The following is a 576,716-nucleotide window of genomic DNA, read 5'->3' as shown; positions in this document are numbered from 1 at the left end:
CTAGGTATAATACAAATAGTAATAATCTTGGCAATATCCGAATTTCTAAGAGAATTTTTGGAAACAGTATCACGGAGATTAAATACTACTTCTAATTTTTTAATCAGTTTCTCGCAGACAGCAATGCACAGGTGCCTTGACCTTAAACTTAGGTAATTATTATAATTAAAGAGCTAATACTCCATTCACAAATGTCTGCCGCACTGTCTCTATTGTCTAAACCCCATTAATGTGCATGTAGTTCCTTTTCCGCTCCCGATTTCTTTGGAATTCTTCCAAGATTTACTCAGTTATTGTTTAAAGCCTTTCTCAGTATGTTAGTATGTTGATGTTTTGTGCTCTGCATCCTATGACTTAAGGATCATTCCAGTTTTGGAGAGATATTTTCTATATCCATTCAAAAACATTACCCATACCACATCCAGTAAATATACTACTCCTCTAATCAATAATTTCTGCTAACTCCCCAAATAAACCCATCCTTTCTTTATTATATTGAGCAAATTAGACAAATGAATTTTTTGTAAAACTTGTAGCCTTTTTTTGTTCCTTTGGGTCCCAGGCTGCCTCATTCCTTATCTTTTTTATTCCCTTTATCAGTGATCACAGCCCATATACCTCAGCTGTATTTACATGACTGTTTGGTTTGTCACCAGAATGAAATCTGCACAAATGAAAGACTTTCTCAGTGTGCCTGTGAAACCATATCCTTTCCCAATCACAAATTTCTGCCCAAATTATTTTAAACAGTTTTAGCTGGGGGATGGGTACACACACTGAAGAGAAGTATTTCATTTCAATTTCAGATATTTTAAAGAAAATTAATGCATTGATTAAAAGAAAGCAGTACCTCTCTCTTGCTTTACCCTACAGCTCATCTTGAATACAAGAAAGGTTGCTTCAATTCCTTCTTTTGCCTGAGGGGTTTTGAACCATATCTCCTGGAAGAATGTTTAACTACCACGTTTCAGAGTTTTCACATTCCAGGATAAAGACTCTCTCAATCTCTCCTGCTGGTGCTATTCCACTTGGCTTAATATACTTAAATATTCTGAGGCACAGCGAAAATGACTCAGTAACATGAGATTTGTGGTACTCATGTGCCAAATGGGGCCACAGGGTTCAAGTTTTTGCTTCAATAAATATCTAAATATTTTTGAACACAGCAGAACTTTAACAGGAAAAAATGAAGGAACTTAAACCAAAGTATCACACACTACTGTCTCCATGATATTCTCATGGGCAGTGACAACTCCTGAGGATGAGAGGATGGAGCCCAGGCCTTCAACAGATGAAGCACACAACAAAGAATGGGGATTCACTGATTTTGTGCAACTAGTGTGGACAACACTATTTCTCAGTAAAGACCTGTTCAGCCACTGTATAGTGATTTTGCTGATAGTTTTGGCACAATAGAAGATGTGTCTTAGTTCCAAAAATCTTGCAGAAATGCTAATCAAACCCTATACTTAATTTTTGGTAATCACAACAATAGTAAAATATATGTCCTTCTAAAAGAAGCTTGGGGAAAGAAAGAAAGGTATTTCTGCCAAACTGTATCCTCAAAGCTTAGAATTCAGTATTTTGCATTATCATAGAAAATAGTTACCCATGTGGTGATGGTAGGTAGGACAAGAAGTAAACAGAAAAGGGGTTGAGTTATAAATATACAACCACCAAATGATATTTTTAGTGAAAAATAAGTATTATTGATCAACAAATGTGTTGCTGTTCCGTAAAGCAGTTGAAGGATTACGTACCCACTTTGGAGATATAACCTGAAGTTACATTTCCTGTGAAGTATAGATCTTAAGGTGAAAACACATAATATTTTTGTATAACCCATACATAAACAATTTGAAAAATGGCATTTTGTATAATTTCTATGGGAAATGAAAACATGCAGAGGTCTGCTTTTGCTTCATAGAGGCTTAAGGACTTGCTTCAGTCAGACCCTTCACAATGTACCGAATTTAAAACAAAAACCCATTTCAAGAAGACACACATTTATAAAGCACGCCAAAGAACACCAAAATAACATGTACTACACCATGAGGGAAATAGTGTAAGCAACATCAAGTTTATCTGTTAAAAATCTTACTGCCATGTTCCTGAACACTCCTCCTGCAAAACATGGGTACCCTTTTTTCAAAAGAAATCCCGCATATTTTCTGAAATTATGTTTTCTTTTATTCATAAAGTATTCATTAATTAAAGCAAGCCAATATTGTCAGCTGAGATGCATCTGTTACTCTTAGGAGTCTCCAGGACAAATTCTGTTTCAGTGACGTCTGTTTTGCTATTGTCCTAATGGAGCAAATGGCTAAAGACTGAGTTCTTTCTGATGTACACATGTTATATATGCAATTAAGTCTTGCTATAGTAAAGAATCACTGTCAGCAGAGATTATTTTAATGGATGTACAGTATTACTTTAAACTAAGTCTTCACCATCTGTTCATCTTAATTACAAATGCAAAACCAACATATCTTACATTAGCATCAGAAAATGGGGAAATATCAGTGACTGAAATGTCCATATATACTCTTTGTGCAATACTGCATGCATCTGTGCCATTTTTCGTCTCCTCTTCCAAGAAACACAAATTGGGAAGAGGGGGAGGAAAGAAGGGGGTAGAATTATTCCTCACAGATCATTTTCTGGCATGGTTGAATATTTTTCTGGCAAACAAGGATTCATTATAAAACATTTCAATATATTATGCTTTAGAATGATTTCCAAAAGTATGTACTTGCACTTGTACCTCATTCTAGCTCTTTCTGGCTGCCAGATTATCAGGGAAAATGAAAGAAAGTGCCAACACATGCTAATGCCATCTAATAAATCACCAAAATGGAGGTAAAAGAATACACAAGGAATATACTGAATTGTACCAAACTACGACATAATAAGGAAGTAAAATTTTAAAAATACAGCTCGATATTTCTGACATGTTATTAATTGGTATGGATAAGGTAGACTTATAAAAAACAGTAAAATAAGTGACAGTACAGCCTGTGTATAATCAGCTGCAATTTGGTAGCTTGCTAGTAGATATTTGGTCCCACAACTGTGGATCACTATGACAGCAGCATTATAAGAGTTAGGACTGAGCTAAGTTTACCGATTTTAAAGTACTTTTCCATCCCTTTGTTGACTCAGTTTATCTGGAAATGCATTGCACTTTGTGGTACAAAAACATGCGTCCTTAAGATTATGACCTAGAATGAAGGGGAACTCAGGGAAAATCATAAACTAGGATATTGAAAGATACTAGTATGTGCCAAAAACTTATGAAAAATAAAATAATTTTTAAATCCCCAACCAAACACCCTGGCAAAGATTCCATCATCCTCAATTTTTCTAGCTAGTTCTCATGAAATGTGACAGTCAACTTTTAACACCTTGCAACCAAGATGTGTCCAAATCCAAAACTCTGATTTGGCATATCCATCCTGAGATAATCCATGGTTATAAATGTACAAGAAACATAAGTGATGATATTATTCTCCACTTTACATATAAGAAAATATGCATAGAGAAATTTAATTCCAAACTGGAGAGACCACATTAGAAGACAACTGTTTTTTATAGACTCTTACCACTAAATGATAAGCACTTCAAAGAGATGGTTTGCATTGTGTCAATAAGAAGGATAATCAAACTCAAATGGTGGTATAGGATGCAGGCCTAGTTAATATAGAAAGTCTGTATCAGTTCCAATTGTCTACAACTAGAGTATAAAGAAAAAATTTTTTGCAAGTCTCTAATAAATATATTAATGAAAATAGGTTTGGAGAGATAATTCCCAATAATTTTTTACTTTGAAAGTTGTCAGGAAAACACCGTAAATCATTAATGCTGGTAATTTGTACTGGGGAAATGTGTATGGCCTTACATTACACCATCTTACATAACAATACCAAATATGAAAATCAAAACTGCTCTGTAATAAACAGCATTTTTACTGATTGCACATGATTATGTTAAGCAGCTTCTTCTAACAGTGTCACAGAGGTGATTTAATAGCTCCTATAACTAATCTTCCCAGATGACCTCTCCCCTCTGCTGATGAAGCCTATTCAAAACCAACTGCCCTTTGCTCATTTTACCATCTTTTATTTCCGAACTGTTTTGATCATAAATACTTTTGGCAAAATTCTTCCTTCCTCTGAACAAATTTTCTGCGGACATCTCAGCTCACCTATGTGAATAATGTAAAAGGAAACATGTCCTTATCATTGTTCTCGTTATTAGTATTATTCCCTGAAACCACCACATCAATATGTGCAAGAAATCACTCATCAGGTATCTGACATCTGTGCAAAATACTGCAGCTTCCAGCCTCTTTCTTCCAGCACTGATCAAATGGTGGCTCTGAGAAGGTAATTCACACAGCTCCTTTTTAACAAACAATCGAAAAGAAAACCCATCTCCAAGAAATACCAAACCAGAAAACAATGTTTTAAAATGTTACCATCACATTCAAATAACGGAGGAAACTTCACATGCAAAACCAAATACGCATGCACTGAAAATATACAGAATGCTGTAAACCACAGATGTTAACAGCCAACTTGAAAAACCAAACCAAAACGTGGAAGGAGTTAAAGAGCAAGTCCTATCATTATAGCTGGAATAGGATGAAATTCAAAGTTCTTCTCAAGGTCAAGAAAGGCGAAGAGGAGAATCCCGGCGGAGGCAGGAGTCCCTAGGGGGCACTGCGCAATTAATATTGGCGGCCACTGCCACAAAGACGGGGCTGCTACCCAAAAACCTGAGCAGGCGTTTTGTTCTCACAGCAGCTTCCTCATTACACTACCAACCCATACTATTTGCCCTTAGAGGATAACGAACTACTTGCTAGCGTAAATATTTTCCTCTAGGATCATTAAATATTCTAGTAAAACGCAGGAATTGCAGAATGTGGGAACAACATCCAGACAGAATGAAAGAAAAGCAGTAAAATACTCCTGTTTGGGGAAGGGGGCAGATAGAAAGAAGATTAAATAAGCATTAAAGTCGTCTTGATTATAAAGGTAAAGTAAAACTCGAGTATATATATATATATATAAATTATTTTGTGCTGAACTAAAAAAAAAAAGAAAAAAGAGAGAGCTACTATTGAGTTTACAAACCAAATTAAATCCTTGATACAATGAGATTTTTCTGCTTCAGCTTCAGTAGCAAATGATTTTTCATACAATAGGGTTAAAAAGTAAAATTTGTGGTTTTGTTTCTACATGAAAATAATGCAATACTTACAATGTCTGCCTGCTGGAACTATCAAATAAAGAAGTACCCTTATTCTTCAGCTTTAAACTCAGAGCTAGTGATCAGAGCAGGCTTGAGGAATACTGAGAGAGTACCTGCACTACACAGGACTGCCAGTCATAAAGCTGTGAATTCACAAGTTGAATTATGTAGGTGCCAGGACGTGGCCACTTTGTAAGTGAGAAATTTAAATGGGTGCCTCTATATTGTGAGTATATCTGCAAGGGGGGATGATATTTCATTTTTTAACTTGAGAATGGATGTATCATAGGAATTCTGTCTATACATATCAAATAGCAGTATACACAGGAAAGGCATAAATACAGACCTTCCATACAAAATTCCTAGCTGCTCTTCCTGATTCCAAGTTAGAACTGACAAATAGCATTAATTTTTTTTCTTTTTTACACTAAACCCCTATTTTGGAAGCAGAAAGCAAGTTAAGAAATGAGTGCTGTTGGATAAGATTTTATCTTTCCTCTGCCACTTGTTTGTTGCCATTGAGGACTCATGGCCTGCTCTAATAGTTTTAGCCACAAACTTCCAATTCAGTCCTCTAAGCATGAGGTTCCACATGAAATGCTATCCTGCCATGAAGGTTGCCATATTAAAGCCACTTCTGGAAAGTGCACATAAACCATCAGCTTTGCGTTATCTTGTATTCAGAGCAAGTTTAAAGCAGGCTGGAAAAATCAGAGTTGCAACATTCTGAGAAATTCTATTCTTTAAAAAGAAGAATTTTACTTAGTAGCAAAAGTTTCAAGCTTTCCCAAAGAAGGGGCAGAGGAATTAGTTTTGAGATAATCAGAACAGTTTGAAAATTTCAATATGTCATGCCAAGAAGTTGAGTGATTACCAGCTTTAGAGCAGAGTCCAGAATCCTTGGAAGCTTAGCTTATGTCTTTTAAAAATTCTTCAAAACCAACACAAGACATTTTGGTTGCCATTAGCCTGGGGTTTTGAGCCAAAACCTGCTTCATTATTACATATCAAAGTAGCTGTAAGAGATTCAATAGAGACACCATGAGCATACCTGTTTCTGAAATGGAAGTAAAAAGTAAACAAATATACCAAGAGGATGGGAGGCTCAGTCTTCAGTAAGCTTTGCCTTCAGCCTGGTGCTGTGAAAGAGACTATAACCCACTAGACACACAGGAGCAAACTTTGTAATTACAAAATTTTGCTGATGAGAAAAGCAGAAAATCCTTTCTCTGCAGCCTTTATTTCTCATATTCTGGACTCCATTACAGAGTGTTCTTTCATCACTCACTACATTTTATTGTGCACTGTAAATATAAAATACTTATTTCTATAACTCTAGGCATATTCCCAGTAAAATATCTTTGAAGCCTTTCTATTAATGTAAAAATAATAATTTAGAAATTAATACCACTATAGTTTTACTGAACATATATTTTGAGAAATATTGTCATATTGTAATATTTTTACTTGGTTAGTACAAAATGGGGTAAATTTAACATTATTTTCTACCAACAGATTGAATAATGTTGTTTCTTTTTATTACATCATACTTGGACGTAATTTCTTCCTAATGCAGGTCCCAAGGATTTGAAGAATTTGATTTTGATTCAGATGATGAGTTAATTAGAAGCAATATTCTCTGTCACCTCAGAACAAAAGCTAGTCACAAGTAACCTTGAAATACTATCTATTTCATAGAACCGTGTAAACAAGAAGCTGACAACTTTTACAGGGCAATTGATAAGATTATATGTTTCTTTCCTAAATGACAGATAAACTGTGATAGTAGGAACTCAGTAGGAGCCAGGAACAGGCATTTAGGTTTCACCTAGCCACTTGTCTGGTACCCTATCCCCTGTCTGGGGGGTGGTGGCTTCCCAGCTTGTGCTGAGTTTTACAGAGCCAAGAACTGGGATCTGCTGCCTCTCACAGTGCTTCTCTCAACACCATAGCCTTCACCCCCTGCCTGGGCTGCACATCATTTGTCAGTGACCCCTGCTCTGTAGTGGGAACTTGTGTAATAGGTTGCTAAAGGATGGTCTGGATTTGGGATAGGTGCCCAAACAACAGAAACATGGAAGTTAAATCAGCATGCCTTACAAAGGCTGAGAAAAATAAAAAAGAAAAGAGCAGATGAGAAATTATGCACACATGTGGTGACAAGCCTTCATTTGCCTTCTGACATTGCTTATAGCTGGAATAAGACATTGCTTACCAATGGAATGTACTCACAAGAACAGCCTATGTATGAAAGCAGATAATTCACAGAGCAGTATTCCTGGGTCCAAATTGGAAGGCTCTGCAATGACTGGGAGAACCACCATAGAATCACTAAGGCTGAAAAAGACCTCCAAGACCATCAAGTCCAACCACTAACATAGAAAAAAAAATCCTACAATCTGCTGTTGAACTTTAATCCCACTGCTGACACACAATCTGGCTCAGGCCATTCCTTGTGAAGAGCAAACACTCTCTCCTTGCTGGCATTTGGGAGTCAGCAACACTATATGAACTGTTGCTACATATGTCACAGCAATCCAAAATCCGAACCCTGACAATCTCCCTAAAGTCTGGAGAGTTGATAAACTTCCACTGAGCTGTGAAAGACTGCTAAACAGTTTAGACTTTTGCTTGATACTATTTCCAACTCCAATTAAGAAAGCAGTGCCACAAAAAAGTCTCAAAAATTCAGCTGATAATTACAAAAATAGGACTAAGAGTATTCATTTTTGCTTGATAGCAGGCATTAAGATATTTGAACTATCAAAAGCAATGGGCTAGAAAATAGTAGTAAAATCTTCATAAACTAATCCAGGCTGCAAACACCTGATCTGAACTTCTGTGTTTCCAAGAGCAGCCAGGGCGAACAAAATGAAAGTTCTGACTGAGTCCTGCTCTGCATTTTGTGTTAATCCAACTTTTATAAATACAGTTTCTTTAAGAAAACTGATTTGCTGTATTTCCATTCTCATCCATAATACTCCATGTTTGTCTGTTGATTCAAAGTTGGCAATTTTCACCAGGCCATTGCAAAAAAAATTGAAAGGCTGAAAGGTCAGAGATATTAAGATCATCCAGGTTTCAGAACAGCCCCAAATCCCAAAAGACCATGTTAAAAAAAACCAAAACCAAAACAAACAAAACAGCAAACAAACATTTATAGCCATGAAAAGATAGGTTTGTCTTATGTGAGTTACTGAAATTCATATTTGAATAAAATAACAAGTTCTAGCTGTGATTGAGGAGGTTCTCTTCTGTTGACAGAGAGTCAGCACAACAAACTTAAGCTATCTCAGACTGCATGACATCTGGCTCCAGGCTCAGTGCGGTTTCTACATGCACTGCTTCCTGTCACAGTAATTAAGTGCATTTTTCTTGATTAACAAAAATCCAAACAAGATAAAGAGCTAATTTGCTTTCTGCTTTGGGTCCCAGTGGATGAAGCCTGTATGTATTTCTTGGGGTTTCTTCATCATTTAGCACACAGATAAATCCAATGACTTTCCTGTGAATACTACAAACAGGTAATTTTTGGATGCACCAAGGTTTTTGTAATAAGACACTTAATTTAAATTTATACTAAAGTTATTTTGGGCTTGAGGAGCTGAGAGGACAGAACCAATGGGAACAGAAATATTTTCTTATTTTACCTTCCTGGCTAAAATGGGAGAGGTGCAGATTTTGAGTTAACACTTGACAACAATTCAAAGCTGATACCAATTTAAATTTGTATGAGAAACAGAGGGTGAAGCAACACATACAAAGCAAATCTAACCAAAGCCATTCTACTGTTCAAACTATGTGGAATGCAAGAAGTGAACACCCAGCAAAAGCAATGAGTATTTTGTTCAGAGAAATGAACATGGAAATGCTTGCTTGTATGAACAATCCTTAATTAAATGACATAATGACTGTCGAAGAAATTTTGTGGAAAAAATAATTTAATAAATAATTAAAGTAATTACAACTAAACTGGTGCTGAATTTAGCAACTCAGCACAAAAATAAAATCTGTATAGGAATGGGAAGTCAAACCACTTTATCAAGTACTTGTCGGATTTAGAAACATGGAAGTTATGCCACAGAAACTCTTCCAAAAGAAGTTTTAGTAAATTTGCATGTAAACTCCATTCTCTCCACTCATCTACTCTTTTAATTTTCTTTTCAAAACCCTCTGAAATCTAACTGCATAATAGTAACTGCTCCTGTATGAGGTGAGCCCTTGGAATACGTTAAGCAGATGATAGCTAATGCACCACGTGATCCTTTTGCAAAATATGGGTCTAGTTTAACAGCATTAAATAAATCTCTTTTCTAAAGCTCTACGTATGTTTCTAACATGCAGAGCTTTTTTGTTGTAGTGTTTTGGGGTTTTTAGTAGCCTTCATTTCCTATCCACATAAAATGCAGAACGTTTGAAGCCACTGTAACATTGTAATAAGGAGCTTTAAAATACCTGGATGGCTCAAACCACAGTCTCCCTCAGGGCTCTACAGTACATTTGGCATGACCAGTAGCAGGCCAGTGGGTCATGCTGAGAAGGAGCCAACATTTCACAGTGAATGAAGACTTCTTGGAAGCATTAGAAGTAAAAATGCTTACAGTTCATATTAAAACTGCAATAAATGCCTGGGCTACTCAGCATATATCCCTAAAGCTGGGAGGTTGTTTTTAATATTCCTGCAGATCACCTTTAAATGAATTTGCACATCAGTGATTAACTCTGCGAGAGCACATGTTATATGCACCAAAAGTAAAGAAACTTACATGTGCTCTATGGCATCCTCAGACAACACAGTTCATTGCAGCATGAAGCTCATTGTAGTGCTCTAATAATTATGTTAAAATTCTGGTCAGCTTCTCCCAATCAGATACTGGGAAGTAACAAGGTTCTCCAACACCATGGGCAAAGTGGCAGTAAATTAGTGGCTTATGGATAAATATGTGCTCATCAACACCCTGGTGCTAACAATATAGAGATATAAACAAGTATTCACGCAGCATATTAACCCTTTATCACAACATTCCCTTTTGTGTGTGTGCACTTATGAAGTCTGGGAACAACCCTGTTAGCTATAGAACCAGTAGATAGCATTTTTTTTTTCCGGTGGACTCTGGCAGCATGCTATTTCCAGAAGTTCTGGCTGCAAGATCTCCTGGACTGGGTTTTCTCTTTGTAGACACCTAAACAGGATATCAAATGCGATGCAGATTTTGGTGGTAGATTTTCCTTTCAGCTCCTTTTCTAGGGGAAAACAAGTTCACCCCAAAATGATGGGACTATTTTTCCTAGGCACTTTATGCTATTAATACATAATTTCATGTTGTTCTACTCTGCTCTCTTTGGTACACTCTACTTCTGCATATCCTCCATTGATTCTAAATATTCCCTTAATCTTTTTACCATGGCATGCAACCATAAGGTGGTAGCATCTGAACAGAAAAAAGATAAATAATCTCATTAGAAGAAGAAACTTCAATAAGTATGCTTCTTCAAGTAAAATACAAGACAGAATACTTCTTATGACTCTAGCGATTTTGGTTTTGTCATCTTTTCTATTATATTGAAATTATGTTCATTCAGACCAAAAAAAGAGTAAAAAGAAATACTCTATAATAAACAATTGATCTGTAAAATATATAGTCTCAGTATAATAACATCCCTTTCATCTTCCTAGCACTTAGAGTATAATATACCATGAAACAGGGCAGGTACCTCTCTTACCTCATGCTGAGAATCATCCCTCCAAGTACCTTCTGTAGCATGGATGAAAATTTTGTTAAAATGTTCAGTAACTTTTTCCTCCATACATTTAACTGAGGAAATACAGGATGATTTCATGGAGCCATAAAAGGACCAAGGAAATAGAAAACTATATATCACTTGGGTGGTGAAATTGTTCACTGCAAAAACATTTTCATTCAAACACCTTTTTTCCACATACATGATACTCATGTCCCTCATTAGAAACTGAAATGTTTCAGTGATATGCATTCTTGGGTCACCAAAAGATGCGTATTTACTTCCCACAGTATGTCTGTTTAATGGACAATAATGTCCTGTTGTAAAAGGAGTTATATAACGAGGTTGTTTATTTGCCTTGGAAACAGTGAACCCTTCCCATTACCCCTTCCTTCTATGACTTTTCATCTTTGTTATTATCCCATTTTATTTACCTCTGGCACACCTCTTTCTCTTTAGGACAGCCTGACTGTATCCTCCTGGCATCCCAGCTTCTGTTTAAAAATTCTTTTTTCTAGATTGCCTCTTTTGCTCTGTATTATTCCTAACTTCACTCCCAGTATAGATTATCCTGACACACAATACCAGAGGACTACACCAGCATCATGAACCCACATCAGACTTGAGGCTAAGACAATTCACATTGTTTCTGATGTGTTGTTCACCTTGACCCTTTAGCATACCCTTCATTAACTATCACTTTGATCCTCCCACTCTCCATTCTGTCATTGGTTGTAATCAGCCAACAAAATTTGGCCTTGTTAAAGGCAGTGAAATGTTCCTTTTGACTTCAGGATTTCTCTCGGAGTGCCAGTTCCAGCATGGTTTCCTCAAGAACATTGCATTTTGAATTTTTTTTTTTTAATTGGCAGATTACAGTCTCTCCGCTACAAGGTGCTAATACAGATGCATTCACTGGGGCTTTTGCAGCATGGAATCCACACTGATACTTAAGACTAAATTCAGCAAGCATGTTAATAAATTTGGTGTGCAGGTGGCTCATGTAACCATACTTTCCTTACTGTCTTCATATTTATGTACAAGTTAATTCAATATAATTTATCTGGTTTTATGGCTAGCAGATATCATTACTGGGAAATTTCATTTGGAAATTTTCCATGATTGGGGTATTTCTTGTTAAAATGCTCCTTTTTGCTGTGACTTTTTGATCCAGATGTATTACGAGATTCAAAAAACTGGCATCCTGCTCTCCTCCTTGCTTCTAAACAGATGTTAAATAAGCAGCCCTCAGGAACTACAGGTAAAATTCCTACCTCAAGCCAAAGATTAATATTTCCAAATGCATTGGAAAAAGTAAACTGTCTTTAAATCCTAGAGATAACACAGAAAGATCAGAAACTGGTGAAGAATAGAAAAACAAAATATGCTTTCAGCAGCACAGTTGTTCCTGCAATACCTCTTACAACCAGAAAGATTTTTACTATGCTTTTTTAACATTGATTTCCCTTTGCGAACCTCACAGGCACTCTTTCAGGCTTCCCAAATTGCTGCTGTCTCCCACGCACCTGCTGATGGTCTCACACTACTGCTCACTTGTTGCCAGCTCAATCCACAGTACTAAAAATGTTCTCACTCACATAGAAAATGACAGCTGAATTCATTAAAAGCTAACCCAGATAGGAAGGCTAAACAAAATGAAAGCTAGCTTGGAAAAAAAAAATTAATGCTAGATTCATTGAGTTGCCAAATTTTATGGTATTTTTTCAATAATTTTTTTGAGGAAAAGTATGTTCAGAATTGTTAGATTCTTTGCTTCCCCTTATTTCTTTCCTCCATCCTCACTTTCTGCCTACATGCAGAAGGCAGTACAGGAATTGTGATGAGAGTCTTTTTCAAAAAAGATCCTGCCAAACTTTGAGGGCACTAGGCAGCAGAAGGAAATGGAAGGACCATTCATATTTGAAAAGACAATCAACATGATAACATTTGAATGTGGACTTGAAAAGGATGAGAAAGGAAGCCATCACTTCCAATGGGAGTCACTTGGACTCCTCAGCACGCGGCACGCTCTTCCCTCCCTGCAGTCTGCTCTGTGTGTAAGCATCTGCTAATTACAAAGCAGGGAGGGAGGAGAGGACATCTCTGGGGTTGTAAGGTTGTGCTTGTTTGTTGGCTAAACAAATACACACATAAACTAAAACAAACACAGAAAAAAAGGAAAGGGGAAATTGGAAAGGTAAAGGCAAAGGCAAAGGTGTAGCTGGCAGTTTTAACCCAGAGCCCAGATTTTGTCCTTTGCTATGTTAGACCCCATATAGAGACATTAGATGTCTCCTTCCTAGACTACAGCAGAGTGGAGCAATATCATGTACACTTAATGTGTGAGCTGCCTTCAGTAAGGAAACAACCTAGTTATGTGGGAACCAGATATCTGCAGACATTTTTACCTGGCTTTTTCAAGTGTGCAGGGACCACAGATCTGTCACATTTAGGTTGTTTCTGGTAATTGAATCAGCTTGTTCAAGGTTTGCACCACATGGCACAGTAATTTGCTGTACAGACAGGCTTAGAATAAATACATTTGGGAGAACTACTATTTGCAGGAATTGTTCACATTCAGTTTCAGAGAAGTCTGGAACACAAACCTATTTTCTTAATCACACGGCAGCCTGTCATAGGTGCCAAATTTTCAAGCTGTCAAAAAATTTTTATTGTAGCATGTCAGTATTTTGCCCTCCACATCACTGCAAAGTCATCAATCACATTCATACTCTTGACTGAACTAGAGGCATTACTCCAACATTCTGAAGATTTAGTCTTACCCTCTTGTTCCTACTACTCTTCCCTCCAAGGAGAAGTGCCTTGGAATGGCACAAGAAGCAAGACGTTAGATCTGCTAGTAGATCTAGCAAGTGCTTTCAGTAAATACTAAACTTCTAGCCATAAGCTTTATACAAGAGAAACCTAGGAATAAGATCATAGCTGTCATGCAATGCATTACAGTTTTACAGTTTTTAAAACAATAATTACAACAGCAACTTTTCCGGGTGTTTCAGAACAATTCAGAATTGACTGAATCCAGTGCAATTGTATATGAAGCATGGTCAAATTTATTCTCTGGGTATCTTTACCCTTCAGAATTTGTCAAGTAATTTTCAGGCTTGTAGGAGAGCTGTACCTTGTGATTTTGTAAGCACTTCTATCCTGATAATTACAGCAGTTTAGATATTTTATGGCTAAGATCCTCATTGCCTGGGAATGCTGCATTCTCTTTCTGGTGGCCGGTGGGCTACCATGAGAAAATAGTATTACAGAATTTAGATGTTCAGGCATAGTAATTACTCTGAGTGTTGAGACGGCCTATACACATATATTTGCAGAACTCTCCACTGAGTTAGAGATGTTAAAAAAACAAGTGTTACATAAATCATACAAGAATCTATAATGTTTAGTAAAGAGAAAGAGCAATTTATAAATAAAAGAACTACATAGAAAGACCTGTATTACCTGGAATATACACATCAAATCTCTAAAATTAAAAACATAGTTGAATCTAGTCACTGTGGGTAGAAAGTCCTGGGTAATTTTCTGATGCAGACAGATTGCATCTTATATGAGTGAGATGATGGATTTCACTATGCTGTAACTGCAGCTCCTGCATTGGAAAAGGATATTTATGGCCCTGCTCTCTCTGTGGTGGTTAGAGCATCCATCTCTGGGGAGCAGACAGTAAACAGAGAAAATTCCCTGAGATTAAAAAAATTGTGTGTGTGTGTGTAGGAAAGAGTAATTATTTCTTTTAAAATATACCCACATAGATATTTTAATAACACTGAAACCCAGAAATTGAAAGTACAAGTCGAAAAGGTTTTCACAGCCAAAGCACACAGTGTTAAATATCTTATTCACTCCCTGTCTCACTCGATGGAGATCATAATTACTATCAAGTTAGTATGAAGCCTGCCAAATGTGCCTGACTTCAGGGCAGTGTGCTTCTTTGTAGCCATTTTCTTTTCAGAATGTATGATTAATCAAATTGGGATAGTTCAGAGAATGAATGTTGTTTTTAAAAAAATAAAAATATCTCAGCACATTAATGGAGAATAAGCAAAAAAGAACTACAGAGTTGTTAAATTTCTTAGGGAGAGTAACATATTGATCCTCTATCTTGGATCAATTCAACTATAATTCTATTATTAACATCTTTATGGTGCTTTTAACAGTCACCTAAAAACAAGAGAACTCACAAGAAGTACCTGAGGATGGGTTTTTTTTCCCTTGGTGTGGCTCAGACAGGACTGGGAAAAACACAGAATCCCTCATTTTCAGAGTGTTTCTCAATGAAAAAAGATTCTGCTTAGCTTACACATCTGCTTAGCTTACAGGTGGTTACCTGTAAATCAAAAAGTTAAAATAAACTAGCTAAGCAGAAATTTTCAAGACTCATACACTTTTGTAGAAATTACACTTTTGATCAGCCAGCATTTTCAAATGAAATCATATCATAGAACATTCGTAATTAACCTAATTACAAAATATACTAATATACGCTGTATCAGAACAGTGACTTTTAACAGTGAGACCAAGCAGTATGAGAAGCTATTTGAGATGTGTTTCCCAATTCTATCTATTACCAAAAAAAATTGTTGACAAGTTCAAATACAATAAAAAGAACACCTCAGGAGCTGGAAATATAGTTTCAATAAAACACAATTTTAAAAAATTCTCTATATTTCCAAGTATTCAAAGATACTAAAACTACACAAATAAAAGTTGTTGCTTAGGAAAGAACTCAATGTAAGGCAAAGAAGTATGCTAAACATAATTCTGAGTGACCATTTGAAATATAAACATAATAGGAGACTAAAAGTGCAAAATGGTAGCCAGGCACAAGGTCTGCTATTGAAGACAAAAGGACTCCTTCCTTTTTAGTTCACAGCCCATCATCCTCTATATGCAAAAGGATTTTCCCCCAGTGTGCATGTACTTTACGTTTATCTAAATTGAATTTAATCTGAGTAATTTTATTACCCAATCACTTTGGCAATTCTTCACAACTGATCCTCATCACTACCACCTGGGAGAACTTTACATTGTCACCAAACTCCATTGTTCACCCTACTTCCAGGTACCTTTAATGTATTTTTAAATAGCACAGATCTCCCTTTTGGTACTGTTAATCCTTCCTCAGACCTTCGCTGATGTCCCCACCCTCTTAAAAAAAAAAATTCTATGTGGGATTAGCCCCAGTTTTACTCACAGTACAACAAATGAGTAGCCATTTTGACATTTTATATGTTGGTCATAATCTGTTTCTGCTAAAGTGTTCAAAAAAAAGATTTAGGGGAAATTCTGATCCCTGAAACTGCTTAGCCTTTAAACTCCTTTGGCTAGTTGATTCTATTTTTAATCTTTAGAATGCAGTCCTTCTTACTTAGTTTAGACACAATTTCCGTCTTCCGAATGATCTTTCTTATTTCTAATAGCTTTTTTTTCCTTTGCTGATTACCAATGCCAGTCTCTTTTCACCCTTTCTAAAGTCTTTCCCAAAGGATGGGGCATGCTCTGCTGCTGGGTCCCTACTTCAGAGATCTTCTTACTGCCTGGAAGAATTTAATTCTTTTATTGGCCCATTTTAGCTTTTTTTTAGTGGGCTTCCCTGTTTTCACAGAGTTGTTCTTTTTGAAGTTAAGCACACTTGTGGTGGATTTTTTGGCCTTTGTTGCTCCTGTGGGGGGACTGAATTGAAGTACATTATGGTCACTGTCACAGAGCAGCGATTCCATTGTGACATTCCGAACCAGATCCTGCACATCACTCAAGACACAAACAAGCTGTCACTCAGTGCAGCCTGGCTGTTAAGGGAGCTGATCTCAGCCCCCTCTCTGCTTTGCTGCTCAGTCACAGGTGCGTGGCTCTCTCAGAGGATTTGCACGTGGGTATATCAGAAATGGGATTAAGGGAACTAAATTGTTGTTCCTTTAGTAGTATATGCATTTAATAAATATAGCACAGACACAAGGTTTCAGAAAAGTGACTGTTGAGGTCATTATTACATGCTCATCCTAACAGACACATTTTGCTGATCTTTGGAATTCAAACCCTAACCATCTTAAAAATGGAAACCCCTGAGCATGAGCACAGGTACAGGCAGTGGCAACCAAGATTTGGCACAAGGCAGGAAAAAAATGCCATGCAGCTGCCACAAACAGCTCATTTGAGCTGGCAGACAAAACACAGCCACCACATCCTTCCCAAAACTCTGAAACAAAGTAACCACAAATAAATATTAATACAAAATTAAACTGTATCTTAAAAAAAAAAAAGAAAAAACCCGGACACCTCCCCACCCCCCCCCAGCAGAGTTTTGCTCCCTTCTCTTCATCTTTCATGGAAGACAGAACTCTGAAGTTCACCAGAAGCTTCCACCTCTCTCTGTTTTGTGTGTGGCAGGTTTCCAGGCCCTGCCAAGAACAGTAGCACCATAAATCCTTAAGACACAAGGCAAACAAACAATCTTGCTGGTGTGTGAAGGTCTGGAGATCTCTGTACACTCTTTCACTGTACTCCTTTCAAGAGTCAAAGGACTTTTGAGGAAACCTGGGGTGTCTTACACATGATTATTGTTTTACAATACAGCACTTATTTGCTTATGTGGGCTCCCAGGGATGCCTTGGCAATGGGTCTAACTGAAGGTTTCCCTATGCACTCTGTCCCCTCAGCACCTTTTATCTGGTGCTTATAACTGTTCAGTTCCTTGTTTGCTCTGTGCAAGACAGAGCACCATCTGTCTGCTGTGCACTACAGTAACAAAACATTACCATTTTCATTCTCTTTAAATTAAGAGCTTGAGTGTTACTGTGAGCAAAAACATTTTGTTAAAAAACGGTGTTTGGTGTACCTACCCAAAGATGCTGATTTACTGAAAAACTTCCAGCAGTGGGATTCATGCATGTGACACACTGACAATTGTGGATTTCTTTTAACATCAGTTTCTGTCTGTCATACCTATGTAGTTACAAAATAACAAAGGGATAATAAAGCGCAATTGTATATTCACAGTTTGAGATTTCTATTGACAGATCTTCACACTGAATGCTTCTACAAGAAAGTGTGATTATATAGCTCTCTGTTAAAAGAGCTGAAAGTCTCTCCTTTGTTACAACTCTCTTACACACCATTGCTATCATTTGGAATCTTTTAAGGGATGTGTCAAAGTTGACAGGTCCAAATCTGGCCTCCTCTCACCAAATTATATTTGTAGACTTGGAATACCTTCCATGCAGGAAAAAATTCCAGCAGTCACCTCCAAGACAAGGGCTAACTCCTCTGTCTAACTGTGGGTCAGCCAATAAGCCAGCAACAATCTCTCTTGCCTCACAAAACGCAGGTTTATGTTCTACACCATCCCTCCTCTTCTGGCCTATGCATTAAGCTGGTACTGGGCTGAAAAATCACTCTGCTTACTCCTTTACTGATGGGATAGATAGTTTTATTAGTTCAGCTTGTCTCCTCTAACTTTCCACTGCACCCTTGAAAGCTCTATTTTATTACCACCACATGAGTGCTGTACCAGAGCTTTACTTACAACTTACAGAGGAATCTTCTGGCTTCTCTTCTGTTGCACAGGATTAACAATGACAGCTAGTTTAACTTCTTGGATCATTGTTTTCTAGCCTGCAAATTAGCTCAATAAAATTTTCCCAATATATGAGAAAGCCAGATGGCTCTCTTTGTCTGAAGGAAATCTGAATGTGTAGAAGCTAATAATGATTAAAAAAAAAACCACAAAAAGAAAAGAAAAAGATAAAATATAGGATAGATATTTAATACATATACAATTAAATTATGTCTGTTGAATTTTGCTTCACTGAGAATCCAAAGGATTCCAGGAATAAATATGTGTGCTAGTAAAAAATTACTTAGATATTAAAATTTTTACTGCAATAGCATAGAACTGCAAATTCTGGCTGTTGGGTTGTTCTCGACAATAGAAAAACTATAATTTTAGGTCTTCCCCTCTTCACATTAACAATCCAGTAGAAACACAAAAAGGATTCATTTCAATACATATGCCTAAAATAGGCCATTAGATTACAGTATCTCCTGGTCTAGATTTATCAGACAGCCGTGTACAGAAGACTAACATTTGGATACTAGCATCCTGAAGGATTTACTCTAAACTCCTAGCTAGTCTTAGCCACTTTTTCTGCAGACACAGATGTGTATTTTAAAGTGAATTAACGGCAAAGGACAAAGGGCATCTTCCTTGATCCATCTCCTATCTCCTCCAACCTTTTGGAAATTTAACAGCATACACAATGGTGGAGTTTCCAGACATATAATGCTTCAAAGCCTTTCAAGCAAAAAGGCAACAAATCCAGAAACACACCTTAGTAGACTACTCGGCTTCTGTGGGAAAAAGAAAGACAACATCTCTTTTTGCATTTTCTTTCAGCTAGCTCCAAAATATTTGCCATAACCAAAACTACAGCACAACAATAACAACAAAATACAGGTAAGCAAACAGAGCATGTATTCCCTCTAAACAGACTGGAAATATATTGCTCTTGATTTGACGACAGACAGGTTATTGAAAATCAGGAACAATATCTGAAAATACATTTGCCACCCTGAGGTTCTGCATCCATTGCTCGCTTCCTTTGCTCACCCTGCAGAAATTTTGTGTCTTGGCAACACTTTTTATTACCTAGCACTTCTTTGAACCTTTCAGCACACCAGGGAGGCTTACCAAAGCAAAGCTTTAAGTAGAATTTAGATGTTAAAAAATATTTTGCCCAAACTTCAGGAAGAATTCTACATTAATCAAATTTTTGTGTATTTTTAATGTCCCAATGTCTGTCTAAGTTAAATTTTTTTACGGTGTTTTTTTTTTCTTCAACAGATCTATCTTGTAGTGCCAAGTGAAACTGCAAAATAAGATGGAATGTTTAGGAACATTTTAGCTCATTTCCCTCTGAGCTCATGTGTCTAGGTCTGTGCATTTAAACTCCAGTAACAGCTTTTTTCTCAGATATGCTGGTTGCTATTTCAACATACAAGAATGCATAAGCACCTCTGTGTGTGACCAGAGAACATTTCTCTAGAAGATTTCACTTGTTTACTACGGCAAGTATGGAAACATCTCCTTTGTACCCTTGTGGAGATTCTGCTTTTGCACATAGGTCTTCCTCTTTTCCAGGAGAAGTATGACTCACTTTCACAGCTTTGTGACTCTGTCACATCAGGTGGGAACTCTTCAAGGACCATGAAGAAAGACTGTAATGGAAATATCCACAGGTAGCAACAGGGAAGCCACAGAAAGCCACAAGACTCTAAGGCTGTATTGGTTTTTCCACACACTCCTTTTATGCAGGAACTTCCCAGTGAAGTTTCCTTGTAAAAAAACTTTCACGGGCAGATAGCAGGTGAGGAACTGGCTGCCTCAGAGCTGGTGCACAAACTAAAGCTTCCACAATCTACCTCCAACTTTAAAGGAATCAGGGGCTTTTATGGTGACCTTTTTTTTTTTCTTTTAATTTCTTCTCCCACTCTGCAGTCCAGGGCAAGGACATGTATCCCATGACTTCCTTTCTCTGAAACATCAGGTATTCAATGTTTCAGTCAATGCTGCAGGCTGATTCAAAGTTGGGTCCTTGCAGCACTAAACATCCAAAGCAAATAACAAAACTGGAGCCAAACACTACAATATGATCATCTTAAATAGCATCAACAGAAGACTCTTAAAACTTTTACTGATGCCTATAGTCAAGGCATTGATGGATTAGAGCCTGAAAGTAAATGGAACCATGAGCATTAGCATCAGGAATAATAAGACCATAAATGAAATTTATTACTTTTAACAGCCCAAAGGAACATAATTTCTCTGAGTTTTCTCTCCCAAGTGTTTTTGAGAACACAGAAGAGTAGATGCTGTTACAGTAAATATTAAGACCATGCCTCAGGCCTATAAGTATCCAAGCAGGTATTTCACTTTAAGCTCCAGTGCTCACATGGAATCTACCTGACCAAAACTGCTCCGATATCAACTGCTTCAGAGCCTAAATATATTTTTTGAGTATTAATTTGAATTAATTTCTTCTCCCAGATCAAGATGAACATGGTCAGATACAATTAACTGAAACCGTATGTGATGTTACTCATTAGTCATGTGTAATATTAATATCATGATCAATAATCAGAAGAGGTTGTCACAAACCAAACTTAAAATACCTCTACAGCCTTTAGTATATTTATAGTTTCCATTGTTTCAAACCTTGGGGAAAAAATATTCCCTTTGTATGTTTGGCACAAACTCCTTTACTGCTTTGCCTTTAAGTGCATTTAAAGAAGAGATGCCAGACTACAGTGCTGAAAAAGGAAATATTTTCTGTTTTTCACAGTGCTGAACTGTGCAGTACAAGAAGTGGGAGAGTAAATTTCACCACTGTGATGTGGAAGCATCACATGTGGAAGTGGTTGAAAGTCTAGAAAAAATCCTGTAACTTTTTGTCTTTTTTGCCATGTTTGCTCTGCAGGTGCTGAAGGTTCTCCAAACCTCATAAAGTGAGGTCTTCAACTCATTTTTCACTGGTAACAGTGAGGATGCCAAGTCATGACCAGAAGATTTTGGGAGCTACCTATGTCTTTGCCATTAACATTTATTCTCTTTGTCCACTACTTTTTCACTTATTTTTGGTTAATTCTTTGCTCCAGCAAATCCTGTGCAGGAATACCTGGAATTAATTTTACCTGGTTCAAGCAGGCAGAACTGAAGGATGTACAGAAATAATAGCTATTATTTTAAAATTTGTCTTTAGCATGAAGGCAGCAAAAATAAACATGTACATCACAGTATTCCCTGTTCATGTCCAACAATTCAAAACTGAATAACCAGTTTGCCAAAATCTCTGTTTGCAATTATCTCTCCCTTCCCCTTGAAATGTAGGTTATAAAACTAATAGTTTATACCAGAAAAATAGTCATTTAACTTTTCACATTTATGACAATGAGTGATAGCTATACTGCATTAAATAAGTGTTTTGTTCTTAAAAAAAACCTGTCTAGATTTGATCAAGAACACATTAAATGGGTGTCAAAAATTCTATCAGAATTGACAGGATTTCTATTGAAGAGTTACCATTCATCATTGATTGAGCTAATTGAGTTACTCAGAGGCTGTGCATGTGTTGTAGGGATTCTAATCCTTTCTTTGTTCCACCAGTACTACTCAAAAGAGACTTCACTGATTCTACTGCAGCTGAAGTGGTGCAAAAAACAGTTATGTGAAAGACTGGGGCCCATTGGAGCGTAAGGATTGTCACAGTGACAGACAGGGAAGCACAGGAGATATTGCGTAGCAACTACAAGGGACTTGAACCATTGAGTATTTGAACCATCCTGATAGTTTGATAACCTTGGCAGACAGAAGAGCCTATTTCCCAACTTCAACCATTCTAACCCACGTAATTGGTTTGCCTTCCTCCAGAAAGACAGCTACAAAATATTGCAAGCAGTAGAATGAAGACAACCTATTTGCAAGGACAAGCTGTAGAAATACCTCTATGTTAGCAGCAAAAGAAATACTATGTTAAACTGTTAGGAGAGTTCACACACTAATATAAATCACTATACTTGTGTGTTTTTAATAAACTAAGTTAATGTGATGAAGAGTCACTTAACAGACAAAGTAAAAAAGTGGAAATAAACAGCATTCAAAAATACACAGACTTGAAACTGACCTTAATTTTTTGGTAATACAAAAGGATTATTAACACTGCAAAACTAAAATGCAAACAGGTATTTCAGCAGGATTACATTGTATAGAATTTGTAACTCAGTGTAGTAGAATACTGCATTCTCCTGTCACTGAAAATGTAGTGAAATGCAATATTAGAATTATTGTGGTATCTATATGCACATTTTCTAATATGAATGGTATATCATAAACATAACTCACTCTACAACTGCATGATTATGTTGAAATAATATAACATGGTCATAAATGAAGAGAAATTATGTTGAATTGCTTGCTGTATTGAAATACTATTCAAGAAGATCAGAATTAAAATAGGGACACTTAGTAAATACTGCAGCAATGGTTTTATTCTTTGAGAAGTGTCAATTGTATGTGAAAATGAAACTGCAGATACACTTCCATATTTATCGCGCCAGGTATTTCATTCACATTGTAGAAAATAGCCATATCAATGGCAGAAATGAGGTATGAAGTTAGCTTGTGTAGTGGATAAGGTGGTGGGGAAAGAAAAAAATTGCACTCTATAAATCTCCAAATGAAAAATACAATATAGGGCTTCATTATGCCTTATCATTGAGATGAAACTATGAACTAGAGGAGCCAGACAGAAAAACGCATATGCTTAATGTGTCAGATGTGCTCTTTGTATTGGAAAACACTCTACATAATTCAGACACATTGCAGGTTTCTGGCTGTTTATATAAAACATGTTAAGATAAGATGTGAGTGAAATAGTTGTGGATGGGTAAGCAAAATTGTCTCAAGATTAAAACAGACTCTGAAAGATGGGGTCAATTAGTTCAATTCTTGTTCTTGCCAGTAACAGATAGTGATTTCTTGGGAAAGTCATTTAACTCAGTTTTATCTCCTTGATCTCTATAACAGATATGCTATTATTAGGTCCCTCACTGGAATGTTATGTGGTTTAATGGTCTTAACATTGAGGTCCTTAGGTGTAGGGTTCATATAAATGCAACTATTTCATTTTGACAGATGGCAGCACCTTTGAGCTTAGCCTGCAACTTGCTTCCACTTACAAATTATTTTTCTTTATAGTTGTGGATTGGTAAATGGCCTGGCTTAAAACTGGCTACAGTGTTGGCTTTTTTTTTCCTAAGTGCATGCAACATTGCATCTTTTTTCAATGTATATAATTGACCAAGGTAGGAAAATGAGGACAAAAGTAAGGTGCTAGAGAGATAATATACAATTGAGCAGGATGCAGAGATTACAGAATTAACACAAGCTAAGCTCATTACAGAACTAGGACAACCCAGCTAACCTGTATAGTTATCCAGCCTTCACCAGTGTTGCTCTGAAGACTCCTTGGGCTCTCAAAGGATTCAGTGTTTCATACAAACTCAAATGGTACTGTCTTGAGGAATCAAACTATTGATCATGGAGCTGGCTTGCCCAGTTAAAATTAGTCTGGAAAACACTAGGAGAAAACCTTCAAATAACCAGTCCACTTCTGAAAGTGAAAGAAATCTGTTGGAAATTTTCTCTACTAAAAGCTACAAAACATAGATACTAATTTTTCAGATGAGACAATATAGAAATACAAAAAGACAATTTGCCAGAGATCCTCTACCATGCTCTCCTTTGCAGACCTTAGAGGGGAAAATTGGCCTCTCAGATAATGAAATCAGCCTTTGATATCACCAAAAAGGAAGCATCTGAGAGATGCTTAAAACTATCAAATTATTAAATTGAAGCAAGTGAAAGGTGCTAAAAAATGACAGCATATCATGTGCAAAACTGAAGTTGTATAGCAGCACCAGAATAAGTAAGATTATCATCAATCTTATACAGCTAATATAATAAATATTTTTATTAAAAATTAAAAATGTCTACTTATTTACCACATGAGTGTCATAAATGCAGGCCAGGAGCCAGCTGGATCTTTCAGAACAAAGCATTCATCCAGTAACAAGTACATCCTGTTCATCAAGTAAAGAGACAAATGTAATGTCACAGCCTGATTTTCCGTGCCAAAGAACTTTGCACTCATCACACCCTGCAATACTGTCACCCTCCTTCAGTGAAGCTGTCAGGTCCAGCAACAAGGCTGTGCAGGAGAGCCACTGCAAGTGCAAGTGAAGGGGAAAAGAAGGTGGGGAACTGAGCAAGTTTGTGTTATGTTTAAAAGGAAAGCAAATGAATTCTTACCTCCCCGCTTCCCTACAGAATGTAAGAATGTGCTGATGAGAGGCCTGCAAGGCCATTACCAAGTTCAGCATTGGGAAACATGGGCTTAGACTGTAAACTGAAAAGTTTTCCAGAAACAAGTATTTTGGGCTCCACCTGTTCAGGGAAAATTATTTTTTGGGAAAGAATAAAATGAAAGAATGAAAGAAACAGCAAGAGGGAAACCCTGAAAAATAATTGGAGTAAAATCAAAGTAAGAGACAAGATAGATAAAGGGAGACACACAGTCATGGACAAGTATTTTGTTTTAAAAAAACCAAGTATCCAATGTCAATTAATCCTTATTGCCACTACAGGTTAGCCACTTTCTCATGTGAGCCCTTTGGTAGTAAAGCTGACATGCAACACTGGTCCTAAGGGGTACTTAAGTTTATCACCTGGCCTTACCTGTAAGACATGAATCTGGGTAGCAGTCTAACTCCATCACATGTCCCAGGTGAGAGCAGCAGTGCCTGGATGTGCACTGCAAGGGGAGAGAAGGAGGTAAAGTGAAGGGGAGAGGGTGGGGCCCTCTCTCTGCTCTGCCTCAAGGCTACACCAGCAGTTTTCTCATTGCAAGCAGAAATTTAGCAGCACAGCACAGATGCTCAGCAAGGCCTCTAAAGCTTACAGCCATTCAAGGGAATTAGACTTCATGGAAAGCACTACATGCATGTGCAGTGGCACATATCTCTGCACCTCACACCCTGGGATCTCTAACACCTGTCATATAGGTCATTTGGTCCTGGACTCTGTACACAGAATTTTAGTCCATGGCCCCACGTAAGGAGAATTTCATCTTTTTCTTCTGCTAGCCTCTCAGCATAAGGAAAGCAGCTTTGGGAATGACACAAGGACACATGGTAAATCAATGGCAAAAGCAATAACCAGGCCACATTGGCCACCATCCCATTGACAGCCTTTGTGGTTTGCTGTGCAAATAATTTGGCTGGTTGGTTCCTGCTCACCTCTAGGCCAAGTATGGTGGTCAACATGCATCTGGGGACAAGACTGGTCAAGAAAAGCAGAGTGGAGCAGGATGTAGGAACATGTACACTGCATGTGTGTGTGGGCACCTTGCCCACACTCCTCCCCCTTCTGCTTGTCACATGCACCCCTCCAAGGAATGGGTGTTTCCTGTTTGCTTTTCTTTTTTCCCCAGGCATGCAGGAGGATCTCTGTGTGTGTTGTGGTTGTCAGAGTACTTGTCAAAGTAGATCCTGCGAGAAAACCCCTCATACTTAGCAGGTTAGAGGAGTCCTTAGAGATTCTGCAGCAATGCCGGGGTAGGGTAGTTTAATTTGCATTAGGCAGGCTCGAAACACCAAAGGATGGCACAATGAAAGTGGCACTGAAATCCAAATGCTAAATAAAGTTAATTTCCACTAACAAACACAAATTCAAAAAAATCAACATTCATTTAGAAAAATGCAAGCTTTTACTGTCTAAGAAAAAGTAGATGTAGTGAGAAGGAGCAACATGGAAAGTAATAACAACAGAAGGGCCCCACAGTGGAGACAAGAAATACATGGTTAGACATGAGCATACTCTGCAATTTGGAGATGTTGCTTTAGAGCCAGAATTTCACTGCTCTGAAGCTTCATCTCATTATGATTCTTCCCCCAAAAAAAGGCTCTGCTTGGATTTCATCTTCCATTGGAGTGAATTTAGCATGGCAGCACATAGTAGAAATTAGCAAGGAACCAGTAAAGAGGAAAAGGCACCCCAGCTAAAACTACCCTGGTAACAATTTCAAATGTAAAGTTCTTAGTTTTCTACCGGAGTATTTGGGGTGGTGTTGCCTTGTTGCCTTTTTTTTTTTTTTTTTTAATCAAAATCAAAACTCTTATAGAACCTTTGAAATGGTTTCTTCAATCAGAAAAGAATTTTTCAACAAAAGCTGTTTTAGTAAATCTTGGCCTAAGCAGCTGACATATTTGGATGAAAAATTAAATAGGGCTCTGAGGCTTCAGATTCTCAACACATGTTTGAGATTTTACTTAGATGTTTGTTGAACTGTTTTCATTTTACTGATTCACAGGTCACTTTGCTTTCTCTTTTTAAAAGCAACAGCTGTAATTTTATTAACAGTGTAAAAACTGCCAATAGCATTGAGCAGAATTATAGAAAGGAAAATACAGACAAAATACCAGAGAAAAGAAATGCATCAGACTATGCAGTATCATCTGAAGTATAACAGTGAAACTTACTGTTCTCTTATTTGAAAGTGTAAACACTAGAAAATGTACTTATCCTACCATAACAATGTTACATGGTCATCAGGAATAGCTCTTCTGTAATTAGGATTTTCTCTGACCAAAGAGATCAGATGCATTAAAGCAGGGCAGCTTAATATTCGAAAGCACCTTCCAGTCTCAGTCAGCCTGCAAAAACCACGTGAACGTGTGGCTCATTGACAGCACTGCAGGGGCTCACACAGTGCATGACACTGACTTATCTGTAGAAGGAAGATGAAGTACAGCCAGGTGATGCATTATGCCTTTCTCTTGAAAAAATATCATAAATTAAATTATTTTCCTTTGCTGCGCAAATATTTTCATATCAGCTGAGTAAGATAATATTTACTAATGTACAGCATTCATATCTCAGTTTCCATGTGCCCACTGCAATTTGGGCTTGGCCTTCTGACAATTTCAGCAAGATGTTAAGCTTGTTTTAACTGCAAAAAAAAAAAAAAAAGAAAACAGCAAATTTTCCATTTGCCTCCTCCAGTTTGGATTTTAGAGACATATAAATAACTTCGAGAGTTTGGGCACAGTGCCCATTTTTCACTGCTTACTTTATGTTACGAACATGAGTGGCACAGCCAAAATAATGAAAACCAATTATATTACCTTGTAAATTATAGTACATACAAAAATAAAATTATAAAGGAAATGTAATAAAATAAGGAGTTGTAAGAGATAAACAACCTATTGTAAATATTTTGGCCACTGTGCTCTAAACTGTGTTTAAGTCTAAACATTATTTTAGAGTGCAAATTTTCTTTTTGTATTGCTAATGTCTTAAGTAGTAGAATCCTGTTTTCCAGATGTCCTGAGGTGAAAGATGTGGAGACCAAAGCAGAAGGATTCACTCATGCCCTGAGAAGCATGGCTTAGAGACTTTGGTACAGGGCTTGGATTGTTCCACAATTTGTGCCCTTTTCTTTCATCATTTTCCCTGGCCTGAAAAAAAGCTGGCAAAGCTTAGGCCAAATTTTGTCTTTAATGTGCAATTGCCCACGTGACTTTAGAGGAGATATGATTAGTCTAGAATTTTATACAGAAATGAAACTACAGCTTTGAAAATGGGAACAATGACTTAAAAGCACAGCTGAACTTCATGCTGAGACACTTAACTGATGCATGGAAAGTCATAATAACAGCAATGAAAGATCTCCAGTATAGATATATTTCTGGGAGTGGTACTTATGTTAAATTAACTGTTGTGAAAAGTTTTACTTCAGAATGTGGAAAAATCTGGCCCACTTAGAAGGGATTGCTATACCTCCTTAAGAGGAAAGACAGGTGAGAACCACTTGCATCCTGGCGTGATGTTTCCTAAAGGTATATGTAAGTGTATTGACATTAGGCAATGAACACCAATTGACGTGTCCTCAGGAGAAAATGTCTCTACTCACATTATGAAGCAGCAAGAGAACAAAGAACTTCATTGCCCTGGGAACTCTGCTTCTCTCGAGAAGGAAGGCATGGCAAGAGCAGTGAGGTCTGCTCCACCTTCACCAAGCAGCCTGTGCATGCTGGGTCCAGCAGACAAACAACACTGGGACCTTGGGACCATATTATGGTCACTGATGTCTGCTACTTGTCACTGCTATCACTACCCATGTTCACCAATTTCCTTGCACATGTTTCACCATCATTTAGCTGTGCATTTAGTCCCAAGAGACTGGACATCCTTTCACAAAGCTTAAGACTAATCCTTCTCGCTCTGTAGGAACATAATCAGACCAATTTACTCATGGGAAAGTGTCTTTTTTTTTGCGGAAGTCCTGGAACAGAATTCTTCACACAGCACAAATAGCTTTTGGGTTCTCCTATAGAATTTTAACTCCATCAAACAATTTCTTACCCTTTCTGAGGAAAGGAAAAATGCAAAATGTCCAAATCCCAAAATGTGCCCCATTAAGCATGAAGAAGAGAAAAATTTTATGCATTTACTATCTCCCATCTTCCTACCTCCAAAGTATTCATTTACTTTCTTTTAGCTCCACGCACCAGCTTCAGATGGTATGTTAACAACACTGAAGTTGCTAATAAATACCTACTGCCTTCTCTGAGAGGAAGTAGGTAGTATCAAGCTCAGCCTCATATATCAGTCACTACTGTAAGTGCAAAGATGTATGTATGTACAGGTATATGTGCCATTTATGTATTACTATTCCAATTTAGAGGAAGAAATTTACACAATAAAATCCTCCCCAGTTAATTTCACTAGGAAATTTATCACAAAACTGCAATGAAATATCCAGAGTTCTGCCAGAAATGTAATAATAATCAAATATTTGCAAGGCTGGCACAAAACAACACATTCATAGTTGTCCAGAATGTTCAATATTGGGATGAAAAGCACAAATTGTAGTTCAAATATGTCTTCACTATGAATGCATTGGATCATTTACCTTAACAATGTGAACGTGCTCTCATTATTATGTTCGACTTGATTAGTGTGTAGCCTAACATTTAAAAGTGCACTTCAGATGAAAGAAGGTATGAATGCATGATTGGTCCTAATAAATTGAGCAACCCCATAATGAACTGCGAGAGATCTATAAGAAACTGATAGACACTGGACAGAGACACTCATAACTAGAAAAAAAATGGCAATAGCAAAGGGAAGACTGAGTGCTCTCTCCTATGAAACAAAGAAATAGACTGTCAGCCCACCTCAAATTTTCAAAGGCTAAACAGGAATAGATGGTATCCCTTTCAGCATTAACAGTGATAATAAAAGAAGTGAGTGTAGGTTTAGTACTGATGCTCTGCAGCAGCATCTGCTGGTTACTACAAGGAGAGCCAGCATCTCCTTCAAAAATTGAGAAGATGCCACTGGGCATGGTTTCCCCCATGCTGGAATGGTCCATGGGACAGGATGCAGGATTAAGCTCAAGGAAATAAGAGTATAGCTTTGGGTAAATTGTGCCATGCCTCAAGTGTTTCTGCCTGTAACTTGAAATTATTCAAGAACCTCAACTGAAAACACTTAGCATTTTATGGTGCTGTTAAATCTTCAACACTGACACAGTTACAAAGAAAGGGAACACAGGGAAGAGAATATTTGATTCAAGGGAGAATAGAACATTTGCAGCTATTACCCAAAAAAGGATAAAATATATTTGTTGGGACAAGAAACAACAACTTTCCCTCTGGAGGAGAAATGAATAGAAACCACAAAATGTCTGTATGTTCTCATGGTATCTCACGGGCATATAAAGCTGGAGAATGGACTACATGGCTACCTTTGTGTGGTGATGAACCAGCACAAGTAAATCCACCCTTTTCATATTCCAAGCAGTTCATATAGTTGCCTATATGAACAATCTCCTTCTGTCTGAATGGTAACCTTTTTGTTTAGTCCACTTTGAAGTGGACTAAGTTAGACTGCAGCGAGGCATTTACTGGGGGGCAGTAGTGGGGTGGGGAAGAAAAGTCCATTGTGAAGGGCCGTGTGGAAGAGCCCTTTCAATTTAAACCCTCTCCTCTTTCACAAAAACTCCCTCTGCCAGGTGAAACCCCCAGTGTTGGTGGAGCCAGCTGAGAATGTCTATCTACAGCACAGTATAGAATGCAGCTCTTTCTGAAGAGGTTAGATGTGATACAACAAGCAGTTACGGTGCAATGCCTCAGCCCTCCAAAACCCCTTACATTGTAATATTCTGTTTCTTCAGTATTGTCATATTGCTTTCAGTACCTTGCCTAATCTGAGCCAATTCCTTACTGCATGTCACATTTGAAGAAATAGGGTGAAACAATCATTCATCAGCCTGATAACAAAATCTTCTGTTTATATACTGCCCGTGTGTTTCTGGCTGAATATATCTGCAAACTGCCTACATAGCTGAAAATATACTTACTTAAGAGAAGTTAATTTTTTAAGTAGTTGAAAGTAATCAAGATGTCCCAGACAAAATCCTATTACAGCATCCTTTCTGGCACTGTTTATCAATGGGTGTGTCTTTCTCTATTGACAAGAGGAACACAAAAGCCCTCTCAGGCACATGATGATTCTTAGGATATCCTGTGCAAGGGCAGGGGTTGGACTGGATAAACCTGATGGGTCCCTTCCAACTCAGCATATTCTGTGATTCTATGGATATGGTACAGGTCTAAAGACAGGGTAGAAAGTACACGGCAGCAAATTTGGCATATGATATTGGAAAAATTGTTCAATGCTTCAGTCTTTTTTTCTACAATACAAGACTGATGATGCATTTTGGTAATGATAAAGTAAAACAACAAGTTCTAAGGGTTCCACGCTATTTCTACTTCCCAAATTAGCATAATAGGTTGGATATGCCATCAATTTCTCAGGGAGAAAAAAACCTCACACTCAAACCAAACCAGTGGGGACACAGGTATTCTTCCTTCCACACAATTGGTGGAGTTTTGGGTTGAGTGAACCTCCGTTTTGTTACGCTCAACTAAAGCTTCATATTTCCGTGTGGCCCTACATTTTTGCATAGTTTTTGCATAGAGGCAAACTCAGCTGATCAAGTAACCATGACTGCAGCATAAAACTACGTCTGTGCCCACTACAGCACCAAGGCTCTTGGGATCTTTCAGCTACAATGCTCTGGAGTGTATGACTGCAGCTACATTGTGTCTGCACTTACCAAGCCCAGTTTTTATGACGCACAGAAACTCACATGTGTACGTGAATTATTGGCTTTTCAATTGACAGTGAGGGAGCAAAAAATCATCTGCAAAAGGAAAGCTGAGCTACTTACATTATAGTCTCACACATTTTACCATGTGTTTACTGTCAGAATGTGTTGTAGTTAATAACTGAATTTCTGCCAGACTGCTGACAGACAGAATATGATCTATTTTAAGATTTTTTTGTGAAGTTACAACTGGTAGACTGTAAATACTGTGTGCAATAATAGAAGCATTAATTTGACATAGATATGTGTTTCAAAAATGTTTGTAGTTTCCTTACATTTTTCATTCTCTTTGCAATTCCAGTCCAGAAAATGCATGATCACTGATGCCTGGAGTTGCTGCAGCATATTTTAAGATACAAAAATTATAGGAAATACTTAGTTAATTGCTGTGGTTAAAATGGTGCTTTGTTGTCGAGTAACTTTAGTTTTACCTATAGTTCCTCTTAAAATCAAACACAAACCTGAAATCTCTACACATATTATGACAAAGGACACCAAAGAAAATCAGAGCAAGGGAGCATAGTGGAAACCTGATAAACTTTTCCAGCTAGTTACAGGCTTATCTCTCTGTAAGGCAAACAAAAATAAATGAAAGAGCTCTAGATTCAAGCCACAGTAGAATTTTCCTTCCCTGTGTTTCACTGTACAATTTCTTCCCTCCCCAGGTTTTACACAGCATGTTTATACTTTTAAAACTTCAAAATTATCCACATACTGCACAAGACTTAAATGGTGTGCACAAGGCATCCTTGGGCATTCTCTACCCTATTTTTGTCTGCATCTCCTGGAGCCAAATTCTTTAAATGAAAACATCAAAATCATTACATTCTACTGCCTTTCATGGCTGTTGCAGTTTTCTCATATTCCCCTGTCTGTTTAAGAGCATACTGTGAGATAGCTTTGGATGATGTAATGAACATCCTTAAACCAAAAAAACACGGCTCAAAAAGGACTCTTTATCTTCATTGTCTCTGCTAAGGCACCAATCATACATCCATCCCATTTAAAAACAATGAACATTATTAATTTTTATTGGTTTTAGTAGAGCTGTATGTGGAAGATTCATTTTCTGCCTTGATTCCTTTAAACTTGCATATGCTAAAGGAGAATACATGCACTTTTCCCAGGATGGCAAAACACAGCCATGAGAATTCTTAGTCTCTAGTCAGCCCTATTCAAGTCTTTTTTTTTCCCCTTCACTGAGCTTTGCATAAAGCTAACCCAAACCCACATGGATTTCTATAATATCCAAAAAGAATGACAATGACTGATGTGATGTAGGTGGAAACTGCCTGAAGAAACCTAAATTGTAACAGGAAAAAAAAATTGACATTTTAGATTTTAAATGTTACACAGTTTTTATAAAGCCTCAGTCAATTTATTTTATTTATTCTAATGAAGAGCATTACAACTGCTTTACTGCACTGAAGCAAGCATCGATCACACCATTAATCACACCTTGTGAATAGTCACAAATCAAGTTCTAACAGCAAGCACTGAATCAGGAGCAATGAAGCATAAACTCCTTCACAATTTATGATCTCTCCAATTGCATCTTTTCAACCATTAAATTGCAAGATACCATAAATTTTTATCTTCTTCACTTCAGTCACATTATTGATTCTGCCTTGTGAAATATAGAATAGCTGTAAATCTAGGCTATTGAATTAAATTTAAAGTCTTGACTTCAGAAAAGAAACCCAACACACTGCCATGGCTGTTAATTTACACTGAGGAACAAATGATAGAAACATTAAAATTTAAATGGACAACAGGGATTTCAAAGAGCCACAGTTCTGTCAATCCTAGTCCTTGTCAACCTTGAGGGTTTTTCTTTTAGCCAAATTTTAGATCACAAAGTATAATAAAATAAAAGCTCCAGGTGGATGCAGAACAGATAATTCTTGCAAACAAGTAAATGATTAAGAGGGTAAATCAAAGCTACTGAATAAACGTTTAGGTTTAAATAACTTCACTGAATTCAGCACAATTTACCTAATTACAAGGCTGAGGTGCTATAATACAAACAAAATTGGCATACTAGTGATAGCACATTTTTACTTTATTTCACTTTACTAGTGAAAAGGTTAGATCCCTGAATATGCCTACAAGATTCTCTCTAGATCATCAAAAGCAGGTTCTTCAGGGAACTGTGCATCCATCAGAAATTAAAAGGAAGATCCACGAAAGTGGAAGCCTTTATTAATTAGTAGGAAAAATACATGCAGATAGAAATAGAAGCTCCCAAGGGACTGGAAGGAAATAAAAGTAGACCTAGAAAATATGTTTTGGAAGAAAACACAGGATGTCACCTAAATTTCCAGGGTACTGATGGAGAAGGGGAGTTTCATGAAGCTGTTTTGTTGTCCCTGTGAAAGTGATGTCTAGCCAAGGCCAAATGCCAAGTACTGGCTGCTGTTGCTCTAGATGCACCAGTTATCTGGGTGCCTGGACAGAGCTCACAGTCCTCTCCCAGACTGAGGTATTTCTCCCTTCTGCTCCAGAGAAACTGGGTTGGTCCCCTACAGGTCCATTGCCTTCAAGGTGAAGGCTTTATGACAGCATGACAAAACACTCTTCCATCATTTCCATCCCCAGCAAAGGAGCCCCTGCCTGACAGTGAGTGTGCTCCTGGGTCCACAGCTCCCTGCCCCACTCAGGGTCCACTTAGTCCCTCCTGCATGGACCACAAAGGTGTCCTCACCACAAGCTCAGAAATACATCATCTGTTACACAGTTTACAGGATTCAGAGGCTGAAATTGGTTTCCTGGCACATGGCTTATGTAAATCACCACTTTTTAGGAAAAGGCCACATAGCTATTTGCCACTGGGAGGAACAGAAGCAGAGCAGACAGAGGCAGGGTCTCATCTCTGTCCAGACCTTCACATCACCCTGACCAGCCGTGGTCCCTGGACATCAGTTTCCATATGGCAGAAATGGAACAAAGGAATTTTTCCCTTCCAGGGAGCCAGCAGTAGGAAGGCACCATGGCCACCCACCATGGCTGTACTGGAGAAAGGACAAGGGACTGGGTGGTGAAGGAAACAGAACAGAGTACACTGGCAAGGCAAGAGCTGGCAAGGCACACAGGCCTCTCCCCTCTCCAGGTGTGCAGGGTGTGGAATGGGGAATTTCACCTCCAAGAGCTGTTGCACATCAGGACCACTGCCAGCAGCAAGCTCCTTGAGCTGCCAGTGATGGCTGTATACTCTGCTTGCAGGTGTGCATGTAGGAGGCTGGGTGGAAACAGGGGTGGAGCAGGTAGACAAGCCACAGGCAAATAATTCAATCTCCAGGGAAGGAGGAAACTAGGCTTCCTAGCCCAGGCTCGGTTGACATACTCAGAAGTTGCTTAGAGGTTGTCTTTCAAGCCCAATCCTAGCTCTATTCCATCATGTAAATCAAATCAACTAAAAGGATGGTCTGAAGAGTTTTCAGTAGCAGGTATTATAACTGAGGGGTGGGATCATTCTTATCTGATCAGCACATACCTACTCAGCAGTAACTTTCCTTTCTTTCCCCCATCAGCTTTTCCAGCCCATGAAGATATTTATCTCCCTTTTTTTTCTACATAGAAAACATTTGCCAGATGTAAATTTTGTAACTGGTTTCATGCTTTCACTTCAACCCACCAACTCAAGAGTCAAGAAGAATATAATCCTTTTAAGGAGATGAAAAGTAATAATTGCAAAACTCCAATTCAAAACTCAACACTTTTTTTTCTTGCACAGCTTACTGGTAGCACTACATTACTTTCTCAGTACGAGAGCATGCTGTAACAGCTCATTCTATTTCAGGCAGAAAGGTCATTTGGCACTACACTTCACAAACGTATAACACTCCCCCCCTCTTCCCCCACCCTGAATTTACAATAAAAAATGTTGTAAATTGCAATAAAATACAGAAAGCAATGCTTTTGACTCAATAAACCAATAATGCTGGTGACTCAATGTTATATCCCAAATATGCTAAAAGCACTGTGCTCCTGGGCTGCCATTTTTCACTAGGGAAATCGCTACTCAGTGCTTGGGATTTATGTGGCCCATCCTGAGAAAGAAGTAACTGGCACCATTTCCCAGTGCCATCAGCAAACATCTTTGTAGTCCTTTTAATCAGAACAGCTCTTGCTTTCTAGCCCAAGGAGAAATGCATTTCAGTATTGACTGAGGCAATGCCCAGCAGAATCCCTCTACGTAAAGACACATACAAAGTATTTTGTAAGTTCATTTTAGGTTATTTACAATCAGAATCACAACCCATTTATGCCAAAGAAACACACTGTTTGTTCTGTGGATTGTACCAACCACAGGCTTTGCATTCCTACTGCTTTGTTGATTACTGTAACTTGGACTTCAATGCTATGATTTGCAAACCTCCCTGAATCATGCAGTATCTATCCAAAACTGCTGCTCTTCTTACTCTGTTTAACTACTTCATGTCTGGAAAGGAGTACCCTCTTCCCTTCTAACATCTGGAACTTTTTCAGAACAAAGAGCAAACTTGGGGCATTAGGTCAAGGAAGTAAACATGAAGGAAACGCTATTCTCTTTTATCTTTGATCAGTCAGTTACTAAATTCCATGAAATAATCAATTAGCTAGAAAAAGGAACAAAAGCTGAACACCAAAGACATGCTACTATCAACAAATATTTTTGGCACATAGCCATAGAAATTACCAAATCTAAAATGGCCATAGGCTAAGACTAATATCCAGAAGTTTAAGTACTCTTTTCAGCTTACCTCAAAATTCTTTGACTTGCTTTGGTCTGAATTTTTTTCTTTTATATTTGAGAGAAGATGTGCGTGTCTGAAGCTCCTGGGCACACTGTTTCTGCTGCTGGCAAAAATTTCCTATTTCAAGTGAAAAGCATTAATCAATCAAAATGCCAAATTCCAGCTATGAAAAAGCACAAACCTGCAGGAACAAATAGTACTTGCTTGGAAAATCATTTAGTTTTTTACTGTGAATTAAAACTGAATCCAGATCAGTAATGCTTCTCCCTCCACTATGGACAAAACTAAATTAAAAAAGAGAGAATTGAAGAAAATAGAGGATTGAGATGTCTCTTACAAAACTCTCAGAAATACCTTGTACTTTAAAATTTGGCTTCCCTTGAGGAAAAAAAAAAGGAAAAAAAGGGGGAAAAAGGGCACAGGGATAGTGAGAACTGTCTAGAAACTGTCACTGTTGAACTGCTAGCAGAGAGAAGAAGTCCAGGTTCTCAGTGTGGCATAAAGAAGATCATTTTATTAATTAATTCCAACTTATATAGACTTTCAAACGTCACCCAGACTGGTCAGCTCGAAACCTTCCCCTATGCCTGATTGGCCAGGCCTGAACTGTCCACATCTCGAGAAACTGTTTTAATAACATCCAAACTTTATCTTTGTTTATAAAAACACAGGAAGAAGAGAGAAAGAATTCTCACGGGAAAGGTCTGTGCTAGCCACAAGAAACAACACTCCTGTTGGTTGACCAAAACTTCTGCTCAGAAATCTTGAGTATTGCAGAAATAGTATGGCTTATGGAAACCAAGAACTTATAATAATGGAGATAGGTGGCCAGAGTGTTGTGCATGGTATGGGGAAATACAGTGCAAATATGTTGTCAAAGCTGGTGTCCCTGCATGAGGAATAAACTGCAGGACCTAGGACATTCTGCTAGTAGGAAAAGGCATGGCAAATGGGAAAATATTAACCATTTCCAGGTTTCTTAATTTACAATATAGATGTAATATTTACTATATAGATAACCCTATTGAACTTAAACATAGTAAGCCAACACTATTTCTTCTTGTGGAAAAACACAGTTGAGTAACTTTTCTTCATATAATTCTGTTATATGAAATGTTTCCTGTCAACACGTTTAAAACCCAGACACTTGCATGTGCAAAAGAAATACACTTCACAGAACTGAGACAGGCATCAGCAGGCAATCCAGCAATGAGCAGAAAACCTTGAAAAAGAAAACAGTAACAGAAAAGCTTTAATGAAGGCCTCACAAACATTTCATTTAAAAATATACAATAAACAGCCAGCACTGTAGTCCTATTTTTGAACTTTCACAAGTAATAAATTTTACAACACTTTCTTAGGTCAGGCAAGACGTTTTACTGAGTGATCAATGAAAAAAAAGTTATGTTCCCAAACTCAGAGTTGACATGTGCGTGCCCAAGTTCTAGGAGATACAGTCTTTGAATTGGTAATTTTTTCTAACAGGACTGCAGGCAAGCTCACTGTAGACAAAAAGAAAGGCCTTTCATTAATTATGTAAGTAAATTAATCTGATCTGCAGATATCCACCCTTCCTAGGTCTGGACACCGAAACAGAATAATGTCTGTATGCATGCTCTCTCTCTATATGCCATGAAAAGTGTTTAATCTGAATAATCGTGATTACACCTGTCCATTGATGTAGACAGAGCATCTAAACTTGGCTTTGGTTTCCCCCATAGGACATACAATTTTCTTATAAAATAGAGAAAAAATTTACTTCATATTCCCCTTTCATAAAGAAATTATGCTCCTTATTAGGCCTGCAAAAACCTGCTAGAACTACTTTGTGCCCCTAAACCAAAAGCATGGATTCAAAGAGACTTTCAGGAATTCAAAAGTTGGACCCAGATCTGAATTTGAAGCTAAAGACCATTGTACACTGTTCACAAAGCTTTGGTTTAACTTCTGCCTTCTCTTTTTCACAGCTGAACCATTTGATCAAAAAAGTTTTCAGAAAATACAGTGAGTTGCTCTGAAACTCACTACAAAGTATAGTACTAGCACCTTCACACAAAAATTTCTGATTTAAAAATGATGGCAGATTTGGTCTAATTATCGATATGTTCCAGAACCTTTCTAGATTGTATTTACTACCACTTTCCATTAACTTTTCTGATCAGGCTGGATCTGATCAACTGCAACATTCCCCACTTCTGAAAAGTTCCAGCAAGTTGCTTTAAACTCCTGCAGATTATTTCTTTTAGTTCAATGAAAATTTAATAATCAGTAATTCTCTTTGAGAATTCACCTTTGCCTTTCCGTTTAAAATAGGAGGGGATGGTACAGGAAGATGGTATAGTGTTCAACATCAGGAACAAATGGCTGCTGTCCTTGAAGTGATCAGAGCTTCTAAGGAGCCAAGAACCACCTGACAACCTAAAACATTAAATTCTGTGTAGCTGCCCTTTCCTGATTATGTTAGGAGGAAGTACTTGTATACCGGAATGAGCCCTTGAGCAGGACAGAGTTCTGTAGAGACAGCTCTGTCATTTGGAAGGGCGAATGCTACAGCACCCTTTTAATGTACTTTCTCCAGGAAACAATGGTATTTGTTTGAAGGTGTGAGAAGGAAGACTGTCAAGCAATGAAAAGGACAGATCAATTGTGCAACAAGAGAAGTACTCACTGTGCAGCAGCAGCAGGTGCCAAGGATACTACAGGGTTTCCAGTAAAGGCTGTAATTAGGCCTTTTATGGCTATGACCAGAATCAGCAGTCTGGGAAGAGCAGCGAACTGCTCTCTTCCAAGGATTTCCCAAAGTTTTCCTTGGTCTTCATAAGGATTCAGCCTTGCACAAAAGTGTTCTTAAAAAGACATCTGCAGTATGGCTGTATGCAGTCCCATCACATGGCAGTAAGCAACAGAAGTAAATACTTTTTTAATTTATAGTTATTTTCTAAATAGTTAAAAGATGCATAAAAATGGTGCTTCTACTGTGACCTGTAAGTCAACATTTGGTAAGCAATAAATTAATTAGCAAAATTATTTGGAGAATCTGAAAATCTTGGCACAGCAACATTTTAGTCAGACTTGGGGAGGATCTGTAGCAGTCTGCAATAAAATCCTAACAAATTAAAACATCATTTTTAAGAACTGATGTCAGTACAGAAATAGTAATAATTCATGGAGGGAAAACAACACTGAGTAGAAAATAGCAAAATGCATGAGAATAATGACATAAATATAAATTCCTGGCTCAGAAGTTATACCAGGTCACATAATAACCATCTGTTGTATTTCTTGCTCATAAGAGAGTCAGTTTTCACCATGCATTTCCATCTCTGGACACCCAGTCCATTTCCATCTCTGTAGATCTTCCAGGACAGACTCTTCAGATTATGACTAACATGAAAAAAAAACAGAGAATTTTTTTTCTTTCCCAAAGGAAGTATCTTGGCTCAAATTAATTTGTGGCTTAAGTACTGGCTACAGATGGCAGTAGAATTTTAGAGAGTAAATGCATAAAGGGATATGGGCAACAGAAATGAGATGGGATTGATGCTTGCCTTAAATAAAAGCCTGTATAAGCTAAGTTTGAGGTTTGTGAATGGTTTCTGCATATATGACATTTTAGTGACTGCTGAATGTAGCAATTCTTGGCAGGGTGGTGACGGTGAAGTGATGCTGGGAGCCAGAGACAGTGCTGGAAAGCCAGAAATGATGGGATCTGCTCAGCTCTGTAATTTTGGCTGAATGTACCAGTGATCACATGAGTCACACCCTTCACTTTGCAATTTTTGTCTGGTTGATTGATATGACAACACCAAAGGATCTCACTGAAGATAGATCTCAAACTCAGATATTAAAAGATTCACCATGAATCTTCTTTGTTACACAATGTTCACTGTCTTTGTTCTGGATTGCTTTGAATCTCTATTTTGTCATTCAGTAAAATGTTTCCTTTTGTGCTCAAAACAAATAGCCTTTCTCCATCATGACTAAGAGAAGATGGCATTTAAAGTTAGAATCATTAATTAGGAAGACTGAATGTGTACATTACAGGAACATTTTACTTCTCAGCAGGGGTATTTCAGAGAGTGCTAAGAAAATTTAGTGCATTTTGTAATGGCTGTTTGGGGAATACATATTATCTCAAAACATTTATTGGTTATTGGGTTCAATTATTGCAATTCTGAATGATGTTAACATTGCAGAGTCAATTCTACTGGCTAAATCCAGATCTAGTCAGTGCAAAGGAGAAAGCATGGTAAAAGCAGGTGGAAAAACCCCAGACAGCTGAATATACAATAAAAATTTGTAAATGTGAAGAAGATTGAACTGGATACTCAGCAAAAGATGGTAAGAACAGACCTATTGCAATCTTTCTATGTATCATTTGGCATGTAAGGCAGGGTTGTGAATAGCTGTACTTCACCGTGCAAGTAAATTAATAAAAACCACGTTCTATTTAAATTGCAATAACTGTTATTTACTACTTAGATATTCTCCATAGATAACAACAATTGTTCTCTGATTATAAGTTGAGATAATATTTTATTGTGTTTCCCATTTCTCTACATTTGCTTGTCTGCCTAGACTTCAACAACTGAGTAAAGTATCATTAGTCTAGGGCAGAATTGCCAGTTGAAAAAAAGAATTTTGATACAGGGCATGTGGGAAGGGCAAGAAAATGCTTCTATCACTGAAACATGCCCTCAAGTCAGGACCATGTTTGTAAACTATATGCCTCACACCCCCTGCATATGAAAAGGCTCCAGGCTCTGTTTAGATTTAGCCAACAGCAAACTTTCCCATGTGCCAGAATTAGACTAGCAGTAGCTGCAGAAAAACATTGCTCTGTCATTCTCTGCTGTTACTTACAATTTAAAACTGATTCAGGAATTCTATTGCACAATTTTCAAATAAAAACTAACTAAATAAGCTTGAAATCAAACCTTAACATACCTACTCAAGTTTCAGAAATTGAGTTTCTCTGGAACAACCCGCATACATGTTGCAAACTGCCAGGTCTGCAAAAGGGAAATAAACATACATACTTCTTGTGTTTTAACCCCAGCCAGCAGACAAACCCCACACAGTCACTCACACACCAGCAGGACTGGGGAGACAATCGGGAGGGTAAAAGGTAGAGAACTCATAGGTTGAGATACAGACAGTTCAACAGGGAAAGCAAAAGCCATGCACACAAGCAAAGCAAAACATGAGATTGTTTCACTGCTTCCCATGAGCAGGCAGGTGTTCAGCCATCTTCAGGAGAGCAGGGCCCCATCACATGTAACACTGACTTGGGAAGACAAACATCATCACTCCGAATGATGTTCCCTTCTTCTTCCCCCCATTTTATATAATGAGCATGATGCCATATGGTCTGGAATATCACTTTGGTCAGTTGGCGTCACCTATTCCAGCTGTGTCTCCTCCCAGCCTCTCATGCAGCCCCAACATGCTCACCATTTTGGCAGTACAAAAAGCAGGAAATGCCTTGGCCCTATGTAAACCCTGCTCAGCAATAACAGAAACACTTCTATATTATCAGTCCTATGTTCAGCACAAACCCAAAACATAACCACATTCCACTGTGAAGAATATTAACTGAAACCAGCACAATACTTGATTAAGAATGGGTATGATCAGATGTTTACCACACCATGATTTTTATGATTTCATACATGAAACATGCCTGACTGCTGAAGACTACTTTTCTTTTTAACAGCATGACACGCAGATACCATGTTTTCCATGGCACTGCACATTTAGTTTCTTGGGAGCAAACTTGCATCACTGTATAATTAGACAGTTTTACTTAAATGCACCTGCTGTGTCAATGACTCTTCTCCGTGTCTTGACACATCAAATCTGAAATTAACCTGTGCCTGCTAGAAATGCCTTTAGTAAAGGGTGAGGAGAAACATTTCTGTAGGGTCAAAGCCTGTAGGTGCTGCACCTGAAACAGTGAACTTCTTCTCAGATGCGCTGACCCACCTACATAGGCTTTATAGCCTTCAGTGGGGCATGTATTTCATTCTTTTCTATGCCAGATCAACTTTAATGACCCCACAGGGACAAACCAGTGTTGAGTTCATATTGTCAAAGCAAACAACTGCAAATCCTCCACATGCAAGCATACTCTCTTGAAAACCAGGCTGGACAGTAAGGAGCAGAATGGAAATTCTGTTCTTACTGTCACCCATACTGTGCCATTTTGAGGAATGAGTGCAATGGTTTTAAAGTTGCACTATCAAAATAGAGGGATCATACATGTCAGAAAGTATGATCAGATGTGCTCTTTACAAGTGTCAGTCCAGATTAGCTTCAATGCAGAAAAGCAAAACATTAAAAAAATACTACCAACATCATCTTTGTCATAACAACAAAAACAGTAATGACAAATAGTGGCAATTTATATTGATGCTATAGCTCTGCTGGCAGAACTTCACCTAGCATATTTACTTACTCCATCTTTTGGTTTAACATATTTAGCTACATATGGCATTCCTAAATTACACAAAGCTGAAAGTGCTGAGTGCTCCTAATTCCCATTGACTTTCCAGTGAAATGGAAAGGATGCCTAGCACCTTGCAGGGTGAGAATGCAGCATTTTCCTATGTCTACTTCTGTTCCTAGCTCTCCTGTAGCAGAATCACCTAATGTGTATTCCAGATGGCTTTTGTTTCAAGCACCATTCCCCTCAAGCCCAACTGATTATAAACTCCCTATAGATAACAATCTGGAGGCTGGGAATTTCTGGTTCAATCTACAGTGAGGAAATATGTAGGCACTTTAATCTGTGTATTGGTAGTTGCAATATTACAACATAGACCCACTTAGGGCTGCACTATACTGAATAGAATTCACAGATATTAGAAAGGCCACTGATTCAACTCAGTATGTTTATTACCAATTATATTTCTTAAATTTTCCAGCAGCAACTATTTCACTAGTGATGAAACAAATACTCCAAAAAGATACAATACTATTTTCATGTCCTATCTGCTGCAAGAACAAGTCTCAAAATCAAGTACAAATGAAACCACCTGACTGTGTTGGCTCACTTTCAACACGCCAGTCTCCCTGACTTTGCCAAAGAAATGTTCCGAGTCTCACACTGAGAATGACAGAATATATGACTCCAGTGGCCCATAAAAAGAAGCAGAGAAAATGTAAAGCTGGCAGACAATGTCATCTACTGGCAACAACTGTATGACTTTATAAATCTCTTCTGTTTTTTCTGCTCCAAAGGTGCAGCTTTGAGACCAGAAATATTGGTAACTGCACACATGCATTGTAGTTAAAAATATACTCACATATATTTTATTTTACTAATGCAAAAAATGGACACTAATTTCATACCTGACATACACGCATGACTCAACAGAAGTCAATGGAACTGCATCACTTGAGGCAAGAATAAATTTGACCCAGAGTTCTTGTTTCATTTTAACTTATCAAGAGAAACCCAGAGCTAAAATTAGCTTACAGTAGAAGTCACATGGTAACATGAATAAATCTCTTCCCACTAGTTCTGTGAAGATGCCTCTGGCTGTGAACCACAGCCATCTGTGGGCAATAATCCTGTCTATCTAATAAATATCAGGCAAAGTCAAATTACGTGAGAGTGCACTGTGCATTAGAATAAAAGAACAATGACAGATGGCAGAAAGCCCATGAGGTCACTGCAGGGGTGAACAGAAGTGTGCAAAATGTCATGAATGAACTGCTGGGAAATGTAGGTACATACAGTCTTCAAAATATTTGAGAAAGAATAAACAAACTATAAGTAAACTCCAAAATATACAGGTAAAGAATCATCCTGTCTGTGCTGCCATTTCACAGAAATGGAAATGCATCTGTATTTTTACACCCAGACCATGACAACTATTAAGTCTTTGCCACTTAATGGGAAGTAGAAAGGCACAGAATCTGAAAGAGATTTTGGAGAGAAATTGTGTTCAGGAATTATATAATGCTCCATAAATTTTTTTCTACCTGGAAAGTGAAAGTGGCACAAAATTAAGCAGGACAACAATGTGGATGGAAAATGCTCTAAAATCCATCTGATTTAAAATTCGTCTTATTTTTGGAAGAGGTACTCTTCTGTGGTTCCTCCCAGGCACCACAGCCATCAAACTGTAATATGTGAAATCAGATTCTGAAACTATTAGAAAGGCAGACAACAGCTAATTAAACTGACAAAGAACTTTAGATATTGAAATCTGGCCTTCCTACCTTAAGCCTGCCTGTAGCTTTAAAATGGAAAATACTCTAGCATCTAAAATTAAACATTTCTTTTGAGCAAGCTAGCCTGATGCATTGATTAATCTGGTAATTTTACTTAGGAACTCCAGCCTGAGTCAAATGTATTCATATAGTGTCACCACCGGATACTTTAGATAAATAAATATGCTGGTCAAAAATGGCTCATTTCAATCCCTGGCAGTCTTATTGAAATACTTGCATGACTTGGTGCTGACAGAACTTCACCAAAAAATGCAAGAACTCATGGTCATGGCCACCTGCATGTTACTAAGTAGTTGCAATGTTCGTTTGAACAGGATTCACAGAGCATCCAACTAAAACCAATTTTTTCCCCACAAAACACTACAGAGGTTTATCAACCGAACAATTATGTTTTGTATATCTTGCATTAGTGAAAACATTTTAATGATTTCTCAGGTCTACTACACGTCATGAGATCAAGGAAATGGGCCACTTTCCATTTTAAGTGGCTTTTCATCTGCTTCTATCCCTTCTACTTCTTCCACTTCTGTAGTTCTCTTTGCCTCTAAAGATTTTCTTTGCTAGTTCTATGTTAGAGAAATTTTTTTTCTCCACTTAAGAAGGTGCAGACAAGGAGGACTTAAAAATAATCTTTTGAAAGTAGAAAAAACCCCTTTAAGTTGCATTTGCTCAACATTAACCTCCAGTCACTTGGGTTAAAAACTTCATATTGTCTCAAAGAACAATGGCACATACACCAATGGAAATTTAATCTCCATGGTGCCTTCAGGTTTTTCTATGACTATTATAGTCACTACTGGCAGATTTTGTACAATACTGACTTCCCACACTGTTCCCTACAGAACACAGTCCTATTTCCACTAGTTATAACATTAATCCAAAGACTCTGGAGAATTCATAGGCACTGCCTGAAGTGTAAATGCCAACATACTTCAGCATTAATGTGTTTATCCCATGGATTCATCAAGCTCTGAGTTGATATTTATAAATCTGATAGTGTTGCTCGTGTACAACAGTGTTAAACACAAAATATTTTTTGCAGAATTGGGGGCTCATTTATGCTACATAATTCAATAACTTCTGAATAACTTCTGAAAATCCAGTGTCTGCTTTCCAACAGCTCTTTCAATAGTGTCATAAAATATCTAATAATTGAAATCTCTCAAAATCCTTCTGGAAGATGGATATATCAACACTGAAGACTGAAGAATGCACTATTATTATTCTCCAAAAAAGAAATAATACAGGAGAGTTTTATCAGCCTTTAAACAGTAAACAAATGCACTGGAACATTCAAGCCAATTTCACTGGTTGGGAGAGTAATCACCACCCAGAAAATTAGGACAAAATTTTCTGAGTGAAACACAAATTAACTGCACTGCATTACAGAACTGAGCAATTACACTTTAGATCACACGTTACAAAATCTGAGACATTCATTAAAGGACAGGTGATGGTTTAAGGCAGTTCCAAATCTCCTCCTAGGGCACAGGGATCACGTGGTACGTTTAAGTCATCTGGAGACAGTAAAGGGAAATGTCGTATCCATCTGCCCCCTATTCACACCAGCCAGCAGGCAGAAGCCAGTCCAAAGTACACACAGATATATATTAAAAGACATGGTCATGGCTGCTGCTGCGTCCTCCCACTTCTGAGGGAAAAAAGGAGGCAAAAATTTTCCAAGCAAAGCTTTGGAAACTCCCAGAGTTGAGACTTTTACACTGAACAATGCATTAAGAATATCTGGGAGGGAAAATCCTGTGCTGGCAGATAGGAGGACTGGATGATCTACAATGGTCTGTTCCATTTTTAAATTCTATCATCAGATTTGTCCTCAAGTACAAACCCTCTAGGAGTTTCTTGGGGGCGGTGCATCCCTCCACAACCCCTACTGCGGGCTCTGGCTTAAAAGCCACAATAGAGTCCTTAGAATCTAACAACAAGAGCTATTCTAGGCGCTGGTTAGGAAAATGGGATTTAAAGGAAGTTTCTACTATTGTGCAAAATTAGGGCAAAAAATCTCCTTTCAGATAAGCAACAAAGTATATCAATTCCAACAGTTTGCTCTCCTGCTGTTGTATCCATCATAAAGAAAGAAGTCTTTCTATGGTGAATAAAGGTGATAGTCTAATCAATTAAGATTTCATAGAAAATACGGAACAATTCATCTGTCTGCCCCACCCTCTTCCCAGGTTGAAACAGGACCTTTCCACTTTACTCTGCATGTCACTTTTGTTAAAATGACAGGCACCTCACAGAAAACACCAAACATACATGTAGAGAGAGAAGAATTCCCATTTTGAGATCCACCATACAAGTGGAGGTTTTTGAGCTATAAATTTGATTGCTCTGTATTGGACAATTGCTTATATAGCATGATACGTATCATTTTTGTATATGTGGTTATTCATGTATTACAGTCTGATCATGATTACACTTATTTTGATTATACCAATATTATTAAAGGCATTTCTGAAACTGATGTAAAGCATACAGTGCACAGAAGTAATAGTAATACCATTCACTGACCTCATTATTGTCCATGACAGTTCACTGATTCACTTGAATACGATCAATATCTCCCCTAAGCACAATCTATATTGGGCTATGATGGACTGTGGCCGACTTAGGGTTTTTACACTAGTTGAAAACCTTCAGCTGATGTTTAAAAGTTGATTTCCTTTAGCCATAGTTGTGCAATATGTTAGTCACTCATTTATCCTGTTTTACTTGAAGATATCTTAGAGACTTCCAACTCCTCCGCTGAAGGATGAAGAAACCCCAAATGTTCACAGTATTCACAGTCTTAAGGCTAATGTCACTTCAAGATGACATTAACTTCAAGTTGGTGTTGTTTTTATGCTGCAGCTTTATCCTCTAATGACAAGTACAATGCCAGAGCACAGCTACATTTTATCTGGCTATAAGTTGGAAATAAGTTCATGACATCTGATCATTTCATACACAGAAAATGTAAGTAGAAAAAGAAGCATTCAAAAATTACATTTGGAAGGTTAGCACTGAACTTGCAGTACCTGAAATATATTCTAACAGAATTTCTCCGTTGCTGGTATTTGTTTTAAAAGGGTTTGGCTTAATAAACAAAAGAGAAAAAATAAAGAGAACAATAAATTAAAGCATGGACTGCTTCCTATATGAAATGCAAAGAAAACGCACAGAAAAAAAGAAGGAAAATATATCCACTGAAAATAAACTACAAGATAAGACATTAAAATATAAATAACATTACACCTTACCCAATCTACAAAAAAAAACAACCCCAAAATAAACAACAATAACAAAAAAACCAACCAAAAGGTTTTGCAAAATTTACCAATTTTACTCAGCTTACCTGGAATTGACACTGCAATTCATAGAATCTGTTATTATAGTGGTTATGCTGCATATGCTTTTGAAGCCTAGAACTTAAACACTTATATTATTTTACAAAATATTCCCCCTAAAAAGCCCAAGCAAGTAAAGTAGGTGTTTATGGAGTGTATTTGAAAATATAATTTCTTTTAGCTGACTTTTCCCCATTCCAGCATTTTGGGCACATGGTGTGATTCTTGGGGATGGTCCTGTGCAGGGCCAGGAGCTGGACTCAGTGATCCTTGTCGGTCTCTTCCAACTCAGTATAATCTGTGATTCTGTGAAAGATAGTGTTACAGTTGTCAGTGCTTCTAGTTGTGAGAAATTAGAGTTACGAGATTTTAAAATTAAAGCTAACTGATAACCTGACAGATATATTTTACAAACATTCCTGTAGCACTAAAAAACCTGTGAGAAATCTGCACATCTATATATAAAGAATAACTATTCTTGAATATTTGTTTAGGAGAAGGAGAAGGCATAAGAAGACAAATAAGAATTGTCTACCTGGGAAATGTTTCAACTACACTGCTTCAGAAGGAGCTGACATATAGAAGTAGAAATTCTCAAATGATTACTTTATTTCTCTAGACCACGTTGGGCTAGTGCAATATGACATTTTCAGGTGTTTCTAAATTATATTATTGGGAAGTGTACACAGTCCCCTCAAGGCAGTTTTTGCCCAACCCTGCTCTTTGCAGCAGTGCTCATTTTATATACAAGAGATGAGCTAAAAGGGAATCTAGATGTTTCAAGCATACAGAAGGAAAGACAGAACTTAGCTACACTAATGCTTGTATCATTGTGACATAAGACAGACATCCCTACTGCAATTTCAATAAAATGCTATGATCTTAAAATATAGCATAGCCACGCATGTTAATGGAACTCAGTATAGCAAACCTATGCACGAGAGAGGCTCTGCAATCATACTGCAAGATCTGGCTTAGCAGAACTGATGAATACCCTATGGACTTAAGAGTGATTCAGACCTCAGTGGATCCTTAGAGCTCTCTCATCCGAGGCCAAATGAAAATCCACAGAAGCCGTCATTAAATTTTTCCAGGAAGTACCCGCAAAATAAAAAATACCTTGGCATTTCTATAACTGGAAGCATGAATAAGCAAGACAGGATTGCAGAGAGGAGGGTGAGCTGCATGCCGGGTGGAGAGCAGGCCTCATATGCCCTTCAGATGTTAGAGTAATGAAGCAGTGGTAAAAGAGTAAAGAAAGAAGTAGGGGGAGCAGTCAACAGGTCAAAGAGCATGAAACACCTACTAAGCCCTACTATGCTGCAAATTGCTATCTTCTCTTTCTCCATCTGCTCTGTTATTGGATCATCAGGCACCAGGAGGTGTCTAGTGTGGCCTTGTTCTGGATTTCAACACACTTTTGGGAATGGTGTAGCAAATGGATGATTAGCTGATCTAGTAACTCAAAACAGCACTGGCTGCTGTTTTATTCATATTTGTAGCACTGGCCATCTCTCAGTACTTTTGGCACTCTTCTTTGATTACTTTTCATCCCATTGAGAAGCTTGGGTAGCCAAGTCCAATTTGCCAATTACTTAGGATCCTCTAAAACTGATATAAAGTAATCGGAAACATTAGCAACTCTGCTAATTATCTCAGTCATTGCAGACAAAATAGTGATGCTTGAGGAAGGCACAAAGGCATAACTAACCAGCACTGTAGAAGAGTGTTGAACAGGAAGACCCCTCACCAAATCACTGATGCTTTACTATGTATTGATTTGTATTTTATGAGTCTTGGTGATCATTACAGCAATACATATATATCACATTAAAATCTGTTTAGAGAGCTTATGTTGAAAGAGGTAGAGTGGTTTTATTTTACTGAAGAATGGGCATTTGATGCCACTATTACTTGTTCCCTGCAAAGGAAATTAATACATCAAACCTCAACCTGTGGGTGTTGCTATGAATTTCATTACATTCATGAGGAAAATAAAAGATGGAAAAGTATCGGTCCAATATAAAACTTGATTATATAGAAATAAGTCAATTAATTGATGTGTTCAGGAAGATATCTTGCAATTCACACTATAAGAAAAAAGAGGAAAAAATATTAGCAGCTAATAGAAATCACAATCCTGTGATAATTGATTTTTTAATTTTGTCAACAGCATTGTCCTTTGATCACCAAGCTCCTGTCAGCCTACTCCTTTTCCATCTGACCATATAATTTACTTGCATATGTCCTTATACCCTCTTGTGGCTGACACTAGGCAGCATTAGTTACAAATACATCGCTAATTTGAAAAGAATGAAGAAATACAGAAAAATAATTTCAACTTCCCACATCGTTATTTCAAAAGCTTAATGCTTTGACCACTCTTTTTATCAACAGGTGCTTTTTAAGCCTGGCCTGAATAATTCATTGGCTAGACCAATGTGGCAACAACAGAGCATCACATCTTCAGGGGCAAAACCCCATAACAATGTTAAATAACACCAGACTGCTGGATTTTATTTGAGTGTTTTGTTAGATGTTTCAGTCCAAATTCACAATAACATCTTAAGCCTTTTTTTTTTTTTTATATAGCCAGACTGTAAAAAAAACAAAACCAAAATCCCAACAAAACAACAAAAGTACAGTACCGTTAGAGATTTTGGCAATTTGCTTCAAGAATACCAGGCTAAGTTGCTGAATAAGTAAAGACAATACCACCTACATTTCTATAATGATATGTAGTAAACTGTTATCATTATCTAGATTGAAGTACAACCAAGCAAAGAAACAACATAAGTAGAGAAATAACTTTTTAAATTCTCCATGAAAACTTTGTTTTTCAGTCATGATTTCTGGTAACAATATTCTATCAAGTCAATTATAGTGTCATGACAGAACAGACCAATGACTTTTGTGATTTAGTGAATTACTTGCTGAAAAGTCAAGTATGACAATAGTTGGGGCAATCAGATTCATCACTTTGAACAAAGTCATCTCCAGCCTCCTTTACAAAGACCATCTCTGTCAGTCCCACTAATGCTTTCTTCTTGGACCCTACATAAGAAGCAAAGATATATTTACTAATTTACTTTGGGTTAATTTCTTGGATCTGTAGGCAAGAGTAGATAAAGAGGAGATTTAAAATAATTCCAATTGTTAAAGTAGAAATCAAATTCAGATAATAAAAATAGAAAGCCCAGTGTTGGTGTAGAAATGTTATTATGTAATATTCCATTTCAGTATTGTGATATTAATATAGACAGTGATTTACATATATATATATACACGCATTTTCATATGCAAGCTTACATATTTGTGTGTACATACAAACATATATGTATATACAGATGCTATAATCAACTTAAGAGAAAGGAGCAGAAAAGTCTACAGTGCGTTTTCTTACTGTTATGGCTAGTAAAGGCATTAGCCAGATGTTGAAACTCATAGGCATCAAACAACAGTGATCATTATAGTCTTCAATCACCCCATTTAGAATTTACAATAAGCTAAGCAGAAAACCATTATTTCCACCTTCAGTATAAAGTTTTCCTCTAGCTGAAAACAGAGTTCTGCAATGGACTGACACACCATCTGTTCTAACTTCAGAACCCTTTTCCGTGAAACTTCCAGCAAGGGGAACAAGCTATTGATGAGACCCTGGAATGTAAGGACATCATTAGTGAGTATCATAATAAGATTAAAATCCCTTGAGGGCTCTCATCAAAACCTAGATGAAAAAAAAAAAAAAAAAAAAAAAAAAAAAAAAAAAAAAAAAAAGAGAGAGAAAAGACTGACATTATAGTAACAAACCATAATATAAGGCATAAAATTAACAAACATTATGAATTAATCATACTTAGACAATTACAATCCATATGGCTAGTTAAACTCAATCTGCTACCTGTAGTGGCATAGTCTGGATACTGTATATTCAATGCCAGTGCATTTCTCCCAGGATGTAATTACTTAATTTTGGGAATGAGAAAATGATGTGTAAAAGCCAATGTTTCCACGGATTCAATGCCCCAAGTCAGATAAAATGCATGAATGCTTATCAAGTCTCACGACACTTTTTAACCCTATTTCATCACACTCATATTACCCTTAGGTATGTAGGAGCAGTGAATCACCTTTCCACTCACTACTGAGGTTAATACAAGAAACAAACTGGGTTCAAAGTCTAATTTTCTGCACAAAGGACTCCTAGGATTTAGAAGACAACAAATGGCATAAGACCAATTCAAGTTTGAGGTTTTTTGTCACTTGAAGCACACACATTTGGATTCTGAGAGCAACCACTTTCTTCTTACCATTCCACCTACATTCACACAGGAAATTTCAATCTCTCAGAGGACTTGGCATTGAGATTCTGGCTCAGGCCCCTCTTTTGTCATATATAGCATGTCATGTATGGTAATGTCATATAATTCAAAGATGTGGGAAGTTGCAACTCCACAATAAACAAAAAAACAAACAAAAAACCTCCCAAAACCCCTACGAACAAACAACAACAGCAAAACACCAGACCAAGCCAACTCTAATATTTTAGTTGTCTGTAGACTCTGTAAAAAATTTCAAGTTAATGCTTGGTCCTTCCTCATACCAAGATCTGAAGTCCAATTTGTTCTTCTACAACATATGGAAGATTCTCCAGAAACAGTTTATATCCATAAGCAAATCAGTTGGACAATATAACAATATACTTAATCACTTTTCTTGTTCTCTGAACATACCTGAATTTAAAAAACACAAACATTTTAATTAATAACAGACATATAAAGAAGGAGGAGTTGTTACATGGAAGAAGATCAGCAGATACCTCAGAACTGTCTCAATATTTATTCCATTCAGTTATTCATATCAGGCTGATCTTGTATTGTTGTATCAAGACAGTATTCTTGTATCACAGAATCATATGCCTACCAGAGGACTGGTTTTGGAGAGAGGAGAGGACATCACCTTTCACTTACATCATAAAATGGTTATTAAAAATAGGTGGGACTAGCGAACAACAAAAAAAATGAAACATTTTATTAAATTGTGAGGATTTAGCAGAGCTACAATAGGTCCAGAAATTGTCATTTGCTCTTTCCTATTTAGGTATCCACAAAGTAATACCAAAACCCAACACAGGTCTATAAGCTCCGGGTTTACTTCAATCCTTTTGTTTCAAGAACACAATCACAACAAAGACATTTAATTACTTTGAGACCCTGGCCATAGAAATCTAAGTTACTTTGCATCTTTAAGTGAAAGTGCAAAAGAATATGTAATGACTGAAATAAACAGACATTTTTTAGCTCCAGAATTTTATCCCTTTATATCTCAAGTCTGATGCAATTAGATACAAAGTAAGTTATATACTAAACATTTCTGGATCAAGATTCTTCTCTGTTTTCCAGTGATCAGGTACAAAGAAATCTAATCCCAGAGACAGCACAGACAGCTTTAGAACACAAATGGAGCTTTCTCACTGTCTGAGAGCAGAGTCTTGGTCCTGATGGCTATGACCAGTAAATGCTTTTCTCGTTCAATAATATATACATAATTAAAGAGACCAAAGGGCATTCTAGTCAGTCTCGTGGAATTATTAATACACATTTTGAATGGTTACAATCATTCAGCTTTCAGCCACATGCTTTATAATACCTTGTTAGAAGCACTATACTCACCATGAAATTCTGTGCTTGTCATGACTTATTGCTTAATTAAAATAATGTAATCAAAAACCTCACAGAACAAATGTTGACTGAAAAAATTATGCTAATCTTGTACATATCTACTATTCACATATTACTTTCAGCAGAATAAGTTGACTAATGTGTTAATAAAATGAAACATACCCAACTATCTTGTCAAATGCTATTTTTATCTCAGCATTTACATACATTTGTCATGAAGGGTGTACATTCTGAGTAAAAGGAATAAACACTGTTATGATTAAACATGTCTGACATGATGTTCTCATCTGAGCATCAGGCAATGCCACATGCATAGGAAACTTGCACTCACGCAGCCATAAAGCCAATGGCTTCATATCAAAACCAAACTCATGGGGAGCAGGACAGCTTTATTAATTAAGGAGATGTGTCTGATCAGATTTGTTCTGAATTTGGCCCTGAGCACACATTAGAAATGTGGCACAAGGCTTGAACCAAATAATGCCTAGTAGGGTTGAACACTGCATTTCACTGAGACCAGAAGAATTTTTGTACAGATGGAAGAAACTGAGAACAATATTTTCACTGTCCATAGCTACTTCAGAATGTTATCAGTGTCAGGAACCAAGGGGGACCCAGTCCCCTCACACATGAGAGATATGCTTGACTCTCTGCACCAGGAAGGACTTAAAGTATTAGACTTAGAAAAACTGAGAGTTAAGAAAAAGGGGAAGAACAGAAAGACTAGTAAGGAGAGGGACTGGAGAAGTGGTGCCATTCGTCCCTTTGGAACAGGCCAGGTAAATCTATATAATTATGCACCCAAGCTTTCTCAGAAAGCACAGGTCTTTTAGCAGCCTTCTTTCCTCTACTCACTGAAGGTACTGGAAAGAGATAATCAAGACCTGAGCTTATACAGGAGTGTACACTAATGACTTGCCTGCTTTCTCTCTCAGTGCTGCTGGCATTCAAGTACAATGCCAAGAGTATTTCTCACATTCTTGCTACTGAATATGCTGGGAATCCTCTATAGTCCATTTCTAATGAATACTGTCCTGCCCCCCAAATTCTTTAGTATGCTTGCCTAGCAGCAGCATTACCAAAAAGTTTAATTTTTTGCCTTAAGCACCCATGTAGATACAATACAATGGGCAGAGATAGATTAACTTTCTCATAAACCTCCTTGAATTTGCAGCTCTTCTGATGTCAACACTATTTCACACAAAAGTCTGAAATCACCATTGTATAAGGTCTGCAGGGGGAAAAGAAAACATGAACATGTGAGAAAGAGCTGTACTGCCACCATCCTCTTACTGTGCTGATACTATTTTGATTATGAGAATTTGTGCCTCATCCATAGATCAGTCAAAAGCATCAGTGGCTCCATGCCAGTGGCAAATTAATAAGATATCTAGGAGCAATAGGAATGTTTTATAGCAGCCTTTGAACTTAGACATTCTCAGACTTAAAAATGCACAGGAAAAATATTGTTAATACTAGCAATAAACAAGATAAGATTAAGAAAACCCCATTAGTAGTTCACAGATCAATAAACATTTTCTTGTCTGAGATTAAAAGACCATAAATGTTTTAGAATTTGATAAGCACAAAAGACTGATTTTATACTGAGCAATTTTCAAAAAAGGAGGCCTTTATGCTTTCCTAGAATAATGTTTCAATAAAATGAGAAAGGCATTAAACCTGAATTTAGCATATACACACAGGAAAATCTGTGTTAAATCTCTGTTGGAATAGTCAGAAAAAAACCTCTAATAAACCAGAAATGCTTTACTATTTTACACCACCTTTTATGTATATATTTTGGATACTTTCAGGGGAAGAAAATATCCAGAATCTTTTTAAGTTAAAAAATTTGTCTCTGCCACACAGTCTTATACAGCTCAAATTCTTAATATTTTTAGCTCCCTCACAGTCTTCTACAACCTTTTTTGCAATGGAATATGCCATTGTATCTAAAAGTTTTAATTATCTCAAATCTAGCTATCAATCTGTCTTCATGCCAGTTTCTTGACCTTCAGCTCTAGCCTTTGCCCGTTTCTTATTAGGAGTAGCTACCTCAAGACCTAATGCTACAACCCAAAAAAAAAAAAAGGGTGAGAAGAAGAGGGTTTTTTATATCAACCAAAAAAGACCTTTGATATTTTCTGGAAGATTTTCTTTTTCCCCTGGATTTACTACTGTGAAAATCTGCCATTTCCAATACAGCAGTCTCCCTTAAAAATAATTTTTAAAAAAAGGTTACTGTGCCATAGGATAACACAAAAATAAGCCTGAAAAATCCCTTTATTTCTAATTTAACTTTATTCTTTGGCCAAACCCCATCCTGCAGTGTCTTAACTCAAAGTACCACAACAGAAAGCAAATCTACAGAGATGCAACTGAGTTCATAAAAGCATTCCTATACTCCAGTTTGCCATAAACCTTTATAGATACTTCAAACTAGCAGTAGTAAAAGAGAAAAAGAGCCAGCTGCAGTGGTGAGGGCCCAGAACAACAAGATAGACTTTTCTGTGGAGTGTTCTAAACATAGTTCATTTGATTCACAAAGATTTCAGGAAGTACTATAGGCACTTTTGTTGGTACATATTTTAGAAGGATAACCCTGTCAGCAGAAAAACTCCAATGGCACATCTCGTCTTTTCTGATCAATGATAGACAAAGGGATACTTTTTCATTCACTGAGGTGAAAAGTGAGAAGTCTACCTCTCTAAAGAGTGCTCCACTGTGTCTTTTAAGGGACTTATTTACTTTGGAAACACACTATTCTAGAGAGATTGGAAAGTAGCCTGCCTTTCTGAGGCTAACTCCCAGAGATCCACACAAGCATAGAATCCTAGAAACATTTGGGTTGGAAAAGACACGTAATGGCTGAAACATCTAATGTGTTGAAATATGCTAGACAACCAGACCTGATCACAGGAGAGCACACAATAGGAGAAACCAAAGGGCACAAGAGCATTGACTTGTACAAACAAAAATAACTCAGGTACAAAAAATACTGGTAAAATTAATCACTAATCTGGCCTAGAGAGAACACTTTCTTAGTTTTAAAAAATCATCAGAATTAAATTCAGACTGAATTGTATCAAGTGCATCACTAGCAAAGACAGAAGTATAGTATTATGTACAATTCTGCCCTTGCCTGCAAATTTTTCTTTACATAATTAATTAGGGAATGTATACTCTTAATTTATATATCCACTGTTGCCGATGAGATTATGTATGTTGTTTACTGTAAAAAGGGAGTTGCATTACTTCTGAATTTAAGACAAGGCAATAATTGAGTTCCCTATTTTACTAGGCTTGATGTAAGTCATCACAACGTTAGAGGTGCTTTGATAGGTGATGATTCACCTTGTTTTACTAACTGTTTTTATTTCAAAAATTCTTGAACAAAAATAACCCTCTTGATGGACTATTATATGTTTTTCTTAGCAGAAGGGATTAACCATTGTAAATTGTAAATTATGGAGTCTCACATCCATTAAACAAAAATGTAGAGCTACTTTAAGCAAAGACCGCATAGTAAGATATAGAAATTAGAGTGAATATTTGTTTGGTAAAACTCATAGCACTAGAAGTATACAGAGGGAGAAGACACTACTAAATGAAGTGAGATGAAGGCAGCAGGACCATGTTCTTTTTCTGGGCTCCCCAGTATAAGAGATGGAGTTATGGGATGGAGCAAATCCAGTAAAGTCACAATTTGTTATTCATCTGCTTTTGTTTCTGATGCTAATGACACCTGGCCAGCTCATACCAGGAGTACTTTAGGGTTTTTTCTTGCTGTAGAATAAAGTTCTTTTTTCTTCAGTTGATTTATAACAGTCAAAAAAACTAGTTAATGCCCATCTCTTGAAGAATGCATACCTGTGAGTTATTCTGCCGACTTTCTTCCTTTCCTCCTTCTGCCCTCATCTAATCAACAAGATAATCAAATATTTGCAGGGCCAGTCTACTGACTCTAGAAAGTAGAAAAACTATAATTGACTTAGTAAACTCAAGTGGAGTCTGTAACATAAAAAATGCACGTAAAGAAAGAAAATATCTATTATGGTCGTCTTACCTTTCACAAAATTTTAAAGCACAGTGTAACTTGGAAGTGGAGAAAACCTCTTTCATGACTGTGGAATAGCAATCTTTCATCTCAAAAGAGAGGTTTATGAAGGAAAGTGCACTGTTACAGTCCGATTTTATTATTTCTCTATCAAAGGATGCCAATCATGTGTTTCCTGAACACTGCTGTCATTGGTTTCATGTTTCTTGTTCCATTGAATAAATAAAACCAAGAGAAAGCAGAAACATTTTAACACTCATACATATATAGCACTCGGATTCTGTGTGCTTCTGTCTTACTTTTCTGGTTTCTTAGCTTCAGAAACACAGCAAAACAGGATAAAGTCTATTGAGATATATCAACCTCCATGACTCTAAACAAGTATTTCTTTTCTGTCACAGCTTGCTCTTTCCTATGGTTTGTTATTTTAGATAATAAATTTGGACCAACAATTATGATTGACACTGTACCAGTAGTAAGCAGTAAAATAACAGGCAGTTCATTTTCTTTGGAATTACCCTATTAAGACTGACTTCACACAAGTACAGTCAACATTTCTGAGATTTCTGCAGAAAAACACTTTGATCAACTGAAAAATATGACATCACCCAAAATAGCATAATACATAGTCTTTGTGAAGTCTAGAACTTGTTGTGCCTAACATGTCTGCAAGTTCTACCCATGGGGGAAAAAGTAAATCAAACCAGAAATTACTACTGAAAGATGAAGCAATGCTAGGGAAGGGTGAGTGGCTAACACCTTTGATGTTCTAGCTCATATCCTCCCCAGCAGAAAACATGAAGACTACCTCAGGAAAGCCTGACACACTCTGGTGTGTCTGTCACTCCATAATTCCATTGATAGTGCTGTTTCCCAAACTCTCCAACCACAAAGGCATCTTACCCTGAAAACAGTATATGCCAGCATTCCCTCAAAAAATAAAGTAGCAATTGCTTCTGTTTTCTTACTATATGTAAATGCTCTTGAAGAACTCTCACCTATTCCTCTATTTTCATTTTCCCTCACCAAATTTTTTTAGCCTCGGTCAAGGCAGATTTCTTCACTTCCTACTCAGTGATATTTTTCACCCGCTTGAAGAAATCCCTTCTCCTATTTATCAATTTCTCTTCTTTCATCTCCAGGGCAGCAGGCACCAGTGCTTCTCCTTGCTTGTGCTAAATCTCCCAGGCTCATTAGTCCTCTTCTCCGCCCTTGATCTTCATCTTCTTCACCTTTGTGATTGTCTTCCATGTGCTTTCTGATATCTATGACTTTCTGAAAACCTTTTCCCTTAGCACTGCAGTACTTCTGCTTTCTTCTGTGACCATCTCTGCATGATCCTCTAACCCTGCAGTATTTCTTGTTATTGCTGTAAACTGCTCACCCTGTACTTTGCTTGCAGGTCTGCCTCCATTGGCTTCTGAGGAATCAGACTATTTCTTTTGTCCTTTCCTGATCAAGATGCTCTGTCTTTCCACCTTCCACTCCATGAGTCATCCTCCTTTTTGTGTTCTTGTACACCTCTCCGACACATTGATCCCACAGCTTTACTATGAGATAATTGATATCTCCCTCTTCCCATTTGGTGAAATATAAGTAATCCAACTTCCCTGTTTTTCTCATCAGCTGTTTTTATCACATGCAAGGAAGTTATTGCTCTTATATCTATTTCCAAACTTACAAATTTATATTTGGAGAGTGATAGCATTGCATGAAGCTGAAGAAACAAACCTGTTTCACAATTGCAATTCTAATTTCATGTTATATTTGCTCATGCTTTTAGGGCTGCAGCTATTCAGAAAGTACTGCAGAATATGATTTTATTAGGTCATTTCTACATCAAGAACAAACTTTGCTGTAAGCTTTGAAGTTGGACATTTTTGCTATACACACAGTAGTGGTCAACATAAGCACTACTGAGGTGACATTACCCACTCTGTATCTCAAGTAGTTTCAGCTCTTGATTCAGGACTAAAGTGATGAATCAATGTCCATGTCTGCTCAATACCTTGACCTCTTTCTTTAGAAAATAAAGACTAGCAATGGAGTTCCTGAAAAACAGACTCATGCACATCAGCCTGATGGGCCCTTTTTTTTTTTTTTTTTGTAACAAGGCTGTGATACTTTATGGAACATAAACTCCACTAACAAGATATGGAAAAGATAGAATAATTCCGTATTTCTGACTAAAATATTTTCAGCTGAGCTATTTGAAGACAAAAACAATAACAAGGAACCCCTCTCAGACAATCTCTTCTGCCACCAATTGATGTCAACAAGAGGCTTTTCATTGATTTGGATCAGGTCCCAGCTAGTTGGAAACAGTATGTGCATGCTCCAGCACTCAGGTGATGAAATGGTTTGTTAGCAGAGCACATGGTTTTGATTAGTGGCCTAATGAACTAATGCCTTAAATCAACAGGAAATGCAGCATCTGGTCAGCACTTCATTGCTTCCTTAAGCCCCAGACGTGTCTTGCTATCCCCTCCAGCTCTCCTATGATATCCCAGTACACAACAATGCTAAGGAAGTAGTTCTTTAGAAGAAAGTAAGTAGATTTATTGATTACAAGTGAGACACAGGAAAAGAAGTGTTGCTGGTTCCAATATTCTATGGATCAAGTTTCTGCCAACTGAGACAAAAATCTTAGATCTTCCCTAGTTTTCACTGTCCAATATTTTCAACAGCATGTTCATTGAATAACTGGCCAGAGTTAACGATGCTAATATATTTGTTTATTCATAAACATATTTGTCTCTAGTAGATATTGAGGTACTATATACCGATATTTACATGCTATATCATAGTGAGATGTTTGTATCTGTGGTAAATAATTTTACTTGGTTTTTACAGAGCCCCCTGATCCCTACCCAAAATTCTCATTAATAGGGATTCCATATTTCCACACAGCTTGTCAGTTTAATTATTTAAGTACTTATTCAGTGTACTAAAGACCCTAATCACCCCTTCAAAGCATGCTGCTCTATATAAGGCCTCCAATGTCTGAAATACATAAGGATCATCATCATCATAATAGCATGGCAGCTGTGCTTCCTATAAGCCAGAAAAGTTGGTCCTGTACACAACAGACACACCTCAGCTACTGTGTGCCATCTGCCTAGTTAGCGGTTAGACAGCCACAGCAGATAGAAACAGCTGCTCCTGACAATATGAAAAACATCAGTACTTCCTTAAAGGCTTTGGCAATGTGGATAAACAATTTCAGTGAAAAGAATATTTTAAATTGATGCAAATTTTCAATGCAACTGCTATTATGCATCACACCACAACAAAGTGATTATGCTCAGTAGAATGGATTTTGTTCAGCAACTGTAAGAGTGTTGAGGGATTTTTTTTTGTTGTTTGTGTAGCTTTTGGTTTTGCTTTTTTCCCTCTGCTTTACAGAACTGCCAGTAAAAAAGGCTAAGAGACCATTTTGTCCTGGACAAGGTTTCATGGCACACTACAATAATTTACTTTTTCTAATTTTTCTATTTCATTCTTTCAAGTAAAACAGCTTTTACTTTCACAAGTTCATTGTGGTCATCTTGAACTATTTATTTAGGTAATTTATGTAAAAGACTGGATTTCTGAGAAACATCAATACTATGTCTGGTCTGCAGCAAAATTATAAAGCAAAATAATGAACTCCTTACCCTTGTGGGGATGGGAGGGTGTTTGGAAATGCAGAGAAACAGCACAATCCTTGATCTTGGCAGCTATGGGTTGCCAAAAGGTGGATCTACAGTGAGAAAACATTAAAATGCAGCAGATGCATATAAAGATGACAGGCTAGAGGATGGGTGAATAGATATGCACTACACACACACACACACATACACTTCATACCTACACAGTTTTCTCTTCTCCTTTGTTATTCCTCATGAATAAAAAGAAAAGCTCTAGGTGTCTGACTCTGGAATGAAGCTGCTCATTCAAACTGGGGGCTCTGTGTCCCTTTTGGAGGTCAGCTGGTGGCGGGCAGGAGGAGTGGAAGACAGAACAGCTATCTCTCACCTGCCTAACCATGCATAAGGGAGCAGACATTGCATGGTGTCTCTCACCACCTCCTTCCTCTCTGAGTGCTCACAGTCTGGAGATGGAGTAGCAGATTACTATAAATAGGCCCTGGCAGCGCAGAAGTCAGGCATGGCAAGAGTTAGCAGTACAGACTCCACCTCAGAAATTGATAGGGAAATGAAACCTATTTATAGAAAAAAACAAAAGTTATCTGGAAACATAACACAATTGCTGATTTGTATTTTGTATATATTAAACTTTCTAGCTATCTCCAATAAGTGTGAGATTTATATTAGTTGTGAACAGATCAGTAATTGGTAGCAAATTAATGAGAAACCTGCTGTCACATTACAGTATATGTTTTTAACAGAAGTCTTTAAATATTTGGACAAAATATCTATATATTTTTAAATGTTAATTCTTTAACTGGTAAATGTAATTACCTAACTCTAAAGCAAAATTATAAAAGGACAAAAATGGATTTAATCAAAATATTCTGTCATTGCTATACATAAGCCACTAGAATATCTTTTCAACAAATGAAATTATTCTTTATTTTATGCTTTTAAAAATGCATTAGTGTAATTGCTCTGCAACAAATTACCTTCTGTGCTATAAGCGTGGCTACAACATCCCTCGCATGTACATCAATTGTGCATATTGTCATGATGTTCTGATGATCACCAGGGGTGACTTCCCCTAACAGCATGTTTATAAGGGCATTCAGTTGAGCAATCTGCAAAATAATTATATTTCAATGGAGATATTACACTGTGGGGAAAAAACCTATTATATGTCAAGTGCTAAATGGAGCAGTTATAGAACCAAGACACATTTATTGGTGCTTTTAATCAAAGCAAATAACTTTTGCAAACTAATAATGGTGTTGTTTTCCTACAATTTTAATTTTACTCCTTAATAACAAAAATACACTTTTCTGCTGGTTCCCAGAACTTAATTTCAGAACAGATAAATACCAGTCTGATACTGCACTAGGAGTGCTAGTCTGTAACCACACACGTGATGAGCTACTGGATGTTTAAAGGATCACACATACACTTTGAAACTCTGCTTCCCAAACAGTCACAATACACTTCATCTTTACAACAGGAAATGCAGCAGCTGGGGAGGGGAGGGAAACAACAACTCTTTGGGGCCTGATTGCCTTGATCACGACGACTTCTTTGTGTCAGAGGAACATGAAAAGCTGAACAGCCTCCTTCATCAGACTGCTATGTAATTCCCCATCCTGACAGGAATGATGACACTGAAGAGGTGGCCCAGAGAGCCTGTCCTCATGGCCCTAGAAGCCACTGCCAGTCACTATGAATTAGATTTATTCCCAGGCATCTGGACATCTTAATTTAAAAAGTGATGCTTCTGAACAAAAACAATGAAGTATTTTTTTGAAATTTCTTAATTTTTTTTTGGGGGGGTGGGGTGGGGCATGGGTTGAGGGAAGGGGATGGAGACCCTGGAACAGTCCTTCTAAATTACACTTGCTATGAAATAACAATAAGTACAAATCTGCTTTTTTTATGGTTGCAAGAAAAATCTTCTTGACAGAGCCTGCCAAAATTTTTAACGCCCAGATATGAAAAAGCTGATTCCTGCAGAATCCCACCTTTGCCAATAGGGGAAAGTTTGCACTGATGAAAGAAACAAGATTTTAAACACACACATCCTTAGTAGATTGAAACAGTGGCAAGCAGTGTAATGCATTCTAGAAATCACTAGTTTCTGGCAGTTAAATTTTATAGACAACTAAGGTTTCACAGCTTTCACTAACACCATAAGTCTTATGTCTTTGTTTAAAATTACCATTTTTATATATTTTGAGCATAACAGGTTTACTTGGGATTGCAGTCTTTCAGATGATTTCCAACCATTCTTCTATACCCTTGAACATCCTCTGCAGAGTCTCAATACCTATCAAATCCACTGTTTTGACTGATTTTGTAGTTTATTCTCACATGCTGTTGCAGCTTTGATGATTTTTTCTTGCAAAAAAAAAAGTTGCAGAGTTCCTTTTAAATTCACCATTACTCTACCTAATGTAAACACTATTTCCTGTAACATCTTATGGAAGCAATTTATACAAAAATCATTACTAGGTATTAATAGCATCACAGACTTCAGTTGTGTTGCTTCTGAAGATCTGTCTTACTAAACCTACTTCCTGGCAAAATGCAAAACATACATACCTGGAACCTGGGCAGGCCAGATGACTGCAGCTCAGCACCCAGGAGGACAGAACAACCTGTATCCCAGCCCCAGGCTCTGAGCTACACGAGTTACACTGTGAAAGACCTCAGTCCTGTAAAAAACACTGACCTGCCTGCTCAGAACCCAGGTTTGTTATGAATAAAACCTTTGGTGTTATGCTCTTTTCACCCAGTCTCCTTTGACTAAAAAGTCCTACTTCACACCTTATGTGAATTTGCAGAGACAGATGAAAATAACTCATTTTTTGTACGCTTGTCTTGAATTGTGCCTCTCTCCCCAAGCTCTAACAATAGGCATATAAAAGCTTGTGAATCTAAGAGAGAGAATTTAGTGGAGATCTCCCTTAGATGGAACCCATAGAGTTCCCTCAAAGGAGAAAAGAGTTATAGAACAAAAAATGGGGTAAAAATCACCAAACTTCATTTTTCCTCAGTATACTGTTTATGTAATAACACGGCTCACACACTCCACAATGTGCAGCACTGAATGAATTTTTAGCCTGTTTCCTATCAGTATAAAAAGAGTTATTTTGGTGGCCTATATCCAAAGGCTCAGCGGTGGACCACTGTTCATATTACTCAGTGATTGCATATAATTTGGCATCACCGAAACAATCGCAGCTCTGGAAAGGTTGAGCTCTGGACTATTACAAAGGCTAAATTAACTCTCATCACTCGAGTGAATGATCCATTCACACCAAGGTCAAAATCACTAGTTGAGCAGCACGGGCAAGGTGACACTATAGCTAATTGACCTGTAGTTGTATATGGATAAGACTTTATTATTCCCTCAGAAAAGCTGAATATTACTGAAAACATTAAATTAGTTGCTTACAGTAGAAAAAATTGAAACCTCTATGGAAAAAGTAAAATCCAAACTATCTGTCTTTCCCCAGCTCACTTTGCTCCTTGGGTTCAGACAAAAGTACAGTGCTGTGAGTGACTGAAGTTGCTGAGGCAGGAATGAAAGTTCAGGAGGAAAATGAGGTGAGACTTTTCTTGGTTTCCTCTTGAAAACTCTTGAACTAGCCTGTAGATCAGGCACTTGAGTGCACTAGCAAGACAAGAGAACAGAGAAGAAAGGAGGTTAGCAGGTGCTAAAGAGAAACCAGGGTCTCCCAGAAAATACAATTTTCCTTTTCCTGGAGAAAAAAGGATTTTCTATTAATTTTTCTTTCCTTCTCTATCCCAAATTTGAGCAGATCAAATATGAAATCTCCATGTTGTAGAATAGTCTGACACTGATTTTTTTTCTGAATGGCAATTAACAGTTATAACAACAAATGTCTTTCAGAACAAATTTTTTTAATAGTCATCCAAAAAGACAACATCTTTCAACTTTTCAGTCAATATTAATCTCTGCATCCATCTGCACAGTCCAAAGTTAAGGTCTGATCCTCCATGGCTCACATTCTCCAGGCAGCTCACATTTCAGATTGCACATTGCTGTGTGACTTCATTACACCCCATTATTGGCAGCAGTGGCTGAACTACAGGAAGACAGCATGGTGTGTCATGGGATACACAGTCCAGCAGAGACTCATGTTCCACTGGGGAGGAGTGGGAAATAAAAATAACTAACTGCAGTTTCCAGTATAAGCCCAAGGGAACCAACAGCATGAACTGTGGAGCTACTTGGTCACTGAGACCTCTGCCTTATACCACACACAGTAATGACTCAGAAGCTGCTATTTTTGATTGAAAATATATGGTTTCATTTACTTTTCTTGACAGGAAGTTTACCCAAAGCATCATTTTCCCACAGAAAATGTTAATGTCTTTTGGGCTTTTTTCATTTGTTTGTGGGGTTTTTTGGTGGGGAAAAAAATTGACTAATTATTTTTGATTATCCAAATTTCCCGCTCCTCTCAGGAGCTTAGGCTGCACATTAGCAATTCTGTCTAAATCTCAGTACACACTTATTCTGGCTCCTAAGCCTAGGTGGCTTTGGTTATGCTGGCTCCTCAAACTTACTAAGCTTTTTCATTTCCAGTGTGTGAGGATACTTTTAATTACAAACTTGTCTTTACATTCTGAGATTTCTAATTCAGCTTCAACAAACAATCTTTCCATCATCTTTGCATACAATTACACTTCAGTGAGCCTCAAGGGGAGAGAGAAAAGAATACAGACAATAACCATGTTTTGTACAATTAGCAAATGGTTGTGGGAAAACAGAATGGGCAACAAAGATACCCATTTTCTCCTGTGTTCTCCACAATGCTGTCTAATTGGCTGTCACCTCAGGATTGACTGAGCCTCTCCTTGTGGTCTGGACTTGGAGCCTAAGGTTTGTAGAATTATTTGCTTCATATCTTTGAATTCAGTAGAACATCAGGCAAGGAAATACACCACTCAATCTGACATGGTCTTCTAAAACACAGGGCATTGAAAAATACATGTAACAACTGTTTATACTGCCAGATTCTTATTGTCACCAAATATTAGGTAACTGTCACATAACTTCAGTACTTTGCAATCTGTTGATAGATATTGAAGAAACCTACAGTTAAATGGTTTTCATTTGGCTAAGAACAGTGATTAAAGAACACAATCCAGGATGAAAAGTTTCCTTGCTTTAAATGGTTACCCTCAGAGATTATTTTCATAAAACAACTGCACAGAGGACGTGGCAGCATGAAGAAGTGATCTTTACGTCTCCCACAGGGATCATAGAATCCTGCTAGTAATAGCACTTTTTAGAACTGTTTTCAGAACTTCTATAGTAGGTATGTTACAAATATTAATTGTTATTGAAGGCAATTAAACCAAAGCAGAACAAAATTAATGAAGGCAAACAGAGCCAAGTCATTCTTCTGTTATTTATACTGCAATCTTTCTTTACAATCTTACTCTCTAAACAGGTATTTGACATCATCAGAGGAAAGATACTATAAAAACGGAAGTACTTCCACTGTTTTAAGGTCATCATCATAAGCGTGAAGTACTAATCTGCAAAAGAGCTGTGTGTGCCAGAACAATTCCTGTTTTGCTGAAATACAAGTTAAACTATTGGAGCACATAGGCACAGCTGGTCACCCTTCGAAATAAGGAACAGTTGCTTCTGTCTGTTATGTGCACACCTGAAGCATGCACATAACAAAGTCAGTTTGTTGATAAATGATTCACCAGTAAGGACATCTTTTCTCCAGATGGATTCATACTACTCTAATCAGAGTATTTTCCAACCCATTTATGCAAAGCATTCTTGGTCTACCAATTTCTAAATAAGAAGTTCCTTGAACATTACCTTGTCTTGACAAGATATTAAGGTTACCTACAGGATTTGAAATTAACTCATTGCACTGGTGACAATGACAAGACTTGTAATTAGAAATTGAGTGGTTGTTTCCAAGAAGGGCTAGTCCAACATTAAGAGCTCTGGCCAGGACTTAGGACATTTGCTTTCACAAAAGTTCTGAACGTGTCATTTAAAGAATCACAAAACTTTCAAATTCTCATTTTTAAAATAGGGATAATAGTACTTTCATAATCCATAGAAGCCCATATGGGGGCAAGTAAATATACTTCTTATATTTAGAAAGACCAGGAGATATCAAGATATACAGTAGGAAAGCCTTTCCTGTGGAAACCAAAACCTGTAAAAAGTCTGTGTTAAATTCAATAGACAATTTCTATTCAAACAGTTAGGACTCAAAGAGTTACATTCAAACAAAAGCATATGATAGGCTCCCATTCAGTTTTCTCCCCCAAGAGATCTTGGCCATTGTCTCACCAGCCTTTAGAAAGTGACCCAGCTACTGAGACATTCTTCAATTCCACTTTGATGTTACCCACATTGTATAAAATATTTAAATACTCAGTGACCTCATCCTTCTGCCCTAAATCAAAGTGAAATTTTCATCTATATAAACTGCTTTGCAACATTTGGAGAAGCTGACCAATGGTATGTTTAAGTTTATATACGTCCCCAATACATGCAGAAATATTTAAGATAGGAAAGAATGAGAATTATTACCTTCTACACTTGTTTCTTCTATATTAGCACTTCCTGATCATTCATATCCTCAAAACATTGGGGGTTTATTTCATAGTTCCCTACTTTTAAAGTAGGGTATGAATAGAGAGACATCTAGCAGATTATGGATTATTATGCCCCCAGATGATATTTAACTCCTATAAGCCATACTTAGGATGTTAGTTTACATTCACCATTGTGTGCATCTCTCTCTTTCTACTGCCATTTCTCCTACTGCTTTAGCTACACATTTCTGTTTATCTCACACCTCCTCTGTGCAGTTGAACAATGAAAAAGTCCTCCATGTGTTATTCACCTGAAAAACTTTGCCTTACAAATAAGGCACAAACATTTCAGGAATAAAGTTATCAAAAATTCTGCAAATCCAAAACATAAAAACTGTTGTGCCCATAATTTCTGGGTTCTGAATTACAAGAAGGTTTAATTTTCTAAACTTCAGCTCTTTTCAGATGCTTAATCATTGATTCAAAAGCACGTATCCCATGTCCTAGTGCTTTGACAGATCTTCATTTCTTACACAGCAGACAGTTGTGAACAAAAAGACAGAAGCAATAAAGAAGCAAGCAGGGTAGTGACTGCATCTTGGAACTGGACTTCTGAATCTTTCATGAAAGCCAGCTGGGTAATTTGCTGGTCACAGAAGAAAAAATAAACTCAGAAGGATATTTTCAGAAGTACTTTGAGATGTTGGAGTTCAATCCTGTAATTCATTTTTCCCCAATTTTTTTAATCCTTTGAGTTCAGAAACCCTCTAATGAAGGGAATTTAAGAAGCTGCAGGCTCCTACATAATGCAGAGTACTCAGAACAGGAGAGATTATTTCAAGTAGCAAAACACTGTTCATTAGGGAAATGATCACATTTGCAAATCTTCTGAGCTCCATCTCCATGTGCTCATCATTTATTTGTTTCCATGGAGTTTTCATCCAATCTTTAATACTTGTCTATAAAACTTAAAAAAAATAAACAAACAGCTCCTGCTACATTCTAAGCAATACCCATGGTTTTCAACTCATCAGCAGGTGAATATTTATGAATATGTATGGTATACAAATGCAACAATATAAGTTTCAACATCTAAAACCTACTGACGCTGAAAAGTAATCTGAGAGGATTTTTATCCTTTGTGCTAGAATTCTGTTTGTTAAAGAGAAAGAATCCTTAACCTTACTTTTTTGATTTTTTTGCTTGATTTCAAAGTTTAAAACACATTTCTAAAATTTTAAAATTCCTCAGCTAGGAATCAGTTAATATCTTATTCAATGTCTCATCAATAGCATTATTTGTTCAGAGGTGTGCAAGTAACAAAAAAGCAAAAAGTAAATTTCAAACCTGAGATAAGTAAGTACATCTCTCTTCCAATCATAAAATATATGGGCTGAATTTGTCTCAAGATTCTCAAAGCAAATTCAGTTAAGGTGAATATTTGATACCCAGGGAAACTGAAAGCAAAAGCATACATTATTTACCTGCTTTAGTATAAGCAATGATTCCAAATAAAACTGGACCTTTTAATGGAATTAATATTAATGAAAAAAAATCCCTACAGTTCTGTCTTGAACTTCTTCTCCAGAAAAAAAATCATGTGGAATATGTATTCAGTAAATAATGTTCCATTACTGCTACTCTAAGTAGCTCACTGTGTGGGTGCTCTACACCAGTATGATGTGACTTTATTCCTGAGAAATTACTCCACTATGCAAACAGCTCTAGTAGACATCTGAAGATGATGTATAACCACAATTATAAGTATCTCCCACATGTAACTCAGTGGACTAGAATGTAAAAAACAAACAAACAAAAAACCAAAACCAAAACAACAATAACAATAACAAAAAAACCCCCACCTAACATGCAGAAACATATAGTTTTGCTTTGGGACTAACGTTTCATTGAATTCAAAACTTCAAGTAGATCACAAGTATCAAAAATTCTCAGTCACAAAAACCAATTAGCTGCTACACTCCCATTTACAGTGACTGCAATTCAGTTGAAGTGGCAAAATCACTATGGTACAAGATACTAAAACCAACAGAATGTATTTAGAAATAAGCTTTACAAAATATTTGGGTTCTGTGAAAATTAGTTCAATCTTAAATAAACTTATTTTATAAAACTGAACAATGTCTTGTTAATATTTAAAAAAAAATAAAAAAAAAATCAGGAAGATCTTTTGCTTCCTAATCTTGTCAGGCACTCTGTTTCATCAGAGCAGAAGGAGCTTTTCCTATTCTTCCACAACAATAACTTCATCTCTGAGGTAGCTGTGCACTCATGGACATTAAAATAAATTTTGTCCTCTTTCGGAGACTGAATGGCTTGTGTACAGCTGAAATTACCTCTGAGGAAAAGCTGATGAAAAGAGAAATCTGCAATGACCACTGAAAGGGACTCCTGTCATTCTGAACAAATGCAAGTAAAGCTGGATGCCAGATTAGTGACTTAATCATAAAATATAAGTCAATAGACAGGATTCTGTTATAATCCATCCAAGGCCAGGTTTTCATAGTTCTTATGTTATAAAATAGGACTGCTGCAAAGGTTATTCTTCTCGGGGGTTATTAAATGGCCATTTTGAAACCTCCTTTCTTTAGGCTAAAGAAATATAGAGGAAAACGAAAGACAGTTGTATAATTTCCTGAAAGACACTATGACAAACTTATCCCCACCAGGAACCATCTTTTCCATCTGAATCCATAATAATGTGCATTTAGGTTTGGAACTCCTCCAACTTCAAATTGATTTGCCGAATTTCATAAAAAGTAGTGAAAAAAACCACTTTGTTTCCTCCTTGACGACCTCTGAAACACATTTCAGCCTCGGGCACTTTTTAAAGCCATGCACAACAATTCAGAATAGAAAAAAATTACAGACCCCATACTCCAGAAGTGCCTGTAAATACCATTGCAATAATGTTATCATTCACTGTCAGATACTGAAAAGGTACAAATTGAGGCAGACACTGTGGGTTCACATGGTACTGTGTGAGGCTTTTTCTTCTCACTACTCTTCATTGCTTATTCGTGCAGACACCATTAATGCATTTCCATCCAAAGGACGATTAGGATAATGAACTTCTAGTGCATTTTTCTGCAAGGTGAGTTAAACTGAGTCTGAAGTCTAAGTTTGTAATATTGTACAGTTCACAGACAGGATAATTTCAGATTGTTTCTTAGGCCACTTGAGAATGGTGTTCATAGGTTCAGAAAACTTGAGCCAAAACTCAAACATTATCTCAAAGTTCCTTCATCAAATACTCATTCTGCATGTGTGCTAAGCATGAGGCATACCCAGAGCCTGTTTTATTTATGACATATCCCCATAACTCTGTGGCATTTCCTGATCCTGAGCATTCAAGAACTGAGCTGCAGGTCTGGGAATCAAGCCAGACACTTGTAGCAACACATGACAGTAACATGCCCCTAGAAAACTGAATAGTCTGCCGTCACTTAAAGCCTGCTACACAATACTCAGTCTACTTTTTTTTCTTTTTTTTTTTTAATCACATCTTAGATCTGTATTACTTTGTTGCTGATAAGCCATGTTTCTGTGGCTTTAGTGCCATAAACACCTAAGAACTCATTCAAAGCTTGCTTAACTAGGTTCATGTAATTGTACAGGCATGGATTATGTTTATTTCTTTGAAATACAAGATGAAGAGCACGGAGTCAGACCATTAACTTCATTTCCTCATTTTGTTCAATAAAAAACAACAATTCTGCCCTGAAAATTGAATTTTAAAGATTTGTCAGTGTGTTCCCCTACCAAGATTTTTATGCTCTAAATCGGTATTAGTGTAAATGAGTTACAGTTCAAATAATACATTACAAACTTTTGGGAATCCTTCAACAGTCAGGCCATGTCTTCAGGGTTCCACTGTATAACAAGGTGTTTCTGGTCAATGCTACTACCTGTGACCCAACAGAATTGCTGCCCAGTGCCCATCATCATGGTAAGCTGGATTCTACACCTGGAGGCCCCCAGTCACCATGAAATCACCCTTAACATATGAAAAATTTTAAAATTTGGAAAGCAGTCGATTTGCTGTAAGATGGTTATTGGCAAATTCACTATGAGTGTAGGCCTGTTCTATTTTTTTCTATTACCTAGCCAACAGAATTATATTTTTAAATAATCAGAGAATTTTACACATTAAAACATTCCTTGCATTCCCCTCACATTAAAACATGTATATTGAAACTCAAACATTCCCCTCTGCTTCGAGGACTTCCTGTAGTCTAAATCTAGATGCTGAAGGAAATATTGACTCCCCTCACTTTACTATTAGAGGTGTTAATAGAGAAGGCAGAGCCTTTTTGTATTCTAAATGTAAACACTAATGTGTCAACAAGTAACGGATCACTTCATTGCATTATTACTAAATTCTATACAAACAGGAAACAAACATATTAAATCCAGCTGTTGGAATGGGACAGGAAAAGATTCAACTCACATTTCATCACATCTCCAAATCTGGGTTTCATATACACAGACAAACTTTGTGTGAACCAATGAGGAAGAATAATGCACAAAACTGTGTCCTGATCTGGATGAAGTGGCACCCAGAGAACTTTGGCATGATCACAGCTTCACTTGGGCTTTGAAGTACAGTGTGACACAGACCCAGTGGAACTTGACATTGCCCCTTATCACTAACCCTTAGATTGAAATAAGAAAAAAATTCTTACAGACGGATAATTTTACCAGAAAGAGCAACCAAGCCTCATATGTAAAAGTGGTGTAAAACAATGATTAATTACATATTACTTGCCTGCAAAAGCAGTAACACTTTCTGTACTGACCTTCGTCTCTTCCTGCTGTGTCTTCCCCTATAATGCCTGTGGAGGTCAGTAATGCATAAAGCTAATAGGGGCCTGTGAGTGCCAGGCCCTTGCAATGTACTGATGATGGAATTCTTTTCTCTGCAAACAAAGGTCTGTTCACTGTCAACACATCACAGAAAATTGCTGGAGTCGTCAACTACACCACTTTAGACAAATGTATAAGGATATATGTATTTAGACATATACATGTACTCTTTCACACACACTTCTAAAATCATGAAGTCTGCAAATTAATATAAAAGCAAAGCAAAGCAGATAATCTCATCTGGACAGCTTGATATCCAGTCTAACAACAGGAGTGGCACACAAGTGGGAATGTTTCAAATACAGTAAGAGATAAGGGAAGGACAGGTTTACAGAATTATAAACATTATGAAACTTGTTTGAAAGAAATCTGTGTTTGGGGTTCCCAAGTGTGCTTTTCATTTGTTCATTTGTTTAATTAGAGGTTAATAGCTGCATTTAGCCCTATGGAAATGAACTTCTAGGACCTATTTGAATTACACAAGATATTAGGGTGACATTTGAGAAAGTTATTCCTCTTCTGAATAATTTTTTTCCACTTCTATTCACATAGTCAATTGCTGTCCTCAGTGTGTCACACGCTTAGGTATCCACTTTGCTGCTCAACAGTGCAATGAATGAGACCATTGCTGAACAAACCAGTCAAATGAGCTTTTCCCAGGTAGATAACAGAGCAAACCAACTTGCATATTTGGCAATGGAGGACAGATGTAAGGCAGCAACAGAAAAAGAGAACTATAGCCATAATACAAACTAATATTATTTTATGTTGCTTTATTATAAATAAAATACATAAAAGATGACAATCCAGGTCAGTTTAGCATGGGGCTCTCTGCTACCCAGAGGACTAGCCCAAATCACTCTGGGCTAGTGTGAGCCCATTTCATCAACTCTCTCTGCTAGTGTGTTCAAAAGGGGACTAAGGCTCTCCCACAGAGAAAGAAGATATTTGTTCTCTGCAAAAGGCTTTCCAGGCTCTCATATCAAACAATATATTAAAACAACAGTCCTACTCTAGCTAAAGTTTATGAAATTTGGGGACTCTATCTTTGAAAAAAGTTGCAGCAACATAGCCACCTAGACTTAAAATACTCCAGCTCTTGGGAACTCTGAACCCAATGCAGCCTCTTACAGTTCTTTTCTATCTAGACCAATCACAATGTAATACTGTGACCTGGATTCTGTTTTACAGTGACACACCATGACCAATTCCCTCTGAATTCAGAGGAAACATCTGACAGCTAAGGAGTCAGGCTCCTGGATTACCAGCTACTTGTATCCTTACGGCATTTATTTTTCTTACTCAGTGTTGTTGTTTTCCATATGAAAGTGTTTTCCGTATGAAAGTGTAAAGAACATTTTGACATTCTCTCATAACATTGCTTTTCAAGGCCAAGCGGCAGCAAAGTCTTCTTCCAGTAGGACTTACAATTACTTTTGGGAAATCACAAGAATGATGCTGCAAACTGAGATTCTTTACAAAAAGAGTTTCTTTCCACATGTTTCCCTTAAGCTCTTGCAAGCCTAAGCAAGGTGCAACTTACAATAAAACAGCACATACAAGACAAGCTGGTGATCTGAGACAGCCAGCACGGCTTCACTAATGACAAACTGTGCCTGACCAATACAGGGGCTCTCTATGAGGGAAGACAACATGATGCCGTCTGCCCACACCACAGCCTCACAGAACATCCTTATCTCCAAACTGGAAAGACGTGGAAGCAAAGGGTGAGCTATTCAGTGGAGGAGGAATAGGCTGGATGGGCACAACCAGAGGGTTCTGGTCAATGGCTCTACATTGAGATGAAGGCTGGTGATGATTGGTGTCCCTCAGGGCTCTGTCCTGGGACTGGTGCTCTTTAAAATCTTTATCAATGGCACAGACAGTGAGGTTGAGCACAGCCTCAACAAGTTTGCAGATTACGCAAAGCTGAATGATGGCTCTGTACCAATCCCAACCCCCCTAAAAACCCAAAATAAGTAAAAAAAGTGACCACACCACACACATCACCATCTCTCCCCTTATTTTTATCAATTCAGCAGTCACTGAGCCCCACATGCCCAAAGAACACTCCATTGACAAATCAAAGGACAAGGAGAAAGCACAAATAGAAAATTGACTTCTAACTTGAGACCAAAGTTTATAATCAGCCTGCAATCAGAATATATTTAAGAATAATTTCAATGTTTCATCAACTGAATTTTCAAAGAATACAGGTGGATTCTTCATTTAGTTCTTGATCATGGAAGAGAAACAAATCCTCTTTTAAATAATTTATCAGCTGCTTTTATTTGAGACTTGTGAATATTCTTCAATGCAGAGATCATGAGAACAGACATTCAAAATACAATGTAAGCTACACTTTCTCCAAAATTTATGTCTAGTTGGGAAAGCTCTTTTTGTTACATTTCTTGTCACAATATGGAATACTTGAGAATATACCTTGATAAATAATGTTGATGCAGTTTTTGTTTTGACTGTAAACTCTGATTCGTACTCCAAGATATTGACAGCAATAGATATGTCATAGCAGTTCATAAAATCATGGTTATTAACTTTTCCATGTCCTGGAAAATACTTGAGTGTCAAGCCTAAAGGTGGCTTTTGTTTTTTTAAAAAATCAGTTTCTAAACCCATGCTGTTTAACCTGAAACTTATTTATTTAATTAGGGCTCCTTAGACATTAAGCAGGTAATCCATGGAGACAGTTCCCTAACTTTTCCTAAGCTGCTGTTCATTAAATATGTTCATCTCATGCACTATGAGGCATTTCACTTTTAAGCACTCTTATTTCCTTTAAATTTACCTAAAATTTCATTAGACTCAGTCAGTACTGCCCTGAAGGACAGCCCACATATATTTAAAACATTCCCATTGGAGAAGAATAAAACATTTAAAATCTGTATTTGATCTGAAAACAGCATTATCATGTTTAAATTAGAAACAGATTAGACATAATTGAAGATAAAGAGGACACAAGCATCACTCCCATTTTGGTGGAGTGGGCTTTAAATTATCAGATTCATTCAGAATACATTACGCAGAAACATTGAATTGTTATCTTTAGACAGCCTTTTCTAAGAGTTTACAATTTCTCAGTTCAGTGAAGCTTGCCACCAGCTTGTTATCAGAACAAAAAATGAAAAATCATTTGGTTCAGAGCACAGAACTGATCTCACCTCCAGAAGTACACATTTTCTTCTGATAACCAACACTTCTTTGGACTGTAGAGGTACCGCTTCATGCTTTACAGTGAAGCCAATCTTTTTAAGATTCTTCCACATTTCAGGTAATTCCTAAACACATTACAAGTAGACATTGTTTGTCAGTTTGCAGAGCCAACAACCCCCACACACAAACAAACATACTTTCATTCTCCCCAACTTTCCCTTTTTCCTGCTTTTTCCCTTTTCTTGAAAAATATTGGTTGACTTTGTGTAATTCTTCCCCTATTGTTATTATGCAGTGACAAAGATGGACTCTTTACTCTGAGTAATTTGCAAAACGCAATTTTATGAAAAAGATTAAAGTTTCTTTACAGCAGCCTGCATTTGCTAATTAGAACATGTTTACATATATTAAATTTGAAAATAATCCTCAGCAACCCAAAAACACCCCAGTGATGCAACTCATGATGAAATAGTTCAATAAATACATTATTTTGACCCACCCATAAGAAGGGCACCAAAATGCACATAGTGACAACTGAAGTAGTAAGTCCCAAACATATTAAATCCTTTTGCTTAACCTGCTTAACTCTTAACAAGGGTGTGCTCAAACCCAGTCTGGTCCAAAAAGTAAAGCCATATTTCTTGCATTGCTGTTAGACATGCCAAAGGCTCACCTGCTCTATAAGCTATACCTGTTGCTGACAAGCTATACCTGACAAGAAGGTCAGCCACAAGGGTAGTTGGATATGGACACAGACTTGTTCACAACAGTAAAATTACATACTGCAGTTTAAAAGCAAAGATAAGTAAAGATAAATGTTCTTTTCTTTTTTATTTGAAAAATTTACATGGGCCTTTTGCAAACATTTTTGCTTACTCTGAATCTCATTCTACTTAATTCCACAATTCTGTGACACAGCTGAACTTCATTACTTCCTTGCAAGTTATATTGCGCAGAAAGTTTTCCTATTACTATTTGAAGAAAGTGGCTAGAAGTTTAATAAACACTAGCAATCTTCTGACAATGCATAAATAAGAACACAATGAAATACCTGTCTATAAATTGGATATTTCCATGCAGGTGAAGTTTATTTTTCAGCTGCATTAAGAGGCACGACAGCTTAGAATTTAATAGTAAAGAAATTATTTTGAAAGATTCCCCATTTTCGTATGCAGTGTAAGTCTTTATACTTCCTGCAAGTGATACTAGAGAAAAAATAACTGCAGAGACACATTTAGTCATTTGGAAAAATCAGGCTGATAGCAAAGCTCTGATTCATAAAGAACCAGTGTTTCACATGCTAAAAGGGTCAAACAGTTTAATGGTGCTATTTTTACTGCTTCAATTTTTGGTCTGCCAACACTTCCCTAATTAAAGTTACATTAAAGAGCATGGCTCAAATTTTCAAGAGGATTACCTTCAATTTGCATGTACCATCTCAGCACCATTTCTGCACTTCAGTGTGCAAACAGCACATACTCATCAGGGAGCAGCAAGAGCTGGCTGCTTCCCAAGGGAAGGTAAGCCAGGAGCAGAAAGTTACCCCAGCAGGCAAACACCCTCACCAACCAAGGGCCCAGTCCCAGAGGGCCTTAGGCAGGGCAGCAGTGCCAGGTGTTTGTAATTGGATGCATCACTAGCCCCAGACACAGCAGTGAAACAGGTCCTGGGTCCCACTCGAAAGTACAGCCAGGTGTGGTGAGAGAGACAGAGAGAAGAGCAAGCAAGAGCTTACAGCCCCCAGTGTCCATGCCAGAGAGCATACCTGCAGCACAGCTCCAGAGCTAGGTCCAAGCCACCCAGGGCTGGAGAGAGGCTGCAAGACAGGAACACCCTCTGCCTCAGAGAAAGGGAAGCCACAGGGCTGAGCCTTCTTGAAATCCCCTGGCTGTGGGGTGGAGCCCCCAGAGGGGCTGGTCAGAGCTGTTACTAGTGCACTCAGGACCCTGATAGTTTGCAGACCTGCAAAGTGATTAAGCTGCTAATTACCTGATCTACCTGCACAAAAAAGGATGCCCTAATCCTGCAAGGTTAAGATTACTCTGTAGCTTTTTACAAGAACAGGATTTAACCTGCCTCAGGTTATGCACAGAAAAACCTTTTAATTTTGGGGCAGAGGTGAATTGAGACATTTTCAGTAGTTGTTTGCCAAATCAAAATCATATGCTACATGTGAGTTTCTTAGCTCAGATCATCAGGAAAAAGAATTTTCATTCAACCAGAAATGTTCATGTTTCAAAAATTATTGTTGTCCCAGCAGGGCAGTAGACAAACCAACCTTTCAACAGGTTTTATATAAAACTTGTATACGTTAAAATGCAACAGTGGATTTCTCCATGTTTCATGCATTCATCTGGAATGTGAGAGAGCACCAAGACCAAGGTTCTGCTGCAAATCAGATACTGCATTAAGTCCACTATATCTCACATGCTGTGCTGAACCCCCTGACCAATAATATTTAGCTATTTGAGCCTTGTGATCCCTCTGTATCCCCCAGCTCTGCTCTAAGCCCCAAAGATTGGAGAGGAGCAAATGTTACATTTATGACTGCATTTCAGGATTAACTGAAAATAAAAGTAAAACAAATAAAAGCACAAACATGAAAATAAAAGTAAAAACTTTCAGGTGGGCCTTCTAGGACATATTTGTGCAATGTGGAAATCCTATTCTGTGAAAGGCAGACCACATAAACTAATGGTCCTGTCTGGCCTTGAAATCTATGTTCCATTAATAAAGGAGATCCATAGCTAAAACCTGATGTCAAAAATGCCTTTAGCATATGACTATTTAGGTGAAAACACTACCTTCCACTGACACATAAGCTTTTCTTCTAAACATTTTAATTGATTCCTGTGAGGACAATGCTGGTACAACATTGATAACCACTTCTTACTAAGTCTCTTAAATGAAACTTGAGAACACTAAGAAAAATGTACAACGTTCCTATTTTGGACACAATTAACTCAACAGAATATTTACCTTAGAACTGGGAACAGATAGGAAACATCATTACATATTTAAAAATTATATTCAGTGAAAGAAGTGTCCAAGGTAAAGGGCTCTAAAAAAACCCCCAAACCCAAGCACATTTAGTGCTATTTTTGTATTTGTTCCTATGTAAGTATGCACCAAAGTTTTAGAGCTGTTATATTAAATCCTTACTTCCAGGTCTTCATGGGATCCTCACCCCCAGTTTATTTGTGCCTATGTATCTATAGAGAAAAATACATATTAAACAGAAACTAGAGAAGCTTGACTAAACCTGAGCTGTTTTCTCTAAAATGTCAGGTCCATTTTTAAGTTAAATTAACCAATTAACTTTAAAAAGTCTATGGTCTACTTGATTTGAAACAACTATTAAAAATTCTTGTGATTTGAAGATTCAGTAACTGTTGTAGAATATTGGTCCTAAAAAAAAAAAAGAAACATGATAAACAAGAGATTTTAAACAAGACAACAACATAATTATTTATATTTCATTAAAAGACACAAGAAATGAAACAAAGGAACCTCTGCAAAAATTGAAATACCTGTTCTTTAGAATATAGTAAGTTTTATGAACATTTTGGAACCTCAGAATTTTAACAAAATTCCAGATTCCCTGAACTAAGAAATTGCCCACAGAGCAGAAACTGCTTCACACATCCAATTTTATCATCAATCCATAAAGTACTGCTCTTTGTTAAAGTGTTGTTCTGGAACATAAACAGCAACCAAATTCCTGTTCCTCATAGCTACTGGACTTATTTCTTCCAGGGTATCCATCTGATCTACATAATGCTAAACGAACATCCAATAGTGAAAAAGCAGTGGAGGCAAAGATTAAATTCAAGAAAGAAAAGACATCATTAAAGCTAAGTCACATGCCAAGACCCCAGATCTTGCACTGGCAATGACAATTGTAACTTGTCAGTTAGCAGCAGGTTTCCTGTCTGCTCCCTGAAACAAGTTAATAGGAAATGACTGTTTGGATACATGTTTCTCAAGTATTATAATTTCTGTTTCATGCATCACACTAACATCAAAAATTCAAAATACCTACTGTCATCTGCTTGACACAAAACATTGCACTTGTTATTACTCATATCCTCCAATATGTTGATTTAACTTATAGGACTTGTGAGTGAGATGGACTATAATTCAGATCCTTATGGCCATCAGTGTCATTTAGAGCTCAAAAACAATGCAATATTGAGTCTAACTTTGTCCTTTGTTTCCTTTTCACTATTATACAGTGCAACCAACTTACAGTTTATCTATTTTCACCTGTGTAAACAGTGATATTTTGATACATTTATTTATTTATATTTGTTTCCGTCTCATATAAAAAACCTGAAAAAGGAAGAAATTGCATAAAGATTTTGCATGTCCTGATAGTCTGGCAAAAATACTCTTGCATAAAAAATTGCATTAACATTAAATTTCTAGCAAAAGCTTTTCGCTGTAATTCACTAAACACTTTTGTCTGCTATCTGGGGACATAACATCACAACTCACAGAGAAGGAAATTATTGTGGATACATAGCTCAGCTGTGCCTGCAGATCTGGGACCAGAAACAGTATCAGGTGTCCTGATGAGAAGTAGTCACGAAGAATGCAAATATTCAATCAACAATCACAAAGAAACCAACAGATCTTGAGAAATACCCAGCCTGGAATATTTGACAGGAAATTCTTAGTAAAACAGGCACTGTAAAGCCAAAGACTGCCTGTACACAATGCACAAGTGAAAGTAGAAGGCAAATTCATGAATCAGATTTCCAGAGTGTCCGTCCAGCTGCAGATTTTAGTTTGTATTAGAAAGGCACCCTCAACTGGGCAAGTGAACCAGAATGAGTTAAAAAGAAGTTAGCCAATATAATTCAAAGAATATCTGCTGGTGGCTGATAGAAATGACTGGATACATTTATAAAACAAGAGAGGCAGAGTTTAAGGAGAGCAGAATATGACAGCTCACAGGGAACAGATGGGAAAAGGTCTCACAGCCTCTCTTGAGATATTAGACTTCTTGGCATAAGTCGTTGGTTTGGGGTGACTCAGCTGGGAAAACAACTACATTCAAATGCCTAGAGAAAAAGTAAATTGTGACACTTTAAAAAAAAGAAAAAAAAAAGAAAAGTAGCAAAAGTAACAATAGCTGAAAAGGGTCTTTGCCAGAGTATTTGACAATATGTCTGCAGATGATGCAGTGTCATAGCTGGTTTTGATTAGTCCCCCCATAATATCACAGAAATTGCCACTGACATTAAGTCCAAAGAAGGTTTAAAAGTTACTTCACTGCTATTAAGAAAAAGCTGCACTTCAAATAAAGGAGTGGATTTAAATGTTGCCTCAGTGTTTTCATTCAGATACTGAAGAAAACACTTGATAGCTTTGAACAGCCCATCTACAATCATGTGCTCTATGTATTCAGTGTAGAGTTTCCATTCATCAGAAAGAGGATCTGTCTGAAGCAAATACTGATTGTCCTGGAAAGAGTAATTTAGGGAATCAGTAACAGAGGTTTAGAATTGCTCTTCCCAATGTGTATTAGTTATTCCAGCTAACTGAGTCCAGGAATAAAGAAACTCTCACTTTGATGAAGAAAAGAATTCCCACTATTTACAACATAATTACCTTTTCATTGTAACTTTTACAAGTACATCTGGAACTAGTTACTGAAAACTATTTCCCTTTGGAGTTAGATTTGCATCAGCAAGTGCAAATGTTTGAAAACAGTTTTAGCTTCTATTTAATCCTGGCTTTCCTAAAAGTATTTACACCTATTTAGTGACAATAGCTACTCCCAGAACAAAATATTTACTGGATCTACATCATGTAGACTGTCTGGTAAATCTTTTCCACTGTCTCTTGAATCATACTTAATAGGGTTTTTTTTTAATCAATGGGTGGAAGAAAGGATTTCTGCCATTTTTTTCTTGACAAAAAAAGGTGTTTGACTCACTCTATACAACATCCAATTTCACATTATGCTTGAAAATTCTGATTCTCTCATTCACATTTTAAGCAAGTTCTCCCTGCCTGTTCATTATAGTCACAGAGATCTGCACTCTGCCAAGTCAGAGGCAGGCATCAGTTGTTTATCAAAACTATCCAATTCATGTATTCTGCTTGGCTTTGCAGCATGGTCTTCCACAGCCTCTGGCAAAACTATTTAACTACAGTTAAATTTGCAGTATAAGAAGATTAAGAAAAACTCCTATTCTTTCTAAGGTTATCAGAAATATCTTTAAACAGATTATTTCCTTTTTTGTTCAGTCTGTTCTGCACCAAACCCAAATTTACCTGTTACTCTGCAATAAACTATTAATCTTACCACTTGGTGAGGAAAGACTTGACCATCTATGGTGCTCAGTCTTGTAGTTTTAAAAAGACCTAATGTCAGGTTCTCAGTGGATTCAACCTTCTTCTTATTATATATCAGCTGAGTTTGCTCCTATTTATACGTTATACATGTATATATCCAGTTTATACATTTATACGTTAGTAGACAACCTGGTTTTCAATGTAAACAAAAAGTGCCAGGATAGCCTATAAAACTTAATGTTTCTCACTCTCTCTAAGATGTATGAATCAACAAAAAAGGACAAATTTCTCTTACTGCAGCTCCTCCTTTGTCTTTCTATCACAGTGTCTGTGTGTCAGACCTCAGTGTAGTTTGTCACCATGCAGATCTGGACACTTACTTTAGTAAGAGCATTGTGAAATCTAATTGCTGCTGTAAATGCCAAAATAGCCAAATGCTCTTCCTTTATACTTTTCTAAAAGTGAAACAGTTTCTTCAAACTTTGTGCAGAAATTTTCCTCTGCTTCCACATGATCCGTGCAGAAATTAGAGTAATCAGGAGGAAAAAAATTCAAAGAGGAGGATACTTAGAAGTATGATTCAATGCTCACTGAATGGTTTATAAAAATCTAAAAGCATCCTATGAGAACTTTATGAGCACATTTCCATACTTTTCACGCACATCAAAGTATACCTTTAATTGCTTATATAAAGATGTGCAGATCTGAGCTTTTAGAGACAGGAAATAGAACCAAAATGTCACAGGCTACGTCAGCTTTCTTGTACATCTATGCAATCTCTGCTGTAATTATTTTCTACTGGGATTCTAAAGAACTGGATAAAGCCTGTCAACTTTTTGTTTAAAGTTTAAGTGTTTTGCTTTCATTGAATTTCATCAGAAGATAATTTGGTTGTGAAGGGGAAAAAAAAAAAGAATTCCAAGCATCTGCATGCTCATTTTAAAAGTGGAAGTTTAATATAATTTGAATTTCAATGAAATAAGATGAGAAAGTACTCAGATTTCAAGTATTTTCAAATTTTTCAGAGCCTCCAGAATTTGTTTTGGTTCACAAGAGCATCTGCTTTTTAAAAATCTCCGTTTCCTGCTACTGTTACTGCACTGTCAAGTTCCTTTTTATAGTATCTCCTTTTCAAAATCCTAATTCAGGGAGAAGTGATCTTCCATACTCCTGAGTGTCTCATTTCCACACAAGCAATAGATATCATTACAAACTTGATCAGTAAAGAGAGAACTAAAAAATTTCCATGGCCTACATTTTGGCCAGAAGGATTGGCAAAATACAACAAATAATCGGAATGGTACAGTAGATCTCAGAATGAACTAAATCATTAAATTTCCATGAAATCTGCTTGTAATCAGGCTAAAAATGCTGTGAAAAACTGCTTGTCTCGTGGTTTCTTCAATAATTCTAATTTTGGTTTTGTTTGAAAGCCAGAAGCGCCTAACCTGAAAATGTATGGAAATGTTCCAAAAGCCAAGGCAGCATTTTGAGAAGATCAGCAAAAACCAACTGCAGATTTATTTTTATTTCAGTTCAGCTTTCTCCTAAGTCATTTGACTAATTTCAGTATGTGTGGAAATGTGTTTCCTAACTTTCTGATTACTTTAGAAACAGAGTTATTACTTTACAAACAGAGAACTTACAAAATTTCATCTCTTATATCCTAGTAATTGCAGGCTTAAAAATGAAGACACTGCTCCAAGAATCTTAACGTTTCTTTCACGGAGAAAAGATTTTTAATTTCTATCACCAAGGTGTGAAAATGAACAAAAAAAAATTTTGCTCTTCTTATTAACATACAAGAGATACACAAATATATACTTGTAGAACAGTAATACTACTAAAAACACTGCACAGCAGAGGAAAAAAGAGGCCCTTGGAACTAAGCTCCTATGAAAATACAGCATGTGTCTAATGGGAAGAGAGAAATCAGTAGGTATAATCCAGAAAACAGGCAAAGAAAATTACTATGTTCCTGAGACTGCATTTAAAACTGTAAAGAATATAGAAAGCGATTGAAAATACCTAGCTAATTACTTAAGAGTTATGTCAAACCCCAACTGAAATAAAATATATCTCTTCAGAGAAAAAAATATATTGAACTATACTAATTATTAAGCTATATTAGATTAATTAGCTTAATAAATAATTAAATGTAAGCAAATTAATATTTTTAAAATAATAATTAAAATAAGAAGAGGTGGGAGATTTTTGCTACTTACTGTCTTTGATTCTCAAACATCTCTTCGTAGCAGGTAATTTCCTTATCAAACATTGACAGAACAACAGAAAAAATGGGATAAAAGATAGAACTGGTGGCAAGCCTTTCCAGCAGATTGCTAAATACCAGCAAATTTGCAGAAAATTCACTGAACAGTAAATAAAGAACTGCAGTTTTACTTAAAACATTTTTCTCTAAGACCAACATTTTCCCCAGAAGTTATTATGTTAAAATAACAGAATAATCTGCTGATTAATTGTGTAAGTTTTTGTTTTGTTTTGGGTGGGTTTTTTTTTTGTTTGGTTGGGGGTTTTTGTTTGTTTGCTTCTTAGTTGGTTTTTGTGGCGGTTTTGTTTGTTTTTTGGGTTTGGTTTTGTTTAGTTTGGTTCTGTTGGTTTGTTTTGGGGTTTTTTTTGGCTTGGAAAGTAAATTAGGAATTGCATTAGGAAATGTACATAGAATCCTGGTTTACAGTTACCTTTATTGCCTCTTCAAATGCAAGATTAACATTTTGTGTGAATAGTAGTAGTGTTGAGGAAAAGATTATTAAGAACTGAATGATGGGGATTAATTTAATAAAGCTATGAAAAATTAAACATAGAAAAACAAAAATAATGGGAACATCTAGATACCTTTGGAATGAATAGAAAAAATTATCACAAAAGAAAATATAATTTTATATAAAAATATACATAGATAAGAAAATAGATATATGTCTTATTTCTATAACTAATTATTAGAATACATTTTACCTTTGCTCAGTTTGTAGGAGTGGTTCTGAAAGACAGTTAAGAATGGTGACTGGAACAGTTGGTGAAAGACTCATATCTTGTGCTACCGGAAATCAGACCAGCCAACATGCCCAAAAAACACCTCTTAAGAAGGCATGAAGTACTTGCATTAACATTTCCAAAACAGCCCAGGACACTGGAATAGCTATCATTAGATGTGAAGAAACACTCTGAAGTAGCATTGTGAGATAGTTCTGCAGCCTTGCAAGTGGAATTGGCCAGGAATTTATGCTTTTTAGTCATTATCCTCTGTAGCTCTAAAGCTACGACAATGGGCCAAAAAGCCATTGGTACAAAGCCATTAATACAAAGCTCTACGGAAACCATTCTGGCAGAATACATGAAAACAGCTGTCCTGAAGCACTGGACAGACATCTGTCATAGTTTCTACACACACCCAAATGATAGACTCAGATGAGAAAAAATATTTTTCCTCTGATCTGGTTGTACTTTCAGTTAACATCACTTGGAGGGGGAAAACGTGCTATAGGAGGTATTTCTAGAATATTGCAAACTACCTGTTGAATCTGTGACAATCCAGTTTGTCCATGTCCAAAATCATTCTTCTTACTGTCACAGAATCATAGAATGGCCTAGGTTGAAAGGGACCATACAGATCATCTAGTTCCAACCCCCTGCTATGGTCAGGGATACCCTGTGTAAGTGTAGTTTAATTATTTCCATGATAGCATGGGAAACAGCACTGAAGCTACCACTTCTGCAGATGTCAAGTCTGCAAAAGGCAAATTGCAGATGCCTTGTGGACAAATTCAAGAAGTATAACCAAAAAGTTTGTAGTGTGATTTAATAAAATTTTTCCCAATAACATGTTTGTTGTATTTGAATATGTATTACCAGCAGCAGCCTCAGTTTATGGCAGTTTGTGGTTAAATATCCCATAAAAGCTAACTCACTTGTTCTATTTTGAACTCACTACGGTCATGCTGACAGCCCAAATTACAGTATTTTATTATATTGCATCTTTACTGAGTATTTTATTTATCTCTGTTGTGCCTTCTAGTATTTGGCATCTATTCAAAACTTTTACCTGTATTCTCCTGCTGTTCTGGGGGGTTTTGTTGCTTCTTTTGCTTTATACTCAGAGCATTATCTTTTACTTTCACACACTACAAAGTTTATTAGTTTGGAGAGCTTATGCAATCTCTTAATGACACCAAATCCCATTTGTATATCTGATTTTCTACACAGCTGCAAAGACAGCCTGTGTATTAAATCACCATTTGTGACCACTTGTAAAACACTGCTTGTAAATATGCTCTTTAAGGCATAAAGGCAGCTTAATTTAGTAGTTAAATTCTTTAATGAAATGTCACAGGAGACATGTATGTTACCTGCAAGCAATTCACAATTCAACTGGTTTGCATACTGCCTATTTACTGTTTGTCAAAATTCATGTTTTGATTTTTTATATCCTTCACAGGTTCTGCTAACAGAGCATCCATTAAAATTGGAACTTTTCATGGGGCATCTAGGTTTAATCCCTGCTGTAACAGCTATATTGACTTAATTTTTCATGAATTTCTTTAAAAATTTTTCTTAGATCTAAATTGATTAATATCTAATATTTTCTTAGACCTAAGTTTTTTTAATTTTCTTAGATCTAAAAAGTTGTAACAATGCCTTCATTTGGCAACACAATCTATTGTGTAGCTCTACACAGTGAGTACTTCATCTTTGATTAATTCTGGTTTTTCTCTAGAGTCTGAAATTATGGCCTGTTCTCACCATAGGCATAAAATAACATTCTTCTATTCAACAGTCGCATGGATATGAACAGTTAGTGAGCTTTGGTGACATTTAACTTTATCATTCTTCCATATCCCTTGCAAAACCTTGCCTTATGTTTCAAAGCTGTTTTTATCAACAAATTTTTCTTATTTATTTCCTTGCCTCTCTGGAAGGCCATTTATAAATGGTAGCTTTTGAGGAGAGAGCTTTTGTCCATTTCTATTTGGGTGAGATTTTATAAGGGTCTTAAGCACCTGCATCTTGTGAAACCAAAAGGAACATAGGTGGTAATGGCCCTCTCTTTCTTTTGCAACTTTCTAACAGGTTTGAAATCTTAATGAATTAGAGAATATACAACATTCTTGTTGGAGAAAGTCCTATGTTTTACTATAACACTTTTTATGAGACTAGTGAGTTATTTTGCTGAACATAACTGCTAGATAAAAAAAATCCATGCTGCGAAGGGTTTGTTTCTCCCTGCACAAATTACTTTGATCAGCATCATCCTCCTTCAACAGAGAGTGAGCATGCTTCCCATGTATCTCAGGCAGCCATATCCTATCAACTGTCTGCTTTCTTCCTCAACAACAGCACAAGGTACGTTTTCTCCCATATTTTCCTTTTCCTCCCCACAGTTCTCCCTTTGTTCTGTCTCTTCTCCATTACACATCAGATGTTTGTATGCTTACATAAACTCCTTCTCCTAACTCTTGATTTTATGATGCATCTATTTTTTTTATTGTACTTGTTGGGATGCATTTGTACACTGCTGAAAGTAAACCTCTTCTATCTCAGCAGGAAGCTGTTCCTCACAGCAATTATGCCTGATGGCTTTCTTTCCATTTTCCCTCAGCTTCTCAAGAAATTGTATTTCCTGAAACCCTACAAATTCTCCTTTAGAGTCTTACATAACTCAGTGTATTCAACCATCTCTTTTCCATCCATCTTCTCTTTTCCATCATGTTTTTCATTTTGTTAGATATTTGGCTCATTTACTCATATATTATCCGCTCTAATACTTTATATTTTCCACCACTATTTCGATTGCTATTTTCTTGGAAATTTACAGAGTTTACATGGGATCATGGCACACAACTCCTACTGATTTTAGTAACTCTCATTGACTTTAATGTGAGTTTTGTGGCTAACTCCCTGGCAACTCAGAAAATACAGTCTAGTGGGTATAATCTGAGTTTAAAATCATTTATTTAGAAGAATAAGCTTTTAAAAGTTTTTTGGGTTTTGTGGTCTTGCATTATTACAACATTTAATAGCTGGGGGACCAAAGAAGACATTTTCACATAAATTAGAGTATTTGAGGTCTGCATGTCAAGATTCAGAACAAATTAGGAAAGATTAGTAATTTTCCCCTGAGTCACAGTCAAATCTTGCCCTTGCTTTTATCACTGCAGTCTATGGTGGTCTTCTCTCATCTATTGCAGATGAGCACGCAACTTGAATAATGAATGAGTCTATGATCAAAAATATGCAAATCTTGTTCTTCATTTCACTACTTGGACATATCAACTTCAATTTCCTAAATCCTCTCCTCTAACTCAAGCTATTAATGATGCTAAGACAATTATCTGACTCTACCAGACTGCCTATTGTTCATTCAGCAGAAACTCCTATTTTTACAAGAATATCAAACTATTTCTGTAATATTTCATGTATCGTTTTCCTTTTCTTTCACAGTCTTTCTGTGAGTAGTAGCCAGGGTGTCTACAGCTACAAGACAAGGAAGCTTTGTCTGAAAAAGTAACATATTCTTATAGATTATCTGATATATCGAAGAAAAACAGGTGAGCTTTTAGATTCACAACCCCTTCATCTATATCTTAATCTTGTGTTCTTTTCAGCAGGACTAAAATCTGCTGTTACTCTTTGGTCGTCTAAAAAGTATGTCCCTTTTTTCCTCCTTCTTAATGTATCTCTAAAGGCAGTTTCTCCAAACCTGGGTATTTGTGTACCCATTTTTTATTCCAAACATCAAGCCAATTCTCACATAGCGACAATCTCTAGTACAATTGAAGACAGCAGGTTTTCTCTGTTTGTTATATTTGCTTTTAAAGTAAATCCAGCAGTTTACAAAACATAAACCTGAACATTAGAAATACCTACTGTAAATCAGAATATGAAGTATTCATTCAAGGCCAAACTGTGATTATCCTCTTTGTAATTTCAAGGGAAAAAAATAATGGAAGGATTTTATATCGTATATTATACTGGCAGCCAACTGCTGCTGTGGTCCTGAACACTTCCAGTGAAGATCAAGGTGTTGGCAGAGTCCTGAGTCACCTTCTCAGATTAGTAAGGAAGCTGGCCATGGAGAAGATATTTCAGATTCCAAAATGGCCAGAGTACTTTAAAGAAAAAACTTTCTGCATCCTGTGTTTCAGAGAGGTAGTACATGCAGTATCACATATTGTGAGCAAACAACAGGATTACATTCACTTTCTACTATTGCTTCTTTGTTAAATAAGCTATGATTGGAGTCAGGGTCACTGTATGTCCCTGCATACAGAGTGACTTGCAGCCACAGTGACTGGCATGATCTACATCTATCTGCTCTTCAGACTATTGCAAGCTTGTGTTGTAAACACATTAGCATTGATTTTAGTTGAGGCTAAGGAGATATACTTCATTTGTCTGTATTTTCCAGTTTTTCTTTCCCCCCTTTTTTTTTTAATTTAGGAGACATTTATTCCATGTGAAAGAAAGTTTTATATAAAAGTTGATAGCTTTTATCCAGCAGTAATAGTCTTGGACATTGAAAAAAGAACATTTGCCAAAATGATTCATTTCCCAACATATGCTGTTTAATTACATGAAGGCTAAAAGCTGCACATGAATCAAACTTAAATAAATCTTTAAAAATCAAGATGTGCAAGTACAAAAATTTTTTTAAAAAAAAGAAAGAAAGACAAGAAAGAGAGAGCGAAACCTCCAGACCTGTAGCTGTGAAAAACAGGCTAGCTGCAACATGATTTATTTTCCTTCTGCCTCCCCTATTCACACTATATCAAATTTTACCTCTGAGTCCTGAAAATTGCTCAAGGCAGCTATATTTTCATTGGAGGTTTGCCTGGAGCCTTTTTCAGGATCAAGGCCTGCCTCATCAGGTGTCCTACCAACATGAATTACACTAGTTCAAAGTACAATTCTAATACAAATTAATCACAGCACGTACTCAAATATTTATCAAAATGTTTCTCAGCCTAGTAATTTCACACTATAGAATTTTGAGATATGAAATAGATTAAATATTTTACCTTAGAAGCGGATTCCAGTCCTTTTGACTCTTGAAATGCAGGATTTAATATTGTTACTAAGTGGTGACCATTCATCTGCCAAGTGAATCTCATATAATGAGAGTTCTTTCTGCATTACAAATGTATGGAAAGTTCTATCTCAGAATTCAATTACAAATATCAATACTTGCTATTCAGAGCAACAGCTCCAAAATAAAGCTCTTTAATTTCAGATTATAATTGAAAATGGAACCAAATTATTGTATATTCTGTTGCTTTTGACACCACTGACAAATACAGGAACTAATCCTGTACCTGCTACTCACATTATCACTAATGCAACTAATCCCATTCAAATTAAGTACGTGTAAACAAAAATTATTCATGTAAGTAAAAATTACAAGATAGGGTGGATAAATCCCCTGAAATTGAATGATACAATCCATTTATTTAGTTTCTTTCTCTAAGGTATGTGTTTTCATATGCCCAGTTGAAGCTAAAAGTACAACAGAGACTACAAAAGCTTAAATAACAGACACTGCACAAGGTGCAGTGAGCAGAGCTGATACCAGCTGTTGAGTTTAAGATAAAAGCAGCTCCCAGGATCTCCCTGCATTCTTCAGTTCATGTTCTCCCACATGCTCATAGTCCAGGGGTTCCTCACTCAAGCAGAGGGCTCAGCCTTCTGAGCTACCACAAAAACAGGCATAGCCTACTGCCATGACAGTCCCATTAGAGGGGTGAGACAGAAACAAACACTGACAGGATTATACTTAGAATACTTTTTCCCTGTTTTCCTGTCTCAGTTTTAGATCCTCAGCCCACCACTACTCAGTTACAGCACTGATGACTTATCAAGACATGGCATTATAACTAAGATAATAACATTAAAGAAGCATTTGAGTAAGAAAAGGTTTTAAAAGTCAACACCATTCTGATTAGAAAGGGCTGAATAAAAATTCTATGGACAAAATCAGTTAGATTTAGACTACAATTGTTCAAGCTGTCTGATACTTTCAAATATTAAAATATTCTCATTCACAGCTCCACAACCAGTACTGGACTAGTCTAACCATACTTCTACCACATAGCTGAGCTGGTGGAGACAGGAGTAGAGTTCTCAGTGAACTTTCCTTCATTTCCAGACGCCCTGAGCGATCAGTCATGCTTCAATCTGCCTCTGTTGCAGCTGGACTTCTTGCCAGCTGTTACTAACAGTCCAGTACTATATGGAATTGTCAGTCCTTCAGAGGGCAAAGTAAAGGAAATGAGTTTATAAGGTTAAAAGCAGAGTTCTGTGGAGGGACATCCTATTTTTATACAATTTCTTTTAAAAACATAAGCAAGCCATATCTAGATCGAGCATGTGTCTTCTGTGCAAGAGTAATAATCGCCTTTCACCAAAAATTGAATAAGTCTATTGTGTAAATGAAGGACTCCCTAAGCACACATTAACAAGAGAGACCACAGCAATCTATCATCTCAACGATCCCTGAACAACAGGATCTGTAAGTAATTTTGATAGAACAGATTGTGACAGCTTCATAGGAATTACTGCAAGTTGCATAGGCAAAAACCTACAGAATAAAAGGAATAGAAATAGGATGTAGGTTGTTCTGTCAATTCACATATAATCAAGCATTGACAGTAGCCTTGCTAAAACAAGTATTTTTCTCACTAGAATAAAAAGACACAAGGATAGTACAGGAATGCCTGAAGTGTCACATATAAGTTAACCATACTGAGAAAATCAAAGATTTTGTTGCTAAAAGAAAATATAAATAAATCAACAAAATTTCTTGTAATGTTTCAGTAAAAGCAAAAATAAGCACTGTATTTCTCATCATATATAAAACCAGCATATATATATATATATATATATATATTTATATAGTTATATATACACACACATAAGCATGACTGGCCTCCCAGTCAACATCTCAATCCTATGAGTTAACTGTAAGAACAGAAAAGTCTGGATCTATTTCTTACAAGAAGGTAAGGCTAAGTTATTAATGCACGACAGAGCCTGGTATGGGTGGAAGTAGGTGTGCTGGCATTATTTCAGTTATAAATATTTTACCCTCACCTCCTTCATTTGTCCTTGTCTATCATCTTGCACTGAGATAGTCACAAGAAATTTGACAAGTAGGGCAATGCTAGAAAACTGCACTATCCTTTTCTTTGAGGAACAATTCTGGTTTTCTTCACCTTATGAAACTCTCAAAAAAGAGACTTACAATAAAACACTTCAAAGACAGTGAGAGCATATGGCAAAATACAACCCTCTCATCTCAACTTCTCTGCAGAAGAACCAAGAAGTTGCTGTCTGTGGATGATTAGTTTATCTGCTAGCCCATAGCTGTGAATAGTCAGAAAAGAAATAATTTAGAATAGTTCAGAAATGCTTGTCCACATTAGTTTAGCCTTTCGTGCCAACATTTCTTTTACTACTGACATAAGTGTATCTCGTCAATAAGGATGTGTTTACAATCTGACAATTTTGCATGTATAAAAAGAAACAACAGAAAGTTTAAAAAGACAAGCTGAAAGGAACAAAAGGCATCATGTCAATGCCCTAGCAAAAGGCCAGTTTTTTACTTACCATATGCTGCCTAAAATTTAGCACCTTGATGTTAAATAAATACTTCATTTATATTCTCTCTCCTCTGCTCAGGGATTGCTCCACATGTAATAAACAAAAGCAATTCAGATTGACACAGATCATTTAATCAGTACCTCATTGCACTTCACAAAATTAGTAATGACCCTTTGTCTCCCTTCCACGAAGTTCAGTGGGAGCTTTGCCACAACTTCCATGGGAGTTAGAGGTGTCTCAATTCTCAGCACTGTTGTGAGAGGTACAAAAAGGGTTCACAACTGTAACACATTACAGAAAACTTAGGCCACAAGATGGTGTTCTGAATGCACATTAGAATCCAAACCAGCAGATCTCAAAACACCTTAATAATGACTGATTCATCTGAGTTGTAACACCTCTTTTCCACATTTTTCTGAAACTTTGATGTCTCTCAGTGTTATTACTCACTAACTTCAAACAACTTTCCTAAGTAAAGCAAACTAAAAATGAATAGAGTTATATAACTTAGAAAAATGTGATGATAATAATAAAATAACACGTTACATTGCATATAACAGTTGCCTCTGCAGAAAGAGTTCTATGGAAATGTTACAGCATTTGTATTTACGAACTTCTTGTTATCCAGTGGTGATACTCTTCTGAGTTTCAGAGTGAGTTTACTCTTCTGTGTTTGCCTTCCAACACCAATGAAACTCCTTCCTCATTAATAAACTTCTTCACTGAATACTCTTCCTCTCTGACTCCCAAAAGCTGTTTTCTCCAGCTGAGTAGCTGGTGTGAAAAGCTTTAGGGAACAGCAAAAGAGTTTGAGACATCAAAGCTGCTTCTATCCTCCTTCTCTAATAAAATGTTTAATTTTGGCTACTTCAGCAAAAGTGCCTTCAGTCACTATCAGTGACTTTATTCATGTGTCACTAACAAACACTGAAAGATGTTTCTGGCTTTTTTTACCCAAGAAACAAGTGTGCTAAAAATTGCAGATTGAGACAACCAAAAAGTAACTGCCCCCTTAGAAAAAGTTTAGGCTAGCCAAAACATTTTTACTTCCTTAAATTCTGTTTGTAAAATAGCATTAGTGTTGGCAACATACTCCTTGTATCTTCTATCATATAAAAACTAGAGCACTGTCAGGAATTTAAGGGTATCTGAAGTCACACATTTGTCCCCTTCAGAGTGACATCTCTGAGATCCCACCCCCACCCCCATCCCTGGGATTTCAGGTGGGAAATTTCAAGAAATCAGTTTCCTCACTTCCTTTTCTTTCATCATGCTATCAAACCTCATTTTCCTAATTCAGACAACCCCCAACACATTTACAAAATGTAAATAAATACAAAATTGTAATAAATACAATAAGCAAAAAGGGTGAATGCTATAGAATGCAAACCTGGCAGTGAAGTGACTTTATCCTGAAGAGAGGACTATCTGGGACAAGGTCACAGACTCAGTGCAGACACGAAAAAGAGACTACAGCAGTTAGGGTCAGACTCAAGAACTTAAGACTTCACTGAAAATCCAACCATGTTTAATTTCAAGATACAAGTTCTCTGCTCTCTGCTTCAGGGCAGTCAAATGCAATTCAGCTTTGATCCAAAAACCTTATATTGTCACAGCTGAGGAAAAAGAAGGACTAAAACAGCTTTTGGTGTGAAACATTCTCTCCAGAGCTCAGAACCTGAGGCAGTTAAAATTGGTCTACACGGGGAGAGATATCTTGATTCACATGTTTATAGTTAAATATTCTTTCCAGGTAACTTTGAAACCAATTCCACTGTTCTAAAGCCACTTTTTTTGAAACAACCACAATATGATAATGGGCAATTTTGATTAATCAAATTTCAGCTACTGCAAACAAACCACTTTCAAAAGCAGAATCCTTCTCCCCAGCAACTACTACTTACAGAACCAGATTCTGGCTTTCCTTGTCTCAACTGAATATGTACATTGTTTTTCTGACAAGTAATGCATCATAGGCTACACTGTGTTCCTAAGTCCACTACTTTTAAAAAGATAGAGGACATACAGTTCTATACAATTGTGTATATAGCTTAAATATTAAGGTGATTACCCCAGTACATAGCAACATTTCAGAAATTTTATTAATCAGAAAATACTAGCTCAGAAGAAAAGTCCCACTGGGTAACAGCTTCCGCCTTTTCTAGTATTCCAAGTAATTGTTGTCTTCTATATATAAAAAAAGTTCTTAAAACTTCTAAATGCATACACTTTGCTGGACATTTTCTGTTCCTTCTTCTAGGTCTATTTTGAAAATCTCTGCATAAGATCATTTCAATTTCTAAAAATACTTATAACTATACTCACAACTTTGAAACCTTGGCACTTCTCTATTTCTAAAAGTAAGATTCCAGTTAAGCACATATCTGCACAGTATCAGCCTGTGATAGTGATGATGCCCCTGTAAAAAAAAAAAAGTAAAAATTGTTTTGCGTTTCAGTGCTTGATGCATAATTAATATCCATTTTGTTCTAGAAATGCATAAAGTCCAGAAAAATATATTTGACAGCCAAAATGAGCAGAGATGCATGTGCATTAGTATAACAGGGCACATACCTAGTGGGATCAAGATGATCTGTGATAGAAAAAGTTGACAAAAGGAAATTTTGAGAGCAGAAAGGGAGGCAGAAGTGGCAGCTTTTGGGGGTTTGAAGATAATCTCTTGAATGAATAAAAATTCCATGGATTGGCATCAATCTGCAAGTATTTTCTGTCATTCTGAAGATTTTTATCCTTCTTATTTTTCCAAATAAATTAAAAATGCCAGAAACCACCCCCCCCAAAAAAAAATCAAACCAAACAAAAACCAACCAAACAAAAACTCCAACTTTTTAAAGAAAATAAAACTAAAAAAAAAAAAACAAACAAAACCAAAACTAGAAAAAATATTCAATATCAGATGTTCTGACTTTTTTCTTTTAATTTTTTAAAATTTGTTTTCCAGACAAAATTCTTTGCCAATGTTGAGCAAAAGTTAGGAAAGATTTGAATTTTTAAGGGTTCTTTTTATGATGAGTACACCATGAACAGTAAAAAACATCATCCTACCCTTAGAGCTATCTTTTCCTCAACATCGTGCAAGATGTAGTAAATATTTACATCCTCATGCTTCATTCTACTCCCCTGTATAATGATATGCTGCCATACCTACACTGTCTTTATCTAACGTCTGATTCATTAATGATTGCAAGGAACACTGAGAAGCTCACTTAAAAGCATAATATCAGAAACAGCTTTTGCAAGGAGCATCATAAATGAAGTGTCATTATACTAAAATTCAACTTTTCTATAAGAAAGGGTACAATTACATTCATATGTATTTCCTACACACTAGAAAGAATGATATTGAAAGTTTGTAATCAACAAAAATGCACTGATATCCATGGTTAAGTACAAAAGGAATAATTGTGTAATGATTCTATTTTTAACATCTCATATTTGTGAACTGGAAGCCAAATACAAGAATAGGCTTAAGCTGTTCCTTACCAGACCCCAGGCCACTAAGGGTTACAATCTGCATCTCTGCTTTGCTCCTGCTCTCCTATGCCAAGGTGCAACAGAGAGATCTAGCTCCAGGTGATTCCATGTGCCATATGTGCTGCATTTCCTGCACACACCAGGAGCTGGGAACACTATTTCCAGGTTTACAGCTAGTCTGATTTTCTTGCTTTTTGTCAGTTTAAGCCTGCCCTCTCCTGTTATTTATGCATTTTATTTAATTTGTGCTTTTCTTTTTTTTCCCCCAAATACCGAGGACAATTGGAAACACACAACAGACAGGCACAGCAGGGAAAATGGAAGTATGCACTCAAAGAGATGCAGCCAAATTCAGCCCTTTGGAGAATCTGCTCACGGAAGCATGAAATTTTCACAGATGTCTGAGTAGTGCAAGGATAGCATGACTGACGTGTACTGCTGTCTTTGCTATCCAGAATATTTTTGTGGATGGCTCTAGATGTGGGAGGAGCTTCCCTTTCACAGCATTTGAAAATACAAATCCACATAGCCATCTCCAAAAGAGGAAGACATATACTAAAAATGCCGACCCACATGCCGAGCTTTAGCCTCACTGAGTGGTCCTACTGGCTTTGAAGAGGCCATTCATATGGAAAGTTACATTATTTAGCATGGGCTCAGTTGCATGGCCAGATTTTAGGACGTGTGCCAGCTTTGCTGAGGCAACTCAAAGTGATTAACAGCTCTGCCGTGGAGGGGCAACAGCGAACACAGGAGGCAGAGACTCTGTGGGTCATGCTGCAGCTGTGCTCTAGGGAGCTCCAACAGTGGTGATGCTGGCATGGGAAGAAAAAGAACAGGGAGACAAGACCATTCAGACAACAGATTTGAGGTTGTTATTAGAGCTGCCATGCAGCACATCTCTACTGGAAGAACACTCTAATGCCAAGGATAGCTCCTCACGCATAGACCCTTCATGGAACACACATACTCACACCCCAGGTTTGCAGAGGCAGTAAGATGGCAATCACTGGCAGTAATTGTCCTCCTTCCAACTGGCATTTGGAGTGATGATGGTCTAAACACCGCCAGGAATGACAAAACAGTAAGATAAGTCCAATGCAACAGACTAATCAATTCTCAGATTAATTTGGAAATTAAGTCTACAAAAACAACTAGCATTAGTGAACATTTTTCATTTGTTACAAGTAGTATGATCCAGATTTTGCCCTCTCAAAATATCTCTATCTCTTAAAAAAAAAAAAAAAACAACAAACCAGAACATATTAAATTAAATTCCATGCATAAGCCTATTTTTAACAACCGAGTCTACAAAAACAGGGCTCAGGGTCAACAGTGTTAATCCAAAAACCACTTCCTGCAACAAAACAATATCCTTAATATCACAACCCTATTTCCATGTTCTGGTCAGAAAGACTGTTTTTCTGACCACATTCATGTAATTAAATAACAGTGAATCTTTTATTAAATACAAGGCCTGATTCTCATCTCACAAGAATTGATGGCAAAGATGCTAGATGAAGTATGAAAACCATCACACTCTATTTATACCTAACATATATAACATGCTAAGTTTGGGGCGGGGAGAGAGTCAATGTGTTTGCTGTTGGTTTGTGTGCTTTTTTATTTCCTATAGGAAAAAGATCTAGCAGCATACATCTGTTTCACAGTAAAAAGGAGATATTAATATTACCCAGTAATTCAGCTGCTTCCCAGCCTTTGGGCAAACTTTGGTGAAGAGAACAGACTCCCTATTTTCATACTTGTTAATCTGCCAGTTTCTTCTTGAGGAATTGACATGAGAATATGTTCATTTCCATGCAAGTTAGAGTCTGGGTTGTTTGTTTTTTTTCAAATAGCTTACCAGAGTAATAACTATCATCTGGCTGTAAAGCTACACCCTGCACTATGAGTTAGCTGCTGAGTGTCTGCTTAGTAAAGAAAATATGGTAAACCAATATCATAATTGCAAAAAATGGAATCCAGAAACAATTCCAGACAGTTACACTGAATGCTGATCACTGGGGAAAAAATTAAATCTTTCAAATAGTGTAATAAAAACTCACAGCAACACTAGAAAAATTATAAACTTATAAATAAACTAAAAAACAATTGCTTTATGTACTAAACTCATTTACCCCCAGAAGAGGAGAAAGAGCTTTTCTGTTATAGAAACCTGCACTGGGGCACGAAATACACTTTCTAAAATGCCAGATAAACCCCGGGAAATTAATATGTTCTGTTTCCTGGGAGACTTTTTAAATTATCAAGGTAGAGACTCAGTAGGAAGCTTTTTAACATGTGAGTTTTATCAGTTTTATCTGCCTTTGGAGTGAAATAGCTGCCCTTGATTTCATCTACTCCTGACTCTCCTTTTGCCAGTTACCAACCACTCTTCCAGTGTGTGAGCACAGGTCAGAAGATGAACACATGCTTACATTCACTACTTCCACAAGTGCAGTTCAGAACAGGCTAAGGGAATGCAACACTTGTGCTGCCAGGGCGCTGGAAAAGGGCCTTTGTATCAATGAAATGCAAGTCTTCAAGTTTTGGCCTAGCAGGGACTTAAACAGTGCTGACACTTTTCTGTTACCCTCCATGTATTCTCAACCCATTGACTGAACTCCCAACGTCTCGTCCCAGCATGCACAGGACTCAGTGCTAACCCTGGAGCTCCCTGCCTGAGAAGACAGTTGTTTCAAGATCCCAGTCAAGAGTTTGGAAGTGACTCTGACACTCTGATAGATCCTGAAAGCCAAAGGTTCACTCTTTCAGTTGAATGAAAGAAAATCACTTCTTGAAACCAGAACTACAGGCAACCTAAGATATTTCTCTCTCTTAAAGAAAAGTCAAGCTTCTGGGATGTATTCTGGCATTCTGAGAGTTAATTGTTTGACAAGAAATTCTAACACTGTTCAGAGGTGATCTACATAGTTCCAAATATAATGTAATATGCTCCTCCTAAAAGAAGTTGTCAGTATCTGGTAAGGTTTTATTACAATTGCTCACTATAAAACGCACTATTTAATTACTGGCATGAAAGTGATTCTAGCTTAAAGGAAGAAGGTGAAATGAGACCTCTCCACCTTTTCAACAGTTAATGCACATGTGCACATAAAAATACAATGCTTTCTCATATGCATTTTTAATGATGCATTGCATTTTCTTAGATCTGTGGTATGGGATTTCTCTGTTGATGTCCTTGGATATGATGTAATACCTAAAGCAATATATGACCACAATCTATAATTTAAATAAGTCTAGACTTCTTAGGATATTGCTCAAGAAGAGATTTGTGATTTTTTACCCAACTTCACAGTCAATTAAATGGCACATGGCTGAGTGCTCAACTTCTAAAACACACTATCTTTCCTAACTTCTAAGATAAGACAACTATTTCCAAAATGCTGAACTAACATTTCTACAATGCTGTGTATAATCTGGAACTTTACATTTTTTAACCAGACAACCAGAGTTCAAAACATCCATTCTGCAGGTACTGTAATAAAGTAATTGTCAAAGTAAGCAAACTTATACAGAAGATAATGACAAAAAACCAAGTATTTTTAACAGTGTCAGGTTTTCAATAAAACAGAGCACAAGTCAGAGTTTGTGACAAACAGGTATTTTTATTTTTCATCTTAGAATCTACAAACTGTAAGTGTATATGACCATTCAATATTTATATGCACAATCAAAAAAAGCAACTGAATTTAATGTGAATTTTCCTTACCCTGACTGAAAACTCTTGTACTAGGACAACCATATCCACTGGGAAAGCAGTATTATTTGGAAAAAGGCCAGATCAGACAGATGGCAGAGAAAAGGGAATCAGTGAAATGTTCAGTGTTGAAAAGTTTCAGTAGAAATGTAACATGCTAAAGGACAAAGAAATTGGTCAGTCTCTTTGTCTTCTGATATTACTAAAACCAAATAAAAGTATAGCATAAGCAAAGCATATTTTTATAGATATAGATATATGCATATAGATATACATAAAAATAAATATAATCATCTGTGGTTTTGAGAAAAGGATCCAAAATAGTCAGTGAAATAAGGTATCAAACAGTACATTTTTCTCTATACATATAATCCAAAATATATTCCTGTGTTTTCCAAATACTATACAATTTAAAAAAAAAATGCCACTTGGCTACCTTAATTTTTACAATTAGTTTTTGAAACTAGGGTAATTTGATTCTTATAATTTTTATGAGAGTTCCAAATTTATAACTTTGATAAAAACATGACAGATTTTGTTCAGTTGCACGATCAATAGGCTGTGCACTTCAAGTCACTGCTCCTTACTTGATGTAGTGCTGCTCACAGAAACCCAAGACAGGCACCATCTACTTTCATGTTTCATGCACTGAGTTTAGCAATGCCCAGTGCAACCCCTAAAGTAAAGATTTAACCAGATCTAATTAAGCTATTAAACAAAGATTTGAGCAGATCTGCTTCTGTTGCAAACACACAAAATGTTGAGGTGGTTCCATCATCCAGCCACTTTCACTCCCCACTTGAGTAACTCTGGAAGGTTGATAAATTTGGGAGTGAAACTCTTAACTGCTGCAACTGCATCCATAGGGGTCAGGGAGATAGGTGGCAGTGAATAAAGCAACAAGCACCTGCTGAGACACTGGGGGCAATCCTGGTGAACCACAGTGAAACCAGTCATCATTTGCAGACCCTCTAAACAGTTCAAGGAAAATATTTTAGACAGCCACACTATCAGTGGCCCTACAAACATTTTTGTATTAAACACAAGTCAAGTACCTCTACATATTCTGTGTATCTGCTCCTAGCCAGCTCAAACACATGGACAATATGGATCCCACTGTGCCAATCATTGTGCTATATCACTATTTTCATTTGTGCTGCCACAAATAAATAATTAAATATAAAAGTGGTACCTCTGGTATGAAATCTAGCTTTTGTTGTCAAAATTATTTCCTTGCCCAGTGACATAAAAGTGATCAGTATGCCATTGTGTGGATAAAACAATTAAAAAGTTTCTCAGAACTAACTCTGTCATCTTGGACAGCAAAATTACTGCTGCAAGGAGCCACCAGCACATTTGTTTTCATTATAATCAAATGCACTATCCTCATCAAAATGATAATTTGACAGGGGTTTTTTTGTTCAACTCATGACAATTTATCCATGTCAGTATTTATTATCCTACTGTCATGAAAGCTCCTATGCAGACTGCCACTTCATTATCCATACATGAGTTTAAAGCAGTAGTTTGCCTGATCAGAAGTGCCAAGCAGCTTATTATTTTGTATTTGCCAAAATTATTTTGTAATAGGTCACTGTGTTTTTCTCTTAGAAAGCAATCAGTACTGAGTATTTTCTTAAAATGTTAGATAGCCAATGCCTCTACTGGATTAATTTCAATTTCAATTGAATGTATTCAATTTCAATTGAATGTATCTTGGAATAAAATTTTTGGCTAGTTGTAATGAAAACAACTATCAATTCTCAACCATAGTTTCTATTAAACACCTCTGTAAATTCTCAGAAATAATCTGTTTTGTCCACTTATAAGAATATATAGCTGGAAAAAAGTGGATTTATCATTAGCAAAACACCAAGATTAATACATGCTGAGTTTTGATAAAAATCTGAACATTTTACATACTATTCTGGGAAAGTAACAAAGGCACAACAAAATTTGCCAACAAGGATATAGCCATGTAACGATATACAGAATACTGTATTAGTGATGAGTATTTCATTTATGAGGGAATTGGATTTCTGGCTGCAATTTTTTTCCTTCAAATGTTAAGATATTCTGTCTGTAAAAAGCCTTCTAATATTCTCTGTAGAACATTTTCCTAACCATGACCAGCCCTCAGTATGTTCACCTTTGTATGATGTCAGCATGTATTTTCTAAAGATGTTTCCATCTCTTCTGTCTAAATTTTTTCTGAGGTACAACATCCTCTGGCTTACTGAGTTGACCTCAACAGTCAGCAACACTCCTCTTGATGCCCTGGGCTTTCTTGACTGGGATTTAACATTTTCTTTTACTTCTAATATCTGCCTGCCTTCACAGGGACTCTATGGATAAATTCCTGTGAACATACCCTCCAGTTTGCAGCTTTCTGTCAGGTGTTTTGTTTCCTTATGCTCCTCTATCTGCATCTGAAGTCTCTAATCTTATGCCTACACTGCAACTTCTTTGGGACTCTGCCTTTGCTTAGTGCTCCCCCACCTCCAGAAATTACCTCCTCTGACTTCAAATATAAATCCCTTATGTGCACCCATGCCAACACAAACTACTTCACTTCCCTAGCACCTGCATCTTTTAGTACATACATTCTTAGGCTTTCTCTGACAGCTCTCTCTGGATCACTAGCCAAAATCTCTGATCATTGTGGCCGAAATAGAGTTGTTACTATCCTCACCTTTCTCTCTCTCCAAATTAACCTTCCACAAGGTCTTCTGTCATAATACTGCCATCCTGCTGATCCCTCAAACACACAGTTCAGATGTCTTCAACTTAGACTTCTCTATAGATCCTCTCCTAATAGATATATAGAATAATTACAAAGCCTTGCTGCTTAGTGCATGAGGTAAAATTTTTCCCAACCACCCATGTGTTGTAACGTGTGTCCTTCCTGTCCCTGACCCCGCCCCCCTGACCCCTTCTGACTGGATGTGAGTCAGGACCGCCCCCCATCCCTAGAGATAAAAACCCCAGCCACATCCGGAACGGCCTCTTTGGTTCTGGACTCATATGGAACCTGTACCCTCCCTCGCCTTCCCTTCCCCCTCCCCAGTCTCCCCACTCCTCCCCTGTTTTCCTCAATAAAAACACCATGGAGACCAGGAACCAAACAGCTACCTTTCTAAACCTGCAACGCTTCTACAAGAACCGTGTCTGACCAGCCCCACAGCTCGTGGCCATGGAATGACCATCCTGCGTGTTCCGGTTCTGGGGCAGCCCTCCCCCGCAGCAGGGGAGGGCTGCCCTCAGGTTTTGCACTGCTGCACCCATGTAGACAAAAGTCTTCTCCAAGCCCTTATCATCTTGGTTTCTTCAAATCCTGCCAAATGCCATCCTGTTGGATGGTCAAATAGTAACACCTCTATCTTAGCTACACTGTTCTTCATGCTTGAGAGGAGATTATCAGAAATAACTATGCAGGATCATTGTCCTAGGCTACAATATAGATGTATTTAAGTGTTCTATTACCACCAGCTGTGGTAAACTGTTAGCTATTATCAGCTGCTAACGACCCACCCCGCATGACAGGCAATGGGTCATCAGGGACCCACCGTGTGACTCATGGACTTATCCCATTGTGAGATGCTCTGCCGAGGAGGGAGGAGCCAGGTGTTCCCACCTGTATATAACCTGGCCCTGGAACTGCCTGAGCTAGCCCTGTCTACTGGGTTCCCAGAGGACAAGAGCTACCACTGGATCTTCAGCTGGAGACTAGACCTTCACAGGATCACTGCTTCAACTGGACTACTTCAGTTGGACTGCTACCACCACCCTAACAGGGTGTCAGGCTGTATCTGACTTTGTCAGTGCTTTTTCCTTGTATTATTTCCCTTATTTTTAATTTTTCCTATTAATTTTAATGCTGACTTGTAATCTCCCACTGGTTTGTTTTCAAACCAATACAGTCATGTTATCTTCAAATCCTTCCTTCAGACTTTGGGGTTTTTTACCACTGTGTCATTTAAATGCTGAGAAAACTGCTGTGCTATGCTCCCAGACCTGCACTTCCATTGGGTCTTCTGCTTCCTGGTTACAGCTACACTGCAAGGTCTTTGGAGCAGGGCCAGCTTCTTGTGTTTGTACAGTGCCACCCACAGCAAAGCCCATTTTATGACTAGGACTTCTGGAGGACATCAACTAGCACTGCAAACCACAGCAAAGCATCACTGTGGTAAGAGTAGCCACCTCTGTCAGCATGACTTTCTTCCCTGCAGAAGGGAGAGAAACCCCAGCAGACCTTTCCTCCCACACTTGCCTGCTCCAGCTTCTCTTAATGAAACAGTGTCTGCTTGACCTGGAGGCAGTTTCTCCAAGGGACACATCAGTGTCTCACCCTTTGAAACCTGTCTTGCAATCAACCAGCTCTTCTCATCTGAGACAGAATAAGGCAAAGCTTTAAGAGACAGAGCAAACAAAAACTGTCCAAACAAGCAGGGCTAGATCCAGAACCTATTATATTTAAAGGAAATGCTAAATTTACTTTAATGGGCTTTGACAGAAGTCCCCTGTTACAAAGAAAAGGGCTGAAAGGCTGAAATGGGCTGAGTCATCACAGTAAGAGGCAGAGCACTCTTCCAGTCCCACCACGGAGTTACCCAGCCATTCCCAGCCACCTGCTGGCAGTTCACACTCGCTCTCCAGGCTGCCTTCCTGTAAAACTAACATATTCCAGCTGTTCTGCAGCCCCAGGCCTTAACCCTTGCCTCCCCTTACTAAATACAGACTGTCTTCATCTGCATCTCTGTTTTTCCATAGGAATTTCATGTCATGGTCTTTATGTAACTCTGTGATGAGACCTAAGAGGAAAGGTGAACTGTTTAGATTGCATAGTAAAATAAACAAATAAATAACCCCCAAATTGGGGTTTTCTTCCTTTGAATTCGAGCATGGGAGTTCTAGAGGGGTGAATAAGAGAAAAATAATGATCTCTTCTGGATCTGAATAATTTGCAATCACTTGGTATTTTAATTCTAATGAGAACATAAAAATAAATTATAAACAGGCCTTAAGCATTTCCCTTTCAAATTTATATCACAGGAACAAAATTATTCCCTGCCACCCAAGTTTTATATATATACTCTCTCCATAAATTTCATATATGGATATATATCTATGGATATAAACTTCTTTTTTCTAGTTCTATGGGAAAATTGCTGCTTTGGTAAATGTATAAAAAGCAGATATACAGCCTTAGTACTGTTGCCATGTGTTACTGGTCATCGTGAGAACAAAGTCAAGTAAAAAACCCTACAGCTCCTTTACAAAAACAAAAGAAAACCTTATTTTGATTTCACTAAACTAAACAAAACAGTATGATGAGAATTTAGTGTGAGTCTTCTTGTCATACTCTGACAAGTATGACATCTGGATACAGTATGGAGAATGAGTACTTGTTCTCCAACTCCATCTGTGGTTCCCTCCTGTTGGGGAAAGGCTAAGTAAGTCCTTGCTGCCGTTAATTCTTCAAGGAGGTTGCTTTACATTGCTGCTTTTCTAAATATATTTTCACTTCCTCAGGTACTGTGTGTGACCAGCCATTGTAACTGTTTCAGTTCAAATGGAATCTGTCAGTAAGTCAAATGCAGGGACATAATGTAGGTTCTAAAACATGAATCTGGGAGATGATGGGGGGAAAATACTTACACTTCTGAAAGAAACTTCTCAGCAGGAAGAGGTCTACAATCACTGTGCCAACACCAGGATAACATTGTAGCATGCATTTAAACCCCACCTTGCATTCCAGCTGTTAACATATGAAGACTTAATTTACAGTGTGTATGTTGAGTCTGTTTTGTGACAGGACATATTACAAAGTCATTAGCTGATATACATTATTGCAGGAGCAAGGTACTCTGCCAAATGCTTACTCATGGAAAGAAGCCCTTGGGGCTGCAGTGAAAATATCCATGAGGGATAGCATTGACTTGAACCTCATTGGAGGTACCTACACAAGGCAAGCCAGCTGTTCAAAGGAGAAAGCTAATTCAGTGCTCTCTATAAGGACCTGAGACATTTTGAAAAGAAGCCTCAATTATTAGGAACAGCAAGGTTTTGGTGATCATCCAATATCCTAACAGGAGGCTCAAGTGCACCTGGGCTTACATCTGAACTTCCATGGAGTTGAGAGTTCTTATCAATCAATAAAGTAAAAAGGATTGGAATAACAGTTTTCACTACGGAGAAATAAAGCAACAAATGTCATTCCAATTTTAACTTTTTTTACTTGTATACAGTGATAGCAACATTCTCAATCTTTAAAAATTGTTCTAAAATTATATATTGCTTCTAAGGGTATCAGCAACTGTACAGCATGAAAAGCAGTTAGAGCATTGTATTTCAACAGGTAGAGGTAGAGAAAGAGGGATAAAACTAATTACCCTAAAGCATGCAGGAATTGGTTCAGAAATGTTTCAAAATTTTGTAATACATATCTGAAGGCAAATATAGGAAATCCTGTTCAAACAACAAAAAATAATCCTGTGGATGAGCACTAATCTTCTCTACTGAACCTGTGTCTAGAGGTTTTTCCCTGCCCTTAAGAAAGCTAAACAAAGAGATATAGAATATAATTTGGATAATTATTTCTAGATCAAATATAAATTACTTCTTGGTTCCTTTTGCCTTTTGTAATTCGGGGGGTTTAGATCCTGCCTCTTAAGTTTTCTAAATGCAGAGTCCATCTGAAACTTTTCACTATGATATGAGCACCCTGTGAAAGAGAGCCAGAAGTGTCTGTCAACCTAGACTACAACTGACTCTCAAGATAGCAAAGATGGTACTCACAAGGGATTTGGTGTATGCTTCATTTGAAGAGTCTAAAATTTTGCGTGTGAAGCGTGGAAATTTGAGAAGTGTTGATTTTAACACTGAATTACAAATCTCTCCAATTTATTTTTGCATTTGACTCTTTAGGGAGACTTATAGGGAAAATGAAAACATGAATTTTCTACCTTAACTGCTTTTTATGCAACGTGGTATGCCAATAAAGTAGCCTTAAATTGCCACAGGGCTGCAGGAGGTCCAAGATATGAGGACACAGGGCAAGAGACAAAACTTTGTTTTTTTGAGTAACTGGTGACCTAACTCTAACCTGTGTCTATGCTGATGATTACATCCTTCTAATATATTGTACAACAATGGCATTTAACAGACATGCTTTAGCCAGCTCTTGCTAAGCAATGTATCAACTACCAAAAGCAAAAGCTGACCAGTCTTCACAAGTTGCAATGTAAGTGTTTAGAAGTATTTAAAAGACACAATCTCTATGCAAGCTGACATTTTTCTGAAGATATTTTCTAATTTTTTCTTACTCAGATGGCTTCAAATGGTGATTTGGGCAGCTGGAACCTGCAGGCATATTTGCTTCATTACATACATTATTTTGTCAGCTGGAGCTGATTTTTTGTTAACATACAGATGGACACAGAAAACCTTCAAAGACCCTACAAATATATTTTGTTTTAAATGTAAATACCACCCTGGTATCATTAATAGCCAAGCTAGCTTGTTTCTCTTAGCATTCTACACCTTATATGCCAATAATCTCAGGGCTTTATTTTGCCTGATATAAATTTTCATTAAGCATGCAGAGGGCTCTTTCTGTCTTTCCTGACTGATTCAGGTTTAATTGGCCTCTAAGGATAGTAAGCTGCTTGAGGGTTCTTTCAGAATCTGTGTTCCTCTGCTTCTTTGCCAAATATTTTTTTATTTCATCTAGCAATTTGTTTCTATCAGCCTCTTTTCTCCGTTTTTGCTGCCAAATCTGCTACATTTTTTTCTCTCATAATCTAAGAATTCCCCTCCACCAGTGTTCTTGGAAGAAATACCACTTTTCAGGTAGCTCCACCTTTTATTTCAAAGTCCATTCTGATGTGTCCTAAAAAATGGGGTTAGTCAGAAGATTTTTTTTCCTATTTGCCTCTACTCCAGTCCAAGTGAATCCCTGTAATAGATGTGAGGGCTGACCATGCCATTTAACTTCTTTCCAGCAAGGCCAAACTGAGTATAAGGAAGTCGGAACATAATTGAATCTAAGATAGAGACAGGATGAAAAAAACAGAAAATCAAAAAAACCCTATTATATAAGAAATCCAAAATTATACAGAAAAGTACTTTTTCTCTTTCTTAATAACCACATAACATTCTTGAAACTTTTTTTTCCTTCTTTCTACCAGGGAACACTAGGATTCTTAAATCATTTCCTTCAAACTGAATCAAGAGTTTTGCTATCCTTCTGTATTTTCCTGATTTTTCTTTCTCTTCTGTGTGGATATAGAAGCCTCCATTTCAGCAATATTCTATTTCCATAAAGAGTACTAAATTTATTATTTCCCAGCCGTACCTCTAATTGTGCTTTTGTAGTGTCAGAAATAGTTCCATTCTGAAACAATAATTAGCAGATTTCTAAGCTGGTAGCTCACAGGTTTTTTTTTGCTGTCTTTGTAGCCAGTACACCTCTGTTCCTCTGTGCAGCTTTATTTATTTAACAGATTTCCAACCATAAAGTTTGTAGCAGTCAAAGCCATCTCTGTTTTCATAGATGGGCACAACTTTCACATTAATGGCAACTTTATAAGGATGAATACTCAGCCAAGCTTAGCCTGACATGGACTCTGATTTTGCACAGATGATACTTGGTTTCTCACTAGTGCAAACCATAAATTTTGAACTCTGACATCCTGAATATGATCACATGTTCATGTCATGTTCTGATGTTCAAAAGTTTTTTAAAATGGAAGAGACAAGTGCTCCAGAATTTGGTGACGTTCTGTACAGCAACAGCAGAAATTTTATCAAAAGGAGTCTAGCAAAAGTCAATAATGTACCATACAACATTTTTTATGTGCAAGAACTAAAAATTGTACAGAAGGCAAACAAAATATACTCTTTATACTTTCTATAACAGGGAGAGAGGAAAGAGAAAAAACTCCAGAAAGATAAAAGTTAGGGGAAGAGATAGAGAGATGACTGACAGAAGCAGTGTACTTCTGATCCAAACGTGGTGGATGCTTCCATTAAAACAGCTGTCTCAATTAATGAACACCTTGAATAAAATTGTGCATTTACTAAACATCAGAGGTGACAAAATTCCACCACAATCCTTGAGATCAAAAAAAAAAAACTGCATAGATGTTTAAGACTGCCATTAGCATGCTTTCTGTAGTCCTTGAAATTAAAAGAATGAGAGAGAAGAGCATAGAAGTAAATAGTTTAACTGTTTCATTGAAGTATTTATGCTTACTTGGCTGAAGAGAATCAGGAAAGTATGTACTCCTAGCTCAGGAGCTTGTTTGTAGCAAGTCTTGGATCTTTTCAGTTTTCTTCCTTAACATGTACAAAACTTTCATGCTACAAGAAATAGGAATCTAAGTTAACAGGCAATAATATATTTGCTTTAATAAGTTTACAGATACAAAAGATATATGTCAACAGGTACAAGATGTCTTTTATACACAGCAAAGCCCCACTTTACCTGACAATGCTCAAATACACTACCTGTTTCTCAGCCTGGTTTTGAAGTCTTGGGATTGGAAATTCATATTTCGCTTGTTGGCTATGCCCAAGTCATCTGCACATACTAAACAGACAGATCAAAAGTGTGCTTTCAAACATAGAAATAAAGAGGAAAAGAGTAGAAAGTTTTTGGCCTTTGTGGTACTTTCCAGTTATGCTACTTCAAGTGTTCCTCAGATTAAGCACAGGCTAAAATATACTCAAAGAGAAAAGTCAGTTTAAATTGCAGGGATCACTAATATGTACTGAACAGTGCACTTGAAAAACAAATCACATTTTGCATGCACACACCAGTCTTTAAACATTCAGGTTGTAAACTCTTTATATTTGACATGACAAGTGGGGGGGGAGGTGTTTAATTTTTTAATAACTTAGTTAACTATTATTTTTTTAAGAAATTTGCTGTAATCCTTTACAGCTGTTTACATGCTCTGGTTCTGAAATCTACAATCTACAATACTTACAGTATTTGGTGCTCAATTTCAAAATTAATCTGTTTCTAAAGTATGAGAAAAGTCATGAACATTGGCAGAAAATTTAGAGCCGTTACTCAAAATAGTAAAAATGTTTCACTTGACTTTTTTTTGTGGCATAACACTAGAACAGAGCGTTAATGGGGCACTCCTTTTATGAATTTTTTCATAAAACTTAACAAAAGCATACAATTTGTGTGTAAGCAATAAATTATGCATGAATTTGTAAACTTCATTATATACTGTAATAGAAGTGAGAATTTTTTCTAATTGTATAGGCTTTATTGCATGAAATTATATAGATGGGATAACACAGTTTTGAACAAATCTTGAAACTTATGCAATGACTGGACAAGAAAGATTCACAAACAGCTTTTTTTACCTTAACATTCCCAGATGTAAAGATCGCTTGAAGTGACATCAGGCCAGGTAACTCTGCCCCCTTTTCATGTGTTCAGCATTCAAGAACAAGGTCCTCAGTTTGTTTTTAACACACTGTCTCACTCATAAGCAGGACAGAACGAAGTTTGGACCATTTCTACCCCAAAGCTCTCTTACTTCCATAAAGAAAGAGAAAGGAAACACATGTTGCTCTTGCTTGACGAGACAAGGAGGAGCAAAGAGGCTTCTAAGAAATTTGGAGAGCTGCAGAGAGTATTAAGTGAGGCTGAAAACGAAGGCAGTGAGAGGATTAACACTGGGAAGTGACAATTCAACTCCCTTACTCTGCCCCTGAAGTTGGAGTTTGTCCATGAATATTCCCACTCGCTAGTGTTTAGTATTATACATGTACTGAGCAGGAAAATTGTAAAATTTGCCACATCCTTCAATCCTCCTGCATTTGAAATGTTTTTTATAGCTACTTCATCTGCTGAGGAATGTTAAGACTTGTAGGGAAGCTAGAAAACACCCCTCTCCCTCCAAATCTCAGATGAGCAAATACATAAAAAGCTAATCAGCACAACTGAAAATGGCAATATTTTAATTCTTCGGTAAGTACTGACTGGGGAGATAATTTTTTTTAAAGAAAATGTAAGAAAAGTCTCAAAATTACATTAAGAATTAGTATAGTTTTAAAAGGTGTGTTATTTACAGAAAAGACTCAAATAGCTCCTTTGGAAGCATTTCAAGCTGCTAAATAATTATGTATTTAGGACACATTACACGTCGTAAAAACAGCTACAAAAGTACATGGAAAAATTATGATTAAATGCTGTTATCTCAGACACAGCTTTGGCACAAGTAACTCCAGACAGAACTCTGCATTTAAGTCAGGAACACAAGGCCACGACACGTATGGCTGCCTATGACACTCCTCACCTCTCACTGGCACAGCAGCACACTGGCCAAACATCACTCAAAAGCAAAGGCCACCAATGCCACACGGTCACACCCTTGCCCAACCCCACCACCCTCAGCACCTGCTCGTCCTTTCTGCTCTCAGCAGGACCTGGGAGCCCTTGGGATTGTCCCCAAAAGGGGTAATATTACTCCAAGTGTGCTCCGTATGTATGTCCAAAATGTGGCTCAAGCAGCACAGTTCAAGCTTCAATACATATCTGTTTTTCTCCATCATAAATCGCCTATAGTACTGCATATTTTCAGACAGAAGTTTCATGAAAAGTCCTCAAGCAACAGTGCATACTCTGGCAAAGCTCAGTCTAGCACGTGGGCTCCTGCTGGGATCATGGTATCTATGACCTAGCAGGAGAATTACAAGAAGATAGAGAGGTGCACAGGTCAGTAAAGAACCAAAAGGCAGTAAGGACCACTATGAAAGTGTCAGGAATGTCAGAAAGCTTTATGCAGCTCTCAAGGCTTTTTTTGTGCCCCTTTTCCTTGCTTTATCACATCTTGTCTGACTCAGGAACAGCCACCCCGAAATGGCTGCAACGGAGCACCAGGGATTGGGAGGCATAAATTATATTAACTCTTACTATTATTGTGTGTCTCCACAGCCTTCTGCAACCCTGCTCCAAGTCACTTACCCAAGCATCTGTTCCTCTTTCCCAGCATCCTCACTTTGTGCTCATGCTCACAAGTCTTCCTACCAGCTCGTAAGAGCACTCTTTTCTTACCTGCTTGCTCAGTGGCTGGTACTAACAAGCTGCTTCATACCAGGTCACACACCTCAAGTCTCCTTACCCACTCCCCCATGCTGCTCTCGAGAACTAGGGCAAAGTGCTGCCATCCAGCCCATGTCTGTCTGTTCCAACCATACCTGAATATTACATGTTTCTTTATGCAAGGTTATAGCTGAGGTCCCAACAGGGATCCAATGTTTACATAGTAAGGGATACAGCTGTGCCAGATTAGCTTGTGCTCAACACCTCTGAAAGAGGTTAAGAGTATGACCAGAAATAGCAGTTCAGAGAAGTAGAAGGTCCCAGTGCAGGTCGCAGCCAAGCTAACAAGACAAGACATGTCTACTTCCCTTTCAGGAGCCATAATTTGCACCACTAAACCTTCCAGCAGTACCATTTGTAGTACCAGAAAAAGAATCCAGTACCTTCTCCTAGGGAGAAGAATGGCTGACAGAATAAAAAGTCTCCAAAATCACAGTAGCAGAAGCAACAGGATCTTTCTGTATTCTACTACTTTCCTGATGTACTGATAATGATTCATGCACTGGCCTAGACAGGACACAAATCAGGAATCAATTTAACCAGTGAATGTAGAACAGTCCCATCAAACATCATCATGGTGTCTCCACCACAGAGTAATCACATACACAGAATTCCATTGATTTTCCCTGCAAACCTTATGTAATTTCCTCAGATAGCAACATAATGGAATAGACTGTTCTCCTGTGTTTGTCTGTCAAATCAAAACATGTTCTGATGGAAGAAAAACATCCAGTTAGGAAGCACCTGTGATGAAGTAGCCATTTGTTGTGTATGAGCATAGATTATAAACAAAATTCTGTGAACACTTTATATAGAGGAGTAAGTTCCATAGAAACAGAAGGGAGAACTTAAGAAAGCAGGTAGGTGGGTGGCCCAGCACACATGAAAGTCATGGACTCCTTTAGATAATGTAAGACTTTGATGCTATTTTGTCCATGCCTGGAACCCAACTCAAACATCTCTCTGATTGTTCTTTTCTTGTCAGGAGCCACAAGATTCTTACCTGAAAGACCTTTCCAGAGCAATGTGTGAAAATTATTTGCTGTGGTGATCTGCCAGCCTATAATCCTTGCAAAGGTACTGTTCAACTAGTTTTGTGAAAAATGCAGCTATGTTGTAAGATGTATATGTCTGTAAACATGCCAGGAGCATGGTCAAGATTTGAATTTTTTGAGGTCATAAGAAAAGCTGTGCTCAAGCAACAAACAGCTTCAAATCTTGTTTTGGAACCTCTTCCTGGTGGTGTCCATCTCATGTTGAGCTCAAAATCTGTATAATTAAGTCTTCTGACTAAAGAGAATGCATAGCTGGGGAAGGAAGGTTATTTCCTTGCAGGTAATTTTCATAGCATTCTTCTGCCAACTCAGCAATAATATGGCTTGAGAAGGGTACCAACTTGTGCAGACAGAGGCTTGGTCACTGTCAAGATGCCAGTGAGCTCTGGAATTACGGAGACTCTATTTTGACTCAGAAATGGCTTTTTTTTCTTAATTCCAAGATGAAAGAAGGAATGGTATGTAAAATGGCTTGTAAAAAATGTTTCCTTTTGATACAATCTTATAGAAACTAGATCACACTAGATGCCAACCCCTACTGCCCCCACTGTTGTGGAAAAGGGCTACTATTTCTGTTGAGTCAGCCATGTCATCACCTGCCCTTTTCTGCAGTACATGCTCCACACTCCTGGTGTTAATGGTAGTAGTAAAAGCCTGGAGCAAAGACAGCCATCTGCTCATTAGTTCTTACCTTAAAGAAGCCAAGAACCACTCTTGACAGGTGACTATTAGCTCCACTCCTTCATTCCCCAACAGCCAGAACAACTTGTGAGAGAACTTATCAGAGCTTTCCTGAAGCCATTGGGAAGACTTATCTTACTGATTCCAGCAGCTCAAAATGGCTAAAACCAAGGCCTGATATTTCTTGTTCAGACAAGCCCCAAAAAAGAGGTCTGTAGAATCCCTTGCCAGAGGAAAATCTGCATCATCAAACCAGAAATCATACTCCTCTCAAGCCTTTCAGTGATGATGGTACTGTCCTCAGTCATACTGGTGCTCCTCAATCTGGTAAGTAACAATGATGAAAAGCTCGTTTTCTGCAAGAATCACTGTTAGTTTGTAACTTGCAAGGACTATACCACTAGTTCATTCAGGAATGAACCCAAGAAAACTTAGATTATAGCAAGTCTATGTCCAGGCCTTGTACTTAGTGAAAGTTGAACCACTGAAATTGGTAACCCAGGATGCTCTCACACTCTCTTGCAGACACAGTTTTAAGGTCTTCTTAATTATTGATTACACAAGATTGCAAGAGATACAAACCACCAAGGATCTAAAGGCTATCATGCCAAGAAACTATAAAAGCAAGAAGGGTGACATGAAAATAAATATGTAAAATTATACAGACTGTACCAGTAAGAAGCAGGAAGCACACCAAGCAACCATTGTTAGGAACCCATGACCTGGAAAGCATTCTACAAAATGCACACTTTTGTCTTGGTATCACAAGTGACTAGAGGACCAGGAAAGCAGGCCGAGTTAGCAACAACCCTAGATACATCTAAGATCTTACACTTGGGCTTGTGAATCTTTGCCCTGGAGACGAGCAGGGAGCTTTCAAAAATTACTATCCCACAACACAAACACTATGGCTGTGAGCCATTACACAGCCCTTAAACTGCAGGTTTTCCATGAGACTTCCAGTTACTTTCTTCCAAAACACCTACCTTCTGAAGCTTAACAACAACGTATCTTTTTTAAAAATGTGCCACCTAAACACTGATTAACATAACCACTTGACGTAGTGAGCATAAAAGCTCTGAGAAATAAAGCAATCTCATCGTCAGAAATGCGGCGTCAAAACCCTCGACACTAAAACACCTGCACCCACAGATGAACACCACTGAAAGTGTCATTCCATAAAACTTGTGAAAAGCAGCTGAAGAAAGTAGCCTTCCTTCCCTCCCACTTAAAATAATACACTAATACAGCTACTGATGGCTAAGAGATGAGAAACAGAATCCAAGTATGAGAAATATACTAACATGCTCTGTGAACTGTAACAGCTTTTGAAAACCAAGCCCATTCCCCTGCCTAAAGGAAGCGGATTCAGAGTATTTTGATACATTGACAACATCCATGGAACACTGCAAGTCTAAGCAGAACTGTCTTCCCTCAAGCTGCTGCTCTCACCCCAACCAATTTCATCATTTCATTTTATTAAACAGAAGATTAAATTGATGGTGAATTAATTCCCTTTTCCCTGCACTTGTCAATTCCTGTTGCTCTGAATCTCAAAAGATTTGCATTAATTTTTTTTCCTACTATACTGCAAATTCAGAAAATCTTTCCTACATGACTTCCAGCTCTCATTTTTCTAGGCTGAACTCTGCCTGGTTTATCCTAAATTATCCTGGTCTGTCCTCTGTCATTTGATACTCCAAGACTATAGACATCACAAGGAAAAGCTTTTCACTTTCATTAGAGCATCACACACAACCATTACTCTCTTTAATCTCATAGTTCTCACTTAGTCACAGTTCCTTTTTAATACTCTGTCTTGTGCATGTGTCAGAGGACTCAAATGCAGCCTATAGGATGGGGCCCACATATTCTTCATGCTCTGCTCAGCACAAGATCAAAACATCCCCACTACACCAACACAGCACAGTCGTGTCCATGCACACACAGATGGGGGTTTCTGAGCGAGGAGGTGGAAAATTACCATCTCCATGCCCATTGGTAAAGGAAACACTGTTTGTGCTTCCCACCACCTGGTACAAAATAAAACATTTCAGGCTAGCAAGACATATTACCAAATTACACCTTGTTAGTTAACAAGAAACACAGTAAACGCAAGTCAAAAGAAAAAAAAATAGTGTTTTATTAACTACCACACTGTTATAATACACTTTAAACGTACAATAAGGTAGCCTTTAAATTTGAGGTGGTTTTAAGAATAACAAATGAACAGATTTCCAAATGTTTGTAAATAGGTGAACTGCAGTAATTATTGTTGTACATTTTTTGAAAATGGTATAGCACTTACAGACTGGCTATATAACTTCATTTTGTACATTTTCTATAATTGAAAATATAAACAGTAATTAAAAAATAAAAAGAAAATTCAGCATAATAAAAAACATATATGTTTATCAGTTAAATGTACTGGATACATACAATTTTTAAGGGAAGAAGCAAAAAAGGAAAGATGGCTGATATTTAAATGCAGATTGACTAACCAAAAACTAAACAACAAACAAATAAAAACCTCATAAACCCCCTAGTTCACTATGACTATATCCATATGTTTGGGAGTACTGTCAATATGGAAGTGATTTTTCTTTTGTATTTGCATATGTTATATTTTACTGGTAATTTACATGATGGCTTTTAAGGCCCTGGCAGACAGATGTTTTTTTGGAAAAAGATTTGAAAAAAAAATCACTGCTGAGACGCAATACACCTTATTTTTGGTCCTCCAATGCTCAAAAGAAGGGATATACTTCACTATAACATTTGCCTTACCACCCAAATGCTTCAACCTATACATATTTATTTTTCTTAACATTTTAAGCTTTTTAAACATTGGTTATATTGCCCACCTTGGTTATTGAAAGAATATTAACAAGACATCATTTTGGCAAATTAAATCTTAAACATGGCTTTTCAATAGGATTTAAAAGGTGACTATCCCTAGAGTTCCATGTTAAAATGTAGTTTGCAAAATCTTACAAGAGTAATGCTTAAAATATTGTACATAGTTAACCTAATTAAAATAATTAGCTTCAAAATGACAAGTTGATGAGCTAAGTAAAGCCTACACTATGTAACATTTGCTTGGAAACTTGATTTGTCAGTTATGCATAATAAAAATTCCAGTCATCAAGAAAATTACAAAATTTCTTTTATCATAATGTGATTTCTTTTCACCCATCAACTTCTTTTATCTTACAATAGATAAATACCAACATGTTCTCATTTTTTTTACACTAAACCACACAGGATTGATGCATTTGGTTAGACTACCATTTCCATCGTTAAATTCTTTTTTTTTTTTTTTTAATATAACTTGGTAAAATTTCATCTCTTCTAGATTCCAAAAGTACCTACAAAACCCATGCAATTTTACCATTTTAATATACTATGGAATATCATACAAAGTAAGGCATTTCAGTGTCATGTATAACCAAGTTACTGTCAATCCAAAAATTTTTGCACATCAATAAAAAGATATCTAAGAACTTAGGAACAATATTCTTCTCACTACTGTATAAAAATAACCACAATTAATAGGTATCTTGTGTAATATTTACTCCATTGTCTCGTTTCCCGAAACTGTGACAAGCTGTAAAGGTATTTCAGTGTTGGTAAGAATATCCTGATTGCTGGTGCCAGATGTATTAACAGTTCCTATTCCTGAAACAGAACCTTGTTGAATATTTGCAAGGATAAGTGTTGTTCCTCCTGCAGTAATCAAAGTATCATCAGATGTTGCTTCTACTGATGCCAGCACTGTACTGCTAGAGTGAATACCTTTTTTATTCTGATGCGTTTTAATGTGTTTGGCAAGATGGTCACTCCTCATAAAGCGTTTTGAACATTCTGGACAGACAAATTTCTTCTCACCTGTCAAAGAAGAAAAAATGTTCAAGAACATTAACAAATTAAACTTACTGCTTTTTAGAGTCAGAATTCTAACAAGAATTACACTGAGGAAGAAAGTAATCCAACAAAATAAACTTGTGTGTTACATTTCTTGACACCTATACAAATCCTTTATATAAGAACCTATTTAATTTTCTGTGTGTCACTGAGTTTGGGGAGATCTCTCAGGCATGCTAGAGAATACAGCTGTCTCAGACCCTCAGACTGCTAAGTTTCACTGCAATTATTACCAATAAATAACTTCTAGGAGGAGAACAAAACCTACAAAATTATGGACAGGGAGGACTACATGACCTAGAGCAGAATCACACTTGAGACTGACATACAAGATCATAGGGTAATTCAGTTTTGAAAGGACCTCTAAATGTCTGTATCCCAATCTCTTTCTAAGCAGTCACCTATGAAGTCAGATCTGGTTGCTGAGAAATTTATCCAGTTTTCCTAAAAACCTTTAAGGATGAAGACTGCAGGAACTCTACGGGCATCCTCTTCTAGTGCCTGGCTATTCCCACAACCAAAAAGTTTTTATTTATAGCCGTTCTGAACCTGTCTTATTTCAACATACATCTGGTGTCTCATCCTTCCATCTATTCACCATCAGGGAAAGTAACTTTGTCTTCTTAATGGTGGCCTTTGCAAGTAACTAGAAAATTACTACTAAGCTCCTCTCTACCACTACTGTTCTCTTAGTGCATCTGAATCCTACAGCCCTTGCTCATAAGGCAAATGTTCCAGCTTCCTGATCATCTTAGTCACTTATTAGTGAACTCAATCTTGTCATCAGTGTCTTCCTCACATTGGGTGCTGAAAACTAGATGCCATATTCTAGATGCAGTCTAACCAGAAGAGGGGGATAATCACTTCCCTGTGACCAGGCTCTTTGCTTCTGTTGACACAGCTCTGGGCATTGTTGCTGCTGGCTCTTGATCATGTTCCACTTGTCTATCAAGACTCCCAGATACTTTTCAGTAGAGCTGTTTCCAACCTCTCCCTGCTTAGCCTGTGTTGTTCTAACAACACAGGAATTATCTGTGATAATTCCATCCCAGGTGCAGTACTTTGTGACTATTCTTGCTGAATTTCCTAAGGTTCCTGTTAACCCATTCCTTCAGCCTCAGTCCCTCTGAACAGCAGCCTTGCCATCAAGCACCTTGACTGGTCACCCCAGTTTGGGGTTATCCACAAACCTAAGAAGAATAAACTCTGTTGACTCCTCCAGGTCAGTCACAAAGATTTTAAAAGAGGTCAAAGGATAGATCTCTGCAGTTCTCTGCCTTTTACTGATAGGCACACTAGAAGCCATTAACCACACACTCTGAACGTGCCTTTTTTAAAAAACCATCAGTCTGTCTATCCAGACAAACTGTAACACTCCAGCTTGGCTTCAAGCATCCAAAACGTGTACACAAAAGCACACCATTAATAACAACATGGAATATTTTCCACAGACATCCAAAGACATTTTTCTAAGCAATGTAAATGCGGCTAAGCACAAAAATTATTTACCTATGGGTTTTTCAAAACTATGAGTTTAAAAAGTAAACATCCTGTAGAATGCAAATATGGGTTTAGTTTGTAGGAAAACAGGTAAAACACAATAGATTTTAAACTAGCTGCTCCTTGAAAAGGTGGAATATCTACATTAGTTTCTTTTCTGTGTATATATATATACACAGAATATATCTATTTTTTCCTGTATATATATACACATATATATATAGGAGAAATGTGAACCTGAAGTTCCTAATGGCTGGTCTAACCAGGAAACTGAAAGATGTAGAATGATGCATCATCACATGCTCTTCTTTGATTTTAGCCATGATACCTAATCTCCAGGCCATCTAGTCCCCTATTTTTCTTTTTCAAAACAAGAGAAAATTACTGCAGTTTTAGGATAGAAAAGGAGTTATAGTCTGGTTCAAACAAATGAAGTGTATTGCTGTGCCTGAATCAAAGTATTCTGATTAAGCTACATTAAACATCAACTTAAATGTCAGTTGTGAATCAAGAGGTGGCTGTTTTATCTCCTCAGACCTACCAAAGATTCCAAAGCATATAAATGCCAATAAGTATTAGCTGATTTTAGGAAAATCACACTGCATTAAAACCAATCCAATTCAAAGATCTGTTCTCCTCTTAGAAGTTAGTTATCCAAGCCCTGTCCACAGCACTGGTTTAGTCAAATACACCAGAATCAAAGACTGGAAACCTGTGTGCGTTCTTCGGTGCCGCTGGAGCTCATCGCTGCGAGTGAACCTTTTGCCACAGAACATCCAATTACAGACAAATGGACGCTCTCCAGAATGCCAGCGGAGATGAGCTCTCAAATGCGAAGTTTTCCCATACACTTTGCCACATCCTGGTATGTGACAAATGTGTTGCTTCTTTTTTCCCAAGTTGGAGCCTCTGTTAAAAAAAAAAAAAGAAGAAGAGAGATAAGTTATTCATTCTAATACATTCCTCCTAAATACAGGTCATACATATCCATGGGGCTACAAATACCATGATGGATCTGCAAACCAACCTGAGTAGCTTCATGTTTTTGTTTCCAGTGCAGCTGGATTCCAGTACACTCCATAAGAAGCTGAAAATAATTTCTATAATGCTATCCCAACTCTGCAATAAACTATAAATTCAGCTGTATGTGAAATGTATGTGATAGAAGCATAATCTTTAGGAAGCATACATGTATATGAAGTTGGAAATACAGTTATTACAGCAGTCTGTACCACTTTGATGCTGAAGTGCCTATATTTTACATTTCTCCAAGTTTCAATTTTTACCATATCAAAGATAGTTTTGGCAAAGAAAAACAGAAATTACTGCAACTGCCAAAACGGACACTGGAGATTTGGCAACTCGGTAGAGAACAGATGGGACTTTTGGCATCTTGGGGAAACCTGAGAATCAGTTTGAGGTTTGAAGACAAGCACACTAACCTGAATGCTTTCACTAAAAGATGTGGAAGCTGATCTTGCTGACTTTTAAATTAATTAATTGGTTTTTCAGTTCAGTTAAAAAAAAAAAAAATCCATCGCAATGAACACAGAATTCACAGATCATATAATCCAGACTAGTGAATTTGATGCTTATTTTAAGATGCTCTCTCACTAAAAGGGTAGGTGATTGATTCAGGGGAAGCACCTGGCACAACAGCCTAATTTTTTTTTTTAATCAAATCATAGAGAGATAAGAGAAGACCCAGCGAAACAGATCAGTCTGGCCACTGCAGGTCATCATGATTGATTTTAGCCAAGTGTTTGCTGCTGCTGAAAGGGGCACTTGAGGGAATAGGTCTGGCTGACAACACAGCTACATGAATGGTAAATGCCAGTACAAGGGAGGAGACTGGAAAACGCAGCCAAGCATCAGGCCACCTTATTCATCACCAACATTAACTTAAAACACCTTAAGCAGATTCTGAAATCACAGTCTTGGGTGCTCCATCCTCCATGACTGATTATACAATTTTCAGTTGCCTCACCAGGGCAATTTTTTTCTTTAAACTGGGTGCTCAGCTTCTGGTTTACATCTAATGAAGGTTCAGGGCAAAGTCCATACACACTTCAAAGAGCCAGCAATTGCAGCAAGCATTTCGGAACCTGCACAGAAATGAACTCATTCTAAAAACTCACAGTATCTAAAGGGGATTCCAGCCTAACCACATATGTGCCTAAAACATTACAGACAGTCCAGAAAATTAAGGAGATAAAATTCCATTAACTCCTAGAAAATGTTTTTAAGAAATCTCAATACAGAGCAATCTTCATAGTGCTTCATTAGTCATTGTCTCAGAAGAAAAAACATCACTTTTACTTACTAAATATTTGTCATGACAAATATAAGTTTTGATTTCAGAACAAATTCAATGGCAGCAGAAACAGAGTCCTGAAGGCTTTTGATCCTGCTGTTGTAGCAGGAGAGTCATACGAGTAATTCATTCTCCCACCTTTGCCAAATGTACTAGTGTCTTCCCTTCCACAGTAATCAGCACAAATACTTTGTAACTTGGCATGCTGTAATACACATATTGGGTGAAATCACATCAAAATTCCCTTAGAATAATTTTAAGATGCCGAAGTTAGTAATTTGAAATTGCTTCATTGCACCTTTACTCTAGACTGAAGGAAGCCAAGGTTCAACTCATGGTCATTACTTGCATAGGTGGTATAGAATACCTAATTCTAAGCACCTCACCTAATTGGAGACAAAATTCCTTAGCACACTCCAAAGTTCCAAGTGAGGGGAAAGTTAGGGAGCCATAGAATGAAACCCACAAGACTACTGTGAATTAGAAATTAAGTGTATTTATTCTACACAACTTCATATGGGCATCTGCATGTTTGTTTCATGTGCGCTCTAAACTGACAGGATACAAGCCAAATTCTATCTAGACACTTTGCAGCTGTGACAATCTGGCACTATGCCCTAACACATCATGCTAAGAGGCCTTTCTTGCTGCACTGGCCAATAGCCATCATCACTGAATAAAAGAATATGGATATATCCAGCCTACTCCTTGAGTGGAGTCTTAAAAACAATTAATATTAGAGTATTTCCATAGTACATTTTAGCTTTACAAAGATTGGAAATGACCTTTCTCAATAACGAGGCAGACTGCCACCATTTCTGCAGGAAGCACCTTCATCCACTGAGAAACTGGACTTTATATTCAGCAGTATTTCCAGGAACAACATTAACTACTTCAAGTGTAAAACACACACTTATTAATTATTTTTAAAATGTTGGTTTTAGAGTTACATACCTGAATGGCACTCAGAAGCACAGTTCCTCTTTAGATCAGGCAGTAGTAGTTATATCTCAATGTAATTCCAGATGTAATTGTTAGGAGGGTGAAATCTCTAAATCTAACTGAGAGGAGATTAAACTTTCTACTTAACTTCATACACCCTAACTAGAAGCCTAATACATCCTGTTTGGAACCAGGGTCATCCTTTGAGGCACATGTGTCTCTCTCCCCCCTTGTTTACTCTCCATTTACTATATAAGCTTGGGGCTAAAAGGTGTTAATTTACAAATCTAATACATAATCTTCATTTCCTTTCCTTCCCACCATGTAAGGCAAAAATAATAGTGGCTTCCCACTTCACAGAACTGGTACAAATCTGAAGACTGCAATGTAGTTCAATTCCTGTACCAAGAGTCAACCCCCCCAAAAAAAGCCAACAACAAAAACCACAAAGAACTTCTCAACTCCCCTCTGAATCCAGAAAATAGAAAATGGAAGGAATCCCAAAACCAAGGCTATACAACAGATTAAATTACGATTAAATCTGCTTATGTGAAGCCATGTACTACATTTTCCTACTCTATTCAGAGCATGGGAGCAATAGTATCAACTGAGTGAAACACTATTCAGTTTTTGTAGACTGATTTAAAGTGCTTTTCTTGTTTTACTAGTTATGTATTATTTATGTACTACCTTACTCATTTTTCCAGGGTTTTTTTTCCTCATCATGGGTGCTGACAACACTCACAGTATCTAAGCAATTCACAAATATTAATGGCTTTATGATCTTAATGTTTCAGTATGGTGAACCTGAACTAGGTACAATCACTTTGTACATCGAGCTATGAGGTAGAAAGAGATTAAGGCCAAAATTGTCAAACACCCACCAGCTTGAGGTGTCAAGTTCAATACAGCAGAAGCATATTTTCTTAGAGTACTGTAGATGTTTACAGTCTGCTCAAACTTCTTTATAGGAATGAACTCAGTACTTCTGCACTGGAAAAGGGAGGATATATACACATACACCTCCAAAGCTTCAGAGCCCTGTTGCTGCAGTATCTCATTCCTTTTTAACACTTCCCAATTTCTGCAATAAGTGAAGCAGGTGACAATCACTACACAGCCCTGATTCACTCCCTTCGTATCAGCCATCCCATGCACAGAATGGCACTGAGATCATATGAAAAAAATAGTACGCAGTCAAGTAATTAGAAACCAAGTGATAATGCATATGCACAAGGGATTAAAGTTCCCCAGGATATCTTAACTTAAACACTTGCTCATTTTTAAATTTTGTAACTTTAACATCACTTTAAGAATTATGAATGCTATCTGAAAACATTTACAAAAGCAAATGTCTTACTTTCTGAAACTCTGCAAATCTTCAGCAGAGTTGAAAGACAAATCAAAACTCAGAATTCCAGCACTAGGGATAAACAGGTAACTCTAGCAGGTATGGAACATGATCTACACTCAAATGTTCCTCCAAGTGGGCTTATTCCTTTATCCTAAACTCTAAAGGAATGCTACATTCTGGTGGGCAAGTTGCTCCAGCAACTGTAAGCACTTTCACTCTTTTTCTGTTTCCACACCATTGTCTCTTTCATTATCCTGTTTCTCTTCCAGTTCTAATTCTTCTCACATCCTGATTTCTTGTCCTACTTTTCCTAGTTACTTTGTATGTTTAATGCATCCAGGCCTTCCTGTACAATGGATTTCAGATTCTCATCTACCTAAACTCTGTCCTAGCTCCTATCTCAACTCTTTCCCAAAATCACGTATCAGAGTTTTCAGTCAGACTACACCCTTCTTCTCCAGACTTCCTAACCATATCTCAAAAAGATTCTCTTTTCAGCTGAAACTTTAAAATTTCATTTTATAGCAATTCCACTCAGAAGGAAGAGGATTATACAGTACAGATTTCTAAATTAAAGCCACTGTATTTTGGAATAGAGCATGAGGGAGATCAAAAACGTGGAATCCCTGTTACCTAAGAGTACAGGCAGTGCAAATGACATTTTCAGACTTTTCTCCTGAAATAAAGGAATCTCAACCCAGGGTGTACTTTGGGCAGATTTTCATGGCAGAGGCAGAGTTCACCAAGAACTTAGAAATGTCTGTGCCATGTTACAGTGAACTACACATAGCAATTTAACAAGAGGGAGCCAATAGATAAAGATGCTTTATAACCTGCAGATATGATCACTGGCTTTGTTTGTGATGTAAATGCCTTTTTGTCTTAAACACTTAATAATTACTCAGCATGGCTGCCTGAGGTATTACTTCCCTGTGCTTGCAAGGAAGATATGTAGAACATACAGCAAGAACTCACAAGAGATTTGACAAGACACGTAACTCAGCCAGTACTATTAGAACTCTTAGTGCCACAGGACACAGACAGGTTCTTTAAAGACATTTTACTAGTTTACACTATAGTTCCCAAATAAATGAAGATTTCCATTTTAAAGAAGAAACTATTATCAAAATGGACAAATTTTAGTTATTGGAAAGAAGCCCCTGCACAATTCTATCAAGTACAAACACAACTAAGTATCTTCACTTGTAAAAGGCAGCTTATTATCCCCCCTTCCCCTTTCATATCCATAATCAAGATGTTTAAAATTAAGTGTTTTGAAGTAGAATAAAATCTTTGTAATAACAAAAAGATGAGTAATACTTTAATGAGATGCACAATAATAAAGCATAGGTTCCAGTGCAACACTAAAGTTTAATGAATTGGAACTTAGTACCTCCTTTAGTCAAATCTCACTATGACTGAAAACAATCAGACAATTCAAGATTTCTTATTTAGAGTTATTATACAAACTCTGTTTTTCCTAGGAAACCAGTGAGTAAGAAAACAAGGAAAACCGTATTTTTGTAACACTCTAAAGCAACTAAACTGTGGGAAAAATACTCAATCACTGAGGAAATGCAGTATTTAATCAAGCTCATGACATATGATAGGAAGCCAATCACAGATGTACATATTCCAAAATATTTCATTTTCTTATTTTGAGGGTAATGTTCTATCCCTCTCACTTGTACTAGGTGACATCTAACTCCAGATTTTTTCAAGCATTCTCAATGGAGTAACTCAGAAAGGATGGAATAATTTGCTTTTTCATCTGCAAACCCAAAAATGAAAGTGGTAGTCCTTAATTGCATAAACTCTTTTGCAAAAGCCTCTAGTTTCCTCTCACTGCAGACAACTGCTGTTAACAAAAGCTCATTTTTTTTCTTGCCCATTATTTGTTTTTCATCATTATATGCACTATTTGACACTGAACTCTACATACCTTCCACCACCTTCTTTGCAGTTGGGACATGTGCATGCTACTCGTCGCAGTCTTTTTCCCTCCTGATGTGGTTGGTCCCCTTCTTCATCTACAACCTGTACTCTCAAATGTGTTAGATCATTAGTATTCAGAGTAGAATCACCACTGAGCTGCCACTCTTCTGGATCAGGATCCTCTTCTTTAATCCTAATATCTGAGAAAAAGAACAAACACAGATCCATAAGTAGCCCATTAAATAGACAGAAGGAAACCATAACGATCAAATCTTTTTACTATTGAGAGCACTATGTCAGTCAAAAGCCAAAATGCTTAAGTGCATACTGAGATTACTTCTGTGCCCTTGTAACCTGTAATGTATGTAAAAAGTTTAGCTTACTAAATTATACTATATTTCAAAGTTGAAGATAAGCTATAATGAAGTATTACAGTTTACATTTGAACTGTTTTGGGTGAGGAATGCTGTCACCAGGAGAATACTGCTTGCTTGAAACCCAGGAAAACCTGAGGAACAAGGACAGAGGCTGAAGAAAGCACAAACATGTTTCAAATAATCCAGAGTAGCCATTTCTGTTTCCACAGCATTTCTCAATTAGTGTGACATGTAGTATAAACAGCCTTCCTCAATGGTCTTCAGAAGTTTCAGTATGCACAGAGATATACAAAGTAACGTGAGAAATCAATCTAATAAAAGGTTTTCACCTGAGAAAGACCAAAATACCTAAGGAAAACAAATAAATTAATGTTTTTGTTCCATTTTCCCCTTTTCACCTGAAATTTAGGTCTTTTGCACAATACATAGAAAACATTTAGGGACAAATGTTATTCGGCAATAGACAGAAATAAAAAACACATGAGTTACTTCAAAGTTTTGATATGCCAGTAGTCAAAATAGGTCTTAGCAGTTTTCTGGATGCAAAAAGGCCTCCTAATTATTCCTTATAGGATGGACATTTGCAAGTATGTGTACCCTCTCCCTACAGAGCATTCATTCAATCTAATCCAAGAATTAATTACAGCATCATAACAACTGTTTCAACAAATTTACATTTTAATAGGAACATTTTTCCCCTCAAACACTATTCTGTATTCCCAATGGGCTTTAAGTCTGGATTTCAAAAGAAGACAGTTTGTATGTATCATTTTAGAAAGCTGAACCCCAGCCCCTTCTTTGGTTCAGCAGAGTAATTTACTTTGTATTTTTTCTGTGAAAATCATTAGCCACTAGCACAAACTAATAAGCAAACAACCATAATTTAGTTGGTATTTTTTAAATTTTTGTTGTTGTTGTTTTGAAGCTTCAAACTAACATTCGTGTGTCTTTCTGGATGTATTCAAGAAACTGCTTTTTTGGCAAAACAAACTCAGTTATCATGTAGACTTTTAACCTTAAACACTGAAACCTTAACTGAGCTTTGTGGCCACTCTAAGTTCTTTCTGAGAGTCAGTGCATCAGCCATCACCGTCATAATGAACACAAAGCTGCACAGATTGCATAATAAAACGTAAGAAAAATTGTGCTGGGTGATATGATAAAGAGCATCCCGTCCCAGTCAAGATCAGGAAACAATGATAAAATATGTAAAGAGTAATAGTTACCTGGTCTACCTTTGAAATCATCTCCAGCATTCATCTCTTTGGAGACAAATAATATAGCTACACAAAAATTTGCTTGATGCTAATAAAGTCTCAGCCCAGTCAGCCCCAACACCATGGTTTGCCTTTCTTTTATACAGACATATGCAAATCCAGGACTGTCCTGCATCCGAAATCACTGATGTAACTACAGTTAAAGTAATTCTCAAGGAAACCACTGCCTTGGGAAAAGAATTCCAGGTCAAAACCAGGGAAGTCTAGAATATTTATCTGGTTTGGCTGCAAAAGTCAATGGTAGAAATTAAGTTTGTGTGAATATGACAGACTGAGCTGTGGGACTCCAGGAGCAAGCACACTCACTTCTGCTGATTCTTTACACACGTGGTACTGCTATGGTAAGCTTGCCCACCTGCACACTGAGCTTCAATGTTACCATACCAAGCTCTCAATTTCAGACAGCACCATAATAAACATCTTTTATGTGAACACCTAGAAAAACTGTGGCAACTTCCGGTCTTCTGCATTAGCCACCAAACTACCTTTCCTACCAAATTAAGGAATTTTCTGAGACTCAGCTACAAAATAATTTTATTATCTCAACATTAGACACTGGCATACAGTGTGCCTGCAAAGTCAGTAGCTGAATCCAGTTAAAACTGTACACATACATTTCAAAAGAGGCATGCCCTAGCAAAGATGAATGGAACAGATTAGGGTATGGATCTGTGCTCCCAAGACCAACTCCGCTACTGAAGTCAAGCATTCCCTATAACTATGATTTCTCCTATAATACTGACCTCCCAAAGTCACACTCTAATAACAGAGATATACCTAAGAGTAGAAGCATGTCCAAAAAGTCTATTAGCGCGCACCAGTATCCATGACTTTCTACCTTCTATGCAATGTTTGTTCTACTTCACAAACTTTCATCATGAGTTCCTTCCACTTTTTCATTAGTATCTCTCTATTTCCAGTTTCTCCCAATCACAACCATTACTGCAGCAGCACAGAGACTTGTAATAGTTTTATAATGCTAGAGGGATAATTGAGACAAAATTTGGAAAAAAAAAAAAAGGGACAGACAAAACACTCTTAACAATTGAGAATACTGGAGAAGACAATAATTTACATAGACATACAATAGTTTATAACATTATTTTAAAAAATGCAAAACTGAAATGAAGACAAAATAGTACTGTGTTTTTAAATTCGTGCTGTGTTTTCTGGTTATCTTAGTAAGGCAGAAAGTATAGCTACTGCTTTATTTATTCCTCAGGACTATCTTTTACTCTACGCACACAAAAAAGTACAACATAAACAGGCAATTTACAGACAGGACTTCTAAATACTTATCTACATAGACTATACTTTAAACAAAGTATCAATAGATATCTTAGAAGAAATAGATCTCAATAGAAGAAATATCAATAGATGAAGTGTTTATCTAACCTCTCAGGATGTAGTATAGCAGGGAGTGGATTGCATCAAAACCCACAGTCAGTGCCATTGCCTTAAATGAAGTCCTTAGAATCAATGACTTTGCTGCCCTTCAAGTACGTTTTACATTGTTGCAAGAAAAAAGGTTAAAATTCCCACCAGTATTTTTTGGAGGGAGGAAGGGTGCCACTCATGAAGATGTTGAGAGGGCAAACCATGGAGAAGAGCTACAGATTAAGCCTTCTCCAATGCAATGGAATTTGAGATTATGCAAATTCATGTAGATACCAGGGACTGTGTTTCTTCCCTGGTGTTCTAGATGTGCTCCATTCTAATTCAGCTTCAGATGAGAGATTTTAAACATATTCTGCTAAAAAATGGGCCTAAAAGAATTTACATAATCCTCAAAGTCATGACAAGCTGATGCAAACACTAACAAATTTGAGGCAATTTTTGTCTTCTACCAATTAAAGATAGGATAAATGAAGGTTACATTTTCTTCACTATTTTATTTCTGTGCTTTCAAATTTCTATATGCCCTTACTTTTAAAGTTCAAGACTTTAGTTCTAGGTAAGTATGAAGGTACTTTCAGACAAAATTTAGATCAAGACATTGTTTCAAACTGCCAATAGATTCTAAAAACCATATATGCTGTTCAAGTTCTGCTTCCTGTCTAGTGTGCTACATTTGGTTTAGGTTTGGCTTTGCAAGATGGAAATTGGGATCTTGGTGTACAATTTTGTTCCAAAGCTAGTATTTCATAGTCATAGAAAGCCTAGAGCTGGCTACAATATGGAACAAGACTGAGTGTATTTGGCAAATAAAACCAATAACTAAGAGATTTGTTTAAAGTGCTACAGAGAAGAGTAACTAAATTGACAGGATGAGACTATGCAGATGTAAATGCAGTTTAAACTGTTCTTGAGTACATGTGAACTATAATCCAGTGTGGAGAGAAATACTGCTGCCCACTGATATACCCAGGTCATTTACCTACTTCACCGGGTATCAGATGAATGCATCAATTAAGCTTCACATTATGTCTTGGTCTGTTTCAACCAGGATTTAAGAACACATTATTTTCTTCATCTATGAAAAAAGTTATTAGTTTGCCCAAGAGCCACAGAAACAGGGATAGCTGAGAAGGGAAGAGGATGAAAAAAAAATTTTAATATATCTGCCTTTGCAGAATGTCACAAAGGCACACTCAGTATTACATTATAACAGTCTGCAAACTGCAAGATTCTAGTTTAGCTGCTTTTCCCAGATGCTGATTGCCACCCTGCCTTTTTACTCAGCAAAGCTTTAGAAGTTCCTGATCTGAGAAGCAGAAGTATGGTCTTTGAACCGAAAACAGATTTGCAGCATCACTGCACATACCTTCACACCTATTTCCTCAGAGCATCACAATTTGACTGTCTGCCATTTCAATTGTTTCTAATTGTTTTTATATTTCCAAAAAGGTGCATCCCTTCCTACCTTTCCCAAGAAAACAGATGTTAATTCCCACTTCCTTTCCATCTTCTGTTAATTTTGTTTTCTGTTTTCTCTACAGTTCAACCCACATTCCCTTGGTATCTTGACTCATCTTGCCTTAATCTTTACATACGAGGAAGCTTTAATAGAGATAATTCAATTTCTTAAGACAGTGTTCTTGTTCTTTTCCAACTAAACTAAACTATCTAAATTAAACTCTCTCTACTAGTTGACCTGCTGTGCAAGTCTTTCAGACAGGAAACTCAACAGAATTAATGATTTTTACTCTGATTTGCCCCCAAAACTTGAATGTGAATTAAGGCATTTTTATTACACAATAAATTACAAGGCAACATAAGGCAAACCACAGAATGTCATCTTGAAATACTGGTGAACTTCAATTCAGAAGAAATCTAGATTCAATAGCTCTAAATCAGATTTTAAGTTTCTGAGGAAAAACAACTGTTGTGTACAAGTCTAAGAGCAGGACCTCATAGCACCCAAGCAGTACCAACAAAATGAAAAAAACACAGCAACAGATTTTTTTTCCTTGCAAGAAATATCAATACTGTATCTCCAAGTGATCCCATACATTATTCTAAAGCAAATATTTAAGTATTTCAATCATGACAGTACTTAAGCCAAGGAACACATTACGCATCAAGGAACAGTTGCCCTACAGTAACTGCACTCCCTTGAGATATGCTGTCTACACATTCTCAAGGTTTTGGATTCTTATAGACAGTAAGGCCTGCTGCAGCATGCACTCACTTCTGCTCTTCTCACTGTTAAAAATCTAAGAAGGTTTCACTAAATAGGGTGAAGAAGAGTCAATCACACTTAACACAGAAGAAGCCAGAAACTACAGAAATATGTAAGGAAATAAGAGGATACAGAGAATTCTCAGACCAACAGAGTTAAGTATTTCTCCACAGAAGAATACCAGAGTGCTTTAGGGTCAAACAACAGAATTGTCAGCAGTAATTGAAGGAAAACAGAAGTGTTTCTGTCCTGTATTTAGGTAAAAGCAAAATAATGGCCCTACTACTAGATGACAATGAAAAGCTTCCCACTGACAATAAGTCAGGAAGATGTAAAAACACCTACTGAAGTAAACACTTAATAAATCAACAGATTAGGATAATTTGCATTTGACACCTTTAAGAGAAGGCTGAAGAGCTCTCTGCAGTTTTAATGCTGTGAGCCTTTGACCATGTGAATGCTCCAGTGGGTTAGAAAAAAACTAGTACTGTGATAATACTGAAAAAGAGTAAACAAAGACTCAAAGAAGCAGGGACAGAATTAGTGCACTTAAAATGTGATTATGTGAACAATTAGATTAAAAATGAATTTTTTTATTTAAATCAATGATGACACAGTTGTTGATATAATATACTTGAGAGTTCTGCACAGCAAGTGTCTTACTAGGATACAGGAAAACACTCTGATTAAATGAAGTACAAAACATACTTGGAATACATGAATTAAAGACTGGCATAAATTTTAGATGCAGATTGAGAACTATCATTCATCTATGATAAATTATGACGCCACTGATAACGTGTATTTTTATCTCCTTTTGCTCTTGAAAATTACTGTATTTTGAAAAATAAGCGTCTTCTACAAGCAGTAAAAGACAACTCACCTACAACCTAGCCTGATCTTCAAGAGGGCAATCACAACTACAGTCCTGGTGAGTATTCCTGGCATTATAAAAAGACTGCCATTGTCCTTGGTAAAAACTTCAGATACTTTCTATGAGCCAGATGCACTGACAAGTTTGGTTCTGATCTCACAGATCAGAACCAAAGTATGTGATCCTACCAGGAGGTTCAAAAAGCAAGAAAACTGCACAGAACCTGAAACAATGGCCCCAAAGTGCTGAGACTGCAAAAGGACAGAAGACAAGTTTCCAGCGTTCTCTTTAAGTTGTAGCAGTACTGGAAATAAAATCCCTTGCCTCTTTCACTCCATGGATACTTGCCATATATCTCCACAGGTGTTTCAGAGTTTTCATTTTGTGTCAGGAGTATCTTGTAAAAAGGGTATTTCAAAAATGAGAAAGGAATGCGTACCTGAAAGTGGGTAATATATTCTTTTGTGAACATCCTGAGGATATCTGAGACTAAGGTAACTCAGGCTAACCTCTTTAACTCTGAGAATCTAAATTGCATCTCCAGACACTCAGCACACACAACATGTATTTACTAAGGAGTAACATATATGCCACAAATTTTCACCTCACCACCACCTGTAAGAAAATTCATTAATGAGCTGTTTTGGAACAAAGAGCAGAAAAGCACATGAAGTACTGACACAGAGGAAGGATGCGGCAATTCAGTATTTGCAAGAATTTGAAGAAAAAATGTAATTCTATTCCACAACAATAGATATTGCACTAAAAAATTAACCAGACTAATTGGAGTTCTGCAAACTTTTTTACACTTTAGTGATATAATTTACTATGTGCTGTTATAAGCATGACTGTGAAACATAAACATGATCATCTAATTCTTCCACAATTTATTAATTTCCTTTGAAAAATATGCTAAAATAAGGAATGTAATTTAAGCATGCTGACAGCAAACTACTTACACAAGATTGGTACATAAATAGCTCTAATTCCTGCACTAACTTAAATTCATCCGTTTCCAAATTAATTTTCATGTTAAAAAAACAGTGGGGAGAATGTCTTTAATTGTTTTGATTTTATAACATGCAAACTAAATGCTTCAAATGAAAATTGGATAGCCATGGACAGATGTTGTCAGATGAAAATATTTACTTAACATCACTGCTTCAGTTTACTTCATGCATTTCATAAGACTCTCCTATTTTTTAAATCCGATTCTATTTCATAATGGTACCATGGCCTTGTTTCAAATTCTTGGTATAAAGAATGCCTTAGAAGGAAAAACTGCATAATTGAAATTAAAATTAATAAGGTTAAAAACTGAAACTTAAAAAGAAAAAACTAAGTTGTGCAACAATGAAAACCAGCCAGAACTTTTTAAAAAATTTTAGATGCCAGAAGAAAGCTATGCTGTGAGGAGCATTCTTCACTACTTCATCAAAAGCACTGAAACTTTCAAACAACCACCCCTGCATGTAAAACTGTGACTGCTTCATTTTTAATTATGTTTGTTTCAGCATTTAGACGGTTTAGGAAACAGGTATTAGACCAAAGCCTCACAAGATACCAGCAGATGAAAGACAAATTGTCACTTGGGCAACTATTTACCTTGAAAATTGTCAGCCAATTTTTTGGCCAAATTTAGAGTAACTAAGTTACTCCAGCATGACAAAGACATCAGATTCCGTCAGGAATGGAATGAAGTTGCCACCACAAACAGCCAACCACTCCCACTCATTATCAAGTGGTGTAAGTTACCAACTGGCCTGACTCTAAGGTCAATGGCAGGAGGCAGATGAGTCCTGAAGTAGCTGTGTACACTCCTGCAGAAAAGGAGCTGGGAAGAAAGATGTAGAAATGAAGACCTCAGTTTTGGAGTGCCACTTCAGTCAACTCTCGAAAGGAATCCCTTTGACTTGATTCCAGCTGAAGACCAACCTGGGAAACTGTTTGCAGGTGGTTTTTTTCTGTTTAAATAAATGAATCCTCCAGCTCAGTGTGCCTGGGTTGATAAGCAGCAAAGTCCGTTCTTGAGCCAATGCTACTTTCTTTCAGGTCATTTGCTAGTGTCTGCAGATGTTACTGGAATGGCCAAAAGAAGTATATAAAAAAAATTATCCAATATCCTGTAAGACCTGGTAAAATTGCCATTTTTTTCCAGGAAATAATCAATCCCAAACCAATTCAGTACATTAATTAGCTCAGACACAATTACAATTAGATTTTGATTAACACTATTAAGTTTCTTTCGGCTGGACAATGGCTTGTGGGCAGGGAGAAAATCCAGTAACTTAAAAATTCTTCCAAGTTGCCAAAACCAATCTACAGCATCGAAAGATGAAAGCCAAGTTGGTACATTTCAATTCCTGATATTCTTCCAAAAGAAACACTACTTTATATGAAATGTTTGAAGAAGAAATCTATATAAACATGCTAATAAAAAGCTCCACCTTTCTGGACCAGGCAAGTCACTAAAGAGTAATGTGAATTGTGCATGTAATGGCTCTTTTTGTTACACACAACACAGTATTTTATTACAAACTGCTAACAAAAGAAGTACACTACTAGAGAGTTTTCTCAGGTTTAATTTCCTCTCAAGACCACACGACTGAAGCCAAAGCACAAATGAGTTAGGTATCTCTGCCGGTGCACAGATACTATTTGATACAGCATTTTGTTTGAAAAGCAATGCTGAAGCGTTTCAGCCAATATCCTTCCCTTGGTCACCACAAGACAACACTAAGCACAATGAGGAATAGGAGCTCTGATAAACATTCTAAGACAAAATAAGCTCAGCCAACACTCTTCAGAACAATTCACTGCAATGTAGGTCTATGCATATGTATGCCTGGTAAAATGGACATTTTGGTAGATGCATACTTACTGGACACATTTTTCAAAGAAAACTACACTTACTGGACAAAGCTATTAGCTTTGTATTAGGGCTACAAAGGCTTTACATTATGTAAACAAAATGTAGAACCTAGGTAAAGACACTTTTTTCCTCTCACAAGCATAGTAAAGATGTCCTCTGCTGCCTACCCAGGAAATGAGCCTTGGAAAAACACCTGTCACACAATGGGCTGTAACAGCAAAAATCCAAAACCGAATTGTTTTCCCAGCTAGACTGCTAACAGAACAAAGTACATGATTTGGACTTCAGATAACTACCAACCATCTCTGACCCAAGACTAGGAATACGTTCCTTTTATTTTTGCCTCAGGTAGAATAATTTTCTTAAATGAAAACAGAAAATACAGCCTGACTCTACTTGGTATGAAAGGAAGTGGATTATCTGGCTTGGGGGAGAAAATACAGGGAAATTCTTCTTATCTTGCTTCAAAGCTCTTTGGTAGTTTGCAGAAAAAAGGAATCAAGTAGCACCACACCCTTTAACTTCTCTCATTCTGCTGTCTCTTCCACATATCTTCCTCTTTCGGTTTAAAATTAAACTGTTTTTCCTTATTTGCAAAAGAACAATATACTTCTGACTGCAAAAAAAAAAATTCATTATCTGCATCTAATTGCATATTTATTCTCCAATCTGAAGAAAGGGTGTGATACCATATTGTAAGGGGCTATAAATAAGAAGGGGAGGAACACCACTGGAAAAGATTCTCTCAGACAACTTTGATATAGACAAAAACCAGATACACATGGAAAAGACACTGAAAGTCAACCAAGAGAATTCTGATTCTGTCAGAAGCAGTGTCACACTGGCCATTACTTTGGAAAAGTGAGTTTCTTCCAACATAAAGGAAGGACCAATTACACTCTCCTCAAATTTAGGGAATGGCAGTTTTAATACTTTCCAATCCATTTATTATTCCTAGACAAGTAGGAAAAATGTCACTATAAATCTCTCCTTTAATATAACCAGGTGTTTATAGCTATGCACTTCAGGCAGTAGTTTCTGCTATTCATCTAGCACTTCTGCCTATTTAATCACATTTCATATATCCCATTCAGTCTCTTGCCTTCCCATGTGAAACTCCACATAGGAGAATACAGTTAAGGAATGTTTGATGGAACTCCCTTGCATTTTACTATAAGCTACAATTGAAAAGCTCTTGAGAACCATCAATAGACAAAATGATACACATAGCACAGATCAGACTCCACTTCTTTCTCGCGCCTGTTTGGAGTTTTTTTTGCTTCCTTTCTCCTTTTCCTTTCTATCTTTCTTCTCAAGTTTCTGCCATATTACTTCACAACCAGTAAGATTAGCTACATGATCCTATACCATATATAAATCTCAAAAATAATCCTCCTTGTATTAGCCAAAGGGCTAATAATAATTAGTAAGGGGCTCTTTTCCCAAGACTTAGATTCTGACATCTGAGTGTAGCCGTATTACCATGCAGAAAACAAGGTGTAATGGAGACAATCCAAGACTTTCTGTGGTCACTGTAAACAGAAAATTTAAGAATCAAGACCACCCAGTAGAGCAAATGCTGTGAGCAGTGCACATCTGTTTGACGCTGTTGCCTACAAGCCAATGAAGAGCAGGCTTACATCTACATCTGAATAACTTTACCTTGATGGTAAGTTCATAATATAGAAGTCAATTCCAAAACAAAACGAACTAAAAATCATCCCAGTGTATTATTTTCATCTCAAATTTTGGATTCCAGATGGGAAAGCAAGCTTCTCAACATAGAATACAGCAGTATCAGTAACTATATAGATATTACATCAGTAGCCTTTTGAAACAAAACTCAGCAGGTCTTCTACCCATGTTTCACTTAACATTGCATTCTTGCGACAAGCTTAAATAGACATACAGTATAAACCATGTATGTTTTACTTAAATATTTATGCTTCAGTGTCTTGATGAACCAGAGGCCTGGATCACATGATTATAGTAAAACAGTGATTCCCAAGCTACTTTGTGCAACAGTTCTCTCCCAAATTACCTCTACTGCTCCCTCTGCCCCTCAAAACTAGCCTGGGCACAACCCTGCAATAATGCGATTAAATTGCTTCTGCTATAGCAAAATCTCCTGAACCACAATCATCACTTACTCTTTTTGTTTAGGGAGTTATGCCCTGAAACTTGGAATGCACTGTATCAAATTTAACAAAATTAAACAGGCATGTTTATTTTTTCTCACATTAAGAAACACCTATTTTAAGAAAATAGTATTTCTTCTCTGCCAGGATAAAATACTGATACTTATAATTAATGATTGTACTTTGAAACATAAAGCAAGTAAGATGCAAACTCACACATACTCTTAAGCAGCCTCCATTTTGATATTTACATGCTTGTTTCACTGCTGCTTACATGGGTTTCCTACATCATAGTAACACTGATAGTAAATGAGTAGGAAATTAATAAAAGAGCAGATGAATAACAGCACCTCAGAGGGTCTGAAAAATTTTCAGGGGAAAAAGAAAATCACATAAACAAATATTTGGATTTTACACAGAAACTTCATCTATTCAGGACTAGGAAGAATGGGTATGTTAATGATACCAATGCCTTAGAAGAGTGGCAGCTGACAGCTAGACTTCCCTCTTTTCAATTTAGTATACAGATCTTTTCCACAATAAGACTTATAAGCACCAACATTGAAGTGCTGTTAACTAATATGACCACTTGGGAGTTACATGAGCTTATACTAGAAGGAGTGAAGTAGGACTGTGTTCTACCATTACAGTTTCTAGTGGAACAGCATCACCATGTTTAACCCACTGTATTTTGTAGGCTTCAGTAGCAAGACAATTATGTTCTGATCATCATCATTTAAACCAACAACATGCAGTGATGAAAAACAATTTTCTGCAAGAAGAGTAAAATAAATACCTGCAGGACTGCCAGCATTTTCTCCTTGATGCAGCTGAATACCAGCAGAATCTATGGAGTTTACTGTAACTGTCTGTAGATTTGGCAATTGAGCAGTGCTTAGACTAACTGGAGTTGATGTCAATGCACCACCTGCTGCAACTTGACCAAGAGTGAGAGTCTGCACAGGGGTCAGAGTTATTTGTTGACCGGGAGCATTCTGAATTTGCAAGTTCTGCAAGTTCTGAACTCCTTGCACTTGAAATGTCTGCCAGGTTATCTGCCCAGAAGGGGTCACTGTTTGTGCCTGAATTAAGAAAGTTCCAGGATTCAGCTGCAGTTGAAGATTTTGAAGAGCCTGTTGAGATATACTTTGACTTGCTTGAACACCATGGATTGTCTGTTGCGCAATACCTTGTACAATCTGGGCTTGACTGGTTGGCTGCTGCGACTCTTGTAGCTGTATGTGTTGTACAATTGGCTGTGCTGTGGAGACCTGAATATTCTGAGCCTGCGTGTCATCAGAGACTGATGTCTGGATGTAATTTCCCTGAAGATCAGAACTATGAACTTGACCACTAGTTGTGGTCAAGTCATTTGCATTTTGTTCCAATATACTTGAACTGTCTATGGTAACGGGCAATTGCGATGAAGATGACGTTGGCACAAATAAGTCATTATCAGTGGCAGTTTCTGTTATTTCAGGAGAAACTTGCTCACCAGTCCTTTCAGAAGTATCTGAACTATCCATGGCCTGTCCGGTATTTATCAAGTGCCCATCTGCATTAATGCCTGCTGTCATGGTTTGAGAACCACTGCCAAGTCCCAGAGAATCTAGATCAACACTATTGATGGGTACAAAAGTAATGTTTCCCGGCAGTCCAAGAGGGACGTTAGCAACTACTTGCGCTTGGCCAGGGTAAGACGAACCACCAATTGCAACTCCCTGAACTTGGACTTGACCAGACTGACCAGATAAGATATTCTGAATATTAGCTGAAGATGTTCCAGAGGCAATGATGGTTTGATTCGAGCCAGGAATGATCTGAATTTGACCAGTTTCTTGATTTATACTGCTATTATCAGAAGAGGCTGCAAAGCCAAGTTGAACCTGCTGACCATCCGCTGTCTGGATCTGGGGTATTACTTGGTATTGTACATTAGACACTGTACCATTCGACGAATCTGATCCTGGTGCAACAGAAAAGATTTGTTGATTTTGCAAACTCTGAATAGGAAGGACATACTGCCCACTTGAAGTTACTGTGGCAGCACCTGGAATCTGTACTATATTACCAGCTTCATCCTTTATAGTGGTAGGAGCTGCAGACAAGACCTCCCATCTGCTTGGAGTTCCGGCTAACTGCACAGAAGCCAAATCCCCTGTCTGAATAAAAAGAAAAAAGAAAACACAAAATTAAAATAAGTGTCGTACCGACTACGTGTTAGACCAATCATGCAATTCAACACTAGATATTGATACGCTACTGGAAAACATGCAGTGCAGCTCATATGACCATCAGCAATCGGATTAAAACTGTGAAATACAGATTTTGTAAGTGATCTAATGGCTAAGTCAGGGTAGCCAGCCTGTGGGTCATGAGCTGCATGTTGCTCGTGAACATGTCAAACGCAGCTCCTATGTCATGGTTATGTCAGGTGACAAGCAGCAGGGTTATTCTGGTGGCCAGGCTGCTGGGTAATCCAAACCCCCAGCTGTGGGAAGGAGGGAGCTGGCAGGGGCTGCTGGAGCTCTCATCACCAACTTACCCTGGGACTTGGAAACACTCTTTACCCAGCCTGGCACCTACTGCACAGAAGTGGAGGAATCACTGTGAAGCCAGTGTTGCCTCTATCTCCTGGAGCTCCACTGCCTTTCAACTCTCATATATGATACAGGTGTGCATGTTGCGACTCTCAGCAGTACAGCGAATGTTAAGAGGTAATGTAGTCACAGAGTTGGAAAGACTGGACAGCCTCAGTTTGTTAAACATAACACAAAGTTCTAGTACTTGTAAGCTTGTAGGAGTTAGTATTCCGCTAGGGAAGACGACTTCTAGACTAAACTTTTACACTGAAATCATATTTGGATTAGTCTTACGCATCAGTTAGGAAGAAAAAAAAAAAAAATCTATCTGCATTACATTGGAACAGTAAAAAGGCCAGTGTTTCAGAGCAGACCCCCAGATGCTTAAAGAACCATTTGTTTTTTATTAAGTAAAGAAAAGGTAAATTGCACTTACCTTTCTTTACCAAAGCAAGCTTTTTCAGAATAGAGTATTAAGAATTAGATTTAACATCCTGCAATGCTTAGCACAGATTTGCATAGCCAACCAACTTGGAATTGTAAATAACCATCAATCGTTTTTCCTTATCTGTTTTACCATACTGCAGTTAACTAATGGAGCAACTTGATATTAGTAACATGTAACTAACGTGTCTTACAACCAGTTCAGCTCTGTGAAACAAAGTTAGTCTCTCTGGCAGAATCCATAGGACATAGAAAAGTTCTGGTTTGTCCTTTTGCACTGATCCTGTGATCACTCCTGGTAGGGAAGTTAGCAAAATATATTGCTACTTCTTTCTGATGCTGCATTCTGACTTCCTTTAAAACAAAACCAGGACTTGCAAAATACAACACATATCTAATTCTTTCCTAACATAGCACTGAGACTTAGTCAGACTGAAAGAATCCTGCAGTATGCACCAAAGTGAATTTAGTCCACAGCATTAGATGGGACTTTGCTAGTTTCACATTCTTATCCTATTCCAGCCCATAACACTACAATGTTTACATGTACAAGAAAAACATTCCATTTAAGCCTGAGTGTTTATTTAAAAAAAGTTTTACTGTGCTTATCAAGCTTCATTTTCAGTAAAGAAACACATATTGTGGTTCTAAATTCTTCTCAAGAACTGTAAAAATACTTATTGTGCAAAACTCAAAAGAATGCTAGCCTTCTTCAGCCCTCAAAGATACAGGCCATTGACTCTTGCTAAGAGCTGGACTCAGTTATTCTTGGGGATCCCTTCCAGCTCAAGATATTCTGTGGTTCGTAAGTGTGATTTATAATTTTTGAAGTAGTATATAAGTAAATAGATTCAGCATCACCAGAACAAAACTAATTTTATTACCATAATGCTTCAAGGAAAAAGGAGAATAGTAATTCTCTTTTATTATTTTCTTTTCCTCTTATACTGATCAACCTTTCATTTTACAACATATTTAAAATCTTTAGTCTTTCAAGCTTGTAACTTATGATAGTAAAGAAAAAACATGTAATATTCCATATCACATATCTTACCTCGAAGGCAAAAAAATCCATTTTCCTTTTTTACCACATTAGCTATAATTTATACACTTGTGTTTAATATTGTTTACACATAGATACCAATTGCTGAAACACTGCTAAGAAAGTTCGTAACTACTAAATTCACAAGCATGTAAATATCTATTAACGGAAGGTTTCATAAAATATCAAAAGACCCATGGAAGTCATAGGTAAACATCAGCCAGAAAATACTAAAAGCAAAAATATGATTGCTACGTTTAAAGTGTGTCACTATAAAAGAAATGTATAATATAATGTGCTGATAGTACCTGTTAGAACAAAAGAGAAAGGAAAAATAATATAAATCATTCCAAATCTGATATAATTTCTCACTGATTGAAAACTATGTACAAGCAAATGTTAAAAGCTTAGGCTAAAACTGCACTGATCTAATACGCAGTAACATGTCTTTGTCTACTCATATGTAACACACATGAATATCCTCCACAGAAATACTTCAAAGGGAACCCATCTCCTTCATGACATGGAAATGACCTACTTTATTCTTCTCCCAAAACATATGTAGATTTCCATATTGGCATTTTCATGTTAGGCACACATCTCACGTTTTCACGATCTGGTGAAATCTTCCCTGAAATCCTGTTCTGTAATGATTTTAGCACAACAGAGCCACTCTTTTAGTAGATGGACTTGTCAGTCTACAGAGAAGTTCGGGGCAGCCATGCATGAGGATATGAAGCTACGCTACACACACAGCATAAAATGCCTGTTATTCATATTGCTCTTACAGCTGGCTATATCACACACCACCAGATGAATCACATGGAGGGAGGGGCAAAAAGAGGGCGAGGCTTTCAAGAAGCTATCTGGCAGCTATCAAAATTACTAGCATTAAAGCATGAAAAAAACTCGTATGGTAACGAGTATTTGAGGATGATCTCTAACCTCAGATGGTCATCAGCCTGTCGTAACAAGATTGACTGTTAAGCTCTTTCTTAAAGTTTGTTGATACAAGACGTTTCTTGGACTTCTTTTACTACTAACCAAAGAATAATAACCTTTCCCTACATCCTCAGGCGATTAAGCATTTTTGTAGTAACTCAGAAAGTTCTGCCACTGATATTTGAGCAGCAACACCTGCAGTCCACTTGCTTACAGAGCTTTACTGTACAGAGATTCAAAATCCACCAGTTTGTTTGCTGTCTCAGCCATCCGTGAAAATTACTTAGAGGGTAGAGATAAAGCAACAGTTCTTTTGCTTGTCAACTGATATTCAGGCAGTAGTTATTTGGAAGCTGTTCCCTTAAGAGAAGGCTGGACAGTTTCAATCCAAAGGCTCTGTTTCAAGAGGAAGGGACAAACATCTGAGGAAAGTTCAGCGCTACTCAGCCAAGGAGGAAAGAACAGGAAGCAATAGGGAATTCACTGGAAGCAGCATCAGGAAACAAGAAAAAGAGACAGGAACAGAGCAAAGAGAGTAGCTGACACATGGCATAGGATGAATTAAAATCAAATGATATGTCCACCTGAAGAAAGGTCAAGTACCAACAAAGAGTGGAAGCAACAACCACTGTTCCGCCTGTCTTTTGATTCTTTAACAGTCCTTGTATACTTTTCAGTGGGTAAAATAAAGAGATGTCTCTGAGACAAAAGTCTCATCCTTGAAGAATGATAAAGAGCCACAATAAATAAAAATCTAGTAATTGTCTTGTTCAATATGTTTAGAGAAAATTAAAGCAACATTAAGTCAAATGTGGAAGGAGATAAAACAAAATACCTTTTAGAAGTGATCTAAACCATACTGAATGATAGGACTTGGGTTATAAAAAATAAAATAAGCTTCACCAAAGTAAAATAGGAAAGAGGAGAAACACACCTCTAAGAACTGGTATCTGTTGTAGACACCTGTATCTCCACATGTCAAATGGACATATGTCATTAGCCAAGAGTATTTTATTACTACAGTCTACCAAACATTTATCTGTGCTAGTGGACTGCTTCTTACTGCACTTTTCAGAAAGTCACTTTTGCCCCATTTTAGTCCTGGAGCAAAAGCATAAGCAAAACAAGCAGAGGTGGACAGATACTGAGTCACAAGCTCCTAAACATTTAAAAATCACACACCTAATGAAGAATTTTGGACACTGCCTCATCCAAATTGCTGTTTTATGAAAGAGTTAGGGTTCTAATGCATGGGTTTAATAATACCATGTGTTTACCAAGCTACAGTAAACTATCTGTGCATTCTTAGGTCATTACAAATACAAGATAAAATGCACTTGCTTCAACTCTTTCATTAAAGTATGAGCTAATACATTCTATCTTGTATTTGCCATAGGTTAAAAATGTGTTCAACATCAGTCACTGTGGTTCAGCTGACACAAAGCTGTTAAGGCAAATTAATTCTGTTGCATGTTTGAGCCCTCTGCCAATGATGCCACTCAGTTTAGAGCAATACTTTTGCCCAAATCAAATGTTTGGAAAAACAAAGAGTGTTTCAGGAAAAAAAAGTATTATCTGGGGCTGCTACAAATGTTATTAAAAAAAAACCCCTCCAATCTGGTGAAATATATCTGTGTCTCAATTAAAGAATATTTACATCTTTTTCTTGACGTGGACAGCTGGAACAAAAATTTAACAGCTTGTTATCAATCAGCACAAGTTCAGAAACTGTCTGAATTAAGACAATACAGTATCTCTGACCTTAGCAGAAACAAGGAAGCTGCAGTACTAAGGAATGAGACAAGGCAACAAGGAGACATTTTTAGCTAGATAGAAAGTAGGTAACTTCTTTTGTTTATTATTAAATCTCTATACGTATATAAATCTCAATATAACTACATGCCAAACTAGAATTTAGCATTGTGTGAAATGGTTTGTTTTCCTCCTGCTTTCCACTCAGGTGCTGAAGGCTCTATTAAATCATCAAGAGAACACGAAAGAGGACATGGGATCCCTCAGCCTCAACTCGATCTTTGGGAAGACAGTGGAGCAAATAACCTTGAAAATAACCTTGAAAAAATTAACTTTCAATTGCCCTTAAGGAGGGGGGGAGTGTTCACAAGTAGTCAGCCTAGACTTAGGAAGGGGAAATAATGCTGAAGTAACTAACCTTACAATGCTTTATGATAGGAAGACTAGCTTGGTAGATGGGGTTAGGCAAGGCATATTATTTGTCATTACTTTAGTCAGGCTTTTGACTCTGTTCCCTATAATGTAAGAAAAAGCCTTTTTTTCGCACCATAAGGATTATCAAACAGTGGAACACACTGCCCAGAGAGATAGTGGAGTCTCTATCCTCAGATGTATTCAAAATCCACTGGACACAGCCCTGAACAAGTTGCTCTCACTGACTCTACTTGGAGCAAGGGGGGGTAGACCAGACATTCTCCAGACATCCTTGCCAGCATCAACTTTCTGTGAAATCTTAGACTTCTTACTAATGTTGAATATTAGAGAACTTTTTTGTCTATGCTGTTTTTAAATATGGAAATGTTTTAAACCATACATTTTCCTAATTTCTCCAAAACTATAAAGAGAAAAAAACCAATTTTTTAGAACATCCCTAAAGCACCTTCTTCTAAAAAAACTTCTACATTTGGTTCTGATCCAGCACTAGAAAGACATAATTGTAATACAAAAACCAAAGAACATTTTAAAAGGCAAGGTTTTCAACAGCAGCAGGGCAACTATACTGTTAGCTATCACATTCTACCAAAACTTCTTTGGTTTGCAAAAGTATAGAACAGAGAGAAGCAAGACAATTCCAGGCAGGCTTTTCTATAGTGGCTGAACACGTTCTGGTGCATCTGTTCACATCCAGAAATATTTCATCAGGAAGCTATCTTATCACCCACAGAAGTGAAAATGGATGTCAGTATAATTTTGAACTTCCTCAAAATGATTATGTAGGCCAGAAAACCATGTAGTATGGCTAACTCTGACACATGGCATTCATGCATATTTTTGCCTAGTGGAAAACATGAAATTTAAAATGCCTTCCTCTTTCTCCATCCTGTCAGCATTATTCCTATTTCCCCCTAAACTAGGTGCATCTCAGATGGTTAAAGTAATCTTCTGAGGCATAAACCAACCAGAATTCCAGACTCATTAAGTTCCGTGAAGCACTGATACTCAATTCTAAAGCTCAAGACATGCCAAAGCAGTCTTAAAATACTCCAGCCTTTACTTGTAAAAGATACAAAGAAATGCTTTGCCTACAGCAGAGGAATGATACTCATCTTCCCCACATTGCTAATTATTAACCTGTCCAAATGTTTTCCACATCTTGTTGGTAAGCAACAACACAAATAAATCATGTAAATCATTCCTCCCAGCCTTTTTCTTTTTTTTTTCTTTTTAAGACTAGCAAATCAGTGCAGCCTGTATCACACCAGATGCAACTACACACCTCAACTGGGGCAGTCATCTCTAACAGCTCCCATTCTTTGGTGAGTGTCAGAACCAACAGTTTTCTCAGCCAGCCTGCCACTTTTCCCAATTCACCTGCCTTCCAGAGCTCCCACACAACCTCCCATCAGTCTTGCACTGTATCCTCACCTATCCCAGTCCCATCCAGCACAACCATAAGAATGGCCCTTGGGAGCATGACAGTTCCAAGACAGACTTTAGCTTCGCATTACAATGAAGTAAGAGAACATAAACAACTGGTTATCATCTCAGCTTTGTAGCTTCTTAAACAATCATCTGATCATGCTCCAACCATACAGCTGACCATCAAGGCTCTGTTTGACCTAAATCTGTTTGATCTTTTGTTTCCTCCTGAATGCACAGCTTTACCACCTTCTGCTTTGCTTCACATTTTCACCTAACGCTAAAATCTTTGCAGATGTTTAAACTGGAATGAAACTAGGTATCTATAACTAAAGGAAAAAGAATCCTAAATGTGAAAGTTTGAAATAGAATTATTAGTCAAAGATAAATAGTGAAAAAAGCAAGACCCAAACTAAAACTTCTCAGATTTTAAACTCCCAAGAGAGAGAAAGACAAACTGAGGCCAAAACATGAGCTGCCATTCTAGGTCAGGCAGCAGCACGTACCATCCCAGCAAGGCTCTCACACAAACCAGCAGGCAGCAATATTCAAGGCAAAGTTCCCACAGCAAGTGTTTGAACCAATCATGGATGTAATAGCATGGCAACCAAGGAAAAGAGTCTCACAAACTCAAGGCAACCTACATTAATATCAAACACCATCAGCAACATACAAAGCACTGGTGTTGGCTGATCATTAGGCAGAGTAACTGAAAGACTGCAATCTTCATCAATGCACAAAAACAAGATCAGTAGCAATGGCTGCTAGTGCCTCTCATCCAAAAGTAAACACAGTTCTAACCAGAATCCTGGGCCAAGCTGAAAACCTTGTGGTCTAGAGACAGCCTGCCAGGTAACTGACATGATAGAAAGGAGAAGAGGGTTTAGATCTGTCAATTGTCTTCTTCATTTGCTTTGTATTACAAGCAGCTGCCATTTTCATTAGTCTTTTTACTTCTTCACTAATCCTTTCAGTGGCATAACAGCAATGTTCATTCAAATGGTAGGCCTGGTTTCAGATACCAATACAGAATCACAGGATAATTTCAGCTGGAAAGGACCTCTGAAGGTCACCTGCTCCAACCCCTGGGCTCAAAGTAGGGCCAACTGGATCGTTACAAACACAATCACATTTGCTCCAGCTCTTCCCCAAATCCCAGACACGTAATATTCCCTGCCTTCCTATGGGAGTTTTGCTGTTGCTTTGAAATCATACTGCTGGTCTCTTGGGGAGCAGCTGCAGCATACCATTTCAGCCAGGAAAGCAGTATGCTAGCCCAGCATGCTGGCTTCCAGCCCTGCCAGTTTCTACCAAGCAAATGTCAGTAAAACAGTAACAAAACAACCCCAAAACAACAGTATTTGCTATCCCTTCACATGCAGGCTCTTCAAGTACTTCTAAGACGAAATACCTAGCTTGACTTCTACTACCCATTTGTATGGATTTAGAGTTCTACCAGATGTTCAGCAATCAGCACTGCAGTTGAGGTATAGAATACAGCAGGAAAAAGCTGCCTTCCTATTGCTACATTAGACACCATCACCCATGCACAGATATCAAACTGATTGATCTACACTTCTGGGAAAGAGATGTGCATCACAAACTGCAGGAAGACAATTATGTCTGTTTATGCACATAGACTTCATTTTCCATGTGACTTATGAGGTACCTACAATTTAAGCCTTTTCAGCTTCTTCCTCCTTCTTCTACCATCCAATAAGATAAATTCAGAGGCCAGGAAAAAAAAGAATCTTTATTACACTAAATCTCTTTTGTTCTTCTGTTTTTCACAGGGAAAGTATTTCAGGGCCTTTAGTCTCTCCCCTCTCTTTATTAAGGTCATCTTAATTAACTCCAGTGTCTGGTTCAGCTACTGTTAGGTATCTCCTTCAATTTATATTTAGTTTCCACCCAAAATATTCTGAATCATTCAAGAGTTATGTTGTAGGAGTGTAAAAATTACCAGAATGCTATAACCTAACTCACAGAAGATATGTAGGAAGGGCCTATCTGCATGTATGGAAAGTAGTGAGTGAGCTTATATTCATTTAGTTTTAACTAAGATTTTGGCTTCTCTTGAATTGCATTTGCTTTCCCCTGAAAAGCCTCTTATGCATAAACATAACAACAGATTAATTTAACAGGAGTAAAGAAGTACCACATCAAAACTGCTTTGCCCATTTTGAACTATTAGGAACCATTTGTCCTACATCAGCATTGTAGTATCCTGTCACACCTAGCACTGCTCATCCTAATCAACCAATCCACCCCCAAGATGCACAATTCTGGCAGTACAATGAGAGGTAGATACAGAAAAGCAAGCAATCATTTAAACATAATTTATTTTTCAGAATCTATGCTTATGCTTTTCAGCACTATATGCATCCACTGTTATGAAACAAATCTTAGAGGCATCAGGCACTTTACAACATCTAGCAAGATTTTTTAAAACCTACTGCTTGAGCAAATAAACAGGTTTGGCAGAAAGGATGCTTGAAAGGGGCTGGAATCTTGATATATTTTTGAGCTCTGTGATTAGTCTACAACCTGCTGTATGACCTCAGACTATTTTGCTTCAGCTTCCCTTTATGTAAAGTAAGCTGTAATGTACAGATGAAAAGCATTTTAAAGTTAACCAAGTATTTAGAAAGTTCTACCACTAACACTTTGACATTTTTTAAAAGCTTGCCAAAGCTACTTCATCCATCAGTACAATGCTTTGCAGTTTTTCTTCCTATTTGCAGAAACCGAAAACCATACAAGGCTGTTGTACAGCAAATTTAAAAAACAAGACTTGCTTTAAAATAAGAAAAAGGCTTTTTTCCCCTAATTTTAAAGACTCTTTTTAAAAAGAAGAGGTACTATGTGTAATTTTCCAAGGACTAAGGCCAAAAAATTACATCATGTCATTTTAGAAAATATTTTGGAACTGTCTTTTAATATAGCAATATTTTTAGGTATCAGTTATTTAGAAATGCATCATCTCTTTGAATTTTATGAGCATATGTCAACACGCGATTTAGCCAGACCAATCAAGGAACACGTGAGTTTCCATTAGGCTTTTGTTATGGGAATTGTTAAACTAGCTTCAGCAAGAATACATTTCTAGTCTGCAAGATCCGTCTCATCACACAAGGTCCCAAGGTCATCAAGGCTCCTTTCAGAGGCGACGGCGCATGAGAGATAAGGACAGAAATTCAGTTTGCGCTACGAAGAACCGCATGATAACTCTCCCTAGAAAAACAGCGTCGATACAGGAAGCAGCCCTCCACCACCGCGTTCGCTTCTACACAGCCATTTTAATTCACTACATCCTTCCCTACACCCAGCCTTCATTTTGTGCTCCTGCCTGGCTGCGCGGCTCCAAGCTGCCAGCCTGGCGAGGATACCGGGGGCGCGCTCAGGTGGAGGTGAGATGCCTCCCAGCCTCGCCGGGTGCCGAGCGAGCCGTTCCGGTGCCAGGGTCGGGGGAGGGAAGCTTCCCGCCTCCCCCCGTTTTTGAAAGTAAATGAAGGCGCCGCTCCCAATGGCGGGGGAGGGGGGAGCTTGGCTCCCTCCTCCTCCCGGGAGCCCGGCTCCTCCTGGAGAGGCAGGGGAGCCCGGGGACCCCTCTCCTGGCAGGTCGGCCCTGCTATCGTCCCTCCCCCCGGGCGGGCAGTGCCGTGTGTCCCGTCCCTCCCCCCGGGCGGGCGGGCTGGCTGTGCTGTCTCTCCCCCCGGCAGGCCGTGCGAGAGCGGCGGGGCGGGCACTCACCGCTCCGGCAGAGTGAGAGGCAGCGGCGGCGGCGGCGGCCTCATCCTCCTCCGGCGACGGCGGGCCGATCTTGCTGCAGGTGGCCGCCAGCAGAGCGAGCGGTGACGGCTGCGCGTCCTACCCACAATGGGCGGGTTCAGGGAGAGAAGGGGGGTGGCGGTTAGTGCGGGACAGCGACCGGGCTCCTCGCAGACGCGCACACAGGAAGCGGCGGCGGCGGCACCGGCTCCGCACCCGCTCACAACGTGTCACCCGGGGGAGGGGGGGAAGGGGCCCGGCCGGGCCTGCGCTCACCTGCGGGGCGGCCGCCCCGGCGGAGGCCGAGGCGGCGCCGTTGCCGTGCTGGAGATACTCGCTGTGGCTGCTGCTGTCCACGTCTAAGGCAGCCATTTCCTCTTGTTTCACGGGCTTCTCGGGAGCTGCGGGCACAGCGGGGAGGGGGAGGGGAGAGTCACTGACGGGAGCGATCACCCCCCTCCCTCTCCCTCCCTCCCTTCCTCCCTCCCTCTCCCCCCCCCTAACCCCAGCGCTCCCCCCGCCCTCCCGCACGGAGCCCTCCTCCTCCTCCTCCTCCTCCTCCCCGTGCTGCTGCCCCTGCCCCTCTTCTCCCTCCTCCCCCTGCTCCTCCTGCTGCTGCTCTCAGTGCCGCTCTCGCCTCGCTCGCACACGGACGCTCCGGGGCCGGAGCGGGGACGCGCAGGGCCGGAGCAGGAGCGGGGAGCCCCCGGGGCGGCTCGGTCGGTGCGTACGTACCGGTCATGGTGTGAGTGCGAGCGGCCGGCTGGCTGGCTGGCTGGGCGGGAGGCAGGCAGGCAGGCTGGCTGGCTCGCACACAGGCCCTGCTGGCTGGGGCTAGGCGGCTGCCGCCGGGGACATGCTTATTGTGCTCACGGCGGGCTGAAGCGGCGGCGGCGGCCCGAGCCTACTCCGGGTTTTTTTTCCTATTTTGATTGACGGTGCGGGAAAGCCGAAAGGTGGGGCTTGCCGCGGGAGAGGGGGCCCGGCCGACACCGCCGCCCGCCCGCCCGCCTGCCAGCCCGGAACTCCCGCCCACGCCCGCGCGCGCGCGCCCTCATTGGCTGCGCCGCGCCGCCGCCGCCGCTCGCACGGGCCGGCCGGGCTGCCAGTCACACGCCGGGGGCGGGGGGGGCGCCCCATGCCGGGGCGGCTTCCTGTTTGCCAGGGCTGGTGCGGGGAACAATGAGCGGGACCCGCCGGGAGCCCGCGGCCCGCAACGGCCCGGCAGCCGCCGCCCCGGGAGGCGACCCCGCCGCCGCGCTCCCCTGACACCGCGGGGCCCGTCCGCCCGCAGGGGTCGGCGCGCAGGCACAGCTGCGCGGTGGTGGCGCTAGCTCCCCCCGGCCCCCCCGCGCCCCCGCCGCGCTTGTGCCCGGGGGGCGCCGGGCCAGGGCCGCGATCTTTGGAAGTCTCTCTGCCGGGGCTGTCACTCACGGCCGGTGACAGCCGCGGCTCCGGGGCGGCGGAGCAGCGCCCGGCCGGCAGACAGCGCCGCCGCGCTTTGTCCCGCAGCCGCTAAGATGTCGGCGCGCCGTCCCCAGGGAGCCGGGCCGGCCGTGCCCGGAGGCTGCCGCTGGCCCCCCTGCGGGCCGGGCCGCCCGGGTCAGCCCGGGAGCAGCGCCCGCCTCGGCTGGGCGACCCCGCCGTGTCGCCGTTGCATAAGCGCTGTGGCGGGCTCGCACCTGCCCGGCCCGGGCGGGGGAACCTAAAACCTCGGCAGTCTTTAATGCATAACAAAACCCGTCCAGGATAGGGCCGCCAGTTAGATTTTAACTCGACACGTTCCCAGCGGGAGTACCTGCCCTGAGCTAGGCGGCCGAGTCTTGGCACGGATCGAGCATTTGTGCCAGCAGGCTTTATTTTGGTCATGTTAAGGAGAATTAATAAGATTCCTTTCAACGTCAGTTTGCTGGTCTGTCTCGTGTTATGCAACACAAAGGAAACTGGGAGCGCTCGGATTGTTAAACTAAGGCAGGAAATATGTTTAAAACGTTACATAAGTATATGATGATACAGGAATGATTATTAGTGGGGCCTGTTTCTCTGTTACACCATGTAGTTTGTGAAAGGTTCCTGGGAAGGGGAACAGTTTGGGCTTGGCCTTCCATCACATCTGAGTGCAGGGTCACAGGACAGTGCACAGGTTGAGGCACTGATTTTGACCCTTAGCTTGCGAATTCTCCTAAAGAATTAATTTTTCTTAGTTATGCGTGGTGTGGTGTTCCAGGGAGTCTGAATGAGGCTGAAAAAACTTAGACCTACTTTTCTGTTACAATCTGTAATGTAATTAGCACTGAGGCTTAACTAGGAGATACAGTGAGCACAGTCTCATCTGTCCATAGTTGGGTTGAGTATTTGGAGTCACAGGCTACTGTGATAAACTCATGGCAAAGTTAGTAACTAGGAAACCCAAAGTATGGTCAGGATTTTCAACTACCACTCGGAGCAGTGAATAAAGAGTGCTTTTTAATCAGTCCCAGCACTGTGACTGTGCAGTAACTGCCCAAGCTTAGCTTAGAAACTATTACAGAACAGGAAAAAATGCACTGAGAAAATGTGAATTTAATATCAGGAAGTTATGATGGAGGAAGATTGCAGTATTTCGCTGTCAGCTGAAGATTGTTCCTAGTGTGGGATGTTTGGTCTTAATTCTACCCAATTTACTTTTGCTGGTATGTTGAGAGTACCTTCAGGTGACTTACTTTTAAGTTGTAAATTAATCCCAGAGCATTTTGTCACAATACATTTTTTCCAAGGTAGTTAAAAAACCCCAACCAAACACTACTGCTTGTTAAATGTCTGTATTTGTGTACATAGTCTCTTTTAATTCTACTTGAGAATCAGTCATTGGCAAGGTAGATAACATAGCCATAAAGAAGCAGCCTCTTTTGCAATTTGTATTTTTTATTTTAATAAGAAGCAAAAGTTGTAACAAGGAATGAAAGGCAGGGTTTTTTTAACCAGTGTCAGGAATAATTTTTAGCCAGTGAAAGCTAATACAACATTTAAAAATGCATCAGTATACATACATAAGGACATTTTAGGAAAAAAAAAATGGAAAATTACCTGACTCTTGTAGTATCAAAAAAAGTCTTCTACAGCTAGTGTAGAACTTGCAGTTTGTTCGGCAATATTAGAAGTTGCTAGTGAAATGTATGAGTCTGTCATCCTGGAACCAGAACTATTACTGATAACTTCAGACTTTCAGTAACCTAGGTGTTTCATTTAAAGACTGATGTGTAAGAGAAATAATTCCTGTTCATATGCTGTGAAGGGGGAAATAATACTAAAAAACTGGCCCTTGCTATTTAGCAGGGTATTGCCAAATACAGTCAATGGCATTTTGCTTTAAGAAGATCATGTTTTCTAGGACTTAATCTAAGTATGAACGTTGTTCTTTCTTCTACAACTGGGTGCATGTTGAGAGCTGTCTGAGTTCAGTGAGATGTTGTCAATAGAGTAGCTTTATCTACATGGATCTGATTGCAGGCTTGGGACTTAACTGCAGGGCTTTAAGACAGAAAGATCTGAAACACCAATAATAGGATTGAGTTTATATATAAAAGAGTTTTTCAGTGCAATAAAACTCAGATGTAATTAGACTTAACACTAGCAGAGGACCATTTTTTCTAGTCAAGTATCTAAAATTGGGGGGCATCACTGTTACGGTATTGTTAAATTTAGATTAAAAAGAACTAAACCAGAATATTAATAGACTATTTTGAAGGTAGACAATAAAAAAATCAAGGTAAATTACAAGAAAGTTGCAAAAAAAGATAGGCTATTATGAAAAAGATGTGTAGAGACTCAGACAGAATTGTTAAATAGAAACTGGTTGGTAGTAGAAATCATGTGTGTCTGTTTACCACTCCCCAGTGGAGATGAACTGTGGGGGAACACATGAGAAGAAAAAAATATGAGAAAAGACATTTGTAGGTTTTTTTGCTTCTCAATATATTAGCATCAAGACACTCATTAGAAAAATCATGGATACATTGGGGAGATACTGTATCAGAACTGGACAACTCAAAGTTCCAGTATGTGTTGGTCTTCCTGTGGAATTAGCACTGTGACAGTATCTCTACAGAGCTTGAGCTCCATGCCCAATTAGAGGAGCTGTTGTTTTCTCTTTCCTGAGATTGCCTACCAGATGTATCTGTATGTGATCTGAATAAACTAACCATGACCAGTTTATTCTTAAAGAGCCTTGCCTCTTTAAGCCCTTGCCTCCTGCTTCTAGCCTCTTCCTGGTTAACTGTAGGTCCAGGGATAAATTCTTGATCAATTTGCTGGAAATGGTGTGTTGTAATTTGATCTGTGTAGATACAGAGAGAGGTATAAATACGGGTCTATAAATCGTAAGAATACCTTTACCACATACCAAAATGCAGCAGTTTCAGAACTGAGATGCAGCCTTTGGGGTAAGTATCAGTATAATATGGGCGAGGAAGCAATATCTACCAGCTTCTGATGAAACCTGAGAAAAGGTTTTGACAGGTGAAATAAGATGCAACTTGGAAAGAACACTAAAACTTAATACCTACCCTGTATTTCTGTTGTAAGCTCAATGCTGTAGTTGTCCACTGTAACTTACATCTCATTGGTTTAAGTCTTGGAGCTCAGTCTCTATGTGCATATCAGTTCAGTACAAATTCAGAAGGAAGTGCACTGTCTAACACAGCTTCCATCCAGCACAGCATCTGCTGTACTTGGAAATAGCTTTTCTGTTTCTATAGTCCTTTGAAACTTCTGAGCTATGACTTCTTGTTTCTGTCTTTAGTGATCCCTTCTGTTGATAACCCTGCATTTATTTAAAGGAATATATTATTGAAGGATTGTTGGTATGTGGTCCAGTTCAGTTTTCACAGCTGTGGTACTCCATTCCTCTGTAGAGTGGTGGTTTTGCCATGCTGAAGCCTAGAATGCGACTGGACAAGACGGACAGGAATGCATTCTGCCATGACAAAATGTAACAGCAGGAAAACTCAGGCTCAGGTCACTTCAGTTTGAAAGGCTGGGTTTAAAATGCTGTCCAAGAGTCAGTAGAGATTCCATTCAACAATCTGCCTTAAAACTTCATTTTTTACTGAAGGGACAACAAGCAGAATTATCTGTAAATCTCATACCTCAGAAAGTAACTAGGACACCAGAAAACCTAACCATTCAGGAAAGGTATCTTTTTGAATTTGAGGTGCCACCTTCTGTTTTAGTAGTCTGTTTAAAATTTCAGTAGAATCTGGAAGGCCATGTATTTTCTAAGGGCTAAACACATGGTACTGCAAAACCCAAGATAATTACAAGGTTTTGAATCAAACCTCTTAAACTTCATAGAATTCAACTTCATTTTGAATTTCAGCCTTCCTTTGCAATTTAAGTCTTAGCAGACAAGGACAAGAATGTAGCTACCAGACCTAGATACAGCACTCTTAATTTCTATGCCCCATATGGGTCCATTTGCTTAAGAATATTGGGTCATCCTTACATAGGGCCACAGGCAGTAGTGACAGGAAGTTGACCAGTGAGGTTTCCTGAGTCAGCACATAGTAGTTGGAGATAGTTGCATGACTTGAGTTCATCAAATAGACAAATGAGCCCTTGCCTGCTATAAAATCAGCAGTGGTCAGAGAAGAGTGTTGGCTGGCATTGTATCATCACCCTTCAGAAAGCCCCTCCCTGTTCTGGCATGAGTGCTACAAGAACACAAATTTTGCAAGGGGGGAGCAGGCTTTTAGCAATAGGTGTGGTCTGCCCAGAAGCTGAGCCAACCTGACAGCTCATGACCATCGCTGTAAGAAAATAAATCCTGCAAAAACACTACTCCTCAAACTGCAAGCCAAATTGAGTCAAAGTAGACACAGTGGGCAGCAGAGCTCCATGGGTGGGAGTATATGAGGAGGGGTAAGACTCCCTTCAGTAGGTGCAAGTAGACTAATTCAGCATGTCAAGCTTGCTGGACAACACAAGAATTTGCTTTTGGCTAAGTTTTGTGTAAAGTGTCTGTTAGGAGCCCAGGATTTCAAGCCTCTAGAGGAACACAAATGGTACCTGAAACAATGTGAAATACCAAGGCATTTGTATAGTTTGCTGCAGAAATGTGATGGTATCCAAATGTAACCATACGAAAGACAAATAATACATAGCAAAATTGGATTTTAGGAGAGCATTTTTTCTGTTTTAAATGGGGAAGCAATTCTAAAAATACTGGTTTCTGCTTGAAACAGCTCCATTAAACAGAGGTCAAAGAGAAATCTCTGGTACCTGGATCCTGGTGTTAGCAGGGGAAACATTTGATTCCACTGGTCTGCTTGCATCCAGTAGAAGCTGTGGATGGGATGGAGGCAGGCCTAGCAAAGGAGTGGGCAGCACAGCAGCCACAGCAGGAATGTGCCAGCTCCAGGCTCTTCATGCACTTCACTGGAGCTTTGAACCTAACCTGAACTGCCTAACCCCCAGTAAGAGGAAGAACTGGTGAATAAGTAGCCTAACAACCCAGTCTATACACAAATCTAAAGGCTGTGACTGTTCACCAACACAGATGACTGGTCTTCAAGGAATGGGGCCAACAGAAAGTCTGTCCAAGCTCTTCATGCACCAATATATGAGGACAGACCTCTGGAACATTGTTTTCAACCTAGTCATTGTATTTATGGATTTTTTTTAGCAATTGGGACAAAATATGTCATGTTCCTTTTTAGTCAGAAATTCTTGTTTGTTACAGCTGTAACTGTCCAAAGGTGATACATTTTTGTGTATTTTCCCAAATTGTCAGATTCTCTGGTGACATTTGATATTTGACTGGTAAACATGTTCTGTCCTTGATAACATTAGAGGAAATTATTTCTGCTGGTTTTCCTTTCTTGTGTTAAACTATGTCACTACAATAGGGAAAAATGTTCAGTGTATTTGCACAAGGCCTTTTATTTTCCTATTACTTTCATTATCTTGGTTTTAGTTGCATAAACAAATAAATAAAGTGTGTATTAGTTAAATTTTCCTTGTAAAATGTGTGTGGTTTTTACTCAACGGACAGCATAGTCCATCAAAGTATGAATTCTTTTCATTAAAAATATTCCTCTCTTACAAAGATAAAACAAAGTCATCTAATCTCCCTCCTGTTTGGGAAGAGACAGTAGGAAAAAGTAGATCAGTACACAGCTGAAAACTTGCTATTTAGCAGGTTAGTCAATGTAGACACTTCTTTCATTTCACCTCTTGTAAATGAGAAATACATGTCTTTTTTTTCAAGCTTCCTAAAAGTTACTGCCTTTGGGCCCCATCATTATCCTGTTTGTTTATGCTTAATTCCTGCCATTCAAAGTCATCACAACAGATAAAATCTAATTACAGAAATAATTGGGGAAAAAAATTGTAAATCTTTTAGGTAAGGTTAGAAAAATTGCTCGGAGGAAGAGGCCACATCACCATGACTTGCAGAATCAGTAATACAGCATCTAAGGATCTCCCCCATAACCCATCACAAAATTGGAATGGAAGTAATTAAATAGATACATAGATAATCACCTGAATGGAAAAAAATTCTTGTGTATTTCTTGTCTAGCATAATCCTGTCTTTCTCACAATTTGACATTTTTAATAGTACTGATAGAAAAGTAGGCCAGTGAAATGAAAGCGACTGGCAGATCATATACATGCACATATGTTTGCTGAAAATTTGAAAACATACCAGGAGTTATGAATTCTGAAAGGGAATGCTTCTGGAGGGATGAAGTGACTTCTATGAATCTCAGTCTGAATTCCCATTCCTGAAACAAAAGTAAGCAGGACTCCATGGCTCCCTCTAGGAGAAGGAAGTCTGGGGCTATTGTCCAAACCACATCCTGTGCAAGTCAGTTCCAGCAGCCAGAAGGTCACAGTGTCGTCTGAACAGAGAGAGATCAAATGAATGTCCATTTAAGGTAATTTGGAAACCTGTATGACAGTTCTGAATTCTTACATTCAGGTGAGGGAGGGTTTTTGTTTCTATGGGGAAAAAAAAAAATCCCTGACAGGATCTTTGAAAGAGGAGTTGTGGGTAGCAACTTACAGAAGAGGGCTGGACAGGAGATGGTCTGACAGGAGAACCTTCCCTGAGATTTGTCTGATGCAAGGAACTACCGGACCTCAAAGAGGTTCTCAGCATTTTGTTTTAATTGGTGCTAGAGGACTGCACACAGCCCATGTTATCTTGGCTGGCAGGCTTAAATGTCCCCAAGGTGTCTGGTCCACTCTCCCTGTGAGGAACCCCAGTTTTTGAAGAGAGTTCTGGCATGTTCATAGTAGCATGCATGTAAAACTTCTGTGGTCTTACCTAGCAGCATAATTTTATTAAAGTAGACAAAAGCATTAAAAGGAGCAGAACAAATTACGTTTGTGCCTTTCTACGCACTAACTTTGAAAAAGGAGGTGGGAATTTCCAGGGTTCATTTCACATTTTTCTATGTCTACGTTTCTAAGAAGTCAGAATTTTTAAAATTTGGACGAGACATTGGTAACATGCATTCCCCTTACCTCTTACCTTCCAGCACTACCACAAGTAATACTTGAACTGCATCACAAATCACCAAGGAAGAGAAAGCATAGTGAGATATGAAATTCCAGTTCTGATCATAGAAGAAAACTGTTGGGGGGGTGTAACTAATTAAAATTTATCTAAGAAATGCCTCAGTAAAAGAATCATCAGTTTCAGCTTAAGTCTGAAAGAGGCACATTTGAGGCTGAAAATGACAATAAACACACTGATGGTGCTGACATAAAACACCAGTGGATGCTTTTTAACTGCTCATTAACCTCTGGCTTCTATAAACATCTTTTTAAAAATGCACATCTTCATCACCTTTATTGCAGCTCACTAGCAATCACATACTTCACACTACTCCAATGATGCTGCAGATCATTCCTGGTCCTTTTGGCCTGTTTCAATTTCCGAATTACTGCACAACCTTCCCAGTCTAATGACATTTGCAAACATCTGCACTTGCTGCAGGTGTCCTTCCTATTTCTAAAAATTAATTAACGAAAGTTAATTATTTTTTAATGTATTGTTTCTCTCTCTTGTGTCAATTAATATCTGAGTTATTGAAGTGGATCATTGCTATTAGTTTGTTTTCACAAAGTTGGAAAATTCAAACTCCACTATCATCTTAATTACTTACAAATGAAGGATAAAATTCCTATTTTCCTATGGCAAAGCTCCAAAAGACATAATGGAGACGGGATGTCGCGGCAAGCCTCCATTCCCTAAGCATTCCTCCAGGCTCAGCAGGACCACTCCAGCACTGGAGGCAAAGCGTGCATGCCGTGCACAAGCACAACTATGCAGTTCCAGGACACAGAGCTCACTGTATCTCTTACTTTTTAATAGTAGTGCCAGATTTTCAGCACTACATTATGTTTAAGCAAAGTGGTAATTGTATATTCTGTCTGCTGCATTTAAAGAAAAAACAACAAAAAAACCAACCTGGTTCGTTCTCCTTTTCCTCTCCCAAAGAAACAGCATTGCAATACTTTTTTTTTTTCCTAGCCTGGATTCCTGCAGAAATTAAAAAGGGGGTTGAGATCATTATCTCTTCATATGCATAATAAATCTCTCTATGTGCGCGCGCATGTGTGCACACATACGTGCGTGTACATACTTGCTTGTTGTGCAAGAGAGAAGGAACAAGAATGAACAGTAGCCAATTTTAACCACATCTGACAGAGCAACAAAAGGCTGAAAACACTACATTCCTATACATTTCATAAGAACAAGCAGTTAAGTAAAAGGAGACCACTGAAGTTTGAGTTAAACCCTTATTAAACACCAAGAAAGCTGCGAAGATGAAAGATGATAGGAATACCCACCCACAGGAAAAGTTGCAGTCAGAGCTTCCAGCTATGTAGAGCTAGAAGAATCCAATCAAGATTTGCCGAAGGGAAATCAAGCCCCACCAGATCTGCAGCTCACAGGACTACTGGTCTGTGCTGGATTTCTAATCCATAACTATGCAGCTTTGATGATGACATACTCCATTTTTCTCCTTTGACTTTGGGGGGGGGTGGGGGGGAATCATGCAGATTTCTCAAACATGATGAGTTGAAACCCAAGATGAAAGGAAGAAGCAGATTTTGTTCTTAAAGACTCCATGGGATATCCTCACAAGAATCTGCACATGCAGAACACTAGACAACACTAGAACACTAGACAAAGAGAAAACAGCATCTTCAGGTTCTGGTTCACTGCAGACTGGAGATAAATTTCATGCCCTGGCAGCCTGGAGTTTGGTCTTAAGGTAGGAGGAACCAGTGCTGTTTAAAAGCGTTTCATCCCACTTTCTGATCTGTCACATCACTGATGTCCATGGGTCTAACCATTCCTGAAAATTTGGTGAGGGACACACATGTTGGGCCTCTAAATGTTCCTGGTTTTTCTGTGTAATACAGGTGTGGTATGCCTGCAGAAGACACAGCTGAAGGAAGAAGTTAAGTCAGGGTTCGTGGCACTGCTCACCCTTGCCAGTGTAATGCAGGTCCCTGGCTCTCCTAGTCTGCCAGAGACACTACTGCCAGTGTCACACTTCTCTGGCACCTTACTGGATGCTAAAGGGAAACTGAAAATGACAGACATCCAAGCCCAGTGCTACACCGTATATCAATGATCACACAATCAAGAAACCACTTAGCCAGTACAATGCTTGTCCCAGTCACATTTCTCCCTCTTCATAGCTTGGGAGTGTTTGACAAGGTTTTCTTACTTCACCCCAGGGTTGTGTGTTAGTTACCTGTCAGTAACATATCCAGGGACAAACTCTGGCACTCCAGCATTCACAATCCCCTCTGGATAACTGCCTGACTTTTTATGTTCTAGCCACAGTAACTCAGCTTTCATCTATCCCTCTCTTCTGCACTGTATGCCTCAGACCCTCCTTTGCTAAGCATGTGTACATCTCTAAAAATATAATCCAAGAACTTTATATTCTTCTTATTGTGTAACAAGGAAACTTGTCTCTCCAGCTCAGCTACCTTGCTTGTAGGTGCTGAACAATCAATGCACCTAGGCTGCCTTGGATGCCTGTGGCTGTATCCAGCAGTGCTCTGATTCACTGTCCTTCATACCCCACACGAAGGAAAGATAATGAAAGGATTCAACTGCCAAATCCTGCTATTCCCCTCTTCTTCCCAAAAATATTAACTCCAGAAAAACAGCGGTGCCCATTCTTGTCACAGGGTAATAAAGGGATGTGTGTAGCATTGTTATTCTTGCTGCTACATGTTTGTGATCTTATCCTGAGATTTTTTATGAACCTTTTTTTTTAAATCTTTTGTAACTAAAAGATGAATAATGACCTAGCAAGGCAATAAGAATCTCCAAGGCTTGGAGCAATAAAGTCTTCTAAACTCTTAACTTCTCTAAACTCTTACAGTCATCTAAACTAGCTACATTTTGCAATTTTATGGGAATATAAATACCCATTCTGTTCAGTACATTATACCGGCCAGTCCCTGTTTTTCCTAATCTATAGTAAACTAGGTGAGCAGCCTTCTTTTTGTGCTTTGTCATTCATTACTTAAGGATATAGGGAGGAAGGTAAAACAGCATGTTTGTTAAATAAGTAAATATTTAACAAGTTGACTCCAGTTTTAACAGTCTAAGGGAACAGTATTCTAAAACCTTAGAAAGTTGGCGGTGCTCATTGATTTTTTTATGTGACACTCAAGTGAGTCATTGGAGCCATTTTATTTCCTGCATGAATGATACAATTTCTGCAGTAGGACAATTCGACATAAGCCTCTATAACAAAGTAAGTCAATTAAATCTGCAACTTATTTCTAGTCCAGAGTAAGAAAGCTGCCTTTTTCTTAGTTACTATTCCCTAAAGAGTCAAGGGCCCAGAGCAGCAGGACTCAGCAGAAACTCAAAGCTAAACACACACTTGATTTCTGAGATTCTGGGACCCAGATCCTCACAGTTTTGTTGTAATTTGCATTTGGAAGTCAGCAAACATTTCCCCATTCCCACGATTTTCAGGCAATGGAAGAGGCAGGCTGGAAAGCAGGTTTCTAAAGGCCACAGGGAAAAAAAAACAAAAACAAAACCAAACAAAAACAAAAATCCACAACAATTTTAGGAGTCTACCAATTATCTGTGAAACTTCGTAATCTTCTGTAATCCTGCAGGCTTCTCATGGGGAGAAGAAACTTATTGGTCAAAGTGAGAATAAAGGACTCCAAATTTTAGCTTCTATAAACGGTGAGTTAGATACCACTCTTGTCAAATAGAAATCAATAGGAATTAGAGTACTTTAAGGGTTTCCTATGGGGGCAGAGAGGCAGCCACTCGCTCGTCATAAATGAGTGGCAACCAAAACAAAAGTGAGCTGATGGTCCTTTCTCCCATTTCCTCATTGGTTTGTCCACCATTTGTCCACATTTGCTATGTGTTCATCAGTATGAGGGTTATAAGCAGACTTCACAGAGAACAGAACTGGCTGTATCCTAAGTGAAAAAGCCTCACCCTGCCCAGTATCTTGTGTTTAATTCAACTCCCCATTCCAGCCTGTACCAGATCATTTAGGATGTATTACCAAGTCTGAGAACTCCCAACTACTGACTATGCAAAGTATTTTCATTGCTGCAGCTAATCTACACAGACAAATATTTTTGTGTTTACACTGTAAGAAACAAAATATCCTTATCTCCCAATAAAAAACATTTCCTCTTTGTTGGATACCAAGACTGTTCAAAACTGTTTGAAATCCTGGCTTGTTTCTTATCTAACTCAGCGGTGCCCATAACAGAAGGAAATCAGAGAACTCCCACTGATACTGCTCTACCTCCCCGCTTGAGGACTCAAACCATTGAGGATGTTCTCCTCAAAAAATCTTCTTTGATCATGGAAGAGATTATCCTCATTTCACAGATATGAGTGAGATGTGCAAGAGCATCAAGAGCCTTGCCAGAGATTATACATGAAGTCTCATGGCAGAACCAATAAATAAATTCCCTTTTTTTTAAATCTCTGTCTATCCTCCATTCCACCATCTTTCTATCTCAAAGAAGAACGGATCAATATTCTTCCTTGTCCTGTCTTTTGACTAAGAATCTAATTTGACTACTGCTCCATTCTGTTCTTTGGAAAATATTTTTCCTTCCTCTTGTAGATTTTCCACATACCTTTACAATTTGCAAAGTGCTGCCACATAGCATCAGTTGGCATTCCTGGAAGCAGCTGCAGACACAGCTCCCAAGCACAACCAACCCAGGTTCTGCCTGTTCCATGCACCTGCAGTTATGCAGAAGGAGAGCAACTGGGGGCATTAATGGTGAGTGAGGCTCTAAATTCAGCAGCATCTCAGTGTCCTCTTGGGTGCCTCAAAGTCTGAGCCAGAAATCCTGCAAAGCCCCCACAGATCCTGCTGCTGCCTGGCCCATACTCTCTGCTTTGGACCATTTTGCACACGCTTGTGTTTACAGCCCCATGGTGTTAGAGCCAACTTGAGATTTTCAGCCTGGATGTTAATAGAGGCCATTCCCAACATTTTGTCAATCAGTTCTACTGCCAAGATACTGGCTGAAGACAAGTTAGATCTGTTTTTTCACCTCTTTTTTTTAAGGTTATTCTGTATTTAATAAAACCCCAAAACTAATTTTTTCAAGCCCACCACCTGTGCAGTATTAGTAGCTGTTTCCTTGTGGGACAGTGCCCATCTCTCAATCATCTCTGTACAGTTTCCAAGCTTTGCCACCCGCCCATCTAAGTTGTTAATTCTCTCTGACATTTCCCTGTATTTTTCTTTCAGAGTAGAAAGAGACCATTGAAGAATATCGTGCTGAGTCTCAAGCAGTTCCTGAATTGATTCCTCAAGGCTCAGTCTGGTGAGAGGGCAGCACGACTCAGAGGCAGAGCTCAGCAGAATTTGTGGAGGAACCTTTGAGCCAGCAGCATGCTGCTTGAAAAGCCTTTCTCCTTCAGACACATTCATGCCTCAAATCACTCACTACCAAATATAGAATGTATTCTTTAAAAGATACTACTTTCCCCACACGAGGTATCTAAAACTGTTGGAAAAAGCAAAGCAGAGAAATACAATGACACCCCTTGCCATATATGAGACGTGATTAAATCAAAATGCCCACAGAGGCTGACCTGGTGGCCACACAAACCTTCCCTCACTCACCCTGGTTGGTGTATAAGATACACCAAGGCTCCCAGGGGTGCCGAGGCATTCCCTCTCTGCTGCCTGTCTGACAGATCACACAGGCACGCCTTGCTCCAGCAGGCTGGCTGCATCGAGGGAGGGGCATTCAGCAGGATCCTTGTTAATAAAAGGAAGATATTAAGAGTAACCAAAACAAAGATGCAACATTCTCTTGTCCAGAGGCACTGGCTGTTCCACTGTTGCTGCTCCTGCTGCCATCTTACCTGGCCATTACAAAAATCGTCTGTCTCAACATTTGGTGTCTGTCACACAGAAAATTGTCAGCTCCTGTTCCACCAGAGCTCCAGTCCCAGGCACCCAGTGCTCCCTTGGCCCCTGGCTGTTTTGTCCTGTTGCACTCTGGCTGCTCCTGCAGTGCCAGCCCTGCGGAGCCATGGGCAAGGCAGCAACACATGCCTCAGGCACACACTCTCACTCACGGAGAAGCCCAGAAAGAGCCCAGTGCAACACATGTGTGTTTATATTTGAGGTGAAGTCATGATCTTTAAAAAAAAAACAATTTGCATAGTTTATATAACATATCCTTTCATCAGGAAGTGTAGTTCCTAGGAAAAAGTAAAGGATGAGTAGGAGAAGGATAAAGTCCCTCCTGCTTCTTTTTAACCCCTTTCTTGCTGAATATGCTTCCCTTTTCCATCCCAGGAAGCAACTCGCATTTTAGGGGCAGTTGCAGTTCTTGCTCTAAAAAATATTCTAAATTCCTTCATACAAATAACAAGAAAATACTTCTGATTCAGTGCTTACACTGGGTAGTTGTTTTAGTCCCAAAATCTGTGCCCAGCAGGACCAGGGCAGTGATCATTCCCCCTGTACCTGGCACTGGTGAGGCCACATCTCAAGATCTGCGCTCAGTCGTGGGCCCCTCACTACAAGAAAGACATTGAGGTGCTGGAGCATGGCCAGAAAAAGGCAATAAAGATGCTGAAGGGTCTAGAGAGTAAGTCCTATGAGGAGAAGCTGAGGGAGCTGGGGGTGTTTAGCCTGGAAAAAAGGAGGCTCAAATGGGACCTCATCATTCTGCACTACCTGAAAGGAGGGTGTAGCCAGGTGGGACTCGGCCTCTTCTCCCAAGTTACAAGTAATAGAACAAGAGGAAACAACCTCAAATTGCACCCTTAGGAGGTTTAGGTTGGGTATTAGGAAAAATCTCTTCACTGAAAGGATTATCAAGCATTGAAATAGGCTGCCCAGAGAAGTAGTGGAGGCACCATGCCTGGAGGGATTTAAAAGCCATATAGATGTGAGGCTTAGGGATGTGGTTTAGTGGTGTACTTGGCAGCGCTGGGTTAATGGCTGGAGCTGATGATCTTGAAGAATTTTTTCAACCTAAACAATCCTATGATTCTAAAAAAGGAAGAATAACTCTCCCTTCCTTTGTTTCTTTTTCACTTTTACCCAGTCTCTGGTCTACTTCCCCTGTGGCTGATCTCACCTCTGTGTTTTTCTCACATATCTTGTGAGATTACTCACTCCATCCATCACCTGTGCAGTTAACACACATTTGCTTCCATGCTGAAGTCCCAAATGAGCTCTGTTATATAGCACAAACCAACCCAAAGTTGCAGTCACCTACCTTGCACTTGCCAGCACTTCTTAGACTTCTCTCTCTTCAGGTGTGGTGGTCCCAGCTGAGCTCATTTGCTGCTTCCCAATAGTGCTGCCCTAAATCCCATTAAGGCACAACATTCACCAGGAAACAATGACCTTGAGCGAAGTGCTGCAACACAAAGTGTGAAAAGCAAGACCATAAATACCACTGTAGTAAGGTATTCTGGCTTTTGATACCCATTTTCCTGAACATTCAGGGGTCCCAGTTCATCTCAACAGCTTTCAGACTTTCACTCAACATTTGCCTTGGTGTTTCTTTACCCTGTGCATGAAGACTAACTATATATTAGCCAGTATTCAGGCCAAAACTGAAGGCTACACAAGCAAATGGACCCTTCCTTTATTGTGTAGTGTTTAACCATGGTATGAATTGAGCCATAAGAGAATTACAGCCATTTACTGGAATTAGCACACTTAGAAATAGATTAGGATAGTCCTAATAAGAAGATGCAACTTATCTACTAGAAAAGCCCTTGCTTTGGGTTGTGTGTGTCTGATGCAAAATCACACTGAAATGCTGTAGCACAGGGTGGTCAGGCTGCTTGGTTGAATGAAGTGGAGAAAATGGAGGGGAGGAGAGAAAGGAAACTGCCCCCACTCCTCAGGTTAGAGCACAGACAGCCTGCTCTGCTGCTCCACCTGAGCACCTGAACATGATCACACTTGGACTTCTGGGACATGACTACAAATACATCCCTCAGATGCTGGCCAGCTGATCATTTCTCCTGCAACATTTTGCACATTAATTTTGGCATCCTTTTACTATAAGGCTGATAAAAACAGTCTAAACCAGAAGACCCAGCGTTCTTCCACACTGACTTTGCACTCCTAGAAGGTAAATCTTGTTAAGGCAAGTCTTATCCCCCTCCGGGAACTGAAAGAAAACCCCACATACTCCTAGTTTATATCTTTGATCCACCAGCTTTACACATGGAGCACAGCATGTCTCCCACAAAATTTTGCTGAGGGCTGTTTTCCCCTCGTGCTGCCAGTAAGACCTCAGGAGGTACAGTGTGCATCTGTTCCAGCTGCAGGACAACAGCTGGGGGTCAAAAAAATCAGAGGCACAAGGGGCATCAAAACTATTTTCTGACTCATCACAAAAAAGCAACAGAGGAAAAAAATCTCTAAAATCCTCTCAAGATGTTTTAATATTAAACATTAAAAATTATACAGATGTGGTACAATTTGCTTCTAAATAAACAGGAATTTTACAAGCAGCTGTTACAACACTACACCATTTGTAGTTACACTATTAAAACTCAAAAAATATTTACAGTCTTCCCTTCTAATCCAGGGGTATGCCAAAATGCACAAAATAATTCTGGTAACAAGAAGACATACACACAAAATGGTCTTGCAACACTACCAAACTCTGAATAGCAGAAATGCATTGGAATCCTGCTTGTTCAGAGACACCATCTGAGCAGCAAACATCAGGTTTAAATATCAGGTCTCATCATAGGAGAGATGAGCTCTACAGCTCTTGTTGGCCATATGGCATCTCCCACCTTGGTCCCAAAGAACTTAAAAGAAGCGAAGGAAACAACGTGCAACACTTTGTTAATGAACTGAGTGAGAAGTTTCTGAGTGTTAACCAATACTAATCTTCCCATCACAGTGGTGCAAAGAAGAGTAGGTTCTCCAAGCTGGACAGGATTTAATGCTGAACACAGTGCTGACAGATGAGCAGAAGTTATAATCAATCGATTTCATTGTAAGAACCAGACTAAATTTGGGATTCTGGGGGTAGCCTATGCAGGTCTTCCCTTTGCAATGCAAGGCAAGAATCCAAGTATCTCCTAAGTGAACTGTGCCTTTTGGTGCAGATTTCTCAGCTGCTATACTGAATTAACCACTAGGGACTGCAAAAGAAATTCTCATTCTGCTGGAGTCTAGTCCAGCAGGCAGCAACAGGACTGCCAGAGTCATATCCAAGTGGCATGGCAGTGACAGGCACCTCAATGGGTCTGTGCCATGGCCAGTGGCCAACAGTGATCATCCTGCCATCTCTTGTGGTTTCTTATATCGCACCCCAAAGTTCTTTGCTTCGCTTTTCTGACCTGATATCTTCTTTGTGTTCCCTTCATCCCTAGCTATTCTTGGTACTTATAGAAGTTTTAATTATTTTTCTTCAGCTTTGTTTATTTTGTTTTCTTATTTTTCTCAGTATTTCCACCCAAAGTTACATGCTTTCACCTGTCCTTTCAACTTGCACACTTGGAACAAACAGCCACTGAACTCTGTATTTATCCCTGCATAACCAAGAAGAGAGGCAGGGAGCAGAAATGAGAAATAGGGAATGAGGCTGACTACATTGCAGCTGATGTGCTGCCTCTGAGCAAGGCTAGTCCTCCCACGTGAGCCCAGAGCCACCTACCTGCTTCTTACCAACAGCAATGACTTTAGCAACCCAAGTGTCTCAAGGCTTTGCCTCCTCCTGCATGACATTCCCATAGTGGAAGGCATGTGGGAAAGAACTCACCCACTAAAATAACACCTTCAGTGGATCTGTCCTGAACCCTCTAAAATGCCAAGCGACTGCAGTGTTTGCAACAGTTCAGTGCAGAAAATTCACGACTCCCTGGGATAACTCACCACTGTTCCCAGATCTTCTTTTCCTGAATTCTGGTGAACCCTGGTGACCCCAGCACCACACCGAGCTCAAAGTGTGGTTGCAGGTGGAGCTCTCCTACTGTGACACTGCTCTGGGTCCTGCCAGGAAAGCTCCTGTGTGAGGTCCCATCTCCTCCACCATGCTGGTGTGGAGGAAGTGAATTGCTGCCTTTGGCTGGTGGCCTCCAAGTGCCCCTCAAAAACCCCAGGGAGATGAATGGGCCTTGTGAACTCTTGCATACACCTTCCTTGATGTGACTGGAGGGTCACTGACTTCAGAGAAAAACAGACCAGTTCCTCCTGTCTACCCTTCAGTCAAAGTAGTCTTAGAAATTCTTTTAAGTAACAGCAAGCAATTTTTAAGTGGCTGATGTCTTTCAAACACTGAGTGGTATCACATATTCAGAAAGTCACAGCACGTTTTTTTGTCTTGAAAAAGCTTAATTTCCTGAAGCACATATCAAAATCCTACCCCATGATTCCCTTCTGTGCAACAGAACTCTCCTAGTTAAAATTCTTCACAAGCATATTTTCTCCCTGCTCCCTCAGGTACCATTCTCTCTATGTACACTACAATAACAACGGCGCCTTTACTAAAATTGAACACAATAACCAGGTCTTTGTAGAGGATAATTAACAGCCAGCAGTGAATCTTTGTGCTGATTCAATGGGATATGAATGAGTTATGAAAATTCTTCTTTGCTGGAGAGGTAATGGGATATTGTTGCATTTACATATGCTTTGCCTCTTGCATGATAGCATATTTATGGTGTTCATAGTTTAAAGTCGGAAATATGTACACAGATATTTTTGCATTTGTATTCAGGCAGTTGTGCCTCAACATGTTTGCCTCTCTTTCTGTCATTAACGAAATCCCCACTCCATCTGCATCTAATCCAAATTCCTCGTGTCCATTCTGAGCAGGATGAGTAGACCTGAGCCTCTCCAGCTGTTCCTAGAGATACGAAGGTTCATTTCTGGAATTGAATTTCTACGGTCTTACGTAAACTATGTAGGTTAGTGCCCTCACACAGGATACTTCACAGAGTACTTGAGGGTACATACAGTGACATTACACAGTTCCAAAATACGTGGAGCCCCAAATTTTTGAGTGCTTTTCATTTCATGATAGAAAACTCTCATGTTGTTATTTCCTACTGGATAGCTAAGTATGTGGGAAAAGTAGCAACTCCCATTTAAAATAATGGATATATATCCATGGAGTGTACTCATGCATGAATATACAGTATACATATATAATACAGGAATACCTCTCAACTCTAAGACTAGAAAACAATTGTAGAATAATTGAAACAAGAACATGATCTTTCTAAAGTAGAAATATTAATGACCACTGTTAAAAAGGCAAAAGGAAGAAAATATGTCCTAATACGTTTTAAAATAGTGAATAAAAATTTATAATAATTATTGTTTATAATAATTAGCAAAACAAAACAGCTCTCACCTGTCTGCACACTGCAGGGGAATTCCTGCATCACCAGGCCATGTTGAGGTGTAGCTGCTTGAGTGCAATAGCCAGATAGGGACGTGCTGAGCTTTGTCACTACTGTTACCTGGGTTTGCATTGCTAAGCACACAAAAAAACCTTGAGAATGCTGCCAGAAAAGGAGCCTTTTCATCTGACCTTAGGCCTGAGAAATGGTTGGAAAAGCACTAACATGATCCCTGACACATCAAGTGTGCCAGGCAGCTGGGCTGGTGCAGGAATCCTGGCCAGCAACGTGCCTCAACAGGGAATTTCCCACTGAGGTCTGGGTTTACCCAAACTGGACAGATGGTCTCCCTTCACACCACCACTCCTTGCAAGAGGCCTCACACCATTTCTGTAATTGCTGCCGAATAGGTGGGGCTCTTCGTCTCCCCTGCAATCTCAAAATCCCCTTTCAGTCTAGTGAGTTACTCACACTGAAGTTGTGTTTCCAGTGGAGATCTTAAAAGAGGGTAGGAAGTAAATAAAAACACTGTGGCCATTGGCTGCAGACAGCAGCCCTCTGAGGTGACCTCCAAAGGTGCCCTCAGAGTCTCTGGCCTCCCCCGCCCTTGTATCATATTTTAAAGGAGTCTTGAATTATATTTTTCTTTGAAAATTAACAGGGATAGATGAGAGGTTTTACAGGATGGTTTGTTTATTTGTTTGTTTTCTTTTTGAAATGTAGGCCCTGTCTCTCCCAGAAGGGGTTCTGGCTAACTGGGCAACTAATGAAACAATAATATTGTCTGAGACAGGGGAGTCAAATTCTGGAGGGGAAACATGTTTTTTAATTTTTTTGTTGTTGTTTTTAATCTGACTATTTAGCATTCCTTCTTCCTGGCTGATGCCTACTGGAGTTTGGTCTTCAACTGACATTTTGAAGAAAAAAGAGCCTTTTATAAAATATCCAAGAGCTCCATTCCTCCTAGCAAAGCATCCACACTAACACACAGCAGCCAGCCCACAGAACTATGTTTCAGGCAAAACCAGCATTTAGTACTGTGTGCATTTTAGGGGTTAAACAAAGCCAAAAAAGGGGGATCTGTCTTTTAAGTATCTGTCCACTGCCTTTTTAACCATCACACAAAAGAAAACAATAAAAAGAAAATAAGAATTGCTCTGTAAATCACCTGTGGACAGGAGACATGAAGAGTAGGAGAGATATTTAGTTCATTTGGAGGGATTTCTTCCACGCATGGTAAAACATGTGCTCTGTAGTCCTTAGCTAACGTATCCTGCACCGTGGTATAAATGAATGTGAACAGTTTGAACTGCTGGCCAGAAGGGCACTCGACAAGTGCTGCACTTGAAGTTATTCATCGCACAGACGAGTTTAAAACGAGTCTGATTCTGCACAGGTGCAAAAAAGCCACTCTTTGTACAGGAGGGGTTTTTGACATTAAATTAGGTTCAACAGAAGATGATGGAGTTGCACATAATGAATTTGTAACGATGGGGAAGCAAAGCGCTGCTCCTGACCCAGATAAAATGCGAAGAGCTTTGCTGCTGCCGGCGCAGGAGGAGCCCTGCCCGCCCAGCCCTGCGGCCACAGCCCCGCAGCTCCTCCTCGGCTGCCAGCGCTCCAGCACCTTCCCAGCTCCAGCACCTTCCCAGCTCCAGCAGCCCGGGCAGCTTCCCAGCTCCAGCACCTTCCCAGCTCCAGCAGCCTCCTCACAGCGACAAACAAACACGGATTACTACACTGAACACGTCAGGCTAAGTCAATAGTTTAATAACCACTATTAAGGCTTTTCCAAATCCATTTAACAACTGTAAATTATTCCAAAATAAAGTAGCCTCAGCCAATCAGCTGTATAGTCACTGACCCACAACTATGTGCTTATTTCTCAATTAAGCAAATGTCCACATGCTGGTTGGCTTCAGCTGCTTTTGTGGTTTCGTATGTTGCAAGTTTGAGGATATAAATCCCTGTCCCCTGCTTGAGAGCCTCAGCTGTTTCCGACACCAGGTACTGCAGCTTCTCCCCGGCTGGAGGCTCGGACGGTGCTGGGATAAAGCTCTCCGCTCCAGCCGCCCCTGCCATGCCCTGTGGCATCCCAGCTACAGCCACGCTGCCCCAGCACCCTGCAGCCCCCGCGCTCACCTCTGCGAGGACAAGTGACCCATGTCTGGAGCCATGGCTGAGCTGGCTGGGCCCGAGCCCGGCAGCTCCCCTCACGGGTGGGAGCAGCAGCTCGGCTCCAGGCAGGCTGCGGGGCTCGGCGGGCCCGGGGAGCCAGGCTGGCAGCGCTGGGCTGGGCCGGGCCGGGCTGGGCGGCAGCAGCGCCGTAATGAGCCCGTGGCGCCGCTCAGGCCTTCAAAGCCGAGGGGCTGGAGAAGCCAATCAGCCCCTCGGGGGGAGCGGGGAGAGCCCGGCAGGCGCAGCAGGAATAATTGGAGGGAGCTCCTAATTAATTTGATAATAACCCTATCCTGTATTAACGCACTCCACATGCAAAAATGGCTAAAAAGTGCCAATTAGCAGTGAAAGTGAAAGAAGGCACATAATGGGGATTCAGGGAAGCTCGCAGGCAAGGCCTGGCTGCACAGAGGTGTGCCAGGCCCTCAGAGGTCCCTAGTCCGGGACAGGAGGGACATGCCTCATAGCCTTGTGTCTGCTTGGCCTGTGCCTCCATGGAACGAGCTAGCTTCCTTCTCCATACTTCCGTCCATCAACCAGCTGTAGGTGGGCCCATGATACATGGCAGGTGTGCTCTAAATTCTTTTCCTGGCTGGTTTTGCAAACCTGAAAATGCTCATTATTCTCAAAGCAGGGGAGGCTGTGGGAGCAGGGTGGCTGCACACCCTGGGTGAGGTAGAGCCATGGACAGGGCCGCAGCTTCTTCAAAGGCAGGGCTGTACCTGCATGGCCAAATGGGGCATCAGCAGACGTACTAATCCTTCCACAGCCAGCAGTTCTTTTATCCTTCATGCCACTCACCCAGTCCATCCATTGGGAGGTTTGGGGTGGAGAGGGCAGAGCAGCCCCACTGAGCTCCCTGCCCAGCCAGCACTGGGTGGTGTGAGCACAGCTGGCCTGGGCACAGCACCTGCAGATCTCCTGCAGAGCCAGGACACACAGGGACCTCAAAGCTGCCCCTTGCCCCCTGCAGCACTCACCACAAGCTGCTGCTGCTCCACAAATCAGATTTAGGATTTAATTTCTAAATACTCGTGTTGGCCTGCCACCAGCATTTAAGATAGCCTTTTTTTTTCTCCTTCTTCTATTAGTCTGTGTCAAGCTGTTTTGTATTTTCACTCCTGAATTTTCTGAAAACTGTCAGCATTCTGTATTACAGCCTAATTCCAGTGCCATAACTGGAAAATTTAATACATTTTCAAGAAAATAGACAACTTGGATGTCATTGTATGTTGTTAAAGTTTTACCAGGTATCTTGTAATCACCACCTATAAAGCTTCCATAAAGTGTGCAGCTATAATGAATTCCAGCTTGCTTTCCAGGCAAATATGAAAGAGGGGGGTTTTATTAATATTTGTGAACAGACGTCCATGCTCTGTGAATGCTTTTGTGATTGCTGGAACACACAGATTGCTGGTGTTTCACTTATTTCCTAATCCTGCAAAGCAGAGGGCAGGTACAGGCATTTGTGCACATCCATCACTGAGCAATTCACGGAGCTGACAAGGAGAGGGAAGCAGGGAAGGGATAGGGAATTGCTGCTAGCTCCTGTTGGGACGAGAGCAGGAAAAGGGGACCTGAGTCCAGCAGTCCATCTTACAGCAGTTCCAGATTCACAGAGCACAAGGTGACTTCCAGCCCCTTCCAAGCACCCAGCACGTGCTTTCAGGCACGGTTGGGATGAAACGTGCCTCCAACACAGCAGTGTCCCACATCTCAGAGTCACCAGCCCTTGGGAAAGTCAGTTGGGGTAAATGGATGAGAGGATAATTGCGGTAACCTCTCACCTGGGTGGGGGTGAGCCTCACCCCAACACCCTTGGCACACCCACGTGTCCTCAGCTGGGCTGAAATCACATTTAACAAAGCCTCAGAGGAGCCCCCAGCCTTGAGGAGCCCCCCAAGCTGAGGAAGAAGAGGGTCAGCAGAGGGAGCTCAAAGTTGCAGCATGGGCAGGAGTGAGAAGCAGGGTTTGTACCTGTACAGCAAAGCCGAGCAAGACTGACTGCTCTCTGCGTGTGGTGATGACTTTAATGCTGGGGCCAAATCTTGGGTTTAAAACAAACCCAAGAAGGAAAACTGTCTCCAAGCATTCATAAGCCTCTTTAGAAAGCTTCAATTTAAGACAAACGACAAACCAGGCACCTTGCCCTGGGACTGCACTGTTTTTAGCTGATCCCATATGTAATGGCAACCTGAGCAAGCTGTTAAATGCTTTAATGCAGCTCCCTGGCCCCCAAGGCAACTTCCTCCTGTGAATGCCAGAGCCAAATCCCTGCAACAGCAAGCTTTAAATCTGGAAACACAAACTACCCTCCCACCTCATTAGAGAATCAAAGTATTCACTGGGACACAGTGAACAGTAAATTGAATCCCCAAGTTAGGGATGAGGGAGGCTACGTCTCTCACTGCTGTGAGAGCACTCGTGTTTGGGAAGTGTTGTTAACTAATAGAGGCAGCACTTGGTCACAGCATAGTCTGCCTTCTGCCTTTTAATTAAATAGTGATACCAAGAGGCTGTGCTTCATACCACGTGCAGCAGAGGAGGCATTGGTTGTGAAAAGCATCCCTGCCACTGCTGTCAGCTCCCGTACCAGCACATTGCACAGGAGAAGGCATCTGCTTCTCCTTCCCTGGGAATTTATTCATTTTAGACTGCATTGCAGTAGAGCAGATTCACCCCCCAGTAGAAAGAAAAAATAAAACACACTCTTTCCTTAGAGCAAAGAGACCAAAACTGAAGCATGGGATGAAGTTAAAAAAACCCAACACACATAACTTTGATGTATTTGATGCAGGAAATGACATGGTTTCTCTAGCAACATTGCTATGAAATCTTAAGTGAAAGATTGCTTCCAGCAGAACACACTGATTAAATCTGAAGAGATTTAAGAAAAATTAAGATTCCAAGGCCAAATTAATTTTCTGATTAAGAAATCAAGATGGGTAAGGAATTGGGAGTGGCAGCTGAGATGTGAGTCTTTCTCCTTGATTGTGCTTCTGTATATTAAAGAAGCTTTAAAAACCAAGGTACGGGAGAATAAAAGGCTGACCTTTGATGTATGTGATATGCCATAAACTAGAACCAGCCCTCCAGATTTCTGTTAGTCAGCTTTGCATTTATGAAACAGAAGCTGCCTTTGAATATAATTTAACATGATCACAGGTCTCTCTCTTACTGAAGTCCTCCCTTAAAGGAAGTGGCCTACCTATATTGCCCCTTTTTCCTTCGTGGTGTTTAAAGAAAAAAGAAGGTCTGAAAGGTTTGAGAGCCATCGCTTCCGACTTGCTTCTTTTTCCTGGAATCTCAAATTCATGCTAAATCTTGTCTTTTTTTTCTAGATAAATTTGTAGATTATCTTGGCTTCTCTGCAAGGATAGAGGGGCTTCCTTGCTCCTATGGAAAAGTAGGAGAAAGACAGTTCCTCACAAGAAGAGCTTTACTTATAAATGTATAAGAAACAACCATAACAATGAAAACAGCGTAAATAAGAAACATTCTGTGGGCTGAGCAAGGATATTGTGCACTTGGCAGAAGTGAGCCCATATCCTCTAGCCAGCCGCAGAGCCTCGCAGAACAGATGTGCTGTTTCTGTGTTTAAAAACATACAACTGAAAAACAAAACCCTTTCCAAGATCTCCCTTACATATTAATAATTAAGCAGCATCTTATTTTCAAGGAATCGTGACTAGAAATCATTTCTGCAGAATCATTTTCCTAACAAAATCTAAACTTCTAGCAGAAAAAATTTGACTACAAAGGGGGCAACCAGCCAAACTTACCCCTGTGATGAGGAATTTGAGAGACTTCTCAGTGCCCAAACCAGTCACTTGCAAATGCTAGAATAAGAGTTTACCTAAAAAACTGGGGTGAAAGGGAAGTGACCCAGGAGTAAAGTCAACTATAACTGAGATTCCAATGTACTGCAGGTAGTGAAAACTGTCTAACCCCCTGAAGTTTGCAATCCTCATCTAAAGTACTGTATACTCCATAAGTAAAACCTCCTGCCCCAGAAATCCAAGGGAGGGTGAAAGAACTCACTTGAAGGTTTGCCTCTTTGAAAAAGACCTAAGGAAAGGAAAAAAAGGTCCATTTCAGGGCTCACAGAATAAGAGTATTTAGATACTCCTCCTTAAGAAAGGACCCAGACACAAGCAAGGTTTGTGCCATAGTTTAAATCCAGGTTCCCAGGAAAACTTGCTTACAGAAAGATGAGAAGATCTGAGGATCATTACTGCAGAGGATTCAGAGAAATTATCTCCTAATACACAGTTGAAGACAGAACTAGTCCTGGTCTCTCTTTGGCTTGAACCTCTACTGAAATTTAATGCTGACAAATCAAAAAGGGATATATCCAGAATCTGTAACCCTGATAAAAATGGGAAATCTGTATCATCTTAATCAAAGGATATGCCACCCTGAGCTGGATCTGTGTCTTGTCCCTTGGCCTCATATGACTCCTGTGTGCTAGAGGTTAAGGGTTTGTTAAAGAATATCGGTTTTGATTAAGTGTCACATATGGTGTAAAACATCCTCTTTATCACTGGCAGTGAAGGTTGGGGGCCAGACAGTGCCTTTTAGTGAGCTTCTAATATAAATTAGGTGTCTTAGGTAATGGGTGGTTTTCAGACAGGATTGATCTTTCTATGGTCCAGTGAAAGTAGGTGTGTTTGGTGAGATGTCACAAAAGCAGCTTCCTGGCACCTATACTAATGGGCTGGTTACCCCTTTTGGAGTAGGACTTGAAAAATGTAGCACAGGAATCCCCCCCCTCCCCCTTCCTAACTTTTTCATTTTCTTGATGTAATGGGCAAAGGTCTATATATCCTTTACTCCTTTGGTATTTCAGTCCTTGTATTTGCAGTATCACTCAGTGAATCTTAAGCCACTCATCCTTTTAGTCACTTACACCTCCCTAAACTTGCATGAACTTAAAGATGAAGTGGTTATGAGTAGACTGGGTTACTTACTATTTTTATCAGTGTACAACCTTAAAAGAAAAACGTATCAAGGACACCATCACCACCACAACCGAATGATTTCTATTCCCCATTAAGTCCTTCTTGGAAACTTTGATGGCACAAAAACCTAAGAAGAACTGTGGAGATGTTAAACCCTAAGTTCCCCTGCCTCAAAAATAAGAGCAAACATGCATTTCTATAGACATCAAAACGTGTCTGTATTTTCCTCTCCACGAAGGAGAAATTCTCTCAGCTTTGTGCAAAGAGTGGCATGATCAAAAGCACAAACTGAGCACATGAGATCCAGAAGCTGTAATGCAGAGTCTAACTATGGACCTCAGGTAAAGAGGGTATACACAAAATAAACCTTCCCTTTATAGTTCATTGACATGTTGTAGTTAAAACTTTTCTGAAAAGTTTCCATGGGTTTATGAAGAAGTTAAAGCACAAATGTTGGTACTACAGGCTCATAAACCCAGCTGCTGAACAAAATCCTCAAATCTTTCAGCATGCAAGAATATGTCACAAACATTTTAATATTTCATTGCATTTCCCACATACCCATTCATCGTTGGAGCACGGGTAAACATCAAATTTGTTAAAAATATCTAGATAAATAGGATACAGAAGTCTATTCTGATTCTGGCCCATAAAGGTTTCCTTGGACCCTGATTTAACTAACTGGGATAACAAAGATTTAATGCATGATTACCCTTAATTTGCTTATAAAAATGTATTTGTCTTTAGGCAAAGAAAGGCGCATCAGTAACTTCAAGTACAGAGTAGTTTCACTGGATACAGCAGGATCATTATGATCAAAATGGCATTTTCCTGGAAACTATAACAGAACTGGCCCTAGATGTGACCTTCCTTTTTGGTTATTCCAGATATGAAGTATAAAAACTCTTCTGTTAGCATGGGACACCTAGACAGCATTTTCTCTCTCCTCAGGAGATCTCCTGCTTATTTTTTCATATTTGCTCATTGTTACCTTGCACAGCCAGATGACAGCAGCATCCCAGCAGTGTTTTCTGACCTGTGTTGCCATCCTCTGTTTCCCAGAGACATCACCTGTGTGGGGCCATGAGGAGCACACAACAGGATTCAGTGCCTGCCAGTTCATTTCCTCTGTTACACAGCAAAATTACTGCAAGGACAGAGAATAGAGATTTATCACTGCTGCAGAGGATTATAGAAATATAGGAAACTCTCCACCTATTCCCACATTTGGAGATTTTGTTCCTCCTTTGTTTTATTCAGATCGGCAGAGAGAACAAGTGCTGAAAGGGGAACATCAAGCAGAAGTTGCTTGAAAGATCAGTTCTAGATTTATTAGTCTCATTTTTGTGCTGATGCAAATACAAATAAGTGAAAGCTATGATTAAAAAAAAAAATGATTGCATCCGTGTTCATCCTGTGACCATCAAACAGTAGGCTGATCTCCTGGTGAGCTGGCTGCCCTTTCCCGAGGTGTAAGGATGGGGAGATCCGTTCTGTTGGGGGATGAAGCATGGAGAGAGGGGAAGATTTAAGACCCACTGCCATGGGGAGTTCATGGGGCCTTTCTGGTGGTCCTAACTAAATGTCCAATAGCTTGTTCTACTTGAAAGGCCAACCTACATTCATGCCAGCACAGCCCGAAAAAGAATAATTCTTAAATGCAGTCCCATACCCCATCCCTTCTACATACCCCTATAAAGGGGCTCTCCCGCAGTCCTCACCAGTGCAAAATTGTTCTGTACAGAAGTGGCCCTTGCAGGGTTTCATCGTTTCCTATTTATGAATGGAGGAGAGGAAAAATAATGCCAAAACCACTTGACCTTTAACGAACAGGGTTGTGAAATTCAAGGGACAATTTTCATGAAATGGAGTTATATTGCTCAGCATTCTCCCTAAGTGCAAGATCCCCAATAACTACCCTGCACCTACTTTGGATTTAAAAATTTCTAATTCCTGTTAGTCTTTCTCCATTTGGTGAGAGAAGAGTAGGTTTCATGTTCTGTGGTACAGATCCTCCTCTGCTCTGGAGATGAAGCAGAGGCTGACCTCCCACGGGAGCCCTGGCTGCCCAGCCCAATCCCCAGCCTGAAGCATCGCTGCACATGAAGCCTTTCTGAGCTGCATTTCAGCATCTCTGCTCCCTCAGGATCTCATGGTGCTTTGTGCCACCCCGGGGAGTGCTGGGCTTTGCCTGAGGCTCCTGTGGAGGCTGGTGACAGATGAGCTTGACAGCCTGCTCAGTCCAGGTGACTGAGCATTAGCTCGCCTGCGAGTGCAGGCGCTAAGTAAATCTCATTCCTAATCCAAATTGCTTTTGATAAGAACAAAAGCTGTGTGCAAATGAATATTTCCATCTTATTTCAAATTCTAGGTTTCAACTGCAATATTAATGCTATTTTACAGTGTAATTTACTTGTAATAATATGTCATTATTGTCATTTTACAGTTTTCTCTTAAAGTAGTAAAGAAAATGTTTTAAAAGGCACAAATAACTGGAGCACAAATCTCCATTCAGCCTAAGAATCTGTGCTCTCCCATTGGAACGGCATGTAATTGAAAACAATGACATCCCCAATGGGCTAAACACTCCAGTCATTAACTCATTTTTATTTTGGGATAAAAGGGTATGCTTACAGCTTTTTTCCCAAATAGTAAATATAAATTAAATATTTCTCTTCCTTTCCCAGAATGGCATGTGCCAGTAAAGCCAGAGATGACCTCTAACACTTTCCACAAGCACATCTCAAACCAGCTCCCTGGTGTTAGACACAAACCTCCTCCAGGTGAAGGGCTTCCTGCAACACAGCACGAGAAAGGTGGTCTGCAACAGAAGTTATTACCTGGTGACAAGTGCCTGAGCACCAGGTGACTGCACTGCTGGATTGGTGGGAATTGCAGAAAACTCAGACAGCCTCCAGAGGCCAGGCTGTGTGCAAAGGGACAGAGGTGACAAGAAGGTGACATTGCTTAATGGAGATGACGTGTGTCACACATGTAACTATAAACCAGCTGTGTTGCCATCTCTCCTGTGTATCTGTGGATGAAAACTGATGCACTATTAGTACTCTTGAAGACTGAGAGAACCCTACAAAGACTGTTCTCTCCTCCTTCTCCAGGACGATTCCCACCACGGCACTCCACACACTGACTGGGTCAAGGCTGTTTGAGATCCGAGTGGTCAGGAGGGTGTAGGTTACATATCAATTGTCTCCTGCAGGCTGGGAGTTTAGCCCAGCAGCAACTATTGTTGAGCAGCTGTGAGATTTACACCACATTTCCAAAAATATGATTTCTCAGTGTGATCTCTGTCTGAATTCAGCAGAAAAATATTTAATGGCAGGCAAAACATTAGTAAATAAAAGCAGATCAAGATGATGTTGTTACAATAACAGATTACATTACTATTCCCTGTCCTTAGGAAAACCCTGATTAGACCAAGATCCTCATGGGGTCTTATGAATAAGTCAGGAAGGGGCTCTAATGACCCTGCATGAGAGCACACGAGCTGCAGCGCAGCCAGCGAGGTGCCAGGTGCCTCTCAGAAAGACACACTAGCCTGGATGACTAACAGCAGTTATCACAGGGGGGTTGTTGATTTTCTTTAATAATTTGGGATAGATTTTCTGCTAATATGAACTAGTACTGCTCTATTGAAGCCAGGAGAATACTGCCAATTTCTAACAGCAAAAACTGACCCTTAATCTATTTTTAATCCCTTTATTAGTCATTATCTTTTTGAAGAAGTGTACCTCAGCCTGAATACTCCCCACTACAGAGAGGAGCAACAGACTTGTTAATCAGTGTATGGGAAACTCCAGTAGCTGAAGTATCCTTCCACCTTTGCAAGCACACCTAGCATTGATTGCTGATCTTATATCTTGAAATGCACAATTACTGAACTATGAGAAAATTACTTTTTGCTTCTGAGTGTCAGGACAGCTCTGAATCCATGAATGACTCACCCTCAGGCACTGGTGTTTAATTTATGAGTTATTTATCTCCTTGCACACACCCCAGCACAAACAATTATACTTAGTAATTTGTTGATCTTATCAAGGCTGTTTGATGTTAGTATTGCTACCTCCAATAATGCTTGTGCTTTGAAACTTAAGCAGGATTTAAAACCAAATTTGGATACTTCGCACATGATCCACATTACAGGGAAGTTTAACTCTTCAGCAACTAGATGGTTTCGCAAGCAATTTTCAAAGAATCTTTTGCTGACAAATTTGGCAAGGTGGCCCCTCAGCAGCATGAGCCCCTGGTTAGAGCTGTCCTTACACGGCATGGGGGAGTGTTCCTGGCACAGGACAAGAGAAGGAACGAGTCCTTGTCCTGGGCCAGAGCAGCAGCACCAGCTCCATGCCCCCTGCCCATGCTTGGGGTCAGCTGCAGTAGCCTGGTGAGGTCAAAACCCCCAATATTCACATGCCAGTCTGCAGTGTCCTCCCTCGGAGCCTGTACTGCCCAGGCTAGCTCCTGGGAACCTTTTTATGTGGGCAACAGCCTTCCTCGTTACTGAGCAAGGACTTTATTAACCTTTAAACTGTTACATGTTTACTGCAAATCAAGCTCTATGAACCCCTTTGCAGTGTCACTCTTTCTGCTGTCAGGTGCAGGTACCAAAGCTGGGGCCACACGTGTTCACCTCATGGTGCACTTCGGGGGCAGGCAGCTCCTCTGGGGCCATGAGGGGTGAAAGTCCTCACAAATGAGTTTCCCAAATCACCCTCAGAAGCCCTCCTCATTCCCCCTTCCATGCTGCTGTGATCATTGCACCAAAACACAGCAAATGAACTTGGTATGGGAGGCATGAGCAGTGCAGGAATTTCATAGAATCACAGAATGAGTTGAGTTGGCAGAGACCTTAAAGATCAAATTCCAGCCCCCTGCCTTGGGCAGGGACACCTTCCATTCCACCAAGGGCTGCTCAAAGCCCCACCCAACCTGGCCTTGAACACTTCCAGGGATGAGGCATCTACAGCTTCCAGTGCCTCACCACCCCTCACAGTGAATGATTTCTTCCTGATATCTAATCCCAACCTCTTTTGTTCAAAGCCATTGTCCATTGTCCTGTCACGACATGCCCTTAAAAAAAAACCAAAACTCAGCTCTTTTAATTGCAGGCTCGAGTACCTTGAGGTCTGGCAGTGCTGCCTAGGAGGGGCAGAGGGGGTCTGCCTGTGGCTGTGGAAGGGACAGGGGTACTCTGCAGCCAGTGCTCCCCACTCTCAGCTCTGCTGGGATGGGTCTGGGTCACTGGGGATGAAAACAGGGTCAACACAGAGCAGTACCTTTTCCATCCCTACTCTTACCAAAATAACATACTGAGGGCTATTTATCTGTGTTTGGAGAAATCCCCATAGCCAATCTGAGCCTTTTCAATTCCTCTGTTGTGCAGAACTCCTGCTCCACAGGGCCCAGCATTGCCAAAGCCAAAGCCCTTTCCCTCCCACAGCAGCAGCAGAGCTGCCAAGGGCAGGAAACCCCCATGTTCCTGCTCAGACAGCCCGAGGCTGCCAGGCACTGAGACTCAGGTGCACGTATTTTGTTAACTTACACATCCCACACACCCTTGCAACAGCTGCAGGTTTGATTTGCTGTGTGGTTTATCAGTTTCTGTGCTGAGCACACACATTTTGCAAGTAGAAAATAAAACGCTGCAGGCATGAACTGCACAGAGCCACAATGAGCTCAGATGGCAGCACTGACCCAAGCTCCAGCTCTTGACAGCAAGCACCCACATGTGGCATTCCACAATCTCCAACATGCTGCCAGCCGTGCCTATTCCCATGGATCCTGAATGGGCACTACCCCTGCAGAGGAGCCAAGAAATAACTGCTCCAATGACAGCCTTAAAATGCAGAATTTACTTTAAAACTTTCTAAGCCCAACCAGCACAGCTGTATTTCAATCCACAGGGATACTGTGGTGAATACCATTACTTTGATTATCTTTTTTTTTTTTTCCAAAGCCTCCAAGGATTTTCCCATTTTAATTGAAGCGAAATTGTGGAATAGTGAATTTGGAATTAGTATGGGGTGAGTAAAAGCTAAAAGAAGTGATTATTAAAGAATTACAAATTCATAATGACTTTCCCTGCTTCATCCTCTGTGAGCTGAGTTCAGGAGTGGAGAGAAATAGTAAAATTTAGCTAATATTGTTCAAACTGAAAACTTCTCCAAACAAATTGATCTTTCAAAAAGCAATTTTATGGTCCTATCCTGCAGCTGGTAGAATAAATACTCAGTGTTTGAACCACCCATTGGAATGGGGCATGCAGCATCTCTGCCTCAGAAAGGACCAACAGAGCTCTGTAAGGGCAGTTTGAACGAGCCTGGCAGCCACAAGAACACAAACCACTGCACCAGGAACACACCTTCCTGATGTCTGTGAAGCTACAAGGGCGATCTGTTGGCTTGCTGGAGCAGAGGCAGGAGGGGAGCACTGTCACTGGGCTGGAAGCCTGGGGACACATGGCCTGAGCAGGGCTGTCCCTGCCCACAGCCAGCACCACTGGGCAACAGCATCAATAAAATGCCAGGAGGTGTTCAGCCAAGCGGCCCCAGCTGCTGTGCTGCCTCTCCAGCCTGGTCTGTGGCAACGGAGGGAAGGAAAAGACAGCTTCCAGTACAGCAGTTCCAAAGCAGGCACTCTGCCATACAGAGTCCTTGACAGCCATGTGGGCTGGGAAAAGATCAGGGTGAACTTGGGTGATGGAAGAGAGAAGGAAGATGGAAAACTGCAGCAAGAAAGGATCATTCATAAAAAGTAAGTCCTTTAAAACAACTGTGGCAGTTCTACCAATCTCTACAGGGCTGGACACAGTCAATGAAAGAACAAATAGACATGAAATTAAGACAATACTTCTATATTTTGTATGATACATTAATCCACACAGAAAGGCCAAACCTGCTTCCTGTGTGCTGTTCTGGGAAATGCCTACTAGGACAGAAAACTGTATCTTATACAAGAGGTATCTGTGGGTACACATAGTCTTCAAGAAAAGTTAAATTTTTTTATGCTTCTTAATTGTCTGATATGTCACATCTTGGGGTCCCCAAGCACATCATCTTGATATTGCTATTGATTCTGCCACAAACCAACAGCAGTAAGCCCTTGACTACAGCGCTGTTTTTATTTCACCAGGAACATACCTTCAAAAGTGAACCTCCTTATCACACCTCTTCACATACACACACACACTCCCTGCCTGCTCTGCACAGCACAGGACTCTCCCAACAGGTAAACTGGCTACTCCTAGGGTATCTTAAAGCAAACTGGTTCTCTCGAGGCTGAAGTGGAAACTGCCCTCTTAGCTCCTCATGGGAACAGCCTGCAACTAGCCCAAGCAGCCCCTCAAGTACAAGCCATGGGAGCTTCAGGTCCCCCACAACCCTTTCACTCTCCAGATCCACTCCCACAGAGCAAGCCGTACAGAGGGGCAGTGCAGGCACAGCCACTGTCACTGCCATCTCCACATCACTTTGGGGCACTCTCTTTTGGTAGCTTGGAGGCTGGTAGCCTTTTCCCTGTTCCACTAGTGTTTGTTTAATCCCAGGAATATGCCATCAATATGATGGCCATTAGGCAGCGAGGAATGCCAAGTGAAGAGGAAGGGTTAGTACACCTCCTCCCTTGCACAATTCCCCACTTTCTGTATTTTGGAAGCAGTGCCTACAATGTTTTTTCATCTTTCTCCAGCTGGAGAAAGATGATGTCTCCTACCAACTGCCACCATGCCAGTGTCACTGAAGTGTGCAGGCAGATTTCATGGGTTTTTTTCTTAAATAGCAAATGTGAGTAGGATGGATGCATTGCACCTGGAGTCACCTGTGCAGGCTGAAATGCATAAATAATGTGTGCTTGGCTTCAGCTAAATCACAATTCTATTTAAACAGAGTGCTTGACATTTGCTACATGTATCTGCAAGGTTTTAGGAGTTGTACATCTTGAATGCATAAACCCACTGAGGAGGAACATGGGCTGCACATATTTAAAATGGCAGTTGTCACAAGTCACCAGTGATAGAAATAACAGAGCTTATCAGGTTATTCTTTCTTTTAATAAAACCTGGGATTCTTCAGGAATAATTGATTAGCTTCAGTAGTTAGAGGAACTTAGTTAAAACACCTGAAGAGACAACTATTCAGGCAAATTAATAAACTGAAGCATAAAACATTATAGAATATATATATTTTTAAGATGTGGTAAACATTTAAAGGAAATTTTCTCTTTTCAGGATATTGTAGTAACTTCAAAAAACCCTGTCTAGCAAGAACACAACTTGTTTTGATTTTGAATTATTTTCATTTTTAGAACAGGGAGCTATCATGAAGGTACACACAATCAAATAGAAACAATTCAGGATCATGGGAGTATTTTGGAAACCAGAACAAATTTCAGCCAGGACAAGAGAACATGTTTCAGTGGGTATTAGTGCAGTAAAGAGGTTACTTCTCTTTCAGCAGCACACATACTCCACTTCTCACTCACCTTTCATTGTGTCTAAAACCCAGCATGAGCCCTTCTCTGTTACTAGCACCTTGCTGACTTCCAAGAGAAACAGGTAGGCTCTGTTTTCTTTTGGATTTGACTTTTAACACAAGATTTGATGGTCCTAATCTTTTCTCAATTATGTAACATCAAAATAACGCCAGGAACAAATACTAGCCGCACCAGGGAGACGATACAAAAGAGAATTTCAAGGGTTCCAAAACATCTGAAGCCCTAATTTCTCTGCTCTACAATACTGTCCCTGCTCTTGCCCCCATGAAAAAAGGAGATACTCTTTAAAACAAAATCAACAGCTAGGTACTGAAGTTATCTGCCCTCCCTCTTTCTCGGTGCAATTAAAGGCATGATGCCAACTTTTCAACAATGAGGCTCGTGGCTCTGGCTGAAACATGTCTTACTCTCTCAGAATTGAGCAGTGAAGCTCAAAGGTGGCATCTCGAGGGAAAGTCTCGGAGCAGGATGTGACCAGCACTCCCAGTGCCTTATACACAGTGAGGAGTTAGCCAGTGGCAAGCTGCCTTTTCAGGGCTCATACTAGTGAATTTTTCACCATTACACAAGAGGCCTGGCACACCAACAAGCCACAGGTAACAACAGCACCACTGCCAGCCCTGACCCCACTGACCCTGTGGCTGAAACTGCCAGCAAATGGGCACTCAGAAAAAGGCATGCTGTTTTAAACACACTGAACATACTGTGAGAAAGAACAGCTCTACACCTCACACTAAAATTACAAACTTGATTTTATTTTTGCTAACACCTTATTTTTCTATTACCCAAAGTGATCAGCTCTCCTTCACAGTTTAAAAGAGGTAAGAAGGTACTCCCAGTGCAACCTCATTTCAGCAGAACAACTTACCTATCCAGCACAGCATGACCTCTTCCTTCACAGCAGTATCTGTGTCACCCTCCGCTGGCCTCAAAACCAGACCTGAGAGGACAACACACAACATCAGGTACTACTGCTCCAGCCTCACTGATTTATTAATTTCAAGGCCAGAGTGAAATACTCTTTCAAAATTATTTGAATGAAAAACCTTCAGTCTCATAGATAACGTGATTTTTCTACATAAATTTCCTCTCTCCAGTAAAAATCATTTATGCTGCCATTGTTATTATCCTTACTATCATCTTTCAGTGAACGTCCATCTACAAATTCATTAACTTTCTTGAGACAAATCATTGGCATCCTAATCTTCTGATTCCCATGAAAGACTCACTTTCAAGATACAATTGCAGCTGCCCCACACTGCCAGTTACTGTATCATACACGTCTTAAAATTCTGTAATCAGCATCCACCAGGTGCCGTATCGCATTCAGCACACCACAGTCAGTCAATACAGACATCCCCAAACACACCAAGGCTGGTTTTGTCAAATGTTTTATTGAGTGTAGACATCTGGAGTACTGTAAAACATGCATTATCTGTAGATTCAAAAAGGAGCAAGCCACATTGTCCTCACTGTCAAACGTGTCAGGCTTGGCATACATGATGGAGATTAATGAAGTATCATGAGAGTAATATGGTTCCTGAAAAGCTTCTACAATTTGGAGTAGGGTCTTAATCGTTTGAAATGCAAAGCTGTTCACATTTAGTGAACTTGCATGTTTGCTGGAGGTGCCATATTTTAATTCAAAACAAACAAGAATAATTTCACTGGGGGGGAGGGAGGTTCCCTAGGTAGAAACTGTATGCTTTTTGTTTCCAGATATTCCAATTCCAAATAAAAATTCATACGCTTTTTGAAGCAGCACAGTTCATTTCTGAGTGAACAACATCTGATATTCATTTCTTCTTGGGTTGTTGAGGTGTATTAAATTTAAAGAAGATAATATCTCCATCCTCTACTACGTAATTTCTGCCTTGTTGTCTGTATTTTCCAGCAGCCTGTAAATGGAACAGACAAAAGGAAAATGGGTTATTTCATTAGACATTTTATAGTATTTTCAAATGGCAATTATTTAAATACATTTTAGTAAAGAAATGGTAATACTTCAGCTTCAGAGTTTGACAGTCACAATACTCCTCAGTTTGACACCACTTGGTTTGACATACATATAAAATATATATATGAAAGTAATTTAGCCTCCACTGGATCTGTAGTGCTTAAAACGCACCTGCATTATATAGTGGTAGACCCTGGCAAGATAAAGGACACTAAAACACTTCAATTTTTTTTTTTTTTTGATTTGGCTTTCTTTTCCTTCATCTGCAATCCCTGCAGATGGCAAACACTGGTGGCAGGACTGCAAAGCAGCATTGCTGGAAAGGGCAGTCAGCAGCAGTTTCCCCACTGACACCTCGGGGCTCCCAAGCCCCAGGCAAGAGGGTCCTGACACCACCAGCCATGGGGACACCCTGCAAGAGCCCAACTGTGCCTGACTCAGGCTCTTGTCTGCTTGTGCCCATATAATGAAGGGCTGAGGAGCACAAAATGCAGGCTCAGTTCTTCTGTCACAGATTTCCTTTAGAAGGAATCTGCTTCAGAAGGGCAGATAGAAGAGCAGATAGGCTGTGAAACCAGGATACAGGAAAAGGCGTATGGACCAAAGACATGAAAAGAAAATTCATTATTAAAATGCTGTACTTGAGGAGAGCAGAAAATAGGCAAGGAATCTATTAAATATCAGTACTTTCCGCATTAGAATTTATTATTATATTTTTCTACTGTTACCGTAATTAAACCCAGCATTACAGAGGCTGTGGCATTAGGCCTGACAGGCTGGGCGGGAGGTGGTCTGCTGAAGCATTTATCTTGAAAAGTGTCTACAATATGGAAAAGTTGAGAGCTTCAGCTTTAGTTCAATACCCATTCCTGTTTTGAAGTTTTCTCTTGCAGGAGAAAGTGCTTCCATGCAAGACCTCACTGTGCCATTATTCTCAATGACACTATCACAGTGGTGGCATGCTAAGATCCCATTACAGGAAAGCTGTTAACTAATGACCTTAGTTGCTGTAGAACAGATCAGATTAATGGTACACAGTTAACTTTGACACCTTTCTTTCACCAAACCTGCTCTGTAAAGCAACGCGTTTCCCCATATTGCTGCCTAGAAATTTAGAGGCTGGATAACCTTGTTGCTGTCATTCCTTATTTAAATGTTGCTCCCAGGGATGCTAGCCTACGGAAAACCGCAGCTAAGATAGCGCTGATAATAAATACATACTGAAATAGTACTTTACCCCATATGACACTATTGATACACAAGAAATAGTACTTTGCAAATGCTTTCCTATTTCTGGAAATCTGTTTAGACTGTAAAAGGTTTCCTTTCAAGTTCTTTCCTTTCAAGATCCTGATAATGCTTAAAGTCAAGAGTAATTAGACTAATTGATGGCATAAACACTAATAAAACAATGCTGTAAAAATCATCAGAAAGCGTAAGCTGCAGGCATAGGTACAGAAACATTTTACAGCTGAATAAATTTATTACTCACAAATATTTGTAGAGAAAACCGTCCTCCACAAAGTAACAGAACAGATTTTTTTAGCACAGTAGTGCACACTATCCATGTGGCCTAGACTTCTTTAATTAAATACATTTTGATACACTAATGTAAGTTTATGTATTTTTGTTTCCAGTTTACAGTTAATTAAAAGTGACAGTGTTCCTTTAAATTCTCTAGAGACCATTTAATCCATTTCCATTGCTATCAGAAACACTGGTTGAAAAAATCAATACCCATTTGTGAATCTTGAGTATGTATTAAACAAGACACGTCTAACCAGTTCATTTGCACTTGAAAGCAGCCATCTGTAGAAGCCAGCTTTGCCTAAGCAGATATGATTGCTAATAATGTGATATCCCTGTAGACTACAAAGCCCACACAGAGCTATTCAGTGTATAGTTCACAGCACTGGCATTAAATTAGTTATGCTGTACTGGTGTTAAACACACACAAAATCAAACTTAAAAATCGATCAACTTGATAATATACAAAGCAAGCAACTCCCACTACCACTGTTGACTCCTAAAAGCACCTAAATTTAATTTTGAAATTTACCAGCAATATAAAAGTAATTAGTATTGTCTAGGGCATGAAACATTGTATTAAATGAAAATTAGAAAAGACCAGAGGAATATGACACTTTATTTTAAGAACAAGGTTTTCTCCTAACCTTGATTTTAAAACTGAGTAACAAATGCAAATCTGCTTGTTTTACTGTTACTTCATAACAATAAAAATTTAATCATTAAATATAATTTGAGTATGGAAGCTTGATTTTTAGAATCTCACATTGAGAAAAGCAAATAAAAATATACAAGCAAAATACTGATTAATTCAATAGGTGTTAACTGATGCAGTCTCTCAGGGAAAACACTCGTATCTGAGCATCAAAAACTGATGCTGGCAAAATTTGAATCTCAGTTACGTAAAGTGGTTTCTGACTGCAGAATATTAGATTTATTTATAGCTGTGGTTTCCCTTTACAACTACAACTCTACTTCCCTTTTCATAAAGCAGTTCACATGCCGCAACGAACCAATTATACGGGATTTTTTTCCCTCACTTCCTGGGGTTCAAACAAACCTATTAAAGTCCTGCTGCTCAGTATGATCTTCCTTAGTGATACCACTGAGAATAGGCTGAATTTGAAATCATAGTTTTGCATACCTTTCAAGCTATCAAACAGCAAACAATAAAGCTGAACCTTTTAAATTCTTTAACACATTATTGTGTGTAGGAACCTTCAAATGCTGAGATTTAGTAAATCAAACTAATGTGCTTTGTAATTGCAATTTTATAAAATACAAATCTTAAGAAAACGTCAAAAATGCCAAATGAGAAATCAACTGTGTATGAAATAAAGGTAAGTTTCTCTGCTTAAAGAAGGTGGAAATAATGCATTAGCAATGCAGGGAAGAACAGCTTTCCTTATGACATTTTTTGTCATGTACAAGTTCATTTCGTACTTAATAATGTCAAATCAGATATAATTTGTCAGCTCTAAAAGGGCACAACTTTGGGCACCCGAGCAGTCTCTGCCCTCTAGTGTTGAGAAAGCAGATAAAACTCTTCTCAATACAAGTGTCATCACAAAGAACCAGAGGCTCAAGGAAGAAAAAGTTTTCCATTAAATATTTTCCCTGTCTATTCAGCACATAGTAGTAGCCACCCTGAACGATCAAAGTACGGCATGGCATTTTTGAATAAGACATCAAAGGGCAATTGAATGAAATACTGAAATGGTAAATTTTAAGATCCTAATTATGCTTATCAGAGCCTAGAAGTGGAACCTACTAATCCTGAAAAAAGGATACAATTTTATAATATAATATTCTTATCTTAATCATTTGCATCTGCCATTTTTAATACCTTTATTCCAAACTCAAAATAAGATGACATATTTTTAGAAGAAACAGATTTTCTATGTTTCTTGTTTCCATTTAGAAGTGATTAAAAAGATCTCTCTCATATTAAAAATACAATTTTTCAAAACTAAGTTGGTTTCACAACTTATTAAATTCTGAACACTGATATGTAAACAAAGAGAAAACCACCCCAACACATTAGCATAACCTTTGGTCTTAGTGCTGACATGCAGTCCATGCAGTGTTACATCTTGAATACTGAAATAGCTGCATTCCTGTCCAGTAAGTTGGTGCATTTGAACTCTTTATTCAGTAAAAGATGAAAATGGACTTTGGTCTATTGCTAGAGGTGACTGAAGATTCACTTAGCATTAAGAACTTCTTTCCAGTGAAAAATCAGACTTGAAATGGAAAAATGGCACATATGGAGGGAGAAGAAAAAGATGGGGAGCTCACCTTGACAGCAGCCTCTGAACCTCCTTCTTTAAAATCTTCATATTTCATTACTTCAGCCATAATGAATCCCTTTTCAAAATCTGTGTGAATCTTTCCTGCTGCCTGAGGAGCCTTCGTCCCTTTCTGTCAAAAGAAAGACCAGAAGAAAATTAATTGCATTTAAGAAGATTGATTGCAGAAAGAGGTCTCTCCCTTTTTATATGCTTTCAGGATCTGCTGAAACTTTGTTTTGTATCAGCTAAAATGTCACACATCCAGCTGGGTGATCCTCAATACTGGGACACAGACAGTGCCTTCGTCACAGATAAACCAACTGACATTAAAGAACAGCAGCTTTGTTTTTCCTAATAGGTATCAACAGCAGTATTGATTTCAGAAGCTATGACTGTGTTTTGTTGTGAGATTCACTTCGATCCCTAGCTTTCTACACAGAAAGTGAAGAAGATGAAGATTTTAAAATAACTTTAAAATCTGAAAAATCAACCCTTTCACTTACATCCAAATAATTTCAATTAAATTATAACATTCTTAATGAACCACATTTACAATGAGAAATAGCGTATGGATCTCAAGCCATACACATTAGCATATTTTTATTTCAGAATAATTTTAGTAAGTTTGATATAGAACAAAACCGAGTATTCTTATCAAAACGCCAACAACTGAATCACTAAAAAATAAAAAAACCACAGACAACTATACGATAATTTAAGTTTATGCAATAGAGGAGAATGCATTACAGCTGCATGCTTTAAATTACAAGGACATACATTCTGTGCACATACAACCATGGAGAGAAATTTGAGCAATAATGGTGACCTAAAGGCTGCTTAATAAAGCATGTTAAAGTGCTAAGGAGTCTGACACTGTAAAGCACAGTTTTTACAATAAAAGATGTATTGGGTTAATATGGCTACTCACTGATGCTTACCTGACTAAATATCTTTGCACATTAAATCAAAGATACTCACAATCAGTCTTAAGATAAACCAGCTTTCAAATTCTCTAATAAAGAGCAAGCACTCCTACTGAAAACAGTGGAATTTCACAATGTGCTTTTAAAAACTATGGCAAGAATCAGAACAACAAAACTCCTGCTTTTATATTATTTTGATTGCTATTTCAGGGACTTTAGCAAGCAGTTATCATGTAAACAGATGAGGGGAAAAAGCAAAAAAAAAACCCCACACATGCTTATAAGAAAATAAGTTTAATGTGCTAAAACACATACACAAACATCTGTGGCAGTACTATTAAAAATATAAATTTACAGGAAATTATGTTGATTAATGAAAACAAATTAATTCCAGTGAATGAAATTAAATACAGCACTGAAACTCATTGCACAGCCCTAAATACACTGATGCAAAAAATAAAAGCTTAAAGACTGAGTTGCACTTCCAAAAGTTGACATTGTCGTAATTTTTAAGGTAAGAGTTTGCAACTATACACATTGCAAATTATTTTTCAGTATTGATCTTTATATTATAACATATTTACATTCAAAGGCAAACCACTACAGCTCAGCTCTTACTGTCCTCTGGGAATAAATTAGTTGATCTCTATGGCTATAATCATTCTACATCAATATTTAAAATACATAACATCATTTTGGGCATTACATAAGTTCCCAGATAAACATATAAAACTACCAAAATAAAATAGGTCTAAATACTAAAGTCAGTAAAAGACCTGAATTACTGCACACTGATTTTAGGATTTTGAGCCCAACTGTGTATCCATGAGGAATATAATGACGTTATATTGCTTTTATTGCTAAAAATGTAATCCCAGCAAAGCACAGGAGGAATGAACCATCCGCAACCCAAACAAACTTAGTGAATACAAAATGAAAAGCAACATCAATTTCACTGCAGACAAACCCAGTCACACAGATTAAGCAAGCACAATACTGGTACGTCTTATCTCTGACCACAGGAGGAGGGTAGACAGATTCTACAGGATGAAGAAATTCAGACTATGTAATAGGCAGAATCAATTGTTACCTGCCTCAATCAATGCAGCTCCACTTTCACTGTTCAGCAGCTCACAAATAATTAAAGTTATCCTGGACAAAAACCTCATCTGTAATGACTAGCTAACCGCCACCATGACAAACTTCAAAGTCAGTGATATCAATCTGAATTCAATAGTGTGGAACTGGATATAGCTGATGAATAAGTATGAATCTTACCCTGATGGTCCATGCACGCACTTCATCTGGGCCTGCAGTGAAAAAGTATTCTAGTTGGAGTGCTGCATATCCAGCCTTAATGATCTTTGCTAAAGCACTGAAAAAAAAAAAAAAAAGAAAAAAAAAAAGGGAAGGAATCCAATTCATTCAGCATATACACATAAAACAGCTAAATGCGCCAAGTAATCAATCTACGTGGAAAGACATCACATATTTTGAAGATACCAGGTCTACTTTTAATCACAGCAATAACTGAAGTCGCCTTTTACATTGAACTCGCTTTAGAAGAACTACTTTTTTTACTGCAGAATCATAAAGATAGTATTTTGATTTGTTTATTTGGCAGGCTACAGAAACATGGGATAAATATAAATCACCCTATCAGGCAGCACTCTTGGCCTCATGCAATTTTCAGGAATCCAGGTCATGAAAGCATATCTGTTTGACTGGAATTCAATATTGAACCAATTTATTATAGTTCTTCAGAAAATTATGGCAAAATTTTCTCCACTGTCCTTATTCCCCATGGATGACGAAACAGTTTTGGTGATCGTTCCTTCTCAAAAATATACATAACTAATACCTATGTTATAATTAAAACACTGTACAGAGATGACAGATGACAGTTAAAAACTTAATTTAAAATAAATCTTTTCACTCTGTCTCATGGTAAAGAAAGGAGAAGATTCTCTCTTTATAATGGTAATTACTCTGTCATTTATTATTCTATCAGCGCAAGCAATTAAATTACTGCAAGGAAATAGTTGATAATAAAGTGTAGGGAAAATGAATGCTAATTAACCTTTGTGTCATGTTCTCTTCCAGATACTTCTGTTTCTCCTCAGCACTCATATCTTGCAACTTGAGTTCCAAGGCCCCACTAAAAGGAATGACCAAAGCACCCGGGTCGTGCTTGTCCACCCACTCTTTAATTTTTATCAACCTGTAGACAACAAAGGGCACAACATTATCTTGTAGTGCATGCATGGCTGTACCACATTCATTATTATCAAGTAGCACATACATATTCATAAGAATTGCACGGATTTATGATGCCATCTTTTTGTGTATTGCTTTCCAAGGTCAAGGCATTAACAGGCAGCAATTGCTTCAGGTGTACTCCATTAACATTTCACTGTTTCTTGGTTTCTGTTTGGCATTTAATCTATCAGAAATAGGCATAATTTGGGACAATAACTAGGTGTTTGGCAGAGGTTAAACACTTGCAATCTAAAAAGTGAATAAAACTTCCTGAGAGAAAAATGCACTTCCAAGAATGATATTTATCAAATGTGGTAAAACTGAGGAACTTCAGTTTTTCCTGACTTTTAAAATTTTTTTAATTAAAAGAAAGGCATCTCAATAGCTAAGACTGTTGATATTAGCAGGTAGAAAAGAACACCACACACTATAAATTCCTATATACCAAGCTGCACCTGCTTTTTCTGGCTGATGATCTTGGAGTATGTCATAGCTGATCAATACAGGCCCATGTTTCTACTAGTTTTTGCCACCTTTCTACTACTGTCCCAGGACAAAGCTTCTGGATACTATATTATGATTATTTCTGAATAAAGAAAAAAATTTCCTATTCTCCTTGATTTTCCATAACTGGCAGCATCCACAACAGTTTGCTGTTCATCATGTTTTAAAGTTGATTAAAACAACAAATTTAGAACAACAAACTTATGGTGGTAGTTTTTGAACATTCATTATCCTACTGAAGTTAACAAAATTGTCAGCCTCCTGGCAGCCAGGAGGGCCAACCGTGTCCTGGGGGGCATCAAGCACAGCCAGGCAAGGGAGGGGATTGTCCTGCTCTGCTCTGCACTGGGGCAGCCTCACTTTAAGTGCTGGGGGCAGTTTTGGGTACCACAATGTAAGAAAGATATAGAGCCCTTAGAAAGTGTCGGAAGGAGAGAACAGAGGTGGTGAAAGGCCTTGAGGGGAAGCTGTATGAGTGGCTGATGGCACTTGGTCTGTTCAGCATGGAGGAGACTGAGGGAGACCTCATTGCATTTACAGCTTCCTCGTGAGGGGAAGAGGAGGGGCAGTGCTGATCTCTTCTCTGTGGTGACAGTGACAGGACCTGAGGGAACAGCCTGAAGTTGTGTCAGGGGAGGTTTAGGTTGGGTGTTAGAAAAAGTTTCTTCACCTAGATGGACAACACTCTCAGGCACACGTTGTGACTCATAGGGATGTTTTGTGCAGGGTCAGGAGCTGGACTTGATCCTTGTGGGTCCCTTCTGACTCAGAATATTCTGTGATTCTGTGAAAACTTTACAGCATTAGCTCGTGTTCAAAAAAATTTTAAACACAAGCATCATATTCCTGACTGCAAGTATTTATTGTAAGTTTAGGGGAGACATTTATAAATTACCTGCAAGGAGTTCACTATCATTAATAGGACACTATTTCTGAACAGGTATGAATGGTAAAAATGACAACTCTGTGCTCTGCAAGCAAACACAGGAGCCATGGGAATACTTCCTGTAGATGAATAATCAAATTACATAGTACTTTGGGTGCAGGAGATGTTTCAGACCTGAAGCACCAACCATACAGCACAGGGCTTTATGCTTGCTGAGTTCTTTTTCTTAGTCCTGTTAATCTGCAAGATTTAGACTAAGGTTTTAACTGCTATTATACTAAAGTGCTTTGAAACTGTGGCCTGCAAACCTTTAAATAATCAATGCAAATGTCACTTCAGAAAAAAATGAACTGAACCACAAGTTCATCAACACACATTTGTCAAAGAAAATAGCAGGGGATCAGAGCTATTATGAGATTAAGTGCATGGCCGACTGAGTAGGGTTTTAGATGGGACAAAGAATATAGAAGTTCACTCAACAGTTTTCACACATTTGTTATATAAGACTGGTCTTCTATCATTTACTTATGTAAATACCCCATCAGTGTTTTTCAATCCTCATTATACTAATCTCTTTTTGCCCCCAGTTATCCAGTGAAAACATAGTCTGGAATCCAGGACTGATACTGAAACACTATCGCCTTCAGAAACATCTGAACTGAAAATCACAATTAAGGTGTGTTTCTCAATGTGACATGTGACATTTAACAGCACTTCTAAAACTGACATTTGTAGTTAACTAATTTATTTTGGCTAACAAATTAGGTATCTAAGTTCAGAGCTTATAAAGGCCAACTTTTACAGAAAATGTATCTCAAAATGAATCTACAATTCATAAGTGTACTTCAATATCTGCACATACATCCTTTATAGATATTTTAAGGCATTATCTAACGTTGGCCTCTGATTAAATAATGTGCCAAGTGAAGAAAGATGAAATGAAACATGCAAACTTGAAGAAGTGAAATGAACATGAAAGTAATGGCAAATATTGGATTCAAATTCTGTTTGGTAAATATGGTCATCATAACTAATAAATTAAGAACTATTGTGGAGCAACAAGATAAGAAATAATTACTTTGGCTAAAACACCAATTCAGAATAATAATAGTCTTAGACTGTCATTTAAACAGCTTTTCTATTGAGTCCTTAGAGGGATTATTTGCATTCCTCAGGTATTCTATTGTACGATTCAGATGAATAAAGACTTACAAATCATTCCTCTACCGCCAGTGTGAGACTTTGATCCAGTGAATACACCATTGTACCTTAACTATAATTGGCAAAAAACCTGACAGTGTAGAGCATCACAAGCTTAATAACAAAGGAGAATATCTCAAAGTGTTGACAGACGATCTTCATAATGCAGGAGCAGAGCTGCTACATTTTAGCAATAAATGAGCACTGAGGTCTAAAGGTCTCTGAAGTGACTGACATCAGACCTGCTACAGCCTCACTAAAAGAATAAGGTACTGCATCCCACTCTGTACAGACAGTCAGGTTCTCTGCCCGAGTCTTTTACTTTTGTGACTTTCAATGTCACAGGAATTACTAAAAAGTACCATGGAATTCCCCTATATGTGATCAAAATAGAGAAAATAAACAAAAAAGTACACACTCAAATGTAACTATTGATATATTTCAGAATTACATTTTGCCCAAAACAGAATGCTTAAATAATAATCAATAAAATAATAGTGCACATTTGCTTTCCTGTTAGGGATAACCAAGTGTGCTAAACAGAACAAAATGGTCTTAACAAATGGTAACAATTCATGTCAAAGTCTGTTTTATTTGAGCCCATAATTTTTCCAAAGAAAATTATGTATGTCTGTAAAAGGACAGCATTAATACACTCATTTTAGGCCTTTGTTAAGATAAGCAAATCCTGGAGCATCTCTCTGTTATTTCATGCTATACTTGAAAATGAATAATGAAGAGTATTGGATTTTACGCTTAAAGACTTTTGACACTTAAAAACCCCACTGCACACTAAAATGTAACAAAATGAAAAGTAAAAAACGACCAAAAAGTAGAACTGGCAGCACCAATGACCATGATTAACAGCTGAAACTACTTTAAGAAACAAGAAACTGCTTGAGATGAAAACCCTTCTTAACAAAGCAAACCAAAAATTAAGTGAAACCAGTGTAACAGCACGGGATTTCTTCAACATCCAACAGACTTTCCTGACTGAGGTGGCTTGGTTCCTCCCTCCCATCTGGAGAGGAGTGTGCCAACAGCAACTACAGAGGGTTCCTGAATTGAAATCTGATTGATGCCACAAAACAGACAACATATCTTTTCTGGAAAAAAAATAGAGACCCAAGAGACAGCAAGACATCGATTCATTCTGTGACAGCAAGCAGAAAAGCATATTATGACTGTGTAAAAGCCTGACAAGAGAACAAAACCAAGGCAAGTGCAAAACCAGATCTCATCAACTTGCAAGTGAAGGCAGCACTCAAAATTCTGATCAGGGAAAACAGTGAAGAGGAATTCAGATGCTCATTTCCACCTAACACTGTTACTGCTGTTTGGTAAGGATGTAAGGAATATCAGCAGCATATCAGCCTATCTAGTAAACCACAGGTGCCAGTGACTTCAAGTGCAGATGGATCAGGACATCTACCAGAGTTACCTCCTGATCCTAAATCAGGATGCAGAAGATCTTGGAGAAAGGCTTAAAAAGGAGGGCATTCATTGAGAACACCAACAAGCAAAGAGCACCAGAAAGGGGAGCTGAGCAGGAGGTGCCTTCACTTTAAAATGGTGATGCTTACTGAGGCAGAAGAAACCAAAACCTGCAGCCAACCAAAATAAAAAGGTATAAAAGTTGCAGAATGAACATTACCTACAAATCAATATTTGAGAGAGTTTCACATGAGAGATCCAGCTGGGAACAGAGACAGAGTTCAGATAGAAATCTGAAGTAGTGATGGAAGAGAGAAGCTGCAGAAAAAGCTTAAGCTCAGTGGACACCTGCAAGACAAGATGATCTGAAAAACTGACCCCTGAGAAGAAAGGTGATTTGTGAAAGTATGCTTTTGTACAAGCAAGACCAAAAAAAAACTCCCCATCTAACTCATGGAAGAGAAACAATTGTTTTTCTGTTCTACACCTGACCTGTGAGTGGAAAATGACAGAAACAAAAGAGCATGGCAGGGAAAAGAAAACATCAGGCAGCCCAAGAAGGAAAGAAAGAAATGCAGATAAGATCAAAGTAAATGATCAAAATATTCAAAAGACTGGAAAAAAGATCCATGGATAAGAATGAGAACAAGAGGGCTCAGAAATTCCACCAGGCTTTTCCTGTTGGCAGTTATGAGCAATCCTGATTTTTAAAACTTTCTAAACCAAATTAATTTAGTGCTTGCTCCCTACTGTTGAGAAGTTTTCCATAGCTGTAGCCTAAGCCACCTTTATTTTTGTTAAACTGAGCCTACAGGCTATGGACTGGGAACATTCACTCCCTACTCGTATCTTAAATTTAAGGTCATTTTCATTTTGAGGCTGTCCTTGTAAGCCCCATATTACTTCTAACTTTGAACCTGTTTTTTGGACTCTCTTCACTTGGTCTAGAAGTTTCTGAAAGCACACAGTACTTGATACACTTCTCAGAGATTTCAATAATAATGCCTTATAAACATTAAAAATAGCTAGAGGATTAACTCATTTTTCAGGTGATTCTCCTGTTTATTAACCACAGTCTAGCATTTGCCTTTTTGTGACAGCACTGCAACATTATCTCATACTCAGTTTACAGCTTATTGCATAACCCTGTTTGACTAGCTATTCTCAATACTACGTTTGCGTAGTTGATTATTCCTGTATAAAATCCTTCCCAGGAGCTGCACCATGGCTATTTTTTTCCTAATTATTTCTTTTATTTCTTGAGATGCCCCTAAGTTCTGATTTTGTTCTATGCATACATGGACATCTCCTAGATTGGGGATCAGCTACAGACTTAACAAGAGTGCTCACCATCCAGCTCATTAATGGAAATATGTAACAGTATTCAACCAGTAGCTGCTTCTGCAGATCTCATAATGAGATACTCCTTGTTAGGAAAGTGTACCACTGATAGCCATGCTCTGTGTATTATTTTCCAACCAGTCTTGCACATTCAACTTCTAGGAATTTCCATCAAGCTAATATTTCCTATCTTGTTTATGAGAATGTTGTAAGGCACCGAAACCTTTAAAGGCTTAATAAAAATCCCAATATGCAGTATATTTTTTCACTATATGCAAGACCATTAAATTTACCACAAACAAAACATTAGACTCATCTGCCAATTCAGACACATAATGAACTGTCAATATGAATTTGTAAAGACAACTGAGATGCTTTTAGGGGATTAAAAAGTTGAATTATTCCAACATTTTTCTTGAAAGCAAAAGAAAATACATTGACTTAGAAATAACTTGTTTCTTCTTTCCTCTTTGTGGATTCCTTTTGTCTTTTGAAACCTCATCCATTATCCACAAACTATCTAAAATGATGATGAGTTAGGCAGCAATTGTTGCTTTTGCCAGGTCCGAAAACTGTGAGGACCGCTAGGTTTAGTTGATTTAGGAGAATGGGAGAGAAAGATCTAATCTACCTAAGCACCAGTGCTGCATGACACAGTGCCTAGGTGATGTCCTTCCCTTCTGTTGTGTTATCCTGCACAGACTCCATGGGAATCAGGTCCCACTGTTCACAGTGCTGCACATAGATGAGGATAACATGCATATGTATTCCTATATAGATCAGAAACAGTCACAGCTGCAGTAAGCTTTCATTCCAAATTTCTATAATTAATAAAGAATAGGATGGTAAAAAGGACAGAATGAATGTATATAACGGCTTTGTAACACAGAATGGTCTGTGGCAAAAGTGAAGAAGGGAAGTAGAAGCACAGGTGGTTCTCACTCCGCTGTACTGAAGCACTGTGCTCTCTTTATTGCTACCTGCCTTCCTCTGAGTATTCCTTTCTTCTTGCATTGTGTAAGGAGAAAGGATGACTAAACAGGAAAACATTAAGGAGTAAAAAGGTACCTTCTTCCTCACCATGGTAAGTTTTTTATGAATATGACAAATCTACAGAAGGTTTGGAAATACCTGTTTCAGACCTCAGCAACCAGGTCTTAAATCATCAGTGATGCTTATGAATTTATTTTTTTATTCCCTGTTCCCAGCTGGCCAGATGAAACACCGCAATCCTTCAATGTCAAAAGGCCATTTCCCAGCCCCCACCTGCAAACACTTTCTAGTAACAGCTCAGAGCAAAAGCACTGCCTCCACACACTGGGCTGCTCTCTGGGCAAGAGTGTCCTCTCAGCCCCTGAGGACAAGAGCTTCAGGAACTCGGCACCACATTTATCCTCACAGCCTGAATGCTTTAAGCTCCTCAGTACCTTCCCACAGTCTCATGCCCACCATCACCTCCACTATTCAGTCACTAAACCTTACAAGAGGCCAATGTGGACAACCCATCTCACACATTAGATATCACTCCCATCTCCTAACACCAATTGACTCAAGCCTCGAAACAGGACGTGGACACTTCCTTAAAATGCTTTACCTTTTGGGGACTTGCCATACATCCTGTGATCTTAGGAACCTTATGACAGAATGGGTATATAAAGTATTTCATTCTACCAAATCCACATTTTTTAACTTCACTGTAATTTCAACTTACACTGTATCAAAAAAAGAATCATAGAAGTTCCTGATCAACACCATCATTGACATTTAATATAGATGAGTTTATAACTCTGTAACATTCTCCTTTGAAATGTAAGTAATCCCAGGTTCTCTGCCTTGTGTGTCAAAGCAAGTTCTTCCAGAGCCTTGATCTCTGTCATGGCCATTAGCTTAAATCCCCAATAATTCTGCAAAATCATTTGTTAGATGGGGTGACTGGTATTGCACCTACTATTTTAATAAACTACTATTTTAGTTCATAGCGCACCCCAGATTTTAAAGAAACATTTTCAAAACCTGGGCATGAGCTTCTCATCCCATTCCTTACCAGTCCAGATGTTGTACTTGCTTTTCGGCTACAAGCTGCACATGGAGCAGGGCCCCAGCCAGCACTCCCTGTAGGCATACTCAAGCTGTTCACCAACAAAAATAATCCAGCAAAAAAGCAGCTTTTAGAGGGAGAATTTAGTTCTACCATAGCACCCCACTCCAGCCCCTGTCTTTTAAGATGGACCAGCTCACTTTCCCCACATATCCTTAGAACTGGCTGTGCCAATATAACTGAAGGGTGCTGCAGGAACAGGTGAAGACTACTAAGAACAGGCTGTCTGAAGTTAGCCTACCACCCAAAAATCAACAATGCCATGGAGCCAAGTTCAATCAGGAATTTTGTTATTACCGAAGAATGCTTATAAATGGCAGGACTCCTGAGTAAAAATTATCCCATATGAGATCACTTATATATGGATTCTTCCAGGTAGAAAACACTAGTTGAGAGGGGAATTAAAAAAAATCAAGGCAATATTCTGAAAATCCCTATCAAAGCACTTTATACCCTCAAGATACAGTTCTGTTAATAAACTAACATAACATGGTAGTAGCAGAGGATTCTCAGCTTAGCTGGTCTAGAGGGCTACCCAGAGATACTGGCTGTTTAATGGTATGCTAAAAGCACATAAGGACACAACTTTATATGACCGACCACTTTTTGAACGCATTTCATATTAAAACGACTTGGCTTAACGGACATGAAACTTCTTTCATTTGCAAGATGTGGGAACAGCAAAAGAAGTAACACCAGAGACCATGCCATTACCTATGAATCAAGTACAGACAGTAGTTAATGGACAAAAGATTTCTATTACTAGGAGAAATACAGCATGCATAACAGAAAAATTAAGTTCATGGCCTACAACCACCTTGAATTTAAAAACATCAAGATGGTAGAAAGACAAAGTAAAATAATCCAGGATGGTTTTTTTCTGTTGATACATATGTAGAGCTCCCAGTAAGAAAAGATTTTTCAGTACATTATACAGCTTATACACTCTAACAAAAGGTCAGTCAAGGTAACCCTATTTTAAATGTTTGTAAGAAGCACCACTCCTGAAGAATAAAGAACTTACAATCCATTTTTAAAACTTTCATTTCTGATCTAATTTTCAAGACTGTAGTAATATCTCTACCCAAGTTATAGTCGCATTAAGGTGATCAAAACCAATTATGACTTAAACAACAAGGAAAATGGTACTACACTGTCACTGTGGCACCTGCTGGCAGGTGAAAGGCTGACCGTCTCTAGTTCTCCTTGGTCTGCCAGTTGTGAAAATTAATTGTCTTAACTAAAAGATGCTTTTAACATCACATCTTGCAATTCTTATTGCTATCATTTACAAAATACATAGTTTAGAAAGCTTATCTTGAAAACTGTAACAAAATAATTTAACAATTACTCATTCATACATTATCGCAGAAGGAGCGAATCTCAGTCACAAGACTTCAGTGCAAAATGATGACTGAGATACTATTACAAATTAGCAGGAAGTTCCTGTACCATAGTCAGGCTTATGCTATGGCATGATCATTTGAAGTTTTGTCTCTTGACAGGACTTCTTTATGTCACATTCTTAAAGAGTCCTGTACAAAGTGAGACAATTTATATCAGTGCTATTATAGTAAAGTCTCAAATATATAAACCCATAAAAAGCTATAAGGCATTCATTAATAGAGTATTTGAAAAACAAAATCGAAAGAGGTGAAGCTTTAACAAGAGCAACTTTACATAAAATACACAATGGATGACAATTTTATTGTATTATTTATTATTTTTATTTTATTCTTTAATTCTTTTATGTACTATGTGCATGCAACTACAAAGCCATGCTCCCAGACAAAAGATAAGAGCTACATAAAAATCCCATGTAATGAAATAAATATATACTAATAGTACTTGAAGTAAGACACTATAAAGACTAATTTGTGATGTATTTCTCTAGTGCTAATTAAAAATCATGCAATGAGTAACACAAATACAGACTACCCCATTGCTAGTTTTGGCTTTCACCGAAGTCACACAACAATTTAATGAAACCTACATAAACTGGGTCAGCATATTCCTCCCTAATTCTCTTACTGAAATATCCTCTCCTGCTCACAAAAGATAGAGGGAAATGCCTTCCTCACTTCCCCAGAATTAGCCTGTGTGATCTTAATTGCAGAGACTCTACAGACCAAAGAATTCATATGAATGTTCTCCTCCCTCTATCAGTTGTTAAAAATTATGTAAGTATTAAGCAAGAGTCAAATATTACTACAATAAGAATATCTGATTTAAAATAACGAAACCTGCTTATTCCCCCGGCCCCCTTGGGCCATTAACAACTACTAACATTTTGTGATCACAAATACTGCAATTCTATGTTTTAAGAAACAATTTTAATGAGATGAGTAAAAAGAATCACAGAAGCTGGCGACACTGGGCTAAGCTGTGGGGTTTTTTGATGAAAAAAAAGATCAAATTTGGCTATTAGGCTGGAATATGCTACTCAACAAAAGAGAAGTTAACTTTGGTATTTATCCAGAGAAAGAACATCCCCTAAGCTCTCAGTATAACAATGGAAGTGTTTAGTTGAATGGTTAATATTCAACCTACAGCAACTCAAAGAATATGAGGCTTTACTTCAGACCCCTGATTTAGATACCTACTCTTGCTCTGCTCCCTATATAGTTAATGAAGTAGGAGGCTCTTTTGAGGGCATTTCAGAGTACTTAAATTAGGGCTCCCTTTCTCACTTTCTTGTTAAAGCATCTCCCCTCTCCTCTTTTCATAGGCTGCTTTAGAAACTAACCCTCACCTTATGTGCAGAAGACACTCACATAAAATTATGTGATATGCCTCAGTCTTGCCTCCCGCTGATAAACTTCCCCAAAACAATGTCTAATAAATACAACAGCATATACTGTACTGTCATATGAACATGTCCATGTAAAACACTAAACGAGTTCAGGATTTTCACAGCGTGCAGAGATGCTTTGTATGAAATGTTCACTAATTTGAAAAGCTGTCACAAAGATGTTCAATTCCACAGACACAGTCTGTTTACCTGTCTAAACTATGGTGAAATGAAAAAAAATTAACAATGTCTGAATCATCTACTAAAACATACTTGTCCCTAGGGGAACCCTAACTTTGATTTTTTTCAGAAGCCAGAATAAGTATCTGGATCAGTGTCATGCTTCATTTACCTGACAGACTAAAGGATCAGTTAGACACATAAATTTTTAAGGCTGAAAATGGAATGACAAAGTAAATTTCGGTCTGAAGTAAATAATCTTATTCTGTGGGTGAGTGTGCACAAAACATTCTTATTTTAAAGTACAAAACTAAAATTTTATTTATTATAAAATTGTTAGTTTACCCATCTTCATTTTTGTATCAGTTATGGAATTAGAAAGCATTCAATACCCCCATCAATTTTAACAATAAAAAAATAATTTGACTGAAAAGAAGTTCCCCCTTGAAGTTACAGTGCTCTGTGGTATGCTTTACCCTTACAAACACTAGCACTAACAGTAAGATCAAAAAGCCAAACCTAAAGAGCAAGCTACTTTTATTTTTATGAGTTGGCCCAGAAACCATTTTTCAACAGCAAGTCAGAACATAAGCCCAAAAAACATACTAATTCATGTTCAGTCTCTTCCGAGTAAAGAAAAGGCTCCATGTGTGGTGGCAAACATGATAGTTGTCAACATAAATGAAAATGTTCATGAATAAAAAACAGGCTGTATAAAGAGCTAATTATAATATTACTATCAATTGCTAGCTTGCGCTTGCAAATCCTTCATATCACATAAATGCATTGTTTTTGACGTGTCTCTGTAGCTAAACATCACATCATCTCACTTTTTCAAAGTAGTTCAAAGATGCATGGGATATAGTATAAGGAATGTGATCTTATTTACAGTTACACTGAAAAGAGAAATTATGACATAAATGCACAGTCATAAAAATGTAAAACAATAATCTCCCAAGTAAGAAAAAAAAAAAATCTAGACTTCTAACAGCCTCTATAAATTTTCTTTTTTCTGTACATTCATTCTTGCTATCCGAAACAGCAGTTAAAAACACTTCATCCAATTATGCGATTGATGACTAAAACAATACATACATCCAAAACACTACTGACATTGTGAATTATTCAGCTTGGATCCAGATGCTTTCTAATCATTAGAAATGCTGTTTATTTGCTTAAAGCAATCACTTACGCTCTTCTAGCACATATATTTTGTGAAATGTTTCAGTAACCAGTGAAAAGCATTGTTCCTATTCTAATGCTCAAATGTTTTCTTCTGTTTTAGAAGCAGCACAGAATTTAAGTTGGAGAAGACCTGCTCAACAGGGAAGAGCCCTAGTAAGTAACACATGGTTAAAAGCAGACCTAGCCAAAGGATAAATACTAAAATATCATACTTGGCAGTTATTCTGGGACATGATGTCTATACATTTCTCCACTGAAGAGTCATTTAATCAACATACCTAACGTAATTTTAGTCTTAGTTTGGTTTAGCAATGACACCATCAAAGAAGAAATGATGGCAGAAAATAACCTTGGGTAAATACAAGTAATTTGGTTTAAAGGAAAAACTAAAGCATATCCTGATAAATTTATTCTCTCATTGATATGACATGATTTTCTATGCAGGACAAATATATCTATGAAGTATTTGATAGTGTACTGTGTGTGAAACTACTAATTCAGCTGGAGAAGAAGGGAAAGTGGATTTGCACAGACTAAGGACTGAGTAATGCACTGGATATGGTAACAGGAGAACAAATTTGTCTTTTAGGGTACTATATCAGACTTCACCAGGATCAAATTTAGGACTGATCTTGTTAAATACATTAATGACCTTGACAAAAACATTAGTTTCATGCAAATTTTATGTTCAATACAGGAGCAGGAGACATTTTCCTCAAGGAAAGTCATCATCATCGTCAATTGGAAGTGACATAGAAGGGAGATCACACTGGGTTAGTGTTCTTCAAAGCAACTCTAAGCCACGAAGACAATGCAACAGGGAAAAGGCAAATACCATCCACAGATCCTACTGGAAATGCTTCCTTTTGCTTAACAGGATGCATTACATCTGCATACAAGGTATTCCCAAAAGCATATGGAACACTGCGTGCAGCTGCTGTCAGCTAAATTCAGAACAGGTCTAAGATTATCAGAGGGATGGGAGCCTCATGTAAAGGACAGAGAGAGAGAAAATTGATAATGCTGGCTTTAAATAAGTACAGAAGGTAAACACCAATTAGATAAGATACTATTTAGTCTACAGGACAAAGCTGCCTTAACCACCAATGAAATAAGCCAGCCATGGAAAAACATAGGCTGGAAATTAGCAGAACATTTTCAACCCAAGACAGCAGCAAGGCTCTGTGAACTGCCTCCCAATACTAAGTGCAAAACAATCAGCTACTGTTAAAAGAAAAAAAAAAAAAAAAAAATCAACAAACCACCACCACCACCTTAATTAATTTATGGAAGTCATTATACTGTGTAGCTACTAACAATAACTGGTTCTGTACTGAATGCAGAGGAGGGATTACAGTAATTTAGGGATTACCATATAGTTACAAGGAAGCACTACACTTTGTGAATTCAGAAATACTTTAAGGCTATGCAGAAATGCATAGCAGGACTACGAGGTTTCAATTTCATACAAATCAAGTTCCCACACCTTTTGTAGGAACCAATGCCCTCACTGGGAAGATGGCAGAAAGAACTCAAGCACCACATACTCGACTTGGCTGGTGCTGCCAGCTGACCAGCAGCACAGGACTGTCACACTCATCACAATGCAGGGTGTCCTTCCAAGGCACAGAGTATGATGCTACCTGTGTTCAGGACCTGATGTCACTGCTTTTTAAAGAAGGGGTATAAATTAGGAATTAATGTCGTAAGGAAACAACATCCAAAACTCTTGGACAGCCAGACTTCATGAGTTCTGCTCTTCCAAAATAAAATGTAAATAAAGTCAGAAGTAGCCCATTCTACCATACCTAGTTAGCAGTACCACTCATGAGGACACAGGTAAAGCAGAAGAGGTGGCTGCAGTACTTGTATCATAGCTTGGCAGTAAGTCATGTCAAAATTTGGACAAGGTACAGTTCTTAAAATAGCACCGATAATAGCACTGGACTTCATTATACCAATTGGTCAAATGAAAAAAAAATAAGAACATTGCAATTTTAAAATGTGTAAAAATTTTAAATTAGATTTTTCTACTTGGCATCACAGAGATCTAAAAGAGATGGAAGTAAATCCAGTCCCTCATCACCAAATCTCCAGGCATGCTAAAATGCCTTCAACATAAGGCCTTCCTTCTACAGTTCCACATCAGTATCGAGTTTTGCTCTGGAGAAGGGAATCCCATCATCAGGAGTCTCCTACCTACCCGACCATACTGCATCCTCAAGAGCACACTTGTCCTTTTCATAGAGCAAGGTTGGTGGTAAAGGAAAGGTACATCCATATGCAGACAACCCTTTGGGGCAGGACACTGATCTGAAATGCACTGGCAACCTTTATTGTGACATTTTCTGACTTTGAAATGTGTCCCATTACAGATTTAAGACACTTAATACAGCAGCACCTAACTTCCAATTTATAAAAAAGCAACCAACAAACATGCTGAATTCTAAACTGAATGTACTTATTATATACCCATTACACAAACCTATCCTTGAGCTAATGGAGCTACAGCAAGCATTTGCCCCCCAACAGACTAGAAGCTGTTCTGCTGCAAGGTGTCACAGATACTTGATAAGAGCACAGAAACAAAAGGACATAGTAACTCTGAATTTCATGCCATGCTTTCCAAGGAGGAGAATCTAGCGAGTACAGTCTCTTCTGACCCTTCTTCCCAAAATATAGCCACTCTCCCACCCAACTATTCTTCACATTCTGTTGCTCACTCTGCTTTGTTCTCCCAGTGTTATTCTCCAGTCTTCAAAGCTTTCCATCCTGGTTCAGCAGCTCTTTGGCAAGATGCTTCCAAATGCGACCCACAGAACTGGCACCTCTTCACTGAATTTACACCTCCCTCTTACCCTTGCTTTGGTCACTCCCACACTCCTACTTTTATCTCATTTGCAGTTCTGGTCCTGGCCATGGACCCACTTTGTGCTCAGTTTCCTTCATGCTTCAATATACAGAGGTACATCAGAGGCACCTCCAAATTCCTGTTAGGTCTGCTCAATTCCTAAATTTAGCAACAGCTATTTCAAAGAAAAATTCCTTAACCACTGTGTATCTCACAGTATTTAGCATTAAACATCTAACACTACACTTTTTTATATTAAATTGTACAAATACTGATATTTTGAAATTTGTTCTGCACAAATCGAACGCATATTGATGATTTTTCCCACTAACAAGATGATGAAGTAGTTATGTAGAAATCAACTAGGCTCAGGAACAAAATACCAATTTATAAACAAAAACAAACAATCCACTGTATAGTTTAAGTACCAGAGACACAATAGGTATCTTACCAGATATATACAGTAATATCTATTATGAAGAAATATTCAATATATCTTCCTTCAGTAAAGTCTAGAAAAGCACAGAGCACATTGTGCTTCTAACGCTTACACTCATCAGATGAAATCTTCTCTTTACACAGGAAAAGGACAATAAAATGGGAATCTAAATACAGCAATCTGAAATAGGGTAACACAAACCAACATTGTATCTTTCCTTGAAACAGAAATTTCTTTCAGAAAAAGATGCAGTTGATAGTTTCCCTAGCACATTCATAATTACTGTATCTGTACTTCTGGTACAAACCTGTGGAGTCTGCAACAATAAATGCCAAGAGTGCAAAAGATTTCATACGACAATATTCTAGTTGTAGCTGTGCATGTCCTCAATTTTGCTTTTTACCACAAAGAAAGCCCAACTATACATTATGAATCAATCAGAAAGAGGACATGCATTTTTATGTTTTAATAAAAATAAAACAAAGTATGGAACTTCACAGTGATGAGATGCCTAAACCAGAAGCATTTCCCCAGCTTTACAGCACTTATAACAGATTACATAATAATCCTTTATGGAGAAAGCTCCTACTGATTTTGAAAAAAAACCCAAAAAACTTATATGTTGCAATTTTCAGAAAAGCACCACTCTAAAAATGCACACCATTCATTCAGAAGCAACCCAGCTTCAGTACTATAGAAGCTAAAGGTACTGCTCAATGCAATGATTCATAGTTTCTCTAATAGGAAGATTCAGCAGTTTTCAGACAAGACCTTTATTCCCTCTCTGAATAAATGATGCCTGAAATTTTTATTCTTGTTCTAATGGAATTTCAATGGCCTTCACTGCAAATCTACTGGAAATTTTCGCATATTAAGTGGAAAAAATTAAATGATGTTAACCACATTTTAATGTGATTAAGGCTGACAGGGTCATTATTTCTGCTAATCACTCAGTTTAAAAAGCTCAAACAAAACTTTGTAACAGCCAACGGTTTTTTTTCTGTTTTTCTGTATGCCTATGTAGCTGAGAATTAAAGCCACTACTGAATATGAAACACAGCACATATCATAAAAGGATATATCAATGTTTTCTGCAATTTGTACATGGATTTCATTATAATTAATTAAAAATTTTTAAAAGGGGGAGGGGAATCGTTCTTTCAGAATGCACAGTCCTTCTTTTGTCTTCTTCAATCAAAAGACAAAATAGAACAAGGGGATATATATCACTTTTCCTGTAGCTCCTATTTGCTAGTGAAAAAGAGAAAACATTTCTGCATGTCTTTACCGTGAGCCAAAATATATGTGTAATCACATATCTTTTGTCTGGTAGGCTCTGCAATAAGGAGTTCTGCTTATTACCATTCAGGTTGGCATATGCTGGAAAATGGGCACAAAGAAGTAGGACAGAGGCAAGTAGCAGCAATGAAGAACAAAGATTATATAGTTTTCAGAATCACTTGTAGTTCACTCCCACGGAGGATCAAGAATAGGACAGAAAATTAAGGAGACTGCTGTTCTGGTCACGGGCTCAGCTCGAGAGGAGCAGCCTTACAGCCAGACCCCTTGCTCAAAGGCTTGCCACCAACAGCAGCAACTGTCAATGGAGCAGCTCCCTAACATCACAGCAGCTTTGAGGGCGATTGAACAGGGCAGAGGAATTAAATTCAACAATAGACATAAGTTTGTCCTGCTCATACAACCAGAGGAGGGGGTATATTTTTTCTAGGATTTAGATTTTGTTTTTTTCTGGGTGGGAGGAGGCTGTTCACAGGTTCTCTTTAGCTTGCATTTTAGGCCTTTTGAGGGATTACCGTTTTCTGTAAAGCAACCACTGTAATGCTTACTGCCTAATAATTAATACCACCCTCTGTGAATCATCATTTCTGGACGACCTGTACCTCTCATGCCATGTCATCTCTTTCCTCACAACCCCCAAATTTACAGAGGACTAAAAAAAGAGGGGGGAAAAAAGCATTTCAGCATTCATATTAATTTTTTTCTACGTAAGTAACTTGCTTATACTTAAGTTACTTTAGAAGAGAGAAGAAGTGCAGACAGACTGATTCACATTGACCATTCCCATATGGTTTAATAGATACATTTCAACCTTACTGAATCACAAAAAACTTCTTGAATTACCCCCCCCCAAAAAAAAAGTAAACAAGGTCATTATCTTATTAACCTTAGGGTATGTGAAATTTATCTGAAAAACATTTTATTTCCTCCCGATTCTTTGGCAAAGTATCTGAACACAGAGATTGTTGGATCTACCTTATGACTGCAACAAAAATGCTGAGTAAAAAAGGTGGTAATTAATTATACACAAGTCTTTTCACATAAGACTTTACTTCTACTTTACTTCTTCATATCTTGCATGTACTACAAACTGTATTTCAACAGCCAACAGCTTTTTTTTTTCCAAACAAACACTTGCTTCACATCTGAATAATTTTCATAACAAGAAAAAAAGTCCAATGACATCAGATGACTTACTATCAAGGAACAAACTATGTTAACATCAATACATTACAGCTGTAGTCTGTGGTGTTCTCAAAAAGAAACTTTATTGGAATTGTTGCACTTTCTAGTTTTAGTGTGAAGCCATGCACTAGTGCATCAACTAACAACCCCACTGAATTCTTGTGCTCATCTAAGAAGGGACCCTGCTGAATGTCCTAATGCATCTTATTGTGAATCTTCAGCAAATAAAACTTCATGTATGAGCTCATGATGTGCTTTGCTGCTGGAAAGTCACAGGCTCTGTGGGAAGCTTTTTATCTTCCCAGCAGTCAGTTCTCTGAGAACATCAGTGCAGCTACTGTAGTTACCTGTAGATTACTTGTATTTTCTCACATCTGTGTCCAGCAATCTAAACCATGATGATAAAGGGTCATTAGGTTTTGAGTGAGGAAGGGGATGGACTAGACAATTTGCTCTGATAAGCTCCTTGTTGCGAGTGCCGGTTTAGAATGTGAAATGCGGGGTTATGCACATTCTCAACTCAAACCCCACTGCTCTCAGAGCACCAATTAAAAATCATACTCAGCCCATCTTAAACTACATGAACACATCTTACCTAACATTTTTACAATTAAAATACTGCAATAAACTAATTCTGTCATGGTAAGAAGGACATCAACTGTCTATTAGCCACAAAAGAATTCAGGTACAATTACTAAGATAACTGCTGTTTGGAGCACAGCAAAGCAATTTCCCACAGTGGGGCTTACAGTTCAATTTACCAGTTGGGCAAATATTTTGTGCTCTGTAGTGGTCCACAGAGTTAACAGTTACCTGTAACATTTGAGTAGTGTTACACTTGGAGAAAACTTTTTTCAACCTAAACAGGTGTTTCAGCTTTATCCCCATCCATGAATACAGATTTTTTCCCCAACTCTTTTCTAAGAACTCTTTTAAGATTTTCATTTAACATTAAATGCAAATTTTATGAAAGAGCCAATGGGTCTATTTTCCCATTCCAAGCTACTCACAATGAGATCTTGTAAGTTATGGGCTACTGGGAAGAGGAATGAGAATAAGCACAATGTCACCTATAAAATTATGTTAATCCTCAAGTAACTTGATGAGGTGGTAACAGGCTTTTTTTCCTTTTTCCTTATGGGACATTCTTAACTCGGGGAAAAAAAAAATAATAAAAAACCCCCATCCACATGAACTAAACGATAATGAAAGAAGGCTGCATTTTCATATGAAGCAAAACCAGGTTATACCATGAATACAGTATACAGTTCCAATGACACAGTCAGTGACAGAACTATGAGAAGCCTTTAAAATATTTATCATGAAGTTTTGTGTCAAACTGCAGAGAGTATCATGGTATTATGCTAGGCAACAGACAAATACACAGAAATACAAAGGAGCCACTGAATACTTCTTGGTCAATGTACAAGCCATCACAAGAAATTTAGGGATTTAAGAGTATGAAGAACGTAATTCCTACATTTCCCTCATCTTGAAATTAAAGATTAAAATAATTACCATTCAAACACTAATTCATCATCTTAGATAGTTCAAAAGGGGTTTTCTCCATTGCCCTTGCAGAGATGATGATATCCTGCTATGTTGCTTTTGAGTCTTAATTTCAAGTCAGTGAAGAAAAACAGAAGGCTGATATTTTACATTAAAAAGATCTATTTCCAAATTAGAATAATTGGAACAATACATGAGCTCATAATGGATTTTCTACCAAGATTGAAAAACAGCATTTGAAACAGAGCTCTTTAATTTTATCACTTAGTTTTATTTTATACATATACATCTTTTAGTTCTGACTGCTGCAAAAGAACTAGCTATGTACACAACACTGGGGTTTTTTTTTAATCACTACATGGTCTTTAATGAAAATGCATCATTTTGAGAACATTAACAGTCTGCATCATCAGAAAAAAAATGAATCCTTAATAATTATTCATACACCAAGTAGCTGTAAACCCAAATCATTTCAGAAGACCTGAATGTGTCAAGAACTTTGACAATTATGACTGGAGCCAGGAAACTGTAGCACTGCAGAATTTCTTATGAATTTTTCTAGTTACTTTTTATAAATGCTGTCCTAGATGACAGCTTAATGTGTACCACATGCAATATTTATTCTTCTTCAGTGTCAGACTGTCTAGCCATCCAAGGGAATACAAAGAATGTCACTTATTAGGATAAAAGCACAAGGAAGGTAATCAAGGACATATGTAACATCAGCCAATCATGCCCTATTTCAACATCCTATTCCATTCATAACAGTTCAACAATTATTTGCTTACTGATAACTCGCTTTCAGGCTGTTTGTGTTCCCCATAATGGTGGTTTGCATTTATTTTGCTCTTTAGAATTGGACACTTGCTGTGCCATGCTTGTTTGTCAAAACTTTCTATCTTCTGTCAGAAATAGCTTTAGCATATCAAATCATTTCTGTTTGTCAGAAATCAGTAATAGAACAATCTAGTTACCTTCTATGTCAATAGGGTACTAACATAACTAGAAACCAGAAACAAAAGGCTATCAGATACCACACACTATGCAAGACAGGCAGCTAAACCCATGTTTCTATTTATTGTACTTTGATCATATAGCTGTGTCTTTATGAAAAGCCTTGTCCAAAAATTAGACTCTGAATGCAATGGAAATGTACTTCAACAAGACACTGTTTAAGGACAAAGACATTAACCTTGCTTTTAAGCTTGAAAACTAAATTTCTTACTAGTCCTCCATGTCCTTTACCATATTTCTACTTATTTATTTATTTTACCAAATGGCTATATGAAATACTTGTAGACATCTTATCTGCTGATTCCAATCTATATGATGGGTCAAGTTATGAAAAAGCATTGGCTCACAAAGACAAGTAGAGACAGGCAGATAGAGGGAGCCAAAGACAAACATTTACCCTCCATAAAGTTGTTTTTAAATAATACTACTAAGAATAATTTTTGAAAATCCTATGGGAAACTGAACACACATGCACATGCATGCACACTTCATTAATCTGAATATCCTGGGACATAAAGATTTTATTAAATAAAAAACAGGTATGGATTTAATGAGCCTCTGAAATCAAACATAAGCTGGAAGTACCATCACATGTTTTAGATCGACAACACTGTGCAAGTTTTCAATGTATTAGGTGTAAGGTTTTATTTGGGTTTTTTTCTTTAATAAAAGCCATTCGGATTTAAATACATTTTTGCTTCAGGAATGTACTACTGTGCCAAGGCATGAGAACAAGAGTGAGACTCAATATACCATGAATCTGATTAATGCATTTTCTTTGCTCAACCCAATGAAGTACAAAACCAGCACATGCACTTAAGTCTCTTTCAAACATTTAGCTTCTAAACATCTCTTAGGATTTAGAAACTAACACCAGAGCACAGTAAATCCCAAACATCCTTAACTTCTGTCCAAATTAACAATAATTAATCTCAAGCATTGGTAATAAAGGATAATAAAATACCCAATGTCTCATCTGACAGTTCTTCAATTAAACATATATAATGTACAAACTTTCCTCTCCAATTTAACCATGAACATGCATCTATTCCTGGTTTCAAGCCAAGGATACATGGTTCCATCCACTGTAAGACCAGTGACTATCAACATCTGAACATCAGTCATCCATATTAGTCATTAGAAGAAACTCAAGTTGTGAAAATAACTATGCCAAAACTGTAGAAGGTAAGATACATTTCTTGGGAAAAACAAGCAGTTAAATGAAAACATATTTCCATATACTGAATACAAAGAATGAGCTGTAAATAAAATATAAAATCAAAAGGAAAATTGTTCTTTAAAAAATGCATCAGATTTTCAAAATAATCATCAATGAAAGATGTGTCTGTCAATTGTGAAACAAAGATGTCACCAAGAGCAAAAGGAAATTTTAAAAAAGGGTGCCAAAGCCACAGGAGCCTACATTTCCAATCATATAAAAGAATCATCATCCTTCTTAAATATTATTCTTCCATTTATAATAAATGTTTGATTGCCTGATGTTTCCATGTAGCCCCCATTTATAGAAATGACAACAATGTCACAGAACATATTCCCCCAGAGATGTTGCAGACCATTCACAAAGAACAATTTCAAGGTGAGTATTCTTCCCAGACCCTATAGGTATCTCAAATAGCATGCATGAGAGAAATAGTAGTTTCAATGATGAATAAAATTTCAATGATTCCAAACCTTCAATGATGAGAACTTAGATATATTAACAGAAGTCTGTAGGAAGCGACAGCACGAAATGTCTCAAGAAATTAATTCAATAAGCAGAATTTTAGAGGTATATACAGTACTTGTCTGCATATCAAACACTGCAATACTGAGTAACACATCATGAAAAGATACTTATTAATTGGGACATTGTTTAAGACTGCAGTGCCCAATCCAATAAAACAATAGAAGTGTATTCTCTTGTTATTTCTTAACATAAGACAGTATTATCAAAGGGTTTTTTGCTTTAAAATAAGTCTAAAATCAAAGCTCATCCAGCAGTTATTACAACTGTTCATGTGCCTAACACAAGAGTGAAGGACCACCTTTCCTCTCAAAACCCACCAGTTCCAGGCAGCAAGGAGGTATCAGAGCCTCACACAGAGGAGGAGCTACTCTCATCCACCACGTGAGACCACAGCCACTCACCTCTAAAGTCATTCCACAATTTCCTCTCCATGTTCCAGATTCTCAATAGACCCCCACAAAAACAAGTGCTGGTTTTTAAATGCCATGTCAGATACAATAACAATGACCCAACAGACAGAGACATAATACTCAATAGTACCTGTTTTGCCCTTGATTTGAAAGAGCAATTTATTTGCTTAAAGGACTATGCACAACTTCTATGTTGTCTAGTTGACAAAGACAGGCTAACAATACTCATTGATTCTGAAAGGTACAGGGCTTAATAAATTAATAATACAAAGAAATATGTAACTTAATATTCAGTAACTTAACGATAAACAACTATTAACAAGAATAACAATCTCTCACACAAATCTCTATTAGTTTATTTGTAAAGAAAAACAGGGCAAAAATTCCCTCTATTAAAAAAACCCAAGTCCTACTTTCTAGTGTAAGACCTGCTCATTAATGGGACATTAATGAGCTCATAAGAGAAACCACAGCATATGCAGATCAGTCTTTACACTTCTATCTCTGCCAAAATTTCCCTCACATTCAAATATGCAGAAAAAGGTAACTTGATAAACTAGAGCATATTAGGAGATAGCATTTTAACTACACAGAGGGAAGTGTAACCAGATCTTTGTAATTTGCATCACTAAGTATTTTTGTAAATTAACAAATAAACTGAAAAATGCAGCAGAACAAAGCTCAGTCTCCAAGAAGATTTAGACACTCATTTGCAATCTCAGAATAATCCTAATCCCTGGGAAATTCAATTGAGAAGACTATTTCACCTTACTTCACTCCCATTCCTTCATTAGTATTATATCCAAAAATCACTGCAGTGAAAGTGGCTGTGCTTCTAACACCCAATAATCCAAAAGAGTATGGAAACAAAGTCTGTTCTACTTCTTCATTACTAATGACGTTTCTTATCAGGATCTTCAAATGTGAAAGGGATTTTGGCATGAGTATCTACAGGCTTACATGCACAGTCTAACTGCTTTACTCTAAAACAAGTAAAGAGTGAAATTCACTGCTGAACTATTTACCACTGGAAGGAGGCTTTGAAATCTGCATCTGAGGTAATGATATAACAGCAAGATGACAGCACTGATATTGTGGTTAGTACTCTTGTCTCCTCCAAACATTTCTGAGTGCCTGTTGATGAGGTTGTGTTGATGATGCTCAGGACTAACAACCCTGCCCTGAAACATACTGTAAATTACAGAATCTGGTCCTCAACATGAAAGCTGGGTTCTTAAGATGCTTACCCTCTCACTTTCTTCCATTCTGTAACACAGACAAGTGAGTAAAGCACATTTTCTCCTTCACTTTTTCCATTTCAGTGTTTAGGACATCACTGTCTTGGAGTACTACGAAAGAGAAATGTCTACTCTCCTAAATATAAACCAGTCTGAATCTAAAAACATAGGACATGAAAAGCAAGATGAGGCCCTTTGAAACTAAGAATCTCACTTAAAGAGTATTTTAAAAGGTATCAAGCTACTGAAAATCCCCAAACTCATTCAGCTGTCAGTAAAACGAATGTAATAAAGCTATATTAAATGACCACACATAGTCAAAACTCTGATCTACTATTAATAAGAGGGAAGCACTGCTTGGCCAGCTAAGGCTGTGACAGTATTGTTTAGAGAGGGACCACAGCTACATACAACAGACACCTAAATGACTGAGCACATTTGGATGGCCTTTGAAAAAGAGGACTGACAGAATACATACTTTCTTTGCAGACATCATTTAGGAGATAAATCACTGATTTATCTGAACATCCCAGAAAAAAATATGCAATTATTACACAACATTGCAACTTGGGGCAATGGGCAACTTGATTTTAAGGTGGACAACATTTCACAAAAAAAATTTGTCTACAATTTCACCAGCATCAAGACTTTTAGGGAAATAGTGAAGAAAACTGAGGCATAAACCACAACTTTCTCCACAGTGGTAAATAAGCAGCACAAAACTGAAGTAAGCTCTTTACACAGCATACTGGGAAGAAGGAAGTACAGTTAACCACTACACAGTAACAAAACATCTCTGCATCTCAGGTTCGCTTCAGAGCACTTTAAGCCTTCTCTAGTTTTAACAAGACTACAGTTCAAAAAGGATTTTGTACCTTATTATGCATCCAGAGTCACAAACATCTCATTGCAATAATAAAAAACAAAATTTATATCATTGTCTTTGAAAATGTCACCACATACCATTATTTTCTGGAGGTCCCTGTCTCTGCTGCTCATGATTCCATACACTGAATGAATCCAAGTTGTGCAATTAACTGATTTGGAATCTAGTGCAACATTATTCTGTCCCTTAGTATTTTGTATCTTAAGCAGTATGTGTTTATTAAAGAGATGAAAATATTTACTCAAAATCCCAATTCCAATGAAGACCAGGGAGAAAAAAAGATTCTAAAGTGTTCAGACAGTATATGTAAATAAAAATGCCCTTTCTTACCCTGCACACGTTTGGGTAACTTTGTGAGCAGGGAAGTTTTTGCTTCTTGCAAGTTAGCACCTGCTACTTTAGATTTTGCCTATGAAAGTCCAAGTGTTTAAACAAGATATCACACAAATCACTTGATTCCTCAACTGCCATGGCAGATTAAAAAAGGCATCATTAGCAGGTAGCAATTCATAAGACTACATAAGCCAACTATAAAACAGGCAGGGCATCCAAACTCATAGCTGCAGTTGTTCAACATTACAACTGAACCCACAGAATTGTGTATAAATAGATCAGAAACCGTGGTGATGACAGCCAAAAAAAAAAATTAAAAACACTGAGAAGAGCATCTGCAGAGAGAAGAAGAAAAGGAAGAGAAGATGGAAAGCAATGCTGAACTGTTCAAATGGAGATTTGGATGACATGCAGCTGATAAGACAGGGATTGTACACACAGCAATGAAGCTGAGACGCTGCTTGTAGCTGCTCTCACTCAGCACAGCCTTCCTGACATGAAGTGTTAATACACAGCCCTTTTGTACTGCCCTGACAGTACAATCAGCTGGGTGCACATGGATGCTCTCAGAGTACAAGAGGCCTGGTGGGTCATGGCTGCTGTGCTGGGCTGGTTTTGGTGCTGTGGGATGCTGGATTGTCATGCGTCACCCAGAACAGTTCCTGAGTCTTCCTGTCCTTCATTTCCCTGCTCACCCTCATCTCTACAGCCTGCAGCCTTTGATGACTTCTAAATGTAGTTTGATGGTACCTTTATCTGCCCAGGACAGGCCTTCCTAAAATCCAGAAGGTTCCCCTCAACTATGACCACCCCTCTTTTTACCAGTTCAAGACTCAATATATCCTAATTAACTGAGGCTTTATTTCCTGAATTTGCAACCTACACTTTAGCTATTTAGTAGTGCCATGTTGTAATCAGGTGGACCAGAATTTTTGAAAAAAGTTTCACTGTACAACATTGCTAATTTTTAAAACAGAAACATTTTATTTGAAAAACTTTACTGTCCTAATACTTAGGAACCAAGACATTTGGCACAGAGCAAACTTGTTATCAGAGGTAAACCATCACACTTTAAAGGTGAACAGTTGAGTGAAGTTAGACCCTGGGAAGGTGCTTTTGTGTCTGGGGCAAGGTTACACAGTGAAGCTGAGAATGAGACCCATCTTTCCATGCTTAAAGACATGTCCCCAACACCTGCTATTACCCAAACAATATGCATTCACATTCAAACAGGCAGGGGACTCCAGAGGGGCAGGCAATAGAAAGCGAAGCGAAGCAGGAAGTCTGGTGAAAGAAATCATCCAGACCAAAGGACTGGACTGGAACTAAGCCAGCAAGAATGGGATGAAATCAAAGGAGAGGGAGAGGGAATCTGGCAAAGACCCATGGAGAACACATCAGCTAGGAAAAGGGTGGCATGAAAAGCATGGGATAAACAGAACAACTAAATGTTACTAAATATTTACTGAAGTTACTGGAATAGGTAAAACAGAAGATTGCAAGAAGTCAATCGACAATGTCAGGACACAGGGCTGCAAAGAAAACAGACTGCCATTTGGTTGATGGATGACTAATTAATTTGTATTCATTAATTCATTTGTATAAGAAACAATAAAGAATAACTGTTTATTAAGCAAACAACATGCACTGTCCCCTACTACACGAGGTAAGTGCTCTATGAAAAACATATGCAATTCTCTAGTCTCAACAGCCTGAGCTGTAAGATACTCTCTCACTGTCAGGCAGTAAAGATGTAGCAAGATGCCAGAATTCTGGATCTGGTTAACTCTGAATACCGGACTTCTCCACTTGTGTGTGCAAAACTTTATTTATACCCAGATAACATCATTCATCTCCTACTATTCTTTTAAAGCATTTCAGTTGTAAGGCAGGAGCAAGAGCTGTAATATATTTTTTAAAATACTATTTTCCAAATTTGTCAGCATAGAAGACAACCTTAAAATCATTAAGCACCTATGTCAAGAAAACATCTCAATACCACCTTGGCATTACAATTTATGATGAAAAAATTTCTAAGAATAATTTCTCAAATATATTTATAGGAATAAAATGTATCTGACTAAACACCCATACCTGCGGAAGTACGACCAAGAACGCCAAGTCTCCATTTATTACCATAAATGGTAATAAATAACTCAATTTATAACTTTGTTTCCTAACTAGTTTAAAAGTGAAAGACCAAGTGAAACAGATTAATTCATGCTCAAACCTATGAAGTGTTCCCTTTTACTTGACCTTCTATATTTCTTTCTTCACATCAAATTTCCCTACCCCCTCCATTTTTTTTTTTAATATTCAGAACATCTGAAGCAATATGAAAAAGATTAATAGAAAAGGATTATTCACTCTCATACTACAAGATCTAAGGAGCATCAAATGAAATTATGATGTGGCAGATCCAAAACAAGCATAAGGAAGTACTTCTAGGTACAGCACATAGTTAAACCATGGAAGTCCCTGCTCCAGGATATTGGGATGCCAAAAAGTATACTTGGGTTCAAAGGGTCAATGGCTAAATTTACAGAATAAAAATCAGTCAAAAAGTATTAACCACAAGTATATAATATCTGGCTTAGTCAGTTCTACAATAACAGATTGCAAGAAGCTGGATGCATATACTCTGTTTGCTTAATCTGTTCCTATAATCTTCCCTGGACATCTGTTAGTGGCCTGTCAGAAACATGATACCAGAAAAGACAGACCTTTCATCTGACCTAATTATGCCTCTTCTGGCTAAAGAACATTAAAAATGCTATCAAAATTAATGGGAAAATTTTTATTTATTATGACACATACATCACTTTTCTAAATACACATGAGTAAAATACTAAGTCCCCCTATCCTATCAACACTAATGAACATTTTTAACAGAATGTCTGTCATAACATTATGGAAAAACAATCCCTTAAAATAATGTTAACATACATTTGGATATTCAACACCTCTGAATTATATTAGAGAAAACAATATTCAAAAATTCGTAATTAAGTTTCAGACAATTTAGTTACAATGCCAGATACTAGAAAACCTTCAGCAGCATAATTGGTTTTTTGAATTAAAAGTCCAGTCATAGGAAGAAATTCCCTTTATTGGGCCTGAAAAGTTGAGTCAAAAGATCAGTTTATACAGCTTTAACATACGCAGCATTCCTGGTGCTTCCTGCAAGTAAGTCCAAAATACCAAACCAAACAGGATGCTAAGCATGGTCCACTACATTCACTCATTAATTAGCTAAATATATTTCAGATTGGAATCCATACTATGAGCCACTAAAAGTAACCTCTTTAGCAAGACTAAAATGTAAAGATTCAATTAGATGAAGGGCTGATATATCTGATATCCTGGATTTATATGACATCCTGTGACTCAGAATGCAGTTTTAACTGCATTCTGAGTAATAGTAGTAGTAATAATATTATTATTACTACTACTATTATTTAGAATATTTTCATGGTAAAACTCCAATACATGTATACCATAGTTAAGATACTAGATCCAGATAAAAAAACATTAGGAATTATTAAAAGAATTGTTTAAATATTCATTTAGTGCACAGCAATAGAGTATTAAGAATGGTTTCAGTGGATTCCCCCATAAACATCAAGATTACTGTCATCTGATCATAACATAAGTGCGACTAACACAGCTGCCATGTCAGCTTCTCTTCAGGGGCTAGGTCTTAATCACAAATCAACTGAATGACTAATTCAACATTGTTAAAACCAGCAAGTAACTGCTTGGAGCCATTCCAGTTTTTACATCTTTCAAAAGGTCAATACACCTACTCAAATACACAATAGTCCTATCTTTCACAGTGTTTTCTTCTTTTCTTGGATTGAAAAATAACAGGTTGGCACTTAAATATAAGTGTGTTTTAACTAACAATTAAAATGTTCATTAATTCTGAAAGAATGACCCAGTAAAACAAAGAGAATTTTAGTTTTCCTCTCCACTCAAAATCAAAAAGCCTCTTCTATCCTTTGCTGTTTAAACACTTTTGTAGTTGCAAAAGTCTGACAAAAGCATTTTATGGCTGAGCATTTCCTGCATTAACCTTACTTTTGTTATAGTAATATTACAAATTAAACTCAGAAATAAACTTTTTTGAGAAGAATGACTAAGACTAAATGGGGCTTGCATTTCAAATATAAGTACCTACCCCTCAAAATAATAATACAAATCACGAGGTGGCATCTAACAGTAAAATATATTCTAATCATTTACATCTGCTTGTACCACACAAATGACAGAATCCTACCGTTAGCATCCTTCATAGAAAACATTTATTCTGATCTTAAATATAAAAACTATGTTGCATAAACAGAGGATTTAAAGCTGTGGCAGAGTGGCTAAAGGAAAGGAAATGGCAATCTTTCTAGTTCTAGTAGATGCCTTTCCCTATCACACAATGTTTCCCACTCATAAATACATGACAAATACTTCCTCAATCATTTTTTACGAGCAGGGATGCACAGGGGGTAGTCAATGGCTAGCTTGAGGGAAAATAGGAACAGCAGGAGGCAGAAACTGTACTGAAAATGGCTATGTGGTAAATTCTCTTCTGGAACATCACTCAGATACCCAGGCTTTGATCTTTCAGCTACAATTACACTCACATCCATGAGCTCTGTGTATACTTTTTAAAAACTAAATCATTAATTGTAATAGAAACAGCTAAACTGTTTCATTATATGATTCCTCAGTTCAAACATACAATATTTTACAAATTAAAAATTGCAATTTATCCAAAGACTCGCTTTCAATTGGGTTTTAACTATGTCATCATCACAACTACTCTCACAAAAAACATGGGGTGACTGGCGACAGCTAAATCACAGACTGGCGTCGCCTAAGTAGTCTGGCTACCATTAGGGTCTGGGAAATGGTATTTACTGTACAATTAGAGCCAGTGAGCTCTACCTGTAATCATCCAAATACAGGTGTGAGGATCCTTTTTTGGACAGCAAAACCGACTCATCCATTTCCACATAAACTTTAGTGTCTGTACTGTTACAGCAAACCTTAAGAAACCTCAGCATTTGTACTTTGAAAAAAATATCACCTTACAATAACAGAGCAAACATGAATTTATCCTGATTTTAACGACTTCCTTGGGTAGAACCACTTCTTATATTTAGATTGTCATACCAAAAATATTTAAAGGAACAAATGAATTTAAAATTATAAAGTCTGGCCAAATATGAAGAGCTTACATTATTATATTTTTTATCAAGTCTATTCTGAGACTTGTGTCTGTGTTTGAGACTGAGAGGGTTTGCTATTAAAATACGTTAAATTTTGTTCTTTAGTACCAACACAAAATGTCTTGGAGTATCAAAAGGACAGTTTTAGTCGCAGTAATTTCACAGAATTTATTCTAATGATTTATTGGAGTTAACCATCTGACATTAATTATTGTTTTGGCTTCCAGTCTATGAATGTTTATTTTTCAGTTTAAAGCCTTCTCACTCTTTGATATCATATGGAAATGAGAATTTTTAATGGAAAATTGAAACCATGTGCATCTAAGTACTTAATGAAGTACAGGGAGAAACAGAGGGTGTACTTTAGGAGAATTCAGATATTCCGCTTTAGATACTTTTGATTAGTTTGGATGAGTTACACGCATATATCTGTTCAAAAACATACATTTATACATCTTCAAAGTATCTCACAAGTACAGTGTTTAAAATTCTGAATTTTAAGAAAATATTTGCTGTTTGGTTGGGCTTTTTTACACTAAATACACTGCTATAGATTTCCCTTCATCATATACTAACTACTTAATCCGTTCCCTCCTCCACAGAGCAGCATTTATGCCATCTAGAGCTTCCAATGACATGCTAAATGCTGTACTTCTCATCAGCAGATTCCCACCATACGTCTACCATGTTAGGACTGGATCTTTATCCAGTTCACTGAATGTCTGATAGATTGATTTTGTAACCATCATATATTTCAGTCACAATATTGATGTCAGAAATACCTGACTAAAACCTGATCTGTTCATGGCATTAAAGCCCATCAAAAGAGGCCTGTAACCACAAGCAACACACAAGCAGTGGCAAGAAAGCCAGGCACCCAACTGCAAACAGAAGAGTAATGTTAAAATGTGCAATTTTGTTTGAAAGACTTCTGTGCAACTCATATAGCTTGAGTCTTCCGGCATTCAATTCATTCCTTGGGAATGAAAAAGATGTTGTTCAGACAACCAGCATTATAGAATATGATAAAGCCACATGTTTATCTAAACTAGTACTTCTAAGTCAAACATATTTTCTTCACAGTTAATGGATTCACGTGAAAACTTAAGGAAGGAAAGCATATTCTTTTCTGCAGTTTCAGTCAGGGTTTCACCATATGCATTGTATTCAAGCTGCATGTCAATGGGAGTATAACAAGTAACAGAAGTATAAGATTAGTTCACATTGCTATTTTAATTAATATTCTTGGTGATCTGAATGTGCAAGGAATTACTGACCATTGAAAAATGTGAAACAGAAATATAAATTTAGACATTTAACTTGTACACACTCACCACTTGTTCTTCTTTCTAATGTAGTCTTTTTCAGAGAGATTAACCAAGTAGATCATCGGTTTTGAAGTAAAAAACAAATGCTTGTTCAAAACATCAATCTGGAAGTGAGAATATAGTGGGAGAATTTTAAAAATTGTTTAAATCAACTGGAATTAATTTTATGGTAATTTTCCTCATGGCACGTCTGAGAAGACTACAGAATTCAAGTGTAATACATAAATCACAGATAAGCCTAGCTTCAGCTAATAAATTCAACATTCTATACACTACGAATATGAAATCTAAAAAAACCCCAACTTTAAAAAGAACCAGTAACAGGTAGCAAAATTAGAAGTCAATTCATGGAATAATATTTATAGCCTACCTCTTTGTCATTCCAATCATGATAGAAGCGGACAGCTTTCTTTTCATCTATTACCCATGTCTTGATCTTGCACATTACGTCCTACGCAAGATCACAAAAAAAAAAAAAAAAAACAAAGTCAAAAACTCAGCTGGATATCAAGACTATTCTCTTCCATAAACAAGGCATGTATACATTAAGATTCAAAACATACACACAACCCAAAAATTAGATAACACCTTTTAGAAACAAATTTTTACTCTCCCAGAAAAACAGAAATTGCTGCTTTAAAAGTCGCTAAAGAGCAATATGGATTATTAAAGTCATCCAAACCCCACAATTAAAAAGTTAAATACACAATACTCAAGTATCATCTCTCGTCACCACGAACATCAGCAGAGCTCATAAAATATACGTAAAAATCAGTACATTTTAGATTGCTTTTCAAACTCAGTAAGACGCAACATTTCAGCATCCAGCGGGAGAGACCACGTACACTATAAACATGCCATTAAGAAAAGAGAATGGGTGGGACAAAACACAGCAAATTTTTTTTTTTTTAAATTGTGAGCAAAAGAAATGGAGCCTATTATTGATGATCCACCCTCAAGAAATTAATTCAAATGGCCAAAGCCCTTTTTATTCCGCATTAATTTTTCGCCAACACCTTCTCCCTCCCCCCCCAAAATGAAACCTGCCAAAGCCTCCATTACACAATGGCAAGAGCCTTGCACTGGTGACCTCCAACCAGCTGCATTCACTTTCAGAACATCTCTCTCGGCAGGAAATCTAAAGGCCTTTTAGTTAGCAAGCTAGTGTGCATTCAGAAGGAGTAACTGCAGGAAGAGCCCAATGTGCTTTGTTTCTCTGGCCTTTCTTCACAGAAAGATTAATCATCTGTGAAATGGAAACGGCAAACAGCAAGTGACACAAACTGAACCCTTCAAGCCTTTCCTCATCAGTTTTGTGGTCGTGAATCCGAAAGCTGCGTGTGGCACGGTTCTCCTTACAGGCAGGTGTTAATAAAAGGCTCTTGGGTCTGAAAGGTCAAACTCTGCTCTTCTAGGAGTAGTACATTTTAGAGTCGCCTATTTTTTGTTGTAGATAATTTATGATCATGCTTTAAATAATGCATTTTTTTAAGTTGTATTCGATGCAATTGAGCATTAACATCTTTAAAATACAAGGAAACATTCCCTAAACTGTTGAGCACGTAACATTTTTTGCTCTTAATGCGATGCAGTTGAAGGACATTTATAAACAAGCACAAATAACATCAGTATTTACTACCCTCTTTTCTAGTCTTGCAGTAGCTTTAGTGGAAGGGAAAAAAAAAAAGAAAAAGCTCTTCTAAATCTTCAGATCCTGATTTGAAACCCTCCAGGAACAGGACTCCCCACAGATTTTAACAAGGAAGGGGCAAGCTAAAACTTTTAATGAAATCTAACATGTTCTGCCTAAGAATAATCACTTTTACTCTCCTATAACTGAATTTCACTCATAAATGTTTAAAAGTGGCTAATATAACACCATTTCCTACAAGGAGAAGATCAAAGTGCTATATTACAAATGCATTATGATTAAAAAAGCACTGTGCAGCTTTGCTATTAACTGTTCTTTAAACCCTAAAAGGCTTCCCATAGATCTCACTTGGCACTGCATATACAACCTTTGACAAGTAATGTAGACCATTTTTATTCATTGCCTAAAATTGTAGGCAATTATGTGCGTCACACTGGCCACCTGCAAATTCTGAATGCCTGCTCCAGTTGTCAGAGCAAAAAACTAATGTCGGAGGGGATTAATCTAGGGGGAGAGAGTCCTCTTTAATGGCTCCAGCAGGTGAAATGGCCCAGCTGGTTACTATGATGAGTGGCCAGAACAGCTTATGTAGAGACATGCAACAAGATTACACATAAAGAAGAAAACAGTGGTACCATCTTATCTTTAACCCTATGTGCTTTTTATTTTTTAATTAATCAGTATAAACAAGATAAGGGAAGCAATTCTACCACTAAGTACTTTTCACTTAAGATCTTTATCCTCGGCTTCTCTTTAAACAGATACATACAAAAATCAACACAACCTCCAAGAATCCTGTTCAGCAGTGAAGGAATTCTGGTTACACACTCTTTTGGCTTTTAAACTAGTTCTGTGGGCACCTACCACATGGCTTTCATCATTACAGTTTCTAACACAATAGCAACACATTGCTACATATAAATTGGAGTCAATAAAAAATTGACAGAAAAGAACTACTACAGCACAAGTCATCATAGCTGAACTTTTAGGCTTAAGCAGAAACGAAATGTTTTGTAATCACACTGTAAGGGGAGCTACACAACACAGAATGTCCAGAAAATTTCAAGCATCAACACAGCAAATAAAGTTTGGCCTTTCTAAATCCTATCTAAGCACAGAGCTGCCAATCAAAACCTCTCTTCCACATTCATGTGTTACCTATAGTGACACACAGATCTAAAACCATTTTGGCACCGACTAATTTTAGTAAGTTCTTGTTTACCTACCTGACTTGATGCTGTTTGCAACTGTTGTTCTAAAGGAGTGATTACATGGACAATTTCCACAGGTAAGGCTGACCTACAGCTGAATATGCTGGGGAGAACTGACAACCATATACAAACTTGCAATTTTATTTTGCTTTTATAGGGAAGCTGGTGAAGTACTAGAAAATTTTCTTTAAATAAAAGGATGGAAACTTGTAAGCAAATACAACATTTTTGTATGAAGCTGATGAAGCTGTGAGACACAAAGAAGTTCCCTGATGGACTATCTGGGCAGCAGTCACACCATGCAGAATGTAATGCAGAAACTTAAAAATGGGTCAGCTGAACTCAGATTCCCCTGCATGAATGGTGCTGTCCCATTTAAATGAGACTTAATACAATTCCTTAACAAGAAACTGTTAAACACCAAAGATAATATGAAGAAAGGCAGTATTTGTCCACATATTTGTTTTTAACTCAGCTGCCCCAATACTCACAAACGTTCAAATAGCACATTTTAAAGTTATTTCTCATGTAGCCAAATTTTTAATTATTTGCTTCTATTTAGGACTGAGGAAAGAGTATGAACCAACCTTTTTATCTTCTGTATCGCTGTAACAGTCATTTAAACACATTTAATCACTACCCAAGTTAACTCAGAGATGCTTAATAGCAGAAAACAGAGCAATGATCCACTCTGTTTCATTAGATCTGGCCTCCCCAGTTGCAGACTTTGAGGTCAATCTGTCACCAGCAGAATGATCCACATCACCTTCTTTGATGAGAGGGGGTACTCTTGTTTTTCAGCTAGCAACCCTATAACAAGAACCATTCAGAAAGCCACCAAAAATATCTCCAAATTCCAATTTGCTTACAGTTGTCAAGGCACGTGAAATACAGCAAACTTCATGAATATCAAATATCACTGTTTTAAAAATCAGTTAATTTCTGACTATATTCATGATAATATATTTAGAACATATGAATACTCAGCATATTTAGCCATATGAAATACAGTGATTTTAATTTAGGTCCTGCTCTCATTTTCCAAAGACCACAAGTAGTCAACTCACAAATGTTAAGCAGGACATTAAGTCCAGCAATATAAAATAATGAAATATGTGTAAAATAGCATATAGCAGATTTACTAAGACCTACTCATGAGACACTACTGTGTAGAAAAATGTGCATACATTAATAGACTTTCTGGATGAATGATAGTAATAATGTGTGCCAATGCCAAATTCTTCTTACAGCATGAGGGACTAAACTGAAGCTTGGAAAACTCACTTGCCTACTTGGCATCAGAGAATTGTGATTTTTTTGTTGTAAATTAGCAGGGCATGTAATTAACTTCCGCAAATTTAATAAAGAAATAAGCAGTTGTGAGGATTATCACTTCACACTTCAAAGTGCAAGCGAATTCCCTGTGATCTTGCAGGCAGTGCAAAAGTCTCCACTACTACAGAGTACCTGTGAGTACAGTCAGATTTTTTCCCCCACCAAGGGAAGTATGGAGTGTTCTTCAGCACCTTATTAATTCCCTTCAAAACTTCCAAGATATTAAAACTTACCATCTCCCTGTAAAAGCTTCAAAAGCAGTTAAATACTTTTTATTAAAATGTTTCAATTGCCTAAAATTCTATCCTTTACACTGCTCTGCTGCTTGGAAAAGCCTTAAGGGGTACCTAAAACATTATCTGTAGCTCTTAGTTAGCTCCTCTCATTTCACACTGAAGTCCAACACCATCACATATCAATAATGAAGGTGGTAGTATATAAATAACATATTCTGACTTCCCTAAGGAATCTGGTTCAGTGGCGTAAGGTATTTCTTTAATAAATCACTGCATGCACCACATTTAGTCAACACCACCTAACCAGCAGGTCTCAGAACACAACTGTAAATAAAAGTCCCAATGCATGTGCTTCTGGTAACACTCCAAACAAACTCTTTGCATTTCACTGGATACCATCTTTCAACAGCCAAAAAAGACCATGTTAATGACACACACATTCTGAGAGCAGTAACTCACTAACAGTGGGAACCTGTGTAGGGACCAGAACTGCCACACGACTTTAGAGAAAGCAAACGATGGTTTTCAGTACAAAACACCAAAGTTCATACACTGCTGGGCAGGAGACAAAGGGAGGATGGATACAGTATTTACCAGCAGAGGACTTCCCTCTTGAGAGGGTGACTGACAAGCCTAGATGGTCACAAGCAAATGAACTGTATTGTAACTAGAAGACTAATGTAATCTGTGAGTATATAAATAGCCTAATGTCCAACGGGAGTAATTACACACCTACCTCTGCTGAAATAATGAAAAACTGGTGAAAAACCAGAGGTTTTGAGAAAGTGCTTATGCATGATGTTCTTGGCGTTCTTAAATTCCGTATCTTCACTCTTATTGCATTTTATATATATATATATATAACAAAAACCTCACATGTACAGGGTCTTTCACACTAGTATAGAGAAATCAAATGACTGCTGAAGCTTGACAAATACAGACTAAAGCTGTGTCATACTTCTAAACAGTAAAGATAATTAACCACTGGCATAGCTGAGACAATTTTAAGTAATTTATCTCTAGCCAGAAAATATTTCAATAAAGGTTAATTCTTCCCATAAGAGATACATTCCATTTTAACCATGACTGTAAGAATTAAGTTGGGATATGCAAGAGATCAAACCAGATCATGATTATTATTCCATCTGGCCTTCAAAATTCCTGTGATGGTTTTTCAGATACAGGAAGATAACAACGTTATTTGAGGTACTCATAGCTAGTTTAACTGTGCTGCACCAAGACCAATTTATTGAGTACACACAATTTTCCTTGTTAACATGAGGTGTATGGAGTGCACCAAACCCACAGTCCTTCCATTCAGTCAGAGCTTTCCTTGGATATCTTTTCACTTCTATTGAGCATAGCCTCAGCTTTCTGCTTTTCCTGGAGCTTTTCTGGAGATTTAAAGGAGTGAAGCTGAAGTGACAAAGTAAGAATTTATTCTAAAAATGCTGTTTAAAAACAATGGCATTTTTAAAAGACAATTAAGACAAATTTTGCAGTTTAAAGAAAAGGCTAGATCATGTTTTTTTCATTGTGGTAAGTGCTTAAATAAGCTGTAGCAGCTGAGAACAAACCAGGTACTGCATCAAGTGGAGTGACAATGAGCTCCTCTGTGGTACAAAACAATGTCTAATCTCTTACAATTCCCTTGCTCACTGACTTTAATAAAAATACAATAGAAGAAGTAATGGATTTAGGACAAGTGTATTATCCTTTCTTCTATTTAATACCTTCTAACAGAGTCAGTACAAGTGGTACATGATATAAGATTTACTTAGAACTAGATGCCAATAATGTTTATGAACCACAACAAGCACTGTCACCCAAAACATCCTACAGGCATTCCAGGCAATGTAATTCATGTCAATAATCCCCAAATTCTCCTGTGTGGGTGATCCTTGTGGGCTCTACAGCATTATGCATAAAGAAACAGTCACTTGTTGCTTCTCAAAGAAAAAAGCAAGCAAGAAGACAGAAAGCAGTCTATCTACAAGTGATTATTTCCAGCAGTTCAGAAATTCAGAACAGGGAAATTGCACTGAAAAGTAAAATGAAACATCTTTGTAGAGTTTCCCTAAACTTTTCTTATTGCATTAGTCTATACACAATAATTTCCAAATACAGCCATGTGTGAATGCATTTGTTGCAGATGTGGAATTAAGCCAAATGAAAAAGGTGTTTTTTTCAGAATACAGCTACTGGTACACAGTGTTATTTTGGTGTATGCATGTACAACTTAAAATGGCTTGGATCTAGACATACCCAGAGAGACATTTACAAAATTAATTACTTTAAGCCACTTGTCAAATCTACAAAGGAAAGATCTGTCTTGACAGAAAGTATTTAAGCACTGACTTCTCTCTGTCTACTGATAATACCAAAATAATATAAATGTGTGTTTACACATTAGGTAATTTTAAGTCAGGCTTTACTACCAATCAATTCACAAACATCTGCCATGCTACATTCAAAATGTTCTCCAGAATGAACTTTAATTTTCTCTAAATACCACATTAAGCACAGTAAATGGTCCACTCAAGATTTTAGGCATAATTATATGCATTAAGAATATAAATATTTTCTCGATTCCCTATGATTTAAGTTAGCAATTGAAAAAGCCATCAGCAGAGAGTATGTCAACAGTGTACGTGTACACTGCTCCTTTCTTTCTATCTGCCGTGGAACAAACTGGTCTCTCAAACTCTCCTTGCTTAAGGAGACCAAAGAAACTGGCAAAAAAAAAAAAGAATTTATACAATTCATCACTGTATTTATCTTCAACTTGGAATGAAAGAAAGGTGAACATTCCCAACTGACATCATCAGTTAGAGGAAATAAGAGTTCATCCATCCGTGAGAACTCTATAGCAAGTGCTTGCAGCAAGAGGTCAGCGAATTCTGCTTGGCACCATCCCATTCATCAGAATATTGCAGGAAGGAAAGATTTTCATCTAGTATGTATCGGTAATGAGAAGAAACTGAATCTACCAGCTTCAGCATGGTAGACTGATGTATGCGAAGTGTCTCCCATACCATATCAGTGATTTTAACAACAAATGATGAACAAAAAAACACCTTTCAAACAGTTACTGTATTCTCAGGACAGGACCAAGACATGAAATGTAAGGGAGGAGAATGGAAGCAATTAAAGCTACTTAAACCATCATTAGGAAGACTCACTTTACTCTTCAAAGTACATATATGATGACAAATACGATGACCATAGGCAGAGTGTACATATTCATTATTAGTTCATTGCCCATTGCAGCAACAAAACAAAACTTGAAGTCTTTCTTTTAGGTTGAATATGCACTGGATGGTTCTGGTACCATTACCCAAAAAAGGAGTCTCTAACTGCTCCTTTCATAACTGCAATTGCTTTTCCTCTTACAAAACATGCTTGATTTGATAAACTAATCTTATTTTTAAACTGACAGACTTTACAGACTTGTGAAAACATCCCATTCAACCGAACACTGGAAGTTCAAATGCAGTGAACACTGATCCTGACCCACTGTAAAAGCCACCTTGCAACTGAAAACTGGAAGTTCAAACACTGTGCACATTGATTCTGACCTAAAGATTTTTTCTTCATATCACTAACTTCAATAATCTGTATCAACTCAACTACAAACAATACTCTTGTAGTCAGATACATAAATCTCAATACCATTACCATAAGAATCCTTGCATGCTGGAATTCAAGATTTTGTGCACCAGCCAACAGCTGAAGGAACAGCTGTCTTCAGAGAGTCTATTTCTAAGGTCTAGAACTGAATCAGGCTGGAAGGGTATTGAAAGAGAATCTTACAATAATGTTCACTTAACTGTATTAGACAGTATTAAATTGAACACTTTTCTCTCCAGGACTGAAAAATCCCATAAATTAAAAATATTTTAAATTAATTTTATCATTTGTACATTCTGATCTATAAAAATCACACATATTTGCATTTTACTTTGAAATCCCCTACTATCCAAAATGACAGATGAATAATAAGCTAATAATAAAGTTTAACTCAGTATCTATCTCATGTCTCTGCATATATGAGCACCAGACAGATTAAAAATATAAAATCAAAATGACTCCGATTGCTTTCTGTAATTATATTTGCACTGTTTTAATACATGCAAATAACAGGAGTATTTTTATTCTGCAATATTTCTCTAGAAGGCTATAGCCAAAATAATATTTAAAGGTATACCGAGTCTGAAAGACTAGTACCCTTAGTAATAGCAGACAGTCATTTCTGAGAAGGCAGTGGGAATACTTGCAAAACAGACAACACACGTGTAAAGGAAGCTATTCCAAGCCTATGTCAACATTTCATGTTGGTGATATTGGACCATATTGTGCCATTGATTTTTAAGTAGAACTTGAACATTATTTCATTGATAGCTCCTTAACAACAGTCAGCTTATTTCTGCTGACAGAGGATTGAGAAATCAATTCTCTGAGAAACAGGACAAACAGTTAACACTATTCAACTGCCAAGCCAGGTCACTGCACAAAGGTGAATTTACCACCTGTAGGCAATGTGGGCTTAGGCAGAGGAAAAACGATAATTAACAAGTTATAACACCATGCCGGAAGGCAGGCAATCAAATACAAATCTCAGATTTAAGCACTATCGAGTGATACACACTGTCAATTTTCTATTTTTCTCCTGCTAAACCTTTTGGAGACTTCAGACCATCAAGCTACAATTGTGGTGGCTTACTGATAAGGAGAATCCTCTAAAGCAGACAATTCATATTTATGAAACAAGACAAGGGACTTCTATAACTCTCAACCAGCTGAAACACTTAAGACATTCTCAAGTGTCTTCACATTGAATTGGTCCCAAAAGAATGGGGGAGAGAAAACAATAAAAAAAAAAAAAAGAGAGACACTAAAATGTTGAAATTGTGCTTAAAAACAAAACCAAAACAATCTACAAGTACCAAATTTTTTCCCTGGTAACCTCCTAGTTTTCCTGAAAGGAAAAATGACTGGGAACCACAGACGAGAGCTGTTTGTTCCACATGTCTGCTACAAAAGAAGAATATTGCTAAGAACAGAATATTAGCAATGGCTATGTATTATACTGGCAAATAATTTTAAAAAGCAAATCCTGAGAAGTTCTCTCACATCCCATCCTCCCTTTTTTTCTAAAGACAATCTGTTTGGAACAAAGTACTAACTTCAAGCTATACTGTCTCTTAATGATTTTTTTTTTTTTTTTTTTTCCCCTGGAAGGAGAAAGCATAGAACAGCAGCTGCAAGCTGCATGGAAACATTACAAATTGTGCTGGACAGGGAGCTCTCTCCGTGGCAGACAACCTAAATGCAGAATGCAATGGATTTAGAAAGCGCAGAATGATCAAACAGCCAAAATTTTAGCCTAAACACTCCTAACATTTGGCTACCGCTTTAGAAAGGAGGCACAATCTTTAACTGCTTTTTTCACCAATCCCATATGGTTTTCCACCTAGACCTGCAAGTCATTTACTGCATAGCCAATCCCACTGTACTATACTATAGTATATTATATAGAATGCAACCACAGGCCTTCTCTGCAACACAAAACATGAAAGGAAAACAGGTAAGGCCAACTGTACAGGGGTGCCTTATGACCCAGTGGATGAACATCTAAATAAGCCCAGTAGTGGCTGAAAATGCCCAAGAGCTGCTGTTTGAGTCTTAAAGCTACATAAACCTGTTTGTCGAAGCTGTGTAACTAGACCTAAGGATTGATTTACCAGGCAAAGAAAAGAGCTTTCACAGGCCTTCACCATTAAAAAAGTCCATTTTACAAAGTCTAGTGTATACCTTACAATTCAAGCATGTAAGTCACAAGGGAAGACAGGCAAGAAGGTCCAAGATCAGCAGGACTCAGGCATTATGCCCCACACTTCCCTGAAGAGATTCCCTAGTGATATAGTTCCTGTGTGCAGCCTTTGTCTCAAGGGAAGCATTAATTTGTGCCTTCCCACCCTGTTCAGCCACCCCTTCCCAAGAAACAAAGGAATTTCATGCCTTTGAAACCTCTATTGTTGTTGACAAACTCAGATGAGATTGGTCATGTGTAACAGCTATTCTTGAGAACAGAACTGGCAGAGCAACATGACTTCAAGAACCTGATGTTTTCTCTGTGTGTGTTCATAAAAACAGGATTACAAAAACCCAACAAGTGACAGGAAGTGTGAGTTACAAATACAAAATGACAAAGTCATTTTGACAAGTGAACTACAGATGAAGTAACAGTAAGGAGACTGAAGCAAGAGGCAAAGAAATGGGTAAGAAACTGAAACTGGGTAAAGACAGATTAATAATAAAGATTTGAAATTTAATTTATTTCAAGTGTGTTTCTAGATTTGAGGTTTTTATTTACAGTCTCCCTTATTGGAGAATAATCTGACATTTTCTGTTTTCAAACACATACCAACTTTCTGTAGTTAAAAAAAATGAGTAAGAGCAACTCTTGTCATACAATCAAAACAGTACCTACCACCCATTAAGTTACATGATCACTATTACAAATTCTGTTTAAAACACACTCCAGTTATGATTCTTTGTAATCAGAAAAGTGCCAATTTCTTCCTTAGCACAGGAAGAACATCGATTGTGATATAAAATCCTCAAAGCATCCAGAGAGGTACACTCAAAAACTAGACAGGAATGTTCCATCACGAGGAGCTGAGCAAAGCTGTTTCCAAAGACAGCCACACAACAAAGTAAGCGAGAAGAGCTCAAGGCTGGGGCAGAACAGCATCACAGCACTCCTCATTTTCATCATGTCATACCAATGTAAAATTTAGCCTCAGGCTGAACTTTGAATTCGCTATGGACAGGGTTTTTGCTTGCCCCTTTCTTTAAGATGAATTAAAAGGTGAAATACTGTGTGGATGCTATTTGAAACTGTAGGCATAAACTGCACTATTCCTCTAAGCATGTGAAACCTTTTGTAAAAGATAAAAATCACTGCCCACATGTACCCAGGGCTGGGTTCACACGACAGATAAGACCTTAAATGAAGCATTCCTGGTTCTCTCTCTGGACTTATATGAAAGCCTTTAAATCATCCAACAATAGCTATTTTTTCCGGCCTAGACCAATCATGGAATAAAATACTTTTCAAGCCAGATGAAGACCAGTTCTTCATGAACAGAAGCTACCAAAGAAGTGCTTTTTAACATACATCATGCAGTTGAACATTTTGTGGAGGGATGTTCACTTTCAGTTCCTATTCATTTCCAAACACTAGGTAGGGCAGACAGATTTCATTGCACTTCAATACTGATGAATTAACCTACCAGCACTAATAGAAAAATGTTTTTCTTAGTACCTGCTATTGAAAAATCCATCTGAGCAAACAGTATTTTTTGCTACTTACTTGCTAGACATAAGTAATCTATTTCCACACTGATAAACTGCTGTAATAATTAGTGAATGCATTTTATATACCACCGGAAATATTTACGACAAAGAAAAATTAATAACTAGACTACTGGCAAAGTGTAGGGGACTCAAAAGACAAGTGGCAGTAAAATTACAATTTCCAAAAAATACACTTTGAATTTGATAATTATTATACATTACTAATTTACAAAGAAATACCACTACTACCCTGTGATAATTGAGCTCACTTAAGCAGCTTTCCACAACAAGATTCTAAAATTACTTTTAACCAGCAGTCTTTATTTGACACGCACTAAAAGACAAGTGCAATCACACCGAAAAACACATTCACTTGCTGGCTACAGGACTACTAGTATCAACATCACAGTAGAACTTAACAGCAGGAATAAGTCAGAAGTGACTGCTGACCTTTGAATTACAACTACACACTGATTTAAGTTTGACAAAGGATTGGCAATTCTCATACAAAGCTGTGTCAGCAAGAAAACAACAGTTAAATTTCAAAAGTTGCAATTAACTACATCTATGAAATCTTACACTGAAAACACAGCAAGTCATTCTAGTATTTTTTCAACTCATAATAATAATTACTTTAAAATATAAATAAAAATAGTAGTAGTGTTTTGTATTACACATATGGGATCAATACAAAAACCCCATAATATAAGTATTTCAATTCAATGCCAAGAGTACTTAACGATTTACTTCTCTAAGTAATATACTTACATATTCAGGTTTTAATTTCTTGTCTCCTCCTCTTACAGCTACTTTTTCAAGCTTATCTATGCTCTGCATGATCAGCTCCTCATCTTTAAGTCTAAGTTCTTCATGTATTATTTCAATGTCACGAACAGGATCTACACTTCCTTCAACATGAGTGATATCATCATCTTCAAATGCTCCTAAAACAAAAGAACACTTGTATTACCTATTAAGCTAAAAAGACAAGAAACACATATTTAAAACATACTATAATGAGTCAAAAAGTTTGAAAGTGAAAAGTCATGTGGTTGTACCGCCCATGTACAAGTATCATGTGCAACATTTTAAACCAGTTCAGTATGTTAATTTACATATCAACTCCAGAATCCAAAGCTTGCTCTCTGTGTATACAAAGCATAGCACTGTGCCATTTCAGGAGAGGACTCAAAGCATTTAAGAGTTTCTCCTACAAACGAATAGGCTAGAGCAGTTTCCTGAAAGTAGTTAGTGTGTTTAACAATATCTAACCTAGAAGTAGCAAACATAGTAGCTAAATTGACCATCGCAGAACATTTTAATACACACAGTAATGGTTACAAGAATCATGGAAAGAAAACCTTACAAATCACCTTGGCAGACCTCATTGGCTGACCAATTTTACGCATTAAGGAAAGAAGTTGTTCTAGACAAAGAATTCCGAAGTTCTGAACGACTCTTAGTGTTTCCAAGGGAAACAGAGCTTAGAAAAAAAGGCCTGAAATCATCTGGCAGACCTCGTCCCTGTTTCAATCTACTTTATCACTGTGGTTCTGACGGTGATTAGATAATGAACCACTCAGACACACAATTTACACAGCAGCTAATTTCATCGGCCTGATTTGAGGGTATGGTTTTTAGGGGGCCATCAAAGAAGCAGATGAAGGTGCATTTGTCATATATGAGTGACAACCATTCACAGTATCTGAACAAAATGGTGCTGGCCCTTATTAGAAACACATGCTATTATCACATATTTAAAGTGCAGTTGAAGCCATAATTTCAAATTGCCAACTGGAAACATAAGGTTAAAACAACCAGATATTACTGACGCATGTGTGCTGACTTCATGCCCTTCTGATGACAATCTGGCAACATAATTCAACTAGGACTGAAATTATCAGATAAGCAGCATAACCTAAAAAAAAAAAAAATCCTGCTCCCCCAAAAATCAGTAAGTGTTCCAAAAATAAAATATTAACAGTTATAAATAGTTTATTACATCTTCCTGGATCAATTTTCAGAGTATTTGCATGCCTAGCCTGTAAAATTAACGATATGTATGAGAAATCAAACATGAAAATAATGTTATTTTAACATTACCAGAATTAAAATCAACTGGTTTTTTTACACAGGAAAAAAATAAAATACATTTCTTATACTGAAAAAGTTGGGAAACAGGGTAAACAACAAACAATTCCTCAACTGGTATACAGAAAGTTGTGGGTGTTCTTTGTCATGCACATCTTAAACTTCATCTTTTCTTTTAACTTGCTGAAAACAATGGTTTCAGCAACAAAGCTCTTACATCAGTGCCAACGGAACATAGGTTTAAAACGTTGTTCATCGCCAAATATCAAAACCATTTTTACACAAATTTATGAGAAGTCTTTCAAATAATGGTTACCAGAAGTTCCCTCCTCTCATTAACTGTTTCTCTCCAAAGATCATCAGTGAGCTCCCATGGTACAAGCAAAATCACCTCAGCAATAGATCCAATCCAACTCTGATGCTGGCTGTGATGAGAGAACAGGCTGCTCTGTCAAATGGAAACACTCCACACTAATCTATACCAATGCCAGGCAATCAAGGAAGAGATACCATAGCCCTTGTCTTCTATACATCCTTACTTGCACGCCTGACTGAATGAGATACAGGCTGTTCCAATGAACAAATACTAGAAAACAGTTTAACAGCTCTGTTCTATTTCCAAGGAAAATATTGAATAAAAAGGGTGGAAGTAGGAAGATGTCACCACACAGATCAACAAAAAGTCTACTTGTCAGCCTTCTAAACAGGTATGTAGTATTTATGCAGCTAAAAGTTTATCTTTTGTCCTCTTATTAAGAGGAAAAGCCTCCATTACCATGTAAATAATATATTCTCAAGTTGTTCACATCTTCCTTCTGCATTTGGTGTCCATGGATTTAAAAAACAACAGAAATTCCCACACTCTGAAGTCAGGAGAAAAGCTGCATCACTTTGAAGATCTTGCATTTAGAACATAAAAGTACAAAGTAAGCAGCTTGTTTTGGTCTTAAGAAGAATGAAGCTTTTCTGAAAAAGCAAGTGTAAGGTGAATTAGTAACAACAAAAACCAGCTTATATATTAGTCACACTTTTCTATTTTCTTCAACAACAGCAAAATACTTCTCCAGCAAATCACCTTCATTTCCTCAAATCTTCCCATTCCTTTCCACAAAAACATCCATAAAGTTCTTTATTCATCCAAACCCAATTAATGTACTGTATTTCCACCCCTATAAAACTGACTCTATACACTTCACCTTCGCTTTTTTCTCAGTTCATTAAAGGCTTTAACCCGTGGACTCTTCAGTGCTCTGCCAGAGTTTTCTTCAAGTCTCCTCTTTCTATCATGCCTGTGTCAGCAGCCATCCTGCAGTTCATCCAGGCAATATGATGACAAGAGACCTGCGTCTGGCAGCAGGTAGTTGCTTGCTTGGGTAAAAATCCCTGAGGTGATGATTTCCCACTCGAGGCAACAATTGAGCCTTTCCTCCTCCTCACAGGGTTGGCTTGACTATTCTCATGGAATAAATTAACATTATATTGTATATTCCATTAAACCCATGTATTTTGAGTTTAAATTTTCAATTCTACATTTAGAGGAATTCCCATTTTAGATAGACACAGTCCATAAAAAAGTGGTAGCTTTAAGATTTTCTATATACAAAATACCAAACTGGCAGTAATGCCCACACCATGGTACAAACGAGAGATTCCTCAAGGCAACAGGCACTGAGTTTTATTTATGAACTCTTGTTCAGTTTGTCCAAGTCGACTTCAGTCATCAACCTAAACCAGACCATCCTCCGACCAACAGTCTAGCTAGAGACACGACAGGGGGATACTCAAGAAGAGAAGGAATAGGTAGAGTGACACAACTATGATGAAAGAGTCTTAGTTATAACTTTGTCTTAATATCCATGTGGGAGGTGCCTGAACAATCTATTATGTCAGCCTCCAGCCTGCTTTGTAGTGATGGTCTGGTTCAAATCACACTGAGCACTGTAGGGAATTCAGTTCTGATCTGCAGAGCTGCATGCAGACATAGCAAGACAGAGCTGGTAGTAACCTTAGGAATTAGGCTCGGGGCAAGAGATGAGATCTCTTGGGAAAAGTACAGCTGTGAAAAAGTAGCAGTTAAACTACTAGAAAAATGTTGTACCCAGCACCTCATTTTAAAAACTGCCTATATAAAAATGCAAAGTAGTAGGGGAAAAATGGAGTTGCAAAACTGAGTTGATAAATAGCACATACAAGAAAATGCACACATTGTTTGCAACTTTCAATGATGAAAATAAGAACTATAATCTTAATCTAAAAATCTTACCTGAAGTAGATTGTTAACAGCATATTGCTATTTATTACTTTGTCTTTCTGCCTCTGTGTGAAATTTCTCTATCAAGGAAGGCCTTTATCTCTCTTTTGTTAGGGAAGATGATACAATAGCCCTACCTTCCCTGCAGCATACACAGCAGCAAAGCAGAAAAACTAAAAGCTCTGTATGTAAGTACAACAAATGGGGTACTAAGAATCCCATCACTGTCCAATTAAAGCCAGTGCAATAGCTGTACAATGAACAAGATGCACAGGGTGGACACACACCATGAACACTAAGTAGCACTAGCCTAAGGAGTTGGTATCAAGCACCACATAGAAAAGCAGCCTGTTGAAATGAAAAACTGCAGAATTGGAAGTGGGGAAAATGGGAGGTGGGTCTTGATATACAAGATGATGGCAAACAAATAAGAATTTCATTTTTCTGAAAGAACAGATAAGAGTGTCTTGGGTATCAGGCAAAAAAACTCAATACCAATTAGTTTAAGGACATTGAAAAAGAAAAATGAAAACCAAACATTGACAAATAAATCCTCAGACTGGCTCATCTGATAGTGATCTCTCATTACAACAGAATCCATGAGAAAAATAAAGGGGAGAAGGAGAAACAGACATCTGGTAGTCCTGTTTTGATCTCAAGCTGCTTATAGCTTGAGTGAAGGTTTGGTAGAAAAATGAGGGAGCAAAGTTCCCCAAAATTATACTAATAGGGGATCCAGGTGAGGAAACAAAGGACTAGAATGGAATAGTTATAAAATAACTAAGATGGCAAACATGGTCACCTGTCAGAGGTAACGCCCATTCTGACGATGAGGTGTGTTTAAATTTGGTGAACCTCAAAACCACCATGTCTCTCTTCTTATTGACATAATGAGGCCTCAACTTCTGTAAATAGGAGGGATGTTTACAAAGTCAGAAACTTGTTTGCACAATACCCTCTGTAGCACATTCACACCCGCCAGGCTACTGGCAGCTGGGCTCTGTGGTCTAGCATCCAAAATTATCATTAAGAAATCAATTTTTTCAAAGTTGTGCTAAAAAAATTGTCTTTTAAAAAAACCTGTTGTGATATTTTGGGATTTCAACAACCTGATCTAACTAACCACTTTTTTATTTTAAAATAATACTAATTTAAAAGCATATTTACAATACACATCTCCAAAGCTAGCCACACCACTGTGTTCTCAAGACAGTTTTACCTGTGGACAATGACCTTCCCCAATGAATATAATGAAAATCTATTGTACTTCCCCTGTCTTCATCAAACGGATTTACTTTTAAAATATAAGGACTCGGCATTTCTCAAACATTTCCCCAAGCCACACCACCTTCCTTTTGACTGCTTCCTTGACTTATATTGCCTGAGCTCCAAAACTGCCCTCTTTCTACTACAGGAAACTATGGCGTACTACTGTAAGAGGAAAAAGGAATCCATCTGCCACATGGGCAAAAAAATACAGAAATAGAACAGACTTACTCAACAATCTCCCCAAGGAAGCATCTGTTTGTCAACAACTAAGCTAATCATATAGCAGTACAGGAAGGTCAACTGGGAAACCCTTATCAGTAATTTCATCATTTAAAAAAATTACTACCACTTCTCTGTTGTCTCTCTCGTGTACCCCACTAGAAGTAAACTATAATTTTATCAGAAGTTTGTCAAAAGGAAGTTGAATGGAAACCACGATTTTGAGTTTCTTATATATATATGTCTATTTTCAAATAATCTCCTGTAACATGCTAATGGATTTGCATTCTAGCTTTAAAAAAGCATGTCACTTTCTTCAGTGTAAAAGAACAAAGACTACAGAGTTACAAACATTAGACTCACTGCAAGTAAATATCTGCTGTGGAAAATTCCCATAGTGTTTCAGTGGTATCCAGATACTGCTATTAAAACAAGACAAGTATTTAGACAGGAAAATGGTATGGCATAATACAGGAGCAGAATTCATTTTTGCCATCTAACGGCCCCAAAATAATGACTTAAGCTGAAATTACTGTAAGTGAGGAGCTTGGAAATTATCACTGCCACACCCAGCTCCTTCTTCTGTTCCCAGTAGGCTCGAACTTGAAGTATTTTTCAGTTTTGGGGAAGGGTTTCTCTTCAGCTAAACACTTTATCTGAGCTATTTGGGTCCAAGTGCGGTGGGCCCAAAAATAATTTTTTAAGTGGCATTAAAGATATAATGCAGCAATAGCTGGGTCTGCACGTTTATTTCAAGTGATACTGGATTTAAAAAAAATGCAGGAAACAGAACAAATGGATGTAGAAGATGTGCAACCTGACTCTGGCTTTTCCCTGTGGAAGTGCAGGAGCTGTCAATTTTTAAGGTCTTGATGGCAGCCAGGACACATAGTCTAGATCTGTTCTTGACAAGCAAAAATAAGAGCACATAAATATGTATACAGGACAGCCGTAACAAATGTCACTTTTAAACGGTATCATCTAATGGCATGCACATTTCTTTCCATTTCTTTTAAAAATCAGCTTCAGAATTCCTTTGACAAAATTTACCTCTCAGCCTCCAGAAATTTTTGCATTGCTTATGTTATACCTGTCAAGATCTGATGACTGTATGTTATGTATTCATCTGAACAGAACCACTACACTTAGTTACAGGCTATCATCAACCAATTCATTCTCTTGCTAAAATCAAGTCATCCAATTACTCCTTGACTAATCAAGGCTGTTTTGGCTTTTTCTTTTTTCAAAAGGTACTCAACAGCATAAACAGTTCACTTACAAGAAATGGAAAGGGGCTAATCAGCAGAATTATTGTTTTGCTGCCACAATTTGCAGTATTTAAATGTAGTTGCTGATTGGACTGAAAGTTTTATGATATAGCATATAAAACTAGTTCGACACAAAAACGAAGAAGCAGCCTATTGCCTAAACCTTATTGTTTCTAGCTGCTCCAAGCTGCCACTGAGATGCTAAAATCCAAATCAAAATACTACTTCCAAACTTATCTTATTCTGCTCCTAATTGCAATTATGGAAATTAATTAACATTTTCAAGATTAATTTATATTTGATATACCAGTCACTTCATTTCTCTAATTATCCTTACCCTTACAGTAAAACGTAACCAAATATTTGGCTAATACAAAGCTTCACATAATAGCATTCTGGCATCTTGCATTCATTTACAAAAGGTAAGCAATGTACTGGTATATGTTATGCCGTAATTAAGAGGGATATTTACAATTTGCTCAGAATCTGAACTGCATCACAAGCTGAAACTCCCATTTATTAGGGTATTTAGGGTAATAACCAGCATTTTTTGTCAATAAACTATAAGGGAATTTCTAATAACACCACCACAAATCAGACCTAGAAAATAATTGGTACTTGCACTTCCTCTCCCACACACATTCAATGACTGTTATCAGAAAGAGCTGCTCGGCAAAGGCTGATATGGCATGTCATGATACACATACACATCCTGTCATAAGCCCTGAAATAAATGAGCAATATTTATCTGGCCACTAACTGGTGGGAATAGGGGAGAGAACAAAATGAACTAAAATACAATAACCTGGGTGGAGAGACAGAAGAAGGGTATTTTTTTGAGCTATGAAAAAACAAGACTAGAAGTGTCAAAAAACCACCATTAAATTATAAATAATATCTATATTTAGACTAGCTTGACATGCTATCATCAGTACTCTGAAGATTTAAACAGTAAAAGATACTGCTATTTTGGAATGAGGTACAGATATATTTAACATTACAGAATGCACTAAACTTTGATGATAGTACATTTTACTATGCATATTTATGATTAGAAGGACCAAATAATACCGTCAGAGTCAACATTTTATAGCGTCTTAAACGAAGCACATGTTAACAAAGAACCAACAAATAAAGTAGGTTTAGCATGTTTTCCTTTGCAAGCTAATTTCAAGTGAAATTAATCACCTGTAAAACAAACCTAATATTCTTTAAGCAGAGTAATTTTCAGTTGAAGAAGGTGCACCTGCCTACATCTTCAACATAAGCAAAATCAAGTACAAAAAACATTAAATAAAATGCTGTAGTAAACCTTGACTTCTGAAGAAAGAATTTTTTCAGACATCTTTTGTGGCTTTGTTTTGTGCTACAGCCCCTTAAGTTTTGTCTTCATAAAGCCCTAACTAGTTGTAATCACTCGCAGCCTAATTGTGGACATTTATCTGCTTTTCTTATGCATAGAACATAGCTATTAAAGCTGAATGGTGATGGTGTGAAGTATAGGTTAAATTGGGTGAAATTAAAGCAAATTACTCTGGGATGTGGAACTCTGAAAATAGAAACCGCCAATGATTTGCAACCCTCTTGATGATCAGCTTCACAGAACCCTAAATGACAAGAAAACTTACATATTTTAAAGTTAACTAGATTTTTTAAAAATAATATGTATAAATTTATTTATTTTAAATGCAAGCAGTCACCGGGGCAATAATTATTTTGTTTTACCTGCAACGTGAAAGTATAAGAAAAGGCTTTAATTTCCATTTAAAACACTTGTTTTTATCCTCAAATTTAGCTGATTTTTAGCAACAAAATCCGGTTCGGAATATTAGGTGCAGCATTAATGACTTTGAACACAACATTATGGTTTATGTGTACCATATGGCTATACAGACTCAGGATGGCAAAAGCAGCTGCTTTGGGCTTTCTTGACTGGCGCAGTATTAGGACTTAATTCATTACTTACCTATATAAAAGATAAGCAGCTACATTTACCCTGCTGAGCCCTAATACCACACCAGTCAGGAGAGAGCAAATCAAGCACCGCTCCCCAAAAGTCTGAAACAGCAGCTGAATGGCAGCCCTTTCAATATCAAATCTATTGGGAGTATTTGACAAAAAAGGGCACATCTATTTCTGCACCGGCAGACACACAATGAGAGCATGGAGCAGCAATACAGGATTCTAAATGACTGTAGTATCAACTTCTTAAGCATACAAAGAATTTACATTTGCATAAAAGTACTTGTCAAGCGAGTACTGCACAAGGTCAGAGATGAGAATTATAATCTCCCCGGGAAACACTGAGGCAAAGCAATTCACTTCAGGACATGAGAGCTGTCAAAGAAACCACAACCCAGTTCCTGATGGAAGCAGTTTTATCAGAGAAAAGTTGTTACCAAGACAGTCACTCCAATGATCTTATCTGTAAAATTCTGCTCCAGAGCTCTTACTCTTGAGTTTACTTGCCACTGCACTTTCATCCTGGTGTCATTGGGCTGTAGACAACACTCCATGGGCAAAACCTTCTACTTGCTGAGATTTGCTATCAAGTTGGTTGTACTGGGTAAAGGACATTTGGGTAAAGAATATTTGACAGCTGAAGTAATCAACCTTAGAGCCCTCTGTCCCCCCATTTGCCAAGGACTTGCTCTTGCTGCCCCTGATCATATATTTTAAATACTATCACTGCACTGCCCACCAAATAACTGGGACACAATTGGGACATACTCATTCATTTCCTTTCTTGCAGCACATGTTACCCAGGAAATTCATTCAGATTCACTGTCAGAAGACACCTTAGGAAGGGCAGGCAGCACTTGATGTAAAACTTTTTGAGATGGCTGGCATACCACATAAATTGTTTAGAATTCCCTAGAGAAAAACTAGTCTCTCTGTTCAGATTTTTACAAACTACAACTGTATTAATTGAAAGAAGGGGCAAATTAGGAACTTAGCATGGTCAAAAGCCAAAAAGGCTGAAAAATGTTTGCTTCAGAGACAAGTGCTCTTGCCACCCTGAGCTCAGTCATGTTCTACTTTATGTAACTTTCTGTTCTAATGACTGAAAACTTTCCTGGTGAGTGCTCTGCAGCAGCACTGCCTGCATAAAGGATATGGCACACGGAAGGTCTGGCCACAAACATCAGTGGACAGCTTTTAACATGTCTCTGTGTACCATGTATCCAGATAATTTTCCTACTCAAAAGTAGACTGAAACTCATGTATTTGCAATCTGACAGCATCTACACAGTACTAAAACATGGTTCCTAAGCAGAAACCATTTGGAAAGTAGAAACATGCCTATATGCATAACTGTGTATTCATACTACTTTCAGAAACACCCAACCTCTGTGCTGTGTTCTATCCCTTTTTTCTGAAGGTCAGTCACTCTGGTCTTCTCTTTAGGAATACTCAGTGCCAAGCACTTGACTGGTGTCAGTCTTAGCTATAATCTCTGAGGGTCTGCATAACAAAATACAATTGCTAGCAATAACTATGTTTTTAAGACAATATGTCTACAAAGATCATGAATAACAACTAGCAGCCATTAGCAGAAACTCACAGGGCAGTTCTACCTGGCCATGATGAATGACCAGATATATAGGAAACATTTAAATTATTCATGGACTATTTATCTGGGTCACAGATTAATTATGTTAAAGATGCAGAAATAAAAAAAAACCACTTGAACTCTTAAGTTTTTACTGGGTCTGGAATAGCACTACTTAGTGGTTACCATGACTGTTCTCCTACTGAAACACTGAATTCCTAGTGCTGCAATGAAGTCCGAACCACTAGACTCTGCAGAGCCACTCTGACTCCTGTGCAGAGAGAGCTCAGCTGCCTCTAACACATTCTTCAACAACCTGGAAGGTTATTAGTCTTTGCAAAATAATGAACAGAGAATGAGCTGCTCAGTTCAGCACAGAATGCAAACCCTCCTGAAACCCGCAACAAAGAGCACAAAATTGTTTCAATACAGCAACTTCTCTTCAAAAGCATTCAAAGCAAAAACTTAAGCTATATAAATACCAAGAAAAAAACTCAGTAAGAAGTTTTCAGCTACAAGAAGTTAGTTATCCAAGTAGATTCCAAATATTCCAAGAGTTAAAATGACTTTTTTGTTAAGATAAAAACATCAGCCCTACAAAATTGTCAAAACTCCTTGCCGTGCCTTACAAAAATGCTATAAAAATGAATTCTAGAATTTGACAGAGTAGGGAAAAGAAAGCTATGTTTACAGAGCAGTCATTGTTTACCACACAACTAAGAGAGTATTTAGAAGAAGGGTATTTATAAGGAGCTGTAAACTCAGTCCATCACATGTTAACAAAGAACCTTATTCTCCATTATCTCAATGTTTCTCCCTTGAGGATCTATTTCATTGCACAGTGGAGGTGTGGAGGAGTAAACATACTTAAGAGAAGATCAACCAATGTCTAATAAAAATGACAGTTGATAAAGATTTAAAATCAGAAAATACTGTTTTATCAGTGCCGTTAGGTATGCATATACCCTATATAAGTATGTAATGAAGTGCAGTGTTGCCAAGTGAATAGCTTTAAAAACAAAAGCAAAATGCCTCTTCTCAGTAAGTTTACCTTATAAAAATGTGACCTGTCATAAAGCCTTCCCTCTGGACATTCTGACCCATATTTGTAATGTAAAACAAACTTAATGCAAAAGAAGCAGTAAAATTAATGCAGATTTATCCCTTGCAAAGCAATTCCAAATTTTTCACAAGTGCTGTCTATAGGTTTCTAGAAATCAAAATTAATAATAATGATTTTTAAAATACATCACTAACTTTAGCTATATCATTAGGTAAAGAGCTTATTTTTCACATGCTTACTTTTCAACAAATTAAGAGATGTCACAGTTCTTAGGACCTCACATAACAGTGCAGGCTTGGAATTACAAGAAATAACAAATTCTCTTTTTAGACCAGAATGTGAAATACTGAAAACACAAGGTAATATATAATTTGCATCTCATCGAAGATGCTAAACTTGATAAAGAGGGTTTGCAACATTTCCTGTTCAGTGCTCAAATCTTAATGTAACATTTGACCTCATAAAACTCAACACTAGTATTTTATTTTGGATGTTAAATCTCTTCCTCTTCCTTTATAATGATTAAAAAAATCCCAACAAAAAAATAATAAATTGCTTGCTACAGAGTGGGTGGCCCATTACATGGGAAGTAAAGAACTTGTACGGTACGTTATTTCAGTAAAGTAATCCCTAGCCCTCAGACATTCACCTTTCTTTCTAGTAACATTTTACATAAATGGCAACTACATTGTGGAACGTATCAATTGTGTTCTGTAACTATCTGGCACCATCTAGTAGCCACTGTCATCTTTACTAAAACCATTAAAAGATTGTGAAAAGGTGATATTTAACAGGTATGCAAGGAATAGTAACACAAACTTCTTTACTTGAACATCATATAGTCAAGAAAATGTTTGATGTTGAATTAGGTAGATAACTATAGTCACTAACTACTTGTGCACTGTGCAAATGACTTCTGCCTTCCTTGAAAAAATACATTAAGTACTTCTACGTTGGAGTTTCCAAGTAATCAAAGAATCTGCTGGCAAATTTTAGCAAGTTGACAAAATGCATTGTTTTATGTGTGTATGCAAACACTGGCTAGTTATTCCCTTTTTCTATTCTCAAAACACACAAATAAATTGGAAACTAAGAAGGAAAACATATGCTTTGAATATCTTGAATCCTGGATATACAGGGTGTTTTTTCCACGACTGCCAGAGCAGAGTGCCTTGCAGGCCGTAATATTAGGGAGGGGGGATGGAAGGGGAGTAATTTGAACACATCAAGGCTACTTCATTATGTTCCTGAGGTGTGACTGGGTAGAAATCTTTATTGCCAACTGTATTATTCCTTTAGCCTGCGAGCAAATACAAATATGCAGCCCCGCCGTTCTGCTCCCTGCAAAATAAATATATAAATATGATACTTTTGCAACATCTAACCACAGCTTTTTAAGCTGAAACAGTTGTTCTTCTTTTACTTTAGATGTCAAATCCATCACAGAAAAGAATTTTGTTTTTGAAAGACCTCCTCAATGAAGCAGTTAGTCTCTCTGCCATTTAGCTCACTATATTTTTACAAGCACCAGGCTGAGCAAACTATGATTGAGAGAAGCCATCTTATGCACATTGCTGTTGTCCCACATCATTCAGAACAAACCTTTTTAGATCGTTAACTACCACAGGAGTGCTGATTACACAGGCACCAGCAATTTCCTAACCAATGACCACCTGAACAATGATGTGTTCAGCTTCTCAGACCCTGAAGCCTTTCAGAGGTGAATCATTTCACAGTTTGGAACTAGATCTCCATAGCAACTTCCCTTTGAGGGTTTTAGAATCACCATCCCGTAATTCTATGATCATCAAGCTCAACCATTCCCAATGGTTCTTTTCACAGCAGATGGAAAAGGAAGCCTTGAAATTTTACAGTCTATTTCAAGCAATTCATCTGGCAGCCTATTAGAATTCAAAATATTTCGACCTTCAATCACAAAGCATGTTATCTGAAGCTGTGGTGATCTCAAGTCAAGACAAGCAGACGTTTTAGTCTAATCATCCATGATGAGAAGAGACTGACAAAAACTCTTAATTCAACCACCATCAAAATGCTTATTTTAACTGCATGAAAGTCTTTCAACAGGCAATGAAAACACACCATGTACCATTTTATCACAACCTTCCATTCAAAGGAAATACGAATTCTGAATATTGGCATGGATCTTTGCACTCTCTGACTGCTTTTGAACAAATATCTCCTCCTTGAAAGTCAGTATAAATCCAAATCTACCACATTATTTTTTTTCAACAGCTGTCAAGAAAAATGATAGAAGCAAACTGCAATTAAACTTCTCACTATTGAGTACAATAATGCTGCAAATTAGTTACTTATTGATAGATCCAGTTCATTACAGGCATCTTCTAAGAAATACAAATCACTTACTAGTCAAAAAATACATACCCATTAAATTATGAAAACATAGCATTGGCTAAAATCTTGACGCAAAGCTCAGTTTTATGATCATCATAATCAGAGGGATGTTTAAAGATGGGATTTTTTCTTTTTTCTGTTCTCAATTCCCAACTCAATTCCCAACTCAATTCCCTCTGTTTAGAGTTAAAGAAACCTTTCCTTTCTCCTAAATGTTTCAGTCAAACACTGAAATAATCCCATCGGGGCAAAAAAGCTTTAAATTTGAAAATATTTTCACCTAAGACCCCAGGCTGATTAATTCACATTTATCAAATTTAAGTACAAGTTAAATTAAAATGTTTTAGAATCTCGCCTATAAACTACTATACACTGCTATGTTATTAATATGATTATTTGGTGACTAAGGAATCCAGAAGACTTCAAACTTTCCATATGTCAAAATGCGACCAATATATTTTTACAGAATGAGCAGTAAGTTTACTCTTAAAAAAAAAAATTAGGAGAATTACCATTTAGTGACTTGGCAGTGAGATGCTGATACTTAACAACTGCTGTAAAATGCATCAAACTTAAAAGGAAGAAGAGAAGGCCCCCACCTGCACCCAAATCCCAGTATCCACTAACAACAGTAAAATAAGGGAAATTAACATATATGTTATGTTTTATAACATTCGTAGAGGAAGGAATATTTAATTGTTTTACTTTCTTTGAATGAAAAAAATGCATATCCAGTGTCCCTAAGTAGTTACTTAATGGCGGGAGTAGCCACAATTGAGACCCCCTCTACAGCACTTAAAATGCCACATTTTATTAGCCTACAGGGAAAAAAACAACCAACTCCTCCCATTTGCAGACGTTATTCTCCTAGGTATCAGCACTGCTGAGACATACTCTTACTCTACTTCAAAGAAAAACTCTTTAAAATTAGAAACTTAACCCATAAAATTACAAGATCTTGAATATATGATTAACTGAGTGGTAACTCACTGAGAGTTAACACATTGGTGAAGTAATTCTGAAAAAAATTCTGTAAAAGAAATGATGAGGAAAATCTACGAGGGAATAAATTCGCATAATACAGGATTTCTCTTCAGATTTTTTGCAGCATTTGCAAAGTAGCTCATGATCAGAGCTATACAGCTGCTTACATGTATTACTTGAAGATCTGAGGGGAAGTATGTGAACACAGCCACAAATTTTAACTGAGGATGAAGCTAGAATTTAAGACAGAGTAAAGCAAATGAAAGAGTTATGCATCAACTGAAAATGTAAATTGTTTATTTCTATGTACAACCGACTGAAATAAATACAGACTTTATTCCAGCAATCTGAGAAAGAAACATCATGGGGAAAAAACCTTGAGTATGTTAAGTACCATCTCCTGCAAAGACCAGAGATTATGGCAATTACACATGAACAATATTAAAATTCTTAGTGGTTTCCAGTGCTAGATCAGTTACTACTGCAAGTATCTTTTCAAAGAGGCAAAGCAGTTACAGGATACATTTTACAACACTCAAAATTTTTGCTCAAGAAAATTTTCAACCTTTTTTGTATTTTAATATGGAAGGCAATCAAGTATCTTCGTTATCAGAGTTTTAAGTCATCCATAAAGCTTAGCTTACTTCTGTTTGTCTGTTTAGCAAACGTAACATAACCACCATGTACAACTTTTCATTTAGCATTTGTTCTAGCTGAAAGTGAAAATAAAACTGCCCACGACCACCAAGTTATTTAAACATCTTGCTAATTAAAAAGTACAACTGTAAGTGCAGCAAAACCTACATGTGTAGACAGAAGTACATACATGTAATTTTGAAATGTAGCTATTGCTAAATGTAATTTGAACAGAAATATTTTTTCAAAATTCTTCAGTAATAGTTAATTACAAGTAACTTGCATTGTAAAATTAGACTGTCAGCAAAGGATGTCCATTAGTAACACATATGCAAATCATCCTAGAGTTACATCTTTACCATCTATTCTATGATTATGCACAGTTATGTTTTAAAGTATTTTCATGGTATTTTACCAGATATTTCTCATGAATAGTAATTTTAAAATCTAGGAGGCAACTCCTCAAGTTGTCTTCATATGTCTCTAGGAATGAGACTGCACTTCCAGCTTTTCCTCTTCCCAATATTTTCACCACCATATCAGAAAAATCGCATCTTAAGCACAGTAGTTATATATTAACTCATCGTTTAACAATCTAGAATAACCTTAAGTTTATTTCATAACATATAATCAAGCAACATACGGTAATTAAAGCACACTGAAAACAGCAGTTACTAGCTAATTAACATTACAGAAACACTCTTCTTAATGCTAGAAAAAGACAAAGATGTTATAAAACACCATAGCATAAGGAAGAGTTTGTTATAAACCTTTTTGTTTAAAACATTAAAACTTTAACTCAGGAATTTAAATTTCATTTTACTAATGAATTACAAACATCAGCGCAGGTTATGGATGATTAGGTAAGCCATTTAGGGACTACCCTTTCACCACATGGTTCATGTAGGGCAAGGACCATTCACATAGGCTGTTGCACCCCTCAGGAGAGCTCACCATCCACAAACATGCCCAACCTCTACATTATCCTTATGCATGCAGAGTTGAAGAATTCATATAGTTTCACTATTTTCATTTTGGCATCACCACAGCACCTGAACTGCAGCTAGGAACAAGCAGCAAAGGCTAACTCAGGCTGTGACAATGACAGGCACCCCAGGCTGAAGTTAGGGGATGGCTGCCAGACAGCCTCTGTGTTCTTCTGAACACACTGGTTTGCAACACCATCACAGCAGCAGATTTCGTTGGATAGTTATTTTCTGCTTTGCAATTAAATTACCCTTTTCAAACAGTGACAATATTTTACCTCCACATGCTATTTTTAAAACCACCTTCTATTTATGACATCATATGTTATATTTCTTATCTGTCTGTATTAGGAGTAACACCTAGAAATGCTTACCAGGCAAAATTGTGTGCACACTCAGCTCTAGCAAGTACTCCCTGTGGAGACCAACACTTCCATATGAAAATATACTCAGATATTCTTTCCCCACTATTTGTATCAAACCATTATTTACCAGCTACTATATATTCTTATCTGTTCTTATGTATTTTTACCACTTAACATAATTTTTCAACATCAGGAATTATTTTGTGTCACTTGCCATGTTTTCTAAGCCTTCCAAACACAGTGCATATGAAGGTGTATTATCTTTCTGCACAGTTTCAGGTTTACTAGATGGGCAAACACCAGGATTACAGCTATACAGTAATCACTGGATAGTAGTAAACAAGACCAGGCCTTCCATAAAGTTTGGCACACAACTACAGCTGATTTTGTGCTCACATATAGGCACAGGACAGTGCACAGGCAAAAATGTGGCCAACACCAAAGGGATGGCAGACTGCCTGTCTCAGCAGTACTGCCTTAGTTTCCTAGTGACTATAAGCTGGCAATTGTATGTATACCTCTGCAGGATTCTTTAAATTTTGAAATCCAGCAGATGTGCTTATATAAAGGTACACTCAAATTCTCAAAATTCTCTACATATGAATGTCAGTATGAACATTTGTATCATGCAGCAAAGAAGTCAGGCAGGCCACCTCAAGTTGCCTTTTACCATGAGGAAACGTATCTTAAAATATTTCCCCTCTGATAAAAAAAAAAATAGTATTTCAAATTCAAACATTCCAGAAAGAAAACAGAATACTAATGTTATTATCCTTCACTTGACTCCTGCCTTTTAAAACATCACTGATACCACTTCTTCAGTAGGCTGTGATACAAACTGTCAAACTCATGGGCAGTGAGACACTTTCAGAAAACACTGAAATAGACAATGCTGACCACTAATTCCAGCACAATACATGATCTGTTCAATGTTTGGTTTCACACTGGTCTTATTTTCCTGATAAAATAAACCGAAAAATCATTCTTACACAGAATGAAAATTCTCTCCATCTCAATACAGTCAAAGAAACTCTTTAAAGTAAAATTATCATACTGGCCATCATATTTCTGACAATTTTTGAAGTCTCTGAAGCAAGTCCTTGTCCACCAGCACTTAAATCTATAGAAAAAACTTTCACCCAATTATTTTAGGAAGGCTCCTTGCAATTTTTCCCCAAAAGCCATCACTGCAGAATTTGTCTTGGACCTTATCTATCCTGAAAAGGCTATCATTTTTTAAAAAAGATAGAATTATTTTAGAGCTCCTGAAACTAGTAGATTCTAAGAAGATGCTGAACCACAATACCTAAACTTCTTCACAATACACGAAAGATGACAAAACTCCCCAAATTTCAAAGGACATGAGAAAGGCATATGCAATATTCAAGCATTTACATAGATGCCTCTAACACTACTGCAGTAGATGCTTCCCAGAGCAGCAAGGCAAGCACCACCATCCCCTCATGCAGCTTCACTCAACTTGCAGCCTTTGCCCACAGGACAGAGCTGACAGAAGCAAGCCAGAGGCCAGAACTGTTCTAGTGACTTCACGCCCCTGCAAGTTCAAGGAGGAGAATCTGACAGAAAAGAAGATCCCTTAAGAGTTACATCCTGTTTTTAAGTAACCTTATGATTCCAAACAAGTTGGTTATAAAAATACAGTTCAGTTTAATTTTTCTCTTTTTGTAACAACCCTGATACAGAATACTGTAGGTACTTTTTACGTAATGTAATGTTCTAACCTAAATTAGGTCGGGGCTTAAAATAACAACCCAACTATATCACATAACACAGAATCAAAGTGTTAGTATTTGGTTTTCATATAGCAGGAAAACCCTATTTCAGATCGTTTGAAAATATCATGCTTAGACGTCAAAAAGTTTAGAAGAAACACACAAATGAGCAAGAGACTCTTCTGCTACAAAAAAACCAAAAGAAGTTTGAAGAAAGCATAGCTGCTGCAATGCTATGAAAACAGGATGCATTTTATTTTTCAGCTAGCCAATGTTTACTGAATGCTTATTTTTCAAACCATTTGTGTCTTTGAAAATTTTCTAAATTTTATGAGATGCTACTCCAGAAGAAGGAAACTTCCAAAAAGCTATAAAGCCATTGGTTTCTGTTCCGACATTTATATCCTAGTATCTACACATATAAAATCTTTTTTCTTTAAATAAATTGGTAGGCAGTACAGCTAAGAAAAAACACATTAAGTGAACAGAAGATGGATCATCCTTGACGGCTTTCCATTTTGGTGAAAAATCAAAACTCTGATCACAAGCAAATTTCTCTGTGGTTTGCTGATTACTAACATTAGAAATGTTCTCCAAATCATTTAAATCATCTGTTTCTTTACAATGTGCTTTCAGTTACTTGTTTTCAATTCTCCATACAACATTGCTGATAATATTACAATGCCCTTTCCTCCTAAGAGAGGCAGTTAGACCCTGTTTGCATCCTACAGGAACATAGCCTTGCTCTCGGATGCAGCTCCATCTGCCCTTCTCCCCAAACACTGCTAGCCCGAGGTCCAGCTTACCCATCTACTCCCTCCACCAAGACATAAAAACTGGTGGCACATGAGACATATGACACTGATTTATGAATTCAAACTGCACTTAAATACAAGCAGTACTTTCCCTTACCAAAGATTTCCAAAAGGTTCTTTCTTCTCAAACATGCTGAACATTTCATCCTAGTTATGTGGAACTATTTCTATGCAGTGCTTGTATAATACAGAATTAATGCACTTCCACATAATTACACAAGTTCTGAAACAAAAAACAGTTATTTGTTCTGCAAGCCAAAGTTTAAAACACAGGAAAAAAAAAATAACTTCACAGTGATTTTATGGGTGAGATTTGAAATTACTTTGTAGTAACTTATCAAATTTCAGCAAATTTAACGTTTCAAACAATTTTACTATAGCTGCAGTGGTTCCAGAGATACCTTTCCAGTCAAGAAGCTTTTAGTTCTCTGAGACTGCAAACAAATTATTGTTTGTCGTATTTTCACTGCTCTAATACAGTAAATTAACAACATTCTAGTAAATAGCACCACTGGCATACAAAATCCTGTTAACCAACATCACCCTGCTGTTACACAGCAAGAAAACAAAATGTGGGAAAGCAAAAGACCTCAAATCAGCAAACCACGTGCAGAAGCACTCTGGAAAAAAAAAATCCAAAACAGAAGGAGATGAGAGAAAAGTTTAACTTGAGGTTTTTAGCTGACAAAAGCAGCATTTCTCTCCAGCAGGGAGGGAATCTGGATGTTGCTTATGGGAACCAGATGAAGGGACGAGAAATAAGGACTCCTTATATGACTGTGATACATGAGCTGGAAACACTGGTGTTCTGCCCCAAGCTGTCCATACACAGGCAGCTGAGGGCACCTTCCAGCCATGCAGTGCCCGACAGCCCTGCAGACTTGCCAGCACCACTCTGGCTGAGAATCCCATGTTCCATCTCCCAGATATGGCCCCGTGTGTGTGACACATGAGAACAGAGCTGAAAATGAGGAAGTCGCCCAGCCTGCACAGAGAGGGCTCAGCACAGGGCACACATGAAGAGGGCTGCAGCCACCAGCTCATGCCCCTGCTCAGGGAATACAGACACATCCACATGACACCAGTGTGGGAATGACACTGTACACATCCACACACCACTAGGATGCTCTGAATTGGTTCCCTTAATTCACCAAACAGCAAGTGGCATGTTCCCATCTACAGCAAGACTAGGAAAAACTGCAAAATACTCATCCAAAACACTGACTGACTAGGAAAATCAGGATTATGCTGTATTTACCTTTAGAAGTGTCTAGTCCATCATATTATTCAACACCAGTGCTCAAATGAGGTAGTCAAAGTATCTTACCATGGCAACATTACACTGACCGGAGGAAAATTTAATAACATCTACACTTTTTTAAAAAATAGGGGGCTTCATTTAAAAAAATTATTATGTAGTTCTGAATGTTTTTATCTTCTCTTAGTAACAGAAACCCTGCAGAGGTTAAGTGAGCAAGGCAACTGAAAAGTTGAGTAGCCGATTCAGCCGGCAATACCTTTGCTCTGCTAGGCTTATTCACACTGCACTGCCCAGCTCCAACAATGGCTAAAGCAACTCAACGATGACACTGCAATACTTCTCCATAAGGAAAATAGATACACACAATGACCCCCCCAGTTATTTACTCAGAGTGCAACTAAATCCATTAATACTCAAAACCACTCACAGTGAACACATACAGAGAGGGGGGAAAATTACATTTAAACAAGAATACGAGTGCTATTTTATTTCAGTGTGGGACAAATCAACTACAAGGAAACATTCTATCTCCCCACAAGAAGAATGTGAATCTGTAAATGATCAATTAACGCATACACTAAATTATTTACTCTGAACAGCACAGTCACCTTAACATCAGCCTGAAAAAGTAATCAATACAAAAGAGGGGAAGTTGGTTTTTTTTGTGTTCTATAAATATATACTGATTAGTTAAGGTTCAGACCAAGCCATCTTTATTCACACTGAGAACTTGACTGCAATTCATGGAATTTGAGTCACAGAGTATGAGTAAATAGAAGAATTGCACCCTTGGAAAAAATATAGAAGTATTTTAAAAGGTCATTTTTGTTCTCTCTCCCTACTTGCTTACATACACATTTTAGGAAGAATTAAAACAGAAAAACATGTGGAAGGATGAGAGCATGAATTCATAATTAACCAGTTAGCTGCTTAGAATTATGCTGGAATAATAAAACGGAAGTATCTTAATAAAGTGAGTATTGTTAGTGGCTTATCTGTTTAAAAATAGTCATACTCTTATCAAAGCCACTATATGGCAAGAGACTATATGAGAACTGCATTTTTGAATACTTTTTTGCATGGTCTTTCGCTTGCATTTATATCTTTTTCATATCCCATCCCTACAGGATTGTTGTTGGAACAGTGCTGTAGTCATTATTTGACTGTAAGCTACTCTTAACTTTGTTTTTATCTAAATCTCTAACTTGGATTATTCTTCAGAAGGGCAAATTACTAGATCAGTGTGAAAGAACAGGAAAGTTGAATTTATATCCTCCTGTCTCAGTGTTTCTGGCCCAAGGAGGAGGGGTGACAGCTGAAGGGAGCCTTTAATGCTCCAGGACCACTATGCAGCCACAGAGATTTTATCACAGATTAAGTAGAGCCAGTAACTCCTGCACGCAAATTAATATGGAATTACACAGTTGTCTTGTATTCCTTCCAAAACCAGACCAGTTGAACATAAAAATCAGCAATAAGGTAGCTTAGTTATAGCCTAATTTCCCTTCAAATGGGAACTAAGCCTCGCTTGACTTTAAGTATATGGAAATTTTGAAGAGATGTTACACCTTTCCTAAGGTTATGGGGAGCAAGACAGGCCTACGGCATACTCAGCCAACACATAAACTATACTAATTTCACCCACTTGGTTGAACTTTCAAAAAAAAAATTACATTTTATTCAATACAATGTAATTTGCAAAGGGGACAGCAGATTTTCCACAGATTTCTATTGCACTGAATATCTGTTTTAACACAAGAATAACTCAATATTAAGAAATCATAACCAAGTCACATGCAAATTCTTTCCATTCACTTTGAAACTGAAAGACTTGTAAATAAAAGAAAATACAGCAATAACAGAGGAACAGAACATCACAGATTAGGTATTTCCAACAGAGAAAGCCATTCAGTAGGTATCTGTACAGTCATTAGTACAGTAGGGTCAGAATCAGAAAAATGTGGGTTTGCTTGTGAGTTTTATTTTAAACCGTGCAAACAAAAACTATTCTCTTCATGTCAAAACGTGTTCATATGGAACAAAACATCTCCTGCAGTCCAGATCACTTCACTGCAAGGCTTTTTTCTCTGTTGCAACATCATCATGTGCCAATAATTTGCTAGTTGGAAAAAAACCTGAAGCCTAACATGTATTTTTATCTACTTGTTAAAAAAAGTATGAGAAAAGCTTTCCATAATGGAGAAGGGAGGAGGAATGGAGGGGGTGGGAGACAAGAACAGGACACAAAAAAACACCTTTTCCAAAGACTGTTCTAGGCAAAAGGGACATGTCATGTTAAACAGTAGTCAATAGCTGTATACAACCAGTAAACAAATTCAGCTCTATGAAAAAAGAACTACATCACCATTTAGTGGTTGCAATTTAGATTATTCTAGCGTGTAATACTTTAATTGTATAAAACAAAGCTGATGTCACAAACACAAAAGAACTTTTGCAAAGCAAGCACCACAAGTAATTTTTGTGCTGCCACTGATGGCTGACAAGTGATGAGCACTTTGTTCGAATTCATACACTTATGCATCTAAGGCAACAGGTGGCTTATAAAAAGAAAACACGAAGAGCTTTTTAACTCTTCATTATCAAAATTTTTATAATATGTTTTATTGTAATGACTAAACAATCTCTACAAATAAAAGCTCAACACACTAACTACAAAGATGAACTATGGCTCAGGGAAAATTATCCATGATTTTGCTAAAAGCAGAAACTGAGGTAAGGTTCTGGATTCCCACTGACTTGAGCACTGCCTACACTCAAAACGTTTTGTAATTGCACAAAGCACTCAATATTTAAACAGAACCATGTGGTATATAAATTAAATCAGTTGAAGACAAGAAATTTTATATTTTCTTGCTGTCTTTTCTATATCCATCTCAAACAGCTGAATATTGCGGTATCTTTGGAAGAAAATTTCTGGAAGTGTATTTTCAAGTCTTAAAACCAACTGAAAGTGATGTGTTTCAGTTGTTTATTTTGGGCCAAGAGTGGCATTACAGAAACAACAGGTTTTTTTCTAAATACTGCACAGTCCAGTGAACAGTTTTGTTTTCTTTAAGCACACAGAGAGTTATTTAAAAAGTAATTAAATCTACACTACACAGAATGGAGGAAAACACTTCATTTACATTTAAGTGCAAAAGATTTCCAAGTAAAATAAAAGACTCCATAAACACAGATAATTCAGATTACAAAATCAAAACTTTAAAAAATTACCTAGAGCAGTATTCGTGGATTTTGTTACATTTTTAAAAAACTAGAAGGTAAGTTGAGAAGACAAAAATGCAGTAAGAACACCAAAACAATTTTTATACTCTGCCTTGTAACTGAACTATGAAATAATCATCTGCTTATGATTAAAACATTTTAGTGTTTGCTGGTTTGGATGGATTAAACTCACATACCACATATTACACGTTTTCCTCTGCATGGCAATTTTACTATGTCATCCCTAACAATTAAAAAATATTACATCAATATCTCTTATCTTTACACTATCCACACACAACTTCTGTATGGTGATGTTCACTGGATTAATTTTTCTGCTTTATGACACTTCGGAGAACTCAACCCCGCATCTTAAAACCCAATTTTCAGATTCCTTCTGCTTCTTTCCTATTTTTTCTGAAAGCAAGCAATCCCTTTCAGATAACCTACATTCCTGTACTTCTACATTTCCTCCTTTTTTACAACTCCTTCACACTTAACTTCCCATTCCTACTGCTATTTAGTTTTGAGACATCAATTTTCTCATCAACTTACCTAATCTGGGTGCATAAAAATATTCAATAAGTATCAAGGAACTGTTATCTCAGTAACAGCTATCTAGGTAAGTACTGAAATGCAAACCTCTGCTCAAACGTATTTTAAAAGTTTTAACTAGTAAAATGGGTTTGAGGTACAGAAATCATCCATCATCCTTAATGGGAGAAAACCCCGCATGGCGGAGGAGGGAAATAAAGTAGAGAGGGAGAAGGAATGTTTGATTTTGTAAAGAAAGTCTTTTAAATTAACTTTAATAGAAAACAAATTAAACATGTATTACTTGAATATTCAGAAATTTAATTACATATTTAAGGAAAAACACTGAGGTTCTGAAGAATCTTCTTGCTATTAACATCAGATGAAGCTTCACTTCAACTGCAAAACCCAAAATAAGAACGAAAAGCAGCATTTCTGAGGTAATTCACAAAAAGGCTCGATATTTTGTTAATTGTCTCCAAGCACTGAGGATCCAGGGTGTTGCCTGAGGCTAGAGCCCTGCAGCATCAAAACTAAAGCAACAGTTTCCAAAGCAGCTCTAGCAACTACTGCGGACAAGCAGCCAGCACTTAAATCCAGCCCAATACTAATTCTGTTTTCTGCAGAAGATTTCAGGATAAAAATACATATTGAAATACACTAAAAAATAGCTGGGAGAAACTGTGTGGAGCAAATACAAGAGTGACAAGTTCCAAACAAACAAACAGAAAAAAACCCAACCCCCCCCCCCCAAAAAAGCAAAACAAAAAAAACCAAACAAACAAAACCACCAGGCAATAAGAATTTCTGCCAAGATGCCATTGCTAACTGATTAATATATGATTCCCTGTAAACCCAAGTAGAAAAGCAAAACTTCATCTTCAGCCAAAGTGAAGCTGGACTTCATCAGGACAGAAGAGAAAGTCTGGAAAGCATATTGAAAACATACCAACTATCTTTGTTGAAGGCTCACCAAAAGAAGTCAGCAGATTTCCACATCAATACTTCAGCATTACAACAGCACAAAGGCACATCTGCAACCAAACCCTGCATCTCAATAATATCTCAGCATAAATAACAGTTAAGAAAGTCAGATTTCTTCAGACTCCAGTGGACAGACAACATGCAACGTCTGAAAGAAAACATCCCTAAGTCTTGCAAACTTAGAAGGGAAAAAAAAGGGGGGAAAAGAAAGATGCAATTGGCATCACACATTTCCCATGGCTGCATTTTTACAAACATTTTTCATCGTACCAGTCTCAGATTAATGCTCCCTCAGCTAGAACAGCATGACTGTTCGTTGCATTACATATTAAATCTGATTAGAGAAATGACCTATTTTTAAAATAACCCAGCAAGAAGAATACGGTTATTTTTAAAAGCCAAAAGCCCTTTTACCACATGGTTTCACAATCGGTTCCAACAGCACAGGAGAAAGTGGCAGCATATACATGAGAAAAGATGTTGGAGTATGGAGCCACTTGAGCTCGCAGAAGATCTTCTCACCCACTGTTCAAGTCTGGCACAACATATGACTTGGAAAAGAACAGATATCTGTTTTTCTAAAAGTGGCATTTTGGCCATTGTAGAAACGAGGCTGCTCCAATAAATAGCAATTCTAAAAGGAAACTGAACCAAAGGTTTTTCTGTCAGTTTATTAAACAGTCTCAGACTCTCATAGACAAAGGAACTCTAAAACTGACACCCCAAGGATTTAATACAAATTTGCTTGACACAGAATAAAAAGGAGGTATATATTCATTGTTACAACAGCATATCTTAGCTAATCCAGGAGCCTCATTCAGTTTGGCTAGGATAAGTAACATACAGCCAGAATAAGAAACCCAAAGCCAGGTTCCTCCTGGCCTTTATTTACAGTAGTTACTCCACTGTTCAGTACACAGCAATCACATATGTAAACTGCTCCTTGTCTATTTTAATACTGAAGTTGTATCAGCCTTGGAAATTATCACCTCAGCTCATCTGGTATTGACTCACCTGCATATTCAACTCCAAAGCAGTGAGGGACAGAGATAAAGAGTCTCCAAGCAGCAACAGTGGACTCCTAGTGCTGTTTACTAAGCCAGGGCAGGCCATGCCCTCAGCTGTGTCAGGATGCATAGCCACCTATGATTCAATTGGGAAACAGAAGTGCCTTCAGGAACCTACAGAATTTAAAGCTTTCCTTAAAACTCTGCATTAAGAAAAAAAGAGGCACTTTCGAGGAATCAACTTTCTGAAAGGAATGCTATCATATTCTCAGTTAAAGACAACTCACCTTTCTGGTACAATCATGCAGCTAGTTAAAGTGAAAACACTCAGCCACTCATCTTTTTCTGTTCTTACAGTCTTGCAAAGAACTGTTATTTTACCTTTTCTGAGCTAGCCTTCCTCTGACCAAAGGAAAACAGGCTTTCCCATTTCATATTAGAAAAAACATATTAGAAAGAAACAAATCCATCTGCAGTACTTTTCCCTTCAAGCTTTCAAGAAAGCCCATGGAATGGCAAATAAAAAATTATTAATAAATTATTAAACTATCACTGTTTTTAAGAAGTCAGGATATCCTACACCATCAGCAAAGACACCCACTCAAAGAGGTAAAGACGTATTTCAGAAACAGTCACCTGAACACTGCAACTCTATCACACTGACAATTTCTTTAAAGCATTACAGAGGAAAAACACATCTGCATTGCCTAAATAGCAATTACACACTGCCAAATCACACACAGAACTATAACAAAAGTAGTTGTAGGTCAAATAATAGCAATGACTCAGTAAAGATAGCCTGCCTGGTCTTTATTCTCAGGGGAGGGAGGGTTTACTGGTCAAGTACTTTATGACTCACAGTACAGTATATTAGAAATTTTCTATGTATTCTTTAGAATTGAGAGATTGCCCTTGTAGCTCAGTAGGTAGCTCTCCTGTTTCTGGCCTACGAGGTCATAGCTTTAAGTCCCTGCTGAGGAAATTTAACAAGTTCCAACTATAAATAGAATGGCATTAGATGCTGCTACTCTAGCAAGGGTGGTAGCCTTTAGATAGGAAATTTTATGTTTTCATCTGTTCTGATACAAAAAAGAAACTGGACATAAAGAGGCAAAGGATATTATGCTAAAGATGAATGGCAAAGTAAGTTCCAAAATCCACTGTCACTTCAATTAGCATAATACAAACAAATCTAGCATTATCAAACTATGATAAAGGCTAGAAAAGAATACAGGAACAGTAATTTTCCTTCTCAATAAGTAATTAAATAAAATTACAGACTTTACAGTATTTGAGACTGAAGAGAAAACTCCTAGGTACTACAACAATCAAAACTCAATTCATGACATCAAGAGGTAACCTCAGCATAAAACAAATTTTGGACTGTTTGATTAGTAACATGATGTTTGAACATTCATAGCTCTCATCGTTTCTGAAGAAGTGAAGTATATCCTTGAGAGACATTTATTTAATTATCATGGATTAAAACGATACTACCCTGCAACATACAAATTTTTGCTCCTTATATCCATATATTTGGGGAGGCTTATTCTGCTCTCAGAACAACAACTACTTGTGAGAAATTTCAGAATGAAACCTACTTAAACCCTTACCTGAGTTTATTTGTGCTTTAAATTGTAGTTACCTGGCCTTAAAAGAATATGGATTAAAGCTCAGGTATCACTTTCACTTAGCCTGGCAATGTAATTTACCGTTCAATAAAGACAAAGGCTAACTCACTACAGCAATGACAATTTTCCAGCACCTGTTCCACAGCCACTTGCCCAGGAAAACAAATTCACTCCTCTGCTGGAGACAAAGCTACAAAGAGCATACTACAAACAGCTTTGAGGTACAAATCCACTAATTTTGTTCATGTATGCACACCAAAAGGAAAGAAACACCAGCAATAAAACAGGAGATGAGGGTGATTTTACAGTGTGATTTCCTATATCTCAAACACACTAACATTATGTTCAAGGATGACAACAGATCTTCCAAAGTGCTTCTGCAATTGTTCAGCACAAGAGGTTACTGTCCCTCCTGTAATTATCTTCTTGCCAAAGTGAAAAATCTGATTAGTTAAAAGTTTTCCACAGCTGTCAAATTAAGCTAGTTGATCGTGCCCTGGCACTGATCTATCGAACAGGATGCTGGAGTAAAAAATGCCTCCCTCCCTCTTGTAGGTTTAGGTTTCAAGGTAGCAGTAATTGAAACTGCATGACAGAAGATTCACAAGAACACCATCCTGGTCCTTTAATCCCACTATCAACATTTTGGACAATAATGTACTAGTATCCAAAGCACACACAAGGCTCTTTTCTGCTCTTCAAATGCTTCTACAAACAACCACTTTTGAGCATCAGCCTTCATCTTAAGTCTCTTCCCATGTTCTTGTATGAAGAATAGGCACATGAGAAAGAAAACAGCCACTGTGATTCCTGCTCTAGCTTGTGATCTACTTCAATTTCATTTGCATCTGCTGTCTCTGCTGCTGGATGCTGCACAAACACTGCAATCATAGCTGGATATTTCTCAAGAAGCTCCTTTCAGCAGACATCTGTACAAATGTTTCTTCTCTCCACCAACATTGTTTCTGAGCAAAAATCTGCTGTGCCTCCATCCTCGGATCCAGTGAGAAAAATCCAACAGCACTAGACAGCATTACCTCTCCCAGAAGGCCTAACGCTAGTAAATGACACTTATGAGAACTCTGTGTGTTTCCCTGCAAGAAATCTTGTGTCAAGACAGTACTTCTCGAGCCTAAGTCTTCCATGACTCATTGCCTCTTCAAATCCCCTGTTTATCAGGCATTTTGTAGGGTCTTTTTGCCTCAAACTGAATGCTCTGTCGGAATAAAAAAAAAGTTTATTCAAACATGCTTCCTTTTGGTTGCTTCACATTATCTGAAAGAGCAATGAAAACTCTCTAGAACGTTGTTTGCTTCAGAGCTTAACTTCACCTGCTTTGAGAAGGGACTGTCCCCAGTCTTGGTCATTCCCACAGAATGTGGTACAGCACCAAGAGGGTCACAAAGGCCTGATGAGATGCAGCCAGGGGGCATTCACTACACACTGATTCTGCTTCTGCCTGCAGGTACAAAATTGCTGCTGTAGGGAGATCTACATTAATAAAAGCTCTGAAGTAAAACACAGCTAAGTAACCTCTGAAAAATCCTCCTCTCTTGCAACAAGAGCATTTTTTAATGAGGAAAAACTAATGATAAGCGAATTTGTATGCATCTCCATAAATACTGTTAATAGCCTTCCTTCCCTTTCAGGGCCGTGGGCTTACTGTCTGAATGTCTAGAGGTAAAATTCAAAGACAGGTAACACATGGCCTAAGACAATTACCCCTAGTTTGATTTTTTCTGTGACCCGATATTCTGAAATTCCAACATGCAATGCATGTCTTGCTAACATAAATAGTTTCACTTTTGGTGATGATTTTGCTATAAGTAGTACAGGAATGCCGTTTTCATAACTCTGTGATCAGAAAAATCTCCTATGCAAAGCCTTTTCTCAAAATCAAACCACTGTACAATATTTAACAAAAAAAAAAATTTTAAACAAAACTACAAACACAAAAACCCCAAGCATTAGATTAATATACGGACACAACTGCCAGTTTAACTTGAAAGCTTTCACAATTTCTGGATTTAATATTGGAAAGTTACTGAAAACCAATTGAAAGTTTAGCTGAACTGTGCGCCATTCCAAATATTTTATTAAACTTTAATTTAGTTACTCTAACAATAAATAAGAAAAAATTTCAATAAAGCTGTCATATACTCAATAGATCATCATATACATCTTGATTGTGTAACACTAACAAGTTTAATATGCGTAAATTATTTTTAAGCCTTGGTAGTTCAGCAGTGAAAGGTTTGTATTTGTAAATAGGCAACCCTTTTTTAATAGGTGTCAATTGCACTTAGTAATATTAAAAAAATCCAAAGCATCTTCAAAAAAATTGGACCAAAATATGTCAAACACAATAATTTTTTTTAAGACAGATATGTTCAAATCATTTCAAGGTGAACTTTGACACATAATAAAGATGAAAAAACATCTCTGTTTATTAGAAATGACACTGCCAAGCTTCAGCTGCATAAACTGAGGCACTGTGATTCCCAAAGCACAGAACACACATGCTGAAAGGATGAGATGTAACTCATACTTTGTTCACTGAAATGCTAGTGCAGTGGAGTGTGGCTAAGTGATATCCTCATATGCCTCCTCTCAGTAGCAGTCAGATTCCAGGAGCAGCAACCAGCAGGTATGATTTCTTCTTAGAGAACGTGGGGGAAAAATGCGTCATGCCTCAAGCATATAAAAGTTAAAGATGATTAGCATCTTTTTATAGAAAATACACACATTTTTATAGAAAGTCAAAAAAACAAAAGTGAAAAAAGAGGATGTATCTGATTCAGTTAAATAATTCTATCACCACTTTGATTTTTGCAGGCAATTCAAAACACTGGCAGTATCACTGTGAACTACCATTAACCCTCATGATAGTAAAAAAATTAAGTCAACTTGATTTTAAATGCTAAGCAAAAATTCACAAAAATATTGTCAAATTCAGTTTTGATTATTGCTTTTTTCAAGTAAAAATAAACTCTGCTCAACTTACATGATTCATACCTATTAAAGCTTTAAATAGATTTAGAAGTTACCTAAAACTTTGAAGGAGGCAGAGCCAGGGGGTGTACTAAACATTTCCAGTTTTAACAAACATAAAACAGGAGTAGAAGCAATTAAAGCTTTCTAGAAACCCATTCACACTGGTCACACCAGTCACTTCTGTAAGACCACAGGGGATGTTTACCTAGCTTCCATAGCTCTTTCACTCTTATCACAAAGAACAAGATTTCACGGATTATCAGTTACCAAACTCCCCATCCTGCTGCTAGAAGGCAGCTGCAGCTCCTCTGCTGTGAAGTCAGAGCACTTCCAGGCAGAGGAGCAAAGCAGGAGCTCCCCATGCCCACTTGCCCGCACTCCCCCAGCACCAAGTCACCACAGGCAGCTTGCACGATCCTCCACAGGACTGGCACACCAGGGGATAGCACAGGTGAGCTCTCAAGTTCTTCCACATAACCCAGTGCTGCCTGCCCTATTTCAAACACTGGGCATCCAACCCTAATGTTTTTTATTAATTGAAAAGAACCATTTTATAGTAAAGTACTTTTACAGACAAGCTTCCTCCCAATTTCTGTACCTTTGAAGAGAAGAACTGTATTTCATTAAAGAAACTAAAAATAAGAGAAAAATGTGGAACATATTTTCTAGAAATCTAGGACTGCAGAACATCAGTGGGAAGAGAAATTCAATAATACAAAGAGCTTGGGTTGTTTAACATCCAGTAAATTCAAAAACTTGACAGCTATAGCAGGGACTAAATAGTGGCATCTACCATTTTCCTCGGTGAAGCATTGTTTAACCGTAATTCGTAAATTTACACTTGTAAAAGTTGCCATTTATAGTTCACCATTCAAAGAAAGCAATTTTCTACAACTACCTGTGACCGACTGGCCATAAAAGTTGAAAGGTGGTTAAAGCCATGAAACTGGGGAAGAAACACTATCATAACCTTTGAACAGCCTCCCTTCTGCCACCACAAAAAACACTGCTGCCTCAGCTAAAACTGCAGTACACTTGAAACATGGAGAACAGAACTGTCAGAAATATTTTAAATTAAACCCTGAAACTTGGAAGATGAGCAAAGCTGTAAGTACCTTAAAGCACGTGTCAGGTTACTTTAGGACTGCAGACACCACTACCCAGGAGAGACAACCATTTCAAAATCAAATCCCCCATCCACTCAGCCTACAAGTTAGCAAGTCTACCTGTCTGGGGTTTCCGTAACTGGATGTGGCCAAAAGCCAATCATACCCCTACCCCTAAGAAACTGGGAAATCAGCTGAAATTTTTCTTTTTAAGCATATGGAGACCAACTGGTTTAGTTTAAATATCAGTAAATCATCTTCATTTTGTACACTTTTAAAGAAAAAAAATCTGCAGAAAATACAAAACCCAAGAGTGGATTGCTCTATTCTGCAGAGGAAAATTCAATTGCCTTGTTTGCTGAGCTAAGAGAATCTACTTCATACTGTCACTAATCATGTATAAAAACACAGTGGTGCTCAACACAAACTTACTTCTCCTTTTACTTGTCCTATTACTCTACCATGTGAGGTTGCCACATGATGCCTGTTTCTTTGCATATATTAAAATATACCTTAGACATATAAACAATGTTTTCATTGATTTAATGAAAACTATGTATCTCAGGAAAAGTAGGAGTCTAACTAGGGTATGGAAATTTAAAGGCTGAAAATCAGCAGCCATTTAATTCAAGATGGAGGTACTGTCTCTTTAAATGAAGTAAGCAAAGGTGGAAACAGATCACATTTCTCCTCATCTTTATGCCATGTAAGAAACAGTCTAGGTAGACACCACACAGAACTTCCACAGTGCTGATAAAAATGTAATTATAATTACTTTGAAAGCCCTAGAGCTGCAGCTTGCCTGTGTACCTTGTGGTGGATCAAGTGATAGGAAACAGCCTTCTCCAAAAAAACATCTCATAACACAAAGAGGTAACAAAAATGTATTCTGTTATGGCAGCTAAAAAAACCCACAAGTAAACCTTCTGTCCTAAAGAAAACACAGTTTAACACATCATCAACCAATAAAGAGAACAGGATCAAAATCTTCAGCCTAGAACTATAAAATACCTCTGGTGAGCTACCCGAAGTTTGTCTCATTATACTCAACAAAAACTCCCGATTCCTAGCAAGCCACTTTCTTGCCTATTGTTACCTTAATTAATACAACTTGGTTAATTCCCAAACTACTTCTGCAAAATTACCAACTGAACCAAGCTAAGCCAAAGCCTAACAAGACTTTCTTCAATATACTCAGGCATGTGCAGCTTGAAGTCTGCAGCACCAATTCCCAATGACCTGCTTCTGACTTCCTGTCTGGCATCCATAAATAAGAAAAAGATCAATTCTTTGTGAAGGACTCTGCTTCCCATGCTGGCCATTACCACAGGCAGTAGTAGTGCACATCACAACAACATAAAAAGACAGAGAGCAACACTTTCAGTGCTCAAAGGTGAAAATTTGTTCCAGATCAAATCAAAATGAAAATACTAAATTTTTCATGCTTTGAAAACACACAGTTCCCAGATCACTTTCTGCTACAACTTTCTTACCAACATTTTATCATCCTTATCTTCTCTTCATCTTCAGCAACACCTCCTTTCCAGCTTGCTGGCATACAAGTCTCACCCTCCAGCCCCTGCCTATTCAACAGGAGCAGCCTGCCTGGGTTCTTTTTAAGCCACTTTCTACTGTGACTGCAGAGATTCAGTGTTCAGTGCCCACCCACCAGGCTGAAAACTGACAGCTAGTTTCAGGGCACTGATTCCCAAAGATACACAATCCATCAGAAACTGGGACCAAACCCTGGTAAAAGACAACAAAAACTTCATCCACTCAGGATGTGGAAAGCTTAAGGATTTACAAAGGCAGCAAATTTCTACTTCCATTTCAGTCTTCTATTATCACATTCTCTTCCTCCTCCTTCATGAAACTAAGCAAATAAATTGCCTTGCCTTGCACTGCTGGCAAGAGAAAATGAAAAATCATTACTGCAGATTTCCAAAAACCCGATTTCTTTTTAAGTGTTCAGTACAATGCTAATGACGAAAGGCATACCTGTTACATAGCAGACGATGAGGATTGTCTTGGCTGGAAAAACCCAAGACCTGATGGCTTTGAATTGAATGGTAAAGGTTTAAATTGTAATGGATATTTGCTCCACAGTTATTAATTACAGTACAACAGTGCTGTCCTTAAGCTGGAAAAAACAAGTAAGTTTACATACGCATCAGATGAAAGATCCCATCACAGGCGTTGATGTGAGACAAGAAGGAATTTCCTAAGCCTTGTCCAGTGTGGGCTCCTTTCACAAGGCCAGCAATATCCACCACATTCAGAAATGCTGGAATTTTGCTGAAATATAAAAGTTAAAAGTTTCATTACTAAAGCGTATTAGCCAAAATTTCTGGCACAGAAACACTTTAACAGAACATGAAAATCCAACACTTTAGTTAAACATCACAGTATGGAATGCTGTATGGAAGACAAAATTCCTCCCATCCCATGTAAAATACCCATTCTCTAATTTCCCTGTACATATTTATGTAAAATCAAGTAAACTAGTTTTGACGTGTGGAATCATACAGACAACTATACAATAATCAAGCAGGCCTGGAACAGTGAGGCATAAATATATCGTGTGTAATGCACAGTTTTCACAGGGCCAAAGGGGTAAGACACAAAAGGCCATTGCATTCTGCTATTGCACACCTCTAAGGTTACCACATTTAGTTCAGTAAGTTATGCAACTTTCTCAGAAGACAATGGCACATTTTTTTTTAATGCAGTGGTGATTAAAACTAGCAGTGATCAGGGTTATGCACACAATTTGAAAAAAAGGCAGATAAATTAAGATTATAATGTAAACAGCTGTGATGTTCTCCACCATAGTGAATAGCAAAGGGTTAAGCAGACATGTTCACATGACGTTTTATACAGCAACAACAGAACAGTCATGAAATTTATATTAGCTGACAAAAAACAGAAAGCTTTTAAAGTTACAGGAAATACATGTACAAATTTATAAACTGCAAACTTTCTATCCTCCACAAATTCTTAACTTCTTTTAAAATTAACAAGTAATCTATTGGGCAATAAACTTTTCGTGTATACACTAAACCAAATTACTTCTCAAAATCCACCTGGGGGGAAAAAACCCAAAAAAACCACTAAAACTTTATAAGGTGTTGACTAAAAGCACCTTCATATGGTCTACGCAAAGGACATCACCATCATTGTGAACAGTGGCAGCGACAGAACTACACTGAAATGCTGCAAATCCCTCACTTGCAAGAGACCAGAAACCTCACACCACAGTCTTAAGATCTCCAGCTTGATGGCTCCAAAACAAATAGCTGTAACGGTAGTTCATTCCCATCTAACACTTTATCACCATTGTATCTCATCAGCACTGTGCTAGGACTAAAACAACAGCTCACTATTTTACTGGCAGTAAGTATAATGGCAAACACCCAAACCCACAGCTTTCACGCTCCCAAGGAGAGGCTGTGACATGCCCTGAAGTTGGCATGAGCGGATGGTGCCAGTTTGGAAAGCGGGCAGTGTTCTGTTTCGTGGTGAGTGTTCTCCAACACAAGATTCAAATTTAAAGATATAAATTCTGTGATCTGCCTTTAGATGCCTTTCCCAAAGCACTACCATTGCAGTGCTGCTCACAGACAGAAACAACCACAGAGGTGGGAACGAGGCCTAGGGATGACCTAGCCAGTAATCTCCTAGGTAGCCTTTACAGAAACCTCTGAGCAGCATTACACTTCTGAAATCTTTATTGTCCAGAACCAAAACTGAGCTTTACTTTTATTAGTGTGACAGCTTGCTGATGAATATGTTTTTTCTAGTATTGAAATATTTGACTACATGACTGCTACCAAACCTGTAACAGGAGGAAACTGCACTAGCATCAGAAAAATCACCCTTCTCTCCTTATCCTGGTGCCTGGTATGGCAGCTATAGCCCAGACAGAAATAAACGTACTTACAGAAATCTATTGATCATTGTCTTTGCTCGAAGCAACTGACTTAGGTAGAACAAAACACAATTCCAACTTTTTTTTCCCTTGGTGCTACCCCACTTCCATTTGACTGCAAATAACACATATCAGCAGATGTGCTTCCTCACTTCAAATTAACTCCCTAATTTGGGAAGAGACGATCCACTATAGTCTGAGTATGGAATATTAATTATTTCTGGACGAGTGGTGACCTAAAGGTTTTGTTTTCAATGTTGCTCTAACACTTCCAAATAATTTTTTTTTCAAGTAAAATAATTTCACAATACAAGATCTGGACAAAATATTTTTGTTTACCAAGGTGAAGTTCACCGTGTCACTAAATCTGTCAGGTGTCATAAATTAGGAACTCAAAGACATGTTTCATGTAACTATTATTTTTGTGATGTACTTAGAAGCATTAATGTAACACAACACAGTAAGTTACTTAAATTCAGGTACACAATATGTTGACTTTAAACTTCACTAGGCCCACGAAAAGAAGGGAAGAAAGATACCCTGTGCTGCAAGTTAATGCTGTGGAATGCAATCGAAAGAACATGAATATAAGTACACTCTGAAGTAAATCAATTCTGCAAATTTCACTTTTTTGTCCCACTACCTCTTTTTTAAACTACCAGTACACAAACTCAGAGGCAACAAATCCTTATTTAAGGCACTACAAAGAGTAACTCACATTCTGAAGACAAAAGCCAGTAATTATTAATGCATTAACTCAGTAACTCCTTTTGCTTGACACAAACAGAACTAACACACTTCAGAAGAAACTGCAGCAATTTCCCAGTCCCTGCTTTTTGACTCATAACTACTCACTCAAAACCAAGACAGAAAAATGCCACTCTTTAAAGCACTTCTCCATTGTCATTTTAATCCGTGTTTTAAGGAAAACAAAGGTGGTGTAAGAAAGGTTCTATGCTCCCCTCTCACCTTTCTGGTAGGATTAACTTCCCAGCCGGCCATCAGAACAATTCACACTTTCACTACAAAGATGCCACATAGAGCAAGACAGATACCTTCATATGCAGATGGCCACTCTATCACCAGAATCAACCTCATTTGCTAGACAATGGAAAGAAAACCCCAGCACATTTCTTTCACAGTTGAGTAATACAAGCAAAAGACCTTTGAAGTATGTGGGTTTCCAGGGTGCTTTCTCACCTTCACGTCGGGTACCACAAAGTTCACATTCCAAGCACATTAAAACTATCCCCATTGGCAGACACTTTCCTGGGTTTAAAGCTCTGTTCCATCATAGGAAGATGAATACACAGAAAAGCAGAAAAAGGCACAAGCTAGTCACACTTGCCTGTACTCTGAAGGACAAGGAGTAAACATTATGAAACTAAATAAACAGAAAACACTGCACAGAATGGGAGGAAAGTACCGTGTATCTTGAATATGGTTTATTGAAGACTTAACTGCATTTTCCTTTTTTCCTCCTCTAAACAAATTAATTTCCATTTCTTAAGATTCGTTAGTCAGCATTAGCATAATGTCACTGAGCCTCAAATGATCATCAAGAACAGGTGGCATCAACTGATCATTTGTACAAATCAGTGCAACACCAATCTACCATAAAGCATGTCACAAGGATTTATAATATGAATCGGAACACCAAATCCAGAAGTATCTCTATATTTTAACCACAGGTATAATCCTTGAGCAGGGATTTTTTACCTCACTTAGAAAAACAGCAACATTGAGTTTATGCTAGTGTACTACCTTCACTGTATGAACAACCATGCAGTAAAGAGCACAAGAATCACTGGGCCAGATAAAGTACAATTTTGCAGTCCAATGGTTAGGGCATTTTCAGGAATAAGAGGCTTATGCATCCATAGGGTTACATATTTTGCAGGGGGTGAGACTTATTTTTCACCAACTTACTTTCAAATTTTGTTTCAAATTTCAGTACAAACCAGTTACTTAAGCAGGAGGAGTTTCTTTACCAGACCTGTTTGTCCAGCACATCAGTTCTAAATGGTACAATGCAACCAGTTACCCTTTTGCTTCTAAAACGTACACACGCATGGTATCTGCAATTTGTTGTGCATATTTTTTTCCAAGTTTGAGGGGAAGAGGCATACATTTATTTCTTGAGTCTCCACAAATAATTGCTTTCTTGAAAAAACTCACAGACAGCACACAGTTGAAGCTTTGACATCAATTGAAACATAACCAAAACGTTTCTCTCCCTGGATTTTTACTCTTCTAGGTTTCCACGGTCACTCTTCTCCAATGAAACCAAAACCCCATTTAGTTTCACTGCAGCATTCAATACAGTTTATTTAAATTTCACATTCACCAGGAAACCCTGGAAAGCCACATGACAGCTTCAACTAAATACAAAATGCAGTAGTTTTCCAGCAATCCTTGATGATAATACTTACATTTTACTCATTGCTTCAATAGTTCAAGAAATTTCTCTCAATTCAAACCCCCCACAACCAAGAAGGCCAGATTCTTAAGTATAAAGGTAAAATGTCCAGCTCCCCTTTCTCTTTGGTAAAGCCAAATGTGGTACTCATCACCTGGTTCCAGCACATGCTCTTCTGCCTTTAAAAGCAGCTACATTAAACCTGTTAGAAAGGAGAAATTCGTCTTCCTTCCTGAAAATTCAAACAACTTAAGTAAGAGTCATCTGTAGCATTCACAAATGACCTGAAGTAAAAGCAGCAACATAGAACATGTATATGGGGACAACCTCTTTGAGAGCCATTCAAATCTCAGTCTGTCCTCACTGTTACTTTTGGCTCATTTCCAAACAGAACAGTTCACAATCCCTCCCTCTTCCAGGAGACTGTATTCCCTATTACAGCTCCCTCAATCTTGCAAGCAGTTTTGACCAATGCAGCCAAAATCCCTCACTGGGTAATTACAGGAATCTGCTTCCAAAGAACTAGATACTGCAGATGAACCCTGGTCATTTCTATGCAAGAATGATTTAATAGCATTTTATCCATGGTACTGACAAACAAGACTTGAACCTAATGGCACATGAACCAGAAGTGAAAAATCTGCTAATTAAATTGCATTTACATGAATTATAACAAGGCAAGAGATTTAATGTGGATTACAACACATACACCATGTCCTGTACATACCAAACACCTGAGTTCTCAAACTATTCAGTAAGTTATTACACAAAAAAAATACAACTAATTAAATTTTGCCTTCTCCCATCAGGCAGAAAAGATGGCTTGAGTCACCATTACTTAAGGTTTTTCATTCACTGCTGGCAAATATGCAATGCTAGAACATGCATCACAGCCCAGCTGATTTACACAAGTTCAGAACAAACTGAAGAGCAGGCAAATTCAGTAACACCTAAAGAAAAAGAACATTAACAAGAGGATATAGCTGCCAATTTTCAGTCATTTTTCTGTAAAATATGGGATTCTCTTAGAGATGCTGATATGTTAGAGTTCCATCCTGCTAAGTTATTGATCTCTCACTCTGAAGCTACAGGTGGTTCCCATTTACAAAAATGCTGGTTTTTAAACATAGATTAAGTCCCACATTATGTCCTTCAGAAAATCCCTCTGCTGATCTGGTTTCTACAAAATGCTTTCCAGCAACTGATTACATAATTGCAACTTTAAAATTTTATCACGTATCTGAGTATGCTATCCTACAATGAGTTCAAGGGAACTTTCATTTAATATTGCAGGAGACTTTAATGATCAATGAAAGCAACAGAATTTATTCAGATTTAGTTCAGTAACCATCACTTGAGCACTAAAGATCTGAATGAATGAATTTTCTCAATCTGCAATGCAACAAAACAAATCAAAGCAACCTGCTGACAAAAAGGACAGAGACCCTGAAGTATAACAGACAGTGCTAGAGTTGAAGAGGGGTAGTTGCTATTTAGATATCCTCCTTTGAGCTAACCAAAATTGCTTTAAAATTTAAGTTTGAAAAGGACATACAAGATAGATTAGAAATCGTCTAGGTGAAATAGAAATGTCTGCGGTTGCAATAAGCTTTGTGTTTGTGAATGCATGTGTGCAAGGCAACTCACAGGTACAAACAAGCAATGAAACAAATACTGACAACTTTTTAAGTAGTTTGATTCATCCTTTCTCACTTGCCTCACTCTTGTTTATAATCTCACTTGATTTTAACCAAGGGAGGAAGCAGAAACATAAGATTTTAAAATCACCTTTTCTATTAATATTTTCAGACAGTTGATTCCTATCAGCCAATGCAGTCTTTGGGTGTAATTACTTACAGTTAGGCTGTAGGTTAATTACCTTAGGCTTACAGATTTTCTTCCTGAATACTTATTTTAGTTAGTCACATAGCTTAGAGTAAAGAAGAAATAATGCAATTAATTGCAGTGAGGAGATTACTGAGGCACAAAATAAATCAAGAGGAAATTCCAGCTTCCTGCATCACCTCAGTGAAAATAATTTTGAGGCTGGACTCCAATGTCACCTGAGGCACATCTGGTCACACACAGCACATTACAGCTGTGGCAACAGACCAGAGGACACACCAGAGCAGAGAAGTGGTGGATACATACACCCAGAGGCTTTCAAGCTATTTGTGATTTAAGATACAAATCACTACTCAAATTACGTGTTTGACATACTTACATTAAAAAATATTTCTAAGTTTAAGGTGATTAAGCAGCATTTTAATTAAATTTAGACCAAACAATACAAAAGAAAATGGCTTCATTAAAGGTTTTATTAAGTTACTAAAATTTCTTCAGATGCACTACACACAGGGGTTTTTTTGTGTGAGACACCCATCACTCCTAAATACATGATGTCCCATAAAATACTAACTGCAGTTAACAGAGCAACTGTTTCTGGCTTTCAAGACACAATTTTCATGTCAGAAGCTACTTGTTGAGACAAAAAACATCTATTTTCCATTACAGAATTAACAGACCTCACCCTGTGCTACCTACTTAGGATTCATAGATTAGGTGGGGAGGAAATACACCTTTCTGCTTTAGTTCCTACTGAAGTGAATCTGAAGTCTACAGAAAATACTCCCTTTCCAATTACCAAACTGGAACTAATCCAATCATTAGTCTGTAAAACCTTGCTTAAAAGTACATGTGCTGTGGGAACAGAGCTAGGAGGACAATAAAATAAAAAAATCAACAGTCTCCTTTCTGAAAAAGCTACATGTGAGCACAGTGCAACAAATGATTTTTCACTGATTATTGTATAAAATTCATAACAAACAAATAAGCGGTTTAAATATATAAAGTTAGTAACATAATATGAACAAATACCTTAAAATGACAAGCATTCAGGATTGTGTTTAATGCATTAAGATTTCTTCTTTTTTTTTTTTTTAGTATTCACAGTTTCATTCAAACCAAAAAGCAAGCAGTAGTAATATCAAAGCTCAAAGAAATCATCTGTACCATTAGGCAACAACATAGCAGTTTTTACAGTAAGTTCTTAGAGCCCACCTTCTGTGTACAGTCTCTATCACTCAACTTATTTATTGTCAACAGTCACATACATCCCACTGCTGCAGAAAGAAAAAAAGCACAGGTTACAAGTTCTAGCAGCACACCTTAATCTATTAAGCATAGATTTACTGGCAGGTAATAGTCTCTAAATAGTTGCCTATATGATTTCACTTAAAATAATTTACATTTCCCATTAATACCAACCAGTTTTCAGCATGGGCTAACAAATAACAGCACACCAGTCCCAACCAAGCTGAGGCTCTCTCTCGTCTTTTGGACAGAGGAATGGATCTTCAAGCAACAAACAGTACTTGAAGATCCCAACTCTTCCTCTGATGGCAGAAAAGCCATTAACTCATCCTAGCAATGCCCCTGGCAACAGAGTCAGTCTCACTGCAGCAGAGCAATCCCAGCTCGCTGAGACAGACAGCAACTGCTAACCCAGCCCTGTCCCTCTCCCCTCCCCTGGCTCACAGCAGGCACCGAGGCAAGATCACTTTGTCCTGTCATACATTATTTCCGTTAAGACAAAGTCACCCCTTTTTTCTTTTCCCCATCTCCCAACGACTCCAGTTACGTGAAGACTAAGTGTAACATATGGGAAATAAAAACCTGAATGCTTTAGATTTTGAAAGACAAAATCTTGAGGCTAGACAAGAGTCCAATTTAAAGAGAATTCACTGTTTATGAAACATTCTGCGTGCACAGATGGATTACGTCTACTAATCCAAACAAGTAGAAAATTACCACAGAATGTGTTACATAAAGATGAAGAACAAAATCAAGACTATACAGAGAAATTAAGACACTTAAATCACAATTCAGTAGCATCTTTTGGTGACTATAGCCTTCTTTTCCTGAGTTAGTCACAGGCAGACAAGCACAAACAGCCCAATAAATTACTTCAGTCTACTGTCCTAGCAGATTATCATTAATTATCTCTGCTTTATTACTGTTACAGTGAAATATAAAAATCACATAAACAGCATAAGTCAACTCAGGAGCTGTAACTATCCACTAATATCCACATCCACCGACTTTAAGTAACAAATATGTCTGTAGAAAGTCAAAAGGCTACTCAAATAAAAGCTGATTATCCAGCGTGTTATCAAACCCAGTATATTTACTGAATACAGACTCAGCAAATATACTATTTTCACTAACATTTAAGAGTGATGAGGGGGGTGGGAAGGAGAATTTGCTAGTCAGAGAACACACATACAGGTATTTACAGTCTTAGCACTCCTTGTAAGGATAGATAGCCAATGACAGGGTGAGGGAAGAGGTAAGAATCTCTTTGTCACTTCAACTATTAATTTGGGAATAGACATTCATAGCTAAGTGAGAAGAAAATGGGATTATTGACACAGCCAAAGCAGCACTAATAGTACAACTGAGAAAAAAGTTGTCAACAAAACTTAAAAGCCACATTATTATCTCTGCACAGTCTACAGCCTGCCAGTTTTGTCTCTAATTCAGCAGTTTTGTTTTTAAGATACATGTAATAACAATCATGCACTGACTTGAGCAGGAAAAACAAGAGAACATTTTAACACTCCACCTAAAAAAATACATTCATTTTAATGCAGTATTTAAAATCTACACAAAAGTTACAAACAGAAACAGCATTTTCGGACCTGAAAATTAAGTCAACAAATGGATTTCTGGTTAGCAACTAATCAATCTTTTTTAACTGTGGGTGAGATCTGGCTCTAAAACTGAGGCCCAAGTGTTGAAAAAAACACACACGTGCATGCCAGTTTGCCCTATGATTTATGTAAACATACACTCACTTGATTCAAGACACCTCTGCAAGTAACTGCAAACTGAAATTAATGAGTCACAAGTGCCTATTTAAGTTTGTTTTCTGAAAGCACCTTAAATTTCGCTGTTCAAGTGAAAAAAACCCAGTTCCCACACTGAAGATACAGAGCAAATTACAGACACAGTCAATAGCAAAAAACATTGACGTGACAAAATTAATACACTCCTAGAATAATGAAAGAATCAGAAGAGATGTAGTGTAGGAATATCCTTGAACATACCTGGGAACAAGTAGCAGAGCCTATTAAAAGGAGAGAAAATCAGGGAGAAATAAGACTGTCCATGAAACTTACTGCCAAATAACTGAGGATGCAGGGAAAATGACATACTTGTTTAGCTACCTATAGCAAGCACAATATTCTGAATGATGCAAAGTCCAGGGTGGAAATCTTACAAACGAGCAACCTTATAACCTGTTAGGTATGTCCACTACTGCTCATTTTCCAAATCTCTTCAGAAGATCCTCCAAGTCACCTGGGAGCAACCACCTTCAAAGACAGGAACACTGAGCACCAAATGGTGCTGAGCAATGACTGACAGCTCGTACATTTATCACTCACACAACAAAGGTTGTACCAGGGGCATGGGAAAGGTATACTCGAGGGACACACACGATTTCACATTCTAAAACAGATGTCAGTAACAAACTTCTAGACATTACAGTTGCATTAAACTCCTATGAAAAAGTTTTAGTTTGGTAATACTACTTCAGCTGCCTAACTTAAGAAAAATATTAAGAATTTGATTTACCTCGGAGGTTTGTGATACTGGCACAGAAAGTCAAATCTGTCATCTGGCACAGGTACTCGACTCTCATTTGGATCAATAGTGCAGAAAGGAAAATTTTCTGCTGCCGCTTGACTCTTTGTTAACACATTGAAAAACGTTGATTTCCTACAAACAAAATACATGCATTCTTAAAGTAGTTCAATTCAGAAGCATTTAAAAGTATGGGATAAAACCACATCTTACTCCAACACAAAGTCATACTGAGCATTCCCTTTACATGAACAGCAGTAACCATTCCATGATTCTAGCAGAAGGCACATCTATCTACAATGTCCCACTGAAACCCAGTGATGCTCACCTCTGCTCCCCACCCTTGAAAATTCCTCTGAGTAAATATATTGCACATACATGTTAGCAAAAAAAAAAAAGTTACATCAAAAACAATGCACAGCCCTACTGGCCATTTCTCATTTTCCTCAAGCACAGACAGACACCCATAAGGATGCCTGAAACTTTTTTTTTAACTAGTTCTGCCATGACTCACCAGCTCTTTCCACAAGTGTATTGTTCCTTCACATTTATTTATATAGTAAAATAATTTCAGTATCTAAGCAATAAAAGTCAACAATGAAAAGAGAAAAATGCAGCACAGAAAGCAAACCACACTAGTCAATCAATTACAAGTAATTTTTTGTGCATATGAAGATACAGTTGTATCTTACCAAACTATTTTCACCCTTGTTAAATATCAGTGGAAAAAAGCCTGTAAGTACTCTATCAGGGGAAAAAAAAAAGAACACCTTCCCTTAAACCAAGCAGCAGATTACTTTAGTAGCTGGCATTTATTAAACAAAAAGAGCAATTCTTGATTTACTAAGAGAAAGTTCTCAATCAACTCTCAGATCTTCTACCACAAATATTCAGGCTGTTGTGTTTTTTGGAGCTTCTCTGCATACAGCCAACATGCTCAAAAGTCACTAACCATTTTCTTTGAAAGTTACACCATAACATAACTGAAAATGCTATTTATCTCCATTAACATGCAGTACAATGCTACAGCTAATTACTTCCTTTATGGAGTACATCTTACCTACACCCCAAAAAAATAAAATAAACTATAATGGAAACATAAGAAAGCAATGCTTCCAGCTTTGAGACATGCACAAAGGTTTTTCCTCTAATTTGCTAAAAGTTTAAGAATGCTGAGACCTTATCTTAGTAAATGAGACAAGAATTAATACCAAGAAGTTTCACACGTATATCCTCAATTCAATTCATCCTCCTCTTCAAGTACAGCTCCTGTGAGGAGCCATAACTTCTGTAGAAGGGAAGCACGAGTGTTTTATATAACTCAGCAATTACTAATACTTTTCCTTTCTTTGAACCCTTCACTACTATCTTGTCCTGACTCGCACACACCTGCCTGTCGCTGCCAGTTTTGCGTCGCTCCACCTGCGAGCAGTTCCAGCTAAAGATGGAAGTCCATCACCGAGCAGTAAGCCTTGCGTCGCTCAGCTCCTATCCGCACCTGCCCGCACCGCGACAGCGCCTCGGGTCCCTGCCCGTCCCAGAACACCTACCCCACGTTCGGCAGCCCGACGATCCCGATCTTCAGGGACGTCCCGAACCTTCCGATGATCGGGTGCGACTTAACCCCGTCGCCTCCCTTTTTCGGGGGCATCTGCAAGCACAGAGGAGGGCACACTGAGCTTCCCGCGACACCCCCGCGCACCCTCCGCGCCCCGTCCCCTCCCGGCACGGCGCAGCGGCCCAGCCGGGGCCTCCGCCTCCAGAAGGCCGAGGAGACACCCGCGCGGCGGCGGCCGGGGGTGGCGCGGCGGCGGCGACCGGGGGCGGCGCGGGGCTCCCCGCGGGCGGGGCGGGCGGTGCCGGCTGCGGCCGAGCTCCCTCCCGGCTCACCTCGGCCGAGCCGCCTCGGAGCAACAAGCGCCAGCGGCCCCTCGCACGCGGACGCGCCGGCGGAAGGGGCGGGGCGACGCGCCGCCATTGGCGGGAGCGCCGCGGGGGGAAAGGTCGCGCCGGGCGGGGCGAACCCAGAGCCACCGCCCCGCCCCGGCCCGGCGGCGCCGGCACTGCCCAGAGCCGGAACAGCCCGGAGCGGGAACAGCCCAGAGCCGGAGCAGCCCAAAGCTGGCACAGCCCAGAGCCGGAACAGCCCGGAGCGGGAACAGCCCGGAGCCGGAGCAGCCCGGAGCCGGAGCAGCCCGGAGCCGGAGCAGCCCGGAGCGGGAACAGCCCGGAGCCGGAGCAGCCCGGAGCCGGAGCAGCCCGGAGCCGGAGCAGCCCGGAGCTGGCACTGCCCAGAGCCGGAACAGCCCAGAGCCAACACGTAAGCGCTGCAGCCACCGCTACAGCCACGCGCCCGCACTAACCCTGCGAGCGAATGCGGGCGCAAATCACCGAATCAGTGAGGTTGGAAAAGACCTCTGAGATCATCCAGTCCAACCTCTGACCAAACAACACCTTGTCAACTAAACCGTGGTACTGAGTGCCACGTTCAGTCTTTTCTTAAACGCCACTAGGGACAGTGACTCCAGCACCTCCCTGGGCAGCCTGCTCCAACATGTAATCGCCCTTTCTGTGAAGACATTCCTCCTAATGTCCAACCTAAACCTTCCCTGGCACAGCTGAAGACCATGTCCCTAATCCTGTCAATGGGTGCCTGGGAGAAGAGCCTGACCCCCGCCTGGCTACACGCCCTCCTTCCAGGGAGTTGTAGAGAGCGATAAGGTCCCCCTAAGCCTCCTCCAGGCCAAGGTCTTGGTCTTCAGTTTCCGACCCATCAAGCCTGCACTAGAGCAGGAAGCACTGGACAGGTGAAATACCCAATGTCCAGAGAAGTGCCATGTGCTTTTTGCGTCCAATGGAGCGCAGGTGCTTAGGCACACCACTAGATTCTTGTTCGTGCTTGTCTAGATACAGAGTTGTATGGTCAGGAGGAGACCCTTGTAAACACATTGTGATTTACTTATAACAATTTACATGGCAAATTAATAAAATAATCTAGGAATAAAACAGAGAGGTTATGAAGATGAAGCATTTAGAATCTATGAAAAATTAATTGCAGAATGTTACAGAAGTCAGATCAGGACTCTTCAAAAAATTGGACTTTTTTCTTTAACTCAGGTTCTGCTTCTCTGAACCATTAAAGACAGGCACCATCAAGTGTTGCCTGCTAAGAAAATTGAAGGAGGGAAGGCAGTAAAAACTATTCTTACAGCATGCCCTATTTTAAGCCCATAAGATAAAATTCTCAAAACTTGAAAAACACCCAAGTGAAGGAGTCAAGGTGAGAGTATCATCAGATACATATAATCTCTATCACAGTAAGAGGAATATAATTTTAAACATACTTTTAATTTTTAAAGGACACTTTTACTAATCCTTGTTTGAAATTATACATTAAAAATGTCTGTTACAATTTTATATTTGAGTGACATGAGATTTTTGCAACAGTAATGTTGAGGAAGAGAATGCCATAACTGTCCAGAGTTTTTCTATTCATATAGTGATAATCAGTAAGTCAGTTCTTGCTGGTAATATATGTGATATTTCTACTGTCTTAAAATCTATCACTATACACTTGAAAGGGAAAAAAAGTATATCTAATTCAGATAAAGATACAGTTACTTAGCAGTCGAATAAAGCTGATGTATTACTACACTGAACATTCAGGAATATTGAAATTAACAAAAATTACTTATCAATAAACGCAGAGCAGCCCCTGCATCCTTCACATCCATAAACTGCAAATTTCAGTAACCAAATTTAGTTTCCTTTTCAGGAATGAAATAAAAATATTATAGTTTTCTACCCTTCTAAATTTCAAGACACTTTCATCCATACTTGTCCTGAAAGTAGGGTTATGCAAGACTATTTCACAGCAACAGTACTGGATGAATTTGCCCAGCTCTGTAAGGCCACAAACTTTCTGATAAACTACTCTTGGAGAGCTTTTCTGCTTATTAAATTTTCTCACAATGCGAACATTTTGTCAGACAATTGCCAGACAATTGTCCAGTCTAGGCACAATAGCTCTCAGTAGATAAAATTTTTGACTGTTCCCTTAAAATAAAAATGTTTAACTTATAAGTTTGTAAGCACAATTCAGGCATAAGGCATAGGAAGTTTGATGCAAAAAGTAAAGAAGTGTGTGTGTGTGTGTGTGTGTGTGTGTGTGTGTGTGTGTGTGTGTGTGTGTGTGTGTGTGTGTGTGTTTATGTATGTACACAAATAATAAAACTTACTACAGGTATAATTTTGATTTTAGCCATTGGGGAAAACAGCTGGACTGGAAGAGAAAAATAAATTAAGATCCTGCCTGCTTTTGTTGCTGCACTTTAATGTGACTACATATGGTACCAAAGTCAGTGATGTGTGTACAAAAATGTGCAAGTTTGAGTATCAGTTTTTAATTTATGCTCTTCATTCAACATACTGTAATAATGACCCACTTCTCCCTTTCCCTCCCCCCGCCATAGTCCCTATATCTAATTTACTGTTAGCATGGCCACTTCACTAAATGCAGATACAGGGCTTCAAAGCATTTGATTCCTTCAGCTAGAAATCAACTTGTGGCCATGTAACACTTCATCTTACATGCTTTTGATTTCAAATTGTTTTAAAGTCAAGGTTTGCATTATTTGGCTGAATGTTTGTATCCAAATCTGTCGTAATGGTGAAAACCTCATTTGAAACTGGCATACATAGTTTAAACCATAATAATCTTGACCATATTGCATTCAAAATGTGTTCTATAAGTTTAATGGCAAAAAACACAAACGTCTAGAAAGCAATCATCTCAATGTCAACTCTCCAGCACTGAAGTACTGCACAAATACTGCTTATTGTACAGCTGGATCATGTGCAGAAGCCAAAAAGCCTTGGAGCAACTCTACCTGATTAAAAACAATGTTTAAGGGACAGTAATAGAACAAACAGTTTGTTGTTTCTGCCACCAACATAATCTTTGCTTTCTGCTGCCCAGAACATATATTTACAGCAAAGTCACCGCTAACTGCAAAAATAAGTGGTTTTGTAGAACTGAAAGAATAAAGACAGAGCCCCTGATCCTTGCTGTGACCAGGTAATATTCAGCACAGCCCAGGGGGTGAGAAGAACACAGCTGCTTTTGCACACCCCAGCTCAGAATTACCTGGGTCCCTGCCACTTGAAGACAGCCAGATGACTCCCAGTAATAAATACACTCAGTACTAAAAAGAAACACTACTCAAGGGCATGGTCTAAACTCAGTGGTGTTCATCGAGTTCTGTGAAGTTTAAAGGTAGTCATCACACAGCTGATCTGTGCTTGAATACAATATTTTTAAACATTATATTTGCTAGGGTTCAACAGTGTTTGTTCTCTTAGCTGTGGATTCAGCTGATTTCATAGAGAATCTAACCTTACTCCATTCTTCATACACTTAAATTTATAGTACACTTTGCATTTTGTATTTATGCATTTTCATTCTTTTGTATTGTGATAGCTGTCCTTGTTTTAAAAGTGGCATAAAGCATCTCTCTCACCCCTTTCTGCAGTATCCCAAACTCTGTCAGTCTAGAAGCATCTAGTTCTCATGCAGAACAGTCTGATCTGCCACATATTATTAATATTTCTAGATCATAACTCTGGAAATATCAGCTGAATTTCGTAACTTTAATATGGACAATGTTACGAATAAGAATAATGCATACTGAGATGTTCACAGTGAGAATAGTGAAAGACATTTCACTAGTGAAAGACAAGAAGAAGGAAAGCCAAGAAGAGAGAGGTTCTATAGTGGAACAAATTACCAGCGAATTAATAAAATTTTAGTTAAAAATGACAGGTCTACTTTGAACATTTCCATACCTTAGCAAAATGAGAGTACTGCTATAAAATAAAAATATTTTTATGATTAATACTAACAAAAACAGAGAAAAAATTAAACTGGGACTGATAATGAGGTAAGCAATATTGGGCTTTTTCTAGGCCTCCAAGAAGCTAGGACCATTCTAGCATGACCTTTTTTTTTTTTTTTTTTTGACAAATGAAACCATATGACATGAAAACACTTAAAATAAATGGTAGTGGTCTAACGAAAATATTTAGATTTCACTTTATTTAGTGTTGTAGATGGTAGCACTGAATTTTGGATTAATCAACATGCTTGATAGTTGAACAACTACGCATGACAAAGGAACACAAGTATTAAATACTTCTCATGCCTTGAAGGATGTTATTGAACATGAAAGAAGATCCTCTAATTTACAAGTAGGGAGACTTCTGTCTCTGAATTTGGACTATATTTGTGTACTTTAAAAAAAGTAAAGCAAACAGAAGCTAAAATAATGTAATATTTGGCATTTAGCCTAGATTTTTAACTGTGTGCAGTTAAATGTCTATGCAAGAATAGTAGACTCTTGCTAGCTTTCAAAGACATTTCATCTTTCTCTTCTAGGGCACAAAAATGTTTGTGATGTAACTTAGGATAGATAGAATGACTTCATATATTGAACACAGTAGAAAAATGTGTAGAGAGATCTGGCTAGTTGAACTTAAAAGACATGATCTCAGGAAAAAAGCCACAAACCTCATTCTGGATCTAATGCAGATTGAGCAGTTATATTCTAGCCTGATAAGATCCATTCTGTTTTGATGGAAGAACAAAATGAGCTACTAATAAACTACGTTAATTAGGTGATAATTATACATTTTATACACTACATATTTGCAAAATGACTGTAAAATGAAAACCAAACAAAATATTGAAGGACATAATGCAGCAATTCTGGAAGTATTTTAAATTTAATCTGTATTATATTTATTCTACTTCATAACTTCAGATTGTGAAGTATTTTATAACCTGAAAAGTTCAGATAAAAGGGATTAATAATATTCATCTATATTGCTAGAGGCCTAGAAAAAGAGTTTCTTGTGGGAAATAATTAGGACACTGCAAAATAGCAGAGAATTCTTTATGCTCTGGAAAATCTGCAACCTTTACCAGGTCATCCAGAGTTCTCACAAAAATTGTGTGCATGGCTGGATGTGGAACCAGGTGCACAGAAAGGGGATGGGACATGTTCCTGTGGGCTTATTCATTAAAGCCCCAAAGCACATCACCCCTATGCACATAGAGAGATGGTAAAAGGGATACAGACTACACCTTCAAGATGGGATTGCATATGAAAATTTTGAGAGTTTCCAACTGCAATCAGCTGGTTTTGCAGCATGAAGGTACATCATTTAGCATGAACAGATGAGTGTATACCTCAGTCCAATCCAGACACTGTCATAGGTAGCACTACACCCCTAGAAAAGGTGGGGTGAGTTTCTGTTCTACATTAGGATTACAGTGACCTCTGTAAATACAATGGAGATTTATTTTGTACAATGCCTCAGTTTACAAGTAAATACTAATGGCATACTGCTGATAATACATTCTTGTGGTTATAATAAGAATCCAGTCATTTCTTCCTCATAGCTCAGCTACTATATTACAAAAATCCAATAAAAATCAATTTAAAACTCAGATCATATAAATATTATATTTCTTTAATTTCATGGTAGTGTTCTTATTTATAAGGAAAAAGTCACAATGCAATTATGCCTCACTTGTGCGTTCAGGAGAGGACCTCTTAGCTACTTTGTAATTTCATAATTCTCTATTCAGAAAAGCTTAGAAGCTCAGCAAAGCTTCACTCAACACCAATGTTTTCCCCATGATTTACTTACAAAGTTGTTCTAAACTTTCTATTCTCGACTGTGCAGTACTTTCATCTGTAAATGTGGGGTTTGCCATATTTTAACTCAGGAAACAACCTGTATATGCACACTATTGGTAGTGCCAGCATAAACCAAGAGTCCACGGCAATTGCAGAGACCCTGACAGTCCTCATCTCTAAAAGTGCCTTGTCACAGCTGCCTTGCACCCACCATCATCTGGCAACAACAGTTCAGGTACCAATGCACCTGATACAAACCTGTTTAGCAGTCAGCTTCCCAGTGTATCCTATGCACTGTTTTCCTAAAGCAGAGTTACATTCATATCAGTATCAGGAAGGAATCACTGTCCTGCCCTGCTAGTTGCTGGTCTGGAGGATGCACACAGCAGGACAGGACTGGGCTGGCAAAAGTGCTTGCTGAGCAGTCAAAGCTTGAGAACACCTTTGCAGAAGAGTTGTGGAAAGACAATGAAATCCTATTCCGAAACACTGACAAATTACTTATCAAGTGGAAAAGACTACTATCACCATGTTAAGAAATAACACATGACCATAGAAATTCTGTTGCCTCACAATTGCATTATTTTTGCGGGTACAAGGAAAGTTTGACTTAACAGCATGAATGCGTGGACACAGATTTCACTAGGGATTTCAGAACCTAAATAAATTCTGGAGAGGGACTTTCACCCAGAGTTTAACTACTGGCTGCCACTATGCAATTCCTGCACCACTGAAGAAACACAAGAGCATAGCCTACCACAAAGAACTACTTTTCTGCCAAACCTAATCTACATCTTTTTTTACACTTATTCCAGTATTTTATATCCAAGTCTCCCTTTTGAGCCAAACCTTTGCCTTACAAAGTATTTTTATGCCTCTCAATAGCTTTATTTAGATCATCACATCTTTACTACAATGTAAAAGAAAGGTTTGTGCATTGGCAGCAAGCACATTGAGAACTGTCAAGTGGAGAACTACTGCTGACCAGCTGTGGGAAGGCACTGAAATAACATCAGTGACCTGCTATGAGAAGAAAGACATGGCCACTCTTGTGACAGATGAAAAAACCTTTAATAGTTTAATTTTTTATGTAAGTGAAAAAGACTGATCGTATCTCTCTGTGACACTGAAATTTTGCCTGTCACAACGGATGTTTGTAGGGAAGAGCAATCTTTATTGAAAAAGGTACTCACTTGCTTCGCTCTTGTGCTAAAGATTTTACAATATTTGACCTGCCAGTCACAATTTACAGGACTCCTGACAACATCATCTGAGAAATTACACATTTGTGTTGGTCTTTTTTAGAAATCAGGCTTCTAAAGTGTGACGCCTTGTTTCTAACCATAGGCTATCTGACGAGAAGTGAATTCAGTTGTCAGCTGGTAGGGCAAAAATTTTTAATGTCAAGAATATGAAAATCTCTGAAAGCTCCATGGCCTGTACTCAGGAGGGGGCAGCTTAAGTAATTTAGGAAGAAAAGTATATTTCCTGATTGCACAGAGCTTTTGACTATCAAGTTACATATAACATTTATTCTTTCTTCACTTGCAAGTGGGCAATAATATTTTCTTGCTTATTATATAAACTTGAAGTGGAAAGTATTATAAGGGATTTGAGGTGTCTAGCTCTTTTAGACTGCTTTAAAAAAGTCAAAGACTGCTGCTTGAAGTTATACAAGATCCCTTTAAGGTATTTGTAGGACATTGGACATGAGAAAATACTCAGCTTATTTTCCTAAATATCTCTTCTATAAACCATCCTTTTATAATAAATATGTGTGCTGATAAATCTTAAAAAAGAACTATAGAAATATTAATTATGTTGTGATTGTTTATCATTTTTCCCATAATAACATCTTTTGTGTATTCTGTTCATTTTTGGGAAGGTCTTATGATCTAATCTCCAACCTATTTAAAAGAAAATGCTTTGTGTGCCATTTTGTACTCATGGTCGTTTGGAGTTCTATTTCAGTTTCATTAATATTGATGGAACTTGTCTCTGCACTCATTCTCAGCAGATTCTTTGAAATTAATCTTCAGCATTTACTGTGATTTGTTTCTGTTTTCTGCTTCATCCCTGAATCCAGCTCTTCTCTAGTTAATTTTGTTTTCTTTATTTTTATCCACTTGCTATGACGGTTCTGCTACTTGTGCCACTGTGGTGTGTCAGTCCCTTTATGGGATCCCTGTTTCGTCTCTGCCTTTCACTGTGATTTTCCATCATTATGGGCCTCTTGAATAAAAATGTAGCCCTTGTTTCTGACAAAGTCCATGTTCCTTTTCTTTCTGTGTGATTTTCCATCATTATGGTTCTTAAATTTCTTGAATAATGATATATACTATGAACAAATGCATGAAGCAGTAATGGCTTCATCAGTGTTTTCTAAAATATATCTGCAGCTTTTAGAGCATACAGTGCTACAGCAGAGTCTGTGCCATGTTTGTAAAAGCATGATTTTTAAAGTGTATTTTGTAGCCTATCGACGACTATGCTGCTCTGCATTAATAATTTGCCTTCTTTCAAACATTATCTATTTCTTAGGATAGTGGTTCCAAAAAGATATTGAAGTTGAGGAATAAATATTAGCACTGAACATCTTTGTTTAAAATGGTAAAAACATATACAATTTGGGATGTTTACAGCAATACCACTAAGTTATGGGACTAACAGAATTTTTGTTGGCTTTTATAGGAAAGATGTATGAACAGATTTCAGAATTCTTATTAAAACAAGCTAACATTTTAATTTGAAGCAGCATATCATAATAAACAAGCAATCAGAATAAATGTTTTAAAAATATATCTGCAAAAATATGATAAATGAAAAGTTGTACTTCAGTACTAATTAGTTATATTTGAGTTTTGTCAAATGCATGATGAAAACCAAAAGTGTGAAAATATTTAAATTTAACCATCAATTCACCAGTTTGAACAATGAATATGCCATAATATAAGGTGGAGTAAAGATAGGGATCAAAATATTATAAAATATTTCTTACCTTATTTGATAGTAGTGGCACAGTAATTTTGTCCGCGAAGTGCTTTAGTGGTTTCAAAGGGGAAAAAATATTAATTACAAAACACTAACCAAGGATGTCAGTGATTTCAGGTTTTTTTTTTTGTTTTGTTGTTTTAAAATACTCTGTAAAATTATATCCATTAGTGTTTCATTTTGAATAACAGATGGAAAGCTTAAAGGCCTTAAAGACCTGGAGAGGCTTGCAAAAGTACACCAGCATTTCAAAAAACATTTATAATGGTATTTACAATTGGCTACAGTCTCTCCCACCAAAATAAATGGGTGTTGTGGTATTAATTAGAGAAAACCTGGTTCCTGTGTATCCTGTTTCCTTCCATTTGAGGTAAAAGTATTGAAATTCCTTGAAGTTCTCTATGGAAGAAAAATATGAAATGCCCCAGTTGGTGGCTCCAGCTCACTGCCCAGGGGCTGGAAACACTATCCCTGTCTCACCAGGGCAGCTGGTGGCCTGGAGCAGGTGAGCCACCCGCAAAACTCCAAGCAGGCACAAAGGCTGACAGCAAGACCAGTGAGCACAGCTTCCCCACAATACCTTGGCAAAAAGAGCAAAGCAGGTTTGGCAATGGCAACCAAGATTAGCCAGAAATTATTCATTGCAAGAAAAATCAGTAGTGCCAAAACAGGTGTGTGGTGGAGCCAGGTACCCAAGTGAAAATAGATTGGAGATCAGATCACATGATCTTCACAAAAGGTCTAGAACTGGGTCTAGAACTAGTATTCTGTAGCTATAGCTGAGAATGCTATGTCCTTCAGTTTATCTTCCAAAAAATCAATGACTGTTTAATAATGTTTGTATTAATGATTTCTTCTTACCCCATTCCCTTACAATGTGAGCGTGGTGCCTCAGCTATTTAGCTGCACTGCTGGTGCAATGAAAAGCCTTGGGAAGATCACTAATTTATGATATGTATCTGCCAAATGATGATCCCACTTCAATTTTCTTCCCTCACAGTGTTTTGTAGATTGGAATGCATAGGTAGGTGGCCAAGTTTGAATAGCTGTGTTATGTTAGTTCTGTAACAATGAAGTGTCATTATTTTTGGCTAATGTTAACATGTAACTGGTGTATGGCCTGACAAATGCATCTGAAACATTTATAGACTCTGGCAAAGAAATCCACAGTCACTCACAGAGCTGTTTTCAACTATTCTAATGAGAAGATGAGATTGTTTTGCAGCACAAAGTGGGAGAAGACTTAATAGAATCAGTCACAATTTTAGTGGTACCTCTGCTTCAATAACCAATTTACGTCAATTTATACCCAATTTTCTTAAGTAGATGGTTGAGAATAATATTACTATTTTTTTTTATCTTCCAGGTAAAAGGTTCTGTTCATTTTATCTGGGATAAGTTATGAAGTCATTACTCAAATGCAAGTTTCAGTCCATCATTAAATAGTAACTTGAATGATTTCTTCTCTTTTCTTAACTCTTAGATTGGAAACATACTTGCCCTTTTATGAATCTGCAAGTCCCAGTCCTCATCATTCTTTGTTTCAGAGTAGAACAAACAAAAATACTATGTGACTACTGTCCCTATCAACCTCAATTCCTATTACAGAAAACAAGAGTTAAAAAATGTTTCAATGTATCCATGTATCAATGTTGTTTTCCCTAATTCAGCAGACTCATGATGACATTCTTTATTTTGCTATGCAAAGAGACAAACCATGTCTTGTTTTCAAAGTAAAAGAACAATTATAATACACAGAAAATAGAAAAATTCACACTATTAAAAATAAGCTTAAAAATGAAGAAAATATACTTTAGAAAAAAATAGAGCCTCACACATTCATTGCATATTTCACTGAATAAAAATCCAGATGACTTCACAAATGAATCTAAGATAAAGTTAACCTTTCTCACTGCAATTATCTGTGATACTTTTCATGCTGGCTAATGTCTTCTGCATGATCCCAGCAGAAACATGGGCTATTTTAAAGGCATTCAACAATGAAGAAAGATTCTAAGTCACTGAAAGTCCCCACAACACAAATCTCAATACACTTACCAACTCAGACTTCCTTGTAGGAAACCAGTAATCATACTCTGCCTAAACCTTCTGCATATTTTTGAGTTATTCATGTGTGGCAACATAAGAAACATCCTATCAGTTCACTTTCAATCTCATGGGTCAAGTATTCAAGGGAATTAGCAACACCAGCAGCAACATTTGCAAACTCAACTATTTGCAAGGCAGGGTAAGAACTCACGGATTCAGGTGATCTCAAGTCTCTCCTGTTATTTCTTCTGTGATTTCTGTGGGGCTTTTGATCAGTGCTTGTTGCACCACTGGATTTCAATGAGACTGAAATACCATTTGCCTCAGGAGTCTTTTGAGCTTAAGATCCCCTCTTCTCTGGAGAGGTGTACTGTGAAGCACAAAATGCCTAGGAACAGCATTCAGTCAGAAAAGAGATGATGGTCACCAGTGCCAGTATTCACCTCACTGCTGTGATAACACAGGGGGTAAATGACCTCCACAGAACAGAAGCTAAAGTTATGTCTACTGTCAGACTGACAGCTGTGCAAGCCACCAAAGTATCTTTAATAGCCAGATTAATAAAAAGACCACATTGTTTGTATCATGTACAAATCCCAGCCACCTCCCCGGTCTATACCTGAAAGTATGAACAGTAGAATGATCACGATGCACCATCCACTTCCCAAAGCTAGGAGAGGAATAAGGCAATTAAAACACAATCGGTCTCTTGTCTAGCCTTATTACACTTAGCACCTGCTTAAGTGCCTTCTGCCCAGCTGAGGAACATCAAGCTGTCTTAGAAACACCCAAGCAAGGGCTTTCAGGAACAAAGCTCAAGAGGTATTTGGCTTAGAAAAGAAAAGCTAGGAAGCTTCTCTAGTGTTTCAGGAAACTACAAAATTAGTGAAAACCATTAATTGCACAAATGATGTTCTGTGGATGAACTTAGTTTTTCCGAAAATTTCCAGAGATTCCTTTAGAAAGAATCAGCAGTCTGTGAATCACAAACAATATCTGGGAGATGCTATGTCCAACAGTATGCCACGAACAAATGCAATCGTTATGTTTACAAAATAAGTATTTTCTGATTGGACCTTTTTCTTGCTTCAGAGGTCAATTTCATATCAATACTATCTAGTGCACAACACAGAATATGCACAATATAAACTGCACTCAGTTTATAAATTAATTTCAAAAGTAGTTTTACTGCTTTTACTTTCTCTACTTAAAATTGAATAAACATATACATAGTCCATATTCAACTATCACAGAACTCAAAATCCCCCAAAGGTGTGACTTCAACTCAAAAATAATAAGCACATGTACCATTTTGAAGGAGGGAAGAAAGCTAAACTGATTACCTAATTTTTGATTTTTGATTTCTCTAAGGAGAATAGGTAACTCTTCTTTAAAAATTTCTGCCTTCACTAAATTTGTAAATATGCCTGGCTGCAGCTACAAGTGGGATGCAGAAGCTGCAGGATACTGAAGCCACTCCCGTAACATTTAAGCGAGGGTGTACATCAAACCACGAGATTTATAGTAATCCCCTGCTATTAGACACACTTTTCTTGAAAGTGTGAGTTCCCCTATTAGCTACTCAGCAGGGGACTCCATTTACCCTGCAAGTGGTCCGAGGCATGCAAAATGTTTAAATTTTGAGAGAATCATAAACAGCAATATCTCCAGAGTACAAAACATGACCTATTTTTTTTAATTGCTCACAAAACAAGACACGTCCAAAGTGACATGGATACAAACAGCTTAACTTGAACTTGCCTAGAGCCAAGTGAGGATTTGGTTGTGAAGCCTCGTCAACAATCCATCAGGTGAAAACTCAATGCGTCAGTATCTGAGAGACCAGTCTTGCTGGAAAAAAAAAATTTAACAACAAGGCCACCTCAGACTTTGATTAACCTTTCCATACCTGACAAAGAGCTCACTAGTAAAAAGCATTTTGTCAGCAACTTCAGTACTGCAGTTTTAAATTTATGTAATTCCTGAACACTGCATGAGTTAAGCACTTTGAAAATACTTGGTATTTTAATGGTTTTAAGGTTTTCCTCCTTTTTCATTATGTACCTTTCAGTGTTATTGACTGAAGAAATACCAGCCTACTTAGTTTTGAAATTGCAGTAGACTGTGAGCTGTGGTAGGAATGTGCATCAACAGATTGGAAATTCACCCAGGGAAACTATCTAGGGGGAGAGAAAAAACCCCTAACTAAAAGTGCTGAAGAATTCTGGGAGACTATCTCCTGTTTAGCTGAGATTAAAGAAGGTAATCTACAGTCTCAAAACCCCAACTCACAAAGATTTGCTTATTAAAATGTCCTTTTAAAATATTTATTAAATAATGTCTCTAGTGGGGTGAATGAACACTAAAAAATAAGTTTTATAATGATTGTGAAGTTAGATTCCAGTCATTAGATAATAATATGGCTATAAGACCCTTATTCATTATTTACATTTTGGTTTTGTAACATTTAGTTTCAACTCTTCTGAAAGAGATTAAATGGAGACTATTTTTAATGTTGATTCCAACAACTGCAAAATAACCCTTAAGATTTAGTAGTACCAATCCACAATTAAATAATTTGCGAGTATGGGCTAGATATAATTAGCAGGGCTTGCTGAATGGGCTCTTTTCATCACATTTTTAAGATTTATGCCTACGTTGATCTGAAGACAGAATAACTTTCATTTCATTGTCCATTTTACATAGTGCACTGCTGAATGCATATTCACATTGCAACCACTTCCCATTACTAATAGAGAACTGCATTTGGATGTATTTTCTTCAGATTGATAGATCAAATGTGAAACTGCTCAGAAATGCAGGTTATGAATCTTTTCCACTGTACACATCTCTGTGGCTACCCACTACTTCCAACCATAAAAACAACAAAGAAATGTTGGCATCAATAAGAATTACAGGTATACTTCATCTTCTTACAGTGTTATGTCTGGACAGTTGCAGCATTGCAATGGCATGGTAAATAGCAGCTTGCATGTTCTCATGTTAACGTATTCACATCAAAAGGTCAATTAGTTTGTATTTTCCTCTTGTCATTAATTTTTTTAATCAATGCTTTTGGCTTTTTTTTAATCCCTCTTGTCTTACCCCAAAATAGAAATTAAAATCAGAAATTTTTTCTGGTTTAGAATGTAAAAGGTCTATATGCAATTGGGGATAGATATATGATGCCAGAGTTGAGTAGGTATTTTCTCCTTTTCACTTAGTAAAATAAATACTTGTATGCAAACACATCAGATCCCATCCTAGAGCTAATATATACAGCTAATATATAATTACTATGGCATTAGATGCAATCCTAATCTAGTAGTAATGAGGGTATAAATGAGGTGGGATTTTTAAATGAACCCCTCAGTGTAGGCCAGTACAGTATCTCCTAATATTAGTTCAAGTCCTGTCATTGGAAAGACTCCAAATACAGTAGTATTTTGCTTCCTCAGACAGACTAAGACTTCCCTTGGCCAAGTGCTCTTTTATGAGTAAAGTTTCAACATTGAGAAGGGTCTGAAACTCTATAGGAATTTAACTACAGTGAAAGGTGCTGAGGCCCTAAGACTGATTTCAGTGTGAGCATTGCTCTTCAAGACTGTTACACTCAGCTACATCCCCTGAGTTATATTATTCACACATTACTATATTAAGAAGTTAGGCTAATATTCCCAAACTGTTCTCTGCTGAGAAGTCAATGTTAACCAAATCCAGGGTTCTGCAGAGTCATACAGTATGTACATTTAAAAACCAAAGCAACAGTAATCCCAACTCCCTATGCTGCTAAAGGAGCATCCTCTTCAACCATGAATTTAGAGGAAAAGTTCTGGCACAAGTAGAAACAAGTTTAATACATTCCTAAACAATAGTTTAATTGGCTTTGTATAACTATTTTCCTCCTGCTCTGACATTGGTATGCCCCCATTCCCATTCTCCTAACCATGTGGAACACATACTCTTCAGCCACATGTTAGATTTCAAACTTTATATTATTTAAATACTGTGGCACTGTATGTTCTTAATCAAAATCTCAGTATTTTGGAGCTGTTTGTTAAACAATTTTCTAGCATCAAAACCTTACAAAATCACAATCTGAGGCACTCAGCTGCCTTGAAGTTCCCTTCAGAGAACACTTCAAAGAGGAAGTTTTTGTAGAGGTCACCTAACTATACTCAACCCTATAAATGCAAAGAATCATTTATTGTTTTAAAAATTGGAGAAAAAATGTTATGTAATTGTTTTAAATGGTTGGACTATTTAAAAAGTCATGATAAAACAGTTAAGTTCCATGATGAGTCTTGTCTTATAACTTTTGACATGCATAAGCTATAAAGCATGCCTATTATTAATTTCAGGAATTGTTTTAGATACCTACACTGAATTAAACTGCCACAGTTGATGTAATTATTAAGCAAGATTATAGACCATGCTCAGAAGTTCAAATAGTGCCCATTTCAAAAGTCCTCTCAGTAGTTATGAGTCCAAGAGCAACCTACCATGACTGGTCACACTCCTGGAGCACGGTATGAAAGATCTTTTTGTTTGAAGCTTGTCTTCCCAATCCTAGTTACAGCAGAGTGGTGTGAATGCAAGAGATTTTAGTTGTTAATAAATTTAATGCATCTCATAAACACTTTTTACATGCACATACAACCAATATGGAGCATAAAAGAGGAGCATGTAATACTTGTCACTTGATTTCAAAACTTCAGATTTGTTGCTAGTATGAAATTATTTCAGGCTGAGAAACTTCACTGCAGCAAAGAAAATCTCATGGACAGCGGGTGGATGAACATTCTTAACATAATCAAGTTGCAGGCATCTGTAGTACCACTTTCACCTTTTTATATTAAATCATTTGTGACCAAAATGTGTTAGTTAAACCCAACACAGCTCTGTTGCTAAACTAGAAATTCCAGCAGACAGACTAATGCTGGACTTGTTGCATTCTTAACACTGGAACTAGCATTCTTAAAAGTGGAAATACATCAAAGTGTATGCTTTTAAATAAACTGAAATGTGGGGGGAAATAATTTACTTACAGAAATATTTTCAGCTACACATTGGAAAAAAAAAATCCAAACTTTACCCTGTCTATTCAGAATTTTAAATAGAGCAACATTTGTGATGCTGTTTTCAACACTGCTGTCTTCAGGTTTACTGAAATGTTTTATACCTTCACAAACTAAACAGAAGATACGATCTTGTGGCAGTAGTCTCATTGAAGCCTTACGACCAGACAACCACTTTGTTTTACAATGTCATTTACACTTGCACACCTTTTACATTTAAAGATTTTTAAATATTCTTTTCAGCTAGTACAAAAAAACATGGGCACACACATATGTACATATCTGGATGTACACAGTTGCACACCTTCTCTAGAAAAGTAGCATGCCCTACAGGCTGCCTAGCTGCTACTCATTTTTATCCAGGTAATTAACACAGAAATAACATATGGTAATATTTCCTTCTCCTCTGAGAAATTTTGTATTACATTCAAGTATTTCATGGAACCTTCTCTTATTCTGCATGAAATGCTTAAAAAAAATTAGACAACATACACTAAAATATGGTCCTAGCTGCTTATAAAATAAAAAAACTGATTATAAAATGAAAAAACTTATTACAAAATAAGCCTTGCAAAAAAAAATAGTTTTGTCTCTGTTTCCAGAAACAAGATGGTATTAGCAGGCAAATTATTAAATATAATAATCTTAACATGTTTGCCACATTCAAGCCGTGGAGGGCCTGGAAAAGTGATTATTTCTTAGTCTTGCAAATTACTTGAATCCAAAGTAAAAGTGCCAGTGTTGCTGGGGCAGCATCAATGTTTAAAGTGGATTCCTTTTCTTTCACTTTTTCCAATTGTTTTTACTTTTGTTTGACAGAGATAATCCACTCTCATCTACAGCATTTACTTTAAGAGTTTAGTAAAATACATGCTATAGAATAGGAGAAAAATACCTCCTACAGGATTTTTACCTCCTCTTTTCCTCCTTCTCCTTTTCATTTGTTTTGTTCTTGTAAAATATATGGCTCCAAGGTCTGTCTCTTGGTGCTTGATACACTATTGCTATGTTAAAGGAGAATCTTTACAGCTCAGTCTGGGATAACTTTTCAGGTGTGGGTCACATTCCACTGACAAGGTATCATGTACCTTGTCTCCTAGCAAATGATCAGTTTGGAATCTCATCCTAACTGATATTTGCTCTTTGGGGATGGATGAAAAACCACAACGTGTTCTATAAAGCTCAAATTTGCCTTATCAAACAAAACATCTGCTAGATGTGTGAGTGACTTGTGACAGCAGGAGACATCAGCGCTGGCCTCCCCAACAGAAGACAGTGCTATAAATGGAAGCTATTATGGAAAAATTCGGCAAGAATTTTTTTTCCAAATAGCTAAAAAAATTTAAAGAAAAAATATGTTGTTATGGTAACAGCTATTTGAAAAATACTGTAACAATAGGCAATCTAATATCAAACTACCAAGCTCTTAGTTTGACTATTTGATTTTCTTTTTAAGCAGTTTATTTACAGAGATCCCCTCCCTCTCCCTTATGTAGTTACAAGTGTGAGTGTGCAGACACTCACACTTGTAAGTAAGGTAAGACACCATCTGCAAATATTTAGTGTTGGTAAAATTTCAGCATTGGAGCTGCAAAATTCCAGATACTGCAGGTTTTTGCACACCATTAGAACATCTGGTGTTATACGGGCTGAGTTCATCCCTCACATGGGACCATAAACCACATTTTGTAGCATCTCCAGTGTGCACTTCTGGCACAAAGAGACGTTCCTGTGCTCCTGTTGCTTCATGGAATGTGGTTAGTCAGTTTGAGGGTACCACAGCTACTCCCTGGAAAAATGCATTTCTGCGTTCAGGAAACCTGGAAACACCCCTACTGCTGGGAAAAGAGGGCTCCAAAACAGTCTTTGGAGTTAAAGCATCATGCAACATATCTTTCCAAAGCTTGCAATTGCATTTTACATTTTACACCCTTTTAGAACATTTCCTCTGAACAAGCACAAGTTTCTATGTGCACAAACTTCAATGTCTTACTTTGAATAGGAGCATGTAATCCTCACTCAGATCAAGATTATTTTGAAGTTAGTTCATAATAACTTGGGTACTAGCTGAAAGATCTGGCTACTTGATTTTACATATGGATGATGTACAGTGATTAGGAAAGAGCTGGAAGACACCGCCTGCTCTTCTTCTTAGAGCTGTGCTTTCAGCCACAATGTTTACAAAAATCCAGACAAACAGGGCATCTTTTTGTACATGTCTCAGGTGAACAAACCGTGGAGCTTTGCTAAACTTCCTCCAAAATACATCACAGAGGATCAAGTTACACTGTGTTAAGTACTGCATGGGAATTGTGAACATCCCATTTTTTAATATGGAAATGAGGTTTTAGAAACGTGAAACTTGCATTTTGTTTCACTGTTTTCAATCCCTCTGAGGTGTATAATGGTCTGCCCCTACAGAGAATCACCTTTCAATTAGAGTAACTAGCGTGTTTTATCTGAAAAGAATTCGAATGGAGGGGTGTGGTGATACAGATTTTGGCCTCTGTTTTGCTGTAACTGGGAATTTTGCAGTCATGTTGTTTTCTAAATAGATAAATATTTTTATTGTCAATATAAAATTTAGTTATGTTCATGGGCAGTAAAAGCCATGGGAAACATTAGATAACAAAAACCCACTACAGCTTATTTTGCATCATTTTGCAAAAGAGAAAGTGAGTTAATCTGTTCTCAGTGACAATCCAAATTCAGCAACGATGCTCTATAGGTCCTACTGACACTCATCTGCATATATGGGAATGTATTTGGAAACTGAGTGCAAGTGGTGGTATTTTCTAACCTCCCCCCCAAAATCCCTTGAGCATTTCAGACATTCCACTCTAAATGATTTTTTAATGTGGGACTTACTTACCACATTTGTTTTACATTACAAAATGCTGTATAGGTTGTTTACATATGGAAAAGTCAGTGGAGAGAGATTTCTGTAACTGTTCAAAATGAAGGATTGCAACGTTACTGTAACAAGGACAATTATGTATAGACACAGGTAATAGCTGTTTAGAAAATGCTAGGAGCATTATTGTGGATAATAGACATCCTTTTCTTAGCATTGCCCTTGCCCAGGTTTAATTTTCCATTGGTGGTGTCCACCTAGATTAAGATAGCTGTAGTCTTCTCATTTACATTAAGGTAAGAAAAAGTTGACTGCTGAGTTGTCCCAGGTGGAGTTCATCTGTACAAAGGTCTGGAACTATGAGGGAATACCTAAAATGTCAGATATGTCCAGTATCTAGTGCTGCAGCAAATTATCACCTCTTCCAGGTCACAAAGGCCAAAATAATTTCCAGCTCTATTTTTCTAAAAGCCAATTTCATTTAATCTGTCCTTTACAAATGGTAAATTTAATGAGAACTTCAGGAATAATTCAAACTAAAATTAAGAAAAAATACCTTGATATATACGTGTTCAATTCAAATATATTTTAGTAAGCAACAACGTGGCCACTATTAAAACAGTTCTCAAATACTATTGAAATAATAAGTATGCTCGCAAAGGAAACCTGCTTTCTTTTAAAGTGACTGCATGCATTATTCCAGCTTCTTCTGATAATAGCACACTTAATACCGAGGCTAAGATGCAATCAATCTTTTTTGTTGGAAGAAGGTGTTATATTGTACCCGTATGCTTATACTCACCTAGGACTTCCAATCCACTAAATTAATCCAGCCTGGAGTTCAGGAGGGCTGCTGCTGGCTTGGCCTCCACTGTGTTCTTCTCACTGGCTTTGCGGAGCAGTGGGAAGCAAATCAGGTGAGAGGGGAGCAGGGAAAAGGAAGAGGTCTCTCTCTAAAGAGACACTGAAATTAGACTGGAGTGAATAGCTGATGTCCTCTGTAATTATACACACATTGAACCCTTTATAGTTGACTTAAGTTACTTGGAACTGCATTGGTCTGGCCCTCCATACTGATTAAAAGCAGCATCTATTTACCTTAACAATAAATGTGGAGATTAGTAAAAATTCACTTGATCACAATAAGAAGACAGATAATTAAAGGGCGATGCAAACCAGATTGGAATGTAAGGGCCTGAAGCAGCATATTAGGAAGCATAGGCTGTTTTTGTATATGTGTAGTTAAAGATTGCAGAATTCTCTTCAAGTAGACTGTTTTTGTAGCAGTACTTAAAGTAGAGGAAGGCCAGAACACATCCTGAGGAGATTGGCCCAGCAACTCTCCTGGGCAAAGTGACAAATACAAAGCTTTGGAAAAGGAAAAAGACTTTAAAGCACAATGTGACCAAGTGGACAATCTCTACAAAATCTTTGAAAGAGGCCTCCAGATCTTTTATTCTTCTTTGATGTCTCCTCCATGATAAAGAGCAAGTTTAAGGTAAGCAGGACACACTGCTGATTCTATGGGTTAAGCTCTCAATAGCATAGGGTCTACAAGAAAGGGAAGAACTGGGTTTAGTGTGTGACAGACTCAACAGAAATGCTCTTCTCGATGTGGAATCTCCTTTGGGGAAGGGGGAGGACAGCTCTTATTCCTACTGCAACTATCATTTGATTTTACATGGTAGACATAGTGTTTTCTTAATCCATTTCTATTAAGAAAGCAAGCAGCTGATAACTAAAGTGAACAGTATCAATCCCATATGGACAACTTGGAAAACCAGGAATGGCTGTATCCACATTTTGTAACAAAAGGGTCATATCTCCTGATAGAACTTGATGCTCATCCCTTGTTTATTTTATTTGTACCGATACTGATGAGCTCTGTGCTTACCTCCTTGAAGAAAATTATGGGATAAAACAGTGACTTCTGACAAGCATTGCAGCAAATTCCAGAGACCAGATTGTTGCTGAAACACAAATAATAATTGGAATCTTAAATTAATAACATTCTCTCTCATATGATATTCCAAAATTAATTGCCAGCTGAACCAAGACTTACAGATGTTTTGACTTTTTTTCTGACAAACACTGTCACCAGTTACACTGGTCCCATTAAAGTCACATTTTAAAGAATGGCTTTTTTAGTTCACATGTGTGGAGCTTTGTTTCTCAGCAGTTTTAATTTGGAGCATGTCAGAACTGCTTAACACCAAGCCAAAGATTCATTTAGTCACTTGGTATGTATAGAGAAGACTAATTTTGGAGTGCTAAGTATCAAAGAATAAGGTTAGCAAAAACGTAAGGAAAATGCAAGAAACAGAGGGCATCTGTTCAATGAAGGGTAAATCATGGTCCTATTCCTTCTGAACTGAATCTCTGTCCCCCTAATAAATTGGCAGCAAGTGCAAAGTCACCAGCCTCTCCCAACCCTTCACTTTGGGGTTGCCAGGAGCCAGGAGGAATTTCCCAGGTGTGAGAGGTTCCTTGGGTCTTCTAAAAGGAGGCATATAAAGACAGACCCAAGACCTACAGGGTAGCAGCTCTGGCTTTCTTCTCAGCTGATATTTTGTCGTATCTTAATTATAAAATTGTTAGAATAATCATCCATGGTGGAGAAGACTGCACCTACCCTGCTCATCCATCAGCTGGCACACCCCAGCCTGCTTTCCACTCCTTAGCTGTCTTGGCTTGTGGTTCTGTGTCCACACTGTCATTAAAAGGCTACAAAAAGCTAACTTAACACTTTGTTGAACACATGTGTAAGCCACTGCTTTCCTCCTTGTGTTGAATATGCACAGCAGATTAGTGTCTTATTTAGGAAGCAGTCGGGGATCTCTTTGTTTCCTTCTTTCAGGTACAAGGTGAATTAATCCATTTGGAAACCAGCAAATCCACCCCTCCCTTCCTCCTCCCAAACTCGAATTCTTCCAGCCTACATCTCTTGACAATGAAGAGATAAAGCTCAGATGCCCTACATGAGGAAGAACTGATCCTGTTTCTTTGCATGTAAGTTTTTCTAAATGAATTGCTTTTGTTGTTTAAAGCTGTGATGAATGGAGACACAGGGCCAGGTTGGTCGCTGGAACAGTACAATGGATGTAAGAAGGTTTTTTTCTTTGCCATATAAATCACTCACATTGTTTAAGGTACATTGATCAATCTAATGGCTTGTAATAGGCTCCTAATTGCCACTAGGAAAGTATTGCAAGCTTGCATTTGAACGTGAAATGGTTCATGATCTGAGCTGAAATTCACCTTAAGCCTGAGTTCCAGTAATTGCAGAACACAGAAAGAGCATAATGAACGGCTCCCCTTCTTTCCTTGCCCTAATCCCAGGACAGGGTGAGGGGGAAGAACAGAACATAGGAATGGGGGTCTGGCGTATTTTCCTCTACCAAACCAGCAATTCATTAAATGGCAAAAGCTGCAGGAAGATTTATTGGTCATTGTGGACCGAAGAGAACTTTGTAATGTCAATCATCCTGCCTATTACGCTGCCTCATATCTCTATCTGCAGATAGACAGCTTGCTTAATCACAATCAACATTCTGAGTCACGCCTGGCTAAAAACGTGGTGCAAAAAGCTAGGAGGGTACCGGAAGCAGGATGCCAGGAGAAATGCTGGGACAGGACTCCTCCACGGTGAGGCTGCTCCGTTGAGACACCCGCCCGTTCCCCTGCCGGCCCGCCTGGTGCTGCCGCTTCCCCGCGCCCCGAGCGGCGCCGCCGGGGGAGGCGCGGGGCGGAGGAACCGGGCGGGTCGGGCCGGGGCGGGCCGGGCGCTGCCAAGGGACCGCCGAGCTCGCCGTCCCGGCCGCCGCTGCCCTGCTCACCGCACACACCTCATTACCGAGTCAGCAGAGCTGCTTTAATGGACTTCTGTGGAAAGGCGGTTTTATGCTCTATAAACGCTGGGTCCAAGCGTTTACTAATTAAACTCTTTCTATTTAGAAACACCTGCGTTTTAAGAAAGCTTTCTGAACGCTAGCACCGGCTGAATTTCCAACCTGCTGCAGTCTGAGCTTGTCATGCCTAACCCATACATCGTAACAGCACTGGAAAGCATGTGAACCAAGAGGTAAAATCCTCGCACAATGCTCCTCGCACAATGTTCCTCAGACTTTCCTACCAAGGCAGAAAACAAATCTACGATGCTGTTGAATAATCTCCCAATAATTGTAGTAATTAAAATCATCATCCAGTCTGCAGTCACCTTCCTTCCTTTGACACTAGTCTTCCCTTGAATTGTTAACGTGTCTCCGGCTGAGATAAACAGAACAAGGGAGCTTTAAAATACACGGTCCAAATAAATTTAGCGGAAGAGAATTAATTCCACAGACACGCTTTTGACTGTGTTCAGTAGGCGACAGGATTTCTGAAACTATTGTGCAGATTTTTTAAACACAGGGTAATATGGGTCTCCCTGCTACTCCTAAATAGTGTCACCTTAAAGATCGAGGAAAAGATGAAAGCCCAGCCTGATGCTCCACCTCGGGACTCAGTGTGCAGGGGGCAGGAGGAGAGGGGAGTGCACTATATAACAAACATCATCTGAAAGATCAAGCAGAAATTGTGGGAGAGTGCCATAATTTCATTTAATTTCCATGATCTATTTGATCCCAGTGTTCATTCCCTTTTTATTAACTATAAAAGATTTCCTTTTAATCAAAAGCTGCACTTCATCTTTACCCACAAATGAAAAACTCTATAGTGGAAAGAATTCAGTGGACTCAACAGGCACCTCACAGGTCTGCATTTTAACACTATCTCTATATATCCTTCCCCCTTGTAGTATCTAGTCTTGGGCAGAATAGTGGGGAAGCCTTTTCCTAACTGAAGTTATTAATTTATCACCAGGTATCCCTCTGAGTTGCTCTGATAATCAATGCCGGTTTCTAGATCACGTACATGAAGAGTGTAATTGAGGGGGGAGGGGGCTTCGCACGGAAGAACTGTTGCTAAAAAAAAAAAAAAAAAAATCTGGCAGGACGCAATTATTTATCTCGGCAATGAGCAGTTTGCCTGTTTCCTGCCCACGTCCCTTCTGTTTGGCAGAAAATTAGGCTGCTTCTCTTAAACTTGGAAGGGTTTGCCCCCTTCCCACCCATAACATCCATGGGTAAAACTCCATGCCCTTCTTAGGATGCAGGGGAAATTGTTCAGCAACCTTACATTTAACTGCTACTAAATCGATTTATTTGAAAAATATTTGGCAGCTCTTTTCCAGAGCTCTTTTTGAACAGAAGAGCCATTTCATCTGATGCTCTTGAATATAAACCCAGGAGCTTCCCAACCATCTGTAATGAACGAATTGTTTCCCAGCTCTACCTCCTAAAGACAGCAACTTTAGTAGTTGCACAGATCAAAAGACACTCATAGAGAGAAGATGGGAAACAATATTGTTCAAAGGAAGTGAACTGTTGCATTTAATTAGGCTATTCTTTATTAGTATTCATATTGAGTTTTTTTTTTTTTTAGATTTATGTTGATTTAACTGTAATGTATTTATGATGTAAATATATTCCGAGATGAAAACGTCACGGATCAATTGTAAAGGACCCGGATACATAATTTTAAAAAATCAGTTTCAGTTTATATGAGGTTCTCACCCCACTTTCGCTTCTTAGTCAGATTTGTTTATGCAGAATCGACATTTAATAGTGCTAATTGCACTCCAGTTAAATTGCCCTGATTGCAGAAAGGGAAGCAATTTTCGTGCTCTCTGTCTGGGTTTGGAAGAAATTGTTTTATATTCACCTCTTTATAAAGAAGTGGAGATAAGGCACCGAGCCTTTGCACAAATTGCACTTATGGGCTGACTGGCAGCATTCAGGCTCTATAATAGAGCATTATTTGGCCGTTTTGAATAATGTAAAGCATTTGCTGAAAGCTATTCTCCTGAAAATTGCTTTAACTTTTAAAAGGGTGATGATTCACTCCAAACCAGGCCTTTGTTACATTGTCATTATCCCCCCAAATGTTTTAACAGTCAGCTCAACACTTTAGCATAACACATTGATCTTTGTTTAAAAACTCGATTTTTGGAGTATGAAAAAAATCTGTCAGAAAATACTTGACCCCCTAAAGATTTTAGCAGCGTTCCCCCTTTCCGCCGCCATTCGCTCAGCCTTTCCACCGCCTGCCTCGTTCCTGCGGGATTTAGTTACTTTTCCGACTACAAAGGGGCGAGGAGATGGATGTGCGGCAGGCAGAGCCGCCCGCCAGTCTTCAGGCACAGCAGAATCCCTACTTTGCTGTGGGAGCGCAAGCGGGCAGCGGATGCCTTTACTCGCTGATGTAGAGGCAACATTTCTAAACGTCACGCTCTCGATCTGCCTTCCAGCCGTATTTTATTGATGACTTTCCCCAAGATGAGAGGAAAGACCCTCTCCCCCCGCCGCCCTGGGGTTGGCCAGAAGAGCCGCGCTGCCACTTGACGACCACCACGGCAGGCTCCTGGGAAGGGAAGGAGCGGGTTTCCCCTCGGAGAAAAGGAGGAAGGAAAGAAGGAAGGAGGAAGAAAGGAGTCACCTGTTGGGCGATGGCTCCCGGGTGCCCCTGTCGGACTCCTCGCCTCACCCGCGGGGGTTATGTCGCTCCCCCCGCCACCGCCTTTCTGCCGCCTCCACCCGCCGAGCGCTACAGCCCCCCTGGGTACAGCCGCCGCTCAGGACCTGCTCCGGGCAGACCTTTCGAAGGAAGGGTTTGCCGCGCACTACCCGGAGCCCTGCGCCGGTTGCGAGTCAATGTGGAAAGAATTAAGCGCAGAACGGTATTTTCTCCTACTGCCCCGACTCTGTTTAATACGCGGCGACAAAAAGGCAAGCGCCTTTGAAAATAGTCTTAGACGTTTAAATAAAAGATAATCTCCAGGGACATCCTTCCTAGCATGGCAGGCGTCCTGCAGATTGCATAACACAATGTACAAGAAAACGCAATGCCCACCTTATTTAAGCACACACATAAAAAAAAAAATATAAAAACATATAAAGAAAAGCGAAATCACAATCTCAAATTCCCGGTTTCTCCATTTTGCTCTTAAGCGATGCCTATTTTGCATCTGCTAGAAGGTTTTACACTGGATGGCTCAGGCGGCACCGAGAAGAAGGAAATATTGACTGAAATGCAGAGCAAGGGCCCGGCGTTGCTTGAGAACACTCATCATATTTCTGGTTCAGAATTGTACTCAGCTGCACTGGAAAAAAGGAAGGGGAAAAGCTCCTATTCCCATCCTCACAGAGCCGACCGCGATGATGAAAAGTTGCATGCCTATTGATCTTCCGCGGGCACAGTACGGGCAAGTTCTAGCCAATTACTTAAGAAGCCTCCAATAATTACAAATCAAAGGGACTAGTTTGCAAGACATTGAGGAGCCGAGGTTTGGACTTACATTTCGCATATGCAGAGAGCAGGTAAAGTCTCTGTCGCTCACTGGGTGTGTGGAGTGTGCACAGTGCAGAGGCCACAGGCAAGTGCTAGGGAGGCTTATTCCAGCAGCGCCCTAGCACTGCTAGGAGGGAGCAAGCCTTCTGCCATTAGCAGCACTGCTTCCACAGGAGTATATGAGGCTTGAAAAATGTGCTGCAGGCTGCGAATTTGACTTTCGAAGTGTTTTGTGGCAAATACTCTATAAAATAATATCCTCTATCTTAAGCGACAGCATGTCATATGCTTCTCGTCCCCTCTCCTGCCCTGGTAGAAGAGCAAAGGGATGCTTGTCGGTTCCCTGACTCTGGAATTTTTTGGCACTTTATGTAGCCACAAAGCCTCCTCCGTTCCTTTTGCAATGAAAGTAAGAAATATGCTGTGCACGAAATCACTTCTAGCATTTAGTAAAGAAAAACAAAAAAATTTAACGTGTTTTCACAGAATGACATTAACCACTGTTAGGTTATTTGTATCCAACACGGACAGCTCCCAAATGGCCTGAAAAGCTGGCAAAGGGCCTGTTGAATAAAAGCGACGCCGGTATAGTTTACGGGCCGCGGGGATCGCAGGTGACTACACCAGCAGCGGGGGATCGGACACCTCCCGCACAGTTTACAGGCTACGGCGGAGAGGCGTCAGGCGTGACACCAGCCCTCCGCCGGCGCTGACCCCGCTCTCGACTCCTGCCCTCTGCGGCTCTCCCACTTCCCGGGCGGGCAGGCGGTGCGGGGGCGGCGGGAGTCGCGGCCCGGCGGGAGGCGCGGCCCGGGGCTCCGGGGCCGGCGGTAATTGCGGCGCGGCCGCCGCGGGCCGGAGCGGGGAGTTTTCTCCTCGCGCGCTGACTGGCACGCGCCCCGCGCCCCGGCGCCGGCACCTCCGCGCAGCCTGATTGGCTGCCGGGCCGCTCCGGGCCGCTCCGCCCGCGCCCTCATTGGGCGAGCGCCGCCGCCAGCGGTACTTCAAAGCGGGCGCTGCCCGCACTTAGGCAGAGTTTGGCCCCGCCGCGCCGGAGTGTCCTTAGTGCCGCCGGGCAGCGCGGGGCGCTCACCGAGCGACGTCCCCTCCGCCCCACCGCCCAGCCCACGGACGTGCTATGGCTACGTCTATCCTCGGGGTAAGTCGCACCGCGCGCTTCCTCGCGGCTCCCCCCTGGAAAAACTGTGGTTGCCTCCGCGTTGTGGCTGCCCCTTGCGCGAATCGCGTGGACCCGCGGATGGGAGGTGATCCCGGCCCGCCTCGGGGGATTTCATTGCGGGTTGCCCATCGGGTCGTTCCCAAAGAGTTTAGCCTGAAAACTCGCTGGGCCGGAGAGAAGCCGTGCTGCTTCTGCTTTCTTTTGTTTTGTTGTTGGTTTGGGGTTTTTTTGTTTGCTTGTTTTTTAACTCGAACTACGCTCGATTTCCAAAGATTTTCGCCAGCTCGGCGTTGCGCGAGGCGACGGTCGGAAGGCTCCGCACACTGCTCGCCTTGCTGCCATCTCTTTTTTCCCGTCGCTCCTGTACGGTTGCTCGAGGAGACGCCGCATTTCGTTCCCACGGGATTTTTGGTTTAACGGCGGTAGGCTCGAGCAGCCCTCTCGGAACACGCGTGTCGCTTGTCCCCGTCGGGACCCGCTTGCCATGTAAATCTCTTGGGCGACGAGACCAGTCCCCGGCGGAAAACGAGTTGTGCCGAGCGTGGCAGGGCTGGAGCCTTCCTCCAAAATAAGAGAAAACTTTTCCGCGGTACGGCTCGTTGCGCCGCGGTTCTACCCGCGTTGCCGTGTCCCCGCGGGAGCCTGGCGAGGTGGCAAGGGTTAGGCTGACGGGCCGGCTTTGTCTCTTCCCGCAGGAAGAGCCGAGATTTGGAACGACTCCCCTGGCCATGCTGGCCGCCACCTGCAACAAGATCGGCAACACTAGTCCCCTGACCACCTTGCCCGAGTCTAGCGCCTTCGCCAAAGGGGGCTTCCACCCCTGGAAACGCTCCACCTCCAGCTGCAACCTGGGCTCCAGCCTCTCGGGCTTCACGGTGGCCACGAGCAGGGGCTCCAACGGACTAGCCAGTGGCACGGGCACAGCCAACAGCGCATTCTGCTTGGCTTCCACCTCGCCCACTTCCTCGGCCTTCAGCAGCGACTACGGAGGCCTCTTCTCCAACTCGGCGGCGGCGGCGGGCGTGTCCCCGCAGGAGCCCGGCGGGCAGTCGGCCTTCATCTCCAAAGTGCACAGCTCGGCGGCCGAGAGCCTCTACCCGCGGGTGGGCATGGCGCACCCCTACGAGTCCTGGTACAAGTCAGGCTTCCACTCCACGCTCTCGGCGGGCGAGGTAGCCAACGGGGCGGCCTCCTCCTGGTGGGATGTGCACACCAACCCGGGCTCCTGGCTTGAGGTGCAGAACCCGGCGGGGGGGCTGCAGAGCTCGCTGCACTCGGGCGCCCCCCAGGCCTCGCTGCACTCCCAACTGGGCACCTACAACCCCGACTTCAGCTCCCTCACACACTCCGCCTTCAGCTCCACCGGCCTGGGCTCCACGGCCGCCTCGCACCTGCTCTCTACCAGCCAGCACCTGCTAACCCAGGAGGGCTTCAAGCCCGTGCTGCCCTCCTACACGGACTCCAGCGCGGCGGTGGCGGCGGCCAGCGCCATGATCTCGGGCGCCGCCGCCGCCGCCGCCGGGGGCGGCTCTGCCCGCTCCGCCCGCCGCTACTCGGGCCGCGCTACCTGCGACTGCCCCAACTGCCAGGAGGCCGAGAGGCTGGGGCCGGCGGGGGCCAGCCTGCGGCGCAAGGGGCTGCACAGCTGCCATATCCCCGGCTGCGGCAAGGTGTACGGCAAGACCTCGCACCTGAAGGCGCACCTGCGCTGGCACACGGGCGAGCGGCCCTTCGTCTGCAACTGGCTCTTCTGCGGGAAGCGCTTCACCCGCTCCGACGAGCTGCAGCGGCACCTGCGGACTCACACGGGCGAGAAGCGCTTCGCCTGCCCCGTCTGCAACAAGCGCTTCATGCGCAGCGACCACCTGAGCAAACACATCAAAACGCACAACGGGGGCGGCGGGGGCAAAAAGGGCAGCGACAGCGACACGGACGCCAGCAACCTGGAAACGCCACGCTCCGAATCCCCTGACCTCATCCTGCACGAGGGGGTGGGCGCCGCCGCCCGCGGACCGGGCAAGGAACCTACCGCGGGGCCCGGCGACTCCTAGGGGCAGCGCCGCCGCAGCCGCTCGGACTGTGCCCCGCGCCGGCCGAAGGGACGCGAGCCGCCTCGCCGCCAACGGCGGCCCGGGCCGCAGCGGGAGCGGGCCGGTGGACGGCGGGGCCGGAGAGGCGCGGCCCCCGTCCCGCCCGGCCAGTAGGTACCGAGTGACACTTTCTTCCGTTTCCCTTTTCTCTTTCTGTTGGAAGGCAAGCATCCTAAGAGAGGCTTAAGGTGAGAAATACAGCTGCAACTCTGAGACGGTCCCTCTGTATCTCATAAACATCTGTATAAATAGGGTTCAAAAAAGAAAAACAAAAAAAACAAACAAAAAAAAAAAAGAAAACCAGATCGTGTTCCCTTATTTTTCTTGTAAATGTTGATCTGATAGGGGGTTTGGGGATTTTTTTTTTAATTGGTGAGTTCCTGAAATTCAGGGAGGTTTTGGGGTTCTGATTAATTTTTTTTTAATTTTAAATTTCTGATGCACTTTGTGGAAGTCAGTATATATGTAAAAGATATTTAAAATGTTGAGTTAACACTTCACTCAAACACACGTAAGTTAAGGTCTCCTAAAGAAATTAAATGCGTTTATCTGTATGGAAAAAATCTTGACATATTTTCATTTTGGTATTATTAAAGGACTCTGAACAATATACTCACGGGTTTGTTCTTCTTCGTGTCCCCTCCTTCCCCCCGCCCAGTCCTCGCAGGGGTCACTTTTTAGTGGGAGCCCTTGCACCCCTTTCTATCGTCCTTACGGTCACTGTGATGAAAAATACAGCCAGCAATCATAGCTGGGAGGGGATGGGACCGGCCCCCGAGCCAGGCACACTGAATCACTCTGCTTGCTCTTTTCAAACCACCTTCGCTTTGGTTAATTAAAAAAAAGAAAAACCAAACAAATTTTAACCAAGTCCAAGCCCTGCTACAGCCGGGAACCATGCTGACACCTAAGCGTCTTTGGTGAAACCGTCTCCAAAATCGAGTGAAGGCAAACTGTGCTGAGAAACTATTTATTTAATTTTAAAAGCCTCCAGCGCCACAAGGCTGCCTAGGCTGGGAGGTGATCTCGGGGGAATAAATCGCTAGAGTCAATACTCCGGAAAAGACATTTCATGCCTAAATGAAAATCTTGTTAAATGTTATTAATTTTGACTTAGAGCACACAGCAGCCCCCTGTGCCTTGTATTCCCTTATTAGGGATTCATGTCTTATCAAATATCTAATTAATCTCCTAGACATCATTTGTTCTGGCCAACTTTATCTCAGCTGGTCCACGGGGAAAACTCCGAATATTCTCGGTGACAAAGCTCCCTTGAAGATCCTTTTAATTGTCCAAATTAACTGCACCAAATTTGCATGTCAAACGGTAAAGGGCAACCTAAGATAAAATGTAAACGTTTTAAAAGCCCCAAACTAAGCACTTGATTTGATAACTAGGCTTTTTAATGTTATGGAAGACAACTGCTCCTTTCCTTTTCAAAGACAGTTGATCTATGCAAATAGTGAATTGGAAATGCTTATGTCCCCATGCAGTCAAATGGTCCTTGCATGTTATTTGAATATCAGTGGCTCTGCTATTGAAAAGGTTCAAGGATGCTCTCTGACTTCTTTGTGATTACTCAGTGCAGCGTCTTATTCTGAAGAAAAAAAACTCAGGAATAATTAAAGGCTGGGCTAAGGCCTGGGAACACATTTGGGACAGGAATCTCATTTAGACAGGCTCTTTCAAAATAAGGCACAGTTAAATTGACCAGAAGGCAATTATTGAAATGAAAATTATTTTCACTCCCTTTGTCTCCTGACCACCAACCTAACAGCCACAGTATTTTTTTAAAGGCAAATTGTTAAATGAGATAATTGTGTTATTAAAAAAAAAAAGGGGGGGGGAGGTAAAAAAAAGTTAATTTACTCTGCCCGGTACAGATTGGATGAATACAAATATTTTAATCCTCCATAAAACAGGGAATGCAAATAGCATCGGGAAACGGATTCTGCTGTCGGCCACCAACTGGAATAAAGACGTTGCGTTAAAGAAAATACATCTGCCGTGAATACTAATAACCGCGTCCCACCTCCTCCGCGCCACTGTTGCACAAAAGCGGCCGGGCAGTGCCGACACCGCCTGTGCCCTGGGGCGGCGGCGGGAGCCCCGCGGGCCGTTCCGCGGGCCGGGGGAAGGGAGCCTCCCGGGAGAGGCACCTCGCATCGCAGCTGCCGACAGCACCTTCCCCGAGAGCCGCTCCGGAATTTTCCTGGCCAAAAGCATCCCGGCAAGGTGTCTTTTCTCCCGGCGGGTGCCGGCAGGTTTCCCGGCGGGCAGGGGAGGGGAGCGGGTGCGGGAGACGCGCTCGGGCGGCGGTAATATATAGAGCGGGCCGGGCGGCGGGACCCGGCTCTCCTCCCTGCCGGGCGGCCTGGGGGCTGCGCAGGAATGCACCCGCGCGGGGTGCTGGGCAGAAGTCAGCTTTGTTTTCGATTTATAATAAAACACATCAAAGGACACCATCCAGGTCCAGTTTCTGCCAGGCCGGGGTTACAATTCTCAGCTCAGTGATCAAGGACCTCTTTGCATTGCCTTTGCCCCTTCGGGTCAGAAAACGTCCATCACTTACAGACTCCCCAGAAATGAGGAAGGGAGCAGCTCTGGGCCGCAGAGCCGGTTCGTTAAACCAAGAAAATAGAAAGCGTGTCACCTTTTAAAAAATAAATGACACCATTCTTTCGTAAATGTTGGAGATAATTATATGGTCTGGGGAACTTCTGCACAAAAACCCCTAAAGAACAAACGGCGTGAGAACCGAAAAATAAATCTGATTTCGGTCTTTGAATCCGTCGTTCACCCTTTTAGTAAGAGGACGCTACCCCGAGAGCAGGAGAGCACCGGGAACAAGAGGGGTGCCCTCTCGGGCTCTGGCGGGAAGGAAGGCGTAGGGGAAGCCAGGCTCCCCGCCGCCTTGGCCCCGCTCGCCCCGGGCTTGTCCGTGAGCTGAACCTAGCTTCCATTTACATCCCGCTCCAGCTATTGCTGCCCATTCCCACACCCCACGGACAGCAACTTCAACCCTGCTCCGTGAGCCCGTTAAAACACGGCAAAAACCAGCCAGCGACAGCAACTACCACAGACGGATGAAGGTAAAATGCCAGGAAAAATTATCTACTAAATGTCGTTCGATCGCCACGTCCCCCGTTCGCAGGAAGCGTGTCCCTTGACCCCCGCGGCGAGTTACAGACCCAACGGCTCTTTTACACTTAAAAGGTAACATTAATGTTTTTGTTCTAATGAGATAATATATAAACGCCCGATCTCGTGCCTGGACAGCTTCTTAATTGCGTCTTTCAATTCAAATGGAAACTTTATCTGCGGGAGCTGTAATTTATTTGCAGCCATTATCTGTTCGCCAGGATCCTCTCCCACCCTTCCAAAACGCAGATGAAGGGAAGCTAACAGACAGCCCGCCCCTTTGAGTAATTGGTGCGCTAAGTGTTTATTTTAAGTGAGAATAATTTAGCTACAAATTTCCACAAGGAATAACATCCTTCACACATTAGAAAAAAGGAGAGGAGCAAGACTGAGCCCGCACACCGGGACGCTCCCGGCGCTGCCCCGAGAGAGGCTGCACGGCGGCTGCCTGGCGCCACCTAGAGGCATTCCCGCGGCGGGCGCGCACTGGGGGCGCGGCCGGGACGGCCGCGGGGGCGGCGGCGCTGCGCGGACCGGGCCGCGGCGAGGAGCCGGCGGCGGGAGAGAGAGCGGGGGGCCGCCGCGGCTGGGGCGGGCCGGGGGCGCGGCGGGGCCAGGCAGGGCCCTCGGGAGCGGGCGGGCTAGCGCAAACTTCTCTGAGACACGGCGGGGCGGGACGGGCCCGCCGCGACCACGCACGCACCCACGCCGGGGCAACCGGCCCGGCCTCGCCACACCGCGGGCCGCCACCGGAGGGGCTGCTGGGCCCTCAGTGATACCCGCTGCGCAACCTCCGCGCGGCCCCGCGGGCCGGCCCCGCACCTGCGGCCGGGCGCGGCTCCCGGCGGACACCCGCCGGCGGGCCCCGGGCGCGGCTCCGCCGCCGCCGCCTCGGCGCCGCTGTTGTTCCACAAACGCGCGGCAGCGCTGCTCCCGAGATGTGCTAATTGGTACCTGGCTGGCAGGGCGCGGGGTCCCTGTCCGCTCCCCGGCACAAAGTAGGCTGCTAGAAAATTTGAAATTGCCTTTCAGCCTAAAGCTGCCTTACCTGAATGTCATAATTACAGTAATTATGTACATCCAAATTACATGCTAATTAAATTAGAATCAAATCGTTCTAAATCGAAATCAAATGAGGTAGCGAGAATTAATCAATGACAACATAAATAGAGAGCTTCCTTCAGGGATATTTATTGTACCGATCTGAGCAGGAGCCCTATCCGGGAGTCACCCGTCTATTTACTTTCGGAGTAGCAGTAATTTATTGCTCAGCGTTAATTCTAAGCCGTGGGTTCGGCGGGGCGGCACACCCGAGAAGCGGCGCGGGACCCTTTTCCGCAGCTCCCGGCCGCCCCGAGAACCGCCCCACGGGCCCGGCGGGGCCAGGAGCCGAGCCCGCCCCGTCCCGCCGCAGCCCCGGGCCAAGCAGCAGGAGAGCGCCCGCAGAGCAGCCCGCCCGCCCCAGGAGAGCCGCCGGGCCCCGCTCCCGCGCCGGGGAGTCCCGGCCTGGGGTCCTGCCCTCCCGGCCGGGCTGAGGGAACCACCTCACGGCGCCGCGGCCCCCGCCCCCCAGCCCCGCAGAGGGTTAACCCCGTTCCGCGGCTTTTACGAAAATAAATAAATAAATAACAATCTCGCAGGAGCTGCTCTTACCGCCATCCGCGGAGCGACAGCACCTCCTGCCGGGCCCCGCCGGCTCTGCCGAGCGCCGCTCTCGGCCCGGGTCGGCGGCGCCTCATGGCCCCGGGGCGGGGTGGGGCCGGGCGCGCGCAGCCTCCCCGCGCCGCGGGCGGTGCCGGCGGGCCGTGAGGGAGCAGCGGCCCAGCACCGCCCCGGGCTGCCCCGGCCCGGCCCGGCCAGCTCCAGCCCCCGCTGCGCGGGGCTCCTCGGCCGGGTCCTGCCGTACCGAGGGCGGCCCGACTCGCCCGCAGCCGCCCTCTTCGGCCCCGAGGGTCGCTTCCGAACCGGTGAGGGTACACAACCTGGCCTAGGGAAGGTACCGGGAGCAGGGAGACACTGCCAACACAGCCACACCTGGCAGGACGAGTGGTTTGTTTCATACGTAGTCTGAGACAGATACATCCAAAATGTAATGACTTTTCTTCCAGTCTTTTCCTATGCGAAAAAGCAGGATACACTGTTTAACTACATGGAAAGGAGTAAAGTGCAGAGCCAACAAAAAAGCCTGGAGCTGTGGATGTCGAGCCATCCACTCTTCTTCAGGTGGGAGTCAATTGCATTGTGGCTGGCAGATTCCTGAGCCAGACACAGAACAACCGGAGAGACCCTTCTGTGGAATGGAGGCACTTCCAGTTATTCCTCCTGCCTTTCCTGCTGCACTTAACAAAAAAATGTTCTACCAGAATATGCCTTTTCCCCATCACATTACTCTGTCTTCTCTTACACAGAAGGATAATAAATCCTTCACAAGAAGTTTTGTTTAGATTGCTAAAACAGGCTTTTTGGCAGTCTCCTGTTCTTCCTAAATCAGTGCTTCCACAAATGCATTAATATAGGGGGGCTGACTCTACTGCAGGAGCTCTTTAACTCCCAGCTACTTCAGCAAGAATGCCCAGAGCAACCTAATCCAGACACATTGAAAAGGTGACATCCCTTAATGGTTCACCCTTTCAAACTCTTCACATGCACTTAAATGATAAGCCAGGTCACTTTCACCATGTATTATTATACTCTGTGCAGTGCTGAAAATCTTCTGAGTGAAGCAGAAGTGGACTGGTAATGAAAGATAGTCCCATTTGTCCTGTGAGTGAGGACGGTAAGAAAGTTGTTGGAATACTGAGCCCGCTGACTCTTTCACGTGTCCATTAATGAATGGACTTCCATCCACCAACCTGAAAGGGCAGAGAAGCCTTTCCTTTGTAAAAAACATCTTGTGAAGAGTTACCTTGAGCTTGACTCAGAACTCTGGAGAAGGCAGCAATTATTATGGTTTTACAGAATAAGGTATTTTATTATGGAAGTTCATCTTCAAAACAATGTATACAGAAAATGACCGACAATCATTAAAAACACGAAAAGTTTCATGAAAACAAAAGGATGACTATTTACACTAACTTACTACCACAAACAATGAAAGACCTGAAACAGTTGGGGCAGTAAATATTCCTTTCATGTCTTGAGAGATTATTGAACAATAACTTGACATTGTACTGACACATACCAACAGGGGTTCAAGATGTTTAGATAGCCCTGACCAAGCTGTACACTGCAGGAGGCCAAAAAATCTTGGCTATACACTTATGTGAACTATGTCTCTCTGTTGTTTTAACTCGTGAAATTGATCTCTTACAGGGAACTTTAGGAAAGATGTTTCAGCATGAGAAAAACAAAACCCTCTACAAGACAATGCTTTGATATCTGAAGCAGTGATCTTATCCAGAACTATCTCAAGTGTTTGTTAGCATTTAGTGTATCCCAGGATTCATCCTCTGCTCCCCCTCACCATTGCACCTAAACAGAAATCATAATGGACAAAACCAAGAGTATCACATACTGCTTTTAAATATTTTAAAATCCGGTCTATGAATTACTGCATGTATACAAGAGGTATTTGCCAATAAGCATATTTAGACATTAAAAAAATACCTTAATGTTTATACCTAATTTACAAATACTCCAACAAAACAGAATTGATGCTGTTGGCTTTATGTAGGAAATGCTAGTTACAGAGGTTGGAAAATGGACAGCAGTACGCAATTGAGCCCTTGTTAATGGTATTCATCAAACCCCAGAAAAATTCTTGTTTGCATCTGTCCTCTACCTATCTATTTTTTTCTCTCCCTCTGCTTCTGCTTCTACTGCGTCTGCTCCTTTCTCTGTGTTCCACTTTACTGCACTTGTCCCCATAGCCATCTCTACATTTTTTCTTCTCTCTGTGTACATCTGTGCTGGGGCTTCTGGTTTCATTTTTCCTGTGCCGCTCTTCACCAGGGCTTTGACTTGGACTTCTTCTTATGTGCCTTTGCCTGGAACTGCTGTGATTTGAGCATGGGCTTCTCCTGCTCCCTTCATTCATGTTTTGGCTTCTACTATCCTTCTCCTTTCTTTCAGTCTCTCTCGTGTTGGTGCTATGGTATCTGCTTGTGGACTTTCTTTCCCCCTCACAGGAGTTCCATTTGTTGTTCTCTGCAGAACTATCTTGCTTTAAAGGCCTGTACTTCTCCCTATCTTTGTCCTTGTTACCGTGACTACTAGAGAGATCTTCATAAAGTTTTTCCTTCCTCATTTTTGCCTTTCCTTCTGAATCACTGCTGCTGCTAGCCTCTGAAAACTTGTCTTTTTTTCTTTTCTTAGAATCCATCTTCTTTTGTGCTGCTTTATCTCTGCTGTCAGTCTCGCTATCACTGCTGCTTACTGAAGTCTCACTGGAGGATGAGGAAGACGATCTCATCTTACGTTTCTTGTGTTTACTTTTGCTTTTTTTCTTTTGCTGCTTTTTCTTCTTTCTATCTTTCTTTTTCTTTTTCTTCTCTAGACGATCCAACTTCCTTTATTTTCAAAATAAAAGAGTGGCACAATCAGACATGATAAGACATCCTAGACTACAAAGTCATTGTCTTTTGAAGTTCACTACTTCTGATAAGCTACACATTAAATACATTTATTTCCATAAAAACACATTGAATTATTTTCCTTTTTCAGCAATATATTATTTAAAAACTTCTAACCTGACATTACCCATAGTATGTAATCCACAGCTGCTCCCTCAGTACAGGAGTAATACGATCTTTTTAATTCTTTAATTTTCAAAAAGATAAGTAAGAGATGTCAATTTGGGCCTTGTACTTAGTAATAAATACATTCAGAAGTGCTTTTTTTTCCTCTTGTCAGGCTGCTCTGGAGACTTTAGAAAATCATTGCTGCTTTTGTTTGTGCATTTAAAAAAGGTATTTTGAAAATGAAAATCAGTATTCACTTTCTATTAATGATGAAAAGTGAGACTAAAACATACGTCTTTGGGTTCTTTAGGCAAATAATACAGGTATTTCCAGTAACCTCTTTTTTCACAACTGTAAACTTATATTTTCTGTCTGAAAATATACAATATACAATATTCAATCATGCATTCACTGCCATTCGACTACCTTCATGTAGTTTTTATTTTGCTTTCTGTATTTATGCTCAAAAAATCAGCAATTGAATAGTGAAACTGCTTCCAGTGTATTAAAAAAATCCCTTCAGACTAGTAAAACCTAAAGGACCCAAATATTTACTAAACTTCAACTTCTGAAATACAAAGGATTATAAAAATTTCAATGTCTAGGGCCAGCAGAAGTTCAAACAAAAATAACATTTTAAATTACTCTAACTACATACACATTCCCTACTTTAAAGGAACAAAAAAAAAGTTGAGTATTTTCAGAGAATTATTTATTACATATGTGAATACCACATGCACCTACTTACTCGTGTACCTGCTTACTATTCATCTTCCCCCCACCCCAACTCCCCATATAAGTGACATCTTTTAACCTAAAAGCTTGTTTTATCTGCCTGTCTCTATGGGATCTACCAGTCAGTACTTAGTATTTTTGATTTTAAAAATTTGAGGTTATTTCAGGATAACGTTGCAAATTAAGAAAGAAAAAAACGGTCAGTCACCTAACACACAAGATCAGTTGGATAGAAGCAAAGCATGGGAACCTCATTAACTCAGACCTGCAGGGAGCAGTGAGCTGCAAACCCTGACACAAGCACAGGGTGCAGCTGGGCCAACCTTGGCCCTGGGGTGCAGGGTCAGGTTCAGTTCAGCTACAGGGAGAAGATAAACTTTGTCAAATGGTAAACCAGTAAACAAGAACACAGAACACAGAATTTTTAATCACAGAAGAAGATACTGTAAACAATGGAGTACAGAATAATATTTTTAAATAGCAACACAGCATCTTTAGTGAGCCAATTAGTATTTCAATATCCCAGTTAAATTGGAAGGATGCCCCAGTCAAAGGCATCAAAACTAGATTAAAATAAAACAAGCAGATTAAAGAATCATGCTGCATAATGCCTTTTGTGGTCAAGTGTATGTTAAACTAAGGTGATTTTCTTCTGTACTGATGGTGCTAAATGGCACCAAAGAGTTACAGTGGCAATCATGGATGGAGTCAGAATTACTGGTGATACATATCCCCTCCACTAGGTATGACACATACCTTAGAAGTTTCTGTTTTTGTTTGGTTGACAGTGATTTTAAAAATTCAACTTCGGGATCATCATCTCCTTCACTTGTAACAAACTCCTAGAAAAATGCAGTGAGACATTAGGTTCTTATATACAAAATAAATATCTTCATTCAGATTTCTGTTTTAAAAGTGATGCCTCTATGTACCTTATTTTTTCACAGACACAAATATATTTGTATTACTAAGTCAGCCTAAGACCCTTTGGTTAGAGCAGAATACCCACTACCAAGTGAAAAAGCCCAACATTCTCTCTCAGAGATGAGTAGGTGTTATAATGTGGGGGTTATACAACAGGAGTTATTACTAACATATGAAAAAATCACTGCTAGGGAAAGAAACATTTCTGAAATAGTTAATAAAAACGAGCCAATTTTGGAGCCCACGATTCCCCAGGATAAGTCACTCAATTGTTATCACGCTTGGATGAATAGGTAAGACGCTAGTCCTGCTCGAACTCAGAGTAATTTAAGCAAATTACTTTTCTGTCTCGGTTTAGTCATTAGGAAAATGGGTAACACATCTACTTCACTGTTGTGTTATTAGTCTTTAAATGTGCACAAAGTCTTCTAGCAATGCAAAATACTGTAATCATATAATCTACATACAGTAACGCAATCAGCAAAGCAAAACTACTTTGAAGACCCTGAATTCCTCAAATTATGTGCATCTGGTACACTACAGTTCTCCACAGTGATGTTTTTAATTTTAGCCGTACTCAGAAGACGAAAGAAGAAATAAAGATTAAAAAGCTCTTACAAAGAAACCCCAGCACACCTAACATAAAGCAAACATACTGGTATCACCATGATTCATTTAACAGTGCCCATATGCTACATTTTTTGGGGTACACAGCTTTTTTAAAGGCAAAGGTATATCCATCTGTGGAGACACAATGAACTGTTGATTTACTGAAGATTTCAGGACCAGCTTGCTGTCATCCCCTCTTTACTAGTGGTTTGACTATCCTGCCATATGAACAAAGGTTATTTCAAGGAGTGTATATTAATCTTTCATTTTACACTTTTATTAAAGCATCTCAATTAGTAATATACTTTGTGCAGCCTAAGTAAAGGCAATTGAACCTTTTTCACTTCCAGAAATAATAACTGAAACAATAGTGAATCAATTTAAAAAAACCCTTCAGATATAGCATTCCTGGCAGTAATTATCTGTGCATACTGCCTCAAACTTCATCCACAGGGTAGCACTGTATTACAAGTATGCAGCAGAAGCCCTAACCACCCCTTTATGAAAAATTCAATTTCTAGTCCCTCAGAAGAAGGATTTAATTTATTATATGTGATTTTAAAATAAGTAATCTATGATTCACCATTCTGTATGAAACAAAGCTGGAAAACGGTAAGTTTTCTAACATTTTTCTACTGGTATAGCTATTCAGCTTTCCTATGGATATGCATATTTGAAAACATTAAGTAACAATTCCCAAGCAATCACATTTAGATTTATAGACATTTTCAGCTTACTGGTAAAAAGATATTACCTGTGATGGATCATTTGCGGTCAAGTTTCTCCCCAGTACATTTTGTTTCAGTGCAAACCCACTGTTTCTCATCTCCGCTATTAGCTCCGAGGGGTGCATTGATGGCCCTGTTCACAAAAATCACAGTTTGAATGTATCATTTATATCTCTCTACCTTTTTTGGACTCCACAGTAGGAATTCAGCTGAAGCTTTGTTAAGTAAAATCACAGCTAAATCAACTCAATAATCTTCTGCTGAGCAAATAATCAGATATGATTTTCTAAAACAGCAGTGTGAAGATTCAGAATGGAAAATAATTGCATTTTTCTTTAAGTACAAGGGGATTCTCTTATGTAACTTTGTCATGTTGAAAACAATATATTAGATAAGGCTAGTAATATATTTTTATTATAGCAAAAAAGCACAGGAGATCTAAATAAAGCATATTAAATAAGATTCATGTGCCTCGTCTCCTTTAAAACAATGGGAAAATGCACCCCTAATATGTCACTAATAACTCACTTTTCATGACAGAAATTTTTGAACTTCAATGTGAAAGTAACACTAAAAGAATACACATGGAATGTAAATAAACATGCGAAAAATATCTAGGTCCTTACTTATTCTAGGGATCGCCAAATATACAGAGCCTCTAGCCTGTTATCTCCTCAGAGACTTCTGGTTTTATTAGCTTAAAAACCATGCTCTATTTTCCATTAGAGTAGGTGTTTGGCATTAGGCACATTATTTCTTTCTTTGCAAGCATCTAACAAGGAGTAAAATACAGGATGTATTATGTATCACTTGTATCATTCAGACTTGACTGCCTAATTTACAAACCTCGCAACTCAGGCTTTAATTGAATCCCCGTGATCATCATAACACTATGTACTTGTCTGATAAGGTACTTTTTCTTCACCCTAAATATTCACTCTCATTAGGTCACTTTCAGTACATTTTCTTCCCACTTCCTTCACTAACCTTACTGTCAATGAACTGTGTAAGGTAAATCTAAATTAAAAGGAATGTAAAACAGGTTATGGAGCACATGTTTACTATCTGTCCAGTAAACTACTGTAAATGGTAAGATTAATTAGTCTTATGAAATGTACTATCCTGCTTTGTGGTAGAAGAGTTTCTTAGTTCTGAAAACTGACAAAACTCAGATTTTTAACACAGCCAAGTATGGAAAATAAAGTGAGACTTTTGCTACAGAAAATATATGCAAAGTAATATAGTACTTTCTCAAATGAAGTAAACTTTGTCTTAGTTTTCCTGTATAATATACTACCTTGCAGAAACAAACAGGCCTACATGTAAAGCAGGAGGGAATAAAACAAAACTTTGGAAATGGTTTAAGGAGCCCTGGCATTAATGACGTTCTTTTCACAAATTCCTTATTTTGCCAGGCAAAAGAATTTTCAAATGCAAACTCACAATTAATTAATGTATATAGGCTCCAGTGTCTATATTTTTGCATATTTCAAATTCAAAACCTTTGTCTGCTTGCCCAAATCTACTCTGTCTGGAAAAAAAACCAACATAAGACAGACACCTAATGACAGAATTTGGTACCAGAATAGGCCTTGATTTGAAATGTTCATATAAAACCGCTATAAAATTCAGTCAAAAATGCTGTATGAGGAAGCCAAATGGAGACAAAGCATAGAGTCATGAAAGTAGATTTCTCCATACCAAAGAAACCAAAACACTTGACCAGCTGAAGCTTAGAATACCCCTATTATTCAAGGGCAATAAGAGCCACTGCCTAATGAAGTAACTTAACTAACTTCTTAGGTATTCCTCTTCAGCATTTCAGCATTGCACACATTTTGGTATCAATACCTAATTATTCTCATTAGTGTGATTAGATAAATAGAGGAATGCAACTTGTCCAAATCTATACAGGAGACTTGCTAACGAACTAAGACAGAAGCCCTAACTCTGTGGTTCCCTATGAGGACTACGGTCAGAATTGAGACCAGGGAGGCATGAAGGCATATTGGCCTTCAAAAGCACAATTCAAAATGGTTTTCCAGAAACAAAGCTTTTTGGCATTCTTTGTGTATAACACTGGAAATAGGTAAGCAAAATAATTTCTTCTTCTACAGAAAAAGCTTGTAATGAATGCACAACTCTATGGATTTTTGTGCATCTGCTTCCTTGTATATGAATGATGTCTAAGGGAAATTCAGGGCTCCACCTACAGTATTTTAGTTGCAACGCAGTATTACCATGATAGGGACAATTACTAAACTACTGTTATTCCTGTTTTGTGGATGTATACAAGCTGCATCAAACGTACCTATAGAAACTTGAGACTAAAGTGGTGTATGAAATAAATTATTCCTATCTTGGTCTCCCTACAGTTGTGAGGGAAACAGTAATTTATGTTCAGCCCAGCTTGTGAGGAGAAGCAGGACTCTCCAAGAAGCTTTATTAAGTACATTATTTTTACTGTAACTAAAGGTTTTAGAAAACACTAGGAAGTAAGATTCAAAAAATAAACCAACCCCATAAATGGAAGTAGAGTCAAAACTCAGTCCTATTTCACAAACCTTCTGTGTGCAGACCCCAGCCAGGCATGACATGGGCAGCTATCCAGAGCACTATGGCATCTTTGCAGTTTGAAAAACATTAACATTTTTGAGAGAATGACACAGGTGAACCTGCTCACACTTTTTTTTGAACAACTGATGCCAATGAGCTGCTTAGAAGTTCCACTGCCTGATGACAGCAAGACAGCTGTAGGGACACAGTAGGGAGAAAACAATCTATGATCTGGGAAGTCTAAAGAGACTGGTTTTTACCTGTTTTTTACCTGGTAACAAGTCCAGGCTGTTAAGTTCAATTAAAACATCATATTTGACACTGGCTGCACAGCCTAACTGCAAACCTCTATTGCTACGTACGTTCTGCAACAGAACAAGAATCAAGAAAATGTTTATTCTCATAATTAAACTCCTTTGCTTGGAACCAAAGGAATCAAATGCTAGGTGACTTTCTTCTCCCATCCACACCTCAACAGACTGCTTTTGATTTATATTTTAATGATGTTGATAAGCAGATTTGATTTTCTTTGAAATACCAGTGACAGGTTGAGGTGTCTCGGGATTCCTGGGTACAGCTATTTTTTGTGACAGCACTGAGGCTTGTAACATACTTCCTTTTGAGATGCTTTTTCACAGACTCATAAAAGATGCCTGAATCTGTGAGTAAATGATCACATTCCCATTTCCACACTACAAAATTAAGTATTTCTGCTGGCTAATGTAAATGAGAGAGATAAAACTGGTAAAAGAAACCGTAAAAACTGAACCTCACTTAGAGATTTGAAAAATGCAACTTCTCAGAAGTGTCCTTGGCTTCCCTATTAAGCAGTTAAAGTTTAAACCTTGATACCACCAGGTTGCCTCGTAACCCAAAGTGGTAAATCTTTTCAGCCTACCTTTGGCTCATGACTACACTTATGTCTTCACCCTCCAAGACTGTCAGACAAAGCAGTACTAGGCATACCTGGTATACCTATACTTCAGCTGAGTAATCAGGTGTAAAACAGATGGTAAGACTGAGCTGAGAGGCTCTCAGTTGGCTAAAATCTTTGGCTAGGATGATAGCTTATTGTTCTTGAACAGCACCCACCCACTTGCAAAGAGTCACTCCTACACCAGGCACAAAAATAATTTACCTGCTATGAAAATCAATCTCCTCATATATGCGTTCCTTACAGACTTGTGAGACTGCCTGTGAAGAAGCCAACTCTGTGACCTCATGCTCATGAAAACAGCTAGAGATGATATGCCATGAGCTGGCAGAACTTTAGATATAGGAATACTGTAAAAATAGCTGATTGCTACAACTTCTGACAACTAGTCTCTCCGCATTCTTTCATCAGCAACCTAAAAATAAGTTCAAAGTTACAATGTTTCATTATCTGTTTCTTATTCTTCCTGAAACAAGTCAAATACAGTGCCTTGCTATTTTTGAATATGACTGTCAAGGTTATTTTCTGAAATTTGCATTTTGATAGGGACAAAAACCAGAAAAAAATACCCTTTAAAACTTACCCAGACGACACTTGGTTAAAACCAAAACATTTATCTGCTTTAAAACTAATTAACAGTCCTGAAAAAGCTTTTTGCCATATAGTGTAATTAACTGCTTGTGAATATGACATTTATTTTTATGCATTAAGATAACTGACAACTTCTTACATCTTCTGTAGTTACAGGTACTTAAAATTATATTAAGGGCTTGCATTAAAAATTCTCCATAGTTAAAGACACACCAAAGGATTTTTTAAATACTTTTTGTGGCTAATATAATTCTCAAGAAACTGTGTTGTCAACCAAAGAGGTTACAGTTTCTTCCTGCTTCTTACTTTCAGCAGAAGTTCTTGCTGCATTAATTCTCTCTGTTATATTCTGTTTAAGATACTATTTAAAGATAGAATTCAGATAGCTCAGTTGACTGAAAGAGTTGGGGCACAAAATCTAGAAACTCAAAACATGCAATGAAGTGTGAAAAGAAGGATTGGAATCTTCATAAAGCACTACCCAAGTGCAACCTTAGCTTGACAGCTGTTGGTGCATCTTTATAATATTTGCACAATTAAATAAACAGAAGAGATGTAAATAGATTTTTTCTTAGGCGTATATGAGCATCAATTACACTGAGTTGCACAACAATATTGTATTAGGATTTCTATAACATATTGTAAATTTGCTTTTTTAGAAGAAAGAGTACTCCAATTTCTCATCACATAACTGAGATGAATTTAACAGAATCAGTTCTGCTTCTATTAAGCAATCTAGAGGGGAATACAATTCCAGATTTCAATTACCTCAGTGCCTACCTTACAGCAAACTCTCCCACCCCACATTAGTACCTCACTTCTGTCCCAGAGACAAGAGAAACCTATGGCTGCAGTTAATTTTCTATTTTGTCTGCACTTCTCTTAAAGCTACAGATGCAGAGAGCGTGTAACACTGCATTGTTGCCAGAATGCTTCATCTAGGAGGCAGGGGCACCCTTAGAGCAATGCCAGCTGTAATACACCATCTAGCAGGCCTCCGTTAAAATGTGTAAAGCACATTTTCCAAATTATTCAATATAAAGGAACAGTATGCTAAAACATCTTTTCATAACAACTGTGATTAAATACCACTTTTTCTGCAACAGCTTCAGTGGCAGTGAGGACAGACCATAATGTTATGTTTGCCAGTATCACCAAAAATAGCAATTTTACTTCCACCTACTCATGATGCATAGTCTTGACAGTATTTGCCCAATTTACTGATAAAAGCTTTCACTACTGTCACCAATGGAGATAAGCAAACTGAATTATTCTTTACAATCAATCAAGTAAATTGGATTTTTATTGTGGACTACATATGGAAAGCAAAGATCTAAGAAACAGTAATACTGTAAACATTGTTGCCATCTATGGCAGGAGAAATTACAGTAACCAGTTGTAATTACATTGTGGCTGCAGTTACAGAACTATATGATATTTAAGGTTGCATGTATGTTTTGTTTTGTATTCTAGGTATTGTTATGAAATTAAATAGACTACACTATATAAAAGTTACTGGAAAATGCAATAGATTCTTCATGGTGCTATTTTAATTGCAACTATTTACCTTTATTGTAACTAATGCTCATTTTGTGTATCATCAAAACAGAGTATTTAGAATACGGCTTTTCTAGACCTTCCCCTTTCTGAGAATGTGTTCTGGCATGGGATATCTTTTAGCTTACAGATGTGATAATTCTAATCTAAAAACATCACCATCATCAACACCATCCCACTTGTCCTGACTTGGTAAGAGAGAGGTAATTTATATGAATATAAACACAAACACAGCACATGTGATTATCGGCTATCAATTTACCAGTATATACCACACTCAGTGAACTCCATGCTACCATGCTTAAAAATTAATTTATGAATCAAGGACAAGATACTCTCAAGGCTTCCCCTTTATTGCTACACATTTTTTGTTAACCAAGTAGGCCTAAAGCATGTTGTCTTCATCCTTTCTTATATGCAGCTTGGACCACATGAAGCAGTAACTCCTCCAAACTGACATTTATTTGGTATTCTACATAACAGTGCTACTAAAGCCACACTTTGCTGTGGAAAAATAGATAAATACTTAGGGAGTACATAAACATCTCTTTCAAACTAACTAGCCTTTAGAAAACCATTCTGCTGGTGGGTTTTAGTCTAGCACACAACCACATGAAGCATGAATATACTCTGAATTCAGAATGCTGCCTTTTCTGGGTGGTAGCAAAGACATAACATACGATACAATGCTCTTCAGGTTTTGCTTATAAGTGAAACTAACTTTAAAATTAGAATAGATGGTTTTGTCAATACATCCTTATACTTTCTTGTTCTGTCCGCTGAGTTTTCTACGGCTTTTGTTAATATGGCTTAAAAGGAAATTGAGCAAAAATGGAAAAAAATTACAGACTAAACTTAATCACACTCCATACTCTATGAACTTTTACTGAGGTCATGACAGAGATGGGAGTAGATACTTATTTTATCTACAGGACAAAGGACTATTATCAAAATTATGTGATCATGGCACACAGTAAATTTATGTTGCCTCCACTAATTCAGAATCAATCATCTTTTACTGATAATTTTTCCATCTATTTCAGAGATGAGTGCATTCAGACCATATTTACACTTCAAGGCAACTGCTGCAGTTGGCATTGAGAGAAATCAATGACTAAAACCTCTGGCTTTTAATTAGCTCTTCTTCACAGGGTCTGCAGTTTAACTGTATTTAACACTTTAGCACAGAATTTCAGTGTAATTTGCCATGCTTTTGTGATATGGTATCTCAGAGAAACCTGAGTTTCCATTTTACCTTTTTGGAGTAGTAAAAACCATTTAACATTATCAAACTGCTATTGGAATCCATATTTATTGCTTAAATGCTAAGCACAAAACTTCTAATAGAATCTGTATTTTATGCATTCACACCAAATACCAAGGCTTCTGAAACATAAATGGAGGATTATTCTAAAATGTGACAGTTCTTAAACTGTGTGAAGATTTAGTTAAGGTTCCTACTGTTCACAATCAAAGGTCTCAGCTGCAGATCATAAAGGAAGGTTTCACACACTGTATGTTTCTCCAGATGACCATTTATACAAATATTCACAGTTAACATATTCAAATACCTTTTCTTTGTTATTACAGATTAAAGAGAACATAAAAAAAAATTCCTGCCTTCCCAATACAATGCAGACTTTTCTCTGTCGGGAAACAAGGTACCATATTTGTCACTGGAAAACTGCAGTGAGATACAGACATAATGTAAAATAAACATAGATTTCCTTTTTTGCTGTCTCTTGTGACTGGTAATTTCAATGATCACTATGGAAAGGTATTTCACGTAAAAGCTAAAGATCAATGGAACACACTAAGTCACAGAGAGATGGAAAAGGCACCCACAGTTAGTTTAGGGGCACTCAGGTGATGAAAAGAGAGGGTGCAAACCCCAGAACTGGCTAATGAGCCTTTAGAAGGCTGCACCTGCCCAGACATGCCTGGACTGGCTTTACCTTGGTAGACCATAAGACACTAGGTACACATACATGTTGCTCCACTAGACTTTTACCATTATTTGCCTGAATTTTCCACAACAGGCTAAGCACTTTACAGTACATTTTTCTTAGTAATTCCATGGCATGGATCACATATGGAGCCAGTCAGCTGTAAGACGTTCAAAGTAGTCCACAGCAGAGGATGCCCAGCACCCTCCAGGCTTAGCTTTCATAGGCCAAAAGTATAAGAACATCTTTTAATCTTTCCATCCCACTTCTAACTATGCTATTCATACAATTTGAGACACTAGCCTCACTTCCTAAGATAGTAATACCTTTCTTCATAAGAAAGTAATAGATCCATAGGGGGCTCTTTGTTCTAAAAAACATACAACAGTTGTAAGCATTCAAGCTTTCATAACTTTTTAGTAATCCCTCCCCCCACCTGCCCAAGCCATCATCGAACAGAATAGATTGCTTGCAGGGAAGAAGGGAAAGGAAAAAAAAGAAAAGAAAGGTATTCAGTTTGCCCTAACTTCACCTGACCAAAAAAGCTGCAAGCAATTTTGAAGTGAAATAACAGTATTATTTCCAAACATTTTGCACAGGACACCTAATGATCTCTGTTCCAATCAAGTCAGTGGCTTTTCAGGATTCACAAAAAAACCTCACAAACCCCAACAGATACTGTTGGTTAATGATAAAAAAGGACTGAAGAAACAGGCAAACTTTTAGATGCTAGTGATCTGAGTTTTTTGCTGGTATGCATTCCTTATTTTACACATGCATATATGCACATTGACGTGTAAAGTCAGAAGCACAACCAGTATTTTCATCTTGTCTGAACTTTAAAAGTTAGGATTTAATCAGTAAAACACCCTGTAAATCAGTTTAGCCCAAAGAAGCATTTTGATTGCCTAATTTACCTTTGTAAAGGAGAAATAAATCTTCTAAGTTGGTCTCCGTAAGCCTCACAGCTGGAACATTCTAACACCACTTTGCAGTTTCCAGTGATCAAAGTAAGTTACTTTATATCTAAAACTAAGAATTTCATAATAGAAATAATGCAACACCAGGCGGTGCAGTTATCATGCAATAATTACACTCCTGGGAGATTACAGACAGGGCTGTACCCCAGGGGTGTGATTATCCCATGATAACCACATCCACTGAAATTGCCTTATTGCAAAAATAATCTCTATTCACCGGTGAGATATTGTTCAATAGGTGCTTTTTTAATGGTAAGATTATTATTTTTTTGGTATGAATTACCAGCTAGATTAGTAAAATGGTCCCAGAAGCAAAATAACCAAGTGACCATGCCCAAGTTAAGGTACTGATTGTAACTATTTTTGTTTGCCAAAGCACTGCAATGTATGTCAGATCTTGAAAGACAGGAGAGCACAGTTCTGTGCCACAGACACACTCTGCCCCGCAGCAGTTTCACTGGGGAAAACTGAAGTCTGTGACTGGTCTCTGCATACAAAATATTCAACACTGAATCCAAAACAGCAATTGCCAATCAGTTTTATGTGTCAAGAGGAATATTACAACATAGTCTTCACATAAGATTAAAATACAGCTATTCTTCTGCTGAAATGACAGAATCACAGCGTATAAAATTTACGGGAAAGAAAAAGACTATATTGGATATGATATGGGAGAAAAAGAACCTCAGTTAATAACTCTTCTTTTTCATTATGGAGAACCAGAGCTTTAGATAAGTCAACTAAATCAGACACGACTTTCACTTTCATTTATTTGCAGTCAAACATTTCCTCTGATACTGAAAATAGAGTCTGAGTCCAAATAAGATATTTTGTTTTGTTTTTTCTGAAGCAGGAAAAAATTAGAACAAAACACAAACTGAACTTGTATCAAGACCTGCTACAAGTCTTTGACAGGGAAGCCAGACCATTTTTTAAAACCTGCTTCTGCAGAAATGAGTGATGCCAGTGTCCTTAGCATATCAGATTCAGAACCATGGGGCCCAGTGCTCCCATGCACTGATAGGGCAGAGATTCATCACCTGCCAGGATTCTTGGCAGCACATGGACCAAAGACTTCCAGTACTGTGCTGATGCATGGTGTGCTCTAGCAAGGGAGAATATCTGCAAAATTTGAAGAATTCTAACCTAAATTTAGGTAGTGTAACTACCACGCACTGCCTAAAAAAATTATTCCATTCAATTTGCATGAAAAGGATGTAAGATTGACTTCTATTACAATGAAGAGATTATAAATCAGAAGAGATAAAACACTACCAAATAAGTAACTTCAAAGCAATAGAGTTCTTTTCAAAGAATATAAAACAATTCCAAAAATTTGCTCTTTAAAAAGAAACTGTTTCAATTATTTACAACTTAAATTTGGCCCTTCTAATACTATTAATTTCATAAATTAATTGGAATCCTCGTACACTGACTACTGCACTAAAATTTTACTCTGGTTTCACTTTTCTCATTATATCTGTATTTCTCAGCTGTACTCTTTCATTTATGAGACAATATTTGTATTTCAATTTCCTGAAACACGAGCTAGAAAGATTTTTTCACCTACTTTCTAAATATGACAATACTTCCTGACCTTTGAAAGTATTATATGCTCTAAAAATTTAGCCCAACATTTTTCAACTCTTTGAGAGTTCATTGCAAACATATTTTTGCACATTGAGCTATTAAAAAGCCTAGTCAAATAAATTTAATACACATTCCAGACCTGCTATATACTAGCAGAGATCACTGCCTATCTTTGAAATCCCTATTCATTGCTCTGTTCAGAGGCAGGTGTTTTAACCCCTACATTTTAGAAACAAACAAACAGCTTCAGAAAAACCAAATGAACTTTACCTGACCTTAGAAGCCAAGCAGTTTTGTACATTTTTTTCCCCCTCTGGTGCTGACAATCACGATAAATGAGAACTGTGGACTACATACATGCTTTTTACCAGCTTTCTAAGCATGAGGAGACACTTGTGACATGTGGAGGAGGGAGTAGTTGGGAAGCAATTTACATGCAATTCAACGTGTTTCAAGTGCAAGGGAATTTTTAAACCTAACCATCAATTCACAAAACTCAGAACTGTTTCATAAAAAGATGATCTCATAAAAAGTCTCTGTCACTTCCAAAGCAGTATTTTCTGGAGTTCTAGCCAGTCTAAAGAACAGTGTGGCAATGGACATTTTTGCGGTACTATAAAGCAATAAAAATAATCAGGAATTTAGCCTAGAAAGCAGTTTAGGAGTGCATGCAATTACTGAAAAAGAGAAGCAGGAAGAAACAGAGCTTGAGGAGATGTATTGCAACAGATTGTAGAGCAACAGAAGAAGATTCTTGCAGGTGGAAACAGAGCTACCTGAGGATCTGCAGCATTGTAACAACTGGGCAGAACTCTCAGCAATGCAAATTACTTACTCCCATCCCAGCCAACATAGGACTGCTGTCAGGGTTTCAATACAAAATCTTTTTTTAAAAAATATGTGGCATAAATTGTAACATACCATGTGGATGAATTGAGTCATAAGAGAAGCAGTGAATTCAAGAATTTGTGTTCTCACTTAACTGTAGTGCTTCATTTACACACATTTCCAGAAGTCATCAAAGGAGTGTAATTTAACTTGCTATTAAATCAGATGAAGTTTTAGAAAAGTTGATAAAAGAATTGTACTCCTGAGGCTAGAAAAAGCAGACAACCTTTTATCTGATGTTGTAATTAATATTACCACTTTCTCTAAGCCTCGTATTTGCTATTATATCAAGAACTTTAAACTTTACCTACAGTGTTTTTACATAGTTTCCCTGTAAGAAAAGAGAAAGTAGCAGTATCATTACAGCTGACTATTCAAATCCAAGAACAGTGTCTAAGAAATTATATATACAAATCCTGATCTGTCGCCCACCCCTATTGCCTAAAAATCCTTCCTCAGCCTACAAAAGAGTCTAAGCTCAGCACAGCACACTGTCTTCTAAGTTCCAGAGTAGAAAATGAGAGGGCACTGGCACAGTCTGAGAACGTCTAAGTACTTTTACATCACTTTCCTTCATGCAAAATTCATCATATATACTAAATACTCTCTTTAGGCTTAGAAAGATGGTTTGAAAAGCTATCCGGGGGACATCCTTTCAAGTGAGGAACACCCACATCAGTCAAACATTACCTACACCTAGGTACTTAGTTCAGTAAGGTTTGAAAAAAGCAGTTATTCTTCTACTGACATTGCAAAGTGTCTGAATTACACTCTAATGAATATTAAGGACTGCATATTCAAGTTTTTGCAAGCTTGTACAAATATTTTCTGCTTTCTCAACCAAACACCTAAAATTTACCCCCATCATTTGAACTGAGGTGTGGACAGTGAGTTTTGTGACACAAATGCATATCTGACATGCAAGAGCTGCACAATATAATTCTACCCCAACAAATGCTCTGAGCACAATTTTTTCTAAGATAAGAATCAGGCAAGAAAGTGATTTAATTTTGTAACCTACTGAATAGAAAGGCTGAGCAAGTCAACTACAGCATGAGTAATACAATGGCATAATCATCAGACAATGCCTAAAAAGAAAGGAGAGTAAGAGGCACCACTTGCTTTAACTCCACTCTGCCAGGCCTCATCCCAAAGAAACTATGTATCTAAGTGACCCTATTCTGAAAAGCAAGATTGTTGGTAGGCTAAATATGTAACAAAACTAAGAGCTGCTAGATAAAATCGATAACCTGAAGAAAGGCAGAAGAAAAGCAGATGCCATCAAGCGTGGAACTGTAATGGTATCCCTGCAAAATCCAATGCACAGCACGTGACTTTAAAGCACAGTACAGCAAGCCTGAAGACTCATCTACACGACCTGATGTGTCTTTAACATGCCCCTATTTTAAGAAACTTAAAAGCATTACAAACTTGGGTCAACTCACAGAAACCAAAGTACTCTAGGCAAAACAATTTTCAATTTAAATGTTTATAACCACTTCTAATCTAGCACTAACTGTTGTGTGACTTCAAGTAACAGGAAAGCTAACAGAAGAAAAAGAATTGTAGTTCAAGAAGCAACAAGAAGCCAGATGAAAGGAAACCAGGCATTTGGAAATCTAGGTTTCAAATGCTTGTCCACTTACAGAAACATGATTACATATTAAAAAAACCCACAAACCTCTCCTTTTTACCAAGTGATTAACAAAGATATAGTGATATATTCCAGCTTATCCAAGCAGTTCCCTTGAATTTGAACTGGGACCATCTTTGACAATCCACTCATTTTGTGGTGACACAAATTTTGTCATTCTGGTATAAAGTCTTGTTGCAGCTTCGCAGTTTGCGGCACATATAGGACCAAAGCAATATGGAATCTTTTTAAATGCATTACTAATTAGAAAATGAGGTCCCTGCAATTTGAAATAATTAACTCAAAATTGTGGATCCTACATTTGGAGTTACCTGTTTTCCAGGTTTCATCAACTCATAGAAATACGATAAACTTAAACCTTCTAAAATTCAACATGATGAGCTTTGCTCATATATCTAACCAGAACCCTTAAGAACCAACGACTGCCTACCTGAACCATCACTGGAGACTGAACTTGCATTGATTCCAGAAAGGCCAAATAAGGGACATTCTCGATCAGTGTTTATATGACCCCACTTGTGGCATTTAATGCATCTCACATTCCGCACCTAAAGGCAACAAAGCCAATTGACACAATTTAGTCAACAATACAGCCTAACATGGACAGAAATGTCTGTGTTATTAGGCATAAGAGCTTTTAAACTCACTGGAAAAGAGATGACAAAATTAAGAGAGTCCATGTGAATGTTCTGCAGTTAGACAACATTTGAAATACACCCAAGACATCCACAGAGTGAAAGTTAAGTAACTTGCCTGGATACCAAATGGCTGATCTCTGATATTCATATCATCTTTAGCATATCTGTTACACAAACACAAAAGAAAACAAATACTCAATTCACTATTTTTTTTTTTTTTGAAACATCATATACAAAACTACCCTTTGTTGTTAAGTGTGAACCCATTTCAGGGGTATAATTCTTGCAAACACTGTTTTTAATGCATTTTCAAATATGGATGTAAAAGTCAAACAAAAATAAAGCTGAGCAAGGAAACAGTTCCAGGTTTACAGGTTTTACTAATTACAGGTCAGGACATGACAAGATCACACAAGTAACTTGCTCAAAAATAAAATAGGAAAAAAAGGAGAAAAAAAGAAAAGTATATGAAAGGTAAATCAAATGAAAAAAATTTACTCAGACAAAATCCAGATATCTTACTTTTCTCGAGGGGCAACTTTTTGCCATTCAAATTTGTATTCCGTCTCTCCTTCTTGCTATAGAACAGAAAACATGGTAAGTTTGAATTTTTTCAGAATTCCTTTTAAGTAAGACGAATACTTTAAATAATGATGCAATGAAATACCTCTTTTGTTTCCTCTTTGAATTTTCAGAAAGCATGCAAAGAAAAGAAATGACGCATTAATTATATACATAAAATGCAGATGATATCCCTCCCCTAAGCTAAAGACAAAATACTTTATGGTTTATACTAATCAATAGTGCAAATACTCAGGAAGCAGCTTTATTTAGAGTGCCCTTACAAATAACCAGCCTCTAGTATACAGCTACAAATGCTGTAAATCTAGAATCATCTTCTAAAGCTACACTGATTTGTTACACTAATAAAAAATGAAACATTTTTTGCAAGGGTAGCAACAATACTTACTTTTAAGATATTTAAATTAAAAAGTTTAGCAAAAATTGCTACTTTAAAATTGCATTTCCTCTAAGCTTAAGAGATTATTACTATTAGAGCTTCTAATGTTAAATAATTGCAAAACTTGCTCTACAGGAATGAGTTCATTCAAGCATTTCCAAGTGATTTTGTGCAAATGGGAAAGACGCATTTTAAAAGAAACATGTTTTCTCTTAGAGGGAATATATTTTATTAGTTCTGCACTTACATTCAGATCTTGCTAAAATTAAGTGATTGATATGAGTGTCTCACAGGTACTTAGTAACTTCCATTTATGAGACTACTAAACAGTCATAGATTCACCAGAAACAGGTCAGGCAGCATTTCTGACTTCTGAATCTCAGTATTTATTATTTTTATAACTTCTGATAATTAATCTATTGCTCTGGTATTTCCTATCTTTGACAAGCATCAAGCTGAATTATGGGCTTAACTTTTAAACAAAAGCCATCTGCTATTTCTATAGAGGAGAGTAGGCCAAAATACAGGTTTGTGTTGTCTGAGTCATTGTCTTGATAAGGTCTAGTCCCCCTCATCCAATGGCTTTATAATTGGCTAAAGAAACACCCTTGGTCAAGGACAGAACTCATGCTGTTTCCAGTAAAGATATTTTATTTGTTTTTTCCCTTCACATTGAACTGTTGCTTAGAAGAATCTCAATGATTCTCTTTGAAAGAAATTAAAGTTTTGTGAGAACAAAATAATTGCACTACGTATATATGCATATTCCCACAGAAAGAATGAAAAAAACATATCTCTTATCATTACCTCACCGTGAACACGTTATTTTAAAATAAAACACATTGTGCTTATTTCTTCAGAAGGTTTTTAGCTTTGCAGTACTGTCCGCCCACAATCAGGAAGCTGCAATACCTTTCTTTGCTCCAGGTGGGGCCTCGTACATGAAATTAAGACCATTCTTCACACGTTCATCACCCATAAGCAACCTAAATAAAAAGGGCAGTTTGGGGTGTTACACACAAAACAGTCACATTGATAACACAAAAAAAAGAGAACTGTGCAGTATGAAATTGTTGTGATAACTAGCATTTTTTCATTTGTTAATGCGAGTAACAAAATCTGAGTATTTGCACTAACCTGAGAGACCAGTCAGTGCTATTCCTGCTCCACTGTGTACTAAAAATCACACATTTCAATCTCAAGTGAAATGTAACATGTCCAGAGTTATAAAAAACAGATTTCTGTGCAATACAAATGTATTCTCATACAAGGTTACCTACTGTTCTGTGCAACGTAACATATTTTGAAATTAATTAGAAGACATGCACAAAGCACTTCGAAGAAGTTCTTGTGACTTCTGCTTAATCAGACATCACTTAATGAGTCACTGTCCTCTCCTACTACTATAGTCAATGGGAGACAATCCTTCAAATTGCTCACAGCAATATGAGCTTCACTACCACAAGGCAGTAGGAAGTGTGTCATCTTAAGCCAATTCTCACCTATTATCATAGGATTCCTGTTCTTTCAGATACTGTTGCATTAATTCTTCTTGTTTCTTCTTATCATACGAGATTTTCTGTTCTGCCATCCATACCTAGTTAAAATAATTAAGTTTCTACTTTAAACAAACACAAAAATTATTGCAAAATATATTAATATATAAATAAGTGGCTTACTTAATTGAAATGCTAAACGAGCAATGATCACCATTCTAATCACATAAAAGACATTATTTTCATCCAGTATTTTAACAAATGAACTTTCCACAGCAGTAATATTGACAAACTCCAAATCCCAGCAACATTTACACACTGAAAAGACAGGAGAAAATTTGGAAACTGCAAAAGAAAAGTAGGCTCGGCAAAGCCCCTGGAGATGCCACTGTGTGCCCTGCAGTGACCCTTCCTCGGCGGAGGCTCCACAGAGCCAAGCCCAGGTCCCCTCGGGGGTTCCCGGCATGGGCCACAGCTCTGGGTGACACCCGCACCCAGGCCGAGGCAGGTGTGAATAGGGAAAGCATGGGCACACCGGCACAGGCGGAGTTTTCCTGGACGGGGTATGATGCCCATTTATCCTGAGAATCAAGTGCTGAAGAGCCTCAACCAGGAAAACGCGACAGTCGTACACACCTGGCATCAAGAGAACTCTAAGCTTCAAGTATTTCTTAACTATTTTCCGTGCCTCCTCATTCTCCTCTGCCCCGGCGCCATCCCAGGCAGGTGAGGAGTACTGCTCGGCCGCTGCGCTGCCCAGAGCCCGTCCGTCCCTCTGCGGCCCCCTCACCTTTTTGATGTTGGACTTGGAGGCGGGGTGGAAATCCTTCTTGCACATGAAGTTGGCGAACGACTTCCCCATGGCGGCGGCGGGGCGGGAGCCACCGGCTCCCTCAGGGACAGGGACAGGGACAGCGGCAGGGACAGCGGCAGGGACACGGACGGAGCGCGGCGGGGCCGCCTCGGCCGGGCCTTCCGGGTCGGCGGGTGGCTCTTCCGCGGCGCCGCAGCCCCGCCCCGCCCCGCGCCGCTCCAGCCGCTGTGGGCGCCGGGCCCGCGCAGCGCACAGCCCTCAGCCCTCAGCATGTCCCCCCGCCCGCCGCCCCGCTCCTGCGACACCTTCGTGGCGCTGCCGCCCGCCGCGCCCGGGGGCCGCGTGGTGTTCGGGAAGAACTCGGACCGGCCGGCGGACGAGGTGCAGGAGGTCGTGCACTTCCCGGCCGCCGCGCACCCGCCCGGTGCCGCGCTGGAGGTGAGGGCGCGGGGCGGGAGCGGTGCTGCGGGAGGCGGCGAGAACACCGCTGTCGGCCCTGAGCTGCGCGCTCGGCCCGCGATGCGGCCGGTGGATCGCGGGACGTGACTCAGTGCGTGTGCCCTCTTGCAGTGCACCTACATCAGCATCGAGCAGGTGGAGAGGACGCACGCCGTGGTGCTGAGCCGCCCCGCCTGGCTCTGGGGGGCCGAGATGGGCGCCAACGAGCACGGCGTGTGCATCGGCAACGAGGCGGTCTGGGGCAGGGAGGAGATCTGCGATGGGGAAGCTCTCCTCGGCATGGACCTCGTAAGGTCTGCACAGGCTTGTACTTTGTTTTTTTTTCCTTTCTTTTTGGTAAATGGTACAGGATTTGGAATTTACGTAGAAACATATGGTTTTAGTTATATGGGGAAATATGTGCTTTCACTTTCAGAAGACACTTCTTCCACTGTTCTAGCCCTGGTTAAAAATTAGTATTTCTTGGCACAAGCACTAGATTTCTGCCAGGAGCCCATGAGAAGTATCATATATATCATAGAAATGGTTTTCTTTCCATGAAATTTATACTAAATTGAAAGACTTTTAAGAGCGCAGGTGGACTTCAGGCACTACTGTTTGGGCCTTTTCCTGGGTCTGTACTCCTTTCCTGTTCCCCCATCTTCCACACATGTATTGTTAAGTTTCAGTCTCAGCTGCTCATTTCCATGTAAATAACAAGTTCATGTTCCTCCCCTATGAGTACCAGTGTAACTCACATTAACCTACAGTAGTCAATCAATTCTTTTGGTACAGTTTCCCTCCCATCCAATACCTGCATGGGACTTGCAAGCATATTGTAGGAGCCCTCTCCCTGCCTTTCTGTATTTCCATTTGGTGTTTTTTTCCACGTCAAGTATGTAGAGGACAGACTTCAAGGAAGTGCTTTACCTGACTTGTGTTTCTCTTACCAGATCATACAATTAGCAGGTACATATAGAAATATCATTTCAGGTCAGTTTGAATACTCAGGCTGAATAGTTTTATGTGGACTTTGTAGTTCCAAAAGTAACATCTTCCTTTTGTTTCAGGCTTGGACTCGAGAGAGCAGACACAGCTGAAAAGGCTCTTAATGTCATAGTTGATTTGCTGGAAAAATATGGACAGGGAGGAAACTGTATGGAGAGCCACATGGCATTTACATACCACAACAGTTTTCTGATAGCCGACAGAAAGGAAGCATGGGTGCTGGAGACATCAGGAAAATACTGGGCAGCAGAAAAAGTAGAAGGTATGGATGATGCTCTTTATTCCAAACAATTCAAGTGCATTTCAAGTGCAATGACCACTAGTAGTTTTCCATTTTTCATTTCATTAAGGTATCAAACTAACCTCAAGCTACATACATCTACCTGTAAAAAACAGGAGTTGCTTCCTAGGGCATGAGTGTGGAGTAGTTAGCAGTTTGTGAGAGGAGCTGAGTGGCAAGGGCCTTTTCAGAGTCAGAGATTAACCACTCCTGCACTTGGAAAACAGAGGATAGCAAGAAGGTCGGCATGAGAATGACAGCAGTATGTGTGGTCTTAAGGATGGTCAATCCTTGACAATTTCATTTCGGGACAGGATTGATGTATTGGGCCCTGAAGTGCCTCATTCTTCCAGTGGACTTAGGTGGACAAACTATATCTTTGATGAAGAATGTAAAGGTGTGAATAATCAGGACAGAACCTGAAATACAATGTTGGCAATAGGAGTAAATGAGTCAGAAGTGAGTGGCAGTGGAAATTCAATCAGAAAAATACATATAGCTGGGGAGAGAGGGCCACTGGACTCACAGAACTTGTAGGAAACTCTTCAGTGCTAATTTGCTTTACTAAACTAATTGTAAACAAAATACCAAGAAAAATAATTCTATGTATTAAAACAATTCTTTCCACAACTCACAAACAGGAGGCATACGGAATATTTCAAACCAGCTCTCAATCACAACCAAGATTGACAGAGAACACCCAAAATTGAAGGAATATGCCAAAAGCAATGGCTGGTGGGATGGGAAAAAGGAATTTGATTTTGCTGCCACATACTCTTATGTCAATACTGCCAGAATGACCACATCTGGAGGCCGATATTGTGAAGGCTATAAGCTTCTGAACAAACACAAAGGTATCCTTTTAATTTCTTTTCAAGATATGCAAAGTATTTAGTGAGCTACATTAATTTAAATCATAAATGATTATACATCTGATGCAGGCAATCATTCACATGACTTGATGAACTAGAACTTGCTAGAGTAACTTTTTGTGTAAAAGAGAAGCACTGAACTTGGAAATTTCTGTCTGTTTTTGCTAATTATTGATGAGGAAAAATTGAAAAAAGGGTCAAATATCAAACATACAGAGCTACAGTAACAACACTGAGGGGTCATGTTATGACCATCCCACTAAATGCTCTGTAAGACCTATTCTGAAACATTTTGATAGGTTATACATTATTACTGTAATAATAAGGAATACTGTAACTAAGGAAAAAACCTAGAGGCTAAAACAGACTCCCAGTCATTTGCAGCGACAAAGAACCTTATGAACAGCTTCAGTCTGGTACCATTTTTATAGGTCTAAGACAACAGCACAGCATTTGGGTACATATGCAAGCATTTTTTTTTGACATTGATTTTTAAATCTTTGTAGTTTCACCAGAATGGCTACTCTAATCTTGTGTAGTCTAATAAAACACACTGAGAGCAGAACAAAACTTTCTGTACGCTAAGCAGCCACTAACTCATACACTTTTCAGACCTCTAGAGAAAGAAGCTATTACTTCTAACTGCATCCATCTAGCAGGTTTTTGCTGTAGCTGTATTCACAAGCTCATTTGAAGTGATTAATCTGAACCAAGATTACATTACTCCCCTTTGTTTCTTTTATTTATTTGGCTGAACTCTGCCAGACCATGTTTAGTACTTAGTTAATGCATCAGAGTGAATTACTTTTGCTATCTTGCTCTAGTAATCATGTAAATCCTGCATTCATTTTGGGAATTGCAGGTTCTGAATACTGAAAGCATTTTCATAATACCTGTATTTACTTGTATTATAACAATGCTGAGATTGTATCTGTGTTTTCATTCTAAATCCCCATTTTCTGGCATTTACCTGAGCCATTTTAAAAATCCCACTAGGTGTTCAGGTTATCAGCCTAATATGGTTCACTTTTGTTTAGATCTGTTTTAAATAGGTGCCTTAACTAAAAGCTATTTGGTTTACAGCATCAGAAAAATCACTGGTTTCTTCATCCATCCTTTCCTGCATTTTCACTCGGTGGCATTACAGTTGTGGGGTTTTTCTAGGCTGCCTACTATGTGAAGGCCATTTTTAAAGAAACATTATTTATATTTCAAATACTAGGGAATGTATTTCATGCATACAGAATAATAAAGTCTAGTGGAAAATACATAGTACCTTCTTTCCTGCTGGACAGGTTGCCAAGTTGTAGCTGACAAAATGACCATTGCTTCTTTTAATTTCATTGATTCATCAAGCTTGCCAATTTCTTTAATTCTCCAACCTTCCCAGCAACTGTGGGAAAACTTAAGAGCGTTTTCTTGCTGAAATGTAGTGCTGCATGCCTGTCTACAGGGAACTTGGGTCATGTGTGAAAAAATAATATTGGAGATATCTGACTTAGCAGCAGAGTAATATTTTAAGAGGAAACAGCAAGGCAGTGTAAAAAAAGAATTTTTATGCAGTTAGAACTCACTAAGGGAAATACAAAAGTATTAAAATGGTAGATGATACCTTAAAAAAAAAAAGTTATGTTTTTCTGCTATAAACATACTCTCTACTGGTATACTAAATTTGAAAAGAAAACTATTCTGCAAGTGCTGTCTGTTAACATATTGGATGGTTTGGTGATACCATGGCAGTATCTGAGCTTCAGTGTGCACTGTACAGCAACAAGGATATCATCTGAAGACTAGATGTAGAGGCATTTGTGGAAAGGGTTTTTTTTTTCTCCTGAGCAGAATTATGTTCATAGACACTTGGCACTGTAACTCACACAACTTGCTGATTCAGACTTTACAAATAGATGTACTACTGTAGTTTCTGAGTATAGAATGTGATGCCACTCCAGTGCATCCTTGAAGCCTAAGTGCTCTGTAAGGTCAGAGGATGAAAATTTAAAAAAAAACCAAATCAAACTACACAACCAGTCACCAAAAAAAAAAGAAACACCTCAAAACAAGTGACAGTTTTGGTGTTTCAAAGTTTCACACAAAATCCATGCATAGCTGTTTACTATTTTTATATTTTCAAACCAACATAGCAGTATTAACTCTGTTCAAATACCAACCACTATTATAATGATTTGTCTTAATTTCCACAAAGTGCCTAAAGTTCAGCATTTAATCCAAGCTACTAATTTTCATCTGAGAAATTACTTTCTGAATGACCGTTTGCTAGCCCTATGTAATTAACCTTCCTGGGAAATACCATTTGTCTTTGTACTCCTCTTTTTTAAAGTCATGTTTTTATCACTTCTCTTTGAAATAAATACTTTGGGGAAAGCAACACAAGTGTATTACATATTCAGGTATGCCATTAGGATGATTTTTTTCCCCTGCCAACATAGACAAATTAAAACTGCCATTGCCTATTAAAGGAAAAACCAGCCAGTTGTAGGGAACATGTTATTCAGTTGGTATTACAAGTAGCTCTGTGGCTAACTAGTTGTATTCTATCTTGAATAGGATCTATCACTCCTGAAATAATGATGGAAATTCTTCGTGACAAAGAGAGTGGCATTAACATGGAAGGTGGATTTATGACAACTGGCAGCATGGTGTCTGTACTGCCTGAGCAGCCTAATCTGCCCTGTATTCACTTCTTTACTGGAACTCCTGACCCTGCCAGGTGATGTAGCAGCAAGTAAATGAAAAAAAAAGTTGTAAATATCTAAATGAAAATGTGTTGCAATTTGTCCAATTATATTCATTTTTTGCTTTGAGTTTTTTCATTTTTTCTTTCCCCTTGAAAAAGCACAATCAAAATGTAAGAGGAACATTAATATACATTATGTACATTAATGGCACCTACCAACCTACTTAAAGAAACACTGCTGTGACAATGACTTTAACATCATTTAGATGTTTTTTTAAATACTTTTCTTAGAAGAAAGTAGAAGAATGGGAAAAAATACAGCAATTGACTCAACAATTTAACAAAACTGTGTCAGTAAATGGTCTCTGTTCTATTTTCTCTTTCTAGGTCTGTATTCAAGCCTTTCATTTTTGTGCCTGGTGTTACTCAGTTATTAAAGACTACGTCCCCTACATTTGGTCCTGATGATCCAGTTAAGAAGCAACCACGTTTTCAGAGTAAGCCAGATCGAAGACATGAGCTGTATAAAAAACATGAAAGTGCTGCTGTAGTTATGGAAACTATGGAGGTACGTTGATTATACTAGATTTCAAAGCAAGCAGGTGGTTTATATAAGGTCCTTGCTCACATTTGGTTAATGTGATATGATTTAATGCCCTTTGATGGATTGCAAAGAACAGTGCAGTGCCCCAGGAGCCCAGTGTGTTGGCATGTGGCAGGCATGTGTTTCAAACACTGAAAATTGCAACCAGCACCGTGCTGTACTCGCAGGCGGAGCCCTGGGTGAGGATCTGTGCTGCTCACCTTGCAGAGCAGCTCCCACAGACTCCTGCACCAGTCAGATAATGGGGAAATGCTCGAGCAGCCACAGGCAAGGACACAACTCCTGCTGAGAGTACTTACACCTCTTCAGGCCCCTAGTCTCAGCTGGAAAGGAGAACTTGCCTTTGATCGTTGCTTGGTATGGACAGCAAAGGAAACAAGATGACAAAAACAAGCTGAACACGTGTGAAACAGGAAGGTAGTTGCTTACTTTTAGCAGTAACATCTCTCTTATTTACAGATACGTGTTCTCAAAAATAAGTCATATGCCCACTTAAGTTTTGATAACTAATATCTAAAGCAGACGTAATTTTTTTTCAATCCATCAGACAAGGGAGATGAAGTGAGTGCCAGGTATTAGGAAAGACTTCTAAGAAAACCTGTCATGATACTGACTTCCACCAACATAAATGTGTATCCTAGAAACTCTTAAAAGATTAAAATAAGGACGGTAGAACAGAATTTTGTTCACTAGATACTCTGTATCAGTACATACTCTGTATAGTTTTTAGTGAAATAAATGTTTCTTTTTGCAGGACAAAGGTAAAGAAATGCTTAAAAAGATACAGGAGCTGGAGAAACAGAAGATAAGTCAAACGGAATCAATCCTGCAAAATGGATGTCTTGATATTAACCAAGTGGTTAATCTTTTTTCACAGTGTGTAGAAGAAGAACTCAAAATATATAGCTAAGAATATTACTTGAAAGTGGTAAAATTGGATTATAATTAATTTTTCTAATGAAGAGGCTATATAGATTAACGTCTTGTGTTCAGTATACCACATAGGATGGACAGTTTTAAAGATGTGGATTCATATTCAGGACAAATGGCTTTTGATTGTAAGAAGCAATGCTGAAAATGCTCCTAAGAGCCAGGCAAGGGCTTTGTACATGGCACAAAGCTGTCAGCAGAGATTGATTTTGTCAATGAACAGATGCAATTAGAAAGCAATAGCTTGACTAAATTGGGGAACAACCCCATCTCTGAATTAAGAACACTAACTCAGCTTTGGAGAACTCAGTTCTGGCATACACACATGTAGCTTTTATAGTCAAGAGAATTGTAGCAGAATTTCAGACTACCTGAATTAACATGGCCATGCTGAAGACTTTCTAAAATGTAGAAGCTATGAGGAACACTGAAGAAAAAGGAGAGTGATACACAAATCTAGTAAGATTAATACTCAGTTCTTTGGTAAAACCATTCTAATATATATTTCATACATGAACCATCTACTGCTTCAACGTAAAACAAGGCTAAGAGTTCAAGGTACATTAAAAACAAATCACAATTATAATTTTGCTATGAGTGGTTGTGAAATCTTATTACATGGAAGTCAACAATGCAAGCATCCTGTAAGTTACCACACAGATTTCACTTCCCTATTTTCCCTACCCTGATAGTGAAAAATAAATTTATTTATGTACAAGATGATTATTGTCATATTAATTCTGCAGTGCACTTTATAACATCATGTGGAAGTCCTAAAATGTGTCTTGAACCGTTACTTTTTAAAATTGGGCCACTAGAAAGGAAGAGGTTAGGATACACAAGTATATACTTGTATTCAGCAGGATACTTAAAAGTACTTCTAATTTTTCTTCACTTCATATAAAGCATTTTACACCATGAGTTGTTTTGCCAAAGTTACTAGACTATGGACTTAATTTAATCAAGCTTTTTGCCCTGCCAGGAGCTCTTACTTCCTGATGCTGTTTAAAAGTAATGATCAATATATGACCCTACTTTTATTATCTGTGGCAAGGGACAAACTGAACAAACAACAAAGAAGATTCTGATTTTACCACATGATCAATAAGTCACGATAACAAGCATGACTGTAAGGACAAATAACAAAAAAAAAGCACTCAAAACCCAGCACTTCTGCAAACCTTCAGAAGAAAACATGTAATATGAAATGGTGAATTGGAGCTGCAGCAGTAGTGTGGGACATGACACTGCATCCCCACAGACACAGTAGACCAGAGCAAGACCATTCTTTGATGATTTTTCACATGCTGTTTTCTCATTTTGTAAACTGTTCAATACCCCACTGGTAAAAAAAGTTAAATGTAGGCAAACTAAAGAAGAAATAGTCAACGAAGTTTGCAGAATTAGTATGAAAATTAAGTTTGGCGGAATTTATTCTTTCTGATCCTACAGTAAAAGTAGAAATTAATTTGGGATGCTGTGTTCAGATCTGCAGTAAGAAATTACTGAGTTAGGAAAGGCTCATGAACTTTCCAAATCTAGTGACCTAATGTGTGTGTACCACGTGGCAGAAGCAAGCAAGATTGAGTGGGAGGTAAGACAAAGTATGTTTGAGTTGACTGTGAACATTTTGTGCCTGCATTGACAACAAAATTTCTTAGAAGTTCAATAGCACAGTGGTTCAATATAGAAGTTCAATAGTCCAGTTTGTTAACTGGAAGATAGATTTAATAAAAATTTGCTGTATTTAGCTGTTTTCCTTGTGGATGTCCATATCTAAAAATTATGTGTCTTTTCCTATTTTTGATCGTGAGCTGTTCTACACTAACTCTTTCATAGCTTCAAAGCATGAGTAAATGCCACATGAAATTGTGCTGGAAACCAAGGTATGAAGTTTTCAGGCAGCAGAGCAAACCAAGTGAAACAGTTTTATGCTACAGTGCAAATATTGAAGTTACATAGGAAGAACAACAGTGAAGTTGGAGCAGCCTTTAAATAACTTCTTGACCTCTTAATCATGGGTTGGCAAGTAACTAGGTGGAGCATATTGGTCCACTTGTAATTTAGGCAGATATAGTCCAACTGTGCCCTTATTTATGTGTTGCTTTTTTCTTACTGTTCTACAGGATACAAAATAAAAATGTAATGTGTTGAGATAGTTCAAGTGATGGCCAACAAAGTACAGGGTATTTCAGTACCTTTTTCCTTGGGATTTCATCCTCTTAGAATATATGCAATGTAAAAACAGAAAATCAAGATGCGATCAGGAGAAATAAATAATCCTCCCTCCCACAACTCTATATTAAAAAAAAAAAAAAAAAAATCAGAATATCCCCTAGAGGGCAATCTTTGCATGGGTTTCACTTAGGAATGCATCTTACAGCTGATTGTAAAAGATCTAGAGCTTTATGAAGGATCATTGAAATTAAAAAAGTACTAAAATTTCTTACTAGAAAACAAAGTGTTATATCCACTCCTGTTCATGATGACAATTATTCTGAGATTAGTCCTAGAAAAAAGATCCAGTTTTTCACTGGACATTCCTCTATACTTGTTCAATACATGTTTTCATGGAACTTAGCTTCCAAGATATTTATCCCAAACTAATTCACCTTCACAATAAAGGAAGTCATTGCACCACTAATCACTCCTTTAAAGCAAAGCTATTTCTAACTACCAGAAATCCACACAACAGTATATCAACTACTGATATAACATCAGCTTGTCAACTATTCAAAACTTGCCAGTGCTCCTTGGTGGAAGCAAATATTTACCAGATAAAAGGGTTACTTAACTTTCTAAAGCAATTCAAAGTCTATTCTTGGCTTCCAGAAGTACCAGTGATTTATAAACAAAATATTATATCCTGTATTTAATTCCTAGCTTCTTTAGTCTATTTATTAACCATCACAGACTCATCGCACTAATGGGTATGATATCAGTAGTCATAATGTCATAGCAGTAACTCAAAAAAGAATTTGGTGTTGGTTGATAATTAAAGGTGTTCTCTATATTAGATTTGTAACAGAGAGCCTTTTCTAAGCAGAAATTTTGAGCAATTTCTTACTTAAAACAGGTATGTTGTGTCCAAACCTAGGGGAAAGAAGAGCTGTTATAAAAAGCGAAGCAGGACTTTTATGATGAAAATGAGAAAGACAAGAGTGCAAGAACAATAAACAGAACTGTAAAACTGGCTCAAGATCACATTCTTGAATGTTTGAAAAATTTTTTAAAAAATTGTATTTGGTAAGTAGATGACAATGTGAAACACTTCTGGTATGGATGCGTCTTTGGGTGGACACCCATTAGCAAGTGCTCTGCCTACTTAAAAAGAATTGAGTGAATTTTAGAAACACCAGGATTGAAACCCAAGAGCCATGTTAACAAACCTCTCAGAAAAATACATTTATCATAAACCTTGAGATGCACACATAACCCTCTCACACACCACATCACAGCTCAGAACTCTGAAATCAAGTAACAGATTTATTGACAAGTTGCAGTATTTAGAAGCCAGACATACTCACAGTTTCTGCTCTTAAGTCACATATATCTAATTATTCCAAAATATTTGATGCAGCTGTCTTCAACATTCATAATGGAAACACATTATTTTCCTTTGTGGCCACAGCCTGATACAAACATCAATTATTTTGTTGATGGAAAAGATTAAAATAAACCAGGTTTTATAGCATACATATGCAGCACAATGTTATGTTTCTGTGCACACTGCAGTAAGACTGACAGTAAAAGGAATTATTTTTTCAATTTAAGTCTTGCAGGGAATTATAGCAACCACAAAGCAACTGCTTGTAGAATTGTAGCTTATGCTGCTAAAATCACTTTTAATTCTTAATACAAAGTAGATGCAAAAGTAACTGTAATAAAAATCTGTGTACTAAAAAAAACCGAAAAAAGAAGGGAAAGATGTTTTAAAAAAAAGGATGACAAGAGTTATTCATATGCTTGAGGAAATAATTTTTAATACCTGGATTCCTTTCCCTACCTACATAAAATTTTTATATAAACCTATAAATGCTGTTATTGCAGTTTTAAAAGGGCAGCATAATGGCCATCAGATACAATACTTTGTCTTTAACCTTTTCAAAATACTGCAGAAGACACACAGGTTCTCAGATTCTGCCTTCAGAGCACAGGAGTCTGAATGACACTAAAGTAACTATTTAAACATTCTAGGAGGATACCTGAGGTTTACTAGAAACCTGTGTTAGGCAATCAGCTGAAATCTAGGATCTTTAGCTACTCTAAACCCTAATTTGGATGTTCATTTATAACTCTTTATAGAATAGATTTAAAAGTAATTAATTTAATTTTAAAAGTTTTATGATTGGAAAAAGAATTTTGTCTTGACTTGCACTTGTATCCAAGGCTTCCATAAAACCTTTACTTGAGGCTGGCACTTCTGAATTAAACTGTAAAGGCTAATTTCAGAATGTAAAAATCTGCTCTTGATAAAGCTGTTACTACCACCATAAGGCAAAATTTCAGAACAAATTGTTTATTCCATTATGTAATTTCCTATTTTGGGAGACTGCTGGGTATTTTTATGGTTTTAAGATTTGGTAGGTTTGTACAAAAGCATTACTAATTCCACTCAATATTTGCTCAGCTTTAATCCCCTGATACTGGAAACATTGTCAAAATTCTACCTTTATAAATGGAGTATTTTATCTTTAAGGGAGAAAAAACCCACCTGATCTGAGGTGTAAACAGCTCAAAAAAGTTTCTGGCATTAGACGAGAGCAGAGTAGCAAAAACTGAGGTATGACAGAAGAAATCCTACTTCTGTGAAGTCGGGGGATGCCTGACTATAAACAGGCACCAATACTTCATCACACTAAAATATGAAAAATATTCAGCAACATGAAAATTACTTTTCATGGGTTTTTTTTCCCTCATTGTGGCATCGATCATTAAAGCTGCAGTTATAATGCCTCTAAAGTACAATGACATATATAATTTTACTATTTGTTTTGCTCAAAATGGAAAAAAATGCTCTAAATCCAGAGCATCTAATTTTGTTTAGTTGCATTCCGGATGGAATGCTGACTAAGTATAACTTGCTACCATTTTCTTCAGAATAGACACAAGTAGAACCACATCTCTTAATTTTACAAGGGAGAATAACACAGTTCTCTGAGAGCTCTGAGAAAGAAGTACTTCCAATTTCAGTAGAGAAGGCAGAGGAGGTGGTCACACTCACTCCTAACTCCCTGTCCTTTGCCTGCATGCTCAGGTCAATGGCTCTCAACTGCAACTGATTTCTTAGGAATAAAGCGGTAATACAAGTATTCATCCCGAAACTCAAACTCATTTGTAATATGCTGGATGATGCCTCCCTTCAGCAGTCTGTCCCCATACATCACAGCTTCTCCACGGTCAGAGGCAAGGCCAACTTGCATCAGCCAGTTCACCAGGTCACAGCCAAAGAAGATGCCAGTGGAGGTCTTTGCACCACACCTGTATGTCAAAGGAATGATTCACCCACATGTTCTGTAAATCTGGTATCACCACTGCACGATGGGGAAAGGCAAGGAAAAATAGCAGGAAACAAGGAAAGACATCATGATAGTTAAGAGCATGTTAGAAGAGAATTTGCAAGTTTTGTATATTAGGGACATGCCAACGTTCACTACCTTTTCCTACAGGCATTTCAATGAGAAGGAATAAGGACATATAAAGTTGCTTTAGCCTTGTGCAAGTAAAATTCAGTGGACATCAGTAGCGTTTTTCCTAAAAACTCACACAATGTAATTCTATTTCTTGCATACTTGCTTCCCATGTACTTCTTACCATTACCCTTTCTGCAAGAAAATATCTGATCGAGAGCAACCTTTGCCCAGCAACAGGGACTCAGTTTGAATTTTAATTCTTTTTATAGTTTCTAAACAGCTTTAAACAGATATTAACTGCTTACATATATTGTAAACAAAACCCATTTATAACTGGTAAAATATTTACCACACAAGCAGTACTAAGAATAAACAAAACCTTTAATTTTTTTACTTATTTTAAATTTGTTTTACGTATTTATGAGGCAATGCTGCTGTCATCTACCCAGTTTCAGTAAACATACCATGCAAAAATTTACCTGCAGCAACGAATGCTTCTGGTTATCTAAAATCTACTCTGTGGAACCTGAGCACAGGGTTTCTAAAGGTGACTAAGAACTAAAACACAGCATAAGCCAAATTTTTTCACTATTTTTTTTTTAAAGCTAAAAGCAGCAGTAACACAGAGCAAGTGTTAGCATCTATTAGCAGACATAAAAATAAAAATAAATTAAAATCTGTGGTTACGAGGTGTCAGTTTAAATCAAAGAGGATAGGATCAAGTTAGATGATTAGTTAAAATAAGAAGATAAATGCATTGTTTTAATTCACAAGGAGAAATAAGACATGAACCAAGTTCTGCACAAACATAATATTAAAACAATGAAGCAACAAATGTCATATTTTCATGTATTCTTAGCTGGATATATGATTAGTAAAAACCACAAAATCCAACTAAATGAACAGCCCAAAGCCCAAGAAACCACAATAACAGCAGAGGCACAGGAAACCTGTTCTATTTCACGATGGACATTTTCTGATTTATCTTATAGAACATTACTGACTTCTGAAGAGACTGAACAAAATCATGATGCTGTCTAAAACAATTTTGTAATGTGGTTTTGGACTACCTGACCTTTAAAAGACCACCTGACCCTGCCAAACTAGTCCTACTTAAAAGCTTACATGACAAGAATAGTTAAAGAGTCCAATTAGAACAATTCTTCATGTCTCCATTTTATATATTTAAGTAAAGGCAGAATCTCTTTTTTGTTCCTGCTGCTTCTGTCTGCATTGCTCTTCTCATCCACCTACACATATCTGAAGACATAATCCTTAATTTAGGTATCATAATTTGCCTCTGAAATCTTTACCGAGCTCATAAATTGAGGTTTAGGCCTCATTAGGGGTATGAGCAAAAGAAATTATATAAACTCAAAAGCTGTCAAAGTCCTAAACCCACTATAATCTCACATATTGAGTGGTGTCTGACTTCACACTAAGATCAGTTGCAACAGTTTTGCCTCCTATAAAACATTTAGTTACAAATGCAGACAACTTTTAAGTCTAAAAGTGCAACAAATGAAGGTTCTCAATGCATTATTACAAGCATTATCATACACATTTTTTTCAGAAAAATTTTATCCACTGTACTCCAGTTAAATGCAAAACCTGGGGAAATCACTAAATGATATAATACCTTTTATGATTTATTTAAAACCTAGGTGGGATAATATGATAACTTGTACCTCAATGTTTCAGTGTGAGGCTAGAAACATTTCTCTGTTACAGTTAAATTTTTAACCCTTATTCTTGAGGTTTGAATAAATATGCCACAACAGGAAGCACCCATAAATGAAACCACATTTCATTATTTTCAAAAGGTGAGTTATGAGCTTTGTAACAGGTTGTATGTGCAGGGAAGAACCTTACCTTCTGCCTTTGACAATGCTTTTGACACAGTGATCTCTGTGATAACGAACAAACTGTTGACAGGTCATCCTGACTTCCTCAGGTACAGAGGGATCTGTATGCCCTGCTGCTTCTCTTCCGCCCCAGAAAAACTCAAGTCTAGGGAAAAAAAAAAATAAAAAAAATTAAAGACAGCAAATCAAGCAGGGGCATTGTTTTTTGAAACTGCAAATAATAGAATGGAACTCCCCAGAAGCTTATCACAACAGCTTTTTGTGCCCAATACTTTATATACAACCTTGCTAATATGTTTGTATGGCTTTTGAACACATAGGTGTTATTCTAGGCTTGGGCAGAAGGAAAGTCAGAGAGGAGTTGGGAGCCAGCTCTAGCTGCTGGATTCACATGGCAGGCAGTTAGCTCCAAGTTAAAGACAACTTTGTACAACTCAGTTCTCCACTGTGGAAGTGCCTGTCCACACAAAGTACTTGCATGAGGTTATGAACACAGGGCTTTAAAACAGTGATGATATATTCTAATTCAGCACCCATATCTCAGTTTCAGTTTATCAGCTGAAATTATTTCTGAAGATCCACCATTTGGGAAAAATTTCACCTGTAGGGAGCTTGCAGGATTTTTGTCTTTGAAATTGTCATTAGGACAGTAGAAAAACCTCACACATAGAGAACTGCAATAACCTCTCCACAAGTGGGGGACAAAAGAAATTTGGAAGATTAACCAAATAGGACATGGGATGCTATAGCAGTGAAAATTCAACATCCTTCAAAAATGATTATCAGTAATAATTAAGTTTATAGGTGTAAGTGTAAAGATTCTACTTACTTTCGCTTGAATGGTAGAATGATTAAATGCTTATCTAAGCCAAAAATACCAAAGCAAATGAAGCCCTGGAGAAAAAAAACATATAGAAAAAAGCAACATTAAGCAAAAACTTTGGTTTCCACAGAACAGAAGTTAAATGTTAAAAACACAGTGCCAAATACATTTAATGTATACATGAAAAGTATTCCTCTTTTCTAAATATCATTCAAAATGCACTTTGTTTCTGCTCTGATTTCTCGTTTGGACCTTTTAAAAACAGATCAATACGTAACAGTCCATCAAATAGGCCCTTTAGGAACAGTTTGGCAACTAATGCTGTGACATGCCACTTGACACTTTGGGATAACTGGCAAATTACACATCCAGGTATTAAATCTGTCTTTGTTAATGTCAAGGAAAGAACAGACTCGCTGTAATAATAAAAGACTCGCTAGAATTCTCTCTACTTAATTCATTTTTCTGTGCAGCTTTTATATAAAACTACTATTGGTACTTGATACTGCAGTGCATCCTGTATGTACACCCACCCATGGATCTGTAAATCCTTCCTCTAGTATGTGCATTAACACTGCCAGGCTTTCACCTTCATGGGTGACAAAGCCACTGCGTGTCAGGTGCACTGAAAAAGGGTACCTGCAGCCACAGTCAGCATCCATCTTCAGCTTTTTGCTGTGGTGCTGCCACTGAAACCAGAGATAGCCATTTAAACCTTACAGAGAAAGCATCCATGGAGGCATCTTGCAACTGGTGTACCTCCATGGAAGAGACACCAGTGAAGCTCCTGGTACAAATAAGTTTACTCAGTTTCCTACTCAGTTTCCACAAGCATTTGGCATTCAGTTGTCATTTGCACCTTTGAAAGTGTTCATGGTCAAAGCAGATGTGCATTATCTGCTGCAACACCCACCAACAAGGTCATTTTCAGAACAAACATTGGTAAGTACCTGACCAAAATTAAACACAGCACAGAAGAACTGCAGTTCCACATACAGCCTTCCAGGCTCTTGATTGAACAGCCACCACAAACAACTGGAGAGATTCTATAAAGGAAACAGAAAAACAACAAAACCCACAAACCTGACCTAACTGTTAAAAATCAAAAGCTTTCTTACTCTTCACATGCTAATAATTCTTGCATAACTTTCACGGTCTCTATTTGACGAATGATTCAGATAAAGACAAATGAGAGGGAATAAACATCTTAAAACATATCTTAGTTAGGCTTAATAGCTTGGTGGGAGGGGGAAGCTTGGGTTGTTTTAAACATACTAATGCAAAACATAGCAGTGTAGAGGTCCTGCCTCTACATGTTTATGTAAGGAACTTGCCTTAAGCACACTTAGGTTTTCAACATAACACAGACAGTATTAGCCCAGACAGATTTGCAGTGTTTGTCTTTAGGCTGCTTAGCTGAGACCAGTGCTTTTTACATATTTCCTGCAGAGTTAAGATTATGTTAAACTGAAGCACATACCACTTCAGCTATTTGAGATGCCTGACAGAAGGAGGAAACCTCCAGAGTTAACCCATTTGGGTGTAAAGACTAATTATTTAAAGTAACTGGTCCTATTTCATAGTATCTATGTAATCATTCAGATACTTTCAGCCAAAATATAGGCTAACAGTTGGGGTACCCCTTAAATATAAAAGATGTTAAAAATATACTAGCATGGAATATTTGATACAGGAAATTTGAGAGAGGAATATGTTTCATTTTGTAGTTTAACAGAACTTGAAAATCAACAGCAGTAGCTATTAACCTACATTGTTGTGCTGCACTGTCCTGCTTTGCAGTATTACATATTTGTGCCACAGTATTTTCTATTTCAAACAAAAATACTTCCCCCAATTATCATCCACAAGTAACTCAACTTTGACCATTGCTTTCAAATGGAGAGAGCAGTTTCTCACCTTTGTCACAGTTAAAAATCAAAAGTATATTCCCAATGCATTACATTCTGGTATTTCACACTTGCACACAGGAACGACACATCCTGGAGTCCTTATCGTGAGTGGCAACACTAACTTAGCTGTGTTGCTCCAAACACCACTAAAAACAACAAAACTGCACTTTCCCATTTGAAATAATCTTAGATTATTCTTAACACTTCAGAGAAATCCAAGTTCCAACATAAGCCTGATCAGATGGAACAATTTTTGTAATCTCCTTCAGAAGCAGAATTCAATTTATATTTTTAATTGATAATTGTCTAGGGAAGAAGACCAGCTCTTGAGAAAACTGGGAAGAGGGGCTGTAGTGATGAATAACATGATATAATTTCACTTTTTTTTCCCCTTTAGGTTTTTTTGGTGTGTCTCTCTCACTATCACCCATCTTAACATGCCTTTAATTTATTATGTGGCACAGAAAAATTAACTTAATGACATCCCCCTTCCAGTAAGGAACCAAAATATAGCCTCTACTTTATTTAATTAATTGTTTCTTAAGCAATTGGAAGATTTTTGCTGGATTGTCTACATAGCTTTCCTAAAAATCATTCTACCTCAATGAGTTAACATGGGGAGAAAAAATATTTACAGCAAATAGGCCAACAACAAGAAGTAAGCACAGCAGCACATGTCTGGCCAGCTGTTTGTCTCCAGTCTGTAGAAGCTGTTCTTCCTGGGCCAATACACATGTTTGAGCACTGCAGTGACTCACACACTGATCCACTGAAAAACAAACCAAAAGTTTTTCATTAGGCTTCTATCTTGAGAACTCCATGAACAAACTTGCTAATGTAACTTGCTGAGTCAAATTGCCTTGTGTCTCTACTGAAGTGACACGTACAAAATTTAATATTGGCTTTGACAATAAACTGTTTAGACATCTACTCTCAAATGAAACAGCTTAAATGTGCTCCTAAAATGGAGAAAGTTTTTGCAACAGAAGTTTTCTTCCAGAGATTTAATTCAAACTGAACATGTAATTAACATTTAGAAAACATTACTAGAAATAATGAAAAAAAATTTCTCTGAACAGTTTTTAAATTTTAGATTTATTTCTGAAAAAAAATCAAATACACTGTCAGCTCTAATGTTTTTACTCTGCATCTCAGCATTGTTGAGATCTAGATCAGACAGACAACCATATTTATTTCAGGTCTTGACTGAATTTTTAACATAGTATATCAGAACACCATCTTAATTCTATCAACAAAAAGAGCCAAACACAAAGAGAATGGATGCTTGGCTTCCAGCTATTGAGTGCTAAGTAATTCTGAGTGTCTTCCTCTAGATGGCAGTGAAAAACTTCCTGGCAAGGCCATCCCTAAGAGTTTGCACCAGATAACTCACAGCAGTTCAATGAGATAGGAGAAGAATTAGTAATTATTACAGCCAAAGTTACGTAAGTGTATGCATTACAATTTGCTTTTACTGATTTGTAGTTTGAAGTGTTCACTTAAGAGGTCGAAATAATTTCCACTCAACCATAAGGTGTTTTCTACCATATCTTTTAGGATAAGAAAATTAAATTTGCCTTCCTCTATTCTTGAAGACATTCTTATGATGCTTGTCTGAATTACTTAATAGATAAAATAGTTGGTAATACGTAGAAAGCGAGCATTTTGTGAGAGGAAACATAACTGAAGAATGCTTCAGTGTGAAGTAATTAGATTTATTGAACACTATGTTGCATGCAAACAAAGCATAAGGATATGAATCTCTTGCTAAGAATGCATGAAAACAAGAAAAAAATAGGAAAAAGAGCAGGTTGTACTGGCAGCTAGCTTTGATTACTGACAGTGATGTACAGTGAGAGTGCACCAGGTATGCAGTTTTCTGACAGGTGCTGAACAGTCACTTCGATCCATTTTTTTACTATTTTAGTGACTCCAAAGGCCCTCTTATTCAATTTTCTTCATCTCTCTCCTCTAGACATAAATAGTACACAGCAGCATGGACATTTAATCTAATTTGCATTAAGCACTTGCTCCTCTAGATCTCATTTAGTGTTCAAAACCTGGGCGTGATTACAACAAAGGCTTTTCTAAAAAGATGTACGATGCAAATATGAGAATGCAAAAAAGCAGTTTATGTTAAAAGCTTGATGCAAAGTAGGGTTATGCACTCAGCTTCCTAGCATCCAAACAAGACAATGATGGAGAGGTAAAGTCTGAATGCTCAGAACATGTCAAAGTAGCTTTGTGGTAAAAAAGTAACACGCAAAACAAACGTCGATCCTGAGTACTGAAAGATTACAAACAACTATCAGCAGATGAGAACAAACACCTATAATATTGCCTAATAATTGAATTTCATATGAAATGTAAGTTATCCAGGCAGAGGTGAGAGAACAATAGCTGCAACAGTTTCTTTGTGAGAACAACACACATAGATGTTGAGGAAGAGCCTGTAGTATTAAAACAAGGAGATACTACTACTTTACCTGTCTCAATTGGAGGAACCTTGCTTTCAGCAGCATTTGACACTGCTTTGCTGTCTTTAGCACAGGATAATTCACCATTTGTTGTTTGACAAGAACAGCAACCTATTAAGTATATACAGTAATAGGATAGTTAGCTTCCTTCCCTACCATAATTTGTTTTGTAAGTGTAACAATATAGTCTATGCAGCTTTAACTATTGTGCTAAAAAAAGCCCAAAAGGAGAAGACAGACTTAATTTTTCCAATTTGCTGAGAGGGTAAATGGGTTACAATACTAATATATAGAAGTGTTTCACATAACACTACCACCATGGAAGCAACATAAGTACTTTTCATTACAGGCAAAAAACCTGGGAAGTGATCAAAAAGGCTACATACAAAAAAGAAGGATTAGAAACATATTGTTTCTGTTGGCATTTAATCCATTCTCAGAGAAATGGTTTAGTGGCTAAACAACCTAAGATGCCCAGTGGGCTGCATTTATCACATCCTTATCAAGATACCACTAGTTACATAAAAACCATCCACAGGCTTTTTTTCTTGCCCACTTCCAAAACTCTTACAATGGTAACCATCAAACTCTTCTTAGAAACATAAACCTAAATACTTGGGCAGTTATATCGAGATTTTCTTCTGTCCTACTCTAACACCTGAAGCCGCAAACTGTCCTTCCCAGGTCAGAATTACATCTGGAATACTAGTTTATAGCACCCTAAGCCATTTATTCTTTATACAAATCTACTTTCTCTACCTTTTTCTGCAGATGTCTGTACAGAAGATCCTGGAGAAGACTGTGAAGAAGATTCTGGAGAAGACTGTGAAGAAGATTCTGGAGAAGACTGAGTCATAGTGGCTGAAATGTGAACCTTCTCACTCCCTTCCACTTCAACCTCCTCCACTGAGCTACGTGGTGAGTATGGGTTCAAAACCCCATAGCTTGACACCTCCCTACTTCTGTTCATGCACATAAGTGAGATACCTGATATCAGTATACTGATGAACAGTGTCACTGCTGTGGTAATTATCTGTTAAGAAAGCAAATAAAATGCACTTAAATATAGGAATATAGTTGCATATATCTGTCTTTCTAACTTGTGTACTTTTCTAAATACACTTACAAAAAAAATCTGAACAAGACTATGTTTTCTATACTTATTGCTCTTGTACCTCATGGCACTGAAAGAGACTGATTTTCCTTGCCTGAGTAACTCAGCTTTTTTGTTTGTGTGTGGACTCCAGTTTCCCATGCTATCCAAAACCATCCTCTCATCATCATCCCCTTTCCTCTCAGGATCACTAGTGTTCTGAGTTAAGTTCTGCTCAGGTATCTTTTCATTCCAAAGAGGAATGTGCTCTAATTTCCATGCTTTTGCCAATGGGGAGCACCCTGTTAATTTGCCCTTCCTTCTAATCATCTGCCTCTGATACCCAGAATCCACTCTGAAGCTATTTAGTACTTGTGAAAGTGCCACATGAACAATCCCCAGTGACTCAGGGACTCCCCACCCATAGGAAAGAGAGGGAGAAGTTGACAAGTACCTATGCTAGTATACTTTATATCCTCTGATAGGAGGAACTATTTACTGGTAAAAATGCTAGTTCAGGGCTGTTCAACCCATGATTGTGCAGAGAAGCCTACCATACTGCAAGCAGTTACTGCTACACAGGTGATGTATATCCTATCTATTACAGACCAAAAGCCATTAATTAACTATTGGACAATAGCAATTTTAGATAATTACCGTGCTAGAATAGAAATTAGTCACCAGGAAAAGGGCTTTGCTATTCATTACCACTCCTAAGTTTTTTTCTTTGAGAAGCTTACCCTCTTTTTCTTAGTCATAGCTGCCTAAACATGAAGGTCCTTGTCCAAACAAGTGTTCTTAGTGGTTCATTACAGAAATACATTTTTGTATCAATCTATAAGCGTTCTACAATGATAATTTTATTATAGCAGTCTGTACTTTGACTGAAAGCAACTTGCACATGTAGCATGGCAAAAGTCTGAAGTGATGAGGATAGAACATGTTCATACCTGATGTTTTCCATAGAAAAAGGCAGAGTCAATACTAGTGTTGTTACGTTCACCAACAATTAGTAAGATTCCTACCAGAACTGTTGGGATTCTGAAAGAACAAAATAGGAAGCATGTAACATATTTAGCACGCTCCCACTAATTCAGCAGGGAAGCATTTGAATTAACTTACCCCCATCCAGCTATGATGATAAACCCAATGGGAATCTTTACTGTTTCTCTCTTCTTCAACAGAAACAAAGAGAAAGATAGAAAACCTAAAAAACCAAACAAAATGCCTTGTTTATTACTAAAAAGGGAACTGGTAAGTACAGAGCCTAGAAACTCTATGAATTGATCTGCTCAATAGCTTAAGATATTTTTCTCAGACTTTTAAATAGTCCAAAATTACTTGTCTAGTTGTATTCTGAAAAAGTAAATTAGAAACACCCATTATCTAAAAAATCCTGTTAATAGTGAAACACTGAAAAAATTCCAGGACATTTTATATTAAATATTCACTTCTAAATGCGAAGAAAGGTTCACTAGAGTATAAAAGATGTTGTAAGAACATTTCAGATACATGTAACTAATTTCTTTAGGTATTAACAGCAGTTGTCTATCCCAACACTCTTCACTAACCAACAAATAGTGCTGTATTCAGTTACAACATTTCTTTAAGAACTGAGTAGTCCTTTGTAAAGTCAAGGATAAATTTAACAAAAAAAGTTTTGCCTGTTTTCACATATGTAACTCTACAGGGGATTATCTTCTGGAACTGCCTATCCAGCTCACACCTCAGCACCATTCTCAAGCTGAAGCATTTATGTTAGGCCCTACCAATCATGAGCTACGTATTTCAGCTAAAAAATACAACTGACTCCAGAAAAACACCACAGGAATTAAACCTGTAGAGTCTGGGCAAAAATATCTTGAATACCCAAGATGCCTCTTTTTTTGGGTTTTTTTTTTTTTTAATCATATATGTAAGGTTCTCCAAGCTTCTTGATGCATCTTCCAATTATTTCTATTTAAATTTCTGCATTAATCATACACATATTGTTTTTAGAAATTACAGTTTCTAGAGGAAAGAGGTGTTAAAACTACTTTGGTATTTTCCCTTCATTCTGTATTTTCTACTTTTTGTGGGTCCAAGTTTTTAAATCTACTTAATGCTGAATAATTAAAATCTTAAACCCTGCATTGATTAAAAATCATCAGTAAGACTTTGACTAGCTGAAGGGCAACCCACCATATTCACTTTAATTGTAGTTGCTTCTGCCTTGAGAGCAGGTTCTTGGCCTTTGTTACACACCATCCAGGCTGCTATATCCAGCAAGGGCAAGCCAGACCTGCTCTAGGTAGAAGCTTCCAACAGCAGCAACAGTGCCTAACACTGAACCCTGTGCTGGCAGCACTGCAGCTTAGCCCAACTTACAGATATCTCCATTTGTAGAATTACAAACAAGTGAAAGGAACAAGTACTCCGAAGAATAGAATAACATTATTTTGGTACATTAATCTTTTATTACAGTACCTTGGTTCTGCCTAGAAAATTCATACCTGTCCATAGGTAGGTGCTATAAAGTGAGCTGTAGAGGAATATAAATACAAGGATCTGTATGGTGATGTCCTTCTCTTTAACAGTGAAATTCCATGCCACCATTCCAACGCAAGCAATAAACTGGAAAGAAAAGTAAGATACCATCATTTAAATTGGGAAACCAAGATGACAAGAAAAACTGAACACATACCTGCAATAAGCTTCAAAACTCCACCCCCAGATACACTGGAGGGTGATTTTATGAATTGGATAGTTCATTTAGCAGTAAAGCACTGCCACACTAAACTCAGTATTACAGTTGTGTCACTTGACTATGGTACATTATTTTCAGGAGGGGTTTTTTGACAGTAAGTATATAGTTCATACCCCCGACTTTATATACTTTACAGTAAGTAAATGATGGTGTTTTTGGTAAGTACAAACCATTTATCTGAAATGATTTGCACACAAAACTGATGTCAACAGGTATTTGTTCAGCTAATAATTACACCAGTTGTCACCCAGTGACACTGCATATATGATTTTTTCATATATGAAGGAATTTGAAAAGACAGGCTGAAATATTATGGAAACAGTAACACAACAGTTCAATTTTTTTTTTTGACGATGAAAGCTAACTTTGTTGCTACAGAACAGAAGCACCTGCAGTTCTCATACCTGACATTTTTCAAATGTGACTCCATGATCAGAGCTCAGAGAGTTTACTACATATAGAGATATATTTTAAAAAAACTTACAGAACACTTCAGAAAGCACTACCATATAGATGTATTACAAGCACACGCTGTTCCAGTCGTGCAGTTGACTTCAAGTGAATAAGGAGCATGTACTCTGTAGTTCTCACTCAGATTAAATTACTACTAGAATTAATCCAAAGCCATTTGGCTTTGGCTTTCCCTAGCCACCAGCCATGCATTCCCACAGGCCCTCCTTGCACCAGCACTTTCACCTGCTGATCCCTCAGCAAGAGCTGCAGGGGCATAAACCATTAGGAGGATTATTTTTCTATTTAGCTCCTTGAATTGTGTCACTATAGAGTCAAACACAGGCTGCTGCTGCTGCTCCTCCTGGTATTGCCAACTTCAGATGGGTATAAATTGAAACAGAAGTGCACTCAACAGTACTGGAAAATAGTCCTCTTCAGGAATCACAGTGCCTGCATTAACTATCATTTTTTTCAAGAGTAAATTTCAAGGCACAGAAATTGTTTTGACAAGTCACACATAAGATTCTCTTGCCCTCCACAGTTGGCTCTGAAGACCTCACTGTAGAAACCAAACTTCCAAAAATGTTAAAAAATATTTAAACCCCGAAACTCACACAACAGCATTCTCCTTACTACTGACCTGAGCAACAAGTAGATTCGTTGTAATCATATGAGGAAGCTGTTTGTATTTCTTACTCAGAAGAACAACAATAAGAGACCAGGTCTATAACATACAAGAAGAAAAATCAATCTAAGAATAAAATAAAACCCAAAAGAACAAGGTATGTATTCTGGCAGACAATGGTGAAATTAAATATACAACAGATCTTAGCAAGATGACTCCTGTAGGCAGCTCCATACTGCTACAGTATGCTGCCAGCCTCTTTGCCTCAGCAGCTGTAGTCAGAAAAAGCAATGCATCTTCATGTTCTCATGATGGTGAAGTATTTCCAGGACAGACCAAGAAGTTGCCTGGAGTGTGCAGAAGCCTGTTTGTTCCTAAGGACACAAATGACCACAGAGTCGCCTGGCAATTCAGAATTTGAAATCCACACCCACCTCCCCGAATCTCCCAAAATGATCTGACAGCAAGAGGTAGCATTCACTTCTGGCTTCCCTTCAGGCACAGTTTCAAGACAAGAAGACTTCAGTGAGACACCAACTTCATAAAATTTCAACTCCTTCCAACATGGATGTTTTTATTTTAAAAAAGCAAATAAAATAATCACACCATCTGTTCTTTCTATAAAGCCAAAACAAAATTCACATTGGACTTCTGGATTATTATTATTCACTTTTTAAGAAGAATTTCTAGTAAAGGAATTCAATAAATACAAATTTTTCAGGTTAAGCGTTTTCATTAATACTCATTAAGACGTCATTAAATAAATATTCACTGACATTTCCGAAGCTGAAGTTTGTACACAGCCCTCATTACTGCGATATCCAAGCACTTCACTTGGCTTGACATAACTAGTCTTTGTGGTGTAAGCTAGTACTTTAATTCCTTCACACCCTATTATTAAAAAAAGAAAACAAACCCAACAAAAAAACCTCTCAAGCTCTGCACTAAATGCTCTAATTCAGTCACTCATCTTTCTTTACAGTGCAGCTTTCCAGCAGACCCACTGCTAAATCAAGATTTGTAACTCCTTCCTCATCCTTCTGCAATAGGATGCAATGAGGAAATACAGTTGTGACTCAGTTTACTGCTTATTCACTAAGGCTGCCGTGACCAGCAGTGCTTTTGTGACTCACTTGAGCAGCACCTACCAGAGAAATGAGGCTGACGATGCTGATGTCAAAGCTGACGTTTTGGAGTGCAGATGCCAGCGGGTTGGGGTCCATGGATGGGATGGTCAGCAGCCATGCAGAAACATACATAATAGGGGCAGACACAAAGGTGCTGATCACCATGCCTGAGGTAATCTGCAAAGAGTCAAACAGAAGCAACAACAGAGTTAATCACATCTCAAGCTAAATAATCTGCTTTCAGGAATACCACAACTGGCAAAATTGGACCTTTGAATTAAACCTACTTAGACCTTTAACAAATAAAGAGTTGTTTCTATAACAAATTATTTAGAATTTGAGCCAGAGTATATCTGGTTTATACATACAGTTCAACTGAAAATTTTAACAAACTTCTGAAATAGCAAGATAGCTCCCTATGGAAAATTTCTACAGAGCTTCCTCAAGGGTGTCAAATACACTAATGACTACAGTCTAGGAGTGGATTTACACTGTCACAAATTGCTTTTGGATATAAATATTCACACCATAAATAACTAAAAACCCATGTAGTTATGCAAATATTAATATGCACCAGTTCATGAGAAGAAACCACATAAATTTACAAGTGATTTCTAGTTTGGCTTCTCAGTCTTTCTACTTTCCAGAATTTGCACATTCTAGTGATGGAAGTATGAGTTGTTACTTGTACTAGAGATTCCACTTTAAAGAGATTTCCTAAGTTTGTAGGGCATAAAATTCTATATTGAAATATTTACTTTTACTATCCTTTTGTCTTTAAAAAAAATACATCTAAACAACTCCAAAATAGAAAATATTAAAAGCACGGAAGTTAACAAGAATGTGTTAATGTAACTTCAAGTGGAAGAAACAATTCTAAAATTTCTATCCTAAGTTGAAAAGATAATTGTTACCCTCTACCATATATATAAAAGTAAAATGCTTTACTATCACAAGATTTAACTGAAGGGAAACACAATTGAATCAGTTAAAGCTCTGACCAGTTAAAGATCTTGCATAAATTTTCAGCATTAAACTAACACTATTCCTACTGAAGTCAGTAACATAATTTCTTTTTTCCCCCTACAAAAACAGTACCTCAAGGTAAGGCCTTTGGAAAAAACAAAAAAAAACCCACAACCCCAAAACCAACAAATATACAAGTTGTTTATATTTAAAGTTATCCTAGCTCTTTCTACTAGAGTCATGAATAAAAAAAAGGATGAGGACTTATTTATGAACATATGCTATCAAAACAGTTAAGACATTGAGAAAGATCCTGGGAGTACAAGTAATTCTAAGATATCTGTATTACAGAAAAGGAAATTCTTCAAGCCTACTTATTTATTTATTTCATCAGCAAAGTTAAAGTTAGGAAATATTTGGAAAAGTTTAACTACATACAATTCCTACTTCCATATTAAATTGACTTGCAAATATTGCGACACCAGGTGCTGCTGGAAAAACTCCATAAAGAAATGCATAGTTTGATAAGCTGGTATGATTGACAACACTGTCACTCTTGTCCAAGAGCTCCACCATCTCCCTACAGAGAAATGGCATCATGAGCCTGAAAAGAGAGGGGAAAAAAGTAATTGAAAAAATATTACTCAAACTATAACAATAGATGCTTCTTTACCCAGAAAATGAATGAAAAGTAAATTTAAAGCTTATTTGAACACTACTTAGGAAAATCAAAATACTGACATCACTTTGAATGATTGCCTTTACTGTTATTGAAATATTTACCAGCTGCTTAGAAACCTTATGTCACAAATTACATTAAAAAGAAAAAAAAGGACAAAGATGACAACAAACTCAGGCATATAAGCAGCTTCCCTGATTGTCCAAACACATTCTTTGTATTTAGAAAGGCAAAACATAAAAAGCCCTCTCATTTTTCAACTGGTATGGTAATAACAGCAATAAGCACTCAGCAGCTCTGAAACTCAGACCAACTTTCTGCAAGCTGTCTGAAATATAACAAGGGCTCAAGCTTGCTTAAGTATCCCATTACAAACGTTTTGGCAGCAAACCCCCTGCATCAAGGCTGTCTTGTTCACCTTCAGCAATAGCCCAGATCTCACACAGACTCAATGTAAGCCTCACACAAGCTTACAGTAAAGCAAGGTGGCAACGTAAAACCCAATTTTTTTTAATGCTCTTAAAAAATTTGTTGTTGAGCTGGTTTACAAACTAGGTCTTTAAATTTGCTAGTTAGCTGTACTGATATTCAAATCCACTTTCAAATTTTACAATATAAACTTAAAACCCAAACAAACATTCTATTATGCTAACTGTAGTTCTGTAGAAAATAAAATATTTAATATTAAATAACTAAATAAATATTCCCTGACATATATTCAAGGGAATATAATGATAGTATAAGTTCTAAATAAAACTTGTCATTTTTTCATGCTTAAAAGTCAAGCAGTATTAGGGTATAAAGTGACCATTTTTAAGCTCTTCAAATACAGCAGTTACAGAGTTTTATAGATAAAACAAGAAAAAACAACTAATTTAGAGATACATTGTTTAAGCCAAATAAAATACAAATGCTAATCAAATATTCTTAAACTCACTACTGTCTAACTATTTATTCAGCAAATTTTAAATGAAGCTACTAATTCCCCAAACACCCAATTCATGACAGATGGCCTGCAGGCAGTCCCTGAAGGCACAGCACCCCTGATTTTCTGTCTCTGCAGAGCCTGACAACAGGTTTGTAGTCTACTAAATTTCCTTTAAAAATTAACAGTTGTATCAAAGAGTTTGGGAAGCACTCGCTCAAAATACTGGAAGTGAAATGTACTACCATTATAATGTTTTTGAGAGACAAGCCATCTGACCAGGGCATTCAGAGATTAAAACATCTAGAGAACAAAATTATAAAAATACATAAACTGAACTTACAGTTTAGCTGTGATGAGAAGGATCAGTGAAACAAACATACCCTTTGTCAGTTTTTTTGTCTGTCCTACCATAGTTAGTCCGAGGTAAAAAAGTGCAGAGCCAGAAAATGAACTGGCCAGTCCATCAAGGAAGTTTTCAAGGTATTCAGGAATTTTCTGGCCAAGAATAAAGTTGGAGGCAATTCCTATGAAGACCATGAATACAATTGGGTTCTGCAAAACTCGAAGGAGTGCTAGGCCAACTATTTTGATTTTGCTCTGTGACACAGTGCGATTATTCCTCCACTTCTGGATTTCACAGAAGATGAACCCCAAGGGGTTTAGCATCATAAGGGATATTGGAGCCACTAGGTAGATGTACTGGAGATACTCTGGGTAAGTGGTTTGATATAAAGCTTCAACTAGAAGACAGGAAATGAAGAGTTATGAGTGATAACATTCCAGCAGAAAAATACATTGAAATATTGAAATTAAATTTTGTGGTCTGAAAACTAAAGAAAATTATTTCATTTTCCTCCACAAGTAACTGAAGGAATCCATTTAATTAATGATCAATATAAGATGATGCAGGCAGAGAAGTATGTCCAATCATATTAGGCAACAGTAGCCTAAAGAACATGTTAAAGATCAAAGATCAATTATTCAATACTATTTAATGATCCTACAATTAGTCACCATTTACAGAAAAAAAAAAAAAAGAAAGAAAACAATGTAACAATTCTGTGTTTCCTTTGAGTCATCCCAAATGTGGAAACATTTTGGCTTTATTTAACTTGAGTTTCTTCCTCAGAAACATGACAGTTGTGGAGAATTAAATGCACCTTTGCAGGATACAGAGTTGCTTCCCATCTTAAGGGAGTCTCACCTGTCTGGAATTCAATCAGTTTTCAGTGGGTAAGACAGGTGTGATCTTTCCACATTGGTTCAAAACAACACAACAACCCAAAACAAAAAGTAGTTTATCACGTAATTATTGGTTCATTCTCTGGGACTACTCAGGACAAGAGTAACTGCTGTAGTTATGGTCCCTCAAGGAATTTTAAATCATGAGCATTTGTTTTCATTACTACTACATACTTCTGAGTCAAAGCAGAATTGCTTCTTATTTCAACTTTGTACTTACAGCACCTCAAAAATAATGAAAATACTTTGGAAAGATATACAAGATTCAATTCTAAGGTGAATTTAAAAAAACCCAATTCTTAAAAATGTTCTCTTTTACCTGATTTATAATTTTATTGTATTCAATAAGTTCCTTGTTATTAGTAATTATCAATAATATGCTAAAAGCATGTCAGTTATAATACATGAATACATAGTTAATTGTATCATCCTAATTATTATATATACTATGTATTAGATATGTACTATCCATCCAATTCATAATTCTTAATAACAACATTATTAACCTTTCTGAAAAGGTTTTCCCTTGTGACTGTATTTTTCAAAATCCAAAAGATTTTTACCTTAATATTATTTAAACCTCTGGAATGACAGGAACTTCCAAATGCTAAATCAGCACTCTGAAAAGTCTCCCCCTTAGACCTAATAAACTGACATTCTCAACTAGTTATTTCTGACATATATAAGAAAAGACACTAAAGGTGTTTTAATTTTTAGAGGCCACTATTAAAGTATGTATACAAGAACTACCTGTACTAAAATCCTAAATAAACTGCTGAACAGAACTACCAAGTTTGGGGTTAGTTACTGCATTTAACAAGCCAGTTTCAAGCACTAAATACATCCTGATAAACAAAACCACTTTAAACACGCTGGACACTTTTTATGTAAATAGGTTTTTTTTCCTAAAGCCTCAAACCTGAGGCTGATATTTTATGTTGCTTTATACAGAATGGCCATGTCACTCAAACACAATTCAACACAAGTCACATGTAAGTAATGTCTCAGTGAAAAACTGAAAACATCTTTACTTTCTGGCAAAGCAAAACTGCCTACTTAAGACAATGTATTAAGGCCCATAAGTACTTTAAATCATGTATGATGTCAGAACGCATTTTCCTGGGTACAAAAAGTGGAATTAGATCACTGAGTCAGTGGGTGAAAAAAAAAATCACTCTTAAGGAATCATAAAATAGTAAAAATAATGCACAACTTCTATCACTGATGAAAAATTTTCTTTTTATTTAAATCACAGTGCCTGCTTGCTGATCATATTAAAAAAAACTGATACCAGAAATATTTTAATTTTTAAAAAATCAATTCTCCATGTCCCAGCTGCTCAAAGTTACATATAAATCACACACTAGTTGTCCACAGTTAATACAAGTATGATTAAAGTCACAGTAACTGAGCCATCACCCCCACAACACTTCTACACCTGTGCTTTAACACACAGCTCTAGAGAATACTTGAAAGTGTTTGTTAGAGTTGTATCCTCACTACCTAGTAATAAAAAAAACCCAAAGCTTTCTATCATAGCAATTCTGTCTACATCAGAGGCATGCTAACAAAGCTCTGTGCCAGTTTTTTTTCACCCCAAAATCACTTTTTAATCTAGAACTGTCATAACCATGATCATAAAAAGTGATAATCTTCAAAACTTTAACCTGCATTTTGATTTCCCTATGTGCAAATCTTTTCAAACAGCAAAAAATAGCATAATAAAGAAATAATAAATAATAATAATAGTAATGTAATAAATAAATTACATAGGATGAAGACTTAGGAATGATTAAAAGCTCAAACTGCCTTTTTAAAAAGTGATGTTTAGTACAGTTTCTCAGTACTGAATTTTTCCTTTACTAATTTCCACTGCCAGAGCATTTAAAAATATATTTCCTTAAAAAGATCAGGCTTTGTTCAAAACACTACCTCTGTCACATAAAAAACAGCATGGTATTCTTTGCTGTTGACCAGTCCTGCAAACACTTCAGAGAAGCTTGAGTAATATTTTACTAACAGTAAAAAGTTTGCACAGGTGACAGCATGAGCCAAACACTGGTGAAAGTCTGGGGATGGGAGAAGGGAAAGGGCAAAAGGAAATAAACCTCAAGAGCCTACAATGTTTCTGTTGCAGTAACTATTCCAGTAAAGATCTAAAGGGTGTAGATTTTGGCAAAATCATGCATAGAAAAAATATAAATCTATCTATAAATCAATAAATCATGAAGTACCTGAAGAAATATGCAGTCTGACAAATTAGTAAAAGTAGAAAGAATGTTCTAATTAGGATACAATGGAAATACATTCAGAGAACCTCAAAACACAAATATAATAAAAAGGAGAAACTCTAATTGGCATCTAAAATGCCTACCAACAAACAAAGATATAATTCTCACAGCCCCATTCATGACATATTTCTGATTTCTTTCAAGAGGAATAAATCTCAGGACATGCAACTGAGGGAAACATGGTATTTTTGTCTTAAGAAAAAGTATGCAATTGCATTTGTCTAAATTTTATACATGGCAAGCAAATTTGAAACAACTACGAAAGATTGAGGATTCTCCTGAGCATGCTGCCCTGGAATAAGGAGAAAGAAAGTATTAACTCCTAAAGTACTCTAAAATATGGGTCTACTTGTTACATATAACCTGGAATTGCATATTTGAGTTTCTCTTTTGTAACTGTATTTTTAATTCTGGAATCAAACATCGTGCTTTTTGTTTTGTTAGAATCAACTTGCTTTTTTTTTTATTTTTAACCTTTCCTAGGTGACAAGTAATCTCAAAGACAATTGAAGAGGCACTTCAGAAATTACTTCGATTGCATGGAACTTCAATTCAGAAGTCAATTTCAAATTAAGGAAAAATAAAAGTAAACATGTCTGGAACACTGACAATTAATTTTAAAGAAGAAAGCATACTTACCTATTGGATATCCCAGTGCAAAGTCATTACTTTGTGTAGCAAAAATAGGGAATAAACCTGCTTTGCTAAATCTGTTCTCAGGACTGGCTACCAACAATGTTAAAACACAGACTAAAAAAAATACAGCAGCTTTGGCAATTAAAACACTGTACAGGAAGGACCAATTCACATTAGAAAAATTAAGTACCACCATGTTTTTGAACAGTAAAGCCGGGAGTGCAAAACGGGACACAAAATTTCCCAATCCTTTGGCCTGAGTTGATGTGATAATGTTGGCTCTTCCAGCTATGTAGCCACAAAGGATTATTCCAAAGCATTCCAACAGGGCTGGGAAAAGCCTGCTTATTGACATAGAAGGAGTACCGCCGGTGGTATTGAATCCAGCTTGTCCAGGCAAAGAAAGAGACATATTAGCTGAAGAGGAGAGGTTCTTTGCAGTGAAGTCTGAATAGCTATCCATTTCCTTTGACCACCTCTTCCAAAAGAAGAGTATGAAGTGATCTCATCTGTAAAAAAATACAAAAGTACATTTATTAACCTTATTCCTTTAAGTACAAGCTTATGCCCTCTTAAATTATTACAGAATAGATAATAGGTGTAGCCCTTACAAGTACTGAGCACCAGGAAAGGAAGACAAGTTTGACAAAGAAACAAAGCTTCTCCACTCTGGTACAAAAACATTTGGCAAGGTCCTCTCTACCTTCCAGAAAGATTTAGAGATCAAATCATCATATCACCCTTGAAGTTTGTACCTGCTTTGTGCAACTTTGACCTCTCCCAACATTTCAGTATCATGTGCTAATGATACACTTTCCAGTAAGCAAAGAATCCACATATAACACAGCAGCCAATGATCTAATTCATCAAACTAGAGCCCACCCATATTTCTATATACAATTCTTTAGGTCTGCAGCAGTGAAATTTAAGCATGGATTAAGTATTTATATACAACAGAAATATCTGGTGACCCCCATTCCTCACTTGTTAGCAGTGATTCCCTTTGACAGGGTTGATTACAACACTGCAGGTTCTATATGCAAGCAGACACGTACAGTCTGCAAATCAGATGAAGAGAGTGGACATCAAACACAAATATTCATTGGTCAATAGCAAGGTCCTGCCAGAAACAGATATGGCTTTGGCAATACAGCTCGGAAACCTGTGCAGTCCACCAGCTAACTGCACATATAAAATTCTGACATGACTAAATCCTAAAGTACCCTGTTTAGGAAGTCAAGATACCTTACCTCACTTTGTAGGGATAGAAACTAAGGCAAAGATGAACTGATTCCCCCTAAGCTTTTTAGTATATCAGTGGTAAAGTCAAGATTGCCAAATGCCAGCAGGGCTTTGTACAGCATAATCTATGCAAATTAACAACTGGTTTAAGAGTCTTCCCAGCTTCTTTGTATCCTATCCACAAGGAACACAGAACAGAGCAGCCAGACAAATAAGCAAGTAAATCAAGTCAGTGCAAAGGTGAGATCTTGTAAGGCCTATTTCACACCCTGACATCCAGCGTATACATATTCACATGCAGCATCAACTCTTTGACTCATGATTTTATTTATGCCCGAGGCTTTTAGTAAGCAATTCCACAATGCTGTTGTAATTCATCTGGACTGAGCTGCTGCATCATCCAAATCTGTCCAGTAGCTTTGGCTACCCCTGCTCCCAAGGAAAATGAGTCTCCCTCCAATTAGGACTTATTTTAAAGGCTGTACTTTTCTTATATTATAGATTATACATTTGCTTATATGTATTTGGACCAGGAGCTCAAAGCATTATTTGCTAGAGAACAATGGAAAAACAATAAATGAAGCAGACAACAAATATTTTCTTCTACTAGAAAAACTTAAGGATGTTGCTGGAATTTGCAAAATGTCCAAAAGAGGATCAGAGGCAGATTTCCAACACTGCATTCTTGAAAGAAATCAGCCCCATTCTACATTAGCTGCAAGGTAAAAAGCAGGTTTTCAACACAGCCCCATGTCAGATTCTCCAAGCTTCCAGCACTGCATAGAGGTAAGGCTCCTGGCAGTGCAATGTGTTCAACCCACTCACTGCTCTCTCAAGGTATTTTTTTTCAGCAAGAAGATAGAGATAAAATTTTTTTAACCAAATGCAACATTCGATCTGTAGTGGAAGTGTGTTCCAGCTGTATCTATCCTTAAATTCTAGTATTCCTTCACATCTCCTGTGCCTTGGTATCCAAGGCTAATGACAAGGCTCTCTTCCTTCTGCATTAAAATTATTATTTCTCCTCATACACTTGCTACGAAATATAGAAGTGCCCTTGTCCCCATTTCATAATTCAGGACTTCAACAACGATGCAGAAGACTAACTCCCATGTTGTATCAGCCAACAGCACATGCTAAATCCTGTGTCTTCCTCACTAGATCAAAACTGACATGAGTACATACCCACACATCCAAAACCATCTTTTGTAAGAGATAGACAGATACATAGACAGACAGACAGACAGGTTCCTGCAGCCTTATTTCAGGCTACCTTCAACTTCATTATAGAGGACCCTGTCAGGTCACACAGGACAAATCTTTGGTGAACCACATGAGTTTCAAAGAGAACTGCATCACAGTAAAAGCTGCTGCCAGCACTCCGCAGAGGGCTTTAAGAGTGAATCATCTCTTCAGCTCGAGACATGCACATCCCAAACCCTTCACATTTAACACAGATTATCTACTGCAGAGCAGTGTTTTCCAGAAATGCAAGCTTTTGCACAGCATGCTGCTTAACACAGCGAATACATCTCAGTACCTTTTGCTCTGTAGGATACAGACATTTATATAACTGTTGTGAGATTATGTAATGGCTAATCGCAGACTTAATACACAGCCTTAATAAATCTCAGGCTTATCTCAAACTAGCATCTCACAAGAATGAAATCATCTTCAATTCAAAATTCTTAATGAAATCAAAGATAATGATCCCATGCAAAACCAAAACCTGATCTATTCTACACAGAAATTAGTTTGTTCTTATAACAGCTGTAACAAACTAACTAGACAAATGACACTTTACAAGGAAATGTAATACAGTTGTAAGGGAAAGCACTTAACTTCAACTCCATAGACCATATGATTTGTAGTTATCCCTTACAGGGATTGAGGATTGAGATTGGAATCCTTGAGAACTCAGCCACAGCTGCATTTTTTTGGAACTGCAGGCCAGTACAGACAAAGCTTTTAGGAATAATGCTGCCCTATCTGCTGTCAACTATGCCGAGTATAGCTGCGTGCAGCCAGACTGTCAGCTTGCACGAGAGGAAGCCTTGTATGAAGGCCAACAATAGACACAGAGCAAGGAACAAGTGCAATTTAAACTTCCCATTAAACATTTCTCTTGTAGGTTGTCAAGATTTGTAAAGTCTTAAAATTCACCAGACCAGAAACTCAATTCTCCTGCAGCTGTGAGATAAGCAACATCAGGTTCCTCTCTGAGAACAGAAATAGAGAAACTGACTCCTTCACCAAAGGAAGGCAAAAATCCCCTTCATCTTCTTGTTTTAATGAAAGTCAAAGACAGTATGAGGGAACAGAAGAGACAGTTTCAATGTATATCTTCCCTCTGGTCTCTCACTCCTAAGCTTTCAACTGATAGTCACTCTTAGGACAATGTGGTGACACTGGCAAGACTGTGCACATTGTTCACAAATTATATCCCACAACATGACCTACTTAAATGCCACGCAGAAACTCTCCTACTTTAATGCAGTCTGGAAACATCCCAAGAACGACACATTATTTTATTCAGGAAGATGAAAGTGGAATAGGAACAGGAAGAGTTACCATTCGTGGCAGCTCTACTACCACGTTCTCAGCTAGGATAAGCATGTACTAGATGCATTTTCATGTAAAAATTTGTGCAGTAAGAGAAAGAAGAAGACACTTCAGGGAAATACACTGATAAAATTAAGTGGGAAGAAGTGATTATTGCAGTTCCTGTTTTTGCAAGTTAACCGCAATTTTAACTTTTCATTTATAGGGCTAAGAAAACAGACAGAGGACAGCATTACAACAGCAATTAACCCAAGAAGTGGGACACCTCTATCTGGAAATCTAGACAATGCCACAAGAAATATCACATTCTTTCTGTATCTCCGAGCAATTGTTTGTCAAGATCACATTTCCCTTGTCGTTCTTCTAGGAGGCCATTCCAAGAAGGGCCCTGGCTCAGAGCAGCTGCATGCCCTGGACACCTGGCGAGGCTGAGCTCAAACAGCAACACTGCAGGCTCCAAAAACTTTGCCACTGCAGGAGCTCAGACCAGACCAAATGAAGCAACAGTTGCCAGCAGCACAGAATGTCAGCTCAGAAAATGAATGGAAAACATCCCTCCCCTTAATTGTCACTTAGGCTGATCTTCGGGCTTGTCAAAAGAGGGATATACACACTTCTGAAGCAAAGAGCAAAACATTTTGCAAAAGGCAGGTACCATTTTCTTGTCAGCACCCCTTAAAAAGCACCTCACTTGCACCACTTGCCAAACTGGGATGTAAAATGCTTTGACTTGCAGTCAGAAAGCCACAACAAACCAACGCCTCTCGCCTGCCCCTTCCCGGCCCATCAGTGCTCTCCTCCCCGTGCTCACCCCAGCTGCGAGCACACAGCATTTCCAGTCAAAGGCAAAAAACCAGCAGCACTGCCCTGGGTGACAGCTGCCTCAGTACAGAATAAAGCCAGAAGCGGAGGAAGAAGCGGGCAGCTTACCTACTTAGCTTTCGGTAGGCGCCTCGCACAGGGGTGCGTGGAGACGGCGTGTGCTCTGCCAAACTCAGAACCCCTCCAAGGCCGAGGCCGCCGGTACCGAGGCCGAGGAGGGGAGGGCTGGCCCGCCCCGGCCCGCCCCGCCAGAGCCAGCCCCGCTGCCGCAGCCGGCTCAGCGCCGCGGGGAGGTGGGCTCCGGGCGGACCCCGGGCGGGCCGGGAGCGGGCGGACCCCGGGCAGCGGGCCGGGCGGGCCGGGGCTGCGCGGCGGCGCTGCCGGGGAGGGCTCAGCCGCAAGATGGCGGCTCGCCGGCCGGCGGCGGGGGGCGGCTGGGGTGCGGCGGGTCCCGCCTGGGCCCTGGGGGCTTCCCCCGCGCTCGGGAGCCGCCTCCCTGCAGTACGCGAGCGGAACGAGCTCCCGCCGCCTCCGGCCGCCCGCGGGGCGCCCCGGGCTGCCGCCGCCCCCTGCCCGCACCGGCGCTGCGCTGCGCCCCGCGGGCTGTGAGGCCGGCAGAGCCGCGGCTCGGCGGGCTGGCGCGGGTCACCCCGTTATCTGCCCGAGCCAGCGCCGTCCTGCAGCCCGGCGGGGCCGATAGCTGCCGGCAGCAGCCCAGCCCTCAGCCTCCTACGCTCATGCCAACTTTCCTGGCAGCCAGAGCGCTTACAAACAAAACGCCGTGTTTTCCACGTGCCGTCGGTCCCACAAATGCGGCCAGTTGGTCATTTCCGCAGTAAAAACTAAAACCTGGTAACGACCAAAGATTTTCTTGCTGTAAACGAGGATACAGCTTTCTCAAGGCTTCCCCTTTGTAATGCAGCTGAGGCCACAGCAGTTCAACTTGCCCCATTCCTAAGAACCAAGACAGATACTTTGCTGCTGCAAAGAGAGCAAGTGTGAATTCAGTGTATTGCATTGTATTGTATTCTCCCCTCCATAGCTGATCAGACTCAAACCAGGTGGCATTACAGTTTCAGTGTGGCATACACACGGCAATAGGTGTCCCAGCGGGAGCAAGGCAGTTTTCCTGGCTGGCGGAATGTCATCCAGCCTGTGTGCTCAGTAGGTTCCCATTCCAAGCAGGGAACTTCCAGAAAAAAACAAAAAAACAACCAAACAAAAAAACCCAACAACCAAAAAAACCCATTCCTCTTCCCCTTCCAGGTAACACCCAAAAAAGACCAAAACAGAGCAGAACGGAGAATTATCTCAACCAAAAAAGATATGTGTGATTGACAATTTATGAAGCGCTGTGTTAGACGTGAATTTTGCCCATAGTCAGTTCTGTTCACAAGATCTACTGCTGAAATGCTTACCAGAAACAAAACAGCTATTATGTAGTAAGAGCAGCAATATAACAGAAATTACACTTAAGAGAATTAATTGAAAGTCCAGAAAAGGTTAAGAAAATCCTGTAAAGAATGCAGACAGGGATAGAAACTTGTGGGGATAAACACTGCTGTTAGAAACTTTTAGAAGGTTCTATGCTGATATCATATATCTGCTTTAAATTTAATTTAAAGGTATCGATGCTTTAATTTTATATTTCTGCACTAAAAGTGTATACACTTAACAGAACCTCAAGTGACATGAAGCAGTAATGTCAGTGCTTGAATCCTCACTGCCTCTCATTCCTGTCCACATCCTGTCCCAACTCTGGGCCAACACAGGCCAAGCAAAAGATCAGGAAGGGATTATTCCAAAGCTTTATTCTGTATGCTTATTGCGGGAAGGTGGTGCAGCCTGTTGGGTAACACTCACCCACTGTGATGTTAATGTGAGACTTTGTTTTTATGCAAACACCAGTAAAGAAGACTCTTTTGTTAATTTTTTCACTGTTAAAGTTCATCTGTTTGGCACCTGCCAAAGATCACTTGAGACTGATTTGGATTTGGTTTTGGAAATACAAATAATAAGGTATTTCAGATTTTTTGGCTTTCTGTCTTTTATTCTTTCCTATACAAATAACACACTGTGGAGGGACATGTGCTGGAGAGTAGCAAGGGAGGTATACCAGACTGTACTAAGAACTCTTTGTGAAAATGTATGTGTTCCCTTCTCTTGAACTCATTTTTTCCCCTTGATTTAGCATTTAATGAAGTATTTAAAGCATGAGAATCCTACCATTGTTTTAAAAGATCATACATTTGGCTGGGAAGGCTGCTCATTGACTGCTATTGACAGCCACCAACCAGCATGATCAGGGGATCAGTAGTAACAGGACAAGGCTGTTTTCCCATCTCAGCGCTAGCATACCCAGAGTACTACATCAGGTAAGCACATTTGACCTGAGTCTTGTGTCTTCTTTTAGGGAACACAAAGGAATAAAAAATATAATACTCAAAAAAAAGTAAATAGTAAAGAACCCCAAAACCCTGAAAAAGTAAAATACTCAAAAATATGAAAATACAGTATCAAAGGCATGTGATAAGAAAAAAATACAATAAAATTACTATAGCTGCTGTCCAAATAAACAACATGGAAGTGATACAAATAGGGCTTAATATAGCATATTTCCTCTTACAGATTTTAGTATTTTTAAACATATTACAAGCAGCCTAGTAACTCTCTCTCATTGACATGCAGCCTCTTGTGAGATGAATAGAGAAATACACTAGGGTCTGACCCCTTGCCCTGTTATGAAACATGAAATCATTATTAACCAGACTGTACCACCAGAACAGCGCTGTGAATAACTAAAACACTGGATTACAGGACCAGTTCTCCACTTGGTTGAGAAATGTTAGGAACACAGTTTTCTGGCATTTTTTAATCTGGATAATTGGCAAGGATAACTCAATGCTGGAGTCAAGAAGTCTTTCTAATACAGTATTCAATATACTAGGGTATAATAGGGTACTCCTGATCATTTCCAAAGACAATACAAAGTCCTTCTTCCCAGAACAGCAAAGGGCAGTATTTTCTCACTGTTTGTCACCTCCTCTCTGCTCCCTCAACACTTAATCAAAGCTCCATTGGCTCTTCCTTTGAGCCTATGTTCTCTGGCCTTCATCATACCCTTGTGTTCCATGGAGCGTCCTTGTGTTCCAACACCCTGGCTTTATAACAGAGTTTAATTTTCTTTTAAGATTTTTGTAAACTAAGGGTGACAGTCAGGGACATCAATTCTCATGGAGTCTCACCCCCTCACAGACATATCAAAAAGCCCCCATGCATTAATTAAATCCCTAAACACAGCAATGCCCATAGCTATAACAGTGTGACTAATGCATGGGAAAGACAAGTTTTTTGTCTTTCCCAAGGACAGGTTTACACAGTCCATCAGCTCTTGATCACAGCTATCCTCCACCACTGGCAACTCAACTTTGGCAGTTGAACTGTAGATCACAGAAAACACAATTACTGGCATTGCAAAGCCAAGCTTTCTAACAAACATAAAAGTGAAAGTTGTCCCCAAAATTTTAATTCAATCCTCTTGAGCATTCCCTTAACACTACATAACGTTTATAATCATGAACTGCTCTCTCCTGTGATTTTTGTTCTGTTTTTCACTTGAATTGGATGTTTCCATCCACTTATGGGTCACCATAGTCAACAGATTATATGGGAGACAAATTCTGCTTTTTGATCTGGGAAGCAGCTTAACCAATGAAAAGCAGCTGGAGCAACCATTACGTGAGTCGTCCTGTGGCTTTCATCATCCTCCTTTACCTGCAACAATCACACGTACACAGGCTGGCCCCACACAGGAAGTGAGAGAGGTTTACTCTCTCAGAGAGAGCAGGTTTCAGATAATATAGCTTTTAAGAATTGGCAGTGACCACATACAAACATTTTACAAAGGCATACAACAGAGCCAATTTGGAAAGGTCTTCTGGGAGGTCACAAATGTATCTTTGTACTCCGTGTGAAGGCTACTTCACTGGTAAACATAGCAAAGGGTGAAGGCTACTTTGCTGGTAAACTCAAGCACTAGCTGCAGAACCTGAAATGCTGGAGTACTCTGAAGAAAAGTGCTCAAGAATTTACTGTAAGCAAGTACATTTGTCCAGTTTGTTTCTGAAAATACTAGAAGTACTTGGCTTTTTTTTTTTTTCTAGAGAGCTAGCATGGAAGTTGTAGTCAAAATGTTAGTGTATGGTGAAAACTGAAAGACAACATTGCCTTGCAATAGGAAATGTCAGGTGAGCTTCAAAGCAGCATTATTGATTAAAAATGTACAAAATTTCTCTAAATAATCTCTCAGTAGGGTATTATAAAAGCAAAACTTTTCCAAGAATAGACCAAAAAAAAGACAATACAGAATATGAGCATACAGGAAGAATGTCAGCAAATACATCAGAATGAAATCTGTCTGGAAATTTACAGGTATAATCTCAGTGCAATTTCCAGACAGCTGCACACCTAGTTTTCAACAGCATGGAAAAATCCAAGTATCTTACCAACACAGTAATTGCAACAATGGGTAGAGACACTAGCACTTCTTAGGTAATCTCCTTATATTCAATTACAGGAAAAATACTTCCTCAATTCTCCTTGGTTATTGACAATGAGGCAAACTTCACATGAAAATTGGATTTATATCTACAGACAATATGGCCTTTTACCTCCAGTGCTGGAAAAAATACCCTTCTCGTATTGCCCATTGCTTAACAAGTAAATGGATTATATAATGCACAAGGCAGGGACCCGTGCTCAGCCTCTGTTAAATTTTCTTAGCTGACTCCATCCAAAAATGCATGTCTAACTTTGTTTATCTAAAAATGTAGTTCAGGGTTCAGAAAGTGTGTTGGTTTGTGATGTCTGCTCTCCTGCAGTTGTGCGTAGGGCGTTCAGGAAGAACGTGAAGCGCTTATCTACACCTAGATATGTCAGGTCACTTACACTGACTCACATGGTTACTGGCAAATAAACTATAGTGTACAACATACAGATGTTTGATGAGGCAGTTAAGCAACAAGGGAAACCTGAGGAAAATTAATCTGCAAACAGGAAATAGGCCCCTGGATTTTGTCTCTGGAGGGTGATGTCAAATGAAATGCACTTGTCCCATGAAAGAATTTCCCAAACTTCTGAGGTTTAAACACCATAAAGAAAAACCAATCCAACACTTGAGAGAAATTCTGAGTGTCCTGAAAGCAAAATAACACAGAGCAGGAGAATGCCAGATACTGTTACCTATAAGCTTGAGGCATGTTAACCCAGAAATGATGAGGGATGCACTGGATGTTTACATTTACAAATGTGTTCCAAGGTAACTGAAGTGAAAGACCTTCCTTCTTAAGAAAGCGATTTATCAGCTCATCTATAATTTTGCAGTACTCCACCTCATTATCTGCGTTAGTTACGGGAACTTAATTGGTATTTTTCATATAGCATCTTTTGTAAGACAGTGTGTATGTTCAAGCTGGTTTTGAAACCATGTTTACTGTACTGCACTCATTCACTTTGTTTTGTGGCTGAGACAAGGGCATGTGTTACTGGCATGCCACAGAACTGTAGGTGCAATTATAGTCTTCAAAATACTCTATCTGCCAAGCGAAAATACATGAAGCTAATACAGTCAGCTTGCAGAAAGTCAGACTAAGACTTCAGCAATAATTACATATGTTCAGGTCTGATGAAATACACTGCACTAGAAATTAAGCCCAGTAAACATTGTGCATGGTGAAATTCACCTATCTAAAGAAAAAAATAAAGAAAATATATTAAATAAATTAAATTTAAGAAAAAAAATAAAGAAATTGTTTTCAGGGGAGACAAAACAATGCTGAAGAGACCTCCTAAATGTACAAATTCCATCCTTAGTGCTAGGGCACCAACCCATCACTTGGCTCAGCAAGAAGGTAAGTGTGCTGAACTCAAACACAAGTACTCAAAAATTAGCTACATAGTTAACCAGTTTGACTAGGGAAAAAAGTATGCAAAAGTCACAAAGAAATCAGTATTTTAACTTAGTGATTGTAAATGCTTTATCTGGAAAATCATTGACAAGTCTTGTCCATTTGCCTCCTATTATGGTTAGAGCTGTATCTACTGTATGTAGACACTTAAAATATTTTTCTTACATTTTCACATACTAGCATGACTAACAGTATGTGGTGAAATTATTAAGAATAGCGCATAAGAGTTACTGCTCTTCCTCAACCTAAGAGAACCTATTCACACATTTTGACATAGGCAGCCTATTACTTACATGTTCTCAGTACTCTTACGGCTCAGTCACTAGAAGACTAGTCAAATTTGGCCTGAATCCTCAAAAAAACCAAAAACTTGAAGCCCCAATCAAAAAACCCCAACAAAACCAGAAGAGTTATCAGTGCTACACACAAGCTAGCAGATGCTGCTTCACTCAGGAAAACCATATTAAAGCAAGCTGCAGTACTTAAATAAGCTGGTTCTGGTGTGTGACCTGCTACAGCTGTGGCTTATTCAGCAAGCAACTGATTAGTAAAGAAATCCCACCAAATATACCACCCCGCCCTTAAGAAACACAGCAAACAAACCCAAATAAACAGCCCACAAAAACAATTTAGGTATCACAAATTAGAAGCTTTGGAAATATTTGCAGAGTATGTCCCAAATCTCCATAAAGTCTCTCCATGTACTAACAAATGTGACCATTTGTGGTCACACCACACCCCACCATTTTGCCAGCCACGGTTTATTACTTACACAAATACGGTTTAAATGTTGTCCATCAAATGTATTGATTGCAGTGTATTGTCTCTTGTGATAGAAATCCAGTAGTTTTTTATTTATTCCCTAGTCATTTCACCACTGCTACACCACTCAATCCTTTCTGCTACTGTGTCACAGCACATCAACAAACCCTCTTCTTGCTGAATTCTCCTGCAGGAAGCTACTGTATATTTTCTTCATTATGTTCAGCAATTTGTCATTACATTTCAATTCATGGCCAGTAACAATACAAAGAACTTTCTTCTCTTAACTATTTGAGTAAATACTGATTTTAAGACTGCAATATTGACAGAGTAGCTTTCTTACAGCTCTCTGTTACTGCCACTTGGCATTTTCAATTAAAAGGTGTTTTGTTTTAATTCTTATCTCCTTCTCCAGCTGCAGTTAAACTTTATTAGCTAATGACTTTGTATATTTAGGTCTAATAGCATGCTGCTTTCTGTTGAAGTGGAATGGAGTAGAGTCAGATGTATTATTCTGTTGCATCATTTTAATACCAATACTGGAATGTGACTTGCCTAAGAGCTGTGTAACTGCATGGAGAGTCAGGCCGGATGCACCTGGAGTGAAATCGCTGTTGTGCAACAGCGTGTAGTATTCCTAAAATCCTGAAATGCACTCAGGCGCACAGAAGGGTTCGGGTTGGAAGGGACCTTAGTGATCGTGTAGTTCCAACCCCCTGCCACGGGCAGGGATGCCTTCCAGCAGCCCGGGCGGCTCAGTGAAGCAGGAGGCGCAGGGCTGCCGATGGCGGGTCACCCGGGCCGTGCAAGGGCGGGGAGCATTCCCGACCACTCCCGGTCCCCGAGCCCCGGGGACTCTGCCGCGACCCTCTCCGGCGGGCGGCACGGCGCGGCCACAGCGACACCGCGCGGCCGTGTGCGGCACCGACCGGGAGCCGGGAGCTCGGGAACTCGTGCTGCGAGAACCTGCATTGCTGCACCAGAGCGGCCAGGCTGCGCCTGCATCGCACCTCTTCCCGCCTGCTTGGGTCAAAACAAACACAAACCCACCACGCTTCTCATGTTCTGATGCCCGCTTGGACTTGCATGTAGATTAGATATGTTCGCAGCTAAAAATGGTATTTACAATTGCCCCCCTTGCTCACAAGTGGCCATATGTATAAGAGAGGGAGGAATGGAGGCTCTGGCACAGAGGGTAATTCTCTTATAGCACACAGCAGGGTATTGTTTTTAAATCAGCAATAACCTGGAGCAAACACAACCAGCCCCACAGCTGATTGGCATTTGGATGAAAGCATAGCAGCAGTCCTGCAGGCACAGTTCAGAAGATGAAAGTATATCTTTAGAAGAAAGGAACGTGTATCTCTGTGTTTTCAAACAAAGGTTCCCAGGTTTCATAAGTAACCCAAGCTCCTGGTCAAATAGCAGAAGTGAAAGTTTCTGTTTTAATTACGGAGGGGAAAAAAACTTCAACAGAAGAATTTCAGCAGTTTGCAGTGAGGGCTGGTTTTGAGCCAGCACAGAAAGTACTGACGGACTCTGCAGTCTCTCACAAACAGCACGGTGATGCTATTTACAGGGTATGCCAGTTCCAGTATCAAAATACCTATGACAGGGGCTAGGGTTTCAGCCTGGACTTTCACCCACAGCCTTTTTACCTTGCTCTCTTCACAAATGTTCTGATGGCTTCAGCTGCCTTTTGCTCTCTTGTCTTGGTAGTGCTCAGCCTTCAGATACAGGGGTTCTGCTGCTCCACACGGCACTCAAAGGCTCACCAGTAACTCTGAACTTACTAACATTTCTGCTAGAAAGGAGAAGGACAGGAATGACTCATTTTCACAGCCCTGTATACATGAATGCTTCCTTCAAGTTGGGTAACACCCAACACCCACTGCCTAAACACCCATCTTTGCATGAAGACGAAAACATTTTCAGAAGGGAACTGGTTACAGGCCTTATCATGTACAGTCTTCACACAAGCTTGGAGCCAAAAAATTTTTGCTTGCAGGCACATGCAAAAGGTAGCCAAAGTGGTCCCCTTTGGGAAGGGCATGAAGCCCTGCCTCAACTGCAGGGAGAGATGACCAGTTCCTGTTTTGGACAGAGAAAGGATGGACAGCAACCAACAGCCCAGCCCCTCTGTCTGCCTTCAACTTAGAGGTGCTTAGGCAGAGATATCTCCTGTATTCTAGCAAAAAAAGGAAAAAGAGAAAAAGAAAATAAATAACGAGAAGGATCCCATTTTGAAAATGAGATACGTATTTATGTAGGCTAAACCTCAGCATTCTTGAAGAAATTACTTTTTTATTTGCAGGGGAAAAAAGAGGAAAAATTATGGGAATTAGAAGACCCTTATTGCAGTATCATATAGACAGCTTTCATGACGGATTGCTATTTTACATTTTGAATGTAGCTTTTGCAGAAATCATATATCTTAAGCCACAAAGTGTTTTAGGATTAAAGAAGAGATTATCTGAACTGATGTTGTTGTTCAGTAGACAGATAGATATTGGACACAAGGTAATGTTAGCAGCAACCACACAATTCATTCTCTGTGTTTAAACAAAGTATTTTTGTGTCAGTCATCCTTTCCTTGGAATTTTTTCTGTACTTGGACTGCTGTTGAAATTTTTAGATAGGTTAAGAGCTTGATTGCCAATGATCCATTTCATTATTTAACCTAAATAATACAATAATTATTGTACAGAGATATATGGGCCAATATTTAGTCCCCAAATATGGAGGACTAAATTTGCTGGGACTAATTTACTATGTTCAGTGTAAAATGGAGCCAGACTGGGTGAGAGGGCAGAGGGGAGCAGCCTGTCCATAGGAGGCAGGAAGGTCATTGGAAATTGTTGAACCATGATCAAAGGAGTAGCATATTTCTATGTGTGCTGTGTGCAACACATGAGCCTTCCTGCAACTGCAGGGAGCAGCCAGAACTGTTTCACAGGGTAGTTCATGGGTTTCTTTTAAATCAACAGCATTTTGTGAGTTAAATGAAGGAACGACTATGTTGTGGTTATGACAAGGTCACAGCATACTCAGCTCAGTTCTGTCTTCCTGAAGCCAAGCAAGTAATTTGATTTCTTGAAAACCAGGAGAAAACATGTTTTCTTTGGTAAAACATGTGATAGACAGTCCTACTAGCTGATGATTAGATTCATACCTCTGTGTTCTCTTTCAAGGCTATTGCCACTGAGATCTGCAAACAAAGGTCTCTCAGCCTGCTGAGCCAGCTCTTTTACAGCTCACCAGCTTCCCCCCTCTCCATCACGGTTTCTCTCTTTCTATAGCCCAGGCACCAGGACCACTGGATGTCCAGGCTACATGAATGTTGGTGCCCTTCTAAGAAAGTTGTCTCTGTCTCAGTCAGTCTGTAAAATGAAGGTATCAACAAGCAGTCTCCAGAGATGTCAAAAGATCCACAACCTGTGTAAGAGTAAACCTGATGCTTAAGTCTTTGCAAGATAGATGAGTTACAGCACAGAGCTTTTTAGCTCAGGGTTTTGCATGACCCTTCTAACTTCTGAGGAGAAGCTGGAAGTGCAGCCTGAATTTGAACCTCCTTTGGACTTTTATCAAAGGGTTTTTCTTTGATGAACCTGGTCCAATTTATCTGAAAAGATTAACACCTATGATCAAGAACAGGGCTCCAAAGTCAAGAAGGGCTTCATTTGTCTAATATTCCCTGGCAGCTTTCTGCCTTGTGAGTGGAGACACAATGAACAAAAGTCTACCTTTAACTACAGTGATTTTCCATGTCATCCCCCCTGGCAAGTGCCTAGCTTGCCCTGCCAAGAGCCAATGGCCACAGCTCACCCAACAGCCACCTGCAAGTACAGCATCACAAACCACTGGTTTTCAATCATTCTTTATCCTAAAGTAAACTTATTATTTCTCCTTATCTGCAGGTGCCTAATCTTCATTGTATGTAGGACCAAAGTCCTCTGAGCATTACTGCTGTGCTGCTGTGCACTGGCAGGCAAGAGAGGAGGAACAGCTCACCTCACCTTCTGCCAGGCTCCCTGCTATGCTCCTGCTGAAGCCAACATGTACTTTTGTCAAAGAAGCAACTGTGGTTGTCCTCAATGTAACAGTCTGCACCACCAATTAAATAAAAGTAAAATTTATTTGGTATAGGACAGAAAAATAAGGAGAACAAAATCACTTACAAAATAAATGTTAAGCAAAAAAATTCACAGAACTAGACTAATATTTTATAAAAAGCTCAAACTTTAAGCATCTGATAAAAATGTTACTTTCTGCTCAGCCCATTTTATGTTTCCCTCTCTCTTGTGTGGCTTTGGAAGTCCAAATGTAGATGTCTTCTTCTGCATGCATTAGTTTCCACTAAGGAATATTTATCACAGACAAACTGTATTTCAAAATGACAACATACATAAAAGATTATTCCCTTTTTAAAGACATGCGGTTTCCATTTTCTCATTTTCAGTCTGCATACCTACCTGCTGCATACTCACTGAGACCATACACACATGCCCTGCTTCTGCCTGAGTTACTCCAATACTCCCCTCTTTGTCAATGCTACAGTTTAGATTTTAACTGAGTGGTCCAAGCACATCCATCTTACAGGCTACAAGACCCTAGTTTTCTTCCAATGTCTGTGAAGAACCATTCCATGAATTTGCACCTAATGTGCTCCTGGACATCTTAGGTGAGAGATTCTCCTTATTTTCTGGTGAATACTGTTTGAAAGATTAAAGCTCACACAATCTGTGTTACATGGAGTCAATGTACCGCTGAAGCAGGTTGTTTGCACCCAACTGTGAGACAAACGTGTTCACACCACTGCAATGTGGAACTACAAACATGCACATTTTATACTGTAATTTTTACTATAGTACTGGTAACAACATTCAGCCAATTGGTTTTTATTTCCCTGAGCAATCTTCTCTTTTCCAGCATCCTGTGGCCAAGGGGCCCTCTCTAGGTCTCTCAGTATTTGACAATATGCTTGAAATAATCTCAGTTTGATCATTCAACTCCATTCTTTACTTCCAAGGCAAAAAGTACCCTTTTTATTTCCATACTTCTGTACAGAAAATTGTTGTATTACAATACATGTGACACATGATAGCAGTTAGTTCCTTTATCCTCTGCTCCAAGACAGACCTACTTCTACAAGTGTAATGTAAACAGTTGATGCTGCAAGGAGAAACTACTGCCCAAGCTTTCTAGGTGACAATGTAAGGAACTTCTTCCACAGTTCTGCCTTGCACAAAAAAAAAAAATCTTATGATTCTTTTAGTGTTGGGAAATGCTGGCTTTTAAACAAGAACTTTGTGACTTTATTTATTTCATTTACAGAAATACACACTTCCTGAATCACAAGCTGAGTTTCTTTTAGCAACTCTGAACATTCATCACTGTGACCTCTTCTTCCAATGGCTTGTGCAGAAAGTCATAACAAACATAACATGTGCTTTTCTTTCAAAAATATAGAGGAGGAATTATTTTTGCACGGTACAAAAGTTATTCTCATTTTCTTTATGGAGTTGAATTAAACAAAAATGAACATCTGTGGCCATAGTCACACAATGTGAGCCTTAGTGATAGTGTAAGAAGATAGCTTGAGGTGTGAAGGTTTATAATACAACGCCATGGAAACAAACCCAGCAAATCTTATATGCAAATAGTGAATCGAATTTAGTTCTGTAACCTATGCAACCACACTGAAGTCAGCTGGGCTGTGTGAGCAGCAGTGTAAGACACTGGTTTTGGAACAGGTCTAAATTTTCAGAGCAATACCAGCAACTGATTGTGAAGCCAACCAGTGCCCACATACACCTCTCACCTACACACTGATCCAGTGGTCTCTCCACACACTGAGCTCCACCTGCAGCTAGCAGATCGAGCACATAACAACAGCAGGGCTTGGCTCAAACACTGTAAAATGCTACTGTCGGCACTATTTACCTTAGGATCTGGAAGAGCAGTGTCTATTAATTTTTCTACTGAGACACAGAAAAGTTGACTAAAAAAGTCATAAGGCACCATTGATTCAATCTGTTTTGTATTATTATTTTTTAACACTTCATAGTGAAATAAATACTTTAATACTGATCATATTGTGAATAGCTACCACTAAACGAAGCAATATATTGAATGATAAAATGCTGCATTGTTCTGGAATATATCTAGGGACTTTTACAGCAAAACATATAAATGGAAACATTGTTACGTGAACACAAATGCCTCTTTCTGCAGTGTTAAGCTATTTTACATGTATGCCAAACACCTATTCTGAAGGGGCTTCTAGAGTAAAAAAGAATTGCTAAAACCTAAGCAGCTCAGGATTCTTGGCCTGTTAACTGGGAGCCTTTTACACAGCACATTTTAAAGTGAAACTGAAGCTAGTTTACCAAGTCTTTGGTAGTGGTCCAGATTTCTGGTCAGAAAACCTTGCTGAAAAGATCAAATACAAGATATTCTGAATGATACAGAGTTGGCAGAACACTGGGCAGCATTTTCATTGACTTATATAACAGTCATGTTGGAAGCAGATAAATAACAAAAAAGATATAGCTTCTGGAGAGTTGGGGGTTTTTTTTTGGCTGCATAGCTATATGGATATTAACAAGAATTTGGCAGGTCAAGGTACTGAAAATATTGTATTCTTAAATTCAAAATGTTGTTCCTTAGAAAGTTATTAAGTGCTTCAGTTTTAAAATATGAATACAATAATTTATGCTTTAAGTTATTATCGTAAAAATCTTATTTGGACTTCTATTCACATAATAATATCCCAAAGAGACAGGCACTTTAAGTGACATCCATAAAATACATCTACAAATTTCAGCATTGTGCTAGGTTTGATCCCAAGGTGCACCTGTCACATGGAGGTCCCACCAGTATCTCTTTAAGAAACTCTTACAGCCACGATCCTGCAACGGGATGTAGACACATCCCTGCGCCTGCGCATTTAATTGCAGGTTCAAGACCATAAACAGTAACTTAAAATAGGTCATTAGATATAAAAATGTAAAAAACAGGTACATAATCAAATGCTATCACAGCTAACAAGATTTTGTAAACAAACACTGAGAAGACCAAATTAAATGGCCAAATCCAACTCTAGTCTCATCCCCTTCAACGTGATGTCCAGGCTGTCAGGCAGAAAGGGGATCTGCCCCTCCCTGCTTCCAGACAGAGCAAACGGCCCTATGCACAGACATTTCAGTGGGGTCCAGACTCTCTTTGGCTAAATTCCCTAGATTTTCAAGGACTGACCTCATACTAGCCGCAGAGTGTACTTAGGATCATGTCTCCCACGCTAGAGAAACATTTTCTTAACCCACATGCCTAGTTTTTATGTTTTTTTTCAGGTTTTTTTGAGCAACACCCTGTGAAGCATGGCTGCTGACACAGGCTTGGTAGGGATCCCAAGGAGCACACTGAAGAAAACATACTGCTGATGAGACTGAGGGGAAATTTTTCAGAGCTATACTTCAGAGGTCCAATTAACAAAGAGCTATCATTCACCAATATTTCAAATGCAGAATTATAATCTTCCTCTAATTCCCAAAGGCATTTTATCTGCACTTAGAGCCACTTGTAAAATTCACTCAAACAATGAGCTCTTTTCTCATATACAAAATTCAAAAGCCATTGAACATATTAACCACTTGTCACAATGTTAGAATACTTTACTCTTTCTTCTATTAATGTAAGCCTTGCAGCTCTCTGCAGAGACTCCTTTCAGCAAAGTTTGAAAGGACAGGCTTCTTAACAAACTCAGAACACAAACTCTTTCCATTTCTCTTGAACCACTGCAGACAGCAAATTTTGGAGGCTCCCCCTTGAATGCACAAACCCTGGACCCCCTTCACAACATCAAAGGGCTTTCACTTAGGAACGTTTTTGATCTTGGCTGCTCTACCATAATGCAAGTCAAATACAATCTCTCTGAGACTTGTGACCTAAGTGCCAAGAAGCTTTTTAAGACAAACCCCATCATTTAGTTGTACCAAAGAAACAACTGGAAAGCAGTCTGTAGAGCACTGGCATTAGTGATGCTTTACAGGAGGAGCCTGCAACTACAATAATTGCTGTGTTTGCCCCCAGACTACTTTCTGAGGACTCTTCACATGCAGTATCAGGCAGAGGGCATTACAGTAATCCAGGGCATGGATGACATGATGTGGGTTGGTCCACAGAAGAGTAGGAAAGCATTAGGTCACAGAATGCATAACACCATTAAAAAATAGAAAAAAGGGATAAAAAAAAATATATTTTTATGCTGATGAATTCTTCACTTGTGCTTTTCTTTGGAAGATTCTCTGCAGATAAAAACAAGGCCAGAGACACTCCATCCTTGAGGCAGGATGTGCTGTGCATTGTTTAGGATTTGCTTGACTAGGCTGAAGTGAGTAAGCTGAAGATGAACTCTCTGTCACCATGTAGTAGATCTATGGCTTGCAGAAGCTGATGGGCTGAGTTAGGCATGCAAAGAAGGATCCAGGGGACTCCTGGCTACGCTTTTTACCCAGCAACTGTTTTTTAAAACATCTAATATTTTATCATTAAAATAATAGAGCTACTGTACCCAAAGTGAATGAAACAGCTTTCTTCAAGCTCTACCAAATTCAAAGCCAGACCTCCTGTGGAGCTCTCCAGGGGACAGGGTTGGACACGGTAAGCGTGATGCACGTATGTTGTATATGGTCCACAAAATGCCTGCAGTATAAGCGAATAAAATTCATAGCTTTGAGCAAATATTGTCCATAAGCCATATCTATTACTTCTGTAATAGAGAGTGAAGTTTGTTCCAGCTGATAAGCCAAAAGTGGAAATCAATCAAGACAGACAACTTTCCAGTCATGTGGACAGGAGAGCTGGCTTGAAAGAAACTTGAGAACAGATGTCACCCAAATATTGGTCGGAACCCATTTCACCTTGGTATAGGCGGGAGTGGGGGAGCACCTCTTTCTTTTCGGACAGACCCACCTAAAAGAGAAAGAAAGGTTTTTTGTGTTACTCCTCCTAGAATATTCGTTCTTTTGAAGGGGGAGGACAGGGGAGTTTACATCCAAGCAATTAATTCAGTAAGTGATAAAGATCTACCAAGTTTCATGCCAGGCCGTTAAAAAAACAAAAAAACCCACAAAAACCCCTTGTAGATTAGTTTACTAAACAACATCAGTACTTCAAACACTGTAAAATCAAGTTTTTAATTAATGCTATCCCTAATGTCTGGAAAACACATGTATTTTGGTCTGCTGTCCCCTTCCCAACACAGACTGATAGCTCTTGTTACTAATCTATGTGAACACACACCTTCTCAGTGCTACTTGCAATACACGCAAATCTCAACGGAAAGCAGCAAGCTCTAAACACAGTAAAATTTCAAAGCTCTTAAAGTTTTTCCCTATATGATGATTTTCACAGCACACTCATAAAAGGAAGCACAAAAAATGCCTATGTTACTTTGCCTTTCTTAGTGGACTAAAATAAATGGGATGAAAGCTAACAGGGTGAAGTGAAGGGTCAGACACTAACAGGAATCTCTGCTTCAAACCCAAACTTCATCATTTGGAAACAGGAGAGAAACCTCTGAGTGTTCAGATGATCACAGGATAACTCTGAGCCACCAATGTCACTGGTTGTGAAAGAAGTAATTGATCCTTGGGGATATCAAGCAAAATACCACTAATGAAGATAGGAAACATTCATGCTGTAGGAGACATGTTTGAAACCCGAACTGGAACAGCATGCAACACTGATTGGAAAAGACAAAATCAAACAGAAATGTATACCTAAGCAGCTCTGATGATCAGAGAGCATGGCTTGGAAGCAGAGTGTAGTGCATCCGGATTTAATCAGCTCAGTAAAAGAAAAATGGAGAGGAGGATATGACTGCTCTCTTAAAAACATTAGGGGTTTAACATGTGAGAAGAGAGGAAAACTAAACTCAAGGATGATAACTGGCACAAGAACAAATGAGTTGTGCACGAATTTAGACAGGAAATGAGGTGGAAGTCCTCAGTTATTTTGTGGTTCTGCCTTCCTAGAGCAGAAGGGCTCACTATAATGGCAGAGCTGCTCCCTTACAGTGCGTGTTTCACCTTAAAAACCAAACAATTCCCCACTCAAATACAAGTTTAAGAGGGCTTGTACCTGCAAACTCGCATTTAGCTTTTCCTAGGTGGTGAGGAAGGACTACCAGACTGTTAGTCTGAGAACTTTTGAAACCTCAGCATCCAGACTCTTCCCCATCCACACCGTTTTTACGACAAGATACTGAAAATCCAACTTACCTCTACTTTCATTTCTTGCTAGTTTACTGGGGTAACTTCTGTTCATGGGTACATATGGCTCTGGAGGTGGCAAATCAGATATCGGATGAAATGAAAATCTGCTTTCCCATTCATCTGAAAAAAATCCCATGCAATTTACTCATTAGTTTTCTGACATGGCTTAGGAAAGTGAATTGACATTAACATTACGTTTAATGCATGCTTTACCTTGCAAAATGCTTACACAGCTGAATACTGAACATTCTCTTAAAAAGTCAGGGAAGATGATGCCTTAGGTTAGTTTGGAAATGAAAATTTTTATTAACTGATGACTTTGCCAATTTAATGCAAAATCACAGATCAGGAAAACAGCCATAATTCCACTAAAGTAAGTCTTACTCTCCCTTTCATGCATAACAGATCTGTTTTTTAAACTCACACACACATATTTGCTACAGGAACTGCATAGTGTCTCCTACTTCAGAACAGTATTTTGTTCCTGGTTTACAATTTCCTGATATTCATGTGTCATTGACATACAGAGCTCAAAAGCATCATTAAAAGCACACTCCTATAAGCCCTGGTTTTTCTCTCTTAATATTTATACTGGAAGAAGAAAATTTGGGGGCATTATGCTAAAATTTATGGCAGAGAATCCTATATCTATAACTAGTGTCAAAAATGGAAAAATACATCACTTGAAGCTGTATCTTTTTATACTACAGGGTCTTGATGCTGTACTTACTGAGTCTATAGGATTCTAGAGAATAAAGCAAATTGACCAGTTTCTTCATTGAAATAATAGGAAACATTCCAAGAGCTCTGTTCTGCACTTGAATTTGAAAGCCTAAGGAAGGAAGTGTGGGCTAACTTAAACTTTGTCATTTCTTCACTTGCTTGCTTTAGGACTCTGCAACCATAAGTTTCTTGCAATATTGTTATATTTTACTGCATAATGGAACATGCAGTAATGCAATATACTGCATCATGTAATAACTGCATAATGTAATACACAGCTGAGTAAGTTCTACCTGGCATTTGTACATGTGGTTATTTGCTGGGATCCAGTTTATGTTTACTCGCAAGGGTTGCAATCAGAAGCCAGTGTGTAAAGGATCTGCACGTTACGAACCCTGCAAATGACTAGTGTAGGAAAAAACATGTCTGTTATCCTTCTGCATTATCTAATGTGTGAAGATGTTTCAAAAGCATGAGTTATAGTTTCATTTTCTGTTTGCTTTTTCAAACCTTATAAATGTCAGAAATACCAAATTTGGCCTTCTGTAATTAAGTGATGGATTTATCACTCTTATGAAAATAGCAAACAATTAAAAAGAAAAGCCTGATGAATCTTTAAAACACAGCAATCTTGGACCTCATCTTTTCAATAAACACTAGCAGAAATAGATACTTGACATTTTCAGCAATGTTCTGACAATCTTTTCTCTCATCTGTTTTTCAGCTTTCAGCTTTTGAGTCATCTAACTTGTTCCAACTTCCAAACTGTCAGCGCAGTTGTGGTTTGAATTCATATTGAAGTTGAAACAATCCCCTTCCTTTTTTCAGGGTATTTTTCAAGGGGTTATTTTGGAGACTGTATTGATGACTTTGCAATTCTGCTCTATGTATGGCATATTTACTCTGTTCTTACTTGCCAAGGTTAATTGGGACCCAAGTGACACCTCTGTTGGTCAGAAATCAAAGGCTGGCACTAGAAACAAAGTCTCCATCCCAACCCTTTTTTGACGAATTAAGGCCAAAAGCCACTACACGGCCTCTGTGGAAGGCAAACCAGTGGGAGGATGGCTCACCGTCACCCGGATCCTGGAAGCCGTTTCTGACAGCTGCTGAAGGCGGCGGCGGTGGCGGCGGCGCTGCCGAGCCCGGCCGGTCCGGGGGAAGCGGAGGTCGTGCTCCACCTCTCTGGCTGTCCAGCCCTGCCCGGGAGGGCAGCTGGGGAGTGGCAGGCAAAGCCCTGGAAGTGCTTCCATTCCTGCTTATGGGAGGAGGTGGCGGCAGGGGGCCTGGAGCAAAGCAAAAGGCAAGCACACAAATGCTGTTAACATCAGGGGTTACTCTGCCGTGGAAAGCCGCTGCCTGCATCAACAAAACAGGCTGTTTCAGGACCCTTGGCCCCAAGGGGTAATGCCCTCAGCACCCACTTCCCAGCTCTCCAGGGCTCTCTGGGGTGTTAGTGCTGATTTCGGCAGTACAGCTCAGAGGACCAGGATGTATCTAAACATAAATACACGGCGGTGTCCACATTCCCATTTCCCTCAGCTACAGAAGCCTCTGAAGGGGTGCTGGTCCTTGAAGCTACTTTTAAGCCACTCTAATTTAACAGGGGCCACAACAAGCAGAAGTCACAACTGGAATTCAGGGTACTGTGGATGTCCAAACCATAAAACACTTCCTTTCAACGTACCATTGCAAGGCAAGGCAGAAGACACCTGCTACCCTCAGAGGCTCTTTGTCCATAGGGGTGGTCCCCTCTCAGTGTCACAGCCAGGGTGTGTGGTGGTGCATAGGGGAGCTCAGCCCCGGAGCAGCTGCATTAAGCAGCAGTGTATCAGCTCACTCATTTATAAACAAATGAGCTGCATGACGGGTTTTTCGGTAGCTGGAGCACATCCATCTCCCTCTAAACTGGAAACAGACCTCACACATAGACTGGCATTTCCAGTGTTTGTGTATCTGAGTAAATGGCACGGTAACATGACAGGTCAAATACGAAGGCACAGCCCACGTAATACAGGCTCAGGCTGTCCTGAGGGCAGGGGAAGGGTGCTTCTACAAGAAAAGTAAATAAAGACAGCAAAGCTGCTGCTGCCAGGGAGAAAAGTACCCTGGTTAGGACACAAGAAGGTGAAGCAGAGGGTGTGGAGGGTTATGCATGTTCAAAAGTCTCACTGCCTCTGTTTGGCACAGTTGGGCAACTGACAATTATGTTAATTTTCAATAAATGCTTCCCTGTCCTGATGAAGTCTATCTACAGACATGCATTTTGAAAAAGAGAGCAGCAGATGCTGTGTCTCCAACAACAAGCATTCGAACCTGATTCAAGAAACATGCTGCACTTCGCGTATTTTTGCTCCCCTTCTTACTTTACATATTACAAAAGCTTGCCTTCAGGGTATGGTTTCAATGAATGAGGAGCACTCAGCAACTTTCAGAACAGTTTTGCTTGCTCTCTCTAAACCTAGCTAAATTCCATTGTCTATACTGAACTGCTGCAGAATAGGTGTATTTATGTTTAGAATGTATTGCTACAACTTCCTTCTGCTTACTGAGATAGAAGAAAGTGCAGGTTTGCTAAAACCATCTGTCTCAGAAGAGTCAACTAGGAAAGCATTGGTGGAAGCCAAGGCTGTCACAAAACAAACTCTTGGAAGTGACTCAATATTTGCAGACACTCTATGCAACTTTGATCCATCCCCCAGTCAATTGTAATAGGATTTCTCTGATTTATTTACTGCAGGCTGCACTAGCATCGTGCCATCCTCTGGGCTGGCAACCAGTTCCACAAAGCAGAGTTTCAGGGCCTCTATTTTCTGTATCTGCACAGCTGCTGCAGGTGCTGGAAACCCAGGCTGGATCAAGGAGCTGGAAAGCAACATAGATGGCTGGCTGTGGGAGCTCCCATGACATTCATTTCTATTCTCTAGGGCTGGGCGGGTTTGAGATGATTTCTGAGTTTTATTCCAAAGGAAGAAATGACAGGCAACTTGATCGAGCTTCCCAGAATTATCTTCTATGCAATGCTTTCCTCCTGATGTTACAGGGCCTGATTGTGCCTGAATTCTCTCATCTCTAAAGGGACAACCATCATAGATTAAGAGAGTTATGATGTGGAATTCTTAAAAGTTATGAACAATAGTTGTTACAGAGGACTAAGTGTATTATGAAATAACTCAAAGGAGACAATTCTACTTTTAGTCTAATTTGATATCTACGTATGGTGAGTAACAACACTCAGTCACGCTGCAACAACTGCTATTACATTTAACAACCGTTGGCTAGGTCTTTTAATAAAAGCTATTTGCATTTGACTGTGTTTGTGTCTCCCAACACGTAGAAGGTCAGGTTTCACAAACCTCCATTCGCAAGAACGCCACCATTAACTCACGTTGCTTGACTCAGGAAGTGAGATGCTGTCACTTTACCAGAAGCCTCTTTGCATGAAAGAAGGTTATGGGGAAATCCCGTTCACAACCCTTTTCAATTACAGTGATTATAATGAAAGTCACCAATATCTGCAAAAGTGATGATGTGCACATGTGAGCACGCTGGTGACGCACTGTGACTTTTCCTACGCCACGGCAATGCCCACAAACCCTCCTTTCCATCTGCAGAATCCCTAGTGCCTAACAGGGATGCCTGAGTGAAGCCGGTGTGTGCCTGGCCCAAGCACCCTCGCCCCTGTGTCCCCGCTGTCCCCGCTCCCTACCTGAGCGGCCGGGCGGGTCTCTGACGGGCGGCGGCGGCCTCTCGCCGGGCGGCGGGGGCAGCGGTCCGGAGCGGCCCCCGCCGGGCGCCGGGCACGACCCCAGCGAGATGTTCCTCTGCGGCAGCCGCGGCATCTCGTCGCCGCCGGCGGGGGCGGGCGGGACGGGGGGCGGCCCCGGCCTGCTGGGGGGCAGCGGGGGCGCCGGGGCGCCGAGGGCGGGCCGGGGGGCGGCGGGCACGGGCGGTTTGCTGTTCTGCGGCGGCGGCGGCGGCAGAGACGCCTCCCGGGCGGCGGGCGGCCGGTGTCCGGCCGGGGGAGGCGGCGGGGGCGGCGGCTTGTCCTCAGCCGGCCGGCCCGGGGTGGGCGGCAGCGGCGGGCGGCCCGAGAACGGGGGCGCCGTGCCGGGCCCGGGCTGTCGGAGCGGCCCGGCCGACCCCGCGCCCCGGCTGCCCGGGAAGGGCGGCGGAGAGGGCCCCAAGCTGGGCTGCCGGCTCAGCCCCGGCACCGGCGGCGACCCCCGGTTGTGCAGGCTGGAGGCGATGGGCCGGGGCGTGCTGGGCACCGGCGGCGGCGCCGCCTCGGGCTTGGAGCCGGCGTCGGGCCTCGGCGGCGGCACGCGGCTCCTCTGCGGGTCCGGGGCGGCGGTGCGCGGCCCCGAGGGCGGCCCGGGGAAGCGCGGCGGGCCGCTCGGCGGGGAGAAGGGCTTGGCGGCGGCGGAGCGGCCTCCGGGCGGCAGGACGGGCGGGCGGCCTCCCCCGGCGTCTGCGGACACAGGAGAGGGAGCATCAGCACGGCAGAAGGAGCCATCAGCACCGGCACACCGGGGCTGCAGGTCCGAACGCGACACCCGTGCCTCGGGGCTCAGCACCAACCCCGGTACCACTGGGGAGCCACTCCAGAGCAGCCGGTGATATCCGGATACTGCTTTTGTGGGCCACAAAGTAACACAAGTGATGCAGCCATCGCACAGCAAGCAATTAACACAGGGACGGAAGAAATGGCAAAGAACAAGCACTGGATACTATCAACCCGAGAGCAAAGAAATCTTAGTTTTTAAATTACACGTTACAACAAAAGTCCAGCAAAAGGCTCTTTTCAGCCCTTTCTAGTAGCTGTGATCTAAGGAGGTAGTTGTGCACATCAGGAAGAAGGCAGTGTGCCCTGCAGTTAAGAAGTACTGTTCTGTGATGCCAGGAACTTTTGTATTAATACAATTTCCCAAAATAGTCTGTGACACAATAGAAAATACCAGCTCTGAGGGACTGCTTTGTACACATGTGCTGAAAAGTTATGCTAGGCTATAAAATATGTAATGTTTGTAACACTTTACAACTGCTATTGCATAGTCCTTCAACAAGCATGAATGTCCTTAAACTTAAAAAACTCCCTGGCCCCAGAAGTCCTTCGTTAAAAGGGGTATGAGGCTTTGGGCAGGTGTTTTGTCAGCCAGAAGCACACTGCCTGCTCCAGACAAGCCTCCATCTGCAGTGTGCATCCCAGCCAGCTGGGATGCCTCATGCACTCCCTAAGCAACAAATCATGCTGCTGTAGAGCTGACACAGAAGTACTTTCCATTTGGAAAGTAGATCCTTTTTCCTGGTGCACAAGAAAGAATTAGCCTGGATCCTCCTGTGTTCCCCTCTGGTCCTGCACACCAATAGCTAAGGCAGGATGTAATCTGCCTGACTGTAGTTTGCAGGTAGCAATTCACCACCACCAAGATCCTTAGTTTTCATCGATAACTAGGAGGATGGGTGGAAAGGGAGTCTGGCTTCTCCCTCATGAAACCTAGCAGTAAGAATAAAACAGACTCAAGCTGAAAATTACATTGCCTAAGAGCCTAAGGTATTTGATGGTTTTTTCAATCCCAGCAGGTAATTTATTGCAGTGCTACGAAGGTTTTAAGCAATGTCATTTTTTCACACTGGAAATTCAAGGTGTTTCTTACCAGCATCTCGACTTGCGGCGGATCTGAGCTTTGGCATTCCTGCTTGAAAAAGGCCTCCAAGGCCGGGTGGTCCACCGCCACCGAAGCCACCACCACTGCCACCACCAAAACCCCCGCCACTGCCACCGCCACCTCCTCCAAAGCCACCGCCGCCACCTCCAGCAGGTCCTTTGGGTTCTGTTGGGAAAAAAAATCCCCCATGTTAGTGAAGAAAGACTGAGCCTGTTTGGATCATCACAGCTACCATCATCACCACCACTACAGCACCGCAGAGGAGGTGGTACAGTAACCATAATAACCATAGCCTCTGTGTTTCATTAAGCCATCACTTCAGTCCGCTCTATACTGGAGAGCAGAGCAAATTGCTGTGGAGAATTTGGAACTTGGAAGGGACCTCTGAGAACAGCATGTAGTCTTTTTTAGCCTCTTAGTTGCTTCTTCCTGTTTCTTCATGCTTTTGCTCTCTTATCCGTCCCCTCCACTTCTCCATAAGCAGACATAGGGCAATCTCACGGGAAAAAGGGAAGGAAGGAGGAAGGCAGAGGGTCCTTCCTCTTGAAGGTATTTCTGGTGGTCACTGCTGGGAATGCACAGAACTCTCTCATTATTGATGATATTGCAACATATCTACTTATTTAAACAAAGCCTAGTAGGGAAAGAGATGCCATTTCTGTAGGTTCAGAAGTGCAGTGACAGGATCATTAGCTGTAAATGCTTCCAATAGAGGCAGGAATTATTTCATCAGCCCTCCCCCTTTCTCTCCCATTTCTCTCTAATGTCAATATCTCTGCTGTGACAACTGAGTTGCCAAAAATAAAATGAAAGTGTTTCCACAACTACAATACAGAGAAGAACCCTATTCAGAGTATCACTGTAAAATGAGCAGGTGCACAGGCTGGGATAGCTGTGGAGATCAGCTCTCAGATAATGGGCTACACGGGTGAAGATCAATTGCTTAGTTTCTTGGAATCTTGATTTACACAATTTTGGATGGGTATGAATTTCACTGACTTCAAAATAATTAAAACCTGTGGATGAACACCACTTCTAAAAATCCCTCCAAGAGAAAAGGAAGAATGTATCCATGGGGGAATGTTTGACATTATCCTTCTCCTTCTTAAGCATGTCAGCTCAGTTCAGCTCTGACTCAGATAGGGTGTGAACCTCTGGCGAAATGCTGCTACTAGGGTTTAGTCTTTCATCATGATTTGTTAATTTATGTAAACAGGATAATTGGCTACATCATTTTTACCTTACTGTTTACCCCCTCCTTTAATCCTCTCCAGCTCATTACAATAGCTAGAACATGTAACTTAGCATTCAGAGATAATATATCTTTAAAAACTGTAGCAGGCTGATTGCAAGACTGTACCTAATATTTTTTTAATTATTTATATTCGAACACACTCCACTGGGCATTTCCGTCTTTCGTCATCATGTTCCTATCACAGTCCAGCCTTTAATTGCACAGCCAAACCTAGACTGAAGTGCATCACATTTGCTAATCAGTGTGTAGAAGTGTCATTTCTCCTTTGGTAATGAGAGCTGTTCCTCTGTCAGGACAGGCCTGTGTTCCTCACTGTTCTCCTGTTTCTGTTCTGTCTTCCCAATACTTTTGCTCCATGAGCTTCCCCAGCCTCCTCTCAGCACATCCCAAGATGTGCTGTGAGACACAGCAGCAGCATAGCTGAACAGAGACCTTATTTCCACTCAGGTAAGTAGAGTCACTGCCTTGTGCAGTACTGCTGGGCAGGCTGAGCATCAAGGCTCAGCCAAAAAGATAACACTCCTGAGTCACTCCAGGAGAGGCAAAACTGCATGCAGCAGTGATACACAGGTAGAGCTGTGGCTTCTGGCTCTGCTTTTGTTCTAAGTGGCACTGGAGCCAGTGGTGTCATGCCAGGCATGCATTTATTCTTATACTGTTTATGCAAAAGTACAGTCTGAAATTCTACTTCATTCTCTGTCCTCTCCTCTGTCCTTATGAGGGTTTTGTTTGCCTGATCTGCTGCAGGTCCTCAGCAGAACTCCTGGTAGGGCTTGCATAGTTTTCTGATATAAGTAAACAAGAAAATAAACCACCTTATGAGAATTAGCAAACAAATTAGCATTCAAATTTCATAAGCAGTACTTGATGTCTCAGCTGACTGTTCATGATGAACAGAATTTATTTTTATGCATGCCAATTTTTGGCACTTTCTTTTATCTACTTCTCTCATGGCAATTCATCTGATGATATATAAAATCATTTTCTGCTTTCAGATATGTGGAACCATTCATGTCTACAGAAATTCCAACATGTAGAATCATACTTACTGTCTAGAATTGGAGCACTTCTGTCATTAGTAACAGTCTTCTTGAGCTTTTTTCCTTTGGTAATATCAGATAATAGAGCATTTCGCCCTGCTTGTTCTGACCTGCTTAGGGATGGCTTTTCGGTATTTGCCTGCAAAACAAAAATTAAAAATGAGGAGGCAAAATAAACGTCAGCTTCTAGATACACAGTTCTGCTCAAATATGGTAGTTATTTGAGATTCCAGCATTGGAATGGGTAGGTAGCATGCCATGTCTGGTTTTGTGAAAGATATTAAAGGTAGCTGGCCTTGTTACTTACTCAAAGTCCCCAACACTACTGCTATTCTAACCCACATTATTCACTGGAAACAGAACACTTCTATGTGAATTCACCTTATTTGAACTCATGATTTAGAGTCTCTGATTTTTTAAAGCCAAGGCACATCTGTGGCAAATTGCCATTTTGGAGACTGAACAAGAACAGACTACATACATAACTTGCCCATACGAAAGGTGGACATTCTTGAAAGTTGTAGTGAAATACAAATTCTAGATAAATCAGAGCAAAGATGGACCTTGGTCTATTATTTTAGCTTTGATTGAAATACTTCAAAATGGCAATTGCCAGTTCAACAATATAGACTTGTTCATATAGACCAAATAAGACCTTTGGACATATGAGGTTTGTCCCAATGGTGCTCTCTTTTCACTTCATGTTTTGGTGACACAGTTTTTCAAGAAAAACTAATTAGCTAAGAGCTATCCTTACCAAATTTAAACAATAGGATTGATTTTTTTCCAGCTCAAGTCACGTAAGTACTGGAGTAGAACAAGGGAGAAGGTGGGAGTACATCTGGAGATAGGCAAGGGGATAGCAAGACTTCAACTCCCCTGACTTAGACAAGCTGTTTTCTCTCCACCAAATCAGCCACCAGTGTGGGAGGAATAAAAGGATGAAGAGTTAGAGTGGACAGTGACATCCACATGACCACTGGAAGGGAGTGGACGTGATGGTCCTTCTCGCAGGATCAATGGTAAACCATAAACAAAATGATGCACAGCTTTCCCCAGATATCATGAATACCCTCATCCACACCTCAGTATCTCTGGACATGCTATTCAGTGTGACAAGCAGCAGCAGAGAACAGTGCATATGGTACATTTACCTCCTGTAAAACTTACCAAGGCCAGCGTTGGGGGTGGAGGGGGAGCTGGAGGAGGGGGCACAGGCATGGTGGAAGGCTGAGCTCTGTCTGCTCTCACTAAAAAACCTGCACAGCAAAACACAAACACACAAGGTCTGGAGATGAATACATCTTAATTGATTCATTTCTACTCAGCTAAAAAACATCCTGGCAGCTAACAGGTTTGTCTTCTACCTTTTCAAACTTTATATTTAATTGTATGGACACCAGCTGCATCTTTAAACAGGGGCTCCCTACATGATCCCCACTGCCATACAAACTCATAGGTATACACATCCAGTTTTGATCACTTGCACAATCCATGCATTGCTATGGCAGCGCACAAAATGCAGTAACCAAATTGAACTCTGTTAAATCCAACAATCTTGTTCCCATGGAAGTGCTTCAGGATAATCCCATGGTTATACCATCAACTCTTACTTCAAGAAGGCATCATACTTCTTGTATAATCATACACATAAGATTATACTCAGAAAGAGATGCTGACCTGTTAAATCCCTGCAGTAGCTAACAGATTCCCACACCTACAATGTTATGGGTAGGGTGGAACAGCAGAGCTCCGGGATGAACTCATGCTTCTTCCTCTCTCCCTGCTTGCTCTGAAGATCCCAAGCTCCATCATCATGACTGAATGCACCTTCCTCCTCCTCAGAAGCAGCACACACAGTCATGTTCTGGGTATTCTCGCTGAGGAGGAAGAGTAAGTAGGCAGCCTGGCCTCTCAGCTGCAGGCTGCTGCAGACAGAAAAGCCTGGCTGCTAAAGCTCAGCCTTCCACAAGCTTCCCAGCCAGAGACCAGGCTCCCTCTTTTCCCCACCCCAAGCTGAACTTTCAGCCTCAGGCAATCCTAGGAGGGTCACGCCTGAGATACAGATCTTTATTGCAACAAAATTACAGAACAACAAAAAAAAAGTCCAAGTATTAAGGGCTTTTTGTGGCGTTTTGGCACACAACATGCTGGAAGTGTGCCTATCAGGGGCTTTGGGGCATTTTTAATGGTGTCATGCATTTCAGCACGTGCTATACTCTTTTCTCTGAGCTTTCACGTGTACTGGCCATTCACCTGAGCCACCTTTAGTAACAATGATTTGCCACCACTTATATAATGTTTGCACAAGACAGGTAAACACAGTCGGAGCAGGAATAAGAGTAATTCTCCAGACAACCCCAGGCTGATGGCTGAGGTCCCCAGGGCAGTTATTTACAAGAATACACAGCTCTTACTTCTTAAAGTGACTTAATTGTTTTTGATGAAACCAAGGGGAAGTGTAATAGCACAGTATCTGTAAAATCAACATCATGCTAGGTACAGTACCCATTACAGTTAAAACGAACATTAGGAAAATGTGCTGAATGAAACAAAATGGCATTTGCAGTGAGTCACCACCCACGAAGTCTGTAATGGCTCTGACATGATCCATGATATGTGTCAGAAAAAACTGGTTAGAAGTACAGATTTATCTCATCAGATGCTCAAGCTTCAAAAGAATTAGAATAAAGCTACAACCCCCACCTTCCCCCCCCCAAAAAAAAAAAATTGCTGAGTTACCTTCCTCAGAAGAAATATTTTCTGAAATAAGACTCTAATGGATTTTGTGTGAAATCTTTAGGGGGGAAGGAGTCAGACACATCACCCATAGCTCTGGCTGACTATCTAGAAAAGTCATAGGGATCAAAGTGGCCTGAGGCACTAGTGCTGTCTCTAGCATCTGCATGTTTTCTTCTCCCATACTGCAGGAACTGTTTCCAGTTACTGCGAAAGAGTGCGCAGAGCAGAGGGGAAGCTGGCGTATGGACAGACTGACTGACAAAGAGGAAACTGTGAAGCCAAGCCTACGCAGAGCTGTGCAAATGCACGCGCTCACCAAGCCCTGCAAACAGACCAGCCCGCTCTCATCAGCCCTCTGCTGCTTTACTGAGCATCTTCAGCTCCTCCAGAGAAACAACAGCTTCATATTCAGAGGATCTGCTCCAATTTATAGTCCCATCTTCCAAATTCCTAGTTTTCAGTTGTTACATAAAACTCTGCACAAAGCCCTATCCTTTCCCAATCAACATATTCTAAACGCAATATTTGAAATCTGAAGCCTATTAAAAGCATCAGGACTAATGCTGCTTTGTTCTTCAGCTTCCTGTTTAAAAAAATAGTCAACAGGAAAATTATTTCTTAGTGTAGACCACAACCATCCTGTTTCTTAACACAGTCTTTCCACAGCTGCAGCTGTCTCTAGCTTAACTGTGCCATGAGGGTATTTCACCAAGCTTTTAACTGCTTCAGCTAATTAAAAAGAGAAATTCTGCTCTTTGCACTGCTTTGCTAAGAGTCCAGATAATATACCATGAGTCTTCTTGGCACTCCATGTGCCACAGGAAAATTTCTGGAGAAGGCAGAATACAGTTTGGTTCGGTATCAGACTTTTAAATGAATCCCTTAAGGCAGCTAAGACCTGAAAGCAGCAAGGGAGCCAGGTGGTCTGTGAAGTGCTTCCTGTAAAATACCATAACTTGTCAACCTCCCTGTCAGTTAGAGATTGCTTCCTGATTGGGCTGCTCTGTTCTACCTTTTCCCCCTTTTAACTGCGTTGTTTTAAATCAGCTTCTTAAGGAATTGGTGGGGATAAAGAGGAAGCAGGCTGATGCTTGAAGCCTGAGTTCTCTGAGGGGAAGCCACTACCCACAGACACAACCAGCTTCTCTAAAACCCTCCCTGCACACATTAATTGCAAGGAGGCAGTGGGGAGAAAGGCACTAGATGTTCCCTCCTTCCCTATCCCATCTTACACGTACCTGGAGTCAAACTCTGCACACTAGGTAGTATTTCTGGTACCGAAGGGCTCTCTCAACAGAATTGCCATGGAAATTAGGTACACACAGGTGAGTTTAGCAGTTTGCTGCTGTTGAACAAGCCCTGTAGCCCTCAGAGATAGGCTGGCAAATATCATTTTGGAACTACAGGACAAGCTTCTGTAAAAAACCAAACTCTGGCAAAACTGGCCTGAAATTTAACACAAGCATCCTGCAGGGTTGTTTACTCATGATGTTCTGGAGCACACACTTCCTTTAGGAGCCATCGGAGAAGAGATCACATGGTGTGCCTGAGAGACGTGTGAGCCCACACAAAAAAGTATAATGCATACACTTAAAGAGCCAGTAAAACACCCTGGATTGTTAAATTTGAGTTTAAAATCAAAGTTGTAATACTGCTTTACTCTTACTTTTGTCACTCTGGCTCTGCTTCTGCTGAGGAAAAAAATAGTTTTTAGAAACTCAAGCTGAAAGTTTGCAGAAAGAAACAGCACCTCTGTCTTTAAAGCTCTGACTCACCCTTGCTGTTTGGTTGTTACATTTAGTACAATCTATTTCTCTGTCTGACTTACTGTAAGCAAAAATAAAACAGGTGCTCTCTGGATTTTAAAAATTGATCACAATAAGCCTATATGAAGAATAATAACGTTCTGAAGAGATGCAGTGACCTGGTGACTTGCCCCACAGCACAGGGCAGTGCTGGGGGTGGCCCTTGCAAAGAGCAGCACTGCTTGGGCTGCAGAACCAAAGCAGCTGAGTCAGCACAATGCTGCACTCAAACTCTGCAGCTGCTTTGTTCGTCACTAATTCATAGTATCACTTTCTCACAGAGCAGAGAGATGTCCTAAGATGTTCAGCATAACTCTGCAACTAGAGGAACGCTTTGGTTACTGTCCTATACTTAAGCAGTGGACTCAGATGATTATTTGCTCTTGGACAGTGGGAAAGAGCTGAATTTAAGAAATGGACATTATACTAAATTGCTAATGGCTGACACTATAAAATACCTGAAATAGTAACCCATCCACCCAGTAATAAATGTTACCCATCAAATCTCTTAACAACCAAGTTTCTTATAATGCTTGGTGCTGCAGTATTGAAATGAAACTGGTTCCAAAAGACCAAAGCTGAAGGTGTATTGGTACTTGGAATCCCAGAACACGTGTCCTAGTGTATTTTCTAGGCAGCAGTGTAAATTCTCACAGCTTTTAAGAAGCTATATAGAAATGTTATGTCTAGGTGAGCATCGGCAGTGTGGCAGAAAGGATTCCAGTAGCCAACCCACATACGTACACCGTAGCGTCAGCCACTGAGCCTCAAACACAGAGGTCTGTATTGTCAGCAAGAGAGAAGGATTCCCACAGCTGGCAGCAGCAGCTGCTCTCCCACTGCGTGGTGGGTGCCAGCAGTGCCAGCAGGCACCCACCATTGCAATCCTCACTCTCCCTGCCCCACCTCGGCCACAACCCCAGGGCTGGGCAGCCCCCCTGCAGCCTTCCCCAGAGGGGAGCGCACAGAGCCCGCGTCTGCTGCCTCTGGAGAAAGCCACCCTCGCCGCTCGTAAATAAGATGCTCCAAAACTGCTTAAGTAAAGAATACCTGCATAAGAAAGCTCTAATTTCTGCAAACTACCAGGCACACGCAGCCTGGTAGTCACCATCAGGAATGATATTAAAATGTTATGCTATGCAATGCATCATGATAAAGACTGCTTTCATTTACAAACCAAAACAAAGGCAAGAGGAAGTATGCACCACATTCTGCAAAGAGCCCCTTGCTCTGCAGAGTTATCCATAAAGAGCAACAAGCAAAAATGGCACTACACTGAATCTTTTGAAAAACAAATTCTGGGCCCTTCAGATTTAATTTGGTATTTCAGAAATCATTTCAGGAGCATTACAAATGCTAAAAAGAAATGCAGCCTTTATTGTGGGATGGACAGTGTGAACAACCGGGCTGCAAGTGCATGGCTTGTATCTGGTCAGACTTTTTGAGTTGCTTGAAGGTCCTCCCTCTGAAACATATTGAGTCAGAGGCAGACAGACAGCTCACTGTGGTTAATCATTTCCTGCATGATTAATTTCCAAGCAAAAAGAGGAAGGAACAAACAACTGTAGAAATAAAACAGAATTGATAGATTTAAGGGGAAAAAACCCTGAAGTTGCCAATTAAAATGCTGATTGCTCCCCTATGCAAAAGGGCCCAGCTTCCAAACCAGTGTTGATTTGGTTCTTTCAAAATGCATTACTTTCTCCTAAAGAAAGAAAGGAATTTTTTGTTGGGTTTTAAAAAAAATTCTGAATTTGAGGAAACAGGGCTACATTATCAAGTACTTTAGTAAGGTAGCTCTCAAAACAAAAAGGACAACTAACTGTAAACACATTACAAAGTAGTTGGAAAATCACTTACAAACAGTTTTATATAAACCACAATATTTTTTGTGAATCATTTTTTTAACAGAGTACTGAGCTATGAAACTTTTTTGCCAAAAATAGTTATGATGATGTCATGAAATTTGAACCCCCCTGCTCCCACTTTCCTTGGCAGACCTGAGTCATTAGTAAGCCTACATGTCCCACCTCCCACCACCACATCCTCCAAGGCCAGAGGGGCTGCCTGCACCAAGAGTCAGTCTGGAGTCTGGCACAGTGTGCATGAGAACTTTAGAGGATGCTGAAGGTACTCCTCCCATGCAACATCATGGCAGTAAAGTCCCCCTGAAAAAATAAGGAATTTTTCTTCTTCTCTGTTTATTAAAGTTTCTGAATATATAGAAACCTATAAATAAATATATAGATATATGAGTTTAATTCCCTAAAGAGTTCAGCAAGGGTACCCAACCAAATTCAGTTGACCATGAAGCTACCGGAAGATACTAAAGAAGAATTCCCTTATAAGGTGAAGAAAGAATATTTAGGAGATTCTCTGGCCTCAATCACTTGCACATGGACGAGTAAAAAGCCTGTCTGGCACTCAAGTAACCTGATACAAGTTTTAATTGAGACACTGGGGGCTGTTGTATAACAACCCTATACTCAGAATCAGAGCCTGGATTTTCATTCTCCTAACTGGGATAAAACTTCTGAAGCTGAGGAGCTCCAAGTGAACAAAGTGACACCTAAAATGTCACTGTCAGTATTTTTGGGTCCTTTAGCATCAGTGACTGGTCTTTTAAGAATAGTTTTTGGCTGAAAAGACTATCCTTTTGGTGCAGGGATCACAAGACTTTGTGGCCTGAGAAAGGACCTCACAAGCGTGTGAGAATGCAAATTGTCCTATCCCATCTGGGGGAAGCTGTGGTAGCAAAAGGAGGCACTAACTTTTTACCCTTAAAACCACTTGCAGAGATCTGGACAGCCGAAAGAGAGACCAGCAGAGAAGTTACCCTGGATGTCTGAGACCCAGGGAAATTCTGTGCTGCTGTCAGAGAGAGGAAGCCTACTTTACTGGGGACTTTTGGCATTTCAAGGAACTTCTCCACAGTACACAAAATGAGTGGTTTGAGTATGACTTTCCACCACACTGAAAAATGCCACCCCTTACACAAAATGCCAGGGCAGAGGAGGTGTACCAGTCAGCGTTGAAGAGCCCTTGCTTCTCTGACCCAGAGCCAGAGTTTCCCTTCTTTTTCCACCAACTGCCATTGGAGGGGTGATGGATGCTAAGCTTTATTCACAAGCACATGTGAAAGTGGATGAGGTCTGAGTGGCCCTGAAATAGGATTTGGTGCAAGCTGAATAACACACAGGAGGATCTCCCAAAGGGAAGTGCACCATTATGAATTTGCAGTGATCTATGTGGGGGATGCAACACCACCCTGCTGCAGGAAGGGACCAAAAAGGGGAGAAGTGGAAGGCAAGAGCCTGGAGGTCTCTGACAGAAGTGCATGGGGTAGTTCTTGGGAAAGAAACAGATGTCAAGCCAGTATCATACTGAGCATTTTTTCTGCCCTACTCAGGCTGCAGAGAGAGGATATATCTTTTGTTTTGGACACACCCTTTGCAATAAATTGCAGAGTTCGTTTAGCTCAGTTACACCATTGTAAGAGGTGTGTGAAATGTGCAGGTGAGAACCAGTAAAGATAAAAAACAAGAGCAAACAAAGGACACGACTAGTTAGGAAAAAAAGTGAGGATGCTGTGAGGTACTTATACATCTCTGTGCATGTTATCCCAGGTACCTGTGCTCTGTCAACCCTACAGCATCACCATTTTCCTCCACACTCCTCATGCCCACCTCCTTCATCCCAGAGTATCCAGCCAAGCACTGTAATCCTCCAGTCAGCATGGTCTGCAGCTCACACTGAGCAATTCCCCTTAAACACTTTGGATCTACTTCCTACCACCATAGGAATACAGTAACAGAGCAGGTTACTGTGGGTGTCAGTGACAAGTGAGTCAACCGACCCTTGGGCCAGCACATGATTATGGGATGCCAAGAGCAGTAACAGCCAGATGCACCTATGGTCCAGAGCAAGTTGCATCCAGCAAACCTCATCTGTCAAACACAATCAAGAGTTATATGAAGGAAACCCAGCAGTGCTGCATCCATGGAAAATAACAGCTAAGAAATAGGCTGCTATGGTGTCAGAATGTTGTTTTAATCCAAGTATTTTGAAAACATTTTTCTTTTCAGCGAAATATTTTTCAAGATACGCAGAGGATCATAGGCAATGGCTAGCTTTGGAGGACTGCCCCTAGTAACCAATGTAGTCCCTGTTTGGAAGAAACAGCAAAGCTTTTGGGCAGTTTAAGTGCTTGGATATTAACTTGAGAAAAGCTGATAATGGAAGAGCAAATACACTATAGCAGAAAATATCTGATTGAAAACAGAAATTGCTTCCATCTAATCCGTACTCCTATAATTTCTTTCAGCCGGTGCGTTCACAGCAGTTGTACAAAAATATTCCTGTCTGCTCAGACAACAAGGGTCAGGTCACATCCCCCACCACAGTGACCTGGTCCTGGGGAACAGGACCTCAGCCCTGCAAAGCATACCTGGAGCAAAGCCCCTGCACCGGGCACCACAGGAGGAAGTCTGCACAGCGTTTTCAAACAGGCACGCGTGTCATTCCTTAATAGGAGGCCATAGACAAATCAGCAGAAAATCTAGTTACTGGGCTTTATCCCAGTCCTCAGGACAGTAGGACACATGTTTAGACACTGCAACCTCTTACAGCTCTGTGCCCACTGGTGCCTCCGTGCCAAAAAAAGAAGATCCCTTCCCCTAACCACTCTGCAAAAAGCCCTACAGCAAAAGGCTTCACCCTCTCTCCCTGGCAGAAGTGATGGTTAAGGATGAGCTGTTTGTGTACAAGCTCTTCAGCTATCCAGAGTAGAGCTGCCTGCAACACTCCACCTACCACCTGCAACAGCCTTTAGTCAAGCCAAGGGTTAGAGACAACACATGAGGCTGCATTATCCAGGCACACTGCCCCAGCAAAGCTGATGAGGATTCAACCAGGCTGGGGGCAACCTCAGCACCAGACCTAAAGAAAGGGACACTGGACTCCCAGTGCTCTGGAGAGGCCACAGGGACAACCTCTCCATGTAGGGACAATATACTTGTGGCAATAAAGAACCTGATGCCTCTCGCCAGCTTATTCCCTTGTCTGTTCCCCCTTGTGAACATTTTGTGTTCACAAAATACTGTTTCTAACACACAGCCCAAGATCTCCTCTGCAATGGGGTTGCTTTTTCCAGTGTCTCATCAATGTAATAGGGATCACTCAGTACCATGTGGCTGCTCAGCACAGCACAGTTTTTTCTCCAAAACATGAGCTGTCTTAAGCTCAAGGAGCTGTTGGTAGGGTGAACAGGCTAGTTCAGAAATTAAGGATTTCTGAGTATTGCCTCCAGCTTATTCAGTCCTAAATCAGAACAAAAATAATTGCCCTTGAGAACTGGACATTTTCCACCATTGTATCCTCACAACGTGGCACTGCTCATCTCTGACCCAACAGGGTCACTCAGGGCCTGGCAGTGGCAGGCAGCCCACAGAGAGGGGCAGGAAGGGATGTTTCCCACAACCCACACCCAGTGACCCAGAGGTGGAAAGGCATGGTCTGGTCCTTGGAATCCCCAGCTTGTTACCATCGAAAAACAACTTTTTGCTCACATGACAACATCCACCTTTTGCCTTTCCACCTATTGCTCCACTTTTATTTTTAGGTTGTTACAGCTCTGACCACTTGTTTGCTTTGTGTAACATGACAGCAATTCTGCTATTTGAATCAAATTGACCAAAATCTGGAGAATTTGTTTCCCTTCTATCCACTTTTTTGTGGCATAACAGGCTAAAAGTACCAGAAATTAGTCTGAATGGGTTGGATTTTTTGACATTTGAGCTGTTGCAACTTTCAGTATGCACAGAAAAAAGCAAAAAAGCAATCAAATATGGAGAGCAAGCCCTGGGATTTTGCTGGTGGAGTTCTGCTGCCCACAGCTGCTGGCTGGTGTGCTGAAGTCCCCTCCAGAGCAATAGTTATAAGGAGAAGGGCTTCTCTCTGCAAGTCCTGATGCTGGGACGAAAAGAGCCTGTTTGGAGCCACAGGTTACATCGTGGGAGCTATGGGGCACCCCACAACACATCCTCTCCATGCCCAAGGCACTAAATGAATAATGCAGTGATCTGCATAACACCATTGCTGATGGCGCCTTCATCCATCTTTCTCTTATCAACAGGATGACATGAACCTGCAGTTGAAAACATTTTACAATAATGGATATTTACAGAAAAGAGTCAAGGATCTCCCACACTGTCAGATTGTTTTATTTCTCAGTAGAAGTAGGTTTAGAATTCAATTGGCTTCAGCATTCCAACAGGCTTTTTTAACATAAAGCATTTTCTTAATCATAATCAACTAAGTCTTACTGAACATGCAGTGAACTGTTGCTGGTCTACCAAAGGCAGCATCTATAAAATGATATTAAAATAGCAACTGCCTCTAAAGGGGAAATCTGAGGCATATAAGGGCCAGACATGTGGAATGAATTTAAAGCACCGTTTTCCAATCCCTCTTATAAATATTGCAATATTCCTATAAGAACGTTGAAAAACTACAGTGCACAGAGATCAGTTCAGATTTCACATCAAAAGCCCAAAGAAAAAGCTAAGTGGCCTGGGCAGTCAGCAGGGAAAGAGCAACTGCACAAGCAAGAGTGCATTAGAGTATTTACAGCCCAGGTGTTGACGTAAATTAGAGTAACTTGAATACCTGTTATTAGAGGAGCAATCAAAGACTGATCTGCCTGGAGTGTGGGAAAAACAAAACAAAAGCCAGCCCCAGATCTGCATAATGTAAGGGAGCCTGTTCCACCAGAGACAGTGCAGAAAACCACCACCTCAGAGCCAGGTTACCATCAATAAAAGCCTCAGTTCAGCACCGTAAGATCCATAAATCAGTTTTGTGAGACACAGGCAACCGGCTCTAGTAAAGATTTTAATTAAAAAAAAAAAAAAAATCTAATTTTCCATTCTGAAAGTTAATTTTGAATGATCTGAGGCTGCAAAGTGCCGAGAAACTTCCACTAGACTGGAGATGGAGAGCCTGATTTTACCCTCATTAGAGTTCAGGGAAAAGCTCAGGTCAGTTTTCAGAGGAGACTGGATGAGACTCGTTGTACCTTCTGCTTTTGCCGAAACATTTGAACTTTTTGAGATTAGACTGAGAGATTAAGAAGACTGTATCCCATGAAGTCCCTTGATATTCTCTCCTATGCAGGGATTTACACTGTAGCTTGAGGTTAGTTATTAAACTTGACCATTTGTGAGTCACCAAATCATATTAGCACATAAGTAACGAATTTGAAAAGTGTCACAGTCAGCAAGCAGGGTTGGCATTCACTCCTACAACACCATCCTTTGGATGAGGAAGGCTGGTGGAGCAAAGGCTGCACAGAGATGCCATGACTTGTGCTCAGCACTGCTAGCACCTTGCTCCATGAACATGGGGAGAGCAACCAGCATGACATGCTGTCATCTGTCTCAAAGGACCATAACCTATTGAAAAACTCCCCAAAACTTACCCTCTGTGCCCTGCTCACAGACCACAAACTGAACAGAAACCCACATCATATCTTACAAACTGACTAGGTATTAAATGAGGACTCATTCTGCATATGACTTGCATCCCCTGTGTTCACAACCTTCCCCTGTGTTCTCTGACCTCCACTCCAAAACGCTGTAAAACAGCATTTGATCTGCCATTTAAATGCTTATTTCAGTACCATAGCCAGGAAAAGTTAAGTTCTTTGTAGACTCAGCTGGGCTGCTACAAAACAGTTACTTTTTTACAATTCACACTCCCTAAGGAATTACTAGAAGTTTCCAAATAAAGCCATTGAAAACTTTCATTTTACTGAATTATAAATGAATATATACAGAATATATCATTACTTTGCATATTTTCAGTATTTACCAAGATAGGTATTTTATCTTAGATCCTCCTCTGAAAACAGCTACAAAATGAAACTCTCTCTTACAAATTTTACATGATAGCTTACTGTATTTAAAAATTAGTATTGCTTTCAACCCCCCAAAATGCTGATATACATGAAGCTGGGCAATGTATGCTGGGCATCTGCACATGCAGAAGTTGGACAACAAAGCACCCATTTGCACAAACATCCAAAGAAATTCTCAGTATCCATTCTTCCTTGCTTGGCAAAGGGCCTCTGCCCTCTGAGGTTTGGCCTGCTCTGTAGCTCATACTGTGTCTCGGAAAGCTTTCAGATAGGCTGCTATGGTTTCAGTAATTATTTTTAAAGGTTCTTCGCAATATAAAAACAAATCTGTGGAAGAGACTTTAAAATCAAGATGGAAACAATAAAGAGGAGGGGGAAGGGTGACAAAAACTAATCTGAAGCAAAGAGAGGGTTTTCTTGAGCAAACAACCCCTTCCCAAATTCTGTGACGTCAATCGCCCCTTCTTCATGTTGGAGCCAACCCTAACTCACCCCAAACTAGCCAGATGCTGTGACCAAAAGTTCATCATCTGTTCTAAATGGTCTACAAAACTATAGAAACTGCATCCAAAGCCATAAAAAAACCAAACCAAAACCTAAGACAAGGATAAGAGATTAAAATTAATCCTAAATATTTTACCATACCTCTTTAGGTTTGAAATGGATTTATTTAAAAACAACAACAAAAAGCAATAACATTACCAAAACCACATTATTGCATGTGTGAAATGACATGATCACCTAATATCCTGGCAGTATTGGCAAATGATGTCTTATTCTAATCCATATTAAAAACACAGCCAAAATGTTATGTTCCTGCAGCACCAAACTCTCAGCCTGGTTGGAATCCAGCGGTAAGCATCTCCTGCAACTTCAGAGATACAGATAGAGGAAGCAATACATTACTGCTATTAAAAATAAGACAACTCAAAAACTATCTTTAGATGGGTTGTACAAAACTAACAGACCAGATAACCATTAAGGAACCATTAAGTAAAGTAGACTAAAGGTTATCATTATCTCTACATTGTTTGGTTCTTTGTATCATATATAAAATTCTACTAAATGTGACCGTCATTTTCTCTATTTAAAAAAACATAGATTTTATACTCATATTAATTGTGTAGGAACTACAGCAAGAAGAGCCTAATTTTAAAAGTATATTTTTAAAATAAAATCTTAAAAAAAAAAGTATCAGCTGTCCTTAGTTGATAGGAACAGCTCTGGTTTCATTCCAGACCTAAGAAGTCTTCTACTAGAAGAAGATATGACCCAAAACTAGTAACAAGAATCTGCATGATAAATGATGAGGGCTGTCAGTTGAAGCTCTAGGGCTAAAGCAGACTACCAGCAGGCACAATAAAAATTTGTCTTTTCCTCTTGAGTACTGAACCACTGAACCCATCATATGTCTTAGTCTGAGCTGACCAGCACTTCCCTGCCTCCAACACCAGTTCCTGGACAAAAAGAACTGCTACTCAATGGAAGTATGTATAGAAATCCTGCAAAGGATCTCCTCCTTGAGAAGAGCAGCTCCAAAGCAAGTTAGTGGCTTGGTAATTGCCCTGCAGGTCAGCTCCAAGCCAGGGGCTTGTGGAACCTGTGGACTGGTGTTCAGAGAGATCCCCAGGCAAGGAGGAGTCTGACGCCCTGGTGGCTGCTCACTCAGACTCCCATCTACAGCTGAAGCAGTGGAAGGACAAACCTGAAGTTTTTCCTCCTCTCTTTGGATTTAGCTTGTCTCTTAGCAAAGCAGTCAAAAGCTAACCCACAGCACACTGAACACATCTCCATGGGTAACAGGAGAGACCTTAGCCTTCAGCATCATGAGTTTGCATGTGTGCAACCACCAGCAATACTCATGTGCTGTTCCTATCGCCAGCAATTTCCATTTGGTCCAATGTGGAAAACATCCTGAGTAATACAAGGCTGAATTTTTCTGTTAAGTATTTCCAACACTGCCTTTTGGCAAGAAAAAAATGTCAAAAGTCACTTGGAAGAGAAAGGTACAGCAAAGAGATGTTTCAATTATTTCATAAATAACCTGCCAAAATGCAAAGAACAAAATCCAGGCAATACTAATATACTTCATATTTATACCATTATAAGCCAAGCTGAGATCAAAGTATTGACCAATCACAATTACACTTTGTTTCATTTACTAGAACAGAGCTACAATAAAAATTTTACTCAAAATAGCTCTGTAATGCCATTTTTACATTAATCCTCTCATTTACTTTTGCAGCAGGACTTGGTATTTATGCAATATAGACATTTATGAAATATAGGTGAGATAACATTGAATCAGAGGTTTCAGATTATACACCTGGGCCTTTAGCTGAAGATTCAAGCACTGGTATTGGGACCACAAAATTTGCACATACGCATCCAGATACACAGCACACATCTGCAGCAGGTGATGCCAATTTAAACACCTACAGTAAGGGCACACAGTTAAGTTGTGTGTGGCTAATCTAAGGTTTCATTTTCCACTTGGAAGCCCTATAAGTAAAGACAGCTTCTGAAGATTTCATTTATGAAACAGGCTTCTCTACTTATTTTGGCAATTATCTAATAGATGGCAAGGTACCAGTTCTGTTTTTCATCAGCCTGTGGCTCTTTCAAAGTCAAAGTAATTCTAATGTTACATGACAGACAATGTAGGAATTTAAATTTCCTGATTTACCTGGAAAGCCACTAAAATTTGTGCGTGTTTAATAATGTGGGGTTTGGGTTAAAAAAAGAGAGAGAGAGAAGGAAACTATTTTAATGCCTTGTCAAAGTTTGAGACTTAAAGAGATTTCTAACTTAATCAGGAATTAAAAACCAAATCATTTTGTTGTTAGAAGTGCAAATTTTAGCAAATCCTATATTTGGCTTCAAGTATACTAAATTTCTTTTAGAAGTTCATTTTAGAATTTTTCATTTATGAAATCTAAATTTTGTGCCAAATTTGCCTTTGATCTCAGGGGAGAAAAAAAGGTTTTGATAAACTGATGGTTTTAATTAGAAAGTATTTTCAATAAAAATCTCCTGAAAAACTGTAACTGCCACCAATAACTTTGGTATCCAAACCAAATTTTCCAACTTAGGCACCTAAATCCAATTGCTAGATGCTTATGTTTTCCTAGCTTCCTTAACAGATTGACATGGCACTGCTGATGTAGCACAGGGCTCTCTGACTGGTCCTGACTGCCCTGATTATCTTCTGGTCCCGCAAGGGACATGGGCAAATTGGTGCAGCCCCAGCTGAGGCTGGGAGGACACAGATGCAGACAAGCAAGGGGGCACACAGTCCTGTAAAGGACTCTAGTTTAAAGCATGGCACAAATCAAACAAAAAGCAACCAAGGACAACAAATTGAAAACGCCCTTCTGCTTTCCTTCGCATCTCCGATTACAGAAGCTTTTGCTCCAATTTATTTCTCTTTGGAAACAACTTTTTACAGCTGCACATGGCAAGTACTTCTTTGCTAGTGAGCAAAGAAGAGAAGCTGGAAAGAATGATTATTAATGGATTCTGCCAAAAAAATAGGCAGGGCAAAGTGTTTCACAGCTCAGGACACAAACTAGTCAATCTTCTCCTACACAAAGAGGAGGCACGTCCTGCACTGGCTTCCTGAGAGGGAAAACAGCACAGCTGCATTGCCTTCTGCAGCTACCCAGGCTGGAAACACACAGCATCCCTCCACTTAATAGTTATAAAGCTGGTTCAGTCAACACATGTTAAAAGAGAGAGTTTGCCCAAGTCATGGTGAGCAAAAACCATGAGATTCCATACAGTTACCTGCATTTTATTTTAAATATTTACATCTCTAACTGTTTTGTATGACCTTCAACAATCCAACGTTTCCAAGCAGCAAGTGCAGCCAAAGGCAGTGTGCCATGGGGATGCCTGCCCTGGAGGGCATGGGTTTACCATGGGGCTCAGGCTGCTGTAGTGACATTCCACTTGAGACCACATCTAGGGACTGCATAGGTCAGACCCAGGCAGGTTTGGAGGTTATTGGCCTCCATTCAAGACAGCAGGTCTAGCTGACCTCCTGCTGGTATTCCAAATGCAGGTTTATTGCATAAAAGTAGTAATTTAGTGTAGTTCAAGCTAAAAAAAAAGTTTGTATGACATACCACTGCCACGAAAACATACCCACAAAACCAAAAGAAGCCACATACCACCACTCAGCACTTGCATTTCCCCTCAGAACATTCAGCAAGTCCTCTTACTCCACAGGACTGCTCAAATTTGTCCTTGCTAGTGCCAGTCTACCAGAAGTTCAGAGGAGAAAACAAACTGGTCCCTGCAGGCTGGAGTGCTCAGTGCAGGTGCCCTGAAACAGCAGGTATTGGAGGGTGGCAACCCATTTCCCCTTAAAATTTATTTGTAATGAAAGTGGCTGTCACAGTTGTTGAACCCTAGCTAAAGTTAGCATCACATCTGCTGAATCCTGTAAATATGGCCAAAACCCTGATCAAACTGGCTGAACGATTTCGTTAGCTTGCAGGGGCAAAACCAAACTTTGTTTTAAGTAAATTTGAAGGCTAAGTTTAGCATATGGCAGGCTAACATGTAACTACTAACATCTTTGCTTTCAAAACCAGAATTTGTAATTAGATGGAGAGTTACGAACCATTTCAAATCTGAGGCCACAAGCTTGCTGATAAAAAGATAACTCTTTCCAGACTCAGAGAGCTGTAGTATCTGGATCAAACTCACAGCAGAAAGGAAGCTTCACATCGGTTTTATCAGGTCATAAGACATTATTGCTCTCATCAAGTCCACTTTCTGTTTTAAACTGCAGCCCTGATGACTGGCAGTCCTCAAAAAATGATCACACAGGGATCATTGCTTTCTTCCACATGTGCCAAGGCCCTTGTGAGCAGGCAGGCTAACAGGAGGCTGGGTGACAGGGAGTGCCATTCCAGGCACCACCACACAGAGAAAAAGCCCTGCTTCTGCACAGAAGGGTACACAGGCACCAGGGCTGCTGTGTGAACAAAGCCTGAACTCTGCAGCCAAATGCTTCTTCAGGTGAGCCTTGATCCATCAAAACTTGCTATTAGGCAATGCTGGTCAATGCAGACCAAGCTGGTTTTGTGCAGTCAGTGTGAATTTGAAGTTTGCCATTAGAACCAGACTTTTGAGATCTGTGATACAAATAAGCCGTTTTCTGTCTTCCCACAGCTGTTCACCTGAGAAAGCAGCAGGGCTTGCCTTTTCAGGTCTCCCTCTTATGCCAGGAGCAGACCTGGTCATTACCTTGCCAGCTGCTAATAATAACTCAATACTTTCCCACAGTGCAGAGTATAATGCACTCATTTTATCTGTTTACTTCCAAGAGAAAAATCTCCTCAGGAAACTCAGAAACAGTATTTTATGTTCCCTCCCTGAAAAGTGGAGTATGGAATATACTGTACCATCCATATGGAAATGTTTATTGCCTTTAAAATAACTATTCAGCTTTCATCAATAACCAGAAGAATTCAAAGTCACTCAACAAGGAGACTGAAATACAGAACAACAGACAGTAGGGCTGGAAGAGGGCATTTACCCGTCCCCTGAGTCACTGGATTTTATCATTCCTGGAAGTATTAATCTATTTTTTCTCTAAAAATCTCCACTGATGGAAATTATATCTTGTTATCCTAACAGCTAATGAAGCTTTTCCCAGTACTTCATTTAGACCTCCATTTGCTGTGATTTCATTTACTATTTTTCATCCTATTTACAGTTGATGCATAGAAGGATTTATTCTTTTCCTCTTCATGGCTATTTAAAAACTGGCTATGTGTCTCTTTGAACTTCTCCTCTTTAGGCTAAGCAATCATATTTCCTCCAGTCTTTCCTCACAGGGGGTATTTGTGCTGTCTGTCACCATTACTGCTGTTCCTGGGACCTTCCATAATCCCATATCATATGTGAAATGGGTGAGAGTGACACAATGCACCATCTTTATCTCAGTATTGCATTGCAAATTTATAAATGTCAGTTTAAAAAACACTCATATTCCTTATCTGCATGTCTCCCTTCTTCAAACAGGCCATCCCTTCCTACCCAAACAGGAATGTTTAACTACTGACCACACAGAAGTACCATCCTTTCTGGTCCTGTGGAAAAACTCCCCAAATAATAGTCTTTGCACCAACCCTCATCCAGCAGCAATCCATCGTGCCTGATAAGAGTTGTGGATCCACAAACAAACTGAGACATTTATCTGTTCCTGGGGCTAGCTTTTCCCTCTCACAGCTCCCAAGCCTGGCACCCAGACTTCTCCAGACTGTCATTTCCAAAGTAAGTGCACTGCTGAAACTACACTAAAGCATCAACTCACATGGAGTAGCTATAGACTTTATCTAGAAGAAACCCTGAATGGTTTTGTGCTCATGTCTACAGAGAACCAAAACCATTCAGGGCTTTTTCTAGATAAAGTCTAGAAGAAGTCAAAAAACCCCCTAAAAATTAAATAAAATAATTAAACTAATTTTTTTTTTTAAAATGTAAACTCACTGTTCTTTTTTTCTTATTAACTATGAGTCTCAGTGAACCTTTTCATACTATACCTGTTCATTAGTACCCAACTGTAAACACTGCAAGCTTCACTGTGCAGTTTCTAAGTGTAATGTTATCTGCACTAAGTCAGGACAACTACAGATTCACAGTGCCTGGTCATATCATACCTTAGGTCTCCTGACCTACTTGCCAAGCTTTCAATTCCTTCACTGTTGGCCTTGTACTACTGGAATGGAAAAAACCCCAAAAAAACCCAAACAGAAAATAACCCACATGCACATATTAAAAGCTTATGGATTTGGCATAAAATTTGATGTGACCTAAGGCGCCTAAATCTGACATTAGGAAGGGTGTGCCACATCAGACCATAAACTGGTGTGCCCATAAACTGGCACTGCCATTAATCCTGCCCTGGAAAATAATAACTCCTGTATTATCACACTGCAAGCTAAGACAGGAGATGGCTCTATGGCTTCTGACTCTTACAGGCTAGGAGTGACACACCAGAGAGGTTTCCCTGTGCTGCTGCTCACACCATGGCTCCCACCCACTCCCACCCCTCTCTCAGTGCAAACCCCACAGGCTCTGTACCTGGTCACCAGCAGGAGATGCTTGCATAGAATAGGAGGTCTGGTCAATTCAGTCCAGAACACACTTTCTGAAGCTAATTAAATCGCAATAACATTTCCCAGGTTGCACAATCCTGCAAGGAAGAAAGGAAAAGAATTATTAATTGCGAACCGTTGGGGATCCCAGAGCCTGAGCACACATCTATAATATATTTCTTTGCATAAATACAAATTCTGCATGAGAAAGTGGCAGTATACTGCAAAGAGGAGCCCCCCCTCCTTCTAAAGAGGAATCAGAACAGGAAAACACTCTGGCTGGGCTCTCCATACCACTCCCTGAGGCTAAAGGACCCAGTTTGTTCTCAAACAAATTTAAGATAATTCCTCCAGCTTCAGCGTACCATACATAGTAAAAGACAATATAAATGGTGGAAGGAAACAGAAAAGCATAAAAAGCCAGGGATGTGATGGTAAGACTGAACAGAGCTATCCACTACAATGGCTGTTCCTCTTAAGAGGCATGGTTCAACAACTAGCTTTGTCATAAGGAGGTTTCTATAGCTTAGGCTAGAGAAAAATGCATGCAAAAGCTGAAAGAAATGTGTGAGGGGAAGAAATGGAGAGGGAATAGCCTGGAAGATGTGACAGATGTGCTGCAAATAATATCCCAGGTAAAGAAACTTGTCCATTTCATGTATTTAGTATCAGAATAACAAAATAAAATATTTTAAAATCCCATGACTTTAAAATAAAATGTAATAACAGTAGCCATTCAGCATTTTACAGATTTACTTTTATTTAGAAATCAGTCTCTGAACTCCAGTTCCTCACAGCCATGAAACCTCTGAATACACTATGTGGTGAAATGAAACCCACAATGGGATTCTGCTATAAACTCTCTGAAGCTGGCCTATGCAGTTCAGGTTTGCATTAGCTGGTGTTGCACACCTTAACTCCTACTTTTTCCCTTGCAGAGAGTAGAATAACCCTGTGCTATGGACCTAAGTGCACACTGGACACAAGTTCAACGGTGCAATGCAGACAAGTAGTTTTTGGGGAGTCAAACCAGCCACTGATTAAGGTGCAATTGAGTGGTTTATTCTATTTATTTGCAGAATCAAAGATTCTTTAATGATGCTTTCATCTAACTTTGAAGCTCCCTTAAATCAATAAACTTCTATATTAACACTGCTGAAGGGAAATGGACAAGCAAACAATTAAAAAAGAAATCCCACAGAATAAAGAAATTTTCTTCCATAGATGATATATGCATAAACACATGTGCACACTCTCTCACCCTTCTGAAGTGCAGCAGAAGAGTAGCCTTCTTTTCCTGAGCACAGAATTTGTCCCCATCTGGTTCCATTTTTTATTATTTTCTTTTTTTGGTTTCCTTCTCTCTCATTCCAATGCATATTTAATTCATTTTGTTTAGTCTGTACTCTTTATTCCCTTTCCTCTTTTTGCAGATTTCCTTTTCAATTTGTTAGAGGAAGAAACATTCTTTCCCTGGCTTTCATAATACAAGCTGCTGGAAAGGACCCATTCAGAAATCCCCCCTCTTCAACAACTCTCCTGCTCTTTCAATCCTGGCTGCCTATGTTCACTCCTGGTAGCAGAGTAGAAGTGTTAGGGTTTATTTATTTAGAAAAGTGTATCAGTTTATTTCTTAATTCAATTTCAAATACCTAGCACAAGCCACTGCATGGAGGCTCAAATACATTATTTACGAGCCATTATATTTAGCTTAAAACAACTCCTAATCTATTTGAGATGAGCCACTATAAGACAGGATTAGGCTGAAATGAAAATGTCTGCAGTGGGATTTTACTAAATTGCTTTTAAATCACATTCCTAGTTAAACAGTGCTCCAGCAAAGGCTATAAACCCTAATACATCAGAAAGGCTGATCTGGGACAGAACTTTGGCTCTCTGAAAACTTGCTGGTTTTACAGAAGCAGAGGAGCCCAGCTAAGGCCAAAGCCTTCTCTGCATATAAAACCCCAAAGCTCGAAATATGAGAGCAAAGCTCTGCAAAGCTAAACCACAGAGCTGTTTAACTGCCCAGAAACAGGGCCCTGCTATTCCCAGCTTGCCAAGACCCTTCATGCCCTGCAGCAGGGCCAGATGCAGCATCCACCTCCACTGCAGGAGGCGGCAGCAGCCTGGTCCACCATGAGCCACGGCGTTCATCTTATGCAGATGTTTCCACACTGAGAGCAGGATGAATGCACTAGGTGGCATGGGGAAGGTGAAAGAGCTGTGCAACTTAGTCTGGTTTTCTACGTGATCAGGGAAATATTTTAAAAGATATTTAGGAAGAAGTATGGGCAGCTTTAGGAATACTTGCCTGACACTCAAATCTCTGATTTTAATGTCTGGCACGGCCTTGTTACAACAGTGTCATCCCCAGCAGGTGCATTTTGTGCCAGATTGCTGTCACTATCCCTGTCCAAGCCCCTCTGCCTCATGAGCTGTGACCCTGGGCAAGTAGGAGGGCTCTTTGTGCAGAGTGAGCACCTTGGCCTGCAACTACCATTGCTGGAGTCAACTGTGGGGTGTCACCTCCGCTTCTCCCCACTCTCCTAGCACCACGCGGAGCCCATGCCAGGATTTAGTTTTAGTTCAGATTCTCTGCAGAGTTACTACTACATTCTACATTTTATCATACCAAATGTTATTTTCTTTGTAATTTTTGCTCTAACTTTGCATTTAAGATTTGTAATTAATCACAATTTCCTAGTAATTTAAAAGTAACATATTTTTGTGCAGGAGTACAAAACATACATCCTATCAAAGAGTGTCCCTCTAAGGGATCCCAAATTCTACAGCACCAACCTAGCGTCATTTCATTCCTCATACAATGTGCTCCCAAGTCAAAATCCTCCAGCACAGAAAAGCTGTGATGAAGTTTCTCAACAGAAATCACCAGGAAAGAGAAAAAAACTTTTACAAGAAACTACGCCAGTAAAACCAAAGAGAAGAACTACAACAGCCAAAACAAAGTGAAGTTTTCACTATACTCAATGATTTTAACCCGTGCTTGGAAAAGTGCTTTCCAGTATTTATTAACACTGAACACTTCTATTAAAAATCCAGACCTTTAACTCATTTTATGGAAGTCTTAACAAGACGGAGATTTCATTCACGCTTCTAATGTGACTCAGGTCCACACTGCTGTTGTACAGCAAGGCAGGCTCCAAGCTTCTCACAAACCATGCTAACTCACAGATGAGCTTCCCGTTTTTGCCCCGTAGAGTTCTGCTCTGAAAGCCCATGCTATTAACTCCCTGCTACCACAATGCCATATAGACCACTCCTTATCCACTGCTGCCAACAATCAGTGAAAATACACGTGCAGAACACCCCAGTAGGATGGTTAAAGAGATGTTTTAAGAGAACTAACCTGCGCTATTTGAATCCGCTGGAGGTCACCCAGTTCTGAACTTCCCCAGCAGCTTCAGTCTGGTTTCCTGTAGAGGAGCATGTGACACCACACTTCCTCACCGCACCTTGCTAGACTCGCTTTGCTTATGTTTTAAAATCAGATGAAACAACTAACTGTCCCTCACAGCATGTTAAAGAAATTTCTGATCTCATGTTGAACGACTGACATTTCTGCATACCCAGAAAGCCCTCCTTGACTGTTTTCTGAGTCACTCCATGAGTCAATGGACCTTTTTGTACTATTTCTTTATATTAATACCAAATAATGAATGTGATTCTGTCACAGTATGCTCAGTGTCCCTCCCCCACTTCTTTTAAAGGGGAAACAAATGCAGTAGTGGAGAATGCAATTACACTACAGGCGTGGGAAATTTCAGTTCAAGGATATTTGTTTAGCAAATGTTCAGAGTGGTAATGAATTGATGAATTCAAACAGATGCAGTTATCAGCAATTTCAGAAATACTTTCATTTGAATATGGCAAACAGAAGTTTGAGTCCTATGAAAAGTAGTTTATGTCTTCAGAAGTGCAGAGATTTTCTCAGTTGTAGCAGAGTGCATCCACATATTTTTACCTAGCACTGGGTGAACAGGCCTGAACATATGTTACAAAAGGAAGGATAGTAAAGTCCTGAATTAGAACAGTATACTTACAGGACTAGTCAATAGGTGGTGCTTTATCAGAATTTTATTTTTTTAAAGACGCATGAATTTTGGAAAGGTAGTCTAATCCTAAATGCACCACCAGCAGAAATAGCAACACGGCCTGGAGGTAAAGTTTGAAGATCACCACGTCAGAATAGAGGCAGAAAGGTCATACCAGAGTCAGCAAGGAAATGCTGCTCTGCTGGAAGATACTCCTTGTGGAAAATGTTAAAACACTCTTCAATCAACCTAATGGAGGGGGTGAAGATGAATGTCACATTCCTATATTTAGTGAGAGCTGAAATAACAGACAGTGCCTGGGGGACTGATCAGCCTGGCAAGGCCTGGATGAAAGCGGTGGGCTGCAAACTCCGAGGAGTTCCCTTACAGACTGACTGAAAACATCTGTGCTGGGGCACAGATTTGCTTTAGCTGCACCTAAGTGTGAACATGAAAACCTTGAAGACAGAAAAGAGTGAACACACAGTGATGCTGCAAATTTGGGATGCAAAGCTTTCAGCAGCAACACTCATTCGTGGCTGTCCTGCCACCACCATTCAGTTCTCCCACTGCACTCCACAGCTGCCTCAAGTGTGTTGGCACAGTGGTTCCAAAGCCTGTGCCATGGACCACACTGAGGAGCTGATCTAGTGGTCAAGAGCTGATCAGGCTTTTTCCCCCCCCCTTTTTCTCACTGTCAGGCAAAATCAGACACGTGCTAGCAGGAATCTGGCACTGTCACTATCCAGGCTGTCACACAAAACCACGGCTACAGTGAGAGACCCAGAGCAAGCCAATGCTTGCTGCTTCTTTAACCATGGATGGATGCATTCGATGCAATTTCTACATAAATTAAGAGGTTTCCCCTAAAATGTCATCTTTAAAATTAAATTGTGCCAGATGAAGACATCAATGTTGTGAGCAGCCTCCTGGTGACCACCAGCCAGGGATTACATTCCCATCTGCTGCCTCAAGGCTTCTTACCACCACTCACTAGTTCATTACTATCAAATGAGTCAAACTAGCTCCAATGATTTTTATTAGTGGGTTAAAATCATTGGAAAATGGAGTAACACTGGTTTTGTGAATCTCTCCTATCCACAGAGATGTGAGAGTAGTGACCTCTGGCAAAGAGGCAGCAACAAGATTTACAGAGCAGCAGCTAAGTATTAAACAAATTACCCCCAGCTAATAAAAGATGCCAGCATTTTATGCGTAAACATGCAAAGGACACCCACGTAAAAGGAAATACATGCATGATTTTAAAAAGTGCCAACAAACTAGCCCATAGAATGGATGCTTTTCATGAGACTCATACACACCCCCTCCTTGTGCATGCACCTCTGAGCTCCTGCAGCTGTAGTAGGAAAGCATGTGCAAACACATGGCTGCAGATGCACCTGCTCAGCCCCCACTGAAGGTTTTGGGCCAAATGGCCAAGGTATTATTTACAATGGAAGACACTTGACAGCACTGTGAGGCTCATGCAGCTTAAGCATTTTCCCCTCAGTAAGCGTGCAGAGACATGATACGCCGGACCCCGAGCTTCAGAGGCGCTGAGGGGAAGTTGAAGAGTTCAGGAAGTGGCCATGCTTGCTCTCAGCACACTGCCTCTTTGTCCTCCCCCAGCTGCTCCCCCAGGAGCTTTCAGACAGCCTGGATCTCTCACAAGCGATGGGTTATTTCTTTCCATTTTAAGAAGGGGCTACGTTTACAAAGTCACTTTTAATGTGTCAACCTCACTGTGAGGATCTAGTCACACATAATGGACTGTGCCAGAGCTGTGCTTGGAGTTGCTGGTGAGGCAAATGTGCTTTTATATCCCCCCAGATATTTGGGGTCGTTCAAGATGGGAGGAATTTGCTCACCCAGCAGGTAACTCAGAGCAGCCTCCCAGCCACTTTTCATCTATGCCCAAGGAAAGCAGCCTCCCAGGGCGTTGCTCCAGCCAAGTTCAGAGTGCAGCAGCACCTCGGCATGCCCTTCAGTGGGACCATGGAGAGGCACTGCAGGGACAGCAAAGGCAGCTGTGTGACACCGGGGGACCCACTGTATCCATAGAGGTCTCGCACAGCGGGGTTTGCTGAGTCACCACTGACACCAGAGCATCTGTCAATTCTGACTGTGGAGTGCTAGGACAAGAAGGGAAACTTCTGAAGCTTGATGAATTCTGTCCTCTGTAAACAAACCACTTATTTCTCCATCATTGTCACAGATGAGGAATCTGGTGGCTGGCACCTTTCGAGGAGCAAAGCTTCAACAGGGTTTTTTGGCAGTAACCTTGTCCAAGCCAACCACTTGCAACTAATGCTATGTCTCACCTTTTATTTTTATATAGATATGCATATACATATATGTATATATATATACACACACACATACATATACATACAAAAGACAAAACCACGTCTTTAGCTTTTGACTGGAAAGAATACCTGAAGCTCTCCTTTATGTACACCTGGGAACTTAAAGGAGACATGTTAGTAACCCTGCAGATGGCACAAGTTGTTTTTAAAACCCCAGACTGACTTCCCCTCACTTGCCATGAGATCAAACAGTGTTTGATTTATGAATAAAGGACCACCCCAGCAGCAGTAACAAGTTGCACAGTGGCCTGACAGATAAGCTACTGTTAGGGATGTTAATAGACACTGCTGTAAAACTATTGACACAAATTATTTGCTTGTCCTGTGCTATGGGGATAAGAATGCAATCAAAGCCTCTGAGGTTTTTGGTTTCAGTTAGAACCTTGCACTATCTACACATCTCAGTACACTGGACACAATGATCCAGACTAACAGAGCATGACAAAACCCAGCATTCAAAACCCATACATAGCTTTTACCTTATAAAAACGTGCCCGGTTTATTCACTGTACAGAAAATCACCCCATTCACCAATATGGCTATGACTGGACACACACACACAGAGAATAGTGGATATGTGGGGACTGTTTTCTATCTGGTACCTGTCACCAGCAAATCTCAGTGCTCGGGCAAAACAATCTGCACTGCCTCAACTTTGAGCAGGCACAACACAGGCGAGTGCAAGAGTAAAGCATCCTGTGGAACTGTGAACATGCAACTACAAATAAACCAACCAAGACCAGATCTGTCAGCCAAATCACCAGAGTCAAGCACTAATACAGAGGTGTTCAAACTTCAAAGCAGGAGCACAGTCGGCAAGAGTTTGTTGAAAGAATTACAACCAGAAACTGGGACTTCTCAGTAGCATATAATCCCTGCTGTTTCCATTTCCTCTTTCTCATTATCGGCACAGACGGGGGCTGCAGATTAGTAAACAGTGGGTGTTTGGGGTGAATTAGAGCATGTGTGATGTAGAGCTAGGTATCCTGGTGGCATCTGTGGGACTTCGGAGAGATGTAAATATTTAATGTTGCCCACTACATTTCTTCAAAATGATGAAATATTAACACATTCCTTAGGGGTGGGAGAATCATACCAGATAAAACAGGGAATCTATTTCGTCCTTCATCCTAGATGTGAACAAAATCTGATGATCAGAAGTGTCCTGGCAGATTCCCACGCTCAGTCATGTCTATGTGGAAAATGAAGAGCTTTTACACTGCTCCATCTTGTCTGAAAAGTGTGAACCCCCTCCCAAACTCAACAAATTCTGGGCCAAAACCCTCTACACAGTTATGTGCATGAGACATTACATTTACAGCTATCACCCTTGGGTTTAGCCACAGGCTATCCTTTCAGAGGACAGCCACATATATAAAAGCCACTCTTAAGAAAACGTACTTTTGCACAGAAATGCCTATGTATTTCTTAGCTTGAGTAAAACTGCTGAACTGACAAACCCTGCTCTCAAAGTTACTTGTCCTCCCTGCTCTAATAACATAGACATTACAAGAGTCCTGAAAAAGAGTTCTGCACTGCATATGTATTATTTTATATATATTTATATCATTAGATATATTTGTCAAATGAGAACTCTATCTGTGCAGAAGTCCCTTCATAACATTATATATTTTTCTAATAACCTTAATATGTTTTCAGGAACCAAAAAGGAAGTTTTAATAAAAGTTAGAGTGAGGATTGTGGCTTCCAATACTTACTTTCACATAAAACCTGATTTTTTAGTTTGTAGCTTTTTCATACAATAAGCTTGGGACACAGTTTCTCTTTGACCCTATCAAAGCATATGGACTTAGCAGGTCAACCAAGAGAGAAACAATACATGCTATCTTTCCAAAGGGTATTTTCAACACCCTTTGTCCAGTAAAATCTACCTACCTGTTTTTCTAGAGCAGTGTTTGCTATACTTTGTCAATGGCATGCCTAGGCTTCAAGTACCTTTTCTCAATACATGAGCATTGCTATGATGGCAAAGTCAAAACATATTTATTATTAAGCAACTTGTCTTCAGCTATTCACGAGTCAGTATTCAACTGAATATTTGATGAAGAATTTTTACATACTTGGTTATTTCAGTAGAAAAAATTGACTGTTTTTAAAGATCACACTTGAATCTGAGTAATATTTTGCATTCCAACTCCCCATCAGCATTTGTGTACATATATATACATGGATACATATATGTACATGCAAATAAAGCTAAACAAATCTACACCTTAGAAATCATGATCTACCAGAACATCACAGATTTTCAAGCCACACAATATTCATTGGTAAGAGCAATCTTTCATCTGAAACAAGCCATAAAATTTCAAGCTGTTACTGCTGCTTAGTAAATTTCTCCTTTACATTCTGAATCTCCTATCCAATGCTCACGCCCTTTTACTTTTTTTTAAAGGGAAAGCAAGTCCCAGTCTTCGGGAACTTTAGTCCATTTCTTGCATTCTTCCCATGGGTGGTATATTTCACATCAGGAATAACTGGATGCCAAATATAGCCACAGATGGGAGTCTGTGCATAGTTGCTGGGTGATTATAATATAGAATCAGATTCTCTGCTGTATAACAAATGAGATTTTACTCTCTGCTAAGCTACAAGTGCCAGCAATCCCATACAGACTTGAACTACATCCAAGTAAGGTGAGCAAGATCAGATCATGCACAAGATCAGATCATGTGGTTTTAATTTATATTTATTGACAATTATATTCTCCTAAAAATAAACAGGAGAAAGGGAGGCTCAGTATATGAATATGTATATACGCTGCATACCACATTATCATTAAATTATCTGTGCAATTACTATGAATTAGGAGAATTTGCCACTATGATTTCAGAGAGCAGTAGTTTAAAAAGTGACAGAGAATTGCAGAGTCCATGAAAAGCACCCAGATAACAGCCTTGGAGACTAGCATTCCCTGTTTCCTTAGTGAAAAAATCTCAGCCCTGCTGTGAAGTCCTACATTTTGCCTGCATGTGAGGAGCAGACACATGTGACACATCCAAGCAAGACTGCACACATCACTCTGCCCACCACTGGCCCTGGTCCAAAAGAATCACCCATTAGCCATCAGGGAACAGCTGCAATCCTTGTTGACAATCTGACTACTTCATGATGGCTTCCAGCAGGAACTTTCATCTTGCAGACCTGGAGTTACCAACTCATTGCACATAGACAATGCTAAACCTGACAGAAACCAACATTTAGTCACAGTTCACCTGGGTTTGAGAGTATACACCGCTGATTTAGAAATAAAACGCTCTATATTGCTGTTTCATCAAAACCTGGTTTCATCAACTGCTGAAACTGAGCCAGTTATCAGGAGACTGCACTCACAAGATAAAGCAGGACCTCTACCTCAAAAGGGTATGGGAATAGCCTATTGTTCCCAAAGCCAGACAGATACAAAGAGCTTCTGAAGGACTTCTGAAGCAAATTCCCATAACACACTTGGGAACTGACAGACAGGATAACCCAAAAGTACAGGTTGAGCTTGAAAGCACAGGCAGTAGTATGATATTCTGGCTCAAAACAACTTGGCACCTGGTCTCCCTCATTAGCAGAAGTTCAACACACAGCTACAACTGAACATGCAATCATCTGTCTGCATCCCACTCTACATGTGTTTTGTTTCTTCTTCCCTCTCCCACTAGCAAAAGGCCAAGTACACAGCAGAGAACTGAAAAATTAAATTTACAGCTAAGTTTATGGCTCCAAGGACATTACCTATGCACAACAGAAAGCCCAAACTGTGTAGTTTGAAGCATGGCCGCCTGAAAGAGTGCTGCCAACAGAGCAGAAATGCCTTATGGCCTGATTTCTTGACTATTCAGCAAAGCAGGCTGGCTTTCCTGAGAGGCTGCACCACAGCAGTGACCTAAGAGAACAGCACAGAGGAAAGCAGCAAGGACCTCCTAAAACCCCTCCTGTTTGGCCTGAAAACTTAGAGCTGCCCCAGAGTAAGCTGCACACTCCAGCATGGTCCCTTTGGGTAGGAGAGATTAGTCACGGGCATTTTGGTAGAGCCCAATGAATCCAGTCAGCCTATGGGCCAAGTCCCAGCAGACCCAGCACAGTTCCTTACGGAGGATGAATTGTGAGCAGATACAGCCTTGGCTCTCATCGGCAATGCCTCAAAGCATCCCCATGCACTGCAGGAGTCTAAAGGTGTTTCTTCACCTGTTCCCTGTCACTACATGCTGCCAGCAGGGGCTCAGCTGCACCAGCTGTGATACAGACTGTATATGCCTACTTGAGGTTTCATAGTGTTACTAGTTTGGATTTAAGTGAACTTTGTGACATATTTAACTTTGGTCTTTTTGCTGGTAAATGGGACAAGGAGTGTTCTCTCAACCTCAAATGCCAAAGCTAGCACTTTGCTTCTCTTTGGGAAATTCTGGTTTTGAAGCCCCTTGGTTGTCCCTGACGCTATTTCTATAATTACACTCTTAGGAACTATTTAAAAGTTCCCTTTATACTTGTCCTATATCAGATATTATTCCTTAGTGGCAGGGTCTGAAATCCTGAACCAATGCACATTAGAGGAAATTACAGTGATATCAGAGGTCACATGTTCCATTGAGAAATTAAGAAAACAGAACCTGCACATGCCAGACTTAAATACAGAAACCGCAATTTTTAACAATATCACTTGACAGAACTCGGGTTTATGCACCAAACAAGCCTGCAGATTATCTGGGTGCTTTCCTCCCCAGTGCAATCACATCACAGTGACCCTGCAAAATTTTAAAGCAAAGACATCAAGGGCAATGGAGCTTTGGTACAGAAGAAAGAGCAATCCTACCTTCAGAATGTCAATTTCCAAAAGTAACCAGCAGTGACTACCAGACAACAGAGGAAACAACTCCAGAAGCTTAAGAGAAAAGAGGTCAGAGGAAAGTCCTGGAAAATGCTGTGTTAACCTTGTCTGGAGCAATCCTGCTCCACTGGTGTCATCTCAGCACTGATCTTCCACAGCAACTTCACATCAAGGGCAGGACTGGACCCAGGTTACACCTATCAACGCTTCTGCTAGTTCAGAGTGATTTTTTCCATGTATCTTTGTTCTCCTTTCTTAGGGCATAAAGCCTTGCCTCATTAAGAAATGGCAGTGGGACATTTCTTTATTTCTATATCAAAGGAAAAAGTGAAAATACAGTTTTGGGGTTGTTTTTCTTCTACTTTCCCTTCTTGCAAGTTTTTCCATTCTGTTTTCATTTGCTTCTGTCCATATCTCACAGTAGATGGGCTGGAGTAAGGGCCTTGGAAGCTGTAAATGCTGTGGTATTATATACCATGTGGTATAATTACTGTGGTTTCTTTAATGCCTCCTAAGTCTGGTCAATTAGTGAGCAAATGGTGAACAAACATTTTTTGAGAAGTACAAAAGCTTTCAAACAAAAAAGAGCAGTCATAAACCATTCTTACCATAAACTCCATTATTCCTCCTAAGAGGAAACTTTCTTGGGGAACTTCAAGTAACACAAAACAGAAGACAACAATGACAATTCTTTTCCTTGGAAGCACAAAATCCCTCAGTGTTCTCATTTAAGTACTGCACATGATGACATCCAACTGGGTTTTACCCTGCAATTCACTCGCATTATCAGGGATGTTCTGCTAAACAACTGGCACATTTTAGATGAATAAAGAGGGAACTTGTCCAGTCATCTCAAGCTGTTTGTCAGTTATGGAACACTTCATTTTCTAGTTCCCTATAGCAGCTCAAGTTAATTTGTCTTCCTCTTGACACCAGTCAGCATGCACACTTCTTTTAAGGATGCACAAATGAAAAAAAAAGGAAAAGCTATAATAAAACTTGGAGACACTGATCCTGCAGAGAGCTGCTAGGAGAAGGATAACCACTAAATGAGAAAATAAATATGGCTCTAGTTCCACCTAAGGGTACAATTGAGTGTAAGTATGCACCAGCTCCTCAGAGTAAGATGTGTCACTTTGAAAAATATTATCTGGTTTAGTATTAATTTCAAATGAGATAAGAACATGAATTGTTCATTTATACTCATGGGACACTGGTCAATTCAATAAAGAATAATCTATTTAAAGTAAATTGTGCCATGAAACAACTATTTCGTCTCTCCCTAAGTCACCTATTCAGATCAAACGAGGACCTTTCATTTGAAAATACAGTAGAAAGTTCCAAGTGATCATTATTTATTTGTGGTTTGTTTCTGCCTAGTAGTAAAACAAAGTTTTGGGGCTGTCTGCTGCTATTTGAGAGTTTCAGATTCCAAGATGACATCAGAACTACTGATTGGAAAAGCTGTACTTTTCAGGAATATCTTTTTCTGTTTCAAAATAGCGTTAGTCTGGAGTGGTTTAAAAATGTAACCTGAAAACAAACAATGATATACTGATAGGTGTTGACTGTGTGGCCCCAGTTGAATGGCATTCGCTCTAATACTGAAATAATCACACAAGCAGACCTTCCTTACCACCACATTCCTATAATTTGATTTTTCATTTCATACCATTGGAATAGAAAATATATTCTACAGGGCACTGCTCAAATGCATTCTTTACTTACAACATACACAACACAGCAGCCTTTATGGTTTACATTCAATACTTCCTTTAAAAACTGTCTTCAGTAGCTTCTAGTGTGAAACTAAAAGTGAAAATTCTCTATTTTACATTTCCATGCCAGAAAAACAGTTCTGGGAATATGTCAGGCAAAGTAAGTCAGTCAGTGCTGGGTAATCAGGACATGAGGAGAGCAGTGACTGATGTGGTGGTCATGGGAGGACTGATGAGTTGGGGTAAATTGAAGAGAGGACTGTAGAGCTCAGTACTACATGGCTGATGCTGTCCATGTTTGCCCAACTGCAACTCAAATTGAACCAAAAGAGCATCGAAATAGTATCCTTTAATAATTACTAGCTGAGGAATCTTCCCTCAGGTAGGAGGTGAGGGGGAGAATAAGCAATCACCCCTTCCTCTCACCACCAAATACTTTCTGTCCTCCATGTCTTTCTGCTCAACAGCTACCTAACTGGTGTTAGTTACAAACAGTTTACCATCCTGTTCAAAAGGAAGAGGAACTGAAAAAGGAAGGTTCCTGATTCATGCCACACTTGCAGTTCTGGAGTGCTACTTCAACTGGAGCGGCAATCTGCCTCCAAGCACCTACAGCTTTCCTCAGGGACCAGCACTTGGAGGGCAGCTAAAGGTCCCACCACTTTCAGAGCCTGCTGGTGAGGTGCGCTAATGAAGCACTGCCTGTTGTTCCCAGCAGAAACAGCTGATCTGGGGAAGCACCCTTACTTAACTGCTCATATCACTGCTTTAAAAATGGCAGGGAGAAAAGGGGCAGACGGGGAAGGAAAAAGAGAAAAAATAGAAGGGTTGGTGGAAAAAATGGGAGCTCAGCCCAACTCCTTTTTCAGTTCTTGAAAGAAGGGACAGGGCTTAGCTCTGAGCCACCAGGACTGGTGCATGGACCGGTCTAGAGCGACACTATCTGCTGAAACTCATTTTACCTTCTTAATTTTCAAGAACAAGTACTGTAAGGATCATATTTTGTACATTTGGTAACGCTGTACTCACCCTGTCAGAGTCTCTCTTGCCTGTGGAGATCTTTAAACCAGCAAAAGAAGGAAGACAAGATGAAAAAAAACCCTGAAAACAAAGCCAGAGTCTGGATCAGAAAATTCATAACGTATTCTGTGACTTAGAAGTCAGAACCACAAGAGATTAGGTTCTCTATAACCTCAGGTTGAGTGGGAAGAAATGCACACTGCTAACCAAATCCTGCAATGTGCTGAGCCAGTATCCTAAACCTGGGGGCAGAGGCCGAAGCTGCCAGCCTCGGGCTGCCCCTGCAAACACTCACATGTGCACTGCAGGTATTTCCCTTGACAAGAAATTCCACGTTCTCAGCTCTATACACATCCCTGTTGTAAAGATGCCTTTTCTAGCGCTTAAAAGAGATTTGTATTCAGCCATATCACTGAGCATGGCTAATTTGGGACACATTTGTGAGCACTCACACTTGTCTTGCTTCCACAGCAACCAGGCATAGCACCCATACCCATTTTCCAAGCAAAGCTGCCCAGACAAGTCAGGTTTATGTAGCTGGCAGGCTCAGCTGTTCCAGGGCATTACTCTGACACACAGCTCTCTTCACAGAACACCAAGGCACATGTCTAACTGGACAACAGGTTGTGGAAGCAATAAAATAACGTATTATCCTATCTGATTTCTATGACTTAAAGGATTTCCCAAGTTGCCATGCTTGCTCATGCCCTCTTAACATTTAGGGATTTGTGTCAACTGAGCTACAAAACTGATCTGTTGTTGTGGAGAATAAGCAATGGATAGATCTGCAGAATGATGCAAGGATCCACAGACTTTTAGTTATGCTTATGCAACTCCACAGTTCCACAGCTGCTAATAATTAGCAGATGACCTGCATAAGTGCTAGACCAAAAGAAAGAGAATCCTACTTCATCACTTAAAAAACAAGCTACCAAAACAAGAGTAATGATGTTTTTCATCTGACATGATCTTTTCTCCTCTAACAGAATTCAAACAAATGCAGCATAACGAATTCAGCATAACTCATAACTGAAGATCTGAATGGTGCCTTGTTCGTAGCATTTGGATTTGAAACACAGATGCAGTTAACTCACAGCTTAACTCCTTCCATGATACTCCTTAAAATGCTGATGTGTGTTCTTCTCAGCTTCCAGATTTTTAAAAGTTTTCAAGTGATTTTTCTTTTTTAAACAGAGAGATTCAAACTTGGATTCAGTGTACAGCTTCGTCTATTTTCCTCTCTTAAAAAATAAGAGATTGTTGTGCAACTAACTGGGAATAACATCACTTTCTAAAAATTTCCCTTGCAGCTCTTGTCTTTATTTCACCAAATTGTTTTCCAGATAAAATTTTTTAGGTTTCTGAAAAAGTCAATACACTATATTTTTCTTTAGTACTAAAACTCCCTATGAGCATGACAGATAAAAAGGAAAAAAAGAAAAAAAAAAAGGAATATGATATCTCTCAGCAGGTAAGTGTAGTCTCTGTTGCCAAGTGATCTGAGAATAGTTGAGTAGGGAAAGGAGGTAGTTTTATGTGCAAAGACAAAATTTCTCAGCTACCAAGGCACTAGTCTGCCAGCCAGGAGATTTATGATCCTCTCCCAGTACTATTACTGACCTGCTGCTATGAGACTTTGGGCAAAATTACTTCCTTATGCTATGCTTCTCTACATACTTCGATTTTTGAAGTCTTTATTCCAAATTCTCAAGGCCATTTTCAGATATTTTAAGACTATATTTATTCCCACTGGTTTTGGGGACAGACAAAGGCAGCCATGCATTCCCCGAAATGCAAAAACATGGCATACAGCCAGCTGGAAGGAACCGTTGGATCTCATCTAGTTCAGAGCAGGGCTAACCTGGCTTCAGGCAGATTGCTCAGGCCTTAACCAGTTTTTAGACCATCTCCTATAACAGAGACTCCACAATCCCTCTGGACAACCAGTTTCAATGGTTAGCTCCCCTCACCACCACCACCTTATGGGTGTTTTTGTAGGAAGCAGGATAACACGCCAAGAAATTGCCAATGCATTTTCTGTTTAGGGCTCACTTCTGGCCCTGTTAAGTCAGGGCCCAGAAAATACTGAGAAGCCTGCTCCACACTGCCTGCTCTTCGTGGCAAGAGGATTTCAATACTCAAAATATTACAGAGAAGGAGGAAGAGGGAATCACCCCATTTCCTGAACTTATCACAAGAGAAACACGCAGAAGCTATTTTGGGCTCACTGAAGCTGCTAAGAGCATTTATTTTAACATCTGTACTACTTCCCGTTAAAGAATATCCTGTAGTTTCTTCAGCAGGAGTTATGTGCTCAAGCCTAGCACAAATGAGAAAGAGGGCTGCCATGAAAGCATGCATGGCAGGACCCTTCTCACAGGTTTTGTCCCAAGAAGGAAATGGTGGGAGCTACACACATAGACACACTGAGGAGACTAAAGATGAGGGGTGCCACATAAACACATTAAATCTTAGAAACTTTTTCTTCTACAACATTAGTAGTTTAAGGAACTGCAACTACATGTTTTTACTCCAAAGCATACTTATGTGTAATTGGATCCAAATGAGCAACACTAATGAGGTTATGGCTGAGTTAAGTGTTACAAAACAGACTCTCAAACTACTCCTTGCGTTTCCCATTTATCTCCTTCCAGGAATTAGGAAAAACTTTCTATTCTGAACTCCTTTGATCTCTCAGATTCAGATGAAACTGCTCCCCCCCACTTGCGTCTCCAGCCTCAGAGACACTCTTGACTGATCTTTGTGAACTGTGCTGGATGAAGCCCAAGGACAGCTGCACTTGCAGACTTGTGTGCCTGGGAGGATGAAGATCAACTCCAGTATCTTTAAGGGCCCTGAAGTTCAGGGTTATTGCCACTGACAAAAATAATCTTTTTACTATTCAGATTTCACTCTCAGTCCAGCAGCAGCGTCACAGTCCTCCCAGAGAATCACAAAGGAGTACTAACATAGTAAACAGTTTGTTACTTCTTTTCTTTCTGCCTCTTCAGATACCCAGACATATGCAGACATGTATCTGGTGCTTCATGAGAGTACTACACTATCATACTGGTCACCATAAGCACACAAATACTTTAAATGAAGCCTTCTATTAAAAGCATGATTATAGACATCTTTATTAAATTTACTTTTTAATAATGCCTTTTCTGGGCTATTTGCCAACTTACAGTTCAGCAGTTATTATTCAATAACAGATTTTCACATACCTCTTTGAAGTAAGGAGCTAAACAAGTAGGTGTTAACTGCACACAGGACAGACAGCTGCCTTGAAGATCTGTTACAGTATCCACTTCTTTAGTATTACCAAAATCTGTTCTACTATTCCAGAATTTAATTATCTCCCCATATACTGGTCTCCACACCCCTACTCAAATACAGCTAGCACCATGGATTTTGAACCAAGACAGTAAACAGACCCTTTTTATAACAGATCACAAACCAAATGTTAGAGTGCACCACATGAAGAAAAGGAGAAAGTGTAGGAGTCAAGAATAAGAGAAATCAGTAGAAAGAATACAAAAGCATTTAATTAGATTTGCATTTTCATAACACTTCATTATTATGAAGAAGCCATAATTAAGATATGTTTACCTTGGCAAAAGCATAAAATTTAAAGAAACCCTCCCCTCTGTTGCCTCATTATTTCATATGGTTTCTATATGTAAGTCCATTAACCAGATGTAGACTCAGCATAGTTAAAAGCACAGAACATTTCTCAAAGCTGTTGCATAAAGACGTTTTTCTAAATTGTACATGTACACCATAAACAACACATGCGCTCCAAAGGGAGCCTATGCCTTCTTGTTATGTTGCAATTGTCAGACAATACCAACAGACACCAACATACACTCTTTTCTCCCTACAAAGCAGTTGGGTGTTCATACAAGCAGGGTAAAAAAAACTAAACGGCTGTTAGAACTTTATGCAGTGTAGGTAATGGAGAAAAATACTGCAGCATGCTCCCTTCTCAAAGGGATTAGCATTGCTCATGCTTTTCAGTGGCCTTTTCAGGGCCTGGAGGTCATCAAATGTAAAGGCCATCATACCTGTTATCACAGGTGGGAATATGCTCCTTCTATAGACAATACCTTTTCCTAGATGCACACTTTCAGTTCTGACTGTACTACACAGGTAAAAGCACTGAAACCCTCCTGATATTTTTGTTATAACTGGGTTTTTTATTTAAAAAACAAACAAAACAAAAAAAAACCCCAAAAAAAGTTTACTAGTCTTGTAGCCATGAAGTCCCCAAAGACAGTACCTTACTACCTGATGCCATTCAGAGGGTAAACTAATCCTGGAGAAAGTTAAAAGCGTAATTTCAGTAGAAATAGCAAGGCAGCAGCAGTAGTTAGGACATAGCTACAGAGCTTCAACTGCTTTCATCCTCAATTGTTGGGGTGAGGGATCTCAAAGCAGGAGGCAGGGAAAGTCAGTACAGGGCTGAGAGGAGACTTCTCTAAAGACATGGCAGTAGCTGCTCTCCCTTTGGACTTCTGAACTTTTCAGCACAACCCCACAGACAACTGGGAGAGGCTGAAGCAGCTGCAGCACAGGCAGAGCAACAGGTGAGCAGCAGTAAGACATAACAGCAGGGTAGGAGGGACAGGAGCAGAAGCAGCAATCCCTCAGATGCCAAGGATAACACACAGAGTAACCACAGCCTCCATGCACAGCCCCTGTCCCAAAATGCTTGCACTCCAGTCAAGGCCAGCCACAGGAACTGGCGTGCCTCTTGCTTCACATTCCTCAGAAACTTGCCTTAACCAGCTATGGAAATAATTATTTCATGTACAACATGGAGAACTACACATTTGACAGGCAGATGCTAAGGGCAACGTCCTGCTCAGCTTGAGGTCAGAGGATGCCAAAGAGCCCAGAAGCGCGAGGCAGAAAGACACACATAATACTTGAGGAATGAAAAGCAGCGCTCTCTGGAGGAACAGTAACAGGGACTCAAGAGATACAATCTCATCATTTTAGGCTGTTTGCTCTTGTCCTAGCTAAAGAGATCTTTAAATAACATTTCTGCACATATAAAGAGCTTTTCCTCTACATTTGTAGCCTTCCTCTCTTCCCCTCGTCCCTCCCCAACCACCGTAACTCTTCCTGAATCTCTCTTTCTGTCTGTCCTCCCCCCTCACGTGCTCCCGCTGGACAGAGGGCAGAAGTGCTCTGCAACAGCCGTATTTCTTCCTCATACGCTCCTTCCCCTCACAGCAGAGGGGAAAGTACATGCCAGCTCAGCTTGCCTCGTGCTTGACGGGGCTTGGAAAAGTGCACTGCCAGAGCAGCACTGCCATCCCTTCTGCCTTCACTGAAGGCAAGGCTCCCAAGCAGAGACTCTGAGAGGACCTTTTTTTTTTTGCATGGCCTCCTGGGTCTCTGCACTGTCCTCCCAAATTCGGCTTGGAAGAGCTGGTGGACAGAAGAAACAGAGGGGAAGGTTGACAGAGCTAAAAAGGGTGTGAATGAGGAGCAAAACACACTGCCCATCCTCTGGAGGTCAGAGCAGAACTGAGAGCAGCTGCCTGTCACAGCCCTGTCTTTGAGAAAGTACTTCAGGAGTAAAGGAGCAATTCCGAAGTACCTCATGGTGGGTTCCTGAGCAAGCACACCTCAGTGCCAGAGCCAAGTGCTGTTCTCACGTTGGTTTTAGAGAGGCCACTCAAATGGTAGCTGGTAGCTGAGGAACACCTACTCTAAGAAGGCACATAGCTCTGTGCTGCAGAAGGTGCTCATTAGAAGATGAAACACAGCCATTAGAGCAGCAAAGTGCAAGACAAGCTAAAACCTGAAGACCGGTTACTTGAGGTTCCCTAAGTTGGTTCCTTCCAAAAAGCCCCCAAGAGCCAGTCCAGAGGGCAGAGACCTGCTCTGTTGATTCCACCATAAAGCCTACCTACAAGGTCCACCTCCACGTTCGCTGCAGATGAAAGCACTCGAGGGAGGCTGCAGCACAAACACCTGTGTGTGACCAGCCTAACGATGCCCTGCGTGGGCGCCACACGTGTGGGCAGCGGTGTGCGCCTCGGCCCGGCGTGTGCCACAGCCCCAGCGGGGCTCTCCCCGCCCTGACACGCCAGCAGGGTTCCACAGCCGTGGCGGTACGGCGGCAGGGATGGACAAGGATGGCACAGGGCACGGTCCGAGCTGCCCAGCGGGGCTGCGCCCTGAGGCCAGCGCCGCCGCGGGCACGCGCCCAACCGGGGGAAGCGGGAATGCGAGGGGAAGCGGGAGGGATCCCAGCCTGCCAGCACGGCTTCGGGAGGCAGGAGGAACGCGTCCAGCCCGAGACAGAGCAGTCTGGAAGAAAAGAGAGAAAGAGCAGACAGGCACGAGGCGAGACTCGGCTCCCGACCCTTGTACCCGCAGGGCGCTCGTCCCGCGGGGCCGGGGGTGCCGGGCCGCCCCAGCGCGGCGGCCGCCGGAGCCCTGCCCGTCCCACAGACCCCCCTTCCGCTCCGCCGGGAGCCCCGTGCGGCTCCCGCAGCCCCCTTACCGCGCTCCGTGCGGGCGAGGCGGCGGGAGGGCACGGCGGGTCCCGCCGGCGCTGCAGCCGCTGCGGCGGCCGGGACATGTTGGGCCGGGCGGCTATTTATAGCGGCAGGAAGCGGCGCGGCGCGGCTCTGGGGCGCCGCTCCCCCGCCGCCCGCGCCGCCGCACATGCCCCGGCCCCACGGCCCGGCCGGCCGGCCGCCCCTCCCGCGGCTGTGCCCCTCGGCCCGGCCCCAGGGAGCGCTTGGTGCCGGTGATGGCCGTGCTCCATCCTTCTGAGCCCGGTGCCCGGTGGGAGTTCACACCGGTCAGAGCTACAGAGAGCCCCTTACAGGGAGGTGGGCTCAGGTACCCGAGTGCCAACAGCCTGAACGGTGACTTTGGTACCTCTTCCCAGGACACATCCCGTTGAAAGCCTCACCGGTTCCCCGGCCATGACCTCACGGCAGGGGCAGCTCTGCTGTCCGAGCCGTCCCGGCCGCCCCTGTCCCGCTCTGCCGGCCCTCGGCACAGCCCCCGCTCCTCTCGGCCCTGTCCCGCTGCTCCGTCTGACAGCAGAGCTCTCGACACGCTTTGTTTACCCTACCTGCCTCCGATAGCCTTGATGGCAGCCGGCAGGGAAGGGTAGTGGCACCTGGGGAATAGCAAGGCACCAGGCAGAGACACACACGGTAGAGTAGAAGCGTAATTAAACAGTGGGAAAGAGGTGCTTGCTTTTCCCTTTTAAGGTTTGCAGTATACTGAAATGTGGGAAGGTCAATTACCCCTCTCTGCAGGATGCCCCAGAAGGTATTTGTGCTTCATACCTCAATTAGCTCACACAGAGATTGCTTTGCCAGGCAAGCAATAGATTCTGCTCCCTTTTCCCCCTCAGCTTGACTTAGTTTTCTAGAAACAAAATTTCTGTGATGTTTTTATGTCCAGCACTGAGGTTTTGGATGGAAAAGTGCCCAAGTGTATGTAATGGAGTAGTTTGTGCAGATAGGAGCAAAGTTGGAAGTGCAAGAGCTGTGTCCTGAGTGTCTATTTAAGTGAACATTAATCTAACGTGCTTTTGTCTCTAGGATTGATTTCACATTTTGTAGGTGTTCAAATGGTTTTTGTTTACTCCATGCGTAGACATAGCCCAGCTCAGCAGCTATATAACACTGTTACCTAACATATATAAATGTTAAGGACAAGTGTCCTGAAGAACCTAAATATTTTGATTCACTTGCAGCAACGTGTCCCAGCAAGGTCAAAGACTGAGTAACCTGTGTGCTAAGTTAACCTGCTGCAACTTACTTTCATGTTTTCACCAGATGAGCTGTTGCCTGAAGGCACAGCATTATGGTGAGACATGCTGTCATAAGAGCAATGGCATTACTGATCTGTCTTCAGGGCAAGGTTGGAAACCTTGCCAGGCTTTTATGTAGGTCATTTCTCTGTTTCTGTGCCATTGTATGCTTGGAGCGCTACAAGACAAACACAAAAAGTGGTACAATTTTTTATGTCTACCCTTTTCTGACCCATGCACACAATGTAGATTAGCTTGCAAGCAAAAATTTCAGTGCTCACAAATAGTAAAACTGCAGGTACTTTGTGTTTACTGTCTTTACAGTCCCAAAGCTCTTTAGAGAGGGTCACAAATCCACATGAGGTTCCTAAGCACAGCATACTGCATTTGGGTCATTGGTTAGCTGAAAAGTCACGTAGAGGCGAACAGCTTCCTCTTGTCTACATGCTGGCAAAATACCATGTGATGTGTTTATTCCAGGCTCCGTATGGGATAAATAGCAAACACTGATACAGATCTACTCAACTTTTAAAAGTTGGGAATATGTGCCACAATGGGAGATCTGTGATGGGATGACAGGAAATGGTTACAACCCGTGCTAGGAAAGAGTTGTCCCTTTATGGGGAATCCACTGAATAATCCATCATCACTGTGCTGCAGTAACCTGCAAACTCCTTTGGACTTTTGCCTGCTAGTCAGGCTGGCCTGTTGCGTAGTAACAAGTGAAATTGTCCTGTCCTTACTGTAGATAACCCACCTGCAGCCAGTGGGACTCAGCCAGGCTCTCAAGGTGAACATGGAAATGCTTGCCTACAGACTGCCTGTTTTCCACAGCAGTGTCAGTCTTTTGTACTTTATCAGGGACTGAGAATCTTTTGCAAAACAGTGCATGATTGCCTTTTCTGTATTTGGGATTTGATTTCCAAAAAGAGAAATGCACCAGAGCTTTGTTAGAAGTCAGTATCTGTGCAACATTCAGGTGGATAACAGCTTGAGAGACTTTGTATCTGTTTTGCAATTTTTAAGAAAAGAAAGAGAGAGGTAATTTTTTAGCCAGCAGCATGCCTGGGGGCCTGGAGGCTGTGCTAGACTTTATCTAGCACTAGTAAACATACGAAAGTGTGAGGTCTTGTGACTGGAGCCAAGGACAGCAACCTTCCAAAAGTGTCCAAAGCCAAAAGCATTTCTGATGTGCTAAACTGTCGGTGACTTTAAAGGTGATATCTTGCCTGCCACCATACCAGAAAACAAACCTTTCAGGGAGATAGTGTGCTCCCTTTCAGCAGCAGCACAGTGTTTATGCACTTATGCGGGTCCTGCGTTACACATTCTCTCTTGCCCTGCTGTCCCTACCCGCTGTGGTTTGCCTCAGCTGTGGAAACAGGAACTGCTGAGTCAGCACGCTGATGAAACTCACACTGCTTTCACACTCCTCTGGGGAGACTGCCACGGCAAGGAGGTTGGCAGCAATTTATATCCTGGAGAAAAAAACCCGAGTGCTTAAACTGTCTTACAATTGCCTGCAACAATAATCTGATTTTTAAAAAACTCTCAGACTGAAGGAGGCTGAGGGACCCAAGCGCTGGTGGCAGATGAATGATCACACCTGGCATATGCAAGCTCATAATCAAGATCTTGGAGTTCAGTGAGTGTCATTTCTCTGTTTTCTCTCTTGATCAGCTCAACTACATTTTACAAAGCCAAGATCCAACTGGCTGAATAGACAGAATAAGCACATTGAGTTCAGCTCAGCTGTCTGGTGACGATGGAGAACAGCAGCCTGTTCTGATTACAGACTCACGCAGAGGTGAAACTGCTCCCTTGGAGCTGGTACAAGATAAAGGACTTTAAAAATTCAAACAACCCTCTCAGAAGAGTCAGGTCTCCTGAAAAACACAGGGATTTGGGAGTGACTGCATCTCTGAGAGCAACATATCCATGCCACAGTAGAGAGTAGCTGAAGGTCAGCAAAATGGATGGGAAGGGGAAAGTTAACTGCCAAATGGTTTAAAAACTGGAAAGAGAATCAAACTTAAAAAGATGAACATGTTCCAGGAAGCTGTTCTATTAAGGACATAAATAGGGTGTTATCAACAAACTCATAGTGAACAAAAGCAGCTTTAGTAGCAAGAAGATGGCAGTGCAAAGAGGAACGAGTTAACTGCTCTGGCTACTCTCACTATAAAAGCAACACCTTCCCACCGAGATGCCCCTGATCTGTCTTCATTTAATGAGATCTACTTCAGCACCGTGGTGTTTACATGTCATAATTTTTTACACTTATTAGAGAAATTTAATGAGTGTGTGACACCTGTTTCTGCAACCTAAAAAGGGATGTTGTTAGCATTTATTTTTGCCTGGTGTCACATCTTTTGAAATACAAGTAGTTCATCAAGAGTCAGAGTGATAGAAAGGCAGAAGATTTGCTGTGCCTATAAGACAGGTCAAACCATCACAAATGAAAATTTTTGAATAAATAATTTCAAACCTTTTTCTGAGGAAGCAGAAGGAAAGCACAGGTACCTAGCTGTCTATAAGGAGAGCTGGAGAAGCAAGCAGGCAGGCACACATGCACACACTCCGGCACACAAACAGGGGGAATGGAGGCCAAGACCCAGATCTGCTTGGGGGAAGCTGAGCAAAGATACTGTGGATGCTCAACATGAATCTTGTTACTCGATGTTTATTTTTAATGCTAAGATTCAACCACATGCTGTTCTAAGAGGATTGTTCTGTCAATTTTAGTGCAAATCACAGGCTCCCAATTAAGTTCCAGGCACCATTACGCTGCAGCTTAGCTCATCATGAGCAGAGAGCTGCTGCCTCTCCCCGAGGGCTGGGAGCTGGGAACTCCCACCCCAGATAAACCCAGCTGCAGCAAATGCTCCTTCTGTGAGCAGAGGTGTCGCCCAGCAATACATCTTCGGCCTTCGGTTTACAGGATTAATGATCATCCAGGGAGGCAAAGATTACCATCCTTTAAACCGTGAGAGCAGAGCAGAGTGCTACAAGTGATCGATTGCCCCAGACAAACTGTTTGCTTAGGGCTGCAGCTCAACATAACACTGTCCACCAAACGCTACGCAATGATGGGAGTGTTGCACAAGTGCCTCATTTTCCCTATAGTGTTTCAAAAGCCTGTCCTCTGCAGGCATGACACAATTCTGTAGAGCATTACCATAATGTGAATTATTTTACTAAACTCACCGCAAATTGTTTACAGCTGTTAGCAAAGTAGTGCTCTTGGCTTGGACAACCAGCTGGAAAAGATGAGTAACTCGTCGCAGTTGCCCCACCTACCCCTATTTGCTTTTGAGAAAAAGAGGCAGCGCTGCTGGTATTGCCACAGCGCATTATTGAAAGGCAGAGAGGCTTCTTGCTTACGTCGAGTATGAACTAAACAAACTGGTGTTTGGCCAGAGCAGCATTACTTTGCTTCAGCCACCAGAGAGAGCTGCAGCTCAACTTTTGGATAAAACTCGGGCAGCTGCTGGTGTTGCTCAGAGGAGGAGCGGTGCTGCCATCGCGTCACGCACAGGCACAGCGCAGATCCACACCTTCCCTGGGAGTGAGCTGTGTGACGCTGCGTATGACTTTAATGCTCACCGTCTGTTTCAGCAGGGCAGGGGACAGTTTGCAGGAAACGGAGAGAATTGTGTTTAAATAAACGCCCCCAAGTTTGAAGTGTCCCCACATTAGTCATCACTCCACACGCAGAGTGGAAACCAACCTTCCAAGAGCAGAGGAGGTTGAATATCGAAATTATCCTGAGAATAGGCTGGATCCTTCCCACAGTAAGGAACAAGTCTCTCCTCTTTGCTGTAGCAAGAGTTTCTACAGGTACAGTCACACGTGACAGTCAGTTCAGATTTGTGCATGAAAATCCAGTGCTTAAGCATGGAGTTTCAGCTATTTCTGATGGTTACATCTAGTGTTATGAGAGGAGTGACCCTGCTAATACAAAAGCCACAGAGCACATATTAAAACCAGCTTGAATGCTAAAGTTGGATACAGATTTACAGCTCAGCTAAAGCTTATTATACCTCTATTGACTTCACTGGAATAGTATCTGTTGCTTACGAAGTCAGACAGCCTTATTACACATTAACATTTTTAATAAAGGGTAAAATGCATCAAAACCTGGCTGACAGCCCATTCAAGTTTACCAGTAATGCATGTGTTTCTTTTTGGCAATTAAATGCTACTGAGCAGCAGCTCAGTAGTGCCAAGTATGGAGCCTTACATTTTATTATCCCTGCTCTTTCCCAGCGGTGACTGATTCCTGTCAGTGAAACTTTCAGAGGCTGGCCAGATTTTGATGGTTATGATGCTTTCAGATGTTCAGGGTAGCAAATAGTTTCCAGCTGATGTTCATCCTTGCTGATTTAATTCAATAAGGCGACCCGCAAATACAGCTAATGTTCCTATAAAACAAACTAGCATAAATATGCCAAGGAGAAGATGATCAAGTACCATTGCAACAAACTTCCATTCTTCTGCAGCCTGGGAAAGAAACAAAGGATATGGTAAAATTTCTGCAGAGATTGTTACAGGCATTGTTGTAATTTACTGTCTGGAACAAGGGGAAGACACTTCGATAAGTGCCATTATTGTTATGCAAAAATGCTAATTTTCTTCTCAAAAGCAGGTCAGTGGTTAAGAAAGCATAAGCAACCTAGAAATACAAATTTCAACACTGAACTGACCAGGAACCCTGGCAATCTGCTGAACAACTTCATTTGAAAAAATGTTGAAAAGCCTATTTTTTTGGGCCAATTTTTGCTTCTGAAAGAGAGTTTAAAATGTTGAAAGCAAAACTTAGTTTGACCCAATTGACTTCTGTTTTTCCACTGCTTTTTTGGTCTCATGGGATATCTAGGCATTTTCTATTAATTTAACCCTAACCCTTGCTCTCCATACACTCTAACATCTTGTGAAATCTTCTTGGTAGCTCCATTATTCTTTTTTTCCAGTTGTGGAAGATCGTGAACCACTTGCTCTGTGCCTGCCTTTTCACTTGATGCTTTTGGTGGGAATGCAGCACAGTAAGAGCATGCAGAGTGTGAGGCACCAAGTACAGCAAGGCTCAGGATTTCCACCCTGTAACTTTGCTTTAAGGAGTGACGTGCTGGCCTAAAGCCCCTTCTGCTTTTGCCTTGGATCTCCCACAAGTGGGAGAGGCTGTTGTAATTTATCTAGAGGGCACTGATAATGAATACTGTTTTGAGGTGGTTCAGAGGGTGCTTCATTGCATTTGAATGCAATGAAGTGACAGCCTTCAGAAGCCACAACCTTCAGTTTATTTGGGGAACCTGACTTTTGAAACCCCCTGGCAGTGATACATCAATAGTGCCCAGATGACACAAGCAGCTGGGCTGCACTTCCGAAGGGGCCATTTGCTGGTAACCTGAAGACCCTCCTTGTAAGCCAAGGAGGAAGTGAAGCCCAGAGATGTTGAAGCCATGCCAGCCCTGCTGAAGACAACAATTTGTCTGCAGAGAGGCAAAGGAGTCACGGGGAACATGAGACTACAGCCAGAGCCATTTCACATGCTCCAGGAATTTGGTCACAGGAACAAACACCGTGGTGTAAATCCTGTCCGTGGGAAGGCAGCACCTCCTTTTCAAGAACATGGGCCAAATTATTTTCTCATAGAATGCCCCTGGGTCTTCAGACTAGCCTGCAGCTCAACAGGAGAGGCCTATGACCACTCAGAAAGGTGAAGTACCAGGACTGAATTACCCCTGCAAAAGCTGTGTGAGCTGTGAAAGCTGAAATAAAAGAGGGGTTAATTGTACTGAATGTGCCAGAAGGAGGCAGAGCTACGTTTTCCTAGGGAACACTGCCATGTGTGACTCTATATGCTTTTATCCTTCCTTTGGCTTACAATGTGGAAAAAGTCAGTAATCAGAGTAGCTCATGACATGCTTCATTTGGAGGGACTACTTGTAGTATTCAGGAAAAAACCAAACCTTATCAAAATTGGAAATATCATTTGTAAATTACATTTAACACTTCTCAGATAACACTACTAGTCTTTTGGAGTTTGGCTTGCTTCCTGGGTTTTCAAAAGCAGTAGGATCTTACTTACCACAGGGGGAAGATGCCTGAGTGGGAGAGAGAAGAAATGTGTTTTGGAACTTGCTTACAGTTCTTGAAACTGCTGTCCTACTCACAGTCACTCCATCTCTACGGCTTCACATATCACATTAAGAAACCCTTAGCACTGACACTTTTTCCTTTTCTGTTATTTTGGGGAGCCAATATTCAACTAACATCTGTGACAATTATTTGTTGCTCATTGACTGCATCAAGGGGAGAAGATTGTCCACTACTAGAGCCAAACCAGGGCTTGGAGTGTTTTTGTAGGGCAGGGATATTTTGCTAAGAAAGTAAGATGTAGCAACAACTTGAAAGCTAGAAATGAATCATGCACAAAAAAATGCCTTACATTATCGGCTTCTTGGTCCGATTTCATCGTTTCTGCAATGTATTTGATTCCCTCTATAGCATTTTTCACATCTGGATTTTTGGTAAGCGGGGAGTAGAAGTTGACAGGCATAGAACCTGACTTCCCAGAAATGTCAGAAATATCAATATCTTCCGCAAAAATATTTTTGTCTTGTTTGTCTCTTGATGGCCGTTTCATTGTAGAGAAAAACATGACGTTTGGGATTGTGTCAATGAAGATCTGAAAACAAAGGGAGAAGATGACAGTTGCTGGTCTGTGGGGCTGTGTTACAGCTGCAGCTGTGTGCTGAACAAAGACAAGCCTCTCCGCTCCCAGATCGCTTCCCGTGCTGGATCTGCTACAGATTCCCTCTCCGAGTATGTCACAGCCCACGCCTTAGTTACACTGGGGCTTTTGTCAGCCTCATGTCCTGGGGCAGAGGGAGTCACCCGCAGGCCTGCAACACGTTTTCTGAAAGCCGTTTCCCCCTGCCACACACCCAACATCCACACATGGAGCGGCAAGTGATGCTACAGAGCAGATCTTCAGCTAGCATGACCTAACAGGGCTCTAGTCATCTCATCTAATTTGAAATATATTGCCTACAAGTCTTACTTGAAGAATGGACTGCAAAAAACCTCTTTTGGCTCTTAGGTTTGATTTCACTATGATGAATGTTTGCTCTACGGGCATATAAGGTTTACAATAAATTCCCTGGAGTGACAGAGACTTGCTGCCAGAGCAATGTTAAGCACATGCAGTGTTTCCTGTTGAAATTCCCCTTCTGCAGGGATTGTTTGTGCTGCAGAGAGAATCTGATATAAGCTGTAGCCTTAAAAGTGTAATTAGAAATAAAGATAACAATCTCCTTTTATGTCATGGCTTAGTAAGAACCCAGGCAGACTTCAAAACGCCAATGGATCAGATCATCTTTGATACTGCCTCCCTGGCAAAGAACTCATAATGACAGACAACCAATTTTTTCTACATCTTGTGTTTACCATTTAGGCTCTTGTGCAAGGCTCTCCTTTATTTCCAAGGGCTGCAGACTAACTGTATACTGGAAAAGCATGGAGAAGATTTTTAAACTATTGCTAAACCATCTTTAGCAAAACAGGATGCTGAACTCAGGTATTCCAGGTGGCCTTTGTGCTCTGCACTCATGCAGGCTGGCAGACTTGGCCACTGGCAGGCAGCAGTGCCTTGCAGTCAGATGGAGAACTAGACCAGGAAACATAATTTGAGACCACATGGACATTTTCTTTTCCCTTTACTTTCAGCTGCCCATGTTTCATCTCCTCTGTTCCCTGCAAGACTCTACCCCAGTGGACAATTTTGTTACTTGAAGGAGCACTTTTGCAATCATGCTGACTTTATGAACAGCTAAGTAGTAAACACTGGCTCTTGGGCCTGGAGACCTTTAACATGATGCATTTCCTCCCCCAATTCCTTTTGACTTTTATTAGAAAACCTGCCAATAAAATATGGAGCATTCATGGGAAACCAGCAAATGTGCCAAGGCATAGAGCTCACCTTCCTGACCCAGGGGGGCATGGTGTGAGTGCTCGGGGAGCGGTGGTGGGTGTTGATGACGATGACGGTGATGATGATCGAGGCGATGACAAACACCATGGTGAACAGCATGTACTTGCCGATCAGAGGCACTGCGCTGGAGGTGGAGGGAATCAACTCCACGATGACCAGCAGGAACACAGTCAAAGACAGCAGGACAGAGATGCTGAGAGTCATTTTCTCACCTGTCATCAAAAAAAACCCCAAAGCCATTGCCGCTCCTATCATTCAGTACAGAGAGCATTTGTTTGAGAAGCAGAATGTGGGTGATAGCTGTTCACATGAATGTGTGTGCATTTGCAGTGCTGTCATCTCTGCCAGCATCCAAAGCAATAACTAGGCTGGGCAAACCTGAGAGCATAATAGAGCATCAGCTCCAGCACTAAGGTGGGAATTACCAGGTATGACCGGGCTGAGGTGTGGGTGGTGGATATTTTTGCTTCCCAGGAGCATTTAATGGGCTGTGTATTTTGAACAATGCAGCACATGCACCTGATTAGTGCTTGCTTCACAGCCTCCTGAGGATTTGCTTGCCATACTCTGTCTCTGGGCTGAGACAGCGGACTAAAATCACTTCTGACATCAGGTCAGTTGCTATGCGAGATCTCCTCGCACATGGAGGGTGTCAAAAATTAACCATAAAACATTATTTACACATATTTTTTATCCAGTTCAACTTCTGATAAAGCTTTCCACGAAAAAATGCATCAAGTATTTCTTCAGAAGGAGCTTTCTGAAATTGGGCAGTATGAAAAGCTGACAAAAGGCAACAAGAATGAAGCAGAGGAAATGGTTGCAGGGAGCATGAGTGGCTCAGCAGTGACAAAGGAAGGCAGAATAGGTCAGGATTACTCTCTGTGTCACAAGAGGAGATGTGTGTGAGCAGGTAACAAGCTCTCTGCTCTAACATGATGCAGAAGGGCCTCTGTCACCCCTGTGTGCTCACTTACTGCAGGACACACTAATACACTGACTACCTATGGAAAAAGATAAAAATTAACCAGCTAAATTTTCAGCTTGCAGAAATTAACTGGATAGCTACTCAGCAATTTCTGTGGGAAAGTGCCCCAATTTATTTATATCAATAGTTTCAGTTTTCAGCACTGATCCTTTCTTTGCACAATATTTAAAGCCATTACTTTCAGTGGAAATGTCCAGTCTTAGTATGCACTGGCCTTCAAGTTGGCTGGAAATTTCAAATACTGGGAATTTCTCAGGAACTGGTTAGAAGGGCAATTTCTAGGCAGTAGAATGAATAAATTTACATACCTGAATCTGTGGGTAGGTAAAAGACTAACCCTGTCAAAAAGGAGAAGAGCAGGCAGGGGATGATGACGTTCACAATGAAGTAGAGAGGCAGGCGTTGCATGAGGAAGTGGTAGGTGATGTCCAGGTAAGGAGTGTCAGGGCAGCAAGCATAGTAAACCCAGTGCTTCCAGCCACGGTAATCCTTCATCACCCACTCCCCACTCTCCATGAAGTTACTCAGGTCTGGACGATCACTCTCCTGGCAGCAAAATACCCAAATAGATTCTTAATACCAGGTTTTCAGAACCAAATCAAAACTTCTCAGGTTTGGCTCATAAGCAGGATTCCAAATAACTCGTGCACTTTGTGGTTTTTTGTAAGTAAAAAGCTCTCATTTTTGTTATTTTGCCTTAGAATATCAGCCTCTGTGCAGCATTCAACTAAATATTTTACAGACACAGTCCGGGATAGTAGACTGAATAAATATTACAGATAGGAGACATTCCTGAGGGGACAGGGAAAGAGTCCTTGGCAATGGAAAGTCATGAGCAGAGAAGATGAACCCCCTCAAAAAAACCTCCAAAACCCAAGGAAACTAACAGAAGCAGTAAAGGCAGCACCATAAAAAGTGGTGCAAATCTGTCAGAGGACAGACAGAAGACTGTTAGGGCATGTTAGGGCATAAGCAGAATTTAGGAGCCGAAACAGGAAATCTTGTGCTAGATCTACAAATAAGGATTTTTTATTTTACAGGCAGGGGCTGCTTGTTTTTCCAGTAAAAACTAGGTCATATTCCAGTCTAAATCTGAGATTTCTCTAAAAATATATACAGGTCTTTGCAGCTTTTCCCCGATTACAAACTCCTTGCTTACCGGGTTAATAACAACCATTGTACCATCATATGTCCAAGTTCCCAACTTCATACTGCAGTTCTGCTGGTCAAATGGGAAGTGTGTGACTATAATTTCACAGTAACTCTTAAAAATAGCTGGTGGTGTCCAGGTGATCCGACCTGTGTGCTCCAGAAGGACTTTGGTGAATTTTACAATGGCAAAATCACCATCTGCACTGCAAAAGGAACAAGAACATTAAAAGCAATATGGGCAGCATAACAAACGTGGTCACAAAAGGATTTCTCTGGCTGTGGGTCAAATGACTCCCCAGTGCCTGCTCCTGGAGAAGCTTACTCTGAGGAATCGTACCCACTGGAGCAGATATCACAGGAAAACTGTCCCACTAGAGTGGTGCCACGAGGCAGAGCTCCTCCTCCCTCTCTCCCTCCCTCCCTCGGCAGCTGGCACCCCTTACTTGTTGTAAAGAACAAGGTCTGGCCGCCAGATATCATCTGAGGGGATGCGGATTTTTTTTACGCCGCCGTAGTCATCTGGATTCCATCTGAGGTTGACGTCTGTCCATTGCTAAAGAGGGAAGATTGCAACTGCTGAGAGCCTCTCCCAGCACTTCTGGGGGCAGCTTGAGTACTTCCCAGAAACAACTCCTCCCTTGCTTTGGGACACTCAGGTAAACATAAACATGTGGGAGTGGGACCCCCAGCTTGTTTTTCACATTAACTTAAATTTTGGTTTAAGAAGCTTATTAAAAACAAACAAGCAAAAAAACCCCAAAAAACCCCACCAAAACCAAAAAACCAAGGCAAACAAAAAACCAAGCAAACAAACAAACAAAAAAGGAGAAAATTATGTAAAGATAAATATATCAGAAGTCTACTGTTTGAAATACAACCCCAAATGCATTTCTTAATTTCTTAGACACTGTTAGTGTCTAGAGCATTTTATTCTTGAGATCTCATAAATAAGAAATGCTCTGCTACCTGACCCACCTGTCCAAGTTGCCCGTGAAAGTATGACAGTGTAGTTAATCCCTGACTGTGCCCAGTGCACTTATTTGAATTGGATAAAATGGTTAAGAATATTTAGAGTTACCTGTTTCAGGCGTACATTGGTTGTCACAATCTGATTTACTTCATCCTTAAAAAAAAGGGGGAAAGAAAAGATAAAGAAGGCAATATCAGCAAGCATCAGGATTAAAGGATAAAAATTGTTTCCTTAGAACAACACCACCATTCAGCACTGCTGCATACAACAGCAGATCAGCATTTCCAGTGCTCCTACCGTACCACGCTAATGAGCTGGATGAGCTGCAGCCCCACGGTGACAACCACGGCGTCCCGATGGTCCTCCACGGGCCTCACCACCTTGTTGTAGTCCCTGAACAAGTCCTCCACAAGGCGAGTCTCGTCTTCATAGCACAGTGCCAGCCCAGCTGCAGGACAGCAGGGGTGGCCTCAGTCAGATGGGACAGGGAACAGCTACAGCACCACCAGCCTGAGGCCGGTGTGGAGGAAATGCTGCCAACAGCAAGCTGCTGGTGGGGGGATAACGCCAAGTCCTCCCTGTGACTCCTCATTTCGGAAGCACTGCAGGCACTGCAGATGCCACCAACCTGTCTGACCTGCGGACCAGCTTAGGAGTAAGACAACAGTGGCTTCCAACCAGGAGATGAACAGAACCAAATGGCCGGGATTGTGGACATCAGACTGAGCATTAGGAGTGTCCCAGCCTGAAACTGTGTTAACATGCAGTACTTGTGGGAAGTTAAACACAGAAAATATACAATATCAGGGATTTGTAATGTTGGCTTTTCTACCTTCAATTCCACAGATGTTCTTGGGGCAGTAATGTTAAAGGAGGGAGCCAAGCACACCAGTCATTGAGAAGAAATCACCACCCAGACTGCTTACATCTGCAATCTAAGTGGAACAAGAACTCCTCTCTGCAACAGGAGTTGCTCAGGCTGTGCAGGTGGTGAGAGAAGGAAACCACTCACTCTGTGGGGTAGGTCCATGGACAGCTCTGTGCACAGCATGAGTTGGCAGTGCTGTGCCAAAGACCCTTGTTAGAAAAATTTCACAAGAGAAAATGGCAGGGAGCAGCCCTGTTGCAGTGGAGTCGCCACAGTGCCTGTGCAGGGTGCTGCATTCCCAAGATGCAAGGGCACTGACAAACAGAGGGACCCTGTTTCCAGAGAGCCTGTGGCACAACAAGCAGACACATGACGTCCTCAGATTGTAGCTGCTTTGCTGTTACAGGGGAGGAAAGCAAATGGAAGGGGTGCTCTGGGATGTTTTTTTATGTCCCCCCTCTTAAAGGTAGTGAGAAGGAACAGAACAGCTGAGCCTCAGTGCAAGCATTTTTGGCAGATTGCAGCCTTGTCTTCCCTTCTCTGTTGAATCCTGGGCCACAGAAGTGAATAAGAATTTTGCTGCTGACTCCATGCTAAGCTAGGATTACTCCTGATTTCCGAACTGACTTTTCATCAACTCCTTTTATGTAGCTTAGCTGAGATTGCCAAAGATTCTGCCTTGGCCTTGTCCTGCCACAAGATTATATTAAAATATTTAGATGCCAATAAGAAAAGCTGTCTGTTGCAGACAGGCACTGTTTGCTCTCCCTGCCAGGAGGCTGAGTGAGGCTGGGCAGGAGACATCTTACAATTTTTAAGTTATGATCACAGCATCACACCTCACTGAAGCTCTGTGCTTTATTAATCCAATTAAAATACTTTCACATTGCTCCTTTCTGGTGTGGCTTGGAAGGAATTTAGTATACTGCTTGAATTTTCTGAAAAGCTTTTAGGATCACAAAATATTTATTCTTTTAAGGGACAGTTTAAAAAATTATCTCACTACAACGCATGCAGCTGCAAATCAATTCTACCTCCTTGTCAGTCACCCCACAACTTAATGAAATTGCTTGTAATGATTTTTCACATTCCAAGCTATGCTTTCCAAGATCCTTTCACATATTTTGAAATACATGTAGCACTAGGATAAACAGGAGCATGCAAAAAAGGTTACAGCCAGAAAAACAATTAAACACAATCTTCTCAGTTCAAAATATCTGGTGCCTGAAACTACAACTATCTGCTACAGATGCACTCCAAAGCTCTCCTTTAAATGATTTGGTGTGTTCAGAAAACCTGACCTGTAGGACAGGCTGCTCTCAGACCACACACTCATTCATCCTGATGTGTAGGTAAAGCCCTGGTCCCACACAGCCTGGAAGGAGCCAACCCCCACTCAAGGCAATGGCTAGAACACCTTTACCTGTGGAGATGAGGAGGAGGAGTACACAATGGACCTTCATCACCCCAGCTCCCTCTTGCTGTAGTCATACAGATGGAGGCACAAAGCACCTCTAAGCTCTCTGCAGAGGGGGCTGTGCTGCCTCCACCAGCATGCTGCCAAAATAAACCCACCAGGGTATTGATTTACAGCACCTGTTTTGGGAATGACAGCTGAGGGCTACTGCACCACCGGGCTGGAAGTGGGAGCACAGTGTGTTTCACCAGTCAAATATCTTCTGCAGTTTACAGAAGGTCATTTTTTTCTAAGTATCAGTGCGATCTGTGACATACTAAACAAATAAACACACAAATTAGAGATTTAAGAAAGAATTACCTGAAAGTAACTGAACATCTTGGTGAGATCTCAAACTCTTTGTGAACACAGCAACTTGCCAGGTTGAGGGTTTTGTTTCTCTGAGACAAAACAGATCTCAACCATTTATTTCTGATACACCCTCACCAGCGTACAGACTGCGTGCTGGGAGGAGGCTGCTCCCTTGGCTTCAGGGAGGGGTGGGAACTCTTTGTAGAAGTGAACAAATATGCTCCTGAGAGATCCATCTCCTTGGATCTACCAGGACTTTCAGAAGGTAGCTGGTAGAGTCCCCACCTTGAAAGCTACTAACTAAGGGGAGAAACCCCATCCGCCTGGCCACCACCACCCCTATACTTACAGAACTGAGAAAGTCAAGTGGTAGAAACATGATTGGTTTCCATAGCAGAGCAGATCCAGTGAATTTCTGTAGGGTATGCAAGTGCTTGCTCTTTATTCCCATAAATCACCTGGAAAGGAGTGAAAAGTGATGTGTTTGGCAATGATCCTCAGTCCTTCAGGCTAGCAAAAAAACCCAAGAAACTGTGGAGAATTTTACATCTATATACACACACACTTATCTACCTCATATATATACATGATTATCTACTCTGAGCTCAACAATATCACTCAGGAACAAAACCTTGAGAGAGACAGTCCTGTGAAGTGTTCAGCAGCATAAGAAAAGCATCAGTTTCTAGGAAAGCAGTTGAAGCAAAAAAGGAAATACACCACTCTGAATCCATGAATGTTCTTTGCAGTTCAGGTCATCTGGTTTCAAAAGACTTGGAAAAGGCCCAGGAGAAAGTGACAACAACATCCGCAGAGCAAATTGGCTTCTGTACCTGGAACAGATAGAGAATATGAACCGTCAGTCTGAAAGAAAAGCAAGAGAGAGAGCTTTGGTAGGGTCTGTAAAATCCCAAATGGTCTGGAGAAGGCAGATTTGGATTCACTTGCTGTCCCCACGCAAAAAAAGTAGAGGACACTGAAGTATGCTTAGAGTTGTCAGGCTTAACCAAGACACTTCTTCACAGAACATGTCTGCAGTGGAACTCAGTGCCACAGGAGTGTCTTGTTTGCAGAGGTTTATCTGTATTCAGAAAAAATAGTTAGTTAAATAGTTTCATACTATTGAATGTACACACACACTCCCCCTAAGAAGTCTGTCACAGAAGTCCCAGAGTCACAAGTCTCAGGACTCTGGGGTAGTGTCCTTGGGATATATTGCCTAACATTTATGGTGTTGCATTTTGCTCAGGCAACTGCCATGTGGAGATAGGACATGGCACTGGGTGACCTGCCACAACCATTTTTACACAGCATTCCAAATTCCCTTTTCCAGAAAACATTCCCCACAAAAGCCTTTCTTAGCTTTGCCTCTGGGTGACACCAGATGTATTTTCTATTTCTGCTGGATAGCCTTTGTGCTGTCTGCCAGCTGGCTTGGTGTTTCACGCTGGATGCCTTTATTATTATTTTAATTATTTTTTTAATCACTCTCCCTCCCCCACCCCCCTCCACTAAGCATTCAGCTTCTGCATTTACATTTATCCTCCAGTAAAAACTCTCCATCTACATAACTCTGGCCTTGTTCCTGACCTATTCGTGGCTGGCAGCTCCCATTGTTGCAGCGATCTTATTTCAAACCCACGTCTGGCTGCTTCCAGCCTTTATCCCAGGCCAGGCAGCTGCCATCAACAGCAGAGATACAATTGCATGGAGGCATTGTGGGAATGCTGACCATGGCCCTCCAGATCCTCTCAGGGTGTCCAAGCATTCCTGCCCACCCCAGGCAGCGCTGCCAGGTTCGCTCCCAGACTGACAGAGCAGTGTTATCACACTGGCAAATGACAGCTCTTGGGTAACAGAAGTGTCTGTCCCTCCCCACAAGGCCTGGCTGTTGGAGCCAGCAGGGTGCAGGGGCTGTAGGGGCCCCAGAAAGTCTGCAGCTCCAGCAAGGGGTTATTTCTCTTGCAGCTGAGCCGAGCCCCCCAGCCTGGGAGCGAGCCTCCCCTCGCTGGCTGGAAGTCAGAGCTCGTGTTGGAAAAGGAAGAAGCAGGTATTTGGAGAAGGCCTGTGGGGAGCAACAGCCTGGCTGCAAGAAATGTTCCCTGGCAGAGGCACAAAGCCTTTTCCCTCCCAAGTAAACCAAGGCAACGTGAGCTACTGCAGTTAAACATGGACAGAGAAGTGAATGCTGCTTGTTGTTAAACTGGGGAATGTGACCCATCATGACCACGGTGAAAAAGCAAGGGAAGGGGCTAAGCTACACTGAGTGCCTGAATTTGATCCATTGCTCAGATGGTGTTTTTATTTTTTGTTCAGAGTATTCAGAGAATTTTTTGACAAATGTTTTGCTCCCACATAAAAACCCCTTTTACATCTATCTTGAGTCTGACCTTTCTGGCTTGTTTTTATGAGTCCCCTCCCCATCCCTCACACAAAGCCACTACCCACCGTGCAAATGGCAGGCCAGCCTCATTCAGATCGATTGGAAAGCAGCAGAACTCCCTGCTTGCTGAATTTAGGGCATTGCTCCTTCCATCCATGTACAAGGAACAAGCACTGCAAGGGCTCTTGCCCGGAGGAAGTCGGTCGTGAACAAATACTCCTGCAGGTAAGTCTCTTTGGCAGGATGATGCTGTACAGACACGCTGCAAGCGAGCAGAATACCTAATGCTTTTGACAGAGTGAGGAATACAAGATTTGAGCTGAAATTTTGGTCACAGAATTGCGTGCAGAGAGGCAATGTCCGATGGAAGAGAGCAGGTGCCAGAGGCTCCAACAGATACATGGACAACAGGGCCTGTGGGAGGGTGGAGGTGGTGAGAAGCAGAAGCAAAACTCATAAAAAGAACAGAAAGGTTAGATAGTACATCAGGGAAATTAAAGGAACAACAGCTTAAAATAATGGAACCATTCAGCAGTTTTAGCTTTAGTTTTCAAATGCAGTATATACCTTTTAAAATGCATTTTTGTATCAGAAAAATGTGATTGTTGACAGTAGATTATGGCGGCCCTGGATAGGGGAGATGACTAGACAAGTGTTTGTGAGTTTGCCATGTGTTTGTTCCCAGGTCGCCCCGGTCACAGCCACGGCGGCACACGTTCCCGGCTGGAAGCGCGGCCGCTCGGCTCCATGGCCGCCAGATGGCAACAGCTGGATGAGGGGACGAGCCAGCGGGCGGCGGTGGGCAGCGCGGCCGGGAACGGGCCCTGGCAGGAGAAAACACAGGGAGCAGATATTTTCCAGAAGAAATTCATTCAGGGAATTAACGACTGTCTTGAAATGCCGAAAGACTGTTCTTACCCGTTTTATTCCACTGCCCATAAGAACAGGCTGAGCATTAATAAACATGACAGTATGTACTGATAGATAAAATTAAATTCCTCAGATCAAGAAATCTAAAGCTGCAGTTTTCCATACTGAGATGCACCTCCACCAAGTCACAAATATATTTTTCATTTAGGGGCAAATTTAACTCCAGCTGACATCCCTGACATGGCTGCTTCCAGAGCTCCCATCCATGCACAAGGCTCATCTCTGGGGCCAAGGTGAGTCATGCTGGAGAGCCAAACAAGACAAGGAAAGAGGACAAGTCCATCAGCTGTGAGGTTTGCTCTGCCCTGCTCCTGTTGGCTCCTCTGTCAGCACAGCAGCTGGTGTGAACCATGCCAGAGTGGTGGGGACAGCAAAAGAGCAGCTTTGCTGGTCCATCTCCTCCAGAAGACTTTCTTGCACAGCAGGACTCCCGAGCTACTCTGCTTCTGTGGCCAGGAAAATCTCATTAATTCTCAGATGCAGCTAGGTGACACCTGTATTTATTAGAGGCTCTGTCCTTCCCCAGCAGCACGAGCTGAGAAATGCTATCAGTGTGGCATTTCTCAGTCTGCAGTGCAGACCACTGCTGCTACCTGTTCTGAACTTTGTCTGTAATCACCAGCCATCAGTTTTCTCTGCAGATGCAAAAAACCCTCCACAAAACACAAAAGTCAGACAGCTGATCGTAAAACTGGGCAGAAAGGTTGGCCTAGATGTCAAAGCTGGGAACCATGTGGGCACTGCCAGCTCTGCTGCATCCTGACAGTGGAGACATCCAAAGCACTGTTTAAATGAGTGTTAGGCACCCAAATGCTCTCCCAGGGGTGTCTGCTTCTGGAGGTGACATTGTTATATCTTGGGTGTATATTCTGATGCTATTTGTAAGTATACAATTAAATTACCACCAGTGCAGAAAGTGGAGCCCAGCATTGCCTGACTTCTGGAAATACATGTATCATATCCCTACCCCATTCCATACAGTGGCTTTCATGAGTGTGACCACGGGAGCATTTAGCCTCAAGCATTTATCTGGAAGCTCACATTTACCTGTTTAAATACATCTATCTGTTCCAAAGGCAGATGATTCTCCACTGAAGTCATTGCAGAGCAAACTGTTCAAGTTTAGCTGCCCATAAAAGCTGCTTGTTCAGCTCCCATGAGGTCTAACATATTTTGGCCAGTATTCCACAGTTCAGAGTTTTCCTGAAGGCATTTTGAGGGGTGCTCCACTAAACAGCCAGTGGGAAGAAGAGCTGGCAGTGTAGGAAGTGTGTTTTAATTCTTAAAGCTGCTGCACAGATTAACTGACACAGGCACTTCTGATTGCTGCCCACAAGGACTTAATTGAGTACAACCTTTTGCAAAGTCATCACTCCCAAATACAAAGGCAATTAACTCCTGAAACATGGAGCCCCTCATGGCATATTCCCCATATAACCCCAGCTATGGGATGAGAGCACAAACATCCATCTGGATGTCACCTGCTTCCCTTGGGGCTCCTGTGCTATGAAAGGCAGGTGTGTTAAACCATGCTCCTTCACATCTGCGGTAAGCGTAACTAGGATGAATTTTGGTGATCCTGAGAACACGTCTGTAACCCTGTGAGAGCCTCAGGGTGCCTGGCTTTGGGGTGCAGGTTCTCTCAATGCTGGTATTATTTGGATAAACACATCAAAACAAGTTTGTTTTATTTTTATTTCTGCCAGTAGGCTGAGTGGCAAAGCCCTCTCCCTTCCCACATGGTGCTTCCCCTCCATAAGCCCTCACTGATCCTAGAAAACACTTAACACAGATCTCTGCAAAGCATCCCTCTCACCTGGGGCTGCAGTGTTTGCCTTAGAAAGTCAACATCTACCTCGCTGTGCTCCCTGAGCCTTCACAGTGTTTTAAGGCAGGAAATGCCACCCTCTAGCCATGCTGTCCATTAGCTCCCAGGGACACATTTCTACTCCTACACGACACCCTTGGAATTGTTGATACATGCTTTACCCAGGACTGACCTCATGCCAAGTACTCATTTTATTGCTTATGTTGGGACCTTTGCCAACACACACAGAATTTTCTTGGTAATTAGTGGAAAACACTGACTTCTGTGGCTCCTGGTGTGTAGCTCTCACCTGTCACACAAAGTTTATTTTGCCTCCTTGGAAGCCTGCAAGATCTTTGCCATAATACTCGTGTTGGACAACAGAGAACTTACAAGCTTGTCTTTACAACTGATAAAACAGAAAAAAATTACACCCTAAACTCCAGAAACACCTCCAGAGTGATGACTGGGTCCCTGCAGGAGGGGTGGGGGTGGGCAGTGGCGAGGCACAATGGGTGGGGCACTGCACACCAGGCAGGAGTCAGGGGTGGCTCCCTGACATCTCCATGGACTTTGTACTCATCATTCCACATGAAGCCAAATTCCAGATTTCCCTGCTCACCAATATTTGGGATTTGACAGGAGTTCAAAACACCATACTCAAGGCAGTTGGGGGAATACTTTGTCAACACACTGCACAGCAAGGTTAGCAATGTGAGTGTAACTCAAGCTGTGAAGGAGCCAGAGGAGCAGCCCTGTGAGAGAAACTGGCATTGAAACAGAGTTCCAGTTTAATGATCCTTAACAAAGTTTAGTTTATGGGTTAGCCTGATCTTGAAGTTCATCCTGCTAGCAGCTTATGCCTTTTCTCCAAATGGCAAGATTATGCTTGGGCCAGGGAAGTACTTCCAGGAGAAACTCACAGTTTTCCCTGAGGAAGTGATTTGGAAGTGTCAATGCGACTGACCTTGCAGCAGCTTGCAACAGTTGTTCCACCTCCTCCACGTGTATTTCATTATTGGCCTCTGCCTACTTTAAATAAAAGCACTCAGATGGACTTTACACCACCCTTTTTGTGAGGTATCTTGAACTGCACCATATTGGTGGTGTCTAACTCACCTTGCAGCAATCTCAGTGTACCTGAATTCCAGTAATTTAGTGGAAGATGTCATAAGTTATTGCATAGTATAAACAGCTTAGGTCCAGCATCATGATGCTGGAAAACATGAAAGGGGATAAAAGAGCAGAAAGCAAATTAGAGGAGTCTCTCCCCTTCCCTTTTTTGGAACAGAGTAGGTGCTGGAGATGAGCAGTGAGCAACAGCATTGTGCTAAGTTCTTTTGAGTTTAGTGCAAGCGAAAAGCTTCAAGCAAGCTTTAGGACATGATACCTTATGAATATTAATCTACAAAATGAGTAATTTTAATAGTTTGCACAATCCTATTTTCATTAGTGACACAGTAAAGAGACATGCAAAAAAAAAGGCAAAGAGAAAAAGCTTAGCATTCAATCTCTGGGCTTGATAGCAAGAAACAAAAATTACAGGCAACATAATGCTTGAAAATAAATCCTGGTTGGCTGCCAAATATATATTTAAAAATAATGCCTAATTGCCTCAGGAAATACATTAATCAAGGGCTCCCAGAGGCCTAAGAACCATTTGCTCCAATTGACCGAGGCAGAGTACTGATAAACACCTGAGTAATGTAAGGAGCTACACATGGCCTTGAGACAAAATACATGAGAAATAGAAAAGGACATCTAACTAAAAGCTCTTAAACAAGTTCCGTGAACAGCTTACTGACATCACTCTTGGGACAGATCAAAGAAAAATGTTACTCTGACCATGAAACCAGCAACAGACATTAGACAATCACTAAATCATCCTATCCAAATTGAGATATAGGAGGGATCCAGAACAGCATCTCTGTGGTGTAGCCCAGAGCATGGAGAGAGACAATCAGGCCAGCATGAAGAAATGATCGGATTATGCAAGGGCTCTGGTGAAGAACATAACTCCAAATGCCCATGACCAAGGAAGAATGTGCTGGAAAACTGAAGAGCTGGACTCTTACCAATGCATAGGTAAGGCTTCCTGCTCTCAGCACACCAGCCTGGGGCCCTTGGGTTCAGCAGGAGGCAGAGCTCAGGGGCCAGCCTGTCCCATGCTGCAGGGAGGGCACCCTGGGGACATTTCCTGGAGGGGCAGCCAGCTCCTCACAGCCCAGTGCCAGGCACAGGCCCTGTGCTTCACTCCTGCCAGAGCATGGCCAGAGCACAGAGCACCCTTCTTGTCTGACATGGTTTGCTCAGCAATCCCTTTGATCCACATCACATGTCCTATCCCTTCTCCTCGTGCATTACATAAGCTTTCTGGGGCTGAGGTGTAGTTGCTAAGCAGTAATTTTGCCTGACTAAAAAAGAAACCCATGATTGCTAGGTTCACTAAATGTTTTTTTCCCATCTTGCAATATAATTATAGCTATAACAAAAACATTGCAGAACATTCTCACCATGCAAAAATTAGGTCAGGAACAAAGTGAGTATATCACATATGCCTTCTAGAAGCCTTTTTTCCTTCCTTTGATATTGGAGGGGGAAGGAGCAGACAAGTTTGTTATTGCATCAAATATTAAATAACAGGTTTTTCCATCCCGTCAGCTAACCTGACATTAGCAGAAGTTCATGTTCTTGTTTCAGAAGGCAGCTTGCTTCCCTCATCAGAGTTCTCCTAAATCCTTGCCAGAGGTTCCCTACCCATGGCCTCAGCACACAGTGCTTCCCTTGAGCTCTGCACTGTGAAATGGGTATGGGCACATATCCCTCTGGTGGGGAGCTGCAGTTTTATCCCTTTCCCCCCATCTTTTTCTGTGTCCAACTGCCCTTTGACAAGCTGTTGCCAGGGAGCTGGCTCCAGTGGCTCTGCCCTCTGAGCTGTCCACAGGTACCCTGCAGCACTGGAGACAACAAGGTCAACTGAACTAGAGACAACACTTATTCCTCATGGAAATCAATTCCTTCAGAGAGCAAATCAACTTGGAGACAGCCTTTCCTTCTCATAGACCTAGGTTATTTATTCTATTCTCACTTAATGTTAACACAAGTATTAAAAATGGAATAAATGAAACTTAATGCAATTGCTTGTATACCAATGCAAAGCATCTTCCTGATTAGCAAAAAGAAGTATCAAATCCACTTCAAAGAAAACATTTTTTCTGCACTGCCTGTTCTAATGATTGCCACTAAGGAAAGATCAGAGTTTCATTACAATAGTAACAAAAATAAGATTAAATGGATGCTTTTGCCTACACACTTAATAAAACCTTGCAATTAAAGAGAATAAAGAAAACTCACTGCATACAGATTCCTGGGATGCCAAGTCAAGAAAGTACTTCATTGACTGTTGGGCTCCTCCATCCCACATTCCTGACTCTAACACAACACATGACCCACACACCTGAATCCAAGAGATGTGCCCTCTGTAGAGACAGCTCTGTTCCATATAGGATGAGCAGAGTGCTTAGCAGACAGCATCAGCCCTAATTAGTTGAATATTGATTTTGTCTGGTGTTAAACAGGTTCTGAAGCTATATCATCCCTTGGCATGCAATTTCCTTCATAGCCCATCAGAATGGGAGACTTGGGGAGAATAGGATGTGTTAATGCCTGCAGGGCCTGGCTGCCTGACCCCGAGCTCCTGTGCCTGCAGCTGCTGTCATCACTCACTGGGGCAGAAGGGCACAGGCATCATAGAAGAGTGTGCTTCTTGACATGGGTGTTTGGGGGGTGGTTCTGCTTACTGATGGGTGTGGGGAGTTGTAAAGCCTTTACTTGCTCTGATTTTGGGGGTTTTTGTGTGTGTGTATGTTTGTTGGTTTTGTTAGTTTTTTCTTTCAGCATTGGGTCCCCATTTAGGTTTTCTTCCTTTCTTCCAAGAACTTCCATTATTATAATCACTTGTTAAACTCTGCTCGAGAGAGGGCATCTCCATCGGGAGACTGGTGCTCACTAGTAGCTAACAAACCTTGTTTGCCCTTTTTGCATTGACCATCCCCAGAGCAAATCTAGGCTTGCTATTTCCAGAGGCATTTTCTCTCACTGATCCACTCTCAGTGGCCACCACTGCTAAATGCAGTTGAAAGCACCTGTAGCAAAGCAAGGGGAGCAGCTGTGCCAGCAGCACCCACCTACTGCTGCACCAAGATGAAGGAACGGGATATTTCACACCAGAAGAAAAGGTAATTATCCTAATTACTGCTATTTACTACGTGCTTCCTGCTATATGCTTTAGAAGGGGGAATTACATCTCCCTAATTCAAGTTTACTTGAACCGTGCTGGGCGACAACATGCCTTTACTCAGGTAAGGTGAAGGCTCCTCTGGTCACCAAGGCTGCCAAAGGACACTGAGTGTTACCACCAGAGCTGGAGCTGCTGTGGCACAGCCCTGCCCTGCTGTGCCCTGTGCCAGCTCCTGCTGGGGGCTTGGGGAAATGATGCTGCTGACAGGACACTGCAAAGGGCCAGCCAGAGCCACTGCAAGGGATCCTGAAGGGAAGGCAGGAGTGATGGATGGCCTGAGGAGCAGGAGACACAGGGCTATTAGGCAGCACGGGAGTGAGGAAATGCATCACAAAGTCAGGGCAGTGGGGGGAGATAGAGCACGTTTAGGAGGTGGCTTGGAACAAGCTAGTGGTGACCATGTGTGGCTGCTGGAGTGCCAGGCAGATGTGACTGAGAAGCATATGGGACACTCCTTTTGGGCTGGGGGAGGCAAGGCTATGGTCGCAGACATATAGTTTTCCATCTGTGGCAGTTCATTGGGACAAACAAAGTGATAATATGCACTAATTAATACAGGAGTTATAACAGCAAGGCACTTTTAGTACTACACGACTGTAAACCACCTCAAACCAAACCATACTTAAGAGTCTTTCAAAACTTGCCCCATTCTGCCTCCCCAGCAGCTGCCAGCCCAGAGCAGCATTCCCCACGTGCTTACCAGTGTACATCCCCAGCTTCAGCTTCTCCTTCCTGAGCTCCTTCCATCCCCAGCTCAGGAGAGCTGCACAGGAGCCACCTTCTCACCTCCCCTCTCCTAGCTAGGCATGCAAGGATGGGTGGGGTGCAGTGAGGCAACTTATTGCTGACAGGAGTGAGCACAGCTGGCTGTGATTACTAGAATATTCCTTGCTCGCCTCCTGCTCCAGGTGGTGTTTGCAGAGCAGACCAAAGTGCTTGCACCAGAGCTAACATTTGAAGTGCAAAGCAAATGTTCTGGGTTGTGTCTGCATGTGAAATTCAGTGGTGCATCCATCTACTCTGGGCAGCTACAGTTGTGTAACTGTAAACTGCTATTCCAGTTCACATACAGCTAATTATAACAATAAGTAAAAATGAATAGCTTAATGTTAGAGTTCTAAAAGCAAAATTTAATAAATTAATATATGCATGCCAGATAAAAATACAAAATTACAATTGAAATAGCAATAATAATAAAGGAACACTGTTCAGTATTGCAGATTTCACTGCAACCACCATAAACATCATGAAGAATTACTTAAAGTAACATTTAAAATACAATTTTGTTTCTGTTAAAAACAAATCACTATATGATGAAAAAATGGAAAGAAACCCAGGAAGAAATCAGCCCCAAAAGTGGAAGAGAATAATATGAAATGTCAATAAATGGCCAGAGGCTCCATTTCACATAAGTCTGCCTTCTTTTTAGTATCAGAAACCAATTACATAGAACAAAAAAGCAAATTCACAACAGGTTTACACGGAGAAACATGCTGAATTACAATCACAAACTATCCAGAACAAAGATGCTGCACCAGTTCAGTTGTTTTCTTCATGGAATGAGTCTCACCAGAACAGGGAGAACAGGGAGCAAATCATGCAATAGCTTTAGGCTTTTTGTTTTTTATTTTAACATGATAAACACCCAGGATTACTAGTACTGGAAAGTATGTGTTAACCTTTTTCAACATCAGCTGAATGGCACTACAGAAACGACAAAGAGTTCCTTCATTTTTATCCTGAATACATCGAAAGCTCTAGCAAATATGGAATTCAGTGACAAGAGCCATTAAATTACTTTAAAATATTCCTTCATCCATAGAACACTGTTGCTTCCTTTTTTATTACAAAACCCCCAAAATATTCAAAATAAAATGTCTTCATTTTTTATAAGCATCTCCACCACAAGTCTCTGATAGCGGATGTCGTTCAGTGCAGCCATCGCATCCAGCTCCGGCGCTCTCATAAGAGTTGGTCCAAAAACTATGCCCAGGTTCTCTGCACTCATCAGGTTTTCCTTTTCATGGAGCGTTACTCTGTTAAAAAAAAAACAAAAGAGAGATAATGATTCTCACATTTCTTTTGTGCTAAACTCTGCCTGCATATGCTTGAAAATCAGGGAAACTGGGCAGAAATGTGTGCCTTTCCCCCAAGGAGAGGCCACTGTTTCCAGCAGGTCACACATGGCAGTGTCAGGTGAAACACTCAGGAGTGAGAGAAGGCAAATGCTGTGTGGGTTTGTGGTGAGTCAGTGTCTCTGTCCTCCTCAGAGCACACAGACTGTGCCACTTGCACTGCATGAACAAGTCCTTTGGTATATAAAAACTACCAATAAGATTTTTCTTCCATTTCTCTCTTCCTGCCTAAATTTCTATTTGAAAACAGGTCAGACTGACGTTACCAAGCTGCTGTGTCTCGAGTCTGTAAATATTACAAATAAAGAAGCTGTGTCTGATTACCTGAATTCAGCAGCAAAAAACATCCTTTTGAGCAGCACATCTCCTTTTAGCAAAAGTATTAAACAAAAGTTTAAAAATAGTGAATTTTGTCACTCTTCTACCTTATCATTCACCTATACCAGAAATACGATGTGCAAAAGCAACTTGCTAGGTAGAACAGCAACAACTAATCTTGAACAGGGTGAGGAAAGATTAACCTTCACACTTCACAAGCTGTAAGGTGGAATTTTTTGTTCCTATGTCTCTCATCCCTTTGTCTGTTCTAAAACACCCATTAGAAATGTCATTGAAATAAAGGGACAAATCAGGCAGAAACGGTGTAGCTGCATTTTGCCTGAGGCACTCAGCAGAGTCAACACAGTTCTACTTGTAAAACTACAAAATGAAAAAAAGGCAGAAGAGAGCTTAAAGTATTTTTTCTAAGGAAAGGGAATAATTCTTACATATTGGCAGTAAGTTCATGTTACCTGAGAAACTAAATGGGCACCCTAACATGCCACCTTGATTTTGCTTTGCAAGGGCTTTATGAGGGATAATCCCCTATCTCTGAGTATTTGCTGTTGCGCACGCTATCACTTCTGCCACAGTGCCTCTCCAGGATCTGGTGGTCCTTGACCAGGCTTTTCTGGAGGTGCTAACGTGAACTTTTGCTAAAAATGTGTGTGGCTTAGAGTTCTTTGCAGCTATTGCACCCACCTCTTCAGATGTGCCATGAGATACCGTAATGTTTCACAGTGTGCAGGCGGCAGCAGCTTCAGCGCCTCGTGGAGAATTTCCAGCTGTTCATCCGGATCTGTGGTTTCTGAAACACAGATGTTCAACTGTCACCACACGTACAGCCAGAATTCACACACAGAAAGGCAACAACTGGTGGTCTGCACAGGAGGGAGGGTCTCACAGCTCTGCTGAATTATTCATGGATGATTTGTCTGTCCAAAGAGGTGCTCAGAGCACCATCAGCATGTCACTGGTTTTGGACAAAGAAAACTCCCCAAAGCAAACTGCACTCCACTGAAAGATTCCCTGCAGCCTATTAAAAAGATTCCTCTGGCAATCCTTGCTGACTGGACTAGTTTTACACAAATAATCTACAGGTGCAACTCTGGGAGAGCAGAAGGTACTGGGAACTTTGCCACCAGTGCTGTCTCCACGACTTGGAAAAAGCCTTCTCCAGAGGAGCTGTAAGGCCAGCTTGCAGCCCTTGTCTTCTACCCACAGCTACGTCACACCTTTCCAGGTGTGGCTGGTGTGAACACATCACAGAGATGCTTCAGGCAGCCAGGATGTTTGGGAGAGATGTTCCAGCTGGGCTTACTGCTGTGCTTGTAGACCCACTTTCTGCAAGGCCAGCCCCAAAGGCAGCCTTAGGATGATGAGTGGTTATCAGTTTATGAAAACACTCAAAATGGACAACTCCTGAAACAAACAACATCTTATTTCTAAACATTTCCATAAATCACTTTCTTGCTGGCAACATAAACCCAACAGACTTCAAATATCACTGTCAGGGATTCATGCAAGACACACAAGTGATGTAATCCACAATGTGTGATGAAAAGGAAACATTCCTGGTGACAGAGGCAAAGGAAAATGTAACCATGCTCACGTAGCATCACGTGGTCACGTCACAATGTGCACTGCATGCTGAGTCCTGCAATCCTTACTGAATTGGGCATGCAGGGTAAGAGCTGATGGAACAGCTATGAGATGGACAGTACTGCACACAAAGGAGAAGAAAAGGCTAAGAATGAAAAGCAGATGAAAAATGTGTTACACTTACTTGCAGACTCTATAAACTTTGGGTAGGCATCATACGTGATGAGTGGAATTGGCAAATCCCTGAAGTACAGTTTAAGTGCACCAGTGATAATATTGATATCTTCATACATATTCACAGAAATATCAGCTTTTTCCCCATCTGTGTGGAGAAGGCATTGACATTAAAGCCTCGGAAATGTAAACGGATGTAAAGCAGCATTCAAAAGAAAAATGACTTGCTTAAGCAAACATTATTGAAAAGAAAACAACTACAGATTTTGGCTTATGTAAGTAAAAGAGTTACTGGACTGTGACGTTCATGGTTTCAGGGTGAAAAGCTCAAGCATTTTATAAAGTAACATATCCTTTCTTTGTTTAAAGTAATTACTAAAAAATAGTTTGGGGTATTTTTAAAACCTGCCTGATCTAGCACTATCTGTCTTGTGTTAATGTGTGGATGTTTAGCTATTTCTGAACGCACTGCATTGCAAAACAATGCATTCATCATTGGCACTGAATGAGAAATCAGGGAGTCTGGTAAAAAATGTAAAAGGCAGAAAACCAGCTTTGTCCACAGCCCCCCTATTTTATAGGAAAAACATGTGTTCACCATTTAAATACAACACACTACCTACTCCAAACTGCAGAGGATACAGATCCAGAACTTGGCTTTTCCAGCACATCCCCACCCTGCTAACACTGCAGATGTTGCCTGAATAGGTCCAGTCCTCTGGACAAACAGGAAAGAGAGTTTCCAGCACGGATTCTGGCCTTGATTTCTACTGGACTACAGCTGGAAAGCCTTTAATTTTCCCACCATCTTTTCTCAGAGAGAAGAGTTTGTTCTCAGTGACCTTCTTTTAGTCCGTAATAATTCAAACTTTGTTTGCACTATTGCATTCATCTTATTATTTTGGAGCTTTCATCCAGAAAGATGGATTTAAGTTGCACAGCCCTCTTAAGGCATTTCACCACTTACCCTCTATCCCTCCCCCACCCCTCCCAGCGCAGTTTTACTTGCAAACTAGGGCAGTAGTTCAGAAAGCTTTGTCCTTGCCTACACACATGGTTACTGGAGCACAGATACTGATGGAAGGAGAAAAGTAGATTTTTGTAATAAAGGCCAAAGTGAAGCTGATGTGCTTTTCTGATGGGGAGTCTCTCCTCCTGCCAGCACAGCTGCTGGACTCCTTCAGACCACTGATGCAGTGGAGCGTGAGACAGAGGCTCTGCAGTAAAACTGTGTATATTTAATACATCAGCACCAAGTTCCAGCATGCAGGAAAGACTGTACCTCTGTCAAATGCCATTTTGACATCTTCGATAAGATCACTAAATCCTGAGACTCTGTACAGTCCTTCAGAATTAAGACCTGCAACGAACAGTTTAACATGACTAAAATTAGTCCTTATTTTTACAGTTGCCTTCCACCTGGTTCTTCCCTTGGCAAGTTTTTCATTTAAGGCAAAAAAAGCAGATATGCTTTAAAACCCTTATCAGGTTTTTTTTCCAGAATGACATCTTATCCTGGGTTTTTAACCCATTGCAGTAGAAGCCTTATTATATCGGCAGTAAACTGTATTTACATAAATGACTTCAGAGCTGAAGAAACATATTAAATCAATTCCAATTAATTTAAAAATAATTCAGATTAACATACTTGATGATCAGTCATTATTTCAGAATGAAAACAAATACTCTAATTCTAGAAAAGGATACTCAGTGTGGGCTAGAGGAACTAGCAAAAGTGAACACATTAATATTAATCCTCTTTGTTTTGCCACATTCACTTTATTTTTAAAATAAATATATGATTGGAAAGATAGGCACTAATATATAACTACAAAGCAGTAACTGCCCATTAAGCAATTTCCAGCAGAATCGATAAAAATTATAAATGATATGAACCATGAAATAATGCAAAGTGTAATATTAGCTGTGCAGGGTAATTGGCAATCATAAAATGTCTTGTGCGAGTCTGTTTTGAACAATCATACATTCAGCAGAAACCCAGATGACCCAGATCAATCTAAATGGATTATCAGTAAAGCAACCAAAGTCCATTAACGATGCCTTACCTCTAGATTCAATTTCCCTAATGCACATATCTACTACCATTGGTCTCTTAGTGAAGTGTGCTTTTACTAGCGTGGTAAGGTCACAGCTGTACACTTTCTTGACATGCTTCAGGTCTGGCTTGCAGTCATTTGGGACCATCTTGGAACATTGCTTGTGCACATTTAAACCACAATCTGAGGGGAAAAAATGAAAACATGATTAGGCTGGTGTTTGCTGAAAATGAATTCTGAGGTCAGTGCTGTGGAGTACAAATGGCTCCGGCAGGATCTGACCTCAGCTCACAACTGTGAGGGCCCTTAACCATCAAATACCTGGGGTAGGGACAGCCCTGACATTAGAAGGATTTCCTCCCCAAGACATTTCTTCTGTTTCCAGAAGGTCTAACACAGAGTGACAAGCTTTCCATATGTTTTTTTGAATCAGGAGCGAGGGGTCAGTTATGTTCCCCACCACTCTAACATACGTTGCTGTCGCAATGCAGACTTTCCTCTCAAGTTACTGGGGATTTCCTAACACTTCCATCTTCAGTGTAGTCCTGGATGTGCACTTCAGACATCTCCTGGGGGAGATGAAGGTAGGGACTGGGTTACAACCAGGCTGCAACCCCTCTGCAGTGAGCACTGGCAGGGCAATGCCAAAACCTGAGCCACTCTGGGGACCTCTCAGCTCTGGGCAGGGGTGGCAGCCCTGCCTGGCCTGGAGGGAAGCTGAGAAACAGACATGGGGGTCACCAAGCTGGCAAAGGTCAAAGGACTTTGCTAAGTCAATGTGACAGGAATTTTGATGCCATTTCACAGAGTGTTTCTGAAATAGTGCTGTAAGGCACCAAAAGGATTCTTTTCACTCTAAAATTACTTAAGAAAATATTTTTTTTTTAAACAAAAACAATTCCGCAGCTTTATTGTAAAAACACAGAGAACACAATTTAGTTTAACTGAAACTTAATTGAAATCAGCTCTGCCTAAAAACCCCTAAGAACATAATGTTCAGGGTTTGAGAAGGAACAATCTGGGAAAACACCACCAATTACACAGAAATGGGAAGAGCAATACAGCACCTTTGACGCTAAGCCCACACTATGATCAGCACCATGAGGGAGCAGACCTCTGGCACTCTGGCACTGACCCTGTGTGGCTCTGCTTTCAGTGCACACTCCCAAGTGCTGGTCAGGAAACAGCTGAACCCAGTGAGAAGAGCAGCACATCCCAGTCAGGGCAGCTGCCATACTCTGATGTGCACTCGGTATGCACAGGGACTCCTGTTCTGCAGGCATTTCTGCACCTTGCTGCATTGCCATCCGGAGTGCCCTGGACTGTGACAAGCTTATGGAATGGAGGAGCTTGAAGGATTAATGCCTTGATGAAAATGTGTACTTTCTTCTACCACTGCAGTACTGGGTATCTACCTACCAAGAACCCCTTTGTATTTTGTTCCTGCTGATTTTGCTAATACTTGTACATTCATAAAAGCTTCAAGTTATTTCACTTACTTCTTTCCAAAACAGTAAGCCCCAAAATTCATGGTTAAGTATAATTTCCACTAAGTCAGCTGTAGCCTGCTGCTAAAAGCACTTTGTTTACTTAAAAGGCCTATAAAGCAACCAGATTTGTCACTTAGGATCCTCTGGTTGCAATTAAAGTTTGGCATGTCACCTTCAATCAATCACCACTTGCACAGACCCTGTTCCAGATGAAATGGCTGGTTAGAATTCTCTTTAGGTATTTCTGTGCAGGAGTGAGCTCCCTTCCTCATGAGGAGGAGGGGAATGTACGGGCAGGGAGCTGCTGAATTTCCCTGCTGGATGTGATTCTGTGCTGTGAACCCCACCGTGGGCAAAGCCAAGCAACCCAAAATGCTGCAAACACGCGGTGCCCCGGAGGGTCCCAGCCTGGGCAGCCTGGGTGGGCTGCTTTGCCCCCAGCTCTGCTGGGCTCTCCCCAGCTGTGCTGGATCTGGGGCAGGGGCAGACCCCACTGCTGCCCCTCACCTCTGGGGAAGTGTGGGTTGGTCACTTGGGTTCCTTGGCATTTGCAAAGTCATCTCATTCCTGACAGAGGGCAAACAGCAACAGCGTTGCTTTCACCTGAGCACTTACTTAAATCCCACTCTAGTCAAGCACTCTAAGACACCAGAGTGAGCCCAAAGTGACCACATGCTCAGCATCTCCCTACCTGCAGTTTTTGGGAAAATTTGTCTCTAAGCCGAGACAATGGAACAAAGAAACTCTGGGCCTGCCAGCCAGCACAGGCAAGGGGAGCTCCAACCATGCTTTAAATATCTGCGCCCTGTGCCACATTTTGCCTGAACTTTGAAAAACCAGGTCTCTCTGTGCTTTAAATAGGGAACCTACATTCACTGAAACATGTGAACTGAGCCCTTTAGCAAGTGACTGCTTCAGCTCTAGCATGGCAAGGAGAAGCTGTTCTTGCTTCCTCTGTGTCTTGTAGAAACAAATCATTAAATGTTGGCAGAAATGCAGAGGTAAAATTATGCTTCTTTGGTGTAAGGTTTGAATAGTGTGTTGTTAGTAAGACTAGCACTTTTAAAAACAAGAAGATAAAATACTGAATAGGTGCTATTAAAGCAGTCTGCTTTCAAAATAAAGACAAAATCGTGGAGTAAAAATAACAAATAGTCAAATAATTAGAGGCAACATCTTAACACACACACAAGGGAACCAAATTGAGACCACAAAGGAAATCTTAAATCTTGACCTCCTTTATTTAGAAATAAACCTTAACATTGCAATAACAGTATTTACAAATACAAATATAATTATTGTACATGCAATTCCTAAAACTGCCTCAAGAAGCACCTCTTCCAATAAGCATGAAATATCTAATATGTCTATCAAAAATGATGTCTACCAGACTGGAATGGCAGCACCTCACTCATAAGAACTCATGAATGATTCTGTGAGTGCAAATTGGCTGCTTCACACAGACAGCAATAGAGCTCAGAGTTATGTTTCTGGAAAGTCAATGATCATTAAGAATAAAATACACACACAAAAATCCCCAAAAAACAAAAAACCAAAACCATACTCCCAAGTATCTTACACTTGACTTAAACCAATTATTGCCTTGACTGAGATAATCTTAATTATATTTATATACAAGAAAGTTTCAATTCATTAAAATCTCCAACTTACAGAGATGTTTTCATTGTGAAAACCTTGCTTCTGACAGTAATTGTGTTATTGCTAATCCCATAGAGTCAGATGGGCTTTGAATCTGACCTCATTAATACCAGAATAATAATTACAAATGCAGAAGTCAACTTTTCTCCTCTCTCTTTTGTTCTTCCTTTGCATTTGATTAGATTTTATGTACTAGCCCACTGCTTAAGGGCTTATCAACACTCATGAGAAACATTTAAAACCTGGAGATATTTCAGATACTTAATGTTTAGAAAATGTGTGAGCCTTATATTCAGTATTATTGGGCTGTGTGGTGCCCTTCCAATAACTAAGGCTTCTTGCCTCTTGTGTAAGCATAGAAAACCATCTTACTTTAGCAATTTTGTATCAGTAAATACATCTAGGAGATTTCAGTGAATTTGCATCAGAAAATGGTATTTTTTTCCAATGAAGAACCTGAAACTCACCTGTGCTGTGCTTCTTGAACCAAGTGGGCCTCTAACCCCAGCTGAAAATACTTCATAAAAGGCAGAACACCCATGTCTTAGTCACTCATCTCTGGTCCAGTTGATAACTAAGGATGATGCCTTTCTGACTCCAGCAAGGGAAAAAGCACCACGGCAGGTGCTTCTGGGAATGTGCTAGTTTTGTACTTAACTATACCCAGCTTACTTGTCAGTACTAAAGGACAGGAATTACGCTGGAAACTGAATACTATTAAATAAAAAAAAAAGTCCTCTGTTCTCACTGCAGATGCTTTGAAAGCTTCAAAAGCCATTACTTCAGAGTCAAGTAGGAAGGAAGAGGAAAGCTAAGTCCTGAACCTCCCTGCACACTGCTGCGGGGTGAACTCTTAGGACTACTTGCCCTGTTTGCATGTGAGCTTCATGATTTGGCTGGGTTCATTACGACCAAGATGATTAATTTGATTTAAAACTGAGGGTCTATTTACTTTTCATTATGCCAAAAAAAAAACCAATCCAGAATAGCAGCTTTACTCTGGATCTAAAGTAACCAGGAGCCTTATCCATTTCTTACAGAAATTCATCAGCACATACCTGCTGGCTGGTGAGGAGCTACAGAGAAATCCCCCTAAAGCACTGTATCTGCTGATAAATCCTATAATAATATAGGACAGATGTAAAACATGCAGTCATGAGCTCTTGCAGGTCAATAGTAAAACTTCTGCTGACTTCAGTTAATCAGTTTCACCTTGTACAGAGATGATTTCTCAGAAGTAGAATTGTAAGTCACTCTTACTATTCCTTTTTACAGTGCTATCAAACTGTGGCCACCTTTCAAATATACCATGTGACCAAAACCAGTGCAGTCATAAATTCAAGAGTTTATAGGAAGTTTGTAAATTTAGGGAGGGTGGGCAGAAAGTAATTTTAGATGACAGGTTTGAAAGTCTGTGATAAGCTGCCCTGGCTTTAATAGCATATTGATCTAGGAGTTCAGATGGGCTGTGACGTTACTTTGATGAGAAGTATTAAATTTAAAACCAGCCTGACAATTGTTTCCTATGATGCCTAGAAGAAGGTTTGGAAATGTTATAGAAACAGCTAATACTGATGTTAGTCCACTGGGCTAAAAGAACAAATAACATGTTCATATTAAATGCATGAGCAGAGCCAAAAGATATATGTACGTTACTACTGCCCCATGAGCACACATTATAAATATTTGCAGAGACTAAAATATACTTAGCTGTCGCTTTTTGTTATACTGTTGATTTGACTTCAGTCAGTTTTAGATTTCCTTTGGTTCATGATTTACTGGCTAGCATGGCTGCTGATCATGCTCCATCGGAACGATACCATGTGCTACATACATCACTCTAATTATATGTCCAAAGTATCCCCCCAAAAACTGATGCATTCTATCACTCTGAAGAGCAGCTTTAAGAGCTAAAAGGTAGATTTACATTATCTGCAAGATGTCTTGAAAGACTCTTCTGAGGTTTGTGGTCAGTGTGGTCAGTGTGGAGCATTGCCTTGGGCTGGTCCATTGCAGCACCTGCCAACAGGGCACCACCCTCACACCTGGCGAGTGACACAGGGACACAACGGGCTCTGCACAAGCACAGAGTGCTGGCATCGTTCCTTTTGCAAGGGTGAACAGGTTAGAAAAGAATTTGCTCTCATACATCACTCATGAGCTCATAGCTTTTCTCTAAAAATTTAACGCTCTTTCTGTAGCAGAGGGAGCAATGTTTTGTTTTGTGGGATGCAGCCTGTTCCACCAGGCAGGGGAAGGTAACTATCATGTGCTACAGGGTACATTATTTTAAGAAAGGCATTTCTAGAGGGCAGCTAGTTACTTGGCAACAAAATTACCTAATGCTACAGAAAAAATCAGTGCTGATGAAATGAAAAGGAAAAAAGCCCATCAAACCAGCCAATACTCCCTTATCTCAAATCAAAAGAATACTTACGTTTGTGCCTTAAATGCTTAGTAACAATGGTTTGATTTTATGGAAGTTTTGAAAGATTAGAGTAGTTTTGTTCAAGAACTTCCCTGGCTTCCTGCCACGACTCCTGCCTACCTCCTCGACAGCTCCCCTGCTGAGCCGCTGGCTTGCTTAAGGCTTCCAGGTCTGCGTGGGCTTGGAGATAAAACTGCTTTTAGGACTTAACACTTTCAAGAATATATAGCTCCAGAATAGCTTCCCCATGGGAACGGCTCTGAGGCAAGGCTCTGCTGTCTGATTAGCATTTCAAAATTCTGGAGCTCGTTCCTAGCAGGACCAGCACCAGATCCCGAGCGGGTGGAACAGCCTGTCAGGCTGCACACATCTCCAACAGCATCGGCGCCTGCTGTGCTGGGCAGGGGCTGCTCCCCTTCCACAGCCCTGACCTCTGTGGCTTTGCTTTGCTCTCTGGGCCTCTACTGGGCTGACTGACTGTGCTCTACATCCCGCAACCAGCAGGATCAGGGTGCTCATCTCAGAAGGAGCTTGGATATGTTTTTAAGGCACAAGCGTGGGCAGAAGGGAAGCTTTTCATGACTGAGGCATGCATGCAAAATACCTTGAGAGTGGGCAGCGTGATGAGAACACTTTGCCTTTCCCTTTGCTGACTTCAGTCACAAGAGCATCAGCTGTTTTACAAGGCACTGAAAGCATGAGCACTCTGCCTGCACAATTAATGCCTGAGGATGGAGTCCTTTGTGCTCTCCTTCATTCTTACACACCAATGGAGCAACACAGGGCTGTCCAACACAAAGGATTTCACAGCAAGGCAAAACAAAGAGCAAAGGAAACGAGGCAGCTGTGCATCTTTCAATTGCTGGAGAAGGAAATGGATGAAATAGGAAAATTAAACACTTAAGCAGTAATTCACAAAACAATCCTGCTTGGAGACTGTACTTGAACTTTTCTGAAAATGAACTCCAAGGGCTTACTGCGGTCAGGGCTGGCAGTAATATTGCTTGGGCTCTGCCAAGCAGCTGGTTATCTGCACACTGATAGTTCACTGCAAGTTAATTTCTATCAGTGCTGCAGAGAGAAGTTACCTGCTCCATGGAAATCAAAAGACAGAAGTGCTACATGGGTGGCAGGCTGAGCTAGTCTGGAGCAAAATTATGAAGGCAGCAAAAATGGGACTTCATATACAGCCTCAGAGGGTTGCACTGCCTGGTGTTATTAGGGACAGCCCAAAATACCATCAAAAGCATCCAGTGAAATAGATATATAAAAAATTATCTTTAAGATAAGGTAATTAATGCTTTGTAACCAGTCTGTTAAAAAAAAACAACTTCTGATTAAACTGCTTATTCATGAAGAACAAGCAGAAGGGTACAGAGGAAGGACTTGGAGAGTCCTGATGGGCTGGACATGTGGCAGCTTCACAAGTCTACTAATCTGCCTGTCTACCAGTCCACTTGGGCAGCACACAAACGGCATCATCAATGCTCTAGTCTCTGAGAACACACTATTCTGTTAATGCTACTGCTTGCTACATGTTTGTACCATTCATAAAAGAACTCCCTGGTGCACATATGCAAATTTTCCTTGAATATTGTTTTAGTTTCTCTTCTGAACTCATTCTGGGCACTGGGACGAGCCCTGTGAGCACGGGAGAGCTTTACATAGGAGGAATGTAACAAAAGAATACATTTTTCTAAGTTCATGAATTGGATTTTGATCTTGAGTAAACTCTTACATCTTCATTAACTTCTGCTGAGCTTCAGTGTTTACACAAAGTAGTGGCATTTTAATTTCAAATCCTTCTTCAGTCATTTCTACTTATGGCAAAAGCCTGCAAGAAGGCACACTAGAGATGGAGCATGCCACCAGAAAAGGCAGATTCCTTGCATACAGACACGTCTTCATCTCACAAAAATTTCAAGGGCCTGTGGCTTGGATGCATTAAGTTGGAAGTAAGATCTTCTGAGGCAGTAGGGCAGATATTTATTATAAGGATTCACTCTAAGGAAGCAAATCTGTCTTTAAAGAAGCTGATGAAATAAAGATCAAATTTGAGAGAATAACATTTGAGGAAAAAGAAACTATTTCTGTTCTGCTAGATCCCTTCAGGAGAAGTCAGACTACATATTACATGCACCAATTAATTTCCTACAGGATGCAAATCCCAGATATCACCTCAAGGTCTAACTTTGGAAGAAAATGAAGTTTTTCTTATGTTTGGGGGTTGGTATTAACCCCCAAACCTTTGTAGTCCAGATAACACCAACATCTCATTTCAACCAACAACCACCCACCAGGTATCCAGTGTGGTGCCTATGTTTACCTCTCATCTTTATGGAGGGAAAATAATCCTCCTTCTTTGTCTGCCATAAAACCTGAACAAGGATAAGCTAGGGAGAATCACCTTCCAGGGATTAATCATAGAGGACTGCACCTGACAAGATCCTGAAAACACTCATGCCTGTCTTTTGGCAGAGAGGGACACATTCAGCCATGCTGGACTGAAACAAAGCATGAATCAAATTAAAGCTGCTAAAGCATCGTTACTGGTTGCTATGGCACATGTACTGTTATGAATGTTTAGTTCTGGTTTATCACTTTTTAAAGGATTGGCTTAGTTTGTGTAACATAAACTATCAGCCGTTAGAAATAAGCTCTGTTTTTTCCACTGCCTCTTCCTCCTTTCTGAAATGGGTGACATTTATCTTTGCTGTCTGGTCTTGGACTGTCCCACACTTCTCTTCTTGCATGTTTTTGTGCTTCTGCAGAGAATACGATTTAAAATGGTTGAGAGCAGCCCATGCAGTAATCCATGTCTATTTGTTATAGGTATTTTCAATAACCTGATTATACAGACCACCAAATAGATTTTGTGGATTTCCCTGGAGTGGCATTGAACCCCACTTGAATGCATGTGGGCTGCATCCTGCTAAAAGCTGTAATTTTTTTTGAGTACAAACCCACTCTGAAAAGCAATGGCCTCATGTGGCTCCTGGTTTACTGTGCCTCCATATTAAAATGACTCAGTCCAGAAGACAAATGATCACTTTAAAAAAAAAAACAAAACACTGTAAGACCACATAAACTCATCTAAACTCCCAGCACTCAAGCCCGAGCTCCCCTGCACTCACACATCAGCACTGGCTATGCAGGCCCTTGTTCTGTGGCTGTGCACCTCCCATGTTTCTCTGAAATGCCCAGATCTGTGCAGCTTCTGGCTCTGCTGGCTCTCACAGCCCCAGCTGCAGGAGTAGGCAGACACTACTGCAGGTGAAGCACAGCAAGGCAGAGTAGGGAACAGCTCAACCTCTCCTGCTGACTCCACCTCTGTGGGGCTCTGCCCAGAATGCTTCTCCTCTGCCCAGCTGCTGATTTCTATGAAAATTACGAGAATAAAATCACCTGAGAAGCCCTTGGGAAGCTACTGCTGAGGATGGCCAGTGGCTCAAAGCCAGCCTTGCAGTGAGGGGAGGAAAGTCAAGGTGGGTGGGCTGCAACCCATGCCCTGGGAAAGCCTGGCCCTGCTGCCCATCCACAGGGGAGCCAGGCAGGACAGGACATATGGCAGCCACCAGAGCTGCCGGGCTGAGGAAGCACTGCTGGCAGCCCTGACACTGCACAGCTCCTCCTCACACCCCAGCTGATGGTGCTGCACAGCAGCAGCTCATCCCAAAACAACCCTGCCTCAGCCTGCCCCAACACCTTGCTGGCACTTCAGCAAGCATTTAAAATATAAATAAGATCACAGAAATTACTGGAAGCTACCAACATTGATGTGAAACCTCACACAAGACAGAAAGCCCTAATTATAGTTTCTGAACCTATGAAGTCATCTAATACACATATGTTCCTCTCCACTGCAAGGAGGAAAAAGGATACATGCAGCACTTATTACCATCCTCATAAGGAGGAAAGAAAACCAGATTTTGGAAACCCACAATTTAGAAAAATCTGCATAAATCCAGAAAATCAGCTCTACTTCAGCTAAAAAAAAGGTAGTACAAAATAATAAGCACTTTGGGTTTAATTGTAAAAGCAACAGTATTAATTTCACAGTGCCATGCAGAATTGCAAGCCTTCCTACCGCTTGTTTGTATTGTTTTTCTGGATCTAAGTTACCTAACATCTATCTGAAAAATACTTGCTATCTCTCCTAAATGCCCAAACTGAGGAATGTAAGGCAATGAATAAAGAACTTACTGATTCAAGTGTCATCAAAAATTTACTAATCAGAAAACCAAAATCAAGCTTTTTCTCTCTGTCCTAGCACTGTATACCCTGTGTAAAATCAACAGCAGCAAAAAGTACTAACAATCTTCATTCACAAGTGAAGGACATAGCTGCAATCCTATATTCTCAGTAGAGGAAAAACAGAGCTGCACTGTAACACAACCTGGGCAGTGCAAACTCTAATGGTAATAAAATATTGCACTCAAATAATTATGGGTGAAGAATTTAAAAATATTTCAATCCTCTGTGACTAGAAATTAGTTTAAATTGTACATTATTTTGCAGTTCTGTGATAAAAAGCCTTCTTATTTGCTTGAGACAAGACTTCAGAAAGCTTTAGACAGAGCAGATTTTCTTAAATTAGCTTGAAAATTCAGTTTCCAGGGCAACGTAAGCAGGTCTTCATACATCAACATCTCTTTGCACCATTTTTATAAATACAGTTTGCTAGAATGTCATAAAGTACTTTTTAAATACAGTAAACTATTTTGATCACTTTGATCCTTTTCTTTGCCTTTGAAAGAAAGCCGACTGTCCTTTCCTTTCAGAAGAACCTTATCAATAAAACTGTCAAACTGTTTTCCTTCAGAGAGGCTTTATTCCAGAAATGCCTGCAGTGACACCCATGCGTGTAATACATTTCTACCAGCACCTGAATGTTTATGTAACATTTCAGTAGGCATCCCTTATTCATCATCCCTTTTCTTAGCTTCTTTGCAGTCTGCAAGTAGGAGACATGACTTAGGGTCTGTGGCACGCTGGGAGTCTACTGGTTTATATATAAAATTAACCTGAATGTCTGTTTCACAGAAGTAACATGAAATTTGTTGATGACCACCTTGGACATCAAGATCCTCAGTGCCTTTCTCACACCTCCCAATATATAGAATGGTATAAAAGAAATACAGCTAATTATGCATCCATCTACTTTTCCTCCATTCTAAAAGGGTGGGGAAAAAAGATCCCTTAATGATGACTATCGTCTCCTCACTGTGAGTGCTTGAGGGGTGCTCTGCATCACTCCAGTGAGTAACTCTAACAGGTACCTGAAACCACCAGCAGCAGAGTGGATGCACCTCCTTCTTCCATTTAACAGGGAGCAGACTGGCCCCTGGCCCCGTGGTGTCACGGTGGAGCAGGCTGCACATGACAGAGTTACAACACGAGGATTGACTCAGGAAAAGAACATGGAATGACTGTTACCTGCACATTTTACTCCCTGAGCAATGAGGCCCCACATGAAGTTGGCACAGTATTCACACCAGTGCGGGCCCCTGAACGTGTGCACCTGGAAGACAGTAGCAGAAAGGAAAATTACAGAAAATCACAGAAAATCACCCAACCATTTCACAGACATCAGTATCAATGCATGTAAATGGTGCGGAATTCCTCTTCTTTGAAGGTACCACATGCAATTTCTGGAAGCTTCCCTTCATCACTGCAGGAAAGGAAAAAAGGAACTAAGAAAGATTTCACAACCAAGACTCTTGCAGACCTGTGGAAAACTGGAATCCTTCATCCTGAGCTATCCAGAGCTGCAGAACTGGGTCTGTGGGGGTCTGCTCAAAGACCATGTCAGGCAGAGAAGCAGGCGTAGCCACTCTCCCCCCTCCTGGCATCCCTCTGTCTGGGCAGGATTTTGGCCACAAGGCAAGGCTTTTGCAGGAACTGTAGGAGAGTTCACTTTTCAATTTAAAATGCCTTCTTCTATAGCCTCCCCTTCTTAAGGCACTGTGTGAAATGGGTAGGGAGCTGCAAGATTTCACCTCCCATGGAAAGAGTCCTGTCAGGCAAAAATACCAGTGCCACACAGAAATACTGTCAATTTGCCTAGAGACTTTCCAGTTTAGAATAACTCCAAAAAGGAAATGAATTCTCTTCAGACTAATGCTACGTATTGAAAATCCAAAATGGAAAAAAAAAAAAAATCCACTGAACCAGGAAAAAATTCAAAGCTAAAGAAGAAAAAAACTCCAATGCTGCTTTCAAGCCTGGCCCACATGCTTATTACAAATCCTGCAGCCACCATTAAACTGCTTCTGATTTTACTGTGATAAAGCTCCTGCTGCAGGAAACCACAGGATTCTCTACAGAGAAAATCATTACTTCCTTAGTCAGTGTAAAAGGCCTTGAGCTGCTATTTAGAACAGACAGGCTGAAAATAAAATCAGTAGCTGATGATCATAAAGAAATGAAATTTGCAGTGAAATACAGTAAAAATGCTTTAGGCTGAAATCACTTGGTTCCTCAGAGTTCTTGAGCGGGTTTGGGAGCAGCAGTAACCTCACATGTGTGCAGTGCCTGGTTGGATCAGTGTGGAGCAGGAGATCTGGTGGAAATGTGTGCCCCTCACATCTGCACAGAGCTCTGGCTAGCAACACCAACAGGCAAAGTGGCCTGACTGAGGTGGCAAGTGTCTCCCATGCCACTGATGTAAGAGGCAGCTGGATCCAGCTGACACTTATCCCCACAAGTGACAACCCAGAGCAGTACCCTGCAATTCAGAGCACAGTTCAGTTCTGGCTCAAGGAAGGTCTGCAGCCTCCTGGGTTTTTGGTACCCTCGGAGCAGCAGTAAGAGAGATTGCTTTGACTGTCTGGAAAGTTACTTTTGAATTTCCCAAGTAATTTACATGCACATCTGTGCTAAGTGAGGCCCCTGACTGCCTGGTGCAAAGAGAGCACAGGCTGCCTGCCCCCAGCCCTGCCCGCTGTGTCCCCACCCATCCCACGCCTTCGGAAGGTGACATGTGCTCCACGAAGCCTCTCCTCCCTGCACCTCTGGCTGACTTCCACAAAGCAAACGACGGCAAGACTGTCAGCAGCTGTAATCTCCATCTTCTTTTTTCCTCTCACCACAAAGAGATTTTTTCACACCGCTCATTCCGTTGCCCACCTGCACTACCCACATCCTTTTGGCTTTCTTCCTCAGCCTGGTGGTTTTTATCCAAGTTTTTGGCAGTGTTCCCTTCCCAGAATAAGAACATTCTAATATCCTCAAGCAAAGCACTGCACTTTAATGCCTGCAGGACTAACAGAACCTTTTCAGGGAAAAAAGGAAGGCATCATTTCAGTCACCACTTTTTTTTTTGGGTCAAATTCCCCCCGAAACATACCTCTTTAAAATACTTCTTGAAAGTTTTGCTGAGGAAAATTGAAACAAAAAAAGACATTTCAGAAGTCTGGACAATAAAGAATTTCTTTTCAGAATACTTTTCAGTTTTGTATGCTGTTTTTAGTATCTCATTGCAAGGGAGGGGGAATTTTGTTTTGTTCCTTAAAATGCTGGCTGACACATTATTCTAAATGGCTGACACATATTTCTAAATGAAAAGAATTATACTATCCTACTTTGTGTCTCTGTGGTTGCTGATTTCAATTCATCAAAATTCAAATCACAGAAAGTGGTATTTGCTGAAGCATTTCTACTGCTGTCCTTAGGTGCTGGAGTCACAACTTGGCTTCTCCAGAGCCGTCCACAGCGCTGATGCTCACTAAACCTCAGATCTCCAATCTCTGGCTGTTTGAGCAGTGACCATCCTTTCTTCTTGGCATCTTGCTCCCCACCATGGTCTGCATGTTTCCATCTCCTCCTTGAAAACTCTTCTGCAGGGTCTATCACATCCCAAATCTACCAGTCCAACTTTTTGCCTCCATTTTTATTATTACAAACTTTTAAAATGAGCTCAGTTTCTCTTGAGTGTCTAATAACTATGATTCACCTGGATTCTTACCACAGCCAGTTCCCCTGACACCCTGGCTCTTAGCTTGCCCTTCAGAAGAGTTTACATGACTCATGATCAACTTAAAAATGACAAGAACAAGGTGGACTCTCCTCCTCCCTACCAACACCGCATGCAGTGGTCACCCTTCACAAGACCAGGACTGACTTTGCCCTTCAGAACCACTGTCTCAGCATCATTAGCACTGTTGTCTCATCCCACACAGCCAGGCTTGACCCAAATACCAAAATGCCTTTCCATATCATCAGTGAGATTTATCCAGAGCCTGCTCTGCTTTATGCTGCTCCATCCAAATTACTATTTCTTATCCATTATTCTGATTGCAAACTCAAAACAGATTAAAAGGTGAGGGTAGGTTTTTCTGTGTCCCATGATGCTCTACCTTGCTTCATTCTTCATATGCGATGCAACAGGGAGGTTCTCTGGCAATATTAATCAGGACACCCAAAGGTCATAATGTCCTTCCAGCCCCGGTGTATACAACCCCACAAGATGAGCTCTGAAGCCTCTGTTTCTGAGGGCTTTCTGAGCAGTGCTGTCTTTTCCCAAAGCTCAGTGGTGCCAGAGCACTGATCTTCCCACTACAGTGGAGTGGAACTGGACCCCTAACCCTGCACTCGTCTGAACACACATCCTCTCCGGGAATTAAAGCAGACACAGTAAGTGATGCCAAAAATACTGAGAAATTGGTCTTCTGAGGTAGGTCAGAACAGCCTCTAATCCTAGTTCATCCTGGAGGGTGGGGTCTGGCAGCTAAAAAGAAACACCTTAGCATCCCTTTGCTAGTTCAAGAGCCAGTGTCTGCAAACAATACTGCATTTCTTACATGACACTGTTTAATACAGCATCCTGATGTTTATATTTAATTTCCCATTCTAAAAACCTGCCAAGCAACTTGCTTTCAAAACTGAAAGATGCTTTCCAGAAAAATGTCTAAAAACACACCCAGCAAAGTCCCAGAGATCCTGACTTAAATTACAAGGGGTTTCTTTCCCCTTGTAAAAAGAGCATCTGCCATATGCAGATTTTACTGTCTTATAAAATGTGAGAGAGCAGGATTGCCAACTCTGGCTTTATATCTCCCAATCCTTCCATTTTCACTCCCACCCAAAAATCTTCTTCTCTCTCTTTCCAAATGGGAGTGATTTTTAAAAAGAACCTCAAAAATGAGTGAGTGGGAGAGCAAATAAAACTGGTTTCAATCTTAATTTGTAAAATTCCAGGAGAAAAAAAAATTAAAAGAAAAGTCTATTTAATTTTAAAGGAAATTATCTGCTTCAGAAACTAGATAAAATACTATTACTAAGCTCTCCTCCAAGTCTGAGGTAAGAGGAGAGCCTCGTGTTGGGTTTACACCTAGGCATTTCTATTTTGAACTCTACTGCATTATCAACAAGGTATAACAAACATTTAACTACTGTGATCTACACAGGAGAATGGTTTTTTGCTCAGGTTTGAAAGTTATTTTCTTATACCCAAGGAAAAATAGCTTAAATCTTGTGATTAGCAACTCTGACTGCTTGAGAATTTCACTTATTTTTGTTTTGCATTTAATTAAAATTTTTTTAGAAATGACAAATTTTTAGGAGAACCAAATAAAAAATGACCCAGTGGCTCTGACAACAGATTATACCACAAGCTGTGAACTCCTCAAGCAGATCTCTACCCATTACTTCTCAGGCTCTATAAAGGTCACAGTTGAAGTTAGTTACCCATGCAGCTTTTAACTCCACTTATTTTTTATGCTTTTGGTTTTTCCCAGGCAGTTATTCACCTACCCTTGACTGCTACCTAAAGACCAAGAACAAGCGAGCAGATTATTTGCATTCCTAACTGGGAGACTTACATTGTATCACTTGTCAAGGCAGGGAGGAAGAGAATGAGAAAATATCAGTGAAGTGCTGTGCAGTGGTGGTATGAAGGAAAATGGTGGATCAGCAGAGCCTTGGCAAAACCACTGATGGGAAGAAAACAGGACTGGATTTGAAAACCCATGCTTACAGAAAGCCAACACTGAACACATAAAACGGAAGTGTTTGTGACAGTATAAAAAAATGTTTCCCAGAGAATCCAGGTGTTATCCTCTGTTTTGGGATGGGATATATCACCCCGAAAAAGGATGGAAAAAAAAAAATTGCTGATCTATACTCTTGGGCTACCAGAGCCCTTTTAGGCAGAAGCCTTGTTGGTACTTGGAGAGGAGAGCAAGTCCACCAGGGACTGAACATGTGGCATACCCCCAGCATTTGCACCACATGGTGCTCCAAAGGTTCAGGACTGCTGGCTATTCCGTCCTTCAAACAAATTCCCAAGGATGATGAGACACTGCTGATGGAGACTGTCAGCTCAGTGGTCCTAGCTGATTCTCAATTCCATCAACTGAATTCTGCCTGTTGGGACTTTACCAAGCTTTTAATTGAATACGGGAGACATTGTAAATCTCAATTAAAATGATGAACTCAGCCTGGATTATTAACGTCTGTTTTCCCTGTCACAGTTGATTTTATCAGGCACTGAGAGCACCCCTGCTGGCATCCAATAGGCATGTCCTTTTCATCCATCCCTGGACCAGGCAGAGATTGCCTGGATGTGAAGAGTAAAGAAGAGAGACGAGAGAGAAACTCAACCATCAGTTTGGGCAATGCTTCAATTTATCCTTGTATATATTATGATGATTAGATGGTGCCTCTAAAACAAGGGTCTCAAAGCACTCTGAATGTTCTAGCACACAGTAATTCTCCTGTGAAGAAAACATTGCTGCTGACAAGTAATCTGAGAAGCAAAAAGACTGCCATGACAACCCACACGGCAGAGCAATATCTGCAAGGCAACAGCTTTCGTGTGAAGGTGAAACATAAATGAACATAACAGAGACCATTGGAACAGACCTTGTCCAGGACCAGAGCTGACTGCTGAGCCCAGCTGGGGTGTGAACCATGGGGAGCCAGCCTGGGACCTCCCCAAGGACTTTGTGCAGCAGCTCTTGAGAGCAGAGATGCTGTCAGAGTGCTGCCTCGCTCAGAGCATGGGGTATAAATAGCATTGCTATCGCCGGTGGGGGCACTGAGAATGTGGAGCAGGACAACCTCCCTCCATGTCCTCACCCACTTGGAGCCAGAAGCACTGTCAGATCTTGTTTACTCTCTGGTTTGCACTGACTGTGTCAGCAGAGATGGCAACAACTGGAAATTGAGGTTAGTTTGTGCTCTACAAGAGCCGAAGCAAAAAATGAGAATTGCAGGTTGTTGGCTTTTTTGCTTGTGAATTGAGTGAAAATGGCCACCTTTTTTTCAGGATGGAATAGTAGATTTTCTTTAAATTGGTATCTGGAAACTGGAACATTTTGCATTTTATTCCAGGACCCATGCTTGATACAAGCCTCCATACAAAAAATTCTGAAACTAGAGGTGAAAATTGAATAAAATCCTTAGAATTAAAATTCTATATACATAGGTACCATATGTGCTATATGTGATGATCTAAATTGAATACAAACCCCTGAGAGATTCCTAAATAAATGCTTTTGTCATGATGCTAAGGCTAATTTGGAGAAAAAGCTGTTGGTGATGAGAGAGCATAATGTGCACTACTTCTAGAGGCAAAGTCCCAGTCCTTCCCAGCAGAGCACTTCCTAGCTTTACCACAGAAATGAGCTGGTCTGGTTTTGGGCTGTGCACATGGCAAACTCACAGGATCCACACCTGGGGACTAATAAAACTCTTGGTGTGGTAGGAAGAAATTGTAGCTTAAATAAATTAAGACTTTAAAAAAAGGCTTTCTCTCTCTTTTTCTTATTTTTTAAAGAGTGGCAAAGCCTGAATTCAAGGACTAGCACTAGGAAACCAGAAAGAGATAGGTAATATTGTGCTATTTGGAACATGCTTTGGAGAAGCCCTGGCTTTCCTCAAAAAAGTAAAGAAGTGCAAGTAACATTAAATAAATTCTTTAGGAGACTAAAATCCATGAATGCCTAAAAGCTTTTCTGGATTGAACTGTCTTATAATATAACTATGAGCTTCAGAAGGAACAACATAGAGCTGATGAGGTCTTCTCAGAAGTTTTGTGGAAGTTTTTTCCAGTTATGTTTTCCAGGTATTTTCCCTGCCTTTAAACAATTTTTTTCCCCTCAAGTCCTAGGAGCCTAATAGAAACATCCAATTTCCTGAGGTTTTCTTATCTGTGGGAACATACACTGACTCTCCCCAGAGACTATGCTAGAGGCACACAGCTCTCTCTCTCTCTGAATATTCATATTAGTGCAGTGGCTCAATTAAAGATATTTTGAAAATATGTCCAGTGCCAGTTCTGTTCCTACTAAAACATTCAGCATCCTCTTTTCAGCGGAACTAGATCAATTTACCCCAAATCCGTATCTGCCCCAGTTTGCAAAACATCAGAAATAGAAATGAGTTCATGTCAGAAGTCACAGAAAAATGGCTCTGCTTAATATAGAAAGAGTTTGTTATAGTTTCTGGTCTTTTTGCAGCTCTTCTGCTTCTCCAACTCCCAGTTTCCCCGTGTTTAGGAAAGGCTCTACTGAGCAGCTCTTGTTAGAATAAGATGTGGCATGGAAGTGATTTGCTATGACTTTTTACACTAGCAAAGCACCCAGCACAGTTGCAATTACTCCAGTGAAATCTGGGCCAGGGCCAGGTGGGTTTATTTGTTTCAAAGATGTGGTACAAGTTTCATTGGCAGAGTAACTCTTTTTAAAGTTAGCAGCCTCTCCATTAAAGTGATGCTTGAGTCTGTCTGTACTAGCAAACTCTTTCCCATACAGACTGGTCCTTACCTGAGCCTTCATCCCTTGTGCATATTGAAGGTTATATTCTACCTCCAGTTACTTCTGGAAAAGCACGTTGTCTCTGCTCTGGAGGTCCCCATTTGGTCTTTCAAATGGGTTGTCCTCAGAGAGAAAACTCCTCAAAGCATCCTGAAAGGATATTGGTTCAGTCAAGGAGGAAGGTGAGGAATCTCAACAAACAAGGCTCATCAGCATCTTGGCTGACTTAGTTTAAGCAACCGTGGAAAAACATCTCTCTAGAAGAAGCGTTGGCTTGAAAGGGAATTATGTTGTGAATGTTGACTGATCTAACAAGCAGCCTTGCAACTGTTACTCATTACAATTAATTGACTGTACCGTCAGCACTAGTAAGATAGCAACTAGGGAACAGCATGACAGTACCAAGCACTGCACAAAAAGATAGCAAAAATTAAGTCTTCTGGAAATAGACTTATTTTGTGAAGAGCAAGAGAGAAACGAGACAATGTCCTGGAGAAAATGATGCATGGAAGCATGGATTTCAGTCCAGCCCTGACAGGCACAGACACCTTTGTGCTTCAGTGAAGTACCATGGCACTAATCCAGGCAGAGGAGTGGGTTTGTGCCTTGGACCACTGGCACTAAGAAAACACCTGCAGGGTGTTCTGCTGGCTCAAGTCATCAGGAGCCAGAATGTCTAAAGGAACACCTGTAATCTGCCAAGGGATAGAAACTTCCCAAGGTCCCATGAGTCACAAAAGCTGGAGGGGAGTAAAGACCTTTAAGGTGTTTTGTCCACGCTCATTTTAAATTTCCCAAGGGATGAGGAGGTTATTGCACTGACGAACAAGTTTCGCTACCCAGGGAATTTCTTGCTGTTAATCTCAAATTTTCACTTTCCTCTTAATTTTAAGCTATCATCCCATAAATCCCAGCTAATGCTCCTCTTTCATAACTGCCCTCCTTACCATGAACATTTTTTGGCATAGTTTTATCGTTTTCCCCAGCCCCACGCAAACAACAGGCGAAGGAGTGAGGTCAGTGCTCAAGTCCAAAGCACAGCACCAGGTGGTGAAGAGATGAAGAAGATATTCCATGTCAGACAGGGTGGACTCAGGGCAGAGGGTTTTTTTTTTATCTTTTTTATGAGCAAAAAACTATGGGATGTAGAGCAGAAGTGGAGAGATGAGGAGATGAAGAGTGGGAAAGTGCAGAAGACTGAGCACAGGGAATCCTATGTGTGTTCACTACCCTAATAAACTGCCTCAGCAGAGAGAGAAGATGGAAAAAAAATCCAACTCAGATCACCCTGCTCTCTAAGTCTTTTGGCCTAGAGCCCACTTCACACACCCCAACCCAGAGCTTCCCCTGGTTGTCCTCTCATTTTCAATCCACATGGCACCTTGCCACAGGCCCCTTTTCCCCTAAAATTTGTGGTTCCTCTATTGCCCCAAGATCTTCCTTCATCTGCTTGTCCAGGAGGTGGATGCTAAGCTGCTTCCGACCCTTAAACTTACTGAACAGATTAAATATCAGCTGGGTAAGAAATTTTATTTTAATTTACAAGCTATCACAGTTACTGCATTTTGGGGACAATATAAACAACTGTGAGAATTGTAAGGGACAGTAAAAAGCATTCTTTTTGGTAGGGTCCAGGGGTACAAAAATTTATGGGAATGATTAGGTGTGAATCTATTCTGTCCACTTCTATGAAGTTACAGAACTTTGTCACTCTTTTTTACAGAGCTTTCTCCTGTGATTATGTTCTTTTTGTAAGAAAATAACACCACTGGTTTCAACTATGCTCCTTGTCAGCACTTCAGAGAGCACAGGTCTCCCCGAGCTCCCAAACAGAAGATGCTCTTGCTGATCTACGCTGGGTGGAAGAATGAGCTTGATATCCATCACACACACACAGCCCTGTCCATATAGATACATTTGTACCAGAAGTTGTGAAGAGATTTATTCCCCATAATGGGTAAGTGAATCGAAAGAAAGAAAAAGCCGTTCTGTGAGAAATGGTGGGGACGAAATTTTGAGGATGGTGAAGTGATTGTCCTGATTTGGTCTAATGATTCATTTTATAAGAGATCTCATTCAACGTGCTGGATTTCAGAAAACCAGAGTAAAACCAGAGTAATCAAATATGCTTTTTGATAGACCTAATCAAGTCGCACTCACCTTTAAATTCTATTATTCAATTAGAGCTAAATAAAATGCTGTGCCAAACGATGTATGTCTCTTTTATCTGATGTATTTGAATTATTAGAAAATGGATCTTTTATGTTAGATTTATAGAGGAGAACACAAAAATATTAATTTTCTTTTATAAATTAGAAAAGGCAAAAATATGCTTAAAAATAAAATATTTTTCATACCTAGCTTTCATCATGAAGGACACATTTAAAACTCAGTCAGAACCGACATTTATAAATAATCATCCCTTTCTTTACTTATGGAGATTAATTTAAGAGAATTCAGGCACTCTGTATTTGCATTTGAGATGTGCTCATGAGAGACCAGACTTCCCCAGCCAGAAGAATATTACAGAGTTGGAGATCATTACCGACCATCTCTGCTTGCAGAGCTCCCTGTCATCCTGGCTACCCAGCCTGTTCCCTTCAGGCAGGAGACAACTCACATTCCAAGAGATTTAAATAAGATTAAATCCTCTCAAAACCCCTGCCATGTCAGCACTCCTAGTAAAACTGTCTTTACATTCTTCTTTCAAACAACCCTTGGAGCAAATCATAGGTTAATGGATTTATTCAGCAGACCTCTTGATGATTTAAAAGCAGCTTTCATGTTTACCCCTCCCCTAGGCACTGCACTCCTGTAACGACAGTTCACTACACTGCTCCTCTACCTGAGCTTCGCTGCAGGCAACAGAGTCCAAGAGCTCAAACTGCACCTCTGTCCCCTCCTACCCGCCCCAAAGAGACAGGAGGTGCAGGGAGGCAGGGAGAACTGAGGTCCCCTAGCCTGTGGTCAAGTCCCTGGGATGTTTGCTAACCCCAGCCTGTCTCTGGAGTGGCTGCTGCTGTCATCTTTCCCTCTCCAAGAAAACATAGCTGCTTGTTGTGCATTTGCGATTCTCCATTTCTCCCCTCTCTGCTAGGATGCCACGGCATTTTCAGTATAAAAGGATTTTTGAGACCCCTTCATTTCTGTCAGCAGCAACGTGACTGATCAAAGAAGCAGCTGGGAAAGGGTTAGGGGTTCCTATCTGGCGCCTTGTGCCTGCAGCACAAAAAGCGGATTAGCTGCAGAGGTACAAAGCAGCAGAGACCCTCCTGTTTGCTGTGGAGCCTCTGGGGACAGCAGTCACTGCTGATTAGCTGAACTGGATAAATTTATTTTATTTCTGAGTTGTTTTTTCTTGTTTTGTTTCAAAAGTCTAGGTTGAAGACTCTGGGCCTGACATTTCCTTCCTCCCCTCATGGGTGGCAGATTTACTACTTGTCAGGCAACCTAGGAGACCCATGCAGACAGTTTAAATGATGACATCTATATATATGAGGAAAAATATTTGACAGATATGAAGAAATGATACAGGAGAGAAGCAAGCACATGAGCTAACGATGGCCATTCATTTTAGATCCATAACACAGGAATTACTAAGAGCTTATGTTTTTGCTTTTTTTCTAATGGGAGCATGGCCACATTTAGATTTCATGAACACCAGCAGCATTCCTTCCATGGGTAGGTAGGTTGCAGCAAACCCTGTAAGGGGCTGGTCCCCTTCTAGTTTTTTATAGCAAAATTTATCTGTGAAAGGTGACTCCATTCCATGGACTTGAGAATAGAGTTACTTCTGAAGGTATATTTTTCTGGCAACAGTACATATAAAGGAACTACAGCACAAGTATTATAAAGAAAACCCGTGTGGAAAGTTTCTGCCATGGCTATGACCTTGGAGCAGACACACAGTCAGTTTTGGAAAAGACTGGAAAACTCACAGCTCCTAAACTTTCCATAAACAGTTTATGGAAGAAAAAGAAATAAACAAACCCAAATGAATGAAAAACAGGTTATCAGATTATTTTCAAGACATATGTGTTTCAGGCTGTTAAAAAAAAGCAACTAGGGAACACAGATGTGCAAAATTAAATACTTATTATCCTACATACACTGTAATACATGGAAAATCACGATCTGCTGGCATCTGCAAGAATAATCTCAAAACTCTAAGGAACAAATGAAAATTGCAAGACATTGCAGATATTTAGGACACCTCAGGAGCCTGTGAAAAAATGTTCTGCATTGAACTGACAGCCAGCACAATTACGTTATGCCAAGCATTCATATTAAACACTTCTTACATACCATTTTGTACATGGTTTTCAAATTCGTGCTCTATGGAAGAACTCAAATAAAACAAAACATCCTAATCACATAAAGTTTCCAGTTTTGGTGATAATATGTACTCCAAAGCCAGAAGGTGGTTTAAATAAAATCTGACGGAGGACAAGTAAATTAATATATGTGCATGCATGTGGACATTCCCACACACCCATGTGTGTGATGGAAATCAAAACTGAAAACAGGAGATATAACAGATACTTAGATCATCAGATGCCTGTATTATGTTAACAATCATCCCTTCTCTTAAAAGAAATAAAAGCTAAATTGGTGGGGTTTTTTTTTTCCTCATTAAAGATAACATTTGGCCTTCAAATCATATATACGAAGTTTGTACTGTCATCTACAGGAATTCAGTAAAACATCAGTTTACGTAGTCTTAAAACTGAGACTGCCTATCATCAAATATATGTGACCACCGAAAGGTTACATTACTGAATCCTTACTGGATACTTATAACAGACACAGACATAAAACACGAATACATTGTATTGACATGTATCTCTCTTCCCAAAGAATACTGGTTATTTAAAGCAATTAAAACAATAATTAGAACCTACAAAGAAGGCTAAGTAAATTTTATTAAAACACAAGGTAGCTGCTCATGCCATCACCTCCAACAGCCCCATGGTATAAGCCATGCTGGTTTCAACACACTCAATTCATTGACACAGGAGAAAAGCCAGAACCTAAGGGAAATGCAAACCATCTGCTCAATCCAGATGCAATAGAACACACTTCTTACCTCCAAAGCTATGTACCAGGTGCAAACTGAGATAAGACCAGTTTAATCATCTAACCATAAATGTAAGAGATTTTTTGGCATTGAAAGTAAAACCGGACTACATTCGAGTGGAAAGAAAACTTTGCCTGTTTTTCTCACCTTCAGCATCTTTCTCAGTATAAACCAATTCTAAATAAAAGAGATAACCTAGATATGGCAAATAGTATCGAAACAAATGCGTGCACACAAGCAGCCAATAACCAAATCCCAGTTCCTCTACTGTTATGTTCTAAACGTGCCTAATTGATATAACCTGCAATGAGGTTTACTTGCAGCTTTTAAGTTCCTAGAAAGTCAGTCTGCATACATATGATTTCCTTGGAGTACGAGACCCATTTCAAAACACTAGCTATAAAGTCCCAGTTGTGATAAAGAAATTAGGTAGGAAAACGTCTTACCTTGAAATTATGAACCTTCTCGTATTTTGGAACATGTTCATTTTCCTTCAGAGTTGCTCTTCGGACGAGCGACGTCAACTGCGAATAAGCAAAGAGTTTAAGAGGTTGCCAGATTGACACAGACGCCTTGCGAGCGCCCAGCTTCATGCCCAAGGCTGCGAGCAGCAGATCGCGCTGCCGGCCCTGCTGCCCGCGGTGCCCCGCGGTGCCGCTGGCTCGGTGCGCTGCCCAGGGCTCCCTGGCCGGCATGCTGGCGCGGAGGCCCGGCTGTGTCACACTCGGGCTGCCGGGGCGGCGCGGACCATGCCGCAGCCTAGGCTGCTGGGGCGGGCGGCGCGGCCATGGAGGACACGGGCTCGGCGGGGCGCGGGGCTCGGCGCTGCCGGCGGGCGGCCGGCGGGCCGGGGGCGGGCGGCAGCCGGCGGCGGGGACGCGCAGCCCGCGGCCGCTCCCTCCATCGGCGGCGGCCGGCTCGGGGGGCGCGGGAACGCGCGGGAACGCGCACGCCTCGCGCCCTCCTCCCGCCCGCTGCCCGGCGCGGGGGCGTCGCGGCCCCTCGCGGAGCGGAGCGGAGCAGCCCCGCCCCGGGGCGGCCGCGGCCAATGGGGGCCCGGCGGGGCGGGCGGGGCAGCTCCTCCCTCACGGCGCGGCTCCCGGCACGGCCCCTCCGGGGCTCCGCGAGAGGCACCCGCGGCAGCAGCCACGCACCGCTAGAAAATGGCACCTCTGCGCTCCTGGGGGGTGCCGCGGGAGGTAGAGCAGCGACCGGCTGCCCCAGGGGACACGGCGGGAAGCGGTTTTTCCCGATCCCCCCGGCTGAGGTGGCCTGTGCACCAGGGCGTACGGCCGGGAGCGGGTGATGGGACCGCTGGTGGGCACCACTCTTCCCTTAAAATTACAGTTTTCAGTTCTTTTCGTGTAAACACAAGCTCACCAATCTCACATCTTGTAGGGACGTGAACACAAATGTCACCCCAAGTTCACTGCACACTTCATCCAGCAAAGCCCTGAACCCCGGACTGCCGGTGACACCTCCCTGCAGGAATTCACAGATCCTGGAGAGGGTGAATGACCACAGTCTCCCACTGGACAGAAACATGAAGTTCGGAAGGATACAACTGACCATGAAATGTGCACAGGGCAGTCGGGTCCTGGCCAGCCCTCGCACAAACCAAAGGAAACTATTTCACACAACCATTAAAGCCCTGAACTCACTGTCACAGGAGCCAAAATCAAGGGGCTCACAAAAGAGCAGGGCAGACTATGTCATATGCCCCCGGAGCTGCCCACCAGCTGAGCACTGACAGCCGGGAGGGGTCACCACGACGGCCACACGACTCTGCCCTTTTTCTACTAGTGCTTTCCAACCATGTGTGAACGGTCTTTGTCAGAGACAGCAAAAACGGACCCTTGATCTGACCACAGCAAAGCTTTCCACCGTGGGGATGACCACCCTCCTGATATGCAGGGTGCCAGAAGACCTTTCCTTGTGCACAGCCTGCCTGTGCAGACAGCCAGCGTACAGCCCTCCCTCCCTCCCTCCCCCTGGCACAGGCTGCCGCACTGCAACTGCTCTCCCTGCTGCAGCAGAGGTATTTTTATCTCTCCTGAGTCAAAAACCAAAGACAAGCACAGTTTGTCACAAGCTTCTGCGTGGAATTGGTATGTGCTTTGCAGCTGGATCACAGTGTTCCAGATTAGCTCAGTCCTGCCAATACAGCTGAGAATAGTGCTCACTGGGAGCCCCTCTCCTGTTCTCTTGTGTGGCCACCTGTACCTTCTTGACAGGTTTTCAAAATCTGCTGGGTTTCAGCACAAGGTCACGGAGCAGAGATTAAGGATCAAGGCTGATGCTTCACCAAACACCAGTGTGCAATACAACTAATAATCGAAACACTGGCTACAGATTATACAGGATGATGCTGTCGGGCATTACTAGCTCATACAGGGGTCTAACTCAGTTCTCTGTTTCAATACAGGCAGGGGGCTGCTCATTCTTTCAAGAAACACTTTTTCAACAAATACCTCAATCTGCCTGTCTTGCTTTTAACCACTCCTTTCTGCTGCAGGTGAATGCTCTTCTGGCATTTTTCTGTCCGTCCTTGCAAGTGCGTTAACACTCCATGGCAACAGGAGATTAAGAAAACTGAGGTGACGAGTAAGAGGTGGCACAAACCGACCACTTCATCTGCACGAAGTGTGAAAATAGTCTGGAATAAGGGGAGGAAGAAGTAGGCAGGCTTTTGAGCTTATTCTTTCCTTCTAGCTAAGGTCGCTTCGCAGTTTAATTCCCAAGACCTACATCAGGTGAAAGTCCTTATGGAACAAGGTGGACCTACACCTGCCCCAGAGGAGTCATCCTCTCCAAACAACTTTGAGTGACAATAGGCTCAGGAAGTAAGTCATGAATTCTAAAAACATTTCATTACACTTTTCTCTGGAACCAAAAATTCCTCTTCTTTTTTAAAGGGAAAAAAATGCATCACCAAAACTTCATACTGGAAATAAATTCTTTGAAAATTGAACTTGTTGGAAATAATGCAATGATTTTCAACAATACATATCAGCATAAACTCTTACTATTTTGCGTAATTCCACTTAAGAAGCAAGATAAAGCAGGGTGAATTTCCCTTTCAATCACTAATAGAACACATATCTGTTTTTTGGCATACTTATGCCTTAATTGTCAGCTTCCCTTTTCTTAATTCTGGAAAACTGAGTTATTTTCAATGGCCCTTTAGAGTCATGCTGGTAGAAACAGATCTCTGGATCCTGGAAAATGAAATCTAAGAATGCCAATAAAAAGGTAAGCAAAACTACCCAACGGGGAAAGGTCCTATCTCATGGCTGTAATTATGAAAATGCGTTATAATCTGGAACGTAGTTACATGATTATGAATTTTAATTTTAACACTGCTTTGTGTTACAGTGCTCTAACAGAGACCGCTTATTGGTTTCATGTAAATCAGCTTCCCATTGTTCAATGCACAGCATTTTCTGCTGTTTACAAATAAAGGAAGATTGGGCTCACCACCTATCCTTACAGTCATTCACCTGTGCTATATGCTCTACAGTACTGTACACCAGAAAGAGAGATTGAAAGACAGTTAAGCCATAAAGCTAGCAACTGAAAAATAAAAATTTATACAACTGCTTTCAGATGGCACAATTTTATAATGTGTATGCTCATTTTTCTGCCACTGTCTAATTTTGTGAGTTTGGCTTTGCAAAGTAATGCTTTTCTTAACACAGACCAAATTCCTTCTTTCAAAAACCAAACTGAAGAACAAAATTTCTGTTTTATACACCTTCCTGACAACAGTTTGGGTCATCAGGCAGATCCAGATCTTTAACTTTGTAGTATGTAAGATAATAAAGTAAGAGAGAACAAGCCACTGTCCTCAGGTAGCCCTAGTCACTGCAGAGATGAGTCATCATCCCCCAGAGCAAACAAGTGAAGTCACAGACTTGGGGCTTAACTCAAATCCTGCAGGAAGCTATCCACTCCCAAGACACTCTGCTGCTCCAGGTGCTCTGAGCTGTCTCTATTGCCTGCAGGTCCTGCTCCTCTTCTAACACCCTTGGCTGTCTTTTGATTCAATGTCTGCTCTCCACCAGTGGCTCCTGCACTCCCTCCCACCAGCACAGTCTCCTCTCCAGAGCCCTTTCATTTTCCAACAAATTATCTTTATAACTTGCTCTGCCTGAAGATACTGCCTGAAGATACTGTCTGCTACATACTGGATGAAAAGGAGGTAGAAATCTGAAGAGGAAAGTGATTTCCTTTTCACTTTTCTAAGGCTTTTTTTTTTTCTTTTTTAGTAATTGTTTGTGACAAACATTTGCAATCACAATTGCATGTGCAGGGAGCAATATGCTGTGCAGACTCCATGAGAAAAGGAAACGGCAAGGCTATCATTCTTAAATTTAATTTCAGGATGTGATTTCACAGGACTGAGGTGAACTGAAAAGGGAATGACTGGAAGCAACAGCTGAGCAACTTCTCAGCAGAGCATGCAATCAGGGCAGCCTCAGTCCTGTACATTTTAGTGATTTAAGCACTGAAAAAACCAAACCCAGCAACACAACAGCCTTTAAACCATGACATCTGTTGAGAGATTTTACATTGTACATATGGACTGAGGGGAAAAAAAAAAAAAAGAAAAAAAGATTGTAACTTGCTATTTCAAATGTTCTCATTTGTTATAAAACCTCAACCATAAGAGTGGTTCAGCCTTGGTCCTATTGGGACTCCACCTTCCTAACTTGTCCCTGGAGTAGTCCTTCAGGGTGCAGGACAGACAGCTGTTCTCAGGAGCACTATTTGCTCTCAGTATTAGCTGGATAATGTATGCATATTTTCTGGTACTAATCTCCTAATCAGTAAAGTCTTATTATAAAGCCTCCACAGAATTGATTTAAAAGTCATCTACGACTTGCAGTAAATTCCAATTAGTCACTCCCTGAAAGACACATTATGTAAGTTTCATCCAGTCACACAGTTCAGCCAACATCATACAAATTATCTTTCTAAAAAGAGAAATCAGTGCATTCCCATTTGTTGAGTAATAAAGTAAAATTATTCCAAGAAAAAGGAAAAAAAAATAAACCCAAACCAAAAATTCAAATCAGGTAAAGATCACAAGTCCTAGAGTAACCAGATTAGATTGATCAGGCCTCCTGAAGCCTATGGGCATTTCCAATACAATAGGATGTTTAGTTTTCTGAACACCTGGCTACTTGCTCAAACACATTATCCGGTTTTCTTTGGAATGCATGTGTAGTACACTGCAGGCTTTTCATTCTCAAACAGTATTTTCATGTTATGACTAAATATGCCTTCATTGTTTCAGAATTTATATATAATATGACCTCTTCCCTGTATTTCAATAATATTAACCAGCAGTTATATTGCATACATTTTAAAAAACCATCAAAGATGATGCCCTATTGTACATATATCAAAAAAGAAGACAGTTGATTTACTATGCAGTGAAGCACAGTAAATTTTGCAGTATTCTGTTTCACTGTATAGCTAACTTAGCCAAATGCATATGCTCAGAAAATCCTTCCTTGTATGAACACTTTATGAGCCTATTTTATGGCCTCAGTACATGATTTTCAAAAGCTAATCAGTCAGATTGTGAAACTGAGCCCAATTTCCTCAATGCTGCTCTTAGTGAAAGTTTGTTCCATGCTAAATATAATTTTCCCAGTCATATCTTTCATAGGATTGTTCTGAAGGAGAAAGATGAGCCCAAAATTTTACTTTTTAAATAAAAGTGATGATAAGCTGCTTTCAATGAATTTTATCCTCTTGTAGAATGTTAGTGCCACGCATAGCCTCTGCCCCCATGGCATGAGCAGCAGGTAGGAATGCTATCCTTTAAAAGGAAAGTTCAACCTGAAAGCTAAACATCGCAAAAGCTGGGTGGGAAAAACCATCACAGTCTCAGCCACCAGGGACTTCTCTTGCTGCCATTTCAACACAGCCACATTTACCTGGCACATGGACACCTTCAGGCTCCTACAGTGCTCAAGTATAATGGAATCCTCAGGCAACACAGTGCCCTGCTTTCAGTCTACAGTTATGCACAGGGAATGTGGGGTTTAAGACATGGTTAAATGATGAAAACTTACTGCTGAGAAAAATTCTAGTTTTTATAACAAAATTTTCCTAATGGACTGACTTCTAATTAAATCAGACCCTCCCCACCCCCTCCAGCAAAACACTTATGGCAAAATCTAAAGAAATGGCTATTAATATTTTTGATAAAAGCACATATGATTTCCATAGCTGGTAATGAACAGTTTTATATCTAGAATTTTAAAAGAAGGTTTAAAAAACCATTAAATTAAAAATGTAATTAAACAAATTCAGCCAAAATGTTGGCTTGACTTAAAGTATGGCTGTTAAATTAAAATAAATAAATAAATAATCAATCTAACCCAAAGTTTAAATTGTGGAAAAAACATTGCCCAATATTGCTGCTAGAAATTCCTGCATCAAAACCAAGCTCTTTCGGTACTGTATTGTGCAATACAATTAAAGTGCATTGGCATTATTTGGGAAGATTGTGTGTTCCCACCAGTGTGCTTACCATGAGAGCATACTTATAAAAAAGCAGAGAGATCTTAAGAGAAGCCAACAGAAAAGTTGTTCTGTAGCTTTACTCCTATAACATATTGGTCACTGCAGCTGATCAAAATCTAGGTTTATTTTGTTCTAGCGGCAGATAGGTTGTAGATTTGCTCCTGGCAGTTACGGACATGGGCCTTTGGAAATGACAGTTCCAAACTGTGCACCAGCAAAAACCATCCATGTGACTGTTCCTCTCTTCCAGTAACTGGCAAGATAAAACCAATGAATATTTCCTTTTCTGGATGGTGGCACAAAAGCAAGGCACTTTTCAGTGGCAAATACAACCCATTCTTTTCCTTAGGGAAGGGTCTATTTTAGTATATAACTATGGATTTAGACATGGCAAAAATGAAATAAAAATTTCTCAGTACCTTCAGGAAGAAGTTCTGGTTTTGGTCTAGTTCTGGAGGACTTTGCTAATATCAAGTGACTTAGCTTTCAGGGAGGTCAGCAACTGGCCTGCCACATACAAGTAATTCCAGAGACTTCCTCCATGCTCCATAAGTACAAATCCCACTAAAGGGGTGTCTGCGGGCATGTGGGAATGTGCACAGGTAGGGGTGTGTTGCAATCAGTAATGATGCTAACTGGGTTTTATGAGCTATAGCTACAACTTCCTTTATGCAGCATAAATAGTGCTACACTTTCTCACAGAGTTGCATTCTAGACGAGAAAGTGCAGTCCTGCCCTCATCTCAGGAGAAGCAGGAGCCACAGGGCTCTACCAGTGCAAGATGTCCATGTGTTCCCAGCTGCCTCTGTCAAAATAACCCACTGCTCCAGCCCTGTCCTTTAAGACAGACTACCAGCCTGCTTGCAAGAGGCAGGATGTGACTACTTGACAAAAGGAGAGCTCCCACCAACCTGTGTGACACTGAGGCAGGAGATTCCAATCAAACACCATGATAAAAGCTACCCAGAAAGCTAAGAAATGAGCTCCTAACTCTGACTGTGGTGAGGAAAGCAGTTCCCTGTGACTGTGAGTTCAAGCTGAGGCATCGGCCTGAGCAATTGTCTCCTTGCTTTGTAGTAGCTCCTTACCGCAGTCCCATTCTTCTGCCTGAAAACAAGCTGCATTAAAAGGGGGCCAACCCCAACCAAACTGGGAAAAGTCGAGGAGACCAAGAACTGGTAGAGGACAGAAGTGCCATCTCCCTGCTTCAGGGGGCTGGCAGCATCACTGTTCCCTAAGCAAAGTTTTCAAAATGATTTGTGAAAAAGAAGAGAAGCATCATTAAACACTGGAATTTGTGTCCAGTAAATCCTTCAGACAGAAAACTCTCCTTTACAGTTTTGCTTTCTGTCCTTTCCACCCCTCCATCCTTCATAGTTTTGGTTTTGGTCCATCTTATCTTCCTCCCCTCCTGCAAGGATCCTGGGCCATGGAGCTGGTATGCTAAACAGTGAGTTAAAGCATATGCCTTGGACAGGTACTCTTCTCCCTGGGCAAGGCAGGAGCAGAGAGACTGGGAGGACTACTCACATAGTTGAAGTTAATTATTACACCATGATGCATCGCAAAATCAGAGCTAGAGAGATCTGGCAGCAACAACACCTTCAGAAAGGTGAGCTGGTGAAACAAAGACTCTGCCTAAGGGAGCAACCCTCACCTTGGTCAGCAACACAGAGCCTGTTCCTCAGCAGCTTCTCCATCTTGCTCTCATTGAGTCAGCATTTCCTATTTCAGCTGACAGCATTGCATTTTCTTCCCATTCCTTTGTCTGGGATATGTCTCCCTGCTGGTCTGCAGAGAGCTGTGCTGCTGCGACCGAGGCACAACTGACGTTCATTGCAGTGAAGGGTCACTCCAGCAAAAGCCTCTTGACTCATGACATGTCAAGGCAGACTGTATTCCAAAGAGACCTTGAAAGTAATTTATAAATGCCATGTGCCCTGTAGGAGTGGTAACAGTTAAAATGTAATGCAAATTGGCAGCTGCATTGAATGCTCCTCTTTTGGCAAGTGCTCTTTATTACTGATATACTGAATTAAAGTATTGTAAGAGAAAATAGACTGTTAAGAAGGATCTTTTCAAACCATAAGGGACTGGTGGTTTTATTCCTCATTTGACCCATACTGTTATGAGGATTTCCGCAAATAAAAAGGAAAAATACAAATAAAAGAGAAGTTTAACCATACCCTTTGATGAGGAAATAAGTAAGTTACATTTCCTTTGAAATATCCATTTAAGAATCTTACTGACAAAAGCTGTTTTTACAATCAACCTCTTATATTTTTGTAATTGAAAATGTATACACTTAGGGATAATGAAAATTGTGTCATCCACAAGGTCTTTCTATTAGTATATTTATTAGGTGTTTTTTAATTTTTTCCTCGTAGAATAGGAGTTTTGGCTGCTGGTATAACATAGGCAAATAGTGTGGAAATTTCTTTCTATGTCTCATCAATATTTTGTTACCTGATGTATAATACTCATTTCACATTAGTCTTGACTGGCAGTCTAATGCATCTAACATTAGCCTTTTTTTGTTCTACACAGTAACTCAATTTAGACTAATTCAATGTATGTTATAATTGAAAACTGCAGCTCATTAATTTCTAAACACTCTTTGTATTTCAGACTACACCTGCTCCTTTGGCACATCCTCTATTTTGAACCCATCCACTTCTTCCTGAATAAGCTATGTTGCTATGATACATGTGCTGCCACAGTTTCTTTTTTAATCATACTGTCAGTCCATAATCATACTTATTTAGCATAAATAAGAGTAAGAATGCAAAGTCTCCTAATCCTTCCTGAATTACCATTTGATTTGAACCTATGAGTCAAGGTGACAACAATGCTTAACCTGAAGGAATACTAGAGCTATCAAACAGATGAATGCAATGTACTGCAAAATTTATAATGGGGAAAACCTGCTTATGGACCACCTCACTGCAGGAAAAATAAGCAATGGGGTAACCCCTAGTGCTCACCAACATCCCTTGTGGACCTTGATTACCAGTTTTGTAGGTCCATGTGTGTCCATGGCATAGCTGCACCAGTGGGTCAGGGTCTGTTCATTTTACACAATGCAATTAGGCACACTTGGAGAATCAGATGGGCTGATCATCCTTCAAATGAGTCTCATGTGGACTCCCACTATCCTTGCATAAATCACTATTTAAATCAAGGCTGCTCTGAAACTTGCAATGAATGAAACCAGAGTGGAACTGGCAGTGGAATTATAGTCTGCTCCCAAAATCATATTATCAGTTATTAACAAAGTATCAGTTTATTTCCACCCATAAAGTCTTCTAATCCCTGATCACATTCTCAGAAAAGGCTCATTTCACTTCTGTTGACCAGTGTTCCAATTTTCTCCTCTCCTTTTACACACATGGTTCATCTTTGCAATTTATTCCCTCTAAGTTTCCTAATTAACATTTTAAAATGCTTCTGTCAGGAAAACTTTTCATATAAGGGCAATAAACATCCCATTTCCCTACTGAAAGCTATGACTTAAAAATTCTTGAGACAAGCACTCAAGAAATCATCATCTCAAATGGTCAAACACTGCATCTTTGAAACAAATTGAAATAACCACTGGATTTGAAAATGGAATGATTTCCAATGATTCAAAATGGGGCTGGCAATGCAACTCCCCTTCATCAATTTCAGCTATACAGAATATTTACCTTTCAAGGGAGAAGCTCTGGCATGTGGACAGATTATACAACCTCTGTTACACAGGAGAGATTCTGGGGGTTTTTATTTTTTTCCCCCAGCAAGTCTGTGTTTTCTTACAATGTAATGTTTAGTTGATGTCTATTTTCAGTTGAAATACTCTAGTCCCAGGTCCCAATCTACATCTGGGATTTCAGCTGCTGTCTTTGAACAACAGCTTTCATTTTGAGTACAGGTCACATCAAAGCTAAAGGACTAAGTTTAGGGTATATTTACATTACTTAAATTCTGTGGAAATTAACAAAATGTTAAACCAGCACAACAGCTTCCCTCTTTCTTAGCATGCTTTGCATCTCATCTTACAGGGCAATTTTTTATTTGTACTGCCACCATCAACTAGCACTTAAAAAAATGACACTGCTTGTAAGATTCCTATCACTGAAGTTGTGTGAATTTTCAACAATAAAAACAGCCCACGAGAATTAACCCATAAGGTTCATTAAAAAAATTATCCAATAAGCTCTCAGCACGATCAGCTTACTGAGCAGTGAGTCTGCCTTGAGAAGTTCAGCGTGACAGAAGTGACTGGAAGCTCCCAGGCACCAGCTGTGACCAGCGCTAGCAAGGATTTGGATGGAAGCTGGAGGGAATGAGAAGCTGTCACTTAAGAGACAGCACTTGAAATTCTGTGAAACATAACAACTCAGGATACTTTCTGCAATTTTTGTGCATTTGCATTAAACAAACATATTGCTACTCTAATCATCATCCAATTCACAGAAATGCCTAAATGCAAATGTAATTCACTATCATATTAACTTTGGGAAATGGCTTCAAGACTTTCCCAGAAAGGGAAAATAATCAGAAAATCTTCTACCAATAAACTATTTGACATATGATATAAAGCATAGAGCTTTTAAAATATTTCACCATTACATGCAAAATGGAAATTGGGAACCAAGCCTTTTCATATTTTCACAGAATTCCTCCAATCCTCTCTCAGAAGGGGTAAAATCTGCTTGCCTCTAAGTGCTACTAATCTAATTCACAAATTGGAAAACATGAAAAAAAATTATTAAATCACATACATATATGACTAAGGCTTAATAGAGGACATTACACTCTGTGATACTAGCTCTAAGGTTCCTTAGGCAACTTATTTCTAACTGCTTAAGCTCTAAGAAAATGCAATAACAATCCCCACTAAACAGCAATATAATCAAAGTGCATTATAATATGAACTTCACTATTAGAAATACATCATCCTGTGCTTATCTTGGAAGTTGTATGGAAGTTGATATTGAGGAATATCAATACTAACACAGTGAAGTTTACAGCAATGACTAAGAACTGAGAAGCAGATTTTTCAGCGCGGTGATTCTTACCTTACTAAAACATTAGAACTGTAGAACACTAAACGCCAGAAGCAACACTGTTTCCAACTGCTGATGCCATGCAGAAGAAAGGTTAAATATGGAAAAGTTTAATGTTCTAAAAGTTAATGATCAAAAGGAGACTTTGCAAAACTGTCAAGAGTTGCTGTCTTTGCTGATGACAAGTGTGACAGGTTTGAAATAATAAGAGCAAGTAGTTTGTTGAGCTTAGTAATAAAACTGCTCTCCTTACTTTGTTCAAAGTCAGAAAACATTCAGCTAGAGACTAAAATTAAGCATGAGAAGTTTTAGCTGAAAATATCTTTTTTCTTGTGAAAGATTAAAAGGAAAGAAACAAGGACCAGAACAGATCAGCTTCTGTGGCAGTAACCACAGAAAAAGTGTTCTTTTTTCCTTTCATGGTCTAATACTTGTTTTAGGCACACCTAACTACTTCTCTTTGTGCTACCATTTCTAAAACAAGCATTTCACTCTCCATGGGTCTTAAGCATTTGGTAACCACTTATGAATGGGCAATTATTAGTGGAGCAGATGTGCCTGCCTATCAGGGCATCCTCTAACTGGATGGGGGTGACACATCAGACCACCGCAGATCCACATCCTTTCCATCTCTGTACAGAAGCCAAAAGACATGTATTTGTACTTGGAAGCAGGTAAACAGTGACCAATGTAAAATGCTTTCCCACTCCCATCTAGACACACAGAATAGCAAGTAAGGAGAGAAAGCACTTTATCTGAATAAAGAGAGAGGTAAATGGAGAAAATCCCTGGTAGTCAGACTCCTAAGATAGGTTTGAATTGGCTACAGAAGCTGCAGAAGGCATAAAATGCAAGGTATTTCAGATATTAGTTCAAAGCCAAAGGTGCTACCAACTGCACTTCCCCCAGACCCAGCTTCTCCTTGGGCCTCTCACGTTCTACAAGTGAGCAGACCTGACCCTGCCCAGTTTATGAGATTGGACACAACCATAGCCCAAGGTGATTATCACCAGCTATACAGTGTCACGTTATAAAGTTTAAGTGAGGTAAGAAACTTGTAAATAACAAAATTATCCTTTTATAGGGCTCTTAATTCAACAGTCCGGTCTGTTTCCTGTAGAAGTGATTACTAATAGAAAATAATTAGGAGATGCCAGATGGGAGGAGGAGTTTAAAAAAAAAAAACACCCAAAACTCACGCAGCTGAGTGAGAACAACAATCGAGGGAGCTGCCAGCTAGCAACCCACCACAGTCCCTCACCATGGAGAAAACCTTTGCACAAGCAATAAATCAGAACCACACATCTGCTTTAGAGGCTGCTCTGAGAGAGACCCACCTTCTCCCTTTGGTGGCCACTGCATGGATTATTCAGTTGCGAGAAGGCATAAAAAGTCAAGGGTAGCCACAGGGGTTTTATAAAAAAAAAGGGGGAAAGAAGATTGTAATTTCCTTATATGTGTTCATGTGGCTTCCCCACTGTATATCTAGGTGGCCTTTTTGGAAATCTGAAGTGTGAGGCCCATAGGGAAGGTCAGCAGCAGACTCCTACAGCATGCCAGGGCTGAAGTCACAACTGCTCTCCACTGCTCACCTGGAGCTGAGCTGGCCCTCTGTACTTCTGTGTCCCAACTAGCAAGGTCCACTAGGATGGGAAGACTCATTCTCACCCTGGAGAGTGCCCAAAGAAAGCTATCCTCTAGGACTCTTCAAGAGCAAAGGGAGAGTCCTCCCTCCCTCCCACCCTGTGAATCTTCTTGCACTAGCCTACCCCAGTTACAAAGGAAGGAAATATCTGCCTGTGCATGTAAGAGAGGCTAGGGCTACACAGTACTTTTTGAAGGGCATTAAAAACATAACCAGATCCAAACCACCAAACGTTAGAAACCCTGAAAAGAACTGAGGTGAAGACTTCACACTGACTGACCTCACAACACTGAGAAACACAGGAAAAGAGTAACAGTTTATTCACTGCTAATGGTTTCATTTTTATCAGTAACAACACAAGCATTCTTATTTAGAATTAATTGCACAGCAACTGTACTGCTTTACAGCCTTTTTAACAGTTCTGCACACTATTCATCTTACAAAGCCTCAATCAGGCACAGGGCATATGCTGAGGGTAATTACGACACTTCTGCTGAGGGCCTGATGTGTGACTCTGAAAGACTAGCCCCCCTTGATTTCACATGGCAGCTGCCAGTCTCAGTATAATTTGACACCAAACTTTCTGAAGACTGTATCTTTGTGTACACATCTCACATGTCAGATCATAAAAGAGCCACACTTAGCTGCAAAAGCAGAAAGTAACTTGAAAGGTCATCTCAGCAAGCAGTGAAGTGACTTGTACCCATGACAAAAGGCTGAAGCAGGATGCTGATCCTCAACTGTGTTTACCTTCAGAATGCAGAAAACAGCTTTACAGGAGTAGCACAGTAACGGGAGATGCAATCTCTGCTTGAAATGCAGGCTAACCTAAGGCACTCCTCACTGTCTGAAGTCTGTGGATCCTTACTTGTTCTGACCCTTGTAATACTACATTAGCATCATGCAATCAGGGTACCAACACAAGCACTCAGCTTTTACTTCCCATTAATCCCACACATTATTGTGTAAGCATTACATTAATGTGCTCTGGAGGTGCAGACACACACACACACACAGAGGCAGGCAGGCAAGTCCTGTGGGGCTCCATGGAATCAGCCAGCAGGCCATTTGTAACCTGCAGGAACTGACAGAGCACGGCTGAGCATGAACTAGAGCTGGCACCAACAGAAGAAGAAAGAATTTGGCCTGGGAGAAACAAGAGAGCTATGGCACAGTGTTTAGCAGTGGAGGTCCAGTTAGAGACCCTTAAAAAACAGGTTTTGCTTCCTAATTTATCCTTTATAAGCATGAGATACTGATAAGAGTAAACTAGATATTCTGTGTGTGACCTGGGGTTTAAACTAGCGAAGTGCACGCTTCATTTGGAAGCTCTGAATCTTAAAACAAAATCAGTTTAAACAAGCTTTTTTAGTGAATCAATTTTACTGCCATAATGAACACAAATAAGGGCTTGGGTTACTTGTGGTGATTTTAAGTAGAAAAAGCACTCTGCAGTTTGGAGAAAACAATTTTCTTTGTGCGGATGTCTTTACACTGGGCAACATGTGCACTTAATGCTCCTTTCTTGGGTATTAACAAACACAGGGTTAAGCTAAAAACATGTATGTTTATAAAAAGCCATTGTAACCATTTGCAGTCCTAGCTTGAACTATATGTGCCATATATAATAGCATATATGACAGTGGTTCCCCACCAACATAAATGCTAATGCAAAGAAAGAAAAGATGAGGAAGACTGAGGCTGGGGCCATCTCTTCTGAGCATGATGTTGCTGATATGCTGGAGTGGCTATCTAAGAAGTGGGCTTGTCTTTCATCCTGCTAAGAACTTTCTTGGTATTAACAAAATTGTCTATGCTTTGAAGTCTCTGCTGAAAGATGGGCTAAACTCAGAAGAAATAAATAGAAGTTTCTGCCTTCCGCAGAGTTATGTTTTATTTATAAATTACATTAAAGTTACAGAGTGATTGTCATGGACACCCGCGCAGGGACTGGAAAGGAACATTTGTGAGAAAAGAGCTGACAATCTCCTCAAGTTAACCCATGGGATTCTTCAGTGCTCAGCCTCCTGCACCTTTAAATGTACTTTAAGGTAAATATTCATTAGTTGCACTTTTAAAAACACTATTTCTTTATCATTACCCTTCTTAATAGCTATGGCTTGTTTCAATGTTGTACACATTATGCATCCATCTTTCCTTGTAAGTTAATATAAGTAAATGGAAATATTTCAAACAACTTCCAGCATGAAGATTGCTTCAGCTCTCAAAGCACACTTTCCTCCCTGATTATTAAGACCATGTCTTCTTTTTAGCTCCTATCAGCTCCAGCATTGGCATTACTGTGCTGCACCAAACAGTGCTACTCAAAGCTGTCTTCCTCCATCACAGACCTCGATAAGGGTGCCTGAGTTCCTATGACAGCCACTGCAACCTCAGCTACAGCTTCTCATGTCCTGTCACTGAAGAGAGAATAAGCCTTGATGAAGGAAAGATTTAAGCAGATCTTACTAACAGATTTGACTGGGAGCAAAAGTAGAAAAGTACTAGTGTCATTAATGAAAATGTCAGTGTCAGTTCAAGGCTGGAAATAAGACTGGTCCCTCTGCAACACCCATAAGTATCCCCCTTGATTTGGTACGTGGAATATATTATGAATTTATTAGAAATGTACACAGAACACAGTAAACTTTGTGATCTGGATTATCTTTGGAGGCAGGTGTAAAAGCATGTTTCCTACTAAAATTATACAGATTTACATTTCCAGATATCCTTGCACAGAGTTGCAGAAAATCAGCCTTCTTTACTATGGAGGAAAAAATGGTATCACCAGCTAAGGTAATTGAAAACAGAAAGAAAAGATTGCTTTTGTTGGTTGACTGCTGCCACATACCTTCTCTCAATTCCTTCCATCTACAGGAATTGAATGGAATGTAGAACAGCCTAGAGGAGGTCTTTAACTGATTGGCAGCCACTGAACTTTCCTGAAGAAATTGCACATATCACCAAGTAAACATGAATAAATGTGATTCAGTTGATATCATAACATCAAAACCAGCACTTCACTTTGAAAGACAGGATAATTCATAACTAATGATTTCATTTTCTCATAAAAAATATTAAATCTTGAATCAATCACTCATACAACTTCTTACACATATTATACAAAATATAAAGAAATCAAAACATGTCAAAATGAAAAAAATGTTTTGCAGGGCTTTAAAGAAGGACTTTGATATATGTTTCTAGATATTCACTAATTTCTGAGAGCTACCATTTTTGTAAGGTGTTTCACTCAATCAAGTAATCTGCTCTAAGGCCATAATTGCCTTTGAGAGTAGGGAATCTTCAGAGACCCATCACTATTCAAGACACAGGAGGAATACTAAATCTCATGATAGTGGGTATTATTTCCATTTCCACACTAGGTCACACAGATTGAATCCACATGGGAAGCCCTCTTTTAAATCATTCTTAGCCCGCTCTTAACACACAGACCATGACGGCTTCACAGTTAAATTCTGAACAATCTGCAGACCATTTTGGGAACCAGCATCACCTTCTTAACGGAGCAGCTAAAATTTGGGCCATTCAAGCAGGACAAGCACTCTCCTGTTTTCAGTCTCTCCTCCTCCAGTTATCTCTGACTATTTAGTAATTCCTTTATATGAAAAGCATTAAATCATTAACAGGAATTTTAACTTTTAATATATACTTGTACATGGTATGCAGTCATATTCCTTCTCGTAATCAGTGAAGCTCATGCTGTGCTGTGAATTATATTCGTATGCTTTTCCCATTAAAAACTGCATCTTAAATCATGCCACAATATGGTCTCTCACATGACCCAGGAGTATTGCAATTTGTGTCTTACAATCCTTATCTAATGATTGCATAATTTTTGACTTTTCATCTCTTACAGTCTTTAAGTCTTTCCCCTTTACTAGGGCTCATTTTTCATATATTGCATATGAAAAGTATCACCCAACACACACTGAATTCCTCCACCATACATTAATTGCAGAAAAGAGCAGGGAACAACGTATTACAAGTGCCTGCTGGGACTCATCTAACACAAAATGCAGCAATTCCTGCTACTGCCCAACACCAAACTGAAGACTGGGTGAGTGCCCTTTCATATTTCATTCTCAAGCTTGGGGTGTATTCTCTAGCTGCCCAGTTTCCATGGAAGAAAGTGAAACTCCATTCCCACCAGCTGTTCCACAGGCTCTGCCTGTCTTTGTGTCTCTTCTTTCCTTCTTCTGAAGGACTTCTATTCCATACACACCCACACGACTGGGCAGCAGTCGCAGGCACAAAATTTAGATTCATATCTGAACAGCCTCAGAGTCTGCAAATCTGGGAACGTATTTTGGCTCAGGATGATCACGTTACAGACCCAGACTTCCTTCTCTCTTTACAGAGGAGAAAGCATACCATGCAGGGAGAAGCTGTGGGACTGCATTATAAAACTGATAAATATGCATTAATTGCCAAATGCTGTACACACTGCAGAAATTGTCATCCTCACCATGGGGCTAACGGGCACACAGATCTTGCTGTTTGGATCACAAGACAATCCCTTTTTTGTGCTGAATTCTGAACAATTTTCTTTGGTTCATTGCAATTCAATGATATTCTCTTCATACTGCAAAACAGGAATCAACCTACCATCCCTGCCACCTTAAAGAAAGTAAAACTACTTGACCTATTCATAAATGGCTGGTTGTTCCAAATGCTGAGGTTGCTGCTGGGATCAGGTGTTGGTCACAGGGCTGAATACCTTACTCTCCTTGGAGATTTGCTGGATGAAGTGGCATGCAGGCAAATCTGTGCCATCTTCCCACCAAAACCCTGAGAGGTGCAAAGACAGCCAAGATGTCACCTTTGTGCCACTCCACGGCGAGAAAGATCACACTGTGCTGTTCCTATGCAGCCACAGATAGCAATCCCAACTGGATAATGAGTCAAAAAGTAAATTGAAATCTCCATGTGATGTCTGTGTGCCTCAGTGTATCCACATCCGTATAGTACAAGACAAAATAAAGAAGGGTATTAAAACCTGGGCTTCAGGGCTGAAAGCACCACTGCTGTCGAACTGTTTTGTGGCTGAAGCCCCTTTAGTTACTTACAAGCTCCAGACAGAGGGTGAGATGCTGAGATTACATCAGTAACCTGTCTAAAGGTTTTCCACATGGAAATGGCACAGCAAGAGGCCATTCAAAGTTCAGCTGAGCTCCAGTGCCAACAATTACACTGAAGCAGAACTGCTGCCAGAACTGGAGCAGCACAGGACAAAAATTTAGATCTTTGATAAATATTCCATAGTCCTTGAGCTATTTAATGAGAAATGTTTCCAAAACTATGTATATCTTGCTGGTGAGTGACATAACACAACGTAATCCATGGAAAAAACAGCATTGTTCAATACTAATCATTGAAATCCCTTTACTATGAACAATTTTGCATCAGTCTAAAAAATGTAACAGAACAGAGTTCTGCTGTCACTTGGAAGTTTCTGAATGCATGAAGAATTAATTTTACCAAAAAAACCCAAAGTGGCAACTTCCAGAAGACTTAGAGATTTTTACCCAGGCTTTGCATTATAATAAACTCTCTATGATAATATGCAAAAAGAATCTTTTTGAAACAGCATGCTGGAAGCAGAGGCTGTCAGGAACTGTAAGTGATAACTCACCCCTCTACTACTGGCATCTAACAGGCAAGAAATTGGATATTTAACGTGGTCAGCTAGCTTTAATATCCCAGCAGTATTTCTTTTGTCAAAATGATCTGATAACGGTGAAGATTCATACTTTAAGCTAAGTTGGGTGCTTCATCTCTCAGCAAATTCAGTGCAGAATGACATATTCTGCTGAAGGAGGATTTGAAGGACCAAAGCTATGAGCCTCTCTCTCTGTGGACTCTGTATGGAGCTTAGTTTCACTGTAACAGTCATGTATGTTGGAAATTGTCAGTCAGACCTTTCCTCCACATCAACAAAAATGAAAACCATATATTTCTGATTGAAGAGACAAAAGATCCCAGCTAAGGTTAGCATTCCTTCTACGCGCTATAAGCATATTAGATAGTCCTAATGTATGTCATTCTGAAGTTTGCTAAATAGGGGAACATCAGACTATTATACATGCTTTAACACCTACACATGTGTAAAAATAACTTTTAGAAAGACTTTCATTTGTCAGATTTTCAATAAACAAAGTATTTAATTTAACACAATGGAATTTACATTATGCTTGCCTTTTATGTTTAGTCTCTGGAACACAAATGAAATTTCAGGCAGCTGCTTTGTCTGCCCAGTACATTCCCAACCTCCTTTAATATTTTTATGTTCACCGGTTTTAAGATTTCTTTCTTCTTCGTTTTTCTTTTATAATCCAGGATGCAATTACTTCTCAGCTGATACTGCAACTCTCTGAAGAGAGCAATCCTTCTTTTTAAGTCTGGCTGAGGCCAAAAATAGCTCTGTCAGCTTCTGACAGGCTGAACTTAGCCAAGTGAAATGTTTTAACATTTTATCAACTTAATGAACACTCTTATTTATAATGTGGACAACTTTACTGTCATTATATGCAGACTGCTGAATAGATTATGGAATGCATTTGTTTGGGGGAAGCTGAATATATTAAGAAATAATACGCAATTGTCATATACTGTAAACAATTTTAAGATTAAATGTTCTTTGCCCATTTGAAATAAAGGAGTGGCTTAATGGCAACATCTGCAACTATAAAAACACCTGAAGAATCACAATGACAAATAACTAACCTCCAAATCATGAAAATCTGCAATATGCAAAAATTACCATTATAAAACTCTATAACTAGTTCAAATATTTTTGTTAATGTAACATTGGAAATAAATATGTAGACCAAATAGCTGCAGAGACCTTTAGTACTTTATAGTAGAGGGGAAAGGTTAAAAGTACAAAATAAAAAGTCTAACAGAAAAAAAGTGTGGGTTAACAATTGCTTACCCTCTTTTCTGCTACCTCATCCTCTCCTGTAGACTCTTTGCCATCATGTTCATCTCTCAGGGTTGGCATATGCTTTTTGTGTGCTGGCTCTCTGTTTAAAGTTGTATATCCTATGTGTTCATAAATTGGATTAATTGTCATCTTGGAAATGTATTCAGCTGCCTTCGTTTCAATATAAAGAGTAATCAATCCATCTGTCACCAGGTCATGGATGGACTCAAAACGTTTCTCCCCAACAAAGTGTTTTCCATCGTAGTAGAGTCTGAAGTTTCTGGTTTGACTTCCAAATCTGCCTCAATGAAATGGGAAAGTTGTTTTTTTTAAAGAACAGTAAGCAGAATAAGTAAGAATAAGCAAGCCTTTGCAAACAATTAAAAACACTTTATCACTTAAAACTGTGACTATGCTCTGTGTCTGGTCCAGCTGAGCTAGGGAACTAGTACTTAGCACAGATAGGAAGGAGAGATCAACAACAACTGCAGATAGATAGCCAAAACAGTTACTGTCCCAGAAGGAGCTGTTTGTTCTTGTACTCTTCTAGCCATTCCATTATCTATGGAAAAACTGAAAAATTACTTCACACTCTTTATGGCTTTTTTTAGTACTTCATTGCTATATCACTGTAGTCAATTTGCTTGGCTCTGATATGAAGAGTTCCCATAATAGAGTCCTCTATTACAGCCGATCAATACGGAGTTTTGATGCCGTCTCAGACCTCTGCTTCCCTGCTTGCTTGCAGGAAGAGGCTATTCAAGGTTCAGCTGAGCTCCAGTGCCAACAATTACACTGAAGCAGAACTGCTGCCAGAACTGGAGCAGCACAGGACAAAATGGCACAAGGGCAAGCATTCTTTATTCCTGGCCAAAGGCCCAGGACTAACTCTTCAAGCTTTGTACAAAAGTCCTTCTGTGTTATGCTTGTTAAGTCCCAAGCTTCAAGCAAATTTTTGTAATATACAGGATATATAACACGAAAGCTATCCAACACCAGCCATTCTGCATCAGGATGGAACAGCATTTTGATACAGGCTCTTAGCGACCATAAGAATGCTGAATTTACCGGAACAGTAGCATATTTTAAAAAACTGTATTTAGAATGTGCAACAATTTTCTGCCTCAAAGCAGTGTAAACATGTGAAAGCACACCAGTGTTTGCACTTGGCAACACTTCCTGAGGAGAAGATGGAGGCAAGAAATTGCTTTCACAGCTCCGTCCAGTGTTGTTCCTTGGTCAGACAGCAGCGAGGGTACTGGGCCCCCTTATGAGGTCAGATCTGCCAAATAAGTATTAAGAACTAAATTTGAAAGGATGGATTGGTTTCACTTTACAATCAAATGCTTCACTGGAGATGTTAAGGAACACAGTAAACACTGAAACTTCGCTGAAGTGCCTCCTCTTCTCAGCGAGGCCTTGCCAAACAGGGGAAAGCACAATTTTAGACCTTGCCTCAGGTGAAATACTGCATTCTTCTTGCAAATATGGGCAAAAGCACATGGCTCTGGAATTTGTATCTTTTTCTCTGTTCTAAATCAAAATGCCAAACCTTCCCATCCCCCTATCAATAGTCTGACAGTGACTGCAACTTCAGAAGCTGCTATTTCACATAACATTCAAATGTGAGGGGGACCTCAGGAATCTGCATCCTGCTCAGTAAGGAAAGAGGACACAGTGTGTAGGAACTACATGGGCATTTTCCTGCAGATTAATTGGTACTTCCATGCACATTTTTATGCCACACAAACTAAAAGTTCATTGACTCAAACACAAGAAATTACAAAATGACAGAAAGAAATACATTTTTACCCAATGCTAATTTCACCACAAGATGCAGTTCTGAGTGAACACAAGTCATTCAGGAAGTAGAAAGATAATGTCCTAAGTTATAGCAGAAAGGGTAGATGTATTCAGACTTACTCTTCGGGGCACCTTTATACTCAACACAGTGTGTGGCAAACAAGATTTGACCATGAGATGTCCTCCTTGTACACCCCTGTCAGTCAGAGAAGTCAACATGAGCCAAGAGTACTCAGCACTTTGCAGTGCCAAAGTGAGCAACCTTCACTGTCATCTGCTCAAGTCAGTGGGAACAATGCACATTGAGCACATACAAGCACCTTGATGGCTCTCCCTCCATCAGGAGAACCAAATAGGTTTGAAGGTGAAGAATAATACGCCTTAAATGACAATATACGTTAGAATTACTTATATTAAGAGATGCAGGTGAACTTCTGCTCTAATCAGTGACATCTGCTCTGACTACCTTAAGCAGAGTTTTAAGGAAGCTGGAGGTCACTTAAGGTCTTTGCTCTTAGCTTTCTAGAAGAAAAAGTATTACACTAATTTTATCAAGGGAAGGTAAGGCACAGAAAAGCATCTCAAGGCCTATAACTAAGTACACATAGTGTCTTGATTTTAGTAACATCCCTCAAAGTCTAAAACCAGCTCTGAAGAACAGGATGACCAAATAAAGAGAACTTCTTAAAAGATCAGTTGTTTTCCCATCAGGGTCAGAAGGTGCACCGTCCTACGCCAGGTATGTTTTACTGAGCAGCCCCTATGCTGTTCATCTCTTCAGACTGCTGCACATGAAGTCTTTGAGAGATGCTTAAAGGAATAGAGTTTCCAGGAGATTAATAGTTTGCCTTTCTCTAATTTCCCATTTGTTCAAAATAAATTTTTTTCTTCGTTCTTTTCTAATTGGATACTTTGTGGAGAAATGTACTGATTTTCAGATAGAATCCTACTAGCAACAAGGAGATAAACCCCCAAATCACCACAAATCAATGAAACAACAATCTTTTACAAAGACTGTACTGTCAAAAATGTGCCTCAGAATCCTGTTTTATTTCTTTCAAACGCATTTAAATTTTTTCTGACCACACGATGACATTATTTTTATCAAATTACAATATAAAAACAAACATACATGTTCAACTGAAAATTATTAATTCAGATTTAATCTTCAGTCCCTTCAGTCTTAAAATTATGGTTTAAATTTTTCCATTAGCAAGACTATTTCCTTATGTTTACTCTGTAACATTCCTGCAGCCTGGTTAATTATACATCACCGTGGCAACTAAGTAGATCCAAGATTTGATATTCCAACTTACTGATGCTCTCCTCCTAAAGGCAAGTACTAGTACCAGCTGGTTTTTGTTTAATAAGTAGAAAGTGGGGCACAGATAAAGTATGTTCTCTTTTGGTTTAAACAGGGGAACATTAGATGTTTTTCCAAGAAAAAGAATTAAACCTCTGACATGTCAAACAGTGTCATTGTGTCCACTGTGCATTTGTTTGCAAGCAGCAGGACTACAGATAAAAGACTTTTTTTATTCCAAGTTGTCTGAAAAGCAATCACTTTGTCTAGTTCCTTTGGCTGCCAGTGGGACAGAGTAGATAACATGGGAAAATGTATGAAACGATAGAGCAAATGTGGCTGGTAATAAAGCATAATAAAGGACTGAGGGGTTGAATCAGGTATCATACCATGAGAGAGACAGGCTTCAGAATCAGCCACCTGCCTGTATGCAGCATTCAGTGAAGGAACAAAAGGAAAAAGTGAAGGATCAAGAGCCCAGATATGCTCTCTTACCATCTGAGAAGATGGATTTTATAGTCCACATGCAGAATTGCCCAGTAGCTATTCACCACTTTCACAGGCTATTTTATGATGAGAAGAATTTCTAGACAAAGGCATTGTTTAGAATGTGTAACTGCAACCAAATGACAAATTTAGTGCCCCTCAGGACTACTCATGTCCTCCTTAGTTTCAAGCAACTTCATACACTGATCTGGGAAAACTTAAGTCTGAGCATAAAGGTCACTTGGACTTAATCTTCCCTTAATTTGCTTTGCAGCCAGAAAGTAGAAGTCTTCCTTAAAATTAGGTATCGGAAGTTCAGTTCTATATTCTGAAAACTCTCAACCAACACTTATGACTAGAGTCTTGACACTCCATAAAAAGCCACAGGAATATAAGCAATCTTACAATCACAAATGTCTCTTAATCATGGTGTGTTCTTCAGAGTGAAAACAAATTATTCCACAGATCCTCTTTTGGCCCATTTTCTTGTCAAAGAAACACAAGCCTTGCATGCAGCCAAAACCTCTTCTACACAGTTATCCCTGAAGGTCTCCAGCTCCTGAGAGCAGCTAATTTTTTTTTTTTTTTTTAATATTCATTGGCAACAACATTTCTGATGATGGCCAGGGAACTGTGGAACTTGCCAACTTCCCAGAATACCTGCCTGACAAATAACATCGTTTTCGAAAACTGAGCAGCATTTTACAAGAACACAATATGTGTAAATGAAATAAAATGCATTAGGGGTTGATACAAATGGAGACAAAAAATCCTTGCTGATATGGCTGGGAAGGGTGGCAGAGTACAATCACTATGGATAGTTTTCCAGTGCTCTTTGGAAGGGCAGCACAGGCTGACTGACTGTTGCTTGATGAACATTAATCTACTGTAAAGTTATCCCTAAAACCTGGTAAGACCCATGGATTGGCTGAATGCATCAGTATCAAGTATCAAGATCACTTAATATTTTAGGTAAATGTTACTGTTCTTGATCAGTGGTAAGCATTTGAAAATAATCCGTATGGTTGGAACAGATGCATTCTCTTTTCTTAGTACTGTGCTTGCATGCCTTATTATATTTAAACTTGATATTAATTGGTGGGATTGATTTGATGATTGAATCAGAATCAATACCAATGTTTTGGGCAAAGTTTTACTGCCTTTTCTACCTGAAGAAAGTTCTGCGCTTCCTGGAAATAGACTCACTGTGGTTAGTGGTTAAGACATGTTAACTAACCAGAATGTTTGAATTCTACATGCAAATGGGAATATATTAAAAGCCTGGTATCTTCTCTTTACATGAAAGCAGTATTTGGAGACCTATGCCAGCTTGCCTAGAGAAAGATCATCTGGAAATTTTACTAGCAGGAATGTTATAATTTTCACAGTTTCCTACTAAGTAAATATTTATGTTTAGCAAAGTTTTTAAAGAAATGTTCTTCAAGAGTTAATTTTACCATGTGACTTCATGCTACAAAGAGCTTTCATATTACTTAAAAATAGAACTGTGTTTCAATTTGTCCAAATTAAGGTATCAACCCTACCAGTGTTTCCTCAGCAAACTTCAAAATATGCAGGCAAATTTTACTCTATGTATAACATCTTCATTTTAGGTCATATATGACACTGTTTTTCTGGTATATTTTGAAATAGAACAACATCAGAAATGTAGCAGGAATTCCACTGCAACAGTGTACTATGTAGAGAAAACTGTGACAGCATAATGCTCAAACATGTTCAGTTTTGTTTCACTTAGAGCAGCTTCTCCTACAAGGGCTTAAGTTCATTACAGAGACAAAGAATGGTTTGGGTTGGAAGGCACCTTTGAAGGTCATCTAGTCCAATCCCCCTGCAATAAGCAGTGACATCTTAACCTAGAGCAGGATGCTCAGAGCCCCATCCAATGAATTTTTCCAGGGATGGAACACCTACAACTTCTCTGGGCAACCTGGTCCAGTGTTTCACCACCCTCATAATTTAAAAATTTCTTTTGTATCTACTCTCAATCGGCCCTCTTTTAGTTTAAAAGTTACTCATAACTATAATATTTCTCTTTTGCTTCTATGGGCTTTCTCACACTAAAAGCAACGTGCTCCTAATTTATCTTACTAAAATTATAAGGATATTTTAATTCAGTACATCAAGGAAACCTGAGTGGAAGACATCAAGCGAAAACCCAAAGAAATGTTCTTACCATAAAATAGCTTTTCAAGTCCAGAAAGGGTTTTTGGAGAGCAGAGTGGAGCAACATTGTTTTTGTTGTTCCTGTTTGTTTGTTTTTTACCATACATGGCAGGTTGTTGTTCAAGGCCTCAAGAAAACCCAAATTCACTTAGGTTAAAAAAAAAACCAACCTACATTAAGATTTCTGTTCCAGAGAGTTTTGTCAAATCTGATTTGCCTTAAGCCACTGCTAATTCAAATCTTACAATGTAGGTTTACTTAACTTACTTAAAGGTATTACAGAATTTGCTATTCACTTAGCTTGTTCTCTCAACCTATTCTACCTCTAATCTTCTAGTAATCACTCATCACTTTTTTGCAAACAGTCAGATTCACCAATATACTCATCCTGCTCTCTAAATGGTTTTTCCTCAAAGCTGCATTCCTTTACAATAAACAAGCATAATAACATAAAATGAAATGGTTCCTGCATACATAACATGCATTGTTAGAATTCTTGGGGCTACTAACAGTTCACCAATGCAGATTAATAGCTTTTTTACTATTATATTCTGTTTTGCTAGAATAGAATTTCTTCTTTCATGCAAGTGCAGCAATAAGTGGGGCATATGTCAATTTATTATTGAAACTGTTAGAGTTCATTTACTCATCTCAAGATATAAAAGAAAAAAAATTAGCTTGATTCCCTTTCTAATACCTATCAGATCAGGAGGAATCATACTCAACTCAGCTGAGCTTCACCACGTATAAAAGAGAGAGAAGGAAAAGGAAAACTGGGCCAGATAACACTTACTGCTGTCAGTTATTTTGGTGTTTGAATAATTAATAAAAGTTTTCATCAAAACAATTATGACATTAAGTAACAATATAAGGCTATTGTGTGTTATCTTGAAAACATGTCTATAAAGCATCCACAGTATCTACAGCTGAAGGACTTTTTTGCTTATTAATGAAGCACAGGAATAAAAGTGTTTCTCCAAATGCTAAAATTTCTAAATATGTATTCCAAAAATATGCAAAAGAAGAGGCCAATCAAAAGGACTAACTTGAAGATAGATTTCTAATTAGTATTTTCTAAAAGCAGTACACAAAAAGAGGCATTCCAGTAGAACTTGCAGAAGACTGAAAAGATATGCATGCTTTTGACAGGACAGAAAAGCACAATATACTTGCATAAACAATTTAATTATCAACTGATTGCATTATGACTTGATTTTTTCAACTATTATTTCAACTCCAATAGTGCCTAGAAGCTTTAAACCAGGCAGACATTATACACCATAAAACCAGCAAAGTCCAACACAGATTGCTGCTCAGGAGCTGTGACTGGGGGTAGTCTGAGACATGGGGTACAACTTTCAGTCTGTCTGGGCCATTTTTAAGATATCCTAGACTTTTGTGCTGAATAGGCATGTGAGACAATAGAGGAGAGAAAACATCTTCTCTAACAGAGAAATGAGGCCTGCAAAACTTCATGGCCTAAAGCCAAGTCATACACGAAGCCAAAAAGTGAGCCCAGACCTTCTGAGCTCCACCATGGTACCTCACCACAAGCCCAATGCCTCTGATGTCCAGATTACAGCAGAGCCTTGTGGTGCAGCAGGAACTACAGCCAGGGTGAAGGACACAGCATAAAATGAGAATGAGCTGCGTGCACTGAGCACAGACATCTCTTGGACAAGTTCTCCCAAAAAAGTTCACAACATGCTGAAGCAGAGAGTATTCCTCTGAGAAGTGCTGAACTTACACAAGCAGGAGAAAGACTGCAGCAAACTGAATTGCCAAAGATAAATTAGACACTCTTGCCAAAAGAAAACAGAGCTGACAACAACAACAGATGGGAAGAGGAGGGAAGGAGAACAGGAACACAGCAAGAAGACGTGAACCATAAGGAAAAAAGCATTCCAGTCTGTGGGAGGACCTAGGTAGCCAGTTAATTACTCATTAAGGTTAGTAGCTATTCATTATTATTCTAAATACTTAAGTGCTGCCATCTCAGTAGCGCCCAGGTGCACTTACATAAGGCAGATGACAAACAGGATGCATAAGCTGTTCACTGGTAGCTGAACCTTTCATGTTATTGACAAACTAACAGAGTAAATTATTTAGTGTGAAATTTTATGTAGGGAAAGAAACTTTTTACACAGAAGATCATTTAAATAGAGGGCCAGCTGTGTTACTTGAGAGCAGCAAAGCAAGCTCCAAAATTTATCACCACCTTTTCCCCTGGATTTTTTCAGTTAGCAACCAAGGAATATTGTATGAATATTTTAGAAAGGTTTCTAGAACCTGAATTCAGCCCTTGCTACTGCCAATCACTGCATTTGCAAATCAGGAAAAAAAATACACAGAAAGATATGCAAAGTTTAGTCTTTAAAATGGTCTTTATAATTTTCCCCTACCAACTAGATGATGTCAGAATACTGTTACCATGGTAAAGTGAAGAGACACAGCTAGCTACTGTTTTGCTGGGCTCCTTCTGACTACTTACAGATCAGCTGTAGATGCAGGATAAACTGATCAAATTTTGATGCACTCATAATTCAAAAAACATAATTCAGCTATTATAATGTAGAAAGTAGTTTCAAATAGTTCTTCTTTCTCCAATTGCTCTCCCATGTTCCAGTATGTACAATGAGGCTTTTCAGCAGAATGGAGATCACCAGTTTTAATCTCTGAATTCAAGAAGCCTTTTGCAGATGCTGAATTCTACATGTGTAAGTAATCCCACAGCAATCAACACGTGTTCTGGGACAGCACTACACATGTGTCCCAAAAGAGCCCACTGAAAATAAACAGCATCCAGCTACCAAAGCAGACATCCTCTGAAATTTAAAAGGTTCATTTGTGGTGTTATGCTCTAACAGCCTACCAATCAGGTCTCCTTTAAAAATGCCAGTGGCTAGGTTCTTAATGAAATTTCGTAATTTAGAGATAGAGAATATATGTATGAATTTGCACAATACATGTAATTGGCTGACTAAAATAAAGATTACTAATTTTTGGCATTCATTTTACCTGAAGAATTCTGTCCTGGTGCTACATAATCTTCAATGTGCCCAAAGCCTCAAACATAAAGAAAACATGACTCATAATCATGGCTCACATTATTACCTTTTTTTAAAAATCATGCTGCAGAACCTTATTTCAATTCATTCTCAGTATCACAACAATAGAATTTGCAGGAAGGGAAACCATGGTAACCAATTAAATGTGCTACAGCAGCTATCTGCTCAAAAGAACATGCAGTACCATCACACTTCAACGCCTACCACTAGTACAACCTCTACCCATTTCCTCTTTATCCTCATCCTAATTATTAAACAAGCTCTTCAACACAAAAGGCTACATTGCAAACCATATCTTACTGTTACTGTCATTTGCTATAGGTCTTAGCATTAAGCAATGTAGTACTCTTTTGCCAAATTTAAAAGCTCCAGCAGTGAATTAGGAATTTTCATTCTTTTAATCTGTCTGGAACATTGAATTAATATTAAAATGTATTCTACGTATTTTTAGTCTAACAGAGACTTGCTGATATGTATGTATACAGATGTATATCCACAATAGTTTTCTCATGTTAGTAATTTTTTTTAAGCATCAAGATTGCAAAACATTTTCAGTGGCATTCTCTGATTAATCAATTAGACTGGTGAATGCATCCATGATTAAGTACAGTCATTAAATATCGTAGGGTGCTGAGTTGCTGCTCTCAGTCATGTTTATGCTTCATTTTCTGCTATATGGTATCTGAGCTGATACAATTTTACAGGCCTTCTTAGGCTTTGAACATCAATTTTATTTGAAGGACAGCTCTGACTATTCAGTCAAACTTACACATTTAAAACAACATTTAAATTATAATTTTCATTTACTTTAAGAACATACTTCTAGCTCTGTTACAAATTCTGAGAAATTTATTTTCTGAAAAAACCCCACCATCTTTTGTTTCAAATTTAGATTTAAAAGGTAGTCTGCCTTTAAAAAAGTCATGATGCAAATTAATTGTACAATAATGGATGAAAGTAGACAAAAATAGCTCATCATAAGACGATCAAAATGCAGCTTGTTATATAAGTGGAAAGCAGATTTTACAGTAACTCAACAGCAACTTTAAAAACTGAGAAGTTTTTTTGGGTAAGAGTCACTTTCCCTACCTTACTAAGAAGACATATTAAAAATCTTCACTCAATTAACTATTCCACAGTGTTGCACTAAGAGAAGTTGACCACTTTGCTTAAGCTTGCAAAAAAAATTATTTTTCCTGTCCTATATTTGGTCATTTAAGTGGTGCTAGGCTATGTCTGTAGCTACTGCAGCTCAGGAACAAGATCTTTAGATCTACTACAGCTAGCTCTATAAAAGCACCACAGCCTAATGCTTCACAGTAGTAAAAAATTAATTTAGAAAGGTTTTGAGAACGAAGAACTAAAACATGTGGTGCAGCTGATCTTGAACAGGATGTGCAGTCCTGCCTGGTATGAACAATGAGATTTTGGACATCAGCTGCTACAGCTGGTGGAATCAAATGTAACACTGAATGTGTTCCATGATGATTTGAGGAATTGTCTGGCTTGGGTCCTAAGGACAAATCACAAAAGCGTGTTCTTCTCCACTGCAGAAAAGATGACTGGAAACATTTCATTACAGAGACATCATACCTTGCCACAGGAAGGGATATGATCCTGTTTCACTAAACTGCTCTTCACGACTGGATGCACTGGGTTTTTCAGGATTCCCAGGCACGCTGACACAAACACAGGAAGAAGACATCTGCCAGAGCTGGGCGTGCTGGGCCGTCTGTCTCACTGAATTGCCTGCCTCCCCAGAAGAACCATCGGCAGCTACAAGCCAGGAAACAAACCTGTCTCAGTCTCAACGTCAGCTGCTCCTACCCAGAGCTACCACAAGACTTTTATGTCTCGATGAACTGGGATTTCATGATGCAATCACACTTCATAGACAGTTTCCAATTTGCCCTAATCAGAATTGACAGACTGTCAAAGATTGACACTTCAGGCAACAAACAGTGAGAGAGAGATTGAGTAGATACACAGAAATACGGAGAGAACCAAGTATTTATGCCAAGAATTGATGGTACCTTCAAGAATCTAAATTTTACTCAACTTTTTCCCATTTTTTACCAAAATGTGCATGAAAAACAATCAGAAAACAAGGATATTTCATTTTATGTTTTGTCATTATGCCATTTATTGCAGAATTAAAGCACCTTTAGAGAATTTCTGGGTTAACTTCATAAAATTCTTTGAAACCTGTTCTGCGTCTATTTTTTTATATAACAGCTGACCAAGTTTTCTTTCCTCCCACACCTTCTAAGGGGTAAACTAAAGGCAAAGAAGGAAAAGCAAAAATCCTACAGAAGTGATCTTAAAATTAACATGACTGCTTGAGAACAGAGTGGCACTTAAACCTAGCATGAAAATATCAAATTGGTTCATACAGCTTGAGATGGAAGAGAAAGGGTGAAATTAGAGACCCTGAACTCAAAGTCTTCTGTTGAACTTGGAAAAGTTTTGCTCATACATACCACACTACTGACAAGCTCTAGTTTTGGCCATGGAAATTATAGTCTTAAATTCCTACTGGGATGACCTAAACTGCAGACAGGGCTGTCTTTGCCATCTGGCAGTGTAGTGACCCAAACACAAGTGATACTCCCAAAAAATGGTAAAATTATATAAGCTCATCATGGCAATCACAGCAAACTTCTCACAGTCAAGATGCACAGAGAGACAACAAAAAGGACCTAGTCTTTAAGAGACTACAATGTCAGAAACACAGTCAGTGGGCATATTGGCTAATGGCTATATTCTGAATCTATAATTCCAGGGAGAGGAAAAATAGATCCTGAGCAAAACTTTCCCTCCAGTCAATGGAAATGCAGACTCCTGCTACACTTCCTTGTAGTGACAAAAAGGAAATCCTAGTGGTAAAATTCCAACGTGTGGAAGACACAGCACCCAGTTCATAGAGTTGCACCTCAGGTATGAGAGTAAACACCCTCATTCATACACTTAGAAGGCCAACAGCGAGACAACAGAGCATTATCTGCTGTGGGAAGGAAAGCAACCCCTAGACCCACTGCCCTTGATACATATGTCATTCAGCACTTAAACATAATAAAATGGCTGCAAGATGCTGCAGTTTCAGATTCTGATGTGTTTTCCCAAACACTGAATTTCATCAAAATAAATCAATGATAACAACTTTGCTATCATTTGAAACCTTTTCCCAAACTGATCACTAACAACTATCCATTCTTTTTTCTATTTGGTATAAAATAGATTTTATTGCTTTCAAACGGGTTTTCCAGTTTGAAAGAGATACCATCAAACCTGGGGAAAAAGCCATCTTTTGACTTGCTGGACTGGAAGTGCATTTGAAAAACAACCTCTAGCAACATGTCCTACAAGATGCTCAACAGCTTCATCTTAGTCTGTAGGCCCTGTGCCTTCTGCCCCACTGCAAGCAAGGGGCGGGAGCTCTGCCTTCAAGCCAGGTATTACAACAACTGATTTCTTTTTAGCTTTAAAAGAACATTCCAAGAGCAGAAGATGATGCAATTGAGTACTATTTTAATAAGAAATACCAAATTTACACTGTTAATGCAGGTCAGTGTAAAGGTCAATAATGTTTCTCTTTGAAATCTTACTACTACAGAAAAAAAATCTCATTAAAATATACCTTCTTTTCCCTGAAAAAGAAAACTAATTCATCACAACCTATTATTTCAAGATAGTATTATTTTAATTATAATCTTATTTTATGCATATAAAACTTTCAGCAACTGCATCTACTTCTTCAATGTTTTTCTGTCCCACTTAGATTAAAAACCTTTCTAATAATCATCCTCTCCCATCTGAGTACTTACATGTACAGCACAGGCCAAAATAACCTCCAACATCTTAAAAACAATTAGGCTATTTAAAACTCGCAACTATTTTTTATCTGAGTTTTTTTTATTTATAGCTGATCCATTTGCCAGAAGTTTGCAGAATAAGGATGCAGACCTGCAAACATTGTTAGCTAACAGGTGTTCAGACAAAAAAGCCCTCCTGATTTGTTGCTATTGCATGGAAAGACCAGAGAGAACTGAGTCTTCTTCAGCAACAGCTACCTAGCCAGCACCCCACACGGCAGATTAGTCAGGGGAACTCAAAAGATGCCTTTTATTTCTTGATCACCTGCTCTCCCAACATCTGCACGGGGTCACATCTGTAACATAGTGGGAGAGGGGCAAAATGAAGCACCACCAGCAAAACCACAGTTGCTATTATCCTGATGGTGCAAACAATAAGCAATGTTAACACTTCAAAAAGGGGCAGGGAAGGTTAAAGATACCAAATCTGTAACTAGGGTAAAAAAGTACAATGATTAAAAAAATTAAAGCAATCACAAGGAATTTTATGATCTGAGGTCAGCAACACAGTAAAATCTTTTGAATATTTTATAAATTTAAAAATTAAGTATTAATTACTGACCTTAATGCCAAAGTGTAGGTTCCAGGTTGCCTTTGGCTTTCACGAATGAGATAGCTTCCCTCTGCAACACTTAATAATTGGTCAGCTTCCTCCCTTGAGATCATCCCATGGAATCTAAGGAACAAAAATTTTTTTGAAACACATGCCTTTTCTCTTTCAAATCACCGTTTGGTCTTCCTTTAAAAAGCACCAACAACAGTAATTAAAAAAGAAACAAACATAAAAATGACTGATTTGCAGGAATCTACGGTTTAAACTGATCTCCCTTTCTGTCTGTATTTGAAGTCACTTTAAATGGTTCAGAAAGGCTTCTAGGAAAGAATATCTATGAAACAAGTATATTGTTTTTAAATCTGCATCGATCAATTTAATATGTTGAAATAAATCCATTTTCTCCTTCTGGCTCCACATGTTTTGTGCCAGTGGCATGCAATCAAACATTTTGAAGTATTCGAGTATATTTTATGCAATCCCTGAGATTTTAGCAAATTGCCATAATCTCAGTAATTGCTGATGTACTAACCCAGCAACACTACACATTTTTTACCAAAATAAACGTAAGTAAGACCTGCTTTGTTTCTCCACACTAAATCTAACCACCTTTGCATTAGCAACCTGAAACAGGAGACACATATAGACTGAAAATATATTGCATTTGGCATACAAGTATCTTTTTTTTCCTAAACAGAAACACCTTTTTTGCAAAGCCAACTGGAGAGGGAGGTAGAAAAACACAATCCTTTGAAAGCACATTAACATATGTATGTTTTTCTCGCTCAAAGTAGCACTCAGTGATATCCATATCCATCAGAAACTGCAGCTGTAATTTTAGGCAGACAAAAGTGATGGCACTGTAACAATGATCTGATGGTGAGACACACTGCTGTAAAACATACAGAAGAAACAAAGGGCAGAGAGTAAACACTTGCCACATTTTCTGTAACTATTATCAACCAATATGTCAGGATAAACCACTTTCAGAGATGTTTGTTACTTACTCTCTTCCATAATATTTGGGTCTGTTCTCTACCTAGAAGAAACAACAGAAATTGTAATGTTTCATAACAAGAGAACCTATACAGTAAGTGCACTTTCTACAATATAGTATTAAAAGCAGAAAGGGATATCATGTGAAAGTGCAGGCACAAATCATCTACTACAGAATTTCATCTGCAAGTAGAACATAGAGAAACCAAAGGGAGACCTTCAGAAAACATTGCACTTGTGAATGGTTTAAAATGGATTGAGAAAGGAAGAGCCACTTAGATCATGTCATCCTCAGGACTCTGCATATACAAACTGATGGCATTGAATATTGCTTCTACAAAGTGCCAAAAAGGGGAAATGAGTTTGAATTTCATGCATACAAGTGCACCATATTTTTGAGTGCACTAATGCAGTGAAACATCTATAAAACTATTACATTTACAGGTTACCTTCCATCATAGAGCTGTTGGTGCCACTGCTAAAATAAAGCCACTACCATACAGCCTCTCAGAGTGAGGGCAAATGGTTGAGTAAATCATCAAGTGCCTAAGTACTGCTTGTACTTTTTGACTTCATTAAACTGTGGGATCTGCAGTATCACCAAAAGACTTCAAAAGCAGGTGTGCATGTCATATGTATTGTAACTCCACCTGTCTGTACTCTAGACCTTACACAGCATGCAGGGCTGCCAGGATACAATTTTAATAATCATTTTAGATGAAGTAATGCATCTGCATTTGTCCAGCAAGTTTAGAGCTAAGTGAGGAACAGCAGACCTCAAGCAAATCAGCTAATAATCTAAACCACCAGATTACCCTTTCTTGCTGAATTTAAAAGAGGAAACTTTTCAGGGAGTAGAAGTCAACAGCTACACAACCTGAACTATAAGAGTATAAAGCAATCCAGCTATGCTGAAACACAGAATGCCTTAGGCAGTTTAGTTTCTTTTTTCCATCTTTTCAACAAAAAGCCTATTAATATTAGCACTTCTTTCCAGTTATTTCAGTGGAGTAGAAAGATTTCAGATGTCCAAGACAATGAAAAACATCATACATCCTGAGGTATAGTCTAATAATAATTCTTCCACATTCCCAGCAAATAAAAAGCTATTGTAATGGTTCATCACTTTTGAAAAAACATTCTATCACTGGAAAGATTTATCATGTTCTAAAAGATTTCCTTTTCCTTTATAACAGCAAACAAGAGTTGACTGGTGTGATAGCTGTTTTCAAAGGGCCTGAAAAGACTGGATCATTTCAAAAAAGAAGAAAGGCCTTATATATTTTTTGTTAAATGTAGATGATTTCTTCAATAAGAAGATAGCAACATAAACTGAGAAAAAATAAAAGCAATTTACTGTTGTTATAAAAATTTGCAACAATTCTTAACTAAAACCCTTAAGCCAAAACACTAGTTTAGAGCAGTTGTTAAAACAAGAATCCTGTCATGAATAAGATTTTGTCTTCCATCTAGTGAGATTTTATATTTATCTGAGTGAATTTTTAAGACAGAACTGGAAAATTTACATGAGCAAAAGCATTCCTTTTCAGAAATGGATTAGTAACTTGACAGGGCATCCTCAGAGTACTTGCAAATCCTAATACAATTTATAGTATACTCTGTCTGCAAACATTTGAAAATGTGAACGGGCAGATGACAGGAGTGAAGCATCTGAAGAAACCTCCACAGGACTTCCAGGCATTTGTAGCTGAGCTTGCAGTTCATCTTGGTGGATGATGAGTAAAGAGGAAAATAACCACTTCTGTTAACGCTCTATGGATCAGTTATACCAACTTTCAAAAACTTCAGTGTAAATGTTAATGTGCAACACTTTTTGCTTGCATAAGACTCGGTGCAGCTGGAACATCAATTCACTGAGTTTTATTGCCTGTTTATTTGTGTCTTGGGTTTTTTCGTAACTTTTCACATTTATGATAGTATTAGGGGGTTTTGACATCTATATTGACATACATTAAGACTTCTAAGAAAATTCCATCAGAACTCAGCAGGGGCAATAACTCACTCAGAATAACTGGGCTTCATACACACTGCAGTTTGTGTGTTCTGAGAAAACCACACAGACTCCCTGTAAGCCAAATTTACCATGTAAGAGAGTAAACACTGTTCTCAAGCTTTCTATAAAGCTTCTGATAGGTCTCCCTATGATACATGCAAGAAATGCAAAGGTGAAGAGAATGTCCACCATTGCTTAATTTCTGACTTTTTCAAACTGAGGTGTGAAGGCAACGAACCCAGATTCATGAACAGACAAATCAAGCAGACTTGGCAACTACCTTATAATAGCCATTCCTTTGGAAAAGAGCTTAGCTACCATGAAATTTGGAAAGTCATCCTGGTTGAATATCATGCAGATAAAGCCACCTTTACAAACAGCTCTAACAAGGATGGGCATTACATATGCCCATCTATTCTGTGTGTCTTGGACATTTTCACAATCCTACACAGAGATGCTGTTTAACAGACTTGTTAAGTATTAGCACTGAATTAGGATGAAGCCTTCTAATAGGACAGAAAAGGCCACTGATTTCAATTATCTCTAAAAAATGTATTTTTTTCCTATAATTATTTAAAATTCTTCATGGAATGCTTCCATGTAGCAGTGAAGGTTGCCCTAAATATGCCTGTACATGCACATGTGTATATAAAAGATTATATGCACAACAAATATTAACTTCAAGGAGGAAATACAGTAATAATTGGATTAGTAACTTGACATATGCATATGATGCTGTTAATTTGCATGCAAGCCTTATGCAGAAGTCAAATAACCTTAGAATGTTATGGAATCATAACATGAATCAACTTTAACCTCATGGAGTACTAAAAGAATTGGCTTTTCTGCACATTCACAATAAAAAATCCCAAATGAATGCAATACTGTTTTTACTTCAGCGTCTCTCCACTGATCTGTGTGTTGCTCTGATACAAAACTGGTGTAGCAGAGCAGAAACTCGAATTCTTTGTATTTGAGAAGCATTTAATGTTAAGTAGGTCATCCTGTTGAACACACTTCTCAGTATTAGCACTTGTACAACGTGTGCCTTTGCACATGAAATAAAGGATTGGGGGGGTTTATGGTGTGATTTCCAATTACTCTTTAACAAGTGCTTTTCCATCTAATCATGACTCTTGCTTTTGTCAACAAGTGGATTACAGTAAGGCAAGAAGAGCAATTTTGTGCTAATACCTCACCAAATTACGTATTGTTCATTCCCACTGACCTCTTTGATGTTCTCAGGACAAAAATTCTCTTCCTAATATTTATGAATTTGTTTATACAGCTGAATAATTCAACCACTTAGGAAAAGATTTTGCTCCCCACTGATTCATGCATGGCTGCTAATAGAAACCCAGCTGAGAAAGAACAGATCACAAAGCTCAACACAAGCAGGAGAGCCTGAGTCGAGAGAGAAAGGTTAAACGAGTTACTGCTCGCTGAATATATTTTCACTTCAAATAAGCTCAGCTGCATAAATTGTTCACCACTTACATTGAAAAACTGTTATCTGCATTACCAAGAATTAATGCAGAAGGAGAAAAATGCACTAATAATATATTCCTTCAATCTTACCTGTATTAGTTAAAAATAAGCTTCAGAGAACATTTTTTAAAAAAATAACTAATTTTTTAATGACAGAATATGTATTTAATATGCTCTGTTCTGCAGCTAAATACCTGACTGATTCTTTCATAGTTTCACTTACTTCAATTCTCACTAGTTTCTAAATCTGCAGCTTTTGTTTCTCAGTTTCTACAACAATGTTCATGGGGCAGACACAGGTTTACCCTGAGGAGTTCAGCAAGCTATTTTAAAACACAGAATGTCTCATTTTTCTGTTCACTCTGACACAGGGATTGTTTTACACTTACTTGAAGTTTGTTATATGTCAAAATCTTGTTTTCAAATAAATTCCTAGAAATATGACATGACAGACACTAATGTGTTGCATTTCTTTATCCAGCGATGACAGGACTTAGCAGAGTGTTTTGATTGTTTGTGGCACTTCTGCAAATCCCCCATTGATTCTAACAGGTTACCTGTCCACAGAATTAGATCAAGAAGACCTCTCTACGTAGGGATGCAGTTAGCTCAGATACCTCCCAAAGTGCTTGGATGATTACTTCATGCAGGACACCACCCACCCATGGCAAATTTTCCTGGTCATAAACCAGTCCAACTTTTCAATTTACTAGCTGGATTACTGCTAATAAAATCTTCCAATTAACAGAATTTAAATTCAGTGATAATGAGGATGAGGAAGTTGTAGTAGTCAGTGTGAATTATATTTGAAGAAGCCTTACACAGATGCTTTTATATTTGGATGGCAAAAGTTTCTTGTTCTATCCTAAAAAGAGGACAATCTATATCTGATCAATAGCTGAATGATTTCCAGCACTCCAGAGGCAGGAAATTTTTTTATTTTCAGATACTGAATACACATTTATGTCTCTGCTTATTTGACTGGATTAGCTAATAGTATTCCAAGAAATACTACTAAGAAGAACTTAGTATAAAATTTGCTTGTGAGTTCTTATCACTTAGGTCAAAAGACCCCATAGCCCTTCTCTGCAGCCAAACTAGCCTGGGATATAATGCCAACATATCTTACTGAATATCCCAGGCTCCTTTACCAGTTTACAATTTCTCTCTGACTAGAGGGTACATATACTTTGTGCAGTCAAATAATTACAAAATGATTACTATTGTAATGCTAAGTGTTGTATGATTTCCTTAACTGTGCTGGTACTTTCTATTATGGGTTGGTTCAGGTTTTTTCATTTATTTGTTGGGGTTTTGGTTTTTTATTTCAAAGAAATCAAAATATATGCAGAAAAATGAAGGTTCTAATTCTGTGGGAATGAAAACATTCACAAAAGAAGTTCTCAAAGCATCTAACTGCAGAAACAGAAAAATTTTCACCCATCACCACAAGAATCAGGCAACTTTATGAGCATTACACTGTAAGTCTGTCACTATGGGAGTGAACAGGACTCAGAGATAAGGCTCAGAAAATCAAAGGCTACAGTGATTGCACAGGCCTCATGTCAGCACCTCAGTGAATGGTGTCAGAGGGCTACCAAAAATCCCTTCAACATTTACAATATGCCTGTGTACACATAACTACACACATATTACCACCAGTGGAATACTTCTGAGGAAAGCAAGGAAAAAGCAACTATCCAATAGCACTTCACAACAATAAGCACAATCCATTGGAGGCAAGGAATAAAACACTCTACCCTGTGCAGGTGAGCACTCTGAATCATAAACCTGTATTGTAACACAAAGCTTTTACAAGACTTCAGATACCATGTATACTAATGTAATGAAAAAATGCACCGTAGAGAGCACACAAAAAAGAACAGAACCTTCTTAATAATGTTGCAATGGGAATAAAAACTGGAAAAACTTCCATTTTTTCACAGCTTTTCACATTTTTTCACATCTTCTGTAGCTATCTTCAGATCTCCATCCAACCTTATCTGATGTACCTAAGATACCTGCACAACAATTTTAACTGGAATACCTCTGCTTGGACGCTCATTAACAATAGAAATCCTTGTCAAAACAAAATGTTTTGCTATAATTGTTGTAAAATTAATGTACTGTCCTTTCCTATAGTGATACCTTGCTTAAGTGCAGTAAGTGATAGCTATACCTGTTTTAGAAACATAAATTAACAGAGGAAAATGAGTGCTTCCATTAAACACAGTACTTCACTTCTGTTAAAACTCTACATTTTATTTTAAAAACTGACAGACTACTTCATAGAACCATAGCTGGACTTTTGAAAAAATGACAGAGAAATGCCTGTTTAATTCTGTCAAGTAATCCTCCTTGTAATCTTAAACTATTAAAGTTCCTTCCAGACAGTGCTCCATTCCTCTGTATTTAATACTACATCGAAGCAACTAACATATCTCATAGATTAATTTTCTTTCTCTTGGCAAATGATAAAAATACTCAAGTTTTATTGCAGCAATTGTAACTTCAACTTGTTGTAACTCCAAGTCATTCAGTAAGAGCTGTGTTTTGTAATACTGCCTACCATTTCAGCATTTTTCAAATTGAAACTAATGTTTCCCAGGTTCTTCACTGAAGCAGCAAGATGGATGTAGTTATGACTAAATCTTGCTGACATCAGTGTTTGGTGTCAGTTAAACCCTCCAGCACCACAGCTCTGGAGAGGTGCTGCTCTGCTGAATGGCAGCTCAGGGCACACTAGCAGTCTGGGGTGTGAGCAGGTGCTTCTGTATCACTGTCAACAGGGTCCCATTGTTACCACTTCACTCCATACAATCTGTGGCTCTGCATAGCTTAGCTCCTGCTATTAATGAGTCTTAAGTACTATGACTCAACAGCACCAGGGGAGGTTTTAGTCTTCCTTCCCTCTGCTGATTTATTTTACACATCTAGCAGTGATGTCTGTATGAACAGGTGCATTGTTCCCCTGTACAGCTCTGCTCTTGCTTCCATGAATTTCTGACGCAAAAACGAGGAGAAAAGGTGTGTTTACATTTATCTAACAATCAAAAAGTAGTAAATGATTCCCAGTAAATGATGATACACATCAAAACGCTTTAAATTCTATTTTTAGAACAAAGGGATTTCCAAGTACCAGTGACCCCAAGGCACAAAGTGTCCCAAAGAACCACTTTTTGGGTTGGCCACAATTAAATACAGACATGGAATTACTGGATTGTATAAACTGAATGCCATAATACCTACCTCACGAGTGCAGGTTATTCTTCTAGGATGGGGAGCTTCCTGTTGCAACTGATACACTGGGAGGAGGCAGAAGTTAAATTCTAATTAATACAGAATAATTCTGTAAGTTAGGCATTTTAACATTAAACATTGCTGTTTAAATAAAGGAGACTTTCTGCAATATTTAATGCAAGTACACCAAGGATATAAAAATCTACTAACAAATTGTCAGAAAATAAGAATGTTGCAAGCCAAAACAGGATACTGATTTTCTTTACAATCAATTGATCAAGTAATGTGGAATAACTAGGTAATAACAGACAAGTTTCCAACAAACAGATCAGAAAAAGAATCATAATAAACACAAATTAAAGTTCATTATATTAAATCAGGCTGCTGACAGATTTTCTTCAGTAAGCAGATGGAGCCCATTCCTACTATGCTGGGCTCACACCCAGTCACCAGCAATATGTAAAGACTTTACAAGAATCACTCAGAACTGTGCAGTTCAAACCTCTGCCTTTGTCACTGCTCAGTGAGGACCCTTCTGAAGAAAGAGAAAGATGGCCTTTGCCTATCTAAAGACATAACGAGTTGAGTAGCAGATTAAAATAGCTAAAGCCCAAATTATTACATACACTTACATTTACATCTTCCCTCTTCCTTTTTCTCTATTTTTAAAATAAGTTTCATCAAGCCAGAACAGATCTTTGGAACCAGATGTAAATTTAATGCTATTAGTATGTGCAGACTTTCTAGTATAATACCAAAGCAATCACTTTCCACTTCTATCCCAACTGAATCTGGTTTGGCAAATCACCTTCAAAATGAGGCTGTCAACACTAAGTTAGTATTTCAACAGTACACTAGAACTGGCAAAATGGGCATTTGGAATCGTAATCTTTTAAAATTAAATTATGTTTCAATCATTAGTACTAATACCAAGGTCTAATAACATGTGCTATCACCTTCTTCAGATAATAAGACCATACATTAATTTAACCAATATGATTTGACTTCATTACAATTCTCATTTGAACCCAAGTCTTTTCTACTGGCAAATGCTGTATTTATGTGTCAAGCTACATGGGAATGGAGAAAATGGTAAGATGTCCAATGATCACAGAATCATAAACTGGAAAAAAAACACTCCCTTTGTTCCAAATAAACAAAACCTAATGGTTTTTCCTGTTGTTACTAAAAATCAGTAATTTCCATACTGTACTGGTAGTACAAAAATGTTTTTTGCAAGAACACATTGGTATATAAAACTGCAATTATCATTTTAAGCGTAGCATGACCATTTATATTGCCAGCACATAGATTCCCTAGTTTCTATTACAAAAGCTGTATTTGCTGGCACTGGACCTTGTCCATATCTAATTCTGAGAACTGCAGAGCCAAGTTCAAAGGAAAAAAAATGTAAAATCAAAGAGCAAGTAAAGATTTTTCTGAATTTCACAAAAGAGCAGTGGAGACCGACAATCAGCATGTTCCACAGAAACTGGCTGAAAACTGAGAACTGTTTTCCACCTTACTTCAAGCCAGGCTAAAAAGATTTTCTGAAAGGAGATTCTTTTCACTGATGACAGTACCTTTTTCCTCTTCCAGTAAGAAGCACAGCAGGCTGACTAGCTAAGTTACACAACAGGATTCCTATCCCTCCTCCTCTCATTGATGTATGCAGTTCAAACTGTTCAACACCAGTTTCCTTGCTGTTATTATTGCCAGGGAAGTCAAACAAGACATTCCTCTTCATCTGTCATGAGACAGAATTTTAATCAAACCTTGGGATTCAGACCTTACTTGGAACCACGGGAAGGTTCACCACGGCAGGTAAACCATGATGCTGTAGGAGAGTGGGTGCACACAGACCACACATACAAACCATGCTGGAGAGTGGGTCACACACATTTGCATGTGCCCAGGCTTTCAGCTTCTGTCAAGCTGCCTGTGAAGACTTGGTATGATGGAGGGTGAACCTTCCTGCTATGGATTATGGCATGGAATAAACTGAACAAGGAAGCAGCGTTCCCTGCATTCACAGAAGGTACAGAGCTGAAAAAACGAATCAAATCTGCCCTCTTACACTTGCTCTCTTACTAACCATGGCTCTCACCAAGCCTTTAATTTCACATCTCTGATTGAAAAGTCTCCCATAGCAGGATGGAAACCTTTTGAAATAACTACATTTTCTCAAGTGCTAAATCTCCTCAAACTTTAGAGAGCAAACACTTTCACAATGTGAAATGTTGCTTGAGCAAATCCCTTTATCCAGCCTGAAGACACCAAGCTAAATATATACAAAGTAATGCAAATGTAAGTCTGACATCCCTAAATTGTTAAGTGTGTTATACACACAAACATTCTGTTTTCAAAATCTGCTTTTCACAAAAGACTATTCTTTCTTGCTGTGGCTCCTTGAGTCTCAAAATGTCTCACGTCTTGGCTTTTCTATCTACAAAGAACTAGAATTTATAGGTGAGGCACTGTGGGAAGCTATGATGCTTTTATACATTTTTCTCATGTTCTCTTCCATGTCCCTAAACCTCCATTAGCAGCCAAACAACAGGACATTCCTTTACATGGAATTCTTTTGCATTTAAAAATGGCTGTTTGCTTTTTTTGTGGGTTTGCTTTTTTTGGCTTGGTTTGGGTTTGGTTTCCTTGAATGGAAAACATCAAATTGTGAAGTTCCCAGGAGAGTGGCACTGATCTCAGGGCAAGGCACCTGGACTGCTGCCCTGCACACCTGACTGAGGCAGCCTGCAAGACCAGCTCCCCCTGGGCAGGGCACACACACCAAAATTGCAGAGCATGTAGAGAGAACTGCAGGTCAGTAGCAAACCACCTTGTAACCAGGGCTTAAAAAAACCTGCTTGTGATTTGTCACACCAGGCCAAACAAATGCTCTCATTTTACTACATCAGCAAATTCCTGATGAAAAGAATTTGAGTTTTTTTACCCAGCTCAAGCTCAGCTCTAGTGACGCAAGGTACAAGATAACAGGAGCCCTAGAAGTTTGCAAGGATACCAAATTTAAGACATGAATGGAGTCTGTGTAAGCCCTGGTCTAGGCAGACAAACACTACAAGTGAGACCAACCAGCAGTGGGACAACTTATGTTAATAAGGGGCAGAAAAGCTACTCCTCCAAATAATCTATGTTCACTTGTCCTTGGAGGTAGTTCAACTACACCTATCTCTAATCAGAAATAACCCCCTTTGATACTTCTTAAACTTGCACTCTGATGAAAAGAGAAATGAGTCTTCTAAAGCCTCCAACAGAAACATTTTCAGCTCTGACTTGGAAAAAAATCCCCAAAACACAGACATACTTACAATAAGATTTCCAAACAGGTGGTCTGTATTCATCAGTATCTGAAAGAAAATAAAAAAATCTTAATGTTGTGTTGGAAACATTTTAACATAGAAATAACCTGCAGAAGTACTTGCAGAATTATTAAGATAATATTGCACCTAGGTTCTACACTTATTTTTTAATATTAGGGTATAGAACAACTTGTTAAAATTTCCCCCTCTTTACTTAAACTGAAAATGGGAAAAGTTTTTTTCTTTATCCAGCTAAAAAAAAAACTATAGAAACACATTTGAAAAATGGTAACCATGCAGATCAGAAGCCAACATACTGTGAGGAAGAAGGAGAATGTATACTATTTTACTATTTATATGTCTATAAATTCCATTTTAAACTACAACAGAAAGATTTTTTTAATCTCAATTTATATTCCAATAAATGAGTTTCCACACAACTTATTCCTGCCATTAGCTTTTTTCTCTTCTGGATGGCAATTAACAACTCCTAAAATAAAATCAGAGTATGCAAGGACAGTGAAATATTTTGGAAAAAAGCGGGGGGGGTTGGTTCATACTAAGTACAAGCTCTTTTTGGAAGAAGTGAGTATATATTAAAAGTACTAACATATTTCTAATCCCAAATTTTAATTTTCAAATCTAGTTTTAAAAAATAAAATCCCAACATTTTCTAAATTCTCTCACCCTTACAACTTGCTTTACAACTAATCTGACATTTTGAGTTCAGGGCTGTGTTGCAAACTTCCACACTGATCCACTGTTTAGTGCTCTGACCAGCTTCAGTTCTGGTGCCACAAGTCACTGAGGCTTTCTGCAAGATGCTGTGCTTATCTGCCTTGGAGTTGGTGAGAGTTATTCCATCCTCATGACACCACAGGGTCACAAGCTGAGCCACCCACACAGCCAGCCCTGCTGTCTGAAGCCCCTTCTGACTGCAGTGCTCATGCCTGAGCTCTGTTTGCAATTGTCTGCTCACTGGAACTACCTGCTGCATCCAACAAAACACGAATTTCTAGTTTTTATTAAAAGGTTACACGAAGATCAAGCAATCTGGGAATCTGCTGCTTGAATTTTGGCCTGAGTGGCATCTCCACTTGAGAGTCCTTAAGACCTGTAAAACTGAGCCTGAAGCTGCTCCCCTTAGGGTAAGCAATCTGTCTTCTTCAGATACTTTCTGTAGTCCATCTCTCACATATATAGTTATGTCAAAAATCTCTAAACCAGAGCTTAATGGAATGAGATATTTTCCAGTTTAATTGGTACAGACTTTGCCAGACTCTCCCAGAACACTCTCTGCCCTGGCTGCGCTGTAATTTTGTTCAATTTTTTACCTTGTATTTTAGCTCTATGCATGAAGAGGATGCAGTCCTTGCAGGCTATGTTGGTGGCAGTGGGTTTTATAAATACAATAAATTATGACTTTATTATTAAGACAGCACTCAGTTAAACTGCCACCCCCCTGAATATGATGGGGTTTGACCTCTGGAAGGTCCTGCAGATGCTCCACCACATCCTGTGGATCAGCCAGAATCTGCAGATACCTTAAGCAGATCGTGCTACACTGTGGCAGTAAAAGCAAATGAGCAGCAACAGATGCAGCCAGGGTTATTCATTTCTACTTTGATACCTTTAATTAAGGCAGTGCAAGGCGATTCATTCCAGAAGCACTGTAACATGATCCCTTAGCAATGCAATGTCATATGGAAAAGGGGTACATTTTTAAGTAAAAACAATGGTTCTAGTCCCAGAAGACAACTCTCACCCCACTACCAGAATTTGCTTTTGATATCCTTTGGGTTTTGGCAAAATATGCACTAGTTGAATTTACAAATATATAATTTAAGTAAAGGACAACACACATTGTATTTATAAAATATGAGCTGACTTATGAAAATGCAAACATAATGCAATCTAACCTATACTTGCTCACACTTAAGCCATGCAATTGTTACAACTAAGGACAGCACGGTTATAAAACTAAAAAGCGACAGTATTTGTGCCAAACAAAAAACCTCAAACCTTGTTAAAGTCAGGCAAGAACAGCAGTTACTTTCATACAGCAAATATCTAACATTCAGAAATAGGAAGGAATGATTTATGTTATGCAGCTGTGCACAAGGATTTTGTTGGAAAAAAATCTGTTGGTGAGCTTTATTGCCTTTACAGTGTGAGAATACCCTCCGGCCATCCCACACGAGGTAATGAAAAAACAAAAGGTCATTTCTATTGTGATTAAAAAAAAAAAAAAGTTATCTAATATAAACCAGTGTACTAGCAAGTACAAGCACAGTGAAACAGTGAAGCAGAGAGTGTTTTGGTGGGTTTTTTGGAGAGTGTAGTGGGTTTTTTTTCTGAGAAAGAATGTTTCTATTACTAAAACTGTCCTACTACACAGAGATGAAACAGAGTAAGTATAAACACCAGCCCTGTCTATTAGTTACCCGTTTTTAAAGGTTAACCTATGTGAGCCCATTTACTACATCGAAATTATTTGGAAATGCATTATTAGGCCAAGGGTTTGATTTTCAGATAGTACAGGCTTCCGTGTACAGCATCTCCAATTAGGCATCTGAAAAGCACCTACAGGCATGATAAAAAACCCACAGAAAATGTGGAACCCAAAATACATTTTTTCACTAATGCTGCAGCACTTTCTAATTAACGCAATAAACTCTACACTGTCATTTCTCAGATTTTTTCACAGTAACTAAGCTCTACTAAATGTTTCCATGATAAAATCATTTTCTACAAGCTGTGCATCAGGCTCTATCTTAACTGTATTTTCTGCCCTACGTGAGATGCAATTCAGCTTAAAGCTACTCTTCTCCAAAGGCCCAGAGCACTACAGAAAACATAAATACATAAGCTGATGCTATCAGCTCTGTCCAGATGTGATCCTACCAGCATTGGTCAGATTTTTGCCAGCACAAAGGTACTCTCATCAGCAAGGACATTTTAGATCAGGGACACTGTACATAAATTGCAATTTCAAACTGAGACCAGTTTCAAGCTGACAGATACTTTCACTCAGAATCAGCTGGGCTACATACACAGTGCAGATCATATGTACTTAAAAACCACACAGATTTCCCGTAAGCCAAATTTACCATGTAAGACAATAAACACTTTTCTTCAGCTTTCTATAAAGCTTCTGACAAGTGTTGTTACACCAACTTTATTCTGAGCAACTCAGACATAGTGTTTGTTCTTACTTTGGCAGTTTGTACAAGCAGTATTTAACGCTAGCAGTTCATATATGTAGAATCCTGAGGATGATGTGATCCAAGTAGCCCATTCTTTCTCACTTTGTTTCAAGCCATTCACAACTGCAATGTTTCCTGAAGATCTACCTTTGGTTTCCTTATATTCTAATCATAGGAGAAATTCTGGATAGTTAGCAGTTTCTTGGCATCATGTTCTTTCCTCTCAAACACACTCTTTTCCAGGACTTCGGACTCCCCCAGCCTTAGCAATCTCCATGTGCATGCAAGACCTCTCCCCTCATCCCTGACCAGTGCTTTGGTTTGCTTCCCAATGTTGTCCCGTTAGGATTCACCTATCCATCCCAATCTATCTGCTCAGCATCTCATTTTCAAGCCATTTTGTCTCATCTCATCTCTACTCAAAGATTCCTTGAAATTTGCTTAAATGCAGAGAAAACAGAGAGACAAAGCCCAGAACAGCACAACAGGCAGCTTCTAGCAACAGCCAGAAATGTCACATTTTTGTGAGCATTGGGTCCACCAGTATGCCATCCATTGAGCACACCAATTCATGTGAGGGGAAAAAAAGAAAAACAAAAAAAAAAAAAAAAACAAAAAAAAAAAGAAAAAAAAGAAATCATGCATCTTGAGCATGAACCACCTTCAATTAAGAATTGAAAAGCATAGGCTGACCGTCAGAAACACTCACTTCCACAGAAATGGGTGTCTGCCAATAGACAATCGTACAGCCATTTAGAAGTTCAGATACAGACACAAACACTAGGAGAACATCTCAGATTTTCCATAAACACAAATGTGAGTAATTGTGACATTACAATGTAGCATTTCCCTTCGTTATTGTGCTTCTTTCTTACCCACTCCTATTTTATCCACTACATAAATCTGGACAACTGCAGTACTTTCAGAGTGTACATTTTAACTGCAGATATGAAAACTGTTACTGTTGACTCAAACTGTTTAGAGTGCTTGTCTTTGTGTATTCCTTTTAAAGAAAGAATAAAAATGTTTACCTCTGCTCGAAATGGCTGTTTCTCTCCCCACTGGAGACCAGCCAGCTCTAGGGTAGAGGAGCAGCAGCAGCTTAATTCTGCATGGTAACCCCATAAAGCAATGTAGGACTTACAGAGAGACTTCCTGGAGAGAATTCAGTTTTATTTTTCTTTTACTGGATGTCAGTACCTGCAGCTTGCTCATCTCTAACATCAGAGATTAATGCTGTCTGGGAGGAAATAATCATCTATCTGCTGACACAGCAACTCTTACCCCAACCTTTGACTTTATTTGATAATATCTCTATTGAACACAGGTGAGGCCTCAGGTGGTGAACTCTGTGGAAGAGGGCAGTTCTTAGCCATGTGGACCAAATACCAACATGATCAGGAGAGAAAAATGTCTAATTTCATGTTCTGAACTGATCTAGGACCAAAGAATGGTATAAGTCACAAATATGAAAAGATGCAAGGAAGTATAAATATTTTTCTGTAAGCTACAGCCTAGGCACTAACCAGAAAGCATTAGCATGCGCTGTAAGATGCTAATCTTGCTTTGTTTGGCAGCAGCATGTGTCAAAAATTAACTCCTGGAGAGATTCACGACCAGCCCAGCGGATGTGGCCATTTGCTGACGCACACAACAGACTCCTTTTTGTGCCTGGAAAGCAACTTCTAGAAAATTCCTCTTCAGCCCCCAGATCTTCCTTATTAGCACCTTCTCTATGCCCAAAGGATTCACATAAAAACATCACTTGACTTAGAGAAACAAAGCCATAATTTATTTGCTGGTGAGATTCGCAAGCCACAAAAAACAGCAGAGTTGAACAGAAAATGTAATTTCACCTCTGTTTTTCAGAGTACAAGTGCCAACAGCATTTCAGAAACTAAGCCCAAGCCATCACAAAATGTTTTCAGCAGTAGCCAAGCAGGCCCTAGCAGTTAGTGCTTTTACACACTCCAACCAAAATAAAACTCAAACAGCACTGAGTTAATTGAAGGATGAATACAGCCACTGCCCTAGGCAGCGGCACTAAAACAGATGGACTACAACTCCATGGTTTCAGGGTAAATATGAAAAGCTGATCCTTGGCTGCAGCAGCACTGGAAGCGTTTTGCACAAGTCCCTGCGCAGCTGGCACAGGAAAAGGGGAAGATGATGGCAGACAGCTTCTGGAAAGGGGGCAGCAGGGTAGAGGGTGCAGAAAACACCAAATCATCCCTGTCTATAGCATGTGTGGTGAAGCAGTAAGTGGCACACACCAGGACCTTGATGGAAAGAGCAAGTGCCACATGCACGGCCGCTGCCCATTACACAAGGTCCTGTGGAAACCAACCCACCCTGCCCCAGCTGCAGGGTGCCACACACAGCTGCCACGGGCTGCAGACCACAGCACTTCACTCACTGTCAATAAACAAGACAGGTTTTCTTACCTGGCAAAATATGTATTCTTAGAAACAAATATTTTTTCAGCATCCAAGTCCTTCACATGTATACAAAAAGGGAAATGATCCTCTGGCTCAATCCTGTCCTGCCTTCACCTTTCCACAGCAAAGGGGCAACCAACTATTTCTGACCAAAATAACCTGCATGGGCTTGCAGTACATTTTTAAGACAGGTCATGCAACTATTTGGTATATTCATTTTTCCTTAACAAAACCTCTTACATTGTTATTTTACAGAAAAACACCCTGGGGTTTAAAGGCTACTGAATAAATAATGTTAACCCAAATATAATGTTGCTCTATTTATCCCTTAAAACAAAGACATTAATAACAAGAACCTGATGGCACACGCAGCCTGGGGCCATGTGGAAAACACTTAGGGTTTCACAACCGGGGCATCACAGAATTTCCTGTGTTTATGGGAAGATCCCAGCAGGGCTGAGAGCACCCCAGGCAATAAGCACCACATTTTTTTGCCAAGTCCTGAATATACAACATACTGTATGACACTCAGCAATGATGACTGATACTTCTAGACTGCTACTGAGTCTTTGATGCTACTTTAATGTTATATTTGGCACACAATTTCCTTTGGATTAAGAAAAAGAAAAGAGCTTTGAAAACTTTTAGACATATCAAGGCTCTTCCTAAGATACCATTGCTGTAAGGAGCTTCAGTGCAAATGTCTCCAAATAAACCACCATGTATTTTCTCCACCTTCTCCAGGTAGAGAAAAGACATCAAACAAGCATCCAGTTTAACATGCTGGCGGATGTTAGGGCTCAGCATGCACCCAGTGGTGTGCAGAGAGCTAACTCTCCCAGCAGAGCATCCCCTGCTCTAAGCCCATCATGCTGCAACAACCCACCGTGGTGGGGAGCTGGAGTGAGGTAGCTGCTAAATGCCAGCTAAATCCCAGTCTGTCCACAGAGACAAATTGCCTCTAGGTCCAAAAGGAGCTATCACCAGCTTATGTGGTTCATCTCCTGCCAGGGGATGGCAATTTGCAGGCAGAGGTCACAGGCAGCCAGCTCAAGCACACCGAGCTGCTTCCAGCCAGGCCAGAAAAGCTGGCACACAAGAACGGCACTCCACCACTAAAGCCATCCATCCATCCATAGGGATGTGCCCAAGCTTGTGGGTAGAGGTGACAGTCACCAGTGACAACTCTTCTTACGCAGTTTTACTCCTTTGCCTTGCCCTTCGGTGCAGGTGGCTACACTCCTCAATGCCCATAAATTCTAATGCATGTGATCAGCTTTAGACTTTTAAAATTAAATTACGTTTGAGTTATCTAAGCAAGAAGACAGTTCAATGTTTTTCTTCTCTTTTTCAAAGGCATTTCCATCTGGGAAGGGAACAAGAGTAAAATACAATCTAAAGGAAAGATACAAACCACTGAAAATAGGCACCAATAATGAAAGCATCCCTTCAGTTGCACGATGGCACTACATCACACACACTGTGCCCCAGGAATTTTTAACAGGACAAAACTTATTTTTATTTGCTCTTTCATCCTCTCATGCTTCTTCTTTCACCACTCCAAAAAGTACAATTAGGTTTCTAATTATTACTGGAGAAAAAATGATTAAGAGAAAGTCAGTGTGAACAATGCCCCAGAAAGCTACAAGGTCTAATGGCATTTCTCTGATGTGACCAAGGGGGAGACAAGAAAGCAGACTCAGCAAAAGTGAAGGGGCCAAAAGAAGGGCAAGCTCTGATAATTACATCAGTCTTGAGGGGGAAAGAAAAAACGGATCACATTGCCATCCTGTTTCTACAAACGTCTGGTCTGGCGACAATAAATTCTGTGGGAATGCTTCTAATGGGGTTGAATGTGAGACCCACTGAAAACAGCCAGAGTTCAATGCCTTTTATGAGCAGGTCTACTATTATTGCCTTTTTATGAATGACGGGAAATTTTAAGAAGTAGTATTTTGTTCATCACAAGCACTGCTGCAATTAAATGAACTCATCCTCTAAGTGATTAGACCAGGTTGCAAATGACTCATTTCTAGATTCTCATTTAACCAAAGTAAGGGAAGGAAGTATTAATTTTTCTTCCTCTTTGCCAGATAAAATACTGGCATGTGACTGTGTGTAATGAGAAATAAAATATTTTTTAATCCTTTACAGCAAAAAAAAATATCTTAAATGTTATGGCAGTGTTTTTACATATGCAATGGTAACAAGCAAAATACAGCTGTTTTTCTCCTGATTTTAGTTTAATGGAGGGGTGGGGAAATACCCCTCCCACGAAAGCACAGGTAGCTTACTGTTTAAGATAAGTTTTAAAACCTCTAGTATTATTTTTTAGTGTTGATGAAAGTATAAAATTTTACATCTCAGAGAGGTAAGAAGATGGCAAGTGCCACCTTGTGGGCATATAACGAAGACAGAATTTAATGTTGCTTTCTGTTTCCAGGGGGGCTACCTCAGTCTCCAGAAAACAGGCTGCTGCTGATTTTCAGTATTACTGGGAACACCACCTTTGCTCCCTAAGAAAAGACAGACACAATGGGAATTGCTTTGTGATATGGCTCTGCAGGTCAGCTGCAGGTACAACAGAGTCAGGCCAAAGGCTGTCTTGCAATCCTCTGATTTAGCTCAGGTATCCTGAAATGTCTAATTTACACAGTAAACAACTTCCAGCTGAAGATGTTGTCAAAATTAAATATGCCTCTCTAATGCATCTATTTAAAACAGCCTGCCCTTTTTTTTTTTTAAATTCATTGTGACAAAACTGACTGTGTCTGACTGCAGCTCTGAAGTGCTGGATCAATGAGTTCGGCTGTTTCCCATCCTCCCTATGGGTTATTTGAAAGGTCTATTGCAAACTAATTTTGCAAGGTCAAAATTTTCAGAAATAGGCCTTTATGGGATGAACAGCATCTTTTAGATTTAACAGGAAATTTTCCCAAGCATCTTTTAGATCAGTACAGCAAACTGTTGTTTACTCTAAATTCAGAGTAATGTCAGGTAACACAAGCTTGAACACTGTAATCAAACTTCTTTGTTCTTAAATCCAGATGGTTTTGTTTGGAGACACTGTTTTGGTCATGGCTGGTGAAGTTCACATGGAAGGCTGAAGAAATACCTGTTGAAGCTATTGCTCTTACACTCTCTCCTTCCAACCATGGCAAGGGATAATACAGGAGGAAACATCTACCCTTTGACATTTCCTTTCCTGTTTTTTTCTTCTGCAAATCCCTATTTGTCTCCTATTTTAAAAGCCTGCCTGCACAGAGACAGAGCTAATTTCCCATTGCTTGCTTCACTTCTTCCAAACATTAATAACACTAACAAGGGCACATCAGTTTTACCCTAACTCCAAGCCAGTGACAGCTATTACAGTCACAGCCTCAAGGCATCCACAAAAATACTTTTTTGTCTTCATTTCTCTAACACCTCTAACAGGGAATATTGACTGGAGCTTGATTACACAAATATTCTGAATGGTTACCCTACCAGTGAAAAGGAGAAACATCATATGGTGTAAAAGTGTCATTTAGCTGTAAATTAGTCTTCTCCCCTGAATACAATGTCTGTCAAGTCAAAGCTGAGAAGAGACCCTAAAAAAAGGACAAGCTTTCAGGCACTTTTGAAATACAACCCCTCCATCCACTGCATAATGCCCTAATTTGCTGAATGGGGAGACATGCTTTATCACTGTTTTCTTGGTTGCTTTGAATTGTTTTTCCACACACACCACCAAGATAATGAACGTAAGTTCACCTTCCTGCTCTAAAATCCACCTTTAAGTAGAGTGTTGTGGCTTTACCAAAAGCTAAACCTCTATAAAAGACCACGAGACTGACTCTGCCACCCTATCCATTGGTAAAAACCTGCTGAGAAGTTGTCCACCCTTGCATTTTAGACCAAGATAGCTGCTGTGCATCCATTAACCTCCTGGGGTAAAAAAAAACCTAAACCAAACCACCCAAAAGCAGCTCAGGCAAAAATCAGAGCCATCCAGAGAAAATTAAGAGCTGATCTGATTAAGAGCCTGACTGCTGTTATAACTGGCTGCAAGACAGACTCACACGTTCCAAAGAACATCTCTCTAACTGTGTCAGCTGGTCAAGTAAATATTGTATGCTGTCCTTCCTCAAACTTCACCCATTTAAACACTCAGACCATCAAGTCTAACTTACTATGATTCCTTTTATAAACAGATTTTTCATTTTCTGAAACAGTTGTCAATAACACACACCATTGCTAAGGCAAAAATCTGGTTTGTATTTATGTCCTTATTTCCAGAACAGATGAAACTACCAAGTAAAGTACCCCTGCCCAGTATCATGATTGTTTTTTACAGTGTCATGAAGGAAAGCCCTAAAAAAAGTTATTGGCAGGGTCTGAGATGGGAAATAGATACAATGTGGTGGGATGCCTGTTTTCTTAATTGGAATTTAAATTTTTATTCTAAAAGGCATTCTCCAACTGCTGTGAGCTTCTCCCCAGTCTGAAAGACAAACCACTCCTTATCTCTTCCTGTTCTCATTTAAAATGTCCAAGAGGCCTCCAATGACATGAACTAGGATGCTCCAGGTAGAAAAGCTGAAAACTTCACATTCCTTTCTGGCACTTCCATGGCTCACTGTTATAACTGCAGTCAGAGAATAACGGTGAAAGATATCCACCCAATAGCCCCTCCCTGTTTATAGTATTACATCCATCTTTTTCATAATGGTTTTCCTCCTTGGCAGGCTCATCTGCTGCACTAGGCAAGAACCAGACAAAGGAGAGAGAGCAGGGCCAGTCCATGGAGAAGCTGTGCTCTGGGTCCACTGCTGCATCACCCAGCACACTGTGGGGTTGGAACAACAGCCAAACAACTGCCTCAGAGGTGCTTTAGCAGCTCTGCAAGCACTGAGAGGTTTTCTGCATGGCCTTCCCATTTGTCCTCAGTTCCTTCTGTGTTTGCGAGGAGAAGAGCAGATCAGGGGAGCTGGGAACAGGCTGCTGGAAGGAGAGTTGAACAAAGGTTTGCTATTGCCCTGAAGGAATGGGAGAAATAGCTGGAAAGCTTGATATGATCAATGCTCAGAGATAACCCCCAAGTCGATTTTCCGCTAACTCCATATGTCTCTTTGCCCTACAGGAAATTAATTCAGATGGTTTTCTTGTCTCTGTTTTGAAGTTGTTTTCTTTCTCCTTTCTTCCACTAATTAGAAGAAAGACAAATTGCTCCACAAATAATGGAAACTTGGGTTATTAGCTCTCATGTTATCATGGCACTACATTAAAAGGAGGTTTCCAACAATTATTTCTAGGATATCAAAAAATCCTTACTGGAATTAAGATCCCATGGAAATGTCCACAAGTGACGAACAGGCTTAGTCCTACAGAATGAGACACCTAAACAGAAAATAGCAACAGTAGCTGGTGATAGAAGCAGAGGCCCTTGTGGATGAGCTCATGCTATAGATCAAAGGAAGATCAGTATCTCTATTCCCAAGTCTTGCTAACCCAATATTCCCCCAGCCAGCATTGTCTCTCTGGATAACAGCTTTTTCGGTGTCTTCGGGTCCACTTTGACTTTATAAAAAGAACCCTATCATGGCAATTGACAGCACAGGAAAACACACACAGACAGACACAAGGATAGTGATAGGATGTGACACATCAAAAATCCATTTTATAATTTAAAAATGGTCCTGGCCTGACTACACGGCTCGGTGAGAGCTGCTGTGAGGGAGAACGCTGCAAGCAATTGTCAGAGACTGTGATACACAGGGTTTCTGTGTAGAAAGAAGGGTAAATGCTAACACACCTCTGCGACACAGCAAGCCCTGCCTGTGTCTTACACAGCTGCTCTTGCACAGCAGTGGGAGAAGGAAGACGCCAGTTTTTTACATTTAAAAGTCATGACTACCAGCAGCATCAACAGCATCCACCAAAAAAGCAATTAAAAAAGATCTTTCTGCTTCTCACAGACCATTCCACTAAGTGAGGAAAAAAGTCAACAAGCTGAGTTAGCAAGAGTGAGCCCCCCTCTGACAGAGCTGTCTGCAACTCACTCATCTCAGAGGCTGCTTGGGAGGCATCCCCCAAATTCGTGTCCCAGGAGTGCTATGTGCTCTGTCCCACCCTGGGGCTCACCATGCTTGGGGACAGCTGTGACACAGGGGTTATGGTTCAGCTCCTGCTAATTCTGAGCCTGCAAAAGAGCAAGTTGAGACAAAATGATCACCTTTGGTCTAATGCAGCTGGAGGCAGATTGGGGTGCAGGTATCTTCTCATACAGTACAGTTTCAATAAAAGCTAAGGAATAAGAGATGCTCTGTGGAGTTACTGCTGCACTTGCTGCTCTGCTACCGAGGAGGGGCACACAAGGGTGCTGCGTGGGGACTGTGACCACAGCTTGCTTTGACGTGATGTGGCATTGGGCAGATACACAGCTCAGCTAAGAGCTCCCTGAGCACCACAACAAAGCAACACAACACTTACAGGCACATGAGATCACCACTGGAAATGAATGCTGTGACAAGCTTCCTCTCCTGTTTCTGTTAAACCAGTGAAGATTTTTCTCAACACTTGCTAAGTCCCATTTATAAATATACTACTCAAAAAAAAAAAGAAGCTGAAAAGGAAATCGGTAGAATTAATTGCTGTGTCAAAATCATGCTTCCTTCATTGGAAGCATACAGCCATGTGTGCACATTCAGCCTGTAAGGCAGAGGTGAGGAAGAAGTACATCCTGTTTGGGGTTTTTTTTGTAGGCTGGGTTGGGGTTTTTTTAAATGAAAAATGATGGAAGATTGCACTGAAACATTGTGTCCAGGTTCACATGGAAACCATAAAGCACAGCTGAAAAACACTGGAAGACTATCAGCAACTTTAACAGTGTGTAGTCTGCTCTGGACTGTGTATGCATCAGATACTAATTCAGCATCGAGGAGACCAACCTGTACCCTGCCAATCTGAGCACAGGGAATGGCCAGGTACTGCGCCAATGCACTGGGTTTGCTCTTCAGAACTGTGCTCCTCCTTTCTTCACAGAACCCCTATTTACACTGCACAAGAAAAAATTTAGTATCTCCTTATCCATTGCTGCAGCAGTACTCTAAAACTTTCCTACATTAAATACTTTACGGTGAGGGTGGTGAGGGACTGGAACAGGTTGCCCAGAGTAGCTGTGGCTGCCTTACCTCTGGAAGTGCTCAAAGCCAGCTGGATGGGGCTCTGAGCAACATGATCTAGTGGAAAGTGTCCCTGTCCGTGGCAAGGGGTGTAGGAACTAGATGACCTTTAAGGTCCCTTCCAACTGAAACCACTCTGTGAGTCTATGATGCTCCATTGTACTTGCTATGTAATTAAATGGTCGCAATTGTGGTTCTGCAGCTGTGGTAGCACACCACAATGCAATGGGCAACAAAACAATTCTAGTATTTAGGAAAAAGGTTTACCTTTACTTTTAGAGAGAAATTTCACACAAGCAAACTGCCTTGGAACATTCATCTTCTGATGAAGATCGGAAAATATATTTTTATTTCAGCTTCTTAAGTGGCAAGGCTCCTCTTGCAACAAAGGAAGCAGGAAGGAGATTGAGATGAGAACTGTAGCAGAGAGGAAAGCATAACCTCCTGCCAGCACCAGGAGTATCCAGATCCAACCATGTGATGTTTTCAGCAGAGCCAGATCCTGCCACCTGCACCAAAGCTGGATTTGACAGTGGGCTTCCTCACAGAGCTGACAGAGACCAAAAGGAAGTTTCCTGCTCACTGTGAGCAGGAAGGTCTAGCCTGCAGCTTCTTCAGAGGTCCACAGCCAGAGGATGCAGTTTTCCTAATGCATTCTCCCAAGGACTAAGATTCGGTCACATGAAAAACAGACCACTTTATCACATCCTATCAGCATTAATAAAATTTTAACCGAAAGCAAACCAGCCCTGACATGACCAGCCTTCCATGATGCTTACCGTGGAACTGCTAATGAAGCCACAAAAATAAATTTGGAGATCAATGTATTAAAATATATCATGGAAAATAGACTCCCACATGAATAAACAGAATCTTATGAGCACAATTTCCAGTAACTATGACATCACTTCAAATAGATCATGTTCATGTTATATACCTTTTTCATTCAGAGTGCTGCAAATGTCAAATGTTAACCTTACACACTCACAGATGCTGCTGCACACACAGCAATACTATTGGCTTCCCAGTTGGGTGTGACCAACCCTCCTCCCTCCCCCTGACTAGCATCAGGACATTGACCAATCACTCACTCCATGCACAGCTAAACCCTCAGAAGCAGCGTGGAGAGCTGCAGAAACTCTTCCTAGCTATATTGTTATATGCTTTAGAAGACCAAATATTTTAGAGGCTTTAAATGGCACTTTTCCTTGTTTCAACACAGACTCAAAAAAGCAAAATCTAGAGGGTTTTTAATTTTCCACCTTCATTTGTGAAGATGCACAAGCCAGATACAATCCATGCCACTGAAATCATAACCACACCAGTTTATGATTCCATAAAGGAGGAGGAAGCATCTCATATTCTGCTAATGACTACAAAAGTGCCCTTGGGCCAGGTCTCGGTTCTGTTTTGTTTCACTGTGAAGACACTTGTGTGCAGAACTGTACAATCTCTGTCCACAGGGTGGAGCAGCCCAGTAGCCTGAGCTGCGGATGCTACGCCCCATGTTCAGAAAAAAAGAATTGTCCAACAATGTACATTCAACTTAGACTGCACAGAGCAGTTACCTATGTCTGCACCCCTGGAGGATTCTGATTAATCTACTTTTATTTAACAAAAATAGCACAGTCTTCCAAAATGCTTGCACAGGGGTTTACACTTCGAGTTTACAGATTAAAGTAATATTTAAGTTATAGCAGTATTTAAGGCTGTAGCACAGCCACTGTGCATAAACACAATCTTTTCTTGACACTGAGATACGCTTTCTATCAACAGAAAACTTTTCATACACCTAAAAAACCAGTTAAGACCTCTTGGAGAGAGTTAGTGAGAGAATAAAAACCCAAACCAAACAAAGCAAAAACCATCAGCTGAGTCCCAAACAAATAGAAGAAACCCCAGATTTACACCTGAAACATCAGTCCTGGGCCAATGTGAAGTGTACATCAGGGAAGTTTAGGAACTGTTCCTATATCCTCACATCCAGAGTGTCTTTCCCTTCAACATCATCAGATGAGCTTCTGTGTCCCACAGACTGTCTCCACTCTTAGTGGATCTGCTGGCATGAAGGAGGAAAGTGATGCAATTGTTCAATGATGTGCCTGAGCTATGATAGCACAAGAGCATCTGCTTGGAGAAAATTGAAAAATCTCGCTGTAATTCATTAAGGTGAGCTCATCTTGAGCACATCATTGGACATGTTCTTTCCAGTTTCAGCAACAGTCCTCAAACTTCTGATTTCCTTAGATTATTGTACAATATTACCACTTGAAAGGAAATACCATTTTATACTAGGCACTGTGTGAAACATTAAGCTGAGAAGCCATGACTCAAATTTTTTCATCCTTGTCTACAGTGTTAGTGTCATTTCTCTGATATTTTGATCAGTTTATACCAATTTACCAGTTAATAGATTATATACAGGTTTTTCTTTTGATTGCATTGCCAGCAAAACCTTTTCAAGCCTGCTCTCCTTATTTGTTTCATTAGGTTCTATACATCAGGAAAGGTTAGCTCAGCACCTAGAAGATATTCTTATGACTCACAGCACTTGGATGCTTTTCCTTCCAGATGCATGAATGGGAGTTGGATGGTCTAGTTTCTCTCTAAAATGGTTTCAGTTTTTAACAAATCACCTTCATTTTTAAATCCTGTTAAAAAAACTCCAAACCTAAACATTGTACTAATATCCCTAAATTGTTTCATCTAATTAGACTATTTGTAGTTCCCATTGTGACTAGATGTTGAATTGCTTAAATCTCCTCTAAAATTAGCTTGGTATCAGTCAGTACTGAACGAAGCCCAGGTATTTTAAGGAAGGGCTAACCACTTCAAGGGTATCTATTGCAACCAGGTTAAAAACATCACTTTGAATTCACTGCTTTCCTGGTAAAAAAGACCTAGCACAGGCAGTGCACCATGGGATATGTATTCACTTTGTTGCTCACCTTATGCTCTTGAAACAGTTTTCAAAGCTCTTTACACTTTTTTTTTTGGCCTAGAAGCATCCGTGATAGGTACCATTCCTATAGCACCCTACATTTACGTTCCCTATAGTGACAAAAGCCCTACTATAAATGTCCCAATTCCATGAACTTTCAGTTAAGTTACATATTCAGAGAACACTTTCCTGGTACAAGTGGACTCTTTAGTTAAGGGGCTCTGTGACTAAACTTTACCAGCACATGTAGCCACATGTTTTAAGCATAGTTTGGGGCCACATATAAAATTATAGAGAACTTGAATAGCAGGTAATCTGTTTATTTCCTGTTCTTAGAAGGCTCTGCACACAAGACAAGAAATAAGCAGATTAATTTTTGACTATTTCCTACCCTACAGAGAATCTGCAACATTACCTGTTGTGAGCCATTTTCAGAGGAACATTTACTTTCTATGTATGTATGCTAACCAAGCACTCGAAAATTTAATGCCCTTTCCCAAGCAAACAAAATATTTATTCAGAGAAAAATTTCTCTCTTTAAGACTGACACATTAGAAAATATGTGCTTGAACCAACATAAGCATACCCTACTTTTTGAAGCAGCTATGAGTCAGTAAGCACCGTGTGCCTGGAGAACTGTAATCACAGGCGCATAGAACTTGAAATAGTAATTTGTTAATTAGTATTTCAAGTATGGAAGAACTTATTTCAAAAGGTTCACTTCATATCCCTAGCAGTAAATAAAGTCATAGAAAATTAATGCTGTGCAGTATGACAGCAAAGCTCACAGTTGTGGAAGCAATTCTGTTAAGTGAACAAATTAATACTTACATGCTCTTTCAGAAATGTATGGACACCTGAAGTGGAGGTATCATTGGCTCCTTTGTCCCTGCCCTTTCTGCCTGTAGCAGTGTACTGTTTGTTTCTTTTATTCTGATATTTTCCCTATAGATTTCTCTAAAAACTGCCCTTGTTCATCATCTCCTTAAAAAATCGTATCTATCTTGCTGACTGTAGTTCTGTCTCTAATGCCATTCATCTGTAGCCACTAGAGTGCAAGCACTTCGAAGATTAAAAGAGAATTGCTTCACTTCTCATTTCTTAGCCACCAATACTCAGGGTTGAGTCTTTATCCATTGGCAGACTCTGAGCAAGAAGGCAAGAGCATGAATAACTAATGACAAATATGTCCATGAAGATCTCTCCTGGCTGTTTTGAAATGTCTTCCTTTGTTCACACAAGAGAGTTGATGAGCAAATAAATGAACAGGAAGGGAATTCATAAAAGACAAGGACAACTCACAAGCACTAAGCTTAACAAAACTATTTTTCTTTCAAAGTACAATGTTTACTTTCTTTAAACACTTTTCAGGATATTCAAAGACATAAGCAAACAGTGGGATAACTTAATACTTCCCTCCTTTTCCCTCTACATTGTTTGTTATCTTTCCCATAGCTGGGTCATCCAAGTGGAATGACAGCACGCACCTCAGCCGTGTCACTGCAATCTCGTATCTTAGGGTATTAACAGATGGCTTCAGGAAGTCTAGCCATAGAAACGTGACTGATTGCTCTTCCTGCCTCTAGGAAGCTACCTACACTGCAGGGATTCAGCACAGCAGGACCAGTGGGTATCCCTTAGGCACCTCTCTGCTAAAGCAGGCAAGGGGGTTCAGCCCAGCTCCCTGAAGGCTGGGCATGGAGCCATTGGACTTTCTGCTGAGACACCAGAGAAGGACCCCGGGTTATGCACATTCCAGCTGCTGCACCAGGCAGGAAGAAATAGAGAGAAAAGGGAGGCTATGCCTGTAATCACCATGTTCCTTCTGTGAGGGAACATGACTGTGCTGTAGGAGGAAAAGCAGGACTAGAACCAGACATCTGCTCAAGTTCCAGACATTGACACACACCACATATTAAAATGTGCACTTTTTGTGGACTAAGATGTTTTTAGAATCCCCACCAGCTCTTAATAGGCAATTCTCATGGATATCAAATGTATTGCATCTATTATTTGCAACAAACAAAAGGATCAGACAGAAATTTTTTTCCACTTCTCAGAGAAATTGACTGTCTTCCAGTCTTTTGCTGATGCAGGACCTGCTTTCCACTGTTAGATCAAACTTACATTCCCAATGCTTGGCTGCTGGAATATAAACTGAATGTATTGGTGACACCCTATTTCTGCTGGTAGCACAAAAAGGCATGGCACATATGGGTGACCACCTATGGCCACAACTGGCTATTTCTGCCGTTGTAACTTTAGCACACAATCACTGAATATCCTGAGTTGGAAGGGACCCAAAAGGATCTTGGAGTGCAAGTTCTGGCCCTGCACAGATCAAAATAACATCTTAAATCTGTGAGTGTTAACTCTATGTAACTATGAACCCCTCTGGGATGACACTTCTGCCTGAAGTAGCTAGCATGACTGAGGTGACAGAGGTTTGTTTTCAGCTAACAAATTCCATGCTCTCCCATTGCTGACTGCTTTCACCAGGGGCTGCTCTTCCTCTTCCCATGTGTGGAGCTGCTGAACTCCTTTTTCCCATGACCCACACCACAAAGACTCATCACCTGTACTGCTGCACCAGGGGAACATGGTGCTCCCTACCTATCTTCCATACAGCCAGCTGTCAGTACCGGAGATCTTGGAAGGTTATAAATGAGAGACAACAACAGGAAGAAAGGAGTTTCAAAATAACTAAAACTGAGAAAGTGAAGAGTCTTAATGTTTTCCTCCCTTGTACTTTATTGTTGCCTCCTGAACTTGCCAATAAGCTGTAACTGAAAAGGCGTAGATCAGGAGATGCATAAAGCCCAAGGGTAACAGCCTTGTTTTGTAGCAGAAAAATGCTGTTAATTCATGCTGTTAATACTAGAAACTCTTTTCACAACCAACTTTCCCAAGAGTCTCAAGGTGCCACCTCAAAGGTGCAAACTGCAGATAGTGCTTCTGTGGCAATGTGGGGCTGCTCTGAGGACAATGGCAAAGGGCAATCTCCAACAGGACATGTCCATGTGAATCCAGGATCTGCAACAATGTCACTCTGTTCTCTAGACCTGTCCCCTTCTAGTAGAGTCTTTGAACTATGCACCAAAAGGGCCATAAAACACTCCCAAGAGCAAGGAGAAAGCACATGATGACATTGCCCAACCCTCTCCTCTCCCTTGCTGTGCTCACACAAGTAGACGCTAAGGGAAAAGTGTGTGTGAAAGGGACCCAGGAAACTTGGTAAATTTTCTCCCCCACCCAAGTTGACATGGCAATTTATCTCAAATTTTACATGCTTTTGGAGCACAACTTACTAGAAGCAGCCTGAGAATAGTGAAATTTGGTTCAGTGTGATACATCGTTACGGGCTAGGGAAAACAAAAATTCAATATTGAACCTAGAATTTATGTGAGTGAGCAGAACCACAGAAATCACCCCCCTGGGACCTGTTTGCTCAGGACAATTTTACATGTGTAAGATAGGTGTGAATTTAAAGTAGTACAATTAGAGCTGCTTAATCCTTTAAAACAGATAGATTAATTCAGACATTTATTTTGCCTTTCCTCAGATTTGCTGATATTGCTTTGGTAGGGGGTTATGTTGAAACAAACAAAACCTCATTCTTTTGTGGGTTGTATTTTTAATGATTTACTATGGGTGAGCTCTGGTGCAGTAACTAAAAATGCAACTATCCACAGACAGCCAAAATTCAAAATAAAGGCTGAACACTGTTCCTGAAGCTTAAAGCAAGCATGTTGTAGCCTCTCTTTGTTACGTGCTGAGACAAAGTGTGGCAAGCTACCTCAGCTCAGAGGACTCACAGCAACACAGTAAGCTGTGCTAGCTCAACCATAAATTAATCACAACCACATCTGCAAACACACTGCACTCACATACATTTCTGCATTTACACAACTCACACTCTTGCTTTCATAGTTTAAGATGCACTCTAAAGCTTTTACATTCATGAAAGGCACCACATTCATTTGTTGACGCACATGAGCCATATTTGTTGCATTGTTTTATCGTCACTTTTTGTTTTCTTAAAAGGGTGCAAGCCTGAGGTTTTACCCTCAGCAAGATAATGTTTAAAAACTAGACACACAGAAGAGCACCCCACTTTATCTTCTCTTGACTCATTATCTTTTACATGTATCAATGTCATTTACTGTAACAACAGACGTGATAACACAGAAAACCATCAAGTTACTTTGTAATGCAAATTTGTATTAATAGAATATGTCATGCAGTCGATCAAACATATGCAAATTAGAAAAGAATCACATAAGTGAAAAAAAAGGTATCTGATATAGGAATGCCACTTTCTTTAAAAGCTAAAATTAAAATATTCTTAATTTTTACAGACAAAGATCATAATGACACTCAGCATGGAGAAGGTGTGTATTTTCAACAGCCTATTTTTTTTCTTTTAGGGACAACTACAATGTTTACCTCCAGTGCCTGTGTAACAAACTATGTATTTTCTAACAATCTCATTTAAAATGATACAACAGTACACACACAGTGGTTGTTTTAAAACAGCCAATCTGCCATTTGATCTCTGTGTTCACTTTCACTTCTACGTTAAAGAGCTTGAACCTCACCCTGCACCTGCCAACCTGCAAGGGCTCCCCTACCTGCAACTCCTGAAGCCCCATGAACTCAAGGACAAGTCAGGCCAATAATGACACAGACAGTTTACTGTGACCTATCAACCTTCTGCATCCTGAAAAACTTGAGTGGGAAATATAAATATAGGAGACAGCACTGTAACTAAATCCAATACAGCAGAGATTTTATTGGCAGAGATCTTGCAACATGGGCTAAACTTGTTTTTAGATGGGGCTGAGTATGCCACAATAATACAACAGGTGTCAATTTCTAAGAGAGCCCACAAAACTGTTTTTATTCTTTTAAGAAATTGTACCAGCCCAAGAATCAGGAGATGAATGGAAGCAAGCCATTTGTTTACACATGAAATAAAACCCACAGTCTAAACACTATGAGACTTCGCATCCTCACTTAAACCTATTCACTAGAAATCACTTGTGGTGCACTAGCTTCTTTCAAGAAAGGACATCCCGATTATCCTGTTAACTCTGACTGACCTTAGTTATACTAATTTCTGCTTTCTTTGCATTGCTGCATTTACCTAATCTTGCCAGACACAGTTTGAAGCCTTTTGTTTGTTTGTTTGCCCGCGGTAAAATTGCGGATCTTAAGCACAAACGAGCCTAATTCAATAGCGTTACTGAGGAGAAGCCACACGTTCAACAGTTTAAACTAGAGTTTTCACCAGCCGCTTCCCAGCACGCCGTCCCGGGCTGCGAGGCACGGCCAGAGCAGCGCTCCCCAAGCCTCCCGCGCCGGAGCTGCCCGCGGCAGGAAGGCAAGGCTCCCTGCGGCCAGCTGCGTCCCGTGCGCCCCACGCTCCCGGGCTCTCTCCGGAGCCAGCCCGTGGCTCCGCCGCGCGGCCCCTCGCCTGCCGGGGCTTCCCGAGGCACCGCAACTTTTATCTGCCCCTCGCAGCCGAACCCCGCCGGGCCGGTGCCGGGGCTGCCCCGCCGGAGCGTCGTTCCCGCAGCCCCGGGCCCGGCCCTGAGAGAGCTGCCCACGCCCAGGCGCTGCCGCGCCGCAGACAATGGGGGCGGCAGCCCCGCGCCCGCCGGGCCGAGGCGGCGGCGCTTTACTCACCGAACAAGGTCAGAGCCATCGCGGCGGCGGCGGGGCGGGCCCGGGGGGCGGCGGGGGCTGGCCGGGCGGCGCGGCGCTGGCATTGGCGCGGCGGCAGCTCTCGCATCAGCGGCGGGGCGCGCCTGCAACACAAGTTGGGCGCGGGGCTGTCAGCGCGCCCCGCGGCACCGGCGGCCGCTGCCACTTGCTGCCGCGGGGCGGGGCGGGCCGCGGGGGAAGGGAGGGCAGGGCCGGGCGGGGCCGGGCCGGGGGCTGTCGGGGGAGGGTGGCCGGGGACGCGCGGCACCGGGGGCAGCCCGCGCCCGCCCCCCGCCCGCCGCTCACGCTGCGTCCCGCCGCCTCGGGGAGCCATCTTGCGCCGCACGGCCCGCCTCCGCCCGCCGCGGCCGCCGGGACGGTTCCCATGGCAACGCGGCCGCCGCGCCGCCGGGGCACAAAGGGAAGCGCGTCCCTCCCGCGGGACGGCCGGCGGGAGCCCCGGGCCCAGCCCGTGCGCGGCTCCCGCTCGGCCGCGGGCACCGCCGGGGCCATGCCGGGCACTGCCAGAGCCATGCCGGGCACCGCCGCCCCTCTGAGGAGATTCCCTGCGGAAAGCACCGCTCCCCCCAGCCGGTGCCTCCTCAGCCGTGACGGGGCTGCGCTTGCCCGCTCCGGCGGGAGAGCCAGCGGTCCTGGGAAAAGCACGACTTTCCTTAAAGCGAGGGGGAAATTTCCACTTCAATGCCAGCAAGCATGAAGAGAGCGAGCCCACACGCTTCCCCTCAAAACATATCGTGCGAGAAATTTCAGCCAGCCCAGCTGTCGTCATTTTCCGCTGTCCAGGACTTGTTGCAAATACTGTAAATTTCAGTGCTAGAAGCGTTTAAGTGAAAAGGCAGCCCGGTTGCTGGTGTTTTTAACCCGAGCGCACACACACACACACACACACACACACACACACACACACACACACACGCACACACACACACACACACACACACACACACACACACACACGCACGCACACACACACACACACATGCAGGTGCCCAGGCGGTGTCTCTGGCGGTAGCGCAGCTCCCACTCGCAGGTAGCGCTGCTCTCAGGAGCTGTGCGCGCTGACAATTCAAACCACAGCACAATCCACGCGGGTTTAATCCTCTACAGCTCAGCTAATCCACCGCCTCGGGCAGAGGCTTCGCACACCTCAGGCAGGGCAGGCAGTCTTTGCGGGTGTTTTGATGGACGCTGGAGCCTGTCCTCCCTTCTCCTGGGCGCTGCGGTGGCGGGCGGGGGGAAGCCTGCCTGCAGGACAAGGCTCCAGGCAGAGAAGAGCCTGGAGGAAGAAAAGCATGGACACAGGCTGCAGTTAATGGTTCCAGTTCTGTGCATGCAGCTCAGGGTCAGCAAGTGAATAAAACACCTTTCCTTCTACCAGGCAGCTAAAACACCAAGGTCTGTCTGAAAACCAGGTGGTTTATGCAGTTTGCTGCACGCAAGTTTTCATGCTCAAAATTCTACCTAATCTTTGTTGTAGAGAACCAAAGGAAAAAATCGTGGGGAACTTTCAATACTGTTAAATATTCTTTAAGTCAAAAATATGGCATTTGTTATGCCTGTCAAATATTTCAAAACAGAGATTTTTATGTTGCTATACTTCATTTAGTGTGCAAAGTTAAAAAAAATAAATGTGAGAGTGATTGTTTCTTTTTGTTCCTTCTAAAATGAATTCTAGTGATGGACCTGATTTCACAAAACATTTTCATTTTGCATGTATAAAGTGCAAAAGTTTACTGAGCAGGTGAACTACCAAGAAATAATAATTTCATTGCAGGGCTAAAAGAAGGTTTAAAATAGATTAAAACTGGTTTGCAAAAAAGCAATGCAAAAAAATCTTTGCAATTCTGCCTACATTATTTGACCTTTGTGTGCACAAAGTGTTTACCTTGGCTTTTTGGAAATAAGTTGGTTCTTCAGATTTTTTTTTTCCCCTTACATTTCCTGGAATTAAATCCCAAGCTTTCATTCCAACTTCCTTCAATTACATGGCCAGCTTTTACTCTTCCACTACTCCCAAATCTTTTTTTGCTAACTATTCAAGTGCATGTTTACATTAAAAATGCTTTCCTGTTCAGAGTATAAAACTTATTTTTCATAACAGTATCAATATTGCGATTAAAATCAGTCTGAGTGACTTGATTAGGAATTTATATTGTCTAATAATGTCTTTGTTATTAGACCAGTTGCTAAAACCTGGGGAAGTGTGTTGATAATTTTGCAGTTAGTTACTGGAGCTGTATTTTACTGTTCTGCAGCTGATCACAGTTTTCAAAACACAACTCAGTCGTTATTCTGGATTAGATTCTTTGCTTGGTTCAGGAGGATGTTTTGACTCCTCTGTCTTCAGCAGCTTTCAGAGACCAGCAGCAGCTTTTGGAAGGACTTCACCATGCAGCTCTTACCCAGAGCCCTCACGGGTGTTGGTAAGTGACAGGACCAGCACGAAGTGTACCTGGACACAGAGGGTACCAGCTTACCGGCTCTGCCTTTCCCCAGGGCTGATAGCTGATCACAGAGGGAAGAAATCAAAAGTGCAGAGCAGGAAAAAACCATTAGGTCGAAATTCACCTGGCGAAGGTCCCTGCCACCACACCCTGCTTTTGAATGGACTCGAAATCCTCATGGAGATTTCTGTTTAACAGCAACATTATCTTAAAATTACATAATGCCTTATCTAGCCAGCACATCTTAGTGTACAATAACAATGATTTAAATACAACTCTGGGAATTTCATTAGAAAAGAGCTGGAGCTTCCCGAGTACCGACCCCTGTCGCCGTGCACAAGGGACCGAGGGAGGAAATGCGGATGCTGGGAAGCAGCCAGCACAGCTCCCACCTGGGGCTGTTTGGCCAGAGGGGCTGTTCCTTCCGAGGGACCCCTACTCAAAGGTTTGTTATTTCGCAGGGGGAGCACAAAAGAGAGCCCCGGTGTGCACGACCTTGGTTTAACTGGCAGCAAGGATGAGCTTGGTGTTTTGTTCCCCTGGATCTTTAGCCTTTGAAAAGCCCTCCTTTGCAAAACTGGCTTGTTAGCATCACATTGTGCAGAAAAGGTGCTATTATATTTGCCACCTGGTAGGAGTATTTGAGGGTGTATTTACAAAGTGGAACTCAAGGACAAAGGCTCCAGAAGAGAAATACATGTGTAACTTGCTATTTTCTGGCCTTCTCATTGTCCCTCAGAGGTTTCTTGCCTCATCTCTCAAACCTCAAAATTCCTTAGAAACTGCAGTCAGGTACTATGGCTTCATTATTCATGTAAAATGTCATCACTGGGATTTAGAGTTGTTTCTAGCATTTAGAGTTTTTTTATTTTGGCTCCTCTAGTTTTGCTGTCTTGCTCTGGGTTCTGAGCACCATGGGACCAGTGGCCCATTTTGAGTGGCTTTTCTGTCATCCATCACCTTGTCTGAGAGTCTGGTACAAAATTGCTTCTAATTACTTGACATTTATTCTTCAAACCTTAACTAATTCACTAATCATATATTGATGAATGAGATTTTAAAATTAATCACTGACATTTTTAAAGATTTATACACAACTGTAAAAACAGGTTCCCAGCTAGTAAATATAATGTTGTGTGAAGGAAAAAAAAACAACCCACCATAAATTAAAGCTGTCCTGTATTAATGGGAAGTAGTAAAAGTGAAGACATGGTGAGATGTTACCTGATGAATAGGGGTAGCATCTTATCACAGTTAGTGTCTTCCTGCTACAGATCCCCTTGACAGCAGGCAAACAGCATTTGCAGAAGTCTTGTCACGTGCAGAATTTAATTTAGCTTATAATGTGTAATTGCTGGGAGTTTGTGGGGCAGGCAGGGAAGTGGCCAAGGGCTGCCTTACCAAGCAGATTTGGAGTTCACAGTATTTGCAATGGAACATTTACTCCCTGGAAAACAGCAAGGCACATTTCTACCACTTAGTAAGATAAATTCAATTATTTTAGCTAATTTAAAAGTCATCAATAAAAAGTTTGAAGGCTGACTACCAAGCTTGATAGTTACAATTAATATCTATATAGATGACAGCTATTTGAACATAACATCAAGCCTATCACCAAACCCAGAGCTAAGTGCCATTGCACATTGCCAGCATTTTGGATAATCTTTCTCCCTTTGATGAAAGAATTGCCATTTGAGCCTCTCTTTTGGATGCTGCTGTTGTTCATTATTAATGGCAAAGTCATTTAAACCCAATATAACCAAATACTGTACAGACATAGAGGGAGAGAGAATCCTGTATCAACTGTAGCAGCTATGAACAACCTTTGCAAATCAGACATAATCAGCATTTTACTAGGATCTATGCTAGTCTGTAGATTTTGGAGGTTACTTTTTTCTTTTATCTACAGTGTACAGACTAGCAAAATAACAGTGACTAGGAGGAACTGGTGTCTTGAATTTTATGATCATTGCTAAAGAAAGTGAGATATATAAAAAATCCACCACAGCTCCTGCTTTAAATTACAAAATCACAACTACCACATTAGAAACTCACATTTGGCATTCTGTCTTGCTCTATAGGACTCACACTATGTCCCATAATAACTTAGAGCAGTTTGGTACACATTAGATGGTGTACATCAGTGAAATGAAAAATGGGCTTAACACACCTGCTTCTGGCTCTCTGGGTCATTAAAAAGTGTTTGACAGAAATAGGTGACAATGACAACCTTTAGAGTTGGATTTTTTTCTGGTTGCAGTAGAAGTGAATGCCACAAAATCTAAGGGGAAGCAGCTCACAAACACAGTCTTAATTTTAAAACTAAACTAACGCTGTTTACTTGAAGCCTAAAGAATGTGCTGTGTCTAGACTGATGTTATGAGACATTATGCCATTTCTGAATGGAACTGCATTAAAGGAAAAAAGCTCCCTCTTGCCTATGTTTCCTGAACAAAGTTCTTTGTGAAAGAATTCTTAAGGAATTTTACATCATGACTCTGCTTAATTGGATTTCTAAGATGTGCAAAAATGTGGTGAGAATTACATCATGAACAGGTACCATGCATAGGATATAGTTGATGCCTCCTGTGTATCTTGGCAAAATCATATGATCTTAAACTTTGATGCTGATATGCACAGCATTTCTCTTGGAATAGGTACCAGTGTTAGAACAGTATTTAGAGTTAACAATATCTAAACTATTTCTAATTGCAAAAGGTTGGTTTTTTTTTTTAATTGCAGCCACTCTGAATGCACTTTAACACCAGAATTTTTATGAACTTTCTTATTGCTCATGTGCACACTTACTAGCATATCCCATAAGCAAAGACTTCTAATGTGAAATCAGCTAGTAATAAAATTATTAAAATACTAGGAAATTTCAAAATTGCTTTTGCTCAGATATAAGAGCTACATACTCTTAAGTTCCATTTTTAAGAGTCCTGTGTAAGAAACACAATATGGTTTTGATTTCTTGTTTTATTAAGTGAAATGAACAGGCTAATTAAAGAAATTCCAGGAAGTTTCTGCTTTCTGTCTCCTAGGGACAAGTTTCAAGTGTCAAAGGAGATAATACTTATGGCTATAAAACACCCAAGTGTGTTTATACTGGCTGTAAAATGCAGCTTATACCTTCTATTTAACTTTTATAATCTTTTGGTTTTATACCATGCTTAGAAATTCATATCAAGGCATTAGTTGAAGTAGTACTTGTATATATTTGGAGAAAAAACCCCTGGCAATTGCAAGTTAAAAAACAGAAGGCAAGCCATTGGCAAAACTCTCTTAGGAATAAACTGTTACAACTATAATTTCATCAATAAACACTAAAAACTAAGAACAAGCTAACCATCAAAAATATAAAAATCTGCAAGATACCTCTAGTCCCATCTTTCAAAATGCCTTTAACCTTGAGTGATAATCTCCTACTTGAAGCCATACGCTGTGCCACAGAACGGGCAGTGGCTCTGCTTGCGATCACTTGAGGCTTCTAGCACTACTGGATCCACTTCTAGATCCCCAGGATGGATTTGAAGATTTTTTTAAGAAATTGAACCCTCTCATAACAATTCAGCAATTCCAAAGTGTTGTACAGAACTGACATGCTCTTGGTGCAATTATTTGATTTTCTAATATCAGTCCCTCAAAGTAATTTTTACATTCTTAGAGAAGCCAACGTGTGTAACTGAAGCCAGTTAAAAACAATGTTTTTAATGAGGGTGTTAGCTGTCCCATGCAACTTGCTTCTCAGACAGAGTCGCACCATCAAGACTATTTAGGGTTCTTTGAGATGATGTCGATATTTAGATCACGTGAAACATTTAAAGTTATTTTAAGGCTCACTGATGGACTTTATGTGAACCATGGTGTATGGGCCCTGGTAAGGCAAACTGCATCAGATTTGAAGTTGAATTTATGTAATTGTTTAGAAAAATAAATAAGAAATGAAGTCTAGAAACATTCTGAGAATTTCTTACTGTATAGAAATATGCTATCAAGTTATCAAGGGCCTCCGTAGAATGAAATTTAATGACTTGAAGATGCTTCTAAGTCCAAGCCTCAAAGAATTGAGATAGCAGAACCACAGGATAACTAATTGAAAGTTCAAAAAATCTCTGATACGTGGGTTTGGTTCCACCAGGAATACTTCTGAAGGAGAATATAAAACCTTCCAAACTGAGCAGGCAAGCACATGCACTACTGGTATCTTTCTGCTTTATTGCACAGCTAATTCTGTGAGCAGGCAGGTAATGGCAGCAGGGCACAAAAAGCAACAGAGAATAATGTTGGAAATATCTTTCAAGACCATCATTAGCTCTTCAGGATTGCAGAGAGATGACATTAACCAAAACAACTTCAAAGAGCTGAAGGAGATTAAAGTTTTTCCTCGTAATGATTCTAAAGTGTTATTGAAGGGATCAATAGCTCTTCCTGCTAAACAAGCTGTTGAAATCAAGTATTCCTGGAGAGGAGATAAACCAGTCCTGGAAGTAATAGTTGGATTTAATTAGGATTTGATATTTGTCACTACTCATTAATTTATGTGCCAGTATCACAATAGTTTTAGTGAACTTTAAGTTTACAACAGTGAGATTCCTTATGAAAGGAGAAAATTACCTGATTCATTCTGAGCCCTTTTAACTGTGCCAAAATACATTATTTACAATGGGGCCCATATGGAGAGAAATTTCTCTTTCCTGTACCTGATGTCACTGTTTTTTCTGGGGGAGGAGGAGAGAAGAAAGGGAGGAAAAAAGCATTATTTCCCCTTTCTCTAAGAATAAAATCATTAAAACCCACGGTAGCGCACATTTTTCTTATTGTTAACCAAGACACATGGAAAGCCCCTTAGCAAATCAAAACTAAATTAGACTATTGCTAAGACTTGGCAGCTTTTCAATTGTGCAAGCAGAAGCTTTATTTTAAACAAAATCAGAGATAACTGATCTTGCAACCTGACTTGCACATCACCACACTAAGATCTGGAATTCAACCTTATTTATTCAATTGCAAAGACGTGCAATCCTCAATCAAGCAGATACACAGGGAACTAATTCCTGGTTTAGTCCTCATAACACTCAGTTTCTAGGGGTTTTCTACATAGAGATATGATGCCAATGCTTTCAGTGCAAACACAATGACTTCAGAATTTAGAGTTTATCTGCACCAACAAGTCACTGATAAGGGAAGCACTTTCCAAAGAGGGGAGGGTTGTTTTGATTGCGTTTTAAATTTTTTTTCTGAAAGGCCAGTAAGTCAAGAAAATATGTTTTGAAAAGACACAAGCAAAGCTCCTTGGCAAACCCCGTGCAATACTGCAGGAGCAGGGGGACCAAGGCCCTCACCATTTCTGTGGGCATTGCAGTGACATTTCAACTGCCACTTTGCTGCTTTTTGCCAGAAAACAGCTTCTTCAGCCCCCCACGGGAAAACTCCTGTCCTTTCTGCTCCCACATGGATCCACTTTCATTACAAATGTGTCTTAAACTGTTTCAGAGGGACAAGGGCCAAAAAATCAAATTAGTTTATTGTCTGAATGTTCAAATCAAAAGTAATAATCCACATTATAATGCTATACAGCATCAAAATAATTTCCTCCTTATAGCATATAACCATTAGGCATATAAGACAACCCCCCCTGCCAAAACCACTGGAAGTAACATTGTCTGCATTCTGACCAGTTCTTTGAAGGAATAAAAAACATTATGTAAGCACTATATTCTATTTCACTTGGTTTTGTATGTAGCTAAGATAAATAGTTTCAAAAACATAGATGCAAACTTCAGGTGGATCATCACTGATCAGTTGTTTTCCCTATTCTTTCTCCTTTGTTTCAAGGTTTGATGGCAGGGCCACTTGCTCTGAAGATTTCTTTTATTTACTGTGTGCACAACAGAATGCCTTCCTTCTGATTGTGGAGAATCATAACCTCCTTAAAGCATCCTGCTGCTCTGAAAACTTGGGAATGAAGGGCAGATGCAGCTGCAACAGCTGCAAGACTGCAGTTGTTATGCAGAGAAAGCCACTATTCTAGCTTTAAGAAATTGTCCAGATCTTGGGATTTCCTCATCTATTTTTAACAACACAAACAAGACAGATTTCTTGGTGCCTTTCAGACTGCATTTGCCAATGCTCCCCAAACTCCACTTGTTCTGCCTATCTAAACATGATTCCCTGATGATTTACTGCCACCTAAACCGGCGCTCCTCTAGTGCTGTTTCTGCTCCCTCCTCTTTCTCTGCAGCTGCCCTGGCTGTTGGCCAATGCCAGTGTCTAGGAAAAGAGCCAGCAGCACTCTAGAGGGACAGATGAGTGCACAAGTGCCAGTGCTGGCAGCACAGCAGCGACAGTGACTGCAGAGAGCCCAGACTCTCAGATGACCCTTTTGACGATCTGTGCTGTGAGTGCTCTTGTTAATCAGACTCTTTAGTCTGCTGCAGTTTACTTCAAATAGCATCCAAAACAAGAGTCAAGGTTAAGGATTTCTTTATCCGTCCACAAACTCATTCCCAGCCCTCCAAACCATGTCATGCCATCTTCATAGACTTCTACAGTGACAACAGTGGGACAGATTAGATTTCTGCACCAGCCTGCAGAACATGCCTCAGAGTGTCTTGGTCTGATTACAGCCCTGGCAACTGCTGCTGCCAGCATCTGGAATGGAATAGGGCAACATGGATCAGTAGATGGAGGAATTCAAACAGTGCATGGAAAAAGCAGACCCATAAACAAGAGCACAACCCCAATCACAATGAAGTGCAAACCCACAGAAAGATGAAACACTGCAGAGTTCTCCTCAGTCAGCTCCATGTGTAAAGCCAGACTATCTCCATCAGTGGGCTCATATCACATGTGGGCTCCTATGCCTCATTTACATGGATGAATATATTTGAATACAATTCTAGGGTTTTATTTTTATTATTTATTCTTGCTGTAGAAATAAAGTCTGTTATTCAACTCTAGAAGCCAGTTTATTGCAGTTACTCTTTTAAGAGTCTATTCTAGAAGCCCAACTTAATTTTGCAAATTTTTTATAGTTTATATTCTACTCTGAGGGGTAACATAGGCAAACTATGCCATGGAGAAGCTTATACCATTCCCTGGTAGTTCATTAGAAGAGCAAAAGGGATGGCTTCCCCTTAGCTCCTTGCAGAATTATGATCCAGAGGAAAAAGCCTCGTACCAGGAGAGACAGATGAGCAGTCAGTGAAGCAGAGGTGGCTTTCGGCTCTTTTCACACAGCCATGGCCAAATTATATTTTAGTATCAAGTAACAGTAAGGTGCCGCCTACCAACGAGGTACGAAAATGTATCCAACCCTTGGCAGGGGAAATCTCCCTGATCTGCCTGAGGCCAGCTGCTGAGGCAGAAAGAGCTCCCAAGCAGCTGGGCAGCTCCCAAGCACTGAGGCATCCCTGCCACTCGTGGCCCAGCTTGCAGGGACTGTACTTTCCCTCAAAATCTTTATCTTCTTCTCTCAAGACCTTAATGTACTGTAAAATGTAGAATATCAGGGGGAAAAAAAAAGGAAACGATGTCAATATAAAAAAAGTATTTGCTCAAAATATCCTGTTGTTACCACTAGATGGCATTTTGTTCCTGAGAAAGTAGAAACTCACAGGTTTGGGATTGCTGCACACAGCAGGAAGCAGTACAAAATGGAATTACTTACCTCATTCAGTTAATAATTTATTATCCATTGTCTTGTATAAGAAAAACAACACTAACAGAAGACTTTTCATTTGTAAATTTATAAGTCCCGTTTATTTAACTATAGCTTGTGACTCTTCAACCCTCCACTCAGTAGGTAGGGGTTTGAGCTGTTGTCAGCACTTACCAAAAATCTCTTCCACACTTTAAATGAAGGACAAATGTAGGCCAGGTCACAGCCTTTGAGCATGCCACGGAAATCTGCCAGAAATGCCTTACTCCAGTAACTATATACAGTATTTCCTGTGTTATTTTTGGATAAATCCTTAACACAGATTGCAGTATAAGAAAGTTTCCATTCAGGAAGAGAGCTGTTACAATTTGCTTATTATGAAATAATCTAATAATATGCATTTATTAATATTATATTTTTCTGTGGTTCATTTTAGTTTCAGCTTGTGATTTCCATTCTCAATCTTTGCAGGGTACAATGTATCATACCCAGGGGTGCAATGAAGCTCTACTGGGCACAACCTGGGGTGACATGTAGGTGGCATTGTTTAACATGACATTATTTGGCATTTGGAAGCCTCTCAATGTCAGATTAAACCAAGCAAGAGTATTTCTCTTACTCTGCAGCAAAACAGGAGACTGTACATGGTGATGCACAGCAAGTCTGTGCACTGCTCAGACTTTGGCTAAATAATGCTTACTGACAGAAGCACTGATGGTCATTAGCAGTGGCTAAATCAGATCCTGCTCTCATACTTGCGTGGAAAGGGCTCATTATGGAAGGAAACTTATTTCACTAGGATAAAATTAATCCTCACCTCTCTATAAAACAGGCACAAGATTCTTTGAAGTTGTTAATGTAGAAAAGCTGCTTTAAGTCAAATATTTTAAGAAATAGTGTACTGCAACACTTTAAATGGCTTCATATTGTTTTAGTAAGTATATACCTGCACTTTTTTTTTGTTTAAATTTAGCTTAATACTATTCTCCAGCAACATAAACTGGCCTAGAATAAATCAGTAGACATGTCAAACTGAAAGTTTTCAGAAATTCTGTGTAAGTTTGTGTTTGTGACAACCTAACTCTGACAAAGTGGTGACATTTTCTTCAATAGACAAGACCTGTGGGATTTCATGCACCCTCAGGAACATGCCTGAGTGCCTGACACATTAGAAAGTGCAGTTCCATGAAGGTGGGGTGTGTGCCCTTTATTGAATGGTGGAAACAACAAAACCTAAACTAGGCATTAAATTACAAGAGCAGGTAAAGATCATGAGTTTCTTTCTTGAAACAAAAGGACTTTGCCAGACCTTCGTAACAAGGAAAAGTAAAGAACTTATATAACAAACCGGTACTTACAATATAAGGGAAGCATCCAAGTCAGTATAATGGGTTTCCATCCCAAGAAACCAATGCTGTGCCATACGTGAGAAATACAACCATGCTGTCAGCTCAGAAAGAGCATTCCAGTTGGATGGTAACTGGGAACAGAACTCAAGGCTCTGTGGCCAGCAACCTTCCTAGACAGCATTTAAGAGAGTGCTGCACAATTTATAGAAGAAAAAAGAGTAAAGTCCTGTCAGAATCAGGACTCAAAAAAGCTTGGGTAAACAGCTAGATACAGGATAAATAAATATTTTACATATTCACATATATATGCAAGTCATAAATTGTAAACTTAATAGCTTAAGAGTCGTGAAATAGTCAACAAAATGAGCAAGTGCTCAAAATGCTGTCATCCAGTGAAATATACAGGACCTTCTCAGAATTTACAAGGATTACGTATTTTTTCAGAAAAATCATTAGCCTTCTACAGCAATTCTGCTGAAAGAAAGGATAGAAAGCAAGAAACCCGAAATATTAGCCTTTTGCTTGTTTTCAGATCATAGCCAGGCTGATTATAAAGTCTCTTGGCATTTTACAGGCAGCCAGAATGACTGTACTATACATTATATCACCTTTCATAGTATCTTTCTCAACACAGCATTATGAATAACAGGATGTTTATACTACTTACCTCAAGTGAGATCAAAACATTCCCAACATCACTGTAAACATTTGGAAGAAAGATCTTCGCAGAATGCATCTTTGTGTCAGAGGAATGGGCTGCAATAATTGAGCAGTGAAATGCAGGACCTTCTTGGTGCAGATGCTTTCCCCTCAGTTTCATTTTCTCAGTTAATTCAGGGCAGTTTATTTTGTTTGCTGCTGTGGCAGAGGGCTCATTCTCTCCTTGCTCATCTCCTTTTTCTTCTGATTAGAATCCCAGATGTAGGACACAGATGTATTTTCCAATTTTCTTTATAAACATAAGCAAATTAGTAGGCTTTTTGGAATAATTCAGTTAATAAAATGCATCAGCCCAGTCGTTTCTCAAAGGCAGTATTTTTGCCTCCTGCAATGGTCTAGAACAAGCGATTCAGCTAAAGGGAGGTAAATACTATCCATGTACTGTGCCAATACTAGCTTGCAGCAAAACAAGAGCAGGAACATTTTAGGCAGTAGGAAGAAAATAGACCTTAACTTTCATCTTTCAGGTAGCTAAACACAGCCATCAGACTGGCTTTCAGCACATTCCATCCACCTGGGCCCAGATGGTGTTAAATGGAGTTGCAATAGCTCATGTCTGTACTCAGATGTATTGAGACAGCCACAGGCAAGAGTGAGGTGAGGAAAACCTGGCTAGCTGCAATCCTGTTCCTCTGAAAGCCTCTCCCTGGCAGTGCCCTCATTCCTGAAGCTCATCTCAGCCTGGCAATGACAGTCCTCCCTAAGCCAGAGAATACTATCCTTTAGGTCATTCATTGCAAACTGGAGTATCACCAGGCCTTGCTGCCCAAGGTGGTTACAAACACTGCCCACTCCCTACCCTACTTCGGTTTTGCTCTTGGTATTAAAACCGAAGAGAAGTTCCTGTTAGCATGACTCCTTTTCTTTGCTTCAAGCTGTTCTGCACCGTCTACGCTTATCATTGCTAGTCAGTCCATGGAGCTGAAGCTACTGTCTCTTTATCTATGGACTAAAAATAATAATTGTCCATGCATTATAATTTTGTAACAATTTTCTGATTAACTATTCATTCCCAGAATAAATTAAGTTGCAGGTAGTTTTATCTAAAAACTTAAGAACCTCCTCTCCTGTCCCTGCTCTTCCCCCAAAAATGAATAGGATAAAATGCTTAGAACAATACATATCATTATAAAAATTGTAATAGAAGAGGGATAAAGACTTTCAGCAAGGCTTAAAATAAAATAATTACGGAAATTGGATCAAGTTTATGTGTCTTCTTGTTCTACTGACAGATGATAACTAACCCCACATCCAGGAAGTTAACTTTTTCTGAGAGGGTTGCACTTTGCAGTTATGAAGCCATCAGCACACAGCCTGCACTCATTAGTTGTATGCAGCATCTGTAAGGAAATATTTTGGGATTTAGGTCCTTCCCTACCTAAACATATATTTTAAAATGTATCTTGGTTTAGGAAGATGTAAATATCAAGATAACATAATTATCATATCTATTTTAGCTGAAGATACACAGTGTGCAGAAATTCTTTTTCTGGCTTCTAAATTTTTGAAATGACAGTTTGCTGTATAGGGTTAACACAACCAAGGAGGAAGCAACATGAAAAAAGAAGGAATTCC

At 39.7% G+C, this 576,716-nt stretch overlaps 9 protein-coding genes and 4 long non-coding RNA genes across 32 annotated transcripts; 2 read left to right on the top strand and 11 right to left on the bottom strand.

Annotated features, from left to right (window-relative positions):
• Window positions 1-51,065: 51,065 nt before the first annotated feature.
• LOC146434645 (uncharacterized) lies at window positions 51,066-52,867 on the bottom strand. The gene is made up of 3 exons (XR_014853287.1): window positions 52,736-52,867; window positions 51,664-51,789; window positions 51,066-51,186 (listed from the first exon to the last, which is right to left on the bottom strand). It is a non-coding gene; the product is annotated as an uncharacterized LOC146434645 (long non-coding RNA).
• A 20,048-nt stretch (window positions 52,868-72,915) lies between these two features.
• LOC146434644 (uncharacterized) lies at window positions 72,916-78,042 on the bottom strand. The gene is made up of 3 exons (XR_014853286.1): window positions 77,920-78,042; window positions 76,163-76,279; window positions 72,916-73,036 (listed from the first exon to the last, which is right to left on the bottom strand). It is a non-coding gene; the product is annotated as an uncharacterized LOC146434644 (long non-coding RNA).
• A 38,230-nt stretch (window positions 78,043-116,272) lies between these two features.
• On the bottom strand, window positions 116,273-150,546 carry SP3 (Sp3 transcription factor). 2 transcript variants are annotated; one of them, XM_085066431.1, is made up of 8 exons: window positions 150,411-150,546; window positions 149,952-150,076; window positions 149,658-149,774; window positions 139,354-139,444; window positions 138,079-139,248; window positions 126,130-126,322; window positions 120,290-120,486; window positions 116,273-118,041 (listed from the first exon to the last, which is right to left on the bottom strand). In XM_085066431.1, the coding sequence occupies exons 1-8, from the start codon at window positions 150,415-150,417 to the stop codon at window positions 117,725-117,727; spliced, it is 2,217 nt and encodes a 738-aa protein (XP_084922557.1). In that variant the 5' UTR covers window positions 150,418-150,546; the 3' UTR covers window positions 116,273-117,724. The 2 variants fall into 2 exon arrangements, with proteins under 2 accessions (XP_084922557.1, XP_084922556.1); XM_085066430.1 differs by having other exon boundaries at window positions 138,079-139,444.
• A 1,579-nt stretch (window positions 150,547-152,125) lies between these two features.
• On the bottom strand, window positions 152,126-165,584 carry LOC146434642 (uncharacterized). 2 transcript variants are annotated; one of them, XR_014853465.1, is made up of 4 exons: window positions 165,444-165,584; window positions 162,825-162,933; window positions 159,133-160,120; window positions 152,126-158,673 (listed from the first exon to the last, which is right to left on the bottom strand). It is a non-coding gene; the product is annotated as an uncharacterized LOC146434642 (long non-coding RNA). The 2 variants fall into 2 exon arrangements; XR_014853466.1 differs by lacking the exon at window positions 162,825-162,933 and having other exon boundaries at window positions 159,133-159,204.
• Window positions 165,585-186,570: 20,986 nt separating this feature from the next.
• On the bottom strand, window positions 186,571-317,539 carry OLA1 (Obg like ATPase 1). 2 transcript variants are annotated; one of them, XM_085066427.1, is made up of 12 exons: window positions 317,494-317,539; window positions 303,938-304,013; window positions 282,922-283,022; window positions 281,363-281,506; window positions 271,546-271,673; window positions 237,799-237,974; window positions 225,606-225,686; window positions 225,242-225,339; window positions 193,974-194,114; window positions 193,172-193,268; window positions 190,978-191,100; window positions 186,571-187,093 (listed from the first exon to the last, which is right to left on the bottom strand). In XM_085066427.1, exons 3-12 carry the CDS (start codon window positions 283,020-283,022, stop codon window positions 186,992-186,994), a joined length of 1,191 nt encoding a protein of 396 aa, XP_084922553.1. In that variant the 5' UTR covers window positions 303,938-304,013; window positions 317,494-317,539; the 3' UTR covers window positions 186,571-186,991. The 2 variants fall into 2 exon arrangements, with proteins under 2 accessions (XP_084922553.1, XP_084922554.1); XM_085066428.1 differs by lacking the exons at window positions 303,938-304,013; window positions 317,494-317,539 and adding an exon at window positions 283,262-283,371.
• Window positions 310,354-314,698, top strand: SP9 (Sp9 transcription factor). 2 transcript variants are annotated; one of them, XM_085066417.1, is made up of 3 exons: window positions 310,355-310,588; window positions 310,882-311,198; window positions 311,305-314,698. In XM_085066417.1, exon 3 carries the CDS (start codon window positions 311,338-311,340, stop codon window positions 312,658-312,660), a length of 1,323 nt encoding a protein of 440 aa, XP_084922543.1. In that variant the 5' UTR covers window positions 310,355-310,588; window positions 310,882-311,198; window positions 311,305-311,337; the 3' UTR covers window positions 312,661-314,698. The 2 variants fall into 2 exon arrangements, with proteins under 2 accessions (XP_084922542.1, XP_084922543.1); XM_085066416.1 differs by lacking the exon at window positions 310,882-311,198 and having other exon boundaries at window positions 310,354-310,588.
• A 1,242-nt stretch (window positions 317,540-318,781) lies between the features above and the next one.
• Window positions 318,782-340,294, bottom strand: CIRSR (corepressor of RBPJ and splicing regulator). 2 transcript variants are annotated; one of them, XM_085066424.1, is made up of 10 exons: window positions 340,097-340,294; window positions 339,313-339,407; window positions 338,723-338,796; window positions 337,517-337,530; window positions 337,372-337,427; window positions 336,965-337,013; window positions 336,642-336,759; window positions 323,542-323,648; window positions 322,011-322,096; window positions 318,782-320,348 (listed from the first exon to the last, which is right to left on the bottom strand). In XM_085066424.1, exons 1-10 carry the CDS (start codon window positions 340,166-340,168, stop codon window positions 319,622-319,624), a joined length of 1,398 nt encoding a protein of 465 aa, XP_084922550.1. In that variant the 5' UTR covers window positions 340,169-340,294; the 3' UTR covers window positions 318,782-319,621. The 2 variants fall into 2 exon arrangements, with proteins under 2 accessions (XP_084922550.1, XP_084922552.1); XM_085066426.1 differs by lacking the exon at window positions 337,517-337,530 and having other exon boundaries at window positions 340,097-340,141.
• A 33-nt stretch (window positions 340,295-340,327) lies between these two features.
• Window positions 340,328-347,665, top strand: SCRN3 (secernin 3). The gene is made up of 7 exons (XM_085066429.1): window positions 340,328-340,558; window positions 340,691-340,872; window positions 341,629-341,828; window positions 342,488-342,700; window positions 345,284-345,446; window positions 345,801-345,981; window positions 346,772-347,665. Exons 1-7 carry the CDS (start codon window positions 340,391-340,393, stop codon window positions 346,925-346,927), a joined length of 1,263 nt encoding a protein of 420 aa, XP_084922555.1. The 5' UTR covers window positions 340,328-340,390; the 3' UTR covers window positions 346,928-347,665.
• On the bottom strand, window positions 343,060-377,644 carry GPR155 (G protein-coupled receptor 155). 6 transcript variants are annotated; one of them, XM_085066419.1, is made up of 17 exons: window positions 377,176-377,637; window positions 373,692-373,808; window positions 372,445-372,950; window positions 368,613-369,012; window positions 367,104-367,269; window positions 365,721-365,876; window positions 364,588-364,671; window positions 363,241-363,361; window positions 361,871-361,955; window positions 361,699-361,789; window positions 360,415-360,688; window positions 359,665-359,766; window positions 357,814-357,947; window positions 356,219-356,314; window positions 355,275-355,339; window positions 354,453-354,590; window positions 350,414-352,428 (listed from the first exon to the last, which is right to left on the bottom strand). In XM_085066419.1, the coding sequence occupies exons 3-17, from the start codon at window positions 372,902-372,904 to the stop codon at window positions 352,206-352,208; spliced, it is 2,595 nt and encodes an 864-aa protein (XP_084922545.1). In that variant the 5' UTR covers window positions 372,905-372,950; window positions 373,692-373,808; window positions 377,176-377,637; the 3' UTR covers window positions 350,414-352,205. The 6 variants fall into 6 exon arrangements, with proteins under 6 accessions (XP_084922547.1, XP_084922545.1, XP_084922546.1 ...); XM_085066421.1 differs by lacking the exons at window positions 350,414-352,428; window positions 373,692-373,808 and adding an exon at window positions 343,060-344,690 and having other exon boundaries at window positions 377,176-377,643; XM_085066420.1 differs by lacking the exon at window positions 373,692-373,808 and having other exon boundaries at window positions 377,180-377,637.
• Window positions 377,645-387,911: 10,267 nt separating this feature from the next.
• WIPF1 (WAS/WASL interacting protein family member 1) lies at window positions 387,912-443,005 on the bottom strand. 8 transcript variants are annotated; one of them, XM_085066413.1, is made up of 11 exons: window positions 442,853-442,972; window positions 436,339-436,410; window positions 422,320-422,431; window positions 404,440-404,639; window positions 403,930-404,018; window positions 402,769-402,898; window positions 400,453-400,629; window positions 398,505-399,266; window positions 395,869-396,081; window positions 394,079-394,192; window positions 387,912-392,768 (listed from the first exon to the last, which is right to left on the bottom strand). In XM_085066413.1, the coding sequence occupies exons 5-11, from the start codon at window positions 403,978-403,980 to the stop codon at window positions 392,713-392,715; spliced, it is 1,503 nt and encodes a 500-aa protein (XP_084922539.1). In that variant the 5' UTR covers window positions 403,981-404,018; window positions 404,440-404,639; window positions 422,320-422,431; window positions 436,339-436,410; window positions 442,853-442,972; the 3' UTR covers window positions 387,912-392,712. The 8 variants fall into 8 exon arrangements, with proteins under 8 accessions (XP_084922539.1, XP_084922538.1, XP_084922534.1 ...); XM_085066412.1 differs by lacking the exon at window positions 436,339-436,410 and having other exon boundaries at window positions 442,853-443,005; XM_085066408.1 differs by lacking the exon at window positions 404,440-404,639 and having other exon boundaries at window positions 442,853-442,970.
• Window positions 443,006-446,791: 3,786 nt separating this feature from the next.
• On the bottom strand, window positions 446,792-457,665 carry CHRNA1 (cholinergic receptor nicotinic alpha 1 subunit). Of its 2 annotated transcripts, XM_085066405.1 has the most exons (9): window positions 457,522-457,664; window positions 455,533-455,678; window positions 455,339-455,383; window positions 454,704-454,813; window positions 454,268-454,463; window positions 453,417-453,654; window positions 452,109-452,332; window positions 450,576-450,815; window positions 446,792-448,627 (listed from the first exon to the last, which is right to left on the bottom strand). In XM_085066405.1, exons 1-9 carry the CDS (start codon window positions 457,559-457,561, stop codon window positions 448,496-448,498), a joined length of 1,371 nt encoding a protein of 456 aa, XP_084922531.1. In that variant the 5' UTR covers window positions 457,562-457,664; the 3' UTR covers window positions 446,792-448,495. The 2 variants fall into 2 exon arrangements, with proteins under 2 accessions (XP_084922531.1, XP_084922532.1); XM_085066406.1 differs by lacking the exon at window positions 450,576-450,815 and having other exon boundaries at window positions 457,522-457,665.
• Window positions 457,666-468,395: 10,730 nt separating this feature from the next.
• On the bottom strand, window positions 468,396-563,021 carry CHN1 (chimerin 1). 2 transcript variants are annotated; one of them, XM_085066403.1, is made up of 13 exons: window positions 562,927-563,021; window positions 541,500-541,538; window positions 538,180-538,235; window positions 531,440-531,471; window positions 530,442-530,555; window positions 517,173-517,461; window positions 497,431-497,508; window positions 484,586-484,670; window positions 473,582-473,755; window positions 472,798-472,875; window positions 471,526-471,663; window positions 470,442-470,547; window positions 468,396-469,322 (listed from the first exon to the last, which is right to left on the bottom strand). In XM_085066403.1, the coding sequence occupies exons 1-13, from the start codon at window positions 562,943-562,945 to the stop codon at window positions 469,151-469,153; spliced, it is 1,380 nt and encodes a 459-aa protein (XP_084922529.1). In that variant the 5' UTR covers window positions 562,946-563,021; the 3' UTR covers window positions 468,396-469,150. The 2 variants fall into 2 exon arrangements, with proteins under 2 accessions (XP_084922529.1, XP_084922530.1); XM_085066404.1 differs by lacking the exon at window positions 562,927-563,021 and adding an exon at window positions 545,728-545,848.
• LOC146434634 (uncharacterized) lies at window positions 512,080-517,162 on the bottom strand. The gene is made up of 2 exons (XR_014853464.1): window positions 514,959-517,162; window positions 512,080-514,851 (listed from the first exon to the last, which is right to left on the bottom strand). It is a non-coding gene; the product is annotated as an uncharacterized LOC146434634 (long non-coding RNA).
• Window positions 563,022-576,716: the final 13,695 nt, after the last annotated feature.

Source organism: Lichenostomus cassidix, chromosome 7 (assembly GCF_008360975.1).
Source record: "Lichenostomus cassidix isolate B80296 chromosome 7, HeHo_3.0, whole genome shotgun sequence".
Taxonomy (NCBI): Eukaryota; Metazoa; Chordata; class Aves; order Passeriformes; family Meliphagidae; genus Lichenostomus; species Lichenostomus cassidix.
This window is presented reverse-complemented; position numbering and strand designations above follow the sequence as displayed.

What these genes read in the sequence shown, in the direction of transcription:
- OLA1 (XM_085066427.1), bottom strand. Translation starts at nt 283,022, where the DNA reads ATGCCCCCGAAAAAGGGAGGCGACGGGGTTAAGTCGCACCCGATCATC. An exon ending in GTCGGGCTGCCGAACGTGGG is followed by an intron (nt 281,507 to 282,921) that starts GTAGGTGTTCTG and finishes TTTTGTTTGTAG; the next exon opens with GAAATCAACGTTTTTCAATG. An exon ending in CAGTATCACAAACCTCCGAG is followed by an intron (nt 271,674 to 281,362) that starts GTAAATCAAATT and finishes TTTATATTTCAG; the next exon opens with CAAAATTCCAGCATTTCTGA.
- GPR155 (XM_085066419.1), bottom strand. Translation starts at nt 372,904, where the DNA reads ATGGATAGCTATTCAGACTTCACTGCAAAGAACCTCTCCTCTTCAGCT. An exon ending in TAGCACCTACCTATGGACAG is followed by an intron (nt 361,956 to 363,240) that starts GTATGAATTTTC and finishes TTGGTTTTTTAG; the next exon opens with GTTTTCTATCTTTCTCTTTG. An exon ending in ATCATCATAGCTGGATGGGG is followed by an intron (nt 361,790 to 361,870) that starts GTAAGTTAATTC and finishes TTGTTCTTTCAG; the next exon opens with AATCCCAACAGTTCTGGTAG.
- WIPF1 (XM_085066412.1), bottom strand. Translation starts at nt 403,980, where the DNA reads ATGCCTGTGCCCCCTCCTCCAGCTCCCCCTCCACCCCCAACGCTGGCC. An exon ending in CACCCCCAACGCTGGCCTTG is followed by an intron (nt 402,899 to 403,929) that starts GTAAGTTTTACA and finishes TTTGTTTTGCAG; the next exon opens with GCAAATACCGAAAAGCCATC. An exon ending in AAGTGCTCCAATTCTAGACA is followed by an intron (nt 400,630 to 402,768) that starts GTAAGTATGATT and finishes TTTTCCCAACAG; the next exon opens with AACCCAAAGGACCTGCTGGA.
- SP9 (XM_085066416.1), top strand. Translation starts at nt 310,568, where the DNA reads ATGGCTACGTCTATCCTCGGG. An exon ending in TGGCTACGTCTATCCTCGGG is followed by an intron (nt 310,589 to 311,304) that starts GTAAGTCGCACC and finishes CTCTTCCCGCAG; the next exon opens with GAAGAGCCGAGATTTGGAAC.
- CIRSR (XM_085066424.1), bottom strand. Translation starts at nt 340,168, where the DNA reads ATGGGGAAGTCGTTCGCCAACTTCATGTGCAAGAAGGATTTCCACCCC. An exon ending in AGTCTCCAGTGATGGTTCAG is followed by an intron (nt 323,649 to 336,641) that starts GTAGGCAGTCGT and finishes TTTTGTGAACAG; the next exon opens with GGCCATCAATGCACCCCTCG. An exon ending in CCGCAAATGATCCATCACAG is followed by an intron (nt 322,097 to 323,541) that starts GTAATATCTTTT and finishes GCATTTTTCTAG; the next exon opens with GAGTTTGTTACAAGTGAAGG.
- CHRNA1 (XM_085066405.1), bottom strand. Translation starts at nt 457,561, where the DNA reads ATGAAGGTCCATTGTGTACTCCTCCTCCTCATCTCCACAG. An exon ending in TCATCCAGCTCATTAGCGTG is followed by an intron (nt 455,384 to 455,532) that starts GTACGGTAGGAG and finishes CTTTTTTTTAAG; the next exon opens with GATGAAGTAAATCAGATTGT. An exon ending in CGGACCAAGAAGCCGATAAT is followed by an intron (nt 448,628 to 450,575) that starts GTAAGGCATTTT and finishes TTTCTTTCCCAG; the next exon opens with GCTGCAGAAGAATGGAAGTT.
- SCRN3 (XM_085066429.1), top strand. Translation starts at nt 340,391, where the DNA reads ATGTCCCCCCGCCCGCCGCCCCGCTCCTGCGACACCTTCGTGGCGCTG. An exon ending in GGCAGCAGAAAAAGTAGAAG is followed by an intron (nt 341,829 to 342,487) that starts GTATGGATGATG and finishes ACTCACAAACAG; the next exon opens with GAGGCATACGGAATATTTCA. An exon ending in GGAACTCCTGACCCTGCCAG is followed by an intron (nt 345,447 to 345,800) that starts GTGATGTAGCAG and finishes TTCTCTTTCTAG; the next exon opens with GTCTGTATTCAAGCCTTTCA.
- CHN1 (XM_085066404.1), bottom strand. Translation starts at nt 545,821, where the DNA reads ATGGGGTTACCATGCAGAATTAAGCTGCTGCTGCTCCTCTACCCTAGA. An exon ending in TCAGGGAGTAAAATGTGCAG is followed by an intron (nt 473,756 to 484,585) that starts GTAACAGTCATT and finishes TTTTCCCCTCAG; the next exon opens with ATTGTGGTTTAAATGTGCAC. An exon ending in TAGGGAAATTGAATCTAGAG is followed by an intron (nt 472,876 to 473,581) that starts GTAAGGCATCGT and finishes TGTTCGTTGCAG; the next exon opens with GTCTTAATTCTGAAGGACTG.
- SP3 (XM_085066430.1), bottom strand. An exon ending in TGCAAAGAAGGTGGTGGAAG is followed by an intron (nt 120,487 to 126,129) that starts GTATGTAGAGTT and finishes TTTTTTTAACAG; the next exon opens with AGGCTCCAACTTGGGAAAAA. An exon ending in GCACCGAAGAACGCACACAG is followed by an intron (nt 118,042 to 120,289) that starts GTTTCCAGTCTT and finishes CTTCTTTGACAG; the next exon opens with GTGAGAAGAAATTTGTCTGT.